Source organism: Anas platyrhynchos, chromosome 26 (assembly GCF_047663525.1).
Source record: "Anas platyrhynchos isolate ZD024472 breed Pekin duck chromosome 26, IASCAAS_PekinDuck_T2T, whole genome shotgun sequence".
NCBI lineage: Eukaryota > Metazoa > Chordata > Aves > Anseriformes > Anatidae > Anas > Anas platyrhynchos.
The window spans coordinates 406,262-866,635 of NC_092612.1; the positions used below are offsets into that span (position 1 = coordinate 406,262).

Consider the following 460,374-nt stretch of genomic DNA (forward strand, 5'->3'; position numbering starts at 1 on the left):
CACCAAAGGCACCTCCAAAATCTGGACCCTGACACAAGGCACGTCTCTGTTTGAGGGCTCAGAGGAAGACACGGGCTCCCTGCCACCAGCTCAGAAAGCCAGGCCCACAGGTTCCGCAACCCGTGAAGAAGACTTCCTGAGCTCGGAAGAACGGGGATCCAGGGATTCCGAGAGGCAGGGGCTCCACCAGTACTGAGCTCACAGGAGCCCTGAGGAGTTGCCGCCAGCTCCCAAGCACTCAGAAGATAACTATGGCCAGGGACAGATGCCTCAGGATGTACACTCTGTGCCAGTCTTGACCCAGCACGTCTGAGGATCAAGGCATGCCAGCTGCCTCTCAGGCTTGCACCTGCACACGGGAGAGTCAGTCAACCTGTGTAAAATAGGGACCTCAAGGTTTTGGGGCAGGTCGGCATCACAACACGGCACTGCAGCAGTGGCCACATCCTCTCCGCACCTCCCTGAAGCAGAACGATGCCAAGGAAAACTGATGCTGGAGGTGTCTCCATGTCCACCTGCTTGGACACCCCACTGCACAGCTCCATGGGTTCTTGGGACAGGGCCCTGCTGGGTGGCACAAAGCCCTACAATCCACCAAGCGCCATGGAACGTGAACGAGTACCATATCTCGCGGAAGAACTCCTCAATCAGCGGGCAAATTACATCGGGTAAGTAATTGCTCCACGTAGGAATGCAGAAACATCTGACAGAGCCACTAAAGAAGCCCTCGGGAGATCCCTATCAGAAGAGAGGACATCTCGCCCAGGCTCTAATTAATGGCTCTGGCTTCAGCACAGCTCTCTAAACAGGTGACGGGGGGGACACGGGAGCAGCCAAACTCTTGGTCTTTTCTGTGAGAGAGGAGCATCAAGCTGACACCATTGCCAAAGGATTCTTACAAGAACTCGTGTGATCTGTTCAGCACAAATGCGCCTCATCATTTTCACTGCCAAGGGCAAAGGCAGGCTGGAGAGGGGTTGTTACCTGCCACAGCTGGACCCTTCCACACAAACCATCAATGGACAGTTCGTGCTGCCACTGTTGCTGCCCAGCTACGCCAAGTTTCTCTGTAAGATGAGAAGAAGTTGGTAAAAGACCATCACGGAGGAGAGCAGAAAGCACGCAAAGCAGTGGCACAAAACCTTGTTTGATTAGCTGCCAGAGAAGTGGAGTCCTAGTCAAGGCAAGAGCGGCTCCTGTGAAAGAAATTACATCCTCTGCCAACACCAGGAGGGGTCAAGAAATGCCATCAAGATCCAAGCCCAGGACTGCCCTTCTGCCTCGATGACCTGCGAGTAACACGTAGGAGTGGGGGGAAATACATGCACGGCAGTGAAACGCACTGGAATCACCTTCCGTGTGATTGGGCTTGCCAAACGCTTTTGGGTCAGGTGGCAGCAAAGGCAAAATGACTGGCACACAGGCTCACGCTCATTTTTTCCACAGGATTTGCCTTTCAGGCTGGCACAGCCTGAAGATGTGCTCCAGAAAATGGGCACCAGGGGATGCTGCCCACTGAAGGACACTCAGGCCTGATGGCAGGGTGCAGCTGCAGCGGCTGCTCCATCAGAGGCAACGTCAGGGGCTTGGCTGCTGCCCCTGACAGAGTGCTTTTGCAGTCACCATGTGCATGTCTCAATGCACCTTCTTGTACCCGTACACCTGCTAATTAAAAACTTCATTAGTCTGCTGCTCATTAACAGTGTGCTGGTCATCCTAGTTGGCTTTCCTCGGTGACGTCTTTGGCATCCCTCACAAAACCAAGCTGTGGGGCGTAGAGTTTTCTAATTAAAGCTGATAGGAAGAAGGATAAGAGCAGGCTCAGCAACACCAACAGGAACGCAAGCAATGGTTGGTGGGGAACAACATCGCTACAGCCTGCTCCCAGCCCAAGAAGAGCTCCCTGTGGCAGGCACGGGTAGGAAGCTGTGACATGGAAAAGCAACTGGGGGCTTCCCGGTGCAGCCCAGACCGTGGTGGCAGCTCCGTCCCTCCTCCTGCCCATCACTTCCAACCCTGATAGGGACGAACATGCTGTCATTGTGATCATGGGCATGATGGAGTGAAGCATTCTGGCATGGACTGGCACTGCACACCGAATGCGCTGGGAGAAGACCCTGCTTCACTGAGGACACTGAGGCTTCTCTTAGCACCCAAGCAACAACTCCCCCAATGATGGGACCGTCCTGTGACCTTTCCCCAGCTCTCCAGGGTGGAGACCCTGTCCCTTCCCACCTGATCCTCGAATATAACCCTGGAGGTGCCCTGGTGTATCTCAGCGTTGCTCACGATCCTGCATTCTGAAATCCCCTTTTCCTGTCCTTTTGGCCTGCCCCCTTACTCTTCTTACAGCCTTCTACCAGATTCAGATAGTTCAGGTAGGTGCTGTGCATGAAAGGAGCAGCAGAGTGTGGAAGGACTCTCATTATCACCAGTGCCCCAGCAAAAAATGCCAGCAGAGCTATGTTATCTAAGACCTCACCATGCTGCAGGTCTCTGTTGCAGTCCCTTTCCCCCTTCAGGAAGGGAAGAACACCATCCACTGCTTGTGTTAAAACAACCATGATTTTCCCTTCAAACAGCAGGGGCAACACAGGTGTTGGTGGTTAATTTGCAACCTGTTTATGTGGCACAGGAAGCTTAACAAAGTTCACTGTTAACTTCTTCAAGATGTGGCTTAGAGTGTGTCAGCTTGGAGCTCTCACAGCTCCACACATCAGTGTTTACTGACTAATGATCCTAACCCACAGGGAGTCTGATTATAAGCAGCTGCCAGTCTGTCTTGCTGATGTTATGAAGCAGATCTTGGCTGGCCAATTTATACTCACAGAGTGAGGCCCAATTCGTTTTTGTCTTTTCTACCTGAACTTCAGTGGGGCCTGACATTTCACCAGCAGCAAGGTACACAGAAATCGCAGCCAATGTGTGGAATGAGTGGTCCCCATGTTCCAACTCTACCAGCAGCAGTGAACATGAAATAGAGAGGATAAAGAAGACGATTTTTGAAGCAGATTGATATATGCTCACCTGAAACCTTCCTGTGCATGAGGAAAAATGTATAGCAAATGTGAAACTGCACTGCTGATGGAAAGGAAGGTGACAACAGGAGGTCACCTCACTGGCACTTGCCTGTTATTTGCAGATATAAGCCAATGGAGGAACAATATATTTTAAGCTACAGTGGTTCAAGTTGTTGGATAAAGTCTCTGCTGAAAAAAGACACTTTATGTCCTTCTCTAACCTGAGAACGCAGAAATAAATATGTGCTTTTCCTTGAATTGCTACAACCTGATATCAGATGTGCTGTCTTCAGGAGAGAAGCTCCTATCATGAGCGTGCAAGGCTCATTGAGTTCCTTCTAAAATCCAACCATCTACTCTGAAAAAGAAAAAAAAAGCTGGTATTATGGACAAAGGAACTGTGTTCTAATATAAGTGTCTCTCACATTTTGCAATTCTTTCTGTATCTAGGTTAAGATCTCGTTTTTAATGACTTGCATTTTAAGTGACTAGGGATGGGTCCCAGTTCCATATTTGCCTACACAAGCATTGAGGGGTAATCCAAAAATCCTTTTCCTTGTATCTTCTTCCAAAAGCTCCAGATCCCATCTACTTCCCAGAAGCATGCCACCTCAGGCATAGTGTGCACAGCTTGGAGCCCATAAGTTTGTTCTCATATCCGTGACATAAAATCAGGAAAAAAGATTAAACTCAGAAGTATCAGTTTGTTCTTTTTCCCTGATGACACATCATCAAAACATGTGATGCTTCCATTCCATCCTGAAGTGATGACGCTCATCTTTCAGGTTGGACAGGCAGTGGATCACATAGCCAAAGGCAAAAATATTTCACTCAGAGAAGCAGAGAAAAAAAGGGACCTTAATGCAAGCAGTCACTTAGGCCTTGCTGCTGCTGGGACTGCCTATAGGGATGCCGTGAGGGTAGTACTGGCCTTGATGCTGCTTTTTGGTAGCACATCTCTGGCTGGGACAGGTGGAGAGATCAAAGCTGAAGTCCGACATTCTTTCAGGAACTGGATTACACAGCCCATGCCAATGAATGCCTTAAAAACATTTACCTAAAAAAAATAAGATAGCTGAAAATGTTCCTTTTGAAGACAGAGATAAGAGTCTGCTAGTGCTCTCAAGACTGCATTGACACTGGATCTAGGCCAGGTTGATGGTTGGACTTGACGATCTTGAAAGTCTTTTCCAACATAATGATTCTACGAGTCTGAATCTATGATTCTATGAAAAGTTCATCATGCTTTGAAGCATGTCAGGCACAAAGTCTGTGAGGCAAAAGAAATCAGGAGATGATTTTTCTGGCTCTCATTCATCTGACCTGTTTGAAATGGCCAACTCTGAGTGACTTGAAACACCCTGCCAGTATGCCATTTTCCCTCTCCATGGGCATAAAGGCAATGAAGGCAACTACGCACGTGTCCTCCTCCAGAATGTCCTGCTGTAAGGCTGGGCGAGATGGATCGCACCACAAACACAGGGGTTCACAGAACACCCTTTGCAAGAGCAGGCTGACCAGACTAGTTGTTTCAGAAGATAAACTGGATTTACAGCCTCATGAAGGAGATCAAATCTGATTCCTCGTGTACTGTGGGAGTGGGTTGTGAGCAGAGTGCACAACACAACAGCTTGGCTCTTATGGGGCATGCTCTGCTCTGCCAAAGCTGCTGGGTGCCCTGTGCAGCCAAGCCATCGGGCTTCATGAACCTCGCTCAGTGGATGCTTCCCCCAGTCTCAGCTACGGAGAGGCTGGAGGCTCAGCCCAGCCCAGAGCAAAGTCAGCCGAGCTCACCTCCTGCAGAGGGACAGCACTGCAGCATAGCAAGACTGCGTTTCTCCTCCCTCAAGGCACCTGACTCTTTTTTCCATTATTACCCCAGCCACCCTTTCCCCTACAAATCAGCTGTTTGCTTTTGGAGCAAGAGTCACAGGAGAGGGGGCAGAAATATCTGACCAGAAGCATGGGAAGAGTGGGCTCACTCCTCCCCACTATGTCCCACAGCTATGACAGGATAAACCCATCTGAAACCCACATCCTTAGGTTGTGATTTCAGGCACCAGCTAATGAGCAGCCACTTCAGGCTGCCATCGAACAGCCCTGCCACGTGCAGCCACAGGGAAATTGTCCACACCAATGGACAGTGAGTCACGTTTCTGGTGGCTCAGGTTTCTGCCGGATCAGGTTGTTGAACTGACTTCTCCCACAGCCCCACAATCACTCCACCTGGCACCAGAGGAGTGGCAGCACCATGCAGCTGGGGAGCACGGACAAGCAGCACCTGCCTTTTTTCCTGGCATCCAAGCTACACGACAGCAGTGGATGCATTGCGAGCCCCGTGTCTTCCGTGTCTCTACCTGAAGACAGGCATTAGCAACTCGGCTAATATATGCAACTCAACTCATATACTGAGCAATTTACTTAAACATTTCAGGTTTCACTCCAAGGAACCATTTTATACTTCTTCATATGAGTTTCTGGTGAGTGTCTACGTATCGTGGTAGCAAACATGAAGGCAGAAAACAGGTTAGTGTCTTCTATTAGAGATTATTTTTATGTATAGTAAAATGACCTAATCAATCCACTTTTCCGTCCTCTGCAATATCCATGGTTCCTGTGCAAAATTCTTTGAGAAACATTTAATCATAATAGAAGTCATAAAGTTACACTAGCATCCTTATGTCCCTGGCAACATCCCTTAAAGAAAGGTTCGTCTGAAAAGAAGACCAAGGGCAGAATGGAGCATTCACAATGGCTGCATGGTCAACAGGATTTTTCGGGACACTAGTTTTCAGTCCTGTATCTACAAGCTTTGTCTTAACCTTGTGCGTGAATGAATTGTGCAGTCCGAAAGTATCCTCAGCTACACATGCAACTCCATCCACCCTTGAAGCTTGTGCCCAAGGGAAAAAAAAAAAAAAAAAAAAAAAAAAAAAGCATTTTGGAGCTACCAAAACACGAGGATGACTTGACAGGCACAGGCAGCAGGGCGAAGCGTATCTTCCGAACCACCACTAGAGGGAACAAACAAAGCATCCAGCTTCAGATTAAGGGAGCGAAGCATCTTCCTTAAGAGGAAAGGCTGAGGGAGCAGGGTCTCTTTAGCTTGGGGAAGAGGAGACCGAGGGGTGACCTTATTAATGCTTATAAATATGTAAAGGGGGAGTGTCAGGAGGACGGGGCCAGGCTCTTCTCGGTGACACCCCATGACAGGACAAGGAGCAATGGGTACAAGCTGGAACATAGGAGGTTCTGCTTAAATGCGAGGCAAAACTTTTTTTTTAGAGTGAGGTCGACAGAACATGGAACAGGCTGCCCAGGGTTTGTGTGGAGTCTCCTTCTCTGGAGATATTTGAGACCTGTTTGGATGCCTACCTGGGCAACCAGTTCTAGGGAATGTGCTTTGGCAGGAGGGTTGGACCTGATGATCTCTTGAGGTCCCTTCCAACCCCTCTCCAATTCTGTGATTCTGCGAATGGGGATGGGGCCTGGCCCGTCCCAAGGGCAGGTCTCCAGAGCAGATTCACCTCACCTGGCCTGCAGCCTGGCACAGGGTGCCTGCTGCCCAGACCCTCCCTGCAGCCGATGGAGAGGAGGCGGCGCCTCTGGAGAGACCCGGGCTTGGCAGGGGTCTGAAGGAAGGGGAGAGCTCATTCCAGAGCCACCCCACCAGCAGGGACATCACCTGAAAGGCTCCTCTGATAGGGAAGCTCTGCAGGACCTCAGCAAGGGGTCACGCACTCACAAGCGATTGTGGGGCTGAAGAGCAGTACCCCAGGGATGCTTCCCACCCAAGGTTCACCACTGCAACTTGGGCCCTCATCTAGCCTCATCCTCTCTGCTCCGTGGGGAGAGGAAACCCCCTATCCCTTCCACAAAGGGCAATTCCTTCCAGACTTCTTGGACACCTCATTCAGGAAGCTATGGAAGCAATCTCCAGAAAGGCTGGATTTTCTCTAGGACCAATAAGGGTGCACAGAAGAACCCAGCAATAAGTTTGCTGATGGAAGGGGTGAAGGAAGGAAATGAAGTTACTCTTCCAATGTAGATAAGTAAAAAGCTAAAATTTGTAATGATCCACAATATATTGACATTTTTGCAACCTTTGCATCTCACAGAGACAAACAGGCACTCTTGCACTATCGGTGACTATGTAGAGGTGATTTCCCAAACATCAACCTTATCATTAGCCACTGCTGAAAACATTATAGAAAGGTTCAATGAAATAAGACACGTGAAGATCTAGGTGATGCAAAGAACAATTTTATTTGTGTTTAAAGCAGAACACAAGAGCAGACCAGTGTCAGGAAACAGGCACCTCTTTTCAGATTAAAGCACTACTCGCTCCTTTGGCTGTAATACAATACTGACCCAAGCATGCCACAAGCAAGCCTCAAGTGCTCTTGCACCAGGGAAAGACTGTCCAGGAATGACCTGGATGAAGAACAGCAATTCGGACAAAATGGATGGTTTGCCTTCTTTGCCCTTCATTTCCAAGTGTGAATGAGCTCTGAATCATAACAGAGTTCAACAACTTCCCACCAGGCCCTGCTACGCCACAGCAATTGCTATCAGGCTAGGGCCAGCAAGAAAGGTGCCCAACAGGTCCTCAGCAATGACAAACAGCACGGTGGGTATGCAGACATCTGTGAAATGGTGCTGTGCATACTGCAAATCTCTACACGATAAGTAGCAAGCACCCTTAACCCTGCTCTGTGAAGCGTGCCCAGGGGTTTCTTTGCACTGAAACCAAAGGCAGACACACGGTGCCACAAGGTGAATGCCATGCCATGTGTCTGTGCTCACCACTGGTGTGCCCGAACCAAAGCCTCCAACAGGACAGCTGAGCTGTAGCTCACATTAGCAGAAACCTAGATTCCAGCAATGAATGGGGACCCCCAGACCCAATTACCCTACACTCTGTTTTAACAGCTGCACCGAAGACTAGAGAGAAGAAGGGAGTCTAGGCAATGGCGTCTAGGCCAAGATGTCGGAGGTGGAATCTCCACAAGGGAAGCGGATAGAATGGGCAAGGCAAGGCCCATTGGGTTCCTTTCCGAAATCCACCAGGAAGTTCTTGTTCACCGTCAGGCCTCCTTTCTCAGTGTCCACATCAATCTGCAGCATGACAGAGCCTTCCCTGCAGGGGGGCGAGAGAGCAGGCATTACAGACAAGCACGCGGGGCCCTTCCTGCCCTTCATGAGGTGGAGGCATTCTCCCTGACATCTTGTCTTCTCCACAGAGAAGACAGCAGAGGCCCACTCCTAGCAGTGGCTAACACCAGCACCCATGGCTCCGTGCTGAATTCTCACCGGAGGCGAGTAAACCACCAGGCATGATGTGACAGACAGGCTGGAGCTTGCCTTTGTGTTGGAGGTCATCGTTACTGAACGAAAACGCCTCTGGTGGAGCAGAGCCGTGGCCTGGCTCTGAGAGACCCACAGATGGACTCACTCCACCTGCAAGGCCGATCAACGTACGCGCTCCCAAGCCAAGCCCTGCCACTGCAGCTCCACACAGGGAGCAGGTTCAGAGGTGCACGGGAGACAATTGCGTGTGCAATTCAACAAGAGCAAGCACAGCAACCGCAAGGGATTCCTCGCAGTCCCCTGGGTGAGGCACCTTCCCCACTTCTAGCACTGAGGCCTTGCAAAAGAGGCCCCTTTCCTCCCCCAGATTTCTTACCTGACCACGTTCGGGTAGAACTGCTTGTCCCACGTGCTGTAGAAGGAGTTGGTGACGTACAGCCTCTTGCCATCCAAGCTGAGCTGCATCTTACAAGGGCCACCGTACACCCTCTTGCACTGGAGGCACAACAGAGAGCAGGGATGTCAGGGCCTCTTTCTCTCAGCAGACAAGCAAAAGCAGAGGCAGCAGAGCAGAGAAGCAGAGCACAATGGCTGCCTCCCCTCCTAACACAGCTCACCTTGATCACCAAGGGCTCCGGCTGGCACTTCAGCTCTTCATCTCTACACACAGTCACGGGCCCGCCTCTGAGGATGCTGCCTCCCACAAACACCTGGAAGCAAGGCAGTGGGAGATGTGTGGCTTGTCTTGTAACCACCACCAGGTACTGATAAGGAAGCAACGCTGCAAGCCCCTCTGCCCGTCCTTACCTGTCCCACCAGCCTGGGCTTGCAGGTTTTGGAGATGTCATACTGGCGGATGTCTCCGTGCAGCCAGTTGCTGAGATACAGGTATTTGTCATCCAAGGAGATGACCATGTCGGCTGTGAAGGCTAGGGCACAGAAAAAAGAACTCTGGAGGAGGCGGCGTCAGCAGAAAACTCAGCCCCTCTGGCATGGCATGCATTGGGTTTACAGGGCACGGCCGCTGGGCTTTGCCAGGCTGCACAACGCAGCGCTCCGAGAGGAAAAGGGCAACTCCACCTCAGGGCTCACCAACCTGGCATCTTGCAGAGAATCCATCCCGACACCTCCTTGGCTGGTATCTGAATCGCCTCCTCTACTGACCAGGTATCTCTCTGCAAAGGAGCACAAACACCGTGCCGTGGGCATTCCTGGCTGCTCAGGACAGAGCCCTCCCCTGCGCTCGCCCGCTTGCACAGCCAGGCAAATCATAGAATCATAGGATATCTCGAGCTGGAAGGGACCCCTAAGGATCACTGAGTCCAACTCCTGGCACCGCACAGCTCTCCCCAAACTTTTAGAGCATGTGCCTAAGCGCACAGTCCAATCGCTTCTTAAATTCAGAGAGTCTGTGTGCAGTGCCTGGGTTTCTGGTGGCTGCGGGCAGAATACTTGCCTCACAACAAGCCTTGTAGAAGCGGTAGATGATGCCACTCAGGGCACAGCTGACATAGCCCTCAGCAGCATCGGGGTTGTGGAGGAACTTAACGCTCAAGGGCAACGAGTCCTCCCCCAGGTCAAAGCACTGGGTCAGGGTGCGGCAGGACAAGTTCCACACGTTCAGGCGGCGCCCAAAGACCCCTGAGGAAGAGGAAAGGCGAGAGTCAGGAGAGGGCAGGGGAGCTACGGAGATCGCTCACACCTAAAGACGCTCCCTGGCAGGGACAGCCACGGCAGCGGCTACCCAGGATTAGCAGCAGCAAAATGCAGTGACTTTGGGAACAGAGGGAGAGAACAGGAACCAGCCTGTCTTGAGGAGAGACGATGAGCGTCCTGGGGCAGTGCCCGTAAAATGGGCCATTTTGGGACAACTCCGCCTGCCCCCTCTCCCCGGTTCTGGACCGTTCAGCAACCGCATCAACATCCTCCCATGAGCCTGGTCAGTTCTGGCTCAGTGCTTGCATCCCCATTCTCACCTTTCTTCAAATCATCAGGATTAAATCCACGCCCCGCACGTTTTGGAACCAGTCCGGCAGAGCTGATGAGAACGTTGTGGCGGGGCTGGTACCAGAAGTCATAGCCAGTTGGGGGGGCCTCGCACTCGTTTTCCCAGTTACCTTTCAGCTCAAAGGTCTCTCCATCCAGCACAATAAATCCTCCTGTGATGCAAGAGGGCATGCACAACAGATCGAATACTCATCTTTCCAACCAGTCATGTTGTTCATGGTCTTATTGTAGGGAAAAATACCTTTTCCATTGCCAGCTGGATCTCCCATGTTGGCAATCAGTATATCACCATTAGGCAGGCTATGAGGTACACTGAGGTATCCCTTGTTGCACTTCCAGAAGACATCCACTGGCTCAATCATCTGAAAGAAGTGTATACACGAGTAAGTCTGACTGATCTGCTCATTTCACACTACATGGCAGAGCAGAGTCTTTGCCATCTGAGGTTTCTGGTGTTCACAGGAGTTTTCTTTCGAAGAAATCACACCTGCTAGGCCTTGCTCATCCTTGGAAAGAAGCGAAGAAGCCACTGAGCTCTCCTTTACAAGGACAACATGAATGCAGCAACTCGCAAGAGCTTGTTTGCCCACCTTACTCTTTGGGATGGGGGCCAGGCATGGGGTGCTACATGGCTTCCAGTTATTAGACACTCCCTGAATGCAACAGGCACAGGGAAGGCAAGAAAATGGGGGTGGAAGCCTCCCCTCAGCCTGAGAAGGAGAAAGCCGAGGGGGAAGCATGACCCAGGTCTCTAAAATCAGGGGGAAGAAAAGAAGAGGAGGAGAACCTTCTTCCCTGTGCATTATTCCAGAAGCACCAGTTCCCAAGTCCTTCCCAGAAAGTTGCCTTTGAATCAGCTCAGGCATACCTTACAGAGCTTGGGAGCCCGGCACTGTGAACCCACATCCACCACGTAAATACGGGAAGAAATCAAACAGGGGAGAATCAGCTTGTTCCTTTTTGTTGTGATATTGTCAAAGCAGACGCAGCCGGCGCCCCACCCTGAGGAATGCAGCTCGTCTTTGAGGTTGGGCATGGGCAGGCGGTGGATCACCTAGGCAGTCAAAGGCAAAGTTAGGGTTCAGTCAGGGAGGCAGGGACAAAAGGGGACATTAATACAGGCAGATACTTCTATCTTTGTAGCCTCCATGTGACTAGAGCTGGGAATGCCTCTAGAGACGCAGAAAGGAGAACATTGCTCCTTACACTAGCCATTGCCCTTTGACAGGTGACTGTGTGCAGCTGGGAAATGTGGAGATATCAAAGATTCATTCAAGAATTCCTCACCCCATGCCACTAAAATTCAGAAAATTACATATGAAGAAATGATGATTATCATCTTGACATGTCAGGTGATTCACTCTGGAAGCTTCTCCGAACACTGGACTCTCAGAAGTCTGTATTTTCTTTAAAGTGCATTTGCTCCTAATCTCTTGCACTAACGGAGTAATCAGGTAATATATATACAACCCTGATGTAGACAATATGCCTAGTATTTACTTGTTTCTGAAGGATTTCGCGTTTAGGATGACAGCAGACAGGTTGGTTCAGAGCATTCTGAAATTGCAGTACAGTAGAAAAAAGATGAAATCTGCAAAAGTGCAGGATACCCTAAACCATCTGGGTTACTAGTGAACATATTCCCTGCTGAGCAGCCACTGGCAGGGTGATTCAGAGCATGTGCTCAAAAGTTCACTAGTAGCACCAAGATGCTATGGAAATGAGTTGGGAAGTGAATCCCTACTGGCTTGTCCCCTGAGACAAAGAGATGCTGATGATTCAACTGGAGCCAGGTACACAGGGGACAGCAGAAAAGCAGCAGGGAGTTAACATTCATAGCAGACAACATCCCAGGCTGGTGTGTATCACCAGTGGAGAAGCAAGAAATAGGCCTGTCATGGCAAAATTATTGGTTGCCCAGACAGTCATGAAGAGGACATGAAAAACAAATAGGAAGCAGGATAAAAGAATCAACCAAGAGACAGAAATGAAAATGTGGAAAGACAAGAAGGTGCAAGGCATAAAAAAAAAACAACAAGCATGACAGAGTGGCTGGAAAGCACTCTGAATTTCCATAGCAGAAAAGAGTAAACGGCATGAATCAGGAAGCACAAAGACAGCAGCTAGTCATCAGCTCAGTAGAAACAGTCTAGGCACAGGTACCTGGCCGTAATACGGAGATCTGGGGTTGAGATCAACAGTGGCCAAGAAGTCAGGTTGGTCGATGCAAGTTTCTCGGTAAGTACAGGTCACATAAGCAACCTCTTCCCTAGGAGCTTCAAATAAAGAAAACTTGTGTTACAAAGAGACATAAAATGTCCATAAAAGAAAAAAAAAGTTTCAGCAGACTCAGATAAGACTAAGCTACGCTTTCTGCAGCTACAACCTTCCTCCTTGGTCAATGACAACTGCCCAGCCCTGGCTCACTCCTGGCCCAGAGCTGAGAACACAACACAAGCAGATCACTGCACAGCTCCAGTTTTCTCCCACCAAGGGAAGGGACTCAGCACATGCAATTAATTAACGGTGGTCTCTAAAAGACTCAGGCTTTGTCATCATCCAGTCTGAAGCTAACACCCCCCTTTCACAAATGCCCCCCTTTCCAAACATTCCCGAGAGGACTTGCCTTTCACAACGTCCGGGCAGACGGGGTAGTCGTAGCACTGAAGTTTGCATCTGTCTGAATTGAGAAGGAGAGAAGAATGAAAGGAGAAACGTCCACGTCCTTAAATGGTGCCAGTTCAAAAGGCTCCATCCCACCCAGTGGACCTTCGCCCACCCTCGTCATCAGTGGGGACCTCTGACCAGCATCTACTTGCGTAGATTTAGACTAGATATAAGGCAGAAATTCTTCACTATGAGGGCTGTGAGGCACTGGCACAGGTTGCCCAGAGCAGCTGTGGATGCCCCATCCCTGAAGCGCTCAAGGCCAGGTTGGATGAAGCCTTGAGCAAGCTGGTGTGGTGGGAGGTGTCCCTGCCCAAGGCAGGGGGGCTGGGATGAGCAAAGCTAAGCCCCTGGAAGCAGACCAGTAGCAAGATGAAAGAAACCCTTGTGTCCCAGGCTTCAGTCCCACCTTCCAGCAGCGCAGCAGAGCAACAAAGCTGCCAGTCCACAAGTGGGACTCGGCTTCAAGGTGGGATGTCTGCAGCCCCAGGCAGAGGCTGGAGCCAGGGCCAGGACGGAGCGAGAGGGCATGGAGCTGCTGTGGGGAGGCTGCAGAGCGTTTCTTACCCATGCTGAAGGCCTTCTGGTTCACTGTCCTCAAGAGCAGAGGTGCTGGGGCTGGAGGAGCAGCTTGCTGTCTGCCTTGCTGGAGTGGGTCGTGTAGTGCCAGGGCTGCTCGGAGGGCCCTTATATACACGACTAAGGGGTGGGGGGCAGAAAGCAAGCTGCCAAGGGAGGAGCGAATGTTCCCAAGCGTTTGGGAGGTGCCAGACCAGCGCTGTGGCTTGTTTCCGCCTTGCTAACCACCAATCTAGAGGAAAAATCTGCTAGTCCATGCAGGTCCTTTCCTGAAGCACAAGCCACCCCTATCTGATCCTGGGGCCCTGCTCATCTCCACTGGGACTTCTTCGGGCTCTGGAGGCCTCCATGGCCCAGCCAAGACACAGGCTAATTAAAGCCATCCCCAGTGCCCAGCTTCTTGCAATAGAAATGTGCAGCGATTGCAAATTCCAGACGAGGGATGAGAAGCCCAGCTAGATAATTGGCCCCACCAGCAGCCTCCTGGAAATTACGAGGCTTGAACTCATGGAGGCCACCAAAGGCACCTCCAAAATCTGGACCCTGACACAAGGCACGTCTCTGTTTGAGGGCTCAGAGGAAGACACGGGCTCCCTGCCACCAGCTCAGAAAGCCAGGCCCACAGGTTCCGCAACCCGTGAAGAAGACTTCCTGAGCTCGGAAGAACGGGGATCCAGGGATTCCGAGAGGCAGGGGCTCCACCAGTACTGAGCTCACAGGAGCCCTGAGGAGTTGCCGCCAGCTCCCAAGCACTCAGAAGATAACTATGGCCAGGGACAGATGCCTCAGGATGTACACTCTGTGCCAGTCTTGACCCAGCACGTCTGAGGATCAAGGCATGCCAGCTGCCTCTCAGGCTTGCACCTGCACACGGGAGAGTCAGTCAACCTGTGTAAAATAGGGACCTCAAGGTTTTGGGGCAGGTCGGCATCACAACACGGCACTGCAGCAGTGGCCACATCCTCTCCGCACCTCCCTGAAGCAGAACGATGCCAAGGAAAACTGATGCTGGAGGTGTCTCCATGTCCACCTGCTTGGACACCCCACTGCACAGCTCCATGGGTTCTTGGGACAGGGCCCTGCTGGGTGGCACAAAGCCCTACAATCCACCAAGCGCCATGGAACGTGAACGAGTACCATATCTCGCGGAAGAACTCCTCAATCAGCGGGCAAATTACATCGGGTAAGTAATTGCTCCACGTAGGAATGCAGAAACATCTGACAGAGCCACTAAAGAAGCCCTCGGGAGATCCCTATCAGAAGAGAGGACATCTCGCCCAGGCTCTAATTAATGGCTCTGGCTTCAGCACAGCTCTCTAAACAGGTGACGGGGGGGACACGGGAGCAGCCAAACTCTTGGTCTTTTCTGTGAGAGAGGAGCATCAAGCTGACACCATTGCCAAAGGATTCTTACAAGAACTCGTGTGATCTGTTCAGCACAAATGCGCCTCATCATTTTCACTGCCAAGGGCAAAGGCAGGCTGGAGAGGGGTTGTTACCTGCCACAGCTGGACCCTTCCACACAAACCATCAATGGACAGTTCGTGCTGCCACTGTTGCTGCCCAGCTACGCCAAGTTTCTCTGTAAGACAAGAAGAAGTTGGTAAAAGACCATCACGGAGGAGAGCAGAAAGCATGCATAGCAGTGGCACAAAACCTTGTTTGATTAGCTGCCAGAGAAGTGGAGTCCTACTCAAGGCAAGAGCGGCTCCTGTGAAAGAAATTACGTCCTCTGCCAACACCAGGAGGGGTCAAGAAATGCCATCAAGATCCAAGCCCAGGACTGCCCTTCTGCCTCGATGACCTGCGAGTAACACGTAGGAGTGGGGGGAAATACATGCACGGCAGTGAAACGCACTGGAATCACCTTCCGTGTGATTGGGCTTGCCAAACGCTTTTGGGTCAGGTGGCAGCAAAGGCAAAATGACTGGCACACAGGCTCACGCTCATTTTTTCCACAGGATTTGCCTTTCAGGCTGGCATGGCCTGAAGATGTGCTCCAGAAAATGGGCACCAGGGGATGCTGCCCACTGAAGGACACTCAGGCCTGATGGCAGGGTGCAGCTGCAGCGGCTGCTCCATCAGAGGCAACGTCAGGGGCTTGGCTGCTGCCCCTGACAGAGTGCTTTTGCAGTCACCATGTGCATGTCTCAATGCACCTTCTTGTACCCGTACACCTGCTAATTAAAAACTTCATTAGTCTGCTGCTCATTAACAGTGTGCTGGTCATCCTAGTTGGCTTTCCTCGGTGACGTCTTTGGCATCCCTCACAAAACCAAGCTGTGGGGCGTAGAGTTTTCTAATTAAAGCTGATAGGAAGAAGGATAAGAGCAGGCTCAGCAACACCAACAGGAACGCAAGCAATGGTTGGTGGGGAACAACATCGCTACAGCCTGCTCCCAGCCCAAGAAGAGCTCCCTGTGGCAGGCACGGGTAGGAAGCTGTGACATGGAAAAGCAACCGGGGACAGCCCAGACCATGGTGGCAGCTCCGTCCCTCCTCCTGCCCATCACTTCCAACCCTGATAGGGACGAACATGCTGTCATTGTGATCATGGGCATGACGGGGTTATGCAACGTGTTGTGGACTTGTATTGCACACTGAACACGCTGGGTAAAGACCTTTTATATATATAGGTATTTATTTGTCTTATATGTGACTTGGCTGCAAAAACGTAAATGAATCTGTAACCTTAAATTAACAATGAATGAGAGAAAAACAGAAAATATTGTTAGCAAGGAATAGGAAAGCTGCACCATGCCCTCCTGTGGCCATCTAGAAGATTACTTACTTTAACTTCCAGCAAACGAAGTCATGCTGAGGATACTCAGCAGTTTGGAAGTACCATCAGCTCCACGAGCCTAGGTCACACTAGCTGGTTTCTTCACATTCCTACCTGCTTCCCAAGAGATGATGATTTCAACAAACAACATCAAATACTGTATGCAGACCAAGAGTTTTATGTGCATGTGAGTAAGGATGGGTTTTAGCCAGTGGGTAAATCTTCTGCAACAGTATTAAATGAACATTTGAGTATCTCTTTCTCCAGTTGTACAAAATGGAAGAGAAGCTCTGCTTGTAATAATGGGAACAAAAGTGACTTCAGCAAAAATAAATTCCTCACCTAAGAATTTCTAAACAAATGTCATTGCTACTTTCTGAGATGATGTTACATTTTATGTTCTCTGAAACAGAAAAAGATGAAATACTAAAGAGAAGAAAAAAAAGTGAAGCTCCATCTGACTCGAAGAACAATTTTATTGCTGATGTTTTATAATATCACATACATACATAGATGTTAAAATATAACCCAGCTCTGGAAACACATGGCTTCAGATTAGATACGCATTATTTTTATGCTGTGTCTGCTGTATAACACCGATCAATTTATGAGTAAATTAAGCTTTGCAGGGAAAGGACACTTGTGCTCTGGGACAAGCCCATGAAATGTACACTTCTTAACAGCTTCACCACCACCACCTGGCAAACAATCCTTAAAAGATCAATGTGCTTGGCCTCAAAACCTGCAGTCAATAGTGATTACACAGGACTTAAGGCAAAGATTAGAGAAATAAATGAGATGTATATCATGTTTCAGAAAGATTCACTTGGCTGCCTCAGAGAATGAGAAGAAAATGGAGCTTCTGTGGCTCACCCTAATGGAATTCTAAATTTAGACAGCGGACAAAGTCCTGGCTGAACTGATTCACCTATATAAAATCAGAAGTGGGGGTAGGGAGGAGAGAGAGGGAGAAACAATCAAACAAAACAAACATGGTGAAAAAAAAAAAAAAGAAAGAAAGAAAGAAAGAAAGAAAAAAAGAAAAAAGCTCCATACAACAGTTAAATCCAGATGTCGGAGGTATTGTCTCCTCCAGGATAACGAATCTCATGAGCTAGAACAGGCCCATCAGGCTCCTTCCCAAAATCCACTAGGAAGTTTTTGTTCACTTTCAATCCACCTCTTTCAGTATCCACATCAACCTGCAGCATAACAGAGCCTTCCCTGAAAAAAGGGACAAGAAAACAGACATTGGGAAAAGAACTCATATTTGCTGGGCAGGATTTGTCTTTGTTTAATATAGAAAGAAATTAAATTCCAGATTCAAACTAGGCCTTAGCAGGCCTAAAAAGTGAGTTACACTGCCTCAGTGAAATCTGCAACCTCATATTAGCAATTAATGAGTGAAATAGTTCATTCATAGCAGTGAATGAGTGAATTGTTGTTAATTAACAAGGAAAAGGCAAGCTGCACTATGCCCTCCTGTGGACACCTGGAAGATCATCTTTTCCACTCTTGATTAACAAAAAAATATAGTCATGCTGATGTGCTTAAAGGTAGTTTGGAAGTAATACAGAAGGCTAGGCTATGTTTACTGGTTTCTTCCTATTGTTATTTACCAGTGTGTACAGACCCAGAGTTTTGTGCCTGTTAAGGAGGGGGATGGATTCTGGCTTGTGAGTGAAATACCCAGATTGGAGATCTGTGCGTAAAAAGTTACTGTATTCCGTCTCCTTGCCTGTGTAGACCAGCTGGTATAGGCACACTATTATTTAAGTAATAGTAGTAAAATCTTGAACACGGGCCTGTACAGTCATCCCTTTCACTGAGGTGTACTTACTTGACAAGATCTGGGTAGAACTGCTTGTCCCATCCACTGTAGAGAGAGCTGGTGACATACAATCTCTTCCCATCCAAACTAAGCTGAATCATCTGAGGTCCACCTTGCACTCTCTTCCCCTAAAATTGTAACAGAGAACAAGGCGGTCAAGACAAGCAGCCAGAGAGGCTGAGCAAAAGAAATGCAACAGCAAGGAGAAACAAAACGTGACAGGCCTGCTACTTAGAGAACCATCCAGCATTCTGAAATCCCTGACACTGGAGTAACAAATCTTCCTGTTTTGGAGAGAGAACAGTTTTTATTGGGAGCCTTATTTCTTATTAAGAGGTAGCCTCAAAGCCAACTCAGATGGGTCTTGCTTACTTCACAGAACTAGCAATGTAAGAAAGTAAGGGCTGAATGGATCATGATGCTGTGCTTAGATGAAAGCATAAAAAAATCAAGCAAGAGATGGGTGGCATAACACAGTTGCAAATAAGAACATGCCTATACAGCAGCTAGGTTACAAACTGCACTATGAATAAAAGGAGTATGTGGAGCTTCCTCAAACCATCTTCAGTAGACAACAGATCCAGTCATGAGTACGTTCAGATCTTGCACATCCAATAACACTTTGCATACATGGCTGCCTTGGCAGTGATAATATTAATGCACACTAATCATGGCCAGAGACAGTTAATATTTTTTCATTTTTATATCACATTGACTAGTTTTATAAAACTCTTTATCTGAAAACTTATATATACACACACACACACAAGGGATGCTGAGGAATACTACATGACCTGGTTTAGTTTTTCAGTTGTTGAATGATTATCAGAAGGAATGGTAGCAGTGTGATGTATACACATTGAATTAGCTTTAAATTAGCTAGCTAACAACAGCAGGGAAGATGTAATTACACAGCCTTTGGTACAGTCAAACAACTTGTACCATTCCATCGGGGACCCAGAACACTTACCAGGATTTACTAGCTCCAGCCCATGCTGAAATGTGATACCTGCAACCCAGGCTGTAAGCCAGGATATAAACTTGCTCAGATACTGCTTTATATGTTGCACCTTTGACTGCAGTGTAGGGATATTTCAAAACAGATTATAATTAGCAGCGCGCTGACAAATTACAACATGCATGTTAAGAAAAAGAAAACCTACTTTGATCACAAATGGCTCTGGCTGACACTGCAGCTCCTTGTCTTCCACTACAGTTACAGGTCCACCTTTTATGATACTGCCTCCCAGAAATACCTGTAACCAAGGGAGGGTGTGAGAACAGGTGCTGGATATCAAAGGAACATGAAAGCAATATAGTGATCATTCTCAAGCAAGGGTAAATTGCCATTTCCTCCTTTCTGAAAAGGAGGAAATAAGGTTGTACTGCCCTTGTATGTGACAGATTTTCTGAGGCTGGCTTACCTGACCCACCAGCTTGGGTTTGCGAGTGTTGGAGATATCATACTGACGGATGTCTCCGTGCAGCCAGTTGCTGAAATACAGGAACCTGTCATCCAGTGAGATGAGGACATCGGTAATAAGACCTTCAAGAAAAGATGCAGTAGCAGTCACAAAATGGACTAGACGAGCAACAATCAAAACCACAAGCCTATGATCTTTTGAAATTCCAGTCATATTAGCCTCAGAAAAATATGTTAAGAAATGGGCTGAACAAACACAACCATCCTTGGAAACTCTGTGCTTACTCAAATGGAGGTTTAGACCCTACCAGCATTTCCAGGACTATTCTGTAATTCTGTTGTGGAACTACTGTGAGTTCATATACAAGACCCAAACACAAAGTATTTTTCTATAGAATCTAACCTCAATCATTGAGCAATGTGAGAGCAGAGGCCTGACAAGATCTCCCACTTGGTGGCTCATAAACAAAGCTAAATTGGTTACATCGTGTTATACAAAGAATCCAAGCAGAAACTTAGTATTTTACAAGGAAAGTGTTTGAACACTTAAAGATTTCCCAAAAAGCTACACTGCAGAAGGGAAGAACACCCCATTGCTTCTCCAAACATGCTCATACTAACCAGGCATGTCAGGGAGAAGCCATCCTTGCACCTTCTTGCTGGGTACTTCAATCACCTTCTCTGCTGCCCAGTTTCCTTTCTGCAAAAGGCACAGGAGAAAACACAGCATTATTAGTGCCTTGATGTTAGCCAAGAAGCTTGCATGACAGAGGGAGGAAAAGCAAACGGTACTTTTTATTTAACAGGTCCTGTACGGAGGTGATACACACGCTGCAGTGAAGTGTTACCAAGGGGTGAGAACAGTAAGTACACCACCACCACTGAGGATGAGCTGTGTTAGTAATGCAACAACATCTCCGACTGCTCTAACAGCAGCAGACTGCTAACGTCCTATAGACTGTCATCCTATCTCCTCCAGCTTGCCCTCCAAAATGACAATAGTTCTGCTCCCCTGTTCATGACACCGTCCTAGCTCTAACTTCAGGTCTTCCCTGTGCTCCCAAATAGTGGCTGAGCAGTAGGCAGCACAGGCTGTCACTGGCGACAAGTCACACGTCAGCTGCAGAGATACTCAGAAAGTCTGCCAACTGCAACTGCTCAGCCACGAAGGACCTGAATGGTAACTTCATGAAACCCGTGGTACTGCTTTTATCCTCACCATCATTAGATGGTTTTCTCTCTGACATGATGGTATTGCTTGGCTAGAATTGGACTGGAATTAGGAGCTCTCTCTCTTTTTAATCAAATTCCACTATTTCCTAAGTGATTGGTGGATTTCTGAAGCAGATAGGTTTGCCATGGCTTCTTCGATTGCTTACCTCCGTCTTGTAAAACCGATGTACTGTACTATTCAGAGCACATCCAACAAACCCTTCTGCAGCATCCGGATTGTGGAGGAATCGGATTTCCAGAGGAATGGAGTCCTTCCCCAAGTCAATTTTCTGAATGTAAGTATGAGAGTTCCAGTCCCACACATTAATATGACGGCCATAATGCCCTAAGGGATCAGGTCAGACAAAAAGAAGCACAGAAGAGATTATTTTAACTTTAATGAAAAACCACTTTTACTTTTGAGAGTTTAAACACACGATCCCTCACCTTTCTCTACATCAGCGGGGTTAAACCCATTTGCCAAGACTTTTGGGGCTCCCCACTCAGTGCTCATCAGGACATTATGCCGTGGCTGATACCAGAAGTCATAACCAAAGGGGGGGACCTTCTCCCCTTTCTCCCAGTTTCCTTTCACTTCAAAGGTCTCTCCATCGAGCAAAAGAAAGCCACCTGATACAAAATGGAAGAAGACACAAAGTGTTAAAAAAGATAAATAATATATTAATACTTAAATATCTATTTGCTAAGCACTCTGTAAATGTGATCTTATGCTTAACAAAAATATTGTGATTCCATTCCATAAAATAACAAAGGGGATTAATACCTTTTCCATTGCCAGAAGGATCTCCCAAACAGCTGATTAATATGTCACCATTGCCCAGACAGTGAGAGGTGTGAGGATTAGCCACATTACCCTTCCAGAACAGCTCCACCGGTTCCACAACCTAAAATGAGTATACATATAACCAGACCTTCACTAAGATTATGGAATACCAATTTTACCAGTAAGAGCAGAAGTTTCAGAGTGGGAATGGTGTGTGCCTCAGGGCAGCAGTTTCTTTTGCTACTTTGCTTTTTGAGTACTTGACACCTCTTGCTTTCTACTCTAGCCAATAATACACTACCATCCATGACATTATAGATATGTTTGTTCTTTTCAAAAACATAAACAGCAACAGTCTAATTCATGCACCACTGAGACACGTGCATCTGAATTTGTTTTAATTAGTATTAGTGGCAGAAACACCACTGTGCGATTTTCAGATGTCAGCTCTCATTTGGAGTTCAGAGGAAAGAAAATCTTTGAGACTTGCCAGACACAGTTTGAAACAAAATCCACTGTATAGGAAAAGACCCTTGGGATGTTTTATTCCACTGTATTAACACTTAAACTCTGGCAATGTTCTAAAGATCTCAAAATGGTAAGATTATGAATGAGAGCATTTGTAGGATCACTTAACATTTTCCTTCATTACACATTATGACCTGTCTTCAAAAGCCATGTTTGATAAGTACACTAAATTTGTCTCTGGCACTCTGTACTGAAGTTTTACCCATTGGTGTAGGATTCACCCAAATTAATGCTATCCCAGCTGAAGCCAGGACACAAGTATCGATTCTGACAGTGTACATATTTACATCAAAGCTAGTCCTCTATGCTTATTTTATAATCAATAGAGATATAGACACTTTCAGGACATAATTCCCTTATCCTAATACAGTTGTCTAAACTAGGTTAGACAAATCTGACTCCAGCAATGTGTATTTTTCCACTGTCAGAGAAGGGAATCTGAACAGGTGTGTACAAAGTAAAAAGCCTGTATCCAAACCAAACCTAAGCCAAATGAGTTCTATTGAAGTGGAAGCTTTAAAAATAAAAATAAAAATAAAAAAACGATTTGTTTCAAATAACAAGAGATAACAAAAAATGTTATTTTCTCCATACTAAATAATTTACTAGATTTTTCTTTTTAAAAATCTATATATTGTAAGTTTAGGAACAAGGATTATAAATCAAGGAGGAGGTGTCCTTTATGGAGAAGATCTGGTTTTGCTCAGTAGAAATCCCATCAAATTTGAACTCATCAGGATCTCTGAAAAACATATGCTCAGTTGAATGTGTTGACTGTGTCAGATATGAATTTGCCTTGTGATCTGCTAGTCAGAAACGATATTACAGCGTGCAAACACATTGACTGAAATTAGTATTGCAGAGGCAGGCTGAATTCTGAAACTTCCTAACTTCTGAGTGTTTGACATTGTATACACATGTACTTGCAAGATTTTTGTGTGCAATTTATCAATAAACTGTAGGAGTTTCAGAACCCCCACAAGTTCCTAATATTTGGCAAAAGCATCTAAATCTGTTCTGACTCCACTATTCTAATTTTAAGTTGGGATCCATAAAATTACCATCTCTTGGTCAAAAAATAATAATAATAAATAAATAAATATATATATATATATATAAAAGAAATAACCAAAATATACCTTATGGATTCTAGGAGCCTTCGGGTCCGTTCCCACATCCACCACATAAATGCGAGACGAGATCAGACTTGGTAGAATGAGACGATTTCTTCTCTTTGAAGCATCCCCATAGCAGCTGCTACAGGCGTTCCACCCTGAATGATGGAGCTCATCTTTAAGATTGGGCATGGGCAGGCGGTGGATGACCTACAAAGTCAGAGACATACTTAAGATTCAGTCTAGGATAGTTTTTCCCCTAGGCAAAGAAATGGGTCTTTATGTCAAAGCATAAATTAATAAAGAGCAGAAGAAAACTGCTATTTGTTATTCAGGAAGCAGATTCAGTGCGAGATATGCAGAGCTGAAACAGTAAAGCAGGAGAAGAAAGTTGGACATCACAATTGCATAGCATTTGTTAAATGTTGTATGCTATTAAATTCATCCCAGTCTTTTAAAGGTTCCAGCTAATTAAGGAGACGTGGAATAATAATATGGAAAAAAAAAAAAAAAGACAAAATAAAAAACAAACCATCAATTGTCTATGTGCTGCAAGTCTTACACTTTACAAGATTTACCTGATTACAGCTGGGGCTGACTGTTGCAAACTGACTTGTTAATTTGCACTCTTGCTTCTGTTTTTTACCTTTCCCCTGTATAACTGAGAAAAGTTGAAGATAATAGCTAAGTCTGTCAAATGTTCAGGCTATTTGTTTCCTCCACTCCTCTACAATAAAAACCTAAGCAGTAGTTATAAAAAAAAAAAAAAAAAAAGAAAAAAGAACAAATTATGAAAATCTACATTGTAAAACTAGATTCACTGCTCCTTCAAGATATGGAGATCAGAGTCCAAACATCTTTGGTAATTTCAGTCATATGAGCACTGAATGTTTAAATACAGTTTAGAGCATACTGTTTGCAGCAACAAACTAATCAGTCTTAACAATAATTGGGATCTGGTAGTGCTGGTAGATGGCTACCTACAGCTTTCCATTCACAAAGCAGATGGATTAGATTTCTAATGTGTACAATTTCCCATGATATCAGGGATCCTATACTATAAACTCTGTCCACGCTATTGGCACCCCCCAGGGAAATAAGACCTTCTAGAGTTTAATGCTTATGCTCAGTATAAATCAGCAACAGTGCTACAAAGAGGACTATTACAACACTTAGCACAAAAGCATTGCTCTGAACATGTCATGAGACTAGCAAGGTAAATGTTATTTTGACTAACCTAGTAAGAAAAACAGCAGAGGATTTAATTGATTCTCAACGCAAATACCTATTTGAAAGTTATGAAAAAAGAGAAACAAAACATGAAGTCAGTTACAGAGCAGAGAAGGAAAGTTCACAAATCATATAAGAAGTAAGAAGTAAGACTAGAAGCAGTGAATGCAAACCCAACTATTCATCACCCTAGAAAACGGAGCACTAGAGCCGTTCTACACATGGGTACCTGACAGTAGTGGGGAGATTTGGGGTCAACATCCACAGTGGCCAGGTAGTCAGGCTTCTCTATCCCAGTGTTTCGGTAGATGCAGGGCAGGTACAAGATCTCCTCCCGGGGACCTTTCAAGGTAGAAGTCTTGTTTAATGTGTTGGAACAAATCACTTTATAAAAAATGAGGTTAATATTGAAATACTCTTTTTTTTTTTTTTTTAATCTCCAAGTCTATGAACTGTGATTCTCCCTCACTGGTAACTAGGAAGCCAGACCTCAGCATTTCCGTTGTATGGAGGTAACATTTCCATTGTATGGAGGCTACAGCAAAATGCTTCAAGGGCTTTGGTAAGGTTCAGGATTTAACCCAGCAGTGCTGGGAAGATCAGAACATGACTTTAGTACAGCTACGAGTGGATGAGAAGCTTCCCATTGAACTATGTCACACAGTCCCTCCTCCAGTTTTCCTTGTCTTCTCTCATAGAAAAATCACTTGCTTTTATGAGAGAGTCTGAGTGCAGTCTGTAAAGCTCTCCACCCAAAAATATAGAAGAATCATTTTTGTAAGCTAAATTATGGTAACTTGCACCTCATATTCTTATGGATAAGCTCTATTTTGCAGCATATTAGCATCCTATATCCTATATCTGCACACTTATCTAAACCCTGATCTGCTTTGTTTCAGCACTATGATTCAGTGAACTCATGGTAACAGAGCTTGCATGCTTTGTGCAGCTGGGTCCAAAATGAAATCAAATCTCTTCTGATATTTGAAGTCTACTTGGCCTTGCTAATTAGCCACTCTGGAAGGCATCTAACTAATCTTCACTGAATTTGAAATCAATTCCTTTACTGATGGCTTGGATTTAAGAAAAGATCCCACTACTTGCCTTTCATGGCATCCAGAGGAGTTGCGTATCCTGGACCACATGCTCCACATTTTGCTGATTAGAGGAAAACAAAGAAGTTTAAGTCTCTAAATTATTTTAAAATTTACCTATAAAATAATATTGGCTTTGAATTCAAAGATTGATGAATCTTAGATTGATTTTTACATTACCAAACACCTGTAAGTCTCACTGACTCCAGTTAGTGGTGAAGTTACTTCAGTTTCTGAAAATATACTGAATATGACACTCCACACTCAAAAATGATGGCAAATTTTGGCCTTCATTTCAAAGAGTTCAACCTCACTATTTTAAACCACATTCATATATGACAATGGTCTATGGATTTAAAGAAAATTGTGTTAAATGTTTTAGAGATAGCTGCTGAATCACTGCCAGATGAGTAAGTAGCCAGATTGCCCAGTTTGAACAACCCATTTTATTATTATTGGAAAGCCTCCAGTCTTCCTCTGCATATAAATGCTGAAGAAGTGGTGACTTTTAAGGATTTATGACCTGGGTAAGAGGTGATACTGCAGGCAACCAGAAAGGAGAAGAGAAAGGGGAATTATAAACCCTTACACATTTTCTCTATTTGAAACTCAGCTCCCCACCTCTGTTCCTTGAACTGGCAATTCCATATTTACCCTTTCTAGCTCCTCATCTACAGCATGAATCAGCAGAAGGAAAACAGCTTAGTGGGGAAACCATAACTTTAGAAGAACCCCACAAAAGCAGACAAAAAGACCGAGTCTGGTGGAAAGCTGGGCTCTGTGTCAGGAGGGAAGACAACGTTTTATAGAAGCTGAGCATGTAAGACTGAGAAGCAATGCTCCTGTTTTCTGACAGTCAAAACCAATGATAAACCCTCAAAACTTCAATGGGGAATGGGACTGCAGCAGTTGTCACAGATTCTCTATCTGGAAAGTGATGCGTTCACTGTCAAAAAGACACGACTCCTGTTTTAGGCTCATTCAGAATTAAGAGCTTGATCTTGATGAAGCACTGCTCGCTGCTTACATGTAACATTTCATAACTGTTCCAGCTTATTTCTAACTTCCTTATTTCCCTTTGTACAAGCTTGGATCCATATCAACATCTAAAATAATATTCAAACAGCTTCATACACAGCAATTTCTACTCAAGCACAGTCACTAGAACATGTATGCTGAGGACTGTATCAATAAACTGTTGGCTAGAATTAAGAAAATATTACCCTGAAGTATTCTCAGGTTATTCCCCCTCTGCTCTCATGAGACCCCACCTTATAAAAATAACCAGCTAATTGTTTGCCATTCTCTGACACCGCCACATTTAAATACAAAAGTGTTTTTGTTTTTGTTTTTGTTTTGTCCTGAATGCTGCAGGCCTAAGAGAGGCAAAATGCTTCAAGCAATCCACTCATTGCATTTGGAGGCTCATAATTTTAAAAACAAGATCTTCTCAAAAAGAGCTATTTAGTACTTTAGGTTTAATTTCACATTCTTTGTGAAACATTTTTATCTGAAAACGCAAAATAGAAAGTTTGCTTTGTTCCACTTATGTCTAAGTTTTACAAAAAGCCATAATTTAAACTTTATTCCAATTTTCTCAATCACCTAAATTAGCAGGCACTCAGTATGCATTAGACCACAGTGTAATTAGCATTGCAAATGCAGCGTTCTGCAGATTACTTTGAGAAAAAAGATTTGTGCAAAATTGTTTTCCAGAGAAAACATACAGCAAGATGAGGAACATTTCCTCTTACATTTGTTTGTTTCTGCTTTCCCTCTGATCTTGTTCAAACACTCTTTTATTCTAAACCATTGTATCTAACTGCCTCAAGATATCTGAGGATGATGCAAGTCTTTCTGTTATATGATGCCAAGCTCAAAGTCTTTCTGTTATATGATGCCAAGCTCATTTGTGAGTACAAAATAAGGTTTTTGTCATGAGACTGATTTGTACCATCTTGTAGCAACATGCTATGTACAGTAACTGCGGATATTTACACAGCAAACAAATTAATATAAATCATTACATTCCGGAGCCCCCATCAATCTGGCAGCTGGCTAAGTATTTTGAACACCAGGAAGTGGGACATCGTTATCACATACATGTGGTTTGCATGCTCCAGCTACGACAAAAACACTTTTTTTTTTTTCCTGTATCTTACACCTTTGCAGACAAATTCCCTTATGGATAGCTCCTCATTCACAAAGCCCACCTTCCTCGTCTTCCTAATAAAACAACATTTCTCTACCACCAATTGCTCACGCTAATTTAATAGGAAGAACACACGCATTTAACTTTAATTGCTTCATTGTACAATTTTCCTTTTTTTCCTCACAAATGGAGGTACTATGAGTCCAGCTTCTCCTCATTCCTATGCAGCTTTTTGTGTATATGCACTAAGAGCTGATAAAAATGCAATTTTTATTTATTTTTTTTACCATTGTTTACAGCAATTCTCACTTCTGGAGAGCAAAGAGAACTGAGGAATCCAATCTAGTTTCCATTTGCTCTGTATTTTTTCATGTCTTTCTACCTGTCCTGTTCCTCTCGCTGGAGACCAAGTGGACCAGTAAACTCAACAAAACTGGGATCCTTCGTGGACCACCACCACAAATCCACAAGCCACTCTGGAAAACTCTGTGCTAATTAACCACAAGGATTGGGGATATTTTGCTACACTTCAAACAACTAAAAGGCCAATCTGTTTATACTTATGTAACGTGTGTTAATGTTCCTAGGTGACATGCAAAGCCTCTGAGGAAGCCACAGGTGCGCTATACCCAGATTAACCTGGAGTTACTTGTAGTCTTGTATAATGACGTTTATAGATATACAACAAGAGGTAATAGTGTTGTAAAAAATATCCTACCTGATAAAGCACAGTTTCATAGTAAGCCGGGCAACTATTTACACAAGGAAGAAGTACTTTCTTTCACAGTTTGGGTTTAACAGCTTGAAATGAAGGAAGGGAGCATCAAAGACTTTGCCTTTTTATTCGTATTATTTTATGGCAACAGAGTTCTTCAGCCCACTTAAGACAAACTGTAAAGGTGCCTATGTGAAAGAGGGAGTTTAGGAGAAACATGGCAATAGATTAGGCAACTCTGTGGAGAGCTTAAAGTTAGGTAGAATAAATCTAGGCCAAACTGCGCTTTTCACAGAGCCTGAGGAAATAGAAACTTCACTCAGCCTCAGTGTGTGCATTGATTAAATGCTGACATTAAAAAACAAAGGTAGGCAAATCTGGTGCATGGTATGACTGTGCCAGGTTACGCTGCTGAAATAAACACCCAAGTGGCAAAAAAAGAAATGAGTTTATCAGCTATAGTATGTGCATGCCAAGAAACAGGCCTTACAGAACTTACAAAAGAAGCACATTCTTTCTAGAATCCGAATCTTTTTCCAAGTAACAAATTACGCAAGGAGACTTTAATGATCTGTTAAATTTTTGAAGAGCAGTCTAAGACTTCATCTTATACACTGCCAAGTGCATACTTTTCCAAACCTTGTAACCAATTAATCACCACCAGGCTGCTTTAAGCTTCACAGTACAGCATTTAACTTACACTTTATATGCTGCCTGGTTACTTCTTACAGGCTGCCACTGCCATTTAGACAAAACCGTCATTATCATGGGTTGCAAATTGAAACTTGCAGTTTTTAGGAACTGAAGTAAAACGAACACAGTTTACTTTGTGCTATTAGTACTTACAAAAGCACAAAAAGATAAGCATTCACCGCAGGGAGATAACTGATAACCCAAACCAGTCTCTTTTGCTGAGTCAGAAGCATTGTTTTTGTCTGTGCAGTTATGGGTGTTTTTCTAAGTTCTACAACTTTTTTTTTCTTTTTTTTTTTTTTTTTTTTTTTTTTTTTTTTTGTGAAATCACAAGGTAACAGTGTCCACTTTGTAAATTATACAACAATATATCCACATACAAAGTAACTTTTCTACTTCAGTCCTCTTCATTTCCTGGCATCCAGAAATAAAAGTAAAAATTATATAACCAGAAAGGGAGTTCGGGTCCTCAGTTTACCATCTTCCTGAAAGGGGCACTCACATCCACATTCAACTACGGCAGTAAATCCAGATACTTATTTCAGTTTCTAAACGCTGAGGTACTAGGACACACAATTAATGACAGCGTAAAGAGCAGCCACTGATAGCATTACAGCTGTTTATTTACAACCACGGGAGCTTTCAGTAGCTTAAAGAAGTAAACCCTTTAATAGATGAAACGCACGCCCGTGCTGTGCCTCTCCTTACCAGTCCACCCCACTAACAAACACGCTCACAAACTTCACACGGTGCAGAACTGCAGAAAAAAGCAGCAGACCCCCCTGCAGGTCCCAGGGGTCTCTTACCCATGCTGGACCAGGCGATCCCAAGTGCTCGGTGTGCACAGCAGGAAGTGCAGCCGCCTGGACGGGATTTTTGTGAAGCAGAAGCTGCACCTAGAAGGCAATAAATGCAAGCCTGACGGGGTGGGCAGGACGAGAGAGAAGCTGCCCAGGGGAGGACCCAGTGCGGCAGAACACAGAGGTGAGGAACAGAAACCCAGCACCTACCTCCTGGGAAGCAGAGGAGGAAGCTTTTGGAGCCCACTGCCCGACGTAGCAGAGCTGTACCTGGAGCTGCAGCTGGCTCTGGTTGCCTTTCCACTTGCTCCTCTTTATATTCCAGATGTATTTATCTGTGTGCCTTGTGCCCAAGTAGCTGCCCTTGCACAGAGAAAGCCTGTACGCTTTCTAACAGCAAAGGGGGAAGCAGTTGTGCTCCAAAGCTCCTGGCTGTGGGCAGCGTTTCAAGTTCTCCAGGAGCAGACGCATGTGAGACCAGAGCGCAGCTCTGAACCGCGTCCAGCTTGGCTCGCAGCAGCTGTGTTTTTAACACTTCACGGCCCTTCGGTCCCTGAAACAACGCAACCACAAAGAGGGACCTGGCCTGCTGAAAACTTCACAGCATCACTGCTCAGAGCAGCTTCTTTCAGGACTGACAGCTGCCCTGAGCATGTGAAAATCTCGGTTTCACTCGTTAGCCTACCTGGGATTCTGCTAACTGCCCCTGCTGAGAAGCAGTCTATCGTTTTCCTGTTCTTTTAAAGGTCAGTAGTTTTCTCAGGCCACTGAGAATGAAGTGGGATCTGCAGCACACCTCGGGGTGTGTCTACGACAACCACAAAAGTAGAGAAAGGCCAAGAAAACTCTGAACACGAATGGAGACTTTGGAACAGCACTCAGAGGCAGCCTGAAGCAGGGAAGTTGTAGAAGAGGCACTTGAGATTAGAAGAACTGCATGCCAGAGGGAGCAGTCAGGAACAGCGTGGTGAAAATGCTACAAACAGCTCATGAGATAAAGCCCATTAAGTGAAGTAAGACTGTATTATAAACAGACCCACAAGGGTAGCCACAAACACTTTCGACTCTTCCTTCCCAGCCCATTACGACGCAGCTCCTCCGCAGCTTCTGAACAGCCCTTACTACTTCCATACCCACAGCCTCTGCAGCGCTTCTGGCAAACACACGCATCATTTTTCCATCCTACATCAATCCACAAATGACACTCATTGAAGTGTCAGAACTGAGGTTCGCAGACACACTTGTACCAAGGCACAACACTCGATCAGCACATCTGCACGCCGTGTCTCGAGAGATGGTTGCAGCACATCATCACACATCCAGTCCAACTGCCCGACCACTTCAGGGCTAACCAGAAGTTAAAGATTATTGAGGACATTGTCCAAATGCCCCTTGAACACTGACGAGCAAGGGGCATCAACCGCCTTGCTAGGAAGCCTGCCCCGGTGTTCGTCCACCCTCACCGTTAAGCAGTTTTTCCTAAGGTTTAGTCTGACCCCCCCCGGCACAGCTGTGTGCTGTTCCCTTGCGTGATTCTTTCCTTCACTGCCCTGGACAAGATTCAGATTGCTCAACCCCTTTGTCTACCTTATTACTGATGACTTTTTGAACTCAGTAATGTGTGTACAGAATTAGGCAACCAGAAGTTATGTGTTTTGTTTGTGCAGTGTGTCCCACAATCATACAAAGTACAAAAGCTCTTCAGGAGTGGAGCCGTTGCACTCATAGCTTCACTCTAGTCATGTAACTTCTAATACAAACAACATGTTTTGACTCCCCTCTCTAAAACAGGAATATGAGAGCAAAAACATTTAACGTCATTGTCACAGTACAGCAACGAAGAGTTCCCTGTGGTGCGTTTGGCTTGGTTGACAGCTGAATACCAGGGTTTCATCCACTTAATGTTTACGAAAACACTATGTCAATTTAAGTGAATCTTTACAAAACAGGCAAAATCTTGCAAAGCTCAGGCAAAACCATCATAGAGAATGCTGCTCGAGTGAGGACTATTGCATTTCGATGAGCAATGTTATTTCTTTCTCCTCTTGATTGTGTAGTGTATTAGAGAAAAGAACAAAAGGAAAGAAATACAGACAGATACAACATAAAAAAAAAAAATCCAAATCAAAAGCTCAGCAAAGCAGAGCAACCCACCGGAGACAGTTTCATTCACTTCTAAAGAGGATGAGAAAGAAGAAAAACACACATGGCAAACAACAGCCAGATCGTTCAATGGTCAGCTGGCAAAACCTACAGAGAGGAAGGCAGAGTAAGACCCTGTACAGAATTATGATATTAAGAGAGTATCGTGTTTGCAAAGTCATACATTCTTTACTAAATGCTGCCTTTCCATCATCTATCCACCCCGCTATATCCTCATAGAAGGCTGACAGGTTGGTCAAGCACGACTTCCCCTTGCTGAAGCCGTGTTGACTGCCCCTAATGACCCTTTTGTCCTTGATATGCCTGGAGACAACGCCAAGGTTAAGTTGTTATAATTAGCCTGGAAGGTAGAAATGTCTAATAAATGTTTATTTATTTGAATACGTGTTCCCACCTCTACCTGAATTTAGAGGAAGGCTGAAAAGCATTAGTGTAAATTTGGCTTAAAGCAGCGTGGACGCAGGCCTCTGTGCGGTAACTGAAGACAAACTGGCAAAGCCATCGTCTGCAGCACAAATGCTGGCAGCCTTCTTCAGACTTCGTTCACATTTGCAAACCCCATCATCGTTCTTTGTTGTATAAAACACTGCATCTATATGGCAATTCCACTGGCAACCAGAGTCAAAATAAATATCTACACATGTATTAATAAATGATGCTTCTGACAACTTTTGATTTTATCACAAAGCTTACAATCAAGATTTCTGTTAAGCCCCACAGTCAAACTGTTTGAAGGAATCACTATTTCTAGGAAGCAACATTCTAAGCCTCATGCTTTCAGAGAGCTCATGGCTTGAATATGAACCGAATGAAAGCTTGGAAATGAAAAGCTGAGACTAGTACGAAACTCCACATATTTATTACTGTTAAATAATTTCATAATGTTTAAAGAAATTGCATAATCTTGGAGAGTCTGATCTTTTACTTCAAGGTTGGTAATAATGAAATGACAACAACCAGATGTTTAGAGAGGCTGCAAAGGGAAATCTCAGCTGGGACTTGAGAAGACAAACAAACCCAATGATTAAAAGGACAGACATTTTTATAGCCACAACAGCTTCCTGCAGAGAAGTATCTTGATCCTGGGCCAACTCCCAGAGTCCTGTAGGCTACAGGCCTCCAACTCTATTTTTATTAAGCCCTCTCTTGAGTAGGTTCCTTCTGCACTGGTAGGTTATTTGCCTGAGTAATTAGCTTTCCTTTTTGTGGAAAATACTGCCGTTCTTTCAGGACTAGTAATATCAGTTGCCAGTAAAAAATTGCTGTGTCTTAGCAGCTTCTAACAAAAGGAACGTCTCTTACTTACCTTTATTGCTCAGCCAGGCTCTCTCAAGAACAGAGACCTGTCGTAGCTGGAGAGCTGGACCGTAACACACTTCAGTTAACCTGTTTGATAGAGTTCAGTATTTGGTGCCTTTTTAAGAGAAACATTTAGGTTCAGACAGTTTATTAGGACAGGTAAATAATAATAACAATAATAATAACAACAACAACAATAATAATAACAATAATGATGCTAATAGTACTACTACTAATAATGTGTACAAACAAGCGATGCACAATGCAATTGCTCACCACCTGCTGACCGATGCCCAGCCTAACCCCGAGCAGTCCGCCCCCCCACCTCGGCTACCCACCCCTATCTACTGCTCAGCATGACCCCAGATGGGCTGGAATACCCCTTTGGGCAGTTGGGGTCAGCTGTCCTGGCTCTGTCCCCTCCCAGCTCCTGCTGCACCCCCAGCCTGCCTGTTGGCAGGGCAGGGTGAAGCAGAAACATCCTTGGCTTGGTGTAAGCACTGCTCTGCAGCAATTAAAACACCAGCGTGTTATCAGCACTCTGCTCATCCTAAGCCACAACATAGCACCCTACCAGCTGCTAGGAAGAAAATCAACTCTGTCCTAACTGAAACCAGGACAAGGAGTAGCTACAATCATTAGTCATCAGTCAGTAATACAGAAATCTATTGGAAATCCTTCCTGCTACAGACATCCCAATTCCATTTGTAAACTTTTAACTTTTCCCATCACTTGCAGTGCCAGTGTGAGAGCCCATTTTCCTTGCCATTTAAGGAAAAAAAATCATATTTACTCATAGCTTCTGTTTCCAGACTATATTTTTGAAAAAAAAAAAAAAGTGAAACTTGCTGGTATTACCTTAAATAATTAAATAAAAGTGCCTCTAAGGCAGCAGCTGTGAAGCACAATCAGGAATACAAGCGCGGAGCTAGTGATAATGTTGTTCTTTATTAGTATCAGCGGCATAACCACAGCAGAAAGCGCAGCCCTTTGTATTGCACATCTACATGATTTATAGGTGACAGACCGACAGTAAGTGAAAACACTTCCCTCCAGTATGAGGTGGAGTAGTCTGGTGCATTGTGCAAACTAGGAAGAATGACTGGTAACTCATGAAGACCATCAGAAGAAAATTAATGTGCTTGTTTAATGAACCACAGAATAATAAATCACATTTCAGCATCACATGGGCATCACAGCAAGGGGGTCCATTTGGGAAGCATGCTACTTATCGAATTGTGCGAGTGTTTTCAAGAATAAATAAAATAACATTTCAAAGTGGGCTGAAGATACGTTAGCAGCTATAAAGCGTGTACTTATACAAGTGTCAAATACGTTAACTGCCAGTAAAAACACGTTTTATCAGTTTTCGCTGTACTGTCTTCAGAGTTTGGTGTGTACTGCGTGCAGCTCGAAGCCACGTGGCCCATCCTTACTACATTATCCACAATAATAACCCTATTATTAAAGATATAAACCATTTGGATTTATGCTAGGGAGAAACGTAGGCACTGATGAGATCTGTCGGCCTGACAGCACAGGAAACTTTGATGGCACGGAGCCAGCGGTGTCCTTCAGCAAACCCGCAGCGTCCCACGGCTGCTTGGATGGCGTTCGGCCTGTCCGCACCCCCCGGGCCCGGCTCCGCGGACAGCTCCCGGGGCCGCTCGGTGCCGGTTCCCCTGCCCCGTCCCGACCCCGGGGCACCGGGGGCCGCTGGGGGCCGTTTAACCCGCAGCCCGCCCCCGGGGGTGCGATTCGTGCCCGCGGCTGCGGCAGAGGGAGGCGGCAGAGGGAGGAGGAGGCTGCTCCCGCTCTGAGCCTCCAGGAGCCCCCCCGAGCCCCCTCCCGCACCGCCTCCCCCTCCCCCCGTGCGGTTTGGGGGCCCCGGGGCCGCGTCACGGCCCTGCTGCCGGGCCCCGCGGCGCCCGTGGGTGGCGGCTTCGGTCCTGGAGCCCCAAACCACGGCGGGGGGGGGGGAGGGGACCAGGCCGAGACCCCCCCCCCCCCCGGCCTCAGGGCCCGGCTGCCGCCGCCCCGCGGGCGCTGCCCGTGACCGCCCCGAGGGCCCGGTGGGGCCGCGGGCGAGGCTCCGGGAGGCCACGCTGAGGGGGGGGGGGTGGGATCCGGGGGTGCAGCCCCGGGGCCGCCCCCACGGAGCCCGGCGCGGCCCCGGCCCCGGCCCCGCCGCCGACCTCGGCCGGGCCCGGCGAGGAGGCGGTGGCGGCGGTGACGTCACCTCGCGGGGCGCCAATCGGCGCGGCGCCTCGCGGCCCAGGAGGAAATGACGTCACCGTATCCCTCCGCCGGCCAGGTCCCCTTTTTGTGTGTGTGTGCTCGCGGCGCGCTGTGTCCATCCGCCCGCCGGGTGCCCGCCCGCCGCGCGGGCTCCGTGACGAGCCCCGGGGGGGGGGGGGAGGGGAGTGGGAGAGGGGTGGGGGGGGGGCGCCAGGCGCGGAGCCGCCCCCTGCGCGCGCACGGCGAGAGGCCGGGGCCAGCGGCAGCGCCGCCCGCTCCCGCTCCTCCTCCTCCTCCTCCTCCCCCTCAGCATCGCGCCCCGGGCCCGCCGCCCATGCCACCTGCCCTCCGCTGCCGCTCCCGGGGCCGGGCCGGCGGCGCAGCGCGGGGGGGCCGCGGGCCGCTCTAGGAGCCAGGCGGCGGCGGCGGCGGCTGAGCGCGGAGCGGGCGCGGAAGGTGAGGAGCGGAGCGGGGCGGAGCGGCGGCGGCTCCGTTATGTGAGGGGGGGGGGGGAGCGGCGGCGGCGGGGGGGCGGTTGGGGGGGGGTCGCTGGAACCGGCTGGAACCGCCCGGGGCTGGGGGAGAGGGGAGGGGAGCGGGGGGCGGCGGCCGGGCCAGCCCGCGCCCTACACAAAGCGGCCTCGCGACGGGAGCGCGGCGGCGGCGGGAGGAGGAGGAGGAGGAGGACGGGGGGGGGGGGGAGGTGGAGGCGGGGGGGGGGCCGGGGAGGAGCCGCCGCGGGTCCCGGAGCGCGGCGCCGCCACCGCTCGGCCGGGGGCAGGCGGAGGGATCCGCGCACACCCCCTCACGGGGAGGGGGGGCGGTGAAGCGGCACCGGCGGCGGCTCCCTCCGCCCGCCGCCCCCTCCCCCGGCCCGCCCCCCCCCAAACCCCCCCCAACACGCCGGTGCCCGGCCCCCCTGGGGGAGGAGGGGGGGGGGGCCCGGCCTCGTCCCCATCCCGGTCCCCCCCGGCCCGGCGGGCGCTGGGTGGGCGCCATGTTGGGCACGGGGATTATTTTTCCTCCCTTTTGTGGCTCGGCAGCCACAATAAACCGAGCACGGGGCCGGCGGCGCTGCCGAGGGGCATCACCGGCCCCGGGGGGCCCTGCCCGCCCCGCCGGGACCCCCCCCCCGCTCCGTGTCCCCTCGGCCCCCCCGAGCTGCGGACACCGGGCCGGTGACAGGAGCGGTGTCCCCGCTGCCCGGGGCCTGCGTCCCCCGTCCCCAGCAGAACGGGCTGGTCCCGAGCGCATCCCGGGGCGGGGAGCGGGGAGCCGTGCTGTGCCGGGGCTCAGGGGGCTGCTCCCCGCGGCTCCTGGCCAGCCCCGGCCCCGTCAGCGAGGGGACACCGGGGCCGTGGTGAGCGGCGAGCCCCCGGCCCCGGCAGTGGCACCGAGCAGGTTTGCAGCAGGACCGGGTGCGGAGCTCCCCTGGCCACAGGTACCGAGAGGAGCCGGGGGGGGGGAAGGAGCCAGGCGCTCGCTGCTTTGCGCAGCCCTCACCGTGGGCCCGCTCCTGGGTGCCCGGGGAGCCCAGGTGTCCGGCTCCCCCCACACACCCCCAGCGCCTCCCCTGCTCCGCGATGTGGTGCGGAGACGAGGGGGAGGCTCGGATCCCGCTGCCCAACAGCCTTGCAGAAAACACGCCGCAGATGACAACACACACAGCTTTATTTTTATTAACTTGGCAGCAGTTGCAGCTGTCACCGAGGCATACCAAATGGGGCATGAGCGAGCGGAAGAGAGGGTAGAGGATGGGGGAATCTGTTGCTTCTTTTAGGAAACGCTCTGTGAGGATACACAAATTCTGCGCCTCCCCTACCCTGGGTCTCGCTGTGTACCGGCTGATAGCCTGAGGTTGCTGCAGATGTCAAGTTTCATCCTTGAACGTGAAGCCTGGCTTGCTGCATGCACGTAGTTATTTCCCTCTGGTTGTACCAGGGTAGGGGAGGCCGTACTTCTGTGGGGCTGCCCACCCAGGGAGCTCCCTCCCTGTTGCCACTTCCAGCTCAGTCTGGGCACCGGGTTCTGCACATGTTGCTTGCCGGCATCCTGCTGTTTGGGGGTGGATACAGTTACCTTGTTTGTGTGCGGGATCCCCCAGCTGCTTAGATACTGTCAGAGACCCTGCAACTGTCTCTGCTCAAGTGGACCTTCCACAGCGCACTCCCTGTGTGTGCTCCCAAAAGAGTTTGCAGAAAGCTGCAGTCCTGCTCTTGGACCCTCGGAGGCCAGGCCTGCAGCTGGGAGGTGGTCGTTAAGGCAGTCTGTGTTCATCGCTCTGCAGGTCAAACTTTAAGGTAGATAATGATTGTTAAAATCGAGTGTGTAGTAATAGGTTTTAATTAGTAGGCATTGCACACATCAAAGCCTTAAATAAAATGGAGGACTTTAAGTGATAGCATTCCTAGAAAACTTAATATGCCTCTTGAAATCCTTTCAGTACCCGGCAAAGCCAAGTCAACCACATCAGTCAACGAGGAGTAAATTCACCTTGCTCTGCAGGATGCGGCTGTGGAACTCTGCTCAGCTCTCACCTGTACCTCCTGTCGGAGGGGTTGCTGATGATGAATTGCCCTATAAACAGGAATGAAAACATCATCCAATGTTTTCATCACTTAGATTGTATCAGTTTAACGCTGTGCCAGTTATTTGTTCTAAGCCTTGGAAGAGCATTATCTTTTTTTCAGGGAAGGGATTGCAGCATGTCTTGACAGCAGGAACCTTTATCATAGGATTCATTTGCATTTAATGTAACTTCGTCAGGTGTCCTGGTTCTTAAGAAGTTACGATACGTTCCTTGCCTCTGAGTGCGCGTTATTAAAAGTGAGTCTGAAAAACAAGCAACAAGAAAGGAACTCCGGGACTGCATGTTCAGTGAGGTTAGACAAAATGGAGAGAAGTGAGCATTCGGAAGGAGAACTTGGCCAAGAGAAGTTGATTTGTGTGTTAATTCTTGTCTGGCAGTGCATCGAATCATCTCAGGCTTATTTGTGTGTCTCTGAAAGACAGATCCTCAATTTCATATTTTAGCTTTTCTTCTCTGGACTGTCAGGGTAGAGGTGGTTTTATAGCAAGCGGCGAAGAAAATTTAAGTGTCAATTAATTCTTAATATGTATTTTTCATGTCAGTGTTTTCCCTTAGGAAACTCCTTAGGGAGGCAGGGGAGAGGATTGATAGCATTAAAACCATGCCACAATTAAATCTCCATTAGCAAACCTAGACGGGCGTAAAAACCGACAAACCTTTGGGCAAGAAGAGTGAGCAAAGTTCACGCGTTGGGTGCTGGAATGCGACGTTCTGGGGCACAGCTTGTGTGCAGCCTCCCCTCCTGTGGGCTGGGAGCGCTGCATTTGCTGCGGGCAGGGGTGTCTCAGGGGTGAGCTGGGGGCTTTGGGGGGTGCCTACAAGAGTCAGCGTGGTGCCGAAATGGAAGTTGGCGCGGAGTCGGACGCTTCTGGGCGATGCGAGACCCCTCTGAAGGTGGTGAGGGATCTCCCCGTTGTTTCCTCAACTTCCCTCGGTCCTTCATCACAAATCAGCTGTCAGCGTGGGTTCCCTGCTGGAGTCAGATGAAACTTTTTTTCTTTTAAAAAGTAGTAGTTTGGGAATGTTCCCGCGCTACTGGCTGGATTGTCACTGCGTATTCAGTTGCGTTTCTGTTGTCAATTCATGTGAATTTATATCCCTTTTTTTGAAAATAGTTGTGACGAGAGCTTTAGGGTTCCTGCAGGACCGGCAGCACGCGGTAGGGTCAGTGTGGCTGTTGTTAGTGTGACTTCATGTGCTACCCGCGCTGCAGTGGTCGGACTCCAGGCGTATTGGAGTCGTGAGTTTGCTGAATTTGTTCCCACCTGGAGAAAGGCCCCGCCGAGGTCTGCCCCAGGCAGGAGCTGGGGCTCCCTGCTCCCCAAATCTGCGTTTGATCCGAGCAAAGCCTTCCTTCTGCTTTCCTGCCGGTGAAGCCGGTGGCTGTGCTGGCCCTTCTCTAGGGGCTGTTGTGCTGGAGGGGAACATTGGGAAATGGGGTGGAAGCCTCTGTCCCTCCCGGGGTTCTGCCTTTCACCAAAACTCCTCCTTTGGCTTTACCAAGTTCCGGGTGTAACGGAGCGCGTGTTTATTCCTGACCTGCCAGTGTGCCCTTAAGACTGAGTGTGTTGCAGATGATTTCACCCAGTAGGCAGAAATTGGGCCACCAGCGGTGCCCTGACAAGTACTGATTTATTTATACTTTTTTTTTTTTTTAATTAAAAGCCTCAGAAAGTGAAGCTTATGTAGCAAGAATAGCGCATCCCATCATGCGAGTTTTGAAGAACACTGTGAACGAGTCATTAATTTGAAGTCCTTTTTAAAAGAAGTGTGTGTATATACAGCATATGTATGTCATAACTTGTTTGCTTTGTGTCAAATAATATCAAGCTGTGAATGAAACTGTAAATATATAACCACACATCTTTTAGAGATCACTTCAATGAGACACAGCTGCCTTATTCTGCAGCTGTCGTGTAAAACCTGCTATCCACAGGTGCTTTAGATAATAGAAAACATTTGGGCCCTGATTCTCTCCACTTACGTTGCTGTAAGTCGGTGAATTTACGAGTCAAAGCCCACGGAATGGAAGCTGAGTCCTTTGTTTGCCACCTCACTTAGGTGGAGAAACTAGATTAAGTATTTATTTTGTTTGTTTGTGGGTTTCGGAAGCTTGAGGATGCCAGTGGTGTTTTCAGCCAGAATACAGTGCTTTGTATTTTCTACCTGTTCAGTCATTTTGTCTTGAGAATACAACAGCAGCCCCTAGGGATTCGATCCGATACCTTTCTAACTATACTGAAGTGGTTCGTTGGTAGATAAATGCAGGAGGATCTTAGACCTGATTCCAGATTTTGGTTGAAATGACGAGGGACTCGGGAAGCTTTTTTGGCAGTGAGGCACAGGAGAAGAGGATTTCTCGTGATGGGGTGATCTGTTTGGCTGTCTGGGAATAAAAATTCTTCATTGTTGGGCTTCCCCTGGTAATGGTAATCAGTTTGATCAGAAAATGTAATCAGGTGGCCAGCCTTCTACTGCAAGACTTGAATGGCCGGTGCCTTCCCCCTCCTATATCGCAACAATGACCGTGGACCACATCAGCTGACAAAAAAATAAAGGGTTTATATCTTGCAGTCGTGCCGGTTATTTGTGTAGAGCTCATATATGTTGGCTCTTCCCCTGGAGGTCTTCTCCCATTTTCCAGCTAAAAGGGAGAGAAAATACCTTTCAGTCTTCAGGGCTCTATTTCTTGCAGCGTGTCTAGAACACTTTGTAATTTTTTTCTCATTTTTTTGGCATCCGTATTTTCAACCGAGCATCTGCCAACTATGTGCTGAAAAGCTAAATGCAGAGTATTTATCATTGGGCTTAATCATTTTATTGAGCAAAGGCTTCTTACATACAGAAATATTCCAGATCAAAGCTTTGAAAAACAAAGCTGTTACATTATAGAAGAGAGGAGACATTTTCTTAGTTCGGCTGATACGAGCAGATGAAATACTATGCGCATAATGTAAGTTGGTGTCAAAAGAAGCTTGTAACTACAGTCTCTTTAGCATTTTGTCTTTGCATCTTCTGAATAATTATGAGGTGCTGAATAATATATTTTTACAATCTGTGCAAAGACTTCCTCTGTAGTTTTAGCCTTCCCGGGTAGACATATGTGCACGCTTTAATTAATAGATCAGGTTATTTATCCCGGCTATTTATAGGCTGCCCATCACTATAGTATTAAGGCAGTGTTCCTTGTCTGGCGTGGGGTAATATGATTCCAGACAAATAGCACTGTTGTGAGCGTCACCGCTTTTGCCAGCTAAGAGAAGCTTTGTCCTAGAAGCTTCACGGAGAATTTTTTTTCTAGATGTTTCTGTGAAGCACAAATATTGCAAATCATAAATATGCAGTTATTGATCGGTTGCGGTGCGCACCCGTTTGGGATCTTTGTATGCATCTCCTAGGAGATCTCGCTTGTTTTTGATAAGATTTTGTAATTCAAAAAAAAAAAAGTTTATGTTAACAGGCAAAGAAAATAAGATTTAAAGCTCTTTGATTCCTGCTTTCCCCTGCTAAGCAGATTTCCAGCATAAACCTCGACTTCAGAGCTTTATTTCTAGGAGTCTGTTTTTGTAGAATTTGTCATCCAAAAAATGATTTTCACTTTTTTCTTTTTTTTTTTTTTCTTCTTAAACCGATGGAAGTTTTTTTGTGCAATGAAGTGAATGAGGGCTGGGCAGCTCTTTATTTCTGACTAAGCCCCTCGTTCTCATAGAAGCTTTGGCGAGTCGCTTCGTTTCACTGAACTCTGCTTTCCACCCTTAAAACGTGGCTCATGCAGTTTGCTGCCCGCTGCAGGTTTTATGTAAACGAAGAAGCTCGCAGGGTCTTTGAGGCATGCAGGTACTGGGTGCTTCCTTAGGCTTCATGCAACACACTGGGTTAATTGCATATTGGGATTATTTCAGGAAGTTTTGGTTTTTCTTAATTTTATTTGGGATCCAGAGCTGGAGATGCTGTTACCTCCCCGACAGCCTGTTGCAGGCCTTTACCTGCGTTCCTGGAAGCTGTCTTGGTGTCCAACTTGGAATCTTCTGTTCTTCACGTTGAGCCCCTCGAGTCTTGCTTCTGTCACGGATGTGGAGAGCAAATCTCTTCCTTCTGCTTTGCGCTAGCCCCTCACGTCCGTGAAGATTTGCACTTGAAGTTCTTGAGGAACAGCACATTTTAGGTTGAAAGTTGGCTGAAAAGGACTTGGAGTGGTGAGAAAAGAGATTCTCTCTTGTTCTACCTGGGCTCAAAGAAACATGGTTCTTTATATCTTCCTTGATGTATATTTTTGTAGTGACAGGATACAGAGAGGTAGGTGTTTCTCTACAAAGGTTGTTTCCTGACAGCCGAACGAGCCTGCGAATGCCTTCAACTTGTGCAGTCTTTTTAGGTATTCCCTGTCATCCCCAAGAAAGAGTAGGAAAGGCGAGTTCAATATGAGTAAGTTATTTGTAAGTTGGGTTGGACGTTTAAAGGCCTGTTGTCTTCACAAAGACCTTCACAAAGGAAGGGCAAGTTGAGCTTCATAGAGATCACAAGTGAAATTATTCAGAAGTGTTTTATTTACTGTACTACATAAGATTCTCCCCCAAAATACACAACTTTGAGAGGCATGGGGATAGCTGTATTGAACATTCCCACGCTGCCGGTTGGAAATCTAGGCATAAAGCAGCTCAGTTAAAAGAGCTGCTGCTGTGTGTGGAAGGAACGGCAGCACTGGGCGTTCGCAGCCGTACGAGTCATAGGATGAATTCTCTTTGCTGTGTTATTAACATGAAAAGTGAGGAAGAGGAGATCAGCTATTGAACGTGAGTGGTGTGATGGGTTTCCTTTAAGTACAGTTCTTTGTATTGTTTGTAAAACAAACATTAACGTGCTTCAGAATTATAAGTGGTGAGAACTGCGTGTATTAGGATAAGCAGGCGTAGAACTAAAATGAGCATTTCCTAGTGAAACAGCATCATACGGCTGCAGCATAACAATATGAGCTCTGCAAATCCTTTGTAGGCAAGTGGAGCACAGAAAAATGGCAGTCTAAGAGGTTGTCTGTATCCACGGGGAAGGCAGGGAACTGCGTATGCTGCTTCAGAAAAAGTACCAGCAGCGTGAATTTGGCAAACGGGAACAAGTGCTTGCAATTCTCGTGTGGCTCAGACCTACCTGCTTCAGACAGTTGCTTTGGATTTAGGTGAAATTTTATTTTGATTTAATTTTGTATTGCGGGAAATTTGTGATGCTCGTGGCTTTGTTTTGCAGCTATTACATAGCACAACAAAAAAAATCCAAGATTGCACTTGCACAGGGTGGCTGCACGCGGTCTTACCAGCCACTCCTGTAAATCCCAGCTCTAGAGTGATTTACAAACCGATGTTTATAACCGGTTCAGTGGTTTTGGGGGGGATAAGGTGGACATAGCTTAATTATGAGACTTAAATTTACTTGTTCTATGATGACTTAATCCAGTTTATATTTTGGCACTGTTTCTATCCTAGGTCTTCAGCAGTGAGTTAATAAATGTTATGTTGTGTTGAAGCCTTCTGGTCAGCACTCTTTTCTGTGGCTATTTGAAAACACAGATTGTCTGCAAATGAGTTGGATTGTTCTCTTGCTTGTCCCTGATTATAAGCTGTTTATTTTGGCCAGTATGTCTCAGAACATTCCTCATCAGATTTTTATGGCAGTAAAATCGTAGTAGAGAAGACAAAATGCAACCGTAACAGCTTCTTTTGCCACCAAAAATGTGATCAAGAAGAGCAGCATCCCTTCTAGACGTGTTAATTCCCACTCCCACTGCCACTTGTTCCTCGCTCTGTCCTTCCCAGGGGGTTATGGCAGGTGGGAGGAACTGAGTCTTTTTTTGCTCTAGCCCAGGTAGGAAAATAGGAAATCCATTTTTTGTGGTATCTGATTATAACCATCAGTTCCTTTAACAGTGCAGTTGAACTTTTGGATGTGGTTACGTTGGCTAAAGACCCCTAAGTGTGTTATTAAGGAGAATTAGAACTTGGCGTAAGCGTTATTTGTAAGTGAAGTTTAGAAACAGCCAAATCCTGAAACGGTGCAAAATTAGGTCTGTAAGAAAGCTGCTTTAAGCTGCTTGGCTCGGTGGCTTGCAGGTTGTCAAAGTGTGGTTGGAAATGGCTCTATTGATTAGATGTCAGTAGTATTTGAAAAGTCAGCTGTTTGGAGAACTCCGGTGCTAACTGTCCCTCTGAGCAGAGCTTCTGTAGGACACTCGAGACGACTGATTGTTGTGAATCTCCTTGGTGTTAATTCTGGCTGGCTGGTCTGAATGTTTAATAGAGATCTTGGCATTAAGCACATACAGATTTGCATTTCATTGAGGCCTGGATTAGATGCAACCCCAGGAGAAAATACTTGACTTTTGCTGTAGGCAGATCCATAAAAACTTCTGGGTGCTGTGGTGCCCAGCAAAGCAAACAAAATGGGAAGGTGTGTAAATAGTGGAGCAAAAGGTAACACTGAGAATTGCAGTGTTATAACATCACTGCATTAGCAGCGATACGCCCCTCGGTTAGCTACTTACCTTTGTTGCTGCTTCCCTATGTCTCTAAAGGCCATAGCAGCAATAAAAGTGTTAGAGATGGGTGGCAAGAACGAGAGAGACAAAAAGCCTGGAGCTGTCATCGTCTGTCGGTCTCTAAATAAATACGTAATAAGTAGTGTGGAAAAGATGAACCGGGTACTTTACTCCAGAGATTCGTTTGAGTTGAAAGACAATAACTACGGGTCTAATTGCAGAAAAACCCTTTACTTTTCTCTTTTTCCCCCTCTCTGAACTGATTTATAATGGTGTGTCAGGTTCTGGGCTGGTACAAGGAGATAAGCAGGGGACGGGGCTGGAGCAGCACACGGGAGTTTGGGTCCGCGTGGGTTTGGTCAGAACAGGAGTCCGAGGTCAGCTGTGGACTGTTCACTCATTTGTGTGCACGTTTCTTACTCATTGGAGCTGGGATATTCGGTCTCTAGGATTACTGCCAACGTTCAAATGAGAATATTCAAAACCATGAACAGAACAAAAAACTACGACTCTTCTTACTGCGTTCTAGGGCAGTGAATTCTGCTCCTGAAGCTCTTAACTTGGCTTTGTCGTGCAGGAGGAGTGGCAAAACACTGCAATTTTAGTTAAAATCAAGGGTTTGTTAAATAAACTTGATTGATTTTCATGAAAAGAAAGCAAAATCTATTAAAGTACAATGTGGAGTCATTTCTATAACCTGAGAAATAAATAGGAACCTGGAAATACGCAGCTCTTTTTTTCTTTGGAATACTGGGAAATAAAAACATTGTTAGTAATTCTGGCATTAGAGTTGTTCTTATAATGAAACTTCTGCTGCCTGAATGCAGCTACCCAATAAATGGCTTTCTTCTTTTCCCCTTGCAGGATGGCGGACACAGACCTTTTTATGGAATGTGAGGAGGAGGAGCTGGAGCCATGGCAGAAAATCAGTGATGTGATTGAAGATTCTGTTGTTGAGGATTATAACTCGGTTGATAAAACTGCTACGGGTAATTAACTATTTTAGTCTAGCATTATTCCAGTTATGGGTATTAAAGGGAAACGGCAGTGATTGGTTACATCCTATCCAGTAAGTAATCTTATTTGATAGCTAAAAAAACTGTTAATGAGTGATGTAACAATTTCACCATCTGTATTTGCATGTAACACTTGAGTCTGGTGCCTGGGAAAAAGAACACTTCCCCTAGTAATGTGTGTGGATGAAGTAGACTGGCATATTTAATAAATTGAGCTATTGTTTAGCCCTTTGAATTACTTTTTCTTGGTCTTTTGGTCAAGATCAAGCAAAGAGTCAGCGTGGTATCTGGAATAGAGATGAGGCTCCATCTTGTAGGGATAACTCAGTCTGGTGATTGAGCACGTCTCATGTTCCTGACCGCGGCATTGTTCTTGGATTCCACGCCATGGAAGCATTCTTGGTAGTCAGCATTACCAACGTCCAGGCAGTCACTATTCATGGCTAGTGGATGATGCAGGGTGTTTGTGGAAGCGTTCAGCACCGGAGGCTTTGGAGAGCCAGTTGGTAACTGGAATTGGTAACTGGAGGTGAGCAGAATGTGGCTGTCTGCGTAGGGAAGGGTTTGCTGCTCCTGCTGGCTGCTGTCACCTGCTCGCTCTTGGTCTTCCTACAAGGCAAGATCTAGAAGGAGCCTGCTTTGATGAATAGTGTTTAGAGGCACCAAGGTAGAAGGATGTTTGTAAGGAGAAGGTGATTCAGTCAGAGATGGATTGGAATGGGCATAAAACTAACCGTGGTCTGAGTAAGTTGAATTTCTCTTGCTTGTGCTGTCTGATAGAAAATACAGAGCTAAGGAAGCTGGATGTGACTACAGGTTACTGTCCAAAGCCAAACGTTTTGTATTGTATTTCTTTTTGTTACAAGCAGATTGCCTTGCTTCAATTCAGAAATAGCTTAAGCAGTCTCTGTGCATAACTTAATATACTGAAATGCAAAGTGGGTTTAGGTCTCCTTGGGATTAGGGAGCTGTATAAATCTGTGTGTCAGACTTGCTTAAAAGTCATCACGTCATTTTTGGTAAAATTTGATCAGACATAAGTGATGAGAAGTGTATCCATTTCAGTAACATATAGAACCTTCTCTTGGAAGTGTCTTAAAAGTATCTTGCACTCCAAGTGTATGTCATCATATAATACACAGGTGATGAATATTTCATAGCTTTGCTAATAAAAGTAAACTGAGACAGATGTTCTAAATCAATTACAATTAATAAAGGCTTGGTGATATTGGTGTGCTTGTTAGATTGAGTTACAAAAAAAAATGATCATGACTACTAAAGTATATTGCTATTAGCAGATATTTTGTTTACTGGTGGAATACTTGGATACTCTTTTGACAACTTCAAATATGCCTCCATAAGATCTACTATCCACATGATTCCCAGATCCAATTAAAACCAGCAGGATTTGTACAGGAATCTGACTTCCACAGGCCTTTGTCACATCTTGGCTTTGAAAGGATTACACAGAATCACCACAGTCTTAAGAATTTTTTTTTTCCTTCAGTTTCTGTTATCTCAAAAGCGAGAGTCATGATAAGCTCTTAGCTTAGGAAACTAATTCAGAACTCCAGCATTTGCCTTGAAAACGTAGTGGGAGAGGCTGGAAGAAGAAAGCATGTTTTGTCTCCCTTCACCAGCCCCTTGCTGCATGGTCTGGAGCCTGGCGATCTCCCTGGCCTTGGGAGCGCTGGAGGTTCAGGAGGATCCCGTGTGCTGCTGTCCTGCCTCAGCTCTCCGAACAGCTCGGCTCCTTGCAGCCTTAGGAGCACCGTTTCCCTGAAAAGCTGCTGTTGTGTTTCCAGGCATTGATGCCTCTAGACGGTACTAGAGGAATGAAATCACCAGCGTAGCTACCTACAGTCGTCTTCTGCTTATTGTGTTATTCTGGACCACAACCAAAAATAGCAGTGGCTGTTGGGGGAATAACACCTTTGTTTTTTCTCTGTGGGTTACAAACTTAGGCGGGTTGTTGCTCAGCGTGACTCAGTCTATTGCTTCCCATCGTCTTTCTGCCATGCCTCTCAGCATCGCCTGCTGTCCTGCTACCAGCAGGTGTGACCCAAGGGGGTCTGGGTCATCTGCTCGCCCCACACTGGTTCTGAGCATTAGGGAGCATCGTAGGGCTGGGGGAGTTTCCTAAGTAACGTTTGGCCAGAGAACTGTACTTTGATTCCTGGAAAAGTCTGAAAACCTCAGAGGTGCGGATTGGTCTGCTTGGGAAGAGAGGTGGGAGGGCAGTGACCTTTACAGCCTCAAGGCAGGGCCGCTCTGCAAATGCGTGGAATTTCGGACTGGATGGCTTGGTCAGCTCTGGTAGGGTTGTTGAAACGGTGTTCAGCACCACGGGGCTGAGTGGTTCAGGGTGGTGGTGGTTGTATTTGGGGTTTGTTACCTGCTGCCATGGAAGTGAGCTCTGGGGGCACTAGGAACGTGCAGTCAATTGGCTGCGTGGCGATGCCGAGGAACACAGTGCTTTGTCCTTAACTTAGTGGTAGAGTGTGAGGTGCTTTGGTTTGAATTCTGTACGGCAAAATACAGAAACATGCTTGGTTTTGGATATTCTTGGGGTGCTTCTGTTTTTATGGTGCAACTAATTCTCCTGATGACGTTGATGCACCAGGGGCTAGCCTGGCCCATTAACTTTAGGACCAACACAAACAAAATTATTCAGCCTGAAATGTGGCTTTTGCTTTCTGGAGTAATGTGTTTGTTGAGCTGCTGCTGTCTCGGGTGGCACAACTTGGACTTGCAGGAATCCTCATTGGCTTGCACGGATTGTGAGTGGTGACGTGCCCCGGGGACATGTGTCACCTCTGCAGTTTCTGCTGGCCCAGTGACTGAGGGTCTGCTCCCAGTTCAAGTTGTGACTGTGTGGAACGCTCACAAAATGAGCCATGTCTGGAATCACCCCAGCTTTCAGCAATCTGTTTTTTACGCTCATGGCTGTCATCTTGCATTTTGTTTTACATTAATTAAAAAGACTTTAAAGCTAGAGCTGAAAAAGATCCATTCAATCTAACCATTCTCCCAGTGTAAGATTTTGTTGGGCTTTGTTTTGTTTGTTTGTTTGTTTTTTTCCCCATTTAGGATTAAATTCATTATGAGCCAGCCTGGAGACCTAAAATTTATCCTTTCTTTAAATTTTCCTCCCCAAATTCTCCTGAAGTGTATTAACAGTGTCACACACAAACCACCAGCTCGCCTTTGACCAAACAGAAGTGCACAGTGGGCTGGATAGGGAAGACCTCATGTCCAAAAATCAAGAAATAAGATTTCAAAACTGGAGGTGGAAATACCTTTAGCTATTTTTTCCATCTTCCTGAATTTCATCTTCAGATTTTTTTTTCCCTGCAGATTAGTTTTTAAATGTCTCAAATTACTGGGACATGAAAGGAAAAATTACTGAAAGCTAAATATATTTGAAGTGACGCTCGGCCTAATTTTTTTCCTTAATTTCCTGCGATTGCTTTTAGCTATACCTGTATCCCACTCAGACCATTCTCCCTGATGTTCTGTATACGTGCGCAGCTTGCTGGTGTTACACATGTCCGTCAGATGTCACGGTGTTCTGGTATGCAGAAAAGCACTGCTGTTAACAAGAAAATGAGCACATCACCCTGACAGCCTGACTCCTTTTTAATAATTCCACCATCAGATAAAAATAAAACTTACATTCCTGCGATTCTTTGCGCCACCAGAGTCACAAAACGCTTTTTGTCCTGAAAGTAGAGAAACCGTACCAGGAAGCCCCGCGCTTCCATCGACGGCAGCGAGTGCGGGAGGGTCAGGATCCCCTGCCTGAACAATGTGTCTGTCGTAGCCCACTTCTGTCAGCACTGGCTGCTGCTGAAGGCCTCCCACCCAAGACCAAAGTTGCCAAGGAACCGAGTCAGCCCAGGCTCGTTAGTTTGCCCCTGGTAAGCCTGAGCGGGCTCTGTTGATGCCTAACGGCTGACTGCTGAGTTTGGTGACGCGCCGGTGGCAGTCCCGGCCGTTTATCCCTGATTTCGGGAGGGGTTGTGTTGCTGGTAGAGCCTCGGGTGCTCGGTGGCCATGGCCTGGTGCACGAGACCTTTGTGGCCCCCGTCAGAGCAGCGGGGCTGGGCTCTGAGGGGCTCCCTGGGGCCCCCAGGGAGGGGACGCTGCTGCCAAGAGCCCCTTGTCTGGGGGGGGTGCTGAGCATGAGGCTAAGGGGGCTTTGTCAGCCTGACCTCTCCTGTAAGCAGGCCAGGCCCATCTGGTTAGAGCGGCTTCTCCTGCAGAGGAGAGCACCTCTGCTGTGCTTGCTTGGGAGAGAATACAGAAACTCGTGTGTGTGCCTGCGTCTGCCTGCCTGGCAGCGTGCTGGAAGTCAAGGAGCGGTTCAAGAGGTGGTGTAGGAGGAGGCCTAGGACTCGCAAGGATCGCTTGGTCCAGGACTAAATGGGCTGTTCAGGCGTACCTCAGGAGGCTTGCTTCATCAACTGGCATTTAGCTCTAAGCCACCCTCCTCAAAGAAGCAAATTAAGCCAGCGAGCTACTTGGAGAGTCATACGCTTGAGAGGCAGGAGGAGAAGAGAGAAGAACGTAATTTGTTCTTTCCCAGCAGCTGATTTCTGCCATGGTCTCCTCATTCTCCCTAGATGAAGTAGTGAATCTATGCACATCTGTCTTGGCCGGTGAGTTTAAAGTGTTCCAGGACCTGTGGAAACCTTACAAATCTCCTTGGAAACAATCTAAGAGAAGCACTGCACGCTCTGGGACATGCTACTCCAGAAGACTTGTCATTCTCACTAATGAAAGTCTACAAAAACCTGGGGAAAAAAATGGTCATTCAGCTGTGCCCATCCTGGCCACATTGAAAAGAACCTGCAGTTTCTGGTAAGGAATCAGAGTGTTTCTATATGCTTCTGCTATTGTTTTGTCTAGTAATTATAGCATTTCAGGAGAGAGCGGCGTGGCAGGAACCTGCCAAGTCCACCCTGAGAGAAAAGAATCCAAATCACTGGACTGACTTGACCAGAAGATTTTTGTCAGCTGGTCCCTGCTTTAACACGGACTTAAACCCAAAGTCGTCTTTTGTTTGTTAAACTAGTACAAGTCCTCCCAGATTATTTGTAAACTCCCAAGGAGTGCCAGAAGGAGTTGGAAACCTGACTGTCACGCTCTGCTTGAGGTTGCACAGCGGCCTCTGTACTAACCCCGAGGTCGTCATAGCTTCTGCCGTCAGGAATTCTCATGGAAGTTCAGTGGCATTGAAAGACCTCTCATTTGCAGTCGCAGACTCAGCATTTGGCAAGGTCTCCTCCACTCCTTGAAAGATTTGGGGATGACTCTGTGCTCCTTGTCAACCCAGTAAGATCCTCCAGCCTCTGAGGAGCTGAGGTCTGCTGATGAGGGCTCGGGGCCCTCAGCAGATACTGGGTGGGATGTAAATGTCCAGAACCCGATCCAACTATCCAAAGGTGGTGTTTTGCTTTGCTCCCCCCCAACTTCCCGTAAGTGCTCCCTCTCTTCTCTTTGATAATCACCTTTTTATTTTCAGGAGTACTGTGAAGGGATGACAAAGATTGCAAATGCAGTCTATTTGCCTCTAGTGGCCATTCACTCCTTACCATCCTTTTCCTCCTCAGAGACCTTTTAATAAAATGGCAAAGGCCAGAAGCACGTCATCCCTGTCAGCTGGGACTGGAGGCAGCGTGCTTGGAGTTCAGACAGCAGTGGGTTCGTGCTTGTTGCTTTTGATCCTAAAGAAGAAAATGGTCCAAGACGGGCTGCCAGCCCGCACGACGTCTGCCTCGGCTCGAAGTTGTGTTTGATGATGGATGCTTTTTTTTTTTTCATGCTCAGAGTGGGAACTGATGTCTCTTTTCCAGCAGTTCCCCTGCTGTCTAAGGCACTTGAAAAAGTGAGGCAAGATGCAGTGTGTGGGCCAGGCAGTTGTGTGGCTTGGAACCGAACCTTCTGTAGTCTTCCATCACCCTACTGTTTCTGCGTAATAAAATCTTCGTGAAAACATTTGGATCGTACACCCTGAGCGCTGCCAGTCAGGCAGCATCCAGACTGTCAGAGTAAAGCATCTTCCATTAAAAGAAGCTGTTTTGGCTGTGGGTCAGAACGTTTTGGCATGCAGCAGGTCTTTTCCTGGATTTGCACATTTACATAGGAAACATTTGCTGTTCGGGTACAGCAGCCCTTTCCTTTAACATCAGCAGTTTCGGTAATGTTGGACCATTTTGTAGCTCTGAAACAATCTGGATATTCCGTCGGTCTCAGAAGTGTTGAATCATGCCACATGTCTGCGCTGGGAAGATTCCTGTGAGGCTTCCTTTATCATTTCTCACCCTGCTGATTTGGAAGCCCTTTGCCCTCAAGACGTGGGTTACAGCAGTAATGGGATTAAGGAATTTTTTTTGTTTTACCTCCCTGAGCCACGTGCAACCTCATCTTTCTGGCCTCATGTATAAGAGGTGGTATGTGCTCAAAAAAAAAAAATAATAATAATAATTAGAAAAAGCATGGACATCTCGAAGAGTTTGGGTTCCTGTAGGCTTAGTAACTCTTTTGGGCCGCCTGGTTTTGGCCATTGCAGCAGTGTTAATTCTGCTTGCATGGGTAGAGCAGTGGGATCTGTAGTGTCTGTGTGCAGTCAGGACTCTGGTTTTCTCAACGCAGACCTCCCTGTACAGCATGAGTAATGACTGGAAGAAGACCCCTTAGGGACTTGTCAACAGCGCTGCAGGAAATACTTCTTCATATGGGTCACGATGGCATTTTGTTGGAGAATTCCTGCCTGTGCTTACCGTTCAGTCTTAACGTGGTCCCTTTTGTTTGCGTGTGTTACTAACAAAGCCTTTACGTGATTATATGCTAATATATATTATATATTATATGCTATTTTCCCTCTTCCTCACTCAGTGCATAGGATCAGTGCAGCTGACCGAGTGGGTAGCTGTTCAAAACTTACCTTCATTTGCTGTATAGCAGCACCCCATGCCTTAAAAAAAAATCATACATTATTAAAATCTGGATGTGGTTCCTCATAAGAATTCCTGTGACGTTCCTCTCTACAGTTTGAGTTGAGTAAACATGAATACGTGAAAAAGCTCAGCTTGGCGAGGGAGAACGGTATAGAGGAAGAAGGAATTGGAGACCCATTACGTTTCCTGCTTGTTTTTTGAGTTGTTTGAAATAATCATGGCCTAATTTAATAATAAAAAATAAAATAAAGTGTCCAGCCATGAGTGAGTGAGTTAGTGTTGTCGGAAGGTCGAGGCAGCCTTCACAGTTCCTTCTTGCTTGGTCCACTGCTGGGGCTTGATCTAACGGTGAGCGCGTCCCTCCTCTGCGAGGTGGCTGCTGGAGGGAGGCAGGGTCAGGAGCGTTCTGCTGGGCATCATCAGTGGCAGGGGTTTGTTTTGTGTTTGCTGAACAAGTGTTTTGGCGTCTGTAGACCATTTCGCTCCATCTTTCACTGGCGTGTCTTCACTGCCTTTCTTCATCCTGTCTTCATCCTGTCTTACCTGCCTTTAATTCCTTCCCCCTGTTGGGTATCAGCAAGCAGTGCCGGTAGATGGGAGATTCTTCTGGTTGCTGTTTTGGTGCAACATTAGCCCCCAGTTTTCCAAAAGCAATTGGGCAGCATTCCTGGGTTTGAATTCCCTCGTTCTGTGCAAATACTGCAAGTCTGTTCCTGTAAGAGCCTGTGGCACTGAGAGCACACGTGGAACAAACCGGGCCTTGGCTGAAGGACACGGCCAAGCACTGGTTGGCATCTGCTTGGCTGGTGCAAACAGCAATGACCAGAAGCTGATTAACGTGACCATACGGATTTCCCTGGGGTAGTCAGAGACCACGGGAGTCCCCTGAGCAACTGTGCAGAGGTTCTGGACCTTGTAAGGAATTGCTTTTTTATTTTTTTAATGGTACCAGAGGAAGCATAGTTTGCTAGTTTGCTTTTCTTTAATGACTACAAGATTCTACTTGTTGCAGCTCACCATGAGAAATGACTGAGGCAGATTTCCGTCGTAGGAAACTTGACCCAAGCAGTTAGCAGTTCACAGATCTATGGGATGCCTTTTTTCAGCTGCAGGTAAGGGGAAGTGTTAGGTAACTGGCAGTGGACACGGGATGTTCTAAGTTGAGCGGTCAAAAATTCACAAAACGACAAGCATCTCGGGACAGAATCGGATTGCAGAGGTATTAGGCAGCTGTGTCTCTGAGCAGCGTGTCTGTAGCAAAGTATACAAGGAAAATCCCTCGGGGAAATCCCTCGGGGTGTGATGGTTGTTAACACCAGTGTTAGAACTCCCTTACGGCTATGTCAGCACAATTGCAAGGAATCAAGTTACTGCTGCTTAGTGTAAAGTGCGGGTTACTGTCAGGCAAGCAAATCCTAAATAAAATCCATTAGTATAAAACACCATGAAGATGTTTTAAACTAAGTAGTTTTACTTCCAAGTGAGGTTGACACCAGCACCTGCACAGCCCCAGGTCTCAGCTGACACGGTCCTTTGCTAAGCTTCAGTAGCCTGCTTGTTTGCAGTTACCTGAACGTGCTCTCATACCGAAGGACTTGTGTGAAATTTTTCAGATGTTGTGCAGTGTCAAGTATGTTGAGTTTAGCGGATAAAATTACTGTCTCTTCCACATCTTAGGTTTCTTTTTTTTTTTTTTCAATCGTGATGCTGCCTGAATCAAGAGAAGAAGCACCTCAAACCCTTGCATGATGTTCTTATGATACATGCTGTACATTATCATTTCAGCGTGATCCAGATGTTTTCAGTCTTTTTCTCGTGGTGAAGCTTGTCTGGCACTTCATAAAGGTTCGGGGTTGTCATCCTCTTTGTGTCAGAGGATGCTGCAGATTACTTTAGGTTAATTCAGAATTCTTGTGTCCTGGTTCTGGTTAATTGGCACTGGAGTCCCTGACCGCCTGTGGTTGGTGACACTGCTCAGAAACTTTCGTGGTGTTTCTGTCTCTCTGGTAGATATCCTGCACCAGGGACTGCAGTGAGTGGTTCAGCATAAGTTTTCCCAGTATCTGCCAGCAGGTGAATTTTTACTTAATAGTTAATGAGAGTAGAAAAAATATTTTCTTTAGCTGCTGTGGCTGTGTTCAAAGGGCATGCAGAAGCCAGCATAATCAGTCTGTGAGATTGCTTAGAGCTAAGGGTTTTGAGCAGCTGCTTCCTAGGCAGCTTGGAGAAATCCTTGCGTAGCTATGAGCATTGAAACGATGTGTAGAAGGGTTGGTTAGTTTCACAAGTTTACTTTCAAGGCATGCTCTGGAAAATTCATTCAAATTCTGAAGACTAAAATTGCCAGCTGAGTGTGTGAGAAGCATTTCTACTTGGCAACTGAGACTTTTTGCTGTATTTCTGTTTTCTTCCAGCTGGCAATCCTCTTGTTCAGCAAGGTGGACAGCCGCTGATCCTTACCCAGAACCCAGCCTCAGGTCTGGGCACAATGGTAACCCAGCCAGTATTGCGACCTGTACAGATCATGCAGAATGCCAATCACGTCACGAATTCTCCAGTGACCAGCCAGCCGATCTTCATAACGACCCAGGTGAGTGCCCTTGCAGCCCCACTCCTGCACGCTGGCATCTCTGAGAAGGAAGACCGAGTGTACCCGTCCCTGGGAGGTTGGCATAATCAGATGCCTGTTTCAGCTTGTCTTGTGCACCTTGCTGGATGCTACACTTGAGCTGAAATCTGGTGGGTTTGGGGTCTAATTGATGTAGCCTTAGCAATAGCCTTGCTTTAAAATATCGTGTGTGCTGTAGGTTGGTTTGTAGTCATTTCATAGTTCAGTTTCATTTGAAAAATTTGTCCACATTCTGCTCTTCAGCAAGTCTTACAGAGCCAGTACAGGTCTGATGGGACTTCGTGCTGTTTTTCACTTGTAGCATACTCCTGACTTACTGGTAGGGCCTGACTCCCAGATATAGGTGGGTCTGTCCACTCTGCGTGGATTTGACCTTGCTAAGTACTTACTACTTTGTTTTATTTTCCTGAAAAATGTGCAGGTGGTACTTACTGACTTCTTTGAGCATTTGCCCGGGGAAACACTCCTACAAAATAAGGGTGCATGTTTGCCAGAGCTCCTGCTTTTTTTTTTATAAAAAATAAAAAAATCTTAGTATGTTGCAGCTGTTTATCATTAATGAAAAAGAAAAGAGATTTCAAACAACAAAACAGATCACTTACCTATCTCAGGAAACCACTGCTGCTTCAAATATGGCCTTACAAATTGCTTAAGACCCGGGAGAAGTTTTTTGTAGGTGCTTAGGGAAGGAGAGGTTGAGAGTGGAGGCAGTATACCAGAACGTTGTAGGAAGGTGGCCCTACTGGTGGGTAAGGTGCTGGCTGAGAACAGCATGGCCTCATGGTTCAACTGATCCTGTAGGTGATAGTGGTAACGTGGGTTTGTTTGTTGTTTTTTTTTTTTTTTTCTGAGGTAAATGTTTTTAGAATAGAAAACTCAGATTGAATGTACTAGATATATATTTGTTATGTTAACAATTACTGTTTGAATGCAGGGTTTTCCTGTGAGGAATGTGCGGCCTGTGCAAAACACAATGAATCAAGTTGGAATTGTCCTGAATGTACAGCAAGGTCAAACAGTTAGACCCATCACCCTAGTCCCAGGTAAGGACTGAAATATGTGAAAACCACGTTAGTGTTGTCTGTCTTTACAGAGCACCAGGGATTTAAAAGAGTGTATTTGAAATACAGATCTAGAAGCTCTAGAGAAGGGGATTTTCCAGCTCTGTAGCAGATGAGATTTGTTTGCATTTGTGGCTCCAATTCTGCTAGTCCTTTCCAGCTTAGAGTAGGCCCTTTGATCATAGTAAGAAACCACTTTGTAGAGTAGGGGACTTCCACCTGGAAGTAGTGCCTGCCTCACAGAGCTACACATAATCTAACCTCTTCAGAAAGGCTCCTTGGTTAACTTAATTCCAAAATCCCGGCCTGTAACCACCCCTCTTCCTTTCAGAATCTCCCCAAGCCATGCTAGTGTTCCCCTACTGCCTGGAAAAGAAGCCTCACCTTGAAGATGATTTTTCTAACATTGCCTTCTGCTACCAGATCCTGTCATGCACCATCAGCAAGATTAAGAATCCATGTGTCACCATACACCTGCCTTAGAACAAAGCAACCGTGCTTTGTGATGAGTCCTCTTTCAATATCCCAAGAACAGATCTGTAAAACCTCATGTCATAAAATAATTTGTAACTATAGGATCACCCTTGTTCTGTCATAAAAAGCCTTCCATGAGCTTCCCTTGGCCTAGAGACTAGTAAGAGCCCCATGAAAGCCAGCAGGATTTATGCTTGTGAGCCTTTTAGAGAATTCCACCTAAAAATTGTTGTAAATCTAATTTTTTACTCTGTCTGTATCCAGGATTAATTTTAGTCTGCTTGGGAAGGAAAATTAAGGTGCTGAACTCTTAAAATTTACACTGAAATTCCTGGGAATTTGGGGAATTCAGCAGTGTTAGAAATTAGGTTGTACCCTGGGCAAGGAATGGAATTCGATTACTTGATCTACCTTGTTTGTTCATTTGTTTTTGAAGCCCCAGGTACCCAGTTTGTTAAACCAACAGTTGGCGTTCCTCAGGTGTTCTCTCAAATGGCCCAGGTGAGACCAGGTACAACCATGCCGGTCCGACCCACCACCAACACTTTCACTACGGTCATTCCGGCCACGCTTACCATCAGGAGCACAGTGCCACAGTCCCAGGCACAACAGCAAAGTAAGTCCACTCCCAGCACCTCCACAACTCCTACTTCAACGCAGCCAACAACACTGGGACAGTTAACTGTGCAGCAGCCAGGGCAGTCCAGTCAAGCTACTAACCCCAAATTAGGTAAGACTTGCCGTGGAAAAGCAAGGGGACTCAAGTGTATAACACTGTCTATAATTTGATCTTCAAACATATGGCTCAGTAGCTAAAATGCAGAAGTTGAGTCAGAACTCTTGGGTTCTATTTTTGCCTCCGTCACTGACTCATGCTTCATCTCTCTTACAACCTGGAAAATGGTGATAATCCTACCAGAGTGTCCAGTTTGGTTAGAGAACCAGGGTTTGCTTGTTTTGTAGAATGTTCTGAGACCATCAATTAAAAGTCCCCAAAAATTGAAAAAGACTATTTTTTTAATCACTTACGTTTTTGAAAGATGAAGAGCACAAGCTGAAACTAACCACGTTGCTTTTTTATAAAAAGGTTGGCTGAATTCATGAGTGAAATGATAGCTCAGGAATAGTGACAATTTAAAAAGAAAAAAAAAATCTGCACACAGCAAGTAAGGTTATTTTTAGCTTTAAGTGGCCGTAATCACATGCAGCTGCATTTAGAAAAGAAATACAAGTAACTTTTGTGACCATCGGTATCCTGTTTAGTTCATTGTAGGGCACGGCTCATGTCTCAGGGCACAGTTTGGAAGTTCTACTTTTCCAGTCTTGCCAACCTTTGCATTGCTGGATGGGAGAACAGGTGGTTTGTTCTTTGCTGAAGGTTAAAGGTAGAAGAGCATGAGACAAGGCATGCTAGGTGGGGACAGGTTTCAAAGAGTACATCAGATCTTGCTGATTCCTTATTAGTGTTCCTCAGTTGTCCTTTCTCTTGGCAGTGAGTATTGCAAGTTTTGTGACTGTAAAGAGACCTGGAGTGACTGGCGAGAATAGCAACGAGGTGGCGAAGCTCGTGAATACTCTGAACACCATTCCTTCGTTAGGCCAGAGCCCTGGCCCCCTTGTGGTGTCCAACAGCAGCCCTGTGCATGGTTCCCAGAGATCTAGTGTTTCAGAGTCCTCGTCATCATCGTCATCGTTAAAAGGTATGGTTTGCATACGAGCTGTCTTACAAAGATGAGGGATTTAAACTGATGGATAGGAACAAACAAATGACTAAAGAAGGGACTATCAGTTGTACTGTTTTATGTATTTTTAATTAGTCTAATTTTGAGACACTCGTTATAGCTACTGGGGGGTATATTTCAGCATACAGATTGACAGAAGTTTGCATACTTTCATTTTTTTCTGCCTCTCCAGTCTTTTTAGTAGTTAAAAGTGTACCTCTTGAAACTATATTATTTCAGTATGTCAAAAAGGCTGACGTGAACCTAAAAAGTGTAAGGATTCTAAATTTTTTTGTTGTGTCTATTTCTTCTCCTGTTACAGTCAGTTCATCTCCTATTCCCACATTTGATTTGCAAGATGGTGGCAGGAAGGTCTGCCCAAGATGCGATGCTCAGTTTCGAGTCACTGAAGCTTTAAGAGGACATATGTGTGTAAGTAACCATTCTGAGATGAGCAGTTAATTGATAATCGTTCATGACTGGAGTGCAAGGAATAATTCTCCCTAGATTAGGTACTTCTGTGAAAAGGAAGAATACGGCTAGGAGAAAGTGAAAGGCACAGGAGAGGCCTAACAGTATCCCTCACCACGAGTAGGCAGGGTCCCAATTTTATGTCCTATTACAGCCAGGAGGTGCACTTGTTTTCCAGTTTTACTGACCAGTAAACAATCAGAAAACTGGAAGTTGAATGTGCATTATTTCTTCCTTAAGAGTTTCCTTTGGCTCCTCTTAGTTGATGGTTAGTTTTTGCCTGCCTACCTTTAATAGCATAAATAGTCCTTCCTAGATACTGTTTAATATACATTTTTTTTTTCCTTTTAGTACTGCTGCCCTGAAATGGTTGAATTCCTCAAGAAAAGAAAATCTCTAGATTCTGAACCAAACATTCAATCTGCAAAGCCTCCATCTCCAGAAAAAACTACAGCTGTTGCTTCACCGCCCTCTTCCACTCCTATCCCTGCGCTGTCCCCACCTGCTAAAGCTCCAGAGCCAAGTGAAAACATAGTTGACTCATCCCAAAGTAAGCTTATTATGTTAGTAGATGATTTCTACTATGGCAGAGATGGTGGCAAAGTGAGTCAGCTACTGAACTTCCCCAAGGTTCCAACTTCCTTCAGGTGTCCGCACTGCACCAAGAGGCTAAAGAACAACATAAGGTAAGAGGGATGCAAGGTGCCACAAAAAGAGTCTGCAGTGTTCCGAATGCCTCAAATCTGCAGAAGTAAAAATGAATTGTGAGCATCAGTCTCTCAAGCATTACAAGTTTCCCATGCTGTAGGTTAAATCCAGAGCTAAAGCAGTAGAACGAGGCAGTTTGTCCACCATCACACAGTTGAGTCAAGAAAAAACTTGTAAGAAGATTATGTGGTTAGAATAATCACATCCGTAGTCTTCATCAGAGAAATCTCATTTACTGATTACTAGCCTTACTAGATCATAAGAAATAATTCTTTATGAAGAACTACTCTTTTTACCTTTACTTGATGCTTCTACAACAGAGGGAGATAATGAGAAAATCCTGTTGTGAAATAGTGTATTCTGCTGAAAAGCCACTATGTTGCTCTGTTGTGATAACTGGACTTCTGATTTTTTTCTATAAGTTATGATGTTTCGTAATGATCAGCGGAGTACCTGTTTGGTGTCAGAAGTTCTCAAAAGCTAGTACTACACCCCACTGTACCACAAGATCCGTTCTCTATCTTTTTCAAGAGTTACAGAATAGGAGGTTGCTGGATAGGAGGAGATCTTGTTTTTGGTGGGAAGAGCAAGAAGGAAACAACACTGTTTGTTTTGGACCACAGTTCAGTTTTATTAATCTTTTGTTCACATAAAAGTAATGATAAAATGGGCTTAAAAAACCTTCTGGTATAGCATTCATAGTGCTGTCAGGATTACAGGTGCAAAATGTTTGGATTTCTGTTGACGCACTTCCTATTCACTTCCATAAGATTTATGAATCACATGAAGCACCATGTTGAACTGGATCAACAAAATGGAGAGGTGGATGTCCACACCATCTGTCAGCACTGTTACAGGCAGTTCTCCACTCCGTTTCAGCTACAGTGTCACTTAGAGAATGTCCACAGTCCCTATGAGTCAACAAGTAAGTCGATTTTGCTTTTGTTGTTTGTTTAGGTTTAAGGGGGTGTTTGTCTTGGATTAATAGCAAATCTATTGAGAAAGGATGTACCCGTTCTGCCTTGCCCCCATGGAATGCCTGTAGGCCAGCAGAAAAGTCCACCTGAATTACACTTCTCAAATTTATTATCAAAGAAACTTGTTGTAACTTCTAGTGTATATTTTCACTTTGTTGTTGTTGTCCCTCAGCTGTTAACCTGCTTTTTCTTTCCTTTGCAGCAAAATGCAAGATTTGTGAATGGGCATTTGAGAGTGAACCAATGTTCCTACAGCACATGAAGGACACTCACAAGCCTGGGGAGATGCCCTATGTTTGTCAGGTATTAAAAGTGGTTAAAGAGATGGACTTCATAAATATGTACTAGTCAATAAGAAGGAATCTGGCACTTACTGGAGAAGTGTGTGGCTCATAGTGGTCCAAAATAGACTTGGTCCATGGGACAGTGCTGTGGAGCCCGTTGCGTTTTTTTTCAGGTATGGTCTTAAAGAGAGGTCCAGTGGCTATTAGGGCAGCACAAGTATCTTGTTTGTCATCAGTTCCCAGCACTGTGAAGTTGGATCAGCTTGATAGACAGTTGTTTAGTCCCAGTGGCATTCAGAGCCTAATTTTTTTTTCCTCCCAGGACCTGCAGGCAAATTGCTGTGCCATAAAGAGGAGTTGTCACTCTGGAGGAGATGAGATGCTGCTGCTTGTGTGACACCTTTTCTTGTCACTCTGTTGTCATGAGATTTGTGCTTGCATCGATTCTGAACATGTCATCTCCACCCAGAGGTCCTAACACTGTCCTTCTGAAAAAACAGAGAAGAAACTTCTAAAATATGTTATGTTAACACAGATTATGTTCCAAATTCTGCATTTTACATAGACCCTGAAAGAAATATATTTGAACTGCTTTGCATTAACTGTCTCTCCCATTTTTTTTTCTCGGATCTGGATTTTGAATTGTTATTCCTTTCTCTTTATATGAGTAGTTTCAATCTGTTTCTCCAAACTGCTCTGAGTATGCACTGCTTGATTTAGTATCTTAAAGTTGGAATAAGCTAGCAAGTTCTTTGGAACCTGGTTCCTAAATTCCATAGATAAGTGTCTTTGGGGATCTGGATGTTGCCATTAAGATCTCCATATTGCAGTGGTGGATGTGAGATAGATTGTGAGATAGATGAGTAGAGATACTGCGTTACCTCACCGATTGTTTCTGTCCTCGCCTACAGGTCTGCCAGTATCGTTCATCTCTCTATTCTGAAGTGGATAGCCACTTCCGAATGATCCATGAAGACACGCGGCACCTGCTCTGTCCTTACTGTCTTAAAGTCTTTAAGAATGGCAATGCTTTCCAACAGCATTTCATGAGGCATCAGGTACTGTCTGCCTTTGTTTACAGCAGTTCATTTTCCACAGGGATTCATAGTAAGCATGTGATTAGTTGAGCATTTGCTTGGGGAGGAAAAAGAAAAGAAAGAACTTGGTTGAAAGAAGAGTTTTAGTAGATGCTAGTAGTAGTCACTGCATAACAAATGCAATTTGCATGCTGTCATTCCAGACTTTTCATAGGGATTGTGGTGAAGAGGCACTGCTCCCTTAGGAGTAGCACAGATTGATTTTACTTAACAGGAAAAAAAAAAAACATGTTTTGCTAGACTGTGTTTGCTTCATGAGATGAGTAACCAATAGTAGGCTCTATGTTCATTTGGGTTTTATTTTTTTTTTATTTTCAGGAAATAAATAAATAATGCAGTATGCACAGAAATGAAAATAATTTTGATAGCTAAGTATTCTGTTTCCATGTATGTTGGCCATATCGACAACATACTTTATAAAGGTATAACTAAAGCATATTTTCAGAATATAGAAACGCAGCACGCTTACCAAGTGCCTGAATTGATTTGCCCCAAAGTCCTTCATTGATTTACAGGAGAGGCAAGGCAAGTTTTGAAGGAATGTTTCCCCCATGTACTGCTTTGCTAGCATGCCTTACTTTGGCTTAGACAAGCTGGGTAAGACTTTTGTTCCATGACACTTCCAGTTCTGGCGTCTGTGCAGAGCCTGATGATTTTAATTTTAAAAAAGGGGGGCGGGGGGAATGTTTTGAGGGAGACCATTCAGATGCTAAAGAAGTGGGGCTGGCTATGGTTTCAAGGATGAAATAGTGTTGGTTTTTTTTTTTTTTTTTTTTAACAAAAAAAAAAACATTCTGTGTTGTGACTTCTGTTTCTCTAAAATGGAATGTATTTAATTTGCATTTGCTTTAGAAGAAGAGTGTTTATCATTGCAACAAGTGTAGACTCCAATTCCTGTTTGCCAAGGATAAAATTGAACACAAGCTGCAGCATCACAAAACTTTCCGAAAGCCCAAACAATTAGAAGGATTGAAACCTGGAACCAAGGTAAGAAATCCAGATTAACAGCAGGCATCGATCCTGGTTTCTCAGGAAATACCCACAGCATCTTCACTGACATGTTTTTACTGAGTGATGCAAAAGTGATGTTTGCCTCATCTGCATCATGTAAATCACATTTGCTGGGACAGAAAACACTTCTGGCCACATTGTGCACATGCAGTTAATCTGATACTTCAGAGAAACTTAATAGTGAGACAGAGGAGCTGAAAGTGGCACGCCAGAGATTCAGCTCTCCTAACTAAGGCATCTACAAGTGAAAGTACCCGAACTAGAACTAGTTGTCTTGGATGCCTTCTGTAGCTATTAAGAAAAAAACAGGCACTTCTGGGGCTCAAGTCACGTGTCCTTGGTCTAGGCTGCTAGTGACCTGGGTGGGACGGGTTGTGTCAAATCACCTGCTTATTGAGAGTCTGAGAGACTGCTTCAAACAGAGGAGCTTGAATTGGGATAGATCAGTTTTGCCCTTGTGTTTTTAAGAGGTATGGCTCTGTTTTTTGCAGGTTACAATCAGGGCATCTAGAGGACAGCCACGGACAGTGCCAATATCTTCAAATGACATGTCACAGGGCACTGGACAGGACGCCACTCAGCTGTCATCGTCTACAGATCCCCAGCCCATCTTCCTGTACCCACCTGTCCAGAGGAACGTCCAGAAGAGAGCAGTCAAAAAAATGTCAGAGCTTTTGGCTAAATTTCAAATTAAAAATATTTTAAAGGAAATGCAGTCACTTCTGTTATGCCACAGTGATGAGGTAGTCTGACCTTGTCTTAACAGTTGCCAAGGAAATGTTATGCTAGGAGAACCTAGCTTCCCACAAAACCAGGGTTAAATCATGCTATGAAACTGTGAAATGTAGAATTAGCTGGGCATTTTAATAGAGATAATGGGATTTCATCACCATAAGAGCTATCTGCCTATGCTGTGTCCTGCTGTCTTGCAACCTTTTATTTTTAGTTTATTTGTATTTGTTATCCACTCTTATATTGTGTTTCCTGGCTACAGCACGTGTGAAATGTTTAGGGTGCAAGATCGGACTAATTTGACTGCAGGCTTTTGGAAGTTTGCATGTGTCGTTAACTTTGTCTTGACGTTTGTTATAACTCCAAGATTCCTGTCCAGCCACTGACAGAAATATCCCTCTTACCTTCAGGAGCGTCCTGGGGAGGCAGACTTGCCTGGAGTGCAGCTTCGAAATCCCTGACTTCCCAAACCACTTTCCTACCTACGTTCACTGTTCGCAGTGCCGTTACAGCACTTGCTGCTCCCGAGCTTATGCCAACCACATGATCAAGTACGTCTGACTCTTTGCTGTAGTAGCCATTCCCCCTGCCTGAATGTTGTAGCATCCCTATGACTGCTGCACTGTAAGAAAGGGGCATCAAGAAATTTCAGTTCACTGTGGTGGTCTGTAAGACATGTCGGCACAGACACGGGTGTTAGCTTTGAAATGAGGTGGGAAAACTGAGTGCAAGAAAGGAAAGATTCATTCCAAACTGAGTAGTGTGGCTAATGGCAAGTGTACTGCGTGCAGCTGCAGAGAATTGCAGTTACTCAGTGCTCTATGACTTCTTGCAAAGCTCTCAGAGTAAAATTAAAAACATAATTTAAAAATATTAAAAAAACATAATAATAAAAGTCATGCTGTGCTTTTACAAGCCTGCAGTCTGTACAGGACCACAGATAGACCACAGAACAGGGTGGTAGAACAGTTGCTATAAAATCTGGGCATTTCTAAATGCTATTGAAGAGTGTTTGTTTGTTTATTTATTCAGACATGGAATTTTCAATTCCTCGAATACAAGTCTGGCAGACAAAATGTTATTAAAACCAGAATTGAGTCTATCCTTGTAAATATTCTTTATTGTATATGGTTTTATAGCTCTTCAAATACCTGGAATAATTCTGACATTTAATAAACTCTGTTTTCTTACAGCAACCACGTTCCCCGGAAGAGTCCAAAATACTTGGCTTTGTTTAAAAACTATACTGCCTGGTAATGGAAAACTTGCCATCTTATTTTAATCATCTGGGAATCTAATGTGCATTCACTCTCTGATCTTCTAGTTCTGTTCTTTTCTTTCATGGTCAACTTCTGAAGAAGTGCTACTTAATGTTCGCAAATGTATATTGAAAATGGATTGAACTGAAGGCAACTACTGTTGCCTGAAACTCCCATTGCTTTCTAGTGTTTTAGGGAAGGGGCACTGTCTGTATGCACTGGTGTGACATTTTTTTTCTAAGTGTTATGAGGGGATGAACCTATTTTCGTGTCTAATACTGATGCTAAGCTCGCTCTTTTATTTTTGTTGTTGTTTTCCAGTGGTGTAAAGCTGTCCTGTTCCTCCTGTCTCTTTGTAACATCTGAGGGTGATGCAATGGCCAAACATCTGGTCTTCAATCCATCACATGAATTTAGTAATATTATTTTCCGAGGTAAGAGTTAGAAAGGAAATAGAAAAGTTAAAAATAATTATTGAAGGATATACTACATCAGGTCATGGAGACTGAATCAAATACAGCTGTGTGTAGTAATTGGCTGAGCACTTACTGACTCTTGAGTTTTAGTAAAATGTGATGTTGGGGACCTTCTGAATGCGTCTTAATTGTTATGGAGATTGAGAGTTAAGCTTCAAGTGAGTGCACTCTGCCTGGAGCTCAGCTGTGTAAGGAGATTCTCAGGAGATCTTCCCAGGGAGAGACAATGCAGAGGGCTTCATTCAGCTCTTCTGTTTCTCTGAGACATCATTGTACCTCCATGACACCAAGGGGCTTTAAGCAGCTGCTGATACTGGGATATGAATAGGGCCTAAAGCTGTCGTTCCAGCCATTTGTTGTGAATTACCAAAATTTGCAAAACTTAAGGACGCTGCCTGCAGGGATCTGGCCAAAGTGGAGGTTTCCTAACCAAACCCCTTGTGTTATTTCAAATGGATGTGGGGTTTTGCTGTTTGTCTTTATTGGCTGCTGGTGAGCGTTGCTCTGCGCTGTTGAGCAGTTTTCACTTCCTGGGTTAGGACGTGGCTGTCTTTAAGCGCAAGTCCTCTTTGGAAGGGGTGGTGGTTGAATGGAAGGGGGAATATTGGCTGCTCTTACAGCAGACTGGGATGCTGCAGGGGATACTGAGCCTCATCTCTGCACCAGGACTTGTTTGCTTTCATTGACTTCTCGTTTGTTTGCAAAGTTACAAATGTCTTTTGTTTTTGTTTTATAACAGGGCCTTCTTGGATATCACATTCCAGGTAAACAGTTTGCAAACTCTGCCATCATCTGTTTCAGTTTGTGGGTTGCTTGTTTGCTTTCCCTCAGCGGTTTCATTTTCTTGGTTTTAAGAAAGTTCTGTGTTCTCTCCCTTCAAGGCACGTTCAGCCCCAGGACAAAAGCATGAAGAATACATGCTCTGCCTATTCCCCGAGTAAAGCTGCTACTGTGAAAACGAAGTCTATGTTACCTGCGAAAGATGACCTGGAGCCTGAGCTGGCACCAGCAGCCTACAACAGGCCCCTGGTCTGCCAGGAAGAAGAGTGCTTAAATATTGATGCTCAAGAAGATGAGCAGCCAACAAAGGAGCCTGAACCTGCAAGCAAAAAGGAGCAGCTGTCAGTAAAGAAGCTGCGAGTCGTACTGTTTGCTTTGTGCTGCAACACTGAACAGGCAGCAGAGCACTTCCGAAATCCTCAGAGGCGGATCAAGCGCTGGCTACGGAGGTTTCAAGCTTTCCAAGAAGAGAACTTGGCATCCCTGTCAGAGGGCAAGTACCTCAGCTTGGAGGCTGAGGAGAAGCTTGCGGAATGGGTCCTCACGCAGAGAGAGCAGCAGCTGCCTGTGAACGAGGAGACTCTCTTCCAGAAAGCCACCAAGATTGGCCGATCCCTCGAAGGTGGCTTCAAGATCTCGTACGAGTGGGCCGTGAGGTTCATGCTGCGGCACCACCTCAGCACGCACACTCGGAGGGCGGTGGCTCACCCGCTCCCCAAAGACGTGGAGGACAACGCCAGCTGCTTCATCGAGTTCGTGCAGCGGCAAATCCACACTCAAGACTTGCCTCTCTCCATGATCGCGGCCATCGATGAAATCTCGCTCTTCCTCGACGTGGAGGTGCTGAGCAGCGACGACAGGAAGGAGAATGCTCTGCAGACGGTGGGAACGGGGGACCCCTGGTGCGACGTCGTTCTCACGATCCTCGCCGATGGAAGCGTTCTCCCAACACTGGTCTTCTACAGGGGCCGCGTCCAGCAGCCCGCCAACGTGCCAGAATCGATCATGTTGGAAGCACAGGAGAACGGATACAGTGACGACGAAGTCATGGAGTTGTGGGCGACCAGAGTGTGGCAGAAGCACACGGAGTGTCAGAACAGCAAGGGCATGCTTGTGCTGGACTGTCACCGAACGCACCTATCGGAAGAAGTACTTTCCTTGCTGAGTGCCTCCAGCACTCTGCCGGCTGTTGTCCCTGCTGGCTGCAGCTCCAAAATCCATCCTCTAGATGTTTGTATAAAAAGGACTGTGAAAAATTTCTTGCATAAAAAGTGGAAAGAGCAAGCCAAGGAGATGGCGGACTCCACGTGCGATTCGGACATTCTTCTCCAGCTGGTTTTGTGCTGGCTGGCAGAGGTCCTGGAAGTCATTAGTGACTCTCCTGAACTTGTGCAGCAGTCCTTCCTGGTGGCCAGCGTGCTGCCAGGTCCGGACGGCACGGCCAACTCGCCCACACGCAATGCCGACATGCAGGAGGAGCTGATCGCCTCTCTGGAGGAGCAGCTGAAGCTGAACGGTGAGCAGCAGCAGCAGCAGGCAGCGACCGAGGTCCAGGATCGGACCCAGGCCGAGGAATCTGCCGACCCAGAAATCCTCCATCAGCTCTTCGAAGGGGAAAGTGAGACTGAATCGTTTTATGGCTTTGAAGATGCTGATTTGGATCTGATGGAAATCTGAGCACTGATCTGCGAATCGTGATCCAGAAAGGGTTATTTTTTAAATAAATGTTGGATGAGACCATTACACTTCCCTGTGGATTTGTGGGTTTAGGAAATTTGTAGGCGATCACTCAGATAAATAGCCATTTATGCTGTTCATTTATAAGTTTTGTGCTTTTTTAAAAGAAAAATCACTGTGTTGGTATTTTCTGAAGATATATTGTGGGTGAATATTTTTGCGTTTTCTTTACCTCACTGTATCATAGTTTTCTGTTTTTATTGTGCAGAAATGTTTTGAATTATACATTGTCAATGTGACCATTTCTAAAGAAAGGAAAAAATATGTAGCTAATGAACCAGTATATAAACCTTTTTGGTTGTCTTAACACAGATTTTTTTTTTTAACACTTGACCCAGAGATTTAGGTTTCTGTGGTAAATTTAGATATGAATGATTGCTTTAATGTGTGAACCTCCTATAATTGGCTATTAAGATTTGGTTTGGGTTTGTTTTTTTCTTTTTTTTCTTTTTTTTTTTTTTCCTTTAAAGAAGACTAATTATTTTGCTTGTGAATTTGGACATGGGGTAAACACACAAGCAAATGAATTTTGCCTGTTCAATGCCAGCAATGGTTCTTGGGAGCCACGATACCTTGAACGGGGGCTGAAGTGAGACGTGCAGTTAGGGAGTCAGGTGCAGTGCCACCAACCTGCGGGTTTGAGCTGACTTTGGCACTGCGATGGTTCCCTTCCTCCAGCCGGGAAACCATCCGACACCCACCTTGCTCCAAAGAGTTACTGACAGAGGGTACACGATGGGAGAGGAAAGTCAAGCCTGTCTTGATCTTCCTGTACAGTAGATGGGAGTCAAATCTGTATGGACCATGAAGCGTTGACCTTTTAACTACTAGTAGTTAATAAACCTGCTTTAACCAGTGGCATCAGACACTACGTTCCTTAGAATTAGAAATCTGATTTAATGAAACAAACTGTGACGTGCACAAAAAGAAGACGTTTGTTTTTATTTTTCACTGCCAGCTTAAATTTTTCTACAATTTGCATGTTTGAGGGTTTTTTAATTGTATGTATTATGGTATAAACGGAAAGCATTTTGACATACAGAATTCAGAAGCACCTGCACCTTTCTGTTTCCATAGAGGTTTTGTGAACCTTCCCTATTACCTGAGGAAAGCAGGAAGCAGCATGTGCAGACCTGTAAATGGTTCATCTTTAAAATGTACATAAGTGGAACATTTAATAAAACCAGGGAAATGGATTTATAAACATGTGTTTTTATTATGAAGAACTATTTAACTCTTGTGCTATCGTAATGCTTAATGTAAAGTGCATCAAGAATTCTCTGAGGAGTGCAGGAGCGCGAGGCTGGCACGCGAGCTGTACTTCAGAGCTGGGGCCAGGTCGCGGGCTGGGTTCCCTCTCGGTTCCCTCTGTTCTTTTGAAGGGGACAGAGTTGTTCAGCATGTCCTGAGGATACCCAGAGATGGGATAGTAATTAAATGTGTTTACATGTCATTAACACTTGAGGCAGACTTCTGCCCAATTTACATTTCTGCAGACCCTACTTGCCCTTTAACTATACAGTAGGTTAAACAGAACAACCTACTTTCCTGATTTTTTTTAAATAAAACTCTGAAAAATCATTAATAAAATACTGAATGAAGATTTTACTGCATTTTATTCTTTTTTTTTGGGGATTGCCCACTGTCTAAAGTGAGAGCTTAATGGTTCAAGTTATTTATCTTAGGTAGTAATAAAAACCAGTCTTAAGTACCTTTATGAATAATCACAAGGCTAAGAAATGCTGAATTGGGTAGGAAAGCACATGTAACACCATTTTGTTACTATCCTCCTGTAGCACCAGCTGAATGGGAACCAGCAGGGGCTTTGCAGGAGGCACTGCAGCCCTGCCTGCATGCAGCCTGCTGTGGGATGATGCCTTTGGTTTTCAGAGCCCTCGTATCCCTGGATCTGCTGTCAGCAGGTAGAGCTGTAGGAATGCAGATGGATCTTAATTACTCTGACCATTAAGCTTAGACACTAAAGCAACTGAAGTCAACCCTCCTTTCATTTTTTTCCCTCTGTGCTTTGAACTGAAGCCTTTAAGAGTCACTGAATGCTTGAGAGTGCCTAGGATAAGCAAAACGTGGGCATCTGTGAAAAGGTGTTCATAAAATGGCCTGGTATGTTGCACCTCAGAGGTATTCATATATCTTTAACATTCTCATATCTTAAACTGCTCCGTGAGCTGAAGTGCTACAGCTGGGGTTGGAGTTAACACAGCAGTCAAACGCGTGCTTGTAGTGGGATGAGAGAAGCGTAGGAACCTCTGAAATTGCAATCTAAGGCTGAAAACGCTGCTGTACTCTTGTGGTTCCACTTTCGTTTTGTTCAACCCCTCCCAACGCTGCTCAGCATGCTGGCAGAGCTGTGACCAGGTGGCTGCAGCATGCAGGGTAACACCTGCTGCCTGGCAGACCCCTTTCTTTCAAACTAAGCAGGACCCATCCCATTTCTTGACTCATTGCCAAATACTTTCCTTACAGAAGGCATCCTTAGAGACATGTTTTCGTTCTGTTCACAGGTGGCTTTTATAAGTTGACTGAGGCTTTTTACCTGTCCAGAATTCCTGGACATCTGGATTACACGTGAGAGCAGGAGAAACATGGTACGTGCTGCACGTTAAGTCTAGGTCACTGAAATACCCCACACGATTCAAGTGCGTTATATACTCAATTATGGATGCCATAGTCCAGTAGATTTTTATTAGGGCAAACTGTAATGGGATTACTGGGTTCAGTACTACTACCTTGCACCTCAGAAACCTTTATTAAAACAGAAGTGGAAAAAGCATTGTCAGCTCTAGCAGAAATGAGATCGTGGGTGCTAATTAGAGGTGGTTATGGAGTACTTTGACCCACACTCACACACACAAGCGCTATCTGAGAAAGGGACTGCCAAGTCAGATACAGGAGGAAGAGGAGAGTATGTGGGTTTAATGGAGTACAGTACCTACCAGAACCCCACTGGAGCAAAGAGCAAAACCACTTTTTTTCCTGGAGAAGGGCAACAAGGACTTGCAGCATTCAGAACCTTGCACCTCTGAGTGATTCCTGAAGTGCTGTGGCTTCTCACTTCCTGAAGTTAATATTATTGGAGCATCCCACAAATTCTTAACCATAGCACAAAACACAGAAGCTTGTCTTAACAGGTTTATTTAATTTCCCAAAGAAATCAGAACTTCAAAAGGAGTAGCTGATTTACAGCGTAGATGGAGGACGATAACATGGACACAGCAGTCTGAAGTAGCTCTTGGGGGGGCAGGGGGGGTCATTCAAAACCACTGCAAGAAAACATTTTTATAAGGTCAGGATATTACACAACAGGGATGCAGTTAACAGCTGTGCTACCAAAATCAGAGCATTTTTACCTCTTATAAGGTGCCCTCAAACTTTTGCTGGACTGACAGCTTCCAGACTAAGAGCTCAAAGTACACGTAGTCCTAAAAGTATTACCTGACAAGATTTGCTATGTCCCAATTGGCTTCCAGGGTCAGGGGTCCTTCCACCTCCACGCCTTTTTCCGTTGCAATAGCAATTTCATACTAAGGAAGAAAACATGGAAAGTTTCCAACAAAGCCTGACTTCCATACTTGGATTTGATTGGCCCTATAAAAGCTGTAATCAGTAAGTGTCACTAATAACAGCTGTTTAAACAAATTTGCTTTAACATGGCTTTGTATTTAATAATGTTTTACTTTTTCCTTGGTGAGCAAGTTGAGAGAGTTCACAGTGCTAGGAGGTAGAAATGGTCACAAAGCTAAAAGACTGCAGCCTCTGGATGCTGCTACTCTGGTGATGGGAGACTCATCTCTGCCAACTCAAGTGTTACTGTGAGGTTTGCTGAGAATGAGAGGCAGAACAACTGCAAATGCTGCAGTGAGCTGGGGTGAGTGGCCTCTGGAACGTCAGCCTGAGGCACGCCGCAGTACCACACTTACTCTGTTGAACGATCGAGCGTCTCTGTAATACAAAATTTTCATACAACGCTCGATCAAGCTCCGGGCTTCCTCCTTTGTTAGTGTGGGTTTCTTCTCCAAGACTTCTCTCATCAAAGGCTGAAAGAAAGTAATAAAAACCAGTATCTCAACGGCTCAGTCACGCAGCACCAAGGTTGCTTCAGCGGCTGAGTGCACACACTGTTCCTGCTTACAAATGCTCACCTGAGCTAGGAATGCTCCGTAACCCGTAGCAAGTGTAGGGGCTTCGTAGGCCACGCCAAGCATGTCCACGTAACCTAGGAAGCTGAAGGGACAGAGCACTTAGTGCAGAACTCCCTGCATAGGCAGAGCTGCATCACTTTGGGGAAGGACTCGGCCTTTGAGCAGCTACATCCAGCTCAGAGCAGAAGCCAGCAAAGCAGATGCCCTCTCCCTGTGAAAGCAGGACTCCTGCTGGAAGTCCACTGCGTACTTCCCTTTCTGGAGAAGCCCTCAGCTACAATCCCATCTAACAAGCAGGGCAAGCAGGAACTGTGCTGGTGGGGCTCCCTCCTGAAGCACGCACTGTCCTGCGCCATGAGGAACAGCCCCAGGGCAGGACACGCGGTAACCGTTCCGTGTCACCGCTCCTCACCTACCTCTCGCCATTGTAGTAGCCTCCGATGACAACGGTGTTCCACAGGGGATTTATCTTGGACCTCCGGTTGTACATGACTCTCGTCAGCCAGGAGTGAATGGCTTTGGGGCTGTAGCTGTGACCGTCTCCCAGCAGCTCCTCATCAATTCTAATTCAGAGAGAAGTTCCACCCAACTAAGGAAAGCTGGAAACCAGCTGGACACGAGCAGCCCCCACCTCCTGCTGCGCCACGGGCAGCGCGGGGGGATCCTCACACAGAACCACAGCAGAGAATTGGGAAGGGAAACTGGTACCGGGGGGACCGTGAGCGTGGCAGAGGAGGAGCCTGAGCTCGGTTCTGTCCCTGCTCAGCGCACCCCCCCCCCCTCACCGCCGTCAGAGCGCGGCGCTCCCCTTGGCCCGGCCGGGCCCGGCCCCACTTACACCATCTGGTCGATGATCTGCGCCAGGTACTGGAAGTCGGCGTAGTCCCCGGAGGCGCCCAGCACGGTGCTGTCGTTCACCCGCAGCAGCCGGGAGATGTTTCGGAAGCGGGCGAGGGAGCCGTAGGAGCCCATCATGTCGGCGGCCAGCAGCACGCCGCCCGCGAACTTCACGCCCAGCACCGAGGTTCCGGTCACCATCGGCGTCCTGCGGGCCCCGGCGTCAGCGGCACCGGGGGGGGGGCGGGGGCCGCTCCCCAACTGCCCCCAGCCCCCAGCCCCCAGCCCCCAGCCCCCGTCCCGGTGCCCCCGGTGCCCCCCGCCCCGCCCCGCACTCACGTGGTCCTGCTGAGGGGCTGGGTGCCCGCGGCGGTGCCGTGGCTGTGGGCCTGCCCCGGAGCCGGGCCCCCGGCCCAGAACGGCGGCGGCGCCCGCGCTCCCCCGGCCTCCATCTTAGTCACGGTGCGGCCCGCGCTGCGCACGCGCGCCGGAAGAGCGGCCGCTGCCGGCCGCCATAGGCCCAGGCGAAGCGGCGCGGCGCCATCTTGGGAGTGGCCCCGGCCGGAAGGGGAGAGGGAGGGCCGGCGCCATCTTGTGTGTGGCGGAACTCGCCTGCGCCCGGTTACGCGGCGCGAATCGCCCGTCTCGGGCCCTTGGCCACCAGATGACCCTCGGGGACGGGCACCCGAGCGTTAAAACCCCGGCTCTGCTCCTTCCGCCCTTGCCGAGCCGCCCCTCCGCTCCCAGCCGCCCTCCCCAAGATGGCGGCGCTTCGCCGGCGCCACGGGGGGCGTCACGTGACAGCGGCCCCACCCCGGGCGAGCCGAAAGGGGCGGGGAAGGGGGCGGGGCCGGGCGGGGAAGGAGGGCGGGGCCGGGCTCGGCAGTGGCCAATGGGCGCTCAGGGGGCGGGGCCTCGGCGGAGGTAACAGGTTGGGGCGGCGGCGGGGCGGAGAGCGGTGCCCGCGGCGGCTCCGGAGGTGAGCGGGGGGGGCCCCCAATGGGGGGGGGTCGTCCCGGCCCAATAGGGGGGGGGTCCCATGGGAGGGGGGGGGTCCCATGGGGGGGGGGGGGTCCCATGGGGGGGGGTCCCATGGGGGGGGGTCCCATGGGGGGGGGTCCCATGGGGGGGGTCCCATGGGGGGGGTCCCATGGGGGGGGTCGTGGGGCCGCTGCCCTCTCCCTGCAGCCTCCCGGCAGAGCCCCCCGGGGCCGGGGCCGTTCCCGGGCCGTGCCCGGCCCCGCGGCACCACCTCCGGGGGCTGCCCCCGGGTGGGGTCCCCTCCCTCCCGCAGGCTGAGGGGTCCTGCGGCACCCCCAGGGGCTCTGCGGGGCCGCCCCTTCCCCCAGGGCCCTGCATTTCCCTGCGCTCCCCCCTGCCGGGAGCGTCCCCGGGGTCCCGGCCCCGCGCTCCCACCTGTGGGGGCCGCTGCCGGGGGTGCCCTCGGGCAGGGCCCCGCTGTGACCCCCCCACGGGCGCTGCTCTGGGGCTCCCTCCCTGCGCCCCGTGGATCCCGTCCCCGTCCCCTCGGTGCTGCTGCGGCTGCTCCCTCGTTTGCTCCTCGTAAATATTTAGCGCCGTTTATGGCTCCTGCAATCTCTGACCGGGGGAGGTGGCTGATAAGAGCCACGTCCCAGCCCGGACGGGGACAGCCGGAGCCGCTCCGAGCACGGCCGCGACCTCGGGGCTCTTCCTTTATGCGGAGATACCCGCACCGGAGCCGTGAGCGGCAGGAGGACGAGTTGTGGGAAAATCCCCCCCCTCCGGGACCGGGCAGCGTCACCGCTTCATTACCCCGGGGCCGGCCCCGTGCTCCCCGCTGCCGGGTGGCTCCAAACCCCGCCCGTAACGCGGCACCTGCTGAAACTTTAATGCGCGGCGCTGCCCCGCTTCGCCCGGCTGCCAGGGCGCCGTTTGCAGCCTCCTGTTTCCATGAGGAAAACGAAACCCGCGCTGGCTGCGGGGGGTCACGGCACGCGGGGCGGCGATGCGGCGTCCCCCGAGCTGCCTCCGTGCCCCCCCCGGGTCCCCTGGGGCCGCGATGCCCACGGTCACCGGGGCCGGGTCTCGACGCCCACGGGCTCGTCCCTGCAGGCTGGGTGCGGGCTGTGGGGGGTCGGGGTGCCCCGCTCCCTGTCCCCGTTTCCTCCCCTCCGCTGCTCTGTCCCCGGGGTAACCCAGCCGCTGTGCCCGCGGTCCCGGCCCTTTGTTTGGAGGGTGCTCGGTATCGCTGCGGGCGGTTTTGCTCCCCACCACCCCGACCAGTTGAGCTGGTTTGGGGCCGAGTTTCCACCTCTGTCCCGTAGATAACATCCCACAGATAACGCGGCGCTTGTGACCGGGTCCTCTCCCCCTGCGGCCCCTCGCAGCGTCCCCCCCCCCGCTGCTGTTTTGGGGCCGCACTGGGGGGGTGGTGCCGGCTGGGACCGGCACTGAGGTGTCAGCGTGAGCCGGGGGGGGACAACTGGGGGCTCCCCGCGGTGCCGGGGCTGCTGCTGCTCACCGCAGCCCCACGGCGAAGGGGTTGAGCCCCTGTTTGCCCCTCAGCCTCACGAGCTCCGTGTGCCCGAACACAGCGAACACAGCACCGGGTCCCCTGGCACTGCGGATCTGCGCCCCCTGGGGCTGCCCCTGCTCTGCCTCGGTTCCCCCGGGGAGAATTTCCCCTCCCAGCGCCCGGATCCGAGCGGTTCTGCTTCCAAAGGGGCGATCGGCTCGGGAAGCGGGGACTGAGGCAGATGTGAGGGGCGCTGCCACGCGGCTGCGGGTGTGGGGCTGGGTGAGCCGTGCCCTGCCGTGGGAGCACCGGGAGCGGCCCCGGCCCCGTTCGTGGCCGTTTCGCTGCCGTCCACAACCAAACCGCAGCAGCTGCCGGAGGCGGCTTTGGCCCAAACGCCGCTGGTTGGCGAGGGCAGGGCAGGAGCGGCCCCGTGGGCTCGGGGATGCGGGGAGGGAAGCGCCGCGGGTGCGACCGCCGGGCAGGGAGCGGGGCTTTCCCGTCCCCGGGTTGATGATTAAACCGCAGCGCTCTCGCCGTGGGTGGCTCGGGAGGCTTTCGGATGCAAAGGAATTCGGAGGCTCTGCCTTATCAGCCGGGCTGCGGTGTGGGGAGCCGCGGGGCCCTGGGGGTGCGGTGACGTCCCCGGGGCTGGGGACGCCCTGGCCCCGGTGACGCAGCCCTGGGCGCGCTGGTTTCGGGCGTCTCCGACCTGCGGCTTGTCACGCGTGTGCTCGCCCTGGGATTTACTGGGGTTTCGGGCTCCGCCAGGGAGCAGAGCACAGGAGGCAGGAGCGGCCGGTCTGTGGTGACGGGCAGGGTGCGGGCACGGCTGCTGCTGGCACGTGAAACCGGCCACAGACTTTGGCCCCGAGTGCCGTGAGCCCCGGGGTCCTGCATGGCTGTGCGTAAACACAACCAACAACGGGTCACAGGTAGAGCAAAGCCTTTGGGAAACCCTCAGGGGAAGGAGCCTCCAGCGTGCCGGGAGCCAAGAAAATGGGTGACAAACTGAAATGTTGGTTTTGTTATGTTCCTGCCGCTCCCTTTTCTGCGACACTGCTCTGGATGTGAGGTGCTCTGGGACAATCCAGCCCCTGGGGCTTTGCACTCAGAGGTTCCCAGTGCTCAGGGGCGCAGGAGCTGTGCCAGCCGAGCTGCCGCTGGGCTCAGGGTGACTCGGTGGCCTTGGGAGCGCACCCGGGGCCACGGTCCCTTTGCAGAAGGGTGAGCACGCTCCTGCCGAGCGGACCCTGCCCCAGGTACCTGTGTGCAGGAGGACAGGTAGGAGCTGGCGGCGCTCTGCTTTTCCTCCTGTGCAGGAGTGGAAGGGTGAGCGAGCCACTCGCTGCCGGCGAATTGCAAAACAACTTTCTGGGCTAACGTGCCCACAAAGGGCCCATTGTGTTCCCTATCTGCATGAGCGGAGCTGGCCGCCCGCCATCCCCGGGACGCTGGAGGTGCGTGACCGCCAGCGGGGGACCCGCGCCGCCTGCCCGCGCCCCCTGCCCTGCTGGCAGCCGGCCGGATCGGGGCAGAGCTGAGGTGTGTTTGCACAGCAGAGTCCCCGCGTGCTTGGCCAGAGAGTGAGCTGCACGCCCAGGGACGATAAGCAGAGTGTCTGTAGCTCCAGTCCTTCGTCCCTCCTGCTCCTTCGCTGTGCTTTCCAGTGAAATCTCCTCCCCGGGCTGTTTCCAGCCCTGGGCTCTGCGCTGCTTTCCCACGTCGGAATGCAATCTGGCCGTTTCAAGTCCCTTTATCTGCGAGCTGGAGCCCTTCCAGGAGGAGGCATTCCTGGGGGATTAGCGGCTCACCTGCTCCCCAACACCCAGCTCGTGCTGCAGAACCGCTGCTGGCGGCGTGGCACAAACCCGAGCGATGCCGCGTGCCCGCGGAGCTGCCGCTGCTCCCCTGCAAGGAGCAAATCCTCCCTGAGGTCTGGCCCCGTGCAGCACCCCGCCAGCGGCTGCGCGTCACCCCCGTGGTTTTCTGCCACCTGGTCCCTGCGTGTGCCAGCACAGGGCTGCGGGGCCGCGTCCAAAGGTCTCCTGGAGCCGGGTGCTGCGCCCAGTGCTCACCATTCCTGCCCAGTAGCGGTCGAGCCGAGCCCTCTCCCCACCCAGGCTGCAGCCCGGCACTCGCTGCACTTTGGACACTGCTGTGGACAAATCTGGGCTTTGCTGCCAAAGCCGCTTCCTCTCCTCACTGTGCTGCTGCTCACAAACAGCCGCGATGGCCGTGCCTGGCCCTGCCATTCCCTGCGGGCCGGCCATATGGGCTCTGCCTTGCCGCAGCACGGAGCGGACGCGCTGCTGCTGGTGCCCGTGTCCCCTGGCACAGGGCTGGCGGCTTGGCTTTAGGGGCTCCTGCAGCGGTGCTGGGTTCAGGGCGTGTTTCTAGAGGCTGGTGTCTGCTGCTGATCTCGTTATCTCGATGCTGTGCAGGGATAATGAGATCAGGAGCGGCAGCACCCGTCCCTCTGGGCTGGAGGAGGCTCGGGACCAGGCGGGGGCATTTCCCTCAGCCCCGTTGCTGCTGCCCCGCTCAGTGCCACCTCCCGCAGGGCCGGGTGTGCTTCGCCTCCCTGCCATCTGCTCGGGGCCCGGTGCTCTGCCGGCTTCACCCTGCTGATCCCACAGCCGTGCCAGCTGGCTGCTGCCTGGCCCACAGGACGAGCAGCTTGTCACCCGCCCGCTGCTCCGGGCACCTCCTGGGAGCTGCCCCTTGCCCCGAGATGGGGGGTAAAGACCTGAAAGGCTCCGGTGAAGCGTCCGCAGCCTCCCTGCAGTGGCGGGGTGCAGCCGTGGCTCTGCTCAAGCTTTCCTCCAAGCCTGGTGCTGCTGGACCTGGTCCTGGTCCTGTGGGTTGGCCGGGGAACGGGAGCAGCTGGTGGCTGTGGGGAGCTGGCAGAGCTGCGGCGTGCTGGGGGGAGCAGAAGGCTCGGCCCCCAAGCCTGGGCAGGCGTCCCCGTGGCTGTTTGTCCTTCTGGGGCTGTCCCAGGGCAGCGGGGCTCTGGCTCGGATTTCTTCCTGGGGTGGGCAGGGGGCAGACGGGGTCTCGGGGGTGTGTGGGGAAATGAGGGAGCCCGGGTGGGCTCTGGGCGGCCCCGGTCACAGGGTGGGTGTGTGACCCCTGACTGCTTGGGGTAGGACAGCTTTGGGGCAACATCAAAACCCCTGCTGAAAGCTGAAAGTGTGGGGGTTTTTGGGTTTGTTTCACGTTTTTCTCTACGTGCAGGACGTGTTTGAGCGCTGCCCTGCCTGGCTCAGGCTCCCCGCGGGTCCCAGGGTCCCCTCGTGATCACAGGGGCGAGCTCAGCGCCCGGCACCTTGCGTCGCCCACTCCCGGACCCGGTTTATTTAAAGCAGAGCCCGGAGCTGCTGCTCTCCCCGCTGGTGTTGGAGGCGGGGGGGGAACCCAGTGCCGTGCGGCTCGGGGGGGGCAGTTCCTGGCTTTGCCGTCGCTTCAGATCAGTCCCGCTCGGGGCGCGAAGCTCGGGGGCAGCGCTGGCTGCGCAGGCGGATCCGGCAGCCGCGTCCTCCCCGCGAGCCGCTGCTCGGCTGGGCTGCAGCACCCCCGTCCCTGGTGCCCCCGGGGGGGTCGCGTCACGCCGTGCCCAATGTGTCACCGCTCGCATCCGTCCCCTCCCAGCGCGCGTCGCCGGCTGCGGGCAGGGCGAGGCGGGGGCCCGGCGATGCTGGCGGGCTCCGAGGCGCTCGCTGCAGTGAGGCTGCGGCGCTCCGCAGGCACCCGGGAGGCAGCGGGAGCGGATCCTGGCTGCGGAGCCCCCCCGGGCTCTGAGCGCTGCGTCCCCCCCGCGTCCCGGCTGTGAAGGGCGAGCAGGACGAGCGGCCGGTAAGCACCCCGGCTCGGGGCGGGGGGGTCGGCTGAGCCCCCCGAGGATAAGCGGGCTTGGGGCATCCCCGCGGTGCCGGTGCTGATGCAGCCGGGCTCCTCGTCCCTGCCCCATCCTGGGGACGCCGTTTGCATCCCTGCTCCGTGCCCGGTGCCGTTCCCTGGGGCGGGGGCTCTGTGAGGCTGGGAAGGGGCGCACGGGAGCAGCGCGGGGCTCCCAGAGCCTGCAGGGACAGAGGCTGCTGTACGGGAGGGGGGGGGGAGGACGGACCCCTGCCGAGCGCCGTCTGCGGCAGCGCGGGGCCCGGGGTCACTCTGCCCTCTCCCCCCCCCAGGACCGCGGTGCTGAGACCCGGCATGGAGTGGCCGGCGGGCACGGACATGGCGGAGAAGCAGAACCCGGTGGACTACGGGGTCCAGATCCGCTTCATCAATGACCTGCAGGAGCCCAAGAAGCCCCCCAAGGCGCGGGCTAAGCCGGGCTCCTACGGGGTGGCGGTGCGCGTGCAGGGCATCGCCGGGCAGCCCTTCGTCGTGCTCAACAGCGGCGAGAAGGGCAGCGACTCCTTCGGGGTGCAGATCAAAAGCGAGGGCGCCTACACCGGCCCCCCCGCCGGCCCCCGGCCCCCCGAGCTGCCCCCCGGCCCCGTCAGCCCCGACTCGGAGCTGCCGGAGAACCCCTACGTGCGCCGGCAGCCCTCCTGGAGCACCTCAGACGAGGAGCCCGGTGGGGGGGTCCCAGCGCCCCCCCGGCACAAGCCCCCCACCAAACGGCCGCCCAGGGAGGAGCTGCGGAGGACGCAGTCCCACGGCAATCTGCTCACTGCCCACGATGACGAGGAGCCCTTTGCCCCCAGCCCACCGCGGGGGCAGCCTGGCGGCCCCCACCAGCCCCGGGCTCTGTCCGGCAGCAGAAGCAGCAGCATGCTGAGCGTCGCTGCGCCGCCCCGGCCGGCACCGGGCGAAGTGCCCGGCTTTGGGGCTGCCGCCAGGGAGCCCTCCTCGGACTCAGAGGCCCCGGGGCGCCGGCGGCCGGGGGGCTCTGATGGCAGCGACATAGACACCAAGCCGCTCTCCTCGGTGGACTCGCTCATCAGCAAATTTGACGGGAAGGTGCAGCAGAGGGGCCGGGCAGCCCGGAGGGGCCGCATCCCCTCGGAGGAGAGGAAGCGCTCGCAGAGCCTCGACGGCCGCGTGTCTCACCGCGCCGTGCCGGACGGCCGGGAGCTGAGCGGTGCCCGGCGCGGGGACGTTCGCCCCCTGCCCTCGGGGCCCACCGGCAGCCTGGGCCGGGAGCAGGGAGCCAGGCCGGCGGAGGAGGGGGCGGCGAGGAGCCAGCGGGCGACCCGGGGCACGGAGGAGCCCCCGACCGAGCGGCTGCAAAGCAAAGCCCGGGCAGAGCTGCAGGTACCGGGGGGATGGATCCCATCAAGGGCCTCATCCTGCGGGGCCTTGGGTCCTGCTGTTAGTGTGGGCTGAGCGCTGGTGGTGGTGCACGGGGGTCCTGCACTCGTTAATCTGGGCTCTGGGCCATGTTTGGGTTGGGCTGGGGACCCCTCACTGGTGCCGCTGCCCCCTCAGCTGAGCAGGGCACCCGCACTGCTTCTGGCTTCCCCGTGGGGCTGACGTCCTGCGAGCACTCAGCTGCCGCCCTGCCCGCAGCCCCTGCGTCTCGGGGGGCTTCTGGGCGAGAGCCTTCCCTGCTGGGGCACAAACACAGGAACCCGCGACACCACCCCCCAGTGCAGATCGGGCACCTCGCCCTGCGCTCCCCAGGGGACAGCATCCTCGGCTCAGCGGGGGCACCGGGTGGGGGGTTCGTGCCTGGCTCTCGCTGGAGCTGTGCTCCCGTCCTCGTGGCAGTTCAAATCCACCCCGGACCTGCTGCGGGACCAGCGGGAGGTGGCCCAGCCTGGCAGCAGCGAGCACACCAAGGAGCTCATCTACAGCATCCTGAAGGAGGGGTGAGCATCCCAGCTGCATCCCGGGCCCCGGCCGTTCCCTGTCCCAGTTCCTGAAGCGTGCTGCGGGGCAGGTCGGGAGCGGAGCTGCCCCAGTCGCTGCTGTGGGGGCTGCCTGGGGCAGGGCTCTGCGGATTGGGGCGGCTGCAGCCAGGTTAAGGCTATGGGGAGGAGAGCAGCCAGGCGCTTGGGGTGCCCCTGCCTCCCATGCTCACCCCGCTCCGTCCCCTCCGTACCCAAACGCTTTCCTTTTCCTGTGATGTCCTCAGGAGCAGAGACAGCGAAACCTCCCTGAAGAGGAAAACTGCCCTGGTGTTCGAGAAGGTGCAGGAGCTGACGGTGAGCTGGGGCCGGCACGGTGCTGCTCCCTGCCTCGTTCCCGCTGTGCTCAGGGGGAGGCAGGGGGCTCGCGTGGGCACCCCCCAACGCGTGGGGCACAGCACGAGGCTGAGGCCAGGCTGCCTCTGGGAGGAAACTGCGGGGCCAAGCTCTGGCCAGCAGTGCCCGTGCGTGCCAGCTGAGCCCGGGGCTCCCCCCAGGTGCCTGCCAAGGACGCGGCGTGCTCCCAGCCCCAGCACGCGGAGCTGGCCAGGAAGGTGGAGGAGCTGCAGGAACGGCTCGACGAGGAGACGAAGGTGAGGCCAGGCAGAAGGAGCTCCCTGCTCCCAGCGATGCTGGGGCAGCGGGCAGGGGGCATCGCCACGGCCACTTGTCCCCCTGGCGGGGGTCTCACTGCCGTCCCATCCCGGCAGCTCCGCCAGAAGCTGGAGCTGACGAGGGACCCTGCGCGGAGCGGCACCGCGCGGGCACTGGAGGCCCGGCTGCAGGAGGCTGAGGAGGAGAGCCAGCGCCTGCGGGCGGCCCTGGAGAAGAAAGGCCAGGAGCTGCAGAGGAGCCTGCAGGAGTAAGAGCTGCGCCGGGGCTGTCAGCGTGCTCTGGGGGTGCTGATGGGGGGCGCTGGGGATTTCTGAGGGTGCCAAGGCTGCAGGGATGGGGCTGGAGGAGCGGAGCGGGGCTCCTGTGCTGCCCCCATCCCATCACCTGCCGGAGGCACGGAGCCCAGCGAGCTCCCCACCCGTGCAGACGCTCGCCTGCCCTTAGGGCTGGAGACGTGCCCTGGGCTTCCCAGGGGGCTCAGAGCGGGGCACTGCCCCTCGTGCTCTCCCCTAGGCTGGCCGAGGCGAAGGCAGCCCGGGGACGGGCAGAAACCCGGCTGGGTGAGCGCGAGGAGCAGCTGGCGGCGATGCGCGAGGAGCTCGGCCGCCTGCACCAAGCCTCGGGGGCGTCTCCGGACAGGGAAGCCTTGTACAAGGTACGGCAACACGGCCAGGGGGGCGCGAGCATCCCCTGCTCACCACCGAGCCCACGGGGACCCCTCCGTGTCCCAGGAGCTGCTGGAGACCCGCGAGGAGCTGGAGGAGGCGCTGAGCTCCAAGCAGCGGCAGGAGGAGCACCTGCGGCTGCGGGAGCGGGAGCTGACGGCGCTGAAGGGGGCCCTGAAGGAGGAGGTGGCGAACCACGACAAGGAGCTGGACCGCGTCCGGCAGCAGTACCAAAGCGACATGGACCAGCTGCGGCGCAGCATGGAGGGCATCTCGCAGGTCTGCCCGCGGGGAGACCCCGGCGTCTCGCTGGGCAGGGTCTTAGCCTGGGGTCTGTGTCCATAAATCCCCCTCTGTGTGCTCCTGAGCTGGGATCGGGCTTTGTGTCCTGCCCCAGACCCTCCCCATCACAGCACGCCGCTGCCCTGGGCTGGAGGTGGCTCCCTAAGGGGGCATGGGGCTCCCCAACAGCAGGGGGCTCCCCATTGGGGCCCGGGGCTCCCCGTGTCCCTTTGCAGCTTCCCCAGGCTGCTCTGGGAGGCGTTAACCCAGCAGGGGCTCGGCACTGTTGGAGCATCCCCTGAGGATGCAAGCGCTCAGTGCTCGGGTCCTGCCCGCCAGGATCAGGCCAGCCTGGAGTCGGAGAAGCAGAAAATCAGCGCCGTGGTGAGGAACCTGCAGCGGGAGCTGGAGGAGAGCACGGAGGAGACGGGGCACTGGCGGGACATGTTCCAGAAGAACAAGGACGAGCTCCGCACCACGAAGCAGGAGTAAGCGCTGGTGGCAGGAGCAGCCTTCGTGCGACCACCCAGTGTCCCTCAGGGATGGGTCAGGGGGTGCCAGCCTCATCCTGCCCCTCTCCAGGCTGCTGCAGGTGAAGCTGGAGCGGGAGGAGTTCGAGGAGGAGCTGCGGGAGCTGCGGGAGCGCTTCTCAGCCGCACGGGAGGAGGCGGACCAGGCGCGGAGCAACGCGCTGGACCCTGGCGAGCTGGAGGCGCTCAAGAAGGTGGGTGACAAGGGGGCAGCGTGGAAGGCGCAGCCCTGTCCTGCACCCCAGCAGGATGATGGCCAACAGGAGGGGTCCCCGTGACCCCCTCCCCGTCCCCAGGAGCTGCGCCAGGCCCAGGAGGCGCAGCGGGAGCTGGTGGCAGAGAAGCAGGAGCAGGACGAGCGGCTGCGGCAGCGGGAGCGGGAGCTGGCGGCCCTGCAGGGCACCATGCGGGAGGAGGCGTCCAGCCGCGACGGGGCCATCGAGCGGTACCGCAGGGACCTGCAGCAGCTCCAGAAGGAGCGGGACGAGGCCGTGAAGGTGAGTGCTGGGCCAGGGGAAGAGGAGCAGTTCCCACCACGGCCTGCTCTTGCTGTCTTGGGACCCCACGGAGCTTTGCGTGAGCCCCACATTTTGTCCTGGATCCCTCTCCCGCGGGCTGGGCTGGTGGCCACAAGCCCAAAGGGTCCCCTTGAGCCCCCTCCCAGCTCAGCAGCCAGCCCCGGGACCTCCTCATGCTGTTCCCGTTGCAGGAGAAGGCTTCCCTGGAGAGCGAGAGGGAGTCCTCGGAGCAGGCGAGGAAGGCGGTGGAGTCCACCCTGCGGGAGCTGCAGGAGCAGAAGGACGACCTGAGGAGGAAGGTCCTGGGCATGGAAACGCAGCTGAAGGAGTACGAGCGCATGGGCGAGAGCTGGGAGGGCTCCCAGGCCCGGCTCAAGGAGAAGGTCACCAAGCTGGAGGTGCGGAGCCCGTCCCTGCCACCCCCCCACGCATCCAGGACGTGGGCACCGGGTCCCGGAGCCGTGCTGGAGGCACGGGCAGGAGGCAGCTGTGAGTTTCACAAGCCTTGTCCCCGCAGGCAGAGCGCAGGCAGATGGAGGAGTCGCTGGGGGAATCCACGGACCGGGAGCAGGAGCTGCTGATGGCCAAGAGGTCGCTGGAGACGCGCTTGGACGAGGCGCAGCGCAGCCTGGCCCGGCTGACGCAGGAGCACCAGGAGCTGAGCGCCTCCTTCCAGGAGGAGCAGAGGCAGAAGGAGCAGCTGAAGCGCGCCAAGAGCGAGCTGGAGGAGCAGAAGCGGCTCCTGGACCGGACCACGGAGAAGCTGAACAAAGAGGTCGGCTCCCGTACCCCAGGGCCCTGTCCCGGGAGCGTTGGGTGTCACCATGGGCACTCTGCACCGTGGGTTGGAGGGGGGTGGTGCTCAGGGATCCCTTCCATGGTGCTCCCGAGCTCCCAGAGCAGAAATGTTCCCCCCAGCTCCTTGCCCCCCATCAGCTCCTGAGCTCTCCCCGCTCTGCCGCAGCTGGAGCAAATGGCAGAGGAGTCGAACAGCTCACTGGCCGTGCTCAAGTCACAGCTGGAGGAGTTCAAGGAGAAGTCACGGAAGGAGATCACGGACTCCCAGAAACAAGCGAAGGACCGGGGTGCCGAGGTGGAGAAGATGCAGTTCAGCATGGGCCGGCTGCAGGACGAGGTTCGGCGGGGGCCGGCGGCTGCGGGGCCCCTCTGCTCCCTCTGCTCCCTCTCCTCCCTCGTTTCACGCGGGCTGCCCTTCCCCCAGGTGTCCCGGCTGAAGCAGGCGCTGCAGGACAGCCAGGCAGAGCGGGAGAGCGCGCTGCTGGACAAGGAGGTGCTGCTGCAGCGCCTGCACAACCTGGAGCAGGAGGCGGACGCCAAGCGGCGCTCCCAGGACGACCGCTCCCGGCAGGTCAAGGCGCTGGAGGTGGGTGGCGCAGCGCCCTAAAACCAAACCCGTGGCTTCTTCCAAACCACAGCCCCCTGCAGAGGGAGAGGGGTGGTGGTGCAGGGAGGGACGAGGATCCAGCGCTGCTTTGCTGCCTGTGGCACCGATCGGTGTGGTTCCTGCAGTGCTGAGCGCCAACAGCAAGGGGCAGAGCGCGCCCAGCCTTCCCCCTGCGCCCGAGCCAGAGCTGCTGCGAGGCAGGAGGGACGCGGGGTGGCAGTGCTGGGAGTGCTGCAGTTGGTAATTACTGCTGCAGCCGACCTCCTCGGCTCCCTTCAAGCCAGCATTGCCCCGCAACTCGCGTGGGAGAGCTGCCGTGCCTCCTGTGGGATGTTGCTTTAGGGTTATCCTTGCCTCTTTGAGCGTGTCTCCTCTCCTGGCTCCTGGGCTGTGCCAGGGCCCTGGGGCAGTTGGGTTTTGCTGGGCTGGAGGCTGCTGAGCAGCCCGATGTTGGTGCGAGCCCCTTCTTCCAGCACCTCGGTGCTCATCGCTGGCAGCACGGCACCTTCTTGAGCGGGTGGGCGCTCGCTGCCCCCAGCCAGCCCCTCCAGCTGCCTGTCCCCTTGCTGTGGGGACCGTGGGGTCACGCCGACCTGTTCTGGCTTGTAGGAGAAGTCCAAGCGCCTGGAGGTGGAGCTGGATGAGGAGAGGACCACGGTGGAGCTGCTGACAGAGCGGGTCAACCGCAGCAGAGACCAGGTAGGGCGGGCGGTGCCGTGCCAGAGCCCCCCGAGCCGCAGCCCGGTCCTCTCCGGTGCAGAGCCTGGGCTCCTGGCTGCAGTCCCCGGGTTGGAGCCTCGTTAGCGAGCTGTTACTGAGCAGCCCCGACCCCTCCCATTGCTCCCAGTGTCTAAATACAACCGAGGTGTCATCTGAAAAGCTGGTTCAGGTGCAAGAGGAAATTATACGAGCTTGGTGAAAAAAAAAAAAATCCCCTGAAATTACAGGGTGAGGTTTGTGTTTATGCAGGAAGTTGGGGCTAAAATTACGCCAGTCTCCTGGCTGTAACCTCTCTATTAACCCACCTGCTAATTAGCTTCAAAGCCGGAGCTGGTGCTGGAGCTCTGCGCGCAGGCGTGAGCTGCTGCCGAGCCTCCTGGCACCGGCACCGATCGGCTTTGCCGACCCCCTGGTCTGTGCAGGGAGAGGGTGGCAGCGCTGTGGGGCTTTGGGAGAGGCAGACCCTTCGCTCCCAGCCCTGCTGTGATCCCCTCGGGCTGTGGAAGGGGCATCTTGGCACCCTGGGGTGCCCCATGACACAGGGTTTGTCCTGGTGAGCTGGTAAATTGGGTGGGTTTTCCCATTTTTCATCTGGTAAATGGGGACATCTACGAGGATGAGATCCTTCCAGGAGGAGACTTGTCCTGGGAGTACTCAACGTGCCCAAACTGCAGGTGCTGAGGGGCAGAGGTGTTTGTGAAACCGGAGCGTGGTTCGAAAAAAAATCATTGTGACTTTTGGGCTGCTTAGACATAACTCAAGCAACCCTTTGTACAGAAGTACGTTCCCTCGACCTTAAAATAACGCACAGACGTGTATTTAGCTCTGGGCAGCCTCCAACAGGCCCGTGGGGACCTTGGGGTTGATTCATCAGAGCATCAAATCCATTTCTGCCCCGAGCGTGGCTGCGCTGCAGTGCCCGGAGGTGCCAGGCAGAGCTGAGAGCGCAGCCAGGTCCTCGAATCCCAGTCCAACCAGTTAAACCCTCCAGTAGGAAATTGCAGTCCTCATCCCCCAGCCACGCATGCCTGGAGGGGGGGAGGCGCGACCGCCGCTCACTGGAAGGGCAATAGCCGACTGGGGAAGGAACCAAAATCCTCTCGCTAGGGTTCCTGTGTTCTGTGACTGCCGGGAACTGCTGGGGCTGGGTGGAATGGGGCCGGGGACCCCGGGTTGTGGCCACCTGCAGTGTCCCCACTGCGGGGCTAAACCCCCCTGTGCCCCCTCTCCCCAGATCGACCAGCTGCGGGCAGAGCTGCTGCAGGAGCGCTCCAGCCGCCAGGACCTGGAGTGTGACAAGGTGTCTCTGGAGCGGCAGGTGAGTGGAGGGGCCGCATCCAGCCCACGGCCCTGCCGGACCCGGGGACCCTCGTGCAGTCGCCTCGGCTTCCCTGCCCCTCTCCAGCACGTCCCCTGTGTTTGCAAGGGGCTGTCCCACTTCAGCAGCTAAATGCCCACTCCCAGGCTGGATGCAGCCTCTTCCCCTTCCTCCCCGTGCCCCAGCCTCAGGCAGAGCATCCTCGGAGCTGTCTCCTTGTGTCGCTCCACCTGGTTCCTGCCCGGGATGCTGCAGGGAAGTGCTGCAGAGTGGGGCCCCCCCGGGGCTCCCGCGGGATCCCCCCTTCCCTCACGCCCTGGGGCCACAGCGAGCGGCTCCCCGCCGGCCCCTCCGGGCTCTGAGCCCTTCATTACCCAACGTGGAGCTGGCTGGGAGCAAAGCGGATCAATGGGAAATGAGCTCCTCGAGCCCTGCTCGTTCCCGGGGTGTCATTACCGCTGCCAAAACCAGCACGGGGCACGCGCCGCTGGCACCGCGCAGCAGCTGGGGTGCTCCTGGCCCGCCATGGGGAGAACAGCTATGTTATGCGGTGCTTTTGGGGTAGAAGCAGCTTTTTGGCTTTATTCCTTGGGCCAAAAGCCGTGCCCCCCATGTCCTCCCCCAGAACAAGGAGCTGAAGAACCGCTTGGCCAGCTCTGAGGGCCTGCAGAAGCCCAGCGGCAACGTCTCGCAGCTGGAGGCGCGCGTGGAGGAGCTGCAGGACAGGCTGCAGGCGGAGGAGAGGTAGCGGCCCCCCCGCGCCCCCCGTCCCCATGCACTGGGGGCTGCCGCCCTCACCCACACCTCGCGGCTCCCCCCAGGGAGAAGAACGTCCTGCTGTCCTCCACCCGCAAGCTGGAGCGCAAGGTGAAGGAGCTGACCATCCAGATCGACGACGAGCGGCAGCACGTCAGCGACCAGAAGGACCAGGTGGGGTGGTTGGGGGGGGTGGTGGGCGCGCAGCCCCCCCCCAGCCCGGCTCGGTGCCATCTGACCCAGCGCCCGCGTCCCCCCCAGCTGAGCCTGCGGGTGAAGGCCCTGAAGCGCCAGGTGGACGAGGCCGAGGAGGAGATCGAGCGGCTGGAGGCTGCTCGCAAGAAGGCGCAGCGCGAGCTGGAGGAGCAGCACGAGCTCAACGAGCAGCTGCAGGCCCGCATCAAGACGCTGGAGAAAGAGGCCTGGTAGGGAGCTGGGGGGTCACCACCGCCTCCCCCCCATCATTCTGCCTTCCCCCCATGCTGAGCCCTCTCCTCCCTCCCCGCTGCAGGCGCAAGGCCGCCCGCTCGGCCGCCGAGTCGTCGCTGCAGGACGAGGCGCTCAGCTCGGACGAGGAGCTGGACAGCGCCTACGGGCCCTCCTCCATCGCCTCGCTGCTCAACGAGGCCAACCTGCAGACCAGCTCCTGCTGAGGGCCCGGGGCCACCGCAGGATCGGGCCGCCGGGTGCAGGAGGCCGTTTGTCGACACGGAGGAAGAGGGGCCGGGCCGAGTTGTGGGCTGGGGGGGCCGCAGCCCCCAGGACCCCGTCTGGCCTCTTTGTCTTCCTGCGGGTCTCAGGGCACCGAACTCGGCGTGGTTGAAGCAGGGACGTGGCGGGGGCCGTGCGGCCCCGGGGAGCTGCGTGCCGGGGTCCCCCAGCAGCGGGGACGGGGGGGACACGGTCACAGGGACGCTGCAGAGCCGGGGGCAGGCTCGTGCTGGGTGTCCGTGTGTCCGTCCCCTCTGGCAGCACCCGCAGCCCCAGAGGCTCCCATTTATTTTTGTATGCACCAGCCCTCCACCCTCCGCTGCTCTTTTCCCTCTCAAAGTGCTATTTTAAATAAAATCAAACATTTTAACGTGTGTGGTGCCTGCGGCATTGGTCCAGGGCCGGGAGGGAGCGTGGGGCTGGGGCCATGGGTGGGGGCCGGGGCTCGGCGGCACGAGGCTCCCTCCTGCTCAGCTGGATCTGGCTCCAAGATAAATCCTCGTTATCACTAATTAACAAGGATGGGAGCCTTGCCAAATGCTAATTAGTGCCATTGCTTTGATTGGCAGGTGTTTACCGCAGTTCCCCTCCATGGCCTTGAGCAGGGCCGAGCTGGCTCCGGCCCTGGGCTCGTGTAGGGCCGGGGCAGTGCGTGGTGCCCCGGGGCCCGGTCCTCCCCAGCCCCACTGCCTCAGTTTCCCCTTTCACACCCCGCTGGTGCTGGCTGGGACGCAGCAGCCGGTGGGGGCGGTCACAGCGATGGCAGCGGTGACACCCACGTCCCCACCGTGCACCAGGGAGGGACCCAGCCTGTCCTGGGCCTGCGTCACCGCTGCCAAGGGCCGTGCCCGGCACCCGGCCCCGCACCCACGGCATCCCCGCTGCGGCCGGGCCCTGCAAGCACAACCGGTCCTGCCTGGGGCCTGGCTCCTCCCGGCCACGCGTGTGGGGGCCGCGGGCAGCCACCATCCCTGCCCCAGCCAGCAAGGGGGGTGCCACAGCCCCTCTCTGCCTCGGTTTCCCCTCTGGGCTCTGTGGCCACTCAGTTGCGGGGTGCCCAGGAGGCGAGGAGCCTGGCTGAGCATCACCAAAGCCGGCCGTGACCCCGGGTTTGCTTTGGGGAGCGCCGTCCTGGCGCAGTGTCCCCACCCTGTAGCCTGCGCGTGGCCCCGGTGACCGCACGGGGCCTGGGGCTGGTGGCGAGGCTGAGGCCGGCTGAGCTCATTGCATTGGTACCCGGCAGTGGGGCTGAGGCTGAGCTCATGGCAGCGCTACGCGGCGCCTTGTGCCCGGCACGCCCTGGGACGCCAGCCCCGAGCCCCACGGTGCCAAATGGGGGCTCCCCGGGGTGCAGGGGGGAGAAGGCTGCAGGGGCACGGGCTGGTGGGCTTTGGGACGCTGTGGCTTGGCACGGCTCGGCGTGGCACGGCTCAGTGTGGCACGGCTCGGCTCGGCACATTTGGGCTCAGTTTGGCACATTTTGGCTCATTTTGGCTCGGCTCAGCCCCCCTTGCCCAGTCCCGGTACCCCCTGGCGCAGCCCCTCGGCACATCAAGGGTGCCAGGGGCGTGGCCAACACACAAGTGGGCGTGGCCAACGGGTTGGGCGTGGCCACGGGGCGGGGGCGTGTCCGGGGGCGTGGCCGTATATAAGCCCGGGGGCGGCGGCGCGGGGCCGCAGTCGCGGCGGGGCCATGACCGGGCGGCAGGGCTGGTGCGCGGTGCTGGACGTGCGGCCCCACGGCCAGAGCCCGGTGAGCTCCGCCCGGGGCCCGGCCCCGCCGCCTCCTCGCGGTCCTGGGGGGGGTGGCGGGGAGGAGGTCCCGGGGGGGAGCTGCTCGGGGGGTGCCCTCGGGGCTCGCCCTGGGGCTGGGGGCAGCGGCGCCCGCCGGGGTGGGGGCTGCTCCCGGCCCCCGTCCTCGTGTCCCCGTCCTCGTGTCCTCGCCTGGCCGAAGCGCTGAGTTTTGGGAGGGCGGGCGGGTGGGCGAGCGGCTGCTGCAGGCTGGGCGATGGCCTCGGGACCCCACTGCCCCCCGGTGGGTCCGGGCTCCCCTCGGTCGGCCCCTCGGGGCTCTGCAGCTGCGGCTCTGGGGTCCCGCGGCGGAGCTCCAGCCGTCCCCGTGGGGCCGCGGTGGGGGACCAGCACTGAACGTGCTCGGTCGGTCGCTCCCTGGCTTGCTCGGCGGCCTCCTGTTTTCCCTTCCACCTCCTTCGCTCTTCCCCGTCGCAGCTGGGCGGCTGCGGAAAGGCCAGGCCCAGGGTGGGGCCAGCAGCGACCTGCAGCCGGCCCCGTGCGCCCCGACCTCCCGGCGAGGGTGTGGGACCCCCCCGGCTGGTGGTGCCGAGCCCCTGGGTGCTCGGCCTGAGCCTCGGCGGGCTGCGGCCCCCCAAAACACCGCCACGACGGCTGCTGGGGCCGCGGCGTTTCGGGTGCCGGCAGCCGCCCGGCCGAGCCCTGCCGGGTGAGTCACCCCGAGTCTCCCCGGGAGAAGCCCTCGTTCCCCGCAGCTTCCCTGGCCTTATAAGGAGCGATTGCAGAGTTGGGCTCGTTTAGCTAATGGGTTATTAGGGTGATAACTGCCTCTGGAGCGCTGGGGCTCCGCAGCTGTTTGCTAATGATCCTCGGCGATACCCTCTGGGTCAGGTCAGGCCTGTTCCTGTTTAACAGTCGGGACGGACGGACAGACGGATGGACGGATGGAGTGCTGTCCCTGTGGCTGCAGAACGCCCTCGTTGGGACCGCTCCGACCCCTGGCTGGTGCTGCCCCCGCGCCCGCCCCAGAGGCAGGAGGGCTGCCTGGCACCCTTGGGCTCTTCCCTCGAGCCCTCGTGGGGTTGTCTGGGCTCGATGGTGAAAAACGCACCCAAAGATTTAAAATCGGCTTCACCTGAAAGCCAGCAGCCAGCCTAGCTGCGGTTGCTCGCTTTAATTTCCAGGGGATCAGCTCTTTTTGGGCTTTTGGACCCAAAGCATGGGCAGAGAATTTCCAAGCGCCTTTTCTCAAAGGGCGCCGGCCTCGGAGCACTGGGGCTGCAGCGGGAGCCTCACCGAGCTCCCCGCATTGCGGAGAATTCCCAAAGCTCGTGGTAAAAGCCGTGAGCCCGCGGTGCGGGGTGTGGGGTAGCCTCCTGCGCTGGATGTGCTGGGTTGGGGTGTGAAGCGGCTGCTCCATGAGGTTGTGTTTTCTCCCCAAAAGCGAGGTGAGAGGCAGCCCGTCGCCTCCCGGGTGCTGTCGGGTTGCAAAACTCTCTTCCTCCCGCGGAAAGTAACGGAGGGGGCCCCAAATCCGCTGTCCCCTCTGTTTTGGGGCCACGCGGAGCAGCTCGGGAGTTGTAAACAGGAGGCAGGGCTGATTTAATGATAGCCCAGAGGTGAAGGAGTGGGGCTGGCGCGGGGGAGTTCCCGCGGCTCCGCTCTTCCTGCTTGGAGCCCGATTCGGCACCGGGGGCGGGCGGGCGCCCGTGCTCCCTGGGGGGAGCATGCGGGGGGCTCAGGGCAGGGGGCTGCTCCTGGGAACCTCCTGGCACCGGTGGGATCTGGGATCGTGGCCAGGGGCTGCGGGGGGAGCCCCCTGCCTGGGTGTGGGTGGGGGGGGTTGGATGGAGCTCGGGGTCGCTGGGGCTCCTTTGAGCCTCCCCAGGGTGTGCGTGCAGCTGGGCTTGGCGGAGCTGCGTAACGCTGTCGTGCCTCTCTGTGGGATCGATGCCCCTAACGGAGGGGCTGGTGGCGCTTCCCGGCTGCTTCCTCCCGTAAAGGGGGGCTTCGTGCCTTGTGGCCCCTCCGCAGCTTTCCCAGAACACGTCGCCTCCTTTGTCTGGACCGGCCGTGGGGTCCTGCAGGGCTGTGCGGGGAGGGGTCTGCAGCAAACGCCGTGCAGACAGAGCCAGGCTTCTCCCCAGGTGGTCGGGAGAGCCCCGCTCCACCACCCGCTGAAACCTCCCCTCCATCCCCCTGACGTGCACGGGAGAGGCCGGAGGCAGCCGGAGCCGTCCCCAGCCGGCATTTGCATGGTTCCCTTCCTGCTCGGGTGACCTTGGGTCTCGCGGCGCCGGCTGCTTCGCTCCCTGCTGCTTCGCTCCCTGCTTTGCTCCGTTCCTCGCCACGTCTGCTCGGCGTCGACCCGCGGACGGCTCCCTCGGGTTCTGGTGCCGGCTCCGGCTGGCTCTGACTGCGGGGCTGGCAATGGGCTTGCGCTCGCTGCTTATCACCGCGCATCTGCCCCGGGAGCGCGATTCCCTCGTGGTGCTGGCAGCGTCCCACCCTCGCGTGGGCTTGGCGGGCCGGGGCCGGCCGTGCTGGCGAGCGTGAGAGCCTCACGCTTGTAAACAAAGCTGCGAGCAGGACACGTGAAGCGGCTACGACACGTTCCCCGCGGCTCCGAGGCGCTGAGCCGGCGGCCCATGGGGGGCTGGCTGCTGCGTGGCTGCACGACGAGCCCTCTGCCCTGCCCGTGCTGCCTTTGCTCGTCCTCGAGCCAGCGCGTGAGGATGTTTGTGCCCCTGAGGGGGCCTGCAGGAAGGAGGGGACCTCGAGGTGGGACCCCCTGAAGCAGCTGGGGATCACGAGGTGCAGGGGAACAACGTCCCCCGAGCACGTCTCCACCAGCTTGGGGTGCTGGGGTGGCACCGTGCGGCAGCCCTGTGGTGGGTGCTCGCTGGGGGGATCCCCCCATAGGAGCGGGACGGTGGTGAGGGAGGCTCCATCCCATGCGCTTGGTGCAGCGCAGTGGGGAGCGGGGGATGCTCTGCGTGCTGGGGGTGCCGTGAAGCTGGGGGTGCCTCGCGGACCTCGCCAGCAAAATGAGCGCTGTGGGTGTGTGCCCCGCATCGAGCTCTTCCAGCACTTTTCCACCCCTGTCTAACGTCTTGGCTCCCACCTAGGAAAATGTCCCCCGGAGTGGACGTTGCAGGCAAGGCAGGGGGTGCTCGCAGAGCCCAAATGCTTTTTTTTGTTGGGCTTTGGCCTTGCTGGGGGAATGAGGGGCTCTAGCGGGGAGCTCGGCTCCAGCAGCGATCTGCAGGAGGGCTCCTCGTCTCCAGGGAGCAGAGCCAGCGAGAGCAGTGTACACACAATGTTTTGGAAACAAACAGATGGCTTGTCGAGACTTGGACGGTGAAGGCAGCGCTTGAAAGCCGGGCGGCAGAAATGCCTTGACGCTGCTCTGGAGAGCTGGAGGCTGACGTGGCCAGGTGTGGCGAGGGGCGGGCGCCCGTGGCTGCGCGGGCACCGAGCTGGGCTCCGCGATGCCTGCGTCACCGCCGCCGAGCAGCTCCTGCTTTCGGAGCTGCCTTCAGCGAGCAGCATGAGCGACGACTGCCCGGGAGCCAGCGAGGTCAGTTCAGGGGGGTTCTGTACTGTGCCGCAAGTGCCCGAGGCCGAAATGGGGCGTTTTGGGTGCCTTCACGCTGCTTGAAGGCTGTTTGTGTGCTCTGGCTCTCTGGCCATCTCCACCAAAGCTTGCCTTGTGCTGGACGTCGTGGAAACATCCCCTGTCCGGGTAGGAAGGGTTTGGGTGAGGAGTTGGTGGAGCAATGAAGGCGAACCTGGTCCCTGCGCGGGTGCTGGTGCTGACGAGTTTCCACGCAGCCGGAGCCGTGGTTTGGGGAGCTGCTGCTGCTGCTCACAGCTCCTGAAGGGCTCGGCTGGCAGGGAAGGGGCAGAGCCCTGGTGGTCGGCACGTGTTGGGGCTGTTTCGGGAGGGCAGGGAGAGGCGGAGTGCCTGCGGGTGCCCGAGCTGGAGCAGCTGCTTTTGCCCTTCTCTGGGGCTGCCACTGAATGTCACCGAGGTCCCCAACGTGACCGGTAATGGCCGTGACTCCTCGCGTTAAAATGAGTCCAGCAATTGCTTCTGCAGCCCGCCTGCATTACCTCAGCCTTGGCTGGGCTACGGCTCCTCCAAGCCTTGATGGATTTGATAAATGCAGTCGTTGTGTGCTAACTCTTACTCATTTTAATCCGGGTGTTGTTTCGTAGGCTGCAGCCTGAACCCACGGGGGAGGCAGCGTGCTCCTGCCTCTGCAGCGATGCTGAGCTGGCTTGCAGAAACGCACCAGCCCGGCACCTGCTGCCACGGGACCGGAGCTGGATGTGGGCAACTTTCAGGAGCTCAAAGCTAAAACCTGCCTCTTGTTTCAGGAGAGCGTGAAGGTGCTGAGGCTGACGCTGCCGAATGACCTGCCAGGTGACAGGCAGGCGAAGCAGAAGGTGCGTTCCCTGTGAGGGTCCTGGCTTCGTGCACTGGTGGCACTGGCCACGGGCTCTGTGTCTCACTGCCTGGTGCCTTTGTGTGCGGGAGCTCCCAGGTGGAGCCTCCCCGGTGCTGGAAACGTGAGCTCAGGAGCTGATGCGGGGAGGGGGCAGATGTTTCGGGGAGGCTGAGCTGGGAAGCTCCTCTCCAAAACTTTGTTCGAAGCTTCAGTGCGGGTTCCCTGAGCCAGCCAGTCCCGTCTCAGTCCCTGCTCTTTCTGTGTCCTACAGCCCGTGGGCAAAGCCTTCGCCATGGTGGCCAACAGGTCGAGCAACGGTCACTCGCTGGCGTCCGAGTGCATCAAGTCCAATGACGGCGATGAGGAGATCATTAAGGTACGGCCCCAGCTCGCTGCTGCCGCTGCCTTTGTGTTTCCTGACCAGTGGGACTGAGAACAGGGCTTCGTCTGGAGCTCCCCGTGCGGGCACAGAGCACTCCCTGAGTGGGGGCTTGCTTCTGTTTGGGGGGGGACTGGGGACACAGCAAGGAGCCAGGGTGGCTGCAAGCTGGGGGCCGTGCAAGGAGGTGGGGAGGAGGCAGCGGCACCCAGGTGAAGCTGAGGGAGGCGAAGGGGGAGACTGCTGAGTGCATCCAGGGGGTCCCAGTCCCGTGGAGCTGGGCTTGGGCTGCCCGCACTGGGCTACCAGCATGCGGGGTGGGCGAACCAGCGGCCGTGCCGGTGCCAAGGTCTCTCCTTTGCCCAGGTTTATCTCAAGGCGAGGGCCGAGGGCGGTGTGAACCACGAGGAGCACGTCAGCCAGCTGAAAAGCGAAGTTCGATACATCCAAGAGGTAGCTACGTCTGCGGGGGGCTGGTGGCGGGGGGCTGCACACTCTGCTTGCGGGGCCCCGCGCGGGGCGCACGGCAGCAAGCTGGCAGCGGGGCTGAACCCTCCGGTCTGCTGACGTGCCTGTACAGGGCAGCAGTCTAATCAAGCGCCATAAATTAATTCAGCCTGACTAATTGCTCTGCTATATGGACTGAATTTGAAGAGAATTGCGTGATGACTTTCCCCCAAGGCTGTCCCCTGCATGCCTGGGTGCGGCGCAACCGGAGCCTCTTGTTAAAAGGCAGTTTCTTTGGTATGTCTCATCTCCCAAAGTAAACTGGATGGTGAGGCTCCGGGACGATTAACCCTTCCCTCTGCTCCTGGTGGGGATGTGACTTCTGGGGAGGTGGAGAGAGCTGCTTGCAGGACATGGAAGCGGTTGCATGCGTGTTCTGGTCTGGGCAGCTTGACTTGGCCAAAATAAAATAAAAAAAAAAACCTGGGGGGAGATGAAATTTGGGTTTGCTCTCCTGGAGGAATCTCTGTGCTGGGTGCTGGCCCCAGGGAGAGCGAGGGCAGATCTGGTAGGGCAGCCTCCAGCTCTTCCACGTCACCCTTCTGACTCCTCTGCCAGAACTCATGTTTCCCCCCCGAAAGCAACCAGACCTTGGTGCTGCCTCCAGTCTGCAGCGCAGCCTCGCTCCGGTGCTGGAGCCTCCCCAGGGCCGCGGCGCGCCGGGGGCGTTAGTCACCCAGCCCTTATCTCTCAGCCACCTGGATGCTGCAGTTTTGTGTGATCCTTCCCCCTTCTGGGGCTTCGGCTTCAGCTGTTCTGATCTGAGCTTTCCTGTGGCTCCCCAGGTCAGGTTTCGGAAGGCCTCGCGGCAGCTGCCAAGCGTGGCTTTGGCCGCAGAGGCTGCCTGCAGCCCTGTCAGAATAGCTGAAGCAGCTTCACCGTGCAGAACGACCTAATCCTGCATGTGAAAAGCAGGGAAGGAGCTAAACCAGTCAGTGGTGGTGGTGGTAGCGGCCTGTCCGCGCTCCTCGGGGGGTCGAGGAGGGCCCCCCAGGACAGCTGGACGTGGTGGCAGCGGCTCGGGGCCGTGGGTGCTCCTCGGGAGCTGCTCCTGCCTCCTGTCCCGTCCTGCCGCTGCCAGTCCCAGGCAAAATGCTTTGCCCCGGCGCCTCCGGCCTCTAAAACCCAGCGGCGTGTTACTGGGGCAGGGCTGCGAAGCTGGGAGTTTTTCTTTGAAAAGGGCCAGAGCCACAGCCCCGAAGCGTTTGCTGCAGCTGGGGTGAAAGCCCGTAAATCATTCCTCTGGCTCACTTTCTCTGACTAATTTGGGGAGCTGCAAGTCAAGACCACACTTGTCTGAGCCCTGCAGGGTGGCAGAGAGTGCTGGGAACAGCAAGGGGCTCCTTGGCACCTCACAGGTGAAATCGATGATTAATGAACGAAAAATCTGCAGCGCCTCCAGGTTGTTGCCTTTCTTTTTTTTTTTCTTTTTTTTTTTTTTTTTTTTGCCTGTGATTGTGTGAGAAAGCTGCCTGGTGAGGACGGTGCCAGCACTGTTTGCAGGCAGACCTCATGGCACCCATAGGTGCCAGGGGCAGGTTGGTAGAGAAGCACTCGATGGCCTATCGGCACCGGGCGTCCTCGCGGCCCCCGCGCCCCCGTTTGGTGTCTGTTGGGCTGCGTGACCCTGTCGGTGCCGATCGAGCTAAATTGACTTGCCTTTGCCAGGCTAGAAGTTCTTTGAAGAAGCTGCGGGAAGACTTAAGTAGTAAACTTGAGAACAGACAAGGAGATAAACAGCATGCACAGGTAACGGGAGCGTGTCTTGGGCGTTAAATGGCACTCACTTTAAAAAAAAAAATAAATCACCTTTGGGTCCAGAAAATGATAAAAGGGGCCTTAAAGATTGTGGTGCTTGTGGCAAGTGAAAGCCCCGTTGGTACCACGTACAGGTGCAATGAGAAACCTGCACAAGTGTGCGACGAGGAGTCAGTAAGCAAACTGTTGGCTGGCCAAACGCACCCTCGCATGTTTGTTGGCAAGAAACGGGGCCTGGAGCGGCTGCGGTGCCCAGAGCTGGCTCTGCATGCGGGCACGGGTGGCGGTGTCGGGAGGCGTCATGCCCGTCGGTGTCACCTTGTCCCGTGCAGGTGGTGTTGGAGAGGCAGAACGGGAGCTGGCTGCACCCTGAGAGTCCCCGCGCTGACTCCTGGGAGGACCAGGTACGTGGCCAGGGAGAGACGTCAGCTCTCAGAAAGAAATCCCGGTTTGATTTTGAGGTCTTCCTCCCGGCGGGTAGCTCTGAGCCTGATCAGCACGCAGTGGGACCTTTCTGCCTCATCTCTCACAGCAAAGCCCAGCACTGGGCTTTTACTGGTGTCGGACCAGGCACCAAGCGCAGCCCAGAGATGCACAGTGGCTTTTACAGCTGCACACACACAGGCCTTTTAGAGGAAGGGTTACCAAAGATCTGAAGTCTGTGAATACTTCCTCAGCTCTCCGTCCTTCCCCCTGGAGCAGGCTGCCTGGGAGCCGAACGCTGCCAGGGGTGTTCCAGGGGCTGGGATTTCAGGATGGGGCACTGGGGACTTGTTTCACGCCGCCGGGTTTCAGGTTGCCCAAGTGCGGATCAGGATGGCATCCTGCAAACAGGGACTGGAAGGCGACCAGGTGATAGCGTGTGCGTTATCTCGAGGGCTGGAAGCCGTCGCTGGGGTGTGGGAGGTGAGGACAGGAGTGCCTCGTGTTGTTCAGGTGGAGGGTTGATGTTGCAGGCTTCGTAACCAACAGCACAGCCCACAGAGGGGTGGAGGGCTCCTCTGGTAACTCCTCGCTGCTGATCCTTCCCTGTCACCGTCTGCAGGAGGAGGATTATTCGGGAGACGACGTGGAGAAGATCCGACAGACGGCGAAGAGGCTGTTCACAAAGCTGCAGGAGGCTGAGAAGCGCCATCAGTTGGAGAAGAAAGACCTTGAGGTGAGTGTGCTGTGCGCTTCCCTGTTGGAAAAGTGTGATTTTAGTTCATTTCTCATAGAATCGTTAAGGTTGGAAAAGCCCTCCCAGCTCACCTGGTCCAACCATCCCCCTCCCACCGATGTCACCCACTGAACCCTGTCCCCAAGCACCACGTCCAACCTTTCCTCAAACACCGCCAGGGACGGTGACTCCACCACCTCCCTGAGCAACCCGTCCCAACGCCTGACTGCTGTGTCTGAGCAGAAATGGCTCCTCATTTCCAACCTATTTTTGGAAGCTTGAGTCGTTGCACGGGCTCTCAAGCTTTTGCTGTGCACAGCTCTCCCCTTCACCGCAGAGCCCAGGCTCCGCGTTGCTGTGTCCTGGCTCCTGCCTGTGGTCATTTTTGCTCTGCAAACCCGCAGTAGCCCCCAGGGAGGAGCAGCACGGCCTCCTGCAGCACGCCTCCTGCGCTTTGGGAAGGGCTGTGGCCTGTCCCCAGGCAGCTGCTGGCATCGCCGACACGGGACGAAACCGCCGGGGCGCGAAGGGCCGGGTCGGCGCTGACAGCAGCTCCCTGCCACGCGGTGCTGACGAAGCCGCGGCGTTGGCTTCCCTCGCTTCCTGGGTGCTGATTAATGCTCCCCTCGGTTTGTTTTCCGCTGCCTGCACGGGCAGGGCCGCGCGTGCCGGTGGGAGAGGTGACGTCCCGCTTGCGTCCCGTCCCACAGACCAAACTGGTCCCAGGCAGCCTGGGGGCCTTCCTGCCGCAGGCCGGGCACGGCGTCCTCTGGGGAGGGGGCTGAGCGGTGACCGCTTCCTCCAGCACGGGACCGGCCACCCGCTGAGGTGGCGCTTGCCCTGAGCACCTCCATCCCCGTGTGCAGGAAGCGGCGTGTTTGTGGCAGCACCGTGAGGGCTCCCTTGGTGTTGGTCAGCTGTGGGGCTGGATGGAGGCGTGGGGGATGCCCGGGGCGGTGTTTAGATCCCAATTTGCTTAATCTGAGCCTGCTCCCGGCTGTCGTGGGGACTCACAGGGTGCCCCCATCCCCTCTCTGCCCCTGAGCCTTTGATGCGTGTGTGAGGCTGGCTCCCGAGGTCTCTGTGCCGTTGATGTGTGGCTCCCGAGGTCAGTTCCACAGGCAGGTGTCCCAGGAGGGGCCTGCGAACAGCCCCAGAACACGCATGGCTGAGCACGGACGTGGGTTTGTGTCTGAGGTCCCTTTATTGCTGCAGCGTTGAGGCGCTCGCTCCTTTGAAGTGCTTTGAAGCCGGGGAGCTTTCTAAAGAACCTTTTCTCTCTGAAGCACGTCGGGCTGCGTGCTGAGACGCCCGGCTGCCTTCAGCAAAATCTGCCTGCCGCGGCTTCAAGCAGCTTCAAAACGCGGGGGGAGGAGAGGGCCGGGGTGCTTCGCCCACCTGCGTGCACCAGGGTTGATGGCGAAGGGGTCTCTGTCTCGTTCACAGAGGGCAGCCTCGCAGTACCAGGAGGAAGCCGAGCGAACGAGCTCTGCCCTGCGGAGAGCGGAGAAGAGCGTGCTGGAGAAGGAGCTGCAGGTGGACGAGCTGCAGCGGCTGCTGGCAGGGATGGAGAAGGTACCGAACCCACAGCTGTGCTGGGGGAAGGGGGAGCCCCGCGGTGCCCCCCGCAGACCTGCTGGGGAGCAGATCCCACGGGTGATGTGTCCTGGGCTTGGACCTGCCGCGTGGAGAGCTTCCCTTCCCAACCGGGCTTTACCCAGAAGCCTCTGACGAAGCGGTTGTGGACAGATAAATTTGACCGCTCCTGTTTTAGGCTTGCGGTTCCCAGGTCTAGAAGATCTGGTTGGTCTGTGCAGAGTCTGTCTTCTGGGTATCCTAGAGACGAGCGTGCAGTCTAGACAGCTGCCCGGTTCTTCTTCTCGTGGGGGCATTAACACAACCTTCAGCCTGGATTTCTTTTCCAGCTGTGGGCTGCTCCTAATAACATTAAACATAACTAACATTAAATAACATTAAACTCGTGAATGTAAGTGTGGCACGAGCACGAAGCGATCTGGGGCGCGTCCCCTGGCCTAAAAGCAGGGGAGGAGAAGGCTTTGTGCCCTCCTGCAGCGTGGGGGTGAAGGACAGGGACTCCTGCTGCTGGTCACCCTGTGGCTGCCCCCGTCCGTCCCGTGGGCTCAGCAGCGAGGCTGCCCGGGGGCTGCGGGGCCGTGGGGCTGTGCAGCTCCCTGCTCTCTATCAGCTCGGTGAGGGAGGCCGAAGAGCAAGCGTTGCGACTCGTTCCCCCGCGTGTAACTCGGCCTCTCGCTCTGCCGCAGGAGCACAGGGGCTTGCTGCTGAAGATGAAAGAAGGCGAAGCGGAGCTGGCGAGGCTGAGAAGCGTGGAAGGCGACAGACTCGCCGAACAAGACCGGTGAGGCTCGGCCTCCGCTGGGGCTGCCAGCTCCGGAGCAAGCCCACGCCGCTGGGTCGGGGTGTCAGCTCGCTGGGGCATGACTGCACATTCCTGCGAAGGGCGTGCTCGCGCTCTGGCTTGCAAAACAGCTCCCAGCTCCCCGGCGCTGACTAATCTCCAAACGCCTCCCGCAGCCCTGCTGGGCGCTGGAGCCGCGCTGCCCTGGGACCTCTAGCGGCCGCGGCTCTCCCCTCGGTGTTGGGTTTGCTCGGCCCGGCCGGATCCCTGTGCTCCGGGGGTTAATTGGCGAGGAGATGTTTCTGGAAGGCCTCGTTTGTGGCCTGGCTCTTCCTGATGTTCCTGTGTCCCCGCAGTGTGTTGTTGGGAGTCTTTGTGGCTCCTGCTTGAATTGGTTTTGTCTCTGCTTCTCCTTACCTCGTCTGGCCGAAATATTTTAGCACCCGTGTTGCTGTAGGCGAAGCCTGGCTGCTGAAAGCTGCTCTGGGTGCAGCCGAGCGAGTGCTGCCCTTCTGGGAAGCCGTCTGACGGCTCCTGGACTCCTCCTTTGTGCTTTCCCAGGTCGGCCAAGCTGGAGAAGGAGGTGGCCATGCTGCGGGAGAAGATCCACCACCTGGACGACATGCTGAAGAGCCAGCAGCGCAAGGTCCGCCAGATGATCGAGCAGGTGAGAGGAGCGGGACGGGATGGAGGAGACAGCTCACGGGGTTTAAAAACAAAGAAGAGAACTCTTCAGCTGCTTGGAAGCAAATAATTGCTGGTTTGTGAGGCTGATTCCCTCGGCAAACCAGAGGGGGCCAGGTTCAAAGGCAGCCCAGAGCCCTGTCCAGCTGCCCCGGAGCAAGGACAGACCCTGGGGTGACAGCCCAAGGACTGCAGCGCGAGCGGTGGCGGTGCTGGCGCCCGGGAAGGGTAATAAAAGGGCTCAGTGTTCCCAGTTTGGCCTGCTGAAAGAGTTAAGTCTCACTGTGTAAGCGGAGGCTCTTTCACCTAGGGCTTAATTCTCAGACTTAATTTGAAGCTTTTTTTGATTGTTTTGTTTTTTTTTAAATGCAGACCTTGGAGTTAATGCTGTGGGTGTTTCCAGGCAGGATGGCTGGCTGAGCTGCCCTCCTTCCTCAGCACTGCTCTAGCCCAGGCATATGTGAAAGGGATTTTTAGCAACTGCAAACGTTCTTTTTTTTTTTTTCAGCTCCAGAACTCCAAAACGGTGATTCAGGCCAAAGATGCTGTGATCCAGGAGCTCAAGGAGAAGGTCGCTTACTTGGAGGCTGAGGTGTGTCCTAGCAGGGCTTTTCTTTTTGCCTTGGAAAACGTGCCCCGCGCGGCCCCAAGGGCTGTGCTGGTTCTTGAGGCTGGTGTGGGGGCTCCCAGTGGAGCCAGGGCTGCTGGAGCAGCAGTGAGCTCCAAGGGAGTCCAAAATAATCTCAGCAAGCACGTTTCTCTGGCAGCTAAACCCTTCTTGCCTACAAAGCTGCAGTTGACTGCATGCGTGTCAGAAATTAAAATTGCATTCCTGCCTCTGGGATTGTAGCAAGTGTCAAACTTCTCTCCTTTTTTGGATAAAAACCGAGCCTGCGTCAGCAGTTCTAGCATTTTCTTCCCTCCTTGGTGACTTACTTCACTAAGCTCTGCATGGGGACAGTGTGCGAGCAAAGCCCGTGGTGAACTCAGGCAGAGAGCGGGTCCGGCTGCCTGTACCAGCTGGAGAGATGGCACGGGTGGGCTTCCAGGTTCTCCAGTCTTACACAGCTCCCCTGGCCCCCCTTTGTAGGGCTGGATTTCATCTCCCTTGGGAAAACCTTCCCCAGTGCGAGAGAAAGTGGGGCAGTGCTGCCCAGTCCCCTGCTGCCCAGCAGGTGGTTGGCGTCCCAGCTGCCCTTCACTAACCGTCCCTCCCGTCCCTTGCAGAACCTGGAGATGCACGACCGCATAGAGCACCTGATTGAGAAGCAAGTGAGTCGGGGCGGCCACAGCTCCAGGGCGCGCTCCAAGTCGGAGTACGTGAGCAGGTAGGCACGGGGCACGGGGCCCGCTGGGCTGCTCGGTGGCTTTATTGCAGCTCCGTGTGCCGTGTGATGGCGCTGGGCTTGGGGCTGCTGCCTGGGTGGCAGCACGTTGTGCTGTGTCTGCTGGCAGGGGGCTCTCCTGCCCAGTGCTGCTCCCTCAGGGGAGTGCCAGGAACACAGGGCCCTCCCGTGGAGCAGAGGAATATTCGAGGAGCAGTGCTGGGACAGGAGCAGCCCCCCAGGTTTCTCCCAGGCACCCTCCAGTTCCACCTGGCTGAACAAATCCTTTCTCTCTTGCAGCAAAAGGCTGTCAGGCCCCAAGCCGCTGCCTCTCATCCGAGTGGTGGAAACATGAGTTTCGAGGGCCAGAGCGAGCTGAAGACTCTCCCCTTGTTATCCTTGACCGGACTTCCCTGCTTGACTGCCGTTTTCTGGCCTCTGTGCTCAGTCTGCCCTGGACCCGCCAGCAGAGGGCTGTGCCCCGGAGCACCGCGGCACCCGAGGACAGACACAGCCGGGGCGGTGCTGGCAGAGGAGGGAGATCTGCGAGGTGTCCACGCTGCTGTCCCACGGGGTCCCACAGCCACATGGAGGCCGGTCTGGGGGCTGGCTTGGCTAGGGAGGCCGGGGCCAGCTGGCCCCGTGGTGGATGAGGTGGCTCCCTGGCTGGAGAGCCAGGCTCGCTTTCCCTGCCCCGTCCTGGGTTTGCCGGGGCTGCTCCGTGAGCAGCCGTGGCTTCTGAAGGGTCTTGTCCAAACAGCGCCGCCTCTTCAGATTGCAGCTTGCCACCGCGGACTTGGCGTTCAATCTGTTTTTAAGAAACAAAGCAAAGATTCACTCTTACAAAGAAGAAAGAAATCCTCCTGAAACAGGACTCCTTCCTACAAAACAAGCCCCATGCGTGACCAGTTGGGAGCCTCCACCTCTGACCTCCAGCACATCTGGCTGCTCCGGACTTGGCAAAGGTTCGTGTGGCCGAAGTCACCGTACCGACGTGCTTCTCCCAGTCCCTTTCTCAAGAGTGTAGAGAAATCGTGCCCCACGTACATCTAGCGTTTAAACCCAGAGGCGGCTGGGTTTGTCCCTGTATTTATTTCAATAAATTATTGGTGTCTTCCAAGGATGTGGTGACAGGCACGATTGCTGCTGTCCAGCTCCAGGGGAGCGTGTTTGAGGACTGCCTGTCCCACGTTTGAACTGGAAAATACCAAACCAGCTTCCTCGGGGCTTGCCTGGTGCTGCCTTCGTCAGGGAGTCGGGCAGTCGAGAGGAGCGCTGTGGGCGCCTGTGCTGAGCGTGGCCGTGGGCCCTGTGTTGTTCGTGCACCTCAATACAGAACCGTGCCTTACCTGTCAGACCGTGCTCCCTTCAATAGATGTTACCGGAGAAATGGCCTGGGCTGTGCTGTGGCGACGTTTGGGGCTCGGGGGGGCTCTGTGTGCTATAGGTGACGCTGTGTGCATTGTTTTTATTTATTTTCCCTTTCTTCTCGCTGCTCGCCCTACCCCCCTGCCTTTCCCCTGCTCCTTCCCTCCCTGCCCCCAGCTGTGCCTGGGGCAGCCCTCCCCTGTCCCCCTGCGTCCCCAGGGGCTGCAGGAGGCAGGGGGGCACCCCAGGAGCCTGCCCTGGGGCCTGGGGGGGGGGTTTGGGGCCGTGTCCCCCCGGGGCTGCCCCCCCCCGGGGCTCTTGGCCCCGCCGCCCTCGGGCGCTGCCTCCTGGGCCAGGCCCGGGGCCCGCCAGCGCTGCCCCCGTTGCCAGGGCGACGGCCGAGGCGCGGCACTACATCTCCCAGAATGCCTCGCGGCGGACTACACTTCCCGGCATCCCCCGCTGCCTCACGCTGGGGCGGGGGTGGGCAGAGGGAAGAGGCCTCGGACTACATTTCCCAGCATCCCCTTTCCCTAAACGGGGGGCGGCTCCCTACGGTGGCCGGCGCGGCCGGGGGCGCGTGACGGGCCGGCCGGGCGCTGCTCGCCAAGATGGCGGACGAGGAGGGCGAGGGGCTGCCGCGCTCGGCGGCGGGGCCGCAGCGCAACGGCGGCGGCGAGGGGGCGCCGGGGGGGCCGGGGGGGCCGCGGGTGGTGCGCATCGTCAAGTCCGAGTCCGGCTACGGCTTCAACGTGCGCGGCCAAGTGAGCGAGGGCGGCCAGCTGCGGAGCATCAACGGCGAGCTGTACGCGCCGCTGCAGCACGTCAGCGCCGTGCTGGGCGGGGGGGCCGCCGACCGCGCCGGGGTCCGCAAGGGCGACCGCATCCTGGAGGTGTGAGTACGGGGGGGGGGGCTGGGGGGGGAGCCGGGGGCTGCGCCGGGGCCGGGGCCGGGGCCCTCAGTGGAGACCGGGGGGGGGCGTGCGGGGGGCTGCGGGGGGCTCCGGGTCCCCCCCCCCGGCACGGAGCCGCCTCACGGAGCCGGGCTCTGGCCGCCCCTCACGGGGGGGGATCATTGGGGGGGTTATTGGGGGGGTTGGGGGGCTGCCCCCCACCCTCCCCTCGCTGGGGGGGCTCCTCCAGCCTCTCCCGTCCCCGGCTCCTTCGGGAGACCCCCGTGGGGGGGCAGGGGCGCGCCCCCCCCCTCCTCGGAAGGTGAGGGTTTGGGGGTCTCAAAGGGGGTGTGCGGAGGGGGGGGGGGGGGTCGCAGGCTCCCCAAGGAGCCGCTCTGCGGAGGGGGCGGCTCGGGGCAGGGTCCCGGACCCTCGGCTCGGTGAAGCCCGGCGGCCCCATAAACATGCGAACCTGGGGGGCTCTGCGGTGGGACCCCTTAGGAGGAAACGTCAGTGGGAGCCCCCACCCCAAATTCTCCCCCCCGTGGGGTCACGGCTGCGTGGGGAGGAACCTGGAGGAGAGCGGGACAGGGATGGGGGGGGGTAGGGGGGGTGTGAAGGGGGTGGCTGGGGGCAGGGGGCTGCATCCTGGGGGAGAGTGGGGAAGGGACAGCGATGGGGAGTGAGGGGGGGGCGTTGTGGTGGATTGGGGGGGGCACAGAGCGCCTGGGGGCAGGATGAGGCCCCGTGGGACCCGGCAGGGGGCTGGGGCTGGGGCTGGCTGCAGGCTGGGCTCTCGGGGTCCCGGCTGTCCGGGACTGACACCTCTCATGGGAACGCCTCAGCCTGGTGGCACCGCGCCTTTTTTCCCCCAAACACCCCAGATTTGGGGGCTGGCATCAGGTGCACCCCGGCCCGTCCGGGTTTCTCTCCCTGTGGCCGTGCGGTTCCTTGGGCTGGCTCCGCGTGCCCCCGGTCCCTGCGCGGCTGTAGGTCGGGCTGTGCTGGGGAAGTCCAATTACTAAATTAATTACAGGGATTTACAGCAGCGGGATTGCCTCGCTGCCGGTCCTTTGGGCTGCAGCGGTGGTGCCTGGCCCCGCAGAGCCCAAACTCCCCGGCCGGGCCCTGCTGTGGGCACGGTGCTGGCCTCGGTCGCTCTCCTGTGGGACCCAAACGCTCCTGGCTTTGATTTCCCTCGCAGAGGTGTCCGGGGGTGAGTTCTGCACCTGGGGCACCTGCTGGGGAGCAGCATTTATCGACCCAGGGAAATGTTTGTGAGCGTGGCAAGGCGCCCAGCTGAAATCCTGCACTGTGGGGGCCAGGAGGGGGGTGCTGAGGCACCGGGGCTCGGTCCTGGCTTTGGGGCTCGGCTTCCAGCTCGAGGTCAGGATTTGGGCAGGGGGAAGGCTCGGCCTGAGCTTTGCTCTGAGCTTCGGCAGCGGTGCAGGAGCTGAGGCAGTGGCTGAGGTTCGCTCACAGCCTGCGGTGTCCGGACAGCTCGGGCAGGGAGCAGCGGCCGCAGGAGCGGGGATTTCCTCCCTGCCCCTCTCCGGGGGGAAGCCGCTTCCTAATCCACCCGCGTGGCTCCTCGTAGCGCCGTGGGATGGTTTTGGCTCTCTTGTCAGGGTCATTAACCCAGCTGCGTGCGCCGGCCCTACAGGTCACGGGCAGCACCGGTCCCGTTTGGCGCAGGCGTTGACCCTCCTGGCTCTGACAAAACCCAGCTCCTGCGAATAAATCCGAGCAGGGCTGTGAGCTGGAGTCGGAAACAATACCACGGCCTCCCAGCATCGCGCTGCTTTTCCTTCCTTCACACAGCGGCACCCAGCACAGTGCCGGGGGTGGCATTCCCGGGAGCTGTGTCCCGGAGCTGTCCGTGTGTCCTGCTCTCGTCTGGGCACTGAGCGGTGTTCACGGGGTGGGGGGGTCCAAACAAATGGGTTCAGGTGGAGGGAGCTGGAGCTGGAGCTATGAGAGCTCCGTGGCTGGGGCTCGGTGGGCAGCATCTGGCTCCTCACCGGGCCCCAGCCCCGCAGCTGCAGCTTCGCCTGAGCCTGGTTTCCCCCACAGGGAAGCACGGCGAGGTGCTCCCAGCCCTGTCTGTGACCCGTGGAGGTTTTGGGCATTGTCCCAAGGGTTTTGGGTTCCTGCACTCATTGCAGCCCTCTCCTGCCATCTCCTGCCGTCCGTCGCTGTATCGCGCCCCGTGCCTGGCGCGTAGCTCAGAGCTGGTGTCGGAGGCTGGTTTTGCAACATAACTCTGGTGTGCTCTGTAATCTCCTTACCTCCGTGTGTGTTTGTGGGTGTTGAGGGCATTGGAGACAGACAATGAGAGCTAATTGAGCTCTTGATTATCGCCCTGAATGACAATCGTCGTTAATCTCGATGGAGGGAAAATCGCGCTGGCGTTAATGCTTGCAGGGGAGCTCGCTGGCCATAATTAGGCAGGTAACGAAGGGCCATAATTGAGCAGGTAACGAAGGAAGGGCCGTGGTTCTCAGAGCCCTGACCCACGTGTGGCCGGAGCCAGGCCCCATCCTCAGCGTGATCAGCAGCAGGGCCCTGCCAGCTCCTCTCCATGGGGTTTGGGCGTCCTGCTGATGGGCTCCCTGCTTTCCCAGCTGTCCCTCAGGCACGTCACCAGCCCAAGGACTCTCCCAGGGGTGAGATCCACCCCTGGGGCCGCTCCCCACACCGCGGGGCTCTGCATGAGGGCGCTTCCTTAGCGCTCCTCCCGGTGACCGGCTCCATCCCTCCGGACTCAGACTCTTTATCTCCTCGTGGTCCAAAGTCTAACCCCGTGGATTGCCCCGGAGATGACTGTGCCGTGGGGAAGCACAGGCTGACCCTAAAAAGGAGGCGGCTGCTGCTGCTGCTGCTGCTTGTTGGCAGCGTTCTGCTGCCCGCACGCAGGGCGTGTCCCCAGCAAATCCCCTCGTGGAAGGGGCAGCGGGGTGCCTCGGCCCGAGCCCTTAGGCTGCCCGTCTCACCAACCCCACGGCGCAGCAAACCTTGCCTCTTGCTCTGGACTTGTGTGGTGTGTGGCGCCCCAGCTCATGGCCCTGAGCGGTGAGCGATGTGCCAGAACGGCCACACAGAGCTCGTTTCCCCGCTGCGGTTGCTGGAAGCCTCTGCAGCAAGCATGTGAGATAAGGACCCGAGATAAGGACCTGGTGGTGGTCGGGTGGCAGCGGCTGCCCCACAGGGACGGCTGCTGCAGGCCCTGGCGTCCTGCGGTGCCTTCCCCGCGTGTTGTGTCCCCTCCTTGGTCACTGGTCCCAGCAGTTTTGGGTAGACTCTAAGGGTCCTGTCCCTAGGACAGGAGGGTTTCCTTTCGCTGGGGTTCGGACCCATGCCTGCAGGGAAACAGCAGCAGCAGCAAAGCCTACGGACTGTAGGGCTGCTCGGGGCTTGGCTGGGAAACCAGCACCACTGTCACGGGCTCGAGCTGTCGTCAGCAGCGTGAGTTCCCCCCAGGAGAAGCGAGGGGAAGGCAAAAGGTCGCTGCTTTGGTGTGGGGACATGGGAACGTCCAGCTCTGCTCCGTGCTGGCCCTGGGGCTCGCCGTGAGCTGCTCTTGTGCTGGATCCAGGAAGGAGAAACCGAGGAGGCCTCGACCCAGGCCGTGTGTTCGGAGCTGGTGCTGGGCGGGCTGGAAGCTGGCTGCTGGTAACTGCACCTCCCAAGGGCTTGGTGCACGTCTGGCTGCCGAAGTGTCCAAAATGTTTGTCCTTTTTCAGCAGGACTACCTGTGAAGCCAATATTTGTTTTCCTGTGAGTAATATTTAGCTTTTAACCTGCTGAAACACTCACGTGCCTTGTCTTCTTTCAGGGTGTTTCAGGTGTTCATTTACGAGGAGTTGGTGCTCTCGTAATTGGAGCCGGCAAACGGCAGCTGTGCTGTTTGCCAGAGCAGAGCGTGGAAATGTGCCCAGGGACCTGAAAACTTCCTTAAAATGTCAGGAGAGGCGGCTGTGGAGATGGTAACGAGCCCAGCCTCTGTCGGAGGCACAGGGGAGGTCACGGGAGCTGCGCTTCATGGTTTCTGCCTGTTTTTTTTGATCTGTTTGCACGAATGCTGGCTCTGGATTTCGCAGCCGTTTGAGGAAGGTTGGGGATGGGGAAATGCTGCGTGGCCTCCGCCGAGCACCCCGGCAGGACATGCCCTGGGGCTTACGGGAGGCTTCGCCTGCCTGCCCTGCTCCTTGCTCATCAGGGCCGAGGCTTGGAGCACTTGAGGCCGTTTCTCATCCCCTCTGGGGGGAAGGACGTGATCTGAGCTGGAGCTGGAACCATGGTGGGGCTGCTGGGCATGGACAGTCCCAGGGGCGTCCTGCAGGGGAGCCTCAGCCGTGACAAAGCCCAGGGGTTTGGAGCTGAGCTGGTGGAACGGCCTCAGAAGGGAGAGGGGTCGGGATGCCGAAGCGCCCGTCTCTCCTTGGAAATGTTCACGCAGGAGGGCGAGGCTCCTGCCTCAGAGGGGACTTGAGCTTTCCTCGCGTGGTTTGTTGGCTGCGTGGTTTGGGCTCAGCAAGGCACAAAGGCAGGCTGCGGGCTTAATCTCAGGGAAGCGTCTTGCAGGCTTTCTGCAGCAAATTTCCTTGTCTTCTCTTGACAGGCAGTTGGGAAATTTTAAGAAGTCTTCACAGAAAATGAGTCATTCAGTGTGCAAATGGGAGAAGTGAAACCTGCTCCTGGCTCTGAGGCGCCTGCTCCTCGGTGCCGGTGCGTGGGGGAGCGCTGCGCTGGCAAACGCGCCTCGTCCTCGAGGTCTGGTGTGTGCCAGGGACAATCCCGAGGGTCTCACAGGGAATATCCCGGGGTCTCACAGGGAATATCCCGAGCTCACACAGCGTCCTGAGCCGGAGGGGACCCACAGCATCACCGCGTCCATCTCGGCGCTTCTGCCCTTGCTGGGTGTTCACGTGGCCGGGTGCCGAGCCAGCCTGTGGCCGCTCACTCCCTGGCCTTGCCCTTCCCAAACCCGGTTCTTTTGGGGCTTTTCAGCTCGTTAAGGAGAGCAGACACCGCTCTGCTCCGTCCCCCAGCGTGTCTGCATCACACGGTGTGACCTGCTGTGACACCGCTGCCTTGGCTGCTGGTGGCTGCAGCTGATGTCTGGGCCTGTCCAACGCCGGGCACAGTGCGGGCGCTCTGTGTGCCTCGCAGCCGCTGCCAGGGGCTCTTTGAGCCTGGTGCTGAGTCTGGGTTCTCTCCCCCAGGCCTGGAAGCTGAGATCGGGTCTTTCCGGGGCGATTCTCGTAAGTAAAAGCTCAATAAAAGCGATCGATGCGGAGTGGGGAGAGCTGTTCTCTTTCCTTCCAGTGCTAGGGCTTGAAATTAAATCTCACACTTGATTTGAGGCGAGCTGTGGTGGCTCGCTGGCTCGCAGGGTGGCTTCGTGGGGAGGCCACACGGCCGGGGAGGTGCGGGCGCCCCTCAGTGTCCCTCCAGAGCTCCGGGCAGGAGCTGTGCTGAGCGTCCCGGCCGAGCCCCTCCGTGGTGTAAATGAGGATGAGGGTTTGGGGGGGCCGTTGGCACATGTTGGAGCCCTGGGCAGCTTCGCTGTGAGTGGGCTTGCGGGGGGGATGTGAGCCCTGGTCACCCACGGGTGCCGCGGCTGCCTCCCGAGGGCAGCGCCCCGCCTGGGGCTGTTCCTGCAGGGGATGGTTCGGGTGCCAAGCTCCGTACGGAGACACCGCACGTTTCTGGAGGCTCGCTACTACATTTAGCCCTTATCAGAAAGAAAAGCAGCCCCGTCCTTTTCCAGATTTGGAAGAGAGCCTTGCAGCTCTCTCTGGACCTCGGGCTGGGTTTCAGAGCGGTGTCTCTCCGAGCTTGCCATCTCCGGGCCAAGCGAGAGCCGGATGGCGAGTCGCTGCCAGCGGCTTCGGGGCGAGCAGGAAGGGCAGGAACGCTCCGAGGTGTCCTGGGGCTTCCGTGGGCCTCGGGGCATCGCTGGACGAGCTCTTGCAGTCAGGCTGGAGCAGTGCAAGAGCTGGAAGCCCGCACTCGTTGCGGCAGCGCTCCCGGGCCTGTCGAGGAGGAACTGGAGAGATCTCATCTCCCCTGGCAGCGCGCCCGTGGGCTCGCGGGTGCTCGTCTCGGCAGCTGGGAGCAGCCTCTGAAGCCTCTTGCCCTCGCCCTCCAAGCGCCCGAGCCTGCGTTCTCCTTCTTGTTCATCCAGAAGCTTCAGCGCAGATTTTTGGAAATCTACCTTGTGTTTTGGGGCTGCCGAGGGTGGGAGCTGGCCTTTGCCCTAGCAGAGCAGCAAGACAGTGCAACTCAGAGCAACTCAGTGGTGTTGTTCCTCAATTCTGTGGTCACCTCGTGTGCTTCCCTTGAGCTGAGAGGAGAAGGCTCACGTTCTGGGTGCGAACGTGCCGTGCGGTGCTTTACCTGTGCCCGAAGCCATCAGACAACTCCGTAACCACCACCCCGAGAGATCGCCAGCAGAAGTTGGAGCAGCTCAGCCCAGAGCAGCGCTCGCCTTCCTGCTGCTGTGCAGGCGGAGCTGAGCTGCAAAACCCACTGCCACTGGAGCAGAACTTGCAGAATTTTAACACAAAATAAGTGGGTTGATTTTTTTTTACTCCTCTTTAGCTTGTGTAACCCGTTGTGGGAAGAGAGCTGAAGCCGTGGAGGTGTCAGTCACCTGCAGCTGGTGGATTTTTGAGGGAAGCAGTTACAGGATGGGTTTCTGGGCTGCTCCCGGTGTGGTTTGAAAGCTCTGCTGTCCCCCCTGCCTTGCTTATGGCTTTTCTGCCCTCTCTCGCAGGAACGGGGTGAACGTTGAGGGAGCGACCCACAAACAAGTGGTGGACCTGATCCGCGCCGGGGAGAAGGAGCTGATCCTGACGGTGCTGTCGGTGCCTCCCCACGAGGCCGATAACCTCGACCCCAGCGATGACTCCTTGGGGCAGTCGTTCTACGACTACACGGAAAAGCAGGCGGTGCCCATCTCCATCCCCACCTACAAGCACGTGGAGCAGAACGGCGAGAAGTTCGTGGTGAGTGGCGGCGGGGCCGCGCTCCCCGGGGACAGGAGGGGGCTGCTGGGGGCTGCTCCGTGCTACCCGTGGCTCCGGGGAGGCAGCGCTGTGCCTGATTGCTCTCGGAAAGCTTTCCGCGCCCCAGCCAGCCCCTGCTCTGCTCCCTGCAGGTGTACAACGTGTACATGGCGGGCCGCCAGCTCTGCTCCAAGCGGTACCGCGAGTTTGCCATCCTGCACCAGAACCTGAAACGGGAATTCGCCAACTTCACCTTCCCGCGGCTGCCGGGGAAGTGGCCGTTCTCCCTGTCGGAGCAGCAGCTGGATACCCGGCGGCGAGGGCTGGAGGAGTACCTGGAGAAAGGTGCGGGGCTGGGCGCAGCGCCCGGGCAGCCGTGCGGCCGCACGCCGCCCTCCTCGCCAGCAGGCAGCGAGTCCTCGGGGCCCGTCCTTCCCTGGAGACCTGGAAGCTCGAGCTGCACAGGCATTCGTTTGTCAGCCAGGGAAAGAAGCTCACAATGTGGCTGGGCTGGGTTTGGGGCCCGCAGTGCTGAGCTCAGGCTTGCCCATACCCAGCTCCCGGGCACGAAGCCCCTCGGTGTGGCCCGGGGCAGGTTCCCCCACCCCGCTGCTGTCCCAGCCCTGCTCCTTCGCCTTCATCCCGGCTGGAGGAAACGGCAGGCTGCGTGCACGGGGGTGCAGCCTGGTACAGTTTTGTCCCAGGTTATTTACTGAGCCTGGCCCGAGTCCCCAAACAGCTTCGTTCCCTCTGGAATAACGCATTGATGAAATCCTTGCCCACTTCCCAGTGCAGTCAGAGCCTCCTGTTGGCCACGTGCCCGCAGCCTGGGTTTCCCCCCGGGGATTATCTCAGCAGTGAGTTCCTCAGCGCCGCTGCATGCTTGTCGCTTGCTGTCGGGGGGGATTCGGGGTGTATCAGCCCCCGTGCCAGCAGCCCTGGTGCAGCCTGCAAAGCACTTGTGTCAGGAGGCTTTGCCGGACTCCCCGTGCCTCCCCAGTTTCCTGCAGGCTGCGGGACAGGCGGCTGCTGTTACCCTGCAGCCTCTGCCAGCCCCAGGACAAGGCAGTGACCCCTGCTCTCTGTCCCGCAGTGTGCTCGATACGCGTCATCGGCGAGAGCGACATCATGCAGGAGTTCCTGTCGGAGTCGGACGAGGTAGGCACGCGGGCACGGCGCTGGAACTCGGCCTGCCCTGGTACGGAGGCATGGGGAGACTGGGTCAGAGCACGAGGATGCTCCCCAACAAAGCCTCAGCTGGGCAAATTGAACGCCAGAGCAGAAAACCAAGGCTGTGGTTCGCTGCCAGCCTGCTGTTGCTCGTAGGAAGCCTCTCCTTGTAGCAGGAGCTGGGAACGGCTCCGAGGCTGCTCTTGGAGGACCAGAACCAGGTGCGAGGCCTCGCTGCCTGCCCTGGGCCTCCCTGGCCCCGCAGCAGGCTGCCTGCTGGTTCCTGCTGCTGATGTCAGCCCCGGGAGTTGTGTGTGTGAGCTGCTGGCATTCGGCAGCTGCTGGGCAGAAAGGCAGCAGGCACTTTAAATACCAGCTCGTCTGACTTGCTTCTGCCCGGGTTTGGGTTGTCCGCAGCAGCAGAGCCGCTGTTTGCCCTCTGGCCATTGCCCTTTTCCCAACTTTTCCGTGGTGAATTCAGTTGCTCTGGCTCAAAGCTTTCTCTCGCTCCTCACTGACAAAGCCACGACTGGAAAATCCTCCCCGGCGTGGTCCGGAGCAGTTTGCTTGGCGTCCTGCCTCGAAGCAGAGCTCACCTCTTCCTCCTTTCAGAATTCCCCCACGCAGCCTGGGAGCAGATTCCTGAGGCTTGCAGGGGAGCTGGCTGCTAGACGTGAGAGTGCATGAGTGACCACGTTAGTCAGCCAGCACCAGGCCTGGTCCGTGGAGCTCAGGAATTCCCCCCACTGTGCTCCTGGAGCTCAGTAAAGTCGAGCTCAGGGCTCAGCTCGTGGCAGCGAGCGGGGGCATCTGCTCAGGGCACGCGTGGGACCCTGGGCTCAGCTCTGGGCTGCAGCTGGGAGCAGCGATTCCCAGATCCTGTGGCCACGTCTGGTGGACTCTGATGATTTCTGGCTGATTTCTGCCTTCTTTTTGCCTTTCTCTAGAATTACAATGGTGTCTCAGACGTGGAGCTCAGGGTAGCACTACCAGATATAACAACAGTGACAGTCAGAGTCAAAAAGAACAGCACTACAGATCAGGTGTACCAGGTGAGCTACTTTTTGTTGTGTTCTGGTTTGTTTTTTTTTTCCCCTGACTGGAAGGTTAACGTGATTCAGGCACGAACCAAGGCCCAGAGGTGCCCACTGGGTTCTCGGCTCCTCTCGAATGCAGGTAGGCACTAGTGCTGCTTCGCAGAGGGCAGGAATGCTGGCGAGCTCCAACCTCGCGCTGTGCTGAAGCAGCATTTTCTTTGGCAGTCTTGGCTGCAAGGACGGAGTCATCGCTGAATTAATTTCCACTGATAGTATCTGAAAGCTGGCGGATGGCTCGAAGCACCAGGCAGATCGGGTGTTGTGGCTGCAGAGGAGGAGCTGGATCCAAGAGCTGTCTGCGTCCGGCACGCGCCTCTGTGGCTGCGTGGCAGGACAGCGAGCTGGGCGTGAAGGGAGTGACCCCTGGGGAATGGTCTGGGCAGGTTCCAGGTCTGCAGGCGGCCTGAAGGCCCAGTGCTTGGAGCGGAAGGTGAAGAACAACTGACTTCAGCCAGCACTGCTGGAGAGAAATGGAAGTTGTCGATGAAGGAGGGGGAATAAGGCGGTGGGGGCAGACTAGTTAAAAGGGGAACTCAAAGTGCTGCTGCAAGCGAGGAGCTGAAGGGTTGCAAAAGAGCAGGACCGCAGGAGCTGCTGCTTTGCGCAGCAGAATCCCGCTGCTGGAGGAGAGTCGTGGTGCCTTTGGCAGACTCGTGGTGCCTTTGGCAGAGTCGTGGTGCCTTCAGGCACTTGGGACGCGACCTGCTGAAGTTCACATCGCCTCCGCCGAGGTCTGTGGGATGTGGCTGTGGTATTAGCACGCAGGGCTGAAGTGGTGTTGGAGCCGGCTCCTCGGGGAGATGTGCTCCTCCATCAGGAACTGAAAGCAGAGGCGTCGGAAGAGCAGATGACCTAATTGTCAGCAGTGGGGCAGTTGCAGTCTGCGGTTTGCAGGAAGGCAAAAGCACGCGAGTCTGGGCCCTCGCTAAAGAAAAGCTCTGATTCTGCGGGAAGAATAACATTCAGGCTTTCCTTGATGACTAACGCCTCGGGTTAATGAATACTTGGAATAACCTGCACGGCGCTGGCCTTGCCCTGCACGGGGACTGCCGGGTGCTGGCTCCTGCTTTGCTCACTCCGTTTTCCCCTCTGGTTGCTCTAGGCCGTGGCTGCTAAAGTTGGAATGGACAGTATTACCGCAAACTACTTCGCCTTGTTCGAAGTGATCAATCACTCCTTTGGTAAGTCTTCTCATCCCTTTGGTGCCCACAGGCAGCTGAGGAGGGAGCTCGGCGGTGCAGAGCCTGGTGGCACTCGTTTGGGCCTTATCTGTGCTCACAAAGTCAGGAGCCCCTGGGAGGAATCGGGCAGGCGCAGCGGATTCTGATAATGAGGAGCCCTCAAAGTTTGATGGCTTTTTCTGCTGCTGCTTGACTTTCCAGCCCTTAAACAGTTCAAGGAGATGAGCTTCTTGTTAACTGAGAAGTGTTTTACTGCAGTTCAAAGGGCCCAGCCAGCAGAGAGAGCGGCCGGCAGCACTGAAACGTGGCTGCCTGGAGAGGGGGCACCAAAAGCGTCTCGGTGGGGAGCAGGGGGGGCTGCAGAGGGAACTGGGTTTAGTCTGCTCACACGTAGAGGGGGCGTGATGGCCAGGCCCAGAGGGGACACGTGCTGCGAGCTGACCCGTCTGTCCTTCAGCCTCTGAATCCTGGGGTGTTTGAGCCCCAGCTGCAGGATTCTGGGCGACTATTCCGGCACTTTGTGAATCGCAAATCCCCGTCCTCCCAGCTCGGAGCATGCTGAGGTCTCTGCCTGGTCTCGGCTCCCCCAGCTTCACTGAACCTGAGGTGTCCAAACTGCCCAGGTCACGCTGCTGAGTGGGTGTGGTGGTTTGGCCTTGTCCCTGCGCTGCCTTTTGAGCCCAGTGCACGTCTCCTTCCCAGCTGGGTGCCTTCATTTCTGCATCGCCAGCTCTGCCTGCCTCAGACTCACCCTGGAGTTACTGCAAGCTGTGCAGTTTTAGGGGGGGATCTCTGGGACTGCTCCTCACACATGAAAATTCTGGCCAAGTGGCAGGGACAACTTCTGCCTTCCTAAAGCCCTCCTGAAGCGACCCAGCTCAGAAGACAAGCTGGGGTTGTACTCGGGTGCTGACCTGAGCCGTGCAGGGAGCCCGGAGCAGGAGGTGGGAGGCTGCTGCATGCGGGCACAGTCCCACGGGGGGCGTTCAGGCTGCCAGGCCCTGGCTGGTGCTGGTGGTGCCCCGTTGCTCTGAGCAGTTTGAGAAGCACAGCGCTCAGAACAGGAAAATCTCCAGTTAACCTTTACGGCCTGTGCGTTCCGGACGCTCGCCGTGAGCATCCCCATTTATTCCTGTCTGGATGCGCTCCATTTAATTTCCCTGGGAGCTGTTAGCTCCGGCTGCAGGGAGACAGTGACCGTACCCTACCTGATGAAGGAGACGTGCCGAGCTCCCCTTCCCATCCATCACAGTGAAGGGAAGCAGCAGCAGCTCTGAACGCAGTGAGCATCGGCAGGGGCAGCGCGGGCAGCACTGGCAGCACCGTGATGCGGAGGGGCCCTTCCGAGGAAGCTGCAGGGAAATGGAAACAAGCCCAGAACGCTCCCGTGGGGAGCTGGAGATGGCCTTGAGCAGCAAGTCGCAGTGTGGGGGCAGCGCCGCGCATCGCAGTGCCCTGGAGCAGTGTGGGGGGGTCGTGCCCCCTGCTCTGCTCCCTGAGACCCTGCCTGCAGCTTTGTGCTCAGCTCTGGGGCCCCAGCACCAGAGGGACAGGGACCTGCTGGAGCCAGCCCGGCTCTAACAGGCAATCAAAGCACGTCTCAGAGTGTTGTCCAAACTCTTCTTGAGCTCCAGCAGGTCCCTCCCATCACAAGACATTTGTGATTCTGTGACCTTGGGCAGGGTGATCCTCCCCGTGCTCAGCAGAGGGTGACATCGGGCTGCTGTGATGGCTCCCGGGGACCACACTCCGTGGGGTTGTCCTCAGCTCGTGCCCTGCCCGGCCGCATGGGTGGCAGCAGGGCAGCACCCGCGTCCTCCCCCATCAGCCAGGAGGAGTTGGATCTCCAGGGAATTAATTCCTGTTTGTGTGCCAGGGCCCACCGAGAGGGACCCCTGGGGTCCAGCACTGCAGAAGCAGGTACTGAGCCCAGCTCACCTCGGTTTCCTGTGCTGACCTCGGTGTCCTGTGCTTCTTGCAGTGCGCAAGCTGGCGCCCAACGAATTCCCCCACAAACTCTACGTGCAGAACTACACCTCGGCAGTGCCGGGAACATGCCTGACCATCCGGAAATGGCTTTTCACTACAGAGGAGGAGGTTCTTCTCAATGACAATGACTTGGCAGTCACCTACTTCTTCCATCAGGTAGGTGCCCGCGAGCTCCTTGGGCAGGAGCTGCGATTTCTTGCTGGTGGTGAGCCAGCGCCTGCTGGTAGCCAAGCGCCTGGCTCCCAGAACCACTCCAGACGCCGCTGTGCCTTGGTGTCCTGGCAGCAGAGCAGGAGCTTGAGGGCTGGCGCTGCTCAGGCAGCTTTGAGGAACACGGGCTGGTGGCTGGGTGAGTCGGCAGCTCTGCGGTGAGCTGGTGGCCACGGCACCATCAGAGCTCCAGGCTGCCTGCCAGGGGAGGTTCCGTGTTCCTCAGCTCTGCACCAGGTCTGTGACCAGCTGGGGGCTTCTCCCTGCCCCCCCTGAGGAAAGGGAACGTTCCTGCCTGTGCTTTCACTCAACCCCTTCTGCGCAGCTGCTCTGGGGTGAAGTGAGCCTGAGAGGAGCTGTGCTCTGACTGTGTACAGCCGGTCTAGGATGAGCAGCTCAGAGGTAGACACCTGCACAGCTCAGTGAGCTAAATCCTGCTCTGTCTCAGCCACCAAAAACGCTGTCCCAACACTTCCAACTGACAAGTACCAGCCTCTGACACAAACTGAGAAAAGAGCTGTTAGCAAGCTCAGCGATGCCGCAGACTGGCTGGCAGCTTCACGAGCTGCTTGGTGCGAGGGCAGGGGTCCTGGCTGAGCAGTGTGAGGCTGTGCAGCTAAAGGCAGCACTGTGTACCTGCTCACTGCCGAAGAGTGAAGCAGCCTTTGCATGGCAGCACTGCCCTCCAGCAGCACGGAGGGTGAAAACAAAGCCTGTGCTGCTCTGCTGGAGGCGGCTGCGTGTGTCTGTGGTGGAAGGGTTGTACCGGACGGTGCCCGAAGGCAGAGGCAGGATTCCAAGTACCAGCATTTGCAGATCCATCTGGGGAATTTTCTCTCAGACTCCTCCTAGACCCAGGCATCTGCGTGCTGCCCGAGGCAGGCAGAGGCTCGGGGCCAGAGTTGCCGAGCCCGGCCCTCGCTGGGTGCACGATGGACTGCGAGGCTGCGAGCTGGGGTGGCACGGGGCCAGCTGGGGCAGGCAAAGCACTGCGAGGAGATCCTGGGGCCTGACCTCCTGGGTGTTCTTTCCCTTTTTCTGTTTCAGGCTGTCGATGATGTCAAGAAAGGCTACATCAAAGCAGAAGAGAAGTCCTACCAGTTACAGAAGCTGTGTGAGCAGAGGAAGATGGTCATGGTGAGTTGTCCTACCTGTCCTGGTCGCTTCCTCCGGCGAGTGCCGTGCAGTGCTGAGTCTGGGAAGGAGATAGCTGCAGCCTTGAAAAACATCTTTCCTTGGAAAGCAATAACCCCGCAGAGCTGTGGGAGCGTTGGTTTGGCACAGAGGCCTCGGCAGGGTTGCAGGCGTGCAGCAGTGCCAGGCGTGGGGCTGGGCCGTGCCCATGGGTCTGCTGCTGCCCGAAACAAAACCGCCCCGCGTGCCCGGCGAGCTCCATCAGCTGCTTGTCCTTGGCACGGCCACGAATTGACTGGGCTCCAAACAAGGCAGCGATAAACCTGGCGTGTTACAGCCAGTGCTGAGAGGTGAGGTGCTTAACGTGCCGTGTAGCAGTCCTCCACCCCCAGCCCTTTGGGAGCAGCTGTTCCCAGTAATGGAGAGGCAAAGGTCGTCTTCTGCCTCAAACCGCCTCAAGCGGTGGCACTGGGCTGGCCGAGAGGCACGGGCACTGCTCTGCTCGCAGTGCTGCTCGCTGTGTCCCCTGCCCCTGTCTCTTAGTGTCTTTTTTGCCTGGCAGAAGTCTCCCCAGGTTGCAAATCCCGTGTCAGATCTCGCTGTCTGTCTGCCCGACCGATTTTCTGCCTCTTATCGCTTTGCCCAGCGAGCGCCTGGGGGCTCGGTGCGACTCGCTGAGCCTGCCCGGCGTAGATGTGGGGGAGCAGGGGGGTGCCCCGAGCTCAGCCGCCAGACGCGAGCTTGGCTCGAAGATCAAGAAGCAGAATCTGACTTGTAAATAACTCCTGGGGAGCCTGGGGCTGCTCTTTCCCCAGCTCTGCACCCCGGCTGGATCCCCGTCCAACGCTGTCGCTTTCCCCCTGCAGTACCTGAACATGCTGCGGACGTGCGAGGGTTACAACGAGATCATCTTCCCCCACTGCTCCTGTGACTCCCGGCGGAAGGGACATGTCATCACGGCCATCAGCATCAAGCACTTTAAACTCCACGCCTGCACCGAGGAGGGCCAGCTGGAGGTGAGGGGCACAGCAGGGCTCTGCCTGGGGTCCCGGTACCCGCCTCGGCTTCGTAGGAAGGGGGAGCAGCTTGCCCAGGGCTCTGGGGCTTGGGACTGCTGCTGGCTGGCAGCACGGGGCGTCACTCCCTGCCCTCACCCCCCCCGTGCGTGGCTTGGCTTTTTCTGATCTGCCTTAAACCCCCCCGTGCCCGGGGGCTGCTGGCTCGGGGCTCACGGGGTTTTACCTCCCCTCAGAACCAGGTCATAGCGTTCGAATGGGACGAAATGCAGCGGTGGGACACGGACGAGGAGGGGATGGCGTTTTGTTTCGAGTACGCACGCGGAGAGAAGAAACCCCGATGGGTTAAAATCTTCACCCCCTACGTAAGTGTGCCCCCGTTACTCACAGACGGGGAAGGAGGAGTCGCATCCCGCTTGTTCCTCCCTCTGGGATCCGCAGGGAGCTGGAGGGGAGCACCCAGCTCCGAGCGGGAGGCGTTGGGGAGGCAGGCGGCCGCCAGGAGGAGCCGGCAGCACGGGCAGGGCGCTGGGTGCCGCGCCGCCGCCTGACACGCACCCGCTTTCTCTCTGCAGTTCAACTACATGCACGAGTGCTTCGAACGGGTTTTCTGCGAGCTCAAGTGGAGGAAGGAGGTAAGGGCCCGCCGCTGCAGGGCAACGGCTTCGCCTCTTTCGGCAGCTTTTTACTGCAAGTGATTCTGCCTGGCTCCGACCCGCAGCCCGAGCAGGAAGGATTGTGTGGGGAGCAGCTGGGTGCTTGGAGCAGCAGGGGGGCTCTGCTGGGAGCGTGGGGGGGTCTCGGGCTCTGTGGGTGCAGGGCGCTGCGTGTTGTGTCTGAGCGAGGAGCTCCGGGAGCTGCTTGGTTCCCGGTCGCTCCCTGGTGCCTGCTGCCGAGTGCAGGGGGCAAAGCGTCCGTCCTGCGGCGGGGTTACGGGGGCTGCGGAATGACTCAGGAGGGGTCGCGAGAGCCTCTGGCAGAAAGCTGCTGGGGAGCAGGGAGGTGTTAGGGTTTATTTTGAGTCCCAGCCTGAGGGGGCTGCTCGGCCTCCTCCCGCTGAAGCCGTTGAGAGGTGTCACCCGCGGGTCCCAGGGACGGCTCCGTGCTGGCAGGGGGGCTGGGACTGGAAGCACCTCGTCTGTGGCTGCTGCACCACCGCCGCGTGTGCCCCGGCTCCTGCTGTCCCGGGGAGGTCGCCCTCCCTTTTGGGAGCAGAGAGAAGCGGCCGCTGGAGGCTGGGGCCTCTCCTTGCCCTTGATCTGATCAGAGCTTAAACGCGGCGAGTCTGACAGGGATCCAGGACGATCTGCCCGGCGTGGAGGCTCCTGGGCGGGGACGATTCCCTTCTCCACGGGGAAGTTTCCGACCTGCTGGGCACGGGGCAGGGCTGCTGGTGCTCGTCACGGTGTGGCCAGGGCCCAGTGCTGGTGCTGTGCTGGGCGCAGGATGCTGCAGGCACACGGGGAGCACAGGGTCAGGCACAGCCCGCAGCAGCCGTGCGGCCCCAGGGATGCAGCAGTGGATGGAGGAGCGCGAGGCCAGCGGGGTTTTGTAGTGAACATGGAAAGTGGCGTGGCTCAGCCTGAGGTTGGAGCAGGCACTCTCACGAGGGGCCACAGACCTGCGTGCAGGCCGGGACGAGGAGTCCCAGGCTTTGCACGGGGAGCAGGCGGCGCTCAGCACCGCCTGCAGAGCCGAGGAACTGGGCTCTGGGCCCTGCGTCCCTGCCGGGGTGACCTCTCTGCCCCTCGAGGAACAAAGCCTTCGTGGCTGCCGCTTTGGATCGTGGAGCAGAAGCTTCCTGGGGGGGCAGCCTGCCTCGTACTGAGCTCCTCCGCAGCTCCCCGTGTCGGTGGGGCTGGCGTGGGGCCATGTGGGCAGGGAGCCAGGCACGCGTGGCCGCCCGGTGCCCTCGTGGCCAGCCCGTTCCTTCCCTGCCGAGGCCACGGCGTCGCCCTCAGCGCCCCGGATCCTTCCCGACGCTCTTCCAGCCGCTCCGGCAGCAGCAGCTGCTCAGTCTCCTCCCGTCCCCTCCGGCTCTGCTTTTTTATTTATACCCTTTTTATTTTTTTCCCTTGTAAAGGTGGAGGAGGAAGCAACAGACAAGGATAACAAGAACTGCAGTAAAGACAATATGTGCAGCAAGGTAATTGGGCTGAAAACAAACAGCATCTGTGCTCTGTGAGCCAGCCTGGCTGCTGTGCTGCGGACCTAGTGTCTCCTGCTCCTCTGCTCCAGCTCCCGTTAGCGTAGAACAGTGCCCTTTCCTAGTGGCTTCTCCTCGGAGGGAACCCGCAGACTAACCCCCCCACTGCTGCTTTTGATGGGATAGAGGTGGCTTTGTGCCCCGAGGCCTCTTTGCTGACGTTAGGAACGTTTGGGGCCCCTCTCCTGGACGCCGCCGGTCTCCGGATGCCCCGGGATGCGACGCTCCGGCCGCGAGCGGCGGCTCCCTTCGCCTCCCCGGAGGAGAGGGGACGGGCGCAGCTGCACGGGGACAAACGCTGTGGCTCTGCTCGCCTTGTAAAGGACCAGAGACTTTATCCTGGAAGCCGCGGGCTAGTGGTGTGTGGTTTTTTCTCTTGTTCTTCTGCGATGGAGTGAGGACCCTTAGGGCCTGACCGTGCCGTTCCCAGCGCTGCTTTCCTAGTGAGGAGCGAAACCGCTTCTGTCGTAGCCTCGCGAACGCACCTCTCCCGCTGCCGCCCTCTGCCCAGCCGCTTTCGCATTCCAGCTGGCCAGGAGTCAAAGCTAAACGCTTCCGATTGCCTCAAGATGCGCCGAGAAGCATCCGGGAGCCTTCCCTGCCCGCCCCTAGGATATCCTCGCGTAGGCTCTTAGCCCAGCACCTCACACGGAGGGGCCCTGCGGGGAGGCACCCGCTGCTCTGATGCGCTCATGGAGCGGCGCGTGCCAGGAGCCGCGGCCTCTGCGGGTGCCTCCCTGCAAGCCTCTGCTCGCAGCTTCCTCTGCGGGGACTCGGAGCACTGGTGGTGGCTGCAGACCCCTCGCTTTGCCATGCTCCCACCCCACGTTTTAGCTCCGCGCTCGGGTGTCCGAAATAGCTGCAGGTTACTGAGCTCGAAAGAACCAAAGCGCGGTTGCGTTCGGTGAGGCAGAAAGCTGTTAACCCCAGCGGTTCCCGTAGGTGCGCCTCGTGGGCAGGAGTTACGTGGTGCTGGCTAGAAAGCGTTGGGACATCAAAGGGGCGAGAGCCCCTTCTGACTGAGCAGAAAGCTGTAGCTGAGGGTGCAGGATGTGTCACCGCTCAGGAAGGAGCGGCGCGGGCTGGCGGGGGTGTGGGAGCCTCCCGCCCCTGTGATGCTTCCTCTGCCGGGCAGATCCTGCATGATAACGTCCCGTGGGGGTAACCCCACTGATCCCCCGGCACCCGGCGCACTTGAGGAAGAGCGTGGTGAAGGCTTCGCGCACGCGACCGTGTTCCTGCGTTGCCCTTTCAAAGCCAGTGCCCTGCCCGCAAAACCCGGAGACACCGCAGGAAAGAAAGAGCCAGGCTCGGCTGGGGGGGGCTGCCTGGAACTCCCCCCCCGGGCGCTGAGCTCCCCGCAGGAGTTGTGGCAGCGAGGTGGTGGCACGGAGCCGGGTGGCCGCGGGAGCCAGCTGCGGGCTGTGCCGGGCCTGGCGCCGCTTCCTGCCCGCGCGTGGCACCGCGCCCTCCCGCAGCCCGTGACGTCTCTTCCTGGGGCCTCGGTGAACGGGGACCGGGGGCATTCTCTTCCTTCCCTCTTCCATCAGCGGCTCCTCACTTCCGAGCACCCCGGGACTTCCCTGCCGGGGGGGGAAAGGTTTTTGTCCCGTTGGATTCATTCGCGTCTGCATGATCTCGCTTGCTGTACCGGGAACCCTTTGGCCGCAGCTCCTGGCGTGGGGAGCACCGCGGGGCACCGCTGCCCCCGGCACCCCAAAGCCCGACCGCTGCCCTCACTGCTCTGATGGGAGCAGCACGAGCTGGGGGGGGCTAATTCCAGATCAGGAGCGTTGCTGACCGGTCACCGGGTGATTTTCGTTCCCTCGTGTAAAATAAAAAGATTGATGGAACTTGGCAGATACTTCATGGATGTATTTGGTGCTCTGTGAGCTGCCCAACCCTTGTGGCCCTATTTTCTGCGCCAAGCCCTTAAGGGACACCCTTGGCCCCACCACGGGATGGGCCAAGGGTAAGGCGGGGGGCAGTGGGGGTGCGTTGGGTGCGAGTGGCTTTGGCACGAGAGGGAGCTGGTGCCCTGGGGCAGAGCCATGGGGGAAATTCTCTGTCCTCCGTCCTCCTCCTGCGGCAGGGAAGCTGCTGAGAGCTGCTGGGCTCGGGTCAGCTCCAGGGAACGCGCGGAGTCGTGCAGGCAGAATTTGGGTTACATGCAGCCTCTGGCCCTTTTCTGGAGGGAGGGCTGCTCGTGGAGCCAGGAGAGAGCTGGGGGGATCCGTCCGGTCCCCGGGGCTGCTCCTGGCCTCCTTCCTGCCCTCCTTTCCTCTGCTCGAGCTCCCGGGGGGCTCGGTGGTGCCGGAGCAGAGCCGTGCCCAGGGCTCCCTGGCGCACCCCACACCGCACGGAGCCGCGCCACCCACAGCAGCGACCACCAGCACCCATGGGACCTGGTGCGCCCCAACCCTCAGCTCATTCCCCCAGGGCTCCAAGCGTCCTCCTGCACGGCGCCTGCCCCCAGCCTCCCATTTGAGGCAGAAACCGAAACCTTGCCCTGCCAGCGGGGCTGGCACCGGGGAGCTCCCCCAGCCCCGTGCTCAGCGGCTGCACCGCGGTGGGGCCGGGCAGCTGCCAGTGGAGGAAGAGGAGGAAGAGGAGGAGGAGGCTGGGGAGCCCCTGGGCTGTGCCGGGTGGGACCGTGGGGGCCAGGAGCCGTCCTGCAGGGCTGCCCCTGACCTCTCGTTTCTCTTCTCTTGCAGAACATCTTTCAGATGGTCAGGTCACAGCAGAGGGACGCGGCCACTTAGCCCCTGGGCACGGAAGAACGTAACCCCCTCCCCCCCACACCCAAAATTAACACTTACAAATTCTGTTATTGTATTAAAGCCCTTAAACTAAATATTATTAATAATAATACCATTTGTGAACTTCATGTTTATGGAATTAAGCAGCGAGGAGAAGGGCAGGCTCGGCGGCGGCAAGGGGAAGGCGGTGGCGGCCGGTGCGAGCTCGCCCCGGGGTCTGTCTGCTCCTTTCCACCCGGGGCCGATGCCAGGAGGCGGACTGGGCTCCTGTTTTATACAACTGGAAACTGAGACATCGTCCATTTGCACTGTTCAGGCATATATATGTATGTATGTAAAAAAAAAAGAAAAAAGAGAAAAAAAACTGCAAAGCTATATATACAAAGGCCGTGCACGTATATACATATATATATTTCTTTTAAGGTTTCATACCAGTGGCAGTACCTTTTTTAAGCTTGCGTTTTTACACGCATCTCCCCCCGATTCATTGTGTTGTTTTTTTAAAAACTAACTTTAGAGAAAAAAAAAAAAAAAACAGAAAAAGGAAAAAAAAAATCAAAACACAGCAACGTTACAGGGAAATACCTCTCCTGGCACAAGGACCTCGGCACGTTTACAAGCTTCTGACTTCGCTTTTCCCCCACTGGAGGTTCCCCGCGGAGGCCGCTCGCCATCACCCCTGGGCCCCCCCAGAGCAGGAGCCCCCCCGGGGTGAGCGTGGCAGCCTCAGGCCCTGCATTCTCGGGGACCCCTCCTGGTCCTGAGGTCCCCGTGGCGGGGCAGTGGCACGAGAGCAGCAGCGAGGCCGCACGCGGGGAATTAATTAGCGCTCGCCGCTCTAATGGGATTTCTCGGCCACTGTCCTCGGGCGCCCCGCGGGCCAGTCCCGGGCACTCAAATTGTGCGAATCGGGGGATTTGCCACCATTTTCAGTCCTTAATTTCAAGGGGAGGGGGGGCCTGGAGCTCCCAACCCGTTGGCCCAGGCTCTGCGCCGCACACAGCGCTTGGTGCGTTTCAGGTCGCTGCGTTTGGGGTTTTTGTTGTTTTTTTTTTTTTTTTTTTTTCTTTTTTCCTTAAGGAAACCGAAAGCGCCGCTCCGTGCCCGGCTAAGTAGGTCAGGAAGCGCCGCGGCTTTAATCGCGCGGAGCCGGGCCCCCCCCCCCCGGGCTCAGCAATAATCGGGGGGCTCGGGCACCCCCCGCCAAGCGCGCCCCCGGCTGCCCCCCCCCCCCCCGCTGCCACGCACACATCCTCTTTAATTTATTCGAGAGAACTCTAACGGTGTTTTCACTGCGGTATCTTGTATTTTTTATTCGTGATTCAGAAATGTGAAGGAAATAAACGACAATAAAAAAAATAAAAAAACTGCAAAAAGGAGGAATTTAAAAAATAAAAAAAAAAGCCTCCCCCCCTCCCGGTCTGCTCCCGGTGTTTCGTTCCTCGTTCTCTAGCGCTAACCACTCCGGTTGTTTGGTAAAGTCACTTAGTGTAATTAATTGTAACATATTCTTTTAAATAAATTGATTTATTGATGAAGCTGCTGGGAACCGTGGCCATTTCCTTCACCGCGGCAGGCGCGGGGCTGGGAGGGGGCTGGGGGGGGGGGGAACCCAACCCCAAATCCCCAGGGTCCCTCCCGACCCCTCCCCGGGCAGGGACGCTTCAGAGCCATCGAGGTTCAGGAATTTTTTTTGTTTTTGTTTTTTTTTTGTAACTTTTATTTAGACAGAAAAAAATAAAAGGAGGAAAAAAAAAAGAAAAAAAATAATTAAATTATCCAAAGTAACCGCAATAAATAGCAAATAAGTTAAGCGCCGGTGTCTCCACCGCAGACGTCAACTCCCCGGGGTCTGTGCCCCCCGCGCTACCGGCCCCGCGCCCCCCACCCCCCACCCTCTAAACCGACTCAGCAGGTACCAAACCCCCAAAAAGGGGGGGACAGAGACAAAGAGAGGAGCGGCCGCGCCCCCGCGCCCCCGGCCAACGGAGTTATGTACAGGGGGGGCAGCGGGGAGGGGGGGGGACCCAGGGCATGGCTGCACCCCCTCCTCCCCCGGGTTTGGCTGGGGAGGGGGGCACTGGCACCGGGCACTGGCACCGGGCAGCAGCACTGGGCAGCACCGCCGTTTGGGCCAAATCGGCCCCAAATTTGGCCCCATGGCGGTTTTGGCCGTGTCCCCGTTTGACGCCGGTGGCCGCGGGGGCTCCGTGGCCGCGCTGCTCCGGGACCCTCCCGGTGGGCGCAGCTCCCGGTGCCTGCGGTGAGTCCCTGGGGCAGCGCCTGCGTGCGAGGCCGGGCATATCCCCATTGCAGCACAGCCCAGTCTCAGCACAGCCCAGTTTGTCCCAGTACAGCCCAGTTTTGGCGCATCCCAGTCTGTTCCAGCACATCCCAGTCTGTTCCAGCACATCCCAGTCTGTTCCAGTACATCCCAATTGCTGCGCATCCCGATGCTGCTGCATCCTGGTCTTGCTGCATCCTGACTTTTGGTGCAGTTTCAGCACATCCCAGTTTGTTCTGGCACATCCCAGTTTGTTCCAGTTCATTCCAGTTCATCCCAGTTCCGGCACATCCTGATGCTGCCGCACCCCAGTTTGCCAGACCCCGACTTTTGGTGCAGTTTTGGCGCGTCCCAGGCTCGGCTGCTCCTTGGCCATGGCCGTTGGGGGGGGTGGGGAGGCCGGGGGGGGGCAGACCCCAGTGCCCATGGGGGGGGATTGAGGCAGGTTGGGGCTGGGGCAGAACGGGGAGGGGGTGGGGGTGGCAGTGTGTGTGTGTTGGGGGGGGTCCCACTCACCCTGGGGTCTTGGAGGGGGGAGAAGGGGGGGGGAGGGGGCGTGCCAGGCCCAGCCCCCTGTGTCGTTTCCTCTCCCCCCGCCCGGACCCCATGGTGGCCCCCCCCACCTGGAGCTGGTTTTGGTCCTGTTTGGTGAGAAAAAAGCTCCAAGCAGGGGGTTCCCCCTGGGGGGCAGCGGGGGTGATGGGGAGGGGGGGTCCCATCCCATCCCCCCCCCCAGGCTGACGGGACATGGGGTGCTGGGGGTGTCCAGATTGGTCCGGGGGGGGAGGAGGGGGTGTCCATCCTTCCTGAGCATGTGGGGGGGGTCTGTGTGTGCCCCCCCCCCCCCTCCCGCCAGCAGGACTGAGCCCCCCACGGGCACCACTGGGGTGTCCCGGGGGGGGCTGCTCTGCAACTGGGGGGGGGCACCCAAGGGTGCTGCTCCGGCACCTCCAGACCTGGCGAGAGGGGAGATGGGCGGGGGGGGGGCATTAAGCAGTGCTGGGGGGGGGGAGCAGGTGGGACCCCCACACCCCCAACGAGCTGTGGGGTTTGCGGGGGGGGTCCTGGGGGGGCTCACCGGGCTCAGTAGGGCCGGTTGGCGTCCTTCGGCCGCTTGAGCTGCACCTTGAGGCGCTTCATCCCGATCTGGAAGCCGTTCATGGCCTGGATGGCCGCCTGCGCGCTGGCCGGGTTGTCAAAGCTCACGAAGCCTGGGGGGGGGGCAGGGGGGGCGCTGGGGACAGGGCGGCCGCGGCTGCCCCTGCCCCATGGTGGCTCCCCCAGGGGACGTCCCGCACCCCCCCTGTGCTGTCCCTGTCCCCTCTCTGCGCTGGCTGGGAGCGCTCCAGCCGGGACGACCCCGTGCCCTGGGCAGGCTGTGACCCCCCCACAGCCCCCCCACAGCCCCCCCACAGCCCTGCGACCAGGCCAAGGTGTCCCCCAGGTCCCTGGGCATGGGGAGGCCCCGGTCATGGTGTCCCCACGTCCTCCTCAATGTCCCCAGTGTCCCCATGTCCCTGGTGTCCCTGATGCCCCCCATGCCCCTGGTGTCACCGTGTTCCTGGTGACCCCAGTGACCCCAGTGTCCCCGTGCCCCCCCCGGTGTCCCCGTGCCCCCCGTCCCTACCGAAGCACTTGCTCTGGTTGGTGGCGCGGTCGACGAAGACCTTGGCGGAGATGACGTTGCCGAAGGGCAGGAACATCTGCAGGATCTCGGTGTCGGCGAACTCCTGGGGCAGGTGGTAGATGAAGATGTTACAGCCCTCGGGGCCTGCGGAGGGAGCGGCATCACAGCGGGCACCCGGAACCCTGCGCCCCCCCGTGCCCCCCCCCAAAAAACAACCCACCCCCACCGCCCTTGGGGTGACCCCAACCCCCCCACCCCCCCCAATGGGCACCCCAAGCCCAGCGCCCTTTGAAGGGGGGGGTCCGGGGGGGGTGGTCCCGGGGTGCTCTCACCTTCGCGCTGTTGCTGCTGCGGGGGGGGCGGGGGGGCCAGCAGGGGCCCCGGGGGGGCGAAGGCCGGGCTCACCAGCCCGTAGGCTGCAGGGTAGGCGGCTGCGTGGGCAACAGGGGGTCAGCACGTCCCCCCCCCACACACCCCCCCCCCAGCCCAGTGCCCCCCAGTGCCTGGTGGTGGTTCCCCCTCCCCCCCCCAGAACCATCCAGGTGCCCCCCCCAAGCAATGCAGTGCCTCCCCCCCCCAGTGTCCTCACAGTGCCCCCCCCTAAATCTATACACCCCCCCAGACCCCCCCCAACTGCACCCAGGGCTCTTAAATGCCCCCCCCAGTGCCCCCCAGTGCCACGCAATGCCCCCCAATGCTCCCCAGCAGCCCTCCAGTACCTCCCAGTACTCTCCCAGTGTCCCCCAGTACCCACCTAACACCATCCAATGCCCACCCAGTACCCCCCCAGTACCCCCCAGCACCCCCCCCAGCCCCCCCGACCTGTGTAGTGCTGCATGCCGGCGTAGGCTTGCTGCAGGGGGTCCCCGGGGGCGGCGGGGCTCTGGGCTGGGGGCAGAGCGGGGGCTGTTAGGGGCGGCGGGGGGCAGCGGGGGGGCGGGCAGGGGGGGGTGGCCGGCGGTGGGCACCTGGGAACGGGGGGACCCCCCCGGTGTAGACGGCCTCGGGGGCGGGCGGCCCCGCGGGCTGTGCCGGCACCGGGCTGTAGCCGTTGACGCTCAGCGGGGCTGCGATGGCGGGCACCGGGGTGGCGGCCATGGCCGGCGGCGTGCTGGTTCCTGCGGGGACACCCCCGTCACCCCCCCGGCCCGGGGGGGGGCACCTCGCACCCCACCCCTCCTCACCACGCCCTGGGGGCACGGCCACCCCCAGCGGCCCCATCCCTCCGCGCCCCCCTCCCCGGCCCCAATATCCGTGAGGTCGGTGGCTCCAGGTCCAGTGCCACCTCCACGTCCCCCCCCCACATGGGGTCCATGTCCCCAAGGTCCCCCCATGACCCCCCCACGTCCCCATCCCTGGCATCACCTTCCCTGGTGCCCCCCCCACCTCCCCATCACCACCCCTTGTGTCCCCATCTCTGCTCCCGCTGCCCCCCCACCCATTTCCCAGTCCCCCCCCCACCCCCGGTGCCCCCCCCCAGCCCCCTCCCTCCCCGTGTCCCCGTCCCCGTCCCCCCCGCGGCACCGACCTGAGGAGGGGGGCAGGGGGGTGGCGATGAGCCCGTTGGGGGTGACGGTGCCCATGTGCTGCATCTGGACGGCCATGGTGGCCATGGGGCTGAGGTAGGCCGAGTGCGCGGCCACCAGGGCCGCCTGCTGCTGCATCAGCTGCGGGGACAGCGCCTGGCACCGGGCACCGGCCCCCGGCACCCCCCCGGGCAGCGGGACCCCCCCCCCCAGAGGGTGTCACCCCCAGGGCCCAGCACCCCGGGGTCCCCATCCCGGGCCCTCCATGGGGGTCCTCATCCTCTCTGTGTCACCCCGGGGTCCCCATGTGCCTCGTGTCCCCCCCATGTCCCATGGGGGCCCCCATCTCCCCTGTGCCCCCCCCAGGATGCCGAGGCCGATCATCTCCCCATGCCCACCCCCCAATGACCCCACCTCGGATTTTGAGCTCCACCACCTCCTGTCCCCACCCACGTCCCCATGACCCCCCCATCTCCATGACCCCTCCACCCCCATGACCCCCCATGTCCCAATGACCCCCCCCCATCCCCATGACCCCCCCCACTTCCCCTCCCTGGACTTCGGGGTCCATCAGGGGTCCGTCTCCCCCTACCCCCCCATAGTCCCTGGGGCCACCCCTCACCCAACATGGGGTCCACCCCCCCCGCGCCCCCCCCGTGCCCCCCGTGCCCCCCCTACCGCCTGCGTGTAGGCGCTGTAGGCGCCGAACTGGAGGGCGATGGGGCTGAACATGCCCAGCTGGCTCGCCACCTGCTGCATGCGCCGCAGCCCCCGCTCCTTCTCCGTGTCCGCGAACTTCACCACCAGGCTGGACGAGGCACCCTGGGGGGGGGCAGGGGGGGGCACGGCCCCGCGTCACCCGGGCATGGATGGGACAGGATGGGGATGGGATTTGGGATGGGGATGGTGGTGGGGATGGGATGGGAACAAAATGGGAATGGGATGGGGTGGGGTGGATGAGGTGGGATGGGAGGGGGACAGGGATAGGATGGGAACAGGATGGAAACAGGATGGGCATGGGATTTAGGATGGGATGGAATGGGCTGGGATGGAGTAGGGATTTAGGATGAGGATGGGGATAGGATGGGAATGGGATGGGATTTAGGAGGGGATGGGATGGGAACAGGATGAAGATTGGGATGGGACGGAATGGGATGGGAATAAAGGTGGGGATTGGATAGGGAGGGGATGGTGCTGGGGATGGGATTTAAGACGGGATGGGAATGGGAATGGGATGGGAATGGGATAGGATGGGAATAAAGGTGGGGACTGGGACTGGATGGGGAGGGAATGGTGGTGAGGATGGGCTGGGATTGGGATGGGATTGGGATGGGAAGGGGACAAAGATTGGGATGGGGACAGGGATGGGATGAGGCTGGGACTGGGATGGGATTGGGATGGGGCTAGGATTTAGGATGGGATGGGGACAGGACGGGGACGTGGTGGTGCGGGGCTGGTGGGGGCGCTGGGCACAATGGGGATGCTGCGGGTCGGGGATGACGGTGGCCATGAGGACGGTGCCGGTGGAGGTGACAGCGCGGGGGCAGTGGGGGGGGGCAGTGGGGGGGGCACGGGGGGGCCGGGGGTGTCTCACCGGCAGCGTGCGGCTCCCGTGCAGGGCGGCGATGGCAGCCTGGGCCTCGGCGTGGCTCTGGAACTTGACGAAGGCGCAGCCTGGGGGCGGCGGGGTCAGCGGGGTCAGCGCCCCCCCCGGGCCCCCCCCGGCCCCGCGGAGCCCCCCCCACCTTTGCTGGTGCCGTCGGGGCCGCGCAGCACCGTGCACTCGTCGATGGTGCCGAAGGGCTCGAACATCTTGCGCACGTCCTCGTCCGCCTGCTGCTTGCTCAGCATCCCCACGAACAGCTTGCGGTCCTCTGCGGGCACAGCGTGGCTGGGGGGGGGGGCGCGACCCCCCCGGGGGTGGGATGGGACGGGGTGGGACCCCCAGGATGGGACCCCTGGGGTAGGGGTGGGGACACAGGAAGGGACCCCCAGGATGGGGACCCGGGGGGGGGACAGGATGGGACCCCCCAGGGATGGGAGCAGGGAATGGGACAGGACCCCCAGGATGGGGATCTGGGGGGGGACACAGATGGGACCCCCCCGGGGATGGGGGTGGGGGCACAGGATGGGACAGGACCCCCGGGAATGGGGGCAAGGGATGGGGCAGGATGAGACCCCCGGGGATGGGGTCTGGGGGGGGTCCAGGAGGGGGTTCTGGGGGAGTTCTGGGGGGTCTCAGGGGGGTTCTGGGGGGCTCCCGGGGGGGGTCCCGGGGGGGTCCGCACCTCCTCGGCTCTCACTGTCGGCCGGCTTCACCTGGATGGGCCGGTTCATCTGGGGGCGACAGCGCGGGATGGGGGCACAGCCCCCCCCCCGGACCTCCCCCACGGAACCCCGACCCCCCCCCATCCCCCCATCCCTCCCACCCCCCCCAAGATGCTCCCATCGCCATGGCAACGCCGCGTCCCCGCGTCCCGTTACCGGGCAACCGTGGGGGGGACCCCGGGGATGCGCCCCCCGCCCCCCCCCCCCACCGGTACCTGCCCCACCCCCCCCCTCCCTCCGGTAACCCCCCGGGGGGGGGGGGATGGGGGGAGGGCACAGATGCGCGGTAACCATGGCAACGGCCGCGCTCCATGGCAACCGCCTCCTCATCCCCAATTTCCCCGTCCCGTTGCCCGGCAACGCGCTGACATCAGCAGCGCCGCCATAAACAATGACGGGGCGGGGGGGGGGCGGGGGGGGGGCGCAGAACCCCCCCCCCGGGATGGGGGAGGGGCTGGGGGGGGGGCTCAGCCCCGGCTCACCCCTCGCCCCCCCCCCCCCCCGCGGTTTTTCCAAGCAGAAAGCGAAGGTTGTGCCCCCCCCCGCCCCCCCCCCCGGGCCCAGATGGTGCTGGAAATGCCCCCCCCGGGGGGTGGGGGGGGCGCTAATCCCCCGCTAATCCCGGGATCAGCCCTGGGTGGATCAGGGGAGGGGGGGCACTGAGCTCCGGGACCCCATCGCCCCCCCCCCCCAAAAAAAATCCAACCCCCCCCCCCCCATGGCACAGCTCGGGGCCCCCACCCCCGCCTCCTGCCCCCCTCCCCGGTACCATCCCCGCTGGGGGCGGTTGCTGGGGCGGTGCCCCCCCTAATTCCCCCCCCCCCCCCCGACAAAATAATCCCCCCCCCCGCGGGGATTATTACGGCCCCCAATCCCCCGGATTATCCCCAGCGAAGCCAAAGCTCCCTGGGGACAGCGAGGGGGGGCCACCAGGCTGTGCCCCCCCCCCCCGTGACGGGGACCCCTCAACCCCCCCCCCAGCATCCTCGCGGTGGGGGGATCCCAGGCCAAAATTCATGGGGGGGGGGCACTTAAAATGCTCGAAGCTACAAATAAAGGCAGCCCCCCCCGCCCCCCCGGTGGCTTTGTTAGCCCGCCTGGCAGCGCTTCGTTAGCGCCGGGGCCTCGTTAGCGCCGGGCCCCTCTCGGGGGGTTTGCCCCCCCCGGGGGCAGATGTTGGGAGAGGGGGGGGGACATGGAGACCCCCCCCCCCCACTCAGGGCCCCTATTTTGGGGTGAGGATGTTGGGGGGGTGAAGGCACCGGGGGACACCAGGGAGGTGCCTGGGGATTTTTGGGGTGGGGGCGAGGGGGGGGCAGATGGGGGGGGGAGGTGCCCCCCACCCCCCGGACTCACCCCCGGCAGCGTTTTCTGCTCGTGCAGGGCGCTCTGCGCCTTCAGGGCCGACTCGCGGGCGCAGTAGGTGAGGAAGGCGCATCCTGGGGGCACAGCGGGCGCTGGGGGGGCACGGCCCCGGCCTGCCCCCCCCCTCCCCACACCCCCCCCAGGGCCGTGCTCCGGGGCCGGGACCCTGCGGGGGTGTCCCCCTGTGTGTGTCCCCCCCCCCCAGCCTCAGGCCCAGCCCCAGGGCCCTGGGAGACGCCGCGGGGCCCATGGCACCGGGCACCCCCCCGCGCCCCTACACCAGCACCGTGCGCCTTGCACACCTTGCACGCACCTTGCACGCCCGTTGCAACACCCACTGGGCACCCATCGCACCCCCGTACACAAGCACTGCACACCCACACACCCAGTGCACACCCACTGGGTGCCTTGCACACCCATTGCACACCCATTGCACACCCATTGCACACCCATTGCACACCCATTGCACACCCCCACCCCCATCACACCCGTCCACAACCATCGCACGCCCACACCCCCGTTGCACACCCCACCCCCATCACAGCCGTGCACGAGCACCGCACACCCTGCACACGGCCATTGCACGCCCCCCCCCCACATCACACCCCGTACACAACCACTGCACACCCACACCCCCATCACAGCCCATAAACAACCGCTGCACACCCACCGCACACCCACTGCACACCCCCCCACACACCCCCCCCACACCCATCACACCCCGAACACAACCGCTACGTGCCCCCCCACACCCATCACACCCCACACACCCCTTGCACACCCCATTTCCACCCATTGCACGCGCGTTGCACACCCCCCCCAGCCGTTACACACTCATCACCCCCCCACACCCTTACACGCTCATCGCACCCCCCCCATCACCCCCGTACAACCACCACGCTCCCCCCCCCCCCATTGCACACCCTACATGCGGCCATCGCACACCCCACACCCATCGCACGCCCCCACCCCGCTCCCCGAGCCCCCCCCGCCCCCCCCCAGCAGCCGACACCCCCGCAGCACCCCGAGCCCACCCCCCCCCCGCCGCCCCCGCCTCCTGCACGGCCGCTCCTCGCCCCCCCCCCCTCCCCCCGATGGTCTGTGCGGCTCCCCCCGATGGTCTGTGCGGTGCCTGGGGCTGGGTACGGGGGGGGCACCCAGAGCTATGGGGCTGGATTTGGGGGGGGTACCCGGGTTATGGGGGGTACCCGGGTTATGGGGGGTACCCGGGTTATGGGGGGGGTACCCAGTGCCTGGGGCTGCCCCCGGGTTGTGGGGCTGGGTATGGGGGGGCACCCAGGCTATGGGGCTGGCTGGGGGGGTACCCAGATTATGGGGGGGGTACCGAGATTATGGGGGGGTACCGAGGCTATGGGGGGGTACCCAGCACCAGGGGCTGTACCCGAACCGTTCCTGCCCCCCCCCGACACCCGACGGGGGGGGGGCTCCGCCTGATGCCGGCGGCCGCGCGCAGGGGCCGTGCCCGGGGCTGGCGGCGGCTCCCGGTGCGGGTGCCGGTGCCGGGGGGTCCCGGTGGGTCCCGGTGGGTCCGGGGGGGTCCCGGGGGGGCCGTACCTTTGTGCATGCCGGTGTACTTGTCCTTGATGACGGTGAGCTCGTAGATTTTGCCGAACTGCTCGAAGATGGGCTTCAGGTCCTTCTCCTCCAGGTGCCGCGGGATCTGCCCCACGAAGAGTTTGATGGCGTCCGGCTCCTTCATGGGGGCACCGGGGGGGCTCGGGCCCCGCTGCCGCCGCCGCCGCCGCCGCCGCTCCCGGGGCCGCCGCCGGGGCTCGGGGCCGCCGCCGGGGCTCGATGCTGCGGATGCCGCCGGGCGGCTCCCGGTGCCCGGCTCCCGGTGCGGCTCCCGGTGCGGCTCCCGGTGCCCGGTGCCGGTGCCCGGTGCCCGGTGCCGGCCCGGCCGCGCCGCACACAAAGGACGAGGCGGCCCCGGGGCTCGGCTCCGGCTCCGGGGACGGGGCGCGGCGGGGCGGGGGCAGCTCTGCCCGGGGGGCGGCGCTCCCGGCGCTCCCGGTAGATCCCGGCCGCTCCCGAAGGGGCTCCCGAAGCCGCGGCCCCGGCGGCTGCCGGCACAGCCCGGGCCCGCCCGCCCCGGAGCCCCCCGGTGTGGGCGGGGAGGGGAGGGGGGAGGAGGGGGGTGGGTTTTTTTTTTGGGGGGGGGGTGCGGGGGGGGGGCTCAGCGCCCGGCCCGCCCCATGGCGGCCGCGCTCCCGGTGCAGCCCCGGGACCGGCCCCGAGCCCCGCGCCCCGCTCGCCGCTTTTCTGCCCCGGGGGGGGCCGCCCCGGCCGGGGGGGAGGCAGAGACGGGACCGGGACCGGGAGCGGGAGCGGCACCGGCACCGGGAGGGGTTGAGGGAAGGGGGGGGGGGCGCGGGGCGGGCGCGTGCCCGGGCTGGGGGCGCGTCCCGTGTGCGCGTGCCCGGCCGAGCGAGGTGCGCGCGGCCCGGAGCTGTCCCCGGTGCTGAGCTGGGGGGGGGCGGGCCGGGGCGGGGGCACGCGAGGGGCGGGGACGCGCGTGGGCGGGGGGGGGGCGCGGGGACGCGCACGCGGCCACGCCCGGAGCAGAGGCGCGGGGCCCACGGGCACGCGCGAAGGGGGGGTGGGGGGGGGGGCGCCGTGCAGGCGGGGAGATGCGCGCCCCCGCCGCCCCCCCCTCCCCCGCGGGAACGCGCACGGGCGGCCCCCCCCCTCCCGGAACGCCCCCCCGCCCCCCCCCCCTTGCCATGGCGACGCGCGGCGCCGAGCGGCCCGAGATGGCGGCACCCAAACAGGAGGGGGGGAGGTGGGGGGGGCACCGGGGGGGCTGGGGGGGCATGGGGGGCACGGGGTTGGGGTATTGGGGGGGGGCAGGGGGGTGGGAACGGGGGGGGGCACGGGAGGGGTGGTGGGGGAGGGAATTTGGGGGGGGCACAGGGTGGGAAAGGGGCTGGGGGGGGGCACGGGGGGGGGGAACGGGGGAAATAACAACGTGGGGGCGGCACAAGGGGGGTGCCAGGAGGATACCGGGGGTGACACGGGGGGGGGGGGGGGGCAGCCCCCCCGGGTGACGTTCACCCCCCCCACACCCCCCCCCACTGACACCTCCCCCCCCCCCCCAGCCGTCCTGCGCCTGTCCAGTGAGCGCTACCTGCAGGCACAGCCGGCCGTGGGGGTGCTGCTGCGCGGCTTCCTCAGGTGGGCCCCCCCCTTTCTGTGCCCCCCCCCCCCTTTCTGTGCCCCCCACCCGTTTTTTGTCCCCCCCCTCACCCCTTTCCCCCCCCCCAGGGCTCTGATCCGGCACCGGCCCCACGACATCCTGGAGTTCGCTGCAGGTGAGGGGCTCAGGGGCTGCCCCCGGGCTGAGGGGGGGGGGTCCAGGAGGGGGTGACCCCCCCCCGAGGATGGCAGCAGCCCCCCCTAACGCCCCCCCCTCGCCCCCCCCAGAATACTTCACCGACCCCGAGCTGCCCGCGAGGGTCCGCCAGGAGCTGGAGGCCACCGGGGCCACCGGGGGGGGGGACAGGCAATAAACCCCGGTCACCGCCTGCGCTGTGCTGTGTTTTAACGCCCCCCCCCCCGGGGGTGTGAGGGCAGTTGGGGGCCCACTGCCCCCCCCCGGAGCCTGTTCCACCCCCAAGACCCCCCCCAACACCCCCCAACCCCCCCAGTCCCCACGGCTTCACCACGCTGGGGTCGGTGCCGAGCCCTTTATTCACCACGGGGGGGGGGGCAGACACCGAGGGAGGTTTTTTTTTTGGGGGGGGGGGGGGTCCGTTCCCGGGGGGGGGGCTCAGAGCAGCTCCTCGCGTTTGGCCGCCAGCAGAGCCTCCTCCCGGGCCCGCTGCTCCCGGCGCCGCCGCGTCCGTGGGCGCAGGAATTCCGTCACCGCCATGGGTACGCGCACCGTGTCCAAACCGTTCACCTGCGGCACCGGGGGGGGGGGTCAGCAGGGGGCAGCCCCCCCCCCTGCGACCGGGGTCCGGCCCCCTCAGAACCCCCCTCGTGGCTTTGGGGGCTCCACGGGGCACGGGGAGAGGTCCTGGGGATGCAGGGAGGGGCTCTCATCCCTCTAGGGCACGGGGATGGGTGTGTCCCCCCCCCGAGAAAATCAGGGCATTCCCCCCCCCAAAAAAAACTCAGGGCACTCCCCCCCCCAACACACCCTGCCCATGCTGGAGGATGGGTGCTGCCATTTGGGGGGGGCACCCAGGCAGCGCCAGACCACCAGCACTGGGGGCAGGGAAGGGTTTGGGGGGGCGGAATTTGATTTTTTTTGGGGTGGGGGGGCCCACCAGGACCCCCCCCACTCACCGTCACGTCGCACCAGTACTTGCCCCACCTGGTGATGGGCTCCGGTGGCAGCCGCAGCGCGTGGGGGGCACGGCCACACGCAGCTGGGGGGGGGCAGGGGCAGGGGGTGAGGGGGGGCAGCACCGGGGGCCGTGCCCCCCCCCGACCCCCCCCCACAATTCCATTAACGTCCTGAGCCCCTCAGAGCCCTGCCCATCCCCGCACCGCCCCGGGCACCGGCCTGGTGGGGCTCGGGGCCTCCCCCCATGGCTCTGTGTGCACCGGGGGGGGGTGAGCAGGGGGCCCCCCCCGGGGGGTGCTGCGGGGGGGGGCACTCACATTGCGCAGGAATGCCGGGCCACGATGTCGGGGGTGAGCTCCCAGCGGACGTTGTTCTTCATCCCCACCTCCAGGCGGCAGCTCCGCAGGAACTGCAGGGTCTGGGGGGGCACGGGGGGGCACGGGGGGGGCAGCGGGGAAGGGCACGGGGGGGGGGGGCAGAGGTGTCAGGGGGCAGCGGGGTGGCCCCCGGGGGAGCCGTCCCGGGGGGATGGAGGAGCCGGTTGGGGCGGGGGCTCTGTGCTCCGGGCCCCCCCATAACCCCCCCCGTGCCCCCCCCTCACCTTCTCTCCACTCTGTGTCTGCGTCACCTCCGTTGTCCCGGCCTCCTGCTGCTGCTGCGGGGGGGGCACGGGACCGAGGGGGGGGGCTCAGGAGGGGGCCGGGACCGGGACCGGAGCCCCCCGCGGCCCCTCCCGCACCCCCGTGCCCCGGACTGGGGCTCGTTACCGGGGTTCCCGGGGGGGGGGTGTTACCGGGGGGGGGTCCGGGGGGGCCTCACCTGCCGCTCCTCCTCGAACAGCCGCCTGTTCCCGGGGGACGCGTACACGGCCAGCCCCTGCGGCAGGAGCTTGTTGCGCCCCAGGGACTTCTTCACGAGCACGGTGTCACCGCGGGTCCCGAGCCCTGGGGGGGGAACGGCGGCGGGGTCAGGGGGGGGTGAGGGGGGGGGCAGCCCGGTGGGGAGACCCCAACCCCCCCCACCCCCCGTGGGGACGCCCCAACCCCGCTGCGCCCCGGGAGCGAGCCCCAAATGGGCCCCAGGGCCGCAGCCGGGCCCCACCGGGGGGTTCGCGGCTCTCGGTGGCGGCACCGGGACCCCCCCAGCCCCCCCCCGGTACCGGCCCCCCCCCGGTACCGCCCCCCCCCCGTACCCTGCACGGGCCGCGTGAGGATGAGCTCCAGCTCGGCCTTGGGCAGGTGCTTGCCGTCCTCCAGCAGCCGGTACACGCGGTGCCGCCGGGGGTGCAGCCGCGGCGCCCGCCCCTCGCGGCTCAGCGGCACCGGCCACCAGCGCTCCACAACCACCGTGCCCTGCGGGGGGGGAACGGGGCGGGACGGGTCAGGCCGGGCCGCTCCCAGCTCCCCCCCCCCGGAGCCCCCCGGCCCTCACCCGGCCGTGGCTGAGGCTCAGGGCCCGGCTCAGGGCCGTGCCGGCCGCCAGCCCGCGGCCCCCCGCCGCCACCGGGCCCAACATGGCCGCCCCCAGACGGCGCCGCGAGGACCCCCCCGAGGCCCCCTCCGCGGGACTGCCCCGCCAAGCGCCTGAGCCCAGGGAGCGCTGCGCATGCGCAGAACGACCCCGCCCCCCCCACACCGGGCTGCTCGGCGGGGCGCGAGGACCCCACCGGGGGCTGCCCGCAGAGCGCCTGCGCCCGGTGCTGCCCACCGGGACCCCACCCTCCTCGGCCCCCCCCCACCCCCCGCCGCCTCCCCGGCCCCGTCCCGGTTCCCCCCGGTCCGGAGGCACCGTCGCACCCCGGGGCTGCCCGGTACCGGCTGCCCCTCCCCCCCCCCCGGGAACCCACCCGGGCAGAGCCCGGCGCTGCCGTCCCCCGGTGGCACCGGTTGGGGCCCGGTGGTAACGGGGGGGGGGGAGGCTCAGGAGGCACCGGGCCCGGAACCGAACTTTATTGAACCGATTCTGCCCCCGCCGCACAACGGGACTGGGGCAACAACAACAAAACGCAACCGAACGGAGCCCCCAACGGGCCCGAGGGGGGGCTGGTGGCCGGGACCCCATCCCCCGGGCCCGGGGCAGCACCGGGGGGAGCCCCCGCCGCACCGGGGGGGGGGGGTTGGGGGGGGTCTGCATCGATCCCTGCGGCCCCGAATTCTCCCTGGACCGCGGCTTCCTCCGACAGAGGCACCCTGAGCCCTAGGAATGAGGAGAAATTGGGGGGGGGGTAAGAGTGTGGCCCCCCCGGCTCAGCCCCACACGGGGGTAACGGGGGGAACCCACCTGAGGGTGCCCGGCCACCTCCTGCCCCCGGGGGGGGTCACGGGGAGCTGCCCTCCGCCACCGGGACGGTGCCGCTGCCAGACACGAGGCCATCTTCTGCAGAGAGGGGGGGTCACAGAAGGGGCCCCCCCACCCGGGACCCCCCCACCCCAAAGCACGGCCGGGGCACAGCCCGGCCCCTTCTCTCCCCTCCCCGGGGACCGGGGCTGGGTCACTGCTTACCCGGGGGGCTGAGGCAGGACGGGGTGGGGGGCACCAGGGTGGGGGGCTCCTCGCTGGGGCTGCCCTGGGGCTCCATGAGGTTCTCCCGGGGGGCTCCGGTGCCGTCCTCCTGCACGGGAACAGCCCCGTTACCGGCCCCGGCCCTGCCCAACGGGGGGCTGAGCACACCGGGACCCCCCCCCAGCAGCCGCCCCGCCGCGAGTCCTCTCACCGGGGTGGTCTCCGTCCCCCACCGCAGGGCTTCATCCCCTGCCGCCTCCTCTTCCTCCCACTCCTCCTCCTCCTCCTCCTCCTCCTCCTCCCGTGGCCGTGGCGCCGCGTGGCCCAGCCGCACCAGCTCCGCGGCGACGTCGAGGTCCTGGGGGGCGAGAATGGGGCTGGGGTACGGGGAGGGGGGGGAGTTTGGGGCTGGGGTCTGGGGGTCGGGGTCGGGGTCAGGCTGACCTCGAGGCTCAGGGCGATGCGGGGCCACGTGCGGGGTCCCCTCCGGCCGTAGCTGCAGACCCTGGCCCGCAGCGGCTTCCAGCGCGCGCAGTGCGTCAGCTGCTCGAACGCGTCCAGCGCCGCCTCGGCCCACTCGGTGCCTGGGGGGGGGTTTGGGGGGGCCCCACGGAGCGGGGTTGGGTCACAGACCCAGACCCAGACCCCTCGGCCTCCCCCTGTCCCCACTGTGCCCCTTCCCCACTCACCCACAGGTGCGACGCCGGCCAGGCTGCACTCGATGGCCTGGAAGGGGAGGCTCAGGAAATCGCTCCTGGGGGGGGGAAAAAAAAACAGGCTGACCCCAAGCAGCCCCCCCGGGGGCTGCCCCACTTCCCAGGGCTGCTGGGACCCCCCAGCACCCCACAGAGCCCCCTGGGCCCCCAGCACCCCACAGAGTCCCCTCCCCAGCAGGGCGGCCACGAGACCCCCCGAGGGCTCTGGGGGGGCGTTGAGGAGCCCCATCCCCGTGCCCCCCCCCCACTCACCGCAGTGCTCGCAGCTCCCCAGGCTGCGCCTCGCCGTTGTCCCCAAAATCGACGTAGTACAGGTCCCAGCCGCCGCCGGGCAGCACGCCCAGCACCCGCGCCCGGTACCAGGCCCCGTCAGCCCCGTAGGGAGCGGCCACGATGTCCCCCGCCTGCACGGCCGCCAGCTCCGCCTGCGGGGACGGGGAGCGATGCACCCCACGGGGCCGGGGCGCATGGGTTTTGGGGGGGGGGTGGGGGGGGTGCAGGGGGTTTGGGACCCCCCCCCCGGGGGTCTCACCGTGCGGCCGCTGCCCTCGTAGTACTGCGCCATCCGTGCCGCCAGCTGGTCCAGCTGCAGGCTGCGCTCCCCCACCAGCTGCACCCAGAAGTGGTCGGGGTTCTCGGCCGCCGAGACGTAAACCTCCAGGGGCTCGGCCGCGGGGAAGCCGAATTCGGGGCTGGGCACTGCGGGATGGGGGACGGGAACCCCCCGGGGGGGGTCCCCAGAGGGAGCCCGGGGTGAGCGAGGGCAGGAGCTGAGCCCCGGAGCTCCCGGGGGACTCGTGCGGCTCCCGCTGGGCACCCCAAGTGGGACCGGGGGGCACGGAGCCCCCACGGGACGCTCAGAGGGGTCCCAGCACCCCGCAGCTCCCCCCAAGCCCTCCCACCCACCCAATTCCCCCCCTGCAGCCCCCCCGGGACGAGGCACCCCACCTCCTACCTTCAAATTTCGGCACCGCCACCTCCGCCCCCACCGCCAGCTCCTCCGGGGCCTCGCTCTGCCCCCCCGGCTCCTCGGGGGGCTCCTCACCCAGCAGGGCAGCGACACCCCCGGGCCAGCCCCCGGCCCCGGCCCCGTGCCCGGGGGGTGCCGGCGGCCCCGGTTCCCTGCGGCTGCCCAGGGGCTGCTTGCGGTGGCCCCGCGCCTCCGCCACCCGGGCCAGCTCCTTCCGAAAGGCGTCCTCCTCCAGCAGCTTCTCCACGATCAGCTTCTGTGGGGACAGGGACGGGGACGGTGGGGGGGGGGGCCGTGCCCATGCCCCCCCCGGGGCCGCCCCAGCCCCGCGGTCCCCGCTGACCTTGGCGGCCGCCACCTCGCTGCGTGTCCCCGAGAGGCGGATGAGCCGCGTGGGGGCCGTGCAGGCCTCGCTCCGGCGCTCGCACTGCACCTTGGCCCCCGAGCTGAGGCAGATGCTGCGCACCGTCTCCCCGCCGCGGCCTGCGGGATGTGGGGCTGGGGGTGACACCGCCTGCAGCCCCCGGGGCCACGGCTCCTGCTCCCCATGGAGGCTCCGGTCCCGTAGCCCCTGGTCCCACAGCCCCCAGTCCCGTAGCCCCCGGCCCTGTAGCCCCCGGTTCCCTTACCCTCTAGTCCTGAAGCCCCCAGTCCCATATTCCCTGGTCTCGTAACTTCCAGTCCCGTAGCCCCTGGTATCATAGCCCCCGGTCCCATGGCCTCCAGTCCTGTAGGCCCCAGTTCCGTAGCCCCCAGTTCCCTTACCCTCTGGGTCCCGTAGCCCCTGGTCCCATATTCCCTGGTCCTGTAGCCCCCAGTCCTGTAGCCCCCAGTCCCACAGCCCCCGGTCTCTTATCCTTGGTCCCATAGCCCCCAGTCCCACAGGCCCTGGTCCCACAGCCCCCACTCCCATAGCCCCCCAGTCCTGTAGCCCCCAGTCCCTTATCCTCTGGTCCCGTAGCCCCCAGCCCCACATCCCCCAGCCCCACATCCCCCAGCCCCACAGCCCCCCAGCCCCAGCCACCCCCTGTGCGCAGAGTCCCGGCCGCCCCCACCCCGTTGGGAAGCAGCGGAGCCCCCAGCCCCGTTCCGTGTCCCCGTGGGGGGGCCGTGCGGTACCGATGATCCTGCCCACGGCCGTGTGGGGCACGCGGAGCTGCTCCAGCACCGGGGCGCTGTCAGCCAGGACCTGGCGCACGGCGGCCTGGGCCCGGCAAACCTGGCCCGGGGACCCCGCGATCAGCAGCAGCCGCTCCGCGCCCCCCCCTTCCTCCTCCTCCTCCTCCTCCTCCTCCTCCAGGGCGATGCGCGCCCCGGTCTCCTGCCGCAGCTGGGGGGCACCGGGGGGGGGGGGTGTCAGCCCCGGGGCTGAAGCCCCCCCAGCCCCCCCGTGCCCCCCCCCGGTGCTCGCCTTCCTGATGGTGGCTCCCTGGCGGCCGATGAGCGCCCGGACGGCCGCGCGCGGCACCCGCACCTCCGCCTCCAGGTCCTCCGTGCCCACGAAGGTCGCGCGGTCCGCTGGGAACCGGGGGGGGGGGGGCAAAGGGGGGGTCACCGGGGAGAGGGGGGAGCCCCAAGGGGGGGTCTCCAAAGGGGGGGGGTCTTCAAGGGGAGAGGGGTCCTTGTGGGAGGGGTCCCCAAAGGGAGAGGGGGGTCCCCAGGGGGAGAGGGGGGGCCCCAAAGGGGGTGGTGCCCAAAAGGGGGGGGGGTCCCTAAGGAAAGGGGGTCCCAAAGGAGAGGGGGTCACTAAGGGGGAATGGGTCCCCAAAGGGGGGGGCAACAGGGGGATCCCCAAAAGGGAGGGGGTGGTGCGCAAAAGGGGGGGGTCCCCAAATGGCAAGGGGAGGGGTCCCAAACGGGGGGACAATGGGGGGGTCCCCAAAAAGAGAAGGGGGTTCCCTAACGGGGAAGAGGGGCCCCAAACAGGGGGGGGCCTCAAGGGGAGGGGGGGGGCTCAAAGGGGAGGGGGTTCCCCAAAGGGAGGGGACCCAAAAGGGGGGGGCTGGGGGGACCCCAAAAGGAGGGAGTGCCTGGGGGGGGGCCAAAGGGGAGTCCCCAAGGGGGGGGCTCCCAAGGGGGGGTCCCAAAGGGGGGGGGTCCCAAGGAAGGGTCCCACGGAGGGTCCCGAGGGGGGGTCCCGAGGGGGTTCCCGCCGCCCGGGGGGGTCTCTCCGCACGCACCTCGCCCCTCGCGGTACCGGCGGTACACGATGTAGAGCACGGCGGCTCCCGCGGGCAGCCCCAGCAGCACGGCCGCCTTCTGCAGCCCGCTCAGCCCCAGCCCCCCCCGCGCCGCCATGGCCCCGCCGGGGGCACCGGGACCGGGACCGGGGGGGGGGGGTGGGAGCCGCGCCCGCTCCGCTCCCGCTCCCCGCCGCCGCCAGCCCCGCCCCCTCCCGCCCCCAGCCAATCAGCGCGCAGCTCCGCCCCCGCCCCGCCAATCGGGAGGCAGGGGGGCGAGGAAAGGGGGCGGGGCCGCGCACCTGCCTCGGAATGAAGCGGCCAATGGGAAGCGCGCGGGGGCCCCGCCGCAGCCAATGGGAGAGCAGCTGGGGGGGAAGGGGGGCTCCGGACCCGCCCCCAGGGCTGGGGGCGGGGCGGGGGGGCCCCACGCGTGTCCCCCCCCCCCGGTGACCCCCCGGTGCCCCCCCCACGCGTGACAGACCCCACGGAGGCGCCGTTTTCCCCTCCAAATCCTTTATTAGCCCCCAGGGGAGGGGGGGTCCCGGGGCAGGGGGGTCCCGGGGGGGGTCCGGGGGGGCTCAGCGGGGGCCGGGGGCGTCGGTGTCGGCGGCGAAGAGCTCCCGGTAGAGCGGGGGGAAGGCGGCGGGCAGCGCCCCCGGGTGCAGGCGGCGGAAGGCCTGGAGCTGCTCCACGTGCTGAGAGCACAGCGCGCGCAGGCGGCCCGCGGGGGGCAGCTGGGGGGGGCGGGGGGGACACGGGTGTCACCGGGGGGGGCACACACCCGGGGGGGCACCCCCCTGTGGTCACACCTATGGCTGGGGCACCCCCCACGGCACCCCCCATGTCCCACGGCACCCCTCTGACCCCCCCATGACCCCCCATGACCCCCCCGTGACACCCCCTGTCCCACAGCACTCCCCCATGGCACCCCTCTGCCCCCCCCAACACCCCATGGCACCCCCATGGCACCCCTTCAACCCCCCCCGACACCCCATGTCCCACCACCCCCCCCAACCACGCCACCCCAATGACCCCCCCATACCCCATGGCACCCTCCATGCACTCCACAACACCCCCATGCCCGTGGCACCCCCCACATCCCACGGCACCCCCATGCCCGTGCCCCCTCCAGTGCCCCCCTGCCCCCCCGGTGCCCCCCCCGGTGCCCCCCCGGTGCCCCCCGGTCCCCCCCGCCCCACACACCCTGGCCAGCAGCCCCTCGCGGTGCGTTTGGCGCAGCAGCAGGCGGAAGGCCACCTCCAGGCGCCCCCGCAGCCGCGCCACCTTCGCCTGCTCCTGCAGCCACGGGCGGTCTGCGGACACGGCACCGGCACGTGGGGGCGGGCGGGGGGACGGGGGGGACGGGGACGGGATGGGGACAGGGACGGGATGGGGACAAAGAGGTCTGGGACAGGGACGGGGCTGGTGACAAGGATGGGGACAGGGACAGGTTTGGGATGGGGACTGGGATGGGGACAGGGACAGGACGAGGATGGGGACAGGGTCAGGGATGGGGACGGGGTGGGATGGGTGTGGGGACGGGATGTGGTGGGCAGGGGGATGGGGCTGGAGATGGACGAGGATGGGGACAGGGACAGGTTTGGGATGGGGACAGTGCTGGGACCATGATGGGGTGGGACAAGCACAGTGATGGGGACAACGGGACGGGGACAGGGACAAGGATGGGGATGGGGACGGGGACAGGGAACCAGGGTGGGGACCCCAAAGAGACCACACTGGGGCCGGGCTGCCCACCCCCACCACCCAGCACCCGCTTTGGGACAAAAGGGCGGGGATTTGGGCAAAGGCTGGGGGAGGTTTGGGGGGTGGGGGGCCCTCACTGGCGTTGATGAGGACGATGGCGCAGAGGAAGGCCACCTCGCTCTCCGACAGCCGCAGCGCGCACAGGCTCTGCGCGAAGTCGAAGATGGAGCCGACGAGCTCGTGGCAGCCTGGGGGGGGGAGCCCTCGTTAACAGCCCCCCCGGGGCACGTGGCACCCCCCCCGCATCCCCCCCGTGTCCCCCCGGTGTCCCCGTCCCTACCCAGGGACCTGAAGAGCTCGGTGCCCGCGTACTTGCCCTCGAAGAGCACGGTCCGGTTCTCGGGGTTGAAGGCGCGGCACATGCGCACCAGCACCACCTCCATGGCGCCTGGGGACGGGGACGGGGATGGGGACAGGGACAGGGACGGGAACGGTGGCACCGGGGGGTCCTGAGACAGGGCCCCACGGTGCAGTTTGGGGGCGGGGGTGCCCCTGTGGCAGCAGCCCTTGGGGACTGCCACCTCCCCCCTGGGACCCTGGGGACTGTCACCTTCCAAAAGGGACCCTTGGGGACGCCACCTCCCCGGGGGGGACCCTGGGGACTGTCACCTGCCAATTGGGACCCCTGGGCACTGCCACCTTCCAAATGGGACCTTTGGGGACACCACCTCCCCGGGGACTCTCCACCACCCCGCTGGGACCAGTGCACCCCATGGCACCCACCGCCACCCCCTGTGCCGGGACCTGGGGGACCACCCTGCCCCAGCGGCAGCCTGCAGGGACCGTGTCACCCATGGGTGCTGGGGGGCCCAGGGGGGGTCCGGGGGGGCCGTACCGGCCTTGAGGAGGACGATCTGGTCGTTCTGGCACAGCTCCATGAAGCCGCGCAGGCGCTTGGCGAACTCCACCACGTGCTGGATGGCCTCGGTCAGGCGCCCGGCGCAGCGCTCCCACATCTCCTGCATGGGCTGCGGCCCCCCCGCTCCGTCACCTCGCGGCTCCCCCCCCGGCACCCCCCACCCAGCACCCAGCACCCCGGGGGGGGGTCCTCACCTTCCTCTGGTAGGCGCAGATCTCCTCGCGGCTGAAGGTTTCCCAGCGGCGCTGCTGCAGCTCCTCGGCGCGCGGCTGCGAGGTCTCGCGGTGTGACCGCAGCACGTCCTGCGCCAGCAGCTCTGCGGGCACCGGGGTGGTGGCAGGGGGGGGGCACGGCCGGGGGCAGCCCCCCCATGGGGACACACGGGGACACACGGGGCCGGCTGCCCCAGCACCGAGCACCCGTGGGTGCCGGCTCCCAGCAGTTTGTGGCACCCAGGGGTGATGGGGTCCCCAAGGGTGATGGCACCCAAGTGGCCGGGTCCCACCACCACCGAGCACCCATGGGTGACGGGGACATGTCCCACCGACTTGTGGCACCCAAGGGTGACGGTGCCAGCTCCCACCACCCCCGAGCACCCAAGGGTGCCAGCCCCAGCCCGGTGACTCACCGATCTCCATCCCGGAGCACGTGGGTGACTCCAGGCCGCTGCCGACGTCGGGGCGCGGGCACAGGTCGGGGCCGTCCCTGTCCCTGTCCCCATCCCCATCCCTGTCCCCATCCCGGTCCCGGTCCCGTGCGGCCCCCTCCCGCCGCTCGCCCTCCGCCTCCGTGCCGGGGCTGCAGGCGGCCCTCCCCTCGCAGGGCCCGGGGCACCCCGGGGTGCCGGTGGGGGGCAGGGGGTGGCCGCAGCACCCCGGCAGCCCCAGGGCGAAGGCGGCGGCGCCCCCCTGGGCCGCCCGCTCCCGCTGCCGCTGCTCCAGCTGCTGCTGCACCTCGGCGTGCAGCCGGTCCCGCTGCTTCTTGGACATGCGGCCGAACTTGACGGCTGCGGGGACACGCAGGGACACGCGGGGACACGTGGGGACACGCATGGGTGTGTGCCCCCCCATGACCCCCAGCCCCACATAGCCCCGGCACCACAGCTTTCCAGCCCCACGTGTGGGGTCCCTGGTCCCTGTTTGCCTCCAGGCCCCCCCAGTTCCTTCCCTGGGGGGGCAAATGGGCCCTGGGGTCCCCGGAGGGGTCGGGGGGAGCGGTGCCGGGGGGGCACCCAGCAATAGGGGGGCACCCAGCAACAGGGGGGACCCTATGATGGGCGGCACCCAGCTATATAGGGGCGCATGCAGCGATACGCGGGGGTTGTCCCCCTATTGCTGGGGGGGGTTCACATTTGAGGGGGGTCTCGGGGGGGTCACCCACCGTCGCGGGACATGCCGAGGCGCAGGCACTTCTGCAGGCGGCAGTGCTGGCAGCGGTTGCGGCTGGCGCGGTCGATGGGGCAGTTCTGCTGCCGGCTGCAGGCGTAGCTCAGGCTGCCCTGCTGGCTGCGCCGGAAAAAACCCTGCACGGGGGGCACCGCCACGGGGGGGGGGGTCACCAAAAATACCGGGAGGGGGGGGTCAGCACCACGCCGGGGGGTCACTGCGGTGCCGCCACCAGCACCCCCGGTGCCCCCCGTGCCCGCAGCGCGCTCACCTTGCAGCCCTCGCAGGTGATGACGCCGTAGTGGATCCCCGAGGATTTGTCCCCGCAGATCTTGCAGGGGATCACCTCGATGTGGGCTGCGGGGGGGAGGCAGCGCGTGGGCACCCACGGCCCCCCTGGGCGCACGGGGTCCCCGTCTGCCACCTACGGGACCACCCCGTGCCACCGGGGCGCCCAAGTGCTCTCCCTGGGGCTCCCGTGTCCCACGGGGAACCACGTGTCCCCAGCAGGCACCCGGGGCCCCTATGGGATCCCACAGCCCCGGTGGGCTTACAGGACCCCTGTGAACTCATGGGGTCCCTTTGGCATCCAACGGCCCCTATGGGATCCCACAGCCCCTATGGGCTCAGCCACCCCACGTAGGTGGCTCGCAGGTCCCACGTAGGCTCCGTTGTCCCCAAGGGCCTCACGTGTCCCCAGCGGGCTCACGTGTCCCTCGTGGGTCCGCGTGTGTCACCGCGCGGGCTCACGTGGCCGCGGTGGCCGTAGGTGCTCCCTGCGGGCTCACGTCTCTCACGGCCTCGCCTCGCCCTGTGGGTTCCCGTGGCCCCACAGGGCTCACGTGGCGCTCACGGGTTCCCTCGCTGCCCAGAGGAAAGCACGCGGGCCCTATGGGCTCCCACGGTCCCTATAGGATCCTGCGGTCCCTATAGGATCCCACAGTCCCTATGGGCTCCCACGGTCCCTATGGGCTCCCACGGTCCCTATATGATCCCACGGTCCCTATAAGCTCCCACAGACCCCCTATCGGCTCCCACGGACCCTCTCTAGGCTCCCGCAGTCCCTATGGGCTCCCCCGGTCCCTATATGCGTACGTGTCCCTATAGGTGTACGTGTCCCTCGTGGCTCACGTGTCACCCCAGGGCCTCACGTGGCACCCCAGGGCTCCTGCGGCCCCTCTGGCTCTCACAGCCCCCCCCCGGCCTCAGATGTCCCCAAGGGGCTCAGCCCCCCCCCGCCCCCCCCCACGGCCTCCCGGTGCCCCCCGTGTCCCCACCAGGGTGGGCCCTGCAGGGCGCGGGGGTCCGGGGGGTGCCCGGGGCCGGCGGCTGCCGAAACCACAGCGGCAGCGAGCGCCGGCGAAGCCACAACTGGGACACGGCCCCACCTCGCAGGAAGGCGCCCGCCGCCCGCCACGGCCCCGCTGCGCCCGTGGGGCGCCCCACGGAGAGGGGGGACGGGAGGGGGCCTCGGGGTGGGGGGCACATGGGGATGGGGACGCTGGGGATGGGGACACCGGGGATGGGGGACACCGGGGTGGGCGATGGGGACACCCAAGAATGGGGACCCCCAGGGATGGGGACACTGGGGTGGGGGACACCGGAGCCACCAGGGGTGGGGGCACCGGGGACAGGGGTGCCCCAGGGACCACAGATGGGGGACACTGGGCTGGGGGTGCTGGGGGGCACCAGAGCCAGCGAACGGCTCAGCCCTGGTGACACCAGAGCCAAGGGGACACCGCGAGGGGGATGGGGGGGGGGGACACGACCCCAGCCCCAGGGGGTGCCCCAGACCCCACCAGCCCCCACTGCGGGCACCAGGTGTGCAGCTCATTAACGAGGCCTCGTTAGCAGCACCTGGAGCCCCAAAGCCCGGTGAGGGCGATGGGGACGGCTCCGGTCCCCCAGGGCCACCGGCTCGTCACCCACGTGCCTGCTCCTCACACCTTGCACACGCGTGTGCACACTCACAGAGAGCTGGGCACACCCGGGCACGCTCCTGCCAGCTGCTGCACGCTTGTGCACTTGTTCCAGCTTGCACACACCCAGAAATGCTTGTGTGTGCCACGCACGCTTGCACACTCTGGCACACGCACGCACACGCTTGTGCACACTTGCAGGGAGCCAGGCAAAGCTGCCAATGCTCGGGCACGCTCCTGCGCTTGTGCAAGCTCGCACATGGCCGTGCCCGCACACACACACACACAAGTGCTTGCACATCACACACACTTGCACACGCTGCTGCACGCACACACACACACTTGTGCACGCTTGCACGCTCCGGAACACGCCCGCCAAGGCTCGTGCACGCTCCTGGGCGCCGGTGCACGCACGCACACGCACACCTCTTCCTCCCGGGGCCGAAGCCGCTTCGTCGGCTTTTTCCACCCGACCCAGTTTTGGGGCGGGGGGGGGGGGGCCGCCCTCGCATCCGGGGCTGGGCACCGGGACCCCCGCGGTGGCGGCGGCCGGAGGGGCCCCGGGAATTCGGGGCTTTGACTCAGCCGGGCCCGGCGCCCGCATTACTCAACGGTGCCGGCGGCTGCCAGGAAGCGCCGTTTCGGTGCCGCTCCTGCCGGGAACCGCCGGCGAGAGGTCGCCGAGGTCTCGCCCGGCCGCCCACCCCCCAGCACCTGCCCGCACCCGCTGCTCCCACGGCGCCCGCTGCTCCCGGCACCCCTGGGTGCTCCCTGGGACCCTGGGGACCCACCGGCACCGCCAGCATCACGGGGACCCTACAGGACCCGTGAGCGCCATGGGGACCTGCTGGCATCCGCCGGTGCCACTGGCACCCACCGAACCCTGCAGGGACCCAAAGGCACCCATGGGCCCCGTGGGGGGCCCGGTGGCCCTGTGGGCACCCGCTGGTGGCCGTCAGCCCCCCAGGCACCAACCAGCACCCAGCGTTAGTCCCATGGGGTCCTGCTGGCTCCCAGTGAGTCCCACCAGAACCCAGTGAGTCCCACTGGCTCCCAGTGAGCTCCACCAGCATCCACTGTCACCAACCGGCCCCATGGGGACCCACTGGTCCCTGTGGGCACCCAGTGACCCTGCGATGTGGGGGGGTACCTCGGGGCTGGGCTCCCACCCCCCAACACCGCAGCGCAGCCCAACACGTCACGGCAAAACACGCCGTGCCACGGGCCAACACGCCACGGCACGGGCCAGCGCGTCACGGCACGGGCCAAGACACCGTGACGCAGCGGGAAGTGGCTCGGGCGAGGACCCGGAGCCCCGGGACCCCCCGGGCATCCCCCACGGCACCCCCGGGACCCCCGCAACCTCCCCGCCGGCGGGGGTCCTGCCACCCTCTGGGCGGTGACTCAGCGGTGGCGGCCGGGTCCCCTCCACCCCGGGCCAGACGCGGGGGTGGCACCGGCGGCGGCGGAGAAAACCCCGGTGTGGGGCCGCCGGTGGGGCCGCGGGGCCCCCGTGGGGACGTGGGGCCCCCCTCGGGGACGCGGAGTCGGGGCAGCTGCACCCTCGGCGTCCCCGGTGCCGACGGAGCGGGGACCGGGGGGTGGCCGGGGGGGCGGTGGCGGGGCCGGGGGGGTGGCGGTGGTGGCTCTGCGCCCCTGCGGGGCTGCGGCTGCTGCCCGGAGCCACCTGCGTGTCCCCGTCCCCGTCCCCGTCACCTGCACCAGCCCCGCGCACCTGCCGGCACCGACCACATCTAACGCGCGTGTGCCCGGCCCCGCAGCTGCGGGGGGCACCCATGGGTGCTGGCGGTGCTGGGGCGCCCGGCGCCGCCACAGGGAGGGGAGGGGAGGGGGCTGCCGGTGGCCGCCGCACGGCTGGGACACGCGGTGACACGCGTGCACCCCCCGACAGGCGTGCACACGCTGCTTAGGTGTGTGCAGGGACACGCTGCGCTGTGCACACGCAGCAGCACGCATGCACATGTGGCAACACGCCAGCACACGCGTGTGCACAGCCCCCTGTGTGTGCACAGCCAAAGTGTGCCCCGGAGCACGCTGTGGGGCTGTGATTGTGCCGACACGCGCGTGTGAGCTGCACAACCCGTGTGACACGGCAGCACGCCGGGGTGCACGGGGCACTGCTGGCTCACGGCGCTCTCCTGCTTGCACACGCATGTGCACGCTCCTGTGCACGCTGCCATGCATCTGTGCACACACGCGTGTGCTCACACACGCACACGCCTGCCTGCACACTGCCCCTGCACACATCCATGTTCCTGTGGGGCACACTCAGTGTGCACACCCCTAAAATGCTCCCTCCCGCTTGCACGAGCACCTCGCGGTGCCCACACGTGTGCACACACACACACACACACCCCGTGTGCTCACACCCAGCTTTGCCCCCAGACTGCTCTGTAGGGCTGCGTGCACACGCGTTCCCTCTCCTGTTCCTCCACACTTGCACACGCACAGACCTGCCCCACCGCGCTTGCACACGCATGCCCACAGCCATCAGTGTGCACACTCACAAGCCCACCCTCTTGCACACACCCCACACACCCCTTTGCACACTCTTTCCTCCACCAGCTTGCACACTCACACCCTCCACGGTGCTCCACAGCCGCACACATGCATGCACTCCCCGTGCATTGCACACTCACTCACTCACTCGTGCAGGCTCCTCCAGCTTGCACACACACCGCTGCTCCCCAAGCACCCACCTCTTGCACACGCTTGCACACCCCCTGTCCTTGCACACCACAGCACCCGCCCCACTGCTCCCACCTGCACGCACAGCTCCGTGCACGCACACGCGTGTGCTCAGCCCGCCCTGCTTTCCACGCGTGCACCCCCGCTCTGACTCCCTTGCACACCCGCAGACCCCGGTTCACCTGCGCCCCCCGCCCGCAGCCCCCCGCGCGGGCCCTACCTCGCATGGCGGCGGCGGCGGCGCGGGCGGCGCGGTGCCGGGCGTTATAAGGGCGCCGGGGCCCCCCCGGCATCCTGCCCCCCCCCCCGGCATCCTGCCCCCCCCGGCCCCACGCACTGGAAATTTCCGACTTTCCACGGCGCCGCGGGGGGGAAACTGAGGCACGGGGGGGAGGGGGCGCGGGTGGCCCCAACCCCCCCCACCCCGCCACCGCTCCGACCCCGCCGCGCCACGGGGGGGGGGGGACCGCGGCCACGCACGATCCACGGGACCCCCCCCCCCACGGGGCACGCGGCCGCAGGGGGAGCCGAGACCCCCGGTCCCGGGGGGGGGCGTCGGGACCCCCCCTCCCCGCCGGGCTGCGGGGGGCGCCCGTGGGACCTGCGCATCCCCGGTGCGCCCACGCGTGGGGGGCGCCCGTGGGGCCCCCACCGGGACCCCGATGTGTGAGGGGGGCGCGGGGCTCGCCCGTGGGGGGGGGCGCGGGGTGCCACGAGGGGGGCGGGACGGGGGGGCGGCCACGCGTGTCTGTGTCCGGGGGTCCACGGGGGGGCACCGCGTGGGACACGGGGGGGGGCACCCGGCCCCGCCCACTCCCATCGTAACCACGCCCACTCCCCATAGCCCCGCCCAACCCTCCATAACCACGCCCACCCCCTCCAGGCCCCGCCCACATCCTCAGGCCACGCCCCCCGCCCCACCTCCCCCGGGCACTGCCCCTGCCCCGCCCACGGCCCCCGGGTGGGGGGGGCACGGGGGGGGGGGGAACAGGGACAGGAGGGGGGGAGATGGGGACGGGGACAGGGACTGGGGGCACCACAGGGGGCTGGGGACAAGGACTGGGGACAGGGACAGGGGATGGGGGACACAAAATGGGGCTGGGGACAGGGGAAGGGGGCACAGGGTCAGGCTCAGGGTCGGGGTCGGGGTCAGGCCCCGCGGTGCCCCCCCACATCGTGACGCCCCCGAACCCCACAAAAGCACCAGGAGCCGAGGCCGTTGTTGGCTGCCAGCGCTCTGATCCGGGGGCTGCCACCAGCAGCGGGGGGGACACACAGGGGACACGGGGACACCCCTGCCCCCCCCCATCCCACCCCCCCACTGGTGGGGCCACGGCGTCACCGGGTGTTGCAGGCGGGCCGGGGGGACTTGGAGGTGTCCAGCTGGATGAAGAGCCCTGCGGGAGAGAGGGGGGGGTGGCAGGGCGGGGGGGGGGCACGGGGCCCAACTGCCCCCCACCCTTACAGTGCGTGGTGGTGGCAGCGGGTGGCACCGGGGGGGTGGCAGCGGGGCATGGGCACCCCCCCGTGTGCCACCCGGCATCACCCTGAGACGGGTCCCAGGGGTGCGGGGGGGCTCTGTGGGGAGGCTTTGGGGCTGGGGGTGTCCCCGTCCCCCCGGTGCCCCCCCCCTGTCCTCACCGGTGGCCTTGGCGTGCAGCGGGTCCCCCTCGGCGCCGCGCACCTCACAGGACAGGAAGAGCTTGCGGCCCTCGCGCCTGTCCACGCGCCCGTCCAGCAGCACCACGGAGCCCAGCGGCACGGGGCTGCGGGCACAGCGCGGGGTCACGGCTGGGGGGGGGAGGACACGGGGGGGGACACCCCCCCACACACACCCCCACGGTGCCACTCACGCCAGGAAGTCGATGCTGAGCTGCGCCGTCATCACCACCCCCGCGGCGTCCAGGGCGCACGTCCCCAGCGTGGTGTCGATGATGCTGGCGATGGCACCGCCGTGCGTGAAGCTGCGGGGACGGGGGAGAGGTTGGGGACAGGAGGGGACAGGAGGGGACGGGAGGGGACGGGAGGGATGGAACAGGATGGGATGGGACGGGACGGGACGGGATGGGATGGATCAGGAGGGGACAGGAGGGGACACGCGGCGCTGGCACTGGTGGCACCTACCCGGGGGGCCCCTCGAGGTACGGCCCCGTCTGGCAGAGGCAGAGCGCGCGGCCGCCGGCGCGGTGCAGGAAGGTGACGTACTCGAAGCCGGCGCCCTCCGTGTCCAAGTTGCGCATGAACAGCCGCGTCCCCCTGCCCTGCCCCACCGCTACCGGGGACACGGGGACGGTGAGGGGACGGGGACCGGGGGGTGCTGTCCCCTGCCCCCCCCGCCCCGCCCCGCCCGGGCGTCACCTGGGAAGTGGTCGAGGACGTTGCGGTAGGAGGGGACGCGGCGCCAGGAGCCGTCGGCGGTGCCGCGCAGGAGGCGCTCGTAGAGCTCCCGCATCGCACGGCTCCAGCTCCCGTTGGGCAACGCCAGGTCCTGGGGGGCCGCACGCCCCGAGCAGGGTGCCTGGGGGATGGGGACGGGGACAGGGACAGGGGGATGGGGACAGGGGGATGGGGACAGGGGGAGAGGGACAGGGGGAGAGGAGGATGTGGGGCACAGGGCACAGGGACAGGGGGACACGGGGACAGGGAGGATGGGACAGGGGGACACGAGGATATGGGGACACGAGGCACAGGGACATGGGGATATGTGGACATGGGGACAGCGGGATATGGGGACACGCAGGGGGGGAGTGGTGGTGACAGCGGGGTCAGCACTGGGGATGCTCTGGGGAGCAAGGGGACTTCGGGGTGTGTCCCCAGTGGGGCGTCCCCTCTGTCCCCATGTCCCCACCCCGTGTGCCCCGGTTGCTGCCCCCTGTCCCCACCCCATGCCCCCATGGCCCTATGTCGTGACCCCGTGTCCCCACCCCGTGTTCCACACCCCACGTCCCCACACGTCCCCACACGTCCCCACGTCCCCACCCCACGTCCCCACCCCATGGACCTGTGCTCCCCATCCCATGTCCCCGTGTCACGTACCCGTGTCACCACCCTGTGTCCCCACACGTCCCTACATGTCCCCACGTCCCCACCCCATGTCCCCAGGCTGTGTCCCCTGTCCCCCACCCCATGACCCCATGACCCCACCCCATGTCCCCGTGTCCCCGTGTCACTGCCCTGTGTCCCCTGCCCCTCACCCCCTGTCCCCATGACCCCATGACCCCCCACCCCCCCCCCCCCCGCCCCCGTCCCCCACTCACGGTTCCCTCGCCCCGGGGCCGTCCCCGTGCCCCCAGCGCCCCGGCCACGACCCCGCGGCCCCGCCGCAGCCACATGGCGCCGGCAATGACGTCACGGCCGCTGAGGGAGACCCGGCGCTGACGTCACAGGGGTGCGGCGGTGACGTCAGCCCGGCTCAGGGGGAGCTCCCGGCGGCTCCGGAGGTCAAAGGTCAGCGCGGTGCCCGCTGCCCCCTGACCCCGTGACCTTCAGCGCCCCCCGCCCCGCCCCCACCCGCGGCTCCCGCGGCGCCGCGCGCCCTCCGGACACGGCGCCCGCCACGCCCCGCCCCCCGCGCCAGCGACGTCACAGGGAGGGGGCGTGGCCAGAGGGAGGGGGCGCGGCCAGTTGAAGGGGCGGGGCCAGCGGGAGGGGGCGGGGCCTCGGCTGCTTCCGTAGCGCCCGCGCGCCCCCGCCCCGCCCTGGGGGTGCCTGGGGGGCTCCGGGGGTCCACGGGGTCCTCCCGCCCCCACCACAGCTCCCCCAAGGGGCCCCGCACGGCTCCAGCCACCCCACACGGCCCCTGCCGAGCCCCACAGAGCCCCGTGCAGCCCCAGAGAGACCCCACAGCCCCCAAACAGCCCCCACGCAGCCCCTTTGGGCCCCACGCAGCCCCCATATGGCCCCCCACAGCCCCCCCACACAGCCCCATAGACACCTGCACAGCCCCACACACCCCTCACAGCCCCTAACAGCCCTGTATGGCCCCTAGAGGTGACCCGAACAGCCCCGTACAGAGCTCCACGGCACTGACAGCCCCGTGTGGGCCCTACAGACCCCCCCCACACCCCCTGTGTGGGCCCTATAGACCCCCCCCCACACCCCCCGTGTGGGCCCTATAGACCCCCCCACAGCCCCTGTGTGGGCCCTATAGACCCCCCCCCACACCCCCTGTGTGGGCCCTATAGACCCCCCCACACACCCCCGTCCAACCCCCATAGGTCCTCTCTAAAGCCCTGTACAGCCCCCGAAGCCCCCACCCCACCCCTCTGGTTTACTACGAGCCCTACAGACCCCCCCCCACCCCCCCCACAGCCCCATTAGGACCTCACACAGCCCTGCAGGCAAGACGGGGACACGAAGGAGCCGGGGACCCCGGGGGGGACCCCACAGAGGGAGGCAGCCGCGGTGTCATACAAAACAGCTTTATTGGGGGCCAGCGGGGGCCGGGGCGGTGCCGGGGGTGGGGGGCACCGGGGCAGGGGGGGGCTTCACTTCCTGCCCTTCTGCTTCATGTGCACCACGAAGTAGTCGTTGCAGGCGATGGTGAGCCCGGCCACCAGCGAGAAGAAGCCCTGGAAGCCCACCTTGCCGTCCCGGCACTGGTCCAGGTCCTTCATGATCTTGTCCAGCGCCATGGGGTCACGCTGGTTCTGCAGGGGGGGGGGCACAGCCGGGTCACGGCCCTGTCCCCCCCCAGATTTATTTTCTCCCCCCCACCCCCTAGGATTTATTTCCCCCCCCCCTCACCTCCAAGAAGCCGGGGAACTCCTTCTCCATCAGCACCCGCAGGTCCTCCTTGCTCAGGTGGTTTTTGTCCCCCGCGTACTTGTGGAAGGTGAACATCAGCGTCTCCATGGCCTGCTCCATCTGGGACGGCATGGCTGGGGGGGCTCCGGGGGGGCTCCTGGGGGGGCTCCTGGGGGTTCTGGGGGCTCTGGGGGGGGCACAGCAGCGCTCAGCGCACACCCGGAGCTTTCCACCCGGGTGACTCAGCCCCGGGCAGCGGCCGCAGGGTGGGGCCCGGGGGGGTGGGGGGGGTGGAGAATGGGGGGGGTGGGGGTGTGCTGCGGGTGTCCCCCCCCCTCGTCCATTTCCCCCCCCCTCCCCGTTATAGGGCACCCCAGGGAACCCCGGCGTCATGGGCTGGCTGAGTCACGGGGGCGTTTCGGTGCCTCCTCCCTGGGTGGGGCTCAGCCCCCCCCCCCCCTTTGGATTCCCCACATCTGGGGGGGGGACACACCCCATGCAGCCCCCCCCCCCCCCCGCGGTTTTGAGAAGGGAAGCAGAGATTGGAGATTTTGGAGATTTGGGGGGATGAGAGCAGGTTGTGGGGTGCCCCCAACCACCGCCGTGACCCCCCCCCCAGACCCAACTCAGCTGCAGGGGACCCCCTGGTGCTGCGGGAGGGGGGTCACGGGGGGGTTCAGGCTTGGTTTTGGGGACCCCCCCGCGGTTTGCGGCGTGGCCCAGGAGCTGCCCGCCACCGGAACAGGAACCAGCCCAGCCCTCGGGGAAAAACGGGGGGGGGGGCACCCTCTGCACCGCAGGACCCCCCCCAGGACCCCCCCCAGCCCAGGCTGAACCCCCCCGGGGGCAGCAGCGCTGCGGGGGGGCTGTGGCCTCTTGGGGAGGGGTGGGGGGGACACCCCCCAGGGCGCCCCCAAACTTTATGGGATATTGGGGGGAGTGCCCATGGGGGGGGGGGGGAGAGGGAAACCCCTTCTAAAGGGGGGGCAGGATTGGGCTCCCATTGAATGGGGGGGGCAAAATCCGGTCCCCCCCGATGGGAAGGGTGGAATGGGGGGGTCCCTCTGAGAAAGGGGGGGTCCCTCTAGGAACAGGGGGGTACTCTAAGAAATGGGGGGGTCCCTCTAGGAACGGGGGGGGTCCGGAATTGGGGCTCCCTCCAAGAAAGGGGGGGATCCTCTAGGAAAGGGGGGGGGTCAGGACTGGGGGTCCTCTAAGAAACGGGGGGGGGTCTATTAAAAGGGGGGGGGGGGCAGCATTGGGGGCAACACCGCCCCACCCGGGGGCTCCCCTCCAAAATGAGGGGTGCGGGACCGGCCCCCCCATAGAGAGGGGTGCAGGACCCGGGGGGGGGGAAGGATTTTGGGGGTGTCCCTCGGGACGGGGGGGGGGACCGGGACCGGGACGGGGCCGGTACTCACCGGGCAGCGCGGAGCGGGGCAGTGGCGGGGAGCGGCGCCGCCCGGGATAGGCACGGCGGGGGCGGGACGGCCCCGGGGGGGGGGGTCCGGGGGGGTGGGAGGTGGGGGGGGGGGGGCAGGGCCTCGGGGTGGGTGTGGGGGGGGAACAGCCCGGGGCGGCCCCGCTGAGTCAGCCGCGACCCGCCCGGCACTGCCTGGCACCACCCTGGCCTTGGTGTCCCCCCCCCCCCCCCAAAAAAAAAAAGTGCCCCTGACCCCCCCAAAAGTGCCCCAGACCCCCCCCCATTCTGTCTCTCCATCTGCCCCCCCCCCCACCCGTCCTGCCCCCTCTCCTCCTGCCCCCACCACCCCCCCCCACCGGATACGGGGACCCCCCCCGGGGCCACCCTGGCTGAGCGCACCCCGGCACGATGGGGGGGGGGGCTGGGGGGGGGATTAGCGGGCGCAATTAGCGCTAATTAGCGGCCCCGGGGCAGCAGCGGGCGCGTGGCGGGGCACGGGGCCAGCGGCCGCCCCCGCAGCGCCCCGGGGAGCTCCCGGTGCTGGGGCGGGGGGGGCACGGGGGGGAGCACGGGGGGGTTATTTGGGGGGGGGGGAGGGCATGGGGACCCCCCCCCGGCCCTGCGGACCCCAGGGGATAAATGGGGGGGGGGGGGCCGGGGGGTGCAGTGGGCAGGGCAGGCGGGGCCCCCCCGCACCCATGGGTGCTGGCGGCCTCCCCTGGCACGGGGGGAAGGGGGGGGCCTGGGCCCGGGCCCCTCTCGCTGGGGGGGCTCCTTCAGGACCCCCCCTCCCCAAAATGCCCCCCCCATGTGTCCCCCCCCTCCACCTTCAGCCCCCTCCCCTCAGCCCCCCCCATACCCCCAGGGCCGGCATTCCCCAGCCCCCCCCCCCCAATTTCTCCCCCCCTCACGTAACCCCCGGCCCCCCCCGTCACCCCAAGGCCCCCCCCCAAACACGGGACCCCCCCCAGCCCCCCGCCGCCCTCCCGGCGCTCTGCCCGCACTCAAGATGGCGGCGCCCCCCCGTGGCCCGCAATGGGCGCGAAGCCGCCCGGCGAACCCCGCCCGCCCGCTCCCAAGATGGCGGCGGCGGCGCGCGCCCAACCGGGCGGGCGGGCCGCCGCCTTGCCAGCCTGCCCACACCCAACATGGCGGCCGCGCCGCAACGCTCCGGAAGGGCGCTGAAGCCGGCGGCCCCCTCCCCGGAAGTCCCCGCCCTCCTGCCCTTATCCAACATGGCTCCTCTCTCCCCAGCTTTCCCAACGGGCGTGAAGCCGGCGAGGTGCGCGGGGCCCGGATGTGGGCGGGGCGTCGCGGGGGGGGGCGGAGCCGGATGTGACGTCGCGCCGCGAGAGCCGCCCGCGAGCGGGGAGCGGAGCGGACGGAGCCAACATGGCGGCGCCGAGCCTGGCCCGGCCCTGACGGGAGGCGGCGGCGGCGGCGCCTGGGCCCGAGCAGCGGCGGCGGCGGCAGCGGCCCGGGGGGAGCGCAGCGGGGCCGAGCGGGCGGGCATGGCGGCGGCGGCGGCCTAGGGCGAGCCGCGGCGGCGCCTGCGGTGAGGGCCCGGCCCGGCGGCAGCGGCGGCGGCGGCGCCTGACAGGCCCCGGCCCGGCCCGGCCCGAGAGGCCTCGGGCGTGGAGGCCGCGGGGGGGCCCCGGGGGGGCCGCAGCGCTCAGCCCGCGGGGCCGCCCCCCCCCCTCGGAGCTCCCCGGGCTCGGTGCCATCCCCGCACCCCCCCCCCCCCCACCGCCAGGCCGGGGTTCAGGGGTTCCCTCCCCCCCCCCCGCCGGTTCCCGAGCGGGGCCCGGGGAGGCTGCGGGGAGCCCCCGGGGTGGGGCCGAGGCCTTGGGGGCGGCTGCGGTAAAAAGAGGGGAGCGGGGCCGGGGCTGAGCGGGGCCCAGCGGCCCCTCGGTGCCCGGGGGGGCCCTGCCGGGGGGGAGCGAGGCCGGGCACGGAGCTGAGACCCTGAGGGGGGGGAAGGGATGGGCTGAGGGCCGGCCCGGCTGCAGGAGCCCGGTGCCCGGTGCCGTGACCTGGGTCAGCGCCTGGAGCTGCGGTAGGGACCGAGCCGGGATTTGGGGAGCTCTGAGCGGCCGCCCCCCGCTTGGGAGCCGCTGGGAGAAAGGAGCGGGGTCACCCCGAACGGCCGGGGGCTGGGAACGGAGCGGCCCCAGGAGCCCGAGGCTGGGCCTGGACTTTCCTCCTCCTCCCCCCCCGTGTCCGTAAGGTATTTCAGGGTGAAGTAGGAAAAAAAAAAAACAGAGAGAGAGAAGGTTTGGGCGTCAGAGTTGTGGGAAGGAAACGGCAACAAAAGGACTCGCGGGGGGCTGCTGGCAAGTCCACCAGCTGGAGCAGCGAAGCCGAGGCCCGGTGCTGGAAGTTTGGCTCCCCCGGCAGCGGAGCCGCCCCGAGCCCCCCGGGGGGAGCCGAGGTGCCGGTGGCGGGCGCTTTGCTTAAAGAGCCGAGGAGAAAAAGGGGACAGGAACCTGCCCAGAGCTCCCGCTTGGCTGCTGCGCCCCGCTCGGATACAGGCGAGGCCCGCGGAGCTGCTCCTGCAGGTTGGTGCCGCTCCCCCCGGCTCTGCCCTGCCCTGCCCCTTGCTTGTAGAAGGCACCCACCGGGCTGGGGGGGGGGGGTTTGGGGGGGCTGGGGGTGCCGGGCTGGGGGCTGTGGGGCTGCGTTGGGGTTGGGAGCCACGTTGGGGCTGGCCCCAAGTGGAGGTTTGGGGGCTGTGGCTGAGGGGCAGCACCCAGGGGTGACCCTGAGCTGGGAGGGGGCTGCTGCCCGTGGGGGGGTGGGGGGGGGGACCCCAAGAAGGGGCTGGGTGTGATCCTTGGTGCCTTGAGGTGGTGACGTTGTCCGTGTCGTGGTCCCTGCCTGTGCCTTGGTGGCCGTGGCTGGAGCTCTGAGTGCCCTGGGGCTGCCTTCCCTAAAGGGGGGGTGAGGGGGGGGGGGACAAAAAAAAAAAAAGGTGAATTTTTGGTGAATTTTCTGGTTCTTTCCATGCGGGGCTGGTTTCGGTTCTGCCCGGTGCTGGCACAGGGCACGTCGCTTGTGGCACCCGCTGGGGACCCGGCACCCACCCCAGACTTTGCCCCTGTGTTCGGTGCCCCCCCCCCCCCGGGGATTTTCCCCCCTCCCATTCCAGGCCCGTTCCTGCTCCGTTTCAGCTCCTCACCCCCCCGGGGGGGGCTGCAGCCCTGGGCCCTGCCCTGATGGGCCCTGTGGTGGGAGCTGGGGCTGCTGCAGGGCTCCTGCCATCACCGGGGGGGGGGGCAGGGATTAGAAGGGGGGGGGTGAGCGAGGAGCTGAGCGCTCAGCAGCACCGATCCCTCCCCCAGCTCGGCCCCGGGGGCCGTGGCTGCCGGCTCTATTTTTACCCCCGCTGCCGGGAGCTGCCCTGGGGAGGGCTGGGGCAGCTCAGCCCCCGTCCCGCTGGGCAGCCCGGGGGGGGGTTTTTTGGGGCTGGGACGCGTCCACTCAGCCCCTGTGGCCGGGGGGGGGCTCTCGGGGTCCCTCCCGTGATGGGTGGGCACGGGGACGGTGCCCCCGGTGCTGCCCCAGGGGCAAAGTGCTGCGGGGGAAAGGCCAAAAGTCCTCGGGGGGGGGCAGCCGCGGGCTCCTCGCGTTGCTTCTCCTCCTCTTTTGCCCTCTGCCCTCCCCAGTTACCCGCCCCGTCCTGCCCTGTCTGTGCTGGGGCCGTGCCCCCCCCGTCAGCCTCCCGATTTGGGGCCGTTCGCTGCCCCCAGCCCCTTGTGGTGCTCTCACAGGGGCTGGGGGCACAGGGTGGGGGCTCCCCCCGTGGTGCTGGTGCCAGGCGCCCCGCAGAGAGGCTGGAGCCGGGTCCCTGCCGAGCGCCCTGCGCCCCAGCAGCTCGTTTTTCCTGTTCACCCCAAATTATTTTAATGATCCCTGCACTCGCTGCGTCTCCTCCCGCCCCAGTGCTGCGCTGCCGGGGCTGAGCTGGGACAGGGCAGGGGCAGCGGCCCCGGGGCCAGCAGCCCCCCTGCTCGTGGCCCCTCCGTGCTCTGCGCCCGCTCCTCGGGGGAATTTTTCCATTTCTGGAGGATTTGGGGTTTTTCTGAGGTCTGTGTGCGCCCATCCTCGGGGATCGAAGCGGGAGGGGAGCTGTGAGCACAGCGGGGCCGTGGCCGCAGGAATCCCCCGCTCGCAGCCAAACCCGGCAGCTTCCCTCCCGTGGGTTTGGGTGGGGGCTGCCCCCCGGGACCCGGCGGCTCCCCCCACCCCAAAACGAGCTCAGTCCCTTCTGGCTCAGCCGGGGCTCCGCTGTCCTGGGGAGCTGGTAGCCCTGAGCTGCCCGCTGCTGGTGGGTGAGGATTTGGGGGGGATTTATGGGATTTACACCACAGCACCCATCGGTGCTTCAATATAATTATTTATAAAAAAAAAAGCCACAGCTACCAGCAGAAAAACCCCAGCAGAGCAGGAGCAGGGGTGCAGGGTTGTGGGGGCGCTGCCCGGTGCCCCCCCATCCTGGTGTGGTGGTTTTGGGGGAGTTTTTCCCGTTCTGTTGCTGCTGCTCCCTGGGACACGGCGGAATCCCCTCGGCACCGGGCATCCCCAGAGCCCTGGGTGCTGCTCCCCCTGCCCGGGGGCAGAGGGCAGGGCTCGGGGCAGCCTCTGCTGCCTGGGTTTGGTTTCTAACTCTCGGTGCTGAGCTGGGGAGGGGGCATCAGGGAGCGGGGGGGGGCACAGATCGGTTGCCCCCAGTTGAGCAGCGGCACGGTGAAGCTGGCCGGGGCGCAGGCAGTCAGTGGGCACGGGGTGGGGGAGCTGAGGGTGGGATTTGTGTGCCAAAGATGGGATTTGTGTGCCGGCGGGGGCTGGTTCAAGCCCCGTGCCCCCCCCTTTTTGTCCCGCAGGGCCGGGCACGGCGAGGATGGCAGCCTTCAAGCGCAGCCGGGCGCAGGCCTGGCCGGAGGAGCGGGGCGACCGCGAGCACGGGCTGTACAGCCTGCACCGCATGTTCGACATCGTGGGCACGCACCTGACGCACCGCGACGTGCGCGTGCTGTCCTTCCTCTTCGTGGACGTCATCGACGACTACGAGCGGGGGATGATCCGCAGCGGCCGGGACTTCTTGCTGGCGCTGGAGCGGCAGGGCCGCTGCGACGAGACCAACTTCCGACAGGTGCTGCAGCTCCTGCGCATCATCACCCGCCACGACCTGCTGCCCTACGTCACCCTCAAGCGCCGACGGGCCGGTGAGTGCCCCCCGAGCTGCCCCCGGTGTGCCCGACCCCCCCCTGGGGGCTGCAACCCCAAATTCGCCTCCTGGGAGCAGCATCCCCGCAGCGCTCCCCGTCCTGCTCCCCGTTTCCCCCTGCTCGGTGCCGTTTCTTCTGGGCCTGGCTCAGGGACCCAAGCAGTGATTCTGTGTCTGACCAAATCTGGGTGGGTTTGGTGCATTTTGGGCCATTGTTAAGCTTCTGAGTGGATGAGCTGACCTCATTCCCCTGCCAGCTCAGCCCTGGGCCTTTTTTGGGGCCGAAACCTCAATTTGAGGAACCTCGCCCAGGTTGACCGGGGCTGGAGGAGCCGAGGAGAGCTCGCTGGTGGCAGGGGTGTGTAAGGCAGCCGCTTCAGCAGGATTCTGCCTCCAGAATTTGCATTTTTCTTTGTAAACGAGGATAATTGTGCTTTCTTGGCACTTCTGGGCTGCTGAGGCTCCCCGGTTTCTGCTCGCGCCGTGGGCAGCCGCGGTGCCAGCGCTTGGGGAAGCGAGGAGAGTGCGAGTAGAGGCAGGTTTTGGGGCGAGAGGCAGCGGGGGCTCGTGGCTGGGTGCAGGACCCATCGTGCTGGGGCCGAACAACCCCGGCAGGGGGTGAAACCCCGACCGAGGAGCCTCGAAAATGACCCCTGCTCCGGCTGCGGGGGTTTGGGGAGGTTTCCATCCAAACGGAGCCGTGCTGGGACACCGCTGGGGTCAGGCACCGCGTCCCTGGGTTCGTGCAGGGCTCGGGGAATGAATGCTTGTGCTACAGCGCTTGTTGTGTGCTTTTTGGGGAGCTTTCTGCTCGTTTTGAGCAAAACCCCAAAGCGCAGGGGGGGTTTGCTGCTCTCGGCCGCATGCAGCAGAGCCGGAGGTCAGCGCTGGGCGCGCTGCCACGGCTGAGGGAGGCGACGCTCCGAGCACACGGGGCTCTGTTCTGGTGCTTGTCCAGCCCCGTTTGGATGGGAACGGGTTAATTAAACACAAAAAGAGCAAAATCAGCCCCGGGTTAGTGCGGGGGGAAGGCAGGGAGCGGTGTGCGGGGAGTCCTGTGGGGCAGGAGGGATCAGAGGGTCACCGAACACCCTCACGGGGACTGGGACCGGCTCCCGAGGAGCACCCAAAAACCAGCCCGTGTGTCCCCGCGGTGCTGTGGCAGTGGGGACGGGCAGTCCCGAGGGGGCCCCGCTGTCGGGAGCACCCCACTGGGATGGAAATGCCTCAAAAAAAAAGCCCCTTGAGGCCCGGGGCTTTGGGGACCCATCCGGGGCCGCTCCCCGTGGCCGTGCTGCCGGGGCTCACGGCGCTGCGCCGAGCCGGGCGCTGCGAGTAGCCATGGTAACGTGCGAGTGGCCTTTCCCACACAGCGCTGTCTGTTGGTTGTTTTTGTTGTTTTTTTGAGTTCTTGGCTCTAAAATGGAGCTTTTCCGAGGGGACGAGGGGACGGCCGAGCCGTGGCCGTTCCCGGTGCGTGGTGCCGCTGGGGAGCACCGGGGCTGGGGGCTGGGTGCCCTCGGTGACAGAAGGTGCAGCCTTTAGGAGACTTTGGGCTTTATTTTTAAACAAAATACCTGAAAACGGAGCGCTGCGCCTTCTAAGCATGATCTGTGCGCTGGGGGGGCCCTGCTGTGCCCCCCCCCCAACACGAGGCCTCTCCCCTCCCGCAGTGTGTCCGGACCTGGTGGACAAGTACCTGGAGGAGACATCCATCCGCTACGTGACGCCCCGGGCGCACAGCGACGCGGAGCACGGCCTCGGCCACCCCCACAAATCAGGTGAGCGCCCACCCGGGGGGGATTTGGGGATTTGGAGGTCACGGCAGCCCCCACTCTGGTTGTGGGTTCCTCGATTTCCCCGTTAACGGGGAGCGCGCTCTGCCCGGCAGCAGCCACTGCACAAATTACTAACGATTAATTAACCCGTGGCTGCTGCCTGCCCATCCCAGCAGTGCACAGGGGGGGCTGCATCCCGCCACGCAGGAGCCCCCACCCCATAGGAACCAGGGCTTTGTGCAGGACACGAGCAGCAGCATTATCCCAGGGGAAACCACCCCCGCCGTGTGCCCTGCCCTGGGGTTGTGTTAAAGCTTTGGGTGTGTGAGGAGAGTCTTGGGGGGCCTGGGAGGTGCTGGTGGAGAGGGTGGGGGTCCCAGGCACAGCCCTGAGCTGCCCCCTCCCCGTGCAGTGCCTCCCCACCACCCCGTGGTCTGCTGCTCCTCGGCGGGGCCGCAGATCTGCACCAAGCGGCCCGGCCGCGGCAGGGCCCCCCTCAGCAGCCAGCGCAAGCGGAGGAAGTCGGCGACGCCGGACCCGAAGGAGAAGCAGACCTGTGGTAAGGGGTGGGGGGCGGGGGGGCTGCCGGCCCCACGCCGGGGCTGGGGGGCGCACGGGGCCGGCGCGCTGAGTGTCCCCGCTGCCCGCAGACATCCGCCTGCGAGTCCGAGCCGAGTACTGCCAGCACGAGACGGCGCTTCAGGGCAACGTCTTCTCCAACAAGCAGGACCCCCTGGAGCGCCAGTTCGAGCGCTTCAACCAGGCCAACACCATCCTCAAGTCCCGGGACCTGGGCTCCATCATCTGTGACATAAAGTTCTCAGAGCTCACCTACCTCGACGCGTTCTGGCGCGACTACATCAACGGCTCGCTGCTGGAGGCCCTCAAGGGCGTCTTCATCACGGACTCGCTCAAGCAAGCCGTGGGCCACGAAGCCATCAAACTGCTGGTCAATGTGGACGAGGAGGACTACGAGGTCGGGCGCCAGAAACTCCTGAGGAACTTGATGCTGCAGACGGCCCCCTGACGCCCGGCGGCTGGTGGGATCCGAGCTTTTCTTCTCTTATTTTTTGTTTTTCTAAAAGAAAAGGAAAAAAAAAGAGCATTTACTCCCCTTGCTGGACTCCCGCCCGCGTGGGTGCGGCCGCGGGGCCCGGCGCGCTGCGAGGAGCCGGGCCGGAGCCGGGGGGAGCGGCCGGAGGCTTACGTGTTCTCACCCCTTTCCTGTCCTGTCACCTTCTCTCTTGCTTTGTTTCCTTTTTCTCTTTTATTTTGTATCCATTAAAAGAAAAAAAAAAAAAAGGCAAAAACCCTGCCTGGGGCGCATCAGTGTCAGGGTGGGGGTGAGCTGCGAGCGCGGGGGCTCGGAACGGGAGGGCTGGCGCCGGGGGCTTCATCCCCGGGGGCCTGGCAGTGGGCTCTGTGCAGGGCTGGCTGGTGCCAGGCGGGCAGAATCCAGCCCATTTCTCCCCAAAACGCTGCCCCACCGCCTCCCCCGTGGGTTTCTCAGGAGTCGAGCCCCCCCTCGCCCAGGCTGCCCCAGGACCATGTGTGCCTTCGCGCCCCCTCCTGCTGGGGCCAGGGGGAGGACCAGCGCTGAGGGATGCCCCGGCCCCCTGACCGTCCCCTCCGCCTCTCCTGTGAGCAACTGGGACAAACTGGGCCAAACTGGGCCGCGGGGGGGCCGGCCCTGTCTGTTGCTGGCAGCAGGCAGCGCGCTCTGCCCGCACGTGTTGGCGCGCGGCCGGCAGCGTGCCGGCCTTTGGCCGCGTCCAGGCACCGCCGCCTGCTGCCGGGGGGGGTCCCGGGGGAGATTTTTCCAGCTCCACCCTAATTTTGTGTTTTTTCTCCCCAGCCCTGCTCGGCTGTAGGCTGTTCTCCCCCTGCCCCCCAGCAGTGCGGGCTGGGTGTGATCCCAGCCAGGGCGGGGGGCTCGTGGTTCCCCCCCTGTCACCATTGTGGCCCCCCCCCCCACTGCTTACGGACGATTCTGGCACACCTTGGTGTAATTTCTGTGATTTCTGTATTTTTTAAACCTCACTCTAACAGTCCGATGCCCTGTGTAGCTTTCGGTTCTCTTGAAATAAACATCTACTGCAGCGCCTGCCTCCTTCCTTCCCCCACTGCGCCCCCCCGTGCTGGGGGGGGCTCCAAAAAGCGGGGAGCACCCCCTGGCTGCAGCATGGGGGGGAGTCCTGTAACACGGGGTGAGCCCTGAGTGCGTGTTCCTGCCCCAGCTGCTGCCTTTTGGGGCAAAAACCACCCGAAATGGAGCGGATCCAGCCTGGCTCTGTTTTCGGGGTGGTGCCGGGGGGGGGAGTTGTGGTGCCGAGGGGGGGTCTTAGGGTGCTGCGGGCAGCCCCACGGTGCCATAGAGGTCCGGCCGCCGGTGCTCCTGCACCGGGATCTCTCTGCGGACGCGCTGCAGGAACTCGAGGTCGATCTCGGCGTAGCACAGCCCCGGCCCCTCGCCGCGCTGCGCCACCACCGTGCCCCAGGGGTCCACCACCAGCGAGTGGCCGTAGGAGGCGCGACCCTCGTGGTTCCTGCCCGTCTGCGCCGCCGCCACCACGTAGCACTGGCTCTCGATGGCCCGCGCCCGCAGCAGCACCTGGGGGGGAGGCAGGACGAGGTGCCACGGCTGTGCCACCCGCCCCCGAGGCTGAAATTCCCCCCCCGAGGGGCTTTTTAACCTCCCCCCCCCGGGGCAGAGCTCACCTCCCAGTGCGCAGAGCCCGTGGTGACGGTGAAGGCCGAGGGGTAGGTGAGGATCTCGGCCCCGGCTCGGCGCAGCGCCAGCGAGATCTCGGGGAAGCGCAGGTCGTAGCAGATGGAGAGCCCGAGCTGGGGGGCGGGAGCGGGACCGGGACACGATTTAGGGACAGCAGCAGGAGGGTGGGGGGGGGGAGCCCCCGGGGGTGTCCCCGTCCCCCCCGTACCTTCCCGGCCGGCGTGCTGACCGGGGGCACGATCTCGGTGCCGCGGTTGGTGAAGCCGCTCTCCTTCATGCTGACGCGCCCCTCCAGCTCCACGTCACACAGGTGGGTCTTCCTGTAGGCGGCCGCCACGCGGCCTGGGGGCGACGAGGCACAAAATTGGAGGGGGGGGGGGGACACACACACAGTCGGCAGGGCCGTGCCGGGGGCTGTCTCTCACCCGTGGGGTCCAGCAGCACGTGGCAGTTGTAGATGCGCTGCGTGGCCGCCCAGTCCCGCCCGCGCTCGTGGAAGCCACCGAGGGACAGCCACACGCCGCAATCCCTGCGGGGACACCCCCGGCGTCACCCCCGCGGCCACCGGGGCATCACCGGGGGGGGGTCCTGGGGGTGGTCCCTACCTGGCCAGCCGCGCGTAGCGCCCCATCAGGTCCCCGTCCAGGCCCTCGGCCAGGCTGAGCGTCTGCGCCGGGTCGCGGCCGATGTAGTCGAAGCCCTCGGGGAGGAAGACGAGGCAGGCGCCGCGCCGAGCCGCCTCCCGCACCAGCGCCGAGCAGGCGGCGAAGTTGGGCTCCTTGTCGGGCGTGGAGGTGACCTGGCCCACGGCCACCAGCGGCTTCGGCCCCGCCATGGTGCCACGGCTGCGGCACGGCCGGGTCAGCCCCCGCCACCGCCACCGGGACCCCTCGGTCACCCCCGTCCCCCCCCCCCAGTAACCGGGGTACCTGGGCAGGGGGCTGGGGTGCTGCGGGGGTCTGCAGAGGCTGCGGGGCCGGGGGAGCCGGGGCACCGCTCTCAGCCTGGGGGGCACCCAGGGGTGTGTGTGGGGGGTGTTGGGACCCCACTTGGGGCTGGGGGGGTGGCACCGGCCCCCCCGTGTGCGGGCCTGGCTCCAGCTCCCCCCCCCCCAAACTGCCCCCACGAGGCCCCCCCCAGAGGTTCCCAATGGCCCCAAATTGCCCAAAATCCTCTCAGGCAGCCCCAGTTGGCCTCCAGCTCCCCCCAGCTGCCCCCAGGACCCCCCAGTTTCCCCCAAGCCCCCCCCCCCATTATCCCCAAGTTACCCCAGCTGCCCCCAATTGCCCCCACAAGTCCCCAGTTACCCCCAGGACAGCCCAGCTGCCCCCAGGACCCCCCCAATTGCCCCCAGGATCCCCCCTACTGCCCCCACGACCCCTGATTTGCCTCAAGGACCCCCCAGATGCCCCCACGACCCCCCCAATTACCCCCAAGACCCCCCAGCTGCCCCCAATTACCCCCCGGAACCCCCCCAGTTGCCCCCAGGTCCCCCCAGTTACCCCCAGGATCCCCCCAATTGCCCCCAGGACCCCCCCCGGCCCCCTCCATTTGCCCCGTCCCCCCGTCCCGTACATTCCCCGCCGGCGGCCAAAGTCCCCCCCGCGCTGCCCTCACCCAAGATGGCGCCGGGGCCGCCTCAGCTCCGCGGCGCCGCTGCCCTCAGCCAAGATGGCGCCGGGACGAGCCTCAACCCCCTCCCCTCCCCCTCCCCTCCCAACCCTCCCAGGGCCCCGCCCCTTCCGCCGCCGGCCGGAAGCGGGGCTGGGGGAGGGGGGCAGCGTGAGGGGGGGGGCGACGATGGCGGCGGACGGGGCGCGGGGGCGGCCCGGGGCGGCGGCGGCGCCCGGCGGGAAGGGGCTGACGGCGGAACAGGTCCGGGGGGGGGGGCCACGGGGCACCGGGGGGCGTGGGAGGGGCACGGGGGGGGGCACCGGGGGGGTCCCGGGGGGTCCCGGCCCCTCCCTGAGCGCCCCCCGCCCCCCCCCCGCAGGTCGTGGCCCGGTTCAACCGCCTGAGGCAGGAGCAGCGCGGGCTGGCCTCGAAGGCCGCGGAGCTGGAGATGGAGCTCAACGAGCACGGGTGGGCACCGGGGGGGTCCGGGGGGGGCGTCGGGGGGGATAAGGGGGGGGTCCTGGGGGTCTGAGGGGAAATGGGGGGCACCGGGGGGGTGAGGGGGACACGGAGGGGTCCGGGGAGGGGCACTGGGGGGGGCACGGGGGGAGCCTGGAGGGCACCGGGGGGGTTCTGAGGGGTCCTGGGGGTGTGAGGGGGGCACGGAGGGGTCGGGGGTGGGCACCGAGGGGCGCAGAGGGGCACCGGGAGGGTCCGGGGGGGGTCCTGGGAGGGTTCTGGGGGGGTGAAGGAGACATGGGGGGACACCGGGGGGATTGGGGGGCACCGGGGGAGTCCTGGGGGTGTGAGAGGGACACGGAGAGGCACCGGGGGGGGCACTGGGGGGCGTGAGGGGGACACGGGGGGGCTCAAGGTGGGATACCGGGGGGAATGGGAGTGTGTGGGGGTCCCGGGGGGGGACACGGGGGGAGCCGGGGGTGGGAGGGGGACACCGGGGCCCCAGGGGGGGCAGGGATGTAAAGGGGACGTGGGGTGGGGAGAGTATGGGGGAGACCTGGGGAATGAGAAGGTGACAAGGGGGGGGGGGTGAAGGGGACACGGGGGTATGGGGAGGGGTTTGGGGGTCCCGTCCCCTGCCCCCCCCCCCCAGCAGCCCGGCGCTGTGCCCAGCCTGGTGATCGAGACCCTGCGCGAGGTGGACGTCACCCGGCGCTGCTACCGCATGGTGGGCGGCGTGCTGGTGGAGAGGACGGTGAAGGAGGTGCTGCCCGCGCTGGAGAGCAACCTCGAGCAGGTGAGGGACCGGGGGGGGGCTCCCCGAGACCCCCAACACCCCCCTCACGCCCTGCCTCGACCCCTGACCCCCCCCTCCTTTTGTCTCTTCCCCCAGATCAGCAAAATCCTGGAGTCGCTGAGCCAGCAGCTGCAGGCCAAGGGCCGGGAGCTGACGGAGTTCCGCGAGAAGCACAACATCCGCCTGCTGGGCGAGGACGACCCCCGGCCCCCCCCCAAGGAGGGCGCCGAGGGGGCCAAGGGGGGCTCTGCCGGCGTCCTGGTCTCCTAGCACCCCCCCACACCGTGTCCTCCCCCTCCTGTTATTTCCCTTCCTGTTATTATTTCCCCTCACTTGCTCTGTGAATTTTGGTAATAAATGTGGGGGTTTTGGGTCATGGCGAAGTGTTGGCTCTGTGCGGGGGGGGGGACGGGGACGGGGACAGGGCCGGGGACGTCCTTGGCCACCCGCCCGTGACCGGCCTCGGCCGCCACCTTCCTGCACCTGGGCGTGTGCCAGGCCCGTGGCAGCGGCTGCACACGCGTGTGCCGGGGGGGGGGACACATGGGGGCACGTTTACACACACATGTGCACACACGGGGTGGTGCCAGCACTTGTGCCACCTCGGCTGGGGGCCCAGGGGATATCGTGATGTCCCCACAGCACCCACCAGCACCCCTGGGTGCCCTTTTGTCCCCCCCTCCCCCAAAGAAATGTTCCTTTCCCCTGTGGGGACTTCGGGGGGGGGACACAGGCGGACAGGGCTGGCACCAGAGGGGTCACTGGGGATAAGGGGGGACACCTTGGGGTGGGGGGGACACAGGGGGGCTGTGGGGCGAGCTGCTGGCACCGGCTCGGCCGCGTTGTCCCCGTCCCCGTCCCCGCGGGTGCTGGCGCGTGGCGGCGCGTGCCGGCTCGGGGCACCCCTGGGTGCGGCAGCGTTGGGGGGGGGCAGGTTGTAATGGGGGGGGGGAGCTGTTGACTGTACACAGCCCGCGCCCGCGGCCACACCGGGCCCAGCCGGTTCCCCCGGGCCCCGCCGGCTCCCCGCGGTGCCCGGCCCCATAAAAAGCGGGGGCCACCGGGGCCGGCGGGGGCCACCATGGCGGGGAGCGAGCTGCCGCGCCTGGCCGAGGCCGAGCGGGAGAGCATGCTGGGCGCCGTGCACGGCGTCTCGGGGCCCGGTACGGCCGGGGGTGGGGGTCCCGGGGGGGTTAGAGGGGGGTGGGCCGGTGCTGGGGCCGGGGTGGGTGACGGCGCGGTGTCCCCGCGGTGTCCCCGCAGTGGTGACGGCCACGCGCATGGCGGGGGCGGCCATGTACGAGCTGGTGCGCGTGGGGCACGCGGAGCTGGTGGGGGAAATCATCCGGCTGGAGGGGGACATGGCCACCCTGCAGGTGTACGAGGAGACCTGTATCCTTCTGCTGCTGGCCCCGGCCCTGTCCCCTTCCCTGTCCCCGTCCTTCCCTCTCCTCCCCTTCCTCCTGTCCTCCCACCCCATCTTGTCCCCCCCGTCCCCTTCCCAGTCACCTCCAGCCCCCTGCCCCCGTCCCCCTGTCCTTCCCTGTCCCTCCTGACCTTCCCTGTCCCCGCTGTCCCCCCACCCCCTGGGTCTGCCCTTCCCTTCCTCCCCTGTCCTCCCCCCCTGTCCCTGCCCCTCCCTTTTGTCCCTCCCCTGTCCTGCTCCGCTCCCCTGCCCCTGTCCCCTCCCTGCCCCCCCCATCCCCTCCCTGTCCCCCCCATCCTGCTGTTCCCTTCCTGCCCTTTCCCACCCTGTCCCCTCTGGTCCCCCCCATCCCCCTGTCCTCTCCCACCCCTCCCAGTCCCCTGTCCCCCCCCAAGTCCCCTATGTCTCCCCATCCCCCCCTGTCCCCATCCCACCCCCCCAGCGTGGCTTTTCCTGAGCGGGGGGCTCAGCGGGGGTGCGCGTGGGGGACCCGGTGCTGCGCACGGGGCAGCCGCTGTCGGTGGAGCTGGGCCCCGGCATCCTGGGCTCCATCTTCGACGGGATCCAGCGGCCGCTGAAGGACATCGCGCAGCTTACCCGCAACATCTACATCCCCCGCGGCGTCAACGTCCCCGCGCTGCCGCGACACCTCACCTGGGACTTCGCCCCCAGCAAAAACATCCGGGTGAGCCCCCCGGGGGGGCGCGGGGACACGGGGACCCTCATGGCGGGGAGCCCCCTGTCCTCACGGCCACCCTGTGCCAGGTCGGGAGCCACGTCACCGGCGGTGACATCTACGGCACGGTCACCGAGAATTCGCTGATCCAGCACCAAATCATGGTGCCCCCCCGCAGCCGCGGCACCGTCACCCACATCGCCCCCCCGGGCCACTACAGCGTCTCCGTAAGGGCTGGCGGGGGTGGTGGTGGGGAGGAGCAGAGGGGTCCCACATCCCCGCTGCCCCCCGTTGTCCCCGCAGGACGTGGTGCTGGAGCTGGACTTTGAGGGCAGCGTGGAGAAGCTGACCATGCTGCAGGTCTGGCCCGTCCGGCAGACGCGGCCCGTGGCCGAGAAGCTGACGGCGAATCACCCCCTGCTGACCGGGCAGCGCGTGCTGGACGCGCTCTTCCCGTAGGAACGGGGACGGGGAGAGGGGACAGGGACGGGGAATGGGGACGGGGAGGGGTTGAGGGGACGGGGCTGGGGAGAGGGGACAGGGACGGGGAATGGGGACAGGGACAAGTTTGGAGAGAGGAGACGGAGAGGGGGCAGGGATGGGATGGGGATAAGGGGATGGGGTGGGGATGGGGGACAAGGATGGGGACAGGAATATGGGGTGAGATGGGAACGGGGGACAAGGAGAGGGGATGTGGGTGGGCACGGGGCTGAGGGACAGGAATGAGGATGGGACTGGGGCCAGGGAATGGGGTGAGCACAGGGGATGGGAATGGGGACAGGGAGGGGGACAGAGATGGGAAGGGAGGGGACAGCGCGGGGGTGCCACTGGTTGATGGAGGATGGGGACAGGGACAGGGGGTGTCGGGGCCCGTCCTGCCTCCATGGGGCCACAGCGGGGCCGTGTTGGGGACCGCCCTGTCCCCAGGTGCGTGCAGGGTGGCACCACGGCCATCCCGGGCGCCTTCGGCTGCGGCAAGACGGTCATCTCGCAGTCCCTGTCCAAGTACTCCAACAGCGACATCATCGTCTACGTGGGCTGCGGCGAGCGGGGCAACGAAATGTCCGAGGTGCTGCGGGACTTCCCCGAGGTGAGGCCGTGGAGGGGGGCGCGGGGGCGCCGTGCCGGGGGCTCCCCCCCCTGAGCCGCGCGGTGACGGCGTCGCCCCCTCCCCAGCTGACCATGGAGGTGGACGGCAGGACGGAGAGCATCATGAAGCGCACCACGCTGGTGGCCAACACCTCCAACATGCCGGTGGCCGCCCGCGAGGCCTCCATCTACACCGGTGGGCTGGGGGCGGCGGGGCTGGGAGGGGCTGCGGGGGGCCGTGGGTGCCCGTGGGTGCCTGTGGGGTTGGGTGCCGGTGCCAGCCGCGTGCCGCCGGTGCAGGCATCACGCTGTCCGAATATTTCCGCGACATGGGCCGCCACGTCAGCATGATGGCCGATTCCACCTCGCGCTGGGCCGAGGCGCTGCGCGAGATCTCGGGGCGCCTGGCCGAGATGCCGGCGGGTGAGCACCGGGTCCCCGTTGTCCCCCTGGTCCCGGACGGCCCCGAGGCCCCGGTGAGGGGCTGCGGTGCCCGTGGCACGCGGTTAACCGGCTCCTTGCAGACAGCGGGTACCCCGCGTACCTGGGCGCCCGCCTGGCTTCCTTCTACGAGCGCGCGGGGCGGGCGCGCTGCCTGGGCTCCCCTGGGCGCGAGGGCAGCGTCAGCATCGTCGGCGCGTGAGTCCGAGGGTGCTGTGGTGGTGGTGGTGGGGGGCACAGGGTGGGCACGGGGACCCCCTCCACAGCACCGAGCCCGCTGTCCCCTGCAGCGTGTCCCCGCCGGGAGGGGACTTCTCGGACCCCGTCACCTCGGCCACCCTGGGCATCGTGCAGGTGAGCGCAGTGGTGGTGGGGTGGGGGTCTCCTGGCCCCGGTGTGCCCCCCCCCTGATCCCGGCGCCCCCCCAAAACTCCCCGCAGGTGTTCTGGGGGCTGGACAAGAAGCTGGCGCAGCGCAAGCACTTCCCCTCGGTCAACTGGCTGATCAGCTACAGCAAGTACCTGCGGGCGCTGGAGCCCCACTACGAGCGGCTGCACCCCGACTTCCCCGCGCTGCGCACCCGCGCCAAGGAGATCCTGCAGGAGGAGGAGGACCTGGCCGAGATCGTGCAGCTCGTGGGAAAGGTGGGGGGGGGACAAGGGGACGGGGATGGGGATGGGGATGGGATGGGGAAGGGATTTGGGATGGGGATGGGGATGGGGACAGGGAGAGGGTGGGGAGGGGATGGGGAAGGGGATGGGGATGGGAACGTGGTGGGGTGGGGATGGGATTTGGGATGGGATGGGGATGGGGATGGAGGTGGGATGGGGATGGGATGGGGATGGGGACCAGGAGGGGACAGAGATTGGGATGGGGATGGGACGCGGATGGGATTGGGTGGCAGATTTAGGATGACAGATACAGGATGTGATGGGGGGGCAGGGATGGGGAATTGGGGAAAGCAGGAATGGAAAGAGGAAACGGGTGGGAGAGGGGACGGGAAGGGGCAGAGGGGCTGGGACGGGGGGGATTTGGGGATGGGGAGGGGGGGACACGGGCTGGGGCTGGGGGAAGGAGGCGCAGGGAGCTGGGGGGAGCTCAGCTGGGTGCCCGGGGGGGGGGGCAGAGCCCTTGGGGCCACCCAGGACCCGTCCCCCCCAGGCGTCCCTCGCCGAGGCCGACAAGGTGACGCTGGAGGTGGCGAAGCTGCTGAAGGACGATTTCCTGCAGCAGAACGGGTACTCGGCCTACGACAGGTACCGCGGCCCCCCGCCCCCCCACCGCCCCCAGAGCCCCCTCCCCGACCCCAAACCTGCCCCCCCCGACCCCGAACCTGCCCCCCCCCAGGTTTTGCCCCTTCTACAAGACGGTGGGGATGCTGCACAACATCATCACCTTCTACGACCTGGCCCGGCACGCCGTGGAGGCCACCGGCGCCGGCGAGCGCCGCGTCACCTGGGCCACCATCCGCGAGAACCTGGGGGACATCCTCTACAGGCTGAGCGCCATGAAGTTCAAGGTGGGGGGGGGGCACTGGGACGGATGGGGGGGGCAGAGAGGGTCCCGCTGCCCCCCGTCACCCCGTGTCCCCCCCTGTCACTCCGTGACCCCCCCTTCACCCTGTGTCCCCCCCCATCACCCCATGTCCCCCCGCATCACCCCGTGTCCCCCCCATCACCCCGTGTCCCCCCTGTCACCCCGTGTCCCCCCCGTCACCCCGTGTCCCCCCTGTCACCCCGTGTCCCCCCCCGTCACCCCGTGCCCCCCCCCCCGTCCCCAGGACCCGGTGAAGGACGGCGAGGCCACCATCACGGCCGCGTTCGCGCAGCTCAACGAGGAGATGCAGGCGGCTTTCCGCAACCTGGAGGACTGAGGGAGGGGCGCGGGCCCCCCCCGGGCCCCCCCCCCGCCCCCCAATAAAAGCCCCCGCGGCGTCGCCTCGTGTCCAGGTTCTGGTTTCCCCCCCCCCCGGAGGATGGCAGCGTCCGCCCCCCCCCCCGTGGTGCTGGCACCGGACCCTCTCCGTGGGCTATGGGGGGGGTGCAGGGGGGGGTGCAGGGGGAGTGCAGGGGGGGGGCGCACGGCTCCTTTTCCTGTTTTGGTGTAAAAATGGGGCTGGGGAGCTGGGGGGGGGTGCATCACTGTTGGGGTGCAGGGTGCTTTTTTTGGGGGGGAAATTTGGGATTTTGGCATTCAGCCACCAGCGAGAAGCCCCCCACTGAGCCCGGACCGGTTCGGTGCATGGGGGGGGGGGCAAGGACGAGCCAGCCACCAGTGTCCCCAGTGGGGACAGCGGCGGGACATGGGGTGACAGTGCCCCCCCCCGCACCCCCTGGCAGTGGGGTGGTGGTGAGAGTGGGGGGGGGGCAGCGCTGTCCCCCCCCCAGGCTGGGGAACGCCCCCCCGGGGGCTACTGGGGACAAGGGAGGGGACAGCACGGGGCTGGGGGGGCCCCAAGCGGGGCCTGGGGGGGGCCGGGGGGGGGCCTGGCCCTACGTGCAGCCAGGCCGGACGTCGGTGCTGGGGCTGGATCCAGCGGCGCTGGGTTTGTTTGCAGGCTGCTATGGCAAAAATAACGGGGGGGGGGCAGGGGGGGGGAACGCCCGCCACGTAGCCGGGCTGCAGGCGGCCCCTGGGGCTGGGGGGGGGCAAACACAGCGTGCCCCCCGGTCAGGATTTGTCCCCCTGGGGGCAGGATTTGACCCCAGGACGCGCCCCCCCCCCCCACTAGGATCGCCCCCCCCCCCTTCCCAAGCGCTGTGTGTCCCCGGGGGGGGCACATCATTAATTTCTGTCCCTGCCTGCTCCCTCCCCCGCACGTATTTCCCCCACCCCCGGTGCTCCCCGGGTCCCCTCGGTCCCATTTCCCCCCCCCGGGTCCCGCCCAGAGGCCGCCCCCCCCCGGCCCCGTCCCGTCCCGTCCCGTCCCGTCCCCCCCCCCCCCGGGCCGCCCCCGCCGTCCGGAGCCGCCCGCAGATGTGGGTCCTGCTGCTGCCCCTCGGGCTGGGCCCGGCCCTGCTGCCCCCCGGTGGGTCCCGGGGCCGGGGGGGGCACGGGGGGGGGGGGGGCGGGCAGGACCCGGGGGGCGTGGGGGACCCGGGGACACCTGGGGGGGGTGGCACCCACGGGGGTGGCTGCAGGGGACACGCGGTGGGGCGGGGGGGGGGGCGGGTTAACCTATGGGGGGGGTCCCAGCTGTGTCCCCCCTCCCTGTCCCTTCTCGCCCCCCCCATCCCTCGTCCCTGTCCCCTCCGTGCGCTGTGACAGTGACAGCCTCGTGTCCCCCCCCCGCGGACAGTGACAACCCCGTGTCCCCCCCCCGGCAGTGCCAGCCCCCTGTCCCCCCGCACTGCCCCCCCCCCCATAACCACACCATGTCCCGGTGCCACCCCCCCGTGTCCCACCGCGTTGTCCCCCCCCCTCACCCCCACCCCCACGGGTGCCAGCACTGCTGTGCCCCCCCCCAGGGGGTGGCCATGCAGGTGACAGCCCCCCCCCCCCCCTTTGTCCCCAGGTGACCCCACCGAGGCGGTGGGGGGGTGCAGCGGGTGCCGCAGCCCCCACCGGGGCCATGCCCAGGTCAACGGCACCTTGGGGGGGGCCGTCACCCTGGGGTGCCCGGGGGGGGGCGAGCACCTGGGCCAGCTGCAGGCCGTGCACTGGCACTTCGGGGGGAGCCTGGTCTGCAGCCGGGGCTCCGGGGGCCCCCCCAACTGCCCCCCCCCGTACCGAGAGCGGGCCGAGCTGGGGGGGCCCGGCGGGGAGCTGCTGCTGCTGGGGGGGCTGCGGGCAGGGGATGGGGGCACCTATAGGTGCCTGCTGCTGGGCAGCGACGACTGCGCCTGCGGGGAGGTGACGCTGGAGCTCGGGGGTGCGAGCACTGGGGGGGGGCAGGGGGGGGGGCACGGGGGGGCAGCCCCCAGCACTGCGTGGGGACGGAGGGGATGGAGTGGGGGGGTGGGAGGTGGGAGCCCCCCGCTGGGGGGTTGGGGCTGGGGGGTTGGGGGGGGGCGGTGGGGATGGGAATGGGGGAGCCCCCCCGGTATTGGGTTTGGGGAGTTGGGGGGGGGGGTGGGGAGGGGAATGTGGGAGCCCCCCACTGTGGTATTGGGGTTGGGGGGGCTTGGGGGACTTGGGGGGACTTGGGGGGGGCTATGGGGATGGGAACTTGGGAGCCCACCACCCTGGTATTGGGGTTGGGGGGGGCTGGGGGGGGGCTGTGGGATGGGAATTGGGGAGCCCCCCATCCTGGTATTGGGTCTGGGGGGTTGGGGGGATTTGGGGGGGGGGTGTGGGATGGGAATATGGGAGCCCCCCCACCCCGTTTTTTTTTTTTTTTTTTTGGGGGGGGGGGGAGCCCCTCCCCGTGGCGTTGCGTCAGTGGGAGCCCCTCAGCCCTGTGGGGCCCAGGGGCAGCCCCCGAGTGCCCCCCCCGTGTCCCCCCCCCGCAGGTGTCCCCTGCAGCCAGCCCTGCTCCGGCGCCCCCCCTCGTGGTGCCTTCATCCTCCTCCTCCTCCTCCTCCTCCTCCTCCTGCTGCCGCCGGCCCTCACCCTGCGGCTGTGACGGGGGGGGGGGGCAGGAGGGGGCGTGCAAAAGTGAGTGTGCAAATGTGGGCGTGCAAATGTGGGCGTGCAAACGTGAGTGTGCAAATGTGGGTGTATAAATCTTGGTGTGCAAATGTGGGTGTGCAAATGTGAGCGTGTGTGTGCACGTCTGAGTGTGCACGTGTGAGTGTGCAAACGTGTGCACACAAGGGGGGGGTGCACACGTGGCTGTGTCCCCGTGCCTGCTGTCCCTGGTGTCCCCCCCCCCCCAGGTGGGGCCGTGCGTGTCCCCTGCCAGGGCACCGTCGTGTGGCACGTCCCCCCCCCCGTGTCACCAGGGCCCCCCCCGCTCCTTGCCCCTCCCCTGGTGTCACCTGCTGCCACCCCCTTGGCCACAGCGCTTTTTGGGTCAAAAAGCGGTGGAAATGGGAGCGCTGCTGGGCTGAGCAGAATGGGGGAGATTTGGGGTGCGCTGCTCACCCCAAACAGTGGCGCTGGCCCCCAGGGTCCCCCATCCCCAAGGTGCTGCCCTGGGAGGGGGGGGGCTCTGGGTGCCACCCCTCTTGTGTCCCCCCCCCCCGCCCCGCTGTCCCCAGCGTCCCCGCAGGCGGTTGGCAGCCGGGGTCGGGATTTTGCGGTGTCAGCCCCCGGGGGGGGCCGCGGCACCCAGAGCCTTCCCAGCCTTTGTGTCCCCGGACAATGGCAGCAGCACGTGCACGGGGGGGCCCCAACACCCCCCCCACACCCCCCCCCCGCCACGTCCCCCTCACCCATCGGCTGGGACAGACGGACACGGACGGAGGGACAGAGGGACAGAGGGACGGCCATGGGGCACCCCGCTGGTGGGTGCTGAAGGAGGGTGAGTGGCCACCAGCCCCCTGTGTCCCCCCCCCCGTCACCTGCCCCCCAGAGGTGACACCCCCGGGGTCCCCCCTGGTGTCCCCTGGAGATGCCACCCTGGGTACCCCTGGTGTCCCCAAATGCCCCCCTCCCCGGGTACCCCCCTGCCCCTGGAGATGTCCCCACAGCTGTCCCCAGTGTCCCCTGCAGGTGCCACCCCTGGGTGCCCCCTCCCTGGAGACGCCCCCCCCATCCCCTTGCGGTGCCCCCCCCGGGTGCCCCCATCCCCAGCAGTGCCCCGTCCATCTCCGCGTCCCCTCCCCACGGGTTTTGGCACAGGGTCCCCAGGCCGGTGGTGGTGGCGGCTGGGGGGGGGGACACACAGCACCCCCCCAGCCCCCCCCAGCCCCCTCCCCACTGTACGCAGGGGACGATGCCGGTCGGGGGGGGGCTGCTGTGCGCCGCCAGCGGCCTGGCCCTGCTCGTCACCGCCACCGCCACCGACTTCTGGCTGCAGCACCGGGCGCCCGGCGGCACCGCGGCCATCGGGCTGTGGCACCTCTGCCTGGGGGGGCACTGCCGGCCCCCCCCCGGCCCCCCAGGTAGGCGGCAGCTCTGGGGCAGGGCGCGGGGGTCCCCAATATGTGCCCGGTGTCCCCAACGTGCCCGTCCCCGCAGCTTTCTGGGACGCCACGCGGGTGCTGATGCTGCTGGCGGTGCTGGCGGCCACCACCGGCTTCGCCCTGGGGCTCTCGGCCGCCGCCGCCGGGGCTGCCCGGAGGGCGCGAGCCCGAGCTGCCGGTGTCACCCTGCTGCTGGCCGGTACGTGGGGACGGGGGGGGGGACACGGGGAGGGGGCATCGGGGCTGAGCGGTCACTGCTGTGGGGAGGTGCGTGGGGCACTGCTGCAATGAGTTGTGCCCGGTCTCTGCTGCTATGAGCTGAGCCAGGTCATTGCTGCAATGAGCTGTGCCCGGTCTCTGCCAGCTGAGCTGTGCCGGGTGCCCGATGCGATGAGCTGTCACTGCTGCCATGAGTTGTGCCCGGTCTCTGCTGCCATGCGCCGTGCTGGGTCCCCGGGGCTGGCAGCCCCCCCCCACCCCCCCCCCCCATGTCCCGTAGGGGTCCTGGCGCTGCTGGGGCTGGCGGTGTGCACGGCCGGGGCTCGGAGCCTGCTGGGCCCGGCCCCCGGTGCCTGGCGCCTCTCCTGGTCCTACCTCCTCGCCTGGGTCGCCGTCGTCCTCACCGGCTCGGCAGGTACCGGGCACGGGCACCCATGGGTGGGGGCAGCGCTGGGACCCCCCCCGTGCCCCCCTCTCACCCCCCCACCCCCATTCTCCATCCCTCCCCCCCAGGTCTCTTCCACCTCTGTGCCGCCGCCAAGGACCCGTCCCCGGAGAGCTCCGAATCTGGGGGGCCCTGAGGGGGTCCCGGGACCCTGCGCCCCCCCCACCCCGAGCAGGGTCGGGTGGGGGGGCCCCGGGGTGCCCGGTGCCTGCAGGCTGAACCCCCCCCTCCCCCCCCATTTTGCCCCTTTCCCCTCCCCCCCCCCCCAGTCTTGCTGTGCCAATAAAGTGCCTGTTCTGCCCCCCCCCCGTGCTGTGTCCGCTGGGATTTGGGGACCCCACATTTTTTTTTTGGGGGGGGGGTCAGTGCCAGCCCCCTGCCCTCCCCTGTCCGGCTCCTGCGATTTGGGTAGAAATAGGGGCTTTTTAGGGGGTCCCACCCGGGGAATGAATGGAATGGGCTGGGGGGGGGGCACTGGGAGCCCCTGGGGGGAATGGGCTGGGGGACTGGGGGGGCACTGGGACGGACTGGGGGGGGTCACAGGGGTTGTCCGGGAGGGCCGGGCAGGGGCTGTGGTGATGGGAGGGGACACCGTGGGGGGGGGGGACGAAGGGGACCCCGGGCTGACCGTGTACCGGCGGGGGGGGGGGGGGCGGCGCTGGGCCCCCCGGGGGGGAGACACCGTCGGGGCTCTGCCGGTGGGCCCCACCCTCCCCGCCGGGCCGTGTTGCCCCTTTAAGACCGCGCCCTCGGCCCCGCCCCTGCCCCGACCTGCCGGACCGGTCCGCCCCGCCCGGCCCCGCCCGGGGCCCCCGCCCCCTCAGGCCCCGCCCCCTCAGGCCCCGCCCCTCGCGGCCCCGCCCCGCCCCGTCCCGGCTCCGAGCTCAGCACCGGCCCCGGCCCCACCGCCGCGCACGGCCCCGGAGCCGCCCGGTTCGGGTTCGGCCCGGTGCAGCCCGGTTGGGTCCGGCCCGGCCCGGCCCGGTTCGGCCCGGTTGGGCCCCGTTGCGCTCGGTCCGGCCCGGTCCGGCCCGGATGGTGCTGGCCGGGAGCCGAGCAGCGCCGTGAGCCCGCAGGTGTCCGCATGGCCCCCCGCGGGATGCGGCCCGGGACGCCCGTGCAGCTCCTCCTCCTCCTCCTCCTCCTCGCCGCCACCGGTAAGGGACGGGACCGGCACCGGCACCGGCACCGGGACCGGGGGCACCGGGGGCACCGGGGCCGTTCCGCGGGACCGAGCCCCTGCGGGCGGGGAGCGGCACCGGGAGCGGCACCGGCAGCACCGGTTGCTCCGGGAGGGGGGGGGGTGGGGGGGGGGCGGGCCGGGGCCGGGGGCTCCGGTACCCCCGGGGCTGGGGGCGGAGCGGAGCGGGGAGGGGGGGGCACACGCGTGTGAGGGGGGGCACACGGCGGTGCCGACGGGGGTGCGCTCGCGTGTGCACCTGCGGCTCCGTGCACCTGCGGCCGTGCCCCCGGTGCCCCCGGTCCCGGTGCCCCCGGTCCCGGTGCCCCCGGTCCCGGGGGCACCGGGACCGGGGGCACCGGGACCGGGGGCACCGTCCCGGCTCCGTGCACGCTCGCGTGTCCGTGCGTGTGTCAGCGCCGTGGGTGTGCCCCGGGTGGCCCCGGCTGCCGCTCCGGTGTCCCGTCCCCCCCCCCCAAAAAAAACACAAAAAACGAACGTGGCAGGGGCTGGGGGCGGGGGGGACGTCTGGGGACACGGGGGGGACGTGGCAGGTGGGGGGGACAGGATCGTGGGGGGGGGACACGGTGGGGACGGGGCTGATCCCTGTGGGGGCAGCAGGGATGGGGGGGGGAGGGCTGGGGGCGTGGGGGTGCCGTGGGGACAGGGGGGGAGCGAGGGGGGACGTGAGGGGGGGACACAATGCGGGGGGGGGGACAGGGCCAACCGGTCTGAGGCCACCGTGGGAACGGGGCCGTCCCCTCTGGGGACACCCGAGGGCTGTCTGGGAAGGGACATGGGGGGGGGGGGGAGGACACAGCGCACACCCCCAGGGTCCCCCCCATTGTCTCCCATTGTTCACACGTGGGGGGGGCGCTGGGGGTGCTGGGGAGGGGACGGGGACACCGGGCTCAGCCCCCCGAGGTGGGCGCCGCACCCACGGGTGCTGCTGGGGGGGGCACGCTGCCCTGCCCCCCACCCCCACCTGCCGTGCCTCAGTTTCCCCACTCGTGGAGCCCCCGTGGGAACGGGCTGGGTGCTGCCGGGGGGGCGTCACCGTCACCACGATGGGTGCTGAGCCCCCCCCAGCCCCCTCCCCAACCTGGGCTCAGCTTGGGGGGGCTCTGTGATGGGAGGGGGGGGGGCGGCACAGAGCGGGGCCAGCCCCGAGGTGCGCGTGTGCAGGTGTGAGCGGGGGGGGACACGCGTGTGCGCGCTCACTATGCTGGGAGCCCCCCCGTGCGTGCTCACACGCGTGTGTGCTCATCAGCTGGGGGGGGGCACACGTGTGTGTGCGTGTCCCCAGCGGGCCAGGGGGCACGACCCCACGCGGGTGCCACACGCACATGGGGAGCCCGTCCCGAGCGCAGCCCTGGGTGCGAAGGCGCGGCCGGCCTTGCACACGCGCGTGCCCCCCCCCCGGGACCCCCCAGCCGTGCCGGCAGGCCCGGGGCCGCATCCTGCCGCGGCGCCGAGGCGGTGACCCCGCGGGAGCCGGTTGAGCCGGTTCCCGGCCCCGTTCCCACGCGCTCGGCCCCGTTGGGTGGGGACGCCCCGCGGCGGGGGCCCGCTGCCAGCGCCGCCGCCACCCCCCCCCACCGCTGGGACCCCGCCGTGGCTCCCCCCGGAGCCCCCCGGCTTGTGCGGGGGCTTGGCCGCAGCACCGGGGGAAACCGAGGCAGCGGGCGTCGAGCGCCGCCGGGGGGGTGGCGAAAGGGCCGGGATCCAGCGACCGGGGCAGCGCGGCGGTGACGAAGAGCCCGGCAATTAGTTAATTAATACGTCGACTAATCGAGGGTGGTGCGAGGAGGGGGGGGGGGGTGGCAATTAAGGCCGGTTTAATTAAAAGCCGTGGGGGGCTCGGCGGGGGGCGGCGGCGGGAGCCCCCGCGGTGCCGGTGCTGGTGCCGGTGCCGGGGGCGGGAGGCTCCGCAAGCTGCGGCAGCGCCCGGCATGTGCGCGGGCCGGTTGGGCTGGCCTCGCAGGCACGGCCGCTCCCCGCCACGCCGCCCGCCCGCGCGCCCGCCCCGCCGAGCGCTGGGTGGGCCCCGCGCATGGGAACGCCGCGGAGGGCGAGCTGCGAGTGTGCCCCCGCGCGTGCAAGGGCCGGGAGGGGGCCCGCGGGTGTGCCAAAGGGAGCGCGAGCATGGCCAACGTGCCCAAGATGAGTGTGTCCCCGTGTGAGGGTGTGTGCAGCTGTGTGTGGCTGTGTCTGAGTGGTTTTGAGTGTGTCTGAGTGTGCCCCCATGTGCCTGAGTGTGCGTGAGCGTGTGCAAGCGTGCAGGAATGTGCCCCGGTGTGTGCTGCCGTGCCCAAGGGTGTGCACGCGTGGTGAGCAGCTGTGAGCACACGGAAGCTTGCACAAGCACCTCTAAGTGTGTGAGCATGCCGGTGACATGTGAGTGTGTCCAAGTGTGCACAAGGGTGTGCAAATGTTTATAAAGCATGTACAAGTGTGTCTGAGTGTGCGCCAGCTCCTCTGTGCATGTGCAAGCACGCCTAAGCATGTGTGAGTGTGCCCCAGCATGTGGAAGCAAGCATGAGCACATCCAAATGTGCACGAGCGTGCCCCAGCATGTGAGTGTACACAAGTGTGCTTGAGAGTGCATCGGTGTGTCCGAGCACGTGTAAGCACGCCAAAGCATGCACGAGCGTGCCCTGCCATGCCTGAGCACGCGCAAATGTGCACAAGCGTGCATAAACATGCTGAAGCACGCGTGGATGTGTGTGAGTGCACACACATGAGTGTGTGGAAGCTGGCAGTAGGCGTGAGCACATGCACGTGCCCAAGTGTGTGTGAGTGCACCCAGCACCTGAGAGCACACCCAAGTGTGCTCGAGTGTTTGTGAGCACACCCGAGCCTGTATGTGCATGTGCGTGTGCCTGAGTGTGCGTGAGTGCATCCAAGCATCTTGGAGCGTGCAGCCGTGCCCAGGCGTGCTTGAGCATTTGTGAGTGTGTCCAAGCACATGCAGGTGCATGCCTGAGCGTGTGGAAGTGTGCACAAGTGTGCCTGAGCGTGCAGAAATGCGCTGGAGCATATATAGGTGTGCCCAAACCTGCGTGTCCAAGCTGCCCCCACTGTTGCACAAACATAGACAAGTGTGCCCGAGTGCGAGCGCAAACACAAGCGTGCCCAGGTGTACGCAAGCACGTATGAGTGTGCACAAGCGCGTGCAAGCACGCCTGCCTGCACGAGTGCACCCGAGCGCCGGTGAGCGTGCAATGCCGCGAGCACACCGGCGCCCCGTGGCGAGTCCCGAGGCGCCGGTGCCACCCTTGGGTGCCCGCAGGTTGCCGGTCGGGGGTGGTGGAGGTGGAGCGCAGCGTGACGGCGGTGCTGGGCCAGGACGTGGTGCTGCCGTGCCGGTACCGGGCGCAGGAGGGCGAGCAGGTGGTGCAGGTGACGTGGCTGAAGCGGGGCCCGGCGGGGCACAGCGCCGAGGTGGCCGTGCTCAACCGGCAGCACGGCGAGCACGTGCAGGACGCCTACGCGGGACGCGTGCTGCGGCGGGCGCCCGGCGCGCTGGAGGACGGAGCCATCGTCCTGCGCAACGCCGTGCAGGGGGACGAGGGCGACTACGAGTGTCACCTCATCACCTTCCCCATGGGCAGCTTCGAGGGGCGCCTCACCCTCAAGGTGCTGGGTGAGTGACTGGCAGTGGGCACGGGGTGGTGGGGTGATGGGGTGGTGGGCGCAGGACAATGGGGTGGTGGGCATGGGGTGATGGGGATGGGGCCATGGAGATGTAGGCATGGGGTGATGGGGATGGTGGGCACGGAGATAAGGGGTGGTGGGACAATGGGTACGTGGTGATGGGGTGATGGGTATAGGGTGGTGGGGCCATGAGGCAATGGGATGATGAGCACGGGATGGTGGGCACGGGGCAATGGGATGGTGGGAATGGGGTGATGGGCATGGGACAATGGGCACTGGGACAATGGGCATGGGGTGATGGGCAGGGGGCCACAAGACAATGGGTATGGGGTGACAGATGGGGAATGATGGGGGTGACAGGCACAGGACAGTGGCTGATGGGCATGGGGTTGACGGGTACAAGGTGATGGACATGGGACAATGGGACGAGGGGTGAAGGGCAGAGGGCAATGGCCATGGGGTGGTGGGCATGGGGGGGAGGGCAGCGTGCCATGGGCAGGGGGGGCCAGCCGCGGGTGCTGGGCTGGGGGGCTCGGGGGTCTGACGCCGCCGCCTGCAGTGCCGCCGCTGCCCATCCTGAACCCGGGGCCGCCGCTGGAGGAGGGCCAGGGCCAGACGCTGGCGGCCTCGTGCACGGCGGAGGGCAGCCCCGTGCCCTCGGTGCGCTGGGAGACGGAGGTGCGGGGCACCAACACCACGCGCCGCTCCGTGCACTCCCGCTCCGCCTCCGTCACCAGCGAGTTCTTCCTGGTGCCCGGGCGCAGCATGAACGGCAAGAGCCTCACCTGTGTGGTGGCACACCCCGGGCTGCGCCACGAGAAGAGGATCACGCACCAGCTCAGCGTCGCCTGTGCGGCACGGGGACCGGGGGGGGTGTTGGGGACATCGGGGACATGGGGACCGTGGGGGGCATTGGGGACACAGGGACTGTGGGGGACACTGGGGACATGGATGGCATTGAGGGCATGGGAGGCACTGGGGGACACTGGGGACATTGGGGGATGTGGGAGGCATTGAGGGCATGGGGACACCAGGGACAACGAGGGGCTTGGGGGGACACTGGGGACATGGGGGGCATCGAGGGACATGGGGGGGGCTTGAGGGTGTGGGGGATGTGGGACAGTGAGGACATGGAGGGTGCTGGGGGAGATGGAGAACGTGGGGGACACCGAGGGACAGGGGACACGGAGGGACACGGGGGGGTAGCAGGAGTTGGGGACACAAAGGACACAGGAACTGGGGTGGGTGGGGAGTGGGGGGGCAGCGGGACACGGGGAGACTGGGGGGCTTTGGGGACATGGAGGATGGGGGCGCTGGGGACATGGGGGGGCTTTGGGGACCTCGGGGATGTGATGGGCACAGGGGACATGTAGGAGAGGTTGGGGGCCCTGGGGTGATGGGGCAGGGAGGGGTGTCCCCGCCTCGTCCCCGCCTGTCCCCTCACTGTCCCCTCGGTGTCCCCCAGACCTGTCGGACGCCTCGGTGCTGGGGCACTCGGAGGAGTGGGCGGAGGGCATGGAGGGGGCCACGCTGACCTGCCTGGGGGACGGCAACCCCCCCCCCACCTACAACTGGACACGGTGAGGCCATCGCCTGGCCCCTGCGCCCGGCCTCGTCCCCACCGTGTCCCCCGTGGGGGTCGGTGGCCCCGCTGTGTCCCCTGCTGGTGGCCCACGCGTGTCCCTGTCCTTGTGTGTGGCCGTGTCCCTGCCGTGTCCCCGTCTGTGCCCGTGTCCCCCCACCCACGTCCTTGTCCCTGCTCCGTTCCATGCCTGTGTCCCCCCATCTCCGCCCATGTCCCTGCCGTGTCCCCTTCCTGTATCCCCTTTTGTCCATCCCCATGTCCCTGCTGTGTCCCCTGCCCGTGTCCCTCCCATGCCCCCCCACCAGTCCCCATGTCCCCGCCGTGCCCCCATCCCCATCCCAGCCGTGCCCGCGTCCCCTCCGCGTCCCCCTGCCCGTGTCCCTGCCCGTGCCCGTCCCGCCGTGTCCCGCCCGGGCGTGCCGGTGCCGCTGCCCCGCTGTGCGGCGGGTGCTGCAGGTCTGGCCGTGCCCGGGCAGGCCCCGCGCCGGCCGGGGCTGGGCGTCAGCACCGCGCACCCGTGGGAACGGCGCCGGGGCTTTGATGCCGGCAGCGCCGCGGCGCCCGCCCGGGCACGCCGACGCTCACCGTGCCCCCGCAGGCTCAACGCCCCGCTGCCCGCCGGCGTGCGGGTGAAGGGGGACACCCTGGTCTTCCAGCGGCCCCTCGCCGCCGCCGACGCCGGGGACTACGTGTGCCGCGTGGCCAACCGCGTGGCCACCAAGGAGGCGCGGGCCAACGTCAGCGTCAAGGGCAGGGCGGCAGGTGGGCGGCTCGGGGGGACCGGGGGTGCCGGTGGGGGGGGGATCGGGGGGGTGCTGTGGTGTGGGGGTGCCGGTGCTTCTGTCTGTCTGTCTGGCTGGCTGTCGATCCAGCCTTGCTGCCCTGTCCCTTCCCAGGCTGCCAGCCCGGCTGTCTGTCCCTCGGCTCCTCCCTGCCCTCTCTCTCCCTGTCCGTCTGTCTGTCCACCCCCAGCTGCTCCTTTCCGCCCGTTCTCCAGTTTGTCCATCTGTCCATACGTCCATCCATCCTGCCCCCCCCCACGTCCTTCTGTCTCTGCACTTGTCTGTCCTTCTGTCTGTCTGCCCACCCGTTAACTCCACACCACTTCACTCTGTCCATCCTCTGCTTGTTCTTCTGTCCGTTTGTCCATCCATCCACCCATTCCTCCATCCCTGCCACTTCCCTCTGCCCATCCCCGTCCCTCCGTTCCCCCCCAGCCACCCCCGTGCTCACCCCCCACCCGTTCACCCGCTCCTGTCCCCCCGCTGACCCAGCGCTCTCCCCGTGCCCGCTCCGCCCTGCTGCTCATCCTCCCGTCCGTCCACTCATCCTCCCGGTGCCTGCTCATCCTTCCGCCCATTTTCCTGCTCAGCTGCCTACTCACCTGCCCGGCCCTCCCTCCGTGCGCTCACCTCTCCGTGTGCTCACCCCTGCAGCCATGCACTCACCCGGCCCTCCCTGTCGCTCCGTGCACTCACCTCTCCGTGCACCCATCCCTCCGTGCACTCATCCGTCCCTCCCTCCATCCCTCCGTGCGCTCACCCCTCCAGCCATGCACTCATCCATCCCCCCACCCCCCACCCATGTGCTCATCCAGCCACCCAAAACCCCAGCCACGCACTTGTCCTTCCGTCCATGCGTTCATCCATCCACCCACGAGCTTCTCCCTCCCTCCCTCCACGCGCTCACCCCTCCACCCCTCACCCCGTCCGTCCGTCTGTCCTTGCCACGTTCTCACCCCCCCATCATCTTCTCGCCCCCTCCTCGCTGCGCCCACCCCCCTGACCCCCCCCCATAGAGAACGAGGTGCGCAAGGTGGACCTGGTCTCTGCCTCGGTGGTGGTGGTGGGCGTCATCGCCGCCGTGCTGCTCTGCGTCCTCGTCGTCGTCGTCGTGGTCATGACCCTCTACCACAAGCGCAAGACCAAGCGCATCTCGGAGAAGTAGTAAGAGCCGGGCTGAAGGGCATGGGGGGGTGGGATGGGGGGGTGCTGGGACCCGGTGGGACCCCATGGGGCCAGGTGGGACCCCCGGTGAGTTGCCGTCGCGCTGTGCCCGCAGTGAGGAGGAGCTGACGCTCACCAGGGAGAATTCCATCCGGCGCCTGCACTCCAGCCACAGCACCGACACGCGCACCCAGGTGGGCACGGGGGGCACGGTGGGCATGGGGGGGCCTGGGGTGGGGGGTGGGGGGTCCTAGGGAAGGAGTCTTGGGGTACGGAGGGTGCTGGGGTGCGCACTGGGGTGCCCGTGGGGCTATGTTGGGATGAGGGGCATTGGGGTGCTGGGGGTGCGGGGCGGTTGGGTGCCCATGGGGACAGGTATTGGGGTGCCCATGGGGTGTTGGGTGGTCTTGGGTGCCCGTGGGGTGTTGGGGTACGTGGGGGTTTGGGTGCGTGGGGTGCCCTTGGGGTGCTGGGTGGTTTTGAGTGCCTGTGGGGCTGGGTATTGGGGGTCTGGGGGTCTGGGTGTTGTGGGGGTGGTTGGTGGTGCTGGATGGGGCACTGGGGGGCCGAGGGGGCTCCCGTGCCGTCCCCGGGGGTCCTCACGTGGCGCTGCAGCTGGAGGAGACGCTGCAGCTGCGTGCCGAGAGCCGGCAGGGCAGCCTGCGGGGGGACAGCCTGCGGGGGGACAGCCTGCGGGGCACCAGCATCTGCTCTGCCATGGTGAGCACCCGGGGGTGTCGGGGGGCTCAGGGTGGGGGGCTGCAGGAGCGTGTCCTCCCCCGTGTGTGTGCAGCCCCCTCCTTGTGTGCAGCCCCCTTTCATGGGCACAAATCCCCTTGGACACGTGCGTGCCCCCCCTCAGCGCACACCCCTCCATCTGTGCGTGCAAACCCCTTTTGCACATGCAGCCCCTCTCCGTGGGCACCCCCCCATCTATGCATGCACCCCACTTTCACTCACGCCCCCCCCCTTTTGCATGTGTGCTCCCCGTCCGTGCACACAGACCCTTCACTGCACGCACCTTGCAGTCCCTGTCCCCAACGTCCCCATCCCCGGGCACAGCAGCACCCCGGCCCCGTCACTGCCCCTGGGACAGGGGCCACATCCCTGGGGGTGGGTGGCAGTGGGACCCCCACCCCGACCCGTGTCCCCTCACCCCGCCCCGTGTCCCCGCAGAGCGAGGAGGCCGAGGGCCGCAGCTACTCGACGCTCTCCACGGTGCGGGAGATCGAGACGCAGACGGAGGTGCCGGCGGCCCCGCTGCTGCCCGCCCCGGAGGGCAAGGAGCCGAAGGAGGAGGAGGAGGACGGCGGGGACAACCCCATCAAGCAGGCCATGACCCACTTCGTGCAGGAGAACGGCATGCTGCAGGCCAAGCCCACCACCAACGGCATCTACATCAACGGCCGCGGGCACCTGGTGTGAGCGCGGCGGCGGCGGCAGGGGCTGGGCCGGGTGGCAGGGCCGGGGGGGGGACGCACACGGGACCCCCGTCCCCTCTGCAGCTTCCCCTGCTCCGCCGCCGCCCACCCGCCGGCCGGCTCGGGGCTCGGTCCCCAAACGCCGCCCTTGCTGCTCGCCCCGTGCCCGGGACATGCACCGCGCCCCAGGAGGGGGCTCCGGCCCCCGCCCCCCTTGCTGCTGGCACGAGGTTTGGGGACACGCACTGCGCCCCGCCTGGGGACAGCAGCAGCAGGACAGAAGGGAGGTGACCGCAGCGCCCAGGACCCACGGGCGCCGGAGCCGCCGGGCACCCGCGGGCGCGGGGACATGGGGACGCGGGACCCCACGGACAGATGGATGGGCGGGAGCCCTGGCGGGGCTCGGACCTCCCCCCCTCAAAAACATCCCTTCGGACTCTGGGTCGGCTCCTTTCCGCGCGCAGCTCTGGGGGACCCCCGGGGGTCCCCGCTCGGGATGCGGTTCGCCGGTGGCACTTGGGACGCTTGTGTCCCCTCCCCGATCCCGGCTGTCCCCTTCCCCCCATGGCACAGACACGTCCCCCCCCGTCCCCTTCCCACCCCTACCCCCCGAACCGGGGCTCGCCCGTCCCACCCCGCACCCCCAGACCCTGCCGAGGGGCCCCCCCGAGCCCGGGGCTGGCGGCGGGGGTCCCCATGGGGCCGCTCGGCCGGGGGTCCCGCTGTACATAGAGCCCCAGCGTGTACATACCTGTACAGGACGGGGGTCCCCGTCGCCCTTTCGTATCTGCACTGCTGGTTTTGTAAATAAATCCCGCGCGGGACCCTGGGACCGAGCCGTGCCTGCCTCTGCTCTCGGCTGGGTCCGCGTGCAACACGTGGGTGCTGCTTGTGCACGAGTGTGCAAGAGCCTCTGGGGCCGGGCACGGGCTCTGCGCCCAACTGGGCGACCTTGGTGCGAGCACGTGCCCAAGCGTGCAGAGCTGTGCACGGGGGTGGGGATGAATGCAAGGGGGTGCACGGAGGTGTGCAGAGGTGTGCAGAACTGCACGAGTGTGTGCAAGTGTGCAGAGCACAGACAAGGACACGTGAGGTGTGTGTGAGCATGCAGAAGTGCACAGGGCCGCCTGTGAGCAAGTGTGCATGAGTGCACGAGCATGTGTGAGCATGTGTGAGCCTGCAGAGCATGCACGAGCGTGTGCGAGGATGCACGAGGCCCGCTGAGGCCGCCCGAGTGCACGGCCCCGTGTGCGAGGACGCCCGAGTGTGCCCGGCCACCCGCTGCCCCGCTCCGGGCCGCACAAGGGCCACGCGCACGGCCCTGCGCGAGGGCGGCTGCGCCAGCGCCCCCGGCAGAGCGCGGAAACGCGCGGCCCGCGCCCTGCCCTGCGGTTTCGAGGCGCCGAGGAGCAGGAAGCGGCCTCGAAGGCGGCCGCCGCCTTCCTGCCCCCGCCAGCGGGGCGCCCCGGGCCCTCGAGGCTGCGTCAGGGCCCCGGGGCCGCGGCACTTCCTCCCCGGGGCCGCTTCCGCCCGCTGCCGCCTGCCCCCGGCCGCGCTGGGGCTTTGGGCGCCCCGCTCCCCGCTCGGGGCTCCTCCTGGGGCTGGGCCCCGCCATGGGCAGGATCTGACCCCGCCGGGGGGGTCCCCGCCGCCCCCATGTCGCTGGCGCTCAAGGCCCGGCAGAAGGCGAGGCGCAAGGGCGGCGCCAAGGAGCGGGTGTTCGGCTGCGACCTCCTCGAGCATCTCCAGCAGTCGGGGCAGGATGGTAAGAGTGGGGAGCGGGGGTCCTGCGCTGGGGGGGCCTCCATCTCCTCCGTCCCCGGGGGTCGCCCCCCAGCCCCGTCCCCGTGCCCCCCAGCGGAAGCGGGGAGGGGACGGCGGTGACGCTCGCCATGCGGTTGCATCACCGGGGCTTGAGCAAGCGGCGGAGCTGGGGCGCATCCCGCACAGGGCCCCCCCTGAGATTTTGGGGTCCGCCCAGGGCCGGCGTTGCCCGATCCAATCTCAGCTCCCCGCTGCGCCCCCTGGTTTGGAGGGGGTGAGCCCCAGGGGCTCGGCGGCCTCATCCCCAGGTCCTGGTGGTCCCAATCTGGCCATGGGGACCGGTGGCACCGCGGGGACACCACCGCGGTGGGGACCCGCTCCCTCCTGTCACCCCCTGCGCTCAATGGGGACAGGGCCCGGGGCCTTGGGAGGGGTCTGGGGGGGCTCCGTGGGGGGCTGATGCCGGGCCCGGGGGTGCCCGTCCTGCAGTGCCCCAGGTGCTGAGGAGCTGCACCGAGTTCGTGGAGCAGCACGGGGTGGTGGACGGCATCTACCGCCTGTCGGGGGTCTCCTCCAACATCCAGCGGCTGCGGTGAGCGGGGCGGGGGGCTGGGGAGGGGCTGGGAAGGGGTGGGGAGGGGTTGGGGAGGGGGAAATGGGGTGGAGATGGGGGTGGGGGGAGGCAGAGGAGGGAGCGGGATGGGGCTGGGACCAGAACGGGGCAGGGAGATGGGGACGGGGACGGACGAGGCAGGACCAGAGGGAAGGAGACGGGGAGGGGGGCACAGGGGTGGGGTGGGGGTGGGTGAGGACAGCAGCAGGCGGAGGGGAGATGGGGATGGGGACAGGGCCAGAAGGGGTGGAAATGAGGTGCTGCGTTTCCCCCAGCATCCCCCACATCCCTGGTGTCCCTCTAGCCCGGGTGTTTCCAGCGTCTCCAACATCTCCATGTCCCCAGGGGTCCCCAAATCCCTGTGTCCCTGTACTTATGGCACCCCCATTGTCCCCAAATCCCCCTGTCCCCAAATTCCCATGTCCCTCTATTCCTGGCGCCCCCGTTATCCCCAAATCCTGGTGTCCCCAAATCCCCACATCTGTGTCCTCTGCATTGTCCTGTCCCCAAATCCCTGCATCCCTGTACTCCTGGCACCCCCATTGTCCCCAAATCCCTATGTTCCTGTATTCTTGGCATCCCCAGTGTCCCTAATTCCCTATGTCCCTGCATCCTCTGTACCCACCTCTCCCCAAATCCCCACGTCCCTCTATTCCTGGCATCCCCCTGTCACCCCCACATCCCTGCATCCTCTGCCCCCACGTCCCCGTGTCCCCCACATCCCCATGTCCCCAAGCACTCCCCCAGGACGCTGTGCAGGGTGCAGGGATGGGGTCGGCTGCATCCCCGTCCCCATCGCCACCCATCCCCGACGATCCGTGTCCCCCCCTCGGGCAGGCAAGAGTTCGACAGCGACCGCTGCCCCGACCTGCAGCGGGACGTCTACCTGCAGGACATCCACTGCGTCAGCTCGCTCTGCAAGGCGTATTTCCGCGAGCTGCCCAACCCGCTCCTCACCTACCAGCTCTACGACAAATTCGCCGTGCGTCCCGCTGCCCCCAGCCCCGGGGAGGGGGTTCCCAGGAGGGTGGGGGGTTCCCCAGGAGGGGTTCCCTGGGAGGTGACCCCCCCTGACGCCGTCCCCGTGCCCCCCGCAGGATGCGGTGGCCATCCAGATGGAGGAGGCGCGCCTGGTGAAGATCAAGGAGGTGCTGAAGGAGCTGCCGGCGCCCCACTATAGGTACTGGGGGGGGGGCCAGCCTGCTGTCCCCGTGTCCCCAAAATGCCACCACTGGCCCTAAGGCGTCCCCGCACCCCGCAGGACCCTGGAGTTCCTGATGAGGCACCTCCTGCACATGGCATCCTACAGCAGCCAGACCAACATGCACGCCAGGAACCTCGCCATCGTCTGGGCCCCCAACCTGCTGCGGTGAGCCGGGGGGGGGGGCACGGGCACGGCCCCGGATTTTTGGGGTGCAGAGCTGTGTGGGGGGAGCAGGGCAGGGAGCTGGACCCCGTCCCCACGGCAGGTCAAAGGACATCGAGGCCACGGGCTTCAACGGCACGGCCGCCTTCATGGAGGTGCGCGTCCAGTCCATCGTGGTGGAGTTCATCCTCACCCACGTGGAGCAGCTCTTTGGGGACGCCCCCCTCTGCGGTACGTCCCTGTGGGGCTGGGGGGGGGGATGTAGGGATTGGGGGGGGGTGACAGGGGGATGCCCTGACCCCCCCCATCACCCGGCAGGCGGCGAGGCGGCGCGGCGCTCCCGGCTGCTCCCCGGGGATGGGCAGGCCCCCTACCACGTCCCGGCCGTGCTCAGCCAGGGTGATGGCCCCCCCCCGATCCGGCCCTACCACACCATCATCGAGCTCGGCGAGCACAGGTAGGAGCCGGGGGGGTCCCTGCGGCCACCGGGGTCCCCATGGGCACCGCTGGGTGACCCCCGCACGCGTGTGTGTGAGCCCCGGCACTGGTGGCCGTGGGCATGCAGCGAGCTTGAGTGTGCACAATGAGTGTGCACAATGAGCGTGCACGATGAGTGTGCACGGTAACGCCGCTGCCCCGCAGGAGGAAGGGCTCCCTCAAGGCCAAGAAGTGGAAATCCATCTTCAACCTGGGCCGCTCCAGCCACGAGGCCAAGCGCAAGCTGGTGAAGGCGGAGGAGAAAGGTTGGGGCCCCCACCCTGCTGTGTGTGTGTCCCCCCCAACCCCTCTGTGTCCCCCCCGGTGTCCCCAGCCCCTTTTTTCCTCCCTCCCCAGAGGACAAGTGCGGGAAGCTGAGCTTGCGGCCGGCCAAGAGCATGGACTCGCTCAGCTCCGTGCCCTTCGGTGGAGAGGGTAAGGGAGGTGCCGTGGTGACACCAGGGCACGGTGACACCACTGTCCCCATCCTGCTGCCCTCCCATGGCTACGCGGAGGGGGCTGGGGGGGAGAAAATGGAGCTGAGGGGGGGGAAATGGGGCAAGGGGGGGATGGAGAGGGGAGAGATGGGGAACGGAGAGGGCAGGGATGGGGATGGGGAGGGCAGGATGGGGACGGACAGGACAGGGATGGGACGGACGGGACGGGGATGGTGGAGAAGAAAAATGGGGATGGAGCTGATGAGGATGGTGACAGAGGGGCAGGGACGGTGCTGGACAGGGGACACGGATGGGGACACAGGGGACAAGGATGGGGACAGAACAATCAGGGGAGGACGGGGCGGTGATGGACGAGCCGAGGGCCGTGGCCCCCGTCCTCTGGCTCGGCACCAGCCCCTGTTTTGGGGAGCCCCGGGTCTGGGGGAGCCTGGCCCTGACTCCAGCCCCCCCCCGGGAGCAGAGGACCCCCGGCTCAGCACCACGCGCTCGGTGAAGCAGCCGCCGCAGCGCAGGGAGAGCTTCGACACCTGCCCCTCGCCGGGGCCAGCAGAGCCCTTCCCCGCGCTGCAGGAGAGCCCCGAGGAGAAGCCGAAGGCGCAGGAGGAGCTGCGGGGGGGCCCCGAAGCAGAGGGCGAGAGCGGAGCCAGGTCGGAGCCCAGCACCCCCAAACCGGGCCGGGCGGCACTGCTGGGGGCCGGGGGGGGCCGCTCACCCGCGGCCACCCGCAGCCGCGCCGAGAAGTGCGGGGGGGTGCACATCTCCGGGCCCTTCTCCGTCACCGTCCCCTTCCACATCACCTCCAACCTCTCCCGCCTGACGCGGGGGCAGCCGTGCCCGGCGCTGGGCTCCGCCAGCCCCCCGCCGCCCACCCACCGCAGCGCCGGGGAGCCCGCGGCCCCCGAAATCCCCACGGGTGAGATATTTGGGGATGGGACAGACCCGGTGACACCGGGGGGGGGTTTTGGGGAACCCCCCTGACCCTCAGGGTGTCTTCCAGGGGAGGCGAAGGCGGCGGAGGAGACGCGGCTGTCGCTGGAGCTGCGCGCCTCCTTCGCCTTCCTGGACAGCCAGGACGCGGGGCTGGAGCACGGGGACGGGGACGGGGACGCGGCGGGACGGGTGCCACCCGGGGGCAGCGGCCTCGAGGACGGTGACGGGTTCCTGGCCCTCGAGGAGGGCATGGAGGGCGGCTTCATGAACGTGAGCCGGGGCCGGCGGCACCGCGAGGGGGGCGAGGGGGGCGAGGGAGGGGACAAACGGGATGGTGCTGGAGGGCATGGGGACAGGGACAAGAGGGGACAGGATGGTGACAAGGGGATGGGGTGGTGCTGGGGGGCATTGGGATGGTGACAATGGGACAGGACGGTGCTGGGGAGGGCAGGGCAGTGGCAGGCTGGCTCTGGGGGCTGTGCCTCACCTTGCTGGGGGTCTCGGGCACGGCCGTCACCCCCTGTCCCCCCCCGTCCCCCCCAGCCCGGGGAGCCCCCCGCGGAGCAGCCGGGCAGTTACCTGTCCATCGAGGAGTGCATGGACGAGGAGCTCTTCTACATGGCGCCCAGCGGCTCCGAGCCCGAGGACGCGGCGGGGGACAGCGACTCGGACATGTTCCTCAGCGCCCACGACGAGCTCAGCCCGCTGGCGGCCGAGCCCCCCGCCGGGCCGGGGGGGGTGGGCACGGGCACGGCCTGGGGGTCGCCGAGCCCCCCGGTGCCGCGGGACACGTCCCCATCGCCGGCGGGGGAAGAGGCTCCGGGTGCTGGGGAGCACGGAGGAGCCCCCCCCGGGGATGCGGAGGAGGGGGGGGCGTCAGGATGGCCCCTGGAGGAAGAAGAGGAGGAGCACAGGGGGGGCGGTGGGGAGGGGACCCCCGGTGGTGGCTGCAGCCTGGGGAGAACTGAGCCGAGCCCCCAAATGGGGCCAGGGGCCGAGGCAGGAGCGGAGCCGGCTCCCGGTGCCCCAGACGGGGAAGTGGAGGAGGATGGGGCCAGCACTGAGCCCCCCACACCGGAGCAGCTGGGGCAGGGGTCCCATGCACCCCCCCCAGCCGAGGAGCCCCCCTCACAGCCCACCGATCCCCTGATCTCCGAGGCTCCCTCGGAGGCTCTGCACCCGCCGGGATCCAGCCCCGAGGAGGGCTCAAGCCCCCCCATAGCCCCCACCCCACAGCTGGAGGCTGCTGGGGGGGCCCATCCCACCCCCGAGCCCCCCACCCCCGGCGGGGCCGTGCTGCGCCGCGATGGCAGCGCCCCGGTGCGCCTGGCCGCCCGCCTGGTGCGGGTGCAGCAGGCCCGCTCCGTGCCCGTGGTGCCGCCCAAGCCGCAGTTCGCCATCGTCCCCCCGGCCCTGCGGCCCAGGACCCTCCCGGCTGAGGGCCCTGACGCCGCCAGCCCCCCCCCAAAAACCGGGACGGCTCCCGGCAGCCCCGTTGGGGAGGGGGCCGCGGGGCGGCGGGCGGGGTGGCGGGAGGGGGGCAGCGTCTCCTTGGACGGTGCCGGCGGTGCGGCGGCCGAGCGGCAGCCGGTGCGGAGGATGCAGACGTACGGCGGCGAGGAGCAGGCGCCCGGTGCCGCCAAGGCGCTGCCGTTCCAGCGGGCCCCCCTGCGCCCCCGCCTGCTGCGGCCCCTCAGCTGCGTGGCCGCCCCCCAGGGCCCCCCTCAGCGCAGCCGCCCGGGCCCGGCGCAGGAGGAGGAGGCCGGGGAGGCCCGGGGCATCTCGAGGAGGCCGCTGGGCACCGAGGGGGTGACGGGAGAGCGCTGACGGGGAACTGGGGAGTGGGGGGGATAACGGGGGGGGGGGCAGGGGGGGCGAGCTGCCGTTAATAAAGGCTCTGGGCTTCGTGATGGCTTCGTGTCCTGTGGTACAACATGGCGGCCACCGGGGTGGCTTCATGGAGGGGGGGTTTGTGGGGGGGTGTGGGGTGATATCGCGGTGGGGAGTGGGGTGGGGGAGCCGGGGGGGTCGCCGCGGTTGGCACAGGGGTTGGATCGTGAGGGGGGGCTCCGGGAGAGGCGGGGGGGGCGCTGCCCGCTTCCAAGATGGCGCCGCCCTCAGCCAAGATGGCGGCGGGGGAGATGGGGGGGAAGCGCCGCGCTTCGCCGGCTAAGATGGCGCCGGGCGCGCCCTGAGATGGCGGCGGGGGGAGGGGGCGGGGAGGCTTTGCCCGGCTCCAAGATGGCGGCGGCGGCGGCACAGAGAAGGGCGGCGGCGTCCCCGGCCCAAGATGGCGGCGGGGGCGGGGCGGGGCGCGCTTCCGCCCGGTTCCGCCATGGCGGCGGGGCGGCGCCGTGCGCATGTGCGGGGCTCCATGGCGAGACAAGGGGCCGAGCGCGCTCAGGGTAAGCCCCGGGCCCCGCCGGGCCCCCCCCCGCCCCCCAGCCCCGGGGTCGGCCCCCCCCGCCGCCCTGCTCCCCCCCGGGCCGCCCCCGGCCCCCCCCGGGCCGCCTCCGCCCCCCCCCCCCGCTCCCCTCCTCCTCCCCCCCCCTCCCTCCCGTTCCCGTTCCCCGCCCGGTCTCGACCCCCCCCCGCTGCCCCCCCCCGGTTGTCACCCCCTGTTCCCCCCCCCCGGCCAGGCCCTCCCCCGGTGCCCCCCGGTGCCCCCCCCCGGGCCTGTCACGGCGCCCCCTGACAGCCCCGGCCCCCCCCCGCCCTCTGCCCCCCCCCCCCCGGTTGCCCCTTGCCCCCCCCCCAAATTGTCACCGCCCCCCCCAAATTTGTCACCCCCCCCATCCTGTCACCGCCCCCCCCAAGCTGTCACCCCCACCCAATCTTGTCACCCCCCCACAATTGTCACCCCTCCCCCCGAAAATTGTCCCCCCCCCCCAAACTTGTCACCCCCCCCAATGTCTCCCCCCCCTCCCCATGGAGTCCCGGGGGGGTCCCTTTGCTTTGGGGGGGTCGCATTCGATCGGCCCCAAAGGGCCCATTTTTGGGGTGCCCCCCCTGCTTGTGGCCTTGGCCCCGAAGTCACCCCAAAACCCGAGGGGGGGGTGGAGGGGAGGGGACACACGGCGGGGGGGGGCGCTGCCACCCCCCCCCCCCCCCAAGTGACACCCCTGGGATGTGAAACGGGGCCACCCCAAAACGGAGCCGCCCCCGGGGACACCCCCGGGAAGTGACATGGGGGGGGGGGAGGTGACATGGGGAGGGGGGTGGAGGGGACCCGGGGCTGTTTTGGGGGCTCTTCTGCCCCCCCCCAAGCCCCCCCCGGGCTGTCCCCAGGCTGGAGCCGACCCTGTCACCTCCCTGGGGGGGGGTGGCGGCTGTGATGGGGGGGGACAGGGCTGGGGATGGGGGGGGGCTGTGGTCACCGTTCGGTGGCACCGAGGGGCAGGGGGGAGGTTTGGATGTGTCGGGGGGGCTCTGGGGCTGTGTCCCCACGGGCCCTGTCCTGTGTCCCCCCCTCCCCCTGTCCCTATGTCCCCATCCCTGTGTCCCCATGTGCCCCATCCCCTGCCCCACGTCCCCTCTCTGTGTCCCCCCTCCATGTCCCCCATTGCCGTGTCCCCATGTCCCCTTGTCCTATGTCCCCCCCAATCCCCGTGTCCCCGTGTCCCCATCCCTGTGTCCCCACATGCCCCTATCCCCACATCCCCTTATCCTATGCTCCTGTCTCTGTCCCCAAATTCCCTTGTCCTGTGTCCCCATGTCCCCTGTCCCCATCCCCATTTCCCCCATCCCTGTCCCCGCGTCCCCATCCCCATTCCCTTCTCACCATGCCCCTGTCCCCATGTCCCCATCTCCCTGTCCCCCTGTCAATGTCCCCCTGTCCCCCCCATCCCTGTCCCCGTCCCCATGTCGTGTTCTCCCTGTCCCCATGTCCCCCCTGTCCCTGTCCCCCTGTCCCTTTGTCCCCGTCCCCATTCCCCCGTCCCGGTTCCAGGCTGACCCCCCCCCGGCGCTGAGCCGCACCCCCAGCAGCCGCCGCCCTCTGATGCCCGGCGCAGCGGAGCGATGAAGGGGTGAGTGCCCCCCCCAGGGGGTAAAATCCCAAATCGGGGCAGGGCGGGGGGGGCTCTGCGGTGACCCCAAAACGCCACCCGTGTCCCCACAGGCAGCAGAAAGCAGCCGAGACGGAAGAGGGCACGGTGCAAATCCAGGAAGGTGAGGAGGGGGGGGGGGCTTCTCTGTCTGAGGGGGGGGTGCAGGGGTCCCGGGGGGGGCCGGCTGCGGGGTCCCCGCCCCGCTATGGCCCCCCCCCCGCCACCTTCCCGCCCCAAGGTGCAGTGGCCACGGGCGAGGACCCCACCAGCGTGGCCATCGCCAGCATCCAGTCGGCCGCCACCTTCCCCGACCCCAACATCAAGTATGTGTTCCGCACAGAGAACGGCGGCACGCAGGTAGGGGGGGGGCAAAATGGGGGGCTGGGGGGGCGGGGGGGGCACCGGGACCCCTCTGTGGGGCAGCTGGGGGGAGAGGGGTTGGGTTTGGGGGGATACAGGCATGGGGGGGGTGTGGGGTCCCCCCATGGGGGAGCGGGGGGAGAGGGGTTGGGTTTTGGGGGGAAATGGGGTCGTGGGGGGGGCATGGGGACCCCTCTTTGGGGCAGCTGGGGCAAGAAGGGTCGGATTTTGGGGAAAATGGGGAAATGGGGGGGACATGGGGTGTCCTCAATGGGGCAGCTGGGAGGAGAGGGGCTGGGTTTTTGGGGAAAATGGGCACATAGGGACATGGGGGGGTTGTGGTGTCCCCCCATGGGGCAGCAGGGAGGAGAGGCGTCGGGTTTTGGGGGAAAACAGGGAAGTGGGGGGGACATGGTGACCCCTTTTTGGGGCAGCCGGGAGGAGAGGGGCTGGATTTGGGGGAAGATGGGGACATGGGGGGCACAGTGACCCCTTTTTGGGACAGCGGGGAGCAGACGGGCTGGATTTGGGGTGGGGGGAGCGGGGGGAGCGGCGTCCCTGGGTGCTGCTCCCCGGCACATGGCGGGGCTGAGCTGGTGCCGTGCGTCCCGTCCCCTCCTGTCCCGTCCCCTCCTGTCCCCTCCCGTCCCCTCCTGTCCCCATCCCCCCCCCGCCCCGCAGGTGATGTACCGGGTGATCCAGGTGGCGGACGGGCAGCTGGACGGGCAGACCGAGGGCACCAGCGCCATCAGCGGCTACCCCGCGGCGCAGTCCATGACCCAGGTGGGCGCCGCGCTGGGGGGCGGGTGGGCTGGGGGCGACCCCGGGGGGGGACACACGGCTGTCACCGTCCCCGTGTCCCCCCCCCCCCAGGCCGTCATCCAGGGCGCCTTCACCAGCGAGGATGCGGTGGAGACGGAGGCGGCGGCCACGGAGACGCACTACACCTACTTCCCCACCGCCGCCGTGGCCGACAGCGGCACCTCCGCCGGTGCTGGCACCACCGCCACCGCCGTGGTCACCACGCAGAACTCGGAGGCGCTGCTGGGGCAGCCCACGCCCACGGGTAGGGGACCGGGGGGGGACAGGGGATGGGGAGGGGGACAGGGATGGGGGAAAAGGGACAGGGATGGGGACGGGGATGGGGATGGGGACGGGGGAAAAGGGACAGGGATGGCGTTGGGGACAGGGACAGTGATGGGGATGGGGACAGGGGGTGGAGATGGGGGAAAAGGGACAGGGATGGGGATGGGGACAGGGGACAGGGGACAGGGAGGGGAGGAGACTGAAGGTGGCTGTGGGGATGGGGATGAAAATGGGGATGAAAATGGGGAGGATGGGGACGATACGGAGAATGTGGATGGCAGCAGGGACAAAGTTCGGGTCAGGGATGGGGTCAGGGATGAAAATGGGGATGAAGATGGGCAGGAGGATGGGGACAAAAAGGGGAATTTGGGTGACAGTGGGGACAAAGTTGGGGACAGGGATGGGGACGGGGCAGCTGCCAGCCCCCGCTGGGGGTGTCGCAGCCACGGCCCCTTTTTGGGATTCCCCGCGCTCCCCCCCTGACCCCGTCTCTCTCGTTTGGGGCCGTTCAGGGCAATTCTTCGTGATGATGTCACCGCAGGAGGTGCTGCAGGGGGGGGCTCAGCGCTCCATCGCCCCCCGCGCCCACCCCTACTCCCCGTGAGTACCGGCGGGCGGCGGGGGGGGGGCTCGGCGGCAACGTGCGGCCCCCCCCACCAGCACCAACCCCTCTGCTCCCCCCCCCCAGGAAGGCAGAGGCGCCGCGGGCCACCCGGGACGAGAAGCGCCGGGCGCAGCACAATGAAGGTACCGGGGGGCTTGGGGGGGCTGGGGGGGTCCGGGGGGGGCTGCGGCATCCCCCTGGGGCTCGGGACCCCCAGGGCAGTTAGGGGCAGAGCTCTGATGGGAGCCCTGTGCACCCCCCCCCCGGGAGGCAGGAGGGGAGCAGGGAGAATCCCTGGCAGGCTCTGTGCTTTGGGGGGGGGGGGTCCCAGCGCTGCCCCCAGTGAGGGGTCTCGGGGTGGGGGTGGGCTCTGACGCCCCCCCCCTCCCCTCGCAGTGGAGCGCCGGCGCCGGGACAAAATCAACAACTGGATCGTGCAGCTCTCCAAAATCATCCCCGACTGCTCCATGGAGAACACCAAGTCGGGGCAGGTAGGGGGCTGGGGGGGGGGTGCGAAGGGGCTGGGGGGGGCACAAAGGGGCCAGGGGGGGCACAAAGGGGCTGGGGGGGCACAAAAGGGACAGTGGGGTGGGGGTGGCGGGGCAGGGATCGGGGTCCCGCATCCCTCGGGGGTGCCCTGGCTGTGGGGTGGGAGCCGGGAGCGGGTCTCAGTGCCCCCTGGGGGGGTCCCGGTGTCCCCCCCAGGGGATTTTCGGGTCCCCCTGTAACACCTCGTGTCCCCCCCCCCCAGAGCAAAGGGGGGATCCTGTCCAAGGCCTGCGACTACATCCAGGAGCTGCGGCAGAGCAACCACCGCCTGTCCGAGGAGCTGCAGGGCCTGGACCAGCTCCAGATGGACAACGAGGTCTTGCGGCAGCAGGTGGGTGCCGGGGGGGGGCCGGGGGGGTCCGGGGGGGTCCCCTGCACCCTGCCTCACCCCCGTGCCCCCCCCCGTGGCAGGTAGAGGAGCTGAAGAGCAAGAACCTGATCCTGCGCACGCAGCTGCGGCAGCACGGCGTGGAGATCGTCATCAAGAACGACAGCCACTGACTCAGGGGGGGCCGGCGGCCACCGGCAGCCCCCCCGCGGCCGCCTCCCGCGCTCCAAAGCGCCTCCCTGCCCCCCCCCCGCCCGGTGTGACATGAGGAGCCCCCCCCCCCGTCCCCATCCCCCCCGTTTGGTTTGTGCCCCCCCCCCCATTCTCACGTCCCCCCCCACGCTTCGTGCTCACGCTCTCGGCCAGGCGGGCGCCGGCCCCGCTGCCCCCCCCCAGCACTGCCTGGACCCCCCCCCTCCTGTGCCCCCCCCTCTCCGGGTGTCACCCCCACCCCTCATTTGTCCCCCCCCTCCCCCCGGGTGTCGCCCCCCCGGGTGTCACCTCTCCTGGGGGCTCCGGTGGCTCTCGCCCCCTCCCCAAATTTCCCCCCCCCCCCCCCTCCCCGGGGTCCCCACTGGGGTGCGGGGTCCCTGGTGCCGCGGCCCCCCCCGTTCCTCTTCCTGTCCTCCCCCCCCCCCCCGCCTGCTGCAGCTGGCCCGGCCCGGCAGGCCCAGACTTTTTTTTAAAAACTCTCTGAATTTAAAAAAAGCGAAAATAAATAAAAATAGTGATTTGTTTTTCCAGGCCCTCACCTTTATTCCCCTGCTCCCCCCCATAGCACCCAAGGGACCCCCCCGGTCCTCCCCAGCCCCCCACTGTGCCCCCCCCAGCTCTGTGCTGCCCCTTTGACCCCCCCCATGTCCCCCTCAGGGCCGTGCCCCACCAGTCCCACTGTGTCCCCCCCTCATGGCCCACCACGACCCCCCCAAACCTTTTTCCCCCCTCCCCAGCGTGTCCTCCCCCCCTCCTGTCCCCTCCCCAGTGATTTGGGGTCACTGATGGCACCGTGCTGTGACGTCACCGTGTGTCACGATGTCACTGTTGTGATGTCACTGCGTGCTGTGATGTCATCACGTCCTGGTGTCACTCTATCATGTCACTGTGTCGTGACATCAGTGCTGTGACGTCATCGTGCTGTGACACCAGTGTCGTGATGTCACCGTGTGTCACGATGTCACTGTGTCATGTCGCTGTGTCGTGATGTCACCAGGCTGTGATGTCACCGTGATGTCACCGTGTGCCGTGTCACTGGGCCCTGATGTCCCCGCACCATGACATCACGGCATGACAACACTGTGCTGGCAGCAGGGGCTGTACTGGGGGCACTGGGAGCACTGGGGACACTGGAGATACCGGGGGCACTGGGGATACTGGGAGCACTGGGAGGCCCCCGGGGCTGAGGCGGCTGCAGGCCCCGTCACCATGGCAACGGCCGGGCCCCTCCCGGCAGCCCCCAGGCGGGGCGCGCAGCGCGCCCATTGGCCAGAAGTTCAGGCGCTGCCTCTGATTGGCCGCCACGCCCGCCCCCCCGCGCACCTGTCTCTCGCGCGCCCCCTTCGCCTCAGCCAATCGGCGCCCAGCGAGCCGGGGCCGGGGAGCGGGGCGCGCCCTTTCCTTGACGAGACAGGCGGAGCGGCCAATGGGGGCCGTGTGGGGGGCGGGGCCAATTCACACCTGGCAGAGGGGCGTTGTCCGGATTGGCCCGGCCCCTCGGGGCGGGGCGAACCCGCCCTATCGGCGGCCGGGGGCGGGGCCCACCTGGGCGGGGCGGGGCCGCACCTGGCCCGGGGCGCGCAGAGCGGCGGCGGCGGCGGCCATGGCGGGAGCGGCGCTGCGGGGCTGCCCCCGGCCCCTGCCCCTCCCCCTCCTGCTGCTGTGCGCGGCGGCCGGTGAGTGCCGGGGGGCGGGGGGCGGCCGGGGGGGTCCCGGTCCCGGTCCCGGTCCCGGTCCCGGTCCCGGTCCCGGTCCCGGTCCCGGTCCCGGTCCCGGTCCCGGTCCCGGTCCCGGTCCCGGTCCCGGTCCCGGTCCCGGTCCCGGTCCCGGTCCCGGTCCCGGTCCCGGTCCCGGTCCCGGTCCCGGTCCCGGTGGAGGCGGCTTTTCCCGTCGGGGGCCGTCGGGGCGGTGCCGGTGGGGGTGGGGGCGGGGGCGGCCGTGGGTCCGGTACCGGGACGGGGCGGGGGCCTGGCGGTGTCCCCGGGGGCGATGCCCACCCCCCCCCCAGCCCCCGGTTACCGGCCGTGGAGCTTCGCCGCCAGCCACCCGGGGGGAGCGGGGCGGTGTCGGGGCAGCGAGGTCCCGGCGGGGCTCACCCTGAGGCACCGGGGCACTGCCGGTACCGGGGCACCACCGCCCCGTTACTGCCGGTACCGGCGCTCCCCTGGGCGCTTCCCTCGCGGCCTCGCCGCCATCGCCCGCCCCGGGACCACCGGGGGGGGCCACCGGGAACCCAGCGCTGGTGGCCCCCGGTGGCCCCGGGGGCCCCGTTCCCGGTGGTGGCGGCGCGGGGGGCACCGTCCGGGGGAGCCGCTCCCGGTCGGGGCCGGGGCCGGGCAGCGCCCGCTGACCCCGAGACGGGGACCGGGACCGGCCCCACCCCGGCGGTGACTCAGGGCACCGGGGACATCCGGGCCGGGGCGCCGGGAAGGAAACGGCCCCCGACGGCCCCCCCCCCCCAAACCCCCCCCGGCCACCACGGGGACAGCACCGGGACAGCCCTGACCCCCCCCCGCCGCCGCCCCCGGTGTCCCCGGTTACCGGGTGCCCGTTTTGGGGTGGCAGAGGCTGAAGCGGAGCCCCCCCGGTGCTCTCCCCTCCCCCCCGCCGGCGGTGGCCCCCCCGGCCCCGGCCCCTCCTTTGTCCCGGGACAATTCCCGGTGCGGGGCTGGCGCCGTCGGGGCTCCCGGCGCCGTGGGGCTGCGGGACGGCGTCTTTTGGGTTTTTTTCCCCCAAAACGCACCGGAGCAGCCCCCGTTCCCCCCCACCAGGCCGTGGCACGGGGCGGGGGGGGCTCCGAGCGGCTCGGCCCCATAGCCCCCCCCTCCCGTGGCTGTGCCTTTTCCTGTCCCCGGGCCGGGTTTCCCGTCCCCCCCCCGTGTGCTTCCTGCACAGCCGGGACGCAGCGGGAGCGGGGTCCCCCCCCCGCCACCCAGCACCCCCCCGTGGGGCTTCCAGGCAGCCCCTTCCCCACCGGACCCACAGCTCCGGGCACCGTCCCCAAACCCGAGGGGTGAGGTCCCGGTGCCCTCCGGGAGCCCCCCCTTGGTGGCGGGGGTGTCCCCGGTGCCCCCCTCCCGCTGGGTTTCGCTTGGCAGCGGCTCGGGGAGCAAAGTGCAGGCGGCTCCGGGCACGGGCGGTTTCGGTTCCCGGTGCCGGCGGCCGGCACGGCCTCTCCCACGCCGTGACTCACGGCCCCCAGCCCACCGGGGCCGTTCACCGGCCACCCCCCGCCGTGGGGGCTCCGTGAGCGGTGGCGACCACCGGGGAGCGGAGGTCGGAGGTCGGAGACGAGCCTGGAGCCGTGCCGGGGGGGCTGAGTTCGGACCCGGTGCGCACACGCGTGCCAGGCAGGGGTGTGTGTGTTGGGGGGGGGATGTGGGGGTGTGCACACGCGTGTGCACGAGGGCAGGGAGTTACAAAACCCCCCCGGGGCTGCCCCCGCTCGGTTTCCTGCGAAACCACGCCGGGAGGGCCGCGGGGGGGTGAGGCCGCACAGGTAGGGCAGGATTTTCCGGCTGCCACCACGCGGTGCCGTCACCTCTGCCCCGCGCCTCCCGGTGTCACCTCTGCCCCAGGGCTCCCGGTGACCTCGCTGCGGCAGCCCCGGTGTCACCGGGCGGCCACGGAGCCGGGGGGTGGGGGGGGACACGGCCGGACACAGCGGTGTGCCGCGGCTGGTGCCGGGGTGACCCCGCGGGGCCGAGGTCGGGAGGTGCTGTTAAAGGGTAACCGCGGCTGGGAACTGATTAACGAGGAGGAGGAGGAGGAGGATGGGAGGAAGGGAGGAAGGGGAGGAGGCCGGGCTCACTGCCGTGGGCCCCTCGGCGCCTGCCCCAGCAGCTGGGGACGGGGACAGGGACGGGTCCCCAAATTCTGGCAGGGCTCGGCAGCTCCGGCGTCCCTCGGGACCTGGGCTCCTCCTGGTGCCTCCCGCGTGTCCCTGACCTGTCCCTTCCTCCCGCAGGGTCCCTGGTGGGCGCCCAAGTGACCTCGGAGACCAAGCAAGTGCCTGAGAACAGCGGTGAGTGCCCCCCCGCGGCCCCCCGACACCGGGGTCTCCCCCATCAGCCCGGCCTGGGCACCCGGCTCCTGCCGACGAGGGGCATCCCCAGGCTCTCGGGGAGCTCCCCCTGCGGATTCCCTGCTCCGGGGGGGCTCCGGGGGCTGCCGTCCCCCCAGCTCAGCGCCGTGTCCCCCCCGCAGAGGTGGACATCCCCTGCACAGCGTACAAATACAGCATGAGCAGCCCCCGCATCGAGTGGAAGTTCCAGAAGGGCACCTCGCTGGTGCTGCTGTACTACGGCAACGAGCTCACCGGTACGCGTCTCCCCCCCCCGCAGCCCCTCCAGGCCTCCCCTTGGGGGGTTTTTTTCCTCTCCATCGGCTGCCCCCCGACCCCGCTGCTCTCCCCGCAGAGCCCTACAAGGACCGCGTCCAGTTCACGTCCACCAACATCCGCTTCAGCACGGTGACGCGGGAGGACACGGGGAAGTACATCTGCGAGGTGGTGGACGGCAGCAGCCAGATCTCCAAGTCCGAAGTCAGCCTCATCGTCCAAGGTGCGCCGCTGGCCCCCCCACACCCCCACACTGCCCCTCTGTCTGTCCCGGAGAGCCCCCTGCCACCCCCTCCCTGCCCCCACTGTCACTCGGAGGGAGCCAGCTGGGGGGGGGGACACTGGAGCTGCCCTCCCCTGTTGGGGAGATTTAAGGAGCTCTGAGCCCCCCCCTTGAACCCCGGGGGGTGTGTTACCAGCCGGGGCACTGCACCCAGGGGTGGCCACCGGGCTCCTCGTGGTGGCTTTAGGGGACGCTGGTGCTGGGGGCACCGGGGGCTGGCTCTGCCAGGTGCCCCCCACACCGGGGGCTCTCCTCCGCTCGGTGTTTCCCCGTGAAACGCCGGCTCGGGGCGAGCAGGGGAAGTGAGAGCAGCTGCGTGCCCTGCTCGGGGTGGAACCGAGCTCTCCTCTCCCTCTCCCCCCGTCCCGCAGTGCCCCCCTCCAAGCCGGTGGCCCACGTCCCCAGCTCGGCCACCATCGGCAGCAAGGCCGTGCTGCGCTGCACCGAGACGGACGGCTCCCCGCCGCCCACCTTCCGCTGGTACCGGGACACCATGCTGATGCCCAGCGACCCCAAAACCAGCCTGACCTTCAGGAACTCCTCCTACACGCTGGATTCCACCACCGGGGAGCTGGTGAGTGCCGGCGCTCAGGGCGCGGGGACCCCCGGCCCCCACAGCCACGCTCCCGTTCCTCTCCTCTCCCCCTCCAGACCTTCGAGCCCGTCACCAGCTTCGACACCGGGGACTACTACTGCGAGGCCTCCAACAACGTGGGGTCCCCCCAAAAATCGGACACGGTGCACATGGAAGCCAGTGAGTGAGGAGCAGGGGCCGGGGGGGGGGCTCCTCCGGGCTGCGTCTGGCACGAGTCACGTTCCGGGGAACACTGCCTGGGTGCGTGTCAGCCCCGTACCCTCCAGCCTGCAGGGTTCAAAGCAATGCTAATTAGCTGCACTGTTAATGACCCTGCTGTTTGCTCATGGCAGCATGGGTTGAAACAAGTCCTCGGAGTGATGCCGTGGAGGTGGGAGGGGGGGGGGGAGCTGCCCTTGGAGCTGGAGCTGGCCGGGGCTGCCCGGTCCTCGTGCGAGCCAGACCCAGCTTCGACGCCGGGGCTTTGGCCAGGGGCCCCCCTCCGAGCCCCCCACTGAGCCCCTCTGAAGTGGGGTCCCCACCCTTCGGGCTGGGTCTTTGGGTGTCGAGCTGGGGTTTTTGGGTGCTGAACTGAGGGTTTGTGCCCCGTCATCTGGCCGTGGCCCCGGGCTGGCATCCAGCAGCCCCCCGACAACCCCCCGACAGCCCCCCGATAGCCCCCCACCTCTCTCACCAGATGAAGTCAACGTGGGCGGCATCGTGGCCGCGGTGGTGGTGCTGCTGATGGTGCTGGCGCTCATCGCCTTCGGGATCTGGTTCGCCTACAGCCGGGGCTATTTCAGCAGTGAGTTCTGCACCACGCACCCGTCCCCGGGGCTGGCTCCCCCCTGTGCCAGCACCGCTTTCCCTGCCGCCCCCCCCCCCCTAAAATCCCTGTCCCCTTTGTTTTATTTCAGAGAGAAAAGAGTAAGTGAGCCCGGATCGCTGCCGCTCCCAGTCCGTGTCCTCCCCTCTCCCAGTCCCTGCATGGAGCAGGCTGAGGCTGGGACCGTGTCAGCAGGTTTTTTTTGGGGGGGGGCAGTGCTGTGGGCAGCGTGCCCCCCCCTCAATGCTCTCTCTTTCCACAGCACCACCAGCAAGAAGGTCATTTACAGCCAGCCCTCGCACCGCAGCGAGGTGAGTGCGCCGTGCCCCGGAGCGTGACGGGGCTGTGCCGTGTCCTGGGGGGGTTGCGTCCCCCGGGGGGGGCCCTCAAAACATTGAATGGTGCCCAGCCACGGGTCTGATGGCGAAGGGGGAAGGCGGGGACCCCGGTGCCCCCCTGGCCGTGGCGAAGCCTCCAGCCCCCGGGGATCGGCGCCCGAGGGCTTTGCTGGCCACCAAAAGGGTTCCCAGGGAGATGGCTCCTGGGGCACTTGGCATGCAAAGCAGGGAGGGGGCAGCTGCAGGGACAAAGAGGACCTGGGGGGGCTCCATCGATCACCCAGGGGGGGCTCCATCGCTCAGGATGGGGGGGTGGCACCACACAGCACCCCCGGAGCAGGGCAGAGCCCTCCTCGCGTCTCTTCCCCACACACAGAGCAGTGTTTGCCCCAAAACTCTGGCTGCGGTGCTGCCCGAGCCCCCTGCTCCCAGCAGCCCCCCCCCGGGCACAGCCCCCCACTCCCAGCCCGGGGTCCCCCCCGGTAACGTCCCCCCTTTCCCTCTGCAGGGCGAGTTCAAACAGACGTCCTCCTTCCTGGTGTGAGCGCCCTCCCGTGCCGCGAGCTGTTGTAAATGTTTTCTAATTGCTGTACCTGTGATTTTTAACTATTTTTTTTGTTTGTTTTGTTTTTTTAAGTGCAAACTGCTCCCTTTTTGTCTGTCCCTACCCCCTTGATTTTATTTTTGGAGGGGTAGTGCCCTTTCTCCCCCAATCTCACCCTCTCCAACCAGTGCCTTGAGGCCCCGGGGTCCCAGCGGGGTCCTGTGCCTTGTCCCCAGGCGGGGGCACAGCGGCTGCTCAGGGACAGCGCCGCGTTCTCGGGGGGGCCGTGGCCGTGGGGTGGTGCTGGGGACGGAGCCCCCTGTCCCAGGGTCTATCCTGGGGGTCAGGGGTGGGAGCGCATCTCCCAGCGCCAGTCCCAGCTGCCCACTGGTGCCAGTTTCCCCCCCGTACTGGGGGCCGTTCTCTTGTAACCACCCGTGCGATGATGTCGGCGGGGGAAAACCATCAATAAACCTCCTGTGTTTCTGTACCGAGTGCTCGCAGCCTTCCTGGGGACGGTGACACCACCGGGGCTGAGCCCCGAGCAGGGGGGGACCGCTCGTGGCACGGGGGGGGGGGACCCCGTGTGGGACCCCTGGGCACGGGGACGTCTCGGCATCGCTGTGGGCGCGCGGGCAGAGCCCTTTCTGCCTGTCAATAATAGAACTTTTATTTAGTAACTCCTTGGTCTTTTCTCCCCCAAATCGAGGACGAGGCCCCGAGGTGCCCCCAGCAGTGGAAGCAGGGCTCGGACGCGTTGAGTCTTTCCAGGGGTGAAGCCTTTCTGCCCCGGTGCTGTACGTAGGGGTTAGTGGCACTATGTGTACACCTCTGTGCATAACCTGGGCTCCGTGCAGCGGGGGAGGACCGGCCCCGGGCCCTGGGGGTGCCCGGGGGGGCGCGTTAATAGGCAGGGGCTCTACGTTAGCAGCAGCGACGTGCTCGAGGTGGGGGCTCGAGCGGGGACGCGGCGCCGCGGCCGTGTCCGATTATCGGTGACACCCCGGTGTGGTTCCCCCCCCCCCCAACAGGCAGGGGGGCAGCGTGGGGAGGGGGCCCCGGCTCTGGGGGCAGCCTCAGTGTGTGTGTGTGTGTGTGTGTTTGGGGGGGGGGGGGTCCTGCCTCAGTTTCCCCCCTTGGCACGGAGCCGTCCCGCTCCCCGTGGCTCGCCAGGGCGGAATTGAGCAGCGAGGCAGCCCCCAGCTGGTGGGGAACCGTGTCCCCAGGGGCTGGGGGTGGCCGCGTGCCCCCCACCCCGGGGACAGCTTTCCCGGCAGGATTGTGTCCACCTTCCTCCTGGCAGCGCAGAGGGGCTGGGGGGGGGGTCTCTGGCTGGTGTTAGCAGAGCGTTAGGGGAGGGGGACGGGGACAGCCCCATCCCCACGTGGGCCGGGACGAGGGGGACGTGGTCCCACCGGTGGGCGAGCACCCACACGGGTCCCGGGGGGGCAGCCCCGTGCCACGAGGAAGGGGGGAAAGGCCCAGGAGGACGGCGAGAGCCGGGAAGGGGGGGGAAGAGCCGGCGGCGTCTCCCCGCGCTGGTGGCATCCCCAGGGCTGGCGGCGTCTCAGACGTTGCTGATGCGGACGCTCAGGGGGGCTCCCTCGCGCTCCCGCTCCGCCGCCTCCCGCAGGGACTCCTCCAGCTTCACCTTCTCGGGGTCCCCGAAGCGCACGGTCTCGTGCACGCAGCAGGGCACCGCCACCTTCACCACCTGGTCGAAGAGGCTGAAGTCGGCCACGTACTTGCCGCTGGCCGAGAGGGAGATGGCGGGGGTGAACTCGTAGCCCCAGAGGATCTCCTCGGGCAGGTAGGACGTGCGCACCTGGCACGTGGCGCTGGTGGACTCCACGGTGCCGCTGAGGATCACCACCAGCTCGAAGTCGCCTTCGCCCGTGCGCAGGGCCATGTCCCGAAAGGGGCTGGCGTCGTCCACCACGTGGTAGAAGGTGAGGGGCAGGATGAGGAAGGGGCTGTCGGACGAGGTGTCCACCTGGAAGTCCACGTTGAGCTGGTTGAGCCGCACGCTCTCGCCCTCCTTGGTGAGGTGGGTCTGCAGCAGCTTGCCCGTCACCTGGCAGCCGATCAGGAGGCTCTTGCGCATGTTGGCCACGCGGACCATCAGGCAGGTCTTGCCGTTGTGCTGCGCCACCACGGCGTTTTGGCTGAACTTGATGGTCTCCGCACGCTTCTTGGGCCGCGCGATCTTGGCCAGGAAGGTGCCGGTGATGAAGATCTCCATGATGGTGGTGAGGACCAGCTGCGTGATGAGCAGCACGATGGCGAGCGGGCACTCCTCGCTGATGTAGCGGAAGCCGTAGCCGATGGTGGTCTGCGACTCCAGCGAGAAGAGGAAGGCGCCGGTGAGCGTGTGGACCTGCATGACGCAGGGCGTGTGGTTGGCCGGGGGGTCGAACTCCAGCAGGTCCCCGTGCGCCACCGCCACCAGGTACCAGACCACGCCGAAAGCGAACCAGGTGCCGGCGAAGGTGGCGGAGAAGAGCAGCAGCTTGTAGCGCCACTGCATGTCGATGAAGGTGGTCCACAGGTCCTTGAGGTACAGGAAGCGCTTGTCGGCGATGTGCTCCATCCGCACGTTGCTGCGCCCGTCCTTCGTCATCACCCGGCGGCGCCGCAGCCCCGAGCCGATGAGCGGGCGGCTGTCGGTCTGCGTGGTCTGGCTGTAGTACACCTTGGTGGCCGACGTCATCTGCGGGAGGGGGCACCGTGAGCGGGGGGGACGCGGGGGGAGAGTCGGGAGTGGGTTGGGGGTCAGGGGGGAAGGTGGAGGGTGGAGGATGGGGAGGGGATGGATGGGATGGGATGGGATGGGATGGGATGGGTGGGTGGGTGGAGAAGACGGTGAGAAGATGGAAGGTTGGGTGGGTGGGAGAGGACGGGTGGAGAAGGCGATGGGTGGAAGGATGGAAGGTGGGGGGGTGGCTGGGGAAGGCAGGGGGTGGATGGGGCATGGTACAAGGACGGGCAGCTGAGGGATGGAGGCTGAGGCCAGGTTGGGTGTTGGGGACGTGTTGGGGACCCCAGCCCAGTTTTGGGGACCCCAGCCCAGTTTTGGGGACCTGGTGGCCTCGTGGCACCGCGGTGCTGGTGGCTGCTGTCACCCCTCGCAGCCTGCAGCCCTCCCCCCGTCTGTCCGTCCGTCCTCCTCCCTACTGATGGATTCACCCAACTGTCCGTCTGTCCCCACACCCCCCACCTGGCTGTCCCCCCGCCCATTTGTCCATCTCCTTATCTGTCTGTCCATCCATCCCCCCCAGCACCCCCCCATCCACCTGCCCATCCCTCCCTTCCTCCCCTCGTCCGTACCCTGTCTGTCCGTGTGTTCCTCTGTCCGTCCGTCCGTCCGCGCTTTTATGCCCCCGTCCTCTCACCTGTCCCTCTGTCCGTCCGCTCCTCCCTCCCTCCCTGCCCTCCCCGCAATGTCCCCGGCTGTCCCCCTGCCACCTCTCCTGGGGCCAGGACCCGGCTGTCCTGGCGGGGACGGGGACTGAATCGGGCCGGGAGGAAGAGGAAGGAGGGGATGAATGGGAGGCGATGGGCACAAGGGGCTGGCGGCGGCGCCAGGCGCGCTTCCGTCCCTGTCCCCGTCCCCGACCCCGGTCCCCCCCCGGCACAGAAAGGCCCCTTTCAGCCCCCGCCAGCGTTTGGCCCCGCCGTGGTTTCCGAGCTGGCTGCGGGAGGCGGCGTGCCGGGGACACCGGGGACGCGGTGGCAGCCTGGGGGGGCTCCTTGGAGCCTCGTGGCCCTGCGCCAGCCAAAGCCAGGGGGGCCCCGGAAGGCAGCGGCCACCCCGCGTGGTGCTGCCCCCGGCCCTCCTGTGCTGCATCCGCCCCCCACCCCCGGCAAAGTCCCGTGGAGGGGACGGTGGCACCGGGAGCAGGGCCCTGTCCCCATCCCCAACCAGGTCACTGCTGGTACCCGGGGGCACCGCACATCCCCAAAACCAGCCCCTGTCCCCAAAACCAGCCCCTGTTTTTTTGGGGGTTCCTGCACCCCTCTATGCCCTTCTCCCCCTTTTTGGGGTCCTTCCCCTCCCCAGCATCCCTGCACCCCATTTTTGGGATCCTTGCCCCCCCCCCCCCCAAAAGTTCCCATTGCCCCTCTTTGGGGTCCCCACACCCCAGGGGCTCTCTGCACCCCTTCCAGCACATCCTAACCGCAATTTCTGGGGTCCCCCACCCCTGAGCCCCCCTCCCTCCTCCATTAGCAGCCCCCCCGTGCCCCCCCCCGTGCCCTGGACACAGGTTGTGACAAGGCTCCGCTTGTTCCCGGTGCGGGGACGATGCCGCGGGGCACGGCCGCCACCAAGCACGACCGGCACCTGCTCAGGCCGGTTACCCATTAACCCCCCCCCCCACCCCGCCTCCTGCCTCAGTTTCCCCCCCCCCCACAAGGATGTGGGGGGTCCTCACAGGGCAGGGGACACGGGGACCCGTCCCCCCTCCCCGTGGCCCGCTGGCATCGCCAACCCGGGCGCCGTTCCCGTGCCCGCACGGTGCCAGCCGTGGCCGGGCTCCCCGCCAGCCCCAATTTCCCCCCTTTCCACCCCAAAAACGGGGGCCGTGATACTGGTGGCAACTGGGAGCGGAGGGTCCGCACCCCGTCCCCGTACAAAATTGGGGACCGTGGGGTTGGGGACACCGGGGGATGCGGCATGGGGCTGGGTGCTGGGGGGGGGGGGGAGGCTGTGCAAGGGCAGGCGGGGGGGGGGGGACGGGGACACGGGGACAGTGGGGCCTTTGTGCGCCCCGGAGGAGAGGCCTCAATGGAGCTGGCGGGGCACAAAGGCGCTTTGACGAGGCGCTTCGTTAGCATGCACGGCCCCGCGCTCGCTGCCGCCCCCCCGGCCAGCCTGGCCCCCCCCACCCCAGCGGGGGTCCCGGGGGCCAGCGTCCCCCCTGCCACCCACCCTGCTCGGCCGCTGTCCCCTGCGTCCCCTGCCCTTGGCCATCGGAGCGCCCCGGGACCCCATCGCACCCGGTTTGAGCGTGGCCCTGGGGGGGGGGGGACACCCCCTGGGGGGGCCCTTGAGGCCAGCACCATCCCCGTGCCCTTCACGCTGCCGGCTCCGAGCTGCAGAATTTGGGAAATTTGGGAAAATGGCGAGCGCGGGGTGGCGGGGGCAGGATGGGACCGTGGACCCCTCCCCAACCGTGCCTCAGTTTCCCCTCTAGCACAGCAGGGACACTGGTGGGGGGGGGGGTCCCCACAGCACCAGGGGACCCCAAAATGACAAACCCTCCCCCCCCCAGTGCTACTCAACCCCCGTTAACTCCCAACAAATCCACCCCGCTGCTGGCTGCGGATTGGGGCAAAAAAGCCCGTTTTGGCCTCTTTTCAAGCCCGACGCCTCCAGGGCAGCTCGGCGGGGCCGGGAGCGCGTCCAGCGGACCCAGGGGCGCGGGGGGGACCCAGGGGCGCGGGGGCTCCCCCGGGAGCTGTCGGCGCCGGTGCCGATGGGGCGGATAAGGCCGGCGGGGACGGCTCAGCCCTCGTAGCCAGCGGAGAAGCCACCGCCCGCGGCCGCAGCACGGGTAACCCCCGGCCCCGTCAGCCCCCAGACCCATTAACCCGCAGCTCACGGGGGGGGCGGAACTCGCAGCCCGACTAACCCGGGTACCCCACAGGCAGATAACCCACACCAGGCACCGCACACCGCCCGTAACCCACACCTCCAGCCCGCGCCCCGATAAAGCACACCCGCAGCGCTCCACACCCGGATAACCCACACCCAGGTAATCCACCCCAAAATAACCCACACCCAGATAACCCACACCTGAGTAACCCACACCTGGGTAACCCACACCTGGATAATCCAATCCCCAAATAACCCACATCCCAGATAACCCACACCTGGTTAACCCACATCTGGATAGCCCACAGTTGGGATAATCCGATCCCAGGATAACCCACACCTGGATAACCCACATCCCAGATAATCCAACCCCAAAATAACCCACATCCCAGATAACCTACACCTGGATAGCCCACAGTTGGGATAATCCGATCCCAGGATAACCTACATCCCAGATAACCCACACCCGGGTAACCCCCATCCCAGATAATCCAATCCCAGATTACCACACCTGGCTAACCCACAGCCCAATCCCGCGTGGCTGATCCCCAACCCTGCTAATCCAGCGTGGCCAATCTGTGGCCCCACTAATCCTCAACCCCACTAATCCCCAACCCCACTAATCCAGCGTGACTAACCCACAGCCCGGCTAATCCAGCGTGGCTAATCTGTGGTTCTGCTCACCCACAGCCCGGCTAATCCGGCATACCCAACCCACAGCCTGGTTAACCTGCCGCCTGGTTAACCCACAGCCTGGTTAACCCACAGCCTGGTTAACCCACAGCCTGGTTAACCTGCCGCCTGGTTAACCCACAGCCTGGTTAACCTGGTTAATCCCCAGCCCACCCAGGGCCGGTGCCACCAACCCAGCTCCCTGTGGGTCCCCCCCCGTCCCCCTCACTCCAAATGCCCTTGAAACGCCCTGACCCTGCCCCCCCCCCCCAGTCCCTGGGGCAGGAAGGGCCCCCCCCAACCACCCCACGGCCTCGGGCCTCAGTGCTGGGGGGCAATGGGGACACCCCCGTGGGGTGCCGTAGAGGGGACAGGGGTGGCCCCAGAGATGCCTGGAGGGGGTGGGAGTGGGGTTGTGGTGCCCCCCCCGTCCGTCCGTGTCTGTCCGTCCGTCTCCCTGTCCGTCTGTCCGTCCGTCCAGGTCCCCAGTGGGGAGGGGGGAGACCCACGGGGAGGGGGATGTGGGGACAGGGGCACTGGAAATACGGGGATGTGGGGACGGGGACGTGGGGACATGGGGATGTGGGGACAGCGGGTGTGGGGACAGGGGGACAGAGGTGGGGGGCGAGGGGATGGCAGAGATGGGACACGGGGATACGGGGACAGTGGGGACAGAAGGGGAGAGGGGGACGTGGGGACATGGGGACATGGGATGGGGGCGCACGGGGGGCATGGGAACGGGGGACGGGGACACTGGGGAGACTGGGGACACGGGGACACGGGGGCTGGGGGATAAAGGGAGGTGGGGGCACGGGACACCGGGACGTGATGGGGACACGGGACAGCGCGATGGGGGGGGCGCGGGGCCACCGGCCCGGAGCCGCATCCAGTGTGGGGGGGGCACTGCCGGCAGCCCCCAGCCCCTCGCCCCCTCCCCAGGTGGCTTGGCCGCGACCAGGGGGGGCTTTACCGGGGGCGGGGGGCGGGGGGGCTCAGGGGGACCGGGACCACCCCACCCCCGGCGGCCCCTTACCTTGCCGGGGGGGCACCCTGGGGCGCCCGGGGGTGCCTGGCCGCGCTCAGCCCGGCCGCCGCCGGCTCCCCATGGGCTTTATGGCTCGGCGGGGCCGGCGGCGGTGGGACGGGGCCCCCCCCGCGCCCCCCCCCCCCCCCCACCCTCCCCGGGCCGGCCGCCTCGCCGGGCCCGGCTGGCACCGATTGGCGGGGCCGGGGAGGGGGCCCCGGGGGGGGGGGGTTGAATGGGGGGGGCCGGGGGAGGTGGGGGGGGGGGGCGGGGAGGAGCCGGCGTGGGGCGGGCTTGGGGGGGGCGGGGGGTTAATGGGGTGGAAAACGAGCCCGGGCCGGGTCACGTTACCGGCCTCGGGGCGGGGGGGGGGGACCGAGCACCCCTCACATCCCCCCCCCCACACATCCCCTCCCCACCGCAGCACCGGGCCCCCCCCGTGTTTTTGCGTGGGGTCCTGAGACCCCCCTGGGGAGGGGGGGCACGGGACGGGTGTCACCCGTGGGTAACCCCCCCCCGACACCATCACCCCCTCAAACCCCCCCGAGGGCTGATGATGATGATGATGGAGCGGCGGGGGGGGGGGGGGGGCGCGGGGCAGCGGGGCCGTGGGTGCGTGGCCGTGGGTGCGTGGGGCCGCCCCCCCCCCGCACAAGGCCCCGCTGTTCCCGGGCCGGTCCCGGCACAAAGCGCCTTTGTGTGCCCGGGGGGGGCCGGGGAGGGGCCGGGGCCGCCACCGGGAGGGGGGGGGGACAACCGGGGGTGGGGGGGAGGAATTTTTTTTTGGGGTGGGGGGCACCACCGGAGGGGTTGGGGGGGGGTCAGCAGCGAGCACCGTGTGGGTGCAGAGCGCAGCACCAGGCGCCCCCCCCCGTGCCACGCGTGTCCCCGAGCACACGCGTGGGCGCAACCCCGGCGCATTTTGCGCCCCCCCCACGCACACCCCACGCGTGGCCCCGCCGCTCTGCCCTTCCCGGGAGGGGGGGGGTCGGGGGGTGAGGGGGGGGGTTGAGGGGGGGTTTGTCCCGGTTCGGCTCGGCCCGGGGCCGGGGGGGGCCGTGCCGGGGGCGGGCGCTGCTCGGTATTTTTAGCCGCGCGCTCCCGGGGCGCAGCCGTTGCCGGGGAACGGCGGAGAGCGGCCGGCGGGGGAGGCGCGGGGGGGGTGGGGGGGGGAAAAAAAAAAACGGTGTTTTGGGGGGGGTGGTGGGGGGGGGGGCCGGGCCGAACCGAGCTGAGCCCGAACGGGACCGGCTGGGACCGGGCCGAGCCGAGCCGGGCGCTGCGCTCGTCCTGCGCCATGCGCGCAGCGCACGGGGGGGCGGCGCCCCGGCGGGAGCCGCGGGGGGAGCGGTGAGTGAGGGGGGGGGGGCGGGAGGGCAAAGGGATGGAAAGGGATGGGGAGGGGGCGAGGGGCAGAGCGGGGGGGTTGGGGGTGGAGGGGACGGCCCCGGGGGGCTGCTGCTGCCTCCCCTTCCCCCGAGTTGCCCCCCCCCACCCCCTTCGATCTCCCCCGCGCCCCCAGCCCCGCTATCTGCACCCCCCCCCCCCCGGCACATCTCAGCCCCCCCCTCGCAGCGAGGTGACCCGGGGGTGGCGCTGGGGGCCCTGACACCGGTCGGGGGCACACAAGGCCTGCATGGAGGTGAAGGTCCCCCCCCCTTACCCACCCCCCCATATATTTTGGGGAAGATGCCCCCTCCCCCCCCCAATCTGCCTGGGCCACCCCCTCAAAGCCCGGGGACTGTGGGGTGCCCCATGGCAGGGAGCTGGGGGGGGGGGAGGGCTGTGTGGGGCACAGTTTGGGGGGGGGGGGGCAAGGATAGGCTGGGGGGGGGGGGTGCACATGCATGTGTGTGTGAGCATCGTGTGTGCGCGTGCATTGCCCAGCCCCGTGTGCGTGCACGGGCATCGCTCCAGTGCGTGCACGGGACTGGTGCACACACGCTCGGGTGCATGGCAGCGTGCAACGACACCCCCCCGCCCCCCCCCGGGCTGTACGCGTGTGCATGCACCCCCCCGTGGGCAAACACACGTGTGTGCACAGCGCTGGGTGCTGGCGTGCCGGTATCTGCTCGTGTGTGTGTGTGAACACGTGTGCAGCTGTGTGCACGTGTTTGCACGCATGTGCAAGTATCAGTAGATGCATGTCTGCATACATGCGTGTGTGTGCGTGCACACACGTGTGTGTGTGCGTGTGTGTGTGTGCACACGCGTGTGCACCTGCAGGCAGCTGGCTGCAAGCATGTGCACGTGTGTGCACGTTTACACGTGTGTGCACGCATCCTTTGTGTGAGCGCATGCACCGTGTGCATGTGTGTCCTGTCGTGTGCACACACACACACACGTGCGCCCTCAACCATCCTCACAGTCCCATGCCTCACTCACCCCCCCAGCCTCCTGCTGGCCCCCCTGCCCTTCCCAGTGCCTCCCAGTGCTCCCAGTTGGGCGCCACCACCACCACCTGCTCCTCCCCGCAGGCGTCTAGGGCGATGGCTCAGGACAACGCCGCTCTGTGGAGGCCGAGGGGGGCTGGTGAGGCCAGCCTGCCCCCCCGGCGCCGGGGGGCCGGGGCCCGCAAGCGCCAGCGCTATGTGGAGAAGGACGGCAAGCTGAACGTGCAGCACGGCAACGTGCGCGACACCTACCGCTACCTGCACGACATCTTCACGCCCTGTGGACCCTCAGCCTGGCGCTTCAGCCTCTTCGTCTTCATCCTGGCCTACGCCGTCACCTGGCCCTTCTTCGGCCTCATCTGGTGGTTCATCGCCTACTGCCGCGGAGACCTGGGACCACCTGGAGGACCAGCGCCTCACCCTGTCGTCAACAACTCCAACGGTCCGCCCCCGCCTTCCCTCCCCCATTTCGAGACGGAGACCATGCCATCGGCTACGGCCACCGCGTCATTATTTTCGACAAGTGCCCGCAGGCATTGGCCTGCTGCTGCTGCAGGCCATCCTGGGCTCCACTGGCCAACGCCTTCATGGTGGGCTGCATGTTCGTCAAAGACCTCCAGCCCAACAAGCGCGTCGTAGACGCTGGTGTTCCTCCGCACGCCGTGGCCAACCGCGTCCTGCGGGACGACCGCCTCGTCCCCTATGTCTGCCTGACCTGCGGGACCCGCACATCGTGGAGGCCTCCTACCGCGCCAAAGCCATCAAGTCCAAGCAGACGCAGGAGGGCGAGTTCATCCCCCTGGACCAGAATTGGCTGAGCGTGGCTCCGAGACGGGCGACGAGTTCCTCTTCCTCGTCTCGCCCTCTATCATCAGCCACGAGATCGACGAGCGCAGCCCCTGCAACGTCCCGCGGGACTCAGTGGAGAAGCTACGATTTTGTATCGTCGTCATCCTCGAGGGCATGGTGGAGGCCACAGGTAACGGGGCCGCCGGGGGGGGGCGCACCGGCAGGCATTCTCGAACCTCTCGTGGGCATGTGTCGTGGGACGTCTCTACGGGGCTGCCATCTCCATGGGGACATCTCCATGACGAGGGACACCCTCAGTTCCCATGGTGACATCTTCATGATGAGACGTCACCTCCACGGGGACACCTCGGTTCCATGGGGACACCTCGGTTCCATGGGGACATCTCCATGATGAGGGGACACCTTGGTTCCATGGGGACATCTCTGTGGGACCACCACCTCCATGGGGCCATCTCCATGCAGATTCCTCCATGGGGCCACGTCACGTCCATGGGGACTGCTCTATGAGGACACCACTTCCATGGGGACATCTGCATGCGGACACCTCATCTCCACAAGGACATCTCCATGCGGCCGCTTCATTTCCATGGGGACACCTCCATGGGGACACCACCTCCATGGGGACATCTCCATGAGGACACCTCACCTCCATGGGGACATCTCCAAGGGGACATCTCCATGGGGACACGCCATGTGCATGGGGACTTCTCTGTGGGGACAGCATCTCCATGGGGACACCTCCAGGGGAAAACACCTCTATAGGGACACGCCATCTCCATGGGGACATCTCCATGGGGACATCACCTCCATGCCCCATGCACCACACTTAGGGTGCCCCACAGCACAGATTGGGGTGCCCTGTGCCTTACAGTTTGGGGTGCCCCCCACCCCCAACCAGGGTACCCCATCCCCTTCCCCAACCCCATGGCCAGACCGGGGCGTCTGTGTGTGCGCTTGCCGCTCGCTCCATGCGCGCATGTCGGCCTCAGCTGCGGTTACCCTCCCCACCCTCCCGCGTGCCCAGGGATGACGTGCCAGGCGCGCAGCTCCTACCTGGCGGACGAGGTGCTGTGGGGCCACCGCTTCTCGCCGGTGCTGAGCCTGGCCGAGGGCTGCTACGAGGTGGACTACGGCGGCTTCCACCACACCGTGCCCGTGCCCACCCCGGCCTGCAGCGCCGGCAGCTGGCGGCGGCGGCGGCGCGGCGTCATGCCCACCTCTACCTGGTCGATCCCCAGCCGCCTGGACCAGCCGCTGGCACCAGGCGGCGGTGGCAGTGGTGGGCGGTGGAAGATGGGGACGGGGGAGCTGTACTCCCCCCCCCACCAACCTCCACTCCCCCCCGGACACAACGGCACCCTGGCCCACCCCGAGGGTTGTGACGGTGTGGGGTGCCCCCGGGTGCCCCCGGCTGCCCTGCTGGGGTCTGGGGTCTCAGGACCCCCCCAAACCCCCCCCCAGCCCCATCTCCCCCTTCTATATATGGCAACGGCTCATCCATTCATCTATCTATCTATCTATTTATTTATTTATTTATTTTTGGGGGGGGCAGTGGCTGTGCCAAGGTCCCCCCCAGCCCCCCAGTGTCACCACTGCAGCGCGCCGAGGGGTACCCCAGTGTCCTTGTCACCCTGCCCCTGCTTTGGGGTTCATGGCGGGGACCACCTGGGGGGGGGTGCTTGTGCCATCCCATACCCCCCATTGGGTTTGATTCCCTTCTGCATCCCTCTCTGTTGTCTGTTTCTCTGGGACACGAACTGTCTTTTGCGAGTTCCCCCGCCCCCAAAGGGCTCGGGGCTAGGCAGTAGGCGCCCCAGGTGGAGGCTTTGTGCCCCTATCAAAGGGGTGTCATATTCGCCCCACGGCATCAATGCCCTGCCGGTTGTCATCGTAGGACTGATTAATCAGCGCGCCCCCGACTTTTTTGGTGAGCCATTAGCGTGTCGGGGGGAGGCTCATTCCTGAATTATTTTTTTTAATTAGGGGAAACCGAGGGGGGGGGACCTCCCCGGCACCCATGGCTGCCCCCCCCCCCCGATGGGTGGACAAAGGGGGGGGCCCTGCGGTGCCGGGGGGGGGCGGGGACGGCCGAAAGAACGGAGGGCGGGGCAAGGAGGGAGGGGCGGGGTCTGTGTGGGCGATGAAGGCCCCGCCCTGAGCCCTGCCCCAGGCCCCGCCCCTCGCACTCCCCGCCCCTCGTCCTCTCGTCCCACGCGTGTCGCGGCCCGGGTTCGCGGGAGCGTTGGCCCAGTCTCCGGGGGAACTGGGAGCACCGGGAGCACTGGGAGCACTGGGAGGGGCCGGGGGCCCACGCCAGGTCCCCGCGGGCGGGGCCTCGGCTGTGCCTGTGCTCATTTGTTCTCGCTCAGCCGGGGGACAGCGGGGGGGGACAGCGGGGGGGGGGGCAGCGGGGGGCAGCGGGGGCAGCGCCCCGGCACACACCCCCCGCCGACAGCTGCGCCCCCCCCCCCCGGCCGTTCCTGTCCCCAACCCGGCTGCGGGGGCTGGGGGGGGTTGGGGGCAGTGGGGGCTGAGGGGGGTCGGGGGGAAGGGGGGCTTGGCAGAGGGGGTGGGGTGGGCACACTGTAGGGACCTGGGGACACTTGGGATGGGGTGGCAGGTTTGGGAGGCACTGGAGGTGCTGGGGTACTGGGAGGGACTGGGATGGGACTGGGATGGGACTGGGAGGGAAGTGGGGGTTCTGGGGGACTGGGGGGATACTGGGAGGGACCGGAGTTCTGGGGGACTGGAGGGACTGGAAATACTGGGGGACTGGAGACCTGGGAGGGACTGGGAGAACGGGAGGTGCTGGGGCAGAGTGGGGAACTGGAGAAACTGGGATATGGGATGGGAGTGGGAGTTCCAGGCAGACTGGAGGTACTGGGACAGGGCTGCATGATACTGGGGATGGAATGGAGGTGCTGGGGGCAAGGGCACACTGGGAGGTATTGGGGTATACTGGGAGGTGCTGGGACAGAGTGGGGATGCTGGCACAGACTGGGGGGACTGGTCCAGACTGGGCTTGCAGGGTTGGACCATGAAGGAATGGGACAGACTGGGGATACTGGGGCACACTGGGGGTGCAGGGCTGGACTGGCGCGACTGGGGCACACTGGGGATACTGGGAGTGAAGCTGGACCAGGGAACTGGTGCAGACTGGGGGTCCTGGGGATACTGGTGCGGGCTGGGCTACGGGGATACTGGGGGAGAGGAGGGTACTGGTGCAAACTGGTGCGGACTGGGGGACGGGGGTGAGTTGGGAGCGGCCCAACGCCCAACTGGGGACACTGGCGGCAGGGCTGGGGGGCCCCTCGGCCGTGCCCCCCCCGCGTCCTTGGGCTGCCCTCCTAGGCGCGCAGGAGTCGCCGCGGCCACGAAGCCGGACCCGGGGGGTCCCGGCGGGATGGGGGCACCGGGGAGGCGGTCTGGGTACCGGGAACTGGGGGGCCGGCAGAGCGCGCTCGCCCCCGCCCCCCCCCCGGCCAAATTCAGTCCTCCCCGCTCGCTCTCGGTGGCATCAGCGGGGGGGGGGGATGGCCAGCGCGGGGGGAGCGGGTGAGGACCATACTGGGAGAATCTGGACCGGACTGGGAAAAGTGGGTAGTGGACTGGGAGAACTGGGACCGGACCGGGAGAACTGGGACCATACCGGAGAACTGGACCGTGCCCCATTCCCAGCGCTGAGAAGTGCCCCCCCCAAATAAAGGTCCCAGTCCCATAGAAGGAGGGGGGGTGCGGGGGGTTCGGAGATCCCCGCAGTGTTCCCGGGGGAGGGGGGCAAGGTAGCCCCAAACTCAAAACACACTGAGCGGGGAGGGGAGGGGGGGGGGCGGAGGGGTCCGGCGGGCCGGGGGGGGCGGAGGGGGGGTCGGGGGCGGGCGGGGCCGGCCGGCGGGGCCGGGGCGGGGGTCTCCGCCCGCGGCCTTTGCCCCCCCCCGAAGAGCCCCGGGCGGGAAGCAGCGACGGCAGCGCCATGGGGAAAGAGGGGCCGAGAGTGGGCGGCCCACGCGGGGGCACCACCTACGCGGGCACCTGCCGGCTCCCGGCCGCCTCACCTCCCCCACGAGTGGGGAAGATCCACCTCCTTTATATTCTCTACCCACACCCAGCTGGCCCTTCCCCTCCCCTTGGCACAGCCCACGCGTGTTGCTCACGCGTGACTCGCACCCACGCGTGACCCCCCCACGCGGGACCCGGACGCGCGCCGACCCACGTGGCTGTCCCCCCCACACCCCCCGGGACCCGCCCGCCCCCCCCCAGCCGTCGCCCCCTCGGGGCCTGCCCCCGCCACCAGCGCCCACCCACGGGTGCTCTGCAGCCCTGCAGCCCCCCCCCAACGGCCCGCCCCCCCCAAAGGTCCCCACTGTGTCCCCCCCCCCCAACTGTCCCCCCCCATTGTCACCCCCGTGGGCTCCCACGGAGGGAAACTGAGGCACGGAGCCGGGGCGCCTGCCCGGAGAAGCCCCAGCCCCTGCGTGCCCCCACGTGTCCGTGCCCTCCCAGCCCCACGCCGCTCAGACCCCTTCTGCTGACTCGTGTCCGTGTCCCCCACGGCAACAGCGGCCCGTGCCCGTGTCCTCCCTCTCCGCTGCCCTCCGCCAGGGCTCCTGTGCCACGGCAGCCTGGGGAAATCTTCAGCCTCTGTTGCTTCCCTCTGTCTCCTCCTTCCACTCTCTCTACCCACCCACCCCCCACCCACTCCCACCCCCCCCAGCCCAGGGGTCCTGTCCCAGTGATCCTACCACGGGTATTTCCTGGGGGCAGAGTGTGTGGGGGGACAATCCCCGCCCCCCCCCCAAAAAAAAAAAAAAAATTATTGGGTACCCCAGCAGTGCCCCACCCCTCGCCAAGCAGGCATCTGCAAATAGAGGGTATATCTGTGTGCGCGGGCAGACAGCAGAGCCCCCCCCCCCCAAAAAAACCCCACACCGCCTGGGCCCCGCTGCGTGGGCAGCGGGCTGGGGGGCAGCCAGCCGCCCCCCCCCCGTCCCCTCCCCTCGTCCCCGCGGCACCACCCTGCTGCCCTGCAGTTGTTCTTGGCACCGGGGCCGTTTTCCATGACAGCATCGCGGCCCCCCCACAGCCCCCCGCCCCACGCCGGGGGGCAGCCCACACCCCGTCCCCCCCCCCCATAACCCCTGGCTCCCCCCCACGCCTGCTCCTGCCAAGCTCCTCCGTCAGAGCTGCCGGGCCGCTGCCACCCGTGCTGTGCCAGCCCCCCTGCCAGCAGCACCGGGGGGGGGGGCACCGGGGGCTGCAATCACCCCCACAACCTCCCCGAGATGGGGGAGTGGCACCGCGCCCCGGCCCCGCTGGGGGTGGAGCCCGTGGGTGCTGGGGGTTCTGTTTACGGTCTGTGGGGACCCCCCGTGGCCACAGTGACCCCCCCATGGCCACAGTGACCCCCCCCGTGGCCACAGTGTCCCCCCCCTTGCCCACGGCCACCTCCTGACCTATGGCACCTCTCCCTGCGTCCGGTGACACGTGCCCCTGGTGACCCCCCATGACCACCATGCCGCCCCCCATGTCCATGGTGACCAGCTGCTCCACTGCACCCCCTGAGGCTCTGTGCCGCGGGCGCCTCTTCCCCATGTCCCCCAGCGGCCCCTGTGACACCATCTCGCCGTGCCCCCCATCCCCACGCTGCCACCCCGTGCCTGCAGTCCCACCGTGCCCATGTGATCGTCTTCGATGGTGCCTGTGGCCACGGTGACCCCCACGCTGGCGGTGACATCCATGCCCATGGTAATGCCCGTGCCCACGGCCGCGGCCGTGCCAGCTGTGGCGGCGGTGCCGGCGGTGCCCCCGTGCCCACGGTGTCCCCGCCCAGGATGGCCGCGAGTACTCGCCCGCGGCCACCACCTCGGAGAACGGGGGGGGCCGCAGGAAGCAGAAGGAGAAGGAGCTGGACGAGCTGAAGAAGGAGGTCAACCTGGTGAGGAGGGGACCCGAGGGGACCGGGGGGCTCGGGGACACCTGTGCTGTCCCCCACCCCAGTGGTGACAGGGGTGCCCCCGCAGGATGACCACAAGCTGTCCCTGGATGAGCTGGGAAGGAAATACCAGGTGGACCTGTCCCGGGTGAGATGTCCCCACGGTGCCCTCCTGGCACCCCCTCCCCATGTGTCCCCCGCCCGGCTGTCCCCTGTCCCCGTGGTGGCATCGTGCCCGTCCCACAGGGTCTGACCAACGCACGAGCGGCCGAGATCCTGGCGCAGGACGGCCCCAACGCCCTCACCCCCCCGCCCACCACCCCCGAGTGGGTCAAGTTCTGCCGCCAGCTTTTTGGGGGATTTTCCATCCTGCTGTGGATCGGGGCCATCCTCTGCTTCCTGGCCTACGGCATCCAGGCTGCCATGGAGGACGAGCCCTCCAACGACAACGTGAGGGCACTGTGGACACGGGCACCGCGGGGGACATGGGCACCATGGGGGGCATGGACGTGGCAGGGGACACGGGCGTGACAAGGGACAGGGGCACCATAGCGGACGTGGGAGGACATGGACATGGCAGGGGGCACGGGCACCACGGGGGAACATAGGGGACATGGACACGGCAGGGGACACGGGCACCACGGGGGGCCATGGGCATGTCCCCGGGCACGCTGGGGACGGTGACACGCTGCCTGTCCCCAGCTCTACCTGGGGGTGGTGCTGGCCGCCGTCGTCATCGTCACCGGCTGCTTCTCCTACTACCAAGAAGCCAAAAGCTCCAAGATCATGGACTCCTTCAAGAACATGGTGCCCCAGGAGGCCGCCCCGGGGACCCTGTCCCTGCACCCCAGCACCCTGCCAGGCTGTTGGGGGGGGGTTCTGGGGGGGGCCTTGGCAGGACCTCAGGGTGCCCTGCGCCCCCCAGCAAGCGCTGGTGATCCGCGAGGGCGAGAAGATCCAGATCAACGCCGAGAACGTGGTGGTGGGCGACCTGGTGGAGGTCAAGGGGGGCGACCGGGTGCCCGCCGACATGCGCATCATCTCCTCCCACGGCTGCAAGGTGAGCGGGGGGGGCACCCGGTGAGGTGGTGACGGGGGGGCACTGCTGGTGGCACGGGATGGACACTGGGACTGGCACCGGGTGGGCACCGGGACTGGCACGGGGTGGGCACCGGGACCTTTGGGTGCTGTGGCTGCTGTGGGGACCCCAGAGCTGCTCTGGGGACACCGGGGCTGGCTGAGGGGGGGTGCCCCGTGCCCCCCAGTACCCACCGCTGCCCGTGCCAGGTGGACAACTCCTCGCTGACCGGGGAGTCGGAGCCCCAGACCCGCTCGCCCGAGTTCACCCACGAGAACCCTCTGGAGACCCGCAACATCTGCTTCTTCTCCACCAACTGCGTGGAAGGTGGGCGCCCACGGGTGCTGGGTGCTGGCGGGGTCCCCGTTTCCCCCCACGTGTCCCCAGTGGGACACATCCCTCATGTCCCCCGGGTGGGTGTGTGCCCACGAGCTGTGGTGCACCCCGGTGGGCACGTCGCTCGATGGCCCCCGTGTCCTGGTGGGCGGGTGTCCCCAGGGCCCCCTTCGTGGCCGGGTGTCCCTAGCCAGGAGGGTGCCCCTACGCATGTGGGTGTCCCCAGTGCACGGAGGGGACGTGTGACCTGTGGCTGTCCCCCAGGCACCGCCCGGGGCATTGTCATCTCCACGGGGGACCGGACGGTGATGGGGCGCATCGCCTCGCTGGCCTCGGGGCTGGAGGTGGGCCGCACGCCCATCGCCATGGAGATCGAGCACTTCATCCGCCTCATCACCGGCGTCGCCGTCTTCCTCGGCCTCTCCTTCTTCATCCTCTCCCTCATCCTGGGCTACACCTGGCTGGAGGCCGTCATCTTCCTCATCGGCATCATCGTGGCCAACGTCCCCGAGGGGCTGCTGGCCACCGTCACCGTAAGGGCCCCCAGGGGAGCAGAAGGGGGAGAAGGTGCTGTGAGGGCACTGGTTCTGGTGGGAGGGAGGTGGCGGGGACTGGTGCTACTGGGCTCAGCTGGTCCTGCTGCACCCAGCGCCGCTCGGTGCCCGCTGAGGGCCGGGGGTGCCCCCTGACACCCGTGGGTGCCCCCCCCAGGTGTGCCTGACGCTGACGGCCAAGCGCATGGCGCGCAAGAACTGCCTGGTGAAGAACCTGGAGGCGGTGGAGACGCTGGGCTCCACCTCCACCATCTGCTCCGACAAGACCGGGACCCTCACCCAGAACCGCATGACGGTGGCGCACATGTGGTTCGACAACCAGATCCACGAGGCCGACACCACCGAGGACCAGTCGGGTGGGTGGCCACAGACCCAAAACCCCCGGGTCCCCAACCCCTGGGCACCCCGACCCTCGGGCAGTGGCCCCCTAAGGCGCCTGCCTGCGCCCCAGGAGGTGTCCCCGGAGGAGACGGGGGTTGATGGGGGCCGTTGTCCCTCAGGTGCCACCTTTGACAAGCGCTCACCAACCTGGGCGGCGCTGGCGCGCATCGCCGGCCTCTGCAACCGCGCCGTCTTCAAGCCGGGCCAGGAGAACATCTCAATTTCCAAGGTAGGTGGCCCCCGGCTCGGGGCACAGGGTGTCACCACCCCAATCCGCCACCCTGGTGGTGCCGGTGTCCCCACGCGTCACCTTGGGCTCCTCTCCGCGCACCAGCGGGACACGGCGGGCGACGCGTCCGAGTCGGCGCTGCTGAAGTGCATCCAGCTCTCCTGCGGCTCCGTCAAGAAGATGCGGGACAAGAACCCCAAAGTCACCGAGATCCCCTTCAACTCCACCAACAAGTACCAGGTGCGGCCGCGGTGGTGCCGGCAGTGGCAGCAGTGGCAGTGGTGGCCGCGGTGGTGGCGGTGGTCGCGGTGCCAGCGTGTGTCCGTGCCCGCAGCTCTCGATCCACGAGCGGGAGGAGGACCCCCAGGGGTACCTGCTGGTGATGAAGGGAGCCCCCGAGCGCATCCTGGACCGCTGCTCCCGCATCCTGCTGCAGGGCCAGGAGGTGCCGCTGGACGAGGAGATGAAGGAGGCCTTCCAGAACGCATACCTCGAGCTGGGGGGGCTGGGGAAGCGCGTGCTGGCCTGAGCGGGGCCGGGGGGCGGGGGAGGGGGGCGTAGGGAGGCACAGGGGGCGGGGGGTATGTAGGAGGCGGGCATGGGGGGTGGGCGAAGGGACACGGGGACGGGGGCAAGGGGGAGGGGGGACTGTGGGGATATGGGGAGGATATGGGGACAAAAGGGGACATGGGGACAGGAGGGGTGCACAAGGGGATGGGGGAGGGGGCCACCCCGTCACCTCTTGCCCCCACCAGGTTCTCTGCCACCTCACCCTGCCCCTCGGAGAAGCTTCCCCCGGGGTCTTCGCTCCCACGCCGACGAATTTTAACTTCCCCCACCACACCAACCTCTGCTTCGTGGGGCTCATGTCCATGATCGACCCCCCCCGCGCCGCCGTCCCCGACGCCGTCGGCAAGTGCCGCAGCGCCGGCATCAAGGCTACTTGAGGCAGCCCCTTCAGCCGGGACTCCTCCAAACAAAAAAGGGCTCATGGTGGTGGCTTTGCCCCCCCAGGTGATCATGGTGACCGGTGACCACCCCATCACGGCCAAGGCCATCGCCAAGGGGGTCGGGATCATTCAGAGGGCAACGAGACCGTGGAGGACATCGCCGCCGCTTCATCTCGTCAGCCAGGAGCGACCCCCGGTAAGGGCCGGGTCTGTGGGGACGCAGGGGGCAGGGAGGCCAGGGGCCCCCGCTCAGCGCCACGGTGCCCGCAGGGAGGCCAAGGCGTGCGTGGTGCACGGCTCCGACCTGAAGGACATGACGGCCGAGCAGCTCGACGAGATCCTCAAGAACCACACCGAGATCGTCTTCGCCCGCACCTCGCCCCAGCAGAAGCTGATCATCGTGGAGGGCTGCCAGCGCCAGGTGGGCGTCCCATGGCCCCCCCACAGCGTCCCCGTTCCCCCCTGGGTGGCCCTGTCCCCTGTCCCTGAGACCCATGGAGTCACCGTGTCCCATGATGTCCCCACCCCTGCTCCCTGCGGTGCTCCTGTCCTTGTGCCCTTGGTCCTCTGTCCCCATGTCCCACAGTGCCATAATCCCATGGCCCACGGTGTCCCCATCCCCACAGTGCCCCCATCCCCGTCCCTGTGGTGTCCCCATCCCAATGGTGTCCCCATCCCCGCGGTGTCCCTGTCCCCCCACCTGACCCCTGTGTCCCCAGGGTGCCATCGTGGCGGTGACGGGTGACGGCGTCAACGACTCCCCGGCGCTGAAGAAGGCCGACATCGGCATCGCCATGGGCATCGCCGGCTCCGACGTCTCCAAGCAGGCGGCCGACATGATCCTGCTGGACGACAACTTCGCCTCCATCGTCACCGGGGTGGAGGAAGGTCAGGAGCCACCCACGGGTGCCACCATCCCCCATGGTGTCGAGCACCCATGGGTGCTGACCCCGTCGTCCCCCCAGGGCGGTTGATTTTCGATAATTTGAAGAAATCCATCGCCTACACGCTGACCAGCAACATCCCCGAGATCACGCCCTTCCTCCTCTTCATCATCGCCAACATCCCGCTGCCGCTCGGCACCGTCACCATCCTCTGCATCGACCTGGGCACCGACATGGTGAGGGGGGCGGCAATGGCGGCACGGGGTGACATGGGGTGACTGGGGTGACGGGGTGACCGGGGGTGACGGGGGGTGACGGGGTGACGATGCCGCCCAGGTCCCCGCCATCTCCTTGGCCTACGAGGCGGCCGAGAGCGACATCATGAAGCGGCAGCCCCGCAACCCGCGGACGGACAAACTGGTGAACGAGCGGCTGATCAGCATGGCCTACGGGCAGATCGGTGAGCGCCCCCCCCGGGGAGGGGGGGGGGCCCGGCACCCCTGCCCGCACCTCGGGACCCACTGGGGACACCGCGAGAGCTGGGGGGCACCGGGACTCCGAGTAGCACCCCAGGACCCACACATGGCACCGGGGTACCCCTGGTGAACCTGGGGCACCCACTGCTGATTCCAGCCGTGTCCCCCCCCCGGCTGGCACCAGGGCTCTGGTGGCCCCCCCAGGACCCACTGGTGACAGCAGGGCATTCACTGGTGCTCCCAAGGGACACCCCCCTGCCCGGGGCTCTGGTGACCCTGAGGCACCCACGGGTGATGCCCCCCCCAGCTGGCATTTAGGAGCACTGGGTGACACCGGGGCCCCCCCGAGGAGCACCAAGGACTCACCACAGGGCACCCACTGGTGATACTGGGAGCACTGGGGGCGCACAGGGAGCGCGCTGGGGACACCCGGGGACACGCTGCCGCTGCACCCATGGGTGCAGAGCCGTGGGGTGACGCAGGGGGTGCCGCAGGCATGATCCAGGCACTGGGGGGGTTCTTCACCTACTTCGTGATCCTGGCTGAGAACGGCTTCCTGCCCGCGCGCCTGGTGGGCATCCGCCTGGCCTGGGACGACCGCTCCACCAACGACCTGGAGGACTCCTACGGCCAGGAGTGGGTGAGCGCACGCGCTCGTGGCAAGTCTCTCTGACCCCCAGCGTGCACACTCACCTGCTGGCATGCTTGCACAAGCGCTTGCTCGCTCCCTCCCCTTGCAGCCCCCGGTTTGTGCGCTGCCTTTGTGTGGCTCCTCGGGGTGCTGCAGCTCGTGTGCCCTCGTGTGGGTGCAGGCACGCTTGTGCAAGGGCCTTGCACGCGTGTGCACCTGCTCAGTGTCAGCGTGCACATGTGTTTGTGGGTGTATCTGCGTGTGCCCTCGCAGAGCTATCTGTGTCTCGCTGTATGCCTGCTTGTGCAGCTCCCCTTGCACAGTGTGTCCGTGTGTGTGTGCGTGTGTGTCTGTGTGTGTGCGTGTGTGTGTGCGTGTGCCCTTGCACACTTGCAGTCATGCACAGTCTCTCGTGCACCCATTTGTGGGCGTGCACGTGTGCACCCTTGCACCCACCCAGGTGCACAAAGCTCTGGATCGCCATCTGTGCACCTGCTCTGCTCTGTGCTCACACCTCTGGGACACCACTCACACCCTTGGATCCACCCACTCGCCTGTCCTCCTCCACACCCATACCCCCCCCAACCCCCTCAAACACCCCCTCTGGCTGCTCACCCTCTCCCAGCACCCCTCCCCGCACACGCGTGTGTCCCCGGGGGTTCACACGCGCGTGTGTGAGCCGTGCCCCCCCCCAGACGTACGTACAGCGGAGGTGGTGGAGTTCACCGTGCCACATGCGTTCTTCGCCAGCATCGTGGTGGTGCAGTGGGCCGACCTCATCATCTGCAAGACCCGGCGCAACTCCGTCTTCCAGCAGGCACCAGTGGTGCCCCCCCTCTGCCCCCTGCACCAGCCCTTCCACCCAGCACCCATGGGGTGCCCCGACCTGGCCCTGACACCCTATGGTGCCTTCTAGGAAGAGATCCTGATTCTTGGGCTGCTGGAGGAAGAAGACGCCTGGCGGCGTTCTGCTCCACTGCCCCGGCATGGGCTGCGCATGGTACCCCTCAAGTGAGTGCCTCCTGGCTGCCCCCCAGCACCCAATGGTGCCCCCCTGGCTGGATGTAGTGCCCCCCCCCTTGCAGGGTCACCTGGTGGTCTGCCGTCTTCCCCTACAGCCCCCCCACCCCCGCCTAACTACGTGTGCGCAAGCCCACCCTGCGCTGTTACCCTGGCGGTGAGTGACCTCCCACCCCACACCCCCCCCAGGCACCTCAAACCCCCCTGCCCATCTCAGGTGCAGCCCCCCCGACCCCGTCCAGTGCCCCGCAGTGGCCTGGCCGCCAGATGTACAAGCACCGTACCCAACCCCCCCCCCAACCAACTGTCCATCTGAAACCAGCTTCGTAACTGCCCCCCCCCAACTCAACTGCCCCCCCCAGGTGGCCACTGCCCCCCCCCCCACCCCCTGCCCCTCTTGAGCCCCCAAGATGGCATCTGCCTCCTCCCCACAGGCAGACCCCAGCCTTGGTCCCTTCTGTCCCCAAGCAGACCCTGCCCCCAACTGCTGTACCCTGAGTGGTGGGGGGATACCCAGGTGGCGGGGGCACCCAGGGTTTGGGGGGCACCCAGGGTGGGGTACCCGGGGAGCTGGGCTCAGAGCAGGGGGTACCCGAGAGAGGGGGGGAGCACCCAAGGGGCCGGGGGGACCCCATGGGGTGGGGGGTGAGGAGGGTCTCCATGGGGGCGGGCACCTCCAGCCTCTGAGCCTCCCTGCACCCGCCCCTTTCCAGGCTGGGTGGAGAAGGAGACCCACCACTGAGTGCCCAGCGTGGGGCCTGCCCAGCCTTGTGCCCCACCAGCCGGGACCCCCACGACGGGTCCCGACCCCACCCCACCCCTCCATGCCCTGACCTAAACGGGTCCCGGGGTCGGCGCTGCTGGGGCCCGGGCATGCACCACATCAACGCCTGGGGGGGTTCCGTAGCCCCTGGAGCAGAAACCAATTTAAATCCTTCGGTGCCAGGCCTGCTTGTCTGTGCCTGGGGGCACGAGTGGGGAAGGAATTTTGGGCCTGCCCCTGCTCCCTGTCTCCAATGCTCTGCTGTGCCTCCCCACGCCCCTCCCCCCATGCCCCACACCCTTCCCACCCTCACGCTCCCTCCCATGTCCCCATACGCCCCCTCCCCCCATGTCCCTCCCATGCCCCCTCCTGTGCCCCCATTATGCCCCCCTCATGCCCCCCATGCCCCCCTGTCCCCATGTGCCCCTCATGTCCCCCGTGTCCCCATGCCCCCCCCCACCCCCATACCCCCACTGCCCCCCACGTGCCCCTGACATACCCCCACACCCCCACGTCCCCCCGCCCCCCACGCCCCCACCCCCCCAACCCCCAGCAGAGCCCCCAGGGCCAGCCGGTGTCGGGGGCACACACACAAACCCCATCACACCGCCACCTAGTCCTGGCAGCTGCGGTACAGAAATGCGGCGCTGCCACTGTCTGCTGGTAATCTGGGGGTTTTCATCTTCTCTGGGCCGCAGATCCGGGGATGCAGGTACAATGTGGGTGCGCCTGTGCCTCCTCCCCAGAAACCCTCTCCAGGACACCAGTGGTGTTTGGGGTGTCCCCCACACCAAGCTCCCGGGTGCTGAGTCAGGAGTGGGGGCGGGCGGGGGGGTGGGTGCTGGGTCTCCTCCCAGCGTTAAAAGTAAATAAATAAATAAATAAGTAGATAAATAAATAAATAAATAAGCCCCCCCCCCCCCCCCAGCGCCAGGTCACCACGGGGGGGCTCTGCGTCCCCCCCAAGCTGGGTCCGTGCTCCTGTGTGCCTGGGGCTGTTGCTGGTGTTCCCCAGGGCTGGGTGCCCGTGCCCCCAACACCAGCCCTGATTTCAGCCCTCCCCCGTGCCCCCCCCCCCCCCTCGCTCTGATTTCCCCTTGTCTGTCCCCTGCTGTCCACCGACCCCCCCCCCCAGGGCTGGGGGAAGGGGCCTGCTGCTTGTTTGCCCCCCCTCCCCACCCCCCGGCAACCTGGGGGGGGGGCCAACCAAGGGGCTGCGTGTCCGTTGCCTCTCTCCTCCCCTCCCACCCCATCCGAGGCATGGGCTGTGAACCGGGGCCGGCCGCGCCGCCGCCTCCCCGCCCGCAGTCCTCGTCCCACCCCTCCACCCCGAGGCGGGTCGGGGCGGCCGCCTGCTGGCGGCTGGGGTGGTGGCTGGGGTCTGGGGCCTCCGCTTCCCCTACTGACCACGGTGCTGGCGCTGCTGGTGCTGGTCCTGCACCCTGCTGGTGCTTGACCGGTTCCTGGTGCTGGCCCTGGCTCACCACGGCCCCCCCGCGGGGAACGAGGCCCAGCAACGCCTGCATGGGGAAGCTCGTCCTGGAGGTGCGGCGGGGCACTGGGGCACTGGGGGGTTGGGGACTGGGGGAGGCAGGCACTGGGGGGCACTGAACCTCAGGGTTCGGAGTGGGACTGGTGGGACCGGGGGATGCTGGTGGGTGGGGGGTGAGGCTGCACTCTGTACCCTCGCAGGGCACTGGGGCACTGGGTGGGAACTGGGGTACTGGGAGGAACTGGGTCACTGGTGAGAACTTGGGGACCTGGGTGAAGAACCGGGTCACTGGGGAGGGACCTGGGGGCACTGGTGAGGAACTGGGGACACTGGTGGGACAGGAAGCTGCTGGCACCAGCACTGCGAAGGCACTGGGCACTGGTGGGGACCTGGGCACTGGTGGGGACCTGGCACATGTGGAAGTAGGTACTGGGAAGACAGGGACCAGCACCGGGGACACTGTGACCGCGGGGAGGTACTGGGGGGCACCGGCACAGGGACCCCCCGGTGAACGATGGCACCAACGTGGCGTCGGGCGGGCAGGGGGCACAGGCAGAAGGACAGGGGCCGTGGGGGGTGGGGGGCAGGATGGGGGGCCTGTCAGGTGCCCCCACGTGCCCCGAGCCGGCAGCCCAGGTGCCGGAGGACAGGGGCGTGGGGGTTGCTGTGGACGCCCAGAAGGAAGCGGCCGTGGCCGAGAAGCCTGGGTAGGGGCGGGGGGCACCCCATGGGACCCTGCGGGGGGCAGGGGGTGTCCTTTGGGCTTGGGGATGAGGGAGGGTGCAGGCACCTCTCTGTCTCCTTCCTGTAGGTGCTGGGAGCCCCTCCAGCTGCAGCCCCCCCCCACACCTCCCCAGCCAGGCACAGGACCCCCCATGTGCCCAGCCTGGCCCCTCTGGACCTCCCCACCTGGGATGCATGCCCCTTGATCTTCCCCCATCCAGGAACTTTTGACCTCCCCCCAGCTTCCACTGATTCAGCATTGGCACCCCCTGCCCCCCCATCCCTCAGCCAGGCAGAGACCTCCTCAGTGCCCCCCAAACTACCCCAGCACCTCCTGACCCCCCCCCAACCCCACCTGAAGCCTGGGACAGCCCCATGCCCCCCCTGACCTCACACAGGGACCCCCTGACCCCCAGCTTGGCCTGGGCCCCCCCAGGGCTGAGCTGCCCCTCCTTGTGCCCCCCCCCCAGGGCTGACGGAGGAGAACAGCATCTACATCTTCCAGTGGGTACAAAGCCACCGAGTACCACGGGGAGCCTGGCGGTCCACATGCTGGTGGAGTTCCTGCTGGATGTCAGTGCCCCTCTCACCTCAAAACCTGGGACCCTCTGCATCCCTGACCCCCACGCTGCCCCCCTCAGGTGCTGGAGGAGCTGGTGGAGTTCATTGAGGGTGACGTCAAGCTCCAGGCCTCCAGAACATCCAGGAGGACCCCAAGGTCATCGGCCACTTCAAGAGCAAAGGGCTGGAGCGTACCCAGGGTTGCCCCCCCATCCCCCCCCCCCCCATACTCATCCCATCCCCCCATCCCCACCCCATCCCATTCCATTCCATTCGATTGAATCCAATCGAGTTGAATCCATTCCATTCCATTCCCATCCCACCCCCGTATTCCTCTGGGACTGGGGGGCCGGGGGGTTCCGCTGACCCCATGTGGGTGCCGGGGACCCCCGCTGCCCCCCAAGACTTCAAGGCTTCCGAGGAGGCGGCGGGCGCAGCCTCTGACCCCCATACTCCCCTCCCTCGCCACCTTCCCAGGCCGCCAAGACGGGGTCCCCGTTCCGTGTTCCCCGGGGGTTTGATGGGTGGTCTCAGAGCCCTGCCAGACCCCCAGGTGGCCAGAAGCTGATGCTGAAGCTGGAACCAGTCACTTCACCAGCTTTCATGGAGCCCGCTCCCCTCCCGCCCGGCCCCCAGCACCGAGGAGATCGTGGCCTTCGTGGGGGGGCACAGTGGCTGGGCACTGCCCTGCGCCCCCGAACGGGGGCTGGCTTCCCGGGGGCGGTCGCCATGGGGCTGGTTGCCATGGAGACGGTTGCCATGGGAGCTGTCGCCATGGGAGGAGGTTGCCGGGGGCTGGTCACCAGGGAGGTGGTTGTCATGGGAGTGGTTGCCAGGGGCCGGTTGCCATGGGACGGTTGCTATGGGAGGTGTTCGCCAGGGGCTGGTCGCCATGGGGCTGGTTGCCATGGGATGGGTTGCCATGGGAGGAGTTTGCCATGGGGGTGGGTTACCAGAGAGATGGTTGCCATGGGGACGGTCGCCATGGGAGGTGGTTGCCATGGAGGTGATGGCCGGGGGGCTGGTTGCCATGGTGGTTGCCATGGGGGCTGGTTGCCATGGGGGATGGTTGCCATGGGGAGGAGTTTGCCATGGGGTGGGTTACCAGAGAGATGGTTGCCATGGGGACGGTTGCTATGGGAGGTGGTTGCCATGGGGAGGTGATGGCCGGGGGCTGGTTGCCATGGGGACGGTTGCCATGGGGATGGTTGCCATGGGGGGAGTTGCCATGTGGAGGTGATGGCCAGGGCAGTGGGGCAGCTATAGGATGGGGTTTCCTGGGGGGGGGCAAGGCCTTGTTCATGTGAACACCAATCTGTGAGGCCTCAGAGGAGGGGAGGGGATGGTGCCAGTGGGGGTGGTGGCAGAGCCCCCCTGGGCAGGGCAGGGCTCAAACGCCTGGGCACTGGAGCATTAATCCCAGATGAGCCCCCCCCCAGCCCCCCCCGCCATGACCTCAATCCCACGGGGAGGTGGGGGGCAGGGGCCACCTCCAGCCAGTTGCTGCAGCCCCAGCACACAGCCTGGAGGGGGGCACAGGTCTGGCCCCTCACCATGCACCTGCAGGGCGACGCTGCGAAGCTCTAAACCCAGAGCACGGGACCAGACCTGGGTGAGTTTGGGGGACCCCCCCCAGCCGGGTCATGACCCCATTGCTGGGACCCCCTGTGACCCCCATGAGGTGACATGGGGGTGACACCAGCCCTGTGTCCCCCCCCAGGAGGATGACATCAATGGATCCCTCATTGTGGCCCTTCCCACAAGGAGGATGATCCTGTATGGGGGAGGTGTCTGGTGCCCCTGTGGGGGCACGAGGGGGGCTCTATCCCCTCTCCACCCCCGCCCCCCCCTCCAAGATGGGTCCGACAGTTCTGGAGACCCCAAGGATGCTGCCCTGCACTCTGAGTCCCTGACCTCAGGATCATCTGGACCACCCCAGGACCTCCCTGCTGTACCACCCCCCAGCCCCCGGGAGGGGGTCTGCTGCTGCTCCCACCCTCTCTCTGTGGGCTGACCCATGTGTCCCTCCCTCAGCTCATCCCTTACTGCAGAAAAACCTTCAACATTGACCTGTCCCGGCCCCATATTGTAGGTCACGCCGCCAACACCCAGCACCTCGCTGGGACTGCTGTCCACCTTCTGCACCTGTTCCTGCCCCCCCCCGCCTCGTCCCCGTGCCCTCCCCACCACACCCCCACTCTCTGTCCCCCGCGCCGTCCCCCATGGCCAGCGCCCCCCACCCCGGCCCCGTGTCCCCATCCTGGGGTGTCCCCATCGTCGTCCCCCCCCCCCGTGTCCCCCCCCCCCCGGTGTCCCCAGGCGGACAGCATGTGGCTGGAGATGGTGGATGAGGATGATCTGCCGGGAGCCGAGGAGCTGCAGGAGTGGGATCCAGGACGTGCTGCAGGGGGAAGATCAGCACCGAGGATGATGATGATGAGGACGATGATGATGAAGATGAAGAAGATGATGAAGATGACGATGATGACAATGAAGATGACGATGACGACGACGACGACGACGACGATGAAGATGATGATGAAGATGATGACGATGAGGACTAGGCCCCACCATGGCCCCCCCCCACCCCCTCCCCCATCCCCACCGCGTGGCCATTAAAGCCCCCAAATGGCCAGGAGCCCGGCTGTGACCAGGTACACTGGGTACACTGGGGGGGGGGTGGAGGTGGGGTCGGCGGTGCGCGCGGGGAGGGGCTGGGACCCCCTCCCACCCCCCGTGGACACAAACACCTGGGCCCTGACTGTGGCCCTTCTGATGGTGCCCGGTGGCGGGGGCGTGGGGGCGGCCCGTCGCTGGGTACGCCCCACGGGGGGAGGGGGGGGGGGGGGAGCGCCCCGTGGGTGCCCGGCGCGGGCGGGGCCGGGAGGGGGGCGTGGCCTAACGGGGCGTGGCACCGAGGGGGCGCCTTCAGGCCCCGCCCCCCGGCCCCGCCCCGCCCCCGCGGCTGGCAGCAGCGGCAGGCACCAGGACCGAGCGGCAGGAATGGCACCGGCACCGCCACCGGGACTGCCCCAGTCGGGCTGGTAAGAGCGGGGCGGGGAATGGGACTGGTACGAATGGGAACGGGAATGGAAAGGGGAATGGGAAGGCGAACCCGCGCCCATACCGGGGGACTTCCTCCCTCCCTCCCCGCCTGCAGCCGCCGCCTCCATCCGGTCCTCGGCCCGCTCCGCAGCCGGGCTGCGGCGCCCCTCCCCCGCGCCACCAGCCTCCCTCCCGCGCCGACCTCCTCCCGGTCTCCGCTTCCTCCCTTGACGTCTCCCCCCAGCCCCCGTCGGCGCCCCCCCCGCCCCGTGACGCCCCCCCCCCTCCCGGTGATGCTCCCTGTCGGCGGCTCTCCCGCCCCGATCCGCGGCCAGGACCGGGCCACGCCGGAGCCCCCGGCCTCGGCGGGACCGGGACGCCCCCGCCAACCCCACCCCCGTTGCCCCCGGGTCCCGGTTCATTTTCCCTTTGCTCCGGCGCCCGTGGGTTCTGAACCCGTGACGGCCGGGGGAAACCAGGCCCGCGCGCTCCCCCCCCTCGGCGCCACCGGGTCCGCCGACGGGGCACCGGGGCACCCGCCGCATCCCCCGCCCCGGTCCCCGCGTGCGCTGCCCCCCCCTCCCCCGATGTCCCCCCCCGCCCCAGCCCCGCGTTCCTCCCCCGGCGCGTGATGCGGCCACGTGCCCCGGGCCGTGCTGGGAGCGAACTGGGGCCAAACTGGGGCCAAACTGGGCCGAGCCGGGGCGGCGGCGCCACCGGGGGCCGCGCTTTCCGCCCCGCGGCCCCAGGAAGGGGAGGGCTGGGGGGGGGGGGGCGTGGGGAGCGGGACCCCCCCCCCCCCCGGACACACACATCCCCCGGGGGATGCCCCGAGGCTGGCGGGGAAACTGAGGCAGGGAGGTGCTTTGGGGGGGGGGGGGCACGGCCAGATGTGCCCAGCTGTGGCCCCCCCCCGGTGCGGTGCCGGTGCCGGTGCCGGTCCCGGGGCGGTGGCCGTGGGCCCCGCTGCCCCCCCCCCGGCCCCGTGGGGCCGCCCCCGGCCGTGACTCAGTTTCCCCCGCGGGGGCCGGGCCGCGGCCGCATTGTCCCCGGCGGCACAAAGGGGCCCTTGTCCCCCCCCCCCGGCACACGGTGGGGGGGGGGATGCAGGGGGGGTCCCCAAAATGATGGGGAGCCGGGAGGTGCGGGGGGGGCACCTCCCTCACCCCCCCGTCCCGTTTGTCTCCTGCCCGGGGGTGCTGGACCCCAAAAATCCCGGGGGAGGGGGGGATTGGGACCGTTATTTGGCGCCCCCCCCCCCCCACTGCTATCCCCGTGTCCCCCCCCCCCCAAATCCAGCGCCCCCCCCCCTCTGGCGCAATGGACGGAGCGCGGGAGACAAAGGCGGGAAGGAAGCGGCCCCCCGCATCCTGCCGGCCCCCCCCCCCGGGCCCCCCCGCCGGTGCAGGGGTTTAGGGCAGCGCCCAAAACGGGGCCGGGCGCCCCCCAGACCCCCCCAAGGGGCACCCACGGGTGGGTGATGGGGAAGGAGGGGGGGGAGCCGGAGCCTCCCCCCCCATCACTGCTCGGGACGGGCCACGCCCCTCATGCATATCATGAGGTGATTTGCATGGGGTGAATGGGAGGGCGGGGGGGGGCCGGGACAGCAGCTGAAGGGGGGGGCACAGGATTGGGAGGGGGGGGCAAGTGTGCAAGGGCTGAGTCATTGGGCTGGATGGGGGTGGGACACGCGTGTGCACACGTGTGTGTGTGTGTGCACGTGGGTGTGCAAATGGGGGGGTGCAAATGGGGGGGGTGCAAATGGGGGGGTGCCCATGGGTGCAAAGGGGGGTGTCCGTGGTTGTCCGAATGCGGGGGTGCAAATGGGGGGGGGGGGTGCACCTGGGCATGCGTTCACACGCGTGTGCACGTGTGTGGCCGTGTGCGTACGGCTGCGGGGCCGTGGGCGGGGGGGGTGCGCGCAGGTGGCTCCGAGGGCGGGGGTGGTGGTGTGGGGGGTGGGTGCACGTGTCAGGGTGGGTGGCGGCGTGCGTGTGCACACGTGTGCCCATCTGTGCCCTCCCGCGTGGTGCCAGCACCCCCCCCCCCCACACACACACACAGCACCCATGGGTGCCACTGCCGGGGTGGGGCTGTGAGGAGGGGGGGGGCACCCAAAGGCCAGGCGGGTGCTGCGATCGCCACGGTAACCGCATCCCGGGGGGGGGGTCACCACGGTGACCGAGGTGCAGCAGGAGATGGAGGGGGGGGACAGGGTGATAAGAGGGGGGGGTCCCCATCCCCATGACCCACACCTGGGGTTGGGGGTGCCCCTGTCCCACCCCCCCCCCAGCCTTGGGGTGCCCCCCTGTGTCCCTGAGCCATCGTGGGGGTGATGCGCTGGGTGTGCAAGGGGTGTGTGGGGTGTGCTGGGGGGGGGTTGTTGTGCCGGGGGGGGGTCATATTATGCTGGGGGGGGCCGTGCGAGGCCCCAGCGCGTGCGCCCAGCGGGTCCCTTCGTCCCCAGCCCTGTCACATCCCGTGAGCATCACATGAGTCACGGCCCAGCGGAGCCGGGGGGGGGGGGCGGCAGGGAGGGATGGAGAGCGTGTGAGCGAGTGTGTGAGTGTCGGGGGGGTCCTGGGGGGGTCCTGGGGGGGGGCGGCTGAGGCCGGGCCGCTCGTGACGCGGGTGGCGCCAGCCATGGCCGAGTACCGCAGCCTCCTGGAGGAGCTGGCGCAGAACATCACGGCCGAGGACCTGGAGCAGCTGAAGTCGGCGTGCAAGGAGGACATCCCCAGCGGCGAGGGCGAGGCCATCGCCACCAGCCACCACTGGTTCGCCTTCCTCGAGAAGCACAGCAAGCTGGACAAGGGTGAGCCCCCCCCCGCCCCGACACCAGGTCCCCGTCCCCATCCCGGTCCCCATCCCTGTCCCTGTCCCCATCCTGCTCCTCTGACCCCTTTCCCTGGTCCCCTGCTCTCCATCCCCTCATCCCAGTCCCCCCCGCTGGCTGTGGCCCCGCTCCCTGCCCCACTCCCGGTCCCTGCCCCTGTCCCTGTCCCCTTTCCCAGTCCCCAACCTTGGTCTCTGCTCCCATCCATGTCCCCTGGCTCCATTTCTTCTCCCCATCGCAGTCCCCATCCCTGTCCCCTCTCCTGGTCCCCAGCCCTGTCCCCCAGCCCTGTCCCCTCTCCTGCTTCCAGTCCCTGTCACCTGCTGCTGGCCCTGCTCCCTGTCCCTGTCCCTTGCCCCCTCTCCCAGTCCTCAGCCCCAGTCCCTTTCCCTGCCTGATCCCATCCCCAGCTCCTGCCATCCCAACGCCCCCTGTCCCCAACATCTCCTGTCCCCAATGCCCCCTGTCCCAATGTCCCCTATTCCTATGGCGACGTCCCCATCCCCAACACCCCATCCCCATGGTGACGCCCCGTCCCCAACACCCCCTGTCCCCATCCTGATGCCCCCCATCCCTGACACCCTGTCCCCATGGTGATGCCCCCTGTCCCCAACATCTCCTGCCCCCATCCTGACGCCCCCTGTCCTCGACACCCCTGTCCCTATGGTGACGCCCCCTGTCCCGGTGTCCCCGTCCCTATGGTGACGCCCCCTGCCCCCTGCCCCCCCCCCGTGCCCGCAGCCAACCTGTCGTACATCGAGCACATCTTCGAGATCTCGCGGCGCCCCGACCTGCTGACCATGGTGGTGCAGTACCGCACCCAGGTGCTCAAGATCTCGGAGGAGGACGAGGTGGACACCAAGCTCACCCGCATCCCCAGCGCCAAGAAGTACAAGGGTGAGCCCCCCCCGCGCCCCCCCGGCCCCATAGGACCCCCCCCATGCTCGGTGGGGATGCACACCACGCAGCCCCCCCCCGGTGACCCCCTTCCCCAAATTTCTCGGCAGACATCATCCGGCAGCCCTCGGAGGAGGAGATCATCAAACTGGCCCCCCCGCCCAAAAAAGCCTGAGGGGGGGGCGAGGAAGAAGACGAGGAGGAGGAGGAGGAGGAAGAAGAGGAGGAGGTGGGGGGAGGCTGCGGCCCCCGTGTCCCCCCCTGCCGCCTCTCCGGCCCCGGGGCTGGGGCGGGCGGGGGGGGCAGCACGGTCACTAACAAAGTCTTAACGCGCCCCCCCCCCAAAAGCCAGGGCTGGGGGCGGCTCTGCGTGTGCGTGGGTGTGCACGTGTGTGTGTGCGTGTGTTTGGGGGGGGGGCAGCTTTGCTATTCCCAGGGACCCCCCCCCGCTGCCCAAAGCCCTCACTGGGAAGGGGGGATAACAAAAACAGGGACCCCCCCTCTAATTATGGCCTGGGGAGGGGGGGAACAGGCAAAGGGACCACCCCCCCCTCCCCAAAAAAAAAAACCAACACACTGGGGACAGGGACCCCAGAGGCAGGTGGCTGGGGGGGGGGCACGAGGATGAAGGAGGGGGCAGGTGGGGATGGAGGCGAGCAGCGGCGCTGTGTGGATGGGGGGGGGCCCATGGGACCCCCCCGGGGCAGGCTGGAGGCTGAGGAGGTTGTGAGGACTCAGCCCCCACCTGAGGAGGGGGGGGGCACATTTGCAGCGTGTCCCCCCTGCCCTGTGGGGGTGCAGAGGGAGGGGGGATGAGGAGGTGACGTGGGGGGGGGGGCAGTGGGAGCCCCTGTGCTGGGGGGTGATTTAAGGGGGGGCACCCCAGACCCCCCCAACCACCCCCCTCAGTGTATGGGGGAATGCTCTGTTATAAGACCCCCCCCCCAAAAAAAAAGCTCCATTTTGCTTTGGGGGTGGGGGGCACGCAGAACTGGAAGACCCCCCCCAAAAAACAAATAACCAGGCTGATGGAGGGGGGTGTCCTTCCAGCCTCCCCCCCAGGGCTGTAATTGGGGGGGGGGGGGCGAACTAGGCCCAGTCCCCAGCAGTGTGTGGAGAATTGGGGGGGGGCCAACAGCTCTAGCTACTAACCTGGGGGGGGGGGCTAGCAAAGCTGGGGGGGGGGCACCGGAGAGAGTTTATGTTAATATATTTTATTTAATAAAAGCTAAAACCCGCAGAGCCTGCGTGCGGCCCCCGCCTCGTGTGTGTGTCCCCCCCCCATTTAGCAGCCCTCCCCCCCCCCAAAAAAAAAACCCTCTGTCTCTTGTTGCAAAATGACTGTTTGGGACCCCCACCCTGTAATCCCACGGGGGGGGTACCTGGTGCCCCCCCACCCCTGCTGGGATGCTGGGGGGGGCAGCACTGTATATTTCCCCCCCCCTTGCCCCCCCCCCCCCCCCGACCGCGCTGACTGTGTACAGCTCCTATAAAGAGATGGAGATGAAACCCAACCCTGGAGGGTCGCGTGGCTCTGTGGGGGGGGGGAAATTGGGGTGAAAACGCAGGAAAAAGGGTAAAATAGACCCGGCTGGGCGGGGAGGGGGCAATGTGCTTGTGGGGGGTCACAATGTGCTGGAGGGGGGGGGGGGGAAGGCGAGGGAAGGGAGGCGCAGCCCTCGGCCTCTCTCGGCTGGCTTTTATTGCGTTTTTATATAATATATATTCAAAACTTTGACAATAATTTTACCTCGATCCCGTCCCGTCCCCGCTGGGTTCCATACATATAAAATTAGGCCTCTACGCGTGGGGGGGGGGGGGGGGGGGGGGCACGGGTCGGGGGGTGGGGTGGGGAGCCCTCACCACCGCTCCCCCCAAAAAAGAAAAAAAAGAACTCTAAAAGTAACAGAAAATTCAAGGACCTTCCTGCCCCCCCCCCCCGCCGACCCCCCAAACCCACCCCCCCCCCGGGCTCCGGCACTGACCTGGGAGGGGGGGGGGCAGGGGGGGGTTGTGGGGGGGCCAAAACCAAGTGAAATCACTGATATGTACAAACTAGATAAGCAACGCTCTGCAAACACCCCCGGGGGGGGGGGGGAAAGGGGGGGGACACAGCCCCTTGGGGGGGGGCAGACACCGGCCAGAGCCCCCCCAGCTAGGGAAGAGCCCTGAAGAATGCAGGGGGGGGGTGTGGGGAGGGGGATGGGGGCCACATCCCCCCCTCACCCCCCCCCCCCAGCAGGAAGGGGAATGGGGAGGGGGGGGCACTCCTAGGGATGGGGCTGGGGGGGGGGCGCACGCTCCTGCTAGGAACTTTAATGCAAAAATCCCCCCCCACACTCCCTCCCATCACCGGGGGGGGTCCTGGGGAGGGCAGGGTGCCCCCCAACCCCCCCCCCCCCCCCACGGGTGGGCTGGGGCTGCGAGGCAGAGGAGGAAGGGGCGGTGGGGGGGGGTCCTTACCATGTCAATAAAAAGCTCAAAGTGTTAGTAGGGGGGTGCCCGGAGCCCCCCCCCGCCGCCCCGGGGCTCGGGGGGGAGGTGGAAAGTGTGGGGGGGGTGAGGGGGGGGCTCACGAGGGCATGCACTGCACCCGGTCCGGGCCTTCCTCCTCCTCATCCGAGCTGTCGGAGGAGCTGGGGGAATCGTCCGAGTCCCCGTCTGGCGCCCCGGGCTCCCGTCGGCGCTGCTGGGGGGGGGGGGCAGAGAAGAAAAGGAGGGGTTTAGAAGAGGGGGGGGGCACCGTCCTGGTGCTCCCCAGGAGGAGAGGGGGGTGGGGGCACCTACCCGGTGGTGACGCCGCTGTCGGAGGTGGTGCATGAGGAACCAGAGCATGTGGCTGTCGAACATGTCGGTGTGGTGCAGGCTGTCCTCGTCCCGCTCCAGTTTGTTTTTCTTGATCACCTGCGGCCACCCAAAAAATTTGTGGGGGGTCAGGGGGGGTTGGGGGGGCAAGGGAAGGGGTCAGGGGTTGGGGTCCCGGCAGCCCCCGGGGGCTGTGGTCTCACCTCCTTGAGGCCCGTGAGCTCCGTGGGGTTCTCGGCTGTGGGGGCCCAAATTTTGACGTCGTGGTCGAGGCCGCTGGTGGCCAGGACGGGGAGGTGGGGGTGAGGCTCCAGGCAGTTCACCTGGGGGGGGGACACACAAATGGGGGGGGGCACAACGTGATGGTCAGCCCCGTGGGGACCACAACCAGCACCACCGGTGAGGCTGATGACCCCAAACCCATCCCCTTGGGGGCTGCGTTACCCCAAATCCTTAACAGGGGGGGATGGAGGTGACCCCAAACCTGCTGGGGGGGGCGTTGCTGTGGTCCCGTGGCCCCCCCTCCCCGTGCTGCCAGCCCCTGGGCCGGTGCCAGCGCGGAGCCGTCCCCACGCCGCAGCTCCCAGGGCTGCAGAAAGGGCTCGGTGAGCCCTGAATAACGCGCGGGGCGCCCGGCGGGAGCAACAAAAGAGAGGGGGGGGGAAAGGGAAAGAAAAGAGAAAACCCAGAAAAAGGGAAAGAAAAAAGGGGAAACCCCCAGAGCCTGGGGGGCAGCGAGGAGGAGCCCGGCCCGGCCAGGGACCCGCAGCGGGGCCGGATCCTGCCCGGTGCCGGGGGTGGCGGTGCCAGCGGGTGCCAGGAGCTGGCACGGGGCCGCGGCCACCCAGACAAAAGGCGACTGTGGGCCGGGGGGGGGACTGGGGTGGGATTGGGGTGGCTGCAGGGAGCCCCGGAGGGACGTGGGGATGCGACGGAGCCGCTGCAGCCACCTCGGGACCAGCCCTGCACTGGGAGCCCCCCCCCAAAAGCTCAACGCCCACCCAAAATCTGGCACCTGCGGGCCCCCAAAGCGTCCCCTCCTCTCCCATCCCTGAGCCCACTGGGGACAGGCAGTGCCCGAGCACCCCCGAGCCTGCCCCAGCTCTCAGCCCACAGTGTGGGGGGGGGCCCAAAATGGGCAAAGCTCCCCCCCCTCCCATCACCACAAGCTGGTGCGGGGGCAGCGGCCGCCTGGGACCTGCCCGTGGCCGGCCAAGAGCCTGGGAAATTCGGCTCGGGGCCGGCCCCGCTGCAGCTGCGGCCCCGTCCCCTGCACCACGCAGCTGCAAAACCCCCGGGGAGCAGCGCCCGGAGCCGGCCCCGCAGCTCGGGCGTCCTCACGGCTCCGTGCTCGTCGCTGACAAGCACCCAGAGGGGTTTTTTACCCTGTTTTTCCCCCCCCGGAGCTGTTTGGGGGCTCAGATCCCCTCGGAGCAGCGCTGGGGTGGCAGGGCAGGGAGCAGCTCCCTGCCCAGACCCCGTGGGGACGGTGACACCGAAGCCCTGAGGATGGCAGCGGGGAGGTGCTGAGCACCCCACGGACATGGCTTTGGGGGCTGCTGGGGCCCCTGCTTGGCTTCTGGGGGGAATTCAAGGGGAATGTGTGAAAAAGGGAGGAAAAATGGTGTAGGAGTGAGGAACCGGAGGGCAGCCAGCAGCCTGGGGGGGGGGACAGCACGTGGGGCACAACTCACCACGCCGCCCTTGTCGCCCTCCATGAACTGCACGATCTGGCAGGACGATTTCTCCCACAGGAAGATGTGGCCGCAGTCGCTGCCGCTCACCACGAACTCGCTTTTTGGGCCGTAAAAATTGACGCCTTTCACTGCGGGGAGAGAAACGAGCAGCCCGAGGCCGTCAGCAGCCGGGCAGAGCTCTCCCTGCCATGAATTCGCTTCCTGCCTGGCAGCCAGCGAGTTTCCAAGGTTACCGGCGTGGATCTCTTCCGTCCCCAGCCACATAATAGCTCATTCTTTGCAAGCCCCAGAGTTTGTGTTAAGGGTCTTTCAGAGGGGGATGAGAGGTGCGGAGCTGCAGAATCGGGCTCCAAGCGGGTGTTTTACCCAGCCGGGCTGCTCTGGGGACAGCTCCCCGAAACCCCAAAAGCCTCAGCCCAGCCCCTCAGCCCCCCACATGCCGATGGGGAAAGGGCTGCGGAGGTGGAGGGGCTGGCAGGGAGCCGGGAGAAGCCCCCGAGCCCCGGCCCTGCTGCCTGCAGGAGCCGCCCCGGCCCCGCCGCCCTTACCCGTGGCGTTGTTGCGGTGTCCCTTGTATCTCTTGATGTACTCGGCCCCATCGCTGTGCGAGGAGTTGAAGAGATAGATGTCCTCGTCGTTGTAGCTGGCCAACAGCTCTGTGGTGGGAAGGGACAGAGGGGTGTCAGCCGTGAGCCCGTGGAGGTGGCCCCGGCACCGTGGTGCCACCACGGGGCTCCGGACACCGCGGGGCCGGCAGGGCAGGGCTGTACTCACCCGAGCCGTCGTGGCTGTACACGAGGCAGGTGATGTTGGCTTTGGACTCGCTGTTTACCTAGGGGAAACCACACACACAGCTCCCATCCCACCTCCTCCTCCCTCCGAGGCCGCGACCCGCGGGCGTTTCGGCTCTGCGGCCAGCTGCCAGCCAGCAGCGAGGCGCTGCGCCTTCCTAAGCCGGGGCTGGGCTTTAAGGACACTGCGAGATTTGGGTCAGAAAAGAAAAAAGCCAGGCCGCTTGCCCGGCTTCCCTCGCTGGTTTCCAGGCAGGAAGCCCGTCAGAGGCTTGGCCAGCGAGCGCAGCTCCCCGGGGAGCGCTCTGTGGATCCAGCCCCACCGCAGGCTCCAGCCCCCAGGCAGAGCCCGTCCGTGCCCTGTTTGTCACACAGCACCGGGGTCCCCTGCAGCCACACAGCCCCCGGGCTCAGCACGCCCCGAGCCAGGCTCAGAAGTGGCACGCAGGGACCATGGGGCCACCATCCGCCCGGCCACGGTGGCCAACGAGAGCCGACGGCCACCGCTGACGTCCCCGCGGTGCCCCAGCCCCACGACCGCGAGCGCTCACCAAGTGGTGGGGGCAGAATTTCTTCAGCACGCCGTTGTTCTCGTTCTCGTCTATCTTCCGCTGGTCGTAGATCCTGGGGAGGGACGGCAGACGTGGGACGCTCGCGTCTCAGAGCCAGGGAGCACAGAGGGCGAGGAGGCCCCACCGCCGACCCCGCTGTGCCAAGACCGGCCCTGACGCTGGGGCAGGGAGCTGCGGAGCTGCAGGCGGCCGGGGCTGGCAGCAGTCGTGGCCAAAGCAGCTTAATGTCACCTCTCGTTACGGCGGGGGCACCGTCTGGTGGCTTCTGACAGTGTCAGAGCCCGGGGGCACAAAGGCCACGGCTTGGCGAGGGGGACGTGACCACCTGGGGGGGGCCCTGGGCTCCTCGGGGTCCCACGGGAGGGGTTCACCTGATGCGGGGGCACCCCAGGAGCCACCCGGGGCAGGGCAGGGAGGAGAAACGTGGCTCAGGACACGGCAGGGAAAGGCAGCAGAAAGCAGGAGGGGGGAGGAAGCCGTGCCGAGGGCTCTTTGGAAAGCCGCTGAGCCAGCTTGACGCCGGCGCCGCTGCTCGTGAGCAGCCTGCAGAGCCCACGTGTGAAGTGCCGGCGTGCCCCGCGCCCCGGGAGATGCCGCCGGCACGCCAGACGCCCGCGGGGCTGTCGCTGCGGGGAGCTGACGCCGCACGAGCAGTCCCAGAGCCCGGAGCCGCGGCCCCGACGCAGCCGCAGGGAGCTGAGCGGCACCACGGGGGGCTGCAGAGCCCATGGGGGGGGCTCAGGGGGAAGCCTTTGGGCAAAAAGGCTGCTGGCACTGCTGGGCAGGGGGCTCAGCAGCTCTTCTGTAAGGCCTGGAAGCTCGGGAGGGGACTGGGGTAGGAAGGGAGGGGAAACTTGGCTCCGTGCGCTGCAGGTGCCTGTGCTGGAGCTGCTCGCCGCGGGCCATGGGCCTCTGCCAAAAAAAAGCAGGTGCCAAATATTTGTGGTTTAACCCCCCCAGCTCCGGGAGAGCTCCGCGCTGATGTGGGAGCCAAGGAGGCAGCAGCTCCAGAGCAGGAGGACGCTGCCCTGAGCATCTGAGGCCAGAGAGGGGAGAGCTGGGGGCAGGAGGGACGGAGACACAGCCTGCAGCTGAGGGGTGCTCCATGGGATCAGGGTTGTGTGCTGTGCCTGCAGCCCTGCAGGGGGACAATTCCTGGCTGGGGGCTTCGTGGGGAGGCAGGGGCAGGAGGGGAGGCCGTGAGCCTTCCCCGAGCCTCTGATGCGCACGGGGCACTGTGGGTGGGCTGGGGACTGGCGGGAGCCGTGGGTGCAGCTCGTTAGGAGAATCATTAGGAGAATCGCTGGGCCCTGGGGGAAAGGCTGAGCCAGCCCCAGGGCGCGCTGGATGCTGGATCCCAGCGCTAACCCTCAAAGGATCCAAATCCTCCTCTGCTAATCCCACTTGCCTTCGTGCTGCTTCGGAGGCATGAATGGTTTGAGCCACAAGTGGGCCTGGGGGGGGGGGCTCGGAGCTGGCTGGGCGCCAGGTGAGCCCCCCCAGGGATGCTCGTGGCTGTTTTGGGGGCTCGGCTGACCCAGGCTGAGCACGGACTCACCTCACAAACTGATCTCTGCCTCCCACAGCAAACTGGTAGGTGTTCGCTGGGTTCACGTAGATGGTGTACAGACCCACTTTCTTCTCCTTTTCCTTTGTCACAACCAGTTTCCTTTAAGAGACGAGGAATAATAATAACAAAACAACAAAAAAAATCCACCTCGGATTCAAAACAGGGTCCAGATGGGAAACGCAGGAGCTCCGCGAGCCTCTTACTCACTCCCAGAGAAAAAAAAAAAAAAAACAACACAAAAACAGCCAAACCCACCCAAGCATTTCAGCTTCCAAAGCGGAGCGAGCACATGCTCCGTCTGCGAGTCAAATAGCGCAGGGTGAAATCATCCCCTGGCGTTTGCCTCCAAAAATGTCTGAAGGGGTTTTTCACGGCCCAGGCTGAAGCCTGACGGAGCCGGACAGCCAGCAGCGAGAGCGGAATCAGCTTAGCTCCAAAGCCGAACCCCTCTGCTGGTATTTTTCCCCACCCGTCTGGCTGTAACGAGGCCCAGATTTAACGAAATCCGCCACACAGCAGCTCCCCCTCCCCCAGGAGTCTGGGCTGGCTGTTTAGGCTCCGTAGACACGCACACAAACCGAGGCAGCATCCTCGAGAAGGAACAGCCAGCTCCAAAGCTTGTCTTTCTTCTAATTATACCGTTCAGCTTAACGAGAGAGGGGAGCTGCCTACGGGCTGCCTGCGCACGCTGACAGCTCCCTGCACCCAGCCCCAACAGCAGCGTGGATCCACGAGGGGCGAGGGGGGGGACAGACCCCAGGGCGCCGGCCGACAGCCTCCTCCCCAAACCGAGCCAGCAGATAACCGGGGGGGGAAGGGATGGGGATTAAACGCCCCGGCAGTTTTGGCCCTGGTTATGAAACAGATGGGTTCAGGGCTGCAGACAAAAGCCCTCGCACGCGCAAATAAAACCCCAGCGCTGGGAGACGAGCCCCGAAGCGCTGGGTTCTCAGTGGGATCAGCCTTAAAACAATGTTGTGATACGCTGGGAAAGCCCCACGCTGCCAGAACCGGGCGGCTGCTTGAACGCCCGCCGTGGATTTAGCTCGGGAGCTCGTCAGGAGCAGCAGATCCCGCTGCTGCACGGGGTACGATCCCGCACGCCCCGCCCGGCTGCTCGCTAATTAGTGTTTTCCAATTAACTCGTGATAGCGCTCGTGTGATGAGCGAGGCAGACGAACTCCGGGCTCTGTGCTGCTGCCGGCACCGAGGGGCTGCTCCCCGAGCACCCGGAGGGGCCGGGACCCGCAGCACAACCCGTCCTCGTGCGGGACGGCCAGACCCAGGTGAGGTCCTGACGCCGCTCCTCCTGACCCCAAAACTCTCAATTTAATGTCCCCAGCCTGGCAGCAGGACCCTGAGCCCTACACGACCGAGCCCCGGGGGCCTCGTCCTCCCCCCACGATCCCGCAGCAGGAGCAGGGCAGAGGAATACTCACGAGGCAGGCCGGTCTTGCCGCAGATCAATGGTGAAGACTACAGCATCTTCACCTGCTGATAGGAAAGTGCATGGAGAATCCGGTTCTAGGGCCAGCTGGAAGATAAATACTCGGGCATTGGTTCCCTTTTCACCCGGCAAAGGGCTAAGATCCCTTTCTCCCAGCAAACCGTCAGCAGGAGCCCCCCCAAAACCCCGCAGCTCTGCGCCTGCCCCTCTGCCTTACAGCCCCAGAGCCCCTCCTCGTCCCGCGCTGCCCTCGGAGACGGGGGGCAGTGGGTAGGAATTATTCAAGGCCCACTCCCCCCACGGCTCTGCCCTCGCTCTCCCCAGCGGGGAGGGCCCGCGGGCGTTACGGGGTGCGGGACCCCCCCCACGGAGGCCGTCGGGGGCTCACCTTGTGCGAGGCTCCTTTGTGCTGCGCCACGCGCTTGGTGTTTTTGCAGCACTGGGTGGCGGAGAGCTCGGCCACGCGGACCTGGCCGTCGCGGGCACACATGGCTAGCGTGGAGTCGCCGCTGTTGGGGAGGAACTTGGCCTGCAAGACACCAAGCGGAGGGGCTGCTCCGAGAGCTGGGGGGGGCGCGGGAGGACGTGGAGGGTCCGGAGAGGATGGAAACAGGAGGGGCGCGTCCTCAACCCCCTCCCCTGGTGGCTCAGCCTGCCCCGACGGGCTGGGTTGGCTGAGAGATCAGCGGGATCTCGTTTTGGGAGAGCTGAGAGCCATGGGGGAGACGTGGGAAGGTGCTGGTGGTCCCAGCGCCCCTCCAGGCTGCGGCTGAGCGGGGCTCCGGGCCCCCTCTGGTGGTGGCAGGGCTGTGGCACGGCACCGCACGGCCCGGCATCCCCCAGCTGCTCCCAGAGTGGGGCTGGGGGGTCCCAGCAGGATGGGACACCCACCCCCTGCCATCCCGGGGCATCCCAGCCGTGTGGGACACCCATCGGAGGCAGGACACCATGGGACAGCTGATTTTAGGGCACACCGGGGAATTTTGGTGGCTGATTACCACCTCTAAACCCTCGCAGCCAGCTCTCAGCTTGAAAATTAACCTCTCCTGCCCTGCACAGCGCCACGGGGGCATATCCCACACCCCCCCCCCAGCTTGTAACCACCCCGCTGGGTGCGCTGCGACACCCCCAAACCCCCAGGGACCACAATGGGGGCTCCCCACGCCCCCCCCCTCACCTGGAAGACGTTGCTCTTGTGTCCGCTCTCGAACTCCAGCACCGGCTGGCGGCGGACCCAGTCCCACACCACCACCTTGAGGTCGTCGCTGCCGCTGGCCAGCCAGGTGCCGCGCTGGTTAAAGTGCAGGGTGTTGACGCAGCCCGTGTGGCCCTCCAGCCCGTGCTGCAGGCGGAAGCGCTGCACGAAGACGCGGGCGCCGCAGGCCTCGTAGACGAAGCGGGAGCTGGAGCCCAGCTCCCTCTCGCGCAGGGCGTGCACGGCCTGCCAGCGGGGCTGGGGCAGCGCCGTGGTCTCCGAGGACACCCAGTCCTCCAGCGCCTGCTCGTCGTCCGAGGAGTCTTGCTCGTGGTTGGCGCGCTTGCGCTGGGCGCGGCGGTGGGCGCGCTGCTCTTCCTCCTCCTCCTCCTCTTCCTCCTCCGAGTGCGAGCGCTCCAGGGCCCGGCTCTCCTCGGTGATGGAGTAGTGCCCGGTGTCGTCCATGCTGTCCGAGTCCTTCTCCTCCCCCGAGCTCTCCGTGTCCGTGTCCCGGCTCTCGGCGCTGGTGCGGGTGGGCCCCCCGTCGTCCCCCGTCAGGCTGAGGCTGAGGTCGGAGGCCTCCACCTCGATGCCCGAGGAGGTTTCTCGGCCTTCCTCGGCTGACATCTCCTCGGGGCTGCTGGACAAGCTGCCTGCACGGTGGGGGTGACACCGTCAGCCTCCCGGACAGACCCAGGGCCCCGCCGAGACCCCAGCCTCGCCCCCCAGCCCTCTCCCCGCAGACAGTTTCCCACCCCAGTGCTCAGTTTCCACACCCCCACCCCAATTCCTTCCCCACCCAAAGGCCCATTTCTGCTCCCACCGATGAGCACAAGCACCCAGAGCCCCCCCTCGCCCCCTCACAGGGTGGGTGGGCAGCAGGGACGAGCCCCCAGCCGCCCACCCCCCGCCCTGCGCCCAGCGCCAGCCTGCAGCACCCAGCCTCCCACCGGGCTCCCCCCTCTGACACCCCCCCCCGAATGCCCCTGGGGACACCTCGCAGGGCCGGGAGCCCCCCCCGAGGGGTGACCCCCCACTCACCGTTGACGATGTCTGTCTTCCCGTCCATGCTGCCCCCCCTGTCCGACATCTCGCTGCCCCTGGAGGGAGAGGGAGGGAGCAGAAGCTGGAGCTGGGACAGGGACCAGAGCCCCCCCCCCCCCACTCGCTCGTGGCCCCTCTCCCTAAGTGAAACATCCCCGGAGGGACCCCACGCTCCTGAGGGGCTCGTGGAGCCCCAAACCCCAAAAAAAACCCAAAACCTCTCCCTCCGCGAGCCCATGGGGGGGGACGGACCTGTCCCAGATGTGCTCCGTGTGAGTGACCCCCCCCCAAAACCCCTCTGAGACGCAAGGGGCCAGCTCCTGTCCCTGCAGCCGCAGAAACACCCCGGCACCTCGGAGCTGCTCGAGAGGGGGGGGGTTGATTTCCTCCCCCCCCCCCCCAGCCACAGGTTTTAAAACCTCTCCCCATGCTCTGAACCCCACCCCCAGCACCACCGGTGACGCTGCCGGATGGGGAGCATCCGGGGGGGGGTCCCCACAAAGTGCCCGGGGGCAGCAGCTCCCGAGGGTGTCCCCCCCCCCCCCAAAAAACAACATGGCAAGGAGTGGCAAGGGGAATTTGGGGGCCGTCACCTCGTGGGGGGGGGGCACGGGGGGGAGCCGGAGCGGAGTCACGAGCAGCAGCAGGGCTTTTGCCAAGGGGGAGGCAAAATAAAAACATTTTAGGCCGGCCGGGCTGGCTCCTGGTTCCTGGCTATTTTTAGCCCCTTTTTGGGAGAAATTCCTCGGGGAGAAGCTCCCTGGGGGCAGGCAGAGGCGCCCCGCTTCCCTGGGGGGGGATTAACCCCTGGTAATTAACACCCGGTGATTAATTAACCCCCAGTAATTAACTCCTGCTCCTCTTTAACAAGGGGGCCCCCAGCAGGCGGGTCCTGCCCCCCCCCCGGGGGGGTTTCCCCTCCCGCATGCAGGGCTTGGACTTGGTTCACAGCGGTGATTGCCCCCCCCCCCCCCAATTACCCTAATTACTCATTAACGCTGCTGAGAGGGACAAGGAAATCCCCTGGAGGGGGGAGGAATCAGTCGGCCCCGGGGGGGTCGGGCCCTAAAAATCCCCCCCTCGGTGCACAAAAAACCTCGGGGGGGGGGACCGGGACGGCTCCTCGGGGTGAAGGACTCGGGGGGGGGGGGGGGCTCCTCGGGGGGGCAATCCTGGAATCCTGGGGGGGGGGAATCCGGGGGGGGAGGTTCTGAAGTGGGGGGGGAATCCTTGGGGGGGCTCCTCGGGGACCGCCCCCCCCCCCTCCCGGGGCATTTCCCGGCCCCGTGTCTCCCCCCCCGGCTCCCCACGGGATCTGCCGGCACCGGGGGGGTGCCACGGGGGGGGGGGCTGCAGGGCGGTGTCTAACGGGGCCAAACTGGGGTTAACTGGGTCTTACTGGGTTAAACTGGGCCTTACTGGGTCCCTGGGGCATTCCCCGGGCGTTTGCAGCCGCCCCAGCCCCAAAAAACCCCCAGCTCCGTGGCATCTGGGCTCCCCAGGACCCCGGGGGGGGGGTTTTGGTCCAACCGGGACCCCCCCGGCCCCATTCCCACCCCCCTGGACCCCCCCAGACCCCCCCGGTGCCGGGATTGCCGCCGGTTCCCCCCCCCCCCGGCACCGCGCGGGCTCCTCGGAGCCGCTTCTATTTAAGGAAAGTTCCCTCAGCGGGACGGGGGGGGGCGGGGGGGGAGCTCCGGGAGCCCCCCCCCCAGCATCCCGAGCTTCATCCCCCCCCCCCCAAATGATTCCAGCAGGGGGGGCTCTGCCTCGTTACGGGGTCACCGGGCTCGTTAGGGGGGCACTCATTAAGCAACCCCCCCCCGTGACTCCAGGGAGATCCCCGATCCCTATTCCCCCCCCCAATTAATTCCTCCCCCAATAAATTTCTCTCCCCCCCCTCTTAATTTCTCCCCCCCTCCTCATTAACTCCCCCCCTTAATTAACAGACCCCCTCTCTGGGGTCTCTGCATCCCCCCCAGCCCCTCTGTGCCCCCCCATTCCCAGGTTCTTCACGGGGGGGGGGGGTCCCGAGGGGCTTTTTTTGGCAATAAAATCACAGGACAGCGAGGACCTCCCCTAATTAACACGGTTAATTACGGTTAATGAGGCCCCGCAGCCCCCAGCCCGCCCCTTTCCAGAGACTGCAGCTCCTCGGGGGGGGGGTGGTGTGTGTGTCCCGGTTTGGGACAGCGGTGCCACGGGGGGGTGGGGGGGGGGACACCGGGGACCGTCCTGGAAGGGGGGGGAGGCCCAGGGGTGACACGGGGCAGGGTGGGGGCGCTTGGGACCCCCCCCCGGTGACCCCCCCCCACCCCCCAGAGGAATGACAACAGCCTGGGGGCTGCAAGGAGTGGGGGGGGAGGGGGAGGGGGACGGGACCCCCCCGCGCCCCCTCCTAAGGACCGGAGGGGATTTTGGGGCAACGGGAACAGGTCCTGAGAGTAAAATTACCCCCCCCCGGTCCTGGGTGTGGGGGGGAAATCACCCCCCCCGGCGCTCCCTGTCACACACAGTGTCCCCACAGGGGTCTTAGGGACCCCCCCCAGAGGAACAACCGCCCCCTAAAGTCCCCCCCCAAGATGTGAAACCCCCCCCCCAGGAGCAGCAGGACCCCCCCGCCCCCCACCCGGCAGGTCCTTGGGAGCAGCACAAACACCCCCAGGAGACCCCCCCAGTGCCCCCCCCAGCAGCACCTGAAGGCAGCGGGGACCCCCCCCGAAGGCTCAACGACCCCCGAGGGTCACCGGGACCCCCCCGGGACTCCAGGACCCCCCCAAAACATCCCGGGGGCGCCCCCCCCGAGAGGCAGCGGCCCCCGGGTCCCCCCCGGGACCAGCAGGGCCCTCCCCGGACCACCGAGGCCCCCCCGGGACCACCGGGGGCCCCCCCAAACGCTTCCCGGCACCCCCGGGCCCCCCCCGTTATGAACGGGACCCCCCCAAACACATCCCCAGCCCCCCCCCGGGCCCAACCGGCCCCCCCGTGCCCCCCCTTGGGCCGATAACGGCACGGCGGGACCGGGCCCCCCCCACCCCCCTCAAGGCCCCGGGGCGCCGGGAGGAGGCCTCGGGGCCCCCGGTAACGGCGGGGGGGGGTGCGGGGGGGGACAAGGCCGCCGCCACCGGGGCCTGGCCGGGCCCGGGAGGGGGAGGAGGGAGACCCCGGCCCCCCCGGGGGTCCCTCCCCGCCCGGGGGTCCCGCACCGACCCGACTGCCGCCGCCGCCGCCGTTCAGGCGCTGCCCCCGCGGCCCCCGGCCCGCAGCGCCATCTTGGAGCGCCGCCTCCGCGGGTCGCTTTACGGCGCCGCGCCGCGCTTTACGGCAACGGCCCGCCGCGCGACAGCACGGCCCCGCCCCCCTGCTGGCGTCGCCGTGGCAACGGAGGCCCCGCTCCGCCCCCTCCCCCTGCCGGGCCCCTCCACGTGACGGCGGCGTCCTCACGTGACCCCCGTGTTTGTGTAGGGTCGCTCAATGTTTGTGTAGGGTCGCCCCTGTTTCTCCCCATATTATTGTAGGGTCGCCCTTGTCCCTCCCCCCCATATTATTGTAGGGTCGCCCCTGTTCCCCCCCCGGCCCCCCCCATGTTATTGTAGGGTCGCCCAAAGTTATTGTAGGGTTGCCCCCAGTCCCCCCCCCCCCCATATTATTGTAGGGTCACCCAATGTTATTGTAGGGTCACCCTCATCCCTCCCTCCCTCCCCCCCCGTGTTCTTGTAGGGTCTCCTCAGTCCTTTCCCACCCCATGTTATTGTAGGGTCGCCCCAGTCCCCCCCCACCTCCATATTATTATAGGGTCCCCCCCTGTTATTGTAGGGTCCCCCCCATCCCTATAGGGTCCCCCGCCCCCCCGTGCCTCAGTTTCCCCCTCGGGACCTGCCGCAGTTCCAACGCTTTATTGGGGCCCCCCAGCACTCGGGGGGGTGTCCCCAGGCGGGTGGGGGGTGTCCCCACATGGGGGGGTGACACGAGCGTCCCCAGGGCCATGCAGCCCCCCCCGTGCACCCCCAAAGTGACGGCCACCCCCCCCCGTCCCCATCCCATGGGGACACCGCGGGTCCAGCGCCGCTCCTCGTCCCACGCGGCCTCGTCCTCTGTCCTCGTTAGGGCGTTAATTAGAGCCTAATGACCGGGGGGGGGGGGGATGTCCCCATCCGGGGGGGCCGTCCCGGTGTCCCCGTCACATCAGCCGGCACTGCTCCCCCCCCCCCTCGGGCAGGCTCAGCCCCTCCAGGTCCAGGTTGAGGCCGGGGGGCTGCGGGGACAACGGGGACATTTTGGGGGCCGGCCCCGCGCCCCCCAGGCCACCCGGGGTGTGGGGGGGGTGTCCCCGAGTGTCACCGGCCCCGTGGGGACCCCAAAGTGACAGGGGGGTGAGGGCGGGGGGGGGCACTCACCGCGTCCCCAGCCAGCTCCTTGGGGGGGTGACCCAGCTCCTGCAGCTGGGGACAGAAGGGGGGGGTCCTGGGGGCAGCCCCGAGGTGGCCCCGGGGGGTCCCCAGGGGGTTCCCAAGCTGCCCCCAGGGTGTCCCCATGTCCCTGTGTCCCCCTGTCCCCCCGGGCGTGCCCATGTCCCCAGGGTGCCCCTATGCCCCCAGGGTGCCCCCAGGGTGTCCCCAGGCTGTCCCTGTGGTGCCCCCACATCCCCATGTCCCTGGGGTGTCCCCATGTCCCCAGGGTGTCCCCATGTCCCCACACCCCCAGGGTGCCCCCAGGGTGTCCCCACATTGTCCCCATATCCCCAGGGTGTTCCCAGGGGGTCCTTGTGTCCCCAGGGGATCTTCAGGGTGTCCCCATGTCCCTGTGTCCCCACACCTCCAGACTGTCTCCATGGTGCCCCCACGCCCCCAGGCTGTCCCCACCGTCCCCCCAGTGTCCCCCCCGTGCCCCCCCCACCTGCTGCATGAGCTCCAGCACGGCCTCGAATCGCTCCCTCCTGGCCCCCGCGCCCTCCTCGCTGCCCTCGGCCTCCAGGTGCCGGCAGATCCGCGCCATCACCCCCAGCTGCGCCCGGTACCGCTCGTACTGCGCCGCCGGCAGCACCGCCCGCTGCTCCCGCAGCCACTCCGGGTACTGGGGAGGGGGTCACAGGGGTCGGGGGGGGGGGTCCCAAGGGTCCCGGGGGGGGTCACCAGGTGGTCACAAGGGTCACGGGGGGGGGTCCCGGGGGGGTCTGCACCATCACCCCCAGCTGTGCCCGGTGCCACTCATACTGCACCACCCACTGCTCCCGCAGCCACTCGGGGTACTGGGGAGGGGGCCACAGGGGTCAGGGGGGGGTCCCAAGGGTCACAGGGGGGGGTCCCAAGGGCCATGGGGGGGTCCCGGGGGGTCCGTGCCATCACCCCCAGCTGCACCCAGTGCTGCCGGCAGCACTGCCCGCTGCTGCTGCAGCCACTCAGGGTACTGGGGAGGGGGCCACGGGGGTCAGGGGGGGGTCCCAAGGGTCACAGGGGGGGTCACCGGGTGGTCACAAGGGTCCCGGGGGGGGTCCTGGGGGGGTCTGCACCATCACCCCCAGCTGTGCCCAGTGCCGCTGGCAGAGCCACCCTCTGCTCCCGCAGCCACTCGGGGTACTGGGGAGGGGGTCACCGGGGTCACGGGGGGGGTCCCAAGGGTCCCGTGGGGGGGTCACCATCCCCCTGCGCCCCCCCCTCACCTTCTCGGTGATCTCCTTGAGGGAGGGGTACAGCACCTCCTTGGACAGCAGGTGCTGCAGCAGGCTCTGCATGACGGGCAGCACGCCGCCCTCCCCGCCGCCCTCCTCCAGCCCCAGCCCCTCCAGCGCCTTCGCCAGCTCCTCGTCCGAGGCCGCCGAGCCCTGCGGGATGGGGGGGGGGGTCACGGTCATATCGGGGTACCCCCCAGCACCCCGATGTTGTCCCCGTGCCCCCCCCCCTGCCCCGGTACCTGCAGGTCGGTGGCGTTTTTGGCCAGCCCGCTCAGCGTCTCCTTCAGGCACGAGGTGAATTCCTGCTGCGACGCCGCGTCCCCGCCTGCGGGGCCACCAGGGGATGGATCGGGGGGGGTTGCACACCCCAAATCCACCCTAAATCCCCCTGCCCTAAATCCCTAAATCCCTGAGACCCCCAGGACGAAGCCCAGGCCCCCACGGGCCCCCCCCAGGTCCCCACCTTGCGCCACCGCTGCTCTGGCGCAAGCGGGGCCGCTCGGGGCGCGCAGCACCCTATGGAGCAATTCGGGTTTAATTAGGGCAGCTTCGTTAAGCCCTCAGCGGGGGGCTGGCCCCGGGCACGAGGACAGCGTGGGGACAGCCTGGGGACAGCGAGGGGACAGCGTGGGGACAGCGAGGGGACGGCCACCGTGCCCCCCAGCTCCCCTGTGCGCCCCCAGGGCTCGCAGCGGGGGATTTGGGGCCGGCAAATCCCAAATTTTGGAGGTGATGCTGGGGCTGGGGGGGGGGCTAGGCCGGGCCCCCCCACTCACCCACTCTCCCCGCCGCCTCCGAGAGCTTCTGGAACTGCTCCACCAGGTGCGGCTCCTCCTCGGCCAGCTCCCTCATGGCCTTCTCGAACTCGGCCGTGGCCTGCGAGGCCAGCTCGCCCTCAAACAGCTCCTGGAAGAACTTCTCCTGCGAGGCGAACAGCGAGTCCTGGGGGGGCACACGGGGGGGTTTCGGGGGGGTTATGTTTTTTTTTGGGGGGGGGTTACAGGGTTTTTGGGGGGTCCCAAGGGAGGAGCCCCCCCCCCCCAACCCGTTGCACCTTGGCGGTGGCGCTGGGGGATTTCTCGGTGCTGCCGGGGGTCCCCGGGGCAGGCGGTGGTGGCGGGGGGGGGGCGGCGGGCCTGGCTTTATCGAAGTCATCGAGGGCGCCTGGGGGGGGGCGAGGGGGTGTGGGGTGAGGGGGTGCCCCCCCAAACCCCTCCTTGCACCCCTTGACCCCCCACAGGGTGCTCAGCCCCTGTTCCCCAAAGCCCCCCCCCGCCCCCTTGTTACCCCCCAGGACCCGCCGCACCCCCCCCCCCCTGCACCCCAAACCCCCCCTCAGCCCCCCCAGGAGCCTCCCACCCCTAAAGGAGCCCCAAAACACCCCCAGACCCCGCTGCACCCCCATGACCTCCACCCCCCCCGACCCCAATCCACCAGAGCAGCCCCCCCCCAGCCCCCAGCCCCCCAATAACCCCTGCCCCCCCCTGTACCCCATAACCCCCCCGGTGCCCCCCAGCCCCCCCTGTTACCTCCACCCCCCCAGGCCCCCCCCGTTGCCCCCCAGCTCCCCAATAACCCCCACCCCCCCGATACCCCGGTGTTCCCCCGGTACCCCCAGCCCCCCGGTGCTCCCCCCCAGTCCCCTATTGCCCCCCACCCCCCCGGAGCCCCCCGTTTCCCCCCAGCCCCTCCCGGTACCCCAAAACCCCCCCGGTTCCCCGGTGCCCCCCAGCCCCCCCGGACCCCCGGTGCCCCCCCCAGCCCCATATTGCCCCCCAGCCCCCCCCCACTCCCCCATTGCCCCCCCAGCCCCCCCGGTGCCCCCCCCTCACTCTCCAGCAGCTCCTCCAGCTCCCGGTCGGGGTCCGGCTCCTGCCCCGGCTCCGCCGCCATCTTCCCCCGCTCCGCCGGGAGGCGGGGCCAGCAAGCCCCGCCCACCTGGCCCCGCCCCTCCCATAGCCCCGCCCCCTTTAACCCCGCCCCTATGCATAAGCCCCGCCCCCCTCATTAAGCCCCTCCCCTCCACCCCCAGGGCTCGGTGCTGCCGCCTGGCGGCCGCGCTGGGAACTGCAGCCTGGGGCGGGGGCACCGGGAGGGAACCGGAGGGGACCGGGGGGTAACGGGGGGGGGATGGGGGGGTGGGGGGTGACCGGGGCCGAGACCCCCGTACCGGAGCCGGGAGAGCCCAGCCCCCACCCTCTGCAGGGTGTCCCCTCACTGCGCTGCTGGGCTCTGTCACCCCGCAGTGACCCCGGGGTGCGCGGTGATGGGGTGGTGGCAGCTCTGGTCTGTCCCTGTCCCTGTCCCTGTCCCTGTCCCCATTCCCTCCCCTATCCCCGTCCCCATCCTCACCAGTCCCCATCCCTGTCCCCGTCCCCACCCCTGGCCTCGTCCCCATCGTCCCCACCATCCCTATCCCCCTCCCTGTCTGTGCCCCATCCTCACTCCCATCCACGTCCCCAATTCCCATCCCTGTCATTAAAATCCCCATCCCTGTCCCCATTCCCTTCCCCATCCCCGTCCCCGTCCCCATCCCCATTCCCACCCCCTGTCCCCGTTCCCACCTCCGTCCCCATCCTCGCCACCATCCCCCCCCAATCCCCATCCCCACCCCATCCCCACCCCATTCCCACCCCATCCCTGTCCCTGTCCCCACTCCCTGTCCCCATTCCCTGTCCCCATTCCCATCCCTCCCTGTCCCCAGACGCCGCCACCCGCTCGCAGCCCTGGGCGATGCCACCTCCGGGGGGGTTGGGGGGGGGGGGGGGGAAGGATTGTCACTTCCTTCCCCTTATCTCCAACAGAGTCATGCAAAGGGGGTGTCACTGCCACTGCCACCGCCGCTGCCCGTGCAAGGGGATGGCCAGGAGCCCGGCGCTGCTGCTCTGCGGTGAGGCCGTGTCCCTCCGGCCCCATGTCCCCGTGTCCCCGTGTCCCCACGTCCCCTCAGCCCCCCCGTGCTGGGGGCAGGGGGGGCCTGCTCCTGGCTGAGCCCCTGGGGGCAAAGCGGGGGGGCTGTGGGGACGGGGACAGGGGGACGGGGACACGGGGATGGGGACGTGAGGGCGAGGGGACAGGGATGGGGGCATGGGGACAGAGCCACGTGGATGGGGCCATGAGGACGGGGCCATGGGGACGAACACCATGGGGACAGGGCCAAGGGGTATGGGGACATGGGGACAGGCAGAGGGGGACATGGGGGTGGGGACGCGGTGATGGGGACACGGTGACAAGGACGCTGGGGCAGGGGACAGGGTGACGAGATGGGCAGGGAGCCGTGGGGCTGGGGACACGGGGGTGGGACATGGGGACATGGGGACGGGGACACGGGGTGGGACGTGGGGACAGGATGTGGGGCAGCCGTGGGGAGCGTGGGACGGGGGTGGCGGAAGCGCCTCCGAGCCCTGCACAGCTGGGGGGGACGGGGGGGGCCCGGCTGCTTTGCATGGGTGGCTCTGACGCAGCTGCGTCCCCTGGGACCCCCCCGGCCGCCCTGGGAACGCTCCCCACACCCATGGGTGCCCGTGGCCAGAACCGGGGGTGCAGCGAGGGCTGGGGGACACCGCGGTGACAGCAGCCCCTGCGCCCCCCCCACCCCCCCCGGCCTCTTCTCCCTCCCAGCCCAATTCCTCAGCCTCACAGGTAAGTCCTCGAGCCCCCCCATGTCCCCGAGCCCCCCATGTCCCCGATCCCCCAGTGTCCCCCAAGCCCCCAGTGTCCCCAAGCTCCCGGCACACTGGCGTCCCCGTGTCCCCCCTGCAGGTGCCCAGCCCCCCCTGCTGATGCTGGACCCCCCCTGGACGCCCCTGTTCAAGGAGCAGAAGGTGATGCTGACCTGCGCCCCCCCCAACGAGCGCGTCCCCACCCTGTGGAGCATCAACGGCAGGACGAGAGAAAGCACCAGTCGCCTCCAGTTCACCCCGTCCAGTACCGGCCGCTACAGCTTCCAGTGCTGGAGGTCCTGGTCCGAGCCCAGCCCCCCCCTCAAGCTGAGCGTCTCTGACGGTGAGGGGCAGGGTGCCCGGCACCCATGGGTGCTTGGCAGGGGGAGGGGGGCTCGGCTTCGCGGCCTTTGTCACCTCTCGAGCAATCGGGGCGGGGGGGGGGGGAGCCCTGTGCGTGCTGGGCAGGACCCTGGGCACGTGGGGCACGTCCCAGTGCGCACCAGTGAGTCCCCAGTGCACACTGGGTGCGTTTCCCTGCACACCAGTACATCCCCAGTGCACACTGGGCGCATCCCTCTGCACCAGTGCATCCCCGTGCACACCAGTGCGTCCCCGACGCACACTGGGTGCATCCCCAGTACACACCGGGTGCATCCCCATGCACACTGGGTGCACCAGTGCATCCCCAGTGCATACTGGGCACATCCCTGTGCACACCAGCCCGTCCCCGTGCACCCTCCACATCCACCGGGTGCATCCCAGTGCACACCGGGCGCATCCCCTGCACACACTGGGTGCACACCAGTGCATCCCAGTGCACGCCCCTACCCCCTGTGCGCCCCGGTGTGACGCGGCTCCCACCGCTCCCCGCAGACTGGTGGGTGCTGCAGGCTCCGGTGCAGCCGGTGCTGGAGGGGGACGAGCTGGTGCTGCGGTGCCGGGGCTGGTGGGACTCGAGGCCGAGCAGCGTGAGCTTCTTCCGAAACGGGGAGCTGCTGCGGGGGCCGGGGGGGCAGGAGGACACGCTGCTGCTCGCCCCCGCGCAGCGGCACCACGGCGGCCGCTACCACTGCACGGGCAAAAGGTACTTGAGCAGGTTCGAGACCAAACCCAACGAGGTCGTCGTGCACGGTGAGCTCGGGTGGGGGGCAGCGGGGCTGGGGGGGCACAACAGCGGGGCCGGGGACACGGCAGTGGGGTCACCGCCCCCCCCTCGGAACCGTCTCCCCAGAGCTCTTCTCGGTGCCGGAGCTGAGCGTGGAGGGGTCCCGGGAGCCCCCCGAGGGCAGCAACCTCACCCTGGTCTGCGTCACCCGCGGCAGCCCCCTGCGGCCCCCCGTCACCCTGCAGCACCTCTTCTACCGGGACGGGGTGGTGGTGGGGGGGCCCCAGGGGTCCCCCCGGCACCTGCTGCGGGCGCTGGCGCTGCGGGACTCGGGCTCCTATGCCTGCGAGGCGCGGGCGGAGGCGGCCAAGGTGCAGAAATGCAGCAACCCCGTCACCATCACCGTCAGAAGTGAGCGGCTGGGAGGGGGGCGCATCCCCCCCCCAGATCCCCCAGTTCCCCCAGTTCTGTCCCAGGTCCCCCCCATTTGCTCCCCAGGTCCTAACACCCATCCCAGGGCTCCCTCCCTTGGTCCCTCCATCCTCATGCCCAGGACCCCTCTCCATCTTTTTTAGGGTCCCCCCATCCCTTCCTGGGTCCCCCCATTTCACCCCACATCCCCCATCCTTCCCCACTCCGCATCCCTCCTGGGCCCCCCCCATCCACCCCCAGGACCTCACCCACCCCTTCCCAGCTCCCTGTACCCAAACCAGGTCCCCCCACCCTTCCCCAGGCCCCCCATCCCTCCCCAGGTCCCCCCACCCCTTTCGGGTCCCCCCGTCCCTCCCCAGGTCCCCACACCCCTTTTGCAGCCCCCCACCCCACTTTCAGGTCCCCACACCCCCTTTGGGTCCCCCTGTCCCTCCCCAGGTCCCCACACCCTTTTTGGGTCCCCCCCACCAATTTTGGGTCCCCCCATCCTTCCCCAGGTCCCCCCACCCCTTTTGGGTCCCCCCACCCCTCCCCTTATCCCCAGCCCCCCCCCCTCCATCCCCATCCCACCCCCGCCACCTCCCCTCTCCGCAGGGGTGCCGGTGGCGGGGGTGACCCTGGCGGCGCAGCCCCCCGGGGGGCAGGTGGCCGAGGGTGAGGGCCTGGTGCTGAGCTGCGCGGCGGGGGGGGGCACGAGACCCCTCGTTTTCTCCTGGCACCGGGAGGGTCGGGCCCAGCCCCTGGCCCAGGGACCCCGCTACGAGCTGCCGGCGGCGCGGCCGGAGGACGGTGGCCACTACTTGTGCCGGGCCACCGACGGCGTCACCGCGGCCAACAGCTCCCAGCTGCAGGTCACCGTCGTGGGTGAGCACCGTGCTGGGTGGGGGGGGACACTCACAGGTCCCCCGGTGACCCCCCGGCGCTGCCCCCTCTCCCAGTGCCCGTGGCCGGTGCCACCGTGCGGGTGGCGGGGACGGAGGCGGCGGTGACGGAGGCGTTGGGGACGGAGGGCGAGCGCCTCAACCTGAGCTGCGCCGTGCGGGTGGGCACGGCCCCCGTGGCCTTCAGGTGGCTGCGGGACGGGGAGGAGGTGGGCGAGGGTCCCCTCCTGGCCCTGGGACCCCTGGGGCCGGCCCACGTCGGCTCCTACCAGTGCGTGGCCACCAACCGGCTGGGTGCCCAGCGCGCCTTCCAGGAGCGCAGCCCCCCCGTGGCCCTCTCGGTGACACCGTGGGGACAGGGGCAGCGGCGAGGACGAGGTAAGGGCTGGGGGGCTGTGAGCCCAAGGAGGATCTGGGGGGGTCGTGGGGGGGGGGCTGCGTGCCCCTGGGGCTGAGCTGTGTTTGTCCCCTCTGTGTCCCCAGCGCTGGCCGGGGGGCTGAGCGCGTCCCTGCTGGTGCTGCTGGCTGCCTGCGCCGTGCTGGGCTGGCACCTCTGGCGGCGGCGGCACCCAGGTGGGTGACATGGGGGGGGTTTGGGGACGTGGGGGGGCTGTGGGGACAGCAGGGGGGCTTTGGGGACAATGGGAGGGCTTTGGGGACAATGGGGTGGCTTTGGGTACAACCAGGCTGCCAGGGAGCGCCCCCACGGAGGGCTCACCGTGCCCCCTCCTCTTGCTTTGCAGCGGCCAAAAAGAGCCAGGAGAGGTGAGCCCAGAGCCCGGGCAGGGGTCCTGCCCCCCCCCTTGTCCCCAGGGTGTCCCCTACCCCCTCCATGTCCCCTTGTCCCCCCCCCCAGGGACCCCGCAGCCCCTCGGTGTCCCCGCGCCCCTTCTGTCCTCAGCACGGAGACGGCGGAGCCTGAGTACAGCAACGGTGAGTGCCAGCCCTTGGGGACACCGCGGCCCCCTTGGGGACACCGTGGCCCCCCCCAGGTGCCACTGCAAATGGGGGGGGGACACGGCTCTGTCCCCGCAGTGTCCCCCCAGGATGTGGTGTACGCCGCTGTCATCGTCACGGAGCAGGGCGGGGGTGAGTGCAGGGGACGGGGACACCGCGTGAGCCGGGGAGGGGACACGCGGGGAGGTGGCCAAAAACAAGTCCCCCCCCCCCAGTGCCACGTCCCGTGTCCCCAAACCGAGACTCGGTGGTGGCCCCGCAGGTGGCCCCGCGTCCCCCGGTGCCCCCCAGGAGCCCTCCGTCACCTACGCGGTGCTGCCGGGGCCCCGCGGTGCCGGCACCCCCCGGGGGCTGTGCCGGGTCCCCAGCGACAGCTACGAGAACGTCGCCTGCGCCTGACACCCCCAAAACAACCCCCCCCCCGTACAAAAACCCCCAAATACACAAATAGCCGTTTCTCTCCCCAAAATGCCTGTTTTTTTTTATCCTACCCCCCCCCGGTGCCACCCACCCGCTGCCCCGGATTAAGGCGAGCGCCGTGCCCAGTTTGCACTGGGAGCTGCTTTACTGGGAGGAGTGGGGCAGGAGCTGGGGGGGGGGCCCGGGCTGGCTTCACCCCCCCCCCCCCCAAGGCACCCATCACGCCCCCGGCACCACGGCGGGGTCCGTGCCCAGCTGGAGGCGATTTGGGGCTGAAAACGGCCATTTCCTGCGCAGAAAAACCTCCAATTCTGCATCCAGCGGTGGCTGGGGGGGGGGGGGGCGAGGGGGGGTCCTGGGGATGGGGGCGAGGGGGGGGCGGCGCGAGGACGAGGTCAGGATTTGGGCTCCAGCATCTCGTACGTGTCCTGCTGCTCGGTGCTGAGCCCCTGGTGTAGGAGAGGGGGGGGGGGGGTTACAGCCCTGCCTGCCCCCCCCGCAAGACCCCCCGACCATGCAAACCCGCAGCCCCAGATTGGTGATTTTTCCACCCAAAATGGGGTGGGGCCCTGGGTAGCTGCGGGGACCCTGGGGACGTGAGGCACCCCATAAACCACGGCACCCATGGGATGGGGGCACCCTATGGGATTTACCCCCCCCCAAAAAAAAAAAAACCAACACCCAGGGGATGGGGGCACCCCACAGATGGGGGCACCCCAAAAACACCCAGCACCCACAGGACGGGGGCACCCCACGGGATTAACGCCCCCCCCAAACACCCAGCACCCAGGGGATGGGGGCACCCCATGGGATTTATCCCCCCCCCAGGGATCTCCTGCCCCCCCCCGGGGGCGCCTTACCGTGTAGATGGCTTCTTCTTTCTGCTGCAAAAAAAAAGAAAGAGAAAGAGAAAGAGCTGCCCTGGAGGGGGGGGCGGGGGGGCGGACACCCTGCTCCCCGCCCCCACACCCCCCCCCATCTGCCAGCGGCCCTACAAATTGTGAATTTTCCACGATTTTTCACTTCCCCCCCCCCCTCCAGCACTTGCCACCTCCAGGTGCCCCCCGCTGGTTTCACCCCCCCCCCGTTTCCCTCCCCAGCGTTGCGCAGGACGGGGGCGGTCACCGCTGGTCCCCACTCCCCCAGAGCCCCCCCCCAGCGCCCCCCCCAGCCAGGGTGTCCCCCCTTTTGGGGGGGGGGTGACAAAGGGACTTTACCTCCTTGGCCCCTTTGGAGGTGCCCTGCGATGCTCGGCGAGCCAGGAACTGCGGGGACACAAAGGGGTCAGCCCGAGACCCCCCCAAAAAAATAAACCCCGGGGATGGGGGGGGGGAAAAAAACCCCACAGAGGTTTGGGGATCCCTCTGGGGATGGGTCCAGCCCCAAAAAGGGGGGGGCCATGGCCGTGGTGCCCACCTTGAGGCGGCAGTACAGCACGGTGAGGACGATGCCGTAGAGGAAGAGGACGGCGTCCAGCACGTAGCACAGCTCCGGCTCCATCGGCGCCTCTGCGGGGGGGGGACAGGGGTCCAGGGGGGGGGCACAATGGGGCCGTGACACCCCAGGACAGATCCTGCCCCGGGCACCCCGAGCTTGGAGCCACCACCTCTGAGCTTTCTCTGCGTGCCCGGGGAGCGCAGCGGTGCCACCGCCGTGTCTCCGATGGTTTTGGTGAGCCCCTGGGTGCCCCCCCCCGGGTGGGGGACAGGGCACAGCCCCCCCCCCCCCTATTTCACACCCCGCTGCCCCCAGGGGTGCCAGCAGAGCCGCCGGGGGTGCCTTCGATGGGTCCTGCCTCACCCCAAAGGGTGAGCGCAGCGGTGGCCAGGCCGGGCCATCACCCACGCACCCACCCAGCTGCTCCCCTGTCCCCCCCCAACTTGTCCCCAACCCCCCCCAACTTGTCCCCTGTCCCCCCCCCAGCCCTGTCCCTGTCCCCCAGCCCTGTCCCCGGTCCCGGTCCCTACCCGCTGCCGGCACCCGGAGGTGCAGGGCTGTGGCCGGCGGGGTCGGTGGCGCTGGGCGTTGCGCTGGAGGCAGCGACCGCAGGGCGAGCGCTTTCCTCCCCAGCGGCTCGCGCCGCCCTCACGTCCCCCCCCCCCCGCCACCGCTTCCCCTCCTCCAGCCCCCGTCTGGCCACGCGCCCCCCCCCGGTTTGCCACCGAGCTGTCCCCGTGTCACCACCCTCCCTGTGCCCAAGTGCCACCCTGGCACAGGGGAGCTCCCAGAGGCGTCGCCGGCCCTGGCCGGGTGCAAAATCGCAGGCGGTGGGGGCAGAAAGGTAAAAATACCCCCGGGAAGTGCCCCCCCCGGGGCTGGGGAAGCGGGGAGGATCCTCCCGGAGAGGGTGATGCGCCCGCGGGCCCCACATCGAGGGAAGGGGAAGCTCTCGACCACGAGCCTTGTGTGGGAAAGGGCAGAGGAGCGGGGTTTCACCCGGTTCCGGCAGCCGAGGGCTGACGCAGGGACAGAAGCGCGGAGCCGGGACCCGTTTTAGCCTTTATTCGACTCAAATCGGTGAAGGGACAGCACGGGGGGGGCGCAGGGGGGAGCGCACGGAGCAGCACACGCAGTGGGGGCACGGCGCTGAGCCCCTCACCGATCCACCTCCCCGAACACGATGTCCTGCGTGCCTGGAGAGAGGAGAAGGGAGGTGAGGGCAGGGCCGAGCTCGGCTCCCCGACCCCCCCCCTGGAACCCACAGGGGGTCCATGGGGGGCGCGGGACCCCCCCGGGGGACACGTACCGATGATGGCCACCACGTCTGCCAGCATGTGGCCCTGTGACATCCTGTCCAGGCCGGCCTGAAAGAGGAGGAGAGACACAAAATCAGCCCCGAGCGCAGCGCCATGGGGCTGCTTTATCTCATGGGCTGCCCCCCCCCAGCCCCAAACCGTCTCCGTGCCCCCCCCCAACCCCAAATTCGTCCGATCCTGCGGAGCTGGAGCCGGCAGGAAGGCAGCCGCTGCGGTCAGCAGCCGGAGGCACGAGGCTGGAGGCGCGGCCGCCTGCGTCCAACAGCTGCCGATGGTGCCGGGGCCGCGGCTTCCGGAGAGGGGGGGGCCCCTCTGGCAGCCCCCCCACGGCTCGGGCCAGGCCCCCAGCGGCACGGCAGCTGCAGGAAGTGGTCAGCTATCGGCGGGGACAGGAAGCGGCCTCCGGTTCCGAGGCTCCAGCAGGAGAAGCTGCGGCTCGCACCGAGCCACCCGGCGGGGACGGGGCCGTGCGGGTGACAGCCGCGTCCCCACAGGTGTCACTTGGCCCCTGGAGAACCTCGCAGCAGGCCCACGAGGAGCTGGCGCTGCTTGGAGGGCAGATTTGGCCACCCCAGGCTGCCCCCCCAGTCCTCCCAGTTCCCTCCCAGTCCCCCCCCAGTTCCCTACCAGGTGGGCGAAGCCGGGCGCCTTGATCTTGCAGCGGTAGGGGCGGCTGCTGCCGTCCGAGACGAGGTAAACGCCAAATTCACCCTGCGGGGACACGGGGACAGGGCTGGTGACACCCGGGGGGGCTGCGGTGGCTGCGTCCAGCCCCAAAAAACCCTGAGAGGCCCCGGGACAGGACGGGACGTGGGCGGTGTCCCGAGGGCTGTGCCGGTCCCACACCCGGTGAGCGCCGTCCCCAGAGGCACCGCGGCGCAGGCTGGCGCCCACCACCCTCCTCCCACCCCAAAACCGAGCTGGGTGCCAGCCCAGGGTGGGCTCAGCCCGCCCAAAAAACAAAAGAAGGGCACCTTGGGGGCCTCGACGGCCGTGTAGGTGGCTCCGGGGGGCACCTGGTAGCCCTCGGTGTAGAGCTTGAAGTGGTGGATCAGGGACTCCATGGAGGTCTGCGGAGAGAGGCCACGGCCGGGCAGTGCTGGGTCTCCTCCTCCCCCAGGAGCGTTTTTTTGGGCTCGGGGGGGGGGTCCCCGGTGCAAATTGGGGGGGCCGGCAGCAGGCCAGGCTTTTACCTTCATCTCCGCCCGCTTGGGAGGGGAGATTTTGGCGTCGTCCACCTTGATCTCCCCCTCGGGCATCTTGTTGAGGCACTGCAGGATGATGCGCAGGGACTGGCGCATCTCCTCCACGCGGCACAGGTACCTGGGGGGGTTTGGGGGGACAGGGGGGGGGCTCAGCGTGGGTGCTGTGCGGGGAAGGGGGCGGGCAGCCGCGGCGCGGGGACGTACCGGTCGTAGCAGTCCCCTCGGGAGCCGATGGGGACGTCGAACTCCACCTGGTCGTAGACGTCGTAGGGCTGGGTCTTGCGCAGATCCCAGTGGATCCCCGAGCCCCGCAGCATCACCCCGCTGCATGGAGAGAGGCGGCTGAGCCGGGGGGGGACCCCAAAAACCCCACAGCAGCAGGAGGACGGGCTGCGCACCGAGGGGACACGGAAAGGGGCCAGGAGCTCCTCGCCTCGCACGCCACGGCGTCCCAGAAGGGTTTGGGGACAGCAGGGGGGGGACAAAGGCAAGCAGGACACGGTGGCACAGCTCTGACACCAAGCAGCGGGGACTGGAGCCAGGCAGGGGCCAGCACCGACCCCAAGCAACCCCCCGACCCCAATAAGCAGCCCCCCCGACCCCGAGGAGCCCCCCGGGACCCACCTGAAGCCGTAGTTGAGCGCCTCCTCGGCCGTTATCACCCCGATATCGACCGTGCGGTTCTTCCAGATGCGGTTGTTGGTCAGCATCTGCGGGCAGCGGGGCCTCAGCCACGTGTCCCCCCCCTGCTGCCACCACCCGGGGGACAACCCCACGCTGGCCATGCCCAGGGGACAGCAGGGAGACCCCAGCCCCTGTGGGGGGGGGAAATGGGGCCCCTCTCCCTCCCCGGTGTCCCCGCGTCGCTCACCTCCTCCACCTCATCCACCCGCATGGAGAAATTCTTCACGAACTCGTAGATGTCGTCCATCAGCCCCAGGGGCAGGTCCTGGGTGCAAGGAGGGGGAGATCAGCCCGGGAGGAATCAGGAAAACCCCCCCCCCAAATCCCAAAGGGGGGGGAGCTGCAGGGAGCCTTTACCTGGTGAACCCCGCCAGGACGGATGTAGGCGGCGTGCATCCGCGCCCCCGAGACCCGCTCGTAGAACTCAAACATCTGCAGGGGGGCAGAGAAAGGAGGGGGGGGGTCCGTCCGCCGGCCTCGAGCCCCTCAAACCGACCCCGGGGGCGGCCGCAGCGTCCCCGTCCCCGTCCCTTCACCTTCTCCCTCTCCTCAAACATCCAGAAGAAGGGGGTCATGGCCCCGATGTCCAGCGCGTGCGTGGTCACTGCCATGATGTGGTTGAGCAGCCGGGTGATCTCCGCAAAAAGAACTGGGGAGGGGGCACAGAGGGGTGAGAGGGGGGCAGAACGGGGAGAACCCCCCCCCCCAGACCCTTCCCCGGGGGGGCAGGAGGCCGTGCTCACCTCGGATCCACTGCGCCCGGAGGGGCGGGCGGATGTTGAGCAGCTTCTCCACGGCCAGGGAGTAGGCCTGCTCGTTGCACATCATGGAGACGTAGTCCAGGCGGTCGAAATAGGGCAGGGCCTGGCGAAGGGATCCCAAAAAGAGAGTTGGAAGGGACCCAGAGGGGTCGCCAAGTCCAACTCCTGAAGAAAAGGTGACCTTGAGGGGCTGTGGCCAGCACCCACGGCACTCGGACCATGGCGGCGGCTTTCCTCTCCCCCAGGGGGCACGGGAGCCCCAAAAGTAGCCCCAAAAGGAGCCCAAAAGGAGCCCAAAAGCTCCAGCCCTGCAGGTGTCCAAGTGGCTTTCCTCAGAACAAGGTGTGAAGGAGGGGGGCAACGCGCCCCGAGAGCTTTTTGGCTGGCACCAAGCGTGCGGTGCCGCCGTCCCCCCGCTGTCCCAGCCCCGGGTTATTTCAGGCTCCGTTCCTCCCACCAGCACCGAAATTAAATCCGGGCGGGGTAATCAACCAGCGGGGGGGTGTTTGTAAACACCACAACCAAACCCAACGGGGAAACAAGTCCCCGGGCAGCGCTGACGTGGCCAGGTCAGGCAGGGGGACGCGGGCAGCCGGCCAGTCTGGCCCAGACTTGGGCTCCCCCCCGCTGCTTCCCCAAATCCTCACTGCTTTCCCCACATCCTCGCAGCAGGATGAGAAAAAAAAGGCCCCGAGAGGCCCTGGGAGCCCCCCCCCCCAATTTACCTGCAGGTACGTCTTGTACTCGATGAGCTTCTCGGTGCCGCGGTGCAGCAGCCCGACGTGGGGGTCGCATTTCTTCACCGTCTCCCCGCTCAGCTCCATCACCAGGCGCAGGACCCCGTGGGCGGCCGGGTGCTGGGGCCCGAAATTGATGGTGAGGCTGGAGACCTTCTTGTGGGCCGGGGGGTCCTTGTCTGCTCGGGGGGGGGGGACGGGACAATTTTTTGGGGGGGATCAGGCAGGGAAAACACCCCACAACGCATCAGCCCCGTGGTGTCGGGGGAGCTGCCCCGCTGAGCACCCCCACCCCAAAGCCTTTCACTGGGTCTCAGGCACCCCATTATTCCCCCTGCGCCCCCCCTAAGGAGGCTGACCCCCACCCCGGGGCTCCCCCCTCCCCAAAATCCCGCTGCCCTGGGGGTGTCCCCGGCCCCTCACCGTCCCATGGTGGCGGCACCCACTTCTCGGTCTCCCTGCTGGGGTACATGATGGCGCCGGCGAATTGCTGCGCCCAGTCCACGTCAGGCTGCCACTGCCGGGCACTGCGGGAACAAGGGGGTCACAGCAGGACCCCAAAATTTCAGACCCCAGATTCCAGTCCCTGAACCCAGAGCCAGGCCCCAGACCCCAGCCCCAGGTCCCAGTCCTGGACCCAGGCCCCCGACTCCAGACCCCAGCCCTAACCCCCAGACCCAGACCCCAAACCCAGGTCCCAACCCCAGGTTCCAGGTCCCTGACCCCCAACCCCCAACCCCAAGTCTCAGATCCCAAATCCCAGCCCCCAGGTCCTGGCCCCAGACCCCAAACCCCCAACCCCAGACCCCCAGGCCCAGGTCCTCGTCCCTCAAACCCCCAACCCGTAGCCCCCAGCCCCCAAATCCCAGATCCCAGGTGCCCAACCCCAGACCCCAACCCCCAGCCCCCAGACCCCAAATCCTAGGCCCCCGACCCCCAACCCCAAATCTCAAGAGCCCAAATCCCAGCCCCCAAATCCCAGATCAGAGGTACCCAACCCCCAACCCCAGACCCCAAATCCCAGACCCCAACCCCAGCCCCCAGCCCCCAAATCCCAAATCCCAGCCCCCAAATCCCAGGCCCCAAATCCCAGGTGCCCAACCCCAGACCCCAAACCCCAAACCCCAAATCCCAGCCCCCAGCCCCCGACCCCAAACCCCCGCCCCCAAACCCCTGACCCCCGACCCCCAGCCCCCGCTCCCTCCCCCCGTCGCCCCCCCGCCGCCCCCCGGCCCTCCCCTGCCGCCCCCCGCCCTCACCGTGCCGGGGCCACCCCGAGCCGCGCCGCCGCCGCCGCCGGGACCCCCCCGGGGGCCCTCAGGCCCCGCAGCCCCCCCAGCGCCCGCAGCGCCCTCAGCGCCGCCATCTTGCCCTTGGCACCGCGCAGGCGCCGCCGCCGTCAGCCCCCGCGGCACGGCGCCATGTTGGGGGTGGGAGGGTGAAGCCGCGCCGCCGCCATGTTGGTTATGGGCAAAAGGAAGGGCAGGGGTGTGTGTGTGTTGGGGGGGGGGAAGGGGGCGCTGCTCGGCCGCCATGTTTGCTGAGGGCAACATCCGGGAAACCGGAGTGGGTGCTGCCGCCATCTTTGGGGCGGGCAGAGGGGCGGGGGTGGGGACAGAGGGGAGGGGAGGGGAGGGGAGGGGAGGGGAGGGGAGGGGAGGGGAGGGGAGGGGAGGGGAGGGGAGGGGAGGGGAGGGGGTGGGGGGGACAGGAGGGGACTGGGGGGGGACAGAGGGGTCAGAGGGGGGGCAAGAGGGGGACAGATGGGATAGTGGGGGACAGAGGGGGGCAGAGGGGACAGAAGGGGATGGGGGGGCAAAGGGGGACAGTGGGGGACTGAGGGGGGGCAGAGGGGACTGGGGGGGGGCAGAGGGGACAGAAGGGGATGGGGGGGGCACTGGGGGGACAGAAGGGACCCGAACGAGTGGGACGGGGATGGCGAAGGCAGGGCTAGGACAGAGGGGGCAGGGCAAGCAGGACCCCCCCCCCACATCCCCAAAACGTGACATGACCCAAATCACCCCCCCACCCCCCCCCACCCCACCCACCCCACCCCAGGGGCCTTCCCTGTGGGGGACATGGGGACAGCCGGGCCGTGCCAGCACCCTCGGTGACCCCAGTTTGTGTGTGCCCCCCCCCCGCCCCCCCCCAGGCTCCCCCGTCCCCGTGGCCGTGCCAGCTCCCGCGGCCTTGCGCTGCGTCACCGACCCCGCTGACGCCCGCCCAGTGGCGTCACCGCTGACCCCGCACTGAGTCACGGTGGCCCCGCGGTGCTGGACAGATGCTGCCTGGACCCCCCCCCGGGGGGCACCGAGCAGCCCCCGGTGTCCCCGAGGGTGTCCCCGGTGTCCCCGTGTCCCCGTGCTCACGCGTGTGTCGGCCCCGTGCGTGCGCTGGGGGCTTTCGTGCGTGGGTCTGGTTGTGACTGGGAAATGCTGGAGGTGAACTGGGGACACTGGGATTGGAAGTGGGGATACGGGAATTGGGGGTGCTGGAGCCAAGGGTGCTGGAACTGGGGGTACTGGAACTGGAGGTGCTGGAGCTGGGGGTACTGGAGATGGGGGTGCTGGAACTGGGATGCTGGAGCCAGGGGTGCTGGAACTGGGGGTGCTGGAACTGGGGGTACTGGAACTGGGAGTGCTGGAACTGTGAGTGCTGGAACTGGGGGTACTGGAACTGGGAGTGCTGGAACTGGTGGTACTGGAGCTGAGTGTACTGGAACTGGGGGTGCTGGAGCTGGGGGTACTGGGGGTGCTGGAACTGGGATGCTGCATCTGGGGGTAGTGGAATGGGGGGTGCTGGAACTGGGGGTGCTGGAACTGGGTGTTCTGTAACTGGGTGTACTGGAGCTGGGGGTGCTGGATCTGGGGGTGCTGGAGCAGATGCCAGAGGCAGAGGACACCGCCCCTGCGGGATGCCGGATCCGGCGGATGCTGGTGCTGGGGATACTGGCCGTGCCGGACGCCCAACTGGGCGGATACTGGAGCCCATGGGATGCTGGCAGAGCCAGGTGCAGGATCCGGCGGATGCTGGGGCCGGGGGGATGCCAGCGCCTGCCAGCCCCCCCCCCCCGGATGCTGGACCCAGTGAATTCTGCTCATGCTGGCCATGGTGTGCTCCCAGTGGGCTCCCAGTGTGCTCCCAGTAAGCTCCCAGTGGGCTCCCAGTCACAACAGCACTCCCGGGCATGCATGGGTGCTGGTCCCGGCTGCAGGCTCTGGGTGCCGGGGGGGGTCCCGTGGGTGCCGGGGGGGGTCCCTTGGGTGCAGCCCAGCACCCAGCAGCACAGAGGCCCCTTTGTCCGGCGGCGCCGGGTGCCGCCAGCTCCCTTTGTCACCCTCTTGTTCTCCCCGGGGACAGCGGGGACGGCACCGCGGCACCCCTGGGGGGCACGCAGGGCACCCCGAGATGGGTGGGTGGGGGGGGGGGGCACCGGGGCAGGAAGGGTGGCCGGTGGCTCAGCCCCGGTTACGAGAAGGGAGGAAGCAGGATACGGCCCCTGTGCTGCCGGGAGGGGGGCCAGGAGGTGACTTCGGTGTGACACATCGGGGGGGGGCCCTGCCGGGAAAGGGGGGACACGGGGAGGGGGCTGGGAGGCACCCGCGTGGGGATGGGGGGGGTGGAGGGGACAGGAGGGGACAGGAGGGGACAGGGAGGGGACAGGGAGGGGACAGGAGGGGACAGGATGGGCTGGGGGGGGCGGGCAGCAATGGAGGGGACAGGGAGGGACAGAAGGGACAGGACAGGACAGGACGGGGGGGGCGTTGCGGGCAGGGAATGTTCCGGGGGTCCCCAGCCCCACGCCCCCCCCGTGGCACAGCCGCCCCCCCGTTCCCGGGACTTCCCCGTTCCCAGGCTCTGGCCGGGCTCAGCCTTCCCGGAACCGTCCCGGGGGGGGCAGCGCGGGTTTCCCCCCCCCGCCTCTGTCCCCCCCCCATCCCGGGGCCGCCTCCCCACCCGTTAAAAGGCGGCGGGGCCCGGCTCTGCCGCCGAGCGGGACGCGGTGCCCCGGGCCATGCGCTGCGCGCTCCTGGCGCTCGTCCTCGCCGCCGCCACCGGGGCCGCGCCGGGTCCCGCCTGTCCCGTGACGGCCCCGGGGGGAGCCCAGCCCCGGCCCCGGGGGGAGCCGGCCCCGAGGAGAGTCAAGGTACGGCCGGGATGGGACGGACCGGGGGGGCTGGGACGGATCGGGACAGATCGGGACATATCGGGATATCAGAACATACTGGGACATATCAGGATATATCGGGACATATCGGGACATGCTGGAACATATTGGGACATATCGGGACATTGGAACATATCGGGACATATCAGGATATATCGGGACATATTGGGATATTGTGACATATCAGGACTTACTGGAACATATCAGGACATATCAGGATCTATTGCGACATAGCAGGACACAGCAGGACATATCGGGACATTGAAACATATCGGGACACAGCAGGACATATCAGGACATACTGGAACATATCAGGACATATCAGGATATATCAGGACATATCGGGACATAATGGAACATATTAGGATATATTGGGACATATCGGGACAGTGGGACATATCAGGACATATCGGGACATATCAGGACACATCAGGAGTGGCACCAGCTGGGAGGGATGTGACCCTCCCCAGCACCCCCAGGGGACAGCCGGGACCCTGCAGGCTGGGGACACCGGGGACAGGACACGGGCTGGCACCCGTGGGGACATCAGCACCGGGGACTGGGGACACCAGCACAGGCTGGCACGGTGCTGGGGGACACTGGTGTGGAGTCACGTGGTGCTGGGGACACTGGGACGGGATGGCACGGGGATCAGGGACATTGGCACGGCGCTGAGGGACACTGGTGTAGGGTCACATAGCGCTGGGGGACACTGGTGTGGGCTGGCACAGCGATAAGGGACACGGGCAGGGTGCTGGGGGGCACTGGGACGGGATGGCACAGTGACAAGGGACATTGGCACAGCGATGGGTGACACCAGGATGGGCTGGGGGGCACTGGTTTGGGGTCAGCCACCAATGCGTGACACCAGCGTGACCTGGCACGGTGCTGGGTGACCCCAGCACAGGGTGGTGGCACGGCGCTGGGGACACCGGGCAGGGGGACACCGCCACTGGGGGTCCCCGCCCCGGTGCCGTGCCCAACGCCCGCTCCCCGGCAGCGTTTCGCCTCGCTGCCGCGCTTCGTGGAGATGCTGGTGGTGGCGGACGAGTCGATGGCGCGCTTCCACGGCGCGGGGCTGCGGCCGTACCTGCTGACGGTGCTGGCGGCCGCCGCCAGGTCCTTTCGGCACGGCAGCCTGGGCAACGCCGTGGAGCTGCGGGTGACGCGCCTGGAGGTGCTGGGACCCGGCACCCCGGGGCCCCCCGCCACCACCAACGCCGCCCAGATGCTCCGCAACTTCTGCCGGTGGCAGCGGGACCTCAACGTCCCCGACGAGGACAGTCCCCTCCACTTCGACACCGCCATCCTCTTCACGCGGCAGGTGGGCAACGGGGACAGGCTGCGGGGTGATGGGTGGGGGGTGGCTGGGTTCCTGGGTGCCCCCCCGAAGGTGTTTGGGTGCTGGCAGGGTGCCCGGGGCCTGTCCTGGGGAGTTTGGGTGCTTGGGGTGGGACCCTTGGGATTTTGGGGTGTAGGATGGGTTCTTGGGGTGCTTGGATGCTGGTTGGGTCCCTGGGGTGTCCGTGGGATTTTGGGTGGTCGCGGGGTTCCCAAAGCCCATCCCAGAGAGTTTAGGTGCAGGGTAGGATCCCTTGGGTGCCCACCAAGGTTTTTGGGTGCTGGTTGGGTCCCGGGGATGCTTTTTGGGTATTTGGGTGCTGGCAGGGCCCCTGAACCTCATCCCTGAGACTTTGGGTTTTTGGGGATCCCTGGGTCCCCTCCAACTGTGCGGGTGCCCCCAGGATCTCAGGGTGCAGGCAGGGTCAGCGGGGCACCCGTGGGTGTCTGGGTGCTGGTGGGGTGCCGGGTGCTCCAAGACGCCCCCCCCCAGCCCTGTTCCCCCCCCACCCAGGACCTGTGTGGGGCGGCCACGTGCGACACCCTGGGCATGGCCGACGTGGGCACCGCCTGCGACCCCGAGCGCAGCTGCGCCATCGTGGAGGACGACGGGCTGCAGTCCGCCCTCACGGCCGCCCACGAGCTCGGTGAGCACCGGGGAGGGGGGGGGGACACACACAAAGGCAGGGCCCCCATCCCCAGCCAAGCCCCCCCGGGGGGTGCTGACGGCCCCGTCCCTGCGCAGGGCACATTTTCAGCATGCCGCACGACGACTCGCCGCACTGCGCGGAGCTCAACGGCCCCGCGGGCTCCTCGCGCCGCGTCATGGCCCCGGTCATGTCCTCGGTGCCCCCCGGCGAGATGTGGTCCCCGTGCAGCGCCCGCTTCATCACCGATTTCCTGGATAACGGCCACGGTACGGTACGACCCGCCGGGCATCCCCAGCCCCCGGTGTCCCCTCCATCCCCGGGGACGCGCCGTGCAGCCGTGTCACCTCCCCGCAGGTCACTGCCTCCTGGACAAGCCCTCGGAGTGGCTGCGGCTGCCGACGGCGCTGCCAGGCGCCGTGTACCCGCTGGAGCGGCAGTGCCAGCTGGCTTTCGGCACGGACTCGCGGCACTGCGGGGAGCTGCAGCCGCCCTGCGCCGCGCTCTGGTGCAGCGGCCGTGCCGGCGGGCGAGCCGTTTGCCAGACCAAGCACTTCCCCTGGGCCGACGGCACGCCGTGCGGGCCCGGCAGAGCCTGCGTGAGCGGGCAGTGCGTGGGCATCGCCGCCGTGGAGGAGCTCAACGTGAGTGCCGCGACGCTCCGGGTGGGATTCGGGTACCACCGGCGGTGGTCTGACGGTTCACTTCTCCCCTCGCAGAACCCCGTGGATGGCGCCTGGGGGCCGTGGGGGCCCTGGGGCGGCTGCTCGCGGAGCTGCGGCGGCGGTGTCAGCTTCTCCCAGCGCTCCTGCAGCCGCCCCGCGCCCCGCAACGGCGGCCGCTACTGCCGGGGGGAACGCAGCCGGTTCCGCTCCTGCAACACCGGGGCCTGTCCCGGGAGCAACCGTGAGTGGGGGCCGCGATGGGGGCGCACCGGGAGGGTTTTGGGGGCAGCGCTGGTGCTGACGGTGCCCCGTGTCCCCCCACCCCGCAGCCCTGGCTTTTCGGGAGGAGCAGTGCGCCGCCTACAACCATCGCCCCGACATCTCCAAGGGGCTGCCGGCGGCAGGGGACTGGGTGCCGCGCTACAGCGGGGTCGCCGAGAAGGATCGGTGCAAGCTGACCTGCCAGTCGCGCACCCTGGGCTACTACCACGTGCTGGAGCCACGGGTGAGCATCCCCATCCTGCGTCCCCTTCCCCGTGGGGGTGGCACCCCGGGGTGCTGAGGCCGTGGTGTGTGTGCCGCAGGTGGCCGACGGGACGCCCTGCTCGCCCGAGGGCACCGGGGTGTGCGTGCGGGGCCGCTGCGTCCCCACCGGCTGCGACCGCGTCATTGGCTCCAAGAAGAAATTCGACAAGTGCATGGTGTGCGGCGGCGACGGCTCCACCTGCACCAAGGTCTCCGGAGTCTTCACCAAGCCCCGGTGAGCACCCGAGGGTGGCGGCAGCACGGGGGGGGCACCCACGGGTGCCTGGTGTCCTCCTGCCACCCCCTCCAACGCTATCCCTGCCCCATAGCTTCGGCTACAACGACGTGGTCACCATCCCGGCGGGCGCCACGCACCTCCTGGTGCGGCAGGGCTCGCCGGCGGGCGGCGGTGACACCGGTGACGGCAGTGACAACGGTGACAACGTCTACCTGGCGCTGCGGCAGCCGTCCGGTGGCTCCCTGCTCAACGGTGGCTACGTCCTGGTGCCCTCGCAGAGCACGGTGACGCTGCCGGGCGGCGTCTCGCTGCGCTACAGCGGGGCCACGGCCGCCACCGAGACCTTGGCGTGCCGGGGGCCGCTGCGCGAGCCGCTGGTGCTGCAGGCGCTGGTGGTGGACGAGCGGCGCCCCCCCCGCTTGAGGTTCAGCTTCTTCGCCCCCCGGCGCCCGGCGGCGGTGTCGGCGTGGGAGAAGCGGAAAGCAGAGATTTTGGCGATTCTGCGGAACCGCCGGGGGTAGCGCTTGGTGTTATTTATTCGGTTATTTATTGCCTGGGGGGGCACCCGCCCGCCCGTCTACCTCAGCCCCTCTCCTCGGGCACGGCGGGGGTCCCCCCACCCCCCGAGCTGGTCTCGGGGGTCCCCCCCGCATGGTCCCTGTGTCCCCTCAGCCACCCGCAGCGCGGCGGGGGGGTTATTTAAAGCTATTTATGGAGCTCACTCGCTGGTTTTGTGGTTCTTGGCGGGGGTGCCAGGCTGCGTCGACCCCCCCCAGCCCTCCCTGCACCCATCTCCTGCACCGAGACTTCCATAGAAAGGAACTTTATTGGGTGCCAGCCCCCCTCCCCCCCCAAAAAAAATCCCCCCCCGGTGTCCCGCAGCGCCTGGCACCCCTGGGTGCGCGGACGGCACCTCCCCGGGGTGCCCAGGTGCCAGAGTCCCCCCCGGTGGTGCAGAAGGTGGCCAGGCGTGGGGGTGCCGCTGCCCCCCCTTGGTTTTGGGGGGGGTCTCAGACATCGCCGACGGGCAGGGGGGTGTACGCGGGGCCGGCCGGGGTCCCGCAGCTGCAGGGGAAGAGCCAGGCGAGGACGCAGCCGCTGCCGAACACCCCCTGCAGCAGCGCCAGTTTGGCGCGACACCCCCGCGGCCGCTTCGCCTCCTTCAGCCCCCGGCCGCGGAGCTGCTCTGGCGCCGGCTCGTCCGTGATGATGGACACGACCTGGGGGGGTGGGGGGGGGACACAGGGATGTCACCGCCACCGCCCCCACGGTGCCCCGAAACCCACCCCAGCCCCCGCTGACCTGGTCGTAGAAGACGACGGTGACGAAGGCGCCGAAGAGGAGGGACTCCAGCAGCAGCACGATGCAGTGGGCGCTGGGGGGGCAGTGTGGGGCTGGGGGGGCAGCAGCAGGGGGCAACCCAGAGCCCTGGGGACCCCCCCAAAGCCCCCCCACAGCCCTGGGTCCCCCCACATCCCTGGGGTCCCCCCCTCCATCCCTCCGCAGCCCTGGGTCCCCCCACAGCCCAGTATCCACCCCCCTGCATCCCCCCACAGCTCTGGCCCCCCCCCCAGCCCCACACAGCCCTGGGGTCGCCCCTGCAGCCCCCCCCCAGCCCTGGGACCCCCCCCAGCCCCCCACTCACGTCTGGACCCTGTTTTCGGCTCCGTCTCCTCCCGCTGGCCCCAGCCACGCGACCAGCACCAGCCCCGCGGCGTAGGCGCTGGCCAGACCTGGCACAGAGCAGGGAGCCAGAGCCTGGTGCTGGGGGGGCTGAGCCCCCCCCCGAGGAGCCCCCACACCCCTCCGTGCCCCCCCCCGTGCCCCCACTTACCGGCGTAGAAGAGGAACTGGATGAAATATTTCTGGTTTAACTCCCCGACGCAGTTATTGATCCTGCGGACAGACGGCGCGACGGGTGACACCTCGCTGTCCCTCTGGGGACACCGGGGGGGGGTCTCCAGTGACATGGGGGGGGGTCCCGGGGGGGTCCAGGGGCACCTACCAGGGGCAGTGGTGGTCCATGCGGCGCACGCAGCGGTGGCAGACGCGGCAGTGGTGGGCGCGGGGGGGGCGATACGCCTCGCAGCGGCTGCAGACCGTCCACTCCTCGGGGCTCTGGGGGTGGGGGGGCAGCGCTCAGCCCCCCCCCAACCCAAAGCATCCCCCAAAAAGCCCCCCCCTGCCCCCAGCTGGGGGCTCACCTGCTCCGTTTTGCGCGGGGGGGCGCTTCGCAGGTCCGAAAAGTCGATGGCGGTGCCGGGGAGGGGAACGGTGCCTGGGGGAGGGGGTGTGGGGGGGTCGTGAGCCCCCCCCTCACCTCACCGGGGGGCCGGTACCGGTACGGGGGGGGGGCGCTCACCGGGGTCGGCGAAGACGGCGCGCGTGTGGCAGGCCAGCAGCAGCAGCACGATGAGGTTGAAGGTGACGGCGTGGAACGGGCACCACGGGCTGGGGGGGGGGGGCACAAAGGGGTCAGGGCAGCGCCGGCACCGCGGGGACCCCGGAGGCGTTGGGGGGACCCCAGGGACCCCAAACCCCGGGGACCCCACAGAGCCATTGCCCCCCAGAGACTGGAGGGGACCCAGCAGCCTGGGGAGACCCCAGGGACCCAGGACCCTCGGGGGGGTCCCCACGGCCCAAGGGACCAGCACAGGGAGGTGATGCAGGGCCCGGTGCCCCCCGGTACCTCCCGGTTCCCCCCCGATTCCCTTACAGCTCCCTCCCGGTGCCCCCCAGTTCCCTCCCAGTTCCTTCCAGTTCCCCCCCAGTGCCCCCCAGTTCCCCTCCAGTGCCTCCCGCTGCTTCTCAGTTCCCCCCGTTTCCCTCCCAGTCCCTCCTGGTTCCTCCCAGTTCCCCCCCGAGGCCCCTCGGTTCCCCTCGGTGCCCTCCCAGTTCCCCCCCCAGTTCCCTTCCAGTGCCTCCCAGTTGCCCCCGATGCCCCCCGGTTCTCCCCCCCAGTGTCTCCCAGTTCCCTTCTGGTTTCCCCCAGTGCCTCCCGATGCCCTCTGGTTCCCTCCCAGTTCCCTCCCAGTTCCTTCCAGTTCCCCCCAACGCCCCCAGTTCCCCCCCAGTTACCTCCCAGTTCCTCCCAGTTACCTCCCAGTTCCCCCCGATGCCCCCCGGTTTCCCCCCGGTTCCCTCCCAGTTCCCTCCCGGTCCCTCCCAGTTCCTCCCAGTGCCCCCCGGTGCCTCCCAGTTCCCTCCCAGTGCCTCCCAGTTCCCTCCCAGTGCCTCCCAGTTCCCCCCAGTGCCTCCCAGTTCCCCCCAGTGCCACCTGCCGCGTAGCGCAGGCCCGGGCAGGACGTGTGCGAGCACAGCGTAGTCGGCGTATCCGACGCTGAGGTAGGCGAGCAGCGGGCAGAGGGCGCCGCACGGGTCCCGCCCGCACCGCGCCGCCGCCGCCGCCGCCGCCATCCCAGCGCCCCCCCCCCCCGCCCCGCCGCCACTTCCGGCTCGCCCCGCCGCGCCCAATCAGAGCGCCCGCTCGGCGTGACGTCACGAGAAAAAGGGCGGGGCAACCGCACCGGCAGGGCGGTGGCGGCGTGCGCGGTTGCCGCGGCAACGGAGGGCGGGGCTCAGTTGGCCACGCCCCATGTGGGAGGAGCCTCGTATCGCCCCGCCCCCTATCGCTGGCTCGGCGTCCCCCCGGGTCCTAGCGCCCGCCCGCCGCCGGTGCCGGCCCCGCCGCCCCCCGCCCCCGGCTCCCCCCCCCTGGGGCCGTCCCCCGAGCCCTGCCCGGTCCCGCCCGGTCCCGGCCCCGCCCTCCTGCAGCCGCGCGGCCCCTTTAAGGCCTCGCCACGTCCGAGATGGCGGCGGCCGGGAGGGGCTGAGCCCGGCGGCGGCTTCAGCACCACCGGGAGCTCCGGGGCCGCTCCCTCGGTTCCGCAGCGTCCCCGCCATGAGGCCCGGCCCCCGCGCGCACCCGGCCCAGGCCCCGGGGGAGGCCCCGTGAAGGCCCCGGTGCTGCCCGGTGAAGGCCCCGCCCGGCGAAAGGAGGCTCCGGGACCGCCCCGGTGAAGGCCCGGCGGGGGAGAGCTCCGGGGAGGCCGCCCGGGGAAGGCCCGGGCTGGTGGAGGGAGGCTCCGGACCGGTGAAGGCCCCGGGACCGGCCCGGTAAGGCCCGGCCCAGCGAAGGGAGGCTCCGGGGAGGCCGCCCGGTGAAGGGAGGCTCCGGGTTCCTGGCCCGGTGAAGGCCCCGGGACCGGCCCGGTGAAGGGAGGCTCCGGGGAGGCCGCCCGGTGAAGACCCAGAGAAGGAAGTCTCCGAGGAGGCCACCGGGAACCGGCCCGGTAAGGCCCAGCCCTGCACAGGGAGGCCGCCCGGTGAAGACCCAGCAAGGGGAGGCTCCGGGGAGGCCACCGGGAACCGTCCCGGTAAGGCCCAGCCCGGTCAGGCCCAGCCCAGCGCAGGGAGGCTCCGGGGAGGCCGCCCGGTGAAGGCCCCGTTCCCGGTGCAGGCCCCGGAGCAGGCCCGGTCCCGTCCCCGCCATGCTGCGGCGGTTGCTGGAGCGGCCGTGCACGCTGGCCCTGCTGGTGGGCTGCCAGTTCGCCTTCGTCGCCTACTTCTCCCTGGGCGGCTTCCGCAACCTCACCTCGCTCTTCGGCCGCGCCGCCGGCCCCGTCTTCGACTACACGCGCACCCACGACGTCTACGCCAACTTCAGCCGCCTGCAGCCCCCCGCCGCCCGCCTCGACGCCGACCCCGCGCAGCCGCCCCCCTACTGCCCCGAGCGCTCGCCGTTCCTCGGTGAGTGGCGGCCGGGTGGCCCTGACCCCCCCGGGGGGCTTCGGTGTGATCGGGGGGGATCTATGAGTCCCTGTGAGTCCCCCCACCACGGGGACCGGCTTTTGGGGTCGGTCTCCATCGCCCCGTTTCCCCCCCGCAGTCGGCCCGCTGACGGTGAGCTTCAGCCGGGTGCCCACGCTGGAGCAGATCCGGGCCAAGAACCCGGCGGTGCAGCCGGGGGGCCGCTACCAGCCGGCCGCCTGCGAGGCTCGCGCCCGCACCGCCGTCATCGTCCCCTACCGCAACCGCGAGAGCCACCTGGGCTACCTGCTCTACTACCTGCACCCCTTCCTGCAGCGCCAGCAGCTGCAGTACGGCATCTACCTGGTGCACCAGGTGAGTATTTGGGGACGGGGGTGGCCGTGGGGTTCAGCCCGGGGGGGTCCAGCCGCTCCCAGCTGCTTTTTTTGGCTTTTTTTCCATTTCTTCCCCACCCAAAAAACCCCGCAGGCGGGCAACGGCACCTTCAACCGCGCCAAGCTGCTGAACGTGGGGGTGAAGGAGGCGCTGAAGGACGAGGAGTGGGACTGCCTCTTCCTGCACGACGTCGACCTCATCCCCGAAAACGACTACAACCTCTACACCTGCGACCCCTGGAACCCCAAGCACGTCTCGGTCGCCATGAACAAGTTTGGGTACAAGTAAGTGGTGGGGGTGAGATGGGGGGGGACACCCCAGTGGCCGGCCCCACCGCCGCCTGGCTCAGCCGCTGGGGTGTCCCCGCAGCCTGCCCTACTCGCAGTACTTCGGGGGGGTCTCTGCTCTCACCCCGGACCAGTACATGAAGATCAACGGCTTCCCCAACGAGTACTGGGGCTGGGGCGGTGAGGACGACGACATTGCCACCAGGTAGGACGTGGCGCGGTGCTGTCCCTCCCTCGCTACCAGGAAAAGCGATGTCCCCGTGTCCCTGCGTCCCATTTCCTCATGGGGACAAAGCGTGGGGGTGGCTTTGCCAGCACGCTGGCGGGTGGCCAGGCTGCACGGGTGTGCCCGAGCATCCTGGTGACGTGGGGACTGCCGCAGGGTGCGCCTGGCTGGCATGAAGATCGTCCGGCCGCCCGTCTCCATCGGCCACTACAAGATGGTGAAGCACAAAGGGGACAAAGGCAACGAGGAGAACCCGCACAGGTGGGGAGCGGGCTCGGGACGGGCACGGGGCCACCCATGGGTGCCGGTGGGTGTGCTGGGGGGTGCAGGGTGACAGCCCCGCTGTCCCCGCAGGTTCGACCTGCTGATCCGCACGCAGCGGATGTGGACGCAGGACGGGATGAACTCCCTCACCTACACGCTGCTGGCCAAGCACCTGCACCCCCTCTACACCAACCTGACCGTGGACATCGGCAGCGACCCCCGCGCCGGCCGAAGCCGCCAGGGCCCCGGACGCGAGGGACAGAGGTACCGCAACAGCAACAGCCCCTTCCGGGAGGAGATGCTGCGCAAGCTGCCGGGGCTGGGGGACCTCAGGCTGGCCCTGTCCCCGCGGCTGCCCACCGCGGCCAACGGCACCCAGGGCACCGCCGGCTCTGCCGGGGGGGTCACCCAGCGCAGCCGCGAGGTGACCGGGGCTGGTGGCAGCCCGGCTGGGGCAGAGGGGACCCTTCCCACACACCACGGGTACAACCAGAGCTGGCCGCCGGGCCCCCGTTAGCCCCCGCCGTGAGGACTGTTGGTTGGGAACCGGCACCGTGATGGGGGGCCCCCCCCCCCCGCCCCGGGCACGCACCGGCTGCCAGGGCCGGCTCGTGCTGTTGCCTTGCTGGAGAGACTGTGGGGAGCAGCGAGCACGGAGCAGCCCGGGGAGCTGCCGGCTGCAGGGCTGGTGCCTGGTGGAGGGGGGGGAGCCCCTCAGAAATAGGGGATGGGGGAGAGCCGGGGGGCTCTGGGGCCAGGCTCGGCCCCCCCTCCCCGGAGGCTTGCAGGTGCCTGGAGAGAGTCGCAGGCTCCGCTGCTGGTGTGCGGTTATTTATTCTATTTATGAGCTGCTCCCTGGGCCTTTATAAGGGGTTTTCCATTAAAAAAACAACACTTTGTCCTACTGCTGCTGCCTGCTGGGACGGGGAGAGCCGGGACGGGCCCCCCCCCCGGGGGGAGCTCAGCCCCCCAGGAGCTGCCCCACGGCCGCTTTGGCGCTGGCGATGCAGTCGTTGACGGAGACCCCGGCGTAGGAGGCGCCCACGAGGCTGAGGGGCAGCCGCTGCTCCGCCAGGAACCGGCTGATGCGCTCTGCGGGACGGACAGACGGACGGTGGCAGCCTCTGTGTGTCCCCCCCCCGTGTCCCCACGTCCCCCCTGTGTCCCTGTCCCCAGCCTTACCCATCCGCTGCCAGTGGCCCAGCGTGTACTGGGGGATGCAGGCCTGCAGAAGGAGCAGCCGGTGAGCCCCAGGACCCCCTGGTACCCCCCCTGACACCCCCCAAGACCCCCAAACTCCGTCACCCACCTGCTGCACCCTGACGATGCTGCGTGCCGGTGCCACCTCCAGCCCCAGCTGCTCCTGCGCCGCTGCCTGCGCCCGCTGCAGCAGCATGGCCGGGGTCACCGCCGCTGGGTCCCCGAAAGCTTGCGTGAACCAGGCGCCCCCCAGCATCACCTGCGGCAGAAACAGGGGTCCCGTGAGCCCCCCCTCGGTATTTCCCCCTCCCCTTTATTCCCCCGGGGGCCCTCACCCACCGTCAGCCGCACCGAAGCCGGCCCCGCGCCGTCGTGCTGCGGGAAGGCCACCGAGTCGTAGACGATGCCCAGGAGGGAGTCATCCTCGGAGGAAGGCACCAGGTGCCCGAAACCCTTTAGGGGGGAGGAGAGGAGTGAACAAGGGGGTGGGGGGGGCTGGGGGGGGGTCCTGGGTGCAGGGCTCTCACCGTGACGGGCAGCGTGACGCCCTCGTACTGCAGGTTCACCACGGCCACGGCCACCGTGGGGATTTGCCGCAGCTCCTGCGCCAGGGGCTCGGCCTCGGCCGGCAGCGCCTCCGCCAGGGCTGGAAGCAGAGTTTGGGGAGGATTTGGGGGGATTCAGGTGGATTTTGGGGTGTTTGGGGAGCCCCAGCACCCACCTGCGGCTGGGAGGGCGCTGATGATGTGGTCGGCTGTCACGGTGCCGTCTGCCAGGGTGAGCTGGGGGGAGAGGGAAAGGGGGTGCTGACCCCAGGGGGTTTGGGGGTCCTGGCACCCCCAAATGGCTCCCCCAAAAGCCATGGGGTGAGCCTGGGGGTTGCCCAGGGGGTCCCAGCCACTGTAATTGGAGGTGAAATGTCCTGGAGTCCCCAAACCTTGGGGAAAGAGCCATGGGGTCCCAGCCCCCACCCCAAATACAAGGAGGGGACCCCCCCAAATTATGGGACAGGACCAGGGGGATCCCAGCACCCCCAAATTACAGGGCATAAACCCAGGGCTCCCAGCACCTCCCTGAGCCAGCACCCTGACCCTCGTGCCACCCCGGGAGGGGACAGGAACCAAATTTTTTGGGACAGAGAGCCCCCCCGAAGGAACGAGGACCCCTCCCCGAGGTCAGCGGGGGTCCCTACCTGCCAGCGGCCGTCGTGGCGGCGCCGCAGGCTGCGCAGGGGCGCGTGGCAGCGCAGCTCCACGCCGCGGGGGCGCAGGAAGGCGGCGAGTGCCTCGGGCAGCGTCTCCATCCCGCGCCGCAGCGACCACTGGCTCCAGCGCTCGGCGCGCGCCCGCCGGCTCAGCCCCGACTCAGCACCACGCTCCTGCCCTGCGGGGACACAGCACCTCGGGCACCGTGCCACCGGGGTCACCCCCATGTCCCTTCCCATGTCCTAGCGGTGTCCCTGCACCGGGGGTGTCCCCTCATGCCATAGTGGCAGCACCAGGGTGTCCCCTTGGTGTCCCCTCATGCCATGGTGGTGGCACCAGGGTGTCCCCACGTGCCATAACGGTGGCACCAGGGTGTCCGAGCACCACACCGTCCGCCTGGGCTGTCCCCTCAGTGTCCCCACATGCCCTGGGGGCAGCATTCGGTGTCCCCTCGGTGTCCCCACCCCGTCTCTCACCCCCTCCCAGCGCCAGCCCCAGCAGCACGGAGCGCCGGCGCCGCTCGGCGTGGAAGAGCGCGGGGAAGCAGGAGCGGACGCTGAGCTGCCGGCAGTCCCCGGCGAACACCCCCCGGCACAGGCTGTCCACCGCGATGTCGGCCACCTGGGGGGGGGTGACAAAGGCAGGACGGGGTGAGGCAGCCCCTGATAAGCCCCCCCCGGGTGTTATCACCCCCTGCAGGCACCCACCTCCTGGCCGAAGCGGCGGCGGGCGAAGGCGTGGACGCTCTCATCGGGATCCTTCCCCGCTGGGGCCAGCAGATCCCGCAGCCCGCTCCACAGCAGCGCCCGCGAGAAGGGGGGCACCGGGCGAAACAGCCCCCTGGGGACGTGGGGAGGGGGGTGTCAGGGGATGGGAGCCCCCCTGGGGGGGGTGGTGGGAAGGGTTTGGGGGGGTGGCACCTACCCCAAACCCGAGGGCAGCTTGTGCAGGGCGCCGGCGGAGTAGAGGAAGCGGTGCCTGGAGGCCGGGTGGTCCCCGGGGACGGGCAGGACCTCGCTCTCCAGGCCCAGCTCTGAGATCTGTGGGGACACGGGGAGGATGGGGACAGGGACAGGGACAGGACCCCCCCCCGGGACCCCCCCAGATGCCAGCACCAAGCTGGAGACCCCGCAGGACCCAACCAGGGACCCCCAAGAGCCTGGCACCCACCTGGGACCCCTCCCCGGCTCCATTCAGCCGTCCCCAGGGTCCCTCAGCACCCCCCCAGGGACCCCCCAAGACCCCAACACCCCCCCAGAGCCCCCCCAACAACCTAACATCCCCCCAGGTCCCCCCCCCAAGATCCTGGCACCCCCTTAGGGACCCCCCAAGACCCCGATACCCCCCCCAGACCCCCACCCCAGGACCCTGACACCCCCCAGCAACCCCCCAATACCCCCCTAGGGACCCCTCCCCAGCCCCCTGCACCCACCCCAGCCCCCATGGGACCCCCAGACCCCCACCCCAGGGCCCCCCCCCGGACTCCCCCCGTTACCATGTGCAGGGTGTCGGTGCCCACCGCCCCCCCGGGCCGGACTCCCCTGGGCCCGTGCTCGAAGACGGCCCCGTCCTCGGTGCGGGTGCTCTGCAGCCACCCCCCGAGGCGGCCGCTGGCCTCCAGCAGCACCACCTGGGGGGGGGGGAACCGCGGTCACGGCCACCGGGGGGAACCGGGGGTACCGGGGGGGGCAACGGGGGGAACGGGGGGGAACAGGGGGGCACTGGGGGGCACCGGGAGGAAACTGGGGGGGACTGGGGGAAACCGACAGGGAACCGGGGAGCACCGGGGGGGCCCAGGGGACACCGGGGGGGGATCAGGGGGTACCGGGGGGGGACCGGGAGGGAACGGGAGGCACCGGGGGGCGCCGGGGGGCACCGGGGGAAACCGAGAGGGAGCCGGGGAACACCGGAGGGGCACCGGGAGGGACCGGGGGGGGACCGGGGGGTTCCGTAGGGGACCGGGGGGCACCGGAGAAGGACCGGGAAGGAACCGGGAGGCACCGGGGGCACCGGGGAAGGTGCTCAGAGCCCCCCCGGTCCCTCCCCGCTCACCTTTGGCGGCTGGGGGGCTCGGGCCAGGTGGTAGCAGGCGGCCAGGCCGCTGATGCCGCCCCCCAGCACGGCCACGGTGCGCGGCATTGGGGGCGCTGCCGAAACGGGGAGGGGGGGCCCGGGGGTGCCCGGCCCGGCCGCGCCCCGCTCCCGGTTTCCCTCCGGACACCGAAACCGCGAGCACCGCTCAGAGCTCGGGGGGGGCCGCCCCTCCTCGGTGATTGGTGGAGAGGGAGGGGGCGGGGTTAACGGCAGCCAATAGCGCGGCGCTGTCTCATTGATGGACGCGGCAGGCCCCGCCCTTAGGGTGGCTCCGCCCCCCTGGTGGCTCCGCCTCCCTGATTGGCCCCGCCCCTCCCGCAACAAGCCACGCCCCCTCCCTATAAGACACGTGTAGGATAAGCCCCGCCCCCGTTCCATAGCCACGCCCATTACCTATAGCCACGCCCACTTTCTAACCACGCCCCTGCTTATAACCACGCCCACTGTTCTATAGCCCCGCCCCTTTGGTTCTGGCCCCGCCCCCTGCCCCATAGCCCCGCCCCCTCTCTCTGCCCCCCCCCCAGCGCCCCCAGCCAGGGCTCCCCCCCCCCCCCAAATCCCCCCAAAACTCCTCGTTTTTGGTCTTTTTTTAATAAATTTATTCACAAAAGCCCCTGGGGTGGGGCCGCCGGGGCTCTGTACAGCCGCCCAACCGCGGCCCCCCCCCCCCCCCGTTAACCGGGGACCGGGACTTGGAGGGGGGGGAGGGGGGGGTCCCGGGCAGGTGGGAGGAGGAGGAGGAGGAGGAGGGGGTCCCGGGGGGGGGTCCCCGGGGGGGGGGCGCAGCTCAGGGCCTCCTGCCGGGGGGGTCGTGGAGCTCGTAGAAGAGGACGTAGCCCTCGCTGGACGGCACCTGGTTCTCGCTGATGGGCGACACGCTGCGGCCGCAGCCTCAGCACGGAGCCACGGGGGGGGGGTGAAAGGGGTTGGGGGGGGTCAGGGGGGGTCAAGGTTTATGGGGGGGGGGGTCAATTTTTGGGGTGGGGGGCACCTACCGGGAGTCGTTGTAGAGCCGCCAGCCCGAGGGGTCGCGGCAGAAGGCGGTGTAGTGGCCGTAGTGCACGCTGCCCGAGTGGTTGCAGAGCGCGTAGAGGCTGTACACGGGGCTGCCTGCGTGGCGGGGGGCACAGCTCAGAGCTGAGACCCCCCCCCTTAAATCCCTGCCCCCCCCCCCCCCCGTGACCCCCCTGGCCCCCCCTTACCCGCCTTCTCGCTGGCGAACTCGCGCAGGTTGAGCTGCTGCAGGGGGAAGTCGACGAAGACGGAGCACTTCTTGATGGAGTAGCGCGTGGTGGAGAAACGGTTGAGGTCTGGGGTGGGGGGGGCCCTGGGGTTAAGGGACATCACCCGGACAAGGCAGGGACCCCCCCGGGACCCCTCCCCAAAAATAAAAAATGAGGGGTTCCTGAAGGATACGCAGCACCAGGACGCGGGGGAAGCGCTGGATGGTGAGCTTCTTGGTGCTGCGCGTGCGCTGCCGGCACTTGTCGCACACGGGCGCGTTCTCCGAGTCCAGCTCCTCCTCCTTGGTGAAGAGGCTGAAGCAGTCGTGCAAAGAAACCTTCCCGCCCGCGAAGCTCTTCTGCAAATTGGGGGGGCTTAGATTAACCTGGGGGGGGGGCTCTAATTAACCACAAGAGGATCAATTAACCAAGGGGGATCCCGTCCTACCTTGGGGATGGGCAGCGAGAGGTCGCAGAAGACCTCGAAGGTGGTGGAGCGGTAGCCACACGCCTGGCACTTCAGGCAGCTCTTCAGCTGCCCCACAAAGAGGTCTGGGGGGGGCCAGGGGGGGTCAGCACGGCCCCAAAAACCTGGGGACCCCCCCCAGCCATGAGGGGCTGCCCCACGGTGGCCGCGCTCACCCACGATCTTGCTGTCCTCCCTCTCCAGGTAGCGCTTCCACATCAGGTTGGCGCGCTCGTCGTCGCTGCGGGGGGTCAGGGGGGGTCGGTGAGGGCCTGTGACCCCCCCCCCTGTGTCTCCCACCCCTCCAGTGTCCCCCCAACCTCAGCGTGTCGCTGTCCTCGGGCGCGGGGGGGCGGCGGGTGTCTGCCAGGATGCTGGGGGTCCTGCGGGCCTTGCGGTTGATCTCGGCGTGGAGCCGGTCCATGAAGAACTTGAGGAACTCCTGCGCGTCCTGCTGGCTGCAGCGCGCGGCCCTCAGCACCCATGGGTGCCCCCCGGCCCCGCCAGATCCCCTGGGCAGACTCAGACCCCCTCGGAGGGGCAATTTGGAGGGGGGGGGGTTTGACCCTCGCCTCACCGCTGCGGCGCCCTGGGGACCTCCAGGCCCCAATTAGGGGATGGGGCTGAGCACCCAAGGGTGCCCCCAGCCCCCAAGTGTGGGGATCAGGGTGAGCAGAGCACCCCCAGCACCCACCCACAAGGGGAAAGCACCCAGGGGTCCCCCCCAGCACCCAGCTGCAGGGATGAGGCTGAGCACCCATGGGTGCCCCCTTGGCACCAGCCGTGGGAACGAAGGCGAGCACCCAGAGGTGCCCCCAGCACCCGTAAGGACGGCGCTGAGCACCCCCAGCCCCCACCCACCAGCGGCGAGCACCCAAGGGTGCCCCCCAGCACCCAACCACACGAGATAAGGGAACAAACCCCCCTGGTGTCCCCCCAGCACCCACCCACAGACACGAGGCCGTGCCCCTGGTGCTCCCCCACGACCCCAACCAGCACCCAAGCGTGGGCACGAGGACGAGCACCCATGGGTGCTGCTGACCTGTAGCCGGTGAAGGAGGGGACGTATTTCTGGAACACGGCCTTGAAGCGCCCGGGGTTGACGGCCTCGGTGGGCTCGGGGTGCCACAGCGCCGCGATGACATCGGCGAAGGCTGCGGGGGGGGAACGGGAGGCATCAGGGGGGTTTATGTCAAGGAGATGAGCACCCATGGGTGCTGGGGGGGGGTGGCACCACCCTCGGTGAGCTCCTGGGGGGCGCGGGGCCCGGCGGGCTGCTCCTGCAGGTAGTCCTTGCGCAGGCAGTAGTCGCGCAGGGGCTTGGTGCTGCTCAGGCACTGCAGCACCGCGTTCATGAAGCACTGCGGGACAGAAGGACGTGGGGACGTGGGGAGGGGGATTTGGGGACACTGGGACACGGGGAGGGGGGTGTGGGGACACCGGGGACAAGGCAAGGACTGAGGACAGGGACATGGGGACAGGAACACGGGGACACGGGATGTGGGGACACTGGGGACAAGGACTTGGGGAGAGGGATTTGGGGACACCAGGGACAAGGACTGGGGACGGGGACACGGGGATGGGGATTTGGGACACTGGGGACAAAGACAGGGAACAAGGACATGGGGACTTGGGGAGGGGGATTTGGGGACAGGGATGGGACAGGGCGACGTGGGGACACAGGGACAAGGGGACACGGGTTGCCCCCCCCCCCTTACCGTGTTGCCCAAATTCCGGAGCCCGACGTGGCCGGAGCCCAGCAGCAGCGCGTGGGGGGTCTGCGGGGACACCAGGACAGAGCCCTCAGCCCCCCCACACACCACCACCCCCGGGGGGGGGGGCTGGGGGCGAGCCAGGACCCCCCCCCTCACCCCCAACCCCCCCATTTCCCCCTTACCCCCCCCATTCCCCCACTCCCCCCTTGCCCTCCCCCCCCTTTTACCTCTTGGCGCCCCAACAGCAGCCCCAGGGCCCCCCCGGCCCCCGGAGGTGAGGATGGGGCAGGAGGCCGGGGGGCAGCGGGGGGGGCCGCGGGGGGGGCAGCTCCAGCAGCGTGGCGCCCCGTGGCCCCACCATGGCACAGCGGGGACGGGACCGTGCCCCCCTCTGACCCCCCCCCTCGTTAATCTGCCCCCCCCCACACTCGTTAGCTTGATCCGATTTGCCCCCGGGGCTATTCTGGGCTCATCTTAGAGGGGGGGGGATTAATTAGAGGTGGGGGTGGAGCCGGGGGGGGGCACTGGGTGGTGGCACTGTGCTGGGGACCTGTGGGGGGGGGGGCACAGATCTGGGGGCAGCGATTTGGGGACAAGCCCCCCCCCATCCCACTGCCACCACCCTGGGGTTTCACCCAGGGCAAGCGGGGGGGGGCAAAAACCAAGCGAGGACCCCCCCACACCCCAAATCCCCCCCCAAAAACCAGGATTTGACCCCCCCGTGCCCCCCCCAACCCCCTCTTACAGCCGCCGCCTTCTCCTCGGGCCTGCTGGGGGCCGGCCCCCTGCCCGTGGTGGTGGTGGTGTTGTTGGGGGGGGGCGGCGGCGGCGAGCCCCCGGGCACGGGCCCGTCGGAGGGGGGGGGCCCACGAACGAACGGGGAGGGGGGGTCACGAGTCCGGGGCCAGCCCTCGTGGCGCACGGAGAGCAGCGGGGGCGCGCTGGGGGGGCCACCGTTGACCCGGCGTAGGGACGAGCTCCTCCGGAGAGCCGAGGCGGTGGCGTGCTGCCGGTACTGGGGGGGGTCCCGAGGGTGGTCCCGAGGGTCCCGGTGGTGCTGGTGGTGGTCCCGGGGGGGTGTGAGGAGGGGGGGGGCACCGTCCCGCAGCGCCAAGCGGCTGAGCGCCGCCGCCACCTCCTCGCCGCTCAGGTCGCCGATGCTGACGGATTTGGAGCGCGCCAGGTTGCCGCGAGGACGGCGCTCGGCGGCCGGCAGCGAGAAGGACGTGGAGGAAGAGGAGGAGGAGGAGGAGGAGGAAGATGAGGAGGATGAAGACGAAGACGAAACGCCGCCCGGGGGGGGCCGTGCCGCCCCCTCCCACCGCCGGGGAGGCGGGCACCCGCACCCCGTGGTCCGCTTTGAGGGGTCCCCGGCGCGCGGCTGAGCCCCGTTTCGCCGCCCGGCCCCGCTCCAGCTCCAGCTTCTTGCCCCTTTCGTCCAAGGGGGGGGGCCGGGGGGGCAACAGGCGAAGTTTGGGGGCCGGGGAGAGGCCGTTGGCGGCGGGGCTCAGCCCCCCCCCGGGACGTTCCTGGCTCACGGCGCGGCCGGGGGGGTCGCGGCTTCGGCCCAGGCGTTGCTCCGAAGCCTGGGGCATGGTCGGGAGGAGCCTGGGGGGGGGCAAAAGGAGGGAGCTGGGGGGGGGGGAATAAAAAATAAAATAAAAAATATAAAGGGGGGGGTGCGGGGGGGGAGGAGGGGGTGGGGGGCGCCCACCTCTCACAGCCCCCCGAGGAGCGCGGCCGGCCGGAGCGTCCCATCGGGGGGGGGCCTGCGGCGTTAAGAGAGGGGCCCAGTCATTTTGGGGGGGGCACGGGGGGGGCAGGTCACCAGGTGGGGGGGGGCAGGTCCCAGCTCTGTGCCCTCATCCAGAGACCCCCACCCTTTGCCCGTCCCCCCCCCCCCATCAATGAGGCACCGTCCCGTGTCCTACCTGGGTGCTGTGCCCCCCCCACCCCCACCCCGTGTCCCCCCCCCAGGACGTGCCCCCTGCCCAGCTCTGCCCCCCCACAGTCCCCATCCCTTGTCCTCCCCCTTGTCCCCCCGTTACCCCATGCCCCCTCCCCAGGTGATGCCCCCATTGGCCCCGTTCTGTGCCCCCCCGACCCTGTCCCTCCCCCATGTCCCACCTGTGACCCCCCCCAAGTGCCACCACTCCCTGTGTCCCCTCCAGGACCCTATCACCCCCATGTCCCCCCCCCCCACCCCAACCTGCCCCTGTCCCCCCCCACATCCCACCTGCCCCCCCCCAGTGTCACCATTCCCTGTCCCCCCCCCAGACCCTGTCCCCCCCAGGATCCCCCCTGTGTCCCCCCCATTCCCACCCACCCCAACCTGCCCCTGTCCCCCCCCCACGTCCCATCTGCCCCCCCCCCAGCGCCACCACTCCCTGTCCCCCCCCAGTGCCCCCTCCTGTGCCCCCCCACCCCTACCTGTCCCCCCCCCCCATGTCCCACCTGGGCCCTGTCCCCCACCCTCCTGCCTGTGCCCCCCCCAACCCCCCAGCCCCCCCATTCCCCCCCATGCCCCCCCCACACCCCCCTTTGCCCCCCCCACCCCCCCTTCCCCCTCCCCTCCCCCTCCCCCTCGCTGCCCCCCCCCAGCACCCCCCTCGTTACCACCCCCTCCCCTTCCCCCCCATCCCCCGCGCCCCCCGTGCCCCCCACCCCCTCCCGGTGGTCCCGGCCCCCCCCCCAAAACCCCTCGCCTCCCCCCCCCCTCCCCGGCCCCGCCGCACCTCCCGCGGGCCGCCATGGCAACAACTCCGCAGCGCCCGCCGCCATCTTGGCTTCCCCCGCCCTCCGCCCCGCCCCCGGCGGCTTCACGGCGCCGCACTGCGCCGCGCCGCGCCCAGCCCCGCCCCCTCCGCCTGACGCCTCCGCGTCGCCATGGCGACCGCTTCGTTCCTCCCCCCCCCCTTCTTAAAGGGGACGCGGCCTTGTTTAAACGCCCCCCCCCCAACCTCCCCGGGGGGGTGTTTTTGTAGGGTCGCGCGGCTCCACAGCCCCTCCCCAGCCACGGGGGGGGGGCAGAAATTGCGGAGACCCCCCGAAATGTTTGTTTGACCCCCCCCACAAAGCAGCAGCAGCAGGGGCAGGGTGAGGGCTGCAGAGTTTATTGGGGGACAGCAGGGAAAAAGGGGGGGTGGAGGGGCAGTGGGGGGGTCAGCACCTCCGGGGGGGGGTCGGCACTCCCGGGGGGGGCGCTGCCCCCCCAGCGCCCCTCTCACTTCTCCTTGTGCTGGATCAGGCCCTTGGCGACGAGGTCGGGGATCTCCACGGCCAGCCAGGGGCCGAGCTGGGGGGGGGGGGGGTCATAGGTGAGGAGCTGGGGGGGGGGGAGGAGCCCCCCCCAGTGTCCCCCCCTCATTTATGTGCCCCCCCCCACACTCACCCCCAACGCCATGAGGTGCGCCAGCCCAAACTTGGGCACGTTGCGGGCCCACAGGGGCTTGAAGTGGTCGCTGAGGCAGATCTTGCCCCCCCTGCAGAGAGGACAGAGCCATGAGCCCCCCCAGAGCGAGCCCCCCCCAAAAAAAAAGCCTCCCCCCAAAAAAAAAGAACCAACCCCCCAAAAACAACAAACTTCTCCCCCCAAAAAATGTGGATTTCTCCCCCAAAAATGAGCCTGTCCCCTCTAAAATGAGCCCCCCCCCAAAAAAAATGCCCCTTCTAAAATGAGGACCCCCCCCAAAATAAAAACGCCCCCCCCCACCTGTACATCTTGGCCGTCTTCCCATCCAGCTCCGGGATGGCGATCTCGGGGGCGGTGCCGGGGTACGTTACCGGGATCTGCACCGGGGGGGGGGCACGGGATGGGTCAGGACCCCCCCCTAGGGGGGGGGGGACACGGCTCCAGGACCCCCCCCCCCTCCCCCGGTGCCCCCACTCACATCAAACTCGATGGCGAACTCGTACTTGAGCAGCTCGTGGATGTACCAGCAGCGCCCGAACCACCTGGGGGGGGGACACACCGGGGGGGGCACCGGGGGGTGTTTTACACGTGGCACCGGTGTCCCCCCCCCCCCCGCCATACCGGGAGCTGCCCCCCCCCTCCCCGCTCACCCACCGGGTGCCCTCGGCGTTGGACTCGAGGCGGAACCAGTCGTTGTCGGCGTTCTTGTTGTTCTCCACGTACTGCGGGGACCCCCGGTAAAAAACCCGGGAACCCCCCCGGGACCCCCCCGGTAACCCCCCCAGGGACCCCCCCCACCAGTAACCTCCTGGGACCCACCGGTAACCCCCCGGTATCCCCCCCAGTGACCCCCTGAGACCCCTCCGGTAACCCCCCTGGGTGCCCCCGGTAACCCCCCCCCCCCCCCAAGTAACTCCTCCGGTAACCCCCCCCCCGGGACCCCGTTCCCCGTTAACCTCTCCGGTAACCTCCCTAAATCCCCGTTAACCCCCCGGGACTCCTCCAGTAACCCCCCGGTACCCCTCCCAGTAGCCCCCCCGGTACCCCCATTCACCGTTATCCTCCAATCTGTCCCCGGTATCCCCCCAGTACCCCCCGGTACCCCCCGGACCCTCCGGTAACGCCCCCGGTACCCCCCCAATAGCCCCCCCGGTACCCCCATTCACCGTTATCCCCCAATCTGCACCCGGTCTCCCCCCCTGGACCCCCCGGTACCCCCCGGTTCCCCCCGTTCCCGGTGATCCCGGCGGGCGGCGCACCTGGATGAGCGCCCGGTACTCCTCCTTCAGCCTCTCCGCCCACCGCTCCCGGTCCCTCGGCCCCGCCGCCGTCCTCAGCAGCGGCAGCGCCGCCACTGCCCGCCGGGCCGCCTCCTCCGCCATCGCCGCCGCGCCCGGAAGCGGCGCCCGGGCCCCGGGAGGGGGCGGAAACGCGGCGCCGCCGCCATCTTTGCTGGGGGCGGTGGGGCGGAAGTGACGCTTCGAGGAGAGGGCGCGAAGCCAGGCGCCGCCATGTTGCTTAGGGGCGAGAGGCGCCGCGTCCGCCATCTTGAGTAGGGGCGCCTCCATCTTTAGTGCTGGCAGCGCTGAGTTTGCCAGGCCTCAGCCCTATTTTTTTTTATATTTTTTATTTTTTTATTTTTTTTCCCGATCCTACACCACACCCAGGGTCACAGCAACCACCGTCCCCATGTCCCCAGCCCCGTACACACAACACACAGCACATGGCGGGCGGCTCAAAGGCTTTATTGGTGCGGGGGGGGGGACGAGGGCTCCATGGCAGCGCTCAGGCCTCAGGCCTGCTCCTTGGCCTTGCCCAGCTCCAGCAGGGAGGAGAAGAAGTTCAGGACGTTGGTGCGCAGCTCCTGGGCCAGCGGCGTCAGCTGCTGGTTGGCCTGCTCCAGATAGGCCCTGGGGGGGGGGGAACAGGGGAGCGGTGAGGGGAGGCCCTGGGGGTGTCCCCCCATCCCCCCGTCCCCTCCCTCAGCCCCCCCCAGTACTTGGCCTGGTTCCGCAGCTCCTCCGCCTGCAGCTTCTGGGGCAGCTCCTTGGTGACAAAGTCGGAGAAGGTCTGGAAGTGGCGGCTCAGGGGGATGGCGGCGTCCGGGGGGGCCTCGGCCCCGGCTTCGGGCACAGCCTCGCGCTTGGTCAGGGCGGCCTGGAGGCCGCAGGCACAGAGCAGCAGCAGCGCGGCCACCGGCAGCTTCATCATGGTGGTGGCTCTGGGTGTGGGGACACCCCCGGGGGTGTGGGTCAGGCTCCCACCACCCCCACGGCTCCATCCCACCCGTCACAACCCCACAGCTCCCCCCTCGCCATCCTGCCCCATCCCAGCCCTGCCATCGCCCTCCCACCCTTCCCCACCCCATGCCTCTGCCCTTCCCCATCCCACTCCTGCAGCTCCAATGCCCCCCATCCTGCCCCAACGCCCCCCATCCTGCCCCAATGCCCCCCATCCTGCCCCAGGTGCCAGCTGCCCCCTCACCTGGGCAGCACACAGAGGATGGGGGGGCTACAAGTGCAGCCTTGGGGGGCTGCAGCTGCTTTTATCCCCCTGAGCAGCCCCCGCCCCCCCGGGGCTGGGGAGGCCATGCCCAGGTAAACACGGCGAGGGTAAGGGTCACTGCGGGGGGGGGTGGGGGGGGGTGCAGGGGGTTGACAGCCCAGCGGGGACAGCCCCGTGCCCTGGGGGCCCGGCCCCCCCACAGCCCTGTGGTGGGACACGACCGATGATGGGTGACGCTGGGCAAAGTGCGTGGCAGTGATTGGGGCAGCTGGCGGGGGGACACGGTGGGGGCTCGGCTGGTGGCCCTGTGGGGCGTGGTGGCCCCATGGCACTCCGTAGCCCCACAGTGTAGCCCCGTGACACAGCCTCGTGAGCCCCCACAGCCCCAGGAAGCCCCCATGAGCCCCCCCTCTCAGAACCCCTGTTCCAACCCAAATCCCCACCCAGTGGGTGCCCCCAGCAGCAGCACCCCCGGGGGGCCCATCTCAGGGGGGTCCCTTGGGGGCTGCCCACCCCGGTTCGCCCCGGCCACCGCCGGCCCCCGGGGGGGGGTGAAGGTCAGCGGCCGCCTTATCGCTGACCCTCGGCCGCCAGCGTGACGGCGTGACTCAGCGCGGGGCCCCCCCCACGGGTCCTATGGTGGGGGGGACACCCCGCTGCGGAGCCGGGCCGGGGGCCAAGTGTTTGGGAACACGCGTCCAAAGGGCGCTGGGTGGCACCGGGGACAAAAATTCTCGGTCCCCTGGGTGGCCAGCGGGGCCACCGGCTGATCGGGCCCCTTCCCCTCTGAGCCCCTGCCAGAGGCGGCCCCTTTCCAGGAAAGCCGCCGGTGACGGCAGCGCAGGAGGGGGACGGGGGGGGGATGTGGGGAAGGTCCAGGGACACGGGGGGTGGTGGTGGTGGGGGGACATGGGGCAGGGGATGGAGGGGATGTGGGGAGGGGGCAGCAGGGTGGGGGGACCTGGAGGGGGACATGGGACGTGGTGTGGGGACAGGGAGGGGACTGGGAGGGGGCACAGGGCAGGGAGCTGGGACACTGGGGGCACTGGGAGCACTGGGAGTACTGGGAGTACTGGGAGTACTGGGGGCGCGGGGAGGGGCCGGTTTTTGGGGCCGGAACGCTGCAACCCCGGAACGTCCCCGTGCGGGGACCGGAATCAGGAGGGAACCAAAACCGCGGCGTCCCCGCTCCTCCCGCCTCAACCAATGAGCGGGCGGGCTCTGCCCTCACCCAAGATGGCGGCCGCGGGCCGAGGGCGGGAGCGGCCCGGTGAAGCCACTTCCGGTGGCCGTGCCCGTCTCCGCCATGGCGGCGCCCAGCGGGCTCTCGGGGGGGGGCGGGCGGCGGCGCTAGGGCCGGGCCGGGCCGGGCCGGGCCATGGGCAACGCGCTGGGCCCCGCCGCGCCCCGGGCCCCGCGCCGGGGGGGGGCCCTCGGTAACCCCGGCAGCTTCGATGAGCTGCACCGGCAGTGCAAAGGTGGGGGGGCACCGGGGGGGCAGTGGGGGCACGGGGGGGTAACGGGGGGTAACGGGGCTGGGGGGGCACCGGGGGGGGCATAGGGCTGGGGGGGGGCACAGGGGGTACCGGGGGGATACGGGACTTGGGGGGGGGGCACGGGACTGGGGGGGCACTGGGGGACATGGACCTAGGGAGACACCGGGGGGGGTCATGGGACTGGGGGGGGACACCGGGGGTACGGGGCTGGGGGGGCACCGGGGGGGGCATAGGGCTGGGGGGGGGGACACCGGGTTAGGGGGGACACCGAGGGGGGTACGGGACTGGGGGTCACCGGGGGGATACGGGACTGGGGGGGGGCATTGGGTTGGGGGGGGGCACCGGGGGGTAACGGGAATTGGGGGGCACCGGGGGGGGGGCATGGGACTGGGGGGTCACCGGGGGTAGGGAACCGGGAGGGGGGGTGACATGGGACTGGGGGGGCACCGGGGGGGGCGTAGGTCTGGGGGGGGACACCGGAGATATGGGACTGGGGGGGGGACACACGGGACTGGGGGGACACCGGGGGATGAGGCACGGGGAGGGGGGCACAGGAAGGGGGGGGGGTGGGGGTGAGGACGAAGTGGGGGGGGTCAGGGTGGTGCTGGGGGGGGGGCAGCCTTGTCCCCATGTCCCCAGCTGCCCCCCCCCCTCGTCCCCCCAGAGGTTTTCCGCAGCAGATGGAGGGCGTGAAGCTGATCGTCAACAAGGCGCTGAGCAGCCACTTCCAGGTCACCGGGGGGGGGACACAGCACGGGGGGGGGGGGCAGTGCACGCTGTGTCCCCCCCCGCTCACTACTGACACCGTGGCCCCCCCGCAGGTGACACACACGGTTCACATGAGCACCCTGGGGGCCTCCAACTACCACTTCAACGCCACCTTCGTGGGCGACCGGCAGCTGGGACCCACCGAGGTGCGGCCACGAAGCCCCCCGCCGTGGGGGGGGCACCGGGGGGGGCACTGTGGGGGGGCCCTGAGACCCCCGGGGGTGTCCCTGGGATGGTGGGGGGGACTGGGGGTGTCCTCAGGGCTCTGAAAATCCAAGGGTTTGGGTGGCAGGGGGGTGAGGGGGGTGTGGGGGGTGAGGGGGGTGTGGGGGGTGAGGGGGGGTCCCGGTGTCCCCGTCACCCCGCTGACCCCCCCCCCGTGCCCCCCCCCCAGGCTTTCCCCACGCTGGTTGGGGACATGGACAACAGCGGCAGCCTCAACGCCCAGGTCCTGCACCTCGTGGCCGAGCGCCTCCGCACCAAAGCCGTCTTCCAGGTGGGGCCGGGACCGTTCCGGGGGGGGGGTGCTCTGTGTCCCCCCCCCTCACCCCTTCTTGCCCCCCCCCCCCCGGCAGACGCAGCAGGCCAAGTTCCTCACCTGGCAGTTCGACGGCGAGTACCGGGGGGACGACTGCACCGCCACCCTCACGCTGGGCAACCCCGACCTCCTGGGCGAGTCCGGTGAGCGACGCCGTGTGCCCCCCACCCCCCCAAAAAAAATAAATTAACCCCCCAGGGCTACTCTTTGAGGTGCTTTGTCCCCCCCCCCGCAGTCATCCTGGTGGCGCATTTCCTGCAGAGCGTCACCCCCCGCCTGGTGCTGGGCGGCGAGATGGTTTACCACCGGCGGCCGGGCGAGGAGGGGGCCATCCTCACGCTGGCGGGCAAATACACCGGTACGAGGCCTCGCGGTGGTCCCACTCCCTGGTGGCCCCCCCCCGGAGATGTCCCCCCCCCATCCCATCCCTTTTTTCTCCCTCTTTTCCAGCCCCGAACTGGGTGGCGACGCTCAACGTGGGCTACGGCGGCGCCCACGCCAGCTACTACCACAGAGCCAACGAGCAGGTGGGGGTCCTCCTACCCCTCCATGTCCCCCCCATATGTGTCCCTGTCCCCCCCCCACGTGTCCCTGTCCCCATTTTCTTGCCCCCCCCAGGTGCAGGTCGGGGTGGAGCTGGAGGCCAACACGCGGCTGCAGGACACCACCTTCGCCTTCGGCTACCAGCTCAACCTGCCTCAAGCCAACGTCGTCTTCAGAGGTGGGCGAGGGGGCTTCAGGGGGGGGGGGAGGGAGCCGGGGTCCCTCACCGTGTCCCCAACCCTGTCCCCCCCCCCACAGGGCTCCTGGACAGCAACTGGAGCGTGGGGGGGGTGCTGGAGAAGAAGCTGCCCCCGCTGCCCGTCACCCTGGCTCTGGGCGCCTTCCTCAACCACTGGAAGAATCGCTTCCACTGCGGCTTCAGCGTCATCGTGGGCTGAGGGGCGCCGCCCGCCCCCCCCCGCCCTGCTCAGGGAGCCACCGTGCCGCAGGGGGGGCCGCCCCGGGACCCCCCCCCGGGGATGGGGACCGGGTTTGGGGTCCCTCCCCGTCGGGGGCAGCCTTCGGGCTGAGGGGCGGCTGCTGGCGGCGCCGGTGGCCTCGGTTTTTCCCCCCCCCCCCCCTCCACACACACCCCCGGTTGCGCAGGGAGGTGCTCCGGGGCCCGGGGGGGGTCACGGTGGGGGGGCCGGAGGCACCCGGCGGTGCCCGCAGGGAGGCAGCTGCGGAGGCTGGAAAAATAAAAAGAGCTTTACTCTGCCCCCGAAAGCGAGGAGGTGGTCGGGGACCCCTGGGGGCTGTGGGAGGGTGGTTTTTTTTGGGGGGGGGGGGGGTGTTTTTTTTTTTTTTTTTTGGGGGGGGGGCGCGGGCTCTAGCTGATGATCTCGGAGAGCAGCGGCGTCATGGAGGAGAGGTCCTGGATGTGCAGGATCTGCCGCGTGTTCTCCACCTTCAGCGTCTGCAGCTCCGTCAGCAGCAGCAGCAGCTTGGCGTAGAGGAACCTTTGGGGAGGGGGGGGGGAAAAAAAGCACCTGGTGGGCGTCCCCGTGTCACCGGGGGGGTGGGGGGGGGCCGTGCCCCCCGGGCACCTACCTGCCCTCGGGCATGGGGTGCTGGTGGTCGATGTAGCTCTTGAGGGTCAGGGCCACCTTCTCCTGGAGCTGGTCGATGAAATCCCGCTGGGCGACGCTGGCGTGGTCTGGGGAGGGGGGGGTGGCGCTCAGGGGGGGTTGTGGGGAGGGGTCCCAGCCCCCCCGGATCGCATCCCCCGTGCCCCCCACCTGGCGAGAAGAGCAGCATGGCCTGCAGCAGGACGTACTCGGCCTCGTGCAGCCGCAGCTTCTTCAGGCTGATGTGGAACTTGAGCAGAGGCTCCAGGTAGATCTGCTGGAAGCCAGCTGGGGAGCGGGACGGGGACAGGGATGGGGACAGGGACATGGGCAGGGATGGGGATGAGGACATGAACAGGGACAGGGACATGGACAGGAACAGGGACAGGGATTGGGACAAGGATGGGGACTGGGACCAGAACGGGGACAGGGATAGGGATGGGGACAGGGACGGGGACAGGGATGGGGACACAAACAGGGACATGGACAGGGATGGGAATGGGGACTGGGACAAGGATGGGGACTGGGACAGAAACGGGGACATGAACAGGGACATGGACATGGACAGGGACGGGGACAGGGCCGTCCCCAGGGCCGTGCGGCTCACCCAGGGCCCCGTCCTGGATGGTGTAGCAGTGCTGCCCGCACTCCCAGGCGTTGGTCTCGGCGTTGAACACGGTGTTGAACTGGATCTGGCAGATCTCCAGCGTGGCCCCTTTGAGCAGCGAGATCTGGTCATCGATGGGCAAACCCCTGCGGCCGGAGGAGGTGGTGGTGGCAGTGGGAAGGCACCGCCGGGTTTGGGGATGGGGGGGACACCCAAAAACCCGCCCCGCGCCCCCTCCCCGGACCTGAAAGCCGGGATTTCCTTGGCGAACTTGATGACCTGCTGGATCATGAAGGTGCTGAGGTCGGCGAAGTGCGGCAGCATGGAGAAGACGTCGGGCAGCACGTCCTCGGCACCGCACTCCGGCTGCGCCCCCAGCCCCGAGGGGCTTGGAGAGCGCGGGCTGGGGATGTAGAGGCGCACGGCGGGCTGGGGAGGAGGTCGGGGGGGGGGGTCAGCAGGTCAGCACCACGCCGGGACCCCCCCCATCCTTTTAGCCACCAGGATCCCGGCTCACCCGGTAGTGGGCGAACTGGGAGAAGCTGGAGTCGAAGGTGCGCTGGTGCGCGGCGATGAGGATGCCGATGAGGTCCCGCTGCTCCGCCGTCAGCCCCCCCGGCTGCTCCCGGGCCAGGCGCCGCTGCCGCCGCAGCGCCCGCCGCCGCCCCAGGGCCTCCTCCGACATGATCACTGCCACCCCCCAGGGGATGTCAGCCACGGGGGTGTCACCGGGAGCTGTCCCCGAATGGATTCTGTCCCCTGGGGCTGCGTCCTGCCCTGATGTCCCCCCCCCAGGCTGCTCCTCTGGGTCCCTCCCTTTCCACCCCCATCCCCTTCTCCCCCACATCCTCCCCATCCCCTCCACCCCCGAGTCCCCCCCCCGGTGTCCCCTCTTGTCCCCGCATCCCCCCACCCAGGTCACCCCATCTCTTGTCCCCCCCCGTCCCCGAGACCCCCGGGGGGGGCCACACTCACTGTCCTTCCTCATGCCCACGTCGAGGCACTTCTGGAGGCGGCACGCCTGGCACTGCCGCCGCTTGGCCTTGGTGACCGGGCAGCTCCGGGCGAAGGGACAGGTGAAGTGGACGCCCTTATTGATGGACCTCCTGGGGGGACAGGGGACACGGGGACAGGGCTGGCACCGTGCCCCCAGGGTGGCAGGCAAGGCTCAGGAGCCCCCCGCAGGGGCCACCCCTCCATGGGGTCACCGTCACCGCCGTGTCCTGGAGAAGCCGGGTGGCTCCAGCACGGGGGGGGAGCATCCAACATCTGTCCCCTCCTGTCCCACCCCATCCCCGGCTGTCCCCTCCTGTCCCATTTGTCCCCATGCGCCCTGACCTGTCCCATACACTCCCCTCCTGTCCTGTCCCCAATGTCCCATCCCATCCTGTCCCACCTCGTGCCCTCCTGTCCCTTCCTATCCGGACTCATCCCATATTCTCCATCCCCCTTTTGTCCTGCCCCAATGTCCCCTCCTGTCCTGCCCCGCTGTCCCACCCTGTCCCCCTCCTGCCCTGCCCCTCATCCCACCCCGTCCCCTCCCGCGCCCCCCCCGCGGTGGCAGCACCTGAAGAAGCCCTTGCAGCCCTCGCAGGTCATGACGTGGAAGTGGTAGCCGGTGGCACGGTCCCCACACACGGCGCACACCTTCTCCTCCTCGGGCTCCCCGTCCTCCCTCTCGGTGACCTGGGGACCCCGCTGCGTGCCGGGGCTGCTCTCCGGGTCCGAGGGGCTCGACACGGACATGGCCGGGGGCGCAGGACGGGGCCACCGAGGGACGAGGGCACCGTGGCGGGGACAGAGCCTGTGGGACGACGGAGTGACGCTCGAGCAGCCCTGGCACTTGTCCCCTCCGTGTCCCTTGGGAGCCACCGTGTCCCCACTCGCTGCCGCAGCTTCCCTGTCTGGCACCACCAAAACGCCCCCGGGATGGTTTCCGGTGCCCACTGGTACCTGGGGCCCGGTGGCTGGTGGCCGGTGTCCCGCGGTGGCCACGGTGCACGAGGGGGCTGCCCGGTCCCCGCCGGAGCCCCGTGGAGTTTGAACCTTGAACTTGAGCGAGGCTGCGGCGGGCGGGGACGGGCGGCACGCGGGGGGCAGGCGGGGACTGGGGGCACGTGAGGGACAGGCGGGGACGGGTGGCACGTGGGGACACGGGTGGGGACGGGTGGCGCGTGGGGACTGGTGGCACTGGGGACAAGCGTGGGGACAGGTTGGGGATGGGCTGGTATGGAGGGGACACGGGGGGGACAAAAATGGGGTCAGGCTGGCATGGGGACAAGAATGGGGACAATGCTGGGGACAGGCTGGCATGGAGGGGACAGGGAGGGGACAGCCACAGGGACAGGGACCCAGGCAGGGAGCACCCATGGGTGCCGGGGGTGGCCCTGCTGCCACCGGTGACCCCCACGGACGGGTCCCCAGCACGGGGCGGGGGGGGGCAGCGGTGTCCCCATCCCCATCCCTGTCCCCGTCCCCCCCCCCGGTGTCGAGACACGGGTTGGGGGGGGGGGTGAGGACATGGGGGGGGGGGCAGAGCCCGCCCCCGCGCCCCCATTGGCTGCCCGGGGCTGTCACTCAGCCGCGCCCCGGTAAAAGCGGCGGTGGAGCGCGGGGGGGGCGCGCACCGGGAGCGGCGGCGGCGGAACGGCAATGAGCGAGGTGAGACCCCGGGACCAGCACCGGCACCCCGGGACACCGGGGGACCCCCAGGGACCCCAAAGGACCTCGAGGGACCGGGACCCCGGGACCCCGGGACCGGGACCCGGTGCCCACCCCCGGTGCCCACCCCCGGTGCCATCCGCGGAGAACGGAGAACAAAAGCTTAGCGGGGGGGAAACGGGGAGGGAAGGACCCCCCCACCCCCTTCTCAGCACGGGGATGGCCCGGGGGGGGCACTCCGGGGGTCCCGGTCCCGGTGTCACCCCCGTTTTTCCCCCCCCCCCCCTCTCCGCAGCGCAGCCCCGATGAGTCCCCGAGCTCGGCGGAGGCCCCCGGTGGGCAGGAGAAAGGTGAGCCCCCCCCCCGGGGTGCTGGGGGCACCCCCTGTCCCCTTTTGGGGGGTCCTGTCACCCGTGTCACCGCTGTCACCCCCCCCTTGTGACACCCCGGGGTGCTGCTGCGTGGCTGCCCCCAACCCTGGGGTTTGTGTCCCCCAAAATTGGGGGGGGGGGGCACCTGGATGCGTTTGGGGACAGCCCTATGGGGAGGGTTGGGGACCCCCTCCGGGTGCCAGCAGGGTTTTGGGGGGCATCCTGGGGTGCCCCTCATGCTGGGTGGGGGTCATGGGGTGCACCCATGGGTGCCTCCTGCCTCACCTGGGTGCTGGGAGGGGGTCGTGGGGTGCACCCCTGGGTGCCCCCCAGGTTGTGGGGTGCCCCCCGAACCAGGTGGGCGCGCTGCTGGGGGGGGGCTTTGGGGTATCCTGCGCAGCAAAGGGGGGGGGCTGTAGGGTGCATCCTGGGTGAATTTGGGGAGGGGTCGCGGGGCTGTGAGCGGAGCAGCCCCCCCTTTGTCCCCCCCCCCAGCCAAAGACCCCAAAAAAGGGGAGGAGGAGGAGGAGGAGATCGACATCGACCTGAGCGCCCCCGAGACGGAGAGAGCCGCGCTCGCCATCCAGGGGAAATTCCGCCGCTTCCAGAAGAGGAAGAAAGAGTCGGGACCCTGAGGGGCTGCGGGGGGGGCCCCCGGGACCCCCTACCCGTTTTGGGCCCCCGGTTGTGCCCGCGGGCACGGCCCCGTCCTGCCCTGTGCCGGGGCTGCCCTGTCCTCAGCGAGCGGTGCTGGGGGGGGGGCTCGGCCCCTCCCCACCCCTCGCCCACCCTGGAGCTGTGGGGTCAGTTTGGGGGGGGGGACACGAGGGGGTGGTGTGGAAATGTCCCTTTTCCCCGGGGCAGCCCCAGTTTCCCCAGTCCGTGGTGGCGCTGGCTGCTGGGATGCGCTGGGGCCACGTCCCCTGAGCGAGGGACCCCCCCCGGGTTTTTTTTTTGGGGGGGGACGGGTCTTGTTGAAGGCCACCAGGGGAAAATTTGGGGCTCCCCCCGCACTCGGGGGGCTCCCTGTCCCTGCACTGCCCCCTCCCTGTGCTCTGTCACCGTCCCCTGTCCTGTGTCCCCCCCCCCACCGTGTCACCGGGGGGGGGCTCGGAGCATCTGTAAAGAATAAAGCAGTGGGAGAAGAGGAACGGGTGCGTGGTTTTTTGGGGGTTGAATTGGGGATGTGCCTCTGCCTGGGGGGGCCCAGGTGCCTGTTTTTTTCTGGGGGGGACCCCAAAAAGCCCCCCCCTTATCCACCCATGTCCCTGGGCTGCCCCCACCCTGGAGTTTGCCAGGCAGGGACTGGAAAGGTGCCCCCAGGATTTGGGGGGGCTCCTTGGGGGGGGACTTAAAATCCTTCCCAAGCCCCGGGGGGGGGCGATTTCTGCAGTCCCAGTCCCTTTGGTGCCCAGTGCCGGGGGGGCCGGGGGGGGCCAGGGGAGCAGAAATAGCTCTGGAAAGAAAAATACCGGCGGTGGCCAAGCGCAGGGGACGCCCCAAGGGGCTGGGGGCCGGCCCCCGCTCGCTCTGCAGACTTATTAGGGCAAAGCCAATTATAGACCCGCCGGGGAGGGGGGGGGGGGCACTCGGTTCTTCGGGCTGGGGGGGTCAGATCCGGGCATGGGGCAGCCGAGGCCCCCGGCACCGTGCCCAAATGTGGGGCTTTGGTGGGGGGCTGGCACCGAGCCCCCCCAGCAGTGGGGGGTGATGACAATCCCTGCTGGGTCACCCATAGACAGGGAGGGAGACCCCTCCCCAGTGGCCCCCCCCCACCCCACAGTGACCCCCCCCTCACCCCACAGCGACCCCCCCTCACCCGAGTGCCCCCAAGTTTGGCCGCTTCATTAGGGGTGGGCTTTAATTAACGCACCCACGATGGGTGGAAGCCCTTGGGGACAGCCCCCCCAGCCGATTTTTGGGGCGGGGGGGGGGGGGGGGGGACAACACCCATGGGTGCCATCGCTTTGCACTTGGGGAAACTGAGGCACGGCGGCGGCGGTGCCCTATAGGAGCTGGGGGGGCTCCGTGCGATGAGTTTGCGAGTCCTCAGCCCCCCCCAACAACACCCCTGACCCCCCCAAAACCCCCCCCAGCCCCCCCAACTTCGAGGTGACGCCGGGCTCCAGGAGATGTGAGTTTTATTAACGGCGCCGTGGGGACGGGAACGGGGACGGGGCATAGAAAAACCCAAAAGTGCACCGGCGGCTCCTCCGGCCCTGGCTGCCGCCTCTCCTCCTCCCCGAGGCTTCGGCCGGCACCGGGGGGGGGCCGGGGGGGTTACGGGGCGGGAGGGTTAATGGGGTGCGGGGACGGAGGGGACGGGGCGGGGGCCACCCCACGACGTCATTTGGGCTCGGTCGTGGGGAGAGACGAGAAAACGGCCAAAAAAGGGGCAACGGCGGGGATGGAGAAACCCTCCCGGGGGCTGTTTGGTGTTGTTTGGGGTTTTTTGGGGTGGAGGATGGGGAAGGGGTGGCAGGTCCCCAAGGAGGAGGAGGAGGGGGGTGGGGACCGAGCCAGCCCGGGTGGGGACCCAAAAAATTGCGTGATTCCAAAAAAAAAAAAATTACATCGGAGCCCGGGGTCGGGCGAGGGCAGCGGTTGCGCAGAGGAAGGTGCCGATGGAGGGGGCTTCGGGGCTGGGGGGGGGGAGGCCGCGGGGGCGTCCCCGAAACGGGGGGACCCGGGACGAGGCCACCACACCCCGCTCCTCGCCGGGTCCCCGGCCCCTTGTTGGGTGTCACTTGTCCGAGTTGGGCTTGAGGATGCTCCGCAGGGCGCTGCCGAGACCCCCCCTGCTCGGCGAGGGGGTGGCCTCGGGGGTCTCCCCCCGCAGCTCCATCTCGATGGTCATCACCACTTTGGGGGCGCGGGGGGCCCCGGTGTCACCCCCCGCTGCCACCGCGGCGGCGGCACCTTCCCTGCCCGCTAACCGCTATTTCTTGTCCTTGCGGGACTCGCCCGCGGCTCCCTTGGCTTTCTTCTCGCTCGCCGCCTTGGTGCTGCGGCTGTGGTCCAGCATCGCGTAGAGCACGGGGGCCTGCGGGGAGGGGGGGGTGTCATCGTCGCCCCCTTTTTGCTCCCCAGCACCCCAAAAAGTTGGAAATCCCCAAATCGCTGCCTTGGGTTTAACATCCCCCTCCCTTGGGTGCTCACCTGGCGGCTGCGCTTGGAGGCGTCCTTGGCCGATCGCTGCAGCTTCCCCTTCTCCATGGCACTGAAACGGGGCAGGAAAGGGAGAAAATAAAATAAAATAATAAAATAAAATAAAATAAAATAAAATAAATAAAATAAAATAAATAAAAATAATAAAGTAAAGTAAAATAAAATAAAATAAAGTAAAATAAAGTAAAGTAAAATAAAATAAAATAAAATAAAATAAAATAAAATAAAATAAAATAAAATAAAATAAAATAAAATAAAATAAAATAAAATAAAATAAAATAAAATAAAGTAAAATAATAAAATAAAATAAAAAATAAATAAATAAAATAAAATTTAAAAAAGGCAGCTCTGACGGGACAGCAGCCCCCACAGAGCCGTTTTGGGGTTTTTTTACCCCAAATCGGGGTGGGGTCTCACCTGAGCCGCCGCTGCAGCACCGCCTGCCTGCGCAGCCAGCAGTAGCGCACGAGGTAGACGAGGGCGACCACCAGGAGCACCAGCAGCAGGGCACCGCCGATGATGGAGCCCAGCACCACGCCGTACCGGGTGGGCACTGCGGGGGCACCCCGTCAGCGTCCCCCCCCCAAAGGGGGGGGTCAGTACAGGGCGTAAGGGGGGGGACACCGGGGGTCAGGGCAGGGCATAAGGGGGAGGAGGGGGGACCCCGTGCGCCCCGTACCTTTCTCGAGGACGTAGAGCGTGACCTGGGAGGATTTGCCCACGATGTCGGGGGGGTTCTTGACGTCGCAGGTGAAGGTGCCGTTGTCGGTGTAGTCCAGGTTGTGGATGACGATGGAGCCGTCCTTGCGCCGGGGGTTGCCCACCCACTCCATGCGCTCCTTGAAGGTGCCCACGTCATCGATGTAGGGCTGCCCCTTGGCGAAGTGAAATATCTGGGGGGGGGGGAGAAAAAAGGAGGATGGGGGACATGCAAAGGGTCGTGGGGGGGCTCTGGGCGCAGCGGGAACCCCCCCGGGGACCCGTCCCGGAGGGGGGGGCTTACGGAGATGCTGTCGCGGGAGCCCTCGGCCTGGAAGTGCCAGGTGATGGAGATGTCCTCGGAGATCCACTCGCTGGACCAGAAGCTGCAGGACAGGGTGACGTGGGAGCCCACGGTGCCGTACACCTCCCGCGGCGTGTACACGTGGATGGCCCACGTGGGAGACAGCCCTGGGGGGGGGCACAGAGCCCTCAGCACCGCGGGGACACCGGCACGGTGCCGGTACCCGTCCCCGGGGCTAGGAGGAGGTGACAACGGTGGCTTCTCTGCACCCCCGTGCCAAATCCCTGGGTGCCACCAAAGGGCTTTTGTTGGCCACGGAGGGTGCACAAGGGTTGGTGGGGGGCTCTGGGGGGGGCTGGACCCCCTCTGCCCATGCCCATTTCTCATCCCCGTGGAGGCGACCAGGGCGGTGACGGTGACCGGAGGATGGTGGCACCCCCGTGGACACGGCCACCAGTGCTGGGGCTGTCCTACCAGCACCGTGACGGTGACCGGGGGATGGTGGCACCCCGGTGGCACCCCCATGGACACGGCCACCAGTGCTGGGGCTGTCCCCACAGCACCGTGAGGGTGACCAGGGGACGGTGGCACCCCGGTGGCACCCCGGTGGCACCCCCATGGACACAGCCACCAGTGCTGGGGTTGTCCTCACCACAGCACCATGATGGTGACCAGGGGATGGTGGCACCCCGGTGGCACCCCCGTGGCCACCGGTGCTGGGGCTGGGGCTGTCCTCACAGAGCTGTGATGGCAACCGGGGGACAGTGGCACCCCAGTGGCACCCTGGTGGCACCCCCGTGGCCACGGCCACCGGTGTTGGGGCTGTCCTCACAGCACCATGACGGCAACTGGGGGACAGTGGCATCCCGGTGGCACCCCCATGGACACGGCCACCGGTGCTGGAGTTGTCCTCACCACAGCACCATGATGGTGACCAGGGGACGGTGGCACCCCCATGGACACGGTCACCGGCGACACCAAAGCACCGGCCGCGTCCCCCCCCCCTGCCCGTCCCGGCTTACCCAGCCCGGCGAGGAGCCCAGCGAGGACCAGGAGGCTCCGGTTGTCCCCGGCACCTTGCGACATGGTGGCGGCTGCTGTCACCGGCCTGCTCCGAGCCTCATGGAGGGCTGGCGGGGCGCGGGGCCGGAGGGTGCCGGGCGGGCGGGTGCCGAGGTTTAAGAGCCAGCGGCGGCGAACGGTGGCACCGGCGGGCCCAATGGGCGCCGGGCAGCCGGGGCGGCGGGGTGCGGGACACGGCGGGAGGGGGGGGGGGGACACACAGGGGACATTTTGTTCGGCGTTGGGCGAGGAGGGGAAGGCACGCGGCGGGCGGGGGGCCGGGCACACTGCGGCCTTTGTGCCGCCGCATTCTCGGCCTGTGGCGGAGGCGGCCGGGCAGGAATGTGGCTGGGGACGGAGGGGACGCACGGACGGGGGGACAGGGGGACGGACGGGGTTGGTGGGGGTCTGGGGACGGGGACAGGGGCTGTGTGCCCTCCTGTGTGCCCTCCCGTGTCCCATCCATGTCCCATCCATGTCCCATCCATGTCCCCTCCTGTCCCGTGGTGGCCCCAGGCCTCCAGGTCCCCATGGGATGGGCGGTGTGGGGACAGACACACGGACAGGATTTTTGGGGCTGGGACCAGGAATTGGGGATGGCGCTGGGGGTCGTGTCCCCTCCCGTGTCCCCTCCCGTGTCCCCTCCCGTGTCCCACTCATGTCCCCTCCTGTCCCACCACCACAGCTGGCTCTGGGCCTCCCGGTCCCTGTGGGGACAGACACACGGACAAGAGGGGATTTGGGGCCAGGACGCGGGGCCAGCAATGGGGGCTGTGTCCCATGTCCCCCCCCCGTGTCCCCCCCTGTCCTGTCCCCGTGTCCCCCCCCCACCCCACGGCCACATCTGACTGAGCCTGGTCCCCGCAGGACGGACAGCGCAGGGACAGACACACGGATGAGCTTTTGGGGTGCAGGGACCGGGGTGTGGGGGTGGTGCTGGGGCCGTGTCCCCCCCCCGTGTCCCCTCCTGTGTCCCCCCCGTGTCCCCATGTCCCCCCCTTGTCCCCCCCATGTCCCCTCCCGTGTCCCTGTCCCCCCCACCCCCCCTTGTGTCCCTCCCTGTGTGTCCCCATGTCCCCCCCTCATGTCTCCCCCCGTGTCCCCCCCGTGTCCCCATGTCCCCCTCTGTGTCCTCGTGTCCCCCCCATATCCCCCCCCGTGTCCCCGTGTCCCCCGTGTCCCCCCCGGCCCCGTAGCCCCCGGGGACCCCCCCCCCCTCCATCAGGGCTTCATTTTGGGGCGAGAACAGCGCTTTGCGAGACTTTGGGTGCCTCGTGGGGGGGACACCGCCGGGACCGGGCCCAGCCCCGGGGACACCGGGGGGGGGGGAACGGGAGGGGGGGGCACCGGGAGGGGGGCGGAAGTGCGTCACCGCCGCTTCCGCTTTGCGGACGCTTCAAGATGGCGGCGCTGGCGTTGAGGTGACTCCCGCCTCCCGGTGCCCCCCCCCCGGGCCCCCCCAGACCCCCCCCGGTGTCCCCCCATGGCCCCCCGGTGCCCCCATGCCCTCCCCAAGCCCCCCCCCGTGCCCGTTGAGGGCGGCCCCGGGCCTGGTCCCAGCCCGGTGCGGGCGGGGGCTGAGAGGCGGCACCGGGGGGGGGCTCCGGTACCCGGGGGGGGGTGCCCGGTGGGGGGGGGGGGGGAGGGGAGGTCACGGAGCCCCGGGAGCGCTTGGAAGCCCCTCGTGGAGGGGGGAGGGGAGGATATGAGGGGGGGAACTGGGACCAGTGGGACGCAGGCACTGGGAGGCGGTGGGAAACGGGGCACGGGGCTGCGGGCAGGGGGCTTGGGGCCGGGGTTTGCCTGGCCGAGAGAAACCCAAATATTGGTAAAATTGGTCAAATCGGCCGGTTTTGCTGCAGAAAAGGCTTTGCTGACGCCGTTCTGCTCCCCTTCACCTTCGCTCCTCTGAAGTTTTATTTCTGTCACCGGTTGCGGACGTTTGGCTCCGTGGTGGCACCTTTGGAGCTGGATTTGGGGCATTTTGTCCTGTTATCATGGGCTTTTTGTGGCCGTTGGGCTTTTAGGGGAAGCTTTTTGGGGCGGATTGCTGAAAAGCGGAGCTCCCGGCGTGATCACAGCCCGGGCTCGGGGCGCGAGGCCAAAGCCGCTCCCTGCTTTGAAGCCTTCCCCTGCTGCCTGCGTGTGCCCGGCAGACAAAAAAAGCAGCTTTGATCACCTCTTGTTTGCCTCTTTTGTGGCAAAATCCGAGCGATTTTTATGGAGAAATCCTGACGGCGTCCGCTGATGTGGTGTGGAGCTGCTGTTCCTTGAGAGCCGAGGTTTTGAGGGAGAAAACCCTGAAATTTTGGGGTCCCCGATGGCTCCCGGTGTCCCCTCCCGTCCCCTCCTGCCGGTGTGGGCGACCCCAGGTCTGTGGGTGGCCGCTTGAGGGCTCGTGGGTTTATTTTTTTTAGGGAAACCCGCGTTTCTCAGCGATCTGGAAGGAAATGAGGCTTCAAATCTTAAAAAAAAAGAAACAAACAAACAAAAAAAAACACATGGAAATGGTGCAGAGAGGATGGGGAAGCTCCTGGGGGGGCATGGGGCTGGGAGGGGACGGGGGCGTCGTGGTTTGGGGCCTGAGCTCCGCCAGCACCGCGGCGCTGAGCGGCTCCTGAGGCCGCAGAGGGCGTGAGAAGCACCTCAGTAATTAATAGCCTGCGGGCACGGATTAATTAATCACCTCCTTTCCCCTGCCTGGGAGTGGGGAGGGGCTCGGGGCTGCTCCCCCCTGGCCTGGCTGAGCTGTGCGGGGAGGTGGCGGGGGGATTTTGGGGAGAAACAGCACCAGTTTGCTACAGAGCCACACCCTGTTTGCCCTGGGGAGCAGCCGGGGGGGCTCCTGGAGCTTTCTGAGTTTTTATTTTTTATTTTTTTATTTTCCAGGGGTCTCCTGGGGGTGATGAGGGGCTGGGGGGGGGGGCTCGGATTTGCTCAGCTGCCGCCGCTTCTTCCCCCTGCAGCGAGGTTTTGGGGGGGGGTTTCGATGAACTCGGGGCTGTGCCCAGGAAGGTTTTCAGTGGGTATTGGTGTGGGGCTGTACCGAGGCCGTTCCTGCAACAAAAACTCATGGGATTTGGGTTTTCCCAGGGTGGCTAAATTCATCCAGGGGGAAACTTGGACGCGAGGGGCCCGGCGGCGGCGCGACGAGCTCGGGCTGGGCTCTGTGCCACGCACGTCCCGAGCTGCGCCGCCGTCCTGCAGACCTGGGGAGCCTCAAACCCTGCGTGAGGAGGAAATTTCTGAAGGGAAGCAGCCCCCAGGCCCCCAGCGCCGGAACTCGCAGCGCTTCGGGACCGGGACTGGGACTGGGCTTTGTTTTCTGCTCCCACCTGGCCGGGAGCTGCCCCCAGCTGTTCTCGGGAGCTTCGTTAACCCCTGGCTGCTAACGAAGCACTGCGAGATGCTGCTCTGGCCTGGGAGGTTAATTAATTAATTAATTAACCAGGGAGATTAATTAATTAAGCTGGGAGGTTAATTAAGGGCCTCGAGTGGCCCTTCCTGTGGACCCCCTGGGTGGGTTTCCAGGGCTGTGTGCCCCCCTCCCCGCCCTGCTGATTGCTGGAGGGAGAGCGAGCACCGGGCTGAGATCAGAGCAGACAAATGAGCTGGTGAGGCTAATTACCCTGAGGCTAATTACAGGGTGTCATAAAGAACGAACCCGCAGGCAGGGTCTGGAGGCTCTGAGAGCTCAGAGTAAGGGCTCAGAGGTTGAGGAACAGCCCAGATCTCGTGCCTTGGGGCTGATTTTAAGGCACAACCCCCCCAAAGTGGTGAATTCCCTCCCCAGCCCCACATTGCTGCCGTTCCCAGGCGTTGTTTGGGCTCTCCCAAACCCTCCCCTCCTCTCCTACAGGTGCGTCGGGCGGCGGTGCCTGCTGGCTCGGCTCGGCCCCGGCTTCCCCGTGCGACAGTGAGTGCGAGGGTTTAACGGGGGGGCTGGGGGGGTAACAGGATTAAATTCTGCTCCGAGGGATCGTGGCTGAAGCGCGGGGGCACGTGTGCTTTCTATCCTCTTAATAACTGCCCGATCCCTGCTGTGTGGCAGCCGGGCACTTAGCACATCACACCGGCAGCAGGCGGCCTCCTTAGGGGGGTAAATAAAGGGTGGGGGTGCCCCCGCTGCTGTTCGGTCCCCCCCCTCACCGCCTGTCCCCTCTTCTCTTCGCAGTGTTGTCCCGATGGCCACGACAGCCAAGGAGGAGATGGCTCGCTTCTGGGAGAAGAACACCAAGTCCAGCCGGCCCCTGTCCCCTCACGTCACCATCTACAAGTAAGGGCCACGCGTGGGGACACCCCCGGGCTCTGATTTTGGGGGCAGCCCCGGCCCCTGCGTGCGTTTCCTCTGGCACTTCAGCCAGCTGGGGGGGCAGCACACCCTCAGGTGCCCTGCGGGGTTGTTAAAACTCAATTTTATTCACATGGGGTATTGAGGATGGGTTTTCCCTCCCCCCCCCAGAGCTGTGCCTCTCCCTCGCTGGAGGGAGGATGTTTATTTGGGGCCGTTGTTGTCACTTTTCCACATTCCCTTGCTTAGCTCTGGGTCTGGGTGCCCACCCCATGCCCCGCTGTCCCCAAAGTCCTTCTCAGCCTCCTGTTCCACCCCCTTGGAGCTCTCCTCGAGCCCTTCCCCAGGCCGTGCCAGCGCCCTTTGCCATTCCCAAGCTGCCTCTGCAAATTCCCCCGGCTCCCCCCCTCTCGCTGGGGCCGGATTCCTGGAATAGCTCCGAGTGCAGGCCCGCCCTGAGCTCTCTAGGAACGGGCAGGCCCCGCTTCCTCCCTGCTCCTCTCGCCCCCCTGGTGCCCCGTTCTGCTGATGAGCTGGATTTGTTTTTATTTTTTACAGGTGGTCCCTGCCCATGGCGATGTCCATCACCCACCGCGGCACCGGCGTCGCGCTCAGCTTAGGTGTGTGCATCCCCAACCCGCCCCCAGCACGAGGGCAGATCCCTCTGGGTTTTTGGGACTCGTGCTGTGGGTTTCTCCCCCTCATCTCCAGTTCCATCTCTGGCTCCAGCACCGGTTTTTCTCCCCGTTTATCCCTGCCTGGATCTCCTCGTGCTGCGCTGCCTCCAGCCCTGATGCTCCCCGGTGTTTAAAACCCCTCAGAGCCTTCGTGGTGCCGTGGCCTGGGTGCCCCCATCCCTGATCTTCCTTCCCGAGCTCCCCCAGGCTGCAAAAGCTGCTCCAGATCTCAGCCCCTCTCTTCAGGGACACGTGTGGGTGCCGAAGCCTCCATCCAAGGCACAGGGTTTGGGGTTTTGTCCCCGGGAGCTGGGGACATGCCTGGCCCCGTGGCACAAGTCCCTGGCAGCAGCCCGAGCTGCTGCTGCCCTTTCTGGTGCCGCACAAAGGGGCCTTTTGTCAGCCCCTGCCGGGGTGGGAAGCCATCGCTTTCCACGCCGATGGAGCACGGAGGAGAATTGCTTTCTGCTGAGGAGGGGGAAGCTTTCAGCTCCTCTCTCGAGGGCTGTAATTACGGGAGGGCTGCCTTCCTGAGGAGGGAAGCAGCTGCTTGCCTCGCGCCGGCCTCAGCCGAGGCGCCCGAGCGGCGCTGCAATCAGCAGCTATTGAGCTCGCTGCCATCGCTGCAGCACCTGCAGCAAACCCTCCTGGCCTGGAAATGAGGAGGGGGAGGCGCCGCGGGTCCTGCAGCCAGCACGGCCCCTCGCAGCACGCTGTCTGTTCAGTATCTGCCCCTCCTGCCCCCCACCTCGTGCTGATGGTTTCATTCAGGCCCTGTCCCCAAACCAGGGACATCGAGGTCGTGTGTGACCAGCAGGAGCATCCCTTGCTGCATGGGGTTTGTGGCCGGGCAGATTTGGCTGGAGCTGCTCTTAAGTGTAGGAAAAAAATGGGTGCAGAGCTGCTCCCGAGCACAGCTCCTGAGCCTGGGGCTCCTCTTTTGGGGTCTCAGGGTTCCACCAAGGTTTTTGCTGCGTGCCTGGCTCTGTCTGAGGGCTCACTGGCTCACCCGCGGGCTTTGTCTCCTGCAGGCGTCTCCCTCTTCAGCCTGGCTGCCCTGCTGCTCCCGGAGCAGTTTCCGCACTACCTGGCCATGGTGAAGTCGCTCAGCCTGGGCCCTGCTCTCATCTACTCCGCGAAATTCGCCCTGGCTTTCCCCCTCTCCTACCACACCTGGAACGGGATCCGGCACCTGGTGAGTGGGCTCCCGGGGACCGAGGGAGGGGAAGCTGCTGCTGCTGCGGGAGCTCCGGGTGTGCAGGCTGGGAAAGGTGCCCTTGGGAACGAGAATTAATCACCTCTGAGCTATTTTGGGGTCCATTTAAATCGCAAAGAGCAGCGCCACGCTGATGCTTCACGGGGCGGCGCAGCCAGCTGCAGCATCCCCTGCTCCGCGGGGCCGTGCGGGCAGAAGCGCCCCCCCCTTTGCTCATTATCCTCCCCCTCCTCCTACTCCTAAATAACGCTGAGCTATTTAACGAGCCCAGAAGACACAACACAGAGGACTGGTGACGGAAAGTAACCCGTGGTGTCTGCCCCGGGCTGCAGTGCAACCGGCAGCTCCGCTCAGCCGAGCTTCCTGTGTTTGATGAAGGAGAGGGAGCTGCAGAGCCGAGGGTTCCTTGCTGGGAAGAGCAGCAGACGTGCTGCTTTGTGTTCCTGCACAATCCTGTGTTTCTGCAGCTCCGACTCGCTCTGGTTTTAGGGGAGCAAATTGCCAAAGCAGCTGGCCCGGAGCAGGACGCGAGCCTCCTGCAAACGGAGCAGTCGTGAGCAGCTCCGGGCTCGGAGCGTCGAGAGCTGAAGGCGTGCTGAGGCCCCTGACAGCACAATTAAATGAGGCTGCCAATTAAAGCAGCAGGGAACGAACCCAGCAGCGTTAGCCCCCGGCTGAGCTCAGGAGTAAACAGGGAGCGGGGTCGGGCTGGCGGCTCCACGGCTCCGCTCAGCCACCCAGCAGCCAAAATCAGGTGGGAGATGGGAACCCGCCTGCAGCACCTGGGGGCTGCCAGCTCCGGGGGGCCTTTTGGGGTCCCCCAGAGGTGCTCATGGGGGTCTGAGGGTGGCCCCCAAATGCTTGGCTCTGCCCTGGGGACGTCAGCGTGGCCTCGGCTCTGCGCCGTGCTCTGTAACCTATTTCTGTCAGCAGCAGAGCAGCGAGTGTGGAGCAGCTGCTGCTTCTGGAGCAAACCTGGCGTGCTGCAGCTGGGGGGGATTAGGGACAGCTCCTGGGCAGCTTTGCTGCTGGGTGGGGGGATCTGGGGAGGGATCAGCTTCCTCTGGCACAGCCCAGAGACCCCTGCCTGGTTCCTGGCAGTGACGGCTGCTTGTGCCTGTTCATCACCCATCATCTCCAGGCAGGTTTTTGGGGTGGTTTTGCTAGTTTTTACCAGGGCGGTGCCTCTCCACCTGGGTCTGTCCGTGTCCCCCTGCCTTAACTCTGCTCTGTTTCTTCTCTCCCTGCAGGCGTGGGACCTGGGGAAGGGCTTCAAGCTCAGCCAGGTGCAGCAGTCCGGGGTGCTGGTCCTGATCTTGACCCTGCTCTCCTCGGCGGGCCTCGCGGCCCTGTGAAGGCTCCTCCTGCTCGACGCCTCCCCCTTTTTGGAAGCTTTGTTCCGTCCTGGCCCACCGGGGGATGCACGAGGAGAGGGAGGCGGGGAGGGGGGACAGAACTAGAAGCCTTTGGGGGCAGGGGGGGGCTTCCCCTGCTCACGAATCTCGTGGATGGATAATCAGAGTTGCTTTTTCTTAGCCCAGACCAAGCGCTGCGCCCAGCTGCCTGCCTCGTTGTGACGGGGTGATGGGGACACAGGAGGAGGGGGCTCGGGGCCTGAGAGCTGCCCGACTTCACCCGAGCAAACTCCAGGGCGTTTCTTTTCTCTGCCCTGTCCCCAAGCTCGGGACAATGCGGGATCTGTGTCCCTGTGGCTCCGAGTGGGCTCGGGGAGGCCGGCAGCTCGCGTGTAGGCTCGGCGCAGGACAACCGGCCGCATTGAGGGCAGCCCCGTGCCAGGGGAGGGAGAGCGGGCACCGCTGCCAACGCCAGCACCCTGCGCTGCCCGGCTGCCACCGTCCCAACTCCTTGCCGTTGAAATTGTCCCAATCCAGCCAGATTTGGGGCTCTGGAGCCCCTGCCACGTCCAGTTTTCCCCTGGGGAAGTTGCTCCGTCAGCGGCGCACCTGGCAGGGCTCTGATTTTCCCGGCGCGTCGCCGGCGGCCGTGGGCTCAGCGCTTCTTCCTTGCCCACCTTGCAATAAAGCAGCCTTGATCCTTCACACGGGCTCTGCAGCGAGGAGTCAGACGAGCAGGGGGGGGGTTTGCTCTGAGGCTCCAGAGGAGCCGGGATGGAAAAAACAAGCCCTTGGCTGTGTTTGCCGAGCCAGGTGCAGCGCCTGAACTTTGGAGTTTGGCTGAGGGGTTGCGGTGCGGCGCGCTGCCAGCCCAGCAGGGAGGAATTTCCTACCTGGGGCCGTGTCTGTTTGGGACACCCGCACGCAGAACACGGCTTTTTTGCTCCCATCTGTCCCTTTTCAAGGTTTGCCTTAAAAGAGGACGGCACAGCGGGGAGCTCTGCCCCGTTTTCTGTCCCAGCGAGGGTCTCGGCCTCCTTCCCGTGCGCAGCATTTGGCCAGACGCCAAATTTAGGGGGAACATCTGCGCTGATAAGGAGCCACCACCCCTTAATTAGCAGGAGGCAGCCGAGGAGCAGCTGAGAAACCTCTGCTGTCACTGCCGCATGGCTCTCGGCACAGCTCCCTGCCCCAGCAGGAGCGATTTTCTGGGTGAAAACGGCTGCGTTTTAGCTTTCAACCAATTCTTTCCTGCAGTTGCCAAAGCGGCTTTGATTTTGTGGCCACTTGTGCTCGCTGATGAGCTGCTCTGTCGGTGAGCCAGCTGCTAACGAAGCTCAGCCCTCGCCGGGCTGCGCTTCACAGACTTTATTTCCCTCCTGCCAGCGGCGCAGGATCCGTCCCCGCTGCCCCCCCAGTTCCCTGCTGGTGGGCACTGGGTGAAACCCGAGGGTAATGGGGTTCGTGGTGCTGAGCAGGTGGAACACCAGGGGACGAGGCGCCAATAAAGGGGCTGAGCAGAGACACAGCACGGGGGGGGGGCACGGCCCCCGAAACCAAACAGTGGGAGTTTTATGGTGTTTTTTTTTTAAACCTCTATTTTTCTACTTGCTGTCAAAACACAACCGCTCGGCACCGGCCTCGCTCGGTGCTCTCTGAAGCGCTCTCCTGCCCCCCCCCGGGGGCTTTTTGGATCTCTGCTGGGCTCACTGGAGCTGCAGGATTGGGGCTGAGGAGCTCAAATCCCCCGGTGTGGCGATCCCGATCCCTTTCCCTGCGGCGTGGCCTCCCTCGCAGTGACCGAGGCTGGGGTTTGGGGTGCAGCGACACCCCCGGGATCCCCCAGGCCAGGTTGGGGGGAGCTCCGGGGACCCCCGCCGGACCCCCGGCCGGTCCTCGAGGGCTCCTTGGAGGCCTCTTCATCCGGCCAAGGCTCTTGGGGCTGCGTGAGGGGGATTTGGGTCACATTTACAAGGATTTGGGGTGGCGGAGAGGGGTGAGGGGAGCAGAGGGGAGGAGCGGAGGGTTTTGGGGTGCTGCAGCTGCTGGAAAAAGGGGGGGCTGTGAGAGCAGCTCGGCAGCAGCTCCGCTGCCGGTTTTCTCCGGGCTGGGAGCTCCTCCTGCTGGCACCGCCACCAGCCCGGCTTCGGGGGGACACGGGGAGCCCCCACGAGGAGCGAGGGGAGCTGGTGGGACCGGGGGGGGAGCACCCCACGGGAGCAGAGGGCCCCCCCCCACATCTCCATCCCTGCTCCCACCTCCCTCCCCACCCAGACTGCGCAAAACACCCCCAAAATCAGCTCCTGGGCTGGAAAACCCTCTCCCAGCCCCCCAAAATGAGGGGTCCCGGTGTGTGTCACCCGGTGACCAGGCCCCCCCATACCGAGGGGCACCCACCTTGCCGGTGACCTCGGCCCGGAGCCCGTTGCAGGCTCCGGTGAGGGCGGTGGAGGCGCGGAGGCAGGCGGTGAGGCGGGCGGCGGCGGGGGCTGAGCGCGCCGTGAGGTTCAGCTTGGCGGGGGGAATCCTCGACGGCATGTCCCATGTCCCCAAAAATGAGCCCCAGGGGGAGGCCTGGAAGGGAAAATCGGGGGGGGGGCGGAGGGGATGGGGTGGGGATGGGGACATGGGATGGGGATATGGGATGGGAATGGGATAGGGATGGGATGGGGAGGGGATGGGGTGGGATGGGGATGGGGATGGGGATGGGGTTTTGGGGGTGCGGGGTGCTGTGCCCGGGGGGGGCAGAGGCTGTGGCACTCACCTGGGAGCGGGGCACGGAGGGCAGGAGGTGGCCGCGGTCATTGACCAGGATCTGCGTGGAGCCGTCCCGCGGAGTGGGGCGCTGGGGGGAGCGGGCAGAGGGGTTTTGGGGGGGCTGAGGGGGTCGGGAGGGGAACCAAGGACACCGGGAGGGGCCATGGGGGGGGTGCGGGGGCCCCCCTTGGCCAGGGTTGGGGTAGGGGGGTCCCAGGAGGGGCCAGGGTTGGGGTGGGGGGGTCCCGGTACCCCCGGGAGAGGCCGGGGTTGGGGTGGGAGGGTGGAGAGGGGGTACGGGGGGGGTATGGGGGTTGTCCCAGTGCCCCCAGTTACCTGCCCACCGGGCTGCGGCACCTCCCAGTTCTGCAGGCGGGCGGCGCTGAAGGCGTCCTCGTACTGGGGGGGGAGCGGGGCCGCTGAGAGACCCCCCCATTACCCCCCCTTTACCCCCATTACCCCCCGTTACCCCCCCTTGACCCTCTATTACCCCTCTTTTACCCCCATTACCCCCCCTTTCCCCCCTTTCCCCCCCCGATTACCTCCCCTTGACCCCCTATTACCCTCCCTTTACCCCCATTACCCCCCTTTTACCCCCCTTTCCCCCCCTTTTCCCCGTTTTTTCCCCAATTCCCCCTTTCCCCCCCCCCCACCTGCCCCGCCCCGTAGCGGGCCGCCATGCGCCGCGTCCCCCGTTTCCTAGCAACCACCACGTGACCAACCCCCCCCCCCCCCCCCCCCCCGGGCCGCGCGCTCCCCCTGGCGGCCGCGGGGAACCAAAACCCGATGGGGGCGGGGCCAATGAATGAGGGGGCGGGGCCATTGATGGAGGGGGCGTGGTCAATGAGGGAGGGGCGGGGCCTCAGCACTGCCCCTGGGGACACTGCCGCTGGGTGGGGGGGGCCAGGGGTGCTGTGGGGTGGGGGGGGTGGGTGCTGGTGGGGTGGGTGCCATGGGTGCCATGGGTGCCATGGGTGCCATGGGTACTGGTGCCATGGATCCCCTTGGGGAGCTCAGGGCTGGGTCTTGGGGACCTTGGGGGGGGGTGTAAATGGCCAGGGGGGGCTGGACCAGGACCATGCCAAGCTGTGCCATGGCGTGCCACACTGTGCCGTGCCATACCATGCTGTGCCATGCCCTGCCGTGGCATTTGGTGCCATGTCATGCTGTGCCATGCTGTGCCATACTGTGCCATGCCGTGCCATTCGGTGCTGTGCCATGCTGTGCCATGTCATGCTGTGTCATGCCGTGCCATTTGGTGCCATGTCATGCCGTGCCATGCCGTGCCATTTAGTGCTGTGCCATGCGGTGCCATGCTCTACCACGCTGTGCCACACCGTGCCATGCCATATACCATGCTGTGCCATGCCGTGCCATTCGGTGCCGTGCCGTGCCATACTGTGCCGTGCCGCACCACGGTGCCACATGAAGCCCAAGGTCCCCAGTCAGGGCTGTCCCCCCCCAAACCCTGGGACCCCCCAGACCCGGCTGTGGCCGAGGGGCTTGGAGCCGGGCACCGAGCCGGGCACAGTGCCCACCCGGCTGCCTTCGGTGCACCGGCAGCGGGTGAGGGTGATGCAAGGAACCCGGTGGCCTCCAGAACGGGGCCACCGCCGCGGGCAGCCCGGCCACGAAGCAGCCGCGGCCGCCTTTGTTCCTCCCGGCTTTTATGGCCACCGCCGCCTGCCCCGGCCTTTGTCCGGGACCGGACTTTCTGCCCCTGCCCCATGACACCGCGGTGGGGCCGGTCTGACCTGCCCGTCCCGTCCCGTCCCGTCTGTCCCCTCTGGTCCTGTCCTGTCCCAGCCTCTCCCATTCCATCCCATCCCATCCCGTCCTGTCCTGTCCTGTCTTGTCCTGTCCTGTCCCCTCTGGTCCTGTCCCATCCCATCCCGTCCCGTCCCGTCCTGTCCTTTCCCATCCTGTCCTGTCCCATCCCCAATCCTGGGACAGGATTAGGGTTAGAGTCAGGATTGGGGTTAGATTCAGGGTTAGGGTTAGGGTCGGGGTGTCAGGGTTAGGGTCAGGGTTAGGGTCAGGGTTAGGGTCAGGGTTAGGGTTAGGGTTAGGGTTAGGGTTAGGGTTAGGGTTAGGGTTAGGGTTGGGGTTGGGGTTGAGGTTCGGGTTGGGGTTGGGGTTAGGGCAGGGTTAGGGTTAGGGGGTTATTGTTACACGGGGGGGGGGCAGCCCTAGGGGCAGGCTGGGGTTTAAGGTGAGGCTTACAGGGTTTAGGGTTGGGGCATCCCCCCTGCAGGCCCTCTGAGGCCACCCCACTCCCTGTCCGAAGCTGTCCCTGAGCTGTCACCGTCCCCTGCCCCACCCCGCCCCGGTGTGGGGCACCCCAGAGAGCACCCATGGGTGCTGCGGGGTTGCATCAGCAGCAGCCACACCGGGGCACCGGGACGGGCACTGCCAGGTCCCCTGGCACCAACCACGGCAGCTTCCCACCTCCCATCCCATAATGAGCTCGTGCCACCAGTCCCACACTGGAAAATCACCAGCACCCCATAACCCCCCCACTGGGAAAACGCGACGGGGCCGCACTTGGTTCACTTTGGTTTATTTCTTTTCACGATTCCTTTTTTCCTTTTTTTTTTTTTCCTTTTTTTTTTTTTTCCTTTCTTTCTTTCTTTCTTTCCTTTTTTTTTTTTTTTTGGTTCGTTTCCCCAAAACTTCAAATCCTGGTGCCAACAGCGGCGTCTCGTCTCGAATAAAGGCAAAATTGCTGAAGCCAATCCTGGGGCGCCCGCGGCGCCGGGCCAGAGGCGATTTTTTTTTTGGGGGGTGAGGGGGGAGCTGGTGCGTGGCTGCCCCGCACCGAGCAGGCACAAAATAAATATCGCTGGGGCTTGGGAGGGGGAGATACAAAAAAAATGGCCAAAAAAAATGAAATAAAACAAAAAAATATTCAACCCCAAGGGGAGAACGATGAACACAAACGGCGACTTTTGCTCGGAGGTCGTGGCTGTTTCGGGACGGGGGGGGGGACAGGAGCCGGGGTCCCCGCGGCGAGCTCCGGCAGCGCAGCCCCGCGCCGGGGCTGGCGGGGGCTCCCCCCCCCCCCCCCCGGTACACACACATTGAGCCGAATCGGGGGCGCGTGGGGGGCCGGTGGCGTGGGGTGGGGGGGTTTGGGGGGGGGGGTTACAGAGCCGGGCAGGCGACCTGGTGCCGGATGCCGTCGTTGCACATGAGGGCAGCCGCCCGCTCGTCGCCGTCGCCGTGCTGGCACTGCATGTAGCTGATGCCGTGGGGCGAGTAGCTGTGGTGGGCGCACACGTTGCAGGCGCGGGTCATGGTGCCCCCCGTGCTGCTCCTGCGGATGGTGGCAGAGGGGAGCCCCCCCCCGCCGGGCACCCATCAGCACCCGCTGCTGCTCGCCAGGGCTGGTGCCACCCCTTGGTGCCCCCCCATGATCCCCCCCAGCACCCTGCTGGCTGCCACCAGTGCCACCCAAAAGCACCCTTTGGTGCTCGTCGGTGCCTGTTAGCACCCATCCGAGCCTGCTGGCACCCACCCGTGCCCCTCAGCCCCCCCCCGTGTCTGGTGGCACCCACAGGTGACCCGTGGTGGCCATCGGTGCCTGGTGGCACCAGCGATGTCCACGGGTCCCCAGATGCACCCATGGTTCCCAGCCGTCCCCAGCACTTCCCAGTGGCACCCATGGGACCCTGCTGGCGCCCACCCTTGTCCCCGCGCCCCCTCACCTGCAGTCGCTGCAGGTCCGCTGGCACTCCTTGCGGCGGTAGCGGCAGATGAGGGCCCAGATGAGGAGCCCCAGGAGGCTGAGGAGCAGCAGCGAGCCCAGGATGGAGCCCACGATGATGCCCGCCTGCCTTCCGCCTCCTGCCGCAGGAGCACAGCCTGTCACCGCCGGCCTCTCCACCGGCTGTCCCCACGGCACCGCACCGCCGGTGGCATCCCGGTGCATGGAACCAGCCCCCCCCCCCCCCGGCAGAGCCCCCTCCCCATGTTTCCCCCCCCCCATGGTGGCACTTACTTTGTGAGAGGCCGAGGTTGATCTGGCACACGGCGTAGCCCACGCGGTTGGTGACGCGGCACTGGTAGACGCCAGCGTGCACCTCGGACAGGCTACGGATCAGAAGGTCGCCAGGAGCACGTCCTGCGGGGGAGACAGGGACATGGGGACATGGGGACATGGGGACGCAGGGACACACACAGCCATGGGTGCACACAGACACGTGCAGACACGTGTGTACATGGATGTGCACGGCTGCAGCCAGATATGGGCAGGGTGCACACGGACACAGGCACACAGGGACAGGGAGCACAGGGACATGGGGACACGGGGACACAGGGACACGGCTGCACATGGATGTGGGCACCTGAGGACACAGACACGCATGGACACGGAGCCTCGGGGACATGGGCGCACACAGACATGGGCACACGGGTGTTGGAGCACACGGGAGTGGGAGCACACGGATGTGGGGGCACACGGATGGGGGCGAACACAGGCGCACATGGACACGGCAGCCATGCACACGGGCACCCAGACAATCACGTATGTGCGTGGACACCCATGGACATGCGTGCACCCGGACACGGGATCACACAAACTCAGGTGTGCATGCGGCCATGGATGCACACGCACATGGACACGGACACGGATGCACACGCACACGGATGGACACGGACACGGGAACACACAGCCATGAGCACCCATGGATGCAGACCCCCAGCCAGACACCCCCTCCCCAACTCACTCAGGACCCCCCCCTCCCCACTCAGAGCCCCCAGCACCCACCTTGGAGGGTCCCATGGGGCAGGCGGCCCCCGCCGTATCCATCAGCCAGCTTGGCCCACTGGTAGGCGAGCGGCGAGGCCCCCCCTCGGCTGTAGCAGCGCAGCAGGACGCTGCTCCCCTCGATCAGCTCCCCCTCGGTCCAACACTGCGGGGTGGCCGGCTTCTCTGCGGGGCAAGGGACACCGTCACCGCCGGGAGCACCGGGAGCACCGGGGGGGTCAGGGCTCCCGCCACCGTCGGGGAAGGGTCCGGGGGGCTCACCTTGCACGGTGACGATGACCTCGTGCACCGCCACGGTGTTTTTCTTCACCCGGCACTGGTAGGTGCCGGTGTCGGAGACCTGCAGGTCGGCCAGGCGGATGGAGGCGTCGTGCTGCCCCGGGTCGTTCTGCACGAAGGCCACCCTGTCCTGCAGCCCCGAGCCGCTGCCGTAGTTGACGTGGTGGTCGTGGTAGGACAGGAACTGGGGGGGGGGACACGCAGAGGTGAGGACGGGCAGGGGGAACCCCCTGAGGGGGTAGAAAAGGGGAGGGAACGGCGCTGCCTGCTCCTGCCCTGCCTGCTCCTGCCCTGCCTGCTCCTCGCACGATGCAGCTGCAGCCCTGCCTGTCCTGCCTGGTCCTCCCCTGCTCTGCCAGACCCTGCCTGCCCTGCCTGTCCTGCTTGTCCCTGCCTTTCCTGCTCGTCCCCGAATGTCCTGGATCTTCCTGAATGCCTGCTCCATCCCTCCATCTTTTTCCATCTTTCCTACCCCATCTCGCTTTATCCATCTCTCCAGCTCCATCCTTCCTCCTCCAGCTCTCCTCCACCCCTCCTGCCCCATCCCTCTTCCATCCCTCCTGCCCCAGCTCTCCTCCATCCCTCCATCTCCATCCCTTCTCCTCCCCTCCTGCTCCATCCCTCCAGCTCCATCCTTCCTCCTCCAGCTCTCCTCCACCCCTCCTGCTCCATCCCTCCTGCTCCATCCCTCCTTCCCCAGCTCTCCTCCATCCCTCCATCTCCATCCCTTCTCCTCCCCTCCTGCCCCATCCCTCCTGCCCTCCGCACCCCCGTGGGATGGGGGCAGCAGCCGAACATCCCCACCCGGAGCCGGAGCCCTCCGTGGCCGGGGGTCACTCACCACATTCTCTGGGCCGGTCCGCTCGGGCGTGATCTGGATCCACTCGATCCCCACGCCCTGGGGACCGTTGTCTTCAGGCTCGAGGACGTAGGGGCAGCCCAGCTTCACGGAGTCACCCTTGGCCAGGTACAGAACCTCCCGGCCCTTGCTGTTGATCCTTACGGCCAGGAGGAGAGCTGGGGAGAGAAAGGCACCGTGGCACCGGGTGGGCAGCGCCTGGGCACCGTGCTCCGGCACCCCACGGCACCCCACGGCACCCCATGGCACCCCACGGCACCCCACAGCACCCGACCCATGGGGGCACAGACCCATCTGCTGGGGTTTTAACACCCACAGGGGCTTGGGTGTCCCGGTGGTGGGACTGAGCACCCATGGGTGCTGGCAGCCTTTGGGGACAAAGTGCCACGGTGGGCTCCGTGCCACCCGCCTGCCTTCGGACACGGCGTGGCCAAAGGGTGTCAGGACGCATCCGGCTCCAGATGCTGGCGCTCTGCTGCCCGCGGGGTGCACCCGCCCTGGCACCCTTGGGTGCCCCGTGGCCAGGCATCCTCCCCTCCATCCTGGGTGGCATCTCCGCAGGAGCGCAGGGAGCGGCGGCGCCTACCTGGCATGAGACCCAGGAGCAGGAGCAGGCCGGCGCCGTGCCCTGCCATGACGCTGCAGCCGTGCCGGGCGGTGAGGAGGAGCAGAGGGAGCAGAGGAGGCTCCGAGGCGACGAAGCAGCCCGGCCGTGCGGGGCCGCTTTTACATGCTGGGCCGGGGCGCTCCTCCCTGTGGGGCGGATGCCTTTGGGATGACTGAGTGGCTCCAAGCTGTGCGTGAGCGATGCCGCCCTGCTCCACTCCCTACCTGCTAATTAAGCGCTGCCATGCTACGGGCTCCCATCCAGCCAGAATTGGGCTGGGGGCTGCAGCATCGGGGGGCTGGGGGCACCGGGATGCTCCAGGGCACCCATTTGGAGGAATCGGGCAGGGTTTGGGGGCTGCAGACCCACGGTGGCCGGCACCCTGGGGTGGGCGGCTCTGGGATGAGCGTGGGCAGTGGGAAAAATCCACCTGGGACCCTTCGGGAGCATCCCGAGCGTGGCCGAGCACCGCGACTCCATGGCGATGCCGCCTTGGCCCCACGCCGGTCCCAAAAGGCTTTTGGTGCTGGAGCAGGACTCAGGGCAATTGCAGGAGCTTAAAGGTGTGGTTTGACCATGGGCTTAAAGCTCCTGCAGATCCCTCCTCCAGTCCTGCCCCCTCGGTGAGCGGGCACGGGGACGCCGCGGGCACGCGGGGACCGTGGTGCCCACCGAGACCCCCACCGGTGCTGGTGGCACTGGGGGGATGCGGTGTCCCAGGTCACAGATGGGAACATGGGGACATCGGGGCACGGGGACAGCACGGCCAGGCCATGCTCTGAGCGGGGTGACTTGGGGAGCTGGAGGGGAGGAAGAGAGGGGATGAAGGCTGCTGGGGTCCGAGGACAGGAGCTGGGGACAAGGATGCGCTGCAGGAGGACGGGGGATTTGGGGACAGGGACGCGCTGCAGTGGGGATGGAGGATTGGGGACAGGGATGCTCGGAGGTGGCCAAAGGAGCTGGGGGCAGGGATGCTCTTGAGCAGGAGACAGAGACAGGGACCGGGCTGCTCCGCACTGGGCGCAGGACCTGGGGACTGGGATGCTCCGGAGGTGGCAGAAGCCCCTCGGGGGCTGCTCGGCCCTTTGGGACCCCCAAATTGGGACCACTCTGCACGACGTCCCCATCCCCTGGTGGGGCTGCTCCGGTCAGTGCCCAGCGCTGCCCCGCGGCACAGCTCGGCCTCCGCCGGTGCTTTCCACCCCGCCACTGCCCGAGCCGGCCTGGCAGCACCTCCCAGCCGGTCCCAAACGCTCCCCGAGGCCACGAGCTGCTCCATTTACTGGCCCCAAACCCGGCTCCCCGCTGCCAGTTAACCCTTGGTGGCCTCGCGCCGGGAATTGCGGGCACGTGCTGTGCCGCGTCTGTGATTTGGGGGCCGTGGCCAAGCCCCGGGGCGACACCGAGGGGGCGAGGGGTTGGGTCCCCGTCCCCCCCCCCCTTACTGCCGGGGCCGTCCCCGCTGTGACGGGGCCGTGGCTCACCCGGCTCGGGGCTCGGTGCCGGCGCGGCGCTGGCTCCCCAGCCGGTGACTCCCGCATTCCTCGCAGCCCCGCTCGTGCAGGAAGGGTGGGGAGCCTGCTCCACCCCAGCTGGCCCCCGCCGGTGGTCACGGTCCCCTCGGCGTGGTGGCTTGGAAACCCTTGGGGCTGAGCCTGGCCTAGAACAAGGCTGTGACTCCTTGGCCGAGGCAATGACCGGGAGTGACATGGCCAGAGGTGGCCACCGGGGACGGCGGCGTGGCCAGGAGAGCCTGGTGGTGAGCACCGCGGGTCCTCTCCGTGCCAAAACCCCACGGAACTGGGGGCTTGGTGGCCAGGTCCTGGGGCTGCCCAACCGTCCCCAAAGGGTCTCAGAGCCTGACTCTGTCCCCACCTGGGGACACGGCTGCTGGAAGAGATGGGGAAGGGAGAAGAAGAGGCCACGGCCCCTTCCTGCTCCCTCTTTACCCAGCCCCGGTGCTGGTAAGGGGTGGCACTGGTGTCCCGTGCCATCTCCCTGCCCTGGGCAGTCTCGCCTGTGCCAGCTCTCCTTATTTTTTTCGGCTGCTCGGACAATTAATCAGAGCCACTCCTATGGGATCCCAGCCCTCTGAAGCTGCCAGTCCCTGTCCAAATGTTTTTTTTTTTTTGGTTGTTTGTTTTTTTTTTAACGTTTGCATCACGCTCCGGTCTCTTTGCTGTGTCCCTGCAGAAGGCCACTGCCACAGGGCCTCGCGGTGACACCTCGGTGAGGCAGTGCCACTTCCAGGGCGGATGCAGCAGCGGTGACCGGGATGGCCCTGCACCCACGGGCAGCCAGGGCTGGGCTGCGTGCCGAGAACAAGGCACACGGGGACCCCCCTGAGCCCCCCAGGAAGAGCCCAGGGGCTGGGGACGCTCCTGTCCCCCCCAAGGACATGGTCCAACTCCTGCATCCCCCAGCAGGGGTGGGGAGGTGGGCGAGGGGCGATCTCCATCCCGGGGAGGGGACAAATCAGCCAAGGGGCATTTGAACCACCCCAGCCCCTGGCCTGCACGTGCGAAGCAAGAGAAGGACGGACGATGCTGGCTGCTCCACAAACACCTTTTTGTAAAAAACTCTGCCTAAGCAGACCCCAGCTCTCCCACTGCCGGCGGGGCAGCGCTCTGCTCCTTGCTCTGCTCCTCGCTCTGCTCCCCGTGGGGCTGAGCCTGCCCGGGGGCTGCGCCTGCCCGGTTCAAGGCCCTCCGCTCCACCTGGGCGCAGTACTTCTCGGGGATGCCGGCGGCTCTGCGGAGGAAAGAAAACCTCAGGCACCCTGTGCCACGCCAGGACCACGGCCTCGGAGCAGGGTCCGTTTGGAGGGGACGGAGAGGATCCAGCGGGGTGGTGGTTCAGGGGGTCGGGGCACGGTGGGAAGTGGGGACGGGATTTGGGGACGTGTGGGGAAGCGGGGAGCGAGCAGGCGCTGATGGAGCAGCACCTGAGCTCCTGCATCTTCTTCTCCTTGAGCTCGGTGATGCGCTGGCTGCGCCGCCGGGCCTCCTCCTGCAGCCGCTGGAACTCCTCGAAGGCGGCCGCCCGCTCCTGCGCCCGCCGCTGCCGCCACTCCTGCATCTGGCGCCGGACGTCGCCGGCGTGGGCGCGCTGCAGGGCCGCCTTCCGCGCCGCCTCTGCCTTCTCCTTCTCCATCTGCTCCTGCTGGGCCCTGCGGGCGAGAAGCCCCCTTCCTCCTGTGCTCCGCTCACCCACCCGCGTGGGCTTTTTGGCACCCCCGCGCCCCCTTGCCATCACCACCTGAGGATGCGCTCGAACTCGTCGCGGTCCTGCTGCACCTGCACGCCCATGCGGTGCTCCCGCGCGGCGATCTGATCCAGGCGGCTCCGCTTCAGCTGCTCCTCCAGCTCGGCTTTCCGCCGCGCCGCCTCCTGCTCCTTGCGCCTCCACTCCCGCTCGGCCGCCTCCTGGCTGCGCTTGGCCCGCAGCGCGTCCTGCCCGGGGGGACAGCGGTGACATTGGGGGGACCGAAAGGGTTGGGAGGACTCCACCGTGGTTCTGTTGTTCGCTCCAGGAGCTGCAGGGACCCTGTAGAGCCCCCACCTCCATCTCCAACCTCGCTGTGGTGGTGTCGGGGAGGGGAGGCAGCGCGGTGGCACCCCACACAGCGGCTCACCTGCTCTGCCCGGTGGTCCTGGGCCCTTTCTTGCATGGCCCTCAAGCGCGCCGTCTCCTTCTCCTTCTCCTGACGGATCCTCTCCTGCTCAGCTTCAAATTCGGCCTCCCGCTCCTACTTGGGACACAGCCTCGGGGCAGCTCCTGGGGTGCCCCTACCGAGCCCCTGCCCGTGCCGTGTCCCACTACCATCTTCTGCTTCTGGTACTCGAGTATCTTCTCGTCTGCCAGCCTCTCCTGCCGCAGCTGCTCCTCCTTGTACCTCTGGTTCTCGTCATTGATGCGTTTGATCTCTGCCTGGATTTTCTTCTGTTGCTCCTGCCTCCGCTCCAAGTCCTGCGAGCGGGGCCGAGGGGCTGAGGGGCGGTGGGACCAGAGCCTCCCCTTGGGGGGAGGAGGGCTCCATGGCTTGGGGTTATTTTTGAGGATGTTTCAGCCTCTCCAAGAGACCAGGGCCTTAATTCTGCCGCCTGTTGTCTCCCCACCCCGGGTCTCAACACCCTTCCAGCAAGGTGAGGGATCTCCCTCCAGCCCCCCGTGCCCCCCCAGATGTTTTCTGCCCGCTGACCTTCTGGTCCTCCAGCTTCAGCTGCTCCAGGTGCTGCAGCATCTCCCGCGTCTCCTGGTCCCGCTGCTCGGCTCGCAGCGCCCGCTCCTCCGCGTTCTTCTCTATCTGCTTTACCAGCTCCTGCCTCCCCCTGCAAGGAGAGGTCCCCCCCCGGCTCAGCCCTGTGCCCTGGAGCGGTGACACCGGTGTGGATGGCAGGAGGGGGGCCTGGGGGTGCTGAGCTGCAGTGTGGGGCTGGTGGACAGCACAGAAACACCAAATTGTAGGGGTTGGAAGGAACCTCGAGGTCCAAACCCCTGCCAAAGCGGGTTCCCTAGAGCAGGTTGCCCAGGGAGGCGTCCAGACGGGTCTCAAATATCTCCAGAGGAGACCCCACAACCTCCCTGGGCAGCCTGTCCCAGTGCTCCATCACCCTTACTGGGAAGAAGTTGGTGAGGAACTCCCTGGGCCCCATTTTGTGGCCATTGCCCCTTGTCCTGTCCCCACAGAGCACTGAAAGAGGTTGGCCAAACCCCTCTGCCTCCCACCCCTCAGGTATTTTTACGCATTGAGGAGATCCCCTCTCAGTCTCCTCTTCCCCAGGCTGACCAGACCCAGGTCCCTCAGCCTCTCCTCACAGGGGATGCTCCAGGCTCCGGATCACCTTTGTGGCCTCTTCCCCCAATCCTTTTTGCTCCAGGTGAGGAGCTCCCGGTGCCGGCACGAGGTGAGGGCCCCCCCTGCTCGCCTGATCAGCTCCTGCTTCCTCCGGCGCTCCAGCTCCTCCTGCATCTCGTTGGCCTTCTGCCTCTCCACCTCCATCATCTCGGCCAGCCGCCTCTCCTCCTCCTCCAGCTCCTTCGCCACCAGCTGCTTCTCCAGGATCTGCGTGTCGCGCACCATGTGGCACTTGGCCCCGAGGATCAGCTGCGGGGACAACAGCTCTGCGTGGGACAGACGGACGGAGGGACAGACAGACAGACAGATGGACAAAAATGGACATGGAAGAGGGAAGGAGGGGACGACCCCGGGCGGCACCACGCGGAGCAGGGCGCAGGGCTCGTCCTGGCCGTGCCGTGGGGTGGTTGGGGAGGGTCTGGGGGCACCCCCGTTGCCTCTCCACATTGGGTGCGTGCGGTGCTGGGGGCGGACGGGCAGCTCGCGGCCGCACCTCGCTGAACTCCTTGATCTCGTCCTCCTGCTCCATGCGCATCCTGCTCGCCCGCTGCAGCAGGTGCTGGGCCCGCTCCTTCGCCTCCTCCTCCAGGTCGCTCAGTTTGCCCTTCTGCTGCTGCAGCGCGGCTCGCTGCTTCGCCGCCGCCTTGCGCTCGCTCACCGCCTCCTGCGGGGGACAGGGGGGCGAGCTGAGACCCTCCCGTGCCCCTCTGGAGGGGGGCACCCCCTGACTGGGGTGGGATTGCTTCCCCAGCCATGGAGCGGGCAACGCTGGGGACCCCACTCCTGGGCTGGGGGGGTCGGGGAGAGCTGAGGTTTGCCCCCCTGTGTGCCAAGACGTTGGTGGCACGGGGTGAGGGTGGTGGTCCCCAAGTGGCTCAGGCTGGGTGCACCCCCCTCTGCCCGCAGCCCTGCCTGCAAGATGGGGAATGCCTACGAGAACGGCTTCCTTCTCCGCCTTGAGGGCCAGCAGCTTGGCCTCGCGCTCCTCCTTGCTCAGGACTCGGGACGCTTCTTTGATCCGCTGGAAATCCTCCTGGCTGATGATGAGGGATGCTGCCGGGTTCTCCACGGGGACGCTGGTGGAGAAGGGCACGGAAAGGGGGTGTCACTGGCACCGAGCATCCTTCAGCCCCCTCCGTGCCCTCCCGGCCTGGCAGTGGGAGCTGCTCGGGCTGTGCGGGGGCAGGAGTCACCCCCGAGCAATGCAGGAAGCACTCGGGCTGTGGCTTCCCCAGTGGCCCCAGTTCTCCCGGTCAGGGGGGGGAAAGAGAGGAACAGAAAGTGCAGTGAAAGCTGCGGCCGTGCGCGGGGAACAGGATGTGCAGCAGGGCAGGGTCCACCCGGGAAAACACCCAAACCTTCAGCACGTGCCCGGCCAGTCCCCACCAAACAACGCCAGGAATATTTCAGGCCGAGCCGACCAGGCTGTCATTTGGGGAAAGTGTCACCGCTGCCCCGACCCCTTTTTTCCAGTGGGGCGTCCTGCTCATCCCTGACCGTCGCTGGTCCCGAGCGCTGGCTCGAAGCCTCCGCTTTGGGGAGCAGCAGCTGCCTTTTGGCTGTGTTTGATGACACTCGGCACAGCCTGGGCTTGGCTCCTCTGCCCCAGGAATTCGCTCGGCACGAGAGGAGGAAGCGCCGGGGCCGGGTCCCCTCCCAGCGCTGCCAGGTGCCCCTCCAGCTGCGGAGCAGCCTCACGCAGCGAGCCACGAACCCTGCCCGTGACTCAGGCTGTGGCTTAGAGGAAATCGCCGAAGCTCCGGGTGCCCCCATTTCCCCGTGTGTAAAAATGTGGATAATAACACGGGGCTGCTTTCCACGCGAGGGGTAAGGAGTTAATTACGCCGCGCATTACTCAGGTACCATGGTGACGCGTGCGGTGTGGGAGCGTGCATTACCCAAATGCAGGCAGCACTTTGAAGATGCTCAGGACTAAGAATTTAGTCATTATTATTATGTGTCACCTTTCATCCACCCAGGTGAATATGAACAGATACCTGCATAATAATCGCTCGGGAGCTGCATCACAACATCGGATTCCAGGACGCTTGAAAGAATGGGTAATGGCCACAACGGCCCTAATAAATGTAATGACACAGTGACCACTGCTTGAGCTGTCTCACTGTTTGGGTGACCGACCTGAGATGTCTAGGGCCTGATTTTCAGGAATGAAACTGGCACAAAGAGTTTCCAGCAGCTTTGGCTGGAGCTGTGGCCGTGCCACACATCTGGAAACTGGCCCTCGGCTTTGTCAGGTCGGCCATAAAAGAACCCGAGCGTGTAAAATTGGGCACCAGCCCCGAGAGCCTGAACCGGTGCCTCTGCACCATCGCAAGCTCCATAAAACCCAAGCCCAAACCGTCTGTGGGGCTGCTGTCACGTTTTATAGGGTGCAAGAGCATTACGCACTGGTTCAAAACAGGAAGCAAAGGCGAGCGGCGGAGCCAGCTCCAACTGCAGGGGAAATTTCGGAAGGTCAAAATTAGGCTAAATTAGATTTGGCTGGGATAATGGCACTATTCTTGTCCGTGCGCTGCAGGCTTTTAACAAGGCGTAGTAATTAAGGCCGGGGTTCTTACAGTTCAGCCTCGCTTATAAAACATCCCTGTGGAGAAACGCACGGCTCCGCGCCGCGCACGGCCAGCGGGCGACACCGCCTCCGTCACGGGGATTTTGGGCACGGGGTGGGGGGGAGCGTTTGGTGGGTGCGGGGGGGTGGGTGTCTCACCAAGGGCAGCCCAGGGGACTTACACGAGGTCACGGATGAAGTCCTTGGTGATGAGGCGGATGGTCTCGGGTTTGTGCTCGCCAGCTGGCACCGTTTTTGGGGCGCTCTGCACATCCCGGAGGATGACGATGGGGGTGCTGGGGTGCGACTGCCGCAGGTTCTGCAAGGAAGGACGGCGTTCCCCCCCCTGCCTGCCACCAGCCCCTACCCGTCTCCGTCCCCAGCTCCTGGACATGTCCCAACCCCGAGCCAGCACATCGGGGAGCGCCCCTGATGCTCCCTGACAAAGCCCAGCCCCACCGCCGAGATTTTGGGCAAGGGAGATGCTTCTGTGCCACGGGGAGAGGTGAAAACACGTGGGGTGGCTGAGGTTGGAAGGCACCGGGGGGGCCACCTGGTCCCAGCACTGCCCAGCACCGCGTCCGGATGGCTCCTGGAGCAGCCACTGGGTACCGGTGCCAAGGCTCCATCACCCACCCGGCCCCCCCAGTGCTTCCCGCTGCCCCAGCAGAGCCTCCTGGGCTCTGGGTTTTGCCCGGGGCCTCGTGTCCTGCCTCTGGGCACCGCTGGCAGGAGCCCGATGTCCTCTGTACCACCCCACAGGGTCCATCGGACACGGGTGGGAGCCCCCCGAGCCTCCTCTCCCCCTGGCCGAGCAGCCCCAGCCCGCAGCCCCTGCCCCTGGGCAGCTCAGGTAGCCCAGGGCACGGCCCTGCTCCGCCGTCCTGCCAAGCACCGTGGGTGATGGCAGGAGCAGGAGGGGCAGAAATGCCCCCAAATTGACCCAAACTCGCAGCAGGGTCCCAGAGGGGCCAACTCAAGGTCTGGCTCCGCAGCGTGACTGGAACCGGTGCCGGCTCCTGGCCACAAAGCAGCCCGAGTGGCACAGGTCCCTTTGCTCGAGCTGACAGTGCCACCTAGTGAGGTGTCACCCATCGCTGGGGTGCCGGGGACCCCGCTCCACCCTTCCCTGAGCACGGGTGGGTGCAGAAGCACCCCCGGAGTTGGGCACACGAAGCCCCTCTCCCCGTGCACCACCTCTGGCTGGGGAGGGATGCGGGTACCCGCAGCACGCATGGGTCTGCACGACCTTAAACCCCCCCCATGGGGGCTCGACCCCAATTTTCGGAGCAGGAGATGCCTCCTGGAGTGACACAGTGGGACATACCCCGGGGAGGGGATGGGTGCAAGGTCCAGGATCCCAAAACCAGACCCGCTCCTGGGAGCACAACCGCGGGCACGGGCTCTGTGCCCAAATCCCCCCCAGGTGGCATCTCACTGCCAACATTTATAAAACACCAAAATTCCCATTTTATGGCTCTGATTGCCCCAAATCCTGGCTCTGCTGCTGCTGGCGAGTGGGGGCACCCCCCCCGGGTGGGCTCAGCCCCGGAGGGGGGGGGGTCAGCAGCACCCTGACTGCGTGCGCTCAGGTTCCCAGCGGCACCAAGCAGCCTCCCATCGGGGAGCTGTTGAATTACGGGGTTTGGCCCTGAAACGCCCGTGCCAAAAACGATAACGGCGTCAATCAGCGCCACCGGCCCTCTTAGCCTTGGGGCCAGGAGAACTCCTCGGGCGAGGCCGGGGTTGGGCTCGGGGAAGCCACCCCGGGAGCCTCACATTTTTATATCGCCACCCCATTTTTATATCGCCACCCCATTTTTATATCGCCCTGAAGCCGCCCGGGGGGGCCGCAGCGCTGCCGTCCTGCCCCACGCCAGCTCCCCCCACGTCACAGCGCGTTTCCTTCCTCTCCCCCGAAAAGCCCCAGGAGTTTTGGCAGCCGCGCGGGCTCCGCAGATAAGAGCGGGGCCGGGAAGGAGCGCGGGGCACAAGGCGTGGGCGCAATAAACCCCGGCTGATAAACAACGGGGGAGAGGAGGGGAGGGCGAAGGACGCCCCGAAAGGTGCCCCCAGCCCCCCCCCGGTGCAGATGGGGGTGGGTGAGGGGAGTTTTGCTCCCCAGTGGGGGAAGGGCCCCTGCTTGGGCGTGTTTCCAGACTGGGGTTTTGTCCCCAAAGCAGGGGTTGTGTCCCCAAACCAGTGTTTGTGCCCCCAGCCCCAGGATTTGTGTCCCCAGGGGCTTTGTGTCCCCAACCCCAGGTTGTGCCCCCAGCCCCAGGTTGTGTCCCCAAAGTAAGGGTTGTGTCCCCAAAATAGGGTTTGTGTCCCCAAGGGCTGTGTCCCCAAACCCGGAGCTGTGCCCCCAGCCTCCCAGGGTTGTGCCCCCCCCCCCATTTACCCGGCTCTCCCCGAACAGCGTCTCATCCACCTCCGTGCTCCGGGCCCGACACCGGTACCGGCTGCGGGGCTGGGGGGGGGAGTGGGGTTACCGGGGAGGTTGGGGGGGGCTACCGGTGGGGGGGTCACCGGAGAGGAGTTTACCGGGAGGGAATTACCGGGAGGGGGTAACCGAAAAAGGGGATACCAAGGGCGGGGTTTACTGGGGTTGGGGGTACCAGGAGGGGGTTATGAGGGGGGGTTACCGGGGGGGTTTTACCGGGGGGGGATGTTACCGGGGGGGTCCCGGCGCCCCACCCGCGCTCACCATCGCGCTCCGCTCGGCGGCCGCCGGTCGCCCCGGTAACGGCCCCCCCCGCCCCCCCCCGCGTTCTCCCGGTAACGCCGCGCGGGCGGGGCCGAAGCCGGAGCAAGGGGGGGGGGGGCGGGAGGGGGGGGCGCTCCGGGCATCGGGAGCAGCCTCTGTGTTTTTTTTTGGGGGGGGGGGGGGGGTAAACTCACACCCACGCGCGCTCGTGGGTCGCCGTGTCCCCGCGTGTCCCCCTCCCCACTCGTGCCCCCCCCCGTGTCCCCTCACGCCCCCCCCCCGTGTGTCCCTGCCCCACGTCCACGCGGCCCCGCCGCGCCAGAATGACGTCAGCGGCGCTTGCCCCGCCCCTCGCCGCTAGCCCCGCCCCCCCGCCCGTGGCCCCGCCCCTCCACGTGGGTTGGCACCGCCACGTGCTGCGAGGTTTGGGGGGGGGGCACCGACCCCCGGGCTGGGGTCCCCTCTGCTGTCCCCCCCCCCCGGGTTGGGGTTCCCCCCCCCAGCCACCTCCCAGGCTGGGGTCTCCCCCCCCGCCACCCCCTGGGGTTGGGGACCCCCCCCACTAATTTCTGGGCTGGGGTCCCCTCTGCTGCCCCCCCCCCATACATTGGGGACCCCTCTGCTGCCCCCCCGATAGGGGCACACAGGGTGAGCCCCCCCCCGGGTGTTCCCCCCATGCAGGGTCCACCCCCAGACCCCTGGGGTCTCCCCTCCCCTTCAGTTTTGGCCTCGTGCCCCCCCCCAAAAAAAGACCCCCCCCCAGGTCCCCAACCACACTGACCCACACACTGGAAACAAGAGGGGGGCCGTTTATTGGGGCGAGCTGGGGGGGGGGGGCTCTCCCCAGCACGGCCCCCAAGGCACAGCGGTGGGGGGCAGGGGGCCAGCGCGGCCGCCCCCCCCTTGCCCCCCGGGAGCGAAATAATAATTATAAAAACTCGAAACTTTGGTCCTGGAAATACTGGCAGGCGGGCGAGCCGTGACCCCGGGCGTTGGGGAGGGCGGGGGGGGGGGGGGCACGGCCCCAGTAGCCGGTTGTTGGTCCACGGGGAGGGGCGAGGCGGGTTGGGGACCCCCCCCCCAGCACCGGGAGACCCTTTTGGGTGGCTGGGGGGGGGGCAGGATGCTGCGGGGGGGGGGGGTCTCAGAGGATCTGGCGGGGCATGCCGTAGCCCGTCATGCCCGCCTGCGAGGCGCCCCGGTTGGTGCCCATCTGCAGCCCGATGACGTTCTGCCCCTCCTTCAGCTTGTCCTCGGAGAAGACGCGCCGGTTCTCCTGGGATTTCCTGCGGGCACCGCGGGTGTCACGGCCCCCTGGGTGCCCACCCACCCACCAACACCCCCCCCCCAGCCCACCCAGCCCTCTACCTACTTGGGGAACCAGTTGGGGTCTCCCACGAAGAGCCCGTCGCCCTTGGCCACCGCCAGGCTGCCCAGGTTCATCAGGGTCCTCTGCACGCATGCCATGTTCTTCCCTGCCGGGTGCCACCGCGGGGTTGTCACCGGTCCCTCGGGGACAACGGGGTCCTGCGTGTGTCCCCCCCCCACACCCCACCCCATCCCATCCCGGCCCCTCACCTTCCCACAGGTCAACCGTCTGGAAGATGTCGGTGGCGGCGATGCCGTAGCGCTCGGCCGCCTGCAGGAACTGCGAGATTTGCTCCATCTGCTTGAAGGCCATGGTGGACGCCTGGATTTTGGCCACCGGCCCCTGGCCCCGCGGGTACAGGCTGTTGATGAGCCGGCACAGCACCTGCGGGGACACATGGGGAGGAACGGGGGGGGGTCAAGGGAGGTGACACCGCTCCTCCCTGACCCCACCGAGTACCCGGTGACCCCTCCCGGGGACTCACGGTGCCGTCCTTGAGCCACTGCTGGAAGCCGTCGCGGCCGGGCGCGGGTTGCGGGATGTCACCGCCGCACTGCCCCATCATCCAGCGCACCAGCACCTGCTCCAGCTCGGGGTCGTACTGCCGGTCGATTTTCTGCTGCACCTCCCGGCTCAGCCCGTACGACGGTCCCCGGTTGGCCATGCCGACGGCTGGGGGGTCTGCAGGACACCGGGAACCCCCCTGTCAGCCCCGGCTAACCCCACGACCGCAGTGCCGCAGCCCCTTGGGGACGCAGGGTGACACGGGGACCTCCTGGCGATGTGGCAGTGCCCGAGCTGGCCGCAGGGGCCGCATCCTGCCCGGCCAGGCTCGCTGGATGTCCGGCACGGAGCCTTATCACCCGTGCCAGGCGCTGCCTGGGTGCTGCCCTCCCCTCCCTGCTTCCTGCTCGGATCCCTCCAGGGGCTGGGGTGCACGCTCCATGCACCTTGGGGACCCCCCAGTGCCCCCCACGCCAGCCAAAAGGAATCCCCGCGGTGCTGCTGCGCCGTGCCCACCCAAGGGCCCCCCCCCGGCTGCCCGAGCATCCTCATCCCAGCGGCTTGGCCCCGCCGAGGCGTGGACTTGGCAGGAGCTCGCTGCCGGTCGGAGCTTGTTTGCGAAGCTCGCCCCGTTTGTACGGGACGGGTGCCAGATCCGGGACCGGCCCGGGAGCCCCACGCCACCCCGGGAACGGCGCCCATCGCCTCAGCCTGACGCTGTGCCCAGCTCCCAGCCCGCCGAGCTCGGGCTCCAGCTCCACGGGGCGTGGGCGATGGCCTCATCCTGCCCCCCCCGCCCAACTCCCCCAGCTCTGGGGCTGCGTCCCCACCCTGGCAGAGCAACCGGAGCCCGGTGGTCCCCCACGGGTGGGTGCCGGTGACAGCGTCCCCGCGCCCGGTGCCACCCACGTGGGGCGGTTGTGCAAGGCGCCGAGCAGCGCCGCGCGGTCGGGGTGCTCCCCACCCCGGGGTGCTCCCGACGCCCTCCACCCACGTGAGGGGCACATGGGGCCACGCGTCGCCCCCTGCACCCGCTCCTGCTCTGGGGGCGAGGCCCCCGCTGCTCCCTTGGGGTGGGCTCAGCCCGGACCCTGTCCCTCGCGTGCCCCCAGCTTCGGTGCTCGCGTCCCCAAGGGGTGAAACCGCCCTGGTTTGGCGAGACGAAAAGCCAAAAAAAAACCCAAAAAGTGGGGAAGCAGCTGGGGGTCGGTGCAAAACCTCAGCACCGCGACCACCCTGAGACCACCGATGAGCGCCGGGGCACCCTAAAGCCTCGAGGGACCCCCAAAACCCCCGGGGTGCCCCAAAGCCACCCGTGGCCAAGCGAGCTCCCCGTGGCCGCCGGGGCGTGGGGCTGGGGCGCAGCCAGCGCCGGCGGGGAGGGGGGGGGGGGGGGGGGTGAAAGTCGCTTCCCCGGGGCCTGGGAGCGCCCGGCCGGGGGCCAAGCGGGTTGGGAAACAAAAGAGGAGCTGAAATTGGTGCAGACAGCGCTGATTTCCCGACACAGCTGGGGCTTGCCCAGGCGGGAGGGGAGGGAGGGCCGGACCCAGCCCAGCTGCGGCGCGGCCGCCCTGGGGACCCCGCGGGGGCTTGCGCCCGGTTTTGGGGACCCCCGGGGTCACCCCGGGGGTGGCGGGGAGGGGACCGTGCCCAAAGCCCCTGGGGATGTGGGAACCTTGGGGACCCTCCGGGCATCGTGGGGGTAAGAGGGTGGGGGTCCCGGGGGGGTCCCCGGGGGTGTGGCTGCCCTGGTGACCCCAGAGACCCCCCCCCGGGGTCAGTGGGGAGGGGGCTTTGCCCAGCCCAGCGGGGACAAGGCCACCCTGGGGACCTCAGGGGACCCCCGGGGCCGATGGGGAGGGGACCGCCAGGCAGCACGCAGCCACCCCGGGGACCCCCGAGGGCAGCGGGGAGGGGACGGGACCCCGGGCACGACCACCCTGGGGTCCCCAAAGACCCCCCCTCGCCCCCCGGGGCCAGCAGGGAGGGGACCCTCGGCTGGGACACGGCCACCCCGAGGACCCCGCGGCCACCAGGGAGGGAGGGGACACCCGGGGGGACCCCACGGGCACGGCGCGGGGGGCACCGGGGCGGGGACCGGGAGCAGCGGGCAGGGGAGGGGGCTCTGTCCCAGTTTGGCGACCACAGCCCCGGCACGGTCCCGGTCCCCCCCCTCCCAAACACCCTCCCCCGGGGCAGCGGGGCCGGAAGCCGCACCCGGCTCCCGTTTCCCGGGCGCGGCCGCGAGTCCCGGCGGCTCCCCCGGGGCCGTTACCGGGGGGGGGGGGCACCGGGACAACCCCGGGGGCACCGGGACGGGGCGGCCCCGGCCATTTTAGGACAGCGCAAACGGAGCCGGTCCCGATCCCGGTGCCGTTCCCTATCCCCATCCCTTTTATCCCCGTCCCCACCTGCCGCCCGGTTTAAGCCCGAGGGCGCCGCCCGGTGCCCGGTACCCGGTGCCCGGTGCCCTACCTGCGGTGCCGATCCCGCGGTCCCGGTGCGGCAGTGGCGGATGCCGCCGCCCGCGCCCTTTTCACGGCTGATGTCAGCGCGGCCGGGGGCGGCCCGGGACCGCCCGCTCCCGGGGCGGGTCCGCAGGGCCGGGAACGGGGCAGCGCCGCCACCGAGCCCCGGGCAGAGCCGCCCCGCCCCGGGGGCACCGGCACCGGCACCGGCACCGGCAAAGGGACCGGCACCGGCACCGGGAACGGGACCGGGACCGGGGTGGCCACGGGGTGGCCGTGGGGGGGTTGTATTGGGGTCAGGGGGGCTGTAATGGGGTCGGGGGGGTGTAATGGGGGTGGGGGGCTGTAATGGGGTCAGGGGGGGTGTAATGGGGACAGGGGGGGTGTAATGGGGATGGGGGGGGTGTATTAGGGACATGGGGACCGTGGTGGCAGGGACACGGGGGTCGTGGCGGTGGGCACGGGGCCGTGGCACGGACACGGTGGCCAAGGTGGGGACAGGGTGGGGATGGGGTGAGGGGACAGAGCTGCGGTGGCAGGGGACACAGGGGCTGCGGTGGCCGAGGTGGGGACAGCGTGGCCATGGGGTGGCCGTAGTGGGGACAAAGTGGCCGTGGTGGGGACAAGGTGGCCGTGGGGTGGCCGTGGTGGGGACAGGGTGGCCGTGGGGGGGCCGTGGTGGCAGAGGACACGGAGCTTGTGGTGGGGAAGACGGTGGCCGTGGTAAGCTGTGACACGGCTGCGGTGGGGACGGGGTGGCCGTGGTGGCTCAGGGTGACAGTGGCCGTGGTGGGGACACGGTGGGGACATAGGGGCCGTGGTGGGGACGAGGTGGCCACGATGGCACAGGGCCACGCGTGCAGCCAGGGCGCAAGCCAACCGCGGTGGCACGGGGGGGACCGTGGTGGTGGTCACGGTGGTGGTGACACATCCTGGCTACGGTGGCAAGGGGACAACATTGGGGGGGGGCCCGCAGCCCCCGCAGGGACACGGTGGCCCCGTGGTGGCCCCGGCGGGGCGGGGAGGGCCGGTGGCTGGCGCCTGCCCCCGTCCCGTCTCCTTGGAGGCTCCACCAAAACAACAAACAAACCTCGGCCCCGCGCCACCGCCTGCCTCCGGAACGGGTGGCAGGGCCACCGCCAAAACGTCCCCGTGTCCCCAACCCCCCCCCCCCGCCAGCACCCAAAACCCAAAACCCAGCCCCCCCCCCAAAAGCGAGGTGCCACCCTCCTCGGTACCCCCGTGGCGAGGACGTTGGCGTGGTGGGGACCCCAGCCCCACCGTGTCCCCCACCCCGTGGTGGCCACGGCTCCTGCTGCACCCATGGGTGCCACATGGTTGGGTTCCCCCCTCGTGTGTCCCCCCCCCCCCCATCATGGGTGGCCCCTGGGGATTCCCCGGGGGGTTCCCAGGGGGGGTCCCCAGGGGACGGCTGCGGGGACAGGGGCACGTGGCAGGGGGGGACATGGGGGTGAGGGGACAAGGTGGGACATGGTGAGCCATGGGACAAGGGTGACACTGGGGGGGTGGGGACAAGGGTGGGGGTGCAAGAAGGGGGGCAGGGGTGGGGTGACGGGGTGGGGGTGACAGCGGCAGGACCCTGGGGGTGACACAGGGGGGCAGGACCCATGGAGGGGGGGGACAAAAGTGACAGAGGAGTGACACAGAGAGCAGGAGGGAGGTGGTGCAGGGGGGGGGACAAAGCACATGGGGGGGGGGACAGGCCTGGGGTGACATGGGGGGGGCACAGAGAAGGGGACAGGGGTGACGCAGGGGCAGGATGCTGGAGGGACAGGGGTGGGGTGGCAGGGGGGTGACGCAGGGTGACACGGGGACAGGACCCTGGGGCTGGAGGGGGGGGGACCTGAAACAGACCCCCCTGGGGGGAAAAGGGGGGGGGGCAGGACCCCTGGGGGGACACAGGGTGACAGGGGGTGACACTGGGGGACAGGGGGACACCCCAGGGGGACAAGGCTGGGGACACGGGGTGACAGCGGGGGGGGTGGGGGTGACACCGGGGGGGGGCACGGGGGACAGGCAGGGGGGACGTGGGGGGGGGGGGGCGTGCAGGGGTGACACCGGAGTGACACTGGAGTGACCGGGGGGTGACGCCCGGGGGGTGACCCGCGGTGACCGGGGGGTCACAGCCCCGGGTGCCCCCCGCTGCCGCCCCCCCAAGCTCCGTGGGGGGGGGGGGGTGACGTATTCCCCGGCCCCGCCCCCCGATGACGCGATCCCACGACATGGCCATATAAGGGAACGCGGCACGCAGGCCCCGCCCCCCCCGCGAAGAGGCCCCGCCCCCAGCCCCCGCCCATCCCGGGGGGGGGGGGGACGGGACAGGACGGGGAGGGGGGGGGGCAGCATCCGGAGCACCGGGAGCGGGATGGGGGCAGCGGGAGGGGGGTGGGGGGGGTTACAGGGAACCCCCCCCGGGGGAGGCACAGCAGGACCAGGAAAATGGGGGGGTAATGGGAATTTAGGGGGGAAATGGGGATGGGGGGGGCACCAGGATTTGGGGAGGGGTAACGGGGATGGGGGGGGGATAACAGGGAGTTGGGGGGGGGGCACCAAGATTTGGGGAGGATGCTGTAGGATCCAGGCTGGGGGGGGGGGGGCACAGCCCCCTAGGGAGCCCAGGGGCTGGGGGCTGCATAGGGTGGGGGGGGTCCCTGTGCTGGAGGGGGGGCCACAGTGGGTGCACGAGCCCGTGGGGTGCGCTCACATCTCTTTATTCCCCCCCCCAATCCCAAACAAGGGGACACCGTGGGGACACCGTGGGGACACCGTGGGGACGGGGGGGGGGGCCACACGCCCCTCCACCCCCCCTTAGAGCAGCGTGGCCAGCTCGCAGCCCTCACCGCAGCCCCCGCGCCCCCCCGGCCTCTGCCGCCGCCGCTGCTGGGCCCCCTCCCTGCGCCGCCCGTGCTGGGGGGGGCCACCTGCCCCCCCCAGCGCCTCCGCCGACACCGAGGTCACCGGCGAGGAGCCGCCGCCACCGGGCTCTGCGGGGAGAGAGGCAGCGTCCGGCCCCCGAGCGACACCCCCAGGGTGCCCCCCCCCCCCAAAAAACCCTACCGGGGGCACCGCGGTGCCTCGAGGCCCCCCCTGTCCCCAAAAGGTGGCCGGGGGGGGATGCGATAATAGGGGGGGGGTCGCACTCACGCTGCTGCTGCCGCTCGAGGTCCCGGAGGGCGATGGTGGAGAGGGGCCGGGGGGGGGCTCCGGCGCGGTAGAGCTGGAGGGCGGCCAGGAGGTCGGAGGCCAGCGTCACCTCCGCGTCCCACTCGTAGCTCTCGTCCACCGAGGTGTCCCTCCTGGGGGGGTTACAAGCGTTAAGGGGGGGGTCCCATCACCCGCCACCCCCCCCCCCATGGCACGCTGTCACCCCCCCGTGTCCCCAAGGAGCGCATCCTCACCTCTTCCCCGCGCCGCTCAGGGCTGGCTCCGTGCTCACCTTGCCCTCCTGCCAGCTGCCCCCCTCCCCCGGGGGGGTACCGGGGCCGGGCCCCCCCAGGGATGGTGCCAAGGAGGGGGGGCGCAGGAAGGAAGCGCTGCCCCGGCCGCTGCTCTGGCTGGTCAAGCTGCCCCGTGGCAACTTCTCCGGGGGGGGCACATCCCCAGTTTCAGTCCTGCTGCCGGGGGGGGCACCACGGTGGGTCGGTTCCTGGGGGGGCGGCCAGGTGGGGGGGCCAGGCAGCGAGGCTTTGGAAGGGCCCAGGGGCAGCTTGGGGGGCTGCAGGAGGGTGGCAGCGGGGGGGGCCGCGGCCTTGGCACATGGGTCCGTGCAGTCCGGCCCCCCCCCGGGGTGCTGGGGGGGAGCGGGGGGCTGCTGCGGGGGGTCCTCGGGGGGGGGCCAGTCTCCGTCCACGCACATCTCCTTAAAGAAGGGCAGGCTCAGGTACTGCAGGATGCCGCTCGGGGCCGGGGGGGCCGCGGCAGGCTGGGGGCTGGCGGCGGCGGCCGGGGTGGGGGGGCCCTGGAGGGGCAGCGAGTCCCAGCGGGTGCTGGGGGGGCCGGGGCTGTAAGGCAGAGTGGCGGCGGAGGCCACGGGGCTGACGTCGACGATGCACAGGGCGGCCGCTTCGGGCACGGGGCTGCTGCTGCCGTAGCCGAAATAACGGCCCCGGCGGCGGCCGGAGGGTGCGGGGGGGTCCCCGGGGGGCCGGGGCCGTAACGCCACCCCCTGGTGCCAAACGGGCTCCTTCTCCTCTTCCTCCTCCTCCTCCTCTTCCTCCTCCTCCGGTTGGGGTCCCCTGGGTGTCGGGGGGTCCCGGGGCGGGGGGGCGAAGGCGCTCTCCTTCTGGGTGGTCTCCACCACGAAGCGGCCGTCGGGGCCGCGGCGGATGCGCTCCAGGGGGCCGGGGTCCCCCCCGTGCTCCCCGAGGTGGCTCTCGTAGACGGCGTAGCCGGATCCGGCCCCGGCGATGCTGAGCCCCAGGCTGGTGCCGGCTTTTTCGCCCCAAAGCAGCGCCCGGCGCAGGCTGGGGCAGGGGGAGGGCTGCAGCTTCAGCTTGGTCGCCACACCGGCCGGGCTACCAGCGCCGTGAGAAGGGCTGGAAGGAAACGGGCAACGGCTGTGGGATCCCCGTAGCGGCTCGTTTGGACCCCCCCCATAATTAGGGGGCTCACATTGGGCAGCCCCCGGGCGGTGCCGTGCCCTGCGGGACGTGGCAGCACTGCTCTGGGTGCTCCCTGCTTGCTTGCTTTGGCCACGAGCCCCCCCCCCGAGGGGAAAGCAGAGCACCCATGGGTGCCCCGAGCCCGGCCCCGCTCCCAGCTCCTGCCCCAAGCCAGCGGATGGATGATGATGATGATGATGATGATGATGATGGGGGGGGCGGGAGTGTGGGGTGGCGCGACTTACTGCGGAGCAGGGAGCTTCTGGCTGGGGGAGAAGACGAGCGGTGGATCTGGAAGGTGATGAGAACACACGGGGGTCGCACGGCGAGCGACGCATGGCGATGAGGAGGAGACGAGAGGAGAGGAAGGAGATGGCAGCCCCCCCCCTGCAGCCCCCCTGGCTCGAGCCCCCCCCGGGAGGCGCTGGCTCCTACCTTGCCTTCGCTTCTGGATGCGCGCGGCGCGCCGGCGGTTCATGATGCAGGCAGCCACGGTGCTGAAGATGACGGCCACGCTGAGGAAGCAGATCCCACCGATGACCCCGGCCAGCACCGGCTGCGGGAGCAGCTCGGGGAGCTGGGTGCGGGATGGGTACACCTCCATGCCTGCGCCGGATGGGAGACGGAGCTGGGGCACCCGCTCAGCACCCCAGAGCAGCCTCCAGCGCCTTGAGGGCACCACAAACGGGATGGCAAAGCCTCGGGGGGCTGCAGGGGGACCTGCCCCCCAGGGTGCTGGCAGTGGGGACACCAGGCAAGGCTCCCCTGCCACCCAAAACCAAAGCCACACAAGAGATGTGCATGGGGATGAGCGCTCCCGCAGTGCCTGATTCTCAGGATGCAGTCCCCGGTCTAGTTTTGGGGCTGGAACCCCAAAAAGGGGATTTTCATTTAGGGCAAACTCCCTCCCTCCCTCGGTTCCTGCCTCCCAGCTGGAGGAGCGGGCGGGCGCAGCGCAGCCCCTACCTGCCGTGGAGACGTTCACCGTGTTGCTGGGGTCGCTGATGTAGCTGCCCGCGAAGGCCACCAGGCGGAACTCATAGAAGGCGTCCTGGGGGGGGCGAGCACAGCACCATCAGCCTCACCCCCTCCTCCCTGCGTCCCCGCAGAGACCCCCAACCCCTCCCCGACCACGCAGCACCGCACCTTGATGAGCCCTGGCACCAGCACCTGGCTCTCCGTGCCGGGGATGGAGCGCTCCAGCACCTCCCAGCCGCCCTTGTCCTGCCGCAGCTCCAGGGCGTAGCCGCTCAGCGCCACCGAGAGCTGGGCCGGGGGCTCCCAGCGCAGCAGGACCCCCCGCGACGTCTCGTTGGCGCTCAGGGCCTGCGGCGGGGACAGGAAGACGTGCACGGTCATGGCCGGTGGCTCCGGAGGCACTGTGGTCACTGGGAAGCCTGGGGAGAAAGGGGACGCTGGCACGGGCGGCTGGGGAGGGAGAGCGGGGTGGAAACCGGAGCTTTGGGGGAGTTTTGGGGGGCTTCGAGGCACCCTGCTCTTACCCCTGGGCACGGAGGTGACGATCTGGCTGAAGGGACCGCTGCCCAGTTTGTTCTGGGCCAGGACACTGAACTGGTAGCTGGTGTCCGGCTGCAGGTTCTCCACCAAGAGGTGCTGAGCCCCCGGCGGCACCGAGAGGGACACCCAGTCGTGGTGGGCGCGGGGCGGGTGCTTCGCCCTGTGGGGACGGGGGGGAGCCCTGAGCCTGCGGCCGAGGGACGCCGAGGGGCTGGGGGCCACCCGGTGCCACCCCTCCAACCCCCAGGGGGGGACTCACAGCGGCGTGTACCAGACGCTGAACCTCTGGAAGTAGCCCCCATCAAAGCCGGGCTCCCAGGAGATGTTGGCCGCCAGCAGCAGCGGCAGCACCGAGACGTTGGTGACAGCGTGGGGACTGGTCCCTGGCACCCAAAGAGGAGAGAAACCACATGGGACGGGGGCAGCTCGGATAACCAAACCCCGGGAGCGTTTCCAAACCTTCCCCCCCCCCCAATTTTCAGGGCTCGGCACCCACCGCCGCCGCCCCCACCACTCACCCAGGACGTGGACCGAGGTGGCGGTGCTGACGCTGGCCACCGGGTTGGTGGCCGTGCACTCCCAGCGCCCGTGCTGCTCCTTGACGAGGGGGCGGAAAACCAGGCTGCCGTTCCCATCCACCTGGGCACCAATCTGCCCTGCGCTGCCCACCTGTGGGGCAGGGAGACCCTGATCGTGCTGATACCCCCATCCCAATCCCTTGTCCCCTTCCCCATCCCAATCCCTTGTCCCCATCCCAATCCCTTGTCCCCATCCCCATCCCCGGTCCCCATCCCAATCCCCTGTCCCCATCCCAATCCTCTGTCCCCATCCCCAGCGCCTCCGCAGTGACCCCACAGCCCCCAGACCCTCGCAGGACCTTGATCCACCCCCCCGGGGCCGATTTGGACACAGAGGGGCAGGATTTTGTCCTCGTTTCCTAAAAAAACAAAGGTGACACGAGCAAAACTCCCCTCCTGTGGGACCCCAGGGCTTCCTGCGGGGACAAGGACCCGGGGACTACCCACGCGATGATGTCCCAGGACACCCAGTGTGCTCCTCACCTTCCCCCAGGTGATGGTGGGTGGGGGGTCCCCGTGGGCCGCGCAGGGGACCACCAGCTCCCGGCCCACCTCCTGGAAGTATTCCTCCTTGGGGCGCACGGTGAAGGCGGGGGGGTCCTGCAAGAGCCACGCACGGTGCTGGGGACGGTGGCGGGGACACGGGACACCGGAGTGTTGTGTCCCCTGTCCCCCCCCCAGTCTGTCCCCACCTTGAGCAGGACACGGGTGGGCCGGGAGGCGCCGGCGGTGCCGTAGCTGTTGTAGGGGGTGCACGTGTACACCCCCAGCGCGTCGTCGTTCCCCGTGGCGATGACGATGGAGCCATCGGGTCGCGCCGACCAGCCGGGGAGCTGGTGGGAAGGGCGTGGGGGTGATTTCGGGGGGCTGTGGGGTGCAGGTGAGGGGGTGGGGGGGCTGTGGGTGGTCGTACCTTGCCCAGCTCCAGCGGGCGCCCGTCCCGCGTCCAGCTGACGGAGAGCAGGGGGGGGTTGGCCCTGGTGGGGCACCGGATCACGCCCCGCATCCCCTTGGGCAAATGGGTCTCCGGGAGCATGGTGGTCACCTGCGCCGGATCTGGGGGGGACACGTGGGGTGCTGGGAGGGCTCTGGGGACCCCACGGAGACCGATGGGGGCACCCCCGGGCTCTTACACAGCACCGTGACGAAGGCTGAGGCTGAAGGTGGCTTCCAGAGCCCGTTGCTGGCGACGCAGGTGTATTTGCCGGCGTCGTCCGGGGTGGCTCGCTGCAGCAGGAGGCTCCCGTCCACCAGGATGCGCACCCGGGCCTGGAGGTGGCTGCGAGGGGAGGAGAGGGTGGGAGTGAGGGTGGCAGCAGGCACCCGGGACGGGTGAAGCTCTCCGGCACGCACCGTGCTCCAACGCAGCCGTTGGGGATTTGGTGAGGTCCCCGCGCCTCCGACGGCCACCAGGAGCCTGCAGCCACCTCGGTGCCACCCCCAGCACCACGTCCCCAACCGTACCTGAGGTGGAAGACGTTGCTGCTGCCCTGGAACCAGGTGTAGGTGAGGTTCCCCGGGTACGCCTCGGCCTGGCACGCCAGAAAGGCATCCTGAGAGATGTTAACGGTGACGTTCTGCGGCGGCACCACGATGACGGGCGGCCCTGCAGCAGGGGGGGGACGCAGGGGACAGTGAGGGGCCTGGGGACCGTGCCACGGACCCCGTGACGCCGCCAGGGCTCGGCGAGCGGCCCCACTCCTACCCTGCACGAGCACGCGGGTGGTGTGGGTGATGGTGCCCTCCTTGCTGGAAGCGTGGCACGTGTAGGTGCCCGCGCTGGCGCGCTCCACCACGGCGATGCTCAGCGTCCCGTTCCTCACCTGCAACGTCACCGGTGGCCACCGAGGCTCTCAGGACCGTGGCCCTGTAGCCAGGGCTCGCTCTCCAGCCACGTGGAGAGCGTCGCTGTGCCCCCTGAGACTCGCCCCCCAACCCCAAAGTCCCCCCCCGGGGGGACGCTGAGCATCGCCGTGCTCACCTGCACCGCGTCCCCGCTCTGCACGGCCAGGTCGCTCCGCTTCCAGATGACCACGGGCTGGGGGTTGCCGACGGCCGTGCAGGTGAGGCTCAGCGCCTCCCGGTCCCGCACCTCCACGAAGGCTGGGGGGGTCTCCAGGAAGGTGGGGGGTGCTGTGAAGGCAAACACAGACCCTCAGTCCTGGGAACGAGCGGATCCAGCCCCAGCCCCAGCTCCTCCTGCACCGGGGGGACGACGAAATCCTCCCCCCATCCTCATTTCACAAAGCCAAGCGGAGAAGGTGCGGGCACGGGGTGCACCACGACCGCTCCCCCACCCCAAATCCAGCCCTCAGACCGGGCTCAGCACCCCGAGAGCAGCACAGGGCAGGGCAGGCAGCAGCCTGGGCTCGTGCTGGCGGCTCCAACCCGTACCGTTGACGGTGAGGTGGATCCAGGTGCCGTTCTGGAAGTCGGCGTCGGCGCTGGGCCGGTCGAGGAAGAGCACGCGGCACTCGTACCAGCCCTGGTCCTCGGCACGCAGCAGGTCGATGCGCAGCGAGGCGCCTTCCTCGATCCGCACGCGACCTGCCGAGCCAGAAACGTTTGCCCCAAGCGGCTCGGGGACATCCCCGTCCCCGGGGCCACCACCTCCGCAGAGCACCCGCCCATGCAGGGGCCTCCCTGCTCCCCTAAAGCCCTCGGGCTGGCACCAAAACCCCTCCCCGGTGCCTTTTGGCACCCGCAGCCTCGGCTCGGATCTCCCCCGGGGCTCCCCCCTCAGGAACCCTGCTCAGCCCCGACCACGCCGTGCACCCCTGCACCTTCCTGCTCCTGGTGGTGCTGCGGGGTCTGGATGAGCCCCTTGCCCACTCTGGGGGCACCAGGGGGCTGCCTGATGGTGGGGTGCTCGCCCCGAGCCGGCCCCTCTGATGATGATGATGAGGAGGAGGAGGATAAGGACCTCAAGCAAGAGCGAGCGCAGCCCCCTAATCCCCCAGGCTATTATCAGAGCCTTAATCGGCTCAGGCATGCAGCAGGCAATAGGCTCAGCACCACCGGGGTGCGCTCAGCACCGCGGCACCCCCAGACCCAGCTGCACCCCCGCCTCAGCCCTCTGCGTGCCCTCACCCGAGGTGGCCCCTTGGGACCGCGGGGCAGGGCCACGGTGGTGACCAGCACCCAAAGGTGCCCGGGAGCAGCACCTTTGCCAGGGGTTTCCCTCAAATCAAGTTTTTTTGGAACACCCCCAACAGCCCCAGCCGGAGCTGGGTGTCCCCACAGGTCCCCACATGGGTGCTGCACCCGGCCAGACAAGCCCAGCGAGGAGGAGGAGGAGGAAAAGGAGGAGGAAGAGCGGCAGGACCCGGCAGGCTGGTCGGGCAGGGCGGTTTGGGGACGGGATCGGCGCGGAGACGCGTTGTGCGGACGCAGCACAGCAACACGTGCTCCCCAAGTTTCTTCCACCCCCCCAAAAAAATCTGCTTCTCTGTGGGGGCTGATGGACGTAGCCGGGTGCCTTCGGCCTCATCCTGCACCCGCAGCGCCAAGCGGCAGCGCGAGGGCCGGGAGCCCTGGGCCCCGCAGGCTGCTGAACAAAGGTCCCTTTGGCAGGGCTCTGAGAGCCCTGGGGACGCCCCCAGCCTCTCCCTAATCCCCCCCTCGCCGGCCCCAACCCCTCCTCCTCCTCGCCCAGCGCCCGGCCGATAACAAAACCCCAGAAAAAAAACAACAAAACCGCCGCTGCCCTCCCGCCCCGCATCCCCCAGCGCCTGGCAACCGCCATTCAAAAGGGGACACAAAGGGGACGCGGTGGCTGGGGACCACCAGCACCAGTTGATGGCAGGGGGGGGGGGAGAAACGGCCCCGTCACCCCCCAGGGACACAGGGGCTTTGAGGGGCGCAGCCCACCCTCGTCCCCGAGGTGTCCCCAAAGTGCCTGGGTGACACAGGTGGCGGTCAGGGGCTTGCTGGGTGACACCTGAGCCGCTTTGCCTGCTCCGAGCTCTCGGCTGCGGGGCTGAGCCTGGGGGCCCCTTGCCTGACCCCACGTCCCCCCCCGGGGAGGATCGAGGGCCAGCTGCCACCCTGCAGCCCCCCTCTGTAGGGTCCCCGTCCCCTCCGTCCCCACCACTGAGCCTGGTGGCAGCGCCCTGGGGTGCTGGTGGCACCGTCGGGGACACGGCTGGGGGCTGGCGGGACGCGGGGAGGGCGCAGCAGGATGGGGCCGAGCCCTTTGTGCCGGGGGGAAACCTGAGATCCCGCAGGTAACGGGAGCCGGGGGGCCCCCGGGAGGCAGGTGCCGAGGGTTTGGTGTCACCGTGAGGTTTGGTGTCACCGCCGATCCCACGGAGCCACCCGGAAAGGTGCTGGCAGTGGGGAGCACCCCAAAATTGCTCCTGCCCCGTGCTGGCGGCTCCTTCCTCACCCCTACCTGTGGCCGGGCTCCACCTGCGGCACATTTTTTGGGCAGTTTCGGCCGCCGAGGCCGGATCCCGTCAGACCGGGCCCCCCCCCAATTTGGCCCCGAGCACCCGGTGGGGGCGAGGAGCGGCCTCCCACGCCGCGGCCCCGCTTGGCCCCGAATCCCGGCCCCACCGAGTGGCTTCACCCAAATCCCTTCCCCGAGCACGGCTCGCTCGGCCGAGGGGTGCAGGGTGGGGGATCCATCCCGAGCGGGGTGCCCGGTGCTCCCGGTGCTCCCGGTGCCACTCACCGAGGTACTCGGGGTCGACGCGGGGCGAGTAGAGGCCGAACTTGATGAAGATGGGGAGGACGAAGCCGACGCGCACCCACTCGATGACGTAGAGCGGCGGGCGGCTCTGGCGGGCACCCAGCAGGTCGCAGCCCAGCACCGCGCTGTCCCCGACGCGGCCCACCACGGCCCCGCTCGGCCCGCTGCCTGCACGGGGCACCGGGAGCACCGGGAACACCAGTAACACCAGTAACACCAGTGGCACCGGTAACACCGGTGGCACTGGGAGCACGGGTGGCACCGCGCCCCCTCCTCCCATCCCATCCCGTCCATCCCATCCCTTCCCATCCCATCCATCCCATCCCGTCTCACCCTGTCTGGTCCCATCCCAGTCCCCGGTTCCCATTCCGGTTCCCGGTCCCGGTTCCCGGTGCCCTTACCCTCAGCCCCGGTGCCGGCGAGCAGGCTGAGGAAGGCCGCACGTAGCCACCACCGCATAGCCCAGCTCCCCGGCCCGCTGCTCCCGGTGGCGGCGGGGGACAGGCGGCCACCGAGGGGCGGGCGGGGAGATCACCGGGCACCGGCGACCGGTTACCGGCTGCCACCGGGGGGTCAAGGCCGGAGCTCGGCAGGGCTCGGCCGGGCTGCCCGCGGCGCTCTGGCCCCGGCCGGGGGGCGCTGGGGGCTCCTCATGCCCGCCCCGGGCCCCGCGGCTCCGCTCCGCGCCCCGCGCCGCCGCCACCGGGCGGCCGCCGCCAAAGCCACGGTGGTGGGCGGGGCTTGGGCAGGCCCCGCCCCGCCGCGCTGCCGATTGGCTGCTGGCTCGGCAGCGGGCGGCCAATAGCGGGGAGGGGAGGGGAGGAGGGGACGCGGGGGGTGATGGGAGGTGTAGTTCTGGGGGGTGGGGATGGGGGTGGAGGGGACACGGGTGGGTGACACGGGGTGGGACACGGGTGGGGGACACGGGTGGGTGATAGGTGGGTGATACGGGTGTGGACACCAGTATAGGACATGGGTGTGACACACTGGGGGGTGACACCAGTGGGTGGCACTGGTGTGGGACACTGATGGGTGACACTGGTGGGTGACACTGGTGTGTGACTGGTGGGTGACACTGGTGTGGGACACGAGTGGGTGACATTGGTGGGTGATAGGTGGGTGACACAGATGTGGGACACCAGTGTAGGAAATGGGTGTGGGACACTGGTGTGTGGCACCAGTGGGTGACACTGGTGGGTGATGGGTGACGCTGGTGTGTGACTGGTGTGGGACACTGGTGTGGGACACAGGTGGGTGACATGGGTGTGTGACACTGGTGGGTGACAGGTGTGTGACACAGGTATGGGACATGGCTGAGTGATACTGGTGTAGGACCCTGGGGGGTGACACTGGTGGGTGACGTGGGTGAGTGATACTGGTGGGTGACACTGGTATGTGGTGGGTGACACTGGTGTGGGACTGGTGTGGGACACAGGTGTGTGACATGGGTGTAGGACCCTGGTGGGTGACACTGGTGTGTGCCATGCCGTGCCACACCATGTCCAGCCCTGTGCTGGGGACACCCCACCCGTGCCACCCTATGGCACACCCGTGACCGCCACCAACCCCCGGCCGCCCCCCGTGACCGCCCCCACCCCGGGGCTCTCCCCGTGCCCTCTCGCACCCCGGCCGTCACCCCTCTAATCCCCTCCTCACCCCGTCCCCTACGGCCACCGGAGCCGTGTCCCCAGCCCGCGGGGCTGAGCCGGAGCTGGGCCGCCCGCCAGCCCCGGGGGCTCTGCTACTGGGGGCACTGGTGTGGGGTCACCCCTCTGTGTCCCGGCCCCCCCGGTGCTGCCCGGCCACGCGTGGCCGTGCCGGGTCCCTCTTGGCATCACCACTCGGGGACGTTGGTGCTGAGCCCCCCGTCCCGACCCCATCCCCAGGACGGGGGTCCTCCCGTGCCCCCCTTTTGGCCAGTCCCGGTGTGGCCCCCAGCGCACGGGAGCCTATTAAGGCCAGAGCTAAAGTGAGATTTGTTCAAGGCAGTAATTCTGTGGGTAAGCTGCTTTCCGGCACCTCGCAGCCCCATGGGAGTCCTGCGGCTCCCTGGGCTTAGGCGCCGTGGTTGGACCTCGCTGCCCCGTCCCCGTCCCCTTTCGTGTCCCCAAATCCTCCACGCGGGGCCTTTCCCCCCCCCTCACCCCAGCCGCTCGTGTCCCGGGATGGGGCCAGGCAGATGGGTGACCCCAAATGTCCCTTGTCCCCACATGGGGCCATGGTGTCACCCATGGGGGACGGACACGGACAGTCCCCAAGACCCCAACCCGGGGTGCAGGGTGGCACCGAGGGCAGCTCTGTGTCACTTTGGGGTGCCCACGTCCCCACAGCCACCCTCCTCCCATCCCTGCTGGCTCCCAACCACCCCAAGCCACCACCCTCGCGTGTCATTTCTGAGGGACGATGATGGCATTTTGGGGTCTCAGGGGGATGTCTGGGGACACTGGGGCTGCCTGGTGGAGGTGACAGCCCCCCAGAGCCCCCCCAACCTTCCCAGCGGGGGCCGTGCTGGTACCCGGCGCGTGCTGGATGCTCCCGGCCATGTGCCCCGCGCACGGGAACGGGGACGGTGACGCTTCTGGCACTCCGGATTTAAGTGCCACCAAGGTTAGGAGCAGCTGAGAAGAGATTTTCAGGATTGGGCTTTTGGACGGAGATGCCTAAATTCCAGCTTAGCTCCCGTTTAAGCGTCCACGTCCCGGGCCGGCCCTGGGGCGCTGACGTGGCCGCACGGCATCGCCGCTTTGGCGAGCGACCAGCTCTGGGGCTCGCGGGGTTGAGACCCGGGACGGGGTCCCCGCAGCACCTCAGGGTGCAGCCGCAGGGCGTCCCCAACCCTGGGGCGCCCCGAGGAGGCTGTCGGGGGATGCCTGGGGACGGAGGTTTGGTGCCATGGCGTTAGGGGATGGCACCAGGTCGCCTGGATAGCTGGCGCAGGGGGGTTGCAGCAGGGGTTGTGTTTGAACCACGAGGTGGAAAGAAGCCACCGAAAAGTCCTTTAATAGGGGGGGACACGGGGTGGATGGTGGCACCGCAGGGCTGGGCAAGGCTCCCCCAGGACATCAGGGCGAGCATCTCCTTCCACCTCCATCCGGCACACGCTGCTCGGGGAGAAACTCCAGCTCACGCCTCCTCGGGGTCCCTTCCAGCGCTGTGCGGCGAGGCAGATCCATGTGGGATTTGGGCTTTCAGACCCCACAGCCGTGGCTCTGCGGCACAGGAACCCCCCCGGGGGGGTGAGGGGGGGGCTGCACCTACCTGAGGTGCTGGTGGAACTGGATGACGGCTTCCTCCTGCTCCCGCGTCTCGATGGAGCCCGGCCGCAGCCTGCGGATCTCCCGGATGGCGGCGGCGCCGCTCAGCGCCCGCGCCTTCACCAGGTAGCAGGCCAGCAGCGTGCCCGTGCGCCCGTGGCCCAGCAGACAGTGCACCGCCACCGCCTGGCCGGCACAGCCGTGAGGGCCTCGCCTGCCACTCGGTGTCACCTCCACCCTGGTGTCACCTCTGCATTGATGTCACCTTCACCCTGGTGTCACCTCTACCCTGGTGTCACCTCCCGTTCGGTGTCACCTTCACCTTGGTGTCACCTCCACCTTGGTGTCACTTCACTCTTGGTGTCACCTCACTCTTGGTGTCACCTCTGCATTGGTGTCACCTCCACCTTGGTTTCACCTCCACCTTGGTGTCACTTCACTCTTGGTGTCACCTACACCTTGGTGCCACCTCGCTCCTGGTGTCACCTCGCTGTTGGTGTCACCTCCTGCTTGGTGCCACCTCCACCTTAGTGTCACCTCCACCTTGGTACCACCTCCTTCTTGGTGCCACTCACCTTGGCATCACCACCCCATACCACTGCCACCTGCATCACCCCTTTGGCATCACCCCCTGGGCATCACCCCCTGGGCATCACCTCCCCCTCAGTGCCACCTCCCCCCCGGTGTCACCTCCCTCCTGGTGCCACCCCCTTGCTGTCACCCCCTTCGGGCCGTACCTCCCCGCGCCCGTTGGCCTCCTCCACCAGCTGCAGGAAGCTCTGGATCTGCCCGGGGGTCGGGGGGGTGAAGTCGGGCACGCGGATCCGATGGAGCTGCACCGCGGGGCAGCAGCCGTGGTGGGGGGGGGGCCGCTCCGACAGGGACACCAGGTGCCGAACGCCCTGGCCCAGCAGGAACCGGTAATGCCCCGGTTCCCGCGGCATCGCCAGCCCCGCCAGCCGCCCCTCCGCCACCCACGAGAAGTTGGGGGGCTCCACCATCACCTGCGGGGACCGGCACCAGGGGCCAGAGCTGCCACGTGCCCTGGGGAGGGGGCTGGGATGGGGAACCCTGGTCAAAATCTGGGGACCCCCCTGGCCATGACCCCCAGCACAACAGGGAGGGGACCCCCAGGTTATGCCCCCTAGGACCCTCCAGACAGACCCCAAGATCCCAAGCCAGGAGCCCAGAGCAGGGCCCCCCAGGACCCCCCAGACCCCAATCAGGCTCCCTAGGACCCCCCAGCCATGACCCCCCAGCACCACAGGGCTGGGACCCCCAGGCTGTGCCCCCTAGGACCCCCCAGACAGACCCCAAAATCCCAGGCCAGGCCCCCCAGGCCCCCAACCAAGATCCCTAGGACCCCCCCCAACCCATGACCCCCAACACCCCTAACCCAGACCCCCCCAGGACCCCCAGCCGGGCCCCTCAGACCCCCCTGACCATGCTCTCTGGGCCCCCCCAGCCCCCCAAAACCCTGCAAAACCCCCCCCCAAACCCCCAGGCCAACCTCCGCCAGCCCCCCCGCCACCCCCCGCAGCCCCCCGGGCCGGCTCCCCCCGAACCCCCCGGACCCCCCCACCCGGGCCCAGCCCCCCCAGCCCCCCCGGACCCCCTCCCGGACCCCTTTTTGTTTATTCCGGCCCCAAAAGGGCCCGTGCCCCCCTCCCCCCCCCCGCCACGCACAGGCCCGCCCCCGCCGCAGGCCCGGCCCCGCGGCCTGCTCCGACCGGGGGCCCCCGCACCGGGCCCGGCCCCCTCCGGAACGGCCCCGGGACCCCCCCAGCGCCCCCCCCCGGGCTCCGCCGTACCGGGGAGGCCGCTCGGGGGGGGGTGGCGGAGCCGGGGCCCGGAAGCGGCTGCAGGGAGCGGAGCCGCCACCGGGAGGCGGCGGCGGCGGTGCCGGGGCTGCAGTGACCGGGGGGGGGGCACCGGAGCTGCCCCCCCCAGGGTCACCGGGACACCGGGGCTGCTCCCCCCGGGATGTCAGGACACCGGGGCTGCCCCCCCCAGGACACCGGGACACCGGGGCTGCTTCCCCCCTGGTTGCCCCCTCCCGGTGCTTTGCCCCCACCCTGCTGCCATCTCCGTGTCCCCCCCCCCCTCCCATCCCCTTTGTCCCCAACCTCGGTGGCCCCCCCAGGTTGGGAAGCCCCCACTCAGCCCTGCTCCATTTGTACTCATGGAGGGGATACAGGGGGGTTGTCCCCAGGGTGGGACAAGGGGGACACCTCTCCTGTGCCCCCCCCCCCAGGGATAAAATCCTCCATGGCCACTGCTTTTCAACCCCGTTTCTTCATTTATTTGGTGCTGGGCGGTTACACGGTGGTGATGGGGAGGGGGACATGGGGACATGGGGATGGGGACATTGGGATGGGGACATTGGGATAGGGACATGGGGACATTGGGATGGGGACATTGGGATAGGGACATGGGGACATTGGGATGGGGTTATTGGGATGGGGACACTGAGATAGGGACATGGGGATGGGGACACTGAGATAGGGACATGGGGATGGGGACATTGGGATAGGGACGGGGATATTGGGGTGGGGATATTGGGATGGGGACACGGGGACATGGGGACACACGACCCCGGTGGCAATCGCAGCCCGTTCGGGGCAGGGCAGGGCTGGCCCTGGGGTCACCCCTTGAGGTACACCTTGCCGTGGATCTTGTAGGGCAAATTCCTCCAGCCGAAGATGGGGGCGGGCAAGGGGCTGTTGTACATGGCGGCCCCCACCTCCCCGGTGGTCAGCTCCCTGTCCCACATGTAGACGTCCGAGATCTCCCCCACGAAGGAGTGACGGGCTTTGAAACCCCCCCCGAAGGCGTCCTGCTCCTGCCCCAGCAGGATCACGGCCTCGGCACCCACCACGTAGTCCTTCTGCAGCCCCTTGCGGGGCCAGGCCTTCCCGTTGAGCCAGAAGCGCACGATGCCGGTGGGGGACTCCCAGCTGGCGCAGACGTGCTCGCTCCCCAAAAAGCTCTCGGGGACGCGGAAGGTGACGGACTTGCCCCCCACGTGGAAGCGGTACTCGGTGGGCTTGGGCTTGAAGAGGAGGATCTCGTCGTCCTGCGTCTCGGTGGCGTAGGAGAAGAGGCTGTGGGGCCGCGTGAGGTCCGTGTAGGAGCGCAGGCACACGGTGAAGTTGAGCAGCGGCTGCTCCGGCTTCGCCCGCAGCACCACGTAGGAGTCCTTGGTCTCCCACGGGAACACGAACACTTGGTTCACCAGGTCTGGGAGAGGGGACAAAGAGGGGGCTGCTCCTGGCACCAGGATGGCATCCGGCCAGATCCCCCTGGGGGGAACGGGGTCGTGAAGTGCCAGCAAGGAGGGCACCGCCAGACCCCGGGGTGGCCTCCACCACCAGAAAAAGGGCGACGTCCACCACCAAACCCAAGGGTGGCCTCCACCACCAGATCTAGAGGTGGCCTCTGCCATCAGACCTCAGGGTGGCCTCCACCGGCGTTGCATCCCCGCTGCCTTCCCCCCCTGCTGCACCCTCCACCCCTTCCCCTCTCCCCGTGGGACCCGGGGGGGCTCCTGATGCAGCCCCTCTACCCCTACCTTCCAGGGCAGCGAGGCCGAAGAGCCCTACAAGGACGAGGAGGCAGAGCTGCGGTGTCCCCATGTCCCCACGCACCCCCCGAACCCAGGCACCGGCACCGCTGTGGGGGACGAGGGGGACCCGGGAGCCACCGTGCCGCGTCCCCGGGGGCCGAAACCCTCCCTGGGTGGGAAGCAGAGCGCTGTGGTGTGATGTCTGCCCCCAACCTTTGTCACCAAGTGCTTGGGGACGTTGACCGCTGCGGGGATGTTTGCTGAACGCCTTTGGGGACGGGTTTGCTTCAGGGGCCGTGGCCCCGGCGAGCTGGCGGGGAGCCTGGGGACATGCGTGGGGACAGGGGACGTGGCCCTGGGGGCTTGCCCTGAGCCCCGTGTGCCCATCCCAAATCATTCCTGCTATTCCAGGTGTGTGCCGGCCCCATGGATCCGTGCCCTTCGGTTACTGCTACAGCCTCCCCGACACGTCCTGCAGCCCTGGGGAGCTGCCCAAAGCCCCCCCCCAGCCCCCCTTTAACCCCCCACATCCCCAGAAATTTATTTCTGCTCACGCCCATCCCGTCAGCCTTGCACGGAGAAGCTCTCGTGTTGCTGCTGGTGTATTTGATTTATTTATAATGCTGGAAGGGGATGAAATTGGGTGTCAGTGGCCCCACTGACAGCACGAGGGGGGCGTCGGGCAGGGAAGGGGCACCCCTGGGTGACTCTGCCAGGCACAAGGGGACAGCGAGGGGACAGCGGGGGCTGAGGTGGGCTCTCAGCGCCCCAGAACCTCCCGGAGCCGCGGTTTCACCACCACGTCCCCCTTGGTTTCGTAGCTCAAGCTCCTCCAGGCCAGCAGGGCGGGCGGCAGGCGCAGGGACTGGTAGGCGGCTCGCATCTTGTCTGGGGACAGCCCCGTGTCCCACAGGTGGACGTCGGCCAGCTCGCCCGTGAAGGAGTTGTAGACGTCGAAGCCCCCCCCGAAGGCGTCCTGCTCCTGCCCCAGCATGATCACGGCCTCGGCGCCCACCGCGTAGCCCCGCTGCAGCCCCTTGCGGGGCCAGGGCTTCCCGTTGAGCCAAAATTCGGCGATGCCGGTGGCCGACTCCCAGCTGGCGCAGACGTGCTCCCAGTCCCCGCGGCTCTCGGGGACGCGGAAGGTGACGGACTTGCCCCCCACGTAGAAGCGGTACTCGGTGGGTTTGGGCTTGAAGAGGAGGATCTCATTGTCCTGCGCCTTGGTGGCGTAGGAGAAGAGGCTGTGGGGCCGCGTGAGGTCCGTGTAGGAGCGCAGGCACACGGTGAAGTTGAGCAGCGGCTGCTCCAGCTTCGCCCGCAGCACCACGTAGGCATCGCTGGGGTCGGTCCGAAAAACGAACACCTTTCGGTAGAGGTCTGGGGGGAGGGTGACAGAAGGGATGCGGTGGTCTCAGAGCCTACCCCCCCTGGGGGATGTCCCCGCTGTGCCTTTGGTGCTCCAGCATCCCCCAAAAGGCTCCCAGAGCTGGCTGGGGGCATCGGACGGGGCTGAGCCACCGTGGTGTCCCCAGGGATGGGGATCTGGATGGGACCCCCCTTGGCTGCCCCCCCCCCCCCCGCCATGCTCCCACACCCCAGGGCTCTTCGCTCCCTGCTCCTCACCCCGCTGCCAGCCCTGGTCCCCCCGCTGTCCCCCTACCTTCCTGGGCGGTGACACCACTGAGGCCAGCGAGGACGGCGAGCCACAGCCGCAGGCTGCCCATGGTGCTGGGTGTGGTGGTGGCTGCTGGCACCCAGGGGTTTATCGGCTGCCCTGGGTGGGAGGGAAGCGGCGTCCCCCAATCCCAGCAGCCTGGCACAGCCCGGAGGGGGTGATTTCACGCTGTCATGGGGCCACGAGGCCCTGCGTCACCACCGGCACGGGGCTCCCCTGGAGCCGTGCCCTGGGCGCGTGCCCCGGTGCAGCTTCGGGCCACCGCAACCCCGGGGAAAACTTCCCAAATTTGAGCCCAAAGGCGCCCGTTGTCCCTCGTCTGTGGCTCTTGGCCACGTCCCTGGGCTCTGCTGGCCCCATCCCTGCATCGAGACCAAAGGGACGGAGGCTGGGACCGGAGCCGTGGGCAGCAGGTGGCAGAAGAAACCGCGGCAAACCCGAGAGGCTGAGGGTCTGCTGCAGCCTTGGTGTCCTCCCAGGGTGTCTGAGCATCCTCCGAGGGGCTGAGCACCCTCCAAGGGTGTCCGTGTGTCCTCCCAGGGCGTCCTTGTGTCCTCCCAAGGTGTCCGTGTGTCCTCCTCAGAGGGTGGTTGAGGCTGGGGGGCGGGCTGATTGGGGAGCGGGGGGATTTCAGTGCTGTGGGGATGGCCGGAGGGATGCACGAGGATCCAAACCCGTCCCTGACCACCCCTGGGGCAGCCTGAGACATGGCATGAAGGCACTGGAGGAGCTGGGGGGGCTGCGTGGGGGCAAATTGGGCTCGGCAATGAAGGTGCAGGGCTGGGGGGTGGAGGTCTGGGCTTGGGGAGCGAAACCGGGCTGCACCTGGCTGCGGGCGCCCAACCCCTTTTTGGGCTCAATCTCCCTTATTTTAACAGGGACACCCCCAGCCCCTCGGGGGTCAGATGCTGGGTGCTGGTCCCTGGGGGTGGCTGGGGCCCCCCGGTGCCTTTCCCTGCTCTCCCCCCGCCCCGAGCTGCTCCAGCTCCTTGCCAGGCTCTTTGGCATCCGCGCGCCTCGTGACCGTGGCCATCCCTAATGGGAATGGATGAGCCCCAGCCAAATGCCTCCAGGGCCAGACATAAATCACCCGGCTTCCTGCTAATGACCCGGGGAGAGCGGCTCCAGCCTCGTTAACGTCTCCCCCTAATTTGAAGGCACGAGGAGCGGCCGGAGGTGATGGATGTCGCTGCAAAGCCGGCGCTCACCGGGGCCGGGCATCCTCAGGAAGCGCTGCCCTGTCCTGCCCCGTCCCCCAGGGCCTCATCCCGGCCACCTCCGTGCCCAGCAGCTTTCACTGGAAGCCGACGGCGTGGGCAGCAGCAGGGGAGGGTGAGGATGGGTGTGGAGCACGGGTTTTGGGGACCCCCCCTCACCCCATTAAAGCAGGCCCCGTGTGCGGCTCTGGCAGACTCATTTATTGCAGATAATCTCCCCCGGGTGATCACAGACGGGGCGTTCATCTCGGCTTGTGGGGAGAGAGCCAATAACCCCCCGTCGGTGCGCCCGTGGGGATAAATAAAACCCCGCTGCTGCTGCCCTGTCTGCTGGGGCTGACCCCTCCCGAGGGGCTGCGGGCACCCCGGGGACACGGCCATTGTGCAAATTGGGGTGTCTGGCCCCAAACGGGGTGGCTGTGGGTGCTGAGAGCACAGTGATGACCCCCAAAAAGGAGCACGATGGAGCTGGTGGCCACGCTGAGGCTTTCTCTTGGCTCTGCTGGTGGTCACAGGTCAGGAGGGGAGGGTGCTGGGGGGACAATGCCACCCATGGGGGGCGGAGGACCAACGTCACACACGGAGAACTGGGCTCCGCCGGCCCCCTGGGGATGGTGCCGGGGTCCAGCTGCTGGTTTTGGGGTGCCGGGGGTGCTCAGAAGCCGCCGTCAGCGTCCACCTTGCGGTGGCAGAGCCCGGTGGCCAGCAGCACGGCGGGCGCCAGGCAGCAGTGCAGCACCCCCAGCGCCTCGCACAGCCCCAGGGCGTAATCAAACCTCTCGAAGATGCTGCAGGTGTACCGCAGCACCTCGGCGTACAGGAGGAAATCCACGGCCAGCCCCACGCCGTAGGGCACCCAGAGCACGAAGAAAAGCCAACTCGCTCCAAGCCCGGACCCCCAGCCCCCTCCTCGCCCTGCGCGGACCAGTGTGGCCACCAGCAGCGTGGCCGGCAGCAGCAGGAAGACGCAGAGGCACGAAGCCAGGTGCAGCAGGTAGACGGGCGAGAAGACGTCGACGTTTCGGTGGATGCAGCTCGCCTCCGGAGCCGCCACCGTGCCGCCGGCGAGCGCGGCCGGCACGGCCAGCAGCAGCGCCCCGAGCCAGATGCATGCAGCCAGGCGCTGGCTGCGGGGCTCCCAGTGGCTCCAGATGCCGCTGCAGCACCCGCTGGCCACCAGCAGCCCCTGGGCGAAGACGCTGCAGTGCCACAGCAGCTGGGTGACCTTGCAAGCCCCCGCGCCCAGCCGCCAGCCCTGCACGATGCCTGCCGCCACCGCCGGCAGCAGCGCGGCGAAGAGCCCGGTCGCCACCGCCAGCTGGGCCACCAGGGCTCGGTGGCACGGCCACGCGTGGGGACGCTTGGCCAAGGCCACCAGCAGCGCGCCGGTGGCCAGGGCGGCGGCGACGCAGGTGGTGGCCAGGAAAGCGGGGGCTGCGCGCTGGAAGAAGGGGCAGTAGGCGTTGTGGCAGGGCTCGGAGGAGGAGTAGTCCATCAGGTAGTCCTCGTCGGTGGTGAAGTTGCCCAGGAGGTCCATCAGGTCCACGAAGGTTTCGTTCTGCAGGACTTTGGGGCTCTGAGGAGGAGATCGGGGGGGTGTCAGGTGCCCCCACGGCTGAGGGATGGCACCTGAAATGTCCCCTCTGATGGCCGGGGGGGGTTTGTCCTGCTCTGGAGCTGCCACCCAAGTGTGTGTGGCGACGGCTGGCGCATCCGCCTGCGGCATTTATCGGGGAGGGACACCCTGGGTGCAGGGGTCTGCCCAGTGCTGATACCTCGGGGCTGTGGGCTTGGCCACAAGGTGCAGGAAAACCCAAATTTCCTTACAGCCTCCGAGGTTGGTGCAAAGCCAATGGTGCTGTCTGTAAGTGAGCATTTCCCAGCTCCGAGACTCAGCACCCGGCACCCACCAGGGCTGGGGGAGATGGGCAGGGGCACTGGGGGTGCTGGGAGGTGCTGGGGCAGTGCAGGAAGGGAAAAGCTCAGCAGACGTGGGGAAAAGCTGGAAGCGGGCTCACCTCGAGATGCTTCTCTTTGAAATTCAGAGAAAACCACCCGCTCCGAGCACCCGGCAGGATGGGAAAGGGGTGGAAGGGGGGCGGGGGAAGCAGCGGGGCAGGGAGAAGCACTCACCACTGGGATGCAGTTGCCCATGATGTGTCCCCCGGGCTGTTAACTGCTCCTCCAGGCGCTGCGAGGGGTGGCTCAGCTCGGCCACGCGTGCTCGCCGGTGGGCACCGTGCGCCCTTGCACGCCGGTGCACGCTCACCCACGCGCGCTCTCCAGTGGGTGCTGCGCACGCTGGCGCACGCGTTCCTGCTCGCTCCTGCTCCTCCGGCTCCACGGGGATGAAGGACTGCGGGGCCGAGATAAGGGCTGCCTCTGATAACTGCTCCCTCCCCACCTTGGCTGGGGAGGCCGGGGTGAATGTTCAGGACGCCAGGAGCGAAGGAAACGGGCGGCCACCGCTGCCGGTAAAACCCATGAGCTGCCAGCGTGATCATTTCTCGAGCAGGAAATGATAATTTCTTGGCAGAACGACTCAGGTTCATTTAGGAATTTTGTTTACCGGTGCCCCGTGCGGATGCTCCCGTTGCTGGGTGGAAAACTCCCACCCCAGGGTCACCAGCCCCGTGCTGGGGTGCAGGATGCAGGGGATGCCAGATCCTGCGGGGGACCTGGGGTCACCCTGTGGCACCAGGGGCTGTCACCAACCCCTGTGCCGGGCTCTGGTGGCACCGGGTGGCCCTGGGGACCTTGGTGGGAGCATCCTTAGGGGGGGCTGAGGAGGTGGGCTGGGGGTGGGGGCTGAGGGGGTCTCCATGGGGTGTGCAATGAGCTGAGATGTCCCCCTCACACCATGCGCTGGGGTGAGCTGTGTCCCCCCCCCTTGTCCCCTCCTGTCCCCCCTCTCACCCTGCACCCCAGGTGGGGGGGCACGGCCGTGGCTCACGCGGGCAGACGCAGAGACGAGCAGCCAGGTTAAGGTGTGTAATCCAGATATATTTATAGGATTATTTTCCGAGATTAGCACAGGATATTAGAAAGGTTATAAAGTAACATCGACGTTCGTTGTCTCCCTTTTATGTACATACAAGAACACAGCACAACAACACAGCCCGTCCTCTGCCCTGCCCCACGGCCACCCCACGGCGTGCTCAGAGCTCCGCACAAATATGGCTTTCGTGGTCTATTGAGAGTTCAGTGCCCGTGCCCCAAACCCTGGCCCGCTTCAGATGCCCTGGTGGCACGTGGTGGACGCGGGGCCGGGGGTCCCCTGTCCGCGCGGCCAACGGGGCCCCTGTGCTCCAGGAGGGGACACCGGGGCTTGGGGAGGTGGCTCGTGCCCCACCGTGCCGTGATGCTGCCCGGCCTCCCCGGGTGCCAGCAGCTTGGGACAGGAGCCTGGTGTCCGCTCCCCTGTGACCACAAGTCCCTCACGTCCCCGTGCTGGTGCCACGGCGCGCCCCATCGCTCCTTCGTCCCCATCATCAGCCACGCTAGTGCCACGGCACATCCCACTGGTGACACAGGTGTCCCACTGGTGACACCCCGTGTCCTGCTGCCATCCGTCCTGGGAGCACCTCTCCAGCTGTGACCCCGTCACCTCTCGTCCCCGTGGCCCCCTTGGCACCGTGCAGAGCGCAGCGCGCACCACCCCTCGCTCCCCAGCCGTGCTGAGCCCGATGTGGGGCTGTTAAACGGTGCCCCCAGCCACCGGACCCCCCCGGTGACCCCGGGACGTGGTGTGGGTGATCGCCCCAGCACCCGGCGTCACCATCCATGTGCAGACCATGGCCCCAATGCGATGAGGGCTGCGCCTCCCCATTGCCCCCCGTGTCCCCCACCCAACCTCAGACCTGGTGCACATCCCCCTGGCACGGGGGCCTCTCTCCTGTCCTGCCCCGCTCCCCACAACGCGGCACCTCCTCGCGATGCCCTAATCCTGGCTCCTCTCACCTGCCCGACCCCAAATCCCCACGTCCTTTCATCCTGGGGACCCCTCCCGGACCCTCAGGGCATCTCCTTCGTAATGATCTGCGCCATGGAAACCTGGAGCGAGAGCGACTGGTACTTGAGAACACGTCCTTGCGTTTTTATTTTAGGGAATCGCGTCTGTTTGGTAGCGGGTGTTAGAGGCCAGTGCGCCCAGTGAAGTCGTTACCGGCGTCGGCAGTCGCGGCGTTACCTCCGGCAGCAACGTTTGCGTCCCTCGGAGGGAGCTCGGGGCTCCCAGCGGGACCCGAGGCCAACGTCCTCCTCCTCCAAGGAGATGGATGGGGAGGGACAACACAGAGAAAAACGCAGGTTTTCCTCGCCGGGGGGTGATGAAGGCTCCGTGCCTCTCTCTCGGTGCATAATGCCCTGCCGATGACGCGGTGAAGCCGGCCGTGCCCGTGCCAGGGATGCCACCAACGTGTCCCTTGCTCCCACCTGAACCCAGCGCCGTGGCTTCCTCACCACCCTTCTCCTCCTGCCCAGCTCACGGGGGCTGGATGGGAGCCACGTTTCCAGCCCCAGGGGCACCTTGCAGAGGAACCAGGCTCTTCCTTCAGCTCTGAGATGAGGCTGCCCACCCCACCGAGGGCTTTCGCTCCTTCCCAAAAGGCTCTACCCCCCCCGGACACCCCGAAATGGAAGCCAAAGGGCAGCTCCTGTGAACCCCTTGCATCCAGACCATGCGATGCTGGGGGCGGCAAAGCCTCATCCCAAGGGTGAGAGAAGGGGCCTGGCTCCACAGGGGGCTCGGCCCCGTGGATGTGGGGTTGGGGGGAGCACGGGGACCCCGGGGATGCAGTGGGGAGGTTGGAGAAAGCTTCTGGTTTCCGTCTGACTTGGAAGAGATGGGGTTTCCCCTGGGGTGAAACAGGCTGGAGGTTGGACAAGTGCCCACCAAATCTCTTTGGAGACCCCCAAGCTACTGAGACACAAAACCTGGGCGTTCTGGCTGCTTTTGGCCGCAGCCCTTGGAGCCAACAAGACCTTTTCCAGCTCAGCACCTGCCCCGGGAAGGGGCCGGGAAGGACAGGGGGGGCACAGAAAGCTCCGAGGAGCAGACCCGAGGGAGCCCATCTCCTGGCCCAGGAGGAGCCCACTCCTCGCACCGCCTCTGGGCCACTTGCGGCGTGGTGCTGGTGGTCTCCAGCTTGTAGCACGGACCAGGGGGACCCCAGCTCACCTCCGTGGAGCCGCGTCGGCTCTTCCCAAAGCCACTCTCGGGATCTAAACCACCTTCCTGCAAGCTCCCGGGGCCCAGCGAGGAGGTGGTTGGTGACGGCCGCGGGCTGTGCCCAGCAGCCTCCTGCACTGAACATCTCAATAGATGGTTTGAATTGACGACTCCGATCTGACAATTTGCAAACTGGGGCTTTTTTTTGTTTTTTCTTTTTTTTTTTCCTCTGGATTTGCCCCCCAAAACCCCTGCCCTCCCCCCTCCCGCTGGGGTGGGAACGGGGAGCCGCGGTGCTCAGCGGCTCCCGGCATCTCTGGGGGCTTTGGCGGTTCCCACCCTGGAAGCTCACCTCCCTTCGCACACCTACGGCACGAGGACAGCTCTCCTCCCAAATGGACACTGTTCGACAAGAACCACCAAGGATAAAATCAAGGCAGGGACTCAGGGGGGGGTCCACAGCGCTCCCCATCCCCGTCCTGCAGAACGGGGACATCGCGGGGTGGGGGACACACAACGAGAAGGTCCCAGCTCCTGGTGGGAGGCACGGGGCGAGCGCTGGTGACGCAGAGGCCACCCGGCTGCCCGGAGCTCGTGCTGGAGCCTGGATCTGATTTTATCCTTGGATGTCAAAAAATAAACCCAAAATGGAGAGAAACAAAGGAAAGAGCTACATCGACCCCAGCCCCACATCCCAACCGAGGGCCCAAAGCAAAGAGCAGCCACGAAACCAAAGCAAAGGTCCAAAGGAAGAAGGAAAGTCGCTCACTCACTGGTTGGTCTGTGTTTCGCGCGAGCGCCGGTCGCAGGGATGGAGGTGCAAGCAAGCAAACGGGGCCGGGGCTTTCGCTGTTCGTAGTAATAACGTTTTGTACAAGTTCAAGAAGAAGCATCACGTCTCAGGCCGGTCGCTCTCCGCTCTCTGTCCTGCCATCCCTCTGTCCGTCCGTCCGTCCGTCTGTCTGCCCGTGCCGGGCGCCAGAGAAAATCTGTTGGGTTGAGTGGGGTTTGTGGTCTGGTTTCCGTTTCCATCGGGGTTTTGCTGGCTCCATTTCTCACCCTCTCTCCGATGCCCCTAAATGAAATACTCCTTCTTGTCGTCGCCGCCGGCTTGGCCGCCTTCTGCGTTGATGATGGCCGTGTCGGCGTCCGGGGCGTCATCGGAGCCCTTGGCCTCGTGGGTCAGGTAGGTACCTGGGGAGGGGGGAGAGGGGACAGCGTCACGGCGGGGCCGTGCTGGCTGGGAAACGGAGGCGAGAGAAGTCCTTTGGGTTTGGCCTGAAATGGAAAAATCGCTGGGCTTCCCCCGGGATAAACCCTGCCCGGGGATCGAGCCTCACCTGGGCTGCTCAGAGCAGCTCACGCCGCCGGTGGAAAAATCGCGCTTCCTTGCGTGGCTCTGCCTCCCCCACACCCCCGCACCCCCCGTCCCCGTTCCCCTGAGAGGTTTTCCTGCAAAAGGAGGCTGCAGCTCCGGGAGCCGAGGCGGCCGGGGCAGGGATGGGGGGGCTCTTACTCACACATCACCTCTGCTGGGCTTTGCTGCTGGCTGGCTGTGACCGTCTCCCCGTGCCTTACGCATACACCTGCTGGGCGGATGGAAAATCCAGGGGTGGGGGGGGTGGAAATGGATCCGGGAGGAGGAGGAGGAGGAAGGTGGAAGGCTCAAGGGGGAGGGATGGGGAGGGGGATGAGGCACGGGGCAGTGGCACGGGCACTGCAGGGCTGCGGGTGCCAAGAAGGAGAAGATGGAGATGGGGAACGAAGCTGCCTCTGCCCGGCGCTGCCCAGCTCCACCGGGGCCAGCACGGAGGTGGGGAGCAGCCCCCAAATCCTTGGGGGGCTCCATCGGCTGTGCTGGGTGTCTCTGGATGTGGGGCAGGGCTGCGGGATGGGCGCAGCAGCCTCCCTTGGCCCCGGGCACCCCGGCGAGGTGGGAGCGCTGATCCCCCCGTACCTTTGTGCCTGATCAGGTAGTGTCCCAAAACGATGAGGAGGCTGAGCAGGAGGAAGACGATGACGGCCACCACTCCGCCGATGACCGCGTGGTACGTGCTGGAGGTCGACGGCACCGGGCTGGCGTCTGCCCAGGAGGCAGAGAGGGAGAAAGCAGAGAGAGAGAGAGAGAGAGAGGAGGGGGTGCTGCGGTCCCCGTGCGGCTCACCCTGTGCGTCACCCGGGGCTCCGGGTGGGCACATCCAGCTCGACCCAGGCGCTGTGGAGGTGAAGAGGGGGCAGGAGCAGAGCCAGGGGGGATGCAGCGAAGGGGAAGCAGTGGCCACGGGTGTCGGGGAGCCCTGCAGGGTGAGCACTGCCGTGGGTAACCCTCGCCCTGTGTGCGCCCTGGTCCTGCGCCACTGCTCCGCTGTCACCGTCCCCGAGGGCTGGGAGGGGACGGAGCCACGGGGCTGAGAGGTGATGCTCGGAAGGTGGAAAAAACAACATGGGAAGACGGAGGAAAGGGTGGGAGGCTCACAAGGACGGGCTGCAGCTCACAAGTGGCCACGCCAGACAGACAAACGGACAGGGGGAAGCGGCTCTGGGTGGGTGGGGATGTCAGAGGGATGCTCCGGGGTGCTTCGCCCCGCTGGAACGGGATGGGAGGAGATGCTACGATGGGACTGGAGCCTGGTGGGGCACCTGGGGTGTGGCACGGGTGTCCCTTGCCACCGTCCTCCTGTGGAGCGTCTCCGGCCGGGTCGGGGAGCAGCGGGTCCGTAAAGAGAGAGAAATGGAGCTTACGGTACCTTGGGCAGGAGCTGGAGTGAAGGATGAGGCGGTGGCCATGGAAGAAGCATGAGAGATGGGCTGGGAAGGGCCCGGCGGAGGGGCTGGAGTGGAGTGAACGTGTGGGGTGGGGAGCTGGGGAAGATCTGGGGAGGACGACAAGAACACAGGGACACCAATCAACCCCTGGGAGGGACAGCACCCACGGGGGGGGGACCTCGGTTCCTCCCCCCCATTGTGGTGGGAGCCCATTTTTTCTCTGCGGGTTCCTTCCACCACCCCGTTCTTCTCCTGCCACCGTCCTCTGGGTCACGGTGGGGACACCTTCCCGTGTCCTACCTGCCAACACCCCCGGTCACCCCGTGAGGGACCCTGTGGGACCCTCGTGCCCGGGGTCACCCAGCACGTGGGGCCACCTCTGCTCTCCCACGCGCGTCCTCGGGGACTTGGGTGGCGTGGGGCGGCTGCTCCGGTGATGCTCTGGGGGAAAAAGAGGGGGGAATTTGGAAAGGGGGGAACTGAGCCCGGAGGTGGAGCTGGGTGTGGTGGCACTGAGCGGGCTGAGGACATCGGGGGCCTTGTGGGTGGGCGCTGAGTGCCCCGGGGTGGGTGCAGGAGCCAGCTCCCTGTGCTGACCCCGTACCCAGGGGTGATGGGGCCACAAGGTGACCAAGCAGGGCCTGCCGAGGACAGACGGCACGCTGTGGGACACTTGGGGGCTCCCCATGGGTGGGCAGAGGGTCTCAGGGGACGCTGACCCCAGGGGTGATCGCTGCCGTGTGCTCCTGTCACCCACAGCCATTTCGGAGGGGAAGGGGTTGAGGGTGCCCAGAACAAGAAAGGAGGGAAAGGGAAAAGGGATAAAGGGAAAAAGGGATGGGAAAAGGGAAAAAGAGGGAAAAAAGAAAAGGGAAAAGGGAAAGGCTGGATCATGGAGGATGCTGAAAGATGGGAAGCCCAAGGCTGGTGGAGAGTGGGGAGATGACAAGAGGAGGACGTAGAAAAGGAGGAAAAAACCCCAAAACCAGGGCCAAAAGCAGAGGACAAGACTCCCACCGAGACGAGGGGCTGGGTGCTGAGCGCGGCCAGGGGGAGCGCACGGCCCACGGGGCACGGTGACAGCGAGCAGGGCGGCAGAGCACGGCCAGGGCAGGGGGAAGCAGCGAGGGGACGGCGGTGGCGAGGGGACGGGGGCTGCCCCTTCCCCTGCGAGGACGGGCTCTGGGGACACGGGATGCGAGGCAAGCCTGCAGCTCGGGGTAAGCCATGGGGTCGGCGTCCAAAATCTTGGGATGGGGCCACCAGGGCGCCCCGTGGCTCAGAGGGGTTGGTGCTGGCTGGAAACCCACTCCGGCTCCCATTTTTTTTGCCATTCCAGAGGCTCCAGATGGGTCCTGGAGACCCCCAGTGCTCCCAGCACCGCGCCTCCCCACCGCAGGGGACGGGGACAGAGCTCAGCCACGTCCCTGCCTCAACCCCTCCCAGCCTGCTCCGTGCCCCCCCAGTCTTCTTTCTGCCCCCCCATCCCCATCCAGCAGCTCCGTGCGCTGCAGGAAAGGGCACGGCAAGGGCTGGATGCGACCCCAACAGCTGGGGGCACCCCAAAACACCACGGGCATGCGCCCACCCCATGGCACAACGGAGCTCTCCCACTGCTCCCAGCACCCGTGCACGGCTCCACGGTGCCGTGGTGCCGAGGTGGGCGACGCCGGGGGCTGCCCGTGGCCCCCCCCAGCCCCCTTACCACTGACGTCCAGGTTGTATTTGGCCACGACGCTGCCCATGGAGCTGGTGGCCGTGCAGACGTAGGTGCCGCTGTCGCTCTTGTTGAGGAAGGGGAAGATGAGGATGCTGTCGGAGCTGAGCTGCAGCGGCGCGTCGCTGCCCTCCTTCTCCCACAGGAACTCCTGGGGGCTGCGGGGCGGGAGGGGAGGGGGGGGTCAGGCACCTCCGTGGCCCCCCCACAGCATCCCGGGGGAAGGGGGAGATTGGGGAGTGACCGTGGGTGGTGGGGGTTCGTTGTTATCCTCCATGGGGTGTGTGGCATCGCCCTGCTCTGACCCGTCCCCCCCAGCCCCAGGGAGGGTTTTGGGGTGCACGGCAGGGAAGGAGCAGCGAGGGGGGGTCCTTACACGGGGTTGCCCTGCCCGTCGCACTGCAGCTGGAGCTTCTCGCCTTCCCGTGGGTACAGGGGGTGCGGCTCGATCTTCGCTGTTGGTTTGTCTGCAAGAAGATCGGGGGGGGGTGAGCGCCCTGCCTGCCCTGCGCCCCCCCAGCTCTGGGGGTCACCCCTCTGTGTCCCTGTCCCCCACGTGCCACGTACAGTGGACCTGCAGCTTCTGCGTGGTCGACCTCTCCGAATTCTGCAGGGACTCGTGGTCCACCGTGCAGGTCACCTCGGCGTCGTTGTCCTCCTTGGTGACACGGAACTCCACCCGACTGCTGACGGTGAAGGTTTTGCCGTTGGGGTCCTCCACCACCTCCGTGCCCTCGGCTGTGGGGACAGGGGACCGTTGGAGGTGACGGTCACAGCGCCCCTGCAGAGGGACGGGGCTGGCACGTGTGTTAAACAAGGGGGTGCGCTGTCCCCATCCCATCGTTGGGAGCAGAGCGGGGTGCTGGTGTGGTCCAGCACCGGGCACATCCACAGCCCCTGGTGCCCTATCCATCCCCACGGTGCCCCATCCATCCCCAAGGTGCCCCCAGTCCCCCCCCCAGCCCTTGGCACCCACCCTTCAGCTCCTTGTTGCCCTTCTTCCACCGCAGCTGGGCGGCGGGCTTGCTGCCGGAGGAGCGGCAGGTCAGCCGGGCTATCTTCTCCTCATCAATGGGCTGCTCGTGGCCGAAGATTTGGGGTTTCTGGGGGATTCCTGGGGGAAGAGGAGGAGGAGGGGAGAAAGTCAACAACAACCTCTTAGCTCCGTGCGTGCTGCTGTCCAGAGATGGATGCGAGGGGAGGGATGCGACAAGGGTGGGTTAATGGGTTGGGACGTGGGGTGGCAGGGATGACCGGCCACCCGTTTGGGGTCCCAGACATGGGGCAGAGGCAGGGGGGCACCAGCACGTACCCAGCACGGTGACGAGAGCCTTGGCGGTCCGCACGGGCATGGTGAAGATGGAGCAGGTGTACTCCCCCTCGTCCGCCAGCACCACATCGGTGATGCTGATGGTCAGCTCGTTCGGCGTGGACCTCTGCAGCTGGATCCTGTTGTCTCGCAGGGCTGGGGGATGAGGGACAGTGTCACCAGGTGCGGGGGCACCGGGCTCCTTCCCCGGCTCCTGTTTTAACCCCGCACTCACCTCGTTTCTCCCCGAAGTAGAGGGTCTGCTGGGCAGGGTTGGACCACTGCAGGGAGGAGTCGTCGGGGTCCTCCACCTGGCACTTGAGCACCACCGTGCCGCCGGCCACCACCGTCTCATCCGACGTCGTGGGCTGGCTCTCTGGGCGCAGAAAAGAGGGGTCAGAGGAGCCCCCCAGCATCGCCTCTCCCCTGGGGTGTGTGAGCATCACTGAGCGACAAAGAGAAGGGAGAGGGGGCCACGGCGCTGTCCCCAAAACCCCGGGACACGTGGGGCTCCAGCACTCCGTGCATGGCCCCTGCGGGTGCCAGATGCTGGTGAACGGAGCCGGGGTGCCCAGGGAGGCTGCAGGAGACCCTGGCAGGAGACCCACGCGATGGGATGCCCGGCTGCCTGCCCACCTCCAGCCCTGCCTCCAGCAAGAGCTGCTTTTTGAAGCAGGTCACCGTGTCCCTTGCCGGGGGTGCTGCTGCTCCCCGGTCCTCCCCATCCCTTCCACCTCCTCCCCGGCTGCGTTTCCCTAGCGCAGACATCGCAGCCCAAGGGCAGAGAGGAGCACCGGGAGGATCAGATAACCCCCGGCTGCCCCAAGGACGGCTATTTTGGGAGAGCCGACGTGCCGGCGAGCCGAGCTGCCCTGCGGAGAAGGGGGACGCTCGCCCAGCCTGGAGGTCGCACGCAACAAGCAGCCCAACCCCGCTGCAATTTGAGCTGGATGCAGCTTCACAAAGCATCGTTCTCCATCACGGCACTCAAATTTTGGCTGGATTCAGGCTCAGGGATCCTGCCCCAGGCACCCGCAGCACAGCCCTGGTTTCATTTCCCTGCTGTCGGGGAGAAGCTCCAGTTAGCAGAAGCAGCCTGTTTTGGGCTGAGTTTCTCCATTTTCTGCCCAAGAGTGATGAAGGGAAATATTTTCTCTTGCTGACATTGCAAATTCCCCAAGGCTATCGCAGGGAACAGGAAGGAGCAGAGAGATCAGGGCTGGGAACAAGGACTCCAGGCTTCCCAGGCCCGTGTTGAACTCCAGGAAAACTCCAGGCTGGAAAGCGTGTGAAACCCCACTCGTACCAGCCTGGGGCACTCAAGACTGAAAATCTCCCAGAGATGCATCACATTTGGATTAAAAACATTCCCAGGGTTCAGGGTTCCTGCTCCAGCCCCAGGAAATCGCCGTCACCGCCGCCTGTACTTCACGCCCGCTGTTCAAACTCCGCTCCTCTCCACTTGCTCGGGTTTAACAGCCAGCTGAGGAGCCTCTGCTTCCCATCTCCATCCTCACGGATATTTATAGGTGCTGACCGAGTCCTCCCCATCCTTGCCACGCGCTGGCCTGGGCTCCTGAGCTGTTAGCCGTGACGGATGCTCTGCCCTGGTGCTCCTCCAGCCTGCTCGAGCGTGGTCCCCGTGCCCGTGCCGCGGTCCCCACGCATGCCGGTGGCTCTCCGGAGGGTCGGTGGGGTCTGATCCTGGGGATGGTGCCCGGTGAGTGGTGTCTGTGCCCCTGCCGTGGCTCACGCTGGGTGCACAAAGGCTGCTGGGGAGCGGGTGGATGTCTGTCGGCTTGTTTTAATTCGGTTAACGATGCTCTTGTGCTGCTACGACCGTAATTAGGGGATTAGGCTGCTCCAAGCCGCTGTTGTCCAAACTCAGAGCGCTCCCGCTCCGCCGCGATTGAGGACAGGGCATGAAACCCGCACAGGAGAGGACAGACCCACAATCTCTTAATTAACACAATTACCATCGCCTGCCACAGCGCTGGCCTCATTAAGGTATTAACACGGGGAGAGGCTCAGCAGAGGATGGGGGCACTGGGTGCCTGCGGTGCCTCCAGCATGCGATGGCCCCGGGGTCCTGGAAACCCCCTGGCATTTCGGCATGATCCCCCTGCCCAGCTCCACCATCCATCAGTGGAGAGACCCCCCTGGGTCCTGCACCCTGACCTTGGGACCCCCCTCCCGAGCACGGAAACCACCCCAGAGATTTCCTCCCCCTGCTTTGGCCCCGTGCCCCGGTGGCATCAGGGACCTGTGCCGCAGAGCCCCGATGTCCCTGACCCCACGGAGAGGTCCCGGTGCCGCAGAGCCGCGCTGCCACGACCCAGATCCTCGCTCACCTCCGTGCCCGACAGCTTGGCGAGCAGATGGGCACGGCTGGGCTGCCTTGATTTAATTAAAACCCGCCGTGGCTGGAACCTGCCGGCCCTTGGCAGCACCGGGACACCACCACCACGGGACCAGGGGGCTTTGTCCCATCCTGCGATGGCACAGGGAGGGGACAAAGCAAGGTCCCCGACCCTCCTTACTCTGCTGTCCCTAGACATGAGCAAGGAGGGTTGGGGACCCTAGGAGGACGCAAGGACCGAGGCTGCCACCCCAGGGAGGGGACACCGAGCACCGGGAGGACGCTTGGTGCACTGTGACTGCTCCAGCACCGTGCGGAGCATCCCCTGCACTGACAGCAGAGATCATTGGGGTTGGGTCCATGTTGGCACCCGGGTCCCAACAGCCCCCACAAGCACGGGGACAGGTGCTGGATGCTCCGGGAAGCATCCGTGCTCACCTTGCCAGCACGGAGCTGCTGCCACCTGACAGCCCAGGCTGGTGCCAGCCCCTCGCCCTGGCACAGAGCATCCCTCGGCTGCGCCACCGTGGGCACCCCGAGCCCACTGTGCTGTTTGGGGCTCCAAAATTGCTCTGTGGGGCCAGCCCAGGCCCCCCCATGTCCTGCCTGGCCCTGGCACAAAGCAGGGCTCCTGGTGCTCAGGGCTCCTCTCCAGCATCTCCAGGAGGGGGAAGCAGATCCTCAGCTCCACAGCTCTGCGTTTCCACCTCCGCTCCCTCACTGCCCATCCCGGGCCCCTGCCCAACCTCCTGGCATCCCGCAACGGCACGAGGCATGCGAGCAAGCAGCGAGGGCTGCAAGGAACCAGAGCACCATCGGGGCTGCCCTGCTGGGACCCTCCTGAAGGAGGTGGCCAGGCCCACGGGAAGAGGGACAAAAATGATGCTCGGGCATCCCACAAAGCACCACGGGCACCTGGTTTTGGCTGCGAGCTGCTGCCTGCGCTCGTTCCAGATCCTGGCTGGCACAGGGAAATTAGAGAGGCACCACGCTCCAGAAAAATCAATGCTTCATTAATTAAACCTGTGCACATTTGCAGGGGGCTGCAATTGGATTTATGAGGGGAAAAACAATATTCACGTCTCTCCTGGCTCCCCAAACCAGAAGCGGGCCCTGTCTGGGTGCTCCCCAAAACCTCGGTGTCCTCATCCAGGTGCTCACTCCTGGGGCAGGTCGCCTCCTCTCCGAGGGGTGTTTTTTGGTCCCGCAGCTCATGGAAGGGGATGCTCCATCCCAAAGCACATGGCTGGCACCACGGGAGCTGCTCGAGAGCTTTGAGCCCAGTGGGTTTTCGGCACGGCTCCGACATCTGCTGCGCGGGCTGATCCGGGCGGCGCGCGAATCCACAGTCTGGGCCGCCCAGAGCCCAGCTTCCAGGCTCCTCCGTGCAAGCAGCTGCCTCGCTCCAGATTTTGTTATAGGAGGGGGAAACCTGCTCCGGTTTCCATGCATCTGCTCGGTGCTGTGCTCCTCTTCCTCGCACGCCTGCGGAGGATGCAGGGTTTTTGTGCACGATGGATGCATCCCGGTCCCTCTGCGGTGCTCTCCTGCTGGCAGTGATGATCCTGCAGCACCGGGTCCCCTCCTGCCCGGTGCCATTTGGACCCCTCTGGCAGCCGGGTGCTTTGGGAAGGTTCCCAGGTTCTGCCTCACGGCTACGGGGACAAACCCATCCCGCAGCACGGTTTGCGTCCTCTGGTGCCAAAACGTCCCTCTGCCAGCTCCCAGCCCCACGCCTCCAGCCGAGCCTTCCCCCAGAGCAAGGGGTTTAATCTCCAGGTGACATTTCAAGGAATACTCACTGGGAGAAGAAGAAAACATGGCCCCGAGGAGCCTGCTCCCAACCCCGAGTAGGACCTAAACCAACCCATGTCCCAACACCGCATTTTGCCTGATTTCTCCAACCTTAGGCACGCACAGGAGCAGTTTCCAGGAAGGGGGAGAGCAAGGGCAGAGCCCAGCTCCGTGTCACAGCCTGCTCTGAACCCTGGGGCTTTGCTGGGCTTCTCCCAGTGCCTTTGCCCTCAGCACCCTGTGGAGCATCCCCAGTATCCTGCAGCTCCGAGGGCACCAAGGTCCTGCGGGGTCCCGGCTCCTGCTGCGGAGCACCGGGGGTCACCTCCCTGCGGGGGGGAGCTGTCAGCCCTGCCTGCCACCTCACCAGGGTTGAGCAGCTGAAACGAGGCCAGCAATTAGCACCGAATCCAGGAGCAGCAGCTGAAGGAGCTGAAGGGAACGGGCCCGAAGCTCTCAGCTGATGGGGTGGATGCGCCTCACCTCCGAGCCCCTGCGCTGCGCCTTGAGGGAGCATCCCCTGCTCCGGGGGGGCTTCTCCCCACCCTACACCCATCACTCTCCCGCTCACCCCAGGGCTGGGTGAAGCCTCTGCAGAGCACTGGGATGGATCCAGTTGCTGTGGGGGCCGGGGAAGCCCTCCGACAGCAGCTCCTGCCTGCAGCGCTGGCAGCTGCACAAAGGCGGGTGCCGCTGGCGCCTTTGAGCAGCCAGAGTTCCTTTGGAGTCCCCAAAAGGAGAAAGAGCCACAGGGGAACCAGGGAGGGAGGTTGGGAATTCTGGAAGCCAGCCCTCCTCCTCCTCCCATCAGCAGGCAGGGACCACCTGGCCCCATCCCCTCTTGTCCTGGGGGGATCAGGGGATGGGTGGGGAGGGACCTCCAGGACCCCCTGCACCACTCCAGGCTGCCATGAGCTCTTCCATCCTGTGGCCTCCGACACTTCCAGGGCTGGGGCATCCTCCTCCTGCCCCAAAAGGGCCCCATTTTGTCCATCTCCCAGTCCTGGACCTCCCAAAATCTCATCTCACCTCCGGCACGGGACCGTGTCTGAGGGCTCTCGGCCCCTTGGACGGGGAGCAGCTGCTCACCACTTTTCTGAGCGTGTTTTTTAGCTCCTACCCTAAGGCCAATCTCCACCACGAGTGTTGCCAAGGAAACGAGCTCTTTGCTTTGACAGTTCTGTTTTAAGGATCTCCTGCCTGCCCAGCGAGGTGTCTTCGAAATGGTTGCTTCAGATGCCCCGGCGGATTGCTTGTTGCTTTGCAGGCATCCAAACACGCGCCCGGCTCTGCCCAGGCTGGCAGGAGAAATTGCTGCTGCCGGCTGTCCGAGGATTAAACACACAAGTTGTGCACGAGGGCATTTGTTACCTGGGAATAAGGAATCATTCCCTCTGTTCTGGGAAACCCTGGCGGCTCCATTCCCTGCCCAGGGGCCGGCGTGCCTGCTGGTGGGTGCCGCACATCGATGCCATGTCCTGACTTCACAGGAAGAGGAGGGAAAAGTCATTTTGGAAGAAAAAAATAGGGTTGAATCCCACTGTCCTTCACTTGGCTGCAACAGATGCCGCGATGGATGATCTGCTGTGGCCGGCTGCAGTGGGGAGCCCCCAGATCCCAAGGGAGGCCCCAGGGTAACAGAGCTCTGAGCTTCGGCTGCGTGCCACCAGCTCCCCTCTGCCATCGCCCAGACTCTGCCTTTTGGAGGTGAAACCCCCAACATCATGGGGAGAGGAAAAAAAAAGCCTAAAGTGGTGAAATGTGAAGAGGCAGAGCGGAACCCACTGAGGGAGCCCCGAGATGCTGACCTGCAAGGGCAGAGGCAAGCCAACAGCATGGCACGGATGCCACGGAGCACATCCTGCCTCTGGAAAACAGCTCCCCGGGGCGCACGGGGCAGCAGCATCCCGGCAATTCCTCTCTTCTGGCCCGATCAGTGCTCTGCTTGCTGCTGGAGATCAGCGAAGGCTTCCCAGGGCATGCGGCGGCCACAAGTCAGGGGCTCCATCAATAGCAGCAGGGCAGGACGGGCACCTCGGGAGCCTTGAGCGACAGCAGCAGGCTGGAAAAAACTGATGCTGCGCACCGGGCTCGCCTGTAAACAGGCTGGGGTGGAAATACAGAGGCTGAGCTGGAAATAAAGAGGCTGAGGAACCGCATCTGGGGATGGAGCCACACACCCAGGTGCCACGTGGGGATTCGGGTGCCCAGGTCGCTGCCCCGGCTCGGTGCAGGATGCCCGGGGGGCTCGGCAGCCACAGCAGCTGCCGCCGGCCCCGCGGCCTCGCCGCATTACAGCGGAGGCCAAGCGTGGCGCTGCGCAGGTGACCGGAATGGTTAAACATCTTCCTGCCCAGCCCTCGGCGCCCGTCTCCGCTTCTTCTCCGCCTTCCTCCGCTGTTATTTATGCTCGCGGCGCCGAGCCTCGCCTGGGGAAGGGCTCCTGGCACCGAGGATGCTCGAATCCAACCCAAACCGGCCTTTCTGCGCCTGGCTCTCCTCTGCCCTTCCACACCAGAGCACGGCGAGAGGCTGGGACAGCACCGGGAGCTCGTCCCCAGCAGGATGGAGCCCCAGTTTTGTGCCAGACTGGGAGAGAACTGGACCAGATGGTTCAAGCTGAGCTGCCCCAGTAATCCGGGCAGGATCGGGTCCATCTGCCTGCGTGGGTGTCACCGCGCTGGCATCGCCTCCAAAGGCCCACCGAGGCACCGAGGGCACGACTCAATCTGTGCCCTGCTGGGGCTGGGCACGGGGGAACCACGGCACCTGCCTGCATGGGGGGCACGGCGCTTCCCCAGGGGTGTCTGCATGAGCAGATCGGGCTCTACAGCAGCAAACACCGGGAGAAAAAGCCCGGTGGCACCCAAACGGAGCCCACCAAGCGCCAAGACCACCGTCACGCCACCTTGGGCACGCGCTCGGGTCCCGCAGCCCCCTCCTTGCTCAGGCTGCTGCTCCCCTGGCGAGTCCCCGAATGGCACCTTGGCTCGGGGTAAAACTAGGTTAAAACCGACCTAGTGAAAACAAACAAAAATGTTCGCTTTCCTGCAGATTCCTCCATCTGGCGGCGTGCCGGGCCGTGCCAGCTCTGGGGTGAGCACCCAGATGTAGCCGCCCCCGGTCCCTCCAGCAGCTCCGGGGAGGCACAGAAGCAGAGCAGGGGGAGGCAGCAGCTTGAAGGCAGGGGACCACACATTGGGGGGGGGTCCTCGACAAGCCCTCCATCCCCTTCCAAAGGGGGGGCCTGGGTTTGGGATGGAGACACATCTTGCTTGGGCAGCAGCACCCTGGGGCTCTCGGGACGCTTCTCCAACCCTATGCAACGCTCCCCTGCTCTGTGCCAAACCCGAGGAATCATTGGGATCGGTTCCCACCCCTGCCAGCACGTCCCCTCGCTGTCTGGGTATGTCCAGGGCGGCTCTGCGGGGTTTATCCCAGGCATTGTCTTCAAATCCAACCCGGGCTGAGCCGGCCGCGCCGTGCCAGGGCGCTGAGCAGCGGCTTTTCCGCCCCAGCTGCCCTCCGCTCGGATGCTCCGTTTCGGCCGCTTTCACTGATCCCTGGCCACGGTGCCAAAGCTGCTCGCCTTCCCCCAGCAGGCAGCTGATGGGAACCCCCCAAAAAGGGGCTGTAGGGGTACAGAGGGGTCACACTCAACCCCCTCGTGCTGTGCCCGCCGAGGTCTCATGCTGGGAGCAGACGGGGAGCCCTGGTGACACTGCACATGGGGTGGGTACGGGCACGGCCCCACGCAGCAAAAAAAGGGGATTACGTTATCCTCTGACAGCTCCTGGGGGATGCAGAGCTCTTGGCAGCCGCCTTGGGGACAGGAGCCAGCCCCCAGCTGTCCCCTCACCCCCCCGTGCCACTGGGATCCCAAGCAGGGCCCCACTGCTGGAGGTGCCATTTGGGGTCCCACCTCCGTGCCCAGCGTCCCCCTGACACCTCCAGGAGCTTTCCCATGAGCTGGGGAAGGGCGAGTGGTGTTCATGTCCCTAAAACTCCCCCGAGGTGACCCACGGCCACCCCCCAGCCACAAAATGCTGCTCCTAGATGAGCAGGGGGTGGCATCTTACATGCAGAGAGCTCCTCCAGCGTGCCCTGGCCAAGCAGATGTCTCCAGAAGAACGGTGCCACCCTTCCCATGGGGACAGCATCCCAAAGCCCCCCAAACCCTAAATACTGCGGGGTTTCTAGTGGTAGGGAATGGGCTCAGGACAAGTGGAGCAGCTCTGGTAGGGGACGAGGGACGTGCGCCCTGCCCCGTGCTGCGCCCCACGGCCCGGCTGTCCTCGTGCCACCCACGGTCGGGTGCCAAGAGCGAGGGGGCGCCGAGAAAAACAGCCCCGGGGAGCCCGGTTTTGGCACGCTGAGGCTCCCCCCGGGGAGCAGAGCCGCTCAAACAAAAGGCTCCCACAGCTCCGGAGAGCGGAATAACATGGGGGGGGGACACACGAGGGGGGGGGGGGCATCCTCACGGCGCAGCCAACCACGCAAGGCAGCCCAAACACTGAGCAATGTGCCGACGGCAGCACGGCTCCGGCCAAGCCCACGACCGCCGCCAGGCAGTGCCAGCACCGCCACGGCCCCAAAAATCCCCCTCCTGCCCCCAAAAATACAAGGGGAGGTGCGAGGCTGCGGCGGCTCCTCCAGCACCTTCCAGTTTGGCTCACTGGGGTCCCCCTGGGGCTTTCCACGGTGGCTGCTGGGGAGCCCGGGGACAAATCCTGCAGCATCACCGCGCCCTCGGACGAGCAGCTCAGGACCACAAACGCCACCACTGCCCCCCCCAGCAGGGCTCTTGCTCAGCCCCCCCCACAGCCACCCCCGGCCCCAAATCCCCCAAATCCTTGCGGTTTGGGTTCCTACAGGAGCCCGGGGGGCCACAACCTGCAGGAAAACAGAGCCACAACCCCCCCCCCATGGTGATGCTGTGTGACAGCCACCTCCTCCAAACCACAGGGGGGGGTCCGCTGTTTGCAGGGTGCAGGAACCCCCCCTGGAGACCCCCTCCCCTAAAAGCCACCTCCCCAAACACACAGCACCGAGCATCTCCAGACACAACCAGGGGGCTGCAGGGGGCTGCATCTCCGCTCAGCGACGGGAAAAAAAAAAAAATCCCAAAAAAACCCAAAGCGCAGCCATTTATGTGCCACCCCCCCCCCCTTTATTTCTCCCGCCCCCCCAAGTGATATTTGCTTTGCGGCACTTCATTAAAGGGCGCCCGGCCACGCAGCGCGGCGCGGGTAAACACCCTTTGTCTGGAGGGCTCGGGGGAGCTGCGTGCCCCCGCAGAGCAAACACGCCGCGGATTTATGGGATGCTCGGGGATTTATGGGATGCTCGGATGCCATCAGACGCCCGCGCCGGGGCTGTGCCCAGCTGCGTCCCCCCCCCCTGCATCGCCCAGACCCCCCCACCACAGGGCGAGGCAGGGCGGTGCTGAGCCTCCAAATGGGTGCTCCTTTCCCCAAAATGGGGGATTTAGGATTTTTTTTTTTTTTTTTTTTCTGGGGGGCTTCAAATCTAGGGGGGCTGCCCCACCCCATAAGGGTGTCACCGTCACCCCCCCCCCCCGGAGGATGTCACCATCACCGTGCCCATCTCATGGGGGTGTCACCATCACCCCCCCCTCCCAATAAATCCTTGGACGATGTCACCAACGCCCCCCCCATATCTCAGATTGTCACCATCCCCCTGTCCCCCCCTCCCCAAGGACTGTCACCATCCCCCCCCCGAGGATGTCACCAGCACCCTGCCCACCCCACAGGGCGGTCACCAGCGCCCTCCCCCCCACCAAAACCCCGCCGATGTCACCGCCGCCCTGCCCATCCCTGGGGGGACGCCACCATCGCCCCCCCCAACCCCAAAAAAACGCCACCACCCCCCCTCCCCACAGGGCTGTCACCCCACAGGGGTGCCACCACCGTGCCCACCCCACCCCATAGGGATCCTTCCCCACTGGGGGGGGGTCTGCCCCTAATCCCCATGGGGCTGTCACCACCGTGCACCCCCCCCAATCCACGGGGGGGGCACCACCATGCACATCCCCACCCCATGGGGGTGCCACCACCGTGTCCCCCCACCCCACAGGTGCCTGACCCCAAAACGTTGGGGCTGCCCCCCCCCCATGGGGGTCTGCCCCCCCCCCCAATGCCAATCTGCCCCCCCTCCCCCAGTGCTCAGCCCCCCGCCATCCCCCCACGGCTCAGTGGGGAGGGGTTGGGGGGGGGATAAATTTCAGTCGTGCCCCCCCCGGAGGTGTCGTGTCCCCCCCCCAAAAAAAAAAACGGGCTCCGCCGCCCGCCGGGGCCTGTCTGGAACCTTCCGCCGCCCCAGCCCCGCCCCGGGCGGGGACGGAGACCGGGGGGGGGGGCACACACCGGAGGGGGGGGGGTGATTTGGGGGGGGGGGCTCAAGGTCACGGAGCCGCCGGTGCCCCCCCCCCCCCCCCTCCTCCTCCTCCTCCTCCTCCTCCTCCTCCTCCTCCCGGGGCCGCTGCTCCCGGTTCCGTTCTCCCGGGGCGGACCCCGAGGGCAGGGCCGGGGCGGGGCGGCGGGGGCGGGTCCGGGGTGGGGCGGCACCTGCCGGGCCCCGCCGTGCCTGACCCACATAACGGCGGGGAGCCCGGGACCCCCCCCCCGTTAAACCCGGCACCCCCCCCATTAAACCCCCGTTAAACCCCGTTATCCCCTTTAGGATGCGGAGGGGAAGGAGGGGACCCCCTGTAACCCCCCCCATCCGTTACCCCCCCCCCAATCCGTTACCCCCCCCTCCGTGTGTGCCCCCCCCCCACCTTTCCGTTAACCACCCCCCCCCCCCGGTACCGGCAGCCGCTCACCGTCCCGGGAGAGATTCCCCTTGGCGGCCCCGAGGAGCAGCAGCAGGAGGCTGAGCACGGAGGGCGGCATGGTGCTGAGCACCGGTGGGGGGGGGGGGCGGCCCCGGGGGGGGGTGAAGGGGGTAAGGGGAGGGGGGAGCGGCGGCGGCGGTGGCTCCGTTCCCGTCGCCGCTCTCCCGGTCTGGAGCCGGCGGTGCGGCAGCGGCGGGGATTAAATAGAGCGCGAGGGAGAGACCATTCGCAACGCGCCGGCGGGGGGGGGCACACGGGGGGGGGGCAGCGCCGGTGCCGCCCCCGTCTGTGCCCGGGTAAACAGTGCCCGCGCCGGCTGCCCCCCCCCCAAAGCTAACAGCCCCCCCCTCCCCCAGCCTTAGGGTGTTGTGGTGCGGTCCGTGCTGGGGGGGGGGGGGGCACACACACACACTGGGGGGGGGGGGGGGGGCTCGCACTGATGGGGAGGGGTTTTGGGGGGGGTTTGGGGTGGGGGGGTGCTGGCATCGGTTCCTGGTATGGATTGGGGGGGGGGTTATGGTATGGGGGAGGCTTCGATCTGAGGGGGTCCAGGGGCTGGGGGGGGGTGGGGCTGGGGGGTTGAGGGGGTCCTGAGGGGGTCCTGGGTTGAGGGATCTGGGGGTGGGGGGTCCCAGGCTGAGGGGTCCAGGGGCTGGGGGGTTCCTGGGCTGCAGCGTCTGGGGCTGGGGGGGTCCCAGGCTGAGGGGTCCAGGGGCTAGGGGGGTCCTGGGCTACTGGGGCAGGGGGGGTCCTGGGGCTGGGGGGGTCCCAGGCTGAGGGGTCCAGGGGCTGGGGGGTTCCTGGGCTGCAGGGGCTGGGGCTGGGGGGGTCCCAGGCTGAGGGATCTGGGGCTGAGGGGTCCTGGGCTGGGGGGGTTCAGGGCTGAGGCATCCAGAGCTGGGGGGGTCCCAGTCCCAGTTTGAGGGGGTCCTGGGTCAATAGGGGGGATGTGGGCTCCTGCCTGGGGTGGGGGGATCTGGTCTGAGGGGTCCCGGTCCCAGTCTGAGGGGGTCCCTGTTAGGGGGGATCCCGGCCCTCCTGGTGCTGTGGGGTCCCCCCAGAGCTCCTGGGGCCGGTCACAGCCCACGGCTGCCCCCATGGGACCCACAGCACCCAGGCCTGAGGGGTCCCCAGGGCGATGGCTCTGGGGGGGGTGGCTGTGGGGCTGGTGACCCCCAAGGGGGACGTGCAGCCGTCACTGAGCTTTTCTCTGGGAATCTTGTTAAACACGTCAGCTTTGGGGTGGAGGAAGCTCTTCTGCTCCCTCTTGGGGCATTTGGGGGGGACGTGGTGGAGCCCCAAGGCTGAGCAAGGGGCCGGGAGGACGGCAGCCGGGGGTGAGCCGTGCCCCGTGCCCACCTCAGGACCCCAGGGCTGGGGATTTCTGCTCAGCCTCTGTGGTACCCCAATACCAGCCCAGGGTCGGACTTGTGGCTCATTCACATTTGGGGTGAAATCCGCGTTTGTGCCACCCCGCGGCTGCCAGGCCCTAAAAGCCAGCGCTTCGCCCTTGCCATCCCGTGGCATCTCCCAGGCAACTCCTTTTATCCGCCGTTACCCATCCGTGGTATCACCCCTTAGGGGATAACACCCGGTGCCAGCCCCGTTTCCAGCTCCGATTCCCTCCGGCAGTCCTGGAGGAGAAATTAACCCTTTTTTTTTTTTCACAGCCAGTCCAAAGGGAACTGAATAAAACCCATGCCACCCGTCAGCATAAACCCGGCGTCACGTGCCTGTGTGCCGAGCTTCTCCACACCCCGATGCTCTCCTGCACGAACGCTGTGCAGGAGGGACGGCTCCGTTAGTCATAATCTCCGTGGGAAGGGGCTGTGGGAGGAACAGCTTTCTGGTGGTCAGAGCATCAATTTTCACCCCGCGCCTGGATGCGGTCCTCCTGGAGGCGATGCTGCCCGTGGTGCGGCGGTGTCCGGCTGGGATTTCGGTGCTCAGGGTGCAGGGCTGTGGCCCTCGGGGCAGATTTTGGGGGCAGCGTGGGCGAGCGAGGCTGTGGGAGCCTCTCTTCAGGTCGTTAGCTGGAGCGGGGCTGCCTTTGGAAAGCGGTTTTGGCGAGCTGGGTAGCTGGGAGAGCTGGGAGGACCCCCAGGAGCAGAGCGAACGCAAGCACTGCTCCTCTCCAAGGCACGAGGGTGGCGAGAGGGAGGCTCCGCCGGGAGGCCGAGATGGGGCAGGGAAGCTGGGGAGGGTCTCAGGGGACCACCCTGGGATGGGTGTGGGTGGCTCCTGGCCCCAGGGGCTGCGGTCGGGGAGGCAGTTCGGGGAGGGTCTCGGGCTCTGCTGGGTCCCCGCGATGATCTGAGCCTCGGATGCTTGTCCTGCAGGACGTGGGAGGAATGTCGTGTCCCAAAATGTCGTGTCCCAAAATGTCGTGTCCCAAAATGTCGTGTCCCAAAATGTCGCATCCCACGTCCCTCAGGCTGTGGCTTCATCACGGGAGACATCTCCGTGCCCCCTCCCCGAGCCCTGCTCCTCCAGCCTGCTGCCCCCTCTCCCTGCGTCCTGGGGGGCTGCGTAGCTCCAGGTGGGATTTTTATCCCCTTCTCTTTTTTCCTGCGAGGCGGGGGCTTTGCAGAGAGCCTGGCCGCATGCCGACGGCCGTCCCCTGCCTCTGTGGGTGCAGCACCCACGCTCTGCACGGCGCGGGCGGCTCCCGTGGGGTGATGGCCCGTGAAGGGCAGGGTGGCTGGAGGCAGGGGGAGGGAGGGAGGGGAGGCACTCAGCGTGCAGCAGGTGCCGAGGCGACGCTCGCTGCGCGACAAATCCCCGTGATTCAGCCCCAAAGCATCTGCCATCGCCGGGGACTCGACGCTAACGAGCGGCCGAGGGGGCTGCTGTCACGCAGCCGCCTCCTCCGAGGCGCCTCGGAGCCCCCAGGAACGGGGAGCTCCCCACATGGATTCCCTCTGGCACGCTGGGGAAGGACGGCGCTCCCCTGCGAGACCTCCCCGAGTCCCTGCCGGCCTAAATCTTTCTCCTTCCCCGTTGCTGATGACAACGCAGGGCTGCGAAGGTGGGCGTAAAACTCCCAGCTCCGTTGGCCTCCGGGTCTCCTTGCTCGCTGGGAGCACGCAGCCCTTGAACCTCGAGCCCTCTGGGTGCTCCCACGTGTGCCAGCGGGGATCTGGCAGCACCCTGCAGCCCCTCGTTAGGGGTCTGTGCGAGGTGTGGGTCTGCAGGGCTACAGGTGCAGGGCTGGTTTTTTTTTCAGCCACGCCGTTTAGGTACAGCACCCTTGGGTAGAAGCAACCAGAGCTCACTTACCTCCTATTGACATCACTTTAAGAGCTGCCAGCCCCGATCATCTGTGAAAGCCTTCCAGCCCCGTGTCCTGGCTGCAGCTAATGTGCTACACAGGAAGAACAAACCACCCTGGCACCAATTCCCCGGCTTTCCACCCAGAACTGGCTGGAGCGCAGGGCGCAAACACTTCCCCAAATACCTCAGCAGTGCCGGTTACAATTTCACCCCCCCTGTTTGACCTCACAGCTCTGGAAAAGATCTTCCCCTTTTGTTATCTGAATTTGGCCATTTTGGGTGTCTCGCCTGTCTCCTGGCTTTTTGGATCAGACCAGGAGCTCCCACCTTTCCCGTGCGGTGTCTCCAGTGGTGGATGCTCCCTCTGTGGGAAGTGGGGTTGGAGAATGGAGTAGGACGGAGCCTTTTAACTGCCTGAATGGGCTTGGTCATGTATTTCCCTTCATCTGATCACGTTTCCTAGCCATGTCTGCTGTTGCCCCAGCCGTAGATAATAACCCCCTGGAGGCTACAGAAGGCACCGAAATCTCCAGGGAAGGTGTGGAAGATGGAAGCAGAAGAGTCCTTTAGCAGCTCAGCGCTGTCCTCATCTCCCATAATTGCTCTCTTTAACCCCTGCCAGTCTCACGGCCCCGTGCTCTCCTCCTGGCTTTTCGACGTGCTCAGCCCCGTTGTTTGTTTTTATACTTTTACTTATTTGCTCTTCAGAGCCCCTTTATGCTCCGGCAATTAACCTCACGCTGGTTTTTTGCGTTTGCCTCCGCTTAGTGTCACCCGCCGCTGCTTGGTCCCGGCTTCCCCGCGCAAAGCTGAATTGAGCAGCGCCGGGGCTGCTGTTACTCAGCGTCTCAGCGATGGCTTTGTGAATTCTCTCCCGCGTGCCACTTAAAACGAAGTCAAGAATGGCCTTCCCACTTCTTCCTGCTCCTCTCCTTGCTCCAGGCACGGAGCAGCGTGCTGAGCGCGGAGGTACTTTGTCTCTAAGCCGTGTCCTGCTGCGCCATGTGTTTGTATGTGGGTGGCTCGAGTCCCTTCTTATCATCCGCTGTTATCGCGCCCTTGCTGGAGCCCGGTGCCATTTTGATCTTCTTCATCAAAGACGCGAGCCTGCCACTTCTCCGCAGCCGCCTGGGCAGGGAGATAGAGCCTTGCAGGGACGTGATTGCATCTGGGCGTTTGGCTGCTTCTCTTTGCAGCTTTCCCTGGCCGCTCTGCAGAGCTTGCAGCCAGGTGTTTTGGTGTTTCTCTGACTTGTGTAACTCCTCTTACATCAGGATCAAGGGCCGGGCAGTTCGCCTGTGTTTGCATGCTGCCCAGATGTTTGTGATGCCCGTTCCAGACCGCTGCAGGCTTTCATCGAACTCAACCTGCAACCAAACTGCCTTGACAGAGATCCTCGGTACAGAAATATCTTGTCCTTGATTTGCTTCTGTTAAGGCTTTGGTACTTACTCCTGAGTCACATTGCTGTGAGTCAGATCGCAGCTCTGCTGTGTGTCAGGATCCAGAACCTGATGGCCTTGCCTGGGGATTCCGCCCAGCACTCGGGTTTTGTATATTTAGAGGCTCCTTTGGGCTGATTTTCTTCAAGGCAGGATTTGTTCTCAGCTGGCTGGAGCCAACCCAGAGCAGCAGAGCGGGCAGGAGTGGGGAGTGCCTACCAAAACCCGAATGCAGCAGGGTTGTGTGGTGGGTCCAGCCTGATGCCCACCAGCTCCTGATTGCACCGTGCTGCAGCAAGCCCTCAGCATCCCCATACTGCAGGTAACTGCTGGATCTTCCCCGTACCCAGCACCGTCCTTTGGTTCTGTAGCTTCTAGACCACACGCTTCCTTCAAAGCACAAAGCCTAAAAACGGCCTTCGTAGAGCTAAATTGGACGCTTGTACCAGAAACCTAGCAGAAAACCCAGAAATGTCTCTGTTGTGCTGTGCAGATGACAAAATGCTTGGAGGGCAGGGCTGCTGATTTGATAAGATGGAACGAAATAAAAGCTTTAAGAGGGCCAAATGGAGCATCAGCTTCGATGAGCAAACGGCGGACGGGGCTGTTCTGGAGGAACAGTGACCAGACAAGGCAGGGAGGTCACTGGAGCACCAGATGACCTTTATCTGCTTCAACTATTGAATTTCTAAGAGCATTAAGGGCTTACTTAGTCATGGTACCTAAGTGTCTCAGCGAAAAACCTGCTTTGGTAACAGGTCTTCCAGTCTGGAGGACAAAAGTAACCGGAGCAGGAGCCAGCAGCGGGCAGCTGGCAGAGGACACCTGGGATTTGGAAAAAGGTGCCGGCCGCTGGAGTGACTCCCCGAGGCAGATTAACCCGCTCAGGTGATTTTTAAATTACAAATGAACTTTTTTTTTTTTTTTTCCCCCCAATCCATTCTCATTCAAGCAGGAGCGCAGAGAGGTGTCGCAGCTGCGCTGCACAGCCTGATGGCCAAAATCCAAATGGCCGTTTCTAATCTACTCTGTGCGGGCTCGGTGACATTTATTAGCTCCTGGCTTGCAGCACAGCTCTGAGCTGACTCCAAATCTTGGCTGGCAATTTGCTCTTCGTGGGTTGCGGAGACTGCTTTTCGAAGCACTGGTGGTACAGGTAGAGCCGAGCTTTGGGGCCTCCCTGAGATCCTGCTGAAGTCTCCGTCATGGTTTGAACAGGGGGTTTCAGTGGGTTTGCTTAGCCGTGGTGTAGAAGACGTTGTAAATAGTGTAGGGACTTATTCCGGAGGATTTTATTCTTGCAAAGGAATGGAATTCGCCCCAATTAATGATGTATTGAGTATAAATGCACATGATGTCAAAACAACGCATTTAAATAGCTACAAACAAAACAATACGAAGTGCCAATCAAAAGGAAAATGTTCTTAGAAAAGCTGGCATAAAGAAAATAACAGAAAAAGACAAATGTAACAGAACTTTCTCCTTGGCAACTCTCAAACTTCAGAGCAGATTTCAAAGGCTCTGTTTCAGGGAGGTGAGACCAGCTCCAGAAACCCCTCTTTTCCTAGAAACTAGTTAGTCACCTGAGGATGTAGTTAGTGCAATAAATTGTTGGTTAAAAGGGTTTAATCCCTGAAACGTTGCCATTTTATATATCCAGCTTTGCAGTCCTCAGCTACCGAAAATGAGATTTTTGTTATTATGGGGAAATGACTTGAGCAACTGGACAAAATTTGAGGCTGGGAAAGCTGCTTCTGTTTGGAAGAGAAAATGAGTTTTAGACACCATAAATGACTAATCCATGAAGCAACTAGTGAACGACCTTACAAGGGGAGAAGTAACTTTTGATTTATTCTACAGTAATACACAGAACCTGGATCAATATATCACTATCAAAGATATGCTTTTTTTTTTTTTTTTCATGCCGGCTGTAATGTACTCAAATTCAACATCCTTGTGAGGAAAAAGAGCCAAAAAAGTTGACTGCAGAGAGAGCAGAATTTTGAAAAAGTCTTTAAACGACATGAAAAGACGACGCTAGTTAAAAGGAAATTAAAAGGAACGGCTAAATGAGTAAAATCCTTGGCTCTGCCATGGAGAGTATTTAAAGCCGTGGTGTGAAGGTCTCGAGCAAACAGTCCTTGTTCTCTGCTTTTGCAGATGGACTGCGTGTTCTCCGGGGGGGGCGAGCAGCAGGCTGGCAGGCGGCTGGGTTGGAGAGGACATCTGGAGCAGCTGCTGGAGAAGCTTCCCGGGGGCTGCAGGAGCACAGGGACAACCGGAGAGGGCAGGGAACGTGCTCCATGGCACCAGGAGATGCCGAGGAGACTGGGGAGCTGACGCACAGCCAGGCTTTGGCAGCCAAGGAGGGAGCCTCCAGGAGGGACTCGAGTTTCTCTGAAAGCTGGAAGCCCCTCAAAGCTGCTGAAATTGAAATCGAAGGACAAATTCATGCCGCAAGGACACAGTGGAAGGAGGTAAATTTGTTTCAGATCCTTCTGTTTTATTTTCTTTCCCCACTGGTCTGAGCTTCCCCTGTTTCAGGAGATATTTTGTTCTCATTTGTATGCTGGCACTATATATATATATATATTTGGAAGTTAAAAGTCCTTTTACCAGGCCAGTTGTAAGGAAACCATCCAGGCAACTCTGCCCTGATGCACACATCAGGAGCAGGGAGGACACAAACCAAACAAAGCTATCATGCAGAAGGGAATGAATTCCTGACATTACTGCTTGCTGCAGTGTCATCCCAAGAAGGTTTCTGTGTTTGCAACCTGCTGTGCAGGGGAAGATGGGCTCGAGCGACTCTCTGAAAGTAAGTGTTGGTAGAAGTTTTAGGAGCAAACCAGAACATTGCCAAGGCCGAATGCAGTCACCCAAGGGTGCCGAAGGAGCGCAGAGGTGAAGGTGTTCAGCTGCTAAGGGGTTTGTGCTTTATTGCCTAACCCAGCCTTGGAGGGATGGAGGGTGACAAATAGGGTGCCAATGGCTACAAGGAGTCCTGGGCTGATTTAAGAACCAGAGTTAGTGTTCAAACAGCCTCAAATGCTTGGAAACAATGATGTAGAATAATTTTATTAGCTGCTTGGATGAATACAGCATGCTGGGGAAGAGTTTGATTTGGTTCTTATAGAGGGAAATCAAAGCTTGGAGGTGTACCCAGGCTCTCTGAAGGTGTAAGTGAGCTGGTGGGCCAGGGTGATGCAGTTAATACATCTGTACGTGGAGGTTCGTGTGTTTTGAGCAAGTTTCCACACCAGTGACCTACAAAGAAACTAACTTTTCTAGGGGTGAAGAGGCAGGCCCACAGATTAATAAGTGTTTACAAGAGTAAAGAGTCCATTTTCAGCGTGGTGGCGGGTGCCAGTGGAAGCCTACAGAGGTCTGTGCTGGTATTCATGCTGATCAGCGCATTCAGAAAGGATCCAGAAAGGACTGTGAATAGTAAGCTGGCAAAATTGTAGGGAAAAATGATTCAGGAGAGCCAAATCTAGGGCTGAATGCAAGAAATTGAAGAGGGTCCCATGATACTCGTGCACAAAATGGCAGATTACATTCAATTCAAATAGATGCAAAGCAGAATTCAGAGGAAACAGAGCGGTGTGTACAGGGTGTTGATAGTATCTGTTGCAGCTGGCAATAGAGCCGACTGGAGGAGGTACCGAAATTCTGGCAAGGAGGCCGAAGCTGGCTTCTCTCTAAAGAACAGCTCATGGGGTAGAGCCCAGCTTGGGATGGGGTGAATTGAAGGGAGTGTGGCAGACAGCTGTGATAAAGGGGGAGAGAGGATTATTTTATTTTTATTTTTTGCCGTTTCCCACTGCCTGAGAAGTGGGTGCATCAATGGATGTGATCCATTCATATCGCTTTCCGAATCTGTTTTCATGCAGAAGGCGGAACGTGTTCAGAATGGGATCAGATGGGTTCGTGGCAAAAATCAGGGTCGAGAAAGATTGATCCAGGATGCAGGCTTTCACATTTCCAGTGCTCAGTGAGTCAGAACGGCCAGGTGTGTCCTGTCCATGGACGAGGGACCTGCATGAATTCAGCTACGTGAAGTCAGTGGTGTGAATTCAGGCACAGACATCTTGATAACTAGGGAGAACGTGAGCAGATAGAGCTAAACCGGAGCACTCCACGGGCTTCCACTGGAGCCTTGGGTGACAGCAGAGAAAAGGAAGCTCCTGGAGACACCAAGGTACATTCAGGAGTGAAGGGATGCCTTCAGTGCAGCTAACTGGGACTTCTGTGCCTGCAGCTCCTTGAGTGTGAGAGCAGGAACCCCTTCGGCAGTGCCTGAGCTCATGCCCGTGGGCTAGTGACAAAGGGGTAGGTAACGGGAACATGACATGTTTTTCCTGACTGACTGAGTCCGTGACACAAGACAAACGTCAAGCCACTGAGCAGGCAAATCTGTATCTCGGTTTTGCTTTCCTGTGAAATGAGATGGTTTCTTTACATGCCAGCTCTGCTTGTTGTAACATCTTCTGCATGGTTAAAGCTGCCACATCCCCAGCAGCGTGGTTGTGCCAGGCCCTCAGCAATTTTACCAGAAAATAAGACAACGGAGCTGTCTGGGGACAAATGTTGTCAGATTTCTCCACTTCTGCGGGTCTAAATGACGAACTGCCCCGGTGCTGGTGGTGCTGGTGGCCGGGATGCTCTCTCGCCAGAGGACAGCATTGTCCCAGCTGAGCTGCAGAGATACGGCACGATGCTGAAGCACGCTGTGGTGCTGGATGCAGAGCTCTGCCCTGTGGCCAAGCTGTTGACCTAAGGCTGTTCCCTACCCAAATCTTATGCTGGAGCTCTGGGAGGAGCAGATTGTAGCAGATTACAGATTGCTAGCTGCCACTTCTGCTCCGTGGAAAATAAGTTTTGCCCTGCAAACCCCGGTGGTATCTCTTGGTCAGATTACAGACTTAACTGTTGAAAATAAATGTATTAATGCTGTGCTTTTAAAGCTTCTGCAGGGTTTTTGAGTTCCTTTGCTGCGCTGCCTGGGTACAGTGTTAGCCTCAGTCACGTAGCCCAGAAGAAAGCTATCCAGAGGATTAAAATTGAGGTATATTCTAGATCTCCAAGAGCCTTGGGAAGTGGAAGAATGGATTGGCACATCCTAAATGAAGACACAAACGGGCACGCTGAAAGCCTGGACAAAGCAGACAATCCCTGGGACACCATAGGGTGAGTAATGTTGTATGAAGGAGAGCTGCAACCCAAAGGAGGTGGGGAAACTAACCAGTAAAAACCAGAGAAACCTCGTGGAAAGGATGGCTGGACCCAGCTGGGGCTATGGTAGTGCTGGGTACCTGGTCTGGGTATCTGTCACTGAGCTCCTGGCCCAAATGGCAAGCTGAAAGAATCTGAGGAACAGCCAAAGAAGAAAAGAGTAGATTTTTCTCAAATATATCAGAAACAAAGAGTGTGCCAAGGAGTTGACGGAGCCAGAACATGATCAGAGTATAAAAGGAGCAATTAGAAGAGACGATCCCATTGCAGAGAAACTGAAGCAATTATTTGCATTATTGTTGGTTGTAGAAGAAAACATGGAGATTCCCATGCTGTAATTAACCTTCGTGGAGGCTCATCAGAGGATATGTCCAAAACTGAAAAGCCTGGAGCAGAGATTATGGATCCAATTGACAAAATGGACAATGATAAACCATCCGGGCTGGGTTGTCTCGCTTCAGACTTCTTAAGAAAGCCAAGAATGGGACTGCTGAATTAGAAATGGCAGGCTGGACGAGCTCTCTCAAACATGGCTTTGCATATAAAGGCCGAAATATTGCACATTTGCAAATGCGTTCCGAAAAAGATCTGGAGAAGTATTTGTTGGCATTAGTTTGCTCTGCACTACCAAAGAATGGCGTTTGCAGGCAAATGGGTGCACATGAATCACTGGGGAAGAGGCAGCGGAGTTCTCTGAAGGGCCAGACAAGAACAATTTCTTTAATAGACTCTATTGGGATTCCCAAAGTGCCTTAGATAACGTCCTTCACCAAAGGGCTGTAAGGAAAATAAACAGCCATAGACTAAGGAAAAAAAAATGCAGGAAAGTAGAAGTGATTGGTGGAAAGGTCAGAACTGAGGTGGGAGCAAAGAGGCAGTTTTCCTGTGTGGCCAGTGCCGGAGTCCTGCAGAGACCTTGGGTGCCGGGAGAGGCTGAACAAGTTGATGCAGGAGAGGCGAATTAGGGGCTGCAAATATTCGTACGGCTGGCTCAGGGTGATGGAAAGGTATCAGGAAAAGCGTGATACCTGCCTGCCTCATCCTCACCGATCCTGTGACCGCAGCTGGAAGGAGACTGGTAAGTCAGTGAGAGCCCAGCTCTGCAGCTGCAGCTGCTCCCACCTTGGTTTTATGCCCTAATTATCAATGAGTACAAGCGTTGGAGGCCAGAGCCATTGCCGCGGGGCTATTTTCTCACTAATCGTATGGAGGAAAAGCAGCAGGTCACTAAAAAAGAAGCTGGCAGCAACTGCTCAGTTCTGGGAGTCACCTGGGCTGGGTGGCGAGGTGGGCTTGCTGAGCAGGGTGCGTTCATTTTAATGTGGCTAATTGCAAAATGACATCCAGCAAACCAGCCTCCACATTTCCCTAACAGGGAGCCAGTGTTTGGAAGAAGACACAAAAGAAAGATCCCGAAGGATAGACGACAAATATGAGTTTGAGATGGATGCTGCGTTTGAGATGGATGCTGCGTCCAGCTACTGTGCTCCTACCTTTAAAAAGTCTGTTTGGAAAGGACAGAGAAAACAGCCACAAGTGAAATTCAGAGGCTAGGAAGTCTGCTTTTGAGAGAAAGCTCCAAGAGCTCGACGTGCTTTAAAGAGGGACCAAAAAATGATCTGATTTTCATCTGCAGTTCACTGCAAGGGCAGAAGATTTCTGACGGTGGAAGGCTGAATAATCCCAGCTAGAGACTGAGGAAGGTCAAGTGGCTGAAGCGAAGCATAGATTCAAACAAGAAAGAGGGGGCAAGATTTGAGCAGTGCAGAGGATTAACCGTTGGGATGCTGTGCAGGATCCTCAGCCATTTGGGACTTGGGCCTCCTGGGCTCTGGTATCGAGGAGCACATCGGTGACTCTTGCTGGTGGTCCCAGATTGTACCCTGCTGTCATCTCAGCCCTGGCCGTCAGGAATTGCTCCTGGAGAGGACGAATTGCCAAGCTGTCTGCAGAGAAGACATTTCTTGGAGCAGAGACTCTCCTCTCTTCCCTTCATCTCGCATTTTGCCAAAATTCTGCTCTGGCCACAGATAACGTGTGTGAAATTCAAGCGCAAAGATGGTTTTTTGAGAAATGTAGGCTGTGAAATCAGGCTTATAAGTGAGCGCAGACTACACCCTTAACTGTGGAGTCCTTAGCCTGGCTTAGAAGGCTGCTAATCCCCATCTGCCATAGAGGTAAATGACCTGGGGAGGCGTGGGGTGTTCCCATTACAGCCGGGTTTTGTGCCTCCGTGTGTGGCAGTGCTGAAGTAATTTGCTTCTCCTGTAATTAATTACTCGCTCTTGTGTCTACTCCGTATGTCCTTCATGTGAAAAATCCCCCTCGTCCTAAGCACCCCGGGGCTTAATGGAAAGAGCTGGGATCACCTGGAACCCTCTGCTCTCTGCATCTCACATTAAAGAGAGGTGGGGAGAAGCAGCTAAAATGAGCAAGGGGCTGAAGCAGCTGCCTTAGGAGACGGAAGAAGGGGGAGAAGGTGGTAAGAGGGGGGAACGTGGCTGAGGTTTACAACACCATGGAGGTGGTGAATACAACGAAGGCAGAGCCGTCATTCACCAAATCCCACAGCACTGGAACTACGTGCACTTGATGAATCCGGGAGGAGAGCCGTTTGAGGCAGATAAAAGCAAGTTCAGCTTTCCACAGCGGGAAGCGAAAGTGAGGAACTTGCTGCTGGAGGAGGCAAAGGAAAGGCGGTAACAGCAGTGTCAAAAAGGGATCAGAAAACTTCAGAGGCAACAGGTCCGTCAGCAGAGACCGAAGGCAGCAGGCGGGGATTTCTCCTCTCACATTCCTGGCACAACGAGCGTGGATGCTGGGGGAGAAGAAGGAGGATGCCCACGGAGCGGCCAGGCTCCTCTTCTGCCAGAGACAGAGCCCCAGGTGAGGTGAGCATCTCGGGTACAGGCAGGGCAGCTCCCAAGGCTGGAGCTGTGAGAGCCGCAGGGGCCAGCACGGTTTCTGTCACGGCACCGTTCAGCAGCTCTCACAGCGGAATAGCGAGATTTATTTGCCATGCTGTGCTTTTAGCAAAACACACTGACCCCTAGATGAGGACAAACGTTGCTTTCTCATCGGAGCAGACACAGTTGGAAAGCTAGAACCAAAATATTTATCAGTGACTAAAACTTTGGATTCTTGCTTTCTGAGAGTTGGTCTCCAAACTACCTTTTTTGGATGTTGATCTTCTGTGGGAAAATAAAATCATCTGGGAGAGCGGCAGCGCGTTTCAGCGCCGTGTTTCGGCGTGAGCCGCTCTGCGCCGGGGGGAAAACCGAACCCGCGCTGCCCTGAGCAACATCCTCGCTCCGGTCTTGTGGGACCTCACAGCACTGATGGGGATTTGGCCCTTCTCCAGAGCTGAAATCAGCCGTGTAGGCAGCAAGTGTGCGTGCGTGTGCATTTGAGTGGGATGTTCTCCGACTCCCACGGTTGGCTTTTCTCTCTGGATGAATACGTGCTGCAGAATTTTTGCTCGAGCGGGTTTGCCAGGCACGTCCCCGGATGGCAGACCGTTACCTGCAGCCTTACCCTGGGTGTGCCACAGCAGCCAGCGCCGCCGGAGAAGCCTTTTTAGTGAGGCTCAGTGTTTGAGATGGCTGCTCCGCTGTGCTCGCAGCAGCTCGCCGCTGCTGAGCTAATGGCCTCGTCTGGGATTTTGCTGGAATAACCCATCACTCCTCCGTGGGCATCGCCAGGCTGAGAGCAAAGAGAAAGGGTACAGAGAGGAGGAAGTACATCAGGAATAGCAGCTACTTTGTAGATTTCGCTGCTTTTTGATGTCTCCCTGGAAGCAGGAGTGCCTGCTCCTCCCCGCCTCTCCTTCCTCTGCTGCAGACCTGCTGTGCTCATAAGCCAGCACAACTGGGCTCATGGTCGCAAGGTGACGTGTTCAGGGAAATGACTCCAGCTGCAGAACCACTGCCTTTTTGCCATTAAGTTTCCAGCTGTGCCAGTTCCCCGGAGGGGGATGATGTCTTTGTGGCCTCTCCATTGCTGCTCAGGGGGCAGCGCAGGGCCGGAGGGGTGCAGGACCAACTCTTCCACTCACAGCACTGGATTTCTGCCTCTGATATTTGCCCAGCTCGAGCACCAGCCCCGAGAGCATTTGCTCACTCTCTGTCTTTGTCCACATCACCGCTGCTTGCTGCATCCATCCTGGGAAGGACGCTCTCCAAAGCACGTGGAGCAAATCGCCCTCTGCAGCTTGCCACCACCCAGCGAGGGCTGCAGGGGCTGGGGAGAGGAGAGGCTCTGCTGACTCCTGCTCTGACACTGCCGAGTGCAAGAGCTTTTATTCTGTGTCTGCGTGGCCGATGGCAGCAGGTCTGGTCACCGTTAATCCCGCTGTTATCACTACTTGAACTACGTGTAACTCGCATCGCGAATCGCATCTCTTGTATCTGCGTTCGGCATTGAACTGCAAAAATCAGGCATTGTATAACCACAAAGGGCAGCGTGCGTGTGTGCGCACGCATGTGTGAGTGCGCCTGGGCCCTCTGCGAAAACCCGAGGTGGAAATTTGATGTAGGAACCTGTCACGAGAACGTGCCCTCTGTGTGGGAGGGAGCGTGTTTGATTGCCTGCCTAGAGCGGCTGCATGGGCAGCCTTTGTTTCGGAAGTTATGTAAGGAGATTTGGAGTGCTGCTTAAGTGCTTGGCTGACTGGTTTGTCCTAGCAGAAGTGCCTGCGCTTTCTCCCGTTGCGCGAGCTCTCCGGAGACGCCTGGGAGCTCAGGATGCAGAGCTGGAGCGTGTGGGCCTGCTGCTGCCTCTGATGACGGGGAGAAGACCGGGTTCCCATCTGCGCATCGATTGCGTCCTAGCCCTGTGCCGGGAGCTCCTGGAGATGGACCCTTCTGCTCGACATCAGGTGCTTGTAGGAAAATCCGGGTGGGAAGGGACCTCGGGACGTCATCCAGCCTGTGGCTGCACCACGTGCACCAGGATGCTTCCGTCACTGCTCGTGCCTTTTCTCCAGACCCGTCCCTGGAGCTCCCGAAGCTGAGCGCCCCTCCTCCCCAAACGATACCCAGTGACTACTTTTCTCTCCTAAACTGTCACCCCCACACTGTCCGAAATCTAGCCAGTGCTTCTGAGCACATCAAGGACAAAGGCAGAGTTATGAATCCGCTCTAGCACAGAGATAAGACTCAGTATAATTAGAAACTTTTTATGTGAAGAAATGAATCAAAGCTCCTTCTACTCCTGGGACATTTTAACTCTTCACAGCTTTTATTATTAGGTGCAAAACCATTTTTTTTTTTTCTCAGTTTCAGGCTAGAAAAACCTGAAGTAAGAAAGAAGTCCACGCTGAACTGACCCTGCAGAGCTGCTTGACCCCATGGACAAACAAGTGCCAGCGGAGCATGGGAGACATCTGGGGGCACCTCGGGGCTGTCACACAGAGCACTGGAAAATGGCTTTAAGGCTGGAAAGCCAACATGTCATTGAGCCTTGTGAGTGGGCAGGGGAAAGGGGACAGCTGGGTGTGACGGGAGCACGACCTGTGCCATAAGCAGAGAGGTGTGTGATTGCTGCGGGATGCGGCACGGAGCAGGAAGACAGAAAATTGTGCCCACGGTGCCACTTCTCTGCTCAGTCCAGTGCAAAGCCCCAGCCTTCAGCTGTCTGCAACTAGAGTTAAGTTGTTCTAATTAAACTTTTCTAGGTAGGAAAAAAAAATGAAAAGCAGTGAAGAACGGAAAGATTTAGCTGTACCAAGAAAGGAAATTTGGGTTCAAACTCATGCATTTACTGTCTTTCAATCCCGGTGAGCAGCTACAGCTCTTCCCCAGTCTGGGCCCAAAGAGGGAACCTCAGATTTCATTAGTTCCCCACTAAATATTCCTATTGTCTTTATTGTAGATGGCCAGGGGGGTTGCCTTGACCAGACAGCCTCAGGTCTCGTTTGGGCCCCACGTGGTTTTGGCTGTGTTTAGCTGCTGCCTGCTGGTCAGTGCCCATTGCGTGACCTGAGCTTGAGCTCTCTGAACGAAACATGCTAAAGGGTTGATGAAGCCAGGCGTCTCTGTGTAGCAAACAACAGCCCTTTCTGTTAACCGAAGCTGGAGGAGGCTACTGGGCAACTTCCAAACTTCAGCTGGGAACCAGCAAGAAGGCAGTGTTACCAAAACACGCGGAAACGAAGCCAAGCATGTGCAAGACTGAGGAGGAAGAATTCACTGCTGGGAATGGCAGACTCCCCTTGGCAGCGACTTCAGGGTGCCGATGACTTGCTGTCACCCTGTGGTGCTCGAGGAAGACCTGAGCTCTCCAGTGTGAAGCTACCAAGGACAAATTGTGCCTGCCCAGCCGAGTGATTTGCCTCCTGTGAGGAGCTGACAGATGAGAGCAGGGGATATCGCATACCTGGGCTTCAGCAAGGCTTTGACATGGCCTCGATTTGTAAAATACAGATGGGATAAATGTCCAGAGGAGACCCATGAAGATGGTTGTGGGCTTAAGCATATGGGAAATGGGGAGAGGCGTGAGGGGGGATCTAATTGCAGTCTCCTGCTACTTCATGGATACTCAGAGAGAGGAAGCCAAACTCGGTGCACACTGGAAATGTGGCAGACAATGGACACAATTAGGAACAAGAGAATTTCTGCTTGGTCTGAAGGAAAAAATCTTCCCCGTTGGGGGGGTGAAACACTGGGAACGAGGCCAAAGAGGCGGTGGGATCTCCATCTTCAGAGGTATTCAAAAGCACAAGGCTCTGAGTGATGTAATTCAGCTCTGCTCTGATCCGTGGTTGAACGAGAGACCTCTGGGGTCCATCCCAACCAAAACGTTTCTGTGATTATTGTATCAGTGCACTTCGGCGGAAGAGGACAGTGGGATGTGATACATCCCTCTTTTTGAAAGCTGAGATATTGGATAAGAACCTTCCCCTGTTATGAGCACGCTGAGAGGGTTAAGACAAGAACTGAGATCTTACGGGGTACCAGAAATGAGATAACTTATCTTTGCCGGTGGCAAGCAAACTGTACTATTCACGCTCTAATTTCCTGGACAAGTTGTTTTTCTTTTGGGAACACCTGCTGCATTCAGAGCACCGTGCAACGAGGGAAGGGGGTCTGGGCTTGGCAGGACCACAGCTGCGTTGGCAATGTGAGCGCTGAATTAAGTCTGATGCTGCTGGATGCCACAGGACTGCCTTCGGAGGGACATGTCTAAGAGCAGGTTGCAGGAGGAGAATACATCTCGTGTCAGAGGGCACCACAAGAATCTGCAACCTCTGTGATATTTCTGAGGCTTACTTCCCCGGGTGATGAGAGCAATAGATAAGCGCAAGAGGAAGTAAAAGATTCCCTATTCAGAAGAGGGTTTGATGTGTAGTAAACAAGCCCTGAGGCTGTACACTGAATGATGAAGATATAAACCACACTGAGTGGTGCAGAAACGCGGCACAAAACAATGTAATGTGTAGCTGTCCACAGAAGACTGGTTAATCTGCCTGGAAATAAAGACGTGGAGCACAGACAGTGCACCGCGGCGGTGTGAAATCGGTGAGCTCTGCAGGTGCTGAGCTCCTTGCAGGAGCAAATGCAGCTGGATGAGAGGCAGGATGGGCTGCTGGCACTCGGAGCAGGCTGGATGTGAGCTCCTGGCTCAGAGAAGGGCTCGGGAGCTGGGAAGGATCGGGGTCAGGAGGGTACATAACATTGCCTCTCCTTGGAAAATGCAAATCGCCCTCAGTGTGCCTGCGTCCTGTCAGGTTGGATAAAGATGCTTCAGGTTCACCCAAGGCCACTGTGCGAGGTGCTCTCTGCATCTCCTCCACCCTCCCCACCACCCTTCTGTATCGGGGTAAGCATTAGGGAACATTAGACCCAGAACAGCCCCCCTAAGGTTCCTTTTTAGCCTGGTAAGACCCGTTAGTACACCTGAGCTGATTTACACTAATTATCTGTTCATCTTTCCTACTTGTCCCATATCAGCCCTCCCAGCACAGCTGGATTCATCCTGGGACGACGGGACTGCGTGGCACGATTCCGCCGGTACCCTGAGGTTTGTATCAGCAGACTGTCCAGGCACAGGTTATTGTTTGTATCAGCTAAATTACGCCGTGACCCAGGCCTGCTTCCTGCTGCACTGCCCAGCAGTCCTGCCTATTTACCATTTAGCTCTGAAATTGCAATAACAAGATTACTTGATAGAAAGCAAAGCTCCACCAGCTTTTCCGCTCTGGCTCTCCTCCTCCCGTTCTGCACAGAGGCCTCTCTCCCAGGAGGAGTCAGCAGTGGATTTGCTGCTAGAAATTGCTCTCGCTCTGGCTTTGCCTATATCCTTCAAAGAGAATCACTGCTAGGAAGGAAGAGCTGTTAGTTTAATCAGACTGTTTATCCCTTCAAAGTGAGCAGTTCACTTGGAATAAGTAGGAGAGCTCAGTGGGCTCAGCTGAGCACCAGCTTATCCCACCAATTTGCGCTTCCACAACCAGCCTCTCCCTTCCTCTGAAGGTGCAGAGGGAGCGGGGGGAGAGGTGTGCTTGGCCCCGGGGTTCTGAGCAGGGATTCAGCTGCTGGCGGTGCAAAACGATGCGGTTACGGAGGAGCCTGGAGCTGAAGGTGCCTGGAAGCTGTGAGAGCGTTTGGGAGAAATGTTTTAATAGGCTGTGCGAGGCAAGGAGCATCCACGGGACTGACAGCAAGTGGATTTTATGCATCAGGGCTCCTGGGTTGTGGCAGGGAGGGAGCTGGCAGCTGTACCACGGAGCAGTGGTGAGGCCAGCGAGGTCTGGTGCCTCTGGTCTGAAAGGCTGGTGCTGGAGAAGGGCGGCTCCACCAAGCATGAGGGCAGGGTAAACTTAGATTTGTTTTCCTACCAAGAGATTTCCTGTTCCTGTTCTGTAACGTGGTGGCATTTCTGATGGAGCTAGGAGACTTTAAAAAAATCTCCACTCTGGTTAATTCCTGGTCTGAGAAACAAATCCTCAAATCAGGCAGGATGACGGGACACGGTGTTTTTGCCCAATTTGGGGCCAAGTACAGAGAAGGCAAAATTGAATTTATTTATTTTTGCAAATGCAGTGCCTTCACATGCGGATGCAGTCTTCTGGTTGAACACTGCACTGCGGGGCTTCCTTTTGCCCATAAAACAATTTGGGGAGGGGGCTAAGGGGAAAGAAGGGGCATTAAGGCAACCACAGGGTGCGAGCGTGGGCACCTCCAGCTCCATAAGCAACAGCAGTGCTTCATCGTACACAGATGGATTCCTGGTCACCCCATCCCCAATTCCCATGTGGATCTGAGCCAAAAAACCTTTGGTGGTGATTTGGCTGCGGCTGGGTCGACCCCAGGTTTTGGGAACAGGAAAAGGGACTGGCTTCCCAGCCCCGTGTGCTGCTGAGGGGTGCAGAGAGGAGCTGGTTAGAGCAGATGTGTAATAAAGCTTATATTTTCCTGAGCTGCTCTTCGATCCATACCTACGGAGTGGGGCACAGCTTTCTCTGCTAAAACACAGCTAAACTGGGATTTTAACTCTTAACCTGCCTCCAGTTAAACCGGGCCAGTGAGCGAGGTGATTCAGTTGCAAGAGAGCAGATGGCGAGAGCAGCTAGGGACACATCCAGACAAGAGCTGCCACATGGCAGGGGAGGAAAACGTGGCCATCTGATAGCCGAGGGGAGGGCTGGGGAGGGCAGGAGGACCTCAGGGGAGGCACTCGGTCGGGCTGTCTTCCTCACCTTGTGCCGAAGGCTCCCCGCGTGCCCTGCGGTGATGGAGTCAAGGCGCTACCGTTAAATTGCTGATGCTGGCGCTTGCACAGGATCCTGTATATTAACTGCACCGTTGTTTTGTTGCAGACATGTGTGAAAAATTACCCTGCTGCTGCTACACTAATCGCAGCATGCAGCACGTATACTTGAAAACACAGTATGCAAAGTCTGACCCTGCCAGGTAAGGATATGCTACAGTTCTCTCCTGCTTGCTTATAACTATTTAGTACCCGCATAGCAGCAGGCTCAGCGGACCCCGTTTATACGCTGGGACTTTATTGTGTTAGGTATTGCACAAAGAAACCAAAATGGTCCTTTCCCCAAAAGCTGCTCGGAGGCCGAGCGTGGGACTGGGACTCTGGGCACCCGCAGTCCGTAACATCTTCCTCCCCGTGTCTCTTTAGATTTCACGCAATTTGCACTCTACAGATCATTAACACAAATGTGTTGATCAAATCTCTGTGACTAACTGGAAATTGAGATTTTATTCCTCCCTTCCCTCCAGTAAGAGGTAATAGACCCCATGCCCAAAGCTTATTAGGGATCCAGATTGCACCTGTATAACCCTTGGGGAGTTCCTAGTGTGAAGTATGTGTTTTGTTGATGAACTTCATCTGATTTATAAACCTGCTATTCACAAATTAACTCTCTGGCACAGGCACTTAGACTGACCTGAGAAAACCAGCACTGACAAATACCTCTCAAGCCCGTTATATTCTCACTAAACCTACTGCTCTCTGCGTCGGGCAAGAGCTCCGTGTTAGGAAACATATCAGTGGCAAAATTAAAAGGGATAACAGTTTAATTGCTTACTGTATGAGATTAAAAGTACAGCAGCGACTGAAAACAGTGTGAGGTCTGAGCTGCCAGCCACGCTGGAGGCCAGGCATTTAGCCCAGTTCTTGGTGCCACCACCTTCCCTGCTCACTGTTTTTGGAGGAATTACTGCAGAAAGGGGGCATCTCCCCCGGGATGGTGGGTGCTGGGTGCAGCCCCCGTTTTGGGGTTAGATTCTGGAATTGGAGAGCTTTGCCTGTGGCTGTTGGATTTGTCACTTACCTGCCAGCAACCAGAGGTTTTTGCAGAGTGCAGCAGGAGCTTGGGCAGGGGGTGGTGGTGCAGTCTGGCACCTGCCCTTGCGAGCAGTGGTGCCCTTGTGTTTTCTTTGCTGTGCCTGGGCTTGTCGAGGAGCCACAACAGGGTTCCACCTGGCGATGTGACATCCCTACGTCGATGTCTCTGTGTGTTACCCGCTGCCTGCAGTTGCAGGATCCTGGAGCATCATCTGGCGATGCTCCCTGGCACCTCAGCTTTCTGGAGAATAAATTTCCACAGCTGCCTGTAACTGCAGTGCTGGGCGTGCCTGGAGGAGCTTCTTTCTGCATGAGCTGACCAATTCCTCCCCGAGGCCATCTGGGAAGCAGGAAAAAAACACGGCTGCCTGGAGTCCCTGTGCCCTGCAAAGCCAGATTCCTTAGGAGCGTGCCAAATGCCCGGCAACGTGAAGCTGAGAAAATATGTGTGCAATATCCCAGAGCTTTGAATATCTGCCCGGGAAGCAGGATACCTGCGGGCCTTTCTGCCTACAGGAGATAGGAACATCGGCCTGGCACCGTGTCCTGCCATGTGCACGCACCCGCGGGTGGCCGTGCAGCCTGTCCAGTCCCTGCCCAGGCACGGATGTCACAGAATCACAGAGTCGTTTCGGTTGGAAAAGACCTCTGAGATCATGAAGTCCAACCATTATCCTGTTGTTGCACTGCTGGACAACGTGCACACATCCGAGCTGACAGCTGGAGACAGAGGTGCGCCTCCAGGGCACCTCAAATGGCTCTGGACGGTTGCAGGAAAGACACCAACTTCACTCAAATCTCTCGCCAGACCTTTTCACCTAGAGTGCCAGGGCTTAGTTTTATTGCCTTAATAACTATCTCTCAGTACTACCTTAGATTCATCTGCACGTGAGTCTCCCACAGTCCCCGTGTTTGATCTGTCAGCACTGCAGGGATGTGTGGGGCACCCCAAGGTGTCTGGAGCTGCACTATAAAAGCCAACATTTAGGCAACTGAGCTCCTCTGGCCCCGGTAGGAAGCTGTTCCCTTGTAGATGTCTGAATTTGAGCAGAAACCCTTGATTTGCTCTCCCTGGCCTGCCTGGATGCAATCTCTGCTTCTAACTGGAGTCTGAGGTGACAGCTGAGATGCTGACGCTGGCACTGGATATATCCACGGTTAGGAGAGAAGAATCTGGTAGGTGTGATTCAGGATTGTGTCCGTTTCACTTGTTCAGATCTGTCCGACAGCCGTTTTTTTTGCAGGATGCTCTGGAGACCTCCTGGTGGTGGCACATTTTCAGTGCAGGTTGAGACCTGTAGGTCGTGATGCTCGCAGCCCATTTCATAGGGGAGATGTTTGATTTTACCATTTGAGTTTCGTGATCATAATGTCATGAGGTACCAAATGAAATGCTCTTCACATTTAATTGTCATTAAATTATTAATTTACCTTTATCACCCAGATTTATCATTCCATCAAGAGAACAGGTTATGCTGATGAAGTTTGTTTTCGGGGAACTCCAATAGAACGGCCAGCTATTCCCTGTCCGACTGACAGGCTTGTAATTACCCCAGTCTTCTCATTTACCTTTCCAAATATTGGCACAGAAATACCTTTCTTCCCATCTGCTGGACCTCCAGGCTCTGTTCTCACTTCCACCCCTAGATCTGCCTTGGTGATCTCTCACGAGCAGACCCAGAAGTCTGCACGGGTTTTTACCTTGGGCCAGGGCAGGAATTCCCAGTTTTCTCCAACATTTCTCGCTGTAAGGGAGTCGTGTTTCTCCCCATCCCGAAAGCTGGGGAGCTGCCCCTGGATTTGTTCTTCCTTTCCTGTGAAGCAAGATGTGACCTCCTTACAGAGAGAGCAACGTTTGAAGGGAAATCTGGGGCACTAGGTCACCCAAAAGGGAACTTGCAATAATTATGTGACATTTTTTGTGGTGGAAAAAATGGGTCTTTGGCCTCACAGTGACCTAATGACAGGTAAGAAATTTTCCAGCCCTCCCTCCAGGCAGAACACAGTGTCCATCTGTGCTGATGATGCTCCCCAGTTGGTCTCCACATCAGCACACATCAGGCTTTCTGGCAAGCCTGCCTCGGTTTCTCTCGGGTGCTGTGCGTGGCCACTCCTTATGCTGTGGTTTGTCCAGCTCCTGGGCCATTTTCTGTTCCTGTCTTCTTGGGAAGCAAGAAACCAGAAACCCAGGCATCCAGCTGACAGCCTCAGGCCCTCTTGGATCAATGATTTCATTAATTAAATCATGTCACTTCACTACAGATATCCACAAATCGTGAGGCCACCTGAGCTAGTTCCCAATACTCTCGGTACCGCTGGTGAAGAGGACAAGGCACGTCTTAGAGGGCCTCTTTCATATTTTTTTTTCAGATATCTGCTCTGGCCTGAGAGCTGCCATGCCCTGGTCTCTGTTGACAGAGGTCCCTGGCACATGTCCCCATGGGATCTGAGGAGCCCCCACGAGGTGGTGACACCGCTGGTGCCTCCGCGTGCTGCCAGAGGAATCCCAACTTCCCAACAGGTTTCTGTCGCCGTGGAATTAGAGCAGCACAAATGGTAAGTTTAACCAACTCATTGCCCTTTGGTGTACAGGAGTTAGAATAATTGGCTTTAGATCCTCTCGAAATCTCCACTGTCTCCCTGACAGAAGGGTCACAGCATTTAAAGGCTGTGCATGCAAGCATTAGGCAGCACTGGGGAATTTGAAACCACAAATACTTTCTCCTCAGGCAAACATGATAAATGTGTATTTACATAAAAATGGAATCAGGGAAAGCTAAGGAGTGTTAAATACCAACTCTGGAGGCTCTGATATGAAGGGAAGCACAGAGTATCAGGAACAGATGGATTTGAAAGCTTGCAGAAAGACTCATCAGAGCAGTTCCAGCTGCCTGAACTCGTATATAAGGCAAAAAGGAAAAGGTGGCCAGAAAACATCACCAGCCCTACCAACAGCTGTGGTGTTGGCAGGGATTTCACCTGACATGCTTCTTCAGTGTCCTAGAAGGTATTAACAGCTATTTGACTAACGGGGTCCAGGTGATAGTGGATATTTGGATTTACAGAAGTGTGGGAAAAGCCCTTCTGTAACAGCTCTGAAGGAAATTCAGCAGTCACGGTTTGAGGGGAAAGTCCTTGCAGGGAGTAATAACATGTTAAAGGATAGGGAGCAAAGACTGGAATGAATATTTAGTTTTCACAGGGAAGGAGAATTAGGTGTGGAGTGGTGTGAAGATCTGTGCTGGAGCTGGCAGTCCTCGACATATTCACTAGAAAATGAGATAAATTGTGAGTGACAGCATTTTTCAGTGGTGCAGTTTTATTTAGGATAAGCAAATCTAAACCTGCCTGGGAAGCCCTGCGCCAGCCCCAGCTTCCTTCCACAATGCCCTGGTGGTCGGCACCCCAAATTTAGCCTCACGGGGCAAAAAGCCACAGCAAGGAGATCCTTGTGGCTGCTCCTGGTTTGTTTTGAGTAAGTTCCAGGCTTTGCCAAAGGGCTTGTTTTCAAACTTTGCTGTTTGGTGCAGAGTGCTCCTGCTGCAGTAAAGACGGAGGCTACTGGTGTGCCCAGTTTGGGGCTGGAAGCTACCAAGGGGCTGCATCCAGGGGCAGCATCCACAGCCTTGCACCTCCGGGAGATATAGGGTGAGAGAAGGGAGCTTGTGTCTCTGATGAGGCTGGATGGAGGAAAGCAAAAAAAGGCTCCTTTGCTTGATCGTATTCACTGCTTTTTCACTGCAGAATGGGAAAAAAAGTCATCACCCACCTGACCTTTCTGACCACTCGAGGAAGTCACTGCAGGCTGTTGCTGAGCTGTTTGGGGCTGGAGAGTCCCACGCTGCCCTTCAGTGTGGCTTGGAGAGCTGGTCTCTGGCCACGAGGATTTGTTTGAAAGCCTGGCCATAAATACTTGCAATTCTCCCCCTCTAGGGCAGAGGCACTTTTTTTTTTTTTTTTCTTTTTCCCTGCAGCATTTCATATTTAATACACCTTAAAGGCTAACAAGCATGTCAGCACCTTAATGCTGCCATGTGTTCTAGGACCAAAAGTGATACATAGATAGCATGAATGATACTTGGACTGCATCCCAGTCCCCCATCCTCCACCTTTTTCCCTCTGTGTTTTAGGGAATTCATTCCCAGGATCTTAAATATGAAGGATTCCTCTTCTCCGTGGTATTGCAGGAGGCACAAGAAAGTCTTTGAAATATGTTGCAGATTTAATGCTTAGGAGGCATGCTTAATTTGGTCTCCCTAAGACATCCTTCATCAGATAAATGATGAAGGGCTGCAGCAAGAAGGGACACAAATGCTTGACCAAGAGTTTGAGAAAGCTAAAAAAACACCCAAGCCAGTAAATCTTCAGAACAGCAAAACAGACAAATTTGAGCAGAAAAGTCAAGAAACCAAACAAGAGGGTCCCGTTCAGTGACATATGAATTTGCCAAAACTGCAATAAATAGACAAGCAGAGCTGAAGTGTGAAGTGTGGAGGTGTACTCCCGCTTGTAATTATAGAGAAACAAACACACTTTGTCATCCTTGTGGGAGAAAGCATCCTTACGAAATGCCTGGCATCCACCTTGTAGCTGAGATTAATACGCTGGATATTTACACGTTAATGCAACGCATCTTTGCTCAGACCATCACAATGCCATTAAATGCATTAAATGCCAGTAAATGCATTCAAAGGATTATTCAAAGGAAAATCACTAGGAGTGAATAAAAAAGATGCCCTGGAAAAAGATACCCAGGGAAAATGGAGAATGTGAGAGGCAATGGCCTCAGCCTGCTTTGAGGGAAACTTGTGCTAGAGATAAGGAAAAAAAATTCTTACCCACGGGGTAGGGACCTAGGGAAGGACCATTCCTTACAGGTGTTCGTGGGACCCCACTTTATAAGCTGATTTATACACTCTGGCACGATGCACCCCGTATTTGCAGTAACACAGTATGGTTGCCTCCCATTTGGTGTGGTGCCCACCTCTGTCTATGTTATTTTAGAGCAGTTTGTTCCCTAATCTGTAAATCCTTACGTGGGCACAGAAGCTTGCACGTGCCCTTCCTAAATTGCAGCCTATTTTTTTTTTTTTGCAAGCCGTTTCTCCCAATTTATCAAGCTTGTTTTGAATTCTAATCCTGGCTTTTAAGTTGATCCGCCTGCAGGTTTAATAAGAAATGTCTTTATGCCATCATGAAAGTCAGGTATGAAAACAGTGAATAATGGTAGGCCTAGGCCAGATTTCCACTTGATATATTTTCCTATTTTGAGCTAAACTATCTCCCAAGTAGATTTTCCAGCTGGTTTTGCACTTGATTTAGAGAAGCTTAACTTAGATGACTTTCTCTACTTCATTTATAGGAATGTCATACAAGATGGTGTCAAAAGCTTTATGAAAATCCCTGTATATGGCATCTTCCCTGTGACACCGAGAGGATTCTTGAAGACAACTGCTGAACGCTCTGGATCTGCGGGTTCAGGAGCCCTCCATGATCAACCCCGGCTAATCTAAAAAACAACTCGTCTAAGGACTTTCTAATCTGTTCCCTCTTTCCGTCATTTTGCTGAAGATTTCACACTTCTGTCGCTGGGGCTCGCGGGAGGAGCTCCCTTTTTAGTAAAGGCAGAAAAGCAAAAGGAGCGTCGTGCTTGTGCCTGTCACCTCCCAGCACCAGTTCTGCGTGGTGGAGCACTGGACCACCTCTCACTTTCGCCCTCTGCTTGCTGACAGAGCAGCTCTCGGTGCCTCCCCATCCTCTGAGCCTTTATATCCTTTGGAGCCTGGACCCGCAGACTTTGTCCCCAATTCCTCGAGCTTTTAACCATCCATCCCAAGTAACCTGAAGTGTTTTTTTTTTCTTTTCACTTCTGCCCCATGTTTGAAACCAGTCAGTTTGTGGTTTTGAAAAGGTGATCTTTTAATTAATTTTGACTGCTTCTTCTTCATCAGAACAGTCTGCATTTGTTGCTGTTGTTTCTCTAAGTAGCCACAAGTTCTTTTTAGCAATCTGCATAGATTTGCCTTCCCTCTGCTCAACCTCACTGATTCTACCAGTTTATGAAGCAGCTGTTTTTGTCTTGTTATCCTTCCCTTTTGGCCAGAAGCAAATCTAGACAGCTTTAGCTTTTTTGTTTGTCTGTTTTACCTTTCGGGTAAGAACTGCTCTACCAATGCAGTCATAAAATTTGCCAAGCAATCAATGATTTACAGGATCCCTGTCAAGCAATTCTGAGTAGCTAAAATCCCTCGCTACCACCACGTACCATCTTTCAGATGATTTTGCAAACCACTCATTAAAATGGCTGTTCTGTTTTCTCTTCCTAGTTATATGCCTCTGCTCTAGCAGCACCCATTTTTCCTTCTTTAATTCTTATTCAGAGCCTATTTCCTCCTGCAGTCTTAGAGAATGTACCTATGCTCTTGATATCCTCCTTTTTCTCCTTGTTCGCCCTTCCTGAACAAGCTATACAGTTGGATATTAATATTCCAGACATAAGTTATCCCAACAAGCCCCTGTTACGCCAATTAAATCAGAATTTTGCTTTGTGTGAAGAATTCGAGCTCCTCCTGTTTGTTCTGTTTCTAATGTTTGTGTATACAGATTTCTAAGACATTAAACACGTTGTCCACTATTGTCCTTGTCCTCCTATGAACTATAAATGGTTCAAAAGCCATCCTGAAATCAGTATGGTTTCCTGCTTGTCAAAAGGTTGTTTTAGAACATTACTTCTCTGGTGGTTAGAATCCTATTAATTTTCAGCCTATGTTCATGGCAAATTTATATTTATTTATTCTTGTGCCAATTTGTGCTTTGGATTAAATAGGTCTTCTCTCTCCATGGTGTTTACTTCCCTGCCGTATTTATAGCAGGCATTTCTGTGTCTCCTTAGCCTTCGCTTTGTTGCATTGAACAAACCAAGTTCTGTCGTTTCGAACTGATGGACTCCCGTTTTTGAGCCGAAATCCTCAGGGATCAGCTCCTAAGCACACAGCTGGTATTTCCTCCCTTCAATTACAGCGGAGTGATGTTACTCCAGACCTCAACATCAGGCAGTCCTTCTTGTGCAATAACCCTGCTCCCTTTTGTATCGATGATGCTTCAACTTCAGGCCAGCTACAAATTTGGTGGTAATTCCTGCTAGGATTGCTCAATGAAATGCTAACTCCTGGCTGGCTGCTCGTTACGTGGTCCATCGGCTACCGATAGAAATCAGCCTCAGCCTGGGGATGCCTCGTAGCAGGGAGTCCTTGGTTTGCCATTGTGCAGGTGAGCTCCAGGGGGATGGGATTGTGCTCGCTGCTCTCTCTTTTGCACGGCGAATGTCCAGTTTGTGGTGGAGAGGCGTGCTGCTGGAGCAAGCAGCACCGAGCACTGGGTGCAGGCAGTTCCTGAGGCAGCAGCATGAGGTGGCAAAAACAACGTGGTAATTCCAGGAAAGAATGCTTTTAAAGAAGGCAATTTGTGCTCAAACTGTAAAACTCGGCAGATGCTGAAGACGAGAAGTCTGGCTTGTCCAAACACAAGTGTTTACTGCTGTCATCTCCAGGCTGCTCCAACAACCGGGAGGAGTGTTAGAAATCAGCAGGCTGAAAACTGCGTCGGAAACAAGGCTCTCGGATGGGGCTGCTCCAGGCTGGCCCCACACTGTGCCCACCACCACGGGCAGCTCCTGGGCTGGGGGGGGGGGGGATGCATGGGCTGGGGTTCTGTGCTCCGGGAATGGGGCTGGAGCACCCAGAGGCACCTCGAGTGGCACCGGGTGCTCGTATTCAGGCATCACAGCCAGCCCCAAAGCTCTGACACCAGGCTGGGGAGGTGAATTCAGCTTGGGGTTAAGCCTCCCGTGTGTAGGTGTGCAGGGACAGGCATCTCCGTGGGTGCTGGATGTGATGTCTTGACTTTTTTACAGTCACCGGGGACAGCAAAGTGTTTCAGCTTGCTCTGGGCACCTCTTATTTGACAGGTGAATTGCTCTGGTTCAAATAAATGTGAAGGCAGAGCTGGCCAGAGCCTCGTGGTGATCTGTCTTGATCTGCTCTTACAGCCATCCTTCCAAAGAAACCAAGAGGCTTTTAAACTCAAACAAGGCAGGTTTTATTGTAATATGAACTAAAATGCTGAGCAGCGATAGCTTAAGGAGACAGATTGGATCAAATAGAAATAAAAAGGGTTGGCTTAACTCTCCCCTGCCCGCTTGCAGGAAAGAGCCTTGCCTCCAGGCTGGTCTGGGGATGTCTGGGGATGGCTGTGATGGAAAAGAGGGAGCAGTGGCTGCTGTTGGAACTGATTTTGGCAAGGCTTTTCGGCTGCCTTTGCCAACCAGCATCCCTGGGAGCACCTAGAGGAGGCTCAGCCCTGCCTCGGGTCCCTCTCTGTGGCTGTTCTCAGAGCTGGAGACCCTTTGTGAGGGCCACTTGGGTGTCCCATCTCCAAGCAGTGAGCCCCAGCCCTTCCTTTCCTCTGTGCTCCTCTCCCTCTCCATTTAGGTTCTGCTGCATCTCCCCACAAACCTCAACATTTCTCTCCAGGCCACCTCACCTATGGGTGCAGCTCCCCAAAACACCTCACCCTTGGTGAACTCGAGGTTTGGCACTGCCACCTGGAGAGCCCAGCAGCACCCCTGGGTGTCTTCTCCAGCCCGGCTTCCCCCCGGCACCTCCACCACGGAGAGGATGGCTGCAAGGAGGGAAGACCTAAGGAAAAGGAGCTCCTGGAGCATGCAGAAGATGCGTGGGCTGCGGTGAGCGGAGGTGACCGAGGTGTTGCTGTGAATGCAGCTGCGCTGCGCCGGGGGCTGTCTGTGCAAATCCCCACGTGTCGGGAGGGAGAAGCCCCGCGGCGTTTGGCGGCCGGCGAGCCAGCAGTGAAGAGGCTGCACAGATTTCTGCCGTGTGAAGAGTTACGTAAGCTCTGAATAATAACAGAGCTGTTAAATATGACTTCTCAGGGTTGAACACCGAAAAAAAATAAAAAATAAAAAAAAAAAGCAATCATCCTGGCAGGCGCACCAGGAGCTGGGAGGGAAGCAAAGAGCTGTGAAGGAAGGAGCTGGGTGACCAGAGCTCTGCCTTCCTGCCTGCGGTCAGGAGCAGAGCTGGGCTGGGAATCTGCGAGCTGCCTTCCCCCAGGAGCCAGAGCTGATGTCAGGCCTCTGGGCTGTCTCCACTCTGCTTTGCTTTGCCACCAACGCGCTGTTGGGAAAGGGAGCTCAGGACTGGTCCCATCCTGCCTTCAAAGGAGGTGAACGATGCTGTGCAAGGCACCAAAGCTGTGGTAAGCGTGGAAAAGAGGCAGGGGGAGAGGAAACCTCTGCCGAGGGGACTTGTCCTCCTCCAGAGGACACCGCGAGCGGTTTTCCCTCAAATCCACAGCACATAAAAGCACAGCTCCTCCCCAAGGAGAGCCTGCTAAAATCCCCAGGGAAGGCAATTCTTGCAGAACCCAACCTTCCCTTCAGCTCGTGGGGGGCAGGCTGCGCTGCAGGAGGCATCGCCGAGGCTCCCTCCAACTCAGAGCCCAGTGCTCGGGGGGAAAACTCCGCTGTTTCCTCGCAGATGTGGCCAAATGCCCGCTTTAGTGAGTTAACCAGCGCCAAGGGATTGCCACTGGATCGCATTCACAGCAGCGTCTCTAGATGGGTTTGGTTTGGGCCAAATCGTGCTCTCCCCGACTGTTCCTGGCTGGGCACGGGGAGGTTTTGCTGGGCAGGGACTGTGCTGAGGAGCACTTTGTGTGCCGGGCTCCCTGGTGGAGCTTGAAGGGATGAGTTTGATCGCCTGGATATGGGCTGGGCGATGCCAGCCAGCAGCAGTGCCGCAGAACAGCTCCTGGACACGTTTAATTTACCAGGACAAAGAGACAGCCTGGCTGGACGAGCTGGAGAGCTGGGCTGGCGAAGGGCTGGGTGCCAGCAGTGGGAACGGCGCCTGCCGCATGGAGCAAGGTGTGCTCGGAGCCAGGGGGCTCCCAGGAGAGCAACGCCTGCTCCTTGGGCACGGGTGGGCGGCTGACGGTCACGGGGAGGGTTTGTGCACAAGGATTTACAAAGGGGGAAGGCTCTTGTCACGCGGTTGTGTCCCCTGAGGACACACACCCAACATGTCCTTGCTGTGCCGGATGGGAGCACGCAGCACGGTGCTGAGCTCAGCTCCAGTCCCAGCACATCGTGGCGATGCTCGGAGGGCGCCGTCGTCTCCGAGCCACGCGGGGACAAGGAAGGGACTGATCCGGGCTGGAGACAGCCCCTGGGCTGAGTGCTGCTGGCTCCAGGGCATGGTTCTGGTGCTTGGCTGTTTCCCTGCAATGGGCTGAAACCATGCGTGCTCCTCCCCGATGCCGGGAAGAGGACGGTGCCTTTGCAGCTGTTTGTTCTTGGGAACTGACAGTCCCAGGAAAGCTGCCAAATCTCCGGCTGATGGATGAGCCCCTCTCAGAGCCTGAAAACCTTTCAGCCAAACAGAGCGGAGCTCTTTAGGGAGCTGCGTGTGGGGATAACTCAGAGCGAGGGGACAGAGCCGAGAATGGGAGCATTATAAAGGGTGGGGACAAAAATGCCTTTCCCCATCGTGGAAGTCCCCAGAACTCTGCTGGGAAGAGAGGACGAGGAAACTGGGATCGGTGACCTGAGGCCAGGAGGATGTTGGAGGCATTAGGACACGGTGATGATGCGAGCTTCTGGGATGATGAGAAAACAACATGTCTTAGGAACAGGGGATTTCCAGCGACACTGAAATGAGCAGATTTGGAAAGAAGAGAATTAAATGATTTCTGTCACAGCTGCGGAGCTGGGAAGCTGCTGGCCACAGCGTGCTGTTAGCCTAAGGTGTCTTGGGGGCTCCAGCACGCCCTTCCCAGCTGAAAGTTGCCTTCAGGGGAAGTCAGAGCACCCCGGGCTCTCTGTGGGTTGACTTTTTGTGGATGCCGTGCTTACACAGAGAGCAACACGAAATGGTGAAATCGGATTGCAAAATTGCTGGCCAAGATTCCCAAACACAGGCAGCCGACCTCTGCTTCGTGCTGCTCGCACGTGGACCTCCCGTGGCCCTCGGGGATGTTTCCTGAGCATCAGCAGGGAGAGCAGCCCGGCCTCTCAATTTGGCTGATGCTCATCCTCTGTACTCAGAGGATGGCAGCAGTGTGTAAATCGGTTTGTCCTTCTCTGTGACAGGGCTTCTGCCTGCTCCCTCCTCTTCTGGTCTCGTGGGAAGCTCAGGGAGGACCACTTGTCACCATTTCTTGTGTCTTTTCTTGCCAGGCTGCTGGCCCCAGAACCTGTTGGTGGCACCACAAGGGACAGCCTCCACCAAAGGCTGGAAGGGACACGCGTAAAGCCAAGTGGAGATAAACTCACCTGAAAAAGAACCTTTTTTGCTCACATTCTGATGTTTGTGCATGTCCGCAGCACCCTGCACGCCCTGGCTGGAGGCACTCGAGCACTGATGAGCTCCTTCCCGAGAACCATTTCCAACTCCTGGCTTGGGGCCACCAATAACAGCCTTCTGCATCCGGGAATTGCTCCTGGCTGTCGGTCCTCCCACGGGCAGGGAACCGTCGCTGTCCAGCACCGTGCGCATCCAGAGCTGGGAGGTACAGCCTTGCACGAGCCCGTAAAAACATGCCAGGGTGTCCAGCACAAGGCACGGGGGCTCATCCAAGGCTGCACGGTGCTGCAGATGAAGGAGATGGGTCATTTTCAAAGCTCCAGGCACCGACGTGAAATATTTTGGTGTCGCTGGGGTGTATCCTGCTGCCAGGTGGTGGAAATGGGCAAGCCGTGGTGTGTCTGTGTATAGGATGAGGGATCCTGGCAGAGCCCAAACCTCTCGGTGCAGTCGGTGCTTTTGGGCCAAGGGAAGGGGCTGCCAAATCGTGCTTCTCTGCAGGGAGGGGAGCAGCGTCCTGCAGATGTTTGGCCCTGGGCTGGATCTGCCCATGCTCCACCAGGCGATGCTCCCTTCCTCGCTCTGCTACGGAGCGCCTGGAGCAGCTCTGGGAAATTAAAGCCTTATCTTTCGGTGGCAAGTCCTGGCTGGATGTACTCATTTCCATCCTCCCGCGATGATTCTGGACTCAGGAGATGTTCCTGCAGGGGAGCCGGGGGCGATTCCCTCCAGGATCTCACGGAGGAGACCCCTGGGTCTGCTCGGAGCCCCCGCGGAGCCAGCACGAAGTCTCTCGAGTGGCCGTGGCCGGGCTGATGTCTGCTCGCTCTGCTCCCGGGGAGCAGCAGCCGGGGAACAGCAGGGGAGGGGGCCGAGCAAGCTGTTGCTCGACGCGAGTACAGGGGCCAGAAGCGGAGCAGGCAGGCAGGGGGTGGCTGGAACAGGCGGACGGAAGCCAGAGCGCGGTGCCGGGTGGTGGGTGGGCTGGCAGGAGCCCAGGGCTCGGGGAGCCTCCGTGCTGGGGCTTCACCCAGGCTCGATGCATCCCCAGGGAGCAAATTGCACCCCATTTGCCTGGGCTGAGCTTGTGTGCAGCCCGGGTGCTCTTGGGGATTGTAATTGTGCTAATGAAATGGCCAGAAAGAGCAAGAAATCTGTCTGTTCCCTGTCATTTGTGCCCTGCTGGCCTCAGAGCTGGTGTCCACGGAGGCAGGATGTGAGGAGGGCTGAGCCAGCTGGGGAGCGGGGACGGGATGGGGCTAACACCCCGAGAGGTCCCTGGGCTGGGGACATATGGCCGGTGTGGGATCAGGGCCATGTCCCTTCCAGAGAGGAGCCTGACTCACGCAAGCAGCCGGCTCTGCTGCCAATCTGGTCAGCAAACACGTGTAGGTGTGCACATGCTGCAGCCCAGCAGGGCCAGCACGGCTCCCTGGGCACAGCCTGGCTCCTGCACGCCCCTGGCCAGGGCTGGGGGGCAGCTCGTGGGGCTGCCCCTGCTCCCGGGCAGCTCCTCTCAGCTTCCAAGCAATCCCCAAACCTCTCCAAGTGTTCCTGCCTCCCTGCGCTGTGCTGAGACGTGGGGCATCTCGGAGGAGGCTGCTCAGGTTTGGGCATCTTCCTGTGGACATCTAAAGGGTGTCCACAACCCTGGGGCTGAGCAGGAGAAGCAGACGAGGGAGCAGACATGGGTTTTGCCTTGCAAGGTGCAAAAGCAAAGTGATTTTAGGGACAAGGATGGGGTGGCAGCAAGGAGCCAGGCTCGTGGGGATGTAAAACTTCCTCCTGCGCCCCAGCAGGACTCCAAATCCCCTCCGTCCCCGGGGCTGGTGGGCTGTGGACCACGGCTTGGGTACCTCTGCCCTGGTGTTTCTGGTCCTTGTTTACGCGCTTCCCTACTTAACGAATAGTTCTGCAGCTAATTACTGATGGCACTATTTATAGCAGCCTAGCCCTCCCTAATAGGTCTGCTTGCTGCTCCCTGCCGGCGCACCGCTTTGATATAAATAGAGAGCCAGGGAGGTTGGAAAGCTGGAAGATGGGAATGTGCAATGGGAAATACGGGGGAAGGGGGTCCCGGGCACGAGCCCCCGTGCCCTGCTGCCCTCCGCTTTGCTGCAGCATCTTGTGCAGCCTCACCCACGCCTGCTACAGGAGCAGGAGCGGTGCGTGGGGAAGAGACCCCAGAGGGACAGAGGGGAGCGTGGGTGGGATGCAGAAATCATGAGCTGAGCCCCACGCGTTGCTGCATGCCTGGGTGATCCCAGCCCCAAGGGAGCTCTGGAGCAGCGTGGACCGAGGCTGAGGCTGAGGATGGGGACAAGGGCGAGTGCTCCTGCAGCCGCCCTGCACTGCTCTGGAGCTGAAAGCAGCAGCGTTTCCTCGCATGGCCTCTGCTCGGCCAGCGCCTGGCTCCCAGCCCCTGCGCATCCCATTTGATTGCAGACTGGAACCCAGGGCCGTGCTCCAGCTTTGGTTTCTCAAGATCTCTCGGTTTTGTAAACAGCCCGAAGGAAATGCTTGACTTAACGTGGGGGGGGTGAGGTGAGGACGCTGGGGATGTTACCAGCCTGCGTGGAGTCAGATCGCAGCTGGACAAATTAATGGATGGAACATGCATCAAGGGCCATTAAACCTGAAGAAACCATCTTGGGCTTGGGAAATCCCCAAACCACAGGTCACTGGGGGCTGGGAAAGCAAGCCAGGGAGCTTACCCTGCTCTTCCACCTTCCCTCCGCTTCCTGCTGTTAAAAATGGGGACAGATAGACCAGAAATGGCTGAGTTCGTCTCCATTCCCCTGGCTGCTGCAAGCTGACCCCCGTGCACAGCACCAGCACCGCTCTGCTGGGTGTGGGCAACCCAAATTACCGGCCCTGTCTGCAAATGGGAAAGGGGGGGGTGACTCAAGTGATGTACTTCCAGCTATTCCAGCATGTTCCTCATTGCCACGCTTAAAGAGCTGGAGTAGCAGATTTGTTTCATCCCTGAAGGAGAGGCTTGTGTCTGAAGTTGTCCCCGCGGATGGGGAGCATATGATGCTCCATCGGTAATGACAATGACGTGTTCCCATATGATGCTCCATCAGTAATGACAATGACGTGTTCCCGCAGCAAACTGCAAACTTCGCTGTTCCACGGAACTGTCTGCAGGAGAAGGAGCTACAGAGCAGTTCGGGGGGCTGGCTCGTTAGTGGCAGAAGATTAAATGGTGAATGTACTCGGAGCATTTGGTGCTGCTTCCTGAACACAGACACATCGCCAGCATAAGCTGGGGGGGCTCGCAGCGCCTCCAGCCCCGGCTGAGCCCCATGCACGGAGCGGGAGCAGCACAGGGATGAAGCTTGCTGTGGATCAGGAGGCGCAGGACGGCATCAGGAGGTGATTCCCTGCATGGGGGGAGAGCCCTGGAAATGCTCCTCACCCAGGCAGCTCGCTGCTGCCTTCGTTAGCCACAGGTTAACCAGGTTTGCTCAGGGCGCAGTTTCCAGCTTGCCCTGAGTGCGCAGGCAGAGGCTTTCTGAATGATGCTGCCACGAGTCAAGAAGCTGAAAGATGAGCGCTGCTGGTCTGGGGGCGGCCAGGGCTGGCCATCCGTCTGGCCAAATGATGACAACAAGTGTCTCTCCACCACTAAACGGGCAGAGCTTTTGGAATTGACTCTGGGGCTTTTTTTTGCTCATGTTGCTGAAGATTGGGCTGGGCAGAGCCTGGGGGAAGGCACCGCAGGCTCTGCACCCACCAGATCCTTCAGGAGCCCTGCCGGTGCCACCCACCTGCCTCTGATTATCCTGCATGCCTCTCGGGTCCCATATCCCCTGTGCCAAACTTTTAAAAGCTCTGCAAAGACAGCGTGATGCTCGCAGGCTGCCCATTCCCCCCTCTTTTACCTCCAGACCCTGGGCACCCCCCATGGTCGGGGGCTGCTTGGCACCAAACGGTGCAGCTCTTAGGGGCTGGGGTGGCCACGCAGCTGGCTCTGATTGCAGGGAGAACGGCTCAGTGGGCTGAAAGAGCTGCAGGAAGCCCTTTGGGTAGGCAGCTTTCCCCCCCCTGCACCTGTGGGAGCTGTGTTTAAGCTCCAACCCTTGCCCAAATGGGGGCTGGAAGTGAGCAGGAAAGCAGAGGGGAGAGAAATGGGGTTGGAGTGAGCGTGGCAGGGAGTGGGGTGCATTCCCCCCCTTTTTTGGTGCCCCTTTTGGTGAAGGGGGATGCTGCAGCAGGTAACTGGGAGCTCACAGCATCCCTCCCTTCCCCTGGCTGCTGCCCAGTCCCTGCTCCTCCATCAGCTCCGATTCCCCTGCCTGGCTGCAGGCGATCTGCAGTATTTCTGCTGGATGTGTGCAGGGCCGGAGGCTGGGCTCGTGCCAGCAGCCTCGCCCTGCTCAGACCAGGCAGCATCGAGGCTCTGCACCGTCATTTCAGCCAGGGCTTTGCGTGGCTGTGACTCAGTTGGCAGCGGAGGGATGAGGGTGACCGCGGCTCTGCCGGCTCGGGGAGCGGTGCCAGGGTGGGCTGGGTTTGCAGGAGCCCCCCGGAGAGCTCTGCGATTTGTCCTGCGGCGATAAAGCGAGGCGCCTTGGCTTGGTGTCCAGCACGGGTGGAGGATAATGCCTGGATTTCTGCAGCTCCTCTTGGCCCCACATCTCGCCGCTCGCTGCAGTGCTCGCAGTGCGGCTGCAGGAAGGGGGGGGACAGCACCAGGCTGCCCCAGGGCAGGGGGTACCAACCTCTATGCCCTCATCTCCTGGGATAAGCAGGGATCCAGGGCTCCTGCTAGGGGCTGGGACAGAGCCTGCTCCGTGCCCCCCCACACCTCGGGCTTCCAGCGTATCTCTGAGTGGTGTTTCTTACCCGTGGGATCTCATTTTGGGGTGAGAAAGGCTGGGATGAGCTCACCCTCCTCCTCCATCCTCCTGTTGAGCAACGCTTCAAGTACCACTTATCTTTTGCACAGCTGCACAGGGAGCAGCTCAGGGCAGAGCCTTGTCCTGGCTCCAGGCTCCTGTCCACACCATCCCAGTTAGATTGGCTGGAATCAGCTCTGGAATCTCAGAAATAGCTCGGGATTCCAGCCCCAGCTTGGTTTGGGGACAAGCCTTGGGTTCCCCCGACCTCATGCCCTGCACTGTCTCCATCCAGCCCTGCCTGAACTCGCCCATAGTTGGAGGGATGATGCTGGAGCCTCCAGGGACAGAAGGGGAGAGGTGGGGACAGCGGTGGAGAAGCAGCGGCGCAGGGGACAGGGCCATGGTGGCACCCAGGGGTGGCAGCACCGGCCCCCTCGGACGGGAAAACGGAGCAGCTTTGCATGATGAGCATTATCAAATCATCCCAGCCTAAAATTAGCCCTTAATGCAGGAAGGGGAAGGGCCTCGCAACGTGGAGCTGAATCAATAAGAGCGCTCCTCCGCCTCCCCAAACCTCCCCGCGGCTGTCCCCAGCAGCAGCAGTGACACACGGTGCCCGCGCTCCCCTTTGCCTAAGCGATGCCGGTATTTGGCCGCTGATGGTGAAGCTGAAATCAATACTTCTCAGGATTTATGGTCTGTCATACGCCAGAGAAAAGAATGCCATTCCTCCGTCCAGAGACAGACGGAATGACTCGACGGCGAAGGAGAGCGGAGGAAATGTACAGCTGGGCACTGCTGGCACCGAGCAGCAGCGAGCGGAGCGATGGAGCTCTTAGCGGTGTCTGATGGCCCAGGATTTATCTCTGTCCTTCAGAAAATGCCCAGTCTTGGGTGTTTTGGTGTTTTTTTTTGTTTGTTTTGTTTTTTTTTTTTCCTTTAAGAGAGGAAGGGGCAGGAGAAAAACCACCCCATTTCCCAGCACGCGTACAGCAGCACCCCCCAATATTCATAACAGGGTCACAGACACGCAGGGCAAATGCTTCTTAACCTAGGACCCAGCTCCTTTTTGAAGGATGCCCCCATGGGAGGCTCTCGGAGGAAGGTTTAAGGACAGGAGGCCGGTTTTGTGACACCAAAACCCCTTGAAGCCCCTTGGCCAGCTTCGCCTTCAGCAGCGGGGTCTTGCTGTGGCTCCTGGGCCCCTGCCTTGCAGAGGGAGCTCGGGGCACTGCAGGAATAATCTGTCTCCCTCTTTCACTCTCAGCTGGCCTGGCGTTGCTCGGCGCGTTCGTGAATCCTCATCAAAGATTTATGACCCTCTTTAGAAGTGCTCTCCTTAAGCAACTCCCATTAACAGAAGAGGTAAAGCCCTTCAAGGAGCGGCTGCTTTCTCCTATAACCAGGAGGGGAATTACTGCTGGAACCTGCGGAGGAAAGGGTTTTATGAGCGGGCCGGTGGCTGTCTGAGACCACCACCAGCTTTGCCCTCTGCCAGCACCAGGTCTTCAGGGCAGGGGACTCATGCCAGAGCCTTGCACTGCAGGAGGCAGCTGAAAAAAAAATCTTAAATGGTGCTTAATAAATAGAGGATGCTGGCTGGGAGGAGCTCCTGGTCCAAAATCAGTGACTCAGCCCCAGCTGAGACCCTCTTCGGTGGGGTTATCAGTGCCAGGAGGTGCCCAGCCAGGATGCCCTGCAGGCGGACACGAGGCTCCCTGCTCTCCCCTATTGAGGCAGGAGAGGCTGGGTCTGGGTCAATGCCGGGGGCTGGCGAGCTGCCTGGGGACCCTCTGCTGTGCCTGGGAACGTGCCGTGTCCATCCCCATCTGCATGTGCCCTGCGCAAGCACCTCTGATTTAGTCCCTTCCAATTAATTCCTGTACCAGGCGTGTGTAAGTGCGCGGTCTGTGCTATTTAAATGGTGGGAAGACGGAAAGTCTCTTTGAATATTTACATTAGAGACGATGAAATTTAATCAGCAGTATTAACAAGTGAGGAACCCTGCTGAGATTGCCGGTGAATAAAAAGGTTTTGACAGAGAGAACGAATAACCTGACAGTAGCTGCGAGAGAACCTGGAGTAAAATCGCTTCAAAGGCAGTTAGTCCAAAGGGATGTGGCAGAGAGCTTTCCTTTTACAGCTCCCTTCAACTAAAGAGCCCGGGGACTAGCGGTGGCTGTTTTCACCATCCTGCCTCCCCTGGAGGAAGCGTGTGTGGAGATACGCGCTGAGTGCTGGGGGTGTGGAGAACCCATCCCCGGGATGCTGCTGGGTCTTGCTGGGTGTCGTGCTTGGACCCCAGCACCACAAGGGTTGGGATGTTTGGGGCTGTGCCGTGTGTCACCGCTGCTTGCTGCCGTGTCTGCCCATCTCTGCATGCTCTGAGTGCTTTGGGCATGCACAGGGGATTGGTACGTGCAATTTTCCATGAGCCACGTAGAGGACGGAGAACGCGCATGGCTCGAGTGTTGTGCAGCTGGGCGTTATACCTAGGATTTTATGCTGTGAGTTTAGCAGTCGCTGTCATAAAGGCTGGCCAAATTCTGGGGAAAAAGAGAGCGGGGAGCAGCAGAGGATGGGGGAATGCTGCTGAACACCCCCTGCAGCTGGTGGCATGGAGGGGTGGTGCTGCCTGGGGGCCTTTGGCTGCTGTTGGCTTCGAGATGGAGAACCATGGGGGGGGGGGTTGCTTTCTGCCGTGTATTTGCCATGGTGAAAAAGTGGATGAATTTTTGGCCACCTACCTGAGTGACATGGGGACATGGCAAACACCAGCGGGCTGGGGGTGTCCATCACAGCCATGGTTTCAACCCAGCACACGTGTGAGCTGTGCCCCCAGGTGGATGTGGAGCTACCTTTCCTTGGTGCTCTCCAAGGCTGTCTGCAGGAAGCCCTCAAGGCTACAAGCCTTGATGAAGGCTGGAGATGCAGACAAATCCCAGCTCATCCCGGAGCTGCCTCCTGGATGGAAGATCCCCCTGTGTGCAATTACTAGGACAGGTCCCAAATAGCCCCTGACATCTCCATTTAGTCAGGGAATTGCAGTGGTGCATCCTTGGTCCTGAGACCAAGCAGAAATCGTCATCTCAGGTCAGTTTTCTGGCAGGATACAACCCAAGCCCGGGCGTCCCCTGGACGCAGTGACAGGTATGGGGAAGAGTTGCCCCCCTTCAGGGATGCTCAGCCCGTTCTCCACATCTCCATAAAATGTTTCTGCCTCAGCAGAAGAGCACGTTTGCCAGAATTTTCCCAGCATTAATACCACGATGATTATGTTTTTACCCTTGTGCAGGAAATGCACTCGCTCTGTGTCAGGAGCTGGAGCTCAGAGTATCTGAGCAGCCACAGCATAACCCAGGAATATGAAATTGGCTTCTTCTCCAAGAAGTGAACCATAAGCTTCACCTTTACCCTGGAGAAGCTCATTAACAAATATGTAAAAGAATAAAAATTGGGCAGAATGCTTGTCTGCATCATAGACTTTTAAATAGCCTTTAACTCAATCTACTACTCAGAGCTGAACATTAAATGGCTACAAATGGAACTGGTGGGAAAACACGACCTCATTAAATCCGTGCACCATCCATCTCGGGCTGGATGAAAACAAACCGCATGCAGATAGGACTTCAAGAAAAAAAAAAAAAAAGAAAGAAGGAATAACAGAGAGATGCAGTCTCAGCCCAGCAAAGGTCATCATCTCCGGTACATCAATTACTCCCCATCCCTACTGGAGCAGCCTGACTCAACCACATGGGATTCTTGGGTCAGCCTGGAAAAAACAAAAATGATGATATTTTAGAAAGAGCCCCAAACCAACCAAAACAGTAAATTTTTTATTACAGAGGCAGAGAGATTAAACATATCCTAAATTATACATACATGGGGCTCATTACAAACACATCAGGGAGCTTTGGGCTGGCTATAAAAACATTACAAGGGAAAGCTTTGCAAGTTTGTATGCAGTAAAGAAACCACTGGGTAGATAAAAATCCCAGTAAAACTGTTGCTAAAACTACTCAGAGGTAGGACTCTGCTTTTCCTATTCGGGACTGAGGGCTAACGGCCAACTTTAGCAGCAGCCAGACTGAGCGAAAACCCCGGAGAAACGTTCCTGCCCCAGCCCCTGAGAAATCCCCCTCCGGGCTCAGGGATGAAAACCACGGGGAGAAAAAGCACGGGAGTTCACGTCCTCCATCCCTCCTCCTGTCAAATTCAGCCAGCAAAGCAAACAGCCCTGCATAAAGAGATGGAAGATCGCTGATACACTAAATGCAGATAAACAGGGCGCTGGCAGAAGCAGGCTGGCGGTGCCGCGACACCGAGCTGTCTCAGCGAGCTGCCTGGATCGGGCCAGCAGGCACTGAGTCACCGCCACTTGCAGAGCTGAAGCAGATCACCAAGTACACGATTCGATCAGATTTAACGCGAAGATGCATCTTTCTTACACTCTTTTTCTGTAATCTGCTGCAATTTCATGTCTGGGCGCTCCCGTAGCAAGAGGTGAATTCCTCCAGGCAGCCGTTACCTGTTGCATCCCAGGCAGTGCACGTAATTTGTGCCTGGCTATAACCGAGGAGGGGGGAATGCAGGTGAGACAATCAGACCCTAGGAAGGGCTGAAGGTACTGAAAGCCTGATAAAGGCATCAGTAAGCAAATCCCGATCAGCACAGAGCTGTTTTCAGCAGCCGTAGAGGGAATCTCTGCAGAAAGAAATAATTACCAGCTCTGGGCCAGGAGGATGGAGGTAGGAGAGCTCCGTGGCATGGAGCAGCCTCCTGCCGAGCCAGCGAGGATGCTGCAGAGGTTCACCCGCGAACCTTTGCTGGGCGAAGGTCAGAAGTGCTTCGACACCGGCTTGTGTGGTTGGCTGCTTTTATTTTGGCAGCGCCGTGCCAGTAACTAAGCCAAATAAAGTGCATCTCTGCGCTCTCGTGTTACCGTTACAGGAAGAAGTTTCTTCATGACTCATTCCCATTTTATTCCTCTGACTGCTCGCAAAAAAAAATACAGCAAATACGTGCAGAGAGGTGAAGGCTCTTGCATTTTGCATTGGAGGCGGGATTCATCTCGCTAAGTGGAGACAACTTAAATGTAGCTGCCTTAAATTTCCTTCAGAATCCAGGGAGCTCTGCAGAGACGTTCGGTTTGCGGGTGAGGAAACCTATAATCACCCGCCCAGCTGAGGATGTCGCCGTGTGCGCCGGGTGTCTGAACACCCTCACACAGTCAATGGAGACGTCGATGCAGCTGCTGGGAAGTGATTCAGCCCAGCAAGCGCCTGCTTTAGCCTGGCCTGGTTTCCATCCACTGGTCAAGATTCGGGGATGAGAGTTTCATTACTCGAGGCATTTGGAGCCATTTGAAATAATCCAGGTGCCCAAGACGTCCTTCTGGACAAGCCGCCTTCTCGTGCACCCTTGGCCCTGCCTCAGCCATGCAGATCCCTAAGTGGAAGGCTTTGATCTGCAGCAGATCCCCACCCCTTGTTGGTATTGCAAAAAGCTCTTAGGATGGATTTATTCGTGGTGATGGTGATGCCTGGGGCTCAGCTGCTCGTGCTGAGGCTTTTGGTGCTGAGATGCTCTGGCTTCCAGCGATTGCAGCGCAGTACATCTCCCACAGTACAGCAGCACTTTGAGCAAAAGCCCAACTGGGCTTTTAATATCCTCAGGGGATATTTATGCCTGGCCCCAGCACTGTGTGTCCTGCCAAAATCTCGACCAGCAGAGCAATAACCACAGCAACTCCTGCCTCGTTAGCTTCCATCTGGTTCTGTGGGGTCCACCAGAAACCGCGTTTGGAGCATGGAGACGCGTGGTGCTGTAACAGCATCTGCGGCCAGTTTGTCCAAAATGAAAAAAAAATTAAAAAAAAATAAAAAAGGGAGGAAAAACTACTTCAAAATTCATGCTCCAAGCTGGTGGAGCGTGCTGCACCCCGGGACACCCGAGCTTGAAATACTGTGAATGATAAGGGCTGGTTCCTCTTGGTCAATGAGCACTGCCACCACGCTGCTTTCCCATCCAGAAAGTTTCTTTCTTCTTTTCTCTCTTCTCAGCGATTTCACTCGCCACTTGCTAGAGGCAGGATTAGTGCAAGCTGCGTGTTGCCCTCATCCACAGGGCCGGTAGCTCTCCTCGTAAACCCCAGCGCTAATGAAGCACTAATTCCTCCTCACATGACTCACTTTTTGGATGCTGCTTCTTTTCTTTTCCGAAGCTGCTTTCTAAAGGACTTGGCCGAGTGCAGAAATTCCCCCGAACCTGCCGTCTGACCCCATTCAGCTCGCAGACAGGGCTGACGTGAGCCCACATTGCCCGGGGTGTGCGCTGGTTGCCATGCCCTCGGCACGGTGCCTGGCCCCAGATTTCACCGCGTTAGCAATCGGGGTCAGTTGTAAAGCAAATGCTGATTCTGCCGCCCTATAAAACATCTGAGCATCTGCACGGGCATGTGCCTGGGAGTGATCCTGCTGCACAGCACATCCCGTGCTCCGTGCCTTTTTTTTTCTCTGATGTGTTAAACGTCGTCCCGTGGAGCCTTCGGCTGCAGACACCGCTCGGCTGCTCCCCTCCCTGCTTTCCATCAGGTCCTGCGAGAGCACCGAGAACAGACGCCAAGGTGCACGCTGTTAGCAGGGGATCGTGCATGGGCAGCCGAGGTTTTTGACTCTTTCGGACTCTTTCTGAGATCAAGCACTTTGTGACAGGAGGTTTTGTAGAGTACCGACACGTACATGGGTATGGATGCCCTGCCACGAGCTCCTGCTCTCATGCTGCAGCAGCAGGAGGGGTCGGAGGTGCCTCTGTAGGCTCTGGCTCTCACTGCAAACCTTCCTGCACAGGCTTCTTCCCAGCCTGACTTGTCACTAATACATCATAAATTATGCCCGGGGCTTCAGAAGACATTTTCCATGGGGAGCATCTCTGTCCCTGGCTGGCCAAACCGGGCTGTTTGGCCTCAAAAATGTATCAGGGGCTGCCTGGGATCTCTTTGATTTTGTCGCCTCTGCTGAGGGTGACGAGCTGACACCTGACAGCTCTGTGAAGCGAGCATCTGTCTGGAGGAATTAGGAGAGATTACTTTTTTATTATTATTTATTTCTACCAGAAATAACAGGAACACGAGCGCTGGCACAGCCTCGCTCACACATGGAAACGGTTAACCCGGCAATCCCGGCGGAGGCAAGCCAGGCATTGTACCAGGTATTCCTGTTCTGCATTTAAAAAGCAGCAGGAAGATGTTTCTCGATAACGGAGATAATGGAATACTTTCTCCTCCTCGATACGGAAGGAAGATGTGAAGTGGCGATTGCTGAAGATGAACTCCTCCAAGGCCCCAGCTTAAACCCAGCGCCAGGCAGAGCCTCGGCTGGGGACTTCTCCCAACAATTAACGCTGAATGGCTTTAAAGACGTGTCCCAGGCCATCTGCATTCCCGCACACCTCCAGTCCTCGCCTGCCTCGCGCTCGTCAGCCGTTAGCAGTCTCTCTGGTGTATAGATGTGATTACATTTCTGTAACTAATTTGGCAGAATGTGTTCAAACTCTCAGCCGGCTGCAGCGCCGGGAGCGCGCGGTCCCGCGGTCACGTAGCAGCAGATGGCACCGATTCTGGCGGTGACACGGGGACCCCCCCGCTCTGGTTTCAGCCCCGGGCAGCCTGAGCAGTTTTCCTTCTGGATGGTGGCACGGGGCCAGGCGTCCAGACGAGCAGAGGGTGCGAGGTTCACATCCCTGCTGACACCAGCCCTCGCCCCGTTCCACACTGCTGACCCTGGAAACCTGCTCCGGGTCTGCTCTGATCTGCAATCCTCGCCCATGAGGACAAGTCTGGCTGTCCCCCCCATGTGTGGGCGCAGCCTCTGCAGGCAGAATCTGGGGGCAAATCCTTTGTGGGTGGGTGCGAGATGGGTGGGTGGGCGTGCAAGCAGTGCGTGGGGGGAGACGGGGGCGCGGAGCCCGCGCGCTTCCCTCCTGCAGCAGGTTTTCCTGGCCGAGCTCTGCACGAATGTCCCTTAGCAACCGAAACGGTGCCTGAAGCGTGCTCGTGTTCCCGTTTCTCCTCCAGGAGAGGTTTATTTTGGGGAGAGCAGCTCCAGGAACCAGGTGACCACGAAAATCCCCGGTGCGCGTGGGTGAGGTGCGCAGGGCTGGGCACAACCCGGGGGACCTAAAGCATGCGGGGGGCTTGGTGGCACAGCAGCTGTGATGGGGACAAGGAACATTTGTGCTCAAAAGACCTTGCTCCAGCAGCGTGTCCCATGCCAGCAGCCTCCCAGCAAGTTGTCTGTTAGGATTGTTCCTCTACAGGCAGCACTCGGTCGTCCATCAGCCACAGCTTTTTTCAAGCCCCTGTGGTTTTAGTGCCTGGGGCAGGAGCCTGTTTGCCTAAACGATGTGAATCCTCTGTGTTATGGATGATCCTTGAACTTTCTATGCCTGGGTGCTTAGTAAAATAACATAAAACCCAAAAAAAAAAAGAGTCTGCCTAGCTATTTGAGACGAGTGAAACCCCGTGATTTGAAAAACGGAATCCCCCAGCCCCAAAGTATTTTAGAAAATATAAACGGCTTTAGCATTATCATCTCAACCTCTGAGAATACAGGCAGCGCAGCGCAGAAATGAACAATTGCCACGATTCCTTGTGAAGAAATCCCAGGGCTGCTGTTCCGTTGTCACCTCTGTGATGCCGCGCGCCGTTAACATCCCCCCGGCAGCGCGAGCGGCGCCGACGCCGCGGCTTCTGCTGTAGCCGGGGGGGAAACAACCTGCAGAAGCCCCCCGGGTTGGCTCCCGGCCCCTCACACTTTCAAAGCAGTGCTGAGGTCGGCTTGGGGTCCTCTGAAATTCCCGGGAGAGATTTTCGGCTGCTCCAAGGGAGGAAAAGGCTTCGGATCAGGCTCGTCTGGGGCACCCGCAGGGATTTTAATTCTAAAATTATCCATTTCGCTAATCGATGGATGTCCCACTCTTTGTTGAGTGTACAGCAGAGAGCACGAGGGGGCTCGAGAGCCCCCTTTGGCCACTTCCTCACCATTTATTTATCCCAGGGGACTCCCCGGCCACTGAAACCCATGGGGGTTCCTTGGTGCTTGGCTGGAGCTGCCCTGGGGTGCTCAGCCCCTCCGAGGTTGTTTGTGTTTTCCACCAAGGTGCCGTTTGGTGTCTCTGGACGGGGTTTTCTTCCCCTGGTTTTAATTCTAGGGGTTGAGGAAATACAGCAAAGAGCTCCCAGGCTCCTCCCCAGGCCATGGGACTGTTGCGTTTTATATACAGTGTTTTTCTGAATCAAATTGTACACTCATCATAAAATGGACCTTGCTGTTTGATGTATGTTGAAAAGTGCCACGTACGTTTATTGTGCCGTATAAATAAAATATAATAATGCTGAGACTCAAGGACTCCCGTGGAGTCATTCAGAAGGGAGGCAGAGGGCCAGTGAATGAATTTGGACAAGATTCAGAAAAGGGAACGAGATTTTATTATTATTTTTTTAAACAGAAAAATGCAAGGAAGAGAGGATTACCTGCCACAGAAACAGGTCCTGAGCTGCCAAAAGACCGGGCTAAGCACTACCACCAGATCTTGTGGCTGATGAATGGGAAGACGTGTGCTGTGGATGGGATTTTTCTGCTTAAAAATCTTCCTGCCTGGCTGGCCCAGGGCTGCTCTTGGAGCTGAAGGTGTGGGTTTTGTTCCGGGGGCCAAGGCTCCTGCAGTCCTCCCGCTGGGACCTGCTCTTCGCTGTGGTTTTTAAGGTTCTGGGAGCCCAACTCAGCTTTGCGAGCTGGCTTCTGTGTTCCTTATTAACATCTTCATTATCAGCCTGGTGATGGGCTGGGGAGCAACCCCCAGCACTGCTACGTGCAGGCTCAGCAGGACTTTCCCTGTGTTTAAATACCTGATGGGAAGGAAAACGAGACAGGCTCTTCTCCATGGTACCCAGCGAGAGGCAACGGGCAAAGCCCCAAATCCAGGCAACTCACATTTAAACATAAGAACAAAAGAAATAAGATGCAGCTGACTGAGCACCGGGAAGGTTTCGGTGCTACTGTAGGGACTGGAGCAGAAATATCCCGGGTCGGAGACACCAAGAGGGAGGACGGGAGGCAATGAGCAGATGGCAGCTCTGAAGGAAGGAGGTGGCCGGCAGCAACACATTTTTGGAATAAAGCTCCCAGCGACCCTGCTACGGCAGGGCAAACTGTCGAAGTCGAGCTATCAAGAGCCTGGATTTCAATGGTACACGGCACTTTTTTTGGGTGCTTGGTGGCCAACACTGCTGGGGATTTGCATTTTGGGCACCAGGCTTTTGTGTGTGGCTGCCCTCTCACTTCACACGAGCCCGTTTCTCCTCCTCGGGTGCAGTAACGGTGAGATCTATGCCGGCGGGGCATGTTAATGCAAAACTTCCCTGCCTGTTTGCACCTTTTCCTGGAGAGAATCCAAGGCTGCTGCAAACACAAAGGGATTCATCACTCTCCAGCTGTCTGCAGACAGCAAACCAAGAGCAATGTTTGACAGTGAGGAATAATTACCTTGCCAGCTTTGCTTTATCCACATTTCAAATTCAGAAGGGAGATAAAGCCACGGTACCAGTGGCTCAGGCAAGGAGCCCATCAAGAAGAGCATCCAGCACAGCTGGGAGCTCCCTGATCCCCGCAGAGACACGCGGTGGAGCCCGGCTGGGGGGATGAGAGGTGCTGCGGGTGCCATCTCCCAACGTGTCCCCCACCTGAGTTCTTTCTTCCCCAATCCATTCCTCTCCGCTGGCTGGTTTTGCTTACAAACGCCCCCGTGATGCTCGGGATGCCCGACCAAAGCCTGGCATCTGGAATCCTGCCCAGCCTGAGCAATGGCATCCCAACGTGAAGTCGGTGCCAATTTGTTTCTCTTATCCTCCCCCCCCCCTCTTTAATTAAGCTAGCTGGAACAAGAAGGGCTCCCTGACCCTTATGGGGTTAAACGAGCCAGTCTCCACGGCAACCCGCTTCTGAGCAGGGCTAACATCTCTCCTCCAAACCCTCCAAAATCCCTCTCCTCCGATCCCCCTTTCCAGGCACACACTGGGTCCCCCGGTGTTTTCCTGGGGGTGGGGGAGGTATCCCATTTAAAACTTTGAGCAGAACCAGTCCAGTTGTTTCCAGGTGCCACGGCAGACCAGTAGGATTCCTCTCTGAACGATGCGCCTTGGAGTTTAGATCTGAAAGAGCTCACCCAGAGGACACATGGGCAGATGCTATGAAATGGGAAAGTGTCACCAAAATCACAGCCACGCAAAGTGCCTGGAGATGCCGAGGCAGGAGGGGACAGAGGACGATATACCTGATTAAAATATAATTAGATTAGAGCCTCATGCTTGTGCAAGAAGTCCCTTTATGCCTCCCTGGGTTGGTATCCACCAGCGAAGCCTTTTCTTGCACAAAGAAGTCCTTGGGCTTTCTCCCTCCGCGATGGAAAGTCCAGGGCAGATTTTTTTCCTGGTGACCGCTCAGTTCAAATGCTGGTGGCTTGTGAGGTTCCCAGGTACTGAGACGGGAGCTCCTTCCTTTATGTTTCCAAAATAAAACAAACAAAAAGCTAAAAAATGTCATATTAGAGGAACAGCTTCCAGGCACCATTGCCTCCCTAGGATTTAGCATAAATATGAAAGAAGGTAATGAAAGGGAAAGGTTGGGAAGTTACTTGACTGTGTGCTCTATTTATGTACCTAGCAAAGAATATGAATGGAGGAATATTTAATATAACAGGCAGAGATGTACGAAGACTCAAGGATGAAAGATTTAAAGCAATTTCAGGCTCAAAATATGATTCAAACATTTAACAAGGAGGGGAATCTATCAGGAGAACATATCCTAAAGGAAGCAATAGATTTGCTATCTTTTTACATCTTTAAATTACATTTGGGAGCAGAGCTCATTTAAGATTCATTTAAGCTATTTTAGATGCCTCCTTTCGGATGACATGACCTGCACCCGTTACCTCCACTGGCTGTAAAGGGAGCTTTGGGTGCCTGGGTGAAATGCAGGTGGCTGTATTTTAAGCATCTATAAACAGTCAATTGGCTCCCTCCCTGGGGTCTCTCCCTAAAATAGCTGCTTCAGATGAACCATGATAAACGCCTGATTTAGGAGTGACTTGGGAAGATTTTCGAAGCCTGGATTATGCAGGCAACCCCAGAACAGGGATGAAAACTGTTTGGCTCTAAAATTACAAATTTAGGGGCAAAATGAAGTGTGCACGCCCAGCCGCAGCTTCAGCACAGGCGCAGACATCCGAATGCTTTCTCCGGGTTGCATTCTGCTTCCCAGGTGAGCCAATCTGCCATGAAATGTGTCAATAGGCTTGAGCAGGTACATCTTGCTTCTCCTATTAAAGAGAACGCCAGAGAGGGCTTTTGCAAGCTGGCTACATGTGAATTGTTTGATGAGCTCTGCTTTCACGATATATGGTGGGAAAATACATGGCAGTGCAGAAAACCATCAGCCACAGGCAGAAGGGAGGTGCGTGTTTGCTCTCACCTTGCTCTGAGCAGAGATTTGGTGTCACTGTCCTCCTTTCTGAGCAGAAGGAGCTGTGCCAGGGCCCCAAGGGCACCGAGCAGCCTTACTGGCCACGACTGACCTCACATAGGGGTTCCCCAAACCTTCCCCAGTGCCCATTTCGGGGCTTGGCCTGGGACAGGTCCATCACATCCAACCTGCCTGGCAGTCTTGGCTCTGCATCTGCACCCTGGCATCCCCTACGTGGCAGAAGCTTTTAAAAAAACCTCTCGTCTGGCAATGGAATATGTCCAGCAAGTATCGAAATTGCTAAAGGCTTCATTCGAAAGAGTGCAAGTCCTGGAAGAGCAGAACAACACTGCAAGGTGATAAAGGGATAAATGGGCTTTTATGCTGGGGTGTTGCTGAAAAGTTGTGTGTGATGGGGTACATAAAAAGCACGATAGCAGGCTGTGAGGACGTGTGAGGACATTTCAAGTCATTGTTGTGGGGTCAGCAAGGTCAGGAAGGCAATCTCTACATTAGCTCATACCATATTTTGTGCATAAATTGTGGCGCGGTGTCTCTGTTCCAGGACACGGTGGCCTTATGTCGTTATTTTCCCAGAATAAAGAAGGGGGACTCGCTTCCCCATCTAAGCCAGCAGCCAGAAGGCTGCTCCTGTTTCATTTAGCCAGGATGGATGAAGCCATCGTGCAAGGTTTAGGGCAGGAAAGGTCCACAATAAATCCGGTCTCATCTGCACCACGTGGGAGAACTCCACAAAGGGTGCACGCTCCGGGGCTCATCTCCGATGGCAGCACTTGCTGTAGCATGGCAGTCCTTCGACATCCTCCCCGTGTTCTCTTTTTCTTGCTGAAATTGCAAGAAAAAAAAATTAAAAAAAATAAAAAGAGCCTTGTGCCTTTTCCCCACGTCCCACCTTTGTGCCTAGGCTCCTGCTCCAACACTCGCATCTTCCACTTGTTGGGGGTCTGTGGTGGTGACCATCCCCTTAACGCTGGAGGAGGAGAGCTAGGGAAAGGTAAGGGACCCCCTTTGCTCAGTTTTCCTTTTCTTCTGTGCAGGAAAAGGTTGGGACATGTCCAATGGGGTGAGAATCTGGGGGCAGATCTTGGGGGCAGGAGGGTGTCAGGATGTGGGGTGGCAGCTCCTCGTTTGCAGAAGGGGAGCACGGTCAGAAGTGGGGGCTGGGGAGGTGGCAAAAGGAGAGGGGAAGAAGCACGAGGAGCAGGGAGACTGCAGGAGAGACCAGTACAAAATGGGTCAGTGCATCCTCCCGGGAAATAACTGCTTTTATGGGAGGTTTCAGACCTGGAAAAATCTTTTCCTTGTGTTCTTGCTGTTGAAGTTACACGGATGAGAATGGGGCCGTTTGCTGGGAATGCATCACCACTAAAACATGCCCCAGCCTCCTGGCATCGCCCTTCCCCAGCCCACCTGGGGGGTTCCCATCCTCTGCTGCTGCCCAGACCCGGCTGTAGTGCTTGGGCAGGCTCACGATCCAGGTGGGAGTTTGAAGGAGCACAGGGGCGTGAAAAGAGGTGAAAACGAGCAGAAAAGAGTTGAAGAAATACCAGGAGAAGAAAGCGCTGATGATGGAATGAAGCAAGAAATTGAGATTTGGACACTGCAGCTGCAGAGCGGATGCTGTCGATACAGCCCTGACCCAACCGCTGCAGTCAGAAATCAGCTTGAGAAAAGGAGATGGGAGAAGAGCATCGGGGCCAGCAAAGGTCAGCATTTCTCAGCTTGGTATTTGCATGCGTTACTTCTGGCTGGGAGTACCGGCTGTGCAAACACGAGATTCCCCTTGTGCAAACTGTCGAGACAGATTGAGCAAAGGCTTCATCTTCCTCTCCTCCTCCCCACGCCCCACAGGAGATGGGTGGCACAGAAAGGGGCCCCGCCTGGCCGTCTCCTCCACCTCCCAGCCCCTGTGGTTTCACACCAGTTCATTATTCTCGTGCGCTGGAGCTTTGTGCTGGCCTCCCATGGGGGCACGGCGATGGCAGCACCCTCCTGGTGTCCTGTGTGCCCAGGTGGCCGTGCGATGTCAGCGCAGAGCTGGTGGCCTTCCAAAGGCACCTGCGAGGTCTCCGCCTGCTGCAGGGTTTGAAAACAGGGAAATTGCCACCCTGCCCCTCTCCACACCACAGGCTGGGCTCCTTCCCTCTCCTTTTCCAGGCACAGCCCGTTATGGGAAACATTTCCCCTGTTGTCCACAGCTGGGGAAGCTGCCCCAGTAAATCCCCCCTCGAGACATCATATTGCTCAGGCGCTCCCTCATGTTATTTCAATTTATTATTGCAGAGTAGGATAATGAGAAGCCCCTGGTCACCGTCTCTGAATATCTTGCTGGTGTCTTGCAGCTGAGCTTTTTCTCCCTTTCCTGGGGGAGACCCCATTTTTCTTATATTTCCCTTAATCTTCGTGGAGCAGCTGCAGGTTGTGTCACGGCTCTTTACAGAGGAGCGGAGCCGATGCCACTGCACTTACCCCTGGCAGGTTAACCTTGTTACAGACCTCGTAAAAACGGTGTTGCCTTTGGCTGGATCTTGTTCCTTTAGTTTGCTTACGAGGCCGCCATGTGGGGCAGTGGCAGAGCCCTCGCTAAGGCGGTGATTTATCACGGCGGTGTCTCCCTCTCTATCTATTTCTTGTCAGAGGAGAAATTAGAGCGGGAGTTTTGGCCCAGGTGTCCGGAGGGCACACGGTGCTGTTGGAGGGAGTTACACACAAGTCAGAAACTGCTCTAAAAGACATTTCTCTCCAAGCACGGGGCCCGTTCCCTGGTGCTTATCAGCCTGCCTGCTCTCCACTAAGCACAGAGCTCCCCGCACGCTGAGCTTCTGTCCCATCCCAGCGTGACCGGGTGCTTTTCCTGGGGTCACTGGGATTTTCTCCTTGCCTTGGGCCTCTTCTAAGGCACGCTACGTTGCAGCTGGTGGTACTGGACCAGGACACTTGCCCAGTCCCACAGGTGCTTGGTGTCAAGAGCTGCTGTAGGCAGGCACCCGAAATGAGGTCCTTTGAATATGCGAAGTACAATGCATCGTTAGTCGTGTTGTTACCTATTGTTAGTTCTCTCAAAAGCCATTGCCAAGGCTTCAACCTGAGGCTTAAACAGCTCCTAATTACGCTAAAGCTCTGGCTGATGATTGAGTTAGGCTTATCTTTGCAGAGACAACTTGCAGGTGTTGTGTACACAGCTCAGGGTGCTGGAGCGTGCAGGAGGAGCGGCTTTCTCTCTCCACTTCCAGTCATCCAGGGAAGAGGCATCTCCATCTGTGCAAGTGCCCTGCACATCTGTGACGGATGAGAGATGTGGGGGGCAATGCGCCCCACTGTTCTGAGGTGAGGTGAGATGTAGGGAAGGGGTCCCGTGTGTGCCAGATGTGCACATCTGTGCACGGAGCCTGGGTGGGATGGCGTTCACTTCTCCTACAGTGCTGTGCTCTGCACGTGTAGCTTGAACAGCATTGGTACTACCCTGAAATCCAAGGTGAAGCCCTGGATAAAGGTCTCTGGCACGCCTCTCTTGGCAGAAACCATGTGCATGGGGCAGGGATTGTTTGGAGAAGGGGCTCACTGGGTCCTGGGGAGGGTGGGTGAGGCACCCGCACCCCTGCGGCTGCAACCTGGGTCTGCACACATCTCACCACCCCTCTGCACCTCTCCCAGTCACCTCCATCCTGAAGCAGGCACTGCCTCAGTGGTGATTTCTGCTCCTGAATGCTCACCTGTCTCCCTGATATCAGTATTAGTATTATTGTAGTTGCATGAGGAGCCCTGAAGTGCCTAACGCTCTCCATAGGGTGCACAAAGCCCACCTCACCTTCACGGCTGTGTTCCCATGCACGCTGCTGGCTCACATCGAGCCTTCCATCCACCAGAACCCCCAAGCTGAATCCCCCTACCCTGTCCTCACCTGCTCCTCGTCACCCCAAACCCTACCCCTCTCCTATCCCCTCTCCAAGTGCTATACGCACCGTAGCACGTGGCGCATCCTGACCAAACCTGTCCCACCATGAGCTTTGTGTGCTGCCAGGGGAGGACCCAAGCTTTCCACGTGTGAATTCTTTTTGCTCCAGGTAGAGAGGCAGACCCTTGCTTGCTCAGCATGGTCCCACCCCTGGGCAGATGGACGGCTCCCCTAAGCTGCCAGGCTGGTGCTGGAAGCTCGGTGCCCGGAGCTCGAGCGCCTGCCAGAGCCGCCCGCGGTGCAGCAGCACAGCAGAGGGCTGCAAGGGACAAGTGCAACGGCGAGATCTGGTGAGGACCCAAGAACCAGAGAAAGACAAAGGACTTGGACCCGTCTGCTAACATGAAGTCATCTTATCACCTGATTGCAAAGCCAGAGAGCTGGGAGAGCATTTGAATGGCTGCTGCTGCTGCCGCAGTGATAAATTAGATCACTTTGAGAGCACTTTAGAGCTGGACGGAAAATTCAGTGGCTCTTCTGCCAATTTTATCCTGTAAGTGGAATTAGTGCTTGCTTTAGCTGCACTCTCCAGCCACGAGCAAGTGTCCCCCAAGCACCGCCTACGGAGGATTTTACTCCTGGGACCTGAGTTCATCTGAACCAGCAGAAAGTGGGCAGAGGAGACCTCCAAGGAGAGCAGGATGGGAGCAGGAACCTGCCTGGGTCTCCATGCCTCAGACAGCTTGTAGGTGGGTCTTCAAAGCAAGGTTTGAGCCCACCTGTGAGGATGTGGCTTGCGTGGCAAGACTGGGAAAAGGAAGGGTGACTCCTGCTTGCCCCCGGGATTGCAAGCTCCGTGAGCAGGATGGTAAGGGACAAGGACACGGTGGTAGGACAGCTTTGGGCAGCTGCAGCCCATGGAAAATTAAGTGTGTTTGACTGATCCTGGTGTCTCGAGGTCGGTGGCATTTAGCCAGGACATTTCCCAGACACAGTAGGGGCAGGATCTGGTCCCCTCTGTCAGAGGACCGGCTGTGCAGTCCCCTGTGTTAGCCCACGAAGCCACCCCCCTGTGGATGCTAACACAACGTGGAGGCTGATCCAGGACTTTGCTAAAATCCTCTGCTTAATTTATAGCCTAAATATATTCATCAGCTCATCTGGTTCTGCTCTGAAACATTTTTCACATTTGATATTTGAAGAATCCTGTGTATGAGGCACCTGCTTAACTTCAGGCAGTGTAAGAAGCACCAATACATTTGATAATTAAATGTTTGCTGCCACCTAATTGTCCCTTATTACACATATTCTTTGAGCCGAAAGCCTGTCTACTGGCAGTCTCCCCGGAGTGCTGAGCTTCAAAGAGCGCTGCAGAAGAGTTTCTTTTCTTAAAGCACAGTATATATTTAAAATGGAGCCATCTCCAAATCTGTCAGGAAACAGATAAAGAAATTGAGAGAATAGCAGACCCAGCGGGCTAATTATAAGCAGTCAAATATAGAAAAAAAGCAGATTGCAGCAAGCTGATAAAATGACAACAGCAATAACAGCGAAAGAGCCAGCACTTACCTACGAACACCAGAGCACTCAGCTGAGCGTGGTCTCAGCTCTAATCACAATTTCCATCTGCAGATCTGAAAACCCGGCCTCTTTCTGCTGGCAGGACGACGTGGTTCTGCATCCAGAGATCAGCTGCAGGCGTCAGCTTGACTTCAGCCTAACACCAGAGGAGATCTGGCCTCACCAAGGCGTTTCCAACCACCTCCGTGCCTCAGGCTGGCTTTTCCCTGGATTTGAAAGTCCTGCCCTGGGCTCTGCTCTGCTCCGAGCGCTGTTCCCAGTAGGGCTGGATGCAAGCCGCCCGCCTTTGCTGCCGCTCGGCTCTCTGTATCACCCGCTTGCAGAGAGATCCCAGGAGGGCTGCGGAGAGCTGGAGGAACTCTGCGTGCTGGCAGCGCCACAGCCACCGGCTGGGCTCGTGCTTCTCCATCAGCCGTAGTGAGCAAACTGTTGCATTTACACAGGCTATCAGCAAGGGAAGCACTGTTTTCTCAGCTATAAATACAAATACATTCAAGGCAGGCAAGATTCTTTTTAAGCAGGAGCAGCTGATGTGTGCAGGCAGCTCTATTTTCAGCTGCACCAACCCAGGGAATTTTTTTTTAGCACTTTGAGTTGAACTTTGTTGTTGTCGTGTTTCCTCCTTAGTTTTTATCCTGGCCTGAGAAGATGAAGTTTATGCGCAAAGATGGGGTGTGACTGGGGAAGCTCCTTGCAGGGGGGTAAAAAACCCTGGTTATGGGATCCGTGGGATAACTGTGGGGCTGTTCCCAAGACCCCACAGGAAGGATAGGAGCAGCCAGCAATCCTGCAACACGTTGCTCCAGGGAATTGGCCGTGTTTGCTTGAATTTCAGCATCTAAGCCTTGGAGGTCAGTGTCTGAGCAGGGCTGGGGGATGGAGAGCAAGGGGGGGCACCTCCTGAAGGGGAGCCAGCTCTGGCCACAACTCTGTGGCTCGTTCCTGCTTCTTGCCACTGGCTCCAAAGGGCCCCCAAAGCGATGAGCTCATTGGAGACACCTCCTTTGCAGCCGGCTAAATTTGGGTGGATGACTCTCACCAGTAGGCTTGACAACCTGGTGATGAGGGCTCCGCAGAGCTTCTTCATTCCTACAGGAGTGGGGGGGGGGGGGGGGGTGCAAGAGGCTTTGAGGCTCTGAAATTGGCTCTGTGCAGACTGGGAATCACAAAGGACCTGAGGGTGGGCCCAAGGATGCGGTGGGATCAGCACGTCTGAGTTAGGAAGTTAAATGTGCTTGGGGCCAGTCTAGGGTAGGGAGGCTAAACTGGAACCATGTGGGTTGTGTGCACACCATTAAACTCGCTTCAGATTAGGATGCCAACAATTAAAGCCTCTTGGGAACGGTCCCTCAGCCTGCCTGGAAATCACCGGGGAGAGATCGTTTGCATGCGGTGCCATGTCACGGGCAAAAACCTGCTGGAAAGTGCTGAAATAACATAGTGCTGAGGATGACAGGGTCACCGTGCCCAGGAACATCTGATACGGCTTAATTTCCCAGTGGAGATGGAAGCACAAGGCTGCACTTAAGGCAGGGGACTGGTATTTGCCTGGCTGGGAGCTGGGAAGATGGTCAGCGGGGGGATGTGGGGGTCCTCAAAAACTCACAGGTATGGGACCAGGGGGCAGGGACAGCAAGGGACAAGGTTTTATGGCAATGAAGGTAACAGATCTGTGGTCTCCTGGAGTCAGGAGGCAGAGCTGTGAGGGCTGGAAAACGTAGAGCAGAATGTGAGATTTGGGAGTCCTGGGCTCTGTCATTGTGAGAAGGGGGACCCGTAAAACCAGGATTACTCTGTAGGATTAGTCCAGTTAGGATTAGTCTTTCTGATATGTAATAAGAAATGATGTGATGGCAGCACCTGCCCCCTATCGACAGCCGTGTAGTGTCTGAGCTGAAATGACAGATTGAAGGTGGCAGATACCAGGATAGAGGTATCCTTAAAGGAAGGTGCTTACAAGGCAGCCGTGGACTGGGAGCACCTCGGTTTCAGGATTACAGCTGCCTCTCCCAAAAAACAGGCATTTCCCATGGTTGCCAGCCGTGGTTTAGTGATGGGACTCAGCAGGTCAGGTTGATGGTTGGACTTGGTGATCCTGAAGGTCTTTTCCAACCTGGATGATCCTGGGATGGTATAAAACAGAGGGTGGCACGCAGCTGGGTGTGCACCCCTCTGGTGCCTGACTTGGTGGCACAAGTGTGCAAGGCCGGAGACACCTCGGGGTACCAAGGGCATTCCCAGAGGGCTGTCAGATGTGACGCGAAGTCTGTGCAGGAGGATCGGAGGTTTTCCGGAGTGGCATTTTTCTAGCCCCTGCCCTTCCAACCCAGCCAAGTCCTTTCCAGGCTGAGGTGTGCGAGCTGAAGGAGGGCAGAAGAAAGCTGATTCCGGTTCTGGGGCTCTGCTCCAAACTCTGTGCATTTTGGTTGTGGTAAGCCATTTTTTTTTATTATTATTATTTATTTATTTATTTATTTTTCAGAGCAACAAAAATTGATTCTGGCTGAAATGTCTCACAGCAAAACATCCCCAAATGGAGACCTCACGCTCCTCTCCCTACCTGCTTTCCTTTCCTTCAAAAGGAGCACTTTGCTGCCCTCTCCTGTCCAAAAGGCAGGCTGGAAATGCTCCGGCTTGCTGGTAAATAAGCTTTCAGGTCACCGGAGGGAGAGGAAAAAAAAAAAAAATCATTTTTTTTTTCACCTTTGCCTCGATGCATCCCTCTTGTGAGCATCCCCGGGCTGGCTGGGCTGACATCCTCAGCCTGCCTGGAGCTGTGGCTCACCACGAAGGACAAATGTCGCAGAGGTAGCAGGCAGCTGGAGCTCAGAGCTCTCGGCGAAGTCGCCTTTGGGAGGAAAATCCAGCTTTCCTGCAGCTCCAGCGAGTGCTGCGATAAAGCTGTCCCTGCGACGCCTGCCCCCGCTGCGCTCCGAGGAGGAGGCTGAAGCATCATATTGATTGGGGAAAAGGCCAGATAAAGGCTTTATCTGGGATGTCTCGGTCTGAGAAAAGAAATTGAAGCATGTTTCTGTCTGGACATCCCGCTCTGGTCTTCAGGGGCTGCCTGCCTGGATCCCCAGCCAGCTCGTGCTGTTATCGGCCCTGCCTTGCTATCACGTCCCTTGGGTGACAATCTCTTCCAGCCACTGGAGAACAAGAAAGCAGCCGCTTATCAGCCCAAACCTGTCACGTCACACCTCTATTGAAGGGCCTTTCCATCGTTTTGGCGATTCCTGTGGCACGGGATGCTGCAGTGCTGCACCCTGGGGATATTCAACCTGTGCGGAGAGCTGAGTGGCGAGCAGAGACCAATACGCTCCAAAAGGTCTTTAGGAAAAACAGCCACACTTTTCGAGGCACTCATGACGTGGAGTCTGGTGTCAGAAGGAGAAACTCCAGGTAAAGGTGGATAAATACAGGAAAATGACCCAATGTCAGAGGCAACCCCAGCACTGGAGATGAGCCGGGTGACAGCAGAGACGTCAGGTGTTGAATACGAGACCTTGCAGGCTGGTCACACCTATAAAACAAGCCAGTGAATTTTACAGAGTTATTAATAAGCCCAACAACTGTCTTTTGTTAATGCCTTCTCCAGAAAGGCACCGTGTGCCTCTATCAGGAGATAAAGACTGCCTTGCTTCCCTGGTAATTTATCCTAATAGATAATCATCTTCACCATAGGTTGTCTGAGCCACATTTCTGACTCCACTTTCTCTGTCTTCATCTTCCAGCCAGTGGTTCCTGCTATGTTTTCGCATATTAGAATAAAGAGCCTCTTGGTACCTCTTATTTTCTTCCCGTGAAGGTACTTACACACTGTAATCAAAGTCACTGCACAATCTTCAGGCTTTGCCTCTCGATGTCAGGCATTTTCCCAGGCCTTAAAAATACCACGGCTCTATCCCGCACCTTCTGATTTTTCTTTCTCCCTTTGCAAATAAATACCTTGTGATTTGTGAGCCACAGGCTATGACCCCTGAAATACGTCTTTGTGCCCTGCATCTGCCATAAAGGCAATGCAGGGTGAGGCTTCTACCTGTGGTGTCTCCTCCAGTCCCACCATGAGGTCCACCAGGCACCTCCCTTCCAGTTCACCCCCAGCCAAAGTCAGACTCTATTCTCAGCACCATCTGTTGCTCTGCCAATAGCTAATAATACCCTGGCCTGCCCTCATCTTTATTTTTCTAATAAAGCTAAAGAAAAGCTCTGTTCCCACAGGAATTCTGCATCAGGCTACGACCTGCTCCGGTTCTCCACCACGTTGTATGCTCATCACAAGTCAATGGCTCCATTACCATGCAGTGCAGGGCCAGAGGAAGCAGATTGCCAGAATAAATCTGTGTTCTTGGGGTTTGAATTTAGCTTTGTCAGGTGAGTTGTCTTTATGCCACTGTCAGGTTCTGTGCTTGAATCTTCTCCGGGTCCTGTCCTCCTAGGCACCGCCAAGCATGCTGTAGGTGTGGGTGTTTCTATGGTTTCTCCCCATCCAACAAGCTTATCCACAGCAGATGCTGGTGAGCATCTTTCAGTGATAGACACAGAAAAGAAAATCCCTCTGCTAGCCCCAGGGTGACTGTGCTTGTTACATCCATGCCAACAGACGCTCACTGCAGGCTTCCACCAGTGGAAGACGCCGAGGTGGTGGGTGAGAAGGTGGCACAAGCTCTTCTCAACACGAACTGATGCTGCAGGATAGTTGAGACATTAAACTTCTGTCTGATACCTTTCAAAACCACCAGAAAAAGATGAATTTTCATATGTCAAGTTGCCAGGAAACTCCATCATAATGCTAATGGGCTGGGATGTCGCTTGTTGGCATCTGCCATCAGGACAAAATTACATTTCATTCCAACTCCAAAATAGAAATAAATTATTGAACGCTTCTACCTAGTTTATGGCATTATTTAGACTCACGGAAGAATTTCTGTGAGTTAGAATTTAGAATCTTCAAACTCTTTGCTGTAAGGTACCATGGCAGTTTTCAGCTTTTTGCAACTTTATTGTATTTTGAATTTGTTCCTCTTTTTCCCCCCTATTTTTAAGCAGCAATTTTTATTTCTGCTTGCTGACTCTGAAGCAGAGTGGTACCTTAACTATGGAGTGATGGTGGTTTTTTTGGCTATGTGAGGAAGTGGCTGCATGGGGGAACATTTACCTTGGGTTTAGCACATTAATACTTTCTGCTTGCAGCAGTGCAGTCAGCTTGTCTGATTTCCTGGAAAAAGATTCAAGCTTGAAGAAACAGGATCTAACTTCTTAGTAAATATCTGTAAATTGCTATCATTTTGTTGTGTTGAAATACTGGGAGCAGTTTAGGCCAGAAAAAAGATTTTTTCCCACATAAGAAATGCTTAAAAAAAAAAAAAACTACAACCCTTGAGTCTTTTCCAAGAGAGGCAATGGAAAAAGAGGGGATCCTTTTAAAAAATAAAAATAGAAACTTTGTTTTTCTGTTTTATCTCAGATCTCTTAAAAATGACCGTGATAAGCTATCTTTTCTTTGGCTTTTTGAAATCTGTTCTTTCATCTATTGGTTTTTTTTTTGTTTTTTTTTTTTTTTTCGGAAACCTCTGTATGACAATTTCTTTCTGGCCAACAGCTGTCGCAGGCATCAGCCACACACGTGGCTGTCCTACACCCTGCGGGGGCCAGAACCAGACTCCGTCCTGCCCCAGGAGCCTCTCCTGGCAGGGAAATCCTCCCCACACCAGCAGCCGGACTGGCAAAAGGTGCACGTCTTTACCAGGGACGTTAATGAGCTACTTGAAAAACGTCCCTGCGGGTCGAGTGAGTTCTCCATCATCTGGAGACAAGACTTGGCTGTCGTTCAGGAGGTGCTCTGAGTTCCTTCAGATGACTGAGTGCATCCTAAGAGTCTCCGAAGGAAGTCCTGCAGCCCGCGTTGCCGTCAGGCTTTATCCTTTTAATCCATTCTGACCGAAGACGTCTGTCTCCAAGAGATGGAAAGGTCAAAGCTGGGCTGCAGATTTAATATGATCACTTCAGTCTCCTCCGAGACCTCTGGGTCTTCTGTGCTGCCCCAGACCCACAGCAGGCTGGTGGCAGCGCTGTCCCCACGGGAGGCAGGAAGAGTCCATCAGCATCATCAGGAGCTCCGGGAGGAAGGCCAGAAAGAGGAAGGCCTCTGCAGAGCTGCGTATAATTAAATGTTGGGCCTCTCGGTGGAAATATGTTTTCTGGTTTCTCTTTCTTTCCTGAAGCTGTTTCATTTTCTGTCCGCCAAACTCGTCTCAGTCAAAGTCCTTTCTTTTCCTCTCTTCATTTCCATCCTCCCAGAAATGTCTTATTTCCGTGGCTTTACTCTCCTGAGTTAATATTGGCATTGAAATGTCATATTCTGACTTCAAATCAGTATCTAGCTGAGCAGCTAAAGAAAATCATGTTTGCCCCAGGGGGACGTTGATTCGGGATTCCTGCAGATTCAGGCGTTCTGGCTTTAGGTTCTCCTGAGCCACCACCGGGACCATTTCCTTGCAAATATAATAATCAGAGAAACACTATAAAGAGCCATGAACGAACTGCCAAGTGCCACATGAGGCCTGGTGCACAGCTACGCGTGTAACCAAGGAGCTTTAGAAGCAAGGCTTTAAACTAAGAAAGAGTAGATTTAGATTACATACGAGGAAGGAATTTTTTATTCTGAGGGTGATGAGGCACTGGAAGAGGACACTCAGAGAAGCTGTGGATGTCCCATCCCTGGTAGTGCCCAAGGACAGCCTGGGGCCACGTCCCTGCCCATGGCAGGGGGTGAAATTAGATGGGTTTTGAGGTCCCTTCTGACCTGCCCTTTCATTCTTTAGTTCTACGATTCCATCTTGGTGGGCAGGATTTCGGAGGTCTGGGACCCTGATATAGCCAGGGGTCCTGAACTAAGGTGATGTTGTTCCTCACCTCTTGGTTGCCTTGAAATTTAGGTCATTCTTTGAGGCAGAAATTGTTCCTCAGTCTGCGCGTGTTGGAAAACTCACATACTACATCACAGACTCGAACAGGGTGACAGGAACAAAATTGTGCATTTTCCTGTCTTTGGGCTTAGATGAGAAGGCTGAAGAAAATCATCTGCCTTGGCTCTCGCTCCCTCTTTTGTTCCAGGAGTTATAGGACAGGAGGTAGGTTTTGTTTTAAGGGATGTGTCTGCAAAGCTATTCCAATGCCATGGGCAGGCTATTCCCATACTTTCCCATACTGGCTACTTCTTCAGATACTTGTCACTATGGGCTGCTGATACCCAAAAAAAATCCCTACTTTATGCCATGGAAATGCAGGGCATGAATCACGGCTCTGCACCAATACGGTGCTGCTCGCCATCCTGTTCGCAGTGCTGGCCCCACAAATTTTTTGTCATGGACCACCTCATATTTCAGCATTTAAAACCTGACAGCTGCTTTCCCATAGCCACAGCTTGTGCTGCAGAAGGTGCTCATGCCCCTACCTTGCGATGAAGCTGAGTATTAATAGACTAATTTCTCTCTGGGTCATCAGACAGCCTTGCTAGGGTTCATTTGCTTGAGTGCAGATGTCCACAGCAGACAATCTGTAATCACCAGGACCAGCTGATCCCTCTGCCTCCAAGCAGGCATTTAAAATACATAGGTAGATGGTAAAGAGTGCCGGGGAACAGCTCAGGAACAGCCATCCACACTGAAAAAATCTGGGGCAGCTTTTTTCTCCTGGGACTTGAGGAAAGCTGCTCAGGTGACAATGCCTAGGAAACTCTCCTTCGACTTTGCTTGCTCTCATCTGCTCGTGCTGATTTGAGCATTTCCTTGCACAAGAAGCTTCTTCCAGGGAGCTACAATGGGAATCTGAGCTCTGGGTATGGTCCCGCTCTCTCCCCCTGGAGCACGGAGGAGCAGAGCTTGTCTTGCATGTGCTGCTGTTGCCCCATTGATAATAAGGAAAAAATAATAATAAAAAAAAGACGTTGCCTGTGAATTGAGCACAGCAGCTTCCCAGAGTGACAGGTTTATTTCAGCAGCGCCTCAAAGTCATCTTCTCCTCTGTGCCTGGCTCAGTTGGTGTGGGGCTGATTTATTTGGAGAAGATTAGGCAGCTCTGCCTGCAGGGATGCAGGAAGGCAGCTGGGGCTGTCGAGGGGGTTCATGAAAACTTCAGAAAAACAGCTGTCAGGCTGGGAGGATGGGGTGGGAGGGGTGGAAGAGAGAAAGGGGTAGGGAGCAGGCTGAAAGAAGAGGCTGGAGAAGACAGATGATGTGTGCTGCTTGATGGTCTGCTGAGGGTAACAGCAAATTGGTGCAAAACCCATCAGCTCAGGCTGTGCTGAGGCAGCAGCATCAAAGAGGCAAGATTTGGGCTTTTAAATAATTTACTAGGGGGAAAACGGGGGATTTATGTAAGATGAATCAGTCTGGGAGCCGTACGGCACTGGGGTTAACTCCCGGCACTCCTAAAACATCGACTGGCAGAACGTGGCCATGCAGACATCACGTCCAGCCATGGATGCGCAGAACTTTTCCAAAAGCTTGTGGGGTTAGCGGGACAAGCCGTTTTGGAGGATTCCTGCAGATGACAGAACAAACCTCGAACAGCCATTGGTTGCACAATTTGTATCCTTGGAAAAAAAAAAAAAACTTACACCTTCCTCTGGCTCCGGTGTTGTTTCTGGGTTTCAGCAGAGGGTTAAGAAAAATGATATACAAGTTTCTTGCAGGCTTTACTGAGCACGGACTGGTGCTCAGGGAGTTTTCACATAGTTTATGGCTTAGCCAAATCTGATTGCTCGCTGTAAACTGCTGTGGGGATCACCCTTTTGAACATTAGTTCTCTGATCCAGGGCATGTAATATTAACTCTTCTGAAGCACTGAAGTAGCACAGGGTTCTCCTCACAGCTGAGGTGGGTTTTGATCCAATTTCCAAAACACCTGGTTGACCCACATCTAATCCCCATTTACAAATGTCCTGTAGAAGCTGAGCTCTCCCCGAGCATGTCAATAATTGAGATTACAAATCCTTTTCCTATTTGATGGCAAATGTATTTTAAGGGGTTTAAAGCTCGTTGTTGGCAGTCCAAGTGAAATCCACGTCAAGGTCAAACTCATCAGAGACGCAAATGATTTGCTATCATTACTGTGTAGCATCACATAATCTCTGGGTAGAATTAATCACATCTCACTTTAGCTACTGCAAGACTGAATGTCTGAGCCAGTCGCCCTGCACGCTGCTGGAGAGGAAAAGGCTCTGTCTCCTGGCTTGGGCTGCCCTATCCAAATAAGATGAATCCCTGTCACTGGGTGGTTGGGATCCAACTTCCCAATGTGTTGGTTTGCACTGGGATTTGGCTATGGAGCACATCAAAACCATTTCTACAGGTAGTGTAAATATCCATTGTTGGGAGCATCTGGCATCTTTCCGCTTCCAGCCCACAACAGCGAGTGCTCAACAAAAATTGGGGTTTGGCTAGCACAGAAATGCAGGAGTGCCAGGGGCTGGGCTTGATGACAGGGGTTTGTTTTAGCTCAATTTTTACTGAGCTAGGATGATCAGGTATTGCCATTATTCCTCTCAGATTCCTCAAATTTCAGTCAGAGACAAGGCCATTGCTCTTGGGAAAATGGTCCTTGCTCCAGTAAAAGGTGCTGGATCTACCACGCACAGCTGGATGTGTGTCCAGCCTCCACGTCATCCCAGGACATAATTTCCATGGCCCAAACCAAACCTTTCTGCCCATAATAACCCTACTGCCAATAATGTTGTTACAACCATGAGTTACGGCGTTCTCCTCCGAAGCCGCTTGGCTTTCCCATGTTCTACCGTAATTATTCAAAGTACTGCCTAATTTGCCCATTATTACGGGCTTTATCAATTCCCCTGTTGCTGATTTGACATGCTGTGCTCAGCTCTGGCTGTTCTCACCCTCTGCTCTCCGGCAGTTTGCCAGAACTGATGGAAGCAAGGCACAACAAGGCTTTTCGTCTGGGCTTTGCCTGAGTCCTCCTGCGGTATGTTTTCCACCTGACTGATGCCATCCCTGGACCTTTATTACTGCAAAATGCCTTCTTCAAATAGGCTCCTGGTCCTCTCTGGAGCAATATGCACAGTGCTGGATTTGTTTGGATTTTTTTGTTCGTGCTGCTAAGAGCAAATTCCCATCAGAAAAGCCCATGCCCATCATTTATAATAAAGCTCTACAGTCCCCTGCCAGGCAGCGTGGTTCTGCATCATCCACTGACAGCCAGCCCTCTGCCTGGGTAAGAGATTTATTCCCTAGGAGATCGAGCAGTAATCAACCATCTCAAGACCTGAGCCACTGGCACGTGGGGCAGGTTTAACTGGCTGGCTCCTTTTGGTGATTTCGTAGGAGTTCACTGGTTCTGCGCTGATTTATAACATCGCACAGACTTCCAGCTCACGCTGGTCCTTGCAGTGCCAGCCGTGCCTCGGTACTGGTGTGGATTAAGCACACAGGGATTAGAGTGGAAGGGATGGGGCAGAAAGTGCTATTTCTGTCCAGGTTCAGCTCCGTCATCTGTTGACAGCCTGGCATCGAGCTGTCATATGTCTCGTCTGACGACTGTGGGTGTACAGGCAGCAGAGGAGTTAATAGATGGGGGTTATTATTTTTAATAAGGCAGGAACCTGTGTCGGATGTGTGTGCTCCAGGCAAGGCTCCACCAGCATCCTGGCAGCACCAGCACCAACCTCTGATGTTCAGCATCAGTGTCAGCCCCACAAAAGGCTGGGTTTTTTCTCACATCTTCATCCCAAGTTGCTTTCTCTTGCCCCCATCTCCAAGGGCAGGACGGGCTTTCACCATGCAGCTCACAGATGGTGTGCGGGATCTCATTCTGCCTTAGCGCTTTCCCTCACAGCTGCTCCCTCATTTACTGAGCAAAGTCCTTCTAAGTGGCAGCAGGACATTATTTTGTCTTAATGCCATCATTAAGGGCTTGGCAAAGGTGCTCAGTCATGCACTACCGAGGAAAAATGTGATGCCGGGCTGTCCAGGAGGCCAGAGCAGACCGGGAGCCTGCTTCCTAGAAGATGCTCAGATATTTCGGCTGGAGAGGAGGAGCTGACTGGGAGATCTCTACCCACGCCGTGCAGGTGGAGCAGCATCTCCTCTTGGCAAGGTGGTGATCAGTATCCGAAACAACCCAACCCAGCTGCTTCAGGACGGCAAACCCCCAACCGAAACAATGACAGATGTGGCACAGAGAGAATCAAACCGAATAAAATCCTGGGCAATCAAACCAGAACGCACCAAAGGAACCCACAGAGGTGCTGGGAGAGCTGCGTGCTCCCCACCCTGCCGGGCAGTTCCTGGTTCTGCACCACTTTGATATCCTGCCTCAAGACGTCGCAAAAAAACAGCTAGTTCTCTAATCAGCACCAAAACCCGCATGTCTGAGGACAGCAAAGCGGTGCTGCCCTTGTGATCAGCCGCCAGTAGCAGATGTTGGGCTGTGATAGAAGTGCTGCAGCCTCAAACCAAAGCTGTGCTTTCTTTGCTGCTGCAGTGCAGGGCTGTTTTCCGCTGGAGTTCGGTCAAGGTTAGTCCAACCGCGCTGCTGCCGAAGCTATGAAGTGACTTCATTTCAAAGACTGGATAATTCATTAAATCATGAGGACAGAATGGTTGGAAAGCTGCAGTTTTCAGAACAAGACCAGCTTAGGAAGTCAGGGCACTGCTGGTTAAACAACGAATTTTTCACTTGCAATCGTATGGCTCCTTCATCAATAGTTTGGGTTGCAGGCATTGCCTCTCCTTCCCTGTAATACCAGTGCTGGGGAGCAAAGCCATAGAAAAATATCAGAAAAATATCAGAAAAATGTGGCTGTTAGAAATGGGGCCAGCAAGCCAGCAGAAGAAGGAAGGAAGGCAAATAGGGAAGCTGAGGGCACGGCCCGTGAAGGATTTGGGTGGTAGCAGGGAGCTGCCCTCTGTAGTGAGCCAATGTCCCTGGGCAGAGGAGTGGGTGCCAGCACTGAGCACGCTGCAGGGCTTCCATATGGAGGTGACACTAAGGCCACCCTTGTCCCTACTGCTCGTCTTCAGGAGCACTCAGATGTGTCTGCTTTTCTTCTCTCTTTTTGGAGAACGTTGTCTTTAATCAAGACTGCAGCTCCCCTGCAGCTCATGGCTTCACCTCAGATGTTTGCAGATGGTTAATAACTTGACTTGCAACTCTAAGTTGACAAAACAGCTGGTTTATTTCATAAAGCCAATATAAACACTGTTTTTTTGAAGGAAGGGAGAAAAAGGCCTTTAAGAAGGGAAGAAAGGAGAGCAGGAACTGACTGGCAGAGAATTTGGATGAGGAAGATGATGAAGAAAGGAAGGGAGCTGAGAATGTGATCCAAGAGAGCCTAAGTGTGTGATGACCACAGGGATTAGTTAAGACAAGAAGCTGCGTAGAGGCAGACAGAGAAAAAGTGTAAAAGCATTCGGCGTGTTTGGTCTCGCACTTGGTGTGTTTGGGCTCACAAACTGGAGGGCACGACAGCATCTGATCACTTCCTAAAATTCGGTTGGAATGGGACGCACCGGAGGAAAGTGCTTAAGTGAGAGGACCACGCTCACAGACATGGACATAGCACAAAGCAGTCAGGGTTCGTTGACGCTGAAAATTGAATTTACTTTCCTAGGATGAAAAGTAGGATCCTCCAAAGTGGCTTCTAGCAGGCAAAGTGGACAGAGGGGACACGGCTGACATGAAGGCAAAGGCTGACAAGTTTTGAATTGCATTGTTTGCTGTAGAGTCTGCAGCCGCCAAGGACTCAACCCAGTGGGTGGGAGATGGGTATCTAAAATGAAGCATCCTCCTCCTCCAGGCTCATGGCTCCAAAAGAGGCACTGACCTTGTTCAAAGCAGCAAGGGGTCAACTTTGGGTGTCTGAACATAGGCACACCCTGCCTGGTACTATCTCCAAGGACCCTAAAATGTACTCAGAGGACCTGTGTGCTGTCCTCAGAGGACTTCCAGCTGTGCTCCATGACCCAAACGTGCTCCTTTGTGGTGGGATGCTCAGGCTGCTGAAGCCCAGGCATTGCACCCCCAGCTCCAGAACTGAGCCACAGCATTGCCCATATTTACAGGCAGCCCCCACTGCTCGGGCGCTGCTCTGTGCTTTTCCTGACATCCCCCCCGTTCCTTTGTTTCTGTTTGTCTGAGTTTTCATATGTGAATGTTTGAGCTTGTTTATCTGTTTCAGCTGAAAAACTCCAAAAGCTCCGGCAAAATGCTAATAAGCAGCATTAGCTGCAGTTAATTGAACTGCTTCTATGATCCTCCATAATTATCTCCTGGTACAGCACCCTGAGAAAGGCTGTCTAAGAAAGGCAGGATGGATGCCAGAGATAATCAGATACCAGATCAGGGAGAAGCATTTCGTTTTCTTATCCAAATTAAGATTTTTGGGGGGATTGATTACCTCACTAAATATTTGCTGTGGAGAGCAAACTAAGCTGGTTCTGGTGGGGACTGCAAAGGGAACGCCGGGTGCTCAATTATTTACAGACTTGCTTGGCTAGCTGAGCGTGCGCCAGGAATGCAAAGAGAGCCGTCACCGGGAATCTCATCGGAGATTTTTCATTGGGAGTAAAAAGCGAGCAATGACAAGGGGGAATGTTCTCCCGAGTCAAAATGCTGAAACTTGCCTGGTGATAAATTGAGCTGTCACCGGGGCTTGATTATCACATCCAGAGCGTGCCTTCCCCCAGTCTCTCCCCAAACTCCTTGAGTTTGCAGACAAGGAGCATATATTGGGCTGGCACGGACCTTCGAGGTCAGCAGGTGCAACTGCTTGCAATCACCACTGGTGCCTTTCGAAATCACCGTTAATAAAGGCTGTAGCTTGGTCCTAGCCCAGCTTGGAGGTCCTTTGTCAGCACGGTTGGGTTGGATGCTCTGTGCGTGGCTGAATCCTTGCTGCGCGGTCAATGCCTTGCTCGTCCTGCTCTTTCACAGCTCTCTGTAACTCACAGAGACAGCTCATAACAATTAAAAGCAGATTTATAAGCTGTGCATAGATGATACAAATTATCATAACATTTTATGAGCGTGGTCCGGGAGAGCTCCAGTCACAAACCATACAATTGGCTTGTAAGAGAAGGAAAATTCATGGATTTTTTTCAAAATGGGAGTAGAAGTTGGCAGCAGTGGCTATTAATAAGCTGTGAAAGATGGGTTGCTGTTCAGGAAGCTCAAATATCAATGAAAAGCTATATAGCCAAGCAGCACTAGCAGTGC

At 62.7% G+C, this 460,374-nt stretch overlaps 51 protein-coding genes and 3 long non-coding RNA genes across 104 annotated transcripts; 22 read left to right on the top strand and 32 right to left on the bottom strand.

Moving 5' to 3' along the window:
* Positions 1-7,267: 7,267 nt before the first annotated feature.
* Positions 7,268-13,727, bottom strand: LOC119712979 (methanethiol oxidase-like). 2 transcript variants are annotated; one of them, XM_072028067.1, is made up of 12 exons: positions 13,572-13,727; positions 12,964-13,017; positions 12,501-12,613; positions 11,206-11,391; positions 10,579-10,699; positions 10,307-10,489; positions 9,787-9,971; positions 9,427-9,505; positions 9,138-9,259; positions 8,948-9,040; positions 8,707-8,825; positions 7,268-8,160 (listed from the first exon to the last, which is right to left on the bottom strand). In XM_072028067.1, exons 1-12 carry the CDS (start codon positions 13,573-13,575, stop codon positions 7,998-8,000), a joined length of 1,422 nt encoding a protein of 473 aa, XP_071884168.1. In that variant the 5' UTR covers positions 13,576-13,727; the 3' UTR covers positions 7,268-7,997. The 2 variants fall into 2 exon arrangements, with proteins under 2 accessions (XP_071884168.1, XP_038023955.2); XM_038168027.2 differs by having other exon boundaries at positions 9,427-9,501; positions 9,783-9,971.
* Positions 13,728-16,823: 3,096 nt separating this feature from the next.
* LOC101801727 (methanethiol oxidase) lies at positions 16,824-30,402 on the bottom strand. The gene is made up of 13 exons (XM_038168026.2): positions 30,153-30,402; positions 29,949-30,038; positions 25,593-25,646; positions 24,718-24,830; positions 23,283-23,468; positions 21,616-21,736; positions 21,279-21,461; positions 20,999-21,177; positions 20,241-20,319; positions 19,621-19,742; positions 19,360-19,452; positions 18,206-18,324; positions 16,824-17,589 (listed from the first exon to the last, which is right to left on the bottom strand). Exons 2-13 carry the CDS (start codon positions 29,950-29,952, stop codon positions 17,427-17,429), a joined length of 1,416 nt encoding a protein of 471 aa, XP_038023954.1. The 5' UTR covers positions 29,953-30,038; positions 30,153-30,402; the 3' UTR covers positions 16,824-17,426.
* Positions 30,403-35,821: 5,419 nt separating this feature from the next.
* On the top strand, positions 35,822-69,349 carry POGZ (pogo transposable element derived with ZNF domain). Of its 6 annotated transcripts, none has more exons than XM_038167733.2 (18): positions 35,822-36,098; positions 45,623-45,747; positions 55,151-55,326; positions 56,300-56,408; positions 57,337-57,630; positions 58,394-58,600; positions 58,944-59,053; positions 59,444-59,778; positions 60,571-60,725; positions 60,980-61,080; positions 61,973-62,119; positions 63,011-63,145; positions 63,661-63,833; positions 64,312-64,452; positions 65,095-65,154; positions 65,482-65,594; positions 66,376-66,400; positions 66,518-69,349. In XM_038167733.2, the coding sequence occupies exons 2-18, from the start codon at positions 45,624-45,626 to the stop codon at positions 68,091-68,093; spliced, it is 3,981 nt and encodes a 1,326-aa protein (XP_038023661.2). In that variant the 5' UTR covers positions 35,822-36,098; position 45,623; the 3' UTR covers positions 68,094-69,349. The 6 variants fall into 6 exon arrangements, with proteins under 6 accessions (XP_038023661.2, XP_038023662.2, XP_038023664.2 ...); XM_038167734.2 differs by having other exon boundaries at positions 63,014-63,145; XM_038167736.2 differs by having other exon boundaries at positions 35,823-36,098; positions 57,337-57,516.
* A 1,941-nt stretch (positions 69,350-71,290) lies between these two features.
* Positions 71,291-73,650, bottom strand: PSMB4 (proteasome 20S subunit beta 4). Its single transcript, XM_027444674.3, has 7 exons — positions 73,490-73,650; positions 73,152-73,358; positions 72,730-72,876; positions 72,314-72,395; positions 72,092-72,208; positions 71,607-71,695; positions 71,291-71,434 (listed from the first exon to the last, which is right to left on the bottom strand). Exons 1-7 carry the CDS (start codon positions 73,600-73,602, stop codon positions 71,422-71,424), a joined length of 768 nt encoding a protein of 255 aa, XP_027300475.1. The 5' UTR covers positions 73,603-73,650; the 3' UTR covers positions 71,291-71,421.
* A 246-nt stretch (positions 73,651-73,896) lies between these two features.
* CGN (cingulin) lies at positions 73,897-89,399 on the top strand. The gene is made up of 21 exons (XM_072028063.1): positions 73,897-74,129; positions 79,838-80,909; positions 81,366-81,466; positions 81,733-81,802; positions 82,003-82,098; positions 82,216-82,367; positions 82,634-82,775; positions 82,852-83,064; positions 83,407-83,555; positions 83,650-83,791; positions 83,894-84,094; positions 84,307-84,513; positions 84,633-84,890; positions 85,080-85,250; positions 85,338-85,499; positions 86,130-86,219; positions 87,475-87,558; positions 88,184-88,302; positions 88,380-88,488; positions 88,576-88,739; positions 88,826-89,399. The coding sequence occupies exons 1-21, from the start codon at positions 73,912-73,914 to the stop codon at positions 88,965-88,967; spliced, it is 4,062 nt and encodes a 1,353-aa protein (XP_071884164.1). The 5' UTR covers positions 73,897-73,911; the 3' UTR covers positions 88,968-89,399.
* Positions 89,400-90,651: 1,252 nt separating this feature from the next.
* On the top strand, positions 90,652-104,775 carry TUFT1 (tuftelin 1). Of its 3 annotated transcripts, none has more exons than XM_038167805.2 (13): positions 90,652-90,778; positions 95,161-95,229; positions 95,503-95,607; positions 95,977-96,063; positions 97,786-97,866; positions 98,208-98,279; positions 98,921-99,034; positions 100,481-100,609; positions 101,317-101,411; positions 101,973-102,078; positions 102,604-102,687; positions 103,323-103,423; positions 103,721-104,775. In XM_038167805.2, the coding sequence occupies exons 1-13, from the start codon at positions 90,719-90,721 to the stop codon at positions 103,773-103,775; spliced, it is 1,158 nt and encodes a 385-aa protein (XP_038023733.2). In that variant the 5' UTR covers positions 90,652-90,718; the 3' UTR covers positions 103,776-104,775. The 3 variants fall into 3 exon arrangements, with proteins under 3 accessions (XP_038023733.2, XP_038023734.2, XP_071884172.1); XM_072028071.1 differs by lacking the exon at positions 90,652-90,778 and adding an exon at positions 92,636-94,357; XM_038167806.2 differs by lacking the exon at positions 97,786-97,866.
* A 597-nt stretch (positions 104,776-105,372) lies between these two features.
* SNX27 (sorting nexin 27) lies at positions 105,373-125,566 on the top strand. 2 transcript variants are annotated; one of them, XM_038167803.2, is made up of 13 exons: positions 105,373-105,683; positions 112,463-112,694; positions 112,847-113,039; positions 113,788-113,852; positions 114,812-114,916; positions 116,064-116,142; positions 118,124-118,287; positions 119,389-119,478; positions 120,342-120,491; positions 120,728-120,856; positions 121,067-121,126; positions 122,575-122,637; positions 125,412-125,566. In XM_038167803.2, exons 1-13 carry the CDS (start codon positions 105,400-105,402, stop codon positions 125,457-125,459), a joined length of 1,662 nt encoding a protein of 553 aa, XP_038023731.1. In that variant the 5' UTR covers positions 105,373-105,399; the 3' UTR covers positions 125,460-125,566. The 2 variants fall into 2 exon arrangements, with proteins under 2 accessions (XP_038023731.1, XP_038023732.1); XM_038167804.2 differs by lacking the exon at positions 122,575-122,637 and having other exon boundaries at positions 105,374-105,683.
* Positions 125,567-126,844: 1,278 nt separating this feature from the next.
* LOC119713779 (CUGBP Elav-like family member 3) lies at positions 126,845-136,694 on the bottom strand. Of its 4 annotated transcripts, none has more exons than XR_011805005.1 (13): positions 136,162-136,438; positions 134,578-134,660; positions 133,182-133,230; positions 132,639-132,767; positions 132,488-132,567; positions 131,572-131,715; positions 130,896-131,034; positions 130,336-130,485; positions 130,190-130,255; positions 129,700-129,798; positions 129,368-129,470; positions 128,819-128,951; positions 126,845-128,696 (listed from the first exon to the last, which is right to left on the bottom strand). XR_011805005.1 is itself a non-coding variant. In XM_072028068.1 (13 exons), the coding sequence occupies exons 1-12, from the start codon at positions 136,304-136,306 to the stop codon at positions 128,824-128,826; spliced, it is 1,356 nt and encodes a 451-aa protein (XP_071884169.1). In that variant the 5' UTR covers positions 136,307-136,694; the 3' UTR covers positions 126,845-128,696; positions 128,819-128,823. The 4 variants fall into 4 exon arrangements, 2 of the variants coding, with proteins under 2 accessions (XP_071884169.1, XP_071884171.1); XM_072028068.1 differs by having other exon boundaries at positions 129,368-129,511; positions 136,162-136,694; XR_011805006.1 differs by lacking the exon at positions 129,700-129,798 and having other exon boundaries at positions 136,162-136,437.
* A 966-nt stretch (positions 136,695-137,660) lies between these two features.
* Positions 137,661-138,134, top strand: LOC139999578 (uncharacterized). The gene is made up of 3 exons (XR_011805033.1): positions 137,661-137,781; positions 137,872-137,918; positions 138,031-138,134. It is a non-coding gene; the product is annotated as an uncharacterized lncRNA (long non-coding RNA).
* Positions 138,135-138,346: 212 nt separating this feature from the next.
* Positions 138,347-140,465, bottom strand: MRPL9 (mitochondrial ribosomal protein L9). The gene is made up of 7 exons (XM_072028072.1): positions 140,330-140,465; positions 140,091-140,250; positions 139,718-139,842; positions 139,500-139,553; positions 139,223-139,316; positions 138,898-138,980; positions 138,347-138,508 (listed from the first exon to the last, which is right to left on the bottom strand). Exons 1-7 carry the CDS (start codon positions 140,411-140,413, stop codon positions 138,377-138,379), a joined length of 732 nt encoding a protein of 243 aa, XP_071884173.1. The 5' UTR covers positions 140,414-140,465; the 3' UTR covers positions 138,347-138,376.
* Positions 140,466-140,831: 366 nt separating this feature from the next.
* TDRKH (tudor and KH domain containing) lies at positions 140,832-145,477 on the bottom strand. Its single transcript, XM_072028066.1, has 13 exons — positions 145,267-145,477; positions 144,498-144,604; positions 144,206-144,416; positions 143,430-143,569; positions 143,072-143,342; positions 142,649-142,815; positions 142,369-142,541; positions 142,090-142,154; positions 141,845-141,984; positions 141,612-141,758; positions 141,401-141,509; positions 141,179-141,274; positions 140,832-141,094 (listed from the first exon to the last, which is right to left on the bottom strand). Exons 1-12 carry the CDS (start codon positions 145,382-145,384, stop codon positions 141,216-141,218), a joined length of 1,707 nt encoding a protein of 568 aa, XP_071884167.1. The 5' UTR covers positions 145,385-145,477; the 3' UTR covers positions 140,832-141,094; positions 141,179-141,215.
* A 300-nt stretch (positions 145,478-145,777) lies between these two features.
* Positions 145,778-149,697, bottom strand: RORC (RAR related orphan receptor C). Its single transcript, XM_072027863.1, is given in 11 exon segments — positions 145,778-146,003; positions 146,473-146,494; positions 146,496-146,562; positions 146,565-146,582; positions 147,111-147,221; positions 147,314-147,421; positions 147,869-148,001; positions 148,087-148,208; positions 148,521-148,898; positions 149,273-149,414; positions 149,549-149,697. Coding segments are annotated over 10 exon segments (1,128 nt in total). The 5' UTR covers positions 149,286-149,414; positions 149,549-149,697; the 3' UTR covers positions 145,778-145,847.
* Positions 149,698-155,122: 5,425 nt separating this feature from the next.
* LOC139999483 (acyl-coenzyme A thioesterase THEM4-like) lies at positions 155,123-157,484 on the bottom strand. The gene is made up of 6 exons (XM_072027864.1): positions 157,163-157,484; positions 156,264-156,423; positions 156,030-156,177; positions 155,759-155,869; positions 155,547-155,671; positions 155,123-155,302 (listed from the first exon to the last, which is right to left on the bottom strand). Exons 1-6 carry the CDS (start codon positions 157,235-157,237, stop codon positions 155,244-155,246), a joined length of 678 nt encoding a protein of 225 aa, XP_071883965.1. The 5' UTR covers positions 157,238-157,484; the 3' UTR covers positions 155,123-155,243.
* Positions 157,485-158,312: 828 nt separating this feature from the next.
* S100A10 (S100 calcium binding protein A10) lies at positions 158,313-160,106 on the bottom strand. The gene is made up of 3 exons (XM_072027865.1): positions 160,073-160,106; positions 158,652-158,838; positions 158,313-158,554 (listed from the first exon to the last, which is right to left on the bottom strand). Exons 2-3 carry the CDS (start codon positions 158,781-158,783, stop codon positions 158,393-158,395), a joined length of 294 nt encoding a protein of 97 aa, XP_071883966.1. The 5' UTR covers positions 158,784-158,838; positions 160,073-160,106; the 3' UTR covers positions 158,313-158,392.
* A 1,529-nt stretch (positions 160,107-161,635) lies between these two features.
* DEDD (death effector domain containing) lies at positions 161,636-169,179 on the top strand. Its single transcript, XM_072027858.1, has 5 exons — positions 161,636-162,632; positions 164,958-165,299; positions 166,975-167,082; positions 167,492-167,638; positions 167,730-169,179. Exons 2-5 carry the CDS (start codon positions 164,975-164,977, stop codon positions 168,104-168,106), a joined length of 957 nt encoding a protein of 318 aa, XP_071883959.1. The 5' UTR covers positions 161,636-162,632; positions 164,958-164,974; the 3' UTR covers positions 168,107-169,179.
* On the bottom strand, positions 169,084-171,543 carry NIT1 (nitrilase 1). Of its 4 annotated transcripts, XM_072027859.1 has the most exons (7): positions 171,386-171,443; positions 170,740-170,814; positions 170,416-170,655; positions 170,236-170,339; positions 170,019-170,152; positions 169,798-169,923; positions 169,084-169,690 (listed from the first exon to the last, which is right to left on the bottom strand). In XM_072027859.1, coding segments are annotated over exons 1-7 (951 nt in total). In that variant the 5' UTR covers positions 171,388-171,443; the 3' UTR covers positions 169,084-169,420. The 4 variants fall into 4 exon arrangements, with proteins under 4 accessions (XP_071883960.1, XP_071883963.1, XP_071883962.1 ...); XM_072027862.1 differs by lacking the exon at positions 170,740-170,814 and having other exon boundaries at positions 171,428-171,543; XM_072027861.1 differs by lacking the exon at positions 170,740-170,814 and having other exon boundaries at positions 171,386-171,457.
* On the top strand, positions 171,531-173,055 carry PFDN2 (prefoldin subunit 2). The gene is made up of 4 exons (XM_072027866.1): positions 171,531-171,685; positions 171,804-171,892; positions 172,556-172,679; positions 172,776-173,055. The coding sequence occupies exons 1-4, from the start codon at positions 171,611-171,613 to the stop codon at positions 172,947-172,949; spliced, it is 462 nt and encodes a 153-aa protein (XP_071883967.1). The 5' UTR covers positions 171,531-171,610; the 3' UTR covers positions 172,950-173,055.
* A 627-nt stretch (positions 173,056-173,682) lies between these two features.
* Positions 173,683-178,247, top strand: LOC139999479 (V-type proton ATPase catalytic subunit A-like). The gene is made up of 14 exons (XM_072027857.1): positions 173,683-173,842; positions 173,943-174,071; positions 174,576-174,790; positions 174,871-175,008; positions 175,085-175,236; positions 175,709-175,871; positions 175,958-176,066; positions 176,171-176,293; positions 176,395-176,509; positions 176,602-176,665; positions 176,752-176,955; positions 177,473-177,567; positions 177,659-177,830; positions 178,092-178,247. The coding sequence occupies exons 1-14, from the start codon at positions 173,761-173,763 to the stop codon at positions 178,182-178,184; spliced, it is 1,854 nt and encodes a 617-aa protein (XP_071883958.1). The 5' UTR covers positions 173,683-173,760; the 3' UTR covers positions 178,185-178,247.
* Positions 178,248-179,272: 1,025 nt separating this feature from the next.
* On the top strand, positions 179,273-193,608 carry NECTIN4 (nectin cell adhesion molecule 4). 2 transcript variants are annotated; one of them, XM_072027927.1, is made up of 9 exons: positions 179,273-179,339; positions 187,456-187,809; positions 188,380-188,670; positions 189,286-189,400; positions 190,004-190,167; positions 191,204-191,351; positions 191,467-191,545; positions 191,967-192,071; positions 192,528-193,608. In XM_072027927.1, exons 1-9 carry the CDS (start codon positions 179,288-179,290, stop codon positions 192,774-192,776), a joined length of 1,557 nt encoding a protein of 518 aa, XP_071884028.1. In that variant the 5' UTR covers positions 179,273-179,287; the 3' UTR covers positions 192,777-193,608. The 2 variants fall into 2 exon arrangements, with proteins under 2 accessions (XP_071884028.1, XP_071884027.1); XM_072027926.1 differs by lacking the exon at positions 179,273-179,339 and adding an exon at positions 183,833-184,140.
* On the top strand, positions 180,020-183,239 carry LOC139999508 (lens fiber membrane intrinsic protein-like). The gene is made up of 6 exons (XM_072027928.1): positions 180,020-180,182; positions 180,763-181,715; positions 182,124-182,298; positions 182,375-182,518; positions 182,819-182,953; positions 183,052-183,239. Exons 3-6 carry the CDS (start codon positions 182,130-182,132, stop codon positions 183,117-183,119), a joined length of 516 nt encoding a protein of 171 aa, XP_071884029.1. The 5' UTR covers positions 180,020-180,182; positions 180,763-181,715; positions 182,124-182,129; the 3' UTR covers positions 183,120-183,239.
* Positions 193,609-194,197: 589 nt separating the features above from the next.
* On the top strand, positions 194,198-200,232 carry ARHGAP30 (Rho GTPase activating protein 30). 2 transcript variants are annotated; one of them, XM_072027925.1, is made up of 12 exons: positions 194,204-194,537; positions 195,026-195,128; positions 195,987-196,131; positions 196,247-196,329; positions 196,411-196,518; positions 196,619-196,746; positions 196,834-196,972; positions 197,158-197,258; positions 197,350-197,427; positions 197,911-198,363; positions 198,448-198,650; positions 198,924-200,232. In XM_072027925.1, the coding sequence occupies exons 1-12, from the start codon at positions 194,429-194,431 to the stop codon at positions 200,205-200,207; spliced, it is 2,934 nt and encodes a 977-aa protein (XP_071884026.1). In that variant the 5' UTR covers positions 194,204-194,428; the 3' UTR covers positions 200,208-200,232. The 2 variants fall into 2 exon arrangements, with proteins under 2 accessions (XP_071884025.1, XP_071884026.1); XM_072027924.1 differs by having other exon boundaries at positions 194,198-194,537; positions 196,619-196,972.
* Positions 200,233-200,695: 463 nt separating this feature from the next.
* USF1 (upstream transcription factor 1) lies at positions 200,696-205,694 on the top strand. 2 transcript variants are annotated; one of them, XM_072027978.1, is made up of 11 exons: positions 200,696-200,785; positions 202,330-202,408; positions 202,501-202,550; positions 202,674-202,786; positions 203,471-203,572; positions 203,663-203,855; positions 204,388-204,475; positions 204,564-204,622; positions 204,876-204,970; positions 205,231-205,359; positions 205,440-205,694. In XM_072027978.1, exons 2-11 carry the CDS (start codon positions 202,401-202,403, stop codon positions 205,527-205,529), a joined length of 927 nt encoding a protein of 308 aa, XP_071884079.1. In that variant the 5' UTR covers positions 200,696-200,785; positions 202,330-202,400; the 3' UTR covers positions 205,530-205,694. The 2 variants fall into 2 exon arrangements, with proteins under 2 accessions (XP_071884079.1, XP_071884078.1); XM_072027977.1 differs by having other exon boundaries at positions 200,697-200,785; positions 202,668-202,786; positions 205,440-205,692.
* A 1,393-nt stretch (positions 205,695-207,087) lies between these two features.
* Positions 207,088-212,963, top strand: F11R (F11 receptor). Its single transcript, XM_072027974.1, has 8 exons — positions 207,088-207,245; positions 209,537-209,593; positions 209,776-209,889; positions 209,988-210,131; positions 210,563-210,765; positions 210,843-210,945; positions 211,463-211,902; positions 212,438-212,963. The coding sequence occupies exons 1-8, from the start codon at positions 207,173-207,175 to the stop codon at positions 212,471-212,473; spliced, it is 1,170 nt and encodes a 389-aa protein (XP_071884075.1). The 5' UTR covers positions 207,088-207,172; the 3' UTR covers positions 212,474-212,963.
* Positions 212,964-213,125: 162 nt separating this feature from the next.
* KCNJ10 (potassium inwardly rectifying channel subfamily J member 10) lies at positions 213,126-219,930 on the bottom strand. 2 transcript variants are annotated; one of them, XM_072027975.1, is made up of 2 exons: positions 219,775-219,930; positions 213,126-215,183 (listed from the first exon to the last, which is right to left on the bottom strand). In XM_072027975.1, exon 2 carries the CDS (start codon positions 215,181-215,183, stop codon positions 214,041-214,043), a length of 1,143 nt encoding a protein of 380 aa, XP_071884076.1. In that variant the 5' UTR covers positions 219,775-219,930; the 3' UTR covers positions 213,126-214,040. The 2 variants fall into 2 exon arrangements, with proteins under 2 accessions (XP_071884076.1, XP_071884077.1); XM_072027976.1 differs by lacking the exon at positions 219,775-219,930 and adding an exon at positions 215,801-215,961.
* A 2,324-nt stretch (positions 219,931-222,254) lies between these two features.
* Positions 222,255-224,933, top strand: KCNJ9 (potassium inwardly rectifying channel subfamily J member 9). The gene is given in 8 exon segments (XM_072027843.1): positions 222,255-222,641; positions 222,644-222,850; positions 222,853-222,976; positions 222,979-223,137; positions 223,993-224,142; positions 224,145-224,191; positions 224,193-224,247; positions 224,740-224,933. Coding segments are annotated over 8 exon segments (1,323 nt in total).
* A 3,721-nt stretch (positions 224,934-228,654) lies between these two features.
* On the top strand, positions 228,655-235,335 carry LOC119714257 (sodium/potassium-transporting ATPase subunit alpha-2). The gene is given in 22 exon segments (XM_072027844.1): positions 228,655-228,713; positions 228,799-228,903; positions 228,989-229,048; positions 229,147-229,350; positions 229,603-229,710; positions 229,820-229,960; positions 230,188-230,305; positions 230,579-230,847; positions 231,026-231,224; positions 231,369-231,478; positions 231,584-231,718; positions 231,813-232,001; positions 232,234-232,416; positions 232,493-232,553; positions 232,556-232,603; positions 232,668-232,849; positions 233,148-233,316; positions 233,394-233,548; positions 233,649-233,772; positions 234,283-234,428; positions 235,115-235,127; positions 235,130-235,335. Coding segments are annotated over 22 exon segments (2,979 nt in total). The 5' UTR covers positions 228,655-228,659.
* A 9,256-nt stretch (positions 235,336-244,591) lies between these two features.
* On the top strand, positions 244,592-246,235 carry PEA15 (proliferation and apoptosis adaptor protein 15). Its single transcript, XM_072027923.1, has 3 exons — positions 244,592-244,838; positions 245,601-245,756; positions 245,867-246,235. The coding sequence occupies exons 1-3, from the start codon at positions 244,667-244,669 to the stop codon at positions 245,929-245,931; spliced, it is 393 nt and encodes a 130-aa protein (XP_071884024.1). The 5' UTR covers positions 244,592-244,666; the 3' UTR covers positions 245,932-246,235.
* Positions 246,236-247,188: 953 nt separating this feature from the next.
* Positions 247,189-260,238, bottom strand: DCAF8 (DDB1 and CUL4 associated factor 8). 2 transcript variants are annotated; one of them, XM_072027922.1, is made up of 13 exons: positions 260,088-260,238; positions 256,875-256,933; positions 255,816-256,486; positions 255,027-255,167; positions 254,631-254,725; positions 253,180-253,290; positions 251,601-251,673; positions 251,033-251,090; positions 250,807-250,914; positions 250,256-250,386; positions 248,765-248,884; positions 248,544-248,660; positions 247,189-248,442 (listed from the first exon to the last, which is right to left on the bottom strand). In XM_072027922.1, the coding sequence occupies exons 2-13, from the start codon at positions 256,921-256,923 to the stop codon at positions 248,329-248,331; spliced, it is 1,788 nt and encodes a 595-aa protein (XP_071884023.1). In that variant the 5' UTR covers positions 256,924-256,933; positions 260,088-260,238; the 3' UTR covers positions 247,189-248,328. The 2 variants fall into 2 exon arrangements, with proteins under 2 accessions (XP_071884023.1, XP_071884022.1); XM_072027921.1 differs by having other exon boundaries at positions 247,189-248,445.
* A 519-nt stretch (positions 260,239-260,757) lies between these two features.
* PEX19 (peroxisomal biogenesis factor 19) lies at positions 260,758-264,514 on the bottom strand. Its single transcript, XM_072028206.1, has 8 exons — positions 264,381-264,514; positions 263,603-263,712; positions 263,325-263,490; positions 262,788-262,873; positions 262,537-262,698; positions 261,774-261,950; positions 261,275-261,319; positions 260,758-261,132 (listed from the first exon to the last, which is right to left on the bottom strand). Exons 1-8 carry the CDS (start codon positions 264,439-264,441, stop codon positions 261,058-261,060), a joined length of 882 nt encoding a protein of 293 aa, XP_071884307.1. The 5' UTR covers positions 264,442-264,514; the 3' UTR covers positions 260,758-261,057.
* An 813-nt stretch (positions 264,515-265,327) lies between these two features.
* On the top strand, positions 265,328-270,394 carry LOC119715357 (Fc receptor-like protein 2). Of its 2 annotated transcripts, XM_072028198.1 has the most exons (12): positions 265,328-265,438; positions 266,170-266,190; positions 266,311-266,553; positions 267,087-267,344; positions 267,445-267,729; positions 268,345-268,614; positions 268,689-269,009; positions 269,115-269,204; positions 269,375-269,396; positions 269,488-269,564; positions 269,667-269,720; positions 269,851-270,394. In XM_072028198.1, the coding sequence occupies exons 1-12, from the start codon at positions 265,357-265,359 to the stop codon at positions 269,985-269,987; spliced, it is 1,860 nt and encodes a 619-aa protein (XP_071884299.1). In that variant the 5' UTR covers positions 265,328-265,356; the 3' UTR covers positions 269,988-270,394. The 2 variants fall into 2 exon arrangements, with proteins under 2 accessions (XP_071884299.1, XP_071884298.1); XM_072028197.1 differs by lacking the exon at positions 265,328-265,438 and having other exon boundaries at positions 265,760-266,190.
* Positions 270,395-272,495: 2,101 nt separating this feature from the next.
* NDUFS2 (NADH:ubiquinone oxidoreductase core subunit S2) lies at positions 272,496-277,567 on the bottom strand. Its single transcript, XM_038172667.2, has 14 exons — positions 277,411-277,567; positions 276,575-276,678; positions 276,140-276,330; positions 275,397-275,517; positions 275,190-275,302; positions 275,011-275,085; positions 274,841-274,918; positions 274,594-274,679; positions 274,174-274,293; positions 273,958-274,087; positions 273,739-273,834; positions 273,392-273,475; positions 272,755-272,812; positions 272,496-272,641 (listed from the first exon to the last, which is right to left on the bottom strand). Exons 1-14 carry the CDS (start codon positions 277,515-277,517, stop codon positions 272,604-272,606), a joined length of 1,401 nt encoding a protein of 466 aa, XP_038028595.1. The 5' UTR covers positions 277,518-277,567; the 3' UTR covers positions 272,496-272,603.
* Positions 277,568-279,867: 2,300 nt separating this feature from the next.
* Positions 279,868-284,456, top strand: ADAMTS4 (ADAM metallopeptidase with thrombospondin type 1 motif 4). Its single transcript, XM_038172665.2, has 9 exons — positions 279,868-280,298; positions 281,320-281,643; positions 282,175-282,307; positions 282,406-282,576; positions 282,665-282,951; positions 283,027-283,213; positions 283,302-283,477; positions 283,557-283,732; positions 283,827-284,456. Exons 1-9 carry the CDS (start codon positions 280,167-280,169, stop codon positions 284,254-284,256), a joined length of 2,016 nt encoding a protein of 671 aa, XP_038028593.2. The 5' UTR covers positions 279,868-280,166; the 3' UTR covers positions 284,257-284,456.
* An 86-nt stretch (positions 284,457-284,542) lies between these two features.
* On the bottom strand, positions 284,543-287,174 carry LOC119715362 (palmitoyltransferase ZDHHC3-like). Its single transcript, XM_038172670.2, has 8 exons — positions 287,013-287,174; positions 286,098-286,186; positions 285,940-286,013; positions 285,741-285,853; positions 285,570-285,631; positions 285,381-285,468; positions 285,038-285,110; positions 284,543-284,955 (listed from the first exon to the last, which is right to left on the bottom strand). Exons 1-8 carry the CDS (start codon positions 287,150-287,152, stop codon positions 284,746-284,748), a joined length of 849 nt encoding a protein of 282 aa, XP_038028598.2. The 5' UTR covers positions 287,153-287,174; the 3' UTR covers positions 284,543-284,745.
* Positions 287,175-287,538: 364 nt separating this feature from the next.
* On the top strand, positions 287,539-290,561 carry B4GALT3 (beta-1,4-galactosyltransferase 3). 4 transcript variants are annotated; one of them, XM_072028202.1, is made up of 8 exons: positions 287,539-287,834; positions 287,931-288,027; positions 288,195-288,484; positions 288,624-288,859; positions 288,974-289,164; positions 289,250-289,372; positions 289,550-289,654; positions 289,748-290,561. In XM_072028202.1, exons 3-8 carry the CDS (start codon positions 288,226-288,228, stop codon positions 290,172-290,174), a joined length of 1,341 nt encoding a protein of 446 aa, XP_071884303.1. In that variant the 5' UTR covers positions 287,539-287,834; positions 287,931-288,027; positions 288,195-288,225; the 3' UTR covers positions 290,175-290,561. The 4 variants fall into 4 exon arrangements, with proteins under 4 accessions (XP_071884303.1, XP_071884302.1, XP_071884301.1 ...); XM_072028200.1 differs by having other exon boundaries at positions 287,540-287,834; positions 287,931-288,008; positions 288,093-288,484; XM_072028201.1 differs by having other exon boundaries at positions 287,539-288,027.
* On the bottom strand, positions 290,473-294,322 carry PPOX (protoporphyrinogen oxidase). The gene is made up of 12 exons (XM_038172666.2): positions 294,115-294,322; positions 293,558-293,692; positions 292,987-293,102; positions 292,770-292,902; positions 292,539-292,683; positions 292,050-292,240; positions 291,579-291,639; positions 291,385-291,503; positions 291,197-291,310; positions 290,967-291,116; positions 290,840-290,882; positions 290,473-290,749 (listed from the first exon to the last, which is right to left on the bottom strand). The coding sequence occupies exons 1-12, from the start codon at positions 294,199-294,201 to the stop codon at positions 290,619-290,621; spliced, it is 1,425 nt and encodes a 474-aa protein (XP_038028594.2). The 5' UTR covers positions 294,202-294,322; the 3' UTR covers positions 290,473-290,618.
* A 545-nt stretch (positions 294,323-294,867) lies between these two features.
* USP21 (ubiquitin specific peptidase 21) lies at positions 294,868-300,412 on the bottom strand. Its single transcript, XM_072028062.1, has 14 exons — positions 300,296-300,412; positions 299,275-299,329; positions 298,870-299,192; positions 298,306-298,787; positions 297,564-297,623; positions 297,083-297,206; positions 296,888-296,999; positions 296,166-296,303; positions 296,022-296,086; positions 295,828-295,931; positions 295,573-295,738; positions 295,359-295,466; positions 295,152-295,266; positions 294,868-295,034 (listed from the first exon to the last, which is right to left on the bottom strand). Exons 1-14 carry the CDS (start codon positions 300,339-300,341, stop codon positions 294,944-294,946), a joined length of 1,989 nt encoding a protein of 662 aa, XP_071884163.1. The 5' UTR covers positions 300,342-300,412; the 3' UTR covers positions 294,868-294,943.
* Positions 300,413-300,657: 245 nt separating this feature from the next.
* On the bottom strand, positions 300,658-302,408 carry UFC1 (ubiquitin-fold modifier conjugating enzyme 1). Its single transcript, XM_072028207.1, has 6 exons — positions 302,232-302,408; positions 301,627-301,694; positions 301,451-301,514; positions 301,273-301,349; positions 300,952-301,042; positions 300,658-300,855 (listed from the first exon to the last, which is right to left on the bottom strand). Exons 1-6 carry the CDS (start codon positions 302,352-302,354, stop codon positions 300,784-300,786), a joined length of 495 nt encoding a protein of 164 aa, XP_071884308.1. The 5' UTR covers positions 302,355-302,408; the 3' UTR covers positions 300,658-300,783.
* Positions 302,409-302,701: 293 nt separating this feature from the next.
* On the bottom strand, positions 302,702-303,614 carry APOA2 (apolipoprotein A2). Its single transcript, XM_072028208.1, has 3 exons — positions 303,457-303,614; positions 302,972-303,193; positions 302,702-302,882 (listed from the first exon to the last, which is right to left on the bottom strand). The coding sequence occupies exons 1-3, from the start codon at positions 303,561-303,563 to the stop codon at positions 302,765-302,767; spliced, it is 447 nt and encodes a 148-aa protein (XP_071884309.1). The 5' UTR covers positions 303,564-303,614; the 3' UTR covers positions 302,702-302,764.
* Positions 303,615-304,754: 1,140 nt separating this feature from the next.
* Positions 304,755-307,539, top strand: TOMM40L (translocase of outer mitochondrial membrane 40 like). The gene is made up of 9 exons (XM_072028209.1): positions 304,755-304,955; positions 305,640-305,704; positions 305,795-305,887; positions 306,136-306,237; positions 306,317-306,422; positions 306,515-306,637; positions 306,730-306,806; positions 306,898-307,000; positions 307,081-307,539. The coding sequence occupies exons 1-9, from the start codon at positions 304,856-304,858 to the stop codon at positions 307,218-307,220; spliced, it is 909 nt and encodes a 302-aa protein (XP_071884310.1). The 5' UTR covers positions 304,755-304,855; the 3' UTR covers positions 307,221-307,539.
* NR1I3 (nuclear receptor subfamily 1 group I member 3) lies at positions 307,455-310,582 on the bottom strand. Of its 3 annotated transcripts, none has more exons than XM_072028203.1 (9): positions 310,450-310,582; positions 310,064-310,300; positions 309,472-309,602; positions 309,014-309,186; positions 308,741-308,925; positions 308,497-308,604; positions 308,061-308,177; positions 307,873-307,978; positions 307,455-307,781 (listed from the first exon to the last, which is right to left on the bottom strand). In XM_072028203.1, the coding sequence occupies exons 2-9, from the start codon at positions 310,240-310,242 to the stop codon at positions 307,455-307,457; spliced, it is 1,326 nt and encodes a 441-aa protein (XP_071884304.1). In that variant the 5' UTR covers positions 310,243-310,300; positions 310,450-310,582. The 3 variants fall into 3 exon arrangements, with proteins under 3 accessions (XP_071884304.1, XP_071884305.1, XP_071884306.1); XM_072028205.1 differs by having other exon boundaries at positions 307,611-307,781; positions 308,497-308,642; XM_072028204.1 differs by lacking the exon at positions 310,450-310,582 and having other exon boundaries at positions 310,064-310,433.
* Positions 310,583-313,652: 3,070 nt separating this feature from the next.
* MPZ (myelin protein zero) lies at positions 313,653-316,932 on the bottom strand. The gene is given in 6 exon segments (XM_072028114.1): positions 313,653-314,571; positions 314,688-314,748; positions 315,114-315,249; positions 315,376-315,589; positions 315,700-315,866; positions 316,722-316,932. Coding segments are annotated over 6 exon segments (942 nt in total). The 5' UTR covers positions 316,786-316,932; the 3' UTR covers positions 313,653-314,271.
* Positions 316,933-318,089: 1,157 nt separating this feature from the next.
* Positions 318,090-325,005, top strand: SDHC (succinate dehydrogenase complex subunit C). Its single transcript, XM_072028004.1, has 6 exons — positions 318,090-318,182; positions 320,621-320,677; positions 320,936-321,037; positions 321,611-321,672; positions 322,761-322,924; positions 324,196-325,005. The coding sequence occupies exons 1-6, from the start codon at positions 318,163-318,165 to the stop codon at positions 324,298-324,300; spliced, it is 510 nt and encodes a 169-aa protein (XP_071884105.1). The 5' UTR covers positions 318,090-318,162; the 3' UTR covers positions 324,301-325,005.
* An 873-nt stretch (positions 325,006-325,878) lies between these two features.
* Positions 325,879-327,804, bottom strand: CFAP126 (cilia and flagella associated protein 126). Its single transcript, XM_072028003.1, has 5 exons — positions 327,711-327,804; positions 327,394-327,456; positions 327,065-327,145; positions 326,698-326,874; positions 325,879-326,242 (listed from the first exon to the last, which is right to left on the bottom strand). Exons 1-5 carry the CDS (start codon positions 327,735-327,737, stop codon positions 326,039-326,041), a joined length of 552 nt encoding a protein of 183 aa, XP_071884104.1. The 5' UTR covers positions 327,738-327,804; the 3' UTR covers positions 325,879-326,038.
* Positions 327,805-329,760: 1,956 nt separating this feature from the next.
* Positions 329,761-333,709, bottom strand: VSIG8 (V-set and immunoglobulin domain containing 8). 3 transcript variants are annotated; one of them, XM_038167812.2, is made up of 7 exons: positions 333,550-333,709; positions 332,946-333,121; positions 332,087-332,288; positions 331,826-331,990; positions 331,058-331,180; positions 330,765-330,903; positions 329,761-330,373 (listed from the first exon to the last, which is right to left on the bottom strand). In XM_038167812.2, exons 1-7 carry the CDS (start codon positions 333,596-333,598, stop codon positions 330,202-330,204), a joined length of 1,026 nt encoding a protein of 341 aa, XP_038023740.1. In that variant the 5' UTR covers positions 333,599-333,709; the 3' UTR covers positions 329,761-330,201. The 3 variants fall into 3 exon arrangements, with proteins under 3 accessions (XP_038023740.1, XP_071884161.1, XP_071884160.1); XM_072028060.1 differs by having other exon boundaries at positions 329,761-330,367; positions 330,765-330,921; XM_072028059.1 differs by having other exon boundaries at positions 330,765-330,921.
* A 2,335-nt stretch (positions 333,710-336,044) lies between these two features.
* Positions 336,045-343,787, bottom strand: CFAP45 (cilia and flagella associated protein 45). 5 transcript variants are annotated; one of them, XM_072028055.1, is made up of 12 exons: positions 343,705-343,786; positions 343,399-343,467; positions 341,180-341,316; positions 339,363-339,504; positions 338,922-339,092; positions 338,499-338,677; positions 337,772-337,901; positions 337,393-337,539; positions 337,205-337,318; positions 336,829-337,116; positions 336,515-336,739; positions 336,045-336,321 (listed from the first exon to the last, which is right to left on the bottom strand). In XM_072028055.1, exons 1-12 carry the CDS (start codon positions 343,705-343,707, stop codon positions 336,046-336,048), a joined length of 1,881 nt encoding a protein of 626 aa, XP_071884156.1. In that variant the 5' UTR covers positions 343,708-343,786; the 3' UTR covers position 336,045. The 5 variants fall into 5 exon arrangements, with proteins under 5 accessions (XP_071884156.1, XP_071884157.1, XP_071884159.1 ...); XM_038167802.2 differs by having other exon boundaries at positions 336,117-336,321; positions 336,829-337,022; XM_072028056.1 differs by lacking the exon at positions 343,399-343,467 and having other exon boundaries at positions 343,705-343,787.
* Positions 343,788-344,493: 706 nt separating this feature from the next.
* On the bottom strand, positions 344,494-348,192 carry TAGLN2 (transgelin 2). Its single transcript, XM_072028019.1, has 5 exons — positions 348,053-348,192; positions 345,558-345,754; positions 345,283-345,457; positions 345,077-345,179; positions 344,494-344,990 (listed from the first exon to the last, which is right to left on the bottom strand). Exons 2-5 carry the CDS (start codon positions 345,735-345,737, stop codon positions 344,849-344,851), a joined length of 600 nt encoding a protein of 199 aa, XP_071884120.1. The 5' UTR covers positions 345,738-345,754; positions 348,053-348,192; the 3' UTR covers positions 344,494-344,848.
* Positions 348,193-350,761: 2,569 nt separating this feature from the next.
* IGSF9 (immunoglobulin superfamily member 9) lies at positions 350,762-360,198 on the bottom strand. Of its 2 annotated transcripts, XM_072027979.1 has the most exons (20): positions 359,858-360,197; positions 359,439-359,624; positions 357,158-357,310; positions 356,745-356,896; positions 356,469-356,586; positions 356,228-356,369; positions 355,897-356,042; positions 355,677-355,819; positions 355,456-355,596; positions 355,247-355,363; positions 354,704-354,854; positions 354,445-354,568; positions 354,170-354,345; positions 353,814-354,064; positions 353,634-353,718; positions 353,103-353,273; positions 352,913-352,958; positions 351,465-352,601; positions 351,211-351,362; positions 350,762-351,050 (listed from the first exon to the last, which is right to left on the bottom strand). In XM_072027979.1, exons 1-20 carry the CDS (start codon positions 359,913-359,915, stop codon positions 350,875-350,877), a joined length of 3,825 nt encoding a protein of 1,274 aa, XP_071884080.1. In that variant the 5' UTR covers positions 359,916-360,197; the 3' UTR covers positions 350,762-350,874. The 2 variants fall into 2 exon arrangements, with proteins under 2 accessions (XP_071884080.1, XP_071884081.1); XM_072027980.1 differs by lacking the exon at positions 359,439-359,624 and having other exon boundaries at positions 359,858-360,198.
* A 2,242-nt stretch (positions 360,199-362,440) lies between these two features.
* Positions 362,441-364,653, bottom strand: DUSP23 (dual specificity phosphatase 23). Of its 4 annotated transcripts, XM_072028097.1 has the most exons (4): positions 364,522-364,653; positions 363,448-363,714; positions 362,715-362,896; positions 362,441-362,607 (listed from the first exon to the last, which is right to left on the bottom strand). In XM_072028097.1, the coding sequence occupies exons 2-4, from the start codon at positions 363,709-363,711 to the stop codon at positions 362,580-362,582; spliced, it is 474 nt and encodes a 157-aa protein (XP_071884198.1). In that variant the 5' UTR covers positions 363,712-363,714; positions 364,522-364,653; the 3' UTR covers positions 362,441-362,579. The 4 variants fall into 4 exon arrangements, 3 of the variants coding, with proteins under 3 accessions (XP_071884198.1, XP_038023983.1, XP_038023984.1); XR_011805011.1 differs by lacking the exons at positions 363,448-363,714; positions 364,522-364,653 and adding an exon at positions 363,027-363,041 and having other exon boundaries at positions 362,715-362,958; XM_038168055.2 differs by lacking the exon at positions 364,522-364,653 and having other exon boundaries at positions 363,448-364,057.
* Positions 364,654-365,171: 518 nt separating this feature from the next.
* LOC119713853 (C-reactive protein-like) lies at positions 365,172-366,443 on the bottom strand. The gene is made up of 2 exons (XM_038168054.2): positions 366,282-366,443; positions 365,172-365,950 (listed from the first exon to the last, which is right to left on the bottom strand). The coding sequence occupies exons 1-2, from the start codon at positions 366,343-366,345 to the stop codon at positions 365,355-365,357; spliced, it is 660 nt and encodes a 219-aa protein (XP_038023982.2). The 5' UTR covers positions 366,346-366,443; the 3' UTR covers positions 365,172-365,354.
* A 423-nt stretch (positions 366,444-366,866) lies between these two features.
* On the bottom strand, positions 366,867-368,083 carry LOC119713809 (serum amyloid P-component-like). Its single transcript, XM_038167922.2, has 2 exons — positions 367,939-368,083; positions 366,867-367,655 (listed from the first exon to the last, which is right to left on the bottom strand). The coding sequence occupies exons 1-2, from the start codon at positions 368,000-368,002 to the stop codon at positions 367,036-367,038; spliced, it is 684 nt and encodes a 227-aa protein (XP_038023850.2). The 5' UTR covers positions 368,003-368,083; the 3' UTR covers positions 366,867-367,035.
* Positions 368,084-368,218: 135 nt separating this feature from the next.
* Positions 368,219-371,660, bottom strand: ACKR1 (atypical chemokine receptor 1 (Duffy blood group)). The gene is made up of 2 exons (XM_038167921.2): positions 371,304-371,660; positions 368,219-370,746 (listed from the first exon to the last, which is right to left on the bottom strand). Exons 1-2 carry the CDS (start codon positions 371,322-371,324, stop codon positions 369,826-369,828), a joined length of 942 nt encoding a protein of 313 aa, XP_038023849.1. The 5' UTR covers positions 371,325-371,660; the 3' UTR covers positions 368,219-369,825.
* Positions 371,661-372,152: 492 nt separating this feature from the next.
* On the bottom strand, positions 372,153-391,286 carry CADM3 (cell adhesion molecule 3). 10 transcript variants are annotated; one of them, XR_011804968.1, is made up of 12 exons: positions 391,130-391,285; positions 380,368-380,508; positions 380,136-380,288; positions 379,800-379,937; positions 379,391-379,561; positions 379,200-379,290; positions 378,812-378,981; positions 377,088-377,213; positions 376,298-376,423; positions 375,868-375,929; positions 375,400-375,534; positions 372,153-375,329 (listed from the first exon to the last, which is right to left on the bottom strand). XR_011804968.1 is itself a non-coding variant. In XM_072027894.1 (12 exons), the coding sequence occupies exons 1-11, from the start codon at positions 391,197-391,199 to the stop codon at positions 375,416-375,418; spliced, it is 1,374 nt and encodes a 457-aa protein (XP_071883995.1). In that variant the 5' UTR covers positions 391,200-391,286; the 3' UTR covers positions 372,153-375,329; positions 375,400-375,415. The 10 variants fall into 10 exon arrangements, 9 of the variants coding, with proteins under 9 accessions (XP_071883995.1, XP_038023842.2, XP_071883996.1 ...); XM_072027894.1 differs by having other exon boundaries at positions 375,861-375,929; positions 391,130-391,286; XM_038167914.2 differs by having other exon boundaries at positions 372,153-375,534; positions 375,868-375,926.
* A 6,734-nt stretch (positions 391,287-398,020) lies between these two features.
* Positions 398,021-418,527, top strand: LOC119713872 (uncharacterized). 6 transcript variants are annotated; one of them, XR_011805016.1, is made up of 6 exons: positions 403,994-405,966; positions 406,367-406,552; positions 409,040-409,109; positions 410,908-411,001; positions 414,264-414,449; positions 417,256-418,527. It is a non-coding gene; the product is annotated as an uncharacterized lncRNA (long non-coding RNA). The 6 variants fall into 6 exon arrangements; XR_005261012.2 differs by lacking the exons at positions 403,994-405,966; positions 406,367-406,552 and adding an exon at positions 398,021-398,332; XR_005261013.2 differs by lacking the exons at positions 403,994-405,966; positions 406,367-406,552 and adding an exon at positions 402,467-403,981.
* A 22,475-nt stretch (positions 418,528-441,002) lies between these two features.
* LOC139999564 (uncharacterized) lies at positions 441,003-446,703 on the bottom strand. The gene is made up of 2 exons (XR_011805024.1): positions 446,128-446,703; positions 441,003-441,488 (listed from the first exon to the last, which is right to left on the bottom strand). It is a non-coding gene; the product is annotated as an uncharacterized lncRNA (long non-coding RNA).
* Positions 446,704-460,374: the final 13,671 nt, after the last annotated feature.

Excerpts from the sequence above, each read along its gene's own strand:
- LOC119712979 (XM_072028067.1), bottom strand. Across the intron at positions 9,260-9,426 it reads GATTCTCTGCAAGATGCCAG|CCTTCACAGCCGACATGGTC; the intron begins GTTGGTGAGCCC and ends TCTGTGCCCTAG. Across the intron at positions 8,161-8,706 it reads TTCTACCCGAACGTGGTCAG|GGAAGGCTCTGTCATGCTGC; the intron begins GTAAGAAATCTG and ends GCCCCCCTGCAG.
- LOC101801727 (XM_038168026.2), bottom strand. Across the intron at positions 23,469-24,717 it reads AATCTCCCCACTACTGTCAG|GTCATCCACCGCCTGCCCAT; the intron begins GTACCCATGTGT and ends CTGACTTTGTAG. Across the intron at positions 18,325-19,359 it reads CAGAGCCATTTGTGATCAAA|GGGAAGAGAGTGCAAGGTGG; the intron begins GTAGGTTTTCTT and ends TTACAATTTTAG.
- POGZ (XM_038167733.2), top strand. The coding sequence starts at position 45,624 with ATGGCGGACACAGACCTTTTTATGGAATGTGAGGAGGAGGAGCTGGAG. Across the intron at positions 61,081-61,972 it reads AGATGCCCTATGTTTGTCAG|GTCTGCCAGTATCGTTCATC; the intron begins GTATTAAAAGTG and ends CCTCGCCTACAG. Across the intron at positions 65,595-66,375 it reads TAGTAATATTATTTTCCGAG|GGCCTTCTTGGATATCACAT; the intron begins GTAAGAGTTAGA and ends GTTTTATAACAG.
- PSMB4 (XM_027444674.3), bottom strand. The coding sequence starts at position 73,602 with ATGGAGGCCGGGGGAGCGCGGGCGCCGCCGCCGTTCTGGGCCGGGGGC. Across the intron at positions 72,396-72,729 it reads GGCTACTACAATGGCGAGAG|CTTCCTAGGTTACGTGGACA; the intron begins GTAGGTGAGGAG and ends CTGTCCCTTCAG. Across the intron at positions 72,209-72,313 it reads ACGGAGCATTCCTAGCTCAG|CCTTTGATGAGAGAAGTCTT; the intron begins GTGAGCATTTGT and ends ACTTTCTTTCAG.
- CGN (XM_072028063.1), top strand. The coding sequence starts at position 73,912 with ATGGCGGCGCTTCGCCGGCGCCACGGGGGGCGTCACGTGACAGCGGCC. Across the intron at positions 81,467-81,732 it reads TACAGCATCCTGAAGGAGGG|GAGCAGAGACAGCGAAACCT; the intron begins GTGAGCATCCCA and ends TGATGTCCTCAG. Across the intron at positions 88,303-88,379 it reads AGGCTGCAGGCGGAGGAGAG|GGAGAAGAACGTCCTGCTGT; the intron begins GTAGCGGCCCCC and ends GGCTCCCCCCAG.
- TUFT1 (XM_038167805.2), top strand. The coding sequence starts at position 90,719 with ATGACCGGGCGGCAGGGCTGGTGCGCGGTGCTGGACGTGCGGCCCCAC. Across the intron at positions 96,064-97,785 it reads AAGTTCGATACATCCAAGAG|GCTAGAAGTTCTTTGAAGAA; the intron begins GTAGCTACGTCT and ends TGCCTTTGCCAG. Across the intron at positions 103,424-103,720 it reads AAGTCGGAGTACGTGAGCAG|CAAAAGGCTGTCAGGCCCCA; the intron begins GTAGGCACGGGG and ends TCTCTCTTGCAG.
- SNX27 (XM_038167803.2), top strand. The coding sequence starts at position 105,400 with ATGGCGGACGAGGAGGGCGAGGGGCTGCCGCGCTCGGCGGCGGGGCCG. Across the intron at positions 120,492-120,727 it reads CCGAGGAGGGCCAGCTGGAG|AACCAGGTCATAGCGTTCGA; the intron begins GTGAGGGGCACA and ends ACCTCCCCTCAG. Across the intron at positions 120,857-121,066 it reads TTAAAATCTTCACCCCCTAC|TTCAACTACATGCACGAGTG; the intron begins GTAAGTGTGCCC and ends TTCTCTCTGCAG.
- LOC119713779 (XM_072028068.1), bottom strand. The coding sequence starts at position 136,306 with ATGAAGGAGCCGGACGCCATCAAACTCTTCGTGGGGCAGATCCCGCGG. Across the intron at positions 132,768-133,181 it reads CGACAGTGAGAGCCGAGGAG|AGGACCGCAAGCTGTTCGTG; the intron begins GTGCGGACCCCC and ends CTGTGCCCGCAG. Across the intron at positions 130,256-130,335 it reads GGGGGTCCCCCCGTTCCCAG|CCCAGAGCCCCGCCGCCCCC; the intron begins GTGCCCACCGCC and ends CTCTGCCCCCAG.
- MRPL9 (XM_072028072.1), bottom strand. The coding sequence starts at position 140,413 with ATGTTGGGCCCGGTGGCGGCGGGGGGCCGCGGGCTGGCGGCCGGCACG. Across the intron at positions 139,843-140,090 it reads CCTCACGCGGCCCGTGCAGG|GGCTCGGGACCCGCGGTGAC; the intron begins GTACGGGGGGGG and ends TTCCCCCCCCAG. Across the intron at positions 139,317-139,499 it reads AGACACAGAGTGGAGAGAAG|ACCCTGCAGTTCCTGCGGAG; the intron begins GTGAGGGGGGGG and ends GTGCCCCCCCAG.
- TDRKH (XM_072028066.1), bottom strand. The coding sequence starts at position 145,384 with ATGGCGGCGCGGGGGGGGCTGGGGCTGAGCGGGCTGCAGAAGGCGGCC. Across the intron at positions 142,155-142,368 it reads GGGGAGCTGCGAGCACTGCG|GAGCGATTTCCTGAGCCTCC; the intron begins GTGAGTGGGGGG and ends TCCCCCCCCCAG. Across the intron at positions 141,275-141,400 it reads GTCCTGCCTCAGCCCCCCGG|AAGATGGCCTCGTGTCTGGC; the intron begins GTAAGCAGTGAC and ends CCCTCTCTGCAG.
- LOC139999483 (XM_072027864.1), bottom strand. The coding sequence starts at position 157,237 with ATGTGGCTGCGGCGGGGCCGCGGGGTCGTGGCCGGGGCGCTGGGGGCA. Across the intron at positions 155,870-156,029 it reads TACCTCGAGGGGCCCCCCGG|CTTCACGCACGGCGGTGCCA; the intron begins GTAGGTGCCACC and ends CCGTCCCCGCAG. Across the intron at positions 155,672-155,758 it reads CTCAGCATCGACTTCCTGGC|CCCCGTGCCGCTGGGCTCCG; the intron begins GTGAGTGGCACC and ends CTGTGCCCGCAG.
- S100A10 (XM_072027865.1), bottom strand. The coding sequence starts at position 158,783 with ATGCCGTCCCAGATGGAGCAGGCCATGGAGACGCTGATGTTCACCTTC. Across the intron at positions 158,555-158,651 it reads AGTTCCCCGGCTTCTTGGAG|AACCAGCGTGACCCCATGGC; the intron begins GTGAGGGGGGGG and ends CCCCCCCTGCAG.
- DEDD (XM_072027858.1), top strand. The coding sequence starts at position 164,975 with ATGGCAGCCTTCAAGCGCAGCCGGGCGCAGGCCTGGCCGGAGGAGCGG. Across the intron at positions 165,300-166,974 it reads CCTCAAGCGCCGACGGGCCG|TGTGTCCGGACCTGGTGGAC; the intron begins GTGAGTGCCCCC and ends CCCCTCCCGCAG. Across the intron at positions 167,083-167,491 it reads CGGCCACCCCCACAAATCAG|TGCCTCCCCACCACCCCGTG; the intron begins GTGAGCGCCCAC and ends CTCCCCGTGCAG.
- NIT1 (XM_072027859.1), bottom strand. Across the intron at positions 170,656-170,739 it reads CACCCCAGCCCCCTGCCCAG|CCGTGGCACCATGGCGGGGC; the intron begins GTACCCCGGTTA and ends GCCGTGCCGCAG. Across the intron at positions 170,340-170,415 it reads CGCTACGCGCGGCTGGCCAG|GGATTGCGGCGTGTGGCTGT; the intron begins GTAGGGACCACC and ends GTGTCCCCGCAG.
- PFDN2 (XM_072027866.1), top strand. The coding sequence starts at position 171,611 with ATGGCGGCGGACGGGGCGCGGGGGCGGCCCGGGGCGGCGGCGGCGCCC. Across the intron at positions 171,893-172,555 it reads ATGGAGCTCAACGAGCACGG|CCTGGTGATCGAGACCCTGC; the intron begins GTGGGCACCGGG and ends CGCTGTGCCCAG. Across the intron at positions 172,680-172,775 it reads TGGAGAGCAACCTCGAGCAG|ATCAGCAAAATCCTGGAGTC; the intron begins GTGAGGGACCGG and ends CTCTTCCCCCAG.
- LOC139999479 (XM_072027857.1), top strand. The coding sequence starts at position 173,761 with ATGGCGGGGAGCGAGCTGCCGCGCCTGGCCGAGGCCGAGCGGGAGAGC. Across the intron at positions 175,872-175,957 it reads TGCTGCGGGACTTCCCCGAG|CTGACCATGGAGGTGGACGG; the intron begins GTGAGGCCGTGG and ends CCCCCTCCCCAG. Across the intron at positions 177,568-177,658 it reads GGGTACTCGGCCTACGACAG|GTTTTGCCCCTTCTACAAGA; the intron begins GTACCGCGGCCC and ends GCCCCCCCCCAG.
- LOC139999508 (XM_072027928.1), top strand. The coding sequence starts at position 182,130 with ATGCCGGTCGGGGGGGGGCTGCTGTGCGCCGCCAGCGGCCTGGCCCTG. Across the intron at positions 182,299-182,374 it reads GCCCCCCCCCGGCCCCCCAG|CTTTCTGGGACGCCACGCGG; the intron begins GTAGGCGGCAGC and ends CCGTCCCCGCAG. Across the intron at positions 182,519-182,818 it reads TGTCACCCTGCTGCTGGCCG|GGGTCCTGGCGCTGCTGGGG; the intron begins GTACGTGGGGAC and ends CATGTCCCGTAG.
- NECTIN4 (XM_072027926.1), top strand. The coding sequence starts at position 184,068 with ATGGCCCCCCGCGGGATGCGGCCCGGGACGCCCGTGCAGCTCCTCCTC. Across the intron at positions 189,401-190,003 it reads CCCACCTACAACTGGACACG|GCTCAACGCCCCGCTGCCCG; the intron begins GTGAGGCCATCG and ends GTGCCCCCGCAG. Across the intron at positions 190,168-191,203 it reads CGTCAAGGGCAGGGCGGCAG|AGAACGAGGTGCGCAAGGTG; the intron begins GTGGGCGGCTCG and ends CCCCCCCCATAG.
- ARHGAP30 (XM_072027924.1), top strand. The coding sequence starts at position 194,429 with ATGTCGCTGGCGCTCAAGGCCCGGCAGAAGGCGAGGCGCAAGGGCGGC. Across the intron at positions 194,538-195,025 it reads CCAGCAGTCGGGGCAGGATG|TGCCCCAGGTGCTGAGGAGC; the intron begins GTAAGAGTGGGG and ends CCCGTCCTGCAG. Across the intron at positions 197,259-197,349 it reads GGTGAAGGCGGAGGAGAAAG|AGGACAAGTGCGGGAAGCTG; the intron begins GTTGGGGCCCCC and ends CTCCCTCCCCAG.
- USF1 (XM_072027977.1), top strand. Across the intron at positions 202,787-203,470 it reads CAGAGAACGGCGGCACGCAG|GTGATGTACCGGGTGATCCA; the intron begins GTAGGGGGGGGG and ends CCCGCCCCGCAG. Across the intron at positions 204,971-205,230 it reads AGAACACCAAGTCGGGGCAG|AGCAAAGGGGGGATCCTGTC; the intron begins GTAGGGGGCTGG and ends CCCCCCCCCCAG.
- F11R (XM_072027974.1), top strand. The coding sequence starts at position 207,173 with ATGGCGGGAGCGGCGCTGCGGGGCTGCCCCCGGCCCCTGCCCCTCCCC. Across the intron at positions 207,246-209,536 it reads GCTGCTGTGCGCGGCGGCCG|GGTCCCTGGTGGGCGCCCAA; the intron begins GTGAGTGCCGGG and ends TTCCTCCCGCAG. Across the intron at positions 210,946-211,462 it reads CACGGTGCACATGGAAGCCA|ATGAAGTCAACGTGGGCGGC; the intron begins GTGAGTGAGGAG and ends CTCTCTCACCAG.
- KCNJ10 (XM_072027975.1), bottom strand. The coding sequence starts at position 215,183 with ATGACGTCGGCCACCAAGGTGTACTACAGCCAGACCACGCAGACCGAC.
- PEA15 (XM_072027923.1), top strand. The coding sequence starts at position 244,667 with ATGGCCGAGTACCGCAGCCTCCTGGAGGAGCTGGCGCAGAACATCACG. Across the intron at positions 244,839-245,600 it reads GCACAGCAAGCTGGACAAGG|CCAACCTGTCGTACATCGAG; the intron begins GTGAGCCCCCCC and ends CCGTGCCCGCAG. Across the intron at positions 245,757-245,866 it reads CAGCGCCAAGAAGTACAAGG|ACATCATCCGGCAGCCCTCG; the intron begins GTGAGCCCCCCC and ends ATTTCTCGGCAG.
- DCAF8 (XM_072027921.1), bottom strand. The coding sequence starts at position 256,923 with ATGTCGGACAGGGGGGGCAGCATGGACGGGAAGACAGACATCGTCAAC. Across the intron at positions 251,674-253,179 it reads GGCAGAGATCAGTTTGTGAG|GATCTACGACCAGCGGAAGA; the intron begins GTGAGTCCGTGC and ends GTCCCTCCCCAG. Across the intron at positions 250,387-250,806 it reads ACACCGCAACAACGCCACGG|TGAAAGGCGTCAATTTTTAC; the intron begins GTAAGGGCGGCG and ends CTCTCCCCGCAG.
- PEX19 (XM_072028206.1), bottom strand. The coding sequence starts at position 264,441 with ATGGCGGCGGAGCCGGGGCAGGAGCCGGACCCCGACCGGGAGCTGGAG. Across the intron at positions 263,713-264,380 it reads GCTGGAGGAGCTGCTGGAGA|GCGCCCTCGATGACTTCGAT; the intron begins GTGAGGGGGGGG and ends GCCCCCCCCCAG. Across the intron at positions 261,133-261,274 it reads AGGAGCTGGCTGGGGACGCG|CCCCCCGGCCTCAACCTGGA; the intron begins GTGAGTGCCCCC and ends TTGTCCCCGCAG.
- LOC119715357 (XM_072028197.1), top strand. The coding sequence starts at position 265,812 with ATGGGCAGGGAGCCGTGGGGCTGGGGACACGGGGGTGGGACATGGGGA. Across the intron at positions 266,554-267,086 it reads CAAGCTGAGCGTCTCTGACG|ACTGGTGGGTGCTGCAGGCT; the intron begins GTGAGGGGCAGG and ends CGCTCCCCGCAG. Across the intron at positions 269,397-269,487 it reads GCCAAAAAGAGCCAGGAGAG|GGACCCCGCAGCCCCTCGGT; the intron begins GTGAGCCCAGAG and ends CCCCCCCCCCAG.
- NDUFS2 (XM_038172667.2), bottom strand. The coding sequence starts at position 277,517 with ATGGCGGCGCTGAGGGCGCTGCGGGCGCTGGGGGGGCTGCGGGGCCTG. Across the intron at positions 276,679-277,410 it reads CTCGGGGTGGCCCCGGCACG|TGCCCGGCAGTGGCAGCCTG; the intron begins GTGAGGGCGGGG and ends TTGTTCCCGCAG. Across the intron at positions 274,680-274,840 it reads GGGTGGATGAGGTGGAGGAG|ATGCTGACCAACAACCGCAT; the intron begins GTGAGCGACGCG and ends CGCTGCCCGCAG.
- ADAMTS4 (XM_038172665.2), top strand. The coding sequence starts at position 280,167 with ATGCGCTGCGCGCTCCTGGCGCTCGTCCTCGCCGCCGCCACCGGGGCC. Across the intron at positions 280,299-281,319 it reads CGGCCCCGAGGAGAGTCAAG|CGTTTCGCCTCGCTGCCGCG; the intron begins GTACGGCCGGGA and ends GCTCCCCGGCAG. Across the intron at positions 282,308-282,405 it reads CACGGCCGCCCACGAGCTCG|GGCACATTTTCAGCATGCCG; the intron begins GTGAGCACCGGG and ends GTCCCTGCGCAG.
- LOC119715362 (XM_038172670.2), bottom strand. The coding sequence starts at position 287,152 with ATGGCGGCGGCGGCGGCGGCGGCGCGGTGCGGGCGGGACCCGTGCGGC. Across the intron at positions 286,187-287,012 it reads GGGCCTGCGCTACGCGGCAG|CCCGTGGTGCCCGTTCCACG; the intron begins GTGGCACTGGGG and ends CCCCCCCCCCAG. Across the intron at positions 285,469-285,569 it reads CCAGTTCCTCTTCTACGCCG|GTCTGGCCAGCGCCTACGCC; the intron begins GTAAGTGGGGGC and ends GCTCTGTGCCAG.
- B4GALT3 (XM_072028201.1), top strand. The coding sequence starts at position 288,226 with ATGCTGCGGCGGTTGCTGGAGCGGCCGTGCACGCTGGCCCTGCTGGTG. Across the intron at positions 288,485-288,623 it reads CGAGCGCTCGCCGTTCCTCG|TCGGCCCGCTGACGGTGAGC; the intron begins GTGAGTGGCGGC and ends TCCCCCCCGCAG. Across the intron at positions 288,860-288,973 it reads GCATCTACCTGGTGCACCAG|GCGGGCAACGGCACCTTCAA; the intron begins GTGAGTATTTGG and ends AAAACCCCGCAG.
- PPOX (XM_038172666.2), bottom strand. The coding sequence starts at position 294,201 with ATGCCGCGCACCGTGGCCGTGCTGGGGGGCGGCATCAGCGGCCTGGCC. Across the intron at positions 293,693-294,114 it reads GAGCCCCCCAGCCGCCAAAG|GTGGTGCTGCTGGAGGCCAG; the intron begins GTGAGCGGGGAG and ends CCCCCCCCCCAG. Across the intron at positions 290,750-290,839 it reads GGGCCACTGGCAGCGGATGG|AGCGCATCAGCCGGTTCCTG; the intron begins GTAAGGCTGGGG and ends TCCGTCCCGCAG.
- USP21 (XM_072028062.1), bottom strand. The coding sequence starts at position 300,341 with ATGGCGGCGGGCGCTGCGGAGTTGTTGCCATGGCGGCCCGCGGGAG. Across the intron at positions 299,330-300,295 it reads GCCATGGCGGCCCGCGGGAG|GCCCCCCCCCGATGGGACGC; the intron begins GTGCGGCGGGGC and ends TTAACGCCGCAG. Across the intron at positions 297,624-298,305 it reads CCGAGGAGAAGGCGGCGGCT|ACCCCCCACGCGCTGCTGCT; the intron begins GTAAGAGGGGGT and ends GTGTCCCCGCAG.
- UFC1 (XM_072028207.1), bottom strand. The coding sequence starts at position 302,354 with ATGGCGGAGGAGGCGGCCCGGCGGGCAGTGGCGGCGCTGCCGCTGCTG. Across the intron at positions 301,515-301,626 it reads TCCAACGCCGAGGGCACCCG|GTGGTTCGGGCGCTGCTGGT; the intron begins GTGGGTGAGCGG and ends TCCCCCCCCCAG. Across the intron at positions 301,350-301,450 it reads AGTTCGCCATCGAGTTTGAT|ATCCCGGTAACGTACCCCGG; the intron begins GTGAGTGGGGGC and ends CCCCCGGTGCAG.
- APOA2 (XM_072028208.1), bottom strand. The coding sequence starts at position 303,563 with ATGGCCTCCCCAGCCCCGGGGGGGCGGGGGCTGCTCAGGGGGATAAAA. Across the intron at positions 303,194-303,456 it reads ATCCTCTGTGTGCTGCCCAG|AGCCACCACCATGATGAAGC; the intron begins GTGAGGGGGCAG and ends CCCCACACCCAG. Across the intron at positions 302,883-302,971 it reads GAGCTGCGGAACCAGGCCAA|GGCCTATCTGGAGCAGGCCA; the intron begins GTACTGGGGGGG and ends CCCCCCCCCCAG.
- TOMM40L (XM_072028209.1), top strand. The coding sequence starts at position 304,856 with ATGGGCAACGCGCTGGGCCCCGCCGCGCCCCGGGCCCCGCGCCGGGGG. Across the intron at positions 304,956-305,639 it reads GCTGCACCGGCAGTGCAAAG|GTTTTCCGCAGCAGATGGAG; the intron begins GTGGGGGGGCAC and ends GTCCCCCCAGAG. Across the intron at positions 305,888-306,135 it reads GGCAGCTGGGACCCACCGAG|GCTTTCCCCACGCTGGTTGG; the intron begins GTGCGGCCACGA and ends CCCCCCCCCCAG.
- NR1I3 (XM_072028203.1), bottom strand. The coding sequence starts at position 310,242 with ATGTCCGTGTCGAGCCCCTCGGACCCGGAGAGCAGCCCCGGCACGCAG. Across the intron at positions 308,178-308,496 it reads CATCCAGGACGGGGCCCTGG|CTGGCTTCCAGCAGATCTAC; the intron begins GTGAGCCGCACG and ends CCCGCTCCCCAG. Across the intron at positions 307,782-307,872 it reads CACCCCATGCCCGAGGGCAG|GTTCCTCTACGCCAAGCTGC; the intron begins GTAGGTGCCCGG and ends CCCTCCCCAAAG.
- SDHC (XM_072028004.1), top strand. The coding sequence starts at position 318,163 with ATGGCGGCGCTGGCGTTGAG. Across the intron at positions 318,183-320,620 it reads ATGGCGGCGCTGGCGTTGAG|GTGCGTCGGGCGGCGGTGCC; the intron begins GTGACTCCCGCC and ends CCTCTCCTACAG. Across the intron at positions 322,925-324,195 it reads GGAACGGGATCCGGCACCTG|GCGTGGGACCTGGGGAAGGG; the intron begins GTGAGTGGGCTC and ends CTCTCCCTGCAG.
- CFAP126 (XM_072028003.1), bottom strand. The coding sequence starts at position 327,737 with ATGGCGGCCCGCTACGGGGCGGGGCAG. Across the intron at positions 327,457-327,710 it reads CCCGCTACGGGGCGGGGCAG|TACGAGGACGCCTTCAGCGC; the intron begins GTGGGGGGGGGG and ends CTCCCCCCCCAG. Across the intron at positions 326,243-326,697 it reads GGGCCGAGGTCACCGGCAAG|CCCCAAGAGCCTTGGCCGGA; the intron begins GTGGGTGCCCCT and ends CCCCTCACGCAG.
- VSIG8 (XM_072028059.1), bottom strand. The coding sequence starts at position 333,598 with ATGGCAGGGCACGGCGCCGGCCTGCTCCTGCTCCTGGGTCTCATGCCA. Across the intron at positions 333,122-333,549 it reads GCTCCTGGGTCTCATGCCAG|CTCTCCTCCTGGCCGTAAGG; the intron begins GTAGGCGCCGCC and ends TTCTCTCCCCAG. Across the intron at positions 330,374-330,764 it reads CGGACCTGCAGCGACTGCAG|GAGCAGCACGGGGGGCACCA; the intron begins GTGAGGGGGCGC and ends CACCATCCGCAG.
- CFAP45 (XM_072028055.1), bottom strand. Across the intron at positions 341,317-343,398 it reads CGCTGTTCGGGGAGAGCCGG|AACCTGCGGCAGTCGCACCC; the intron begins GTAAATGGGGGG and ends CCTTCCTTGCAG. Across the intron at positions 337,117-337,204 it reads AGGACCACCGGGCAGAGCAG|GGTCCCTGCAGCTCCTGGAG; the intron begins GTGAGCCGCTGT and ends GGGGCTCTACAG.
- TAGLN2 (XM_072028019.1), bottom strand. The coding sequence starts at position 345,737 with ATGGCCAACCGGGGACCGTCGTACGGGCTGAGCCGGGAGGTGCAGCAG. Across the intron at positions 345,458-345,557 it reads AGTGGCTCAAGGACGGCACC|GTGCTGTGCCGGCTCATCAA; the intron begins GTGAGTCCCCGG and ends GTGTCCCCGCAG. Across the intron at positions 344,991-345,076 it reads GACCCCAACTGGTTCCCCAA|GAAATCCCAGGAGAACCGGC; the intron begins GTAGGTAGAGGG and ends CGGTGCCCGCAG.
- IGSF9 (XM_072027979.1), bottom strand. The coding sequence starts at position 359,915 with ATGCGGTGGTGGCTACGTGCGGCCTTCCTCAGCCTGCTCGCCGGCACC. Across the intron at positions 354,065-354,169 it reads CGTCACCTCCGTGCCCAGGG|GCTTCCCAGTGACCACAGTG; the intron begins GTAAGAGCAGGG and ends CTTTCTCCCCAG. Across the intron at positions 351,363-351,464 it reads CTGAGCGGCGCGGGGAAGAG|GAGGGACACCTCGGTGGACG; the intron begins GTGAGGATGCGC and ends TAACCCCCCCAG.
- DUSP23 (XM_072028097.1), bottom strand. The coding sequence starts at position 363,711 with ATGGTGGAGCCCCCCAACTTCTCGTGGGTGGCGGAGGGGCGGCTGGCG. Across the intron at positions 362,897-363,447 it reads AGGCCAACGGGCGCGGGGAG|GCGGTGGCGGTGCACTGTCT; the intron begins GTACGGCCCGAA and ends TGTGCCGGCCAG. Across the intron at positions 362,608-362,714 it reads CAGTTCCACCAGCACCTCAG|CGCTGGAAGGGACCCCGAGG; the intron begins GTAGGTGCAGCC and ends CTCGCCGCACAG.
- LOC119713853 (XM_038168054.2), bottom strand. The coding sequence starts at position 366,345 with ATGGGGACACCGCAGCTCTGCCTCCTCGTCCTTGTAGGGCTCTTCGGC. Across the intron at positions 365,951-366,281 it reads CGGCCTCGCTGCCCTGGAAG|ACCTGGTGAACCAAGTGTTC; the intron begins GTAGGGGTAGAG and ends CCCCTCTCCCAG.
- LOC119713809 (XM_038167922.2), bottom strand. The coding sequence starts at position 368,002 with ATGGGCAGCCTGCGGCTGTGGCTCGCCGTCCTCGCTGGCCTCAGTGGT. Across the intron at positions 367,656-367,938 it reads TGGTGTCACCGCCCAGGAAG|ACCTCTACCGAAAGGTGTTC; the intron begins GTAGGGGGACAG and ends CCCTCCCCCCAG.
- ACKR1 (XM_038167921.2), bottom strand. The coding sequence starts at position 371,324 with ATGGGCAACTGCATCCCAGTG. Across the intron at positions 370,747-371,303 it reads TGGGCAACTGCATCCCAGTG|AGCCCCAAAGTCCTGCAGAA; the intron begins GTGAGTGCTTCT and ends TCTCCTCCTCAG.
- CADM3 (XM_072027894.1), bottom strand. The coding sequence starts at position 391,199 with ATGCCGCCCTCCGTGCTCAGCCTCCTGCTGCTGCTCCTCGGGGCCGCC. Across the intron at positions 380,289-380,367 it reads CTACTTCGGGGAGAAACGAG|CCCTGCGAGACAACAGGATC; the intron begins GTGAGTGCGGGG and ends CTCATCCCCCAG. Across the intron at positions 377,214-378,811 it reads ATACAACCTGGACGTCAGTG|ATCTTCCCCAGCTCCCCACC; the intron begins GTAAGGGGGCTG and ends CGTCCTCCCCAG.